This window comes from Sciurus vulgaris, assembly GCF_902686455.1.
Source record: "Sciurus vulgaris genome assembly, chromosome: 2".
Taxonomy (NCBI): Eukaryota; Metazoa; Chordata; class Mammalia; order Rodentia; family Sciuridae; genus Sciurus; species Sciurus vulgaris.
In genome coordinates this window covers 47816752-48393467 of record NC_136462.1, presented here as the reverse complement: position 1 = coordinate 48393467, position 576716 = coordinate 47816752, and the positions used below count along the sequence as shown (strand labels likewise).

General features: G+C 40.4%; 6 protein-coding genes across 11 annotated transcripts; 4 read left to right on the top strand and 2 right to left on the bottom strand.

Moving 5' to 3' along the window:
- Positions 1-198966: 198966 nt before the first annotated feature.
- Positions 198967-214145, top strand: CDKN3 (cyclin dependent kinase inhibitor 3). Of its 2 annotated transcripts, XM_079121486.1 has the most exons (8): positions 198968-199037; positions 201242-201324; positions 203083-203138; positions 203656-203700; positions 205872-206094; positions 208951-208982; positions 209395-209498; positions 211364-214145. In XM_079121486.1, the coding sequence occupies exons 1-8, from the start codon at positions 199029-199031 to the stop codon at positions 211448-211450; spliced, it is 639 nt and encodes a 212-aa protein (XP_078977612.1). In that variant the 5' UTR covers positions 198968-199028; the 3' UTR covers positions 211451-214145. The 2 variants fall into 2 exon arrangements, with proteins under 2 accessions (XP_078977613.1, XP_078977612.1); XM_079121487.1 differs by lacking the exon at positions 203656-203700 and having other exon boundaries at positions 198967-199037.
- Positions 213444-229712, bottom strand: CNIH1 (cornichon family member 1). Its single transcript, XM_079121632.1, has 5 exons — positions 229561-229712; positions 225020-225088; positions 220861-220973; positions 219388-219531; positions 213444-217351 (listed from the first exon to the last, which is right to left on the bottom strand). Exons 1-5 carry the CDS (start codon positions 229639-229641, stop codon positions 217324-217326), a joined length of 435 nt encoding a protein of 144 aa, XP_078977758.1. The 5' UTR covers positions 229642-229712; the 3' UTR covers positions 213444-217323.
- Positions 229713-252974: 23262 nt separating this feature from the next.
- Positions 252975-266567, bottom strand: GMFB (glia maturation factor beta). 2 transcript variants are annotated; one of them, XM_079129008.1, is made up of 7 exons: positions 266419-266567; positions 261431-261527; positions 259996-260045; positions 259359-259408; positions 258807-258892; positions 257678-257751; positions 252975-255938 (listed from the first exon to the last, which is right to left on the bottom strand). In XM_079129008.1, exons 1-7 carry the CDS (start codon positions 266419-266421, stop codon positions 255867-255869), a joined length of 432 nt encoding a protein of 143 aa, XP_078985134.1. In that variant the 5' UTR covers positions 266422-266567; the 3' UTR covers positions 252975-255866. The 2 variants fall into 2 exon arrangements, with proteins under 2 accessions (XP_078985134.1, XP_078985135.1); XM_079129009.1 differs by having other exon boundaries at positions 258807-258889.
- Positions 266568-274683: 8116 nt separating this feature from the next.
- On the top strand, positions 274684-302404 carry CGRRF1 (cell growth regulator with ring finger domain 1). 2 transcript variants are annotated; one of them, XM_079121338.1, is made up of 6 exons: positions 274684-274912; positions 283013-283152; positions 290364-290541; positions 290687-290834; positions 300603-300710; positions 300937-302404. In XM_079121338.1, exons 1-6 carry the CDS (start codon positions 274809-274811, stop codon positions 301255-301257), a joined length of 999 nt encoding a protein of 332 aa, XP_078977464.1. In that variant the 5' UTR covers positions 274684-274808; the 3' UTR covers positions 301258-302404. The 2 variants fall into 2 exon arrangements, with proteins under 2 accessions (XP_078977464.1, XP_078977465.1); XM_079121339.1 differs by lacking the exon at positions 274684-274912 and adding an exon at positions 282177-282325.
- Positions 302405-329426: 27022 nt separating this feature from the next.
- On the top strand, positions 329427-537790 carry SAMD4A (sterile alpha motif domain containing 4A). Of its 3 annotated transcripts, none has more exons than XM_079121134.1 (13): positions 329427-329675; positions 330937-331562; positions 449329-449847; positions 484700-484963; positions 495825-495934; positions 498039-498125; positions 505349-505670; positions 508959-509044; positions 514261-514379; positions 518419-518620; positions 519902-520028; positions 527591-527674; positions 533421-537790. In XM_079121134.1, exons 2-13 carry the CDS (start codon positions 331367-331369, stop codon positions 533447-533449), a joined length of 2145 nt encoding a protein of 714 aa, XP_078977260.1. In that variant the 5' UTR covers positions 329427-329675; positions 330937-331366; the 3' UTR covers positions 533450-537790. The 3 variants fall into 3 exon arrangements, with proteins under 3 accessions (XP_078977260.1, XP_078977262.1, XP_078977261.1); XM_079121135.1 differs by lacking the exon at positions 329427-329675 and adding an exon at positions 330103-330208; XM_079121136.1 differs by lacking the exon at positions 484700-484963 and having other exon boundaries at positions 329429-329675.
- Positions 537791-560656: 22866 nt separating this feature from the next.
- On the top strand, positions 560657-561061 carry LOC306655563 (eukaryotic translation initiation factor 1-like). The gene has a single exon (XM_079130139.1). The coding sequence runs from the start codon at positions 560672-560674 to the stop codon at positions 561011-561013; it is 342 nt and encodes a 113-aa protein (XP_078986265.1). The 5' UTR covers positions 560657-560671; the 3' UTR covers positions 561014-561061.
- The last annotated feature ends 15655 nt before the right edge of the window (positions 561062-576716 follow it).

Genomic DNA, 576716 nt, shown 5'->3' with positions numbered 1-576716 from the left:
CTGAGAGCTGTTTCTTAGCAATAGTTAATAATTGCAGTTGCTATAAATATTGTCTGAGTGCTTTACACATAGTAATCTCCCAAAGAGGCTGTTGCTGTTATTGTCCTATTTGTTAGGAAAACTGTGGCTCAGAGATATTTAAAAACTTATCTGAGGCCACATAACTTTTATATGTCTCATTCTTTGCTTTTTTGAGAGGGTGGAGTATTAAAGTGTGGGATGAGAGCTTTTGTGTATTTGTTTTTGAAGTTTATTTTGTTCCTTACTCTGATCCTTCTGCTAAGTTCCTAATTCTTGGTTTGTTTGCTTTGTTTTATATACATACACTTACTCATGTCCACACTCTCTTCCTCTCTCTCTCTCTCTGCACATCCTTGTGTTAAACAACCAGAAACTCCTCCAAACCTCAATATCCAGAGTTGTTATTCAGAGTTTCATTACATAAGTATGATGGATTAATTCATTGGAGGTGGTTGAACTCAAACTCCATCTCTTCTCCCATCCCTGAAGGTGGCCCCAAGTTCCAACCTTCTAATTCTTCACTTGGTCTTTCTGATAACCTGCCCCTATCCTGACCACAATAAGCTACTTCATTAGCATAACAAATCACTCCTATCACTCAGGAAATGCCAAGGTTTTTAAAAACTATGCTAGGAATTGGTATAAAGACCAAATATATTCTTTAAAAAAATTTTTTTTAAGTATATATATTGTAGATGGACAAAATACCTTTATTTTATTTATTTTTATATGGTGATAAGGACCAAACCCAGTGCCTCAAATGTACTTAGAAAGTGTTCTATCAACTGAACCGTAGCCCCAGCCCCCAGATACATTCTTTATTATACCACACATGTTCTTCCTGTTTTCTTAATTTCTAAAATTCTGTTTACTAATGTCTCATTCACTGTGCTGTTTGTCCTTACAACTTAATATCAGTTTTATTCTTTTTCTTCCCTTGTAGGCAGAGTGGGAAGTGAGAGTAAAAAAAGGTAGAAGTTATTCCTGTTTACTGAAAGTTCCCATCACAGTGGGCTCAAGACCCTGGTTTGTTATTAACTTAAGGTATGGCCTTGGGAAAGTCATTTTATTGTTCCACATGTTAGTTTCCTCTACTACAAAATGAAAGGATTCAATTAGAACTGAGAATATCAGCTAAACATCATTAATTGTGTGGCTCTTTCTTCCCATAATCCTTACAAAGGTTGTTAATTGATCATGGTAGTCCTTCCTAGACCTGGTATCAGAGTTACCGTCAAGATAGCACTTTAAACAGCCAGTCTTGACCAATAAATTAGAGTCAACTAATGAGCTAAAATATTAAACATTCTAGGATTTGATGACCTTCTATTTCTAGAACTCTGTGTGATTCTTGTTAGACGGTATTCAAAAGATGAGTAAAAATCACATAAATTATTATAGTTAATTGGCAAGTTACAGTAGAAGTGTTAACAGTTTAATAATTATACAGCCTGGCTGAACTCTTACCCAACCCCTAACTTGCTTATCTTTAAGGACAGGATGTTTACAAGTCAAAAGTTCTGTGTGACCAGACCAGTTGGAACTGACTAGACCTAAGATGATTACTTAAACCACCTCTAATACACCCCAAACTCCATTTTAATGTCATCTGCATGCTAAATGACACCCCCCAGCACCAAGACAAGAGACAATTGCCATGTCAACTAGAAAGAACCACCAAAGAAGTGAAAAGAGGTGGTGCCCAAATACCCAGCAAGCTCCACCCATTCCCAGAAGAGACGTGAATATTCCTCCCTTTTACTAGCTTCTTCCTCCCCCTCATTATCCTATAGCCATGACTTCCCCACCCGTGACAGACTGAGAAGTTGATTGATTTACAGGCTAGATTCCCACTTCTCTATTCTTTGGACATTACATAAAATTGTGCTGTTGGCACTCAGTTTTAATTTTTTTTTTTTGACTTTGTAATACCAAATGGAAAAAGACATCCCCTTTTTTGGCTGGGGGGGATCCCTCTCTTAGAAAAGGGGCCAACCAATTGTGGGTAACCAAAGTTTACTAAATACCAAAATATAACTGGTGATTAAATTATGATTTGGAAAGAAATCTGTGAGGTCATTCACTTTTTTCAACTAACAGTAGGAGTACTAAGAGTAGGGTCTATTGGGAGTAGAGTTGGAGAAAAATATAAAAGAAAGGAGTTGTAGTTTGTAGAGTTTTTTCTCTTTCTACTCAACAGTAATGGAAAGAGAAAATTATAAACCGGAAATCTATCTTTACGGCCTTCATCAAAAGGAAATACTACAAATTTGTCATCTGAGGGAATACACAGGGTGGGAGTCCATAGAGTTCATAACAAAACCTATGGTGATTTCACACCTAAGGATTAAAAAGTAATTACACCATAGATTTTGCTAATTATGATAATGCTCAGATGTAATATACATTTAATTCTTTGTAGGAAGAAAAAAGCAAATCTTCAAAGGATAACCAATTAGAGGAAAGTTGAGTTTAAAAAGTTTCATTTTTATTTGAGAAAAATCATTGATCTAAATATGGGGAGAAAAAAAAAAACCTGGAGAGTGAAAATTAGATAAAAGTTTTCCATATAGAGAAAACTAGGAAAATTGAATAGAACTGTTGCAGAAAGCTCAGTCCTTGTCCCCGAGGCCAATCCAATAATGAGGACACGGTTTTGAGTAAAAAGAAAAAGAAGGTTTATTGTTTTGCTAGTAAAGAAGAAACACGGGGACTCGTGTCCCAAAGGCTGTGATTCTGCCCATCAGCAGAAACAGGGGACTTCTAAAAAGGTGATTCAGAGAAAATGAGATTAGGGAGGAGAGATCAGGAAGGAGAAGGTCAGGGAAAAGAAGACTGGGAAAAAGAAAAAACATGTAAGTTTCAAAGCAATATAAGGGATATAGTCAAAACATCAAATGAACCTCTGTTACAGACCCATAAGAACAAGAAAAGGAAAGGATCCCAACAACTCTTGCATAGTTGAGGGAAAAATATTGGTTCCCCACATTCCCTTCCTCTCTTGTCTAACCTCCTCAAGTTCCTCCAGAAGTACCTGCTGATATCATGACACCATGACCCAGCACTCTGGGGGTGAAGGAGGTGATAGCTAACTCTCCCCAATCCATTCTCACCCCTCTCTCTCCCCAGACAGGTCTGACACAATGGTGATGCTGAAGGAGAGTCTCTTGAACATTCATGCAATTCTCTCCTTGGGGCAAAAAGATGCAGAAGTGTCTTCTACTAGGAGAGCTCATTTGCCTTTATAAAACCACATGGGATCAAGAATCCAGAAGTTGCTTCTTTAAGGCCAATTCAAGTCAAGGCTTTAAAAGAAGCACTGGAAGAGTCTAAGTAAGCTATCTGTTCCAGCTTAGACCTCAAGAGACTTATGTGACAATGGGTTAGCAGGAACTTTCTCTTTAAGAATAAGGAGTACAGGGGCTGGGGTTGTGGCTCAATGGCAGAGCGTTTGCCTAGCACATGTGAGGCCCTGGGTTCAATCCTCAGCACCACATTAAAAAAATAAATTAAATAAAGGTATTGTGTAAATAATTAATAATAATAATTAATAATAATAAGTACACATTTGGCCAGAATAGCCCTAAAGTTGAACCCCTTGGGAGTTCCATCTCTGCAGCAGGTAACTGGAACAAAAGGAAATTACCCCTCCCCTGAGAGGAAATTACACAGCCCCTAGAGCTGGAACTCAGGGGGAAAAAGGAGAAAGAGAAATTCTTTGTACACTTTTCACGTGGTCCCGTTTTATTTGTGTGCCTTGTTAAGGATTAAGATGATTCCTGCTCATGCTTGCTGACGTACATCCAAGATTATCCTGCTAAATCTCCAAAAATGCCAACTGGGAAACAAATGAGGATTGTTCTCTTAAAAGATCTTTGTTTGTCTCTGTGATTGTTGGGCTTCTCCAAGTGCCAGCCTGAAGACAACGATGCAAAAAGGAAGAAAGAACCCCTGTGCGAAGCAGCATGTAAGGGCCACTGCAGTCCAGCCCCACAGAACTGGTGGCTGGCCTGCCAGCCAAGTGCTGGAGCAGGATGCCAGGACCAAGAGCAGGATAGACGGGCACCGAGTGCAGGGGCAGAACTGGCAGAAGTCCCAGCAGTCGAAGCCAGCTGAACCCATAGCTGGATTTTTGGCTACTGAGGAAATCAGAGTGCTTGGCAGAAGAGAAATGGAGGCAGCCCTGCTACAGGGGCCTGAAGAAGACCTGTGATTCCTGCACACAGAACAAGCAGTGGGGTAAGGCCAACGTATGACTGGCAACAACTCAACTCTTCCATCCTGTACATCCCTTCCCTTTCGAGGCTGCCCTCAGAGCTCATTTCACCCTATTTCCTCTGAGAAAAATTTCTCAGGACTTCCTGGAAAGAAGAGGAGAAAGAGAAAAGGAAACCGAATCCACAGTGTGATTTCCTCTGTCCAGCACTTGGTGACAGTCCTGCCTCAGCTCTGCAGGGGGTCTGGGCTCCCCTTCTGAGCAGTCACACAAGGCCCAATCCTGCTCTCCAGCGGGCGCAGAACAGCACAGTACAAAGATGCTCAGAGAGCTGCTCTCTTTCCATCTCTCATCGCCTTGATCAAGTTAGGAAGCCCTAGTATGATGGCTAGGGTTCCCAGGAGCCAGGGCGAAGATCTTCAATTTGAGGACACTCTTACTGGTCCATTCACCTTTCTCATGGAAAGACTCAGCTACTGGAAAGCACACCAAAGTATTTGCTAAAGGGGACACTGCATTTTCACTAACATTCAGGTTCTCAACTTCTTTTCTGCCAGGGCTTTTATTTTAACCCTCTTATTTGGTAATGGAATAACTAAGATAAAAGGCAAGAGGAAAATACGTTTCTTTAACTGCTATATATCCATTAAATCCTGCTTAAAATAATTTGTTTTCATTATTGCACAAAGCCGATTGACAGGAGCAAGAAGTTGGAAGCAAGGGCCAAAAGAAGCTTAGGGATCTTATTTTAACATACGACCTTTGTCTCTGACCTGACCCAAGGATCTGGAGAAAGAAAGCTGCCACAGAACATTGTGGCTCTAGGGTAGCCTCCAAAACAAAATGCCTTGGGATATCTGTGCAGTAAGGGAAGGACCCTAGAGGACTGGGTCCTGAGGGAACTTGTTTGCTTTGAGTCCTAGAGGATTGAGACAGCATTAACTTGACAAGGCCCAGTAATAAGGGGCAATAATCCTGATGACAGTCCAGTAGGGAAAGGAGGAGGGTTCAGACTCTGGAGTCAATCTTCTAAGTTCAACTCCTTTCAGCTGTGGCATTCAGGAGCTTCTAGCTTTCTGCACCTAAAACAGGGATGGTAACAACAGTTACCATATTGGGTACATATGGTGCACCAGGCTCTGTCTGAGTCTTCCCCTATTTCCACTTAATTTAACACCCTAAGTCTTTTACTCATTTGATCCTCACAACCACCCTGGGAGATAGGCTTATGATTATTCCCATTTTAAAGATGAAAACTGAGGCACAGAAAGATTTAAGTACCTCATCAAAAGATTGACTAGCACACAGGAAGTACTCTATAAATGTTAGCTATTGTTTTTGTTGAAAAGATTTCATAAAGCCTTAAGTAGGTCAGAAGAACTTAATGAGTGGATAAGGTTAAGATCATATGCTATTTAGTCTCTTTCTAGCTTCATTTCTTAGTTCCAAATTCTCTCATCATTTGCTATAAACCAGATAACCTCTGTGCTAACTCCTTCTTAGTTCTCACACAAGCCCACATGCACATGTGCACTTGTATGCATCCATATGCACATACATACGCAGCCAGAGCTTTACCATACATACCCATACCTTGCCAAGCCACAGAGATGGTCTGGTAACCTGAACTCATTTGAGATTTAGCGATGTCTTAAGTCACCAAAAGCTTTAAGTGCCAAGTTAGTTTAATTCTTCTATGGCCTAGGTAGTCTTAATGAAAAAAATTTAAGAGCTACTTTGACTTCAGAGATCTTGGAAATACTTTCTGGGTCCTTTCTTAGCCAGCTCACTGACTGCACCATTATGCCTCACCACTACAGGAATCACCCAAGTGCGAATACACTGCTGCAGCCACTGGTCAAGTTCTACCATCCTCCTATACCTGTTCACGATGCCACTCAACAGGAGCAGCCAGAGGGGGTTCCTGGACAGGCCGCATATTTTAAGACAAGGAAACTGACAATGGGAGGAAGTATGGCAAATGTGTGTTTTTATGAGTGCAGAAGAGAGAGCTTGGGGTGGGGGGGTGCTTCACAGAGATCACCTTATCCAAGAGCCTTAAAAAGGTGTCTTCTCCTTATTCAAAGTTTGGTTTTCAGACTTCACTATACCTTGCAGCTTAAGCTTAAAATAAAAAAAAAAAAAAAGTACATTTCTCCCTTTCCCTATATAGCATTTTCCCAAGTGGAAAGAGAAGCCTGAGGATGTGTGAGGAAGAAGGAAGAGGGCAAGACAGACCTTGATATTGTTTAAAAAAATGCTTGATTGTGAGCCTTAAGGAAAAGGTATGTTAGTTACCAAATTAAAAAAGAAAAATGGCAACTCCCTGAAATCTATTCAGACTCCATAATTGTCGTCTCTGCATAGAAATCATTCAGATAGTAAATGAAGGCAATCTTTCCAGAATGTTCTTGCTGAGTATACATAAAACCTCAAGGTTTTTTTGTTTTGTTTTATTTTGTTTGTTTTTTAGTTGTAGGTAGACACAATACTTTTATTTTTATGTGGTGCTGAGGAGCGAACTCAGGGCCTCATGCATGCTAGGTGAGCACGCTACCACTGAGTCACAACCCCAGTCCAAACTTCAAGCTTTAAAAATTACATTTTTCCTGTGTGCCATGGTTCCTTGACCTGGCCTCCTCACAGATGGACTACAGAACAGTACATATGTCTCCACCATCAGGGGCAGAAGCAGCAGTGTGCATCCTGCACCATCTGGTTCACTGTTCCTAGCTCTCGCCTAGACCCCTGCTATAGTCACATAATCAGAAGAAATCAGATGAACACCTCAGGGAAAAGATTCTAGGACTCAGACTTAACTTCCTCTAAGGAGGATCAAACACTGAAGACTGTTCCTTTTCAAGTTTTATTAATGCTGGTTCATAATTTCCACCACATCATTAGTCATTTCCTATTTCTAAAGGGTTGGCAGCAGTCACTGAGGCATCAGGCTGTAAATGGCAAGATAACCGTGCCACCTGTGTGCCGTATTGACAGTTACCCACAGCCACATCTGGGTGAGAGGCTAATGTGCTTTTTGTAAAAGGCAAGCCATTTAGAAGTGCAGCCCAGTTTTTGATCTCTTTCTAAATACTTTTATCCACATCATCTCCCCATCTGGGCCTGAAAGGCATCATGTGACCCATAGTACTTTGAAAAGAAAGCAGCAATCCTAACAACAGCAAGTCCCCCTTAACCCTGGAACAGGGAGAGTTCTTGAACACCTCCCAAGAAAGAAGAGTCTCTATCTCTTGCTGGGAAAACTCCAGGAAGTTGAAAAGAAAAAATGGAAAGTGACAAGAAGGATAGTCCCAACCCTGAAAAAAAGAAAATGATTTAAGTCATGAAGAACTTGAGAGGTGTCAAGAAAAACTAACTTCACAGGGTTTCATGCAGTTAGTTCTTCATGGCACATGGGCACAAGGCTAAGGGGCTTCTGATAGCCCAATCCCCTCAGGTTGGAGCGTCTCTGATAAAACGCTCAAGAAACTCAGACTGTGACCGGCAGACAGGATGCTAAGAGAGCCTGTCTTCGATACAAACCTATGTATGAACACAGGTTATAGTTCTGAGCACCAAATAGAGGACGACAATGGAAAAGGTACCTAGCAACTTTATTGGCCAAGTCCCTGGCTGGAGACTGCCATCAGTCTGTATGCAAAAACTTCTGAGCTGCAACTCCTCCACTACCAAGGTCTGTAAGGTAAACACAAATAAAGCTCATGTGGAGAAATTTTAATTTTTGAAAGGCTAAATAAACTTGAACACCTGGCTCTTGAATAGTATTTCCATCTGGATAATCCCAAGCACTCGGTTGGATAATCACATCCCTACTTAGCAAAAAGAGATGTTCCCAAAGTTACTACATCTCATGAAGGAAAGAAAATTGAAGGTAACAAGTAAAAGAAAATAGATAGTTTATTTTCCACTACTATTCAAAACACAGTCATGTGCTCTTCTTGGAGAACTACAACTCTGAGTGACATTCTGAGTATTAAAACTGAGTAAGGACAAGGGTTCATATGCCCAAGATCCCTTTCTCCCTTCTCCAAACCTATTCAGTAACGGTGGTAACAGGAGGTCATAAAAATGTCATTGCAAAGGGTGTGGCATCAGCAACACAAGAATAGGAGTGGAAAATTAGAAAACCTGAATCCCTTCTTTTTTTCTTACACTGCTTTCTACTGTTTACCGGTATCAAGGTACAAAAAAGTATCAAAATACCCATCCATTTTGAAGAGACTGTTCCTACACATTTGGCCTCTTTTGACCTCATATGCTTCTTAGGAATAACTAAATATTCAAATTATAATGATGAATTTAATTTTTTGAACATATATATAAACATACATACTTGCACACGTAACATGCAAACACAATCCTAGTCTTTGAACTTAGTTTAAATCTTCAGATCCTATTCTGACTTACCCCCTCTGGATTTCATGTGGTAGTCAATAATTCAACCATTAATAACTTGTCAAAGCATCACGAATGGTTACCACCATTTCTTACTTTTGATAATTACGAAGTCCCTCATCTTAGAGTGTTGTGCTTTAGCCTGATTTTTCCAACGAAGGCTCCTGAAAGATTAAAACAGCAATATTTGCACTTGCATAGCACTCCAATTGTCAGGAATGGACCCTTAATTTCCTTTCTACAACCTAACTCATTAAATCTCATCAGTTCTATAATTTTCTTGTTCATATCCCATCCAGAAAATCAGGTATTGACGGCTAACACTCCTGTGTGGCTATTTAAAAGTAAATCTGTCTCAGTAATCCTTCCAAGGAACTGAGAGCATTCTAGCTCTCTCAGTGAGCTTAATCCTAAAGAGGTTAGCACAAGAAAAGGAAGGCATCTAACAGATCCTGATATGCCTGGTTTTAGTCACAAGGCCTCTAAATAACTGCCAGAGTCACTAGGGCCTTTTGCTTCCATTTCCAACTCTCCTCCTATACCCCCTCCCCACTCTGGCTGCAATTGCCAAGGTAGCTGAAACCAGTGTTGATTTTTATCTGCATGGCAACCTCATGCTCCCACAAGTTCCAAACTGATCAAGTGGCCTTCAAAAATGCCACCACTTCTTCTTAAAAAGGCTAAGCCAAGCTCTGTATGATGGAGACAGAAAACAAACCCTTATCGTGTCGGAAGTAATACTTGTGGTTATCTAAAGCAATGGTAATCATATCATACACTTTATCTGTGAGTGGCTTTTTCCTTCCAGGGGTAGGAATAGAAACTTCTTCTCCTTCATAATGAGCACTATTGAAACTCCAGCAGGCAGACCTCTGGCTTTGGCGACAAGCCATTCCCTAGCATAAGCATGTAATCATGTCAAAAAATGTAGCATGGCAGAAAAACAGGTACAAGTATTTTCTGAAAATATTGTTTGTAAAGGGCTGATTTTATAATGGGATTGTTTGTGTTCAGGTCTTTGGGCATGTATTCCTAACAAGAACTTGCCATTCTGGTGCCAGCTTGCTTAATGCAATAGGGCCTTGTGCAGGAGTTCAGGGGGACAGGGCCCAGGAAACAATCCAAGCCTTTTCCTTTGTAAGTGCTGCTACATGATGAGAGAACAGCACTCTGATATTCAATCTGTCATAGTTCCTTTTGACAGATACTATGGCTGTGTACCACATCAAAACATGTGCCCCATCAGATTCTCACAACTAGAAAAGTCTTTAAAATAAAATTATCAAATGGCATCATTTATTGAAAGTGACAACTCAATTGCAGTCTCCTTGTGACTCATCAGTCATGCAAACCCCACAGCATTAGGTATACACATCGGTCTTATAGGTCAGATCCTTGGAAAAAGGAACCAGCATCATCTATAAGAGCACATGTTCAGGAAATAAGTAAAATGAAGTTTCCTTTTGCAAAAAGGAGAAATTTCTATCTTTGCTCATCAGATAGAGCACAATGCCAGGTACCCTGCGAGTTTGGTAAATACTGGCCCAGATCAAGGGACTCTGAATTTTGGTTTTCCTTATGCTTCCCCCTGGGCATGTGTCCCAACTGCCCCTTGCTGGACCCCACAGATGTGCCTCTCACTCTGACTTTTGTTCTTAGTCCCAGAATGACTTTGCAAGATGCTAGGGGTAAAATGAACCCCATTTTCCCATAGATATAGTTTAAGTGAATTAATTTTGCAAAGGGAGAAACAAAGCATTTTAATGTCTAGGATAGTTGTGCTCATTGTTATATATCCTTCATTAATCTAGTGTCTTTGTTTTTCTCTAATGTAATATACTATATAAATATGCAATACATAATGCAAAGATTATTCAAACTTCTTGCTCTGCTTCAGAAGAGAATTATGATAATCAAACTCGTACAAATGTGAATTAAGACTCGCATGAAACACAGTGTTTTTGGAATATTTTAGCTGTAGGTACTTTCCTATTAGATTGCTACTCAGTAGAAAACAACACCTTACTTGGTGTTAATTATTAAACTACATGCAACTTTAAAGATCAGGCCCTTGAGAGATACAAAGGGTAGTTATTGAAAGTAATTGTAATCAGTTATTGTCAACTTCCACAGAATCAATAAGCAGCAAAAAATTTAAAACACATTAGAAAGTTAGGCAAGAGGAAGAACTTGAAAATGAAGCCTATTAAATATTTAGCTGTATAACAAATGTCCTAAATTTATTTTCCCAGGAAGCTCTGAGATTAGGCTGCCTGAGATGGTTTAAAATTTTTGCCAGTGGCATAATGAATTCTTTTTAGATTACTTATTGAAGTCTCTTCCAACAATATGGGTCTTCGATCAACACATACATCTATCTGCACATGGGTGCTTGTCTACTGGAGAGTTCACGATCAGAAGCTAGTCCTGGAGAATAGAGCTGAGAGTTTAAAATTTGACATTTATAAACAAAATATATGAGCATTTCTGTAGGTGAAATATAGCTTCAATACTTTTCTCTATGTGAGAAGATGGCTTCAATAGCCACTCTAAGAAAGTAAGTGGTGTAAGACAGGTTAGGGAGAAAACAAATTAATAATAAGATCTCTGAGCTATTGAGAAATAGAAAAGGCAAAAGGGCTCTCAAAAAATAGAAGTTATTTATTCCTAAATCCTGCTTCTTTGCTTGGAGCTATTTCTTAAGAAAGAAGCTGCTTCCTTCCCTAACCATATAAAACGATCCCTGAAGTTATTTATAGTGCTCATGGCCTGGAGGCATCACTTGGTTCCCCCACCACAAGCCCAACCATGTGTTACTATATTAAAAAATGTGAAAAAGTAATTATGGGGTATGGGAGCCAGTGTCTGCAGACACAACCTGCCAAAGAGGAAGTGACAGGAAACTTATGCTCCTCTTTGCCGCTCAAGCACTGCCCAGGCTCCAGGCTCAGAAGAGAGGAATTTGTTCCAAGAAATAAGAGAGGAGCCTGCCCTGGTGAATCAGAAATATCCTGGTTCTGAATATATAGTAAACTGGTTTCCATTCCCAGGTCCCCTCAGTGGGTCAAACTTTCCAGTCACGTGGAGAGACCACTCAACGCACCCTCCCTCAGCAACGCAGCCAGCAGCCTACCTCAGCTCCCACCAGTTGGGGCTGACAGGAACTCATAAGCAGCTGGACTCCCATGGGAGATTGAGACCATTAAAACTGGTCACTTTCAGGTCCTGATTTCCACCACCTTGTCCTAAATCTAACTTTGTTGTCACTCAATCCAACTCCATTCCCAATTCCCTGCCCTCCTGTAGAGTGTGATCCGTTACTCATCTCTGGAGCGCTCATCCACATATTCACAATCCCTTCAGCTCTTGCCCGGAAAAGACAGGCTCTTCCACCACTGAGATACAGTTGTTTTCTACCTCTGCAGACAAAGAAAAGTCATCCATGTATCTACCCCAGAAAGTTGGAATTCAATTTGTCAGGGGGAGAGACATCTACATTTTTGATAGAAAGACCACTGTTACCAAGAGGACTCTGATAAGGAAACATTGTAAGAAGTTACTTTTCCTCCTCAGGACCTCCCTTTGCCTTTGCTCTAAGCGATAAAAGAAGTTTGCTTTTAATGTCTTGAGAGAGAAAATGTCTAGTACCATCCCTCACAAGAGAGCCCTAGAAGTTTGGAAAATTCCTGCTATCTTAGGAAGACTTCACTTGGAAGTCAGTAATTGTTGCCATCTCTGTATTCAATTTGATTTTGCACTAGAACTTTCAAAGGAGCACAAATTCACCCCCACAAAAAATATCTTCTAAAAACTAATTTACAGAAGTCTCTTTCAATAAATTTTTAGAGATGAGAGCTATAAATGACTCAGAATGCAGAGGCTAAAGAAAAATGCGCTTACTATCTCTTTAATATAACTAAATAAATAGAATGAACCTGTTTCCCTGGAGGGGTAATATTCTATAAGCATGAAATATGATTTTATATTACATATACACTGGACTTGAGTTTCTATTTTATATACTGTGGTTTAAAATATGAGTAAATGTTAATTTCTAAAATTCCCTAAAATCTTCCCTTCAAGTACGTTCATCTTTGGCCAACAGGGTATAAGATATACAGAGTTTAAGTAGATATTAGTTGATGCAGAAAAGGCAAAATCAGAGAAAACAATCTTATAAGGCAGATCGATGGCAGCCTTCCACATCTAGAAACTGGTTTACAGTTTTCAGAGATGGCCTGTTAACCTCCCAAAGATCTGTAGATTAGCTTATAGTATCTCATTATTCCAGTTTTCTCTCTTTCATCTTTGCCTCCACCATCCCAGTTTCTTTACCACTGTAGTATACACAGTGCCACCTGCTGGTTTTAGGAAGCATTTCCATGGCTCCCGGCTCTCCTTTCAGGGATTTAATTAAAAGTCCATCCATCCCAGAAACATACATTTTAAAAATAGTAGAAGCATCCATGAGATGAGCAAAACACTCATTCATGGAGGCTTAACATGACCCAACATACTCTTGAGGCAAAGGTCTGACTCTTTTAAAAGGAACATGAAATAAATCTAACATTGGCATATTTCCTTCATGTTGGCAATATGACTCCATGGTGAGAAATATATAAATATATACACACACATATATATTTATTTATATATACAATACATACATAATGTATAATAGATAATAACATTACATATATGTATATACGTAAAACATAGATGCCTCAAGAAGTTTCCAAAACTATATTTTCTCATACTCATCAATCCTAGACTTCCACATTGTTTTTCTTTTCCTGCACAAGTACCTTCATCTTTGAAAAGAATAATGAAATTTGCCATAACAGTCAGCTAGGCAGGAACAAAACTTTAACTTTAGCCCTTTGACTTTGATTCATACCAGCTCTTACTCCAACAAAAGTTATTGTCAATCCCCACAACCTGGAGTCTGTGGGCCAGTCACACAAATGATAGGCACCATCTGAGGGAGAAAATGACAAGAGACCTCCTTCACAAGAAAGCCTTAGAAGTCTGGAAAATTCCTGCTATCTTAGGAAGATTTCACTCGGAAGCCATGCAGCTACAGGCATGCATGAATGCAATGCCCCTCCTCCCAACTTAACCTCTCAGGTGATTCAACTATTTTCCACGTGTCAACAGTTGGCCATCTCAGACCTTAACTAGGCAAAAGAGGAGAGAGAATAACCTTTAGAACTCACAACTAATGAATATGAATAAGATCACTCCTGCAAGCTTCATTGTGGGACCAAAAAAAAAAAAAAAAAAAAAAAATACAAGGAAAGCCTTTTTACCTCAGGGCTCCTGACAAGCATTAGCCAATCAATTTTCCTAACAATGCCCTGGAGTCTAGACTGGCAAGGGTCATTATCCCTCCTTACCAGGTGGGCAAACTAAGCTACCCAAAGGTTACTGATTCAACATTAATTATTTGCCACTAATATTCTGAAGTGACATCAGGAAAACAATGCTTCAAGAAGCTTTTCATTAACTGTAAGTACAAAATACCTTGCCAAAGTCAGGCAAGGCACCAAAACCTTGGAAGAATACTGAACCATTACTTGACAGAGATTGTTCCAGGGCAAATGATTTTAGAAATGTAGGTTCTCCATTAAAATATCTGCGAGATTTACTCTATAACTGAGGAAACATTTAAAAAAAAGAAAGAAAGAAAAGAAACATCTGTATTTATTGGTTTAGCATGCACTTGGGGATTGGTTGGGTTCCTTTTCCTCCTCATACCTTTCAATTAAAGGCTAAACATTAAAACTTCAGATAGAGGACTCAGATCACAAACATCAGTTTTTTGCTCCATCTGGTACATTCTCCCATTTTTTATTTTGTTTGCATTTACTTTCCTCTTTCTAAAAGTATAAACTGGATCCTACCATTTTCCAGCCTTCTACCAAATTCAGAAACTGAATTTTTCTTTTTTGAAGAAATATTTTCTGTCAAGCTGGCAAAGCTCCAATCATCCCTTCAGCACTGCAATTAAAGTGATCGTCCATCTGAATATAACCCTGACTTGGAAAGGAATTATAAGGGCTCTATTATTGTTATCTATTTTGATAGATTAGTTCCCTCACTGAGAATATTTTTATACTCATCACAAGTATTCATACAGCCCCACAATATCCAGATTATTCTAGGAACTATGAATCAAAATAGCAGCAGTGGTTACTATTTAAGGAGAAAGCTGAATTTAGGATCACCTTTTAAAACAAGCAATAACCTAGAAAGCAAAACAACAAAAACCAAAGTCGTCTTTTTTATTTCTTTTCATGTTGATAGAACGAAACAAGTTAAACCCATGCTAGACTCAAAGTCAAACAATATACTTGACTTAGAGGAGATGGTGCAGCAGGAAATGCTGTTATAAAGCATTATTCTATGTCATCACTGCTTCCAGAAAATGCTCCAAGCGCCAACATTTGTTCACTTACTACAGGATTCACTTCTCGGCTGAGGAGGACCTTGGTAACAGTACACTTAGCACTCAGCAGTTATTTGACCTATTTTACTAATGTGTTTGGGAAGGAGGTTAATTAACAGTGGATGGCTATATCCTTAAGCTTAATTTTTCCAACAGCCCTGCTCATAAAAGGAAAAATTGAGTATGTATTGAAGGAAGCAAGCAATTAAGTTGCACAAATAGTGAGCTCATTGAACTGCAGCTGACTTCTATCATGTCAAAGAACAACTAAACACAGAAGCAATAAAAAGATTGTTGCCACGACCACCACTGAGAACCGACTGGCAATAAAGATGAATAACTTCCTACTTGAAGATTACTGATTAAAGCTCTTTAGAAACCAAATGTTACACATAGGCATAAATGGAGCAAAATATTTTAATGCATGTTTGGCAGGTTCAGAAACATTTTATAGTCAATTTTAAATGAAGGTTTATACAACAACAGTAAACTCCACTTAAAACAGCCATTCCAGTTGCTGTTCTTGCAAGCAAGCCACAGCTCTCCTTAGGAAGACTTGAACCATACTGTGGAATAAAAGTCCCATCCCCAACAGCCAGGGGAGGGTGCATGGGGAGCAGAATTCCACAGGACCAGGTCCTCTGAAACCAAACCCAGGAGTAGAGCCAGGGAAGCCTATTCAGATGGCTTTGACCCTTGAAAGCAAGTAAACAGACTCCCCATAGCAATAACCAGGAAATCTCTCCCCAGCAACCCGCTGCTGGCCTTCCCACCTTCCAAAGTTCTGAAAGGTCAAGTGTTAGTCCAAGCTGCCCTTCAAGAAAATGTACTCACATCTAGGAGTTCAATACAGGTTGGCATCAGAATCAGCTCCCAGGACTATCAGTGTCGGTGAGGCAGGACCAGCATGATTTGACAAGGAAAATGTTTCTGCCAGAGGAATCAGTTCTCAACTTACAAAGTGTCTATGGAGGTGTCTGGAGAATATTGGTCCCTGGCCCCCAGCAATTACCTGCTGCCTCTTGGAGGGAATACCATAGACAGTTACAAAAGACAAAAAAGGAAAGGATTTGCCTCCAAAGTTGCTTATAGCCTCACATTTAAAAAAATAAATAAATGGCCCTTTGCATCGCTGCCCTCAAACCCACTACAGTGGAAAAGCAAGTTTACTACAAACCAACCAGTTTGCCATCTCATTTCTAACACCCCCCCCCCCACTATCTCCATCTGTCATTTAGAGACAATAAGTCTCTAAAATGGAAGAGGTTGAAAATGTGTGCTTTCCTTCCAAGCATTCCCCTTAGACTTGGGCTTTCAGGGATCGGAGCCCTGCATTGAGATTACGAACTGCTCTTCCCCTTCCTCAGCCCCAATCCTTTCCTCCCTCACTCAGATATATTTGCAATGAGTTCCTATGGGGCTTGTTCTTCTTTTGGTGCCATACAGCACCCTTCAACATATTCTAGAAGTGTTTAATCTATGCTTTTTGGCCACAATCATTGGGAAAGACTCACTATATTTATCTCCGTTTTGAATATTTATTTTCTCATAACCATTGCTACTGCAATAACCAAAGAAACTGAAACTAGAGAAGTGATTTTGTGCCGTAAATTTGGAGACAAAATTAAAAAGGAAGTACAATGTGTCTATTTTCTTGGTTGGAATGGGGACCCAAAAATGACCTGAATAAATTATTATATTATGATTTTATAAAGCACACATGCCTTAAGTTCACAACCTTGTCATATAGGTCACCCGTGAAACACTCTTTTCCAGAGATTTAAAAGTAAATTTACTACTCCTGATTTTTAAATATTTGATTTGGGTAATTCTAACTGCAAACCAAATTCATATTGCAAATATCAGAATGGCTTAATCAGATGGAAAGTAGATATTTGGAATTGTGGTAACACTTCTTATTACCTTTCATTGAAGACTTGTCGATGGATAGGTGGTATGCAAATCTAGTTAGAAATGAGTTTGGATATTTATGTAAACTATATTTCATCTGCAAGAGGAAATCACAATGGCAAGGACCTTCCTTCCACTTAGGTCTTTCCACCCTGAAGTGCTGCTTGGGCTTAGAACTCCAGGCTCTCCATAAGACATTCAAACACTGTACAAATTCTGGAGTTGGAATGAATTGTATAGCACAGGAAGTGGGGTGGAGGAAGAAAGAAACAACAGTTCAGAGATGGAAACCGTCTGCTCTCTGGAAACCCCTCCAGTCTTAGATTCACTATCCAAATTCCAAAAGCCAACATTCTTCCATTCCCCTGTGTTAAGAGAATAAGAAGAATGCCTAGGAAAGCCCACAATTTCCTTCCTCATTGAGGAGAGGAAACGTCAGGGATAATAGACGCCCATGTGCAGCCATCACTTCCTTGGGGGCTGGTGTCCATTTCCACCCACTGGAATGAGATTGGCAGCTTTATAACCGGCAGGAGATACATGGTCCAAGAATCCATTTTGGCTCCAATTCTACCTTTATAAAGACCAGTTGTGTCTAACTCTAAGGATCCTATACTCACTAATAAGGATTTCAAATAGCCTCATCCTCAAGACTATAGTCAGAGGAAGGGAAGTTAGGTGGAAGAGTATCTTGAGGAAGTCCCAAGGTAAGCCTTACAGACACGTTGAGATTACCGTAGAAGAGAAATGCATACAGAGATGATTATGAGAAGATACATCTTCTCTTCCTTTGAGGAATCAAAGTGTCAAGGTCCAAAATGTAAACAAAACATGATATTATTCTAGTAACAGACTTCAGAAAGACTAGCTAATGAGCTTATTCTTTGAAAACATAGTGTGTATAAACAAAGTGAATTTAAAATTGTCAGCTTACATTCTCATTGTTTTCCCCTTCAAACCTTCTTCTCCTCAAGTTCATAGTTTCTCCATTTACCAGTTCCCTGAGGTGGAGACTTCGTTCACTTGTGAACCTCATGTGAATCCCACCACATTCAATTCTAGACTCAAAGAATCTTTTGGATTATTCTGTCATTTCTACTTTTCTTATCACTGTCTTCCTCACATCATCTGTACCTAGATTAATACTGTAATAGCCTTCAAACAGGTCTGCTATTTGAAGAGAACTGGAATTCTCTCTACCCCATCATCCTTAGCATCCCTAACAGTTACTTTTCTAAAGTACAGTTAGGATCATGGTTCACCCTCTCAGTTCAAAAGCTTTTACTAACTTTCTGTTCTTTTACAATTAAGTTCAGTTTTCCTGGCTTAGTATCCAAGGACCCTCATGAACTAAAACTGTCCTGTATTTCAAAACTCATCCACAATTTACTCCTCACACATAGCTGATATTCTAGTCTAAACAGACTCCTCTCCTGTACCAGGACTTGGCATGGGCTTTTATACCTCTGGAACTTTGTACCTTTCTCCTCCAGCTTCATCTACTCAAAATCTTGCAACGCCTTTAAAGACTAATTGAAATGTCACCACTTTTAGGAAGCCTTACCCATTTCCTTCTTCAGGCACATAAAACACTTTGTTTATCCCTTTCTTCCAATGTTCAGCCCAATAGGATTTATATTCATTAATGCAGATGTTTCCATCTCCTACTCAAGAACAGACTACTGCCAACCTCTCCAAAAATGATGCTGGGTGCCTAGCATCATGTCCTTAAATAGGACAGGCATTTCATACGTGTTTGTTCGACTGAATTGACCAGTACAGAAATTAGGAATTTTCACCCAAAGCTGAAGGTCCATGACCAAGTAGAGAATCATAATCAAGGAAAACTTAAGAGAAGGAAGAATCTGAGGATCATGAATAAATATTTCAGTAAGGAATAGAGATGTCCTAATCCACTGCTTCTCAACATTTTTGTATTCACACATATTTGTAAAAGGACTGTGTTTTAGAACTACTACCCTAACCAAACGGAGAAACTTACTTTTTATCAGCAATGGGAACCTAAAAGCTGCTTTTGAAAGTACTCAATCAAGAATTGACAGCTATACATCACAATAGAGAATTATATATATATATGTATTATATCATGTAACTATATAAATGAGATCTTGTTTAATTCAAACATATATAAATATTGTATATCAGATATTATTTCATTCAAACATGTCTACACATAGAGATCTAATGATGTTTCCATGAAACTAGTATTTAGTTCACAATTTATGACATCATTCCAAAAGAGGAAAAACTAAAACTGTATCCTTAGTCTTCCTGGCATTAAATAATCAAATTCCAAGCTACTCAGAAATCAGAAGCAAACTCATTGCAATTCTTCTCATTCTTGCTTGGAAAAAAAGAAAAGGAACTAAAATTTCAAGAAGAAAATCATAACTTTCCAGCATCTCCTCATACAAGTCTTGCCTCTCCCCTAAAATTTTTCTGAGTCAACTCTTCCTGAGATGAATCACATGAAAAAATGAATCTCTTAATTGCACCATATAAGCTAAACTGTAAGCCATGACCTCATCACCCTGGACGTAATAAAAGGGCAGAGACATTCGGGCATTTCAACAACATCTTAATTCCTACACTGTTCTGGTTTATTATAGGGAGGCAGGCCTCTGTGCAGGAAGACATTTTTAAAAATGCTTTTATCTCCCTTCTGCATATTAGCAGATCTTATGGTCTAATTTCTCTGCAGAAGACTGAACTGTGCAAAAGCTAGGCAGATAGGCCAATGTATTACTTGAGAAGAAAGAAATAGTTATAAAAATGACACAAAGATTCAAGAGAAGTCCTAGCAGAAGGACCTCAAACTATACAATTATTCTCCACACTCCAGACAAAAAACAAACAAACAAACAAAACACACACAAACTCCAGAGCCAAACAAATATCTGAATGCAAAAGCCAGAAGAGAGGAGAAATAATAAGTTATAGTAACTGAACTTGAGAAAAAACAGGTAGAAGCACTATACTATATCCCTTGGGTGGCATATCATTTTCTGAACCTTAATTTACCATGAAGTCCTCTCTCTGATGATTATGTTGCTACAAGTACCATTAGTAGGTACCATCTATATGTGAAACTACAGAATACATCCCACATGAGCATGAATATCTACTCTGTATCTGGTATTGATATACAATTTTCTCTAAAATGATGGTCCAATGAATTCTTTGGATAATTTTCTAGGAAAGTTAATCTCCATGTATGGAAGAGAATGTATTTGTGCTACATGACATCATTTATATATATTATATACATATACCTATATATATCATATATCTATATATACCTATATATCATTCTGGGATATATATGCCATTATATATATATATCATGTATATATGTATCATTTAAAAAATAATTTTACCAAGTGCAACTTTCCTTTCTTCTCTACCACTGAGCTTCATCTCTAGCCCTCCCTCCACATAAAACCCCCAAAACTTTGACTTAATTTAACCACATTGGTTAAGGTTTCTCAGGAAATGGAAGGATGCTAAGTGAGAAAACAGATTAATTTTTTAAGATCATGATAATAATCTACAAATTTATTTCAGTCTTAGTCTAGGATTTTTTTTCATCATATTTTAAGTATGTTAAAAGAAAAACACTGCATATAAGAATTCAGGGACTGAAATATTTTTGATTCTCTTTCTGTTTTCAGTGTTTATAAAGCAAACTTAAGCAGCTCCAGTTTATCTTTGCTGCTGTTTGCTGACTTGTCAGTGTTTAGATCAAGTTTTGATAGTTGTGTCTTAGCTAGCCATGCAAAGGCAGCTGGTCTGGAGAGGCCAGAGTCAGGGAGAGGGGAGTTACAGGGCTTATCAAGCCATCCGAGAGGCCTTGTTGTGCTCATCCTTTGTAAACAATAAGACATGTCAGCATCCCTGGTTGCTGTCATTGCTGACAGTTCTGTAAAGACCAGTAAGTGTTGACTTCTTTAAAGCTGGATTGTGCCCAGTGAGAGAAATGATAATGTGAGATGAGGGGACTCCATGGACATCTGAGTACCTTGGGAAAAGAGAGCAATTGAGGCTTTTCACTCAGCAACCTAAAGAAAACTAGACAAATAGTCCTATATTTAACATATAGTTTCCACCAATTCATGCTTCTTTTGTTAGAAACAATTCTAGCTGGTATAGAAAAAGAGACAGTCAGATATAAATGAATAATTTCTCATTGACAAGGAAGCTTCAGGTAAAGCAATGCTTATGAAAGGACAAGAGGCTGGGTTTATATGGGTATTTCTACTGTACAATCATTTCATTGCTTTAACTCCATAGACCCCAAAGCTTTATGTGCTTGAACAAGTAATCAAATACCAAAAAAGCTAATCCATTTGGAATGGCAAAGACTGTACACAAAATATTCAGAATTAAATAAAAGTCTTTAGGAAATATGAGAAATTGTGGCAAAAAAAAAGGGAGGACTCAAAAATAAATTTCCCAAGCAGTATTTTGTACCTAAAGAAAAACAAACCTTACATTCTCTGCTTTAAAATCCCAAGAAAGGCATATTTTGAACAAGGATCCATTTGTATAAGTTAACTGTATCAATAAAAATCCTCATTCATCATTTTTAACCTTAGAGTTTAAAAATGTATAAAATTTTTAAAAAATGAAAATCAAACTCTTTTTATGGAAACTGATAATATCTGTTGAATTAAAATAAGCTCCACACTATTTCTATTTCATTATAACAACTGATAACATGTTATATTCAAAAGTAATTTTGCCATGACATTTAGACTATGAATTTTGAATAATGTTTGAATAATAATGTTTCAGAGAATAGGAAACATCATTATTATATCCCCCTTTCCTGCCCCCAATGTTTTCATCTTCTTCCTAGGAATATTTCCTAAAGGGATTTGCTTCATTAAATGACCTAAAGATGTTTTAAGGACAAAATGTCTTAGGCCCACTTGTAAAATATTAGGCTCCAAACCTGGAGAGGGATCATCCTTTCAGTAGCAAATTCATCCCTATTTTGATCTCTAAACACAAGGACAGAACCTAACATTCTGTTAAATCTAACAGTGTACTGTTTAACTTGGATTTTTGTTTCTACATCATAAAAGTTATTTGAAGGTACAGAATCATAGATTATTCTTCCCAGATTTTTCTTTTCTTTTCTTTTTCAACCTCCTTGATTGAAGCAACTAGACCTTTATCTTACACAGCTGCAGGTTAAGCAGAGACGGGGAGTCTAAGTCATAGCATGCAGAGACCAAGTTCGGGGGGCGGGGGTTGCAAATTTCTAGGAACTAAATAAAAAGCCACCCCAGTTTTCCTAATTTTCCTATGAGCAGAAAAACTAAAGATCCATTGGCATGACCCAGGAGGACACTGCCAAGCTGCTTTCCAAAGAGCAAATGGTAAAAATAAAATAAAATGAAAAAGATTTGCCTGTCATGGGAGTTGGTCAATAAAATGCAACAGTGTTTATTACAACATTTAAAGTCTGTGATTAAGAACACCAAAAGGCCTAAACTAGAAAGGTTTTCAGCCTGTAATTTCCCTGCAGTCCTGGCCTGTACTTCCTTATGAGTTAGCTCAGCGGGGCTTTTTTTCCATGTCCATCATCAGCTTGTAATTATTGCCATTCTCAAAGCTATGCCAGATGGGTCTTTAGAAGCAGGCATGCAGCTTGTTTATGAGAGAAAGAGCTGTAATATTACTCTACACAGAGACCTATCTGGTCCTACTCAAAGAGTCCTGCTCCTCCCTCCCCACTCCAACCCACCCCCACGACCATTCTCTCTGCCTTCCCTAGACAGCCATCTCAGTTTCAGCTCCTGGTCCCAACTGAATGGCTGGTGATGGCTTGGGATCATGGGGGCCAAAGAGATAGCTAGCCAGTATCTCGAAACATATGGCCTAATTGTCATCTTTCACCATTCACATATGGAAATGAGGCCAACACCCAAGGAAAAAACGTGGATGCTTTCCTGGACATATTCTTGTACAGAGACTCATTTAAAGCACCAGAACTGTGAGGCTACCTTTCAGAATACAGATCCGCAAAGATACCACAGCTCTGCCTTCCATTTTGCTTTTTGGGGGATTCTTCATTGGCTACAAGTGAGAGTCCAAGCAATATTCTCAAGGACAAACCTTTACTCCCTTCGCCTGGTAGGAAGGATAAACATTTGTAAGAAGGTTGAGGTCAAGGAGCTATGCAAAGCAACAGAAGGAAAGGCAACAGCGCCTAACCCGGGTTCATCTGGTGATAGGCCTGGAGTGTTAGGTATCCCAGAGGGCCAAGCAGAGCTTCAATCAGCAGTTAATGAGGCAAGACCTGCAACAGATAGCCACTTTCAACTTACAAAAGCTTTTAGATGTCTCTGTTTACTTTGATCCATTTCAGTTAATTTGAGCCTGGTTAGGGTACATTTTCCTTTTTTTTTTTTTTTTTTTTTTCCTCCTTTTTTGCTAGATAAACTCCCTGCTCCCACCCCACCCCCACCTCCCAAACAATAGTATCATTTACCAACTTTATACTTAACAAGTTTTGCAATCTTCCGTCAAGGTCGTCAACAATTATATGAAAAACATGGCGAGGAGGATCAGTACCACAATCTGACTATAAGATGGGAATTTCAAAATCTCTCCAGTATAAGAAAAAAGAAAAAGGAGCAGGCCAGGAAAGGCTGCATTTTCAAGGGAGATTTAAAGTTATTTGTTTCTGATTAGATGAAGTACACGTTCTTTTATCCCTTGTTATTTTATCCATGTGATGACCAGAGAGCTTTCTTTGTTAAAATGTTACAGGGCGGATAAAACTAATTTACTGGAATGTGAAATAATCCAGAAAGAAACTGTACCTGATGGTCACAGACAGGGAGGGCACTTTAATAAACTGGCCGGAGTTTCCAGGCCCGGGGGCAGTGACTGCCATCCCCAGCTTGGGAAGCAGACAGATTCCTGCGCTGTTGCACGTGGGTCAGCGTATTAATGAGGATGGGCTGGTGTAATGAGCTTTTAATTAGGTCGGCTTGGTGCTTGACCCCACCGTACTTCAGGCCCGGTAGCTGGGGAAACCCACCTACCTGCAGGAGCCAGACAGAGTGTCCTGGAAGGCTTCCTGGCATGCCCTGGCCCAGCCCAGCCTGTCTGCACTTCTCTCCCATCTCCCATCTAGGCCTTTCCACCTGATGACTATAGCCTTTGCCACACCCTTTCCTGTTTTTCTCTTCCTCTTGTGCCGCAGTTCCACAGCATTTTGTCAAAAATATAGTTGAGACAACTCTGTATTTTAAACCTCCAGTCATATAGCTAGCAAAAATAATTTCACAAATACACATGGAAAGGTCTGGTTGGACATCGATGTTCCTCAAATACACACTTTTCTCACACGAACCACATTCCTATAGTCCACTCCCCAACTGTGTCCTGTCATTAACATTTCCTGGAAGTATTACGAACATATACAAGTTAATGGAACAGGATGAAATCCTTTTGCATTTCTGTCCTTAAATAAATTGGAACAACTTTTAAACTGTTCTCTTTGAAATCCAGTCCACTGAAGACCCCAGGGAACCATCAGGGAGATAAAGTTAGGAAATCACATTTCTATTTTGGGTCATTCTTTTTGGGAAAAGGAAAAACTTAGTACCCCACTTTGAGCGACTAGAAGCTGCCAAGAAGGGCTCTTGACAGCAAAGACGCCTTATCTGTGGCCCTCACGTTAAGGTCTCAACAATAAGGGTTTATTTTTCTTTTAAATGTCTTTAAAATGAAAGTAAGGTTAGTCTATCACTGAAGAATATTGAACTCTTTTGTTAAAAGAGAAAACAAGTCATACATTTTAAATTTTGTTTAGGAGAACAATAACAATAATAGCTAAGGTACATTCACGGTTTATTAAGGGACACTTGGCTAAATGCTTCAGGATTCTACATAATTTGTAGAGCATTTAATGTACAAGCTTGCTAAATTCTTTCAGTTAATGATGGTGGCAGTTGCTAAGTTGTAGGCCCAGTTATTCCTTTCACTCACAGTCTAGGGAGAGATGACATGGGCATGTCGAGTCACTCAGAACAGGCTCAAACCTCCTGAAGGAGCTTGCCTGATGAAAGGTTTTCCTTTCCTTCAAAGTCACTTCCTGTGTCACATGACCTATATCACTCCAAAGATAATAACACGTCACTTTTATCCAAAGATCTCAAAGCATTTTAAAATGTTAATTAAACCTTTACCATCCTGAAAGATAGCAATGCCGATTTTGCTATTTAAATACTGTATTCCAGAACACAGATTGTTCTAATCACTGAGAAGAAAACCCAAGGCCTCTCTGAGCAAACCCAGGAAAGACATCACCACCCACTTATGATTCTCCTACAAATTCTCCTACACTTCCTGGGAACCACCACAGCATCTCTATTCAATTGTGCCCACTCCCCCTTTCTCTCCTGAAAGAATCACATTCCCAAGTAAAACAGGGGAAAGGGGAGACTTTCTAATAGTCCCTCATTGTTTAGAGATAGAAATATAAGTAGAAAAATATAGTCTCAATGAAAAGCTAAAAACCTTTGTTCTATATGGTTCTTCATTTATCATGATGACCAGATGGAGTGGGGAAAGTAACTAATAGCTTTTTCCAAGGCTCAAATGTGACTTTCAGACTACAGTACACCTGCCCTCCAATTTCACAGGCACCAAGAATTTACTCTGATACAAAGAGCAGCCAGATTTAAAGCACTTTGTGTGTCCTTTTACCTGGATAAAGAAAGAATAAAAGGTGACCAAGAACCTAAAAAATTGTGCCCCTGCCTTATTTCCTGTTTAAACCCCCATCACTCTGCCACTCTGCTGGCTTTTTTTCCTCCTTCTAATGGACCAAGCTTTCTTCCTGTCTTGGGGCCTTTGCATAGAATTTTCTTTTGGCCTGGAATGCTTTAACCTCTCTTCTTAATGAAATTCCTACTCTTAGCTCCCAGATCAAAGGTCACTTCTTCAGAGAGGACTTACCTGATTTCCCCTATCAAAACTGGCTTCTCTCTGATGACAAACTGTTTGGATTATATAGTTCTTGAGATTTTCTTCGTTTAACATCTGCCCTCTGAACTGTCGACTGCATAAGAACAAGGATCGTGTCTGCTCTATTCCCCACAGTGTAACTCCTGACTGGTATCTTGAATATCCTGAAAAAATATTTCTTGAATACATTAATGAGTGATAATATCCTTTAATCTGATTTTCAAATCTCATTTTTCTTTTGAAGTCATATTACAGGGTGAGGAGGATAAGAGAAATAGCTGTCAGAAGTTTGATCGTAAATGTTTAAGGTCTTAGCTTATTTCTACCAATACTGAGAAGAGCAAAGCATTTTTAAACGATTAGAGCAAATATGACTTTTACTCTGTTGTAAGTGTTTCGCCCACATTTTCCCCCCTACAACAACCTGGAGAGGTAAAAGCCGTTTTGTCCCTATTTTGCAGTCACTGGAATTAAGTCATTTGCCCATGGCACTGAGACTTCTTCCCTGCGTCCGCTTGTTGGGTACCTGCTATTTACCAGGAACTGTAGTGATATAGTCATCACCAAGAAAGGCATGGCTTCCTTCTTGCAGCTTTTGCGTCAGGTCCACCACAGCAGTAGCACAGAATATTCTGGCATGTAGTTGGTGCTTAATAAATAAACACCACTGAGCAGGTTGAAAAATAAAATAAAAAAGAATACAATAAAAGGACGATGACTAAATCCCTTCGGAAATTTAAAGGTTCCTCAGTATTGCTACAATACTAGTGTTTGTTACATAACTTACTGGGAGACCTGGTTTGTCGTTCATCCTGTGAAGGTGTGGAGTGGAGAAGGAGGTCACAAAATACTCCTGTAATCTAATTTAAAAATGATCAGTGATAGAGTTATTAACTGAAGTCCTTCTAAAACACAAGGGAGATTGTAAATCTTCTAGGATGCGTAACTTTTACAAGCGTCTCACGGGTTTTAGGATAGAGTTCAAGTTCTCCATTCCCTTGACAAGGACTAAGCCTGACTCTCTTTCTAGAATCGTGTCTCTCTCCTGTACTGACGTCACTCACATATTGTAGACTTGGTGAAAATTCTCTCTCTTCTCAGTACCTCTAGGCCTTGATCATGCCATTCTGCCTTTCAGTCACCCCGTCCCCACACTCCCCTCCATAATGACCAGTTTTTGCCTTTGTCGATGAGGGGAAGGCTCATTTATTTGTGTGCAGAACTTTTATTGAGCATTGCTCTTGGGAACAACACTTGGGAAGAGAAAGCAGAAGAAAAAGCTGAACTACCATGGAGGGGAACTGAGGATTGAGCAGAACCAGTGAGAGTGGTCCTTCAGAGCTATGCTAATTGAGCAAGGAGAGGGGCTTTTTACCATGACTGCCCTCAGAGATAAGAATAACCTTGAGCAAGGCAGCTTCCTTCAGTGGAGACCCGTTCCTGGGCAGGACTTTAGCTAAGTGCCATCAAAGGACCTACTACTGCCCGCTGAGGCGATATTCTGGTCCTTAAGGAGATATCCTGGTGGCACATTGCAACATCCACTACAACCTGCTGGCCTCTAGTCATCCTCGGGTCTCAACTTAAGTGTCTCTTCCTCCAGGAAACCTTCCCTGACTCTCCCTTAAGAGGACAACCCAATGCACACTCTGCTTCCCCATCATGGTGTGCCTCCCTTTACATTATAATCAGTTGTTTCTTTGTTTGAATTCCACCATGAAAATATAAACTACATGGAAAATTAGCATTCCGTTGACTGACTTTATAAGCTATCATCAACAAATTAAATGAGCAAAATAATTAAAGGTTCCTTTTTGATTTTTTTAAAACTATGGGCAAACATCAAAAAAAAAGTCTGGAAGGTCATTCACCAAAATACTGTTGACTGGTATTAGCAATAATTGTCACTATGCTTGATTATTATTTCCTTCACCAAGCCTTTTGTTACATCTAAATTTGTATATGCAAATGTTTTGTAATTTTTAAAAAGTTATCATTGTTAAAAAAAAGAGTGAACATGACTCTGACTAGAATAATAATCAGTATCAATAGAGTTGCATTTAAAATCATTATTTTGTACTATAATTTAGAGTTTATTATATAGACCAACAAAAGCATAAATGATTTTATTTAATCCTGACAAAATGTCAACAATAAAGGGAAATCTGATGTTCTGATTCCTACTGGATTGCAAAATAAAGCCATCCCTGTCAGTGAGGAGTGAGTTAATACTGTACCCCAACCTGGGAACCCAGGATGTAACATGGGCAGTTCAACTTGTTCATTGTTGGGGAAGTCTGGCCAGGCTGGGAGGAAAACAGTGCTATAGGAAGAACCTGAATATGAATCCCACCCTGTCTTCCCCGAGTCTGGCTGGCTGGAATCCCTGTCTCCCCATTCCTATTCATAAAGGAGAGTATAATGCCTCTCCTGTGGCTGTATTGTCATCATTTGTTTGCATAAGCCTAATCTACAAGGCCAGCCAGAGTTGAAAGTCCTGCTTTCCCCTCACATCTCATGTCTCCCCTTCTCTCCTATAATGATAACACTTCACATATGTAAAGCACTTTCCAGAAGGCTTCCCCATATATCACCTCACTGCATCCTCCCAACAAAGCTTTGAGGTCTGCACATCAGATAGTATTACCCCCATTTTAGAGATAAGGAAACCAAAACACAGAGAGGTTACATGACTTGCCAAAAATCACAGTCAGTTACTGATAAAGACAGGACTAGAATCTGGGGCCTTACAGAAAAGCCCAGAACCCTCTGTGTTTTTACTTTGATCTTGTAGTCTAGCATATGACCTATTGATAGGGTCCTGCAGAATCTAAAACTGGTTACAAACTAAACTGACAAAAGCAAGATCGTGGGTTCGATTTCTGGGTAGGCCCACAGTGATCCGTGCGTAAGTGTGCTAATGCCTGCAGCCAGCTTGTGAATGCAAGATCTTCGTTATGAAAGAACTAGTTGAGAGTACGTAAATGCCACCACCACAATGACATGAATAACTTAGTTACTTGTTCTTTTAAGGCTACATAAATATATACACATGAATATATAAAATAATGATTCCCATGAATACCCAAAGGTATCTGTTTTGATGATTATCACTTTCTCTCAAATTTTCTTGGGATAGTCCCAACTTATTCCTATTGTCCTGGTGCAACTACTAATGGCTCGCTCTTTCACTTTCAGAAATGTTCCAATGTGGAGGATAATTTATGTGGTCATCCTATGTACACCCTACAGAGAACAAATTTCAATTTCAGTGGATGCTGAACAGTATTGATTTTCAAAGTGGCAAACCCCAAATGTTGTAAGAAGGGTTACTGTTATTGAAATACACTGTTGGAAAAATTCCCAGTATTAAATGGCCTTCACTAAAGACACAGTAAGACACATACCCCTTTGTGTTATGTTGGGCTCAGGTTTTAAAATGTAGTGAAATTCTGGCTAGCTTCAATCCATTTGCTAAACGATTTGAGGTTTTCTGCACTTCATTCCCTCACCTGATATTATATCTTTGTCTCATTGCTTATCAGAAGTGTTCCTTTCCACATTCATTTTTTAAAATGAGAAGAAACAAATTGGAATTCACATTGTTTGGGCTTGAAATTATAATGCCTCCTAAATTTCCCAAAGGAAATCTGCCAAGGCAATGGCCTAGAACAACAGCTATTTGCCAAGTGGTGAGAGGCAAGATTCTCATGGTAATTTCAACTCTTGGGTTTTGAACTTGTGCAAGTTCCCCCCACCCCCCACTCATCTGTAATATGGGGAGAGTTCCTGCTCCTGCGTTGCTGAAAAAACAGGGGAAGTTGGGACTCATACAATTGATGAGTAGTTGTATCTTGCACTCCTTAGGCTTCAACATGAAGGCCTGGTCTTTGTTCTTAGGAAACTTATAAACTTGCTGCTAGAGGACAGATACAAGAAAGTACATAACCAGTGTCAAGCATGTACATTCAAAGAGCAAAATGTGTTAGAAAGGGAGAGTGGTATGGGTTGGAGTGGCCAGCAAGCAATTTTGTACTGAACTTTTCCCCAGGGAAAAGTCAAAACATGTCGAGAAAATTATGAGAGGTATACAACCACTTCTCTAAGGTGCCCTCAGATCCCTAATTGGTATTCAGTAGAATTTTTCTTGATTTTGATATAGGCTCTAAGTGACTCCACCAGGTACTTCAAGAAAGTCCCCAATTTAAAAAAAAAAAAAAATCAATACAGTCAATTATCTGAGGAAGAAAAGTTGACAAATTCCATATTCTGTTGAAAGAGAATCTTTGATTCAATTTACAAAATTCTGTCAACCCCTTTTATGGTCCCAAAATGAGACTGTAATTCTTTCCACAGTGTAGGGGGGTGGTGCGTATGTAAAGGTAATGTCTAAAAGTTGTGAGTAAACACACCCCCAACCCACATCCCTGCAGAAAACAGACAAAAGACAGAGTAACCTCAGGCTCTTTGAAACCAAAATTTAGCTATTCAGTGATAACATATGACTGAATAATAATGTATAATAATAATAATCACTGAATAATAATGATCTCCTTTGCAATCATTAATCATCTAGTACTTACTGAACATGAACACCTAGTAGGTTCCCAGATCAGGCACTCTGATGAAGATCTTTGCAGGAATGCTTGAGTTGGAAACATGACTGCAATAGGGAAAATCTATATAAGAAGAGAAGGATTCTGACATGTGTTGGAGACCCATGGTAGCCAGACACTAGGGATTAAACACTTTATACATGCTAATCCTTAGATGATTGTCCCAGTTAGTCCTATTTTACAGATGAGGAAATAAAGGCTTAGAGAAAATATCATGCCTATGTTTGCAAAGTGGTAAAGTAAGATTCAAACTAGGACTAGGACTTCAGGGTTTCAATGCCTCTGCTCCTTTTACTGTCCCACAGCTCCTCTGTTCTCATAATTATAGAGTGCACTGGTAGCTGGCACTGCTAAAGATGGGGATCTGATATCTGGATGTTTTTTCCCACCAGGGTCCTTGCAGCAGAAGATGTCCTAACTTTAGTGCAACAAAAACCTGAATGATAACATGAGGTTTTGCCAGAACAGAGCTACATTCTGGCTGCAATACAGAAACCCAGGCCTCCAACAGTAAGCACACTATTATGTCACATTCTTTCAACAGCTTCAGGATAAAGGAGGAAAACAATGGCATGGGTAATTTAAAATAATAGGGGATTTTTAAAAAAATCTGTTGTATTTGTCTTTTGAATTAATTATATGATTATTAAAGTCAAAGCCACATTTTTCAAATGTTAAATTATAATTATTTTGCAGTTTCTGGAACAGTATTAACTCAGTATTAGAGTAAGTCAGCCAAAAAGAGTCTGGATAGCTGAGAAATTTAATTCAAAGCTTAGCTTCCAGTATGCCAGAGTGTTGGTGACTTTGGACAGCTCACTCACTTGCCTGGTCCCCAGTTTTCTAAAGAATAAAGTGAAGGAGTTAAACCGTAAGACTTATTTATTTATCCAAAACATACTTATTATCAGGTATCAATACACAGTCCTGGCCCTTAAGACGGTCACAGTCTAGTGAAGGAGACAGACAAGACAACAGATCAATTGAATCAATGGAGTATGATCAGTGCTGCAAGAAGCTAAATAGAGGATTCACTGGAAGCACCAGGAGAAGCTGCTGATTCATTTGGGGAGGTAAGGGAGGAGGGTGCACAGTACATGAGTGACATCTAAAGCAGAGCAAAAGGACAATAAGAATTAGCAGGCAACGTGTGCCTATGTGGAAGGCAGCATGGGGTGGGGACCAGCATTCGAGGCAGTTAAGATAGTCAGGGTAAAGGCCTGGAAGGGCACTTCATGGCTTCCTGTCAAACCACAAGTAGTGGGTACATCTGGTTTGTAAAATAACAGTGAGGATAGAGGAGATGGAAAGGGAGGCCAAGGATCGACTTGTCATTAGGGGCCTTCGATAGAAGTCTGGATTTTATTCTTTCCTTCAGGCCACACACTATTCTGGATTTGGGATAACCAGAATGGTAAGCAAGAGAGAGAGAGAGGTTTCTGCTTTAACAAAGCAAACTAAGAATCCACTCAAGGTTTTAAAGTAGGGCAATGTCGGTGGGACTTGAGTTTTTGAAAAAACACACTGAGTCACTTAGACAAGAATACACCTCTTCCAATCATAAAATTCTGACTTCATGATTTAAAACTCAGGGTATATTATAAAAGTCCCTTTAACATTATACATTATGTATGCATATACACTTATATTCTTTTTCATATATATGTTGTCTTTGGCTTACAGATTATTTTGCAGGTGAGTCAATGGAGTGTCCTTTCACTTGTTGTATGCTCAAATACCAGCACATTTATTTGGTGAGGAAGGAAGGGCAGCCTCACGTGTGAACACTGAAGATATCAGTGGTGGAGCCAGGAGGGTATTATTAATGCACACTTTACAGATAAGGAATATTAAGCCCCAAATTCAATTAACACTAAATATTACTCAGTGAGGACAGAGTGAAAGCAATATTCAGATCTGATTTCCTGGACCATTTGTTATATACCAAAGCCCACACTGTTTTAGGTCACAAAACTAATTACAGCATAGTCATCATTTTCTCTGAGCTCTTGGAAGACTAGCAAAAAACAAAAACAAGCAAACAAAACCTCATAAAGCAGAGAGTTATAATATGTTAAATGAACTGGTTGGCTCAGTCTAGTCTTTTCTCATGTAAGGAGTCCCATCTTCAATAGTTTGCAAAACTCCTGACGTTCAGAGACCATGTGAATCTGAAAACTCTGCTGGGAGTTCCCGGAACATAGGACTTGCATTTAGCCTATCAAATGTGTGGAGCAAGAATTTCAGGAAAGGAAAAGGTAGCATTTTACTTGGAGTGAAAATGTATGGGTAGTGAGGGGAGACTCAAAACTTGAAAAAATTTTAGTACTTCCTAGAAAGTTGTTTTCTTGTACAAGAAATGTTGTTTTCAAATCAAAGAAATTCCCTGAGCTTCCCAAAAATAAACCAAAAGTAAATAATAAAAATCACGTCAGGCCTCAGAGCCCATTTCTGCTCAGCTCACTTAGCATTTCCTCTCTTCCCCAGGGAATCCCATCTCTCCTCCGCAGGGTTTAAAGGCCTCCAGGAGCCTTTAAACCTTCCCTACACTTCCTGGTCCCTGCCCACTGCCCCCTCTCCTTCTGGAGTTCCCAGCTTCCAGTCCAGGGAAATAATCTCCTTCACAGGACAACGGGAGATGAGACATTTTCTTTTTAAGCCCTTAGAGGTGAAAGATGGTCAGGTCCTCTGTTCCTTTGCAAATCAAGACAACTGCTATACTTGGTTGCTTATAATGGCTGAGGCAAGAAAAACTGAGCATCCTTTCTGTTTGTAGGTTTGTTTTTGTTTGAAGCACAGGATTTAGTTCTGTCTGGTCATTCCAAGGTACAGCAAGCAGGCTGTTGATTACCTTAGCAGAATTTCTAATTTGGAAAATCACACATGCTGCACAGTCTATGCTCCATTAAACTAGTCATACTAACCTCATTCTTCTTGATGGAAACTGATTTTGCAGTGAGAATTTGAAGCAATTCTGGTTAATGGGATAACAGAAGTCAGCTGAGGGAAGAGTATGAGAACAGTTTCCTTGCTCATAAAGACTGACATGGGAGGAAGAAAGCTCTTCTTTATCTATTTCTGACAACTGTAAACATCCTAAACATTTTGGCAACCATGGAGGGAATTAGTCTGAGAATGGAACTTATATGCTGAAGGTGGCAAAGCAAAAATTAAGTAAGAAACTGGATCTGTGAACTTACCAACCATGGAGCTGCCTGACTACAGGGCCTCTTCTTATAGGAGATGGGATGTTTTTTCTCATTAAGTCATTTTGAGTTAGGCCTTCTTGTCCTAGAAAATCTCCTGGTACACCAAAGAATTGACGAGTGGGCCAATGGGGCAACTCTCCTATTAGTTTGAGATATCAAGAATCCAGGCATGGAAAGATTTAACAAGAGAGAAAGTTCTAGTTGTCAAGGCAGTAGCAATTCTGGATGCAATACGTCTGCCATTTGAATTTGCTTTTGGGTCCAGCCACTCAATGCATTTAGGAATCATGAATAAATGTGATAAGAACTATTAACTTTTTAAAATTTCATAAGCAGTACCCTACCTCATTAGCAGTGTCATGGAGAGGGGCTCCTCCCTGGTTTAAAAATCAAACATCTCACAGCTTCAGCAGCTCTAGGGCTTCACTGCTTCTCCTGCAGTGATAGATAACGGTGCTCAGCAGAAAGCCCTGAAAGATGGTGCAGGACATGACTCTACTTAACACGAAGACTGTAGTGCCATGGAGACATGCAACACTGACACTTGTCATAAGATCACAATGCCCAGTGGCTCACAGGACTGCCTGTCAGGATGGGTAGGACCCAACTGTGAGCGCATGTGAGGACTTCCTTAGAATATTCCAGAAATCCTTGGGAAAATATGGTTGGAATCTAGGAACCAAGGGACTTGTACTAACAGGAGGTTACTTTTATCAAAAGAAAGGGAAAGTTGAGTGACCACTATTTCTGTCCCCTCATCCATAGCACTGAAAAGAAAAAAACCCTTTGTAGCCCACTGGGAAGTATATGAACTGCCCCTATTCAGTAATTTTGCTCTGGGTCTATCCTTGCAAGGACCATCATCATCATCAAAAAGATAGATGAGGGAACCATTTTAGAAGGACAAGAGTCTACCAAAATCAGTCTTAGAATAATTCTGGCGACAAATTTCATCACCTGAAACTCTACTTAACATTTTTAATCAGATCAATTGCTAAGATTCTATCATAGAGGATTTTTAAGTTGTATAGATTTGGAATAATTGATAGGGGACTATAAAACTGGAAGAAGGAAGCTTCTCGAGATTCTCTTGGAATCTGTCTTGAAATAATATCCTGGGCGACTGTGTTCCAAATCTATTGTCGTTGTTGTTTCTAACCCAGGTCAAGTTGCTGGGGGCAGGGAGGCCAGCAGGGTATTCTAAGATCAAAGGTCAATAAACAGCCTACCAGCTCTGGTAGACTTTACAAAAAGAGAAACTGGGAGATAAAAATCCATATTTGCCTAAACCTGATAGAAAAAAAAAGAGATTGTCTTTCAAGAATTCAACAATCAGAGCAAGAAATAAGCAATGTAAAGCCATTATGTTAAAATTTCAAGATGTTCTGCAAAAATAAAAATAAAAATAGTGGCAGAATTAGGAAAATCTTTACCTTCTTAAATCTCATTAAATAACTAAGTTTCACATGTTAGGGTCTCTATAAATGGCTCAACTAGATGAGAAATGGTTACTTTTATCATATTGAAAATATCCATTCGGAAAAATGGGGAGGTACTAATTATGATATGGTCTAGAGCACATTTTTATTATATTTATAAGTGAATTTAAAGGGAGAGGGTCCTTTAAATATCTATAGTTACCTGCAAATGAATGTCCTAGTCCCTGGGGTTTTCTGGTTGGTAGGTGAGGCTTTCACCATAATTAGGTTCCAGAGGCTTAATCAGGCAGGAACATTACAGTCCAGGGCAATGAGAGACAGAGACTGAGTGAAAATACAGAACTATGTTCAAGAGGTCAAGTATGGATTAACCTGGAGAATCTAGTCCAACCCGAGATCAAGAGTCTGGCTCCAGGCCAGGAACAGGAAAGGAAGCAAGGAGTGAAGATAGAAATGGAAAAAGACTAGATTCAAGAAAATAGAGTTCAGAAAGTTTATTGTGCACAAGATTAGGTGCCCAAAGTGCTCTCCTATTGGGTTCTGGCCACATGGACTTGGAAGGCTACATGGCTTAAAGGTGTTAACAGGTTACGGTGAAATGGAATGATCCACAGGAAAATAAATGCAAGAATAGCTCTCAGATGCAGGGGTGCACACCTACAATCTCAGTGACTAGGGATGCTGAGGTAAGAGGATTGCAAATTTGAAGCCAGCCTCAATAAGTTAACAAGGTCCTAAGCAACTTAGAAGATATGGAAGGGAGAGTGGAAATGATTCCCACATGTAAACAGGCATCTAAAAACCAAATACCTTTTTTAAAACAGAATTTCCAACAGAGTTTCAAAGGAGACATAGGAAAGGTACAAAGGAAAAAAAAAAATTTCTGATAAGGAAGAGAAAAATAGAAAATGTGGCAACATTTTCAATTACCAACTATCCAATTCATAGATCTTCACCCCAACCCTGTGATTATCCCCAATTCTTTGAATGAAGAAGTAAGACTCAAAAAGATCCATCCCCAGATAATTCAGCTGAAGTGGATGCAAACCTAGATACGATTCCGAAGCTTCCACTTGAGAAATCAGGGAGGTGTCAAGGAAGAAAGATCATAGGGTCTGGAAGCCTACAAGATGGCTAGGAGAAACTAAAAGGAGATGCCAGAGTTGAGCACTACAGAAGAGAACGAAGTGACAAATGGAGAAAGAGCGGAGATGCAAATGTTGTTGGAAAATGCAGAATTCTAAGGTAGTTGGAAAAGGCAGGGTAAGGAGATGCAACAAGAAGAGTCACAGGAAAGAGAAAAAGAAGGGTCAATCCTGATCAGAGTCTCCAAAGGTTTCCCTGAGCCACCACGGTGCTGCCCCCATGTTCTGTGACTACGATGAAGTATCCACTCAAATAAATCATTGCAGGTCAAATTAAAGCTTATACCTAGTTTTCAAGATAGGAATCAGGGCCCTTTAACTTGGACCCAATCATATTTAGGAACTCTCCGGGAGCCAGGGGAAGACTGGAAACAAAGGCTGAACCTGGCAGATTTCCAGTGGAGACCTCATTCTTGAGCTTTTACAGCGTGTTTTGTTTTCAAAGAATGTTTCAGCTTCTGGAATATCACACTTATTTAAAATTCTGTGATCTACAGTGATGAAACTTCTCGGTTCATCCCTGGGGCTCCCAGGCTGTCACATAAACTAGTGTTTTACTTCTAGCTTATACCTTTGAGAGTCTGGAGACTACTGGAGCTTTTCCATGTGTCCCTGTGAGGGACACAGTGTTGCCGTCCCTCCGCAGGCTTCCTCTGCAGTCGGTGCCTCTGACCTCTGTGCTCATCTGTTTCCCATGATTCCTACTGGGCCCCGGGGTGGAGCAATATAACATAGTACGGCATAATTCACTTTTATAGAGCATCCTTCATGCGAGCTATCACAGGGAGCTAATCAAACGCTGACAAGAAAGGGCCTGTTGCAGGATAAGATTTAAAGGGAGGAACTGATTTAGTGGCTCAGGGGGCAGAAAAGAAATTTCAGATAGATGGGTTAGGAAAAGTGAAAGAACAACCCCTGCTGTGGTAAACCGTGGGTGGAGAGAAAGGGCCCAGTCTGGGAGAAAAGAGCACAAAAGTATAGGGAAGCTGCTAGCACCCTAAGACACTGCTGACACTCTCATGACCAAGAGGGATTTGGACTTCATTCAGGAAAGTAAGTGAATCAGGTCCAAGGAACAGGAAATCCAATCCAAGGCAATTTGAACAGTAAGGAAATTTAATCATCCCATATAACAAGTGCTAAGAGAATGGCCCGGTTAATTCAGTGACCCAACAATGCCATCAAAGTCCCAGACTGTTGCCATCTTCTCCTCTGGAGCTCTTAAGGGTGACAGAACTGCTATTCTTAGGGTTACAGAATAGCTGGCTCAATTCCAGGCATCACACCCGGACATAAGAATATCTAGAAAAAACACATAGGCAGCAGTAGAAGAAAGAGAAACTGTTTTCCAGTGGGTCCTTCGAAGAGTGAGGAAATCTTTCCAGAAGCTCCCAGCCGACTTAGACTGGATTGGTACCGAGTCCCTTTCTAAAAATCAAATGCTAGCAAGAACAGGATAGAAACATCACGATTGGTCCTAACCAACCAAGATTCATTTCTGAATTGCATCGAAGAAGAGTGAACCCCAGGACTTGGTCTTTGTTCACAAGCAAGAAAGGAACAATGATAACTAAGATGTCAACACACCATGTCTGCCACATAGGGACACAAAATGGGCAGTGACTACATCAAAACATCTGGGAAAACAGAACACATCCGATACATAAATACCTACAAAATTCAGATGAATAATTTAGAATTTAGGAAGACAATGGAGAGGAGAGGACTCCCCTCCTGTGAGAAACAGAGAATCCCTAGGTATCAGGGCATATTAGAAAGGGTGGAGGTGGGGATCTGAATGTTGACCTTCACCTAGAGGGAAATCAAACATATTTAAAGGAGGAGAGTATGTTTGGGATCAAGGATTTCTGCCCTTGGCAGATAAGGAAGGGAAAAAGGAAATTTTACTTTTGAATTAAAGACTGGAATGGTAGAGGCTGTGTTTTGAGAGCAAAAATCTCCTGTTTCTGAAAGGGGTGGAGCAGCAGTGAAAGGGAGATATGCAAGAATGCATAGCCAAATATCAATCCAGGGACATGTACAAGAACTTCTGCAAATTCCAAAGCAAAGGGTTGTATGAAACCCACAGGAAGAGGAGGAAGACACATTTTTGGTAAGTGTAAAACCAATCTGAACATTATGGGTTCTGAGCCATTCACTGACCCCAAATCTTTGCGGTTGGAATTCATTTTCTCTGGGTACAATTCACCTTTCTGGATCCCCCTCCCCCGACAAAAGACTCAAACAAATTACTGAAACCACACAGGGATGTGTTAAGGGTAAATGAATCACAAACATACAGATTAAATTTCTCCTAAACTCCATCAGAGTTTAAAGGCCAGAGGAAAAAGCACTTGAGGCCAGATACATTTTGACTTTTGCAGAACCTAAAGCATTTTTAATGAGTTTGAAATCATTCAATTAACTCAAAATTCAGCTGAGTTCTTTCTCCCCAACCTGGCATCAAGCCTGGTGACATATGTACAGCAGTCAGTCTAGATCTGTTTCACCTTAGAAAGGAAGTTGACTTTGTTTTTTAATATTAACTCTTCAATCCAATGTGGCCAAAGGTAGCTAAGACAAATACCATGACAATGACAAAATCATTATTCTAGTGTCCTATGGTAGGAATTGTAGAACTCAAAATTTTGGACTCAATGTTAGGCAAAGATTAATACCCTAAGAGCTAAACATAAAAGTAATCTCTTCTAGATGAAAATAAACAATCTCTTCTTTTAAAAATGTACATTTAAAGTGTTTGTGGGTCTCAGCAAGAATTGGTGAGTCATTCAATCACTTAGAGTTAATGAGTGTGTACTAGCAACAGGCACCACTGGGAATGTAAAATTAGCTGTTGATCAGTTTGCTTCTTGTCCTGGACCACTGTCGCTCAGTGACTGGCTCAGTGTATCATGCCACTAAGTCCTCTTTCCTGCCCACTTTTTTCCTCCTCTTTTGAGTAGATGACATTCTCTTTAAGCCTATTTTCTTTAGTCATCTTTCTGTCCCACATTTCAGTCACTCCTATATAGACTCTTTCTTACATATGCATATTTCCTTCCTCACAGAATGCAAACGATGAGAAGCTGAAACATCATTCATCCCTTTACTTCACTACCAGACTCCTCTACATTTTGCTGAGTACCTCAGACAAAGCTCCTTCTGCCTGCTGTCCAATCTCCTCAAAATAGAATCTAACCCTTTTTAATACTCCAAAGGTCTGGTTTGACCTATATATAGAATTTAGAATATTTTCATTAAAGTAGAGATTCTATCTTTTGGGTAACCATCCATGAATTATCATGTCTTGAAACGGAACTTAAGTTAAATTTTGCATTCTAAGTTATGTAATCTTGAGGCATAGAATGCAGCCAGTCAGTATCAAACTAGGTTTTGCATGACCCTTCCAATAAAACTCAAGTAATAAAGATGTGTCTAACTGGACATATTTGATGTCACAGATATTGTGTGCTACGTTTTGCAAGGAACTGAATAAGATACATAGTATTACTATCTCCATTTTATGAATGAAGAGTCTGGATTTCAGAGAAATTATGTAACTTGACCAAGCTTTCACCACTAAGAAGTAGTAGAGTAGGGAATTTGAAGAGGTCTGCAGGAGCCCAGGGCTGATCTTGAAGTAGCACTTCTCACCGGGTCTAGTGAAGCAGAGACGGGTGCTGGAGTTCTTTATTGGGGTAAGAATGTAAGGGGGTAGAATTTTATTTTGTTAGTCTTAATTCAATTATGGGGAAGAAATCAAGGGATACTTCAGGGGAATGAGCCTAAGTTTCTTTGTTTGTTTGTCTTTCAATTAAGTTATATTTTATAAAAATCCCTGATGATACCAGAAGGCAAAAAATCTTTCTTATCCTCTTTCCATCAAAAATGTGCCAAAAAAGAAAGAAAGAAAGAAAGAAAGAAAGAAAGAAAGAAAGAAAGAAAGAAAGAAAGAAAGAAAGAAAGAAAGAAAGAAAGAAAGAAAGAAAGAAAGAAAATCCCTTCTCGTTCCTGAGTGGGGAGATGGCTTATGTAATCATTACCAGAGTGGCCTGTCCTACTAAAGAAGAAACCCAGTGACAAGTGTACTGGGTTCCTCCTGCTTCACATGGATGACTCCCTACAGCAGGAGAGATGTATCACAGCCAGCGTAAAAGATCATAGATCCTGGATTTTAACTGGGATGTGTGTTTGGAGAAAGAAACAGGAGAAGGGCACGTGACTGACAGAGGAGAAGACAACTGTGACTCTATTTTCATTACACAAGTCCTGGGAAATTTTCTCTGGGAGCCAAAATAAAGCATTCCTCCCCATCCCTTCTGCAGAAGGCTCGGACTAGACAATGGATTTCCACTCCTTTTCTTTAAACCACTCCCTTTCCCCTTCTCTGACCATTTCTATCCACCCCATCACCTGAAATAAAACCAACCAACAAATTTTCTGGTCACCACAACAAGCAAATTCACAAAGCAAATGAATAATTTGGAAAATGACAAGTATTTCATCTGACTCACAGAAAGGAAAAAAAAAGAAAAGGTGGCTGCTGCCAAAATGGAAACACTCTCCGGAAAATTCTTGAAAATATTCCTAAAATCTCAAATTGGGTAAGTGAATAGACCCCAAGGAAAAACTTGGAATTTTCCAAAATGTAAACAAGGTGAAATTTTTTAAGCATTTAAATGATGGAAATAGCTATGCTGATGTCGCTATATCAAGGAATTTTTTCTTTCTTCTTCTAGCATTGTTTGCTTTTTACACTTGAGCTGTTATTTTAAAAGTTCCCACCAGCCAGGGGGAAGTGGTGTCCCCACAACTTCTATGACAAAAGGGCTTATGGGATAGGAATATTAGGAGAAGTTAGGGTTCTTCAGAGAAAAAAGAACTAGCAGGATAATGGATGGATCAACAGATTGATTTATTATAAGGAACTAATTCCAAAACTAGTAGACTCTAAGTCCAAAACCTACAGAGATATCATCCTAGTTTGAAATCCATCAGTCAAAAAGAATTCCCTCTTGTTCAGGGGATGTCAGACTTTCAATCTATTCAGGCCTTTAATTGATTAGACGAGGCTCCACTACGCTGGGAAGAACATTATGGAGTATACCAATTTAAACATTAATTTCATCCAAAAACATCCTCAAGAAACACCCAGGATAATGTTGAACCAAATATCTGGGCACCCCCTGGCCCAGTCAAGCTCACTCATAAAAGTAACACCACAAAAAACTATCTAACAGTGCATAGATTTTACTTAGTACAATTACTGGCAAAAAGTAGGCACTTGGAGAGTGATCTGATCAAGATTACGATAAAACTAATGAGTCCTATAAACACTCCAGGCCACAGTATTGAGCACTACTGTTTATTTACCCAGCATCCATTCTTCTTTCCTTTCTTCCTGACAGACTCGATTTTGATCAGTTGGCCAAGAATCCTCTAGACAGTCATGTTCCTTACGGGAACATGGTCTAGGACTGAGCCCAACTGGTCTATGATAATCCCGTGGGCCTTTTCTGGAATGTTTCAGAAATAATCACACAACCAAACTCTGGCCAAACTCTGAGCTATGAAATTCTGTGAAAGTATCTCCTCACTCCTAAGAAATACAGCCTACTCTCCCATGAACGCTGACCTGAGTGGACATGCCTCCAAGAACTGCTGTAGCGCTCCAACCTGAGGATGAAGCCAACCCAAGAGCTGCCTAAGTGCAGAGAAGAAAAGGGCTAGGTGTCCTCATGTCATCAGTGAGTCTCTGAAGCAATGTCCCCAAGAGATCACTGAACCGCCGAGCTTCCTATAAGGTGAAGCAACAAATTTCTTTAGTATTTAAACCAGTTGACTCAGGATTTTCAGATGCTGATGGCCAAAAGCAACCCAATGAATACATTCCCACCACCCTCTGACAGGGACAATGACCTAGAAACTAGCATCTTCAAGATGTCTATCCAGAATTCTGAAGTAGGAGCCATAGACCCATATCTCATGTAAGGCCTAAAACCTGCTCATTCAGAGAAGACTGGGATGTGACACTGCATTACATGTGATCTCTATTTTAGTTAAATTTGCCAGATATATATACAGTCTCATTATTAGGAAAAAAAAAAATAGGGTCTTACTTTCTCCATTAGTTCCAAGCTAAAATATTTCATCTTTTGGAGATATTAATTATTCTTATGCCTCAGATCAGATGATGGACAGAAAGAATCAAAGAGAGCAGTTGGCTTCTGCATTAAAAGAAAACAGATGCAAAGGGGAGAACTGGAATGATGTTTTTAAAAATACTGAGTGACTTTTCAATTTTGCATTTCCACATGTGTGACCTCCCCTTAGTTAGCCTAAGGAATCCACCTGCTACTGTGGTGAAGTAGATTGCTTTGGCAGGAAAGTAAAGAGAAATAAAGTAAATATTCAACTTTTCACTTTCAGAACAGAATTCTGAAATAAGGCAATAGGTTTTTAAGTCCAGTTTCACTAAGAGAATTTTTAAAATTGAAGTTTTATTGAAAATACTTAAAACACACAGGAAGAGAGAATGGTATTAAAATATATTCAAGCCATTACCCCAATTTTTTTTTTAAATTAAGTATTTTTTTCAATTTTTTGGATTTTTTTTAACAAAACATAATGCTACCTCTCCAAGCCTAAATTTTTTTCTGCTCTGATCAGCAGATCACCCCAAACATTTGAGACTCGTGTGTGTGTGTGTGTGTGTGTGTGTGTGTGGTGATGATGATGGTAGGAAGCTTCACACATGCTAGCCAAAATATTCTGGCTACCACTGAGCTACATCCCCAGGTCCATTCTAAATATTTGTATTCTTTTACCACATGTGCTTATATCCTCACCAATGTATTTCTTATTTTGGTAGCTTTAAACAGTATATCAGTTGCATCATGCTTTTTAAATATGCACTTTAATTTATTAATCATTATCCTCAGACTAATATGATAGATGAATTCATTCTTCTATTGATGGACAGAGTATTTTTAAGTTTTCATTCAAATGAATCTGCAATAAATATTTTGGCCTCTTTATACACATGTATGAGAGTTTCCTTTGATGTTTAGGTTGAATCATATGGTCAGTGCCCATATTCAACCATTTTGACCTACAAAATGACCAATTCATATGGCTTAGAAATGAAAGTATCAGGTGATAGGATTTAAACATCTTCAACTCAAATAGTTAGGGTCAAACTTTTGAAAGATGGTTTTCTAAAATCCTTTTAAGATAGACAAGTCTTGAACAATTGGTTGGTTCACAGCCATGGAATGCCTCAGTTCCACAAAGTAGAAAAAGTACATAGTTTCCCTATAAAAGGGAAGAATAGAGAATCGAGAAAGACCCTGGATGTTCCCAAATCTCTATTGATTTACCAAGATTTGGAGATGATGCTGTCCTTCATTTCAAACCCCTGAATTCATTCTATTGGTTGAGACATCAGAGATGACTAAAAGTAACTGGTACACTATTCTAGGAGATCCATTCAATGAAGTTGGAGTTTTATCTTTATAAAGCAGCCCAAGGGGATATTGGAACTACAAATTACATAAAGTTAAAATAGCAATCATCTACTTACAGTCCTCTTTTCTTAACTAGAACCAGAAAAGACAACCAGGGGTGGCAGAGAGGCAAGAAAATGTGTGCAGACTCAGTTCACTCTCCAAACTCAAGTCATGTCAAAACACAAGAAAAGATGGACATATTTGCCTTCTCTAAATCTGTATGCTATTCCTATAGATGACTTTATAATTGCACTTTGGTCATCTCCACTGGAAATGATCAGCTAATTGGTACTCATAAAAAATAAATACCACCTGTCTTGGGATCTTTGCCTGTGCCCTCTAACTTAGCACATTGAAGTGTCAATATCAGTTTATCAAATGTGAGATCCGGATGCCTTACAGTCATTTTGAATGATTATAAATTCCCTGACCACCCTCCACTCACAAATATTTCCCCAATAAACACAATGCACGTATTTGGATTCTTGTGGAATTCTGTAAACAATGTTTTGATTCCAGAGACCTAGATAAAATTCCTTAGATATTCTAGATAACCAGCATTTAGAAGTCTTCTCTACAGCTTCACTAATTTCAGTTTTGTCTGCCATGTCCAGATATATTTCGAAATTGTATCTGTATTTTGCTATAGTAACAAACAGCCTCAATACATCAATGACTTAAAAATATACAACCACATGTCATTTAATGACAAGAATACATCTTGAGAATTGCCTCATCAGGCAATTTCTTCATTGTGCAAACATCATAGCATAAACTTATACAAGTTAAGATGGCCATGACATCACTAGGTAATTGAATCTTCAGGGATCACCACTGTACAGGTGTCATTGATCAAAACATTGTTATGTGTCACATATCTGCCTTTATCTTGCTCATGTTTCATGAGGACTGTAAGTGTCCACAACAGTTCTACTGGTTTCTACACTCACTTATTTCCATTGGCTAGATCACATCACAAGGTCAAGCTCAAAGTCAGTGAATCAGGAAGTAGGGGCAAGTCACATGCCATAGGAGAAGGAATGTAGAGAATGTAGAATTGAATCAATGTGAACAATAATCCAATATAACCACAAAGTTTCTCGAAGTTCTTTTTTTTTTTTTTTGACCCATGATAGAAAAGGGAAAAATATATGACATAAATTATACTTTTAAGTCACGTTAAATCTGACACATTCAACAGAGAAAATACTATAAGGCACTAAGTGGGGAAGTGAGGGGATGTTGAACGCTTTTCATTCCAATTCTCCCATTTGCTTCACTATTGCTTTTCCCATTAACTAAAAACTGTGATCAAAAGATACCAAGTTGGTTTTTAAGAGCACAATTGTATGTTGCATCTCTTGCTTAAAACATTTATATATGCTTTCTTCTAGACTTACCTTTAAAGGTTAGGTCTCATTCTCATGAATGAGGTCTCACTGACAAATAAAATGTTCATTCTTGAAGGCTGTATTGAATATTTAAAGAACTCATTTGGAATCAAGAATTATGAATCAGGTAACAAATGGTAAATGTGGGTAACAGAGTTGGAAGTGGGCAAAAATAAAGTGGCAGCATAAAGCAAATTAGGTAATTTATTGACTAGCTTGCAAATAGGTTCTGAAGATTTATTAATTAGCTTTCCATTACTATAACAAAATAACTGAGATAGTCAGCTTAAGAAGAGAATAGGTTTGCTGGGTGTGGTGGCACATACCTGTAATCCCAGCAGCTCAGGAGGTTGAGGCAGGTGGATCTCAAGTTCAAAATCAGCCTCAGTAACTTAACAAGGCCCTGAGCAACTTAGCAAGATTCTAAAAATTAAAAATAAAAAGGGACAGGGATGTGGCTCAGTGTTTAAACACCCCTTGTGTCAAATAAATAAATAACCTTTATTTTAGCATATAGTTTTAGGAATTCAATCTGTGGATGATTGGCCCTATTGCTTTGGGTCAGTGACAAGACTGCACAACACAGCAAGAGTACATGATAGAAGAAGGTCCATTTACCTCATAACCAGGTGTGTGGAGAGAGAGAGAGAGAGAGAGAGAGAGAGAGAGAGAGAGAGAGAGAGAGAGAGAGAGAGAGAGAGAGAATTATCCCACAATCCTCTTCAGGGGCATTCCCCAACCCCCAGTGACCTGAAACCTTCCACAAGTCCCCACCTCTTCAAGTTCTCCCTACCTCCCAATAGTGCCAAGCTGAGGACCAAGGTTTTAACATAAAAGCCTTTGGGAGACACTTTTCCAAAGCACAGAAGAAGGCAATTTCAAATGAGCATGTTCAAGGACGTTTTCCACAAAGGCAGCATCAGTGGTATAAATGAGTAGGCCCTTAAAATGGTACTTTAAGACGTAAAACTCAATGCAAGTTCTGACTTTCATTGTTATTATTTTGTTTTGTCTTTTAAATTCTCATTCTTATCTCTCTTCCCCATATGCACTTCATAGACTAGTTTGTAGCGAACATATTTAGTATTTGTTTCTGTTCCACAGAGACCAACACATGTTACTCAAACTGCCAAAAAGGATTCTGACAACTTGCAATGATCACAGTATTATGCTCAATTCTAGGAGATACAAAGTCAGTCCTGGCCCTTGACCAATTTTCCTAAATTGGCAGGTTAGACCTTACCTATGAGTCCACTTAGGCACTTGAAGCTGATAGCCTCTTCAACACCAATGAGCAATTGATCATTCCCATGTATATACCAGTGGAAATTCCAAATAAAATTAAGATGGGAAATGGCAAACAAAAATTTCCTTAATGATAACAAATCTGAAGTACATGATGCAATGTGACTCTCTGACAAAACAAATACTATTCAATTACAGAGACATAAATGACTATTTCTTTCTCCACGAAGAAATGCCCAAGTCTTGAAAATGTCAAGTAGAAATTCTACATTTCTAAATTTCACAGTAGTGCATGAGCCCAGAGTCCACCAACTTCCCTTCTCTGGCTTTCAAACTGTCTTTGTATGAAAAGATATTCAGGAACCTGATAAGGACAATGGATTCAGCACCTGGATTATCTTCCTGGAGGCTCTTAATGGGATGGATCCACTTTGACCTCTTTGCCCAACTGGGACACAGTTAAAACTAAAGACCCTCTGGCTAGCTTGAACTTTAAATGATCTAGCTTATCATCTTTCATATTTACTTATTTTTCCCCACTACCACCCCATTCTTTTGATGGGGCAAAAAGTGAAGTTATAAAAATGGAAAGAAAAAAAAAAAAAAAAAAAGAGTTCAGGGTGAGAACCCTTTGGCAGGGTCATTAAGATAAACTTCAGACCAGTCTCGGCAACAGTCAAGACAGTCACTCTTGGTAAATTTTAATTCCTCCTGTACAGTCTCTAAAAGTAGTATCCAACATGCTATCTACCGCTGCTCCGGCAGTCCTGCTGTTGAAATTTCTGAGCTGCAGGAATGCTATCCATTTCAATATGTTCACATTAAAATAAGTGCAGAAAGGAAAAATCTTCACTGGCTGCTTTGGCACAACTCAGAAATAAACAGCACGGCTGCGTTCCTTTCTCCTGAGCGCTGAAATTCGTGGTAAAGCACCATCTTGTGCGTTCCCAAAGAGATTTGCTTACAAAGATCAGTATAGTGGGGGCCGATTGGGTCTCCTGAGATAGATCTCATCCTCCGACAACTCCCCGAGACCCCGGGAACTGGCTCTAGGTGTATAATTACCTGCCTGATACGGGAGCCTTTCTCCTGGCAGCGGGTCTGCGATACTCAAACTATCCCCCAAGGCAAGCAGACTGCACAGATGGGGGGCCGGCCTGGGCGGAGAGCGGCCCCCCATGTGCCTCTGGAAATCCACGTTTTAGGGCCTTATAGTCATTTCCTCGCTAGTGCGAGGAAAGTTTCTGTACATTTTTATAAAAAGGGGCCAGAAGAGAACACCCTCCTCTTACTTCCTAATATATTACGTCCTCCCCTGCCGAGACGGGGGACTTAGTCTGGATTTGGTAACTGAAGTAATATAAATGTTAGCTAAGAAGTATTCCCGCAATGTGGTTCCAATTTAGGCTTGTTTTGAAGTCTAAAGGCCCAATATGTCTCATAGATTCTTCGCTGGACATTAGCGCTAATGTAATTTGCGGAGCAGCGCAGGCCAGCGGAGAAGGCGGCCCGGTCCTCTGCGGATCACCGCGCTTTCCCAGAGCCAAGGGGACTCGTGCATTCGCCGGGGAGTTCCCCCCACCGCTTTTGATGTTGGGGGCTTTGCTCAGGAAATTGCCTTATACTTGCCAGGGTTGCAGATAAATGGAGCAAGGTAAGTGCTGTACCCTGTCACCACCCTCGCTCGTCTCCTGTCCCTGGAAGGAGGCAGCTGAGGCTGAATGCAGCCTTTCTCTGCAAGCTGTTTGCACTTTACTTCAATAACATGTCTCTCCCAACACAGGCTTGATTTGCGAAGACACGCATGCCTTTTTCAGAGCTGGACTGACGCGCCCCCTCCCCGAGCCCGCCCCGCCATCCGCAGCCCAGCTCGGCGCTCACACCCCTCCCGAGCCCCCCGGCTGCATTCCCATAATGAGCATCCCCCTGGAACTGCCTGCCCTTTATCTTGCTGGGGGGACCCGCACCTTTTGAACTGCCATCTGTAGATTGTGTTGGTGCACTGACTTGTTAACTGTGCCATGCTGTGAAGGAAATGGCATGATTTAGATCAAGTGCTCAGGACGGCTGTTCATAAGAAACACTTGAGCCAAGCTGTTGCTGCTCAGAATGTGCCCTGGGGAGAAGGGTTCCGTTTCGGGTCATGGTCCTGCCTTGTATGAGGGCAGGCGCAAAGCGCTGCAGTCCCGGGGCTTCGCTGGGGCTGGAGGGAGGGGGTGGGGAGAAACATTATGAAACCATGAGGCTGCCAAATTAACTTCTCACCCTTTCAATCACACTCCAGAGGATAAAAGCCTAACATTTCTGCCTCAGAAACAGGCTCAGTTTACACCAAACAAGTTATTTCTCTAATTTATCAGCCCAGCCAGCTATCCTTCTAATTACCGAAAATCTCCACTCTTTATGAAGCCACTTTTGTACGGATACAATGAATAGCCAGCTAGGAAATGGGTGACTGGAAAATTGTTGTAAACCAGGATTTTCCCCAAGACTGCTTTATGGAAGTAAATAAAAAAAAAAAAAAAAAAAATGTTTCTGGCTTCAGTTGTTTTGTTTCCATGAAAATGTTTTGACCTGTTCGGTGGGCAAAACAAAATCCAAGAATCACACAAATTCAGTTAACCCAGACCACTACATCTTCCTTCCTAAGTTGCAAGTATCTGTAAGTAAAGATTAATTAGAAAGACAAAGGAAAAAAAAGGAGAAAGAGGGAAGAGGGGAACCCTCCAGCTTAATTCATCAACTCCCAAGCTAATTCCAAGGACACTGATTTGTCCATTATATGGAAATAGATGATTGGGGTCATTCTCTAAGACAAATTTACTTTTCTGCACACTCTAAATCTGTTTAGTCACTTTAAAGGTGTCAATTATTGGAACAGGCTAAGACTATGAATTTCTTAGTAATAGCTTTAATAACATTTTGAAATGAAAAGCAGATACCTTGAAGTCAGCCTACTTTGAAAAGACATATGAGGAGCTCTGGTTTTAATTTGGGTAGCATTCTACATCTGGAATCCCTTATAATTAAAACTAAAAACTGAACTACTACTTCCACCTGTCAAATGATGAAAAGATGAATGCACTAATAAGTTACTAAATAGCCCAACATGATAGAGTTTACATTCTCATTCTATACAGTAAAACAGAATTTTGGACAGGAGGCTAAAGGTCTTTGGTCATTACTAATAACACTCTTTCAATATTAACCTGTATGTCCTGCTGCAACTACCGACGGGGTCTTTTTTACATTAGGAGCTAATTTTTGTGAAGTCTTTGTTTTAGAAGCAAATATAGATTTCAGGAAGAATATTTAAAACACATAAACTGTACTTTTCATCCCACGTTTTGTTTTCATCATTTTTGAGACTCTTTTAGTGGCTTCCTATATAATAATTGCATACAGTTGTTAAAGTTCAGGATTTACAAATATTTATCAAATATTTACAAATATTTATCAAATACCCTCAGTAAGCTAGGCCTTTTGGTCAACCCTGGAGATGCAGCACTGGGCAGAATTTATCTTTGTAAATAATTTAGAGCTAGGAAAACTTGCAGTAATTTCTTCCAGTTTCTTCCGAATAACAACAACAACAACAAAACCACATTTCTGCCTCGATTCTGATAAGAAGAAGCTGTTTTCCAAAACTTTGGCTGTCACTCCAATTAAAACAACAATGGCCATTAAAATGCCCTTGGACTGTCACTGGTGATCAGAAGGTTAATTATTTTAAAAGGTAAATCCCGAGCTGTAATCCCTATTGAAGCTGTTTGGAACAACTCCCCCTGCCGAGGTCGAGTTGTGTGGGCGGCCCCTAAAGGCTCATTTTTCTTATTACACAGCCTTACTTCTCTGCTATGAAGTAAAAATGGAAATATCACATTTTGAAAAGAGCATTGATTTTCCCGGAAAAAAAAAATTAATGAAGAATTTTGCCCGTGGTTGAAGGATCTTTCACGGGATGAACACTGCTTCAACAGGGGTCAATCTAATTTTTCCTTCTGCATAGTAACTGCTATTGGCATCAGAGAACAGAAAGGAGACAAACTCTGGAGGTTGCCAGGATCACAATGAGCCAAATTCTCCCTTTGGGAACATATACCCAGGAAGAGAATTCCAGTTTAACTCTTTGGGACCACTGGGGACTCCATTAAGTTATTGCTGTAGTATCCCTTTTTGTGCATGGTGACATTCCACTAGAGCAAAAGCATGATTTGGCTGCCACCTACTTGTTCTAAGGCACATTTCACAAATTAGTCACCCAAGGCCTCAATCCAGTCTGAAGACATGCTTCATGTGGCTAGTCAATTGTTTGAAAAATCAGAAGATTCATAGCAGCATTATTTACAACAGCCAAAAAGTCAAAGCAATTCAATTATTCACTGATGAATGAATAGCTAAAATAAACTATGAAATATATCCAGTGGAATATTATTCAGTCTTAAAAAGGAAGAAAATTTTGATACATGCTACAACATGGATAAACCTTGAGGATAGTACTTAAGTAAAGTGAACCAGTCACACAGGTCAAATATTGTATGATTCTACATGTATGAGGTACATAGCCTCATAAATCCATAGAGATAGAAAGTAGAATAGAAGTTGCCAGAGCCTAGGAACAGATTAGGAGGAAATGGAGAATTAGTGTTTAATAGGTACAAAGTTTCTAGTTTTTCCCATGAAAAAAATTCTGGAGATGTGAGTGTACTTAATGTCACTAAATGTAATTTAAAGAATGATTAAAATGGTAAACTTGATGCTATGTGTATTTTACCATGATAAACAAGATTTCATAAAAGAGATTTTCAGTTTATAAAAAAAAATGCAAGTAACTATTAACATTAGCCAGCATATCTCAATGCCAACAAAAATCAAAGCTGATAGCCCTTGGCCCCTCAAATGTATGCTTCAGGTTACCACAGTCCCCACTCCTCCTTCTAGTCTTTCCCTTACCCCCTTCACTCACTTTGGCCACCTGCCACCCGCTGCAGCCATTTCTGCTCTAAGGACCCTGAGGTTAGCTCTCACTGTCACAACTCCCACAGACTTGTCCACAACACCACAATTAACCCAGCCTATCCCAGATGCTGATGAGCTGATAAAAGTATGGCTGAGAAGACCTCTTCTGCAAGGTAGACTCCCAACACCCCCTCCACACACCCACCTACGAGAAAGGACACTGGGACTCACACCCTGGAGACCGACCAAGTCACACTTCCTGTCTCAACAGTTGCACACACCATAGGTAGGTGCATATGGAAGACCTAGAAGCACATCTCAGGATCAGGAAAAGTTTCCTTTTACCCATTTTTCCGATATTAACTTTACATAAATTTACCACAGATTTTGTAGATCAGAGTCAAGGAGCAATGAATCTGTATGGAAGTCTGGGTTGTCCCCACACGGTGAACTTTTGTTCTAAGCCATTGGCTGTCTGAAGGTTTTTTTCCTCTGAAATGCTACTGTCAAATGAGCATTTTAAAACATTCATCAAAAAGCAATGACTACAAACTTCAATCTGTACATTCCACACAGAGTAAACCCCAGTCTAGTGCTGATGCGTAAATGATGTGTTGGTTTAATCTATTTTTCACAGGGGGTGTCTGAGAGTAGAAAAATTAAAAACAGGTAGAATGGACTATTATTACTGTTCCATAGTGTGCTTTTTTACATGAGGTCTGGATTAAGATAACATCTGGTCCATATTTCTTGAACTATTTCCCTTTTATCACAAGAAAAATCGGCAACCCATCTCACAACTGCTCTTAATTTAGATCTAAATATCACTGATGAAACATTGTACAACATGCTGTTATCTATTAAAATGATTTCCCTGAAGGAACAGTTGATACTTTTATATATTTCAGCTAAGCTAATCATGCCAGGCCCCCTTAGTAGGACTTACCTTATAATCATATGTTCAAATGTTCCACCTAAATCACTCCTTTGGTACCAAATGAGTCTTATTCTGAGATTGATTTCACTACACTGTGAGATACACTCCCAAAGTCTGAGAGCCACAGAACCATCGAGAATCCTTTAGGAGTACAAAGAATGTACTCTAGAGCAAACAAGTTATTATTCGCCCCTGCTCCCTGTACTATGGGCTTTCCAGAGCCTCTTAAGACAGGAAGGCAGTAAGCTGTTTTCAGCACTTTTCAGAGTTTAAATCCTATACAATGTAGTCTTATTGATTTCACAGAATAAAAACTGCTGGTTTTGGTTTCGTTTATTTGTTTGTTTGTGTTTTAAGAACTGTGTAACTCATTTCCACAGATAATAAATCAGGAAAGTCTTTTTTTTCCTAAAATTGTTTTGCATATCTGTGGTACACATTTGTTTTGTTCATTTTAAACTACATTAATCCTCAGAATCGCAGAAGGTAAATCCATGCGTTAACCGTTACATGGGAAATTACTTTCTCCAGCCTCACCACCTTAAATGACATGGGTTCCTGGCTTTTTAAATAACACAAAAACCACAAGAAAACACACACACACACACACACACACACAAATTATGGGGAGTTTAAAAAAAACAAGTAGAAGTAGTCCTTATACAATCAGGAAAATACAGAAAAGTTCACTGCAGTTGAAAATGACATTAGAAATGTATAACAAGTAAAACACAAAACACAGGAAGCAATAAAATGTTTACTAATAACTTAATAATTAAATGAATTATGATACACATATAAGTATCCTGAAGCCATCAAATGAGGACAAAGATTATTGCTATGTACTTAGAAAGGATGTTCATGACATATTAAGAGAATATGAATGACTTGGTATCACTTCTTATTGCCATGAAAAAGAAAAAAAAAAAAAAGAAAGAAACATGATTTTGTGTATGTAGAAGGGGTCTAGAAGAATTCACAAACTGTTTGCAATGATTAGCCATTAGGAATAAGGAAAGAAAAGAACATCTCACTTTACAAACTCCTGTAGGCTGTCTAGCTTTTAACACATATATATTGCTTTTTAAATGCTTCAAAGTAAAAATGCATTTAAGAAAAAAAAAAAAAAAAAGCAATAGAACAGAGGCCAATGAAACATTCCCTTTCAAGAATAAACAGTCAGAAGGGAGGCGGCCTGGAGGAGGGTGAATGCCTGCAGAACAGAACGAGAGGCATGCGATTGACAGGCACCCTGTCATCTTGTGTTTTTTGGAGGGAATTCTGAGAATAAAAAGCCTTTGGAAGCTATCAGCGGTCAGGCTGGAGCCATTCATTTTCCACCTGCCTGTGTTTGTTGTCTGGCAGCCAGTCAAGGGTGCTATTAGCAGAATTAAGATCCAGAAGAAAAGATTATCCCATAGAAGGCAAGATAAGGGGCTGGAAAGTGTGGCTGGTTATCAATATCACAATACCAAACAGGTCAGAAAGGATTCCGTATAGGTTTCACTTGAAGCAGGTAATCTCTGCAAAAATAATGGAGTGACTGTTCTTCCGAAACACTTCAGTACTGCAACATACTGCAGTTCATTTAAGATAAAGCGGCAGTTTTACCCAGAGTCCCACAACTGCATTAGGCTGGGGAGTGGATAATGAAATGCTGCAACAACGTTCCTTTATTCCCCCTCATTCAGTTAAACTGGGTAATGAAACAACCTCCCATCTCTCCCCCAGATCATTTTTAATATTTTTGAATGGTATACTTTCATTCATGGGTTTTTTTTTTTTTCTTTTCTTTCTTTCTTTTTTTTTTTTTTAACTGAAGAAAGATCTAAATGAAATTCCATAGCACAATCTGACATAAGAAACAGGAGTCATGGTGGTAACATTATTGAAGTATTTAACTGTTGGAAGATTTTTCTTTTTTCTAAGTCACCAATAATAGTGTGGATTCAGAGCAGCCGCTTTGTCTAAGGAGGCTTTGAAACATGTGTTTTCAAACAATGAATTGGAATGGTGAAGGTTTTGAGTTCATGTCAGCACTGCAATTTACAAGAGTTCACATACAGCATGAACTTACATAGCATTTCACCATGTTGTCTATGAATCATTCAATTTTAAACCCTGCAGCATATGGACAATTGCAAAATGCAGAGAGGTAAGAAAACACATTTGGTATTTCCATTTTATATACCTCATATCGGAGATAAATGGTTTTGTTCTCCCAACTATTTTTTATCTAAATGGTAAGGACTCTTTCATGTTTGTCCTTTTTCTTCTTTTTCTCTCTTTTTCTTTGTAGAAAATTCAAGTAAATAAATATTAGCTTTTTCAGCTACATAATATTTCAGTGTACAAGACTTTTGTGTACAATTATGTCTTAACAAATAGCAGTTGTCATTCTAGAAGTAAGGATGGACTTAACAATGGTTAAACTGATCAATAAGACATATTCTCAACACAGTTGTGGTTAAGGGAAGTCTAACCACTGACAGAATAGAAAGATCAGTACCACAGCATTGTTGCATCAGCCATGCTTAATGACCCAAGAACTATCAATTTATCAGTGGAAAACAAAGCAACTATACTGTACATTAAAAATAAAACTGTACATTAAAATACAAAAGAATCAACCATTCTGGTATTTCTTTAAAATCATAAAATTGAGTCTGTTAAAGCAGTATCTGAACGTGCTCTAAGTTCAGCAATGACTTTTGAAAATGTATCAATGTCCTACTGTTAGTATGACTCAGACTATGCTCAGTCTATAAGAGGCAAATACTTCCCAAAATGTTTTTATTCTTTCAACTTATTTTATGGTCTACATCCTAATCCTAAAAATGAACTTTTTAAGAAAAGTATAAAGAGAAAAAAAAAGTTTGGCAATTGAACATTAAAACCCAGTTTTAAATAGTTTTAATCATGTAACTGATTTAGGAAAAGATTTTTTGTATTTTTTTAAATGCCAACAACACAAAAGGAAGGAAAATGGTTAGCAAAAACCTCCCTTAACTGTTCCCCTTCCTCTAAAGCCCACACACATGTTGCCCTTCTGAATGGTAATGACAGCCAGCAATTTGGAGACTATTTTATGGGTCTATTTGTAAGCATCTACAAGCATAAATGTACATGTACCCATAGATAATTGAGGAGGGTGTCTTGTTTTTTTTTTTTAATTTTACTAAATGGGATCATACTATATGTATTATTCTGTGAATAGTTTTTCTTTATTTAAGAATTTTCCTCAGACCTTCCAGGTCAGTATATATAGACTAGAAGTAACCCATAGTTCACAAATCCTTTGAAATTTTTTCGAATTTGTTGTTGAAAATAGAAAAGCTCAAATCCCACCCCCTCTTCTGGTGCTTTTCGTATACTAAGCATGCACTCTGTTACTGTGCCATGCCACACTTTTAAATCAAATGAAAGATCCAGCACCATCCTATCCAATTCTCTCATGAACCCATAAGAAAAAGGAGCTACGTAGTAGCTGCCACCTCTGCTGGGCCCTTCATGTCCAGGGCACCAAAAGCTCCCCCAGCCCCTCCCTCACCTCCAGCATGGTCCTTCAGACCTCTGAATTGGCTAACCCTAATCAATATATTCAAATTATTTTTCAAATGCTACATAATATTCCATAATGCAGATGTGCCATAATTTATTTAGCCATTCTATACAGAATGCACTTTTTTTTTTATTTTTACAGACTGCATTTTGATTCACTGTAAAAATTGGGGTACATCATTTCGTCTCTATGGTTATGCACAATGTAGATTCATACCATTCGTGTAATCGTACATGTACATAGGGTAATGATGTCTGTCTCACTCTACCATTTTTTGTACCCCCTCCTCATTTCCCTCTACGTAATCTAAAGTTGCTCCATTCCTCTCAACCCCACTCCGCCTCCCCCATTATATATCATCATCCACTAATCAGGGAAAACATTCGGCCTTTGGTTTTTTGGGATTGGCTTATTTCACTTACCATGATATTCTCTAATTCCATCCATTTATCTGCAAATGCACTTTTAAAGTTCAATCTGTTATGCTATGTTTGGAAGGACAGAACTAAATTCCATATTCAGAAATATCCCCCCTCCTCTATTTTAATTTACCAGTTCATTTTCTTCCACAGTTTGTGAATAGCCCACACCCATACTGATAATTCCTTACAAAACTTTACAAACACAAAGGGTTGTTCTATATTTCTCCCTTTGAAAAATGATATTTTAATTGAGAGGCCAGGGGTGGGATGTGAGAGAGTTCTAAAAGATAAAGAAAAGTCAATCAGAAGCTAATTGGGATGGATTGATTCAATGTGTTATTTAGTTCAATCAAGATTTTCCTCTTTAAAAAAAAAAAAAAAATCCTCTGGTTTATAAGTGACAAAGACCTGCTGAGAAAATCAAGTTATTCTCTGTTATCATTTATCAGCTCTATCTGTTCTCATTCTCCCTTTTTCCCCTCTCCAAATGCCCCTTGCTTAAAAAATCTCTAAGAACACATAAAGTTCCATTTAAGGAGGTCTTGGAACTGCAAAACAGGGATGGCAATCTGAAAAGTTCAAAAATTATTCCTCCAAAGTGATGCTGTTCATATGAACAAAGCTGACATTTTATCAAAAGGGAAAAAATCGCGGTTACAATTTAGTAACTGCAACATAAACTTGAGCCAAAAATCAAAGCACACGCGAGAGTGGAAAGAAACTAAAATTTGTTTAAATAGTCTATCGGCCAAAATGTGAAACACTCTCAGTGACGCAACTGCTCTCCTCAGAGGAGCAGAATTGTTGCCTGTGTGATTTGATGTGAGGTAAGCGTTCTGCTCAAAATATAAAGTAGACAAGGAGCCAAGAGTCGCCTACCTCCATGGTTTGTCTTCCTATTCAAATGGTCAGAAAATCCCCAAATTTACAAATGTTTTTTGGGTGGGCTACAGAAAATTAAAAGTGAAGAAAGTCTTACATAGTTTTTATGATTGTTTACCCACATCTTGAACTTTGAAATAAATGTGTACCTATTGAACAAATCTCTTCTAGGTACTGAAGGATAAAGAATGGTCATTTTTTTATTATTTTCAGTAGAAAATATCAGTATCTGAAAGCCTTATGGAATTCAGCAAATAAAGAATTGCTGGAATGAGCTAATTCAAACAAAATTTGCTTGCCACCTATTTTGAAATAAATTCTCCAGGCATTTTTAAGTCACTTTCCAGCTTACTTGAACTATAAAGATACTTTCTAGGTAAACAAAATTAAAAAAAAAAAAACAAATCTCCAGGTTCTACACAAAAGCCATCTCCCTGTTGTACTCCTAACAGAATACTGTACTGATTTTATCATTCAGACTCCCAGCTGATGTAAGAAGCACTCTAGGTGGGACTCCTCTGCAGGGTTTAGAATACAACTGTCTCTTTAAAGGAATAACAGAAATACTTGTAATTCCTTGCAATAGTCCCTTTCTCATCCTTTGAGGTTACAGATAAACTAAAAGTCATCCCTCTTGCTGTCTATGATCAAATTTTCATAATAGCTACTCCTTTTCCATTATTAATATTAAATGTGTCTCACAGAGATTTTTTTTTTTTTTAATTATAACTCTTGCAATGTTTTAATAGTGACAAAGGTGATAAAACTGCAAAAGATCAAAGTGCCAGGGTTTGAGATTGGATGCAGGGTTTGGGTCTAAGATGAAATACAGCAGAGTCTCTACACTACTCAGACTCAGGCTCTCCCTCCCAGGTGCGCTGTTGTATGTTTGCTTCTGGTCAACATTCAGAATAACCAAAGGCTGAAAACCTCATCACTGAACAAAGATGCACAGATTGGTGCCTTTCTGTACAAAGGACTGTGTTGGGTCTTTGAGGTAGAAGAGTGGGAAAGGCACAAAGCCTGCTGGATGAAGGCTCACAGTGCAGTAAATGAGCAGACCAGACTAGTGAAAATATAATTACAGGGCAGACATTGCAGCTAGTGCCTATATATATATGAACACAGAGAGAACTAACTATGTTTTTGGTGGAAAAATGGGAAATAATGGAAGAAAGCAAGCAGCCCTGGTCGTTAGGATAAGGACAAGAACTGTTCCCTTTGGGCCAGCTGTGGTGGTGGCTTGTCCCCTACTCTGCTAATTGATTCCTGGCAAAGGTCTGTAAGTTGATATCTCACAGTTCTAACAAAGGCAAATCTCTCCTGGCCATTGGAGAATGTGTTTACATTGACTAGCAACCTTACAGCGATTTCACTACTTGACAAAACTGAACAGTGATTTCTCTTCCCACCCAGCAGGCCACAGCAGAAACAGCACAAGATGAAAAAGCATGTATACATATGCAAGTGTCAAAGGCTTATGGTGACAACAGGAACCTGGAAATACATTCAGATGGGTGGTGTGTTCCTTTTGAAAGCTACTATCGGATACCAGGATCCAGCCAAGCTTAATGTATCCTAAAATTTACAGATACACCTCGGGGCAGCCCCGTAAACCCTGCATAATTTCCCATTGAGTTTATTCCATTATACTATGCATTTCTAGGATCTGTATAATAATACTGGATAAGAAATAACACTTGGAGATCCAAGATGGTGGACTAGAGGGAGGCTGTGTTCCTTGTCGCTCCGTAACTCCAGTTTCAAGCAGAGGATATCTGTTTCTTGATGAGGCAGTTTTTGCTTCTTATCGATCCCCTGCTGTTTACCCCATTTGTCTGCTGTGACCACCTGCAGTCTGCCAGCATATAGACGCCTTTTTTGACTGCAGATGTCTGTCAGGCACCTATCATCCACCATTTGCCTGCCTCTCACTTGTCCATCGCCTGACTTACACCTATCCATCACCCAATGCATGAGGTTCACCTCCTGATTGTTGGACGACAGTCAGCAAACTGATCGCCAACCATCAGTGGAGTACCAGCTGCCGCTGTAGCCTGGAAGTTCACTGTTACAGTACCTGCAGGTTTGATTACACGTGGCTGCCACCATTTTGAGACAACAGCCAGGCCCCATAGGACCCCTGGCCGGACTGACTGAGCCCTGTCTCCAGGATCCCTCAGCCAGACCGATCACTCCCTGCCTCTGGGGCCCTGACATCGACTGACTGCTCCCTGACGCCAGGACCCCCAGACCAACTGACTGTGCCCTATCACCGGGACCCCAGACCGACTGATTGCACCCGGCCTCCAGGATCTTGCAACCACATCAAACACACCCAAACTCCAGGACCCCTGCCTGACCAACCGCATCCCGCCTCCAGGACCTCCAGCTGACCACATCCATACCCTGAGTTGCAGCTCCCCATTTGCCAACACATTTGGAAGCCAGAGCAGCCATCTTGGATAATCCTGGAAGCCGGATCTCGGATCTTTAGGTGGGGCAAATCCCATCCTGAGATGCCTGCTGGAGACTTGAAGCTCAATATCAGGGCCACTATAAGCCTATAGGGGGAAATCTGCAATACCGCAGATCTGCACTGCTAGAGGGGAAGATACATGAACAACATGAAAAAACAAGGGAAGAAAATGATCCAAACAAATCTACATTCTATATTAGTAGAATCCAATGACAGTATGGTAGAAGAAGAAATGTCAGAAAAGGACTTCAGGTTATAAATGATTAAGATAATTTGCGAAGCAAAGGATGAGAGAAGAGAGCAAATGCAGGCAATGAATGATAATAACAATAAGCTGACACAGCAAGTGCAGGAAGCAAAAAATCATTTCAACAAAGAGATAGAGATTCTCAAAAAAAAAAAAACAAATGGAAATCCTTGAAGTGAAGGAGACAATAAACCAAATAAAAAACTCAATGGAAAGCATCACCAAAAGACTAGACCACTTGGAAGACAGAACCTCAGACAATGAAGACAAAATATTCAATTTTGAAAATAAAGTTGCCCAAACAGAGAAGATGGTAAGAAAGCATGAACAGAATCTCCAAGAACTACGGGACACCATGAAAGGACCAAATTTAAGAATTATTGGGACTGAGGAAGGCACAGAGATACAAACCAAAGGAATGAACAACCTATTCAATGAAATAATATCAGAAAATTTCCCAAACCTGAAGAATGAAATGGAAAATCAAATACAAGAGGCTTACAGAACACCAAATGCACAGAATCACAACAGATCCACACCAAGGCACATTATAATGAAAATGCCTAACATTCAAAATAAAGTTAGGATTTTGAAGGCCGTGAGAGAAAAGCATCAGATTACATATAGGGGGAGACCAATATGGATAGCAGCCAACTTCTCAATCCAGACTCTAAAAGCTAGAAGGGCCTGGACCAACATATTTCAAGCTCTGAAAGAACATGGTTGCCAACCAAGAATCCTATACCCAGCAAAACTAACCTTCAGATTTGAAGATGAAATAAAATCCTTCCATGATAAACAAAAGTTAAAAGAATTTACAAATAGAAAGCCTGCACTACAGAATGTTCTTAACAAAATATTCCATGAGGAGGAAATGAAAAACAACAATGGAGGTCAGCAAAGGGAGGAACTACCTTAGAGAAAAACCACTCAAAGGAGAAACCAAGCCAAATTAAAAGCCAAAAATAAGCCAAATGACTGGGAATACAAATCATTTCTCAATAATAACCCTGAACGTTAATGGCCTAAACTCATCAATCAAAAGACATAGACTGGCAGAATGGATTAAAAAGAAAGACCCAACAATATGCTGCCTGCAAGAGATTCATCTCATAGAAAAAGACAACCACAGACTAAAGGTGAAAGGATGGGAAAAAAACTACCATGCACATGGACTCAGTAAAAAAGTGGGGGTTTCCATCCTTATATCAGATAAAGTGGACTTCAAGCCAAAGTTAGTCAGAAGGGATAAAGAAGGACATTTCATACTGCTTAAGGGAACCATAAATCAGGAAGACATAACGATAATAAATATTTATGCCCCAAACAATGGTGCATCCCTGTACATCAAACAAATCCTTCTCAATTTCAGGAATCACATAGACCACAACACAATAATTCTGGGCGACTTTAACGCACCGCTGTCACCACTAGATAGATCTTCCAAACAAAATCCAACCAAAGAAACCATAGAACTCAATAACACAATCAATAATCTAGACTTAATAGACATATATAGAATATTCCATCCATCAACGAGTGAATACACTTTCTTCTTAGCAGCACATGGAACCTTCTCTAAAATAGACCACATGTTATGCTACAAAGCAGCCCTTAGGAAATGCAAGAAAATAGAGATACTGCCTTGGGTTCTATCAGATCATAATGGACTGAGAGTAGAAATCAATAACAAAATAAAAAACAGAAATCACTCCAACAGTTGGAGACTAAATAATATGCTATTGAATGAAACATGGATAATAGAAAACATCAGGGAGGAGATAAAAAAAATTCTTAGAGGTCAATGAGAACAATGATACAACATATCAAAATCTCTGGGACACTATGAAAGCGGTACTAAGAGGAAAATTCATTACATGGAGCACATTCCAGAATAGAATGAAAAGTCTACAACTAAATGACCTAACATTACAGCTCAAAGCCCTAGAAAAAGAAGAACAGAATAACACCAAAAGTAGTAGAAGACAGGAAATAATTAAAATCAGAGCTGAAATCAATGAAATTGAAACAAAAGAAACAATTCAAAAAATTGACAAAACAAAAAGTTGGTTCTTTGAAAAAGTAAACAAAATAGACAAACCCTTAGACACACTAACAAAGAGAAGGAGAGAGAAAACTCAAATTACTAAAATTCTTGATAAAAAAGGAAATATCACAACAGACACCACTGAGATACAGAACATAATGAGAAGCTACTTTGAAAATCTGTATTCCAACAAAATAGAAACTACCGAAGACACTGACCAATTTCTAGAGACATATGCTCCTCCCAAACTGAACCAGGAGGACATACACAATTTAAACATGTCAATATCAAGCAATGAAATAGAAGAAGCCATTAAAAATCTACCATACAAGAAAAGTCCAGGACCAGACGGATTCTCAGCCGAGTTCTACAAGACCTTCAAAGAAAAACTCATTCCAATACTTCTCAAAGTATTCCAGGAAATAGAAAAGGAGGGTACCCTACCAAACTCATTCTATGAAGCAAATATCACCCTCATACGCAAACCAGGAAAAGACACATCAAGGAAAGAAAATTTTAGACCAATATCCTTGATGAATATAGATGCAAAGATCCTTAACAAATATTGGCAAACAGTATCCAAAATCATATTAAGAAAATCATGCACCATGATCAAGTGGGGTTCATCCCTGGAATGCAAGGATGGTTTAACATCCATAAATCAATAAACATAATCCATCATGTCAATAGACTTAAGGATAAGAATCATATGGTTATTTCAATTGACACAGAAAAAGCGTTCAACAAAATACAACACCCCTTCATGCTCAAAACACTAGAAAAAATAGGGATAGTAGGAACATACCTGAACATTGTAAAGGCTATTTATGCTAAGCCCATGGCCAACATCATTCTTAATGGAGAAAAACTGAAACCATTCCCTTTAAAAACGGGAACAAGACAGGGATGTCCTCTTTCACCACTTCTATTCAACATTGTCCTCGGAACTCTAGCCAGAGCAATTAGGCAGACTAAACAAATTAAAGGGATACGAATAGGAAAAGAGGAACTTAAGCTGTCACTATTTGCTGATGACATGATTCCATATTTAGAGGATCCAAAAAAACTCCTCCAGAAAACTTCTAGACCTCATCAATGAATTCAGCAAAATAGCAGGCTATAAAATCAACACGCATAAATCTAAAGCATTTTTATATGCAAGCAATGAAACATCTGAAAGGGAAGTGAGGAAAACAACTCCATTTGCAATAGCCTCAAAAAAAAATAAAATAAAATACTTGGGAATCAATCTAATCAAAGAGGTAAAAGATCTGTACAATAAAAACTACAAAACTTTGAAGAAAGAAATTGAGGAATACCTTAGAAGGTGGAAAGAGCTCCCATGTTCTTGGATAGGCAGAATTAATATTGTCAAAATGGCCATACTACCAAAAGTGCTGTACAGATTCAATGCAATTCCAATTAAAATCCCAATGATGTACCTTACAGAAATAGAGCAAGCAATCATGAAATTCATCTGGAAGAATAAGAAACCCAGAACAGCTAAAGCAATCTTTAGCAGGAAGAATGAAATGGGGTATCACAATACCAGAACTTCAACTATACTATAAAGCAATAGTAACAAAAACAAGCATGATATTGGCACCAAAATAGACAGGTAAATTGATGGTACAGAATAGAGGACATGGACACAAACCTAAATAAATACAATTTTCTCCTACTAGACAAAGGTGCCAAAAATATGCAATGGAGAAAAGATAGCCTCTTCAACAAATGGTGCTGGGAAAACTGGAAATCCATAGGCAACAGAATGAAACTAAACCCCTATCTCTCACCCTGCACAAAAATCAAGTCACAATGGATCAAGGACCTTGAAATCAGACCAGAGACCCTGCATCTTATAGAAGAAAAAGTAGGTCCAAATCTTCAACTTGTTGGCTTAGGATCAGACTTCCTTAACAGGACTCCCATAGCACAAGAAATAAAAGCAAGAATCAATAACTAGGATAGATTCAAACTAAATAGCTTTCTCTCAGCAAAGGAAACTATCAGCAATGTGAAGAGAGAGCCTACAGAGTGGGAGAATATCTTTGCCACTCATACTTCAGATAGAGCACTAATTTCCAGAATATATAAAGAACTCAAAAAACTCTACATGAAGAATACAAATAACCCAGTCAACAAATGGGCTAAGGATATGAACAGACACTTCACAGAAGAAGATCTACAAGCAATCAACAAACATATGAAAAAATGTTCAACATCTTTAGTAATAAGAGAAATGCAAATCAAAACTACCCTAAGATTCCATCTCACCCCAATTAGAATGGGGATTATCAAGAATACAAGCAACAATAGGTGTTTGAGAGGATGTGGGGAAAAAGGTACACTCATACATTGCTGGTGGGGATGCAAATTAGTACAGCCACTCTGGAAAGCAGTGTGGAGATTCCTCAGAAAGCTTGGAATGGAACCACCATTTGACCCAGCCATCCCACTCCTTGGCCTATACCCAAAGGACTTAAAATCAGCAGAGTACAAAGATACAGCCACATCGATGTTCATAGCTGCTCAATTCACAATAGCCAGATTGTGGAACCAAACTAGATGTCCTTCAATTGATGAATGGATAAAGAAACTGTGGTATATATATATATACAATGGAATATGACTCAGCTATAAAAAATAATAAAACTATGGCATTTGCAGGCAAATGGATAAAATTGGAGAATATCATGCTAAGTGAGATAAGCCAATCTCAAAAATCCAAAGGACAAATGATCTTGCTGATAAGCGGATGATGACACATAATGGGGGGTTGGAGGGCAAGAATGGAGGAAGGAAGGACTGTATAGAGGGAAAAGAGGGGTGTGAGGGGTGGGGCGGGGAAGAAAAAATAACGAATGAATCAAACATCATTACCCTATGTAAATGTATGATTACACAAATGGTATGCTGTTACTCCATGTACAAACAGAAACAACATGTATCCCATTTGTTTACAATAAAAATAAATTTAAAAAAAAGAAATAACACTAGATAAAATGACCCATTTTGCATTCCCAAAGAAGCAGCCTATATTTATTACAGGAAAATCTCAACAATCAGGCACCCATGGAACTGTGAGTTGTATACTCAACCATAGCTTTGAATCTCCACGTGTAATTTTTTATTGTACTTAAGACACCACAGGGCCTGTTCCTTTTAAAACAAGTAGGAGGAACTAAGAATTTCTAAGAATCATAACAGAAGATGAGATTATCACAATCCAAAAGTGCAAATCTAAAAACAAATGCTTTGTTTCCTATCAAATGGCTAAGAATTTTAAAAATAATAACCAGTATAAACAAGTATGGAGAGAAATCAATATGTACATAGTAAGGGTATGATTTATATCAACGTTTTAGACACAACTGGGCAATGCATATCAAAATGTGTACACCATTTGACTTTGACCTACTAAATCCATTTCTAGGAATTTATCCCAAAAACCTAATCAGAGATTCACTTTAAATATACCTCAAAAACAACTAACTGCCCAACCTTTAGGGATTGACAAAATAAGGTATGGTATATGCTTATACTAGAACATGATCGTGTTTTTAAAATAATATTTAATGAAGCAAAATCTCTGAGATACACCAATTATAAAATAGCAAATAGAGTATGATTATAGTTCTACAATATATTCACACATATACAAAACGTTCTCGGGTAAATATATTCAAACACAAAATATAGAGTGAATATATACATATTAATATAATAATATACAAATTGTACATGATATATCTCATGAGCAATGACTTTATATATAATATGTATATATATGTACGTGTATGTATACATGTATTAGTTTAAAAATCAGACCTCGAGTTTGTCTTAAAGCACTTATTGTGGCTATTTATACCTTTGCATTTTTTATTAGTTATATGTAATAGTGGAATTCATTGTTATGTATTTGTATGTGCACAAATATAATATGGTCAATTTTGGTCACTGGGAGTGCTTCTCCTTTCCTTTCCTCCCCCCTCCAATCCCTTTCCTTTAATCCACTGGTCTACCTTCTACTTTTCATTAGACCCCACACACAATATACCTTTTTTTCCTTTTTTCCTTCTAGCTGCCACATATGACAGAAAATATATGACCCTTGACTTTCTGAGTTTCACTGATTTCACTCAAAATGGATGCTCTCAAGTTCTGTCCAGTTTCTTGCAAATGACATAATTTCATTTTTTAATGACTGAATAAAACTCCACTGTGTATATATATCACTTTTTCTTTATCCATTCATTTGTTGGACACCTAGGCTGGTTCCATAGTTCGGCTATTGTGAATTGTGCTGCTATAAACCTGGGCTTGCATGTATCACCGCATTCTTCAAGATAAATACCAAAGAGTGCTATCACTGGGTCATATGGTAGTTACATTCCTAGTTTTTTGAGGAAGCTCCATACTGATTTCCATAGTGGCTGTACTAATTTACAGTCCCACCAACTTTGTAAAAGTGTTCCCTTTTCTCCACATCCTCTCTAGCATTATTGTTGTTTGTATTCTTGATCATTGCCATTCTAACTGGAGTGAATGAAATCTTAGTTTTGATTTGCATTTCCCTGATTGCTAAAGATGTTGAACATTTTTTCATATATTTGTTGATCATTTGTATTTCTTCTTTTGAAAAGTATCTGTTTAGTCATTTGCCCATTAATTGATTGGGTTATTTGTTTTTCTGGTGGTAAGTTTTTTGAGGTCTTTACATATTATGGATATTAATCTTCTATCAGAAGAGTAGCTAGCAAGGATTTTCTCCCATTCCATAGATTCTCTTTTCACACTCTAAATTGTTTCCTTTGCTGCATAGAAGCTGTTTAATTTGATGTCATCCTATTTATTAATTCTTGGAATTGTTTCCTAAGCTTTACAGACCTCAAGGGAGAGCACAAAGCCAAATCCTGATAGAAAATTGCAAAGTTGAAAATTTTAGTACTTTCATACATCATGCCAAGCACTTTTGGGTATTGTTCATATCCCAATCTAATGCCTTAAACCATGGGTTTTGTTTTGTTTGTTTACAAAAATGAAATAAAGTGTCAATACTCAATGCCTCAAAAAAAAAATTCTACCTTTTTCCTTTCTACAAGGCAAACATACTCATCCTTGCTAAGAGAACACACAAAGATTAATATGTTTTGGTGAAGCAGTTTCCTTTATGTTTTTTGAGTCATGATGGATAAAATGAACATCTTTTGTCTATTGCCAACCCTAAATATCAGCTGCCTACTTCTAAGTTAAGTGGTTTCTATGGCAACTGTTATCCAGTATAGGCATCTTCCAGAGGTGAAACCCAAAGAAATAACTATCAAGAGTCTAACTCAGGCACACCAAGAAAGAAATATTATGTGTTATTATTTATGTCCATTGCATTTCTTTTATAAGAACAGTCATACATGATTTCTATCACACTTCCCTTGTAGAATTGCAAAATGATAGTTTCATAGCCAGATTTAATCATGAGAGCAGAAACTGTTCCATGGGCACATCTTCTGATGTTCAATGATTATTGTGTGATTAAAGCACAAAAAAATGGGAGAGCTCTTGCAAACACCCACCTGCCCCCGATCTGCCTAAACTTTGGTAACAAAAGGCACATAATAGTAGTTGCTTAGCAGTTGTTTTAAAAACGAAAACCTGTTTCTTGTACATTTCATCCTAAATTCTTGACAAAGATAAGTGCCACAAAAGCTTGCCTCTGCTGGGGGTGGGATTAAAGTGGAGTGTCAACTGTTATCTTTATCTTTCCAATGTCCTGTTTTCAGATAAGCTCAATCCTTAAGAGCATCTTAATGTGTGATTACAAGGTAATCAGTTCTCTTTTTCTCTCCAGGGAAAAAGAAACCTTCACAAAACAACTTCATATATGCTAGTTTTATTTGGTGAAATTGCCCAAAATTAACATCAGTTTGAACCCAAGGGGGAAAAAAAAAGTGAAAAGGTGATTTTAAAACTCCAAGATACAGACATTTCTCTTGGAAAAAGTCATTAGTATTATACTTTAGTAGAGACCAGAGCAGGAGTGGATGGCTCCCTCCCAGGAGATCAGTCTCTCTTTTGGCCCTCCGCTGTCCTTTTCTGTGCTACTCACTGGCCCATTTCATCTCTTTCCAAGTAGAATTCCAAATCCATAATTTATTATGGCATTTCTATTCAGAACTTCTTCTTCAAGGAGCCAATGGATACAAAATTGTTAAGGGAAAATTTGACCTAATATATAAATTTCCCCCTTGATATAATTTCTCTGATGAATCTATTCTGATAGGTATAAAACTTTGTTCTTTGGGACTTTGTAGAACCTACAAAATGAACAGCAAGCGAGAATCTGATATTCCTGAATTAATCACTGAATTAACTACCATAAGACACAATACTAAATTGGACTAATTTCTCAATAACTCCTTGAAAGTAGTAAAAAAAAATTAAAATACAAAATAAAAAGGGGTAATATTTTCCTAAAAAAAAAAAAAACTGTTCCAGTTGTATTGAGATTCACAGTTTAATGTCTCTCAAAGGTTGCAACAATTTGCAAGCAAATCGATAGAGCGATGTCAGCTTTAATGCAAGAGTTAGGCCCAGGCCTCATATATGGCAAATTTTCTTCTGACAAGTAGAATTGAAGAAAACTTGCCCATTTAATTACAGAGGAGTGAAAACTGGTATGAATTTATCCATGCATCTTCACTAACAGCCCCCCAAAGCAAGGTGAAGGGACATATTAACATTTACAATGTTCCTGTTGTTCAAAAAGTTAGAACAAAAACAAAACTTCCTCCATAGTAGACCCCTAGATACAACTTAGGAGAGATCAAGATCAATGCCAAAAAACTGACAAATATCAACACACACACACACACACACACACACACACACACACACACACACACAAATCACCAGTTCCACAACTGTCCTCTATTTATGCATTCAGCAAGCGTTTGTTGAGTGTGTGCCAAGCAATGCAACTGAACAAGTTTATCAGTGAAGATTTTGGGTTACAAACATCAAAATCCACTCTGGCAAGTTTAAATGGAAAAAGGAACTTATTTAACAGTATTAAGTAGCTCAAGACTCTCCAGAAGAACCAGCGAGCCAAAACAACCTGAAGTCAAACAGCCAAGGTTACTGAGCTGTTATACAGGGGCTTCTCTAAGGGAAACACTAGCCATCCATACTCAGTGCTTGTGACCCTGGGGACTGCCTCTCTCCCTCACCCTCCCATCTCCTCCACCCACCCTTTGCAGAAGACTGATTCTCTTTGGTGCAGTCATCTCCTCACAAGGCTCACTTCCAAATCCAGTCTGCATGGGCTGTGTGGTCACAGTGCCAAAGTCACAGGCCTGCCCCTTGGCCACAAAGAAATCTGAGATATGTGGTTTCTGGGTTCTACCTTGAAAAAAGGTAAGGTCTTATAATATGGGGAATCATCAACAGTTTGGGTGGCCTTTTTCCTCTGTGTCACCTGTCACTATAAAATATGACATGGTCTGCCAAAATGGAGCATTCAGTATAGTGTGACAGTATACAAACAAAAACAAAACCCAAACAACTCTGTATCAGCAATCACCAAACATCATGTAGATGCAGTGATTTGGGCTAGGGATGTAACTCAGAGGCAGAGCATTTGCCTTGCATGTGTAAGGCCCTGGGTTCAGTTCCCAGCACTACAAAAAAAAAATTAAAATAAATTTTTAAAATATAATAAACTAGTGAGCTAATAAAAATATTTAATGTTAAACAATATAAAAGATTTATCTGATTTAAGGGTTTTTTTCCTTCCTGGATGGTCATCCTCTGCCTATTTCCACAGTTTCATACTAGACATGAATCAGCCCAGTCATTTGGCTATGTGCTAATTATGTTAAGAAAAAAAAGCCAGTTATATTTTAAAACATGTATTAACTACTTATGGCTAAACCCTGGGCTTCTGCATGTAGGATCATAGCAAAGAAAGTAGACTTTGGGATCAAACAGATGGATTCCAGCTCTTACCACCTAACCACATGTCCTTGAGCAGGCTGTTTATTTCTCTAAGCCTTTATTTCTGTTTCTGTTGTACTAACTACATAGATTTGCTTAGGAAGGTTAAAAAAAAAAAAAAAAAAAAAAAAAAAAAAGACATATAAAATACTTAGTATGGGACTTAGAGCTGTTGATTATTATTGATGTCACCATGTAATCCTTACAATGGCATTGTGAATTGAAGAAGAATAAACTGAAGCTCAAAGAGTTAGAAGTCATTTGCCCAAGGTAACAGGGGCAGTGTAGGGGTTTGAACTCAGGTTTCCTAATGTCAAATCTGGCCTTTTTCCACTGTGTCACCTGCTAAGGCTTAAAATCCATTGCAGATAAGAACTCACAAGGACAAATGCAGTTTTTCAGAAACTCTTCCCTGTTGCTGTTACTCAAAATTGTTTTCTTTTTCTCCATTTGCTAGAGAGGAAAAAAAAGAATAGAAATTCCATAAAGAATTGCTCTTTCCTCTAGTCTTGAGTTCTATAAATATTGAGGACTGTAAGAAAACTTAGAGGTCAACTATGCTAAGCTCCTGGAACTTAGTTCACCCTAGGACCAATTTGCCTTTCTTTAAATTCAATCTGGGGCTGGGGAGATAGCTCAGTTGGTAGAGTGCTTGCCTTAAAAGCACAAGGCCCTGGGTTCAATCCCCAGCACTGCCAAAAAAAAAAAAAAAAAAATTCAATCTGCTTCTCTTTGTTTCTCTTTGTCTTCTATCATTATAGGCAGGACCTGAGATAATAGTGAGACCAAACTCTCCAAGTATCACCTAGGCAAAATGCAGGAAGAGAAAGAGCTTGCCTAATGCACAATCAGTGGTACCCATGGCTATCTGTATCTTTTGATACCTATTTCTGAAATGCTTAGGACCATAAGAGTTGAGAGTTTCAGCATTTTTTTTTTCAGCTTTTAGAATATTTACAACAGAATGAGATAAATTCATTTATGTTTCATATATACATTATACACATGGCCCGGAGGTGATTTTATTACAATATGTTAGTGCACCTGCATTTTGACAGTGACCCAACATATGAGGTCAGGTGTGGAATTTCCACCTGTGGTGTCATGTTGACACTCAAGAGGTTTTGAATTTTAGAGTATTTTGGATTTCAGATTTTTCAGCTTAAGGGTGCTCAACTTGTCTTGGCATTTCCCAGGGTATTCCCTGGAGCACCCAGTTTATTGGGTTTCTAGTAGATAGTCCACAGAAAAATAATTCTTTGATTAAGTAAGTTTGAAAAACATGGGTGTAAACAAAATTAAAAAAGATTTTCTCAGAACTTTCAACATGCTAATGAACATGATAAATCCACAAAATGAGGATATTGTATAGAGTATGGAATTTTCCAACCCCAGAACCCCTTTTTTCCAAAGAATCTGATGAACCTAGTGAACCAGAGGACACATTGGAGAAATACTGGGTGTCTCCCACCCAGGGAGAATTTGTCATAGCACACAGGGGAAAAGAAGATAATTCCAATGTATCAGGAAGCTTTCAGCACCACCCAGGGAAGAGGCTTGGCGCTCCCGCTTCAAACGTGCAGTCTGCTTGCTGTGGGTGGACACATCGAGTGATATGGCTTGAAGCCCTTGATGTTGATATGGACAAACTCACTCTCCATGCCCACCTGCAACCTTATGATTGTATTTTAGTTCCTTTGTTTAACCTTCCTACAGAGAATAGGAAAGCAGGTATAAGTGTCTGGTATACTTGACTATTATATTGTTAGAAATTAATACAAATATTCCATCAAGTCAACAAGAGTGTCCAGGCAATTTGGCAGATAGTTTCTCAGTGTGAATCAAACCATCACCTCCTTGATTTGTTTAACTTCTTTCAAGTTTAGTGAGAATGACATAGTAAGTCCTCAAGAGTTCCTAATTACTGACAAAATCCAATTTTCCAAACCTGCCAATTTTAAGACCAGATAGAACTTGGATCCTATTGTCTTCAAGCCTTGACCTTAAGGTTTGGCCAGAGCAGCATCTTTTGAGGGTTTTAGCCCTGGCTTTCCATTCTCTACAGCCCTAGATTCTTACAGAAAACCCTTCAAAATGAAATGAAACGCAGTTTTCCTGATCTGCCCTATTCACCAACAAGCGGCTTAAGAGTTCAAGTTTTGAAGGTGTGCACCCAGGCAAGCAGTCCTCTTACTCTAACTGGCAACATCTTAATCAGTTGAAACCAAAAGAATTCCTGTATCCCACAGGAAACAGGCATGCATCTCTTACCCTGCAGACAGGGCTCAATCTTCCATCCTGAATTTACCAAGCTAAAAGTGGAAAGTCCATACAAGGAGCTGAGGTTTGACTGGTTGGCGCTGCCCCCAGGGATGCCTGGATCATGAATCTCTCTTAGAGAGGGGAAGGGGTGGTGGGGAGACCATTTTCATAAATACGCTTACTTCCTCCTTTGAACAGGCACACCTGTTTTCTCTACTAACTCCATGGCTTCGGTCACTCAAGCCCTAGGGAAAGCAGTTGTAAGAAATAGCAGATGCAGAATTTACACAGCAGAGAGTATTCCATCCCTTCAGTTTACAAATTCTGCAGAAAACGACCCAAGTGGTGCAGGACTATTTTATGAACTGTGACCTCGAGTTGCTCATTGAAAATGCAGTTACTATCAAATCGTTCTTTGCAAGTTTCCATTTTAAATGATGAACACACTTGGGGTTAGTTACACTTGAACCAGCCACACTTGCATTACAAACATCTTTGCAAAATGGTTTGTATTTTATAATATTGCCTTATTGCCATCATTTTCTAGATGGAGAAATTGAGGGACAAGCCTCTTGCCCTGACTTGCTGCAAAATGGCACACAACAAATCAGACTGTTGTCTATTGCAAATGACATCTAACAAAGGAACTGCCATAAAGCAGGCTGATTGGAAGAGTGCAGTTTGCAGTGGGTGGCTGATGGTCTGAGTGAGACATGCATGAAATGACCTCTGACGATAGAGTCTACCTCTCTGGTGTCATCAAGGTTATAATTAAAAACAGAAAAGTACCCCCTGATCACTTCTAGATAGCTGGCTCAGAAACAAGGAGAATAAGATTATATAATAAGTATCCAGCAAGAGTTAAAAATAAAAATCACAAATTGGAAAGCATTTTATTTCTGAGTAGCCTAGCTGAAAGGGTTCAAGCAGGCATCCCTGCAGACATGATCTGACTTGAGCAGGTGAGGACTGGGAAAATGTCAGACACAAGGAAACAGAAAATGGAAGGGAGTGGAGAAGAACAGGGACACTCAGGTCTACAGATAAGTGCATACATGACAGATTCTTTAAACCATTCATTAGCAACTGTTGGACAATTTTTAAGAAGGTTTAATAAACCATGAGTGACTTTGGGTTTGAGAGCATATATTTTAACTTCTCCATTTCACTTCACAACAGGAAATTAAATTCAAGAAATATTTCCAGTACAAAACTTGTCCTTCTAGACAGGAGTGGGTCACTGGATCTGGAAGCACTGAGAACCACCTGTGGAGACTGGAAAATCAACTCAGGACATGGTCTCTCCTAATTCCACATCTCCAGGGTGCTGCTCAATAATCCGTGCTTTGTTCAAAGTTTACCCAGAGTTTCATGGTCCACTGAGGTAACACCAGGACTCCTGCCCCAGGTATGCCACAGAGTGACCTGAAGAAACGTGCTGCTGGAGGACGTGGCTTATCGAGTTCACAGCGCCTCCCTTCCTGCTCAGGGCTCCCTCTGTGTCTCACCAGGGATCCTGTCCACTGTTTGAGCCTTCTTCTTGGTAGTCCCGTGGAGCCTCTCTCCCCCTTGTCACCTTGCACCCCACATGGCCAACTGAGGATGGTTACCCTTCCTGGCAAAAGCTGTGCTCCTGCCACTCCAACCTGGTGATGTCTATTACCAAGGTAATAGATCATTTTAATTACGTCACCCCATGGGACCTTGGGAGCCCCCCCCCCTCAGTTACCTATGCCCCCTTTAAGGCCACCCACACTCTCAGAAGTAACGGGGTTACACTTGTTGGGAAGGAGACCCAAGGCCCCAGTGAACCCTCAGGACTCCTGCACAGGGCAGCCTGCCCAAGCACACCAAATTCCTTTAGGAGTACACAAAATTAAGAGAACCCACTTATCAAGAGACATGTCCTCTCATGTGAGACTTTGTACATTGCTTTTCCTCCTGGCTGTATTCTTGTAAATATCTTTTTAGTTGTAGATGGACACAATACCTTTATTTAATTTATTTATCTTATGTGGTGCTGAGGTTCAAACCCAGTGCCCCACACGTGTAAGGCAGGCAGACGCTCCACCACTGAGCCACAACCCCAGCTCCTCCTAGCTGATTCTAAAGTGCTTAAATTTATTCTCTCAAAACCGAAGACATCTCCCAGGTTCTCTGAGGCATCTCCCCTCCCCACATCTCCTTTTACCCTTTTTCTTGAGTTAGCGATAGCAAAGAGACAGACAAGTAGACAGACAGATCTGAGTGTCACGGAATTTTATTTACATAAACTGTTAATAATTGCTTTGTTTAAAGAGTTCCATAGTGAAACCTATTTGGGAAATACTGGATTGAAAGTAAATTATGTTCTGAAGGACTTCAGAGCCTCTAATAGGCTAATGTGTATTTTAAATATCCAAAAAGGAAACTAGTATGCAATCTTTTCTACCTTTATTGGCCATGGAAGCTTTTTCTTTGAACATCTCAATGAATGAATGTTCTACTGAATTCATTTTAAGTAGACAAATGAATATTATCTAAAATCAAAACAGTCATTTATTATTTTATTTTATTTTATTTTATTTTATTTTATTTTATTTTATTTTATTTTATTGCAATGCTGGAGACTAAACCTAGCATTTTGTATGTGCCAGGCAAGTGCCCTACTACTGAGCTACATCACCAGCCCTCAAAACATTATGTTAATAATTTTCATGAATATTTCAACATTAAGCCATTCTCACTTATTTTGCTCCATCTAGGATTTAAAACTCTTCCCAATATACACTTGTATGTAAATTTATATCATTTATACCTGTGAATCTTAGTATAGTATCAATCCTTGTGATTTTTATCTAAATCATTGCTAAGTATCATTTCGATCAATTCAATAAAAAATGAAAATATGCAAAGATATATAACTGTATATACTCAAATATAAGGCACTCCTTTCTTAAACCCAAAGTTAACTCCTTAAAGAAATCATTTTATACTTCCGTTTTTACATAGACATTTATATTATGAGACATGTCCTTAATTACATAATTTATTCAAAAATAAATAATTTGACCAAAGGAATATAATCAAAACTAATTTGACATACTTATACTGCATATTTATATCACCTGATCAATGTGATTTTTTAAAAAGTCAGACAAAAAATTAAGAAAGATTAATTAAGAATTGCCAGATTAATGGCAAATGTTATGCTATATATCATTTCAAAAAAGCTTTTTACAAAACACTTTTTAAAATCATGAAGTAAAGGTTACATTATGGAGATTCCAACTATTCATGTAAAGAATGAATGAAAACAAACCCCCTCACATGTAGATGGATGACAATTTGGTGGCTTAGAATAAGCAGATTCAAATACAGCTTGTCTGAAGGAGAGGTAAGGACTGTCTGTGTGCTACGTCAATTGTGTGAGAAAACTCAGAAGCCTTGAATGTCGCTGACATGAGTGAAGAGTTTTAATAAAATCATTTCATGAACTAATTGAAGGATGCAGTTTTTCTAAATTAAACAATTTCAGTCTAGGATATGTAACTCTAACAGGGACTACTTCATGCTTTAAATATAAGCCTTGCTTCTTGACCACTGGGGCTTGTTTTAAAACTGACAGTTCTTCCTTCCTCCTTTCCCTCGTCCCTTCCCTACCTGTAGGGAGCAAGATGAAGATTCTTCCTGTCCTAAGCCAGGTTATCTGTCTTTCCACTCACTGCCCACAAGAATGAAGAAGCTCCAGACCCAGAACTGGAACAACAGCTCTATCAAGGACATAAGTTGAATATTAATTATATCTACTGATTGTGATACATGGAATACACGTAACCCCATTTTTAAACTCTGTTCCCCCCTCTGAGTGAGAATCACAGACTCTGAGACATGAGTCTTCTGCTTTTCTCTTTCTAACAAATCAATAAAACTTCTTTTTCCTTTTTTTTTAAACCTTGTCCTCATTATTGGATGGACTTCAGGAGCAAGGGCCCAGCTTTTAGTGCCATAACTACATTAATAAATTCAATATATAAGTAGCCAATTAATCTATATCCCTAAAACTTAATACAGTTATTTTAGTTTCTTTAAAGTTTTTTTTTGTTTTGTTTTGTTTTGTTTTTTTAAGAAAGTGAATGTTCCCTCTATATTAAGGATCTCTCTGAGCCTCAGCAATATTATAGACCCTAAATGGGCTGCCATCAGGCCTTGCTCTGGAGAGATTTTTCTAAGACACTGGATTTTTAGAACCTGTTATCTTCACCCAGAGCCCATTTTCCAAATAGATAGCCTCTTTTCCCTGATTCAGTGAGCTCTCTCTGTGGAAAGAAGGCTGTTCAGACAAATGTACTTCTACATGCAATATAAGAAAATGTTGGCAGGGCAAGATGGCGCACACCTGTAATCCCAGTGGCTCAGGAAGATCGAAAGTTTAAAGTCAGCCTCAGTAACTTAGCCAGGCACTAAGCAACTCAGTGAGACCCTATCTCTAAATAAAATACAAAATAGGGCTGGGGATGTGGCTCAGTGGTCAAGTGCTCCTGGGTTCAATCCCCAGTACCAAAAAAAGAAAAGAAAAAGAAAATGTTGGATGTAGGGACACATATTACTCTTTTTCAATGTACTTAGTTTGCAAGGAAGACTCTACTCCTCAGTTAATGGTTCAGTACTCAGAACATTGTTTTCCTGGAGGCTTGGAAACAATGTTGTGAGCTGGCAGCTGTTCATCACACAATACTCTCCTGGCAACACTCCTCCTTGCCCACCCGGCCCTCTCCCAGACCCCTTCTCTTGGCCTTGCTTTTGGGGAGCTGTGGAAGGCAAGTTGCCAGCACCATGTAATTATCATCTACTCGGTCCATCAGGAAAGGCAGGAGAGAAATCTCTCATTAACCAAGGTGTTATATTTCCTCTTATCTACAGGATTCTTATCCAAGTACAACTTCAAGCTATTGTGCCAGAAATAAAACCCATAAACCAAATATAAATACAAACATTTGTGTTAGCAGTCTTCTTAAATATGACTAATGTTGTCTCTATAGATGTATGAGGCAATTTGTTATTTCATCACTCAAAATTCTCAGCTATGACTTCATCAAAAAGGGAAGCCATATAGCACCTTGACCTTACACTAGCTCATTGGGGTATACTGTTTCCTCCATCTTCCAAATAGGGATTTGGAGCTCCACTTACATTGAGCACTTTTTCCTTCTCATTATAGATGTAGGCAACTGGGAATTGCATCAATGGCGCTGGCCTCCTTTCTTTTCTCTTGCCAGGCTTACACACCCCATCAGAGGAGAAAGCACAACTTTGCTGACCCTTTCAAGGACAAGTTGCCCTGGAACAAGTGAGCAAGTCAACTCTGGAGAATACTCTGGAAAAGCAAACAGTGGAATAAGTTGGGTGTGTCAGCCTTGTAGGCAGGTTTTTCCCACTTACCCCTGGCACACTCCTCTGTTTGGAAGTGCCAGACATGACTGCACCAGCAGTTGCCCCACTACAGCCCTAGCTGTATGCTAACCCTCCCCTACTGCTCCAAGTACCTCGGTCCAGAAGACACATACACATCCTCTCTATGTAGTTATTTCAAATATTCTATTTGCAACTATGATTTTCAAGAATATTAGAGCTAGGGAATAAGCACAGTGTCAGGGCTGATAGAAGAGCTAGTTCAGAGGTTGCAAATTCAAATCCCTAACTGGGTCTGGGAGGTACTTTTGAGGACTGAAGCTAACCATATATGAAGTGATATGGAATGGTGACGACTGTGGCAAACTGCTTATAAAAAAAAAAGTCCCTCTAATCCCGCATTCCCACTTCAAAGACATAAAAAAATTTAAAAAAAGAAAGAAAAATTTTTAAAAACCTGACTCACAAAAAAGTGAAATAATTTTCCAAAATGAAAACTCAGTTCAGCTCATTTTCCATTAAATGGGTTTCCCCTTAGCAAGATGGGAAGATATAACTTGTACCAAATCTACAGTTCTCTTGTTTGGGGGTATATTTCAGTACTTGTTTTACAGTACTGAAAGTATGATCGTCCCAGGTATGTGCCCTCCCAGTCCTACCCCACCACATGGGCTGTGGCCAAGGCCACATTCATTCTTAGGAATGTTCTGTCTAGGGAGGATTCCTGGGATGTGATCTGTGGTCAGCGAGAAAGCCCTTTTGATCCCAGCCACAAGAATGCAGCTGAGCTCAGAATTCCTCTCTCCATAAATTAGAGTCCTCTCAGAACTGCCGGGTGTGGCTCCCTGCGCAGGTGCCCAGCTCCTTCAGCAGTCCTAAGGGGACACTCCCTCACTTTGAAAGTCTTCTAGGAGCTGCTGGAGTCAAAATGGTAAATCCATAAGACTTTGCGTTCACATACAAATTCTTCCTGACTTTCCGGGCATCTGTTTTGTTCATCTGCAGCAGCAGCCAGATGTGAGTGCCTGTCTGCCTTGCTTCTGTTTGCTATTTCATGTCTGACCTTTAACCCTGAGTTTGGCTCAGCTTGTGAACACAGGCCAAAGAGTTCTGTGTGTACGCTGCTTTTAATTTGTCCAAAAATGCACAAGGAAGCAGCTATTCAAATAGTTTAAGAAGTCAGAATACGACTGCAGCTTCAAATGCTGAATCCAAAGAGCTGGCTAAAGACTGGCTGGTGAATTTGGAATCCTTCTTCCAGGATGCCAATGTGGTTCTGGGAGGCAAGCTCTTCCCTCAGCCAACAACAAACTTCCTGCACAGACCAGCCGTGAGATCAGCAGGATACACCTGCCAGGAGGACTGCAGCCCAGGTCCAGTTTTGAAGGCTTAGACACTCATGGCAGCTCGGAGGTTTTGTGATGAGTCACACCCTGGGACTTTTAAGACTGTACATTCACAGCTTCTGTGTTCATGAAGATAAAATGCCAGCCATATTTACTAAACACTCAATGAATGCTAGGTCACCTGATAAGTACTTTATAGAGATGATGTCATTTAATTGTTACAACTACCTATGAAGTTAGCTACCACTATTGCAACCTCCACTGTATGGTCGGGGGAACAGAAAACAAGTTAATTTGCCCCAATTCACCAAACTAACAAATGGTGAAACCAAACTTAGAAGACTCTTATTCTGATTCCCAGAGAACATAAAACTGTTAACACATTTCCAGTGAGAAATCTCACCAGGTAAGCACCACCTGTGAAATGCCTGAGCGCCAGTCAAGGATACCAAGACTCTAGCAGGGACAGTGAGGACTTCAGGATCACAAGCAAAAACAAGGAAGAGGGATAGGGCACAAGCTCTATGAAGACTCAAGAAACCTCAAATCCACGGAAGACCCAAGGACCAGCAGGAGAATTCAGGCAGCCTCCCTGAGCTGGCAGCAGGGCTAGGGGATGCTTCAGGTGAAGGCTCCACCCAACTGGGCCAGTCTTGGGACAGGCCTGGCAATCTCAGGAAATTGGCCTCAGAAAGGTCACAATTAGAACACACAATGAACACCCTCCTGTACTAGCTGAAAACCTGTCTGCTCCCTCCTGGCACATAGGAAGACTTCCTTGAGCTCAGAGGGCTGAACATATTGTACAGGGTCTCAGCAGCCGAGACAGCACGACGCTGGGTCGCCACAGTGAGGCTGCAGTTCCCCCAGGCCTTTCCATCACTCCCTTCTCTGTCCTTCTCCTTCTCAACCCCAGAAATGACTCAGAGGAGCAGTTAAGGTGACTCAGAGAGCAGTCCTTTCACGTTCCTAAGAAAACATGCATGCAGCCAAGGATGAGGTGCATTTGCTTGTGGCCACGTTATTTTAAAGGCAAATGTGTCTCCGAAAGGGACTCACCATCCCAGCACTGCGCCAAATCACACTGCGGGCCATTTCTAGCGGAGAGAGACTGTTTACAATAAATTCAAGCAGGCTTTAAAAGGTTGATTTATTCTTCTTAAAAGCTGAACCACACCAAGAGGATTGGCTGAATCCAATGAGGGATTCTGAGACTGGTTATTTTAAGTGGGACAAACAGTTGTGAGGGATGTTGGCGGCAGGAGCCTTGGGAAAGGTTTGTGTGGCTGCCCTAGGGCCAGCGCTCCGGGACACAAAGGCAGGGACCACCAAAGCCCTTTTGTCTTTCCCCTCTTCCCCTAGCGCCCTGCCTTTCAGCCACTCCACCTATTACCTTTCGTACCTCTCCGGATGGAGACAGGAGGAGGTGAGTTGAAATCGTCATCTTTGCTCCTGTAGGTGGCTAAATAGAGTTGACCTAGGTAATGACATTGCTCAGAACCATCTGCAGAATTATTTCCTAGTCACCCTATGACTCTCCACTCTCAAAATACCCCCGGAAACCTAGAATAAAATGCTCGACTGTCTCTACTAACAGGAGGCATGAAGGCCTTCCTGGGTCTATGATGGCTTTCCTCTTACTCTTTTGCCTGGGTCAAGGCTTCAACGGACAGATGTGGGGAAAGGAGCTCCATTGTGCTTTCCGCCTCCTTTCTGTGCTCAGCCCAAATGCCCAGTGAGTTCCCGGGGCCTTCCTCCTCCTCTGTTTCCCTTGACAGCCACCCTTCTCCACTTTTGGGTGTCATCTGACAAATCAATTCACACTAGACGCTAGGATGAGTGATTTAATGGAAATCTGCATTAAAGTGTCACATTTTGAAAGGAGAAGAAACTCTTGCCTGAAGGAACATCCTCTGGTTGTTAAAAGTCAGTACCTGTGGGAGAGGGGCTCCTGGGTCCCCCAGATCCTACCCTGTGTGTATCCATGCCTAGATACAGGCAGGGTTAGAGTCTGGAGCCTGGAGAGCACACAGCCAGCCTCTGGGGACAGCCCTAGCCTCTGCCATGTCTTTGTAGAACTCTGGCTTCTCTCAGAACTTGCAATGATGCCAGAGAAATCAGAAATCTAGACTTTTACAAGAAATCTCAACATTTTCAGCTTGGTTACTAGTTTAAAAACAAAACATACCCATCATCAACGATCCTGGTGCAGCTCTCAGGGTTCACCCTGGGTACTGCTATGCAAATGTTCAGTGTCCCCAACACTGCATGTGACATTACTGGATGCTAAAGGTGGTAAGAAGCAAAGAGATTTCCATGCCCACTTCCTATTTCAGTCAGTGGCACTGAAGATCCCTGACTCCAAGGGACAGATAGACAAGGGCAGCCCTCAAATACAGGCCTGTTCCTAGTGAGCTTGGGCCCCTGACCACATGCCTATAGCTATAACATGGAGCCCACTGCTTCCTCCTGAATCATGTGTCCATCTCCAGAAGGCTGCCACACAGCTGCAATGCCCAAGACAATCCAGACCTGACTCCAAGGTTGTGCCTGAACTCCCTACTATGTCCCGCGTTCCACCGTAGCATATATCTGACTCTAGAACATCAAATTCCTCAACTGCCACCCTGTTCCAAAATTGGGGAAGTTGGAGGATTGTCTCTTAAATGCTATTTCCTTAACTAATCAAAACTCCTAACCATAGAAACATTTTCCTACAAATATCTTAGACTCAGTCCCAAAGTTCCAGAGTCTCTCTGGAAGGGCACATTTTTCTCCCCAGTGAAGAACACTTTCACAAGGCTTTTTATTCACAGTTCTCCATGTGTTAAGTGTAAACAACTTTAACCTTCAATTACAGGTGAAGAAAAGCAAAAGTACATAAGGAAAATTCTTTTTTATTCAGTCCCTCAAATAAATTTCCATAAAATCATATCTAAGAATCCCAGATGAAGGTTGGCTTCCCAGAGCTCTTCATGGGAACTGACAGAACCTCAAGACAAAGTTTCCCAAATTTAATCGTCTTAACTAACAGGTCTCCCAGATCTTTGGGTTGTCTATTTCCCATATTTCCAAAAACTGTCATTTCTCCCTTTGTGTCATACTAGGCAAAGTCAAACTGAAGAGGGATGTACTAAGCTTTTAACTGAATCCATGAATGTGTTCCCCAATCTTATTATGGAAGACAAGGGCTACGCAAACAGGTTCCTGCAACGCCTACATTCACTGGCTGAAAGAATAAACCAAAAACAAGCTACTGTGTTAATCTTCAGATTAGCCCTCTAGTCTGTCGTTGTAATACTGATTCGTAAACAATGTCCATAATTAAACTGTTGTCCAGACACAAATGCCCCAGAGCCTGAGCTAATGAAGCTGCGTTCAACTCCTTTACAAAGGCCAGACCAATACAATTCCAGGAATGTTAATGCTGCCAAGTATCTGCCTGCTGCTTGCCACAGTGGGAAGACCACTGAGTTGAGGTAATTAAGTATCCACGACCTGCTAGAGAATTTTGTCCCCCGTGCTATTTGTTTGTTGAGGAGATTGCTTAGGTGCAAGGAATTGGAAATCTCTGAAACCAAATCGTGTACACTGGCCATCAAAGCATCCCAAGTCCTCTGCTGAGGACTGTGACATTAATGTGCATGACAAGGGGGCAAGGGGGCCATCGTCTCCTCATTGTCCCAGAGACCTTTTAGTCTGGGGGGAGACGACATGTCTTGGTATTTACGTAATTAGTTGCACAGAAATCCTTGGTGCAGCATTCCCTTGAAGTCTTGCTGCATGTGAACCAGGGTTATTAGAGGATACTTGCCCATTCTTTATGTTCTGGGAGATGAATCTTTCTCCAAAAAAAATACCACCATCCTCAACTATTTTATCTAGAAGCCAGAGAATCACATCTAATCTAGAGAGTAGCCCCATTAGGAGTATTTTCTTTCTCTTTCTATTTTTCTTGGATTCCCTGGAAATCCTACTACATGGTCCAAGGCTCCTTGCAATAAGGAATATCACTTCAGGGGAGCCTTCAAACTGAGGTGTCCCCCACACAACCACTTCCACTATGAGCTCATATTCACTGAGCCCTCTTTATCAACCAGCAGGCCCCTCTACATCAGGCACAAGATTCTTTCCTCCCTCCAGTTACCCCAGGGGCTCCAGGACAGGTTTTAGAGCCCGCCTCCTGGGGCAGAGGGTCATCCACCTAGAAGGGACTTTTGCACTGTGAAGAGGAGAGAAAAAGGGAACGGAGGGCTCTGCAACCTGATGTTCCAGCGACATTTCACTGTAGCCTTGAAAATGTCATCAGAGGTCAAGCTCCCTAGGGGGACAAGATTATGACACTTCTCTATTCCCAGTGATCAAAGAAAACCAGTTCCTGTCACAAACTCTAGAAGAGGATAAGAAAAAATGCCGGACTTGACTCTGTCCCCTCGTTTATTCATTCAGAAACATTGACGCAAGTCCACTAAGCCAGGCGCTGGAGATGCAAGGGTAAATAGGTAGAAATATCTCTTTACTTATACAGTGTATTGCCTGCTGGGGGGGAGGGGTCAGTATTACCCAAATGATTACACTCTTAACTGTAAAAAGTACTACGCAGAACAACGAAGGTGACTGAAGCAGGCTGGGCCTCAATTTCTGTGTCCGTTCAATGTCAGGTGCCAACTGGGGTTGCTCCTAGTCATGATCTATAATGCTTTACTACTGTCTCTTTATGCATCTTTCCTTAGACGCTAGACCAGTTAATTAAGAGCACTAGGTTTAGAGACAGACTGACTAGCTATTTGGAGCAATTTACTTCTGAACCTCAGTTTCCTTACTCTGAAACAGAAACATATAGGGCCCTGCTCACTGGCTGACTGCAAGGATCAAATAGGATTAACATCCAGAGCGGTACAAATAAGAGTAGAAACTCTGAGGAAACATAAAATAAAATAAAACATGTCAAGTAACTCTTTAAAAATACATGAGTATTCATCCAGTTGATCTCTACTTCTCCCCCTCCGCAACCCCCATGAGTAGACGTCCATCATTACAATTAATGTAGAGTCAGTCTTCACTGCAGATTGGCGTGTTCAGATCTCTTGTTGAGGACAACATTGGAATCTACTTTGGAGAAAGCAGATTCATCCCAGAATGACCTCTGACCTTTCCCTTCACAGCTCTTCCATGATGGCCTCCAACCCACAATGTCTCTCTTTCCCAAGTAGGTGTGACAGTTGGTGGTGTCACTTGGGGTTCAGAGGTTGGGATGGAGGGGAGAAGGGAGGGAACTGTTTCTTTCCCACCCTCCCCCACAACTCAAGCCTTAGCCAAGCCAGAGGTTCATCTTCACTACAAATATCATCATCAGTCACCAAAAAACCACAAAATCATCCAGCTGAAACAGCCACAGAGCTTGACTCACTGACCTCCCATGACAATGAATTCCACAGGCTTTGTGGATGGCTTTCAGTCTTTAAAATATGGTCAAGTAAATAAATAACTTACCAGCTTCAAATTCCTGCACACCCATTTCTTCCAGCTTCTGTGAGGGCGGCCTCTGGCAAAATTCAGTGAGAAGAAGGAACAACCCAGTCATACCTCTTTTCACAGAAACGCCAAAATGCATCCCAGATGGTGCCCTGTAAAACCCATCTGTGGCTCCATGGAGGCCTTTAGCTGGTCCTCTCCTCCAGGATAGCAAGACTATCCTGAGGTCACTTCCCTGGAGGAAGTGGTGAAGGTCTGAAGGGCCAAGCTTCTGGATAATCTAACCTACCTAGAATTGTTGTTCAAAATCTAAATAACGACATTATATTCTACTCCAGACATTTTTCACACACCCAGAAGGATGGGTTGCTTACTTCCTAATGATACCCAAAAGAAAAATAATTCTGCTATTGTTAATCATGATACCTTATCATTCAATATATTGTCTGTAGCCCAACTCATTTTTTTGTTTTGTATTTAAATATTTTTTATTTTTAATTGAAAAATAAAAAGTGTGTGTATATATGATATAAAACGTGATGCTTTGAAATATGTATACATTGCTAACTATAGTCACCCTATGGTACAATAGATCTCTTGAAATTACTCCTCCTAACTGAAAATGTATACCCTTTGACTAACATCCCCCAACTCTTCCTCCAAAGCCCCTGGTAATGACCTTCTACTCTCTGCTTCTTGTGGGTCTGGCATTTCTAGATTTTGCACATAAATGAGTGTATGGTATTTTTCTTTCTGGGTTCTATTTTACTCCATATCAAGTTCTCCAGGTTCATCCATGTTGTTGCAAATGACAGGTTTCCATCATTTTTAAGGCTGAGCAGCATTCCATGGCAAAAAGAGACCACATTTTCTTTATCCATTCATCTGTGATAGACACTTAGGTTGATTCTGTATCTTGTCAACTGAGTATAATGCTATAATGAACAGGGACTGTAGATATCTCTTCAACACACTGATTTCATTTTATTTGGATATATATCCAGAAATGGGATTGCTGGATCATATGGTAATTCTGTTTTCAATATTTTGAGGCCCTTCCAAACTGTCTCCCACACTGACTATACTAATTTACATTCCCATCAACAGTGTACAAGTGTTCCTTTCTCTCCACATCCTCTCCAATGCTTGTGCTATTTCTTATAAAAGACACTCTAATAGGTATGAGGCTATATCTCACTGTGATTTTAATTTGCATTTCTCTGATGATTATTGAGTGATGGGCTATTTTTTTTTCATATACCCATTGGACATTTGCAAGTCCTCTTACAAGAAATGTCTATCTGGGTCCTTTGCCCATTTTTAAATCAAGTTATACGTTTTCTTGCTGTTGAGTTATCTAAGACACTGACAATGGTATTCCATGTACAGTTTGCAAATATTTTTCCCTTTCCATAGGTTGTCTCTTCACTGTGTTGATTGTTTACTTTGCTGTGCAGAAGCTTATTAGTTTAATTCAATCCCATTTGTCTAATTTTGGGTTTGTTTGGAGGGGGGTTGCCTGTTTTGGGCCTTATATCCCCAAATCATTGCATAGGTAAATGTCACAATGATTTCCACTTTGTTTTCTTCTAGTGGTTTAATAGTTTCAGGTCTTACACTTAAGACTTTAATCCATTTTGAGTTGATCTTTGTATATAGCATGAAATAGGGTCTAATTTCTTTCTTCTGTGTGTAGAGATTCATATTCCCCAGCAGCATTGAAGGACAGCATTGAAGGATTTCCCTTCCCCATTGTACCTTCTTGGCATCATTGTCAAAAAGCAATTAAGCTATAGACCAGGCTCATAGGTATATGACTGTAATCCCAAGAACTCAGGAGGGTGAGGCAGGAGGATTGCAAATTCAAGGTCGGCCTGAGAAACTTAACAGAATCCTGTCTCAGAATAAAAACTAAAAAGGGCTGGGCCTCTGGCTCAGGGATGAACCACCCCTGGGTTCAATCTCCATTATACTCCTCCCCCCAAATCAATTGACTATAAATGTGTGGATTTATTTCTGGGCTCTCTGTTCTCTTCTACGGGTCTATTTTGTCCAGTATTGTTCTATTCATCTGTTTTTTATGTCAGTACCATGCTATTTTATTATACTTTGTTGCATATTTTGAAATCAAATTGTATGATGCCTCCAATTTTATTCTTTTGCTCATATTCACTTTAGCTACTTGGGGTCTTTTGTGGTTCCATGCAAATTTTATGGTTGCTTTTTCTATTTCTCTGAAAAATATTATTAGAATTTTGATAGGGATTATATCAAGTCTGTAGATTGCTTTGAGCAATAAGTACATTTTAACAATATTAATTCTTCCAATCCATGACCACAGGATATTCTACTATGTCTTCTTTAATTACTTTCATCAATGTTTTGTAGTTTTTAGCATATAGGTCTCTTCATCTCACTTGCTAAATTTATTCTAAGTACTTTTATTGCTATAATAAACAGGATTTTCTTCTTGATCTCTGTTTTGAATCCTTTGTTGTTAGTGCACTAACTCATATTTTAAAAGTCCATTTGAATGCAGGCAACGTTTCAACCATAGCTTACATCCAAAAGTGAAGGCTTTGCTGCCCCTAGAGAATGTGATGGAATCCTGACTTCACCACTTAGTAGCTGTGTGACCTCAGGTAAGTCTCCCACCTTCTTTGCGCTTCAATTTCTTTCTCTTTGAAAGGAGGATAAAGGTTTACATTGTTTTCATGAGAATTAAGTTAGGTAACTTAAGAAGTTAGTTTATCATACATTAGAGCCAGATAGCCTAAGTCCAAATTCCAGATCTACCACTAGTAAGATCTTGGGAAGTTCAACAGCCTCTCTGCATCTCAGTTTCCTCTAAGTTGGAGATAGTAACATTCCCTCCCTCGCAAGTCTGCTATGATAATTCAGTGAGTTCATAAAAGTAAAGCCCTTAGAACAGCATCAACAGATGATAAGCTTAATAAGTTACAGCTATCTGGTATGATTACTATTATTATATTAATGGATTTATGAATTCTTCTATTACTGTAATCTATATGTTAACATTTGTCCACAACAGATATTTTGCTAGAAAATAAAGGATTGGGAACTAACACTTGTAATCATGAATGCTGTGAGCCACTAACCTAAGGATTTCTGATTTAATTATCACAACAACCCTGTGGAATAAATACTATTATCCATATAATGAGAAATTTGAGGCTCAGTTAGATTTTTAAAGTTGCTCTTAGGTCACATGTTGTTGGTAAAAAGGACAAGAATTATTTCTGCATTTAGCAAAATAATAATAATTTAATAAGCATCTACTAATTGCTGGAAGGCACGTTTAGTGCAGGAAATACAAAGGTGAACGTGGCATAGTCTTAGCATCCAAAAATTTATGGAGATAGAGAGGCATTGAATTTGCTGAGCCTGTGGAGAGATGGGAAAAGAGGACCTGCCAACATGGTGAGAACAGAGTATCCACAGGCTGTTTTGAAGACACAGAGCCAGGGAGGTTGGAAAGAGGATAGGGAAAGAGGTTGGAGTACAGCCATGGAAGAGAGTAGTGCAGGAGCTAGAGCTGAAAGAGTCAGTGGACTTTATTCAGTGAAGAGTAGCAGCAGAAGAAACTCAGGAAAAGAGAACCCAAGGGGGACATTACCAAAGAGAAAGACAGCATGGCTCAAAAGAAGGACTAAAAGGTGGATTTTGTAAACAGCTCATATTGCAGCATGAGATAGAGACTGGAGACCACAGCCTGCAAACCCTGGATAGACTGTGGCAAGAAAAGGTCAGACTCCATCCATGGAAGCATTTTTTGTTTTGATTCATTGTACACAAATGGGGTACAATTTTTCATTTCTCTGGTTGTACATGAAGTAGAGTCACACCATTCAAGCAATCACACATGTACATTTGGTAATGATGTTTTTCTCATTCCATTATCTTTCCTTCCCCCAACCCCTCCCACCCCTCATTTCCCTCTACACAATCCATCCTTCCTCCATTCTTCCCCAACCCCCCACCCTGTTATGTCTCATCATTCACTTATCAGTGAAAACATTCAGCCTTTGTTTTTTGGGATTGGCTTATCTCACTTAGCATGATATTCTCCAACTCCATCCATTTACCTGCAAATGCCATAATTTTTTTTCTTCTTTATGGCTGAATAATATTCCACTGGGTATAGATACCACATTTTCTTTATCCATTCATCTATTGAAGGGCATCTAGGTTGGTTCATGGAAGCATTTTAAGCAGGGAACTGACTCAGGCTTGCTTTTTTAATTCACACAGAAGGCAGAATTTCAGTACCCAATACAAAACAGGAAAACCACATAGAAGGCTGCTAAAGTAATTCAGAAAGAATGTGTCAAGGGCCTGGACCAGCTGAAGAAAACTATCAATTGATGAATCTGAAGTCGCTGTCATCAAGTAGATGCCCAGAGTGAGGAAGAAGAAGAAAGGAAAGCAGGTTTATATCTTGGATGACCAAGTGATTGGAAATCTACTAAAAGAAAAGACACAGGAGATGCAATAAATATAGGGGAGGAGTTTACAATGATGCCATCAAACAAGAACTTTGACACTTCAAAGGAAGTGATGAAGAAACACAGCACAAGAACACAATTGTGCATAGACACCATGCTACCTCTGCAAAGTGTGGAGGGTGAGCAACTTCTATAGGACATCTCCCCAATGAGAGCCAAGTCTTCTAAAGGCTGGAAAGGAATGCAGCCTCCAGGAGAGGCTGAGGCACAACGCCACTCTGTGGAGTGAGGCTTCCAGGTAGTTCACTACAAAAGTTTGGGAAAGAAGTTGTGCCCAAAAGAAAGAAATTCAGATTGGAGAGGGAGGGCTAGGAGGCAGCAGCCACTAAGTGAGTGACGGGATGGTAGTGTAGACAGCGTGGACACAGTGGATACAGGGACAACTTCCATCCCAGGTGAGACGGAGCAGGACAGGGCAAGTTCTCTTCATGCTACTCAGAACAGCCTACAATTTTAAACTTATGAAAAGTTTATATCTGGAATTTTGCATTTCATATTTTTGGACCCTGGATAACTGAAACTGTAAAAAGAAACTTTGGATAAGGGGAAAAAAACAAACTATATTTTGGTCATCATGGATTTCTGCCTTCATTTCCTTATTTAAAATATAATTTACCTTGATTACTGAATTTCAGGGTAGCCCCTTGAATGTTGTGTCTGAAATGAGTTTCATATTTCCTATCACTGCTGCTATGCCGCAAAGTCCTTTCAACCATTTCCTGAGGCACACAGAAAACTCCAGCCTCCTTCTCTTTGTCTTCAAGGCCCCACGTGACTAGATGAACCGTGTTCTCCAGCCACAGCAACCTTTCATGTTTCCATGTATCCCAAACTCTCTGACTTTTGTGGGGTTTGTCCCATCTGCTGTGGATTCTCCCCAAATTACCAAATGTCTTGATCTTTCTTTGGGTGATACTAGATGTATCCCAAATATCACCACTTTTGTGGGGGCATCCTTCCCTGACTGATGGGGGGGTGGAAAAAGTCCTCCACTCCAATCATTCTCATTTATGCCATTCCGATATATGTTCTTCATGCCAACATTAGTCAATCGGTTTATCTGTTCACCTGACAATTTGTTTCCCCTCTTCACTCAGGTCAGCTCCATGAGAGCAAAACCTCTGTTTTTGTTCAGACTTACTCCAGAGAACTAGAACAAGATCTGGAGCTCAAGTATTTGTCAAGTGAATGAAGGTACTGCCACTATCAAGTATTTAGGTCTCCAAAGAATAGAACAAGATACACAGTATTTAAAGATGGCACACATTCAAAATCATAAACACTAGACCTTTTTCCAAGTGGAAAAAGAAAAACTCAGAATATGGAACAATTCTCCATCTTTTCCTAAAGGTAGCTCCCAGAGAAGAGGAATGGTCACCACAGTACATCTGTGAAGAGAACTCCTTTCTTTCACATGACATTCAAACCTTCTCTGCCTGTATATACTGGGCAAGTCAAGTCTCATCTCTCGTCACTTGAAAGTTCAATTTCCTTAATGGCACGATTAAGACAGTGAATGACAGTCTGAATCACTAGCACCTTCAAGCAGTTCAATGCACAGGCCCCCTGTCGTCTCCAAAGCCCCTTCCATGTCTAACATGCCACTCTGGTTCTCAGGTGTTTACACAGAGAGCAGAGGTCCTTGGTGTGGTCAGAAAAGACAGCTGGAAATTGGTATCCACAAGGAAATTGCCAAAGAAAGAAAGGAACTGGAAATTTCTATCACTTACACAAAATCCCCATATCACCAGCCTCCATGTGAATACTATACTATATAACAAATATTTACTGGGTGGCTGAAAATTAGCTTCCCATAAACTTTAGTAAGCTTATTATGTATGTGTTGGACTCAGTGCTAGGAGATGTTATTTATGCTCTTATCTATTATTTGCAACACCTGTGATGTAGTAGTATAGCTCCACAGCCTTCATCTACCATCACAAAAACTAAAGGTTAATTTTTAACTCATTTGGCTGTAAAAACTGACCAGAATGTAATGCTGTGAGTGTCATGACTTATCTTCATTTTAATCGAGTTCCTGTGAATAATCATAGCATGAGGCAAAAGCTAATATCTGGTATCCAAAATGGAGTTGAACATTGGAGAATGAATCTGGGATGGGAAAGGAGCTGGGGAAGAAATCAGGTGAGAAGACGGCCCTTATTAAGGACAAGGGAGTTTCTCAAATACGCTATCTAAAGATCATGCAAACTTAGGTTCAGCAATCTGCAGAACCAAGAAGACTAATATGACAGCTGAAACATTGGAGAAGGATCCAGGGAGAACTTGAGAGTCAGGGAAGGCAGCTGGAAAGCTGTGTATTTATGGCAGGCCACTCATCTGCAGGTAGAGTTCACTAGGAGTGAGACTGTATCAAGGGTAGTTGTGAGAGAATAAGGTCTAGTCGTGATAACAGAGAAGTTGAACAATATATTCTGCATCAGCATGGGAAAATGCAAAGGATCCCCTAACTTAGAAGCTCAGAAGGATCCTGAAAGTTTCACTGGGTTCAGAACTGACAGAAATACTGAATCTGAATCTGACTGAAGACTCAGGAAAGGAAGCACTCCAATTTTTGCAAAATGATAGGGTAGAGATCCTGAAATCCTCCAGCTACAAAAAGCTTAAAGTGCGTGTATGAGTATAAAATATTGACATCTATAATGTTACTTTTATATATAATAAATAATACTGCATAGTGATACACTGCACTATATGATTGTAATGTATATTAGTTGTACACATATACAAGTATATATTAATCAATTTAGAAAACAAGTGAAATAACCCAAGACCAGCTGAAGCCATGACCAGAGAAGAAAGAGTGCTAATGCAGCCATTATACAGGAAAGAAAACTAGGTTGAGACCATCCACAGGTGGCTGATTCACAAGACGAAGATGGTAAACTAAAAGGGAGCCGGCCCAGCAACGGCACACACAAATGAAATCATGGCTTTGGACAGAAGTTTAAAAAATCAAAACAACAGGAGGGAAAAAAAAAAAAAAAAAGTACTCCTCAGAGATTTCAAAAACCCAAACTGGCCACACACAGGCTTTTGTGGCTGGAAATTATACTAGCTGTGTGGCCCAGAAAACCACAAAGAGAATGTCATTTAAAGTAGACCAAGTTCATGGTGCCCCCAGGTAATTGCCAAGGACAATTGGAAATCCACCCAGAGAAACAAACCCTCAACCCAGACTATAGAACCCCCTCAGAGTCAATTCTAACAAATGTGAAATCACATGAGCTCACAATCAAAAATTACGAGTCTACCAAGAGACAAGCACCTATGAACAAGAGTCATCAGAAACAACAAATAATAGAACCAGACCCATAAGGGTTCAGATAATGGCACTATCAGATACTAAATTAGAGATAAGTATATTTAATACTTTCAATCAAATGAAGAAGAAATCGAAGCTAAGAAGAAGGAAAAGGAGACCATATAAATTTTTTTAAATGACCAGATGAAATTGAAAAAGAATCAAAGAAACTTCTTATCATGAAAACATAGTATTATTAGTATTTAAAATTCAATGAAACTTCTACATACAATCATCCAAATCCTGAATATAGAAAAATTCTCCAAGACAAATTTTTGTTTCTTCAACAAATAAATGGCAGGAGCGAAAACAAAGGAAGGAAAAATCGTTAAAGAATAAAATTGATATTAAAAAATCTTCAAATGTAAGAATCCTGATTCTAATAAACCAAGTTTAAAATATTGTTAAGAAATGATATTTATAGAGAATTGTTCGAAGGACACAAAATGCTTCTTTTCTGTTTACTTTGCTAAAATGAGCTTGTGTGTTAGACTTAGACTGAGGGACACTACATGAAAAAGCCACATAATGGCAGCTCTCCACAGTTTTTACTTAGAATCCTGTCTGGAATAATGTCCACTACATTGTAGTGCCCTCTTTATGAAGACCTGTAGAAGAGAATTTGCTTTCAAGTCGCCACAGAAAAACTGTGCTGCTTCTAAGCTGGTTCCATTTTATCTTCAGAATACTACCAAAACAAACTATGCCTGCTTTTTCTTTTTACTTTGGTCTTTAGGAAACTCAAAAATCAAATATGCAATTCACCTCAAGCTGCTGCACAGAACCATATGGGAGACATTCCTGTGTGCTATTTTATCCCAAATTAGTTCTATTTTCCTTTCCCTGGATTCCTTAAACCATATAGTTTATACTTTGCACATTTTTTTTCTGATTCACCTCAAGGTTTAAATAAAATCATAGACCACCTCGAATTCTTGTGTCTACATCAGGAGGAATCAGGCTCTGTGGAAGGTTTGGTGGGTGGTTAGAGATGGCACATAGGATGTTCTTGTCTCCTGAATGTTCAACCAAAGTATTTTGCACTTTGCTTTTCATTTCAATTAAGCTATAGCTCTACAAAGACACAAACTCTCTTTTCCATGCTTGTATCATGCCTGATTCCTTGAACACTTAAATGATCTGTTTGAAAGCAAGAGAAGTAGAACATCATTAAGACCCCATACAGGGTTGGGGTTGTGGCTCAATGGTAGAGCACTCACCTAGCATGTGTGAGGCACTGGGTTTGATTCTCAGCACCACATAAAAAATGAATAAAATAAAGATATTATGTCCATCTACAGCTAAGAATATTTTTTTAAAAGGCCCCCATACAACAATATTATCCTCTAGGATTAACTGATAGGAATGAATCCTACACCACATTCCTTGAAGCTTATGTTTAAATCTTTGCAGTAGATTTCCATGACCATTTCCAAGACACAAAATTCTAGAGATGGAGACAAATGGCTGATGGGCATTTAATAGGTTAGCATATTGCATTCTTCTCCTAATGAGAGTAGCCCAAATTAACATGGGAGATTCAAATCATGGCAAACTCATTATAGTTCCTTCCTTTTCTAATCTGTATTATGTCTAAATTTTTATTGGTTCTTTTTAGTTATACATGACAATAGAATCCATTTTGACATACAAGCCTGGAATATATCTTGTTCTAATTCAGGCCCCGGTACCTCTCCTTCCTTTTCCCTCTTCCCACCCCCTCCTCCCTTCCCTCTATTGATCTTTCTGCCATTTACCCGTACTTTATTTTTTTAATTAATTTCTTGTGGATGTACACAATGTTGAGATTCACTGTGGTATATTCATATATGTACACAGGAAAGTACATATATGTCATTCCACTGTCTTTCCTTTTATTTCTAAATTTTTATTCAAACTCTGATATGCTGTTCATCCTAGATCATAAGTATATGATTATTCAATAAATGACTTCATTTGAGTCCCATCTATGCCATTTGTTTTGTAATAAAACTAGAAGCTAAAAATCAGAGATGTAGGATGGAGTTCTGTCAGCACCTCAGTTCCCAAGCAACTACTGCTACAGCAGAAATGAGAGAAGGGCTCAACAGGAATGACACAAAGTATCAAAAGTAACTGCAATGTCTGCCTTTACTAAGTATGTTAAAAGAACTTACTGTTTCCATTTTACAGGTAAGGAAACCAAAGCTTCCAGAGGTTAATGAGCTTCACTCAGATCCACAATTAGAAGGTGACTGGACCAGAATTTGAACCAAATAATGTGTAATTCTAAAGCTTGTGCCATAGCACCCTGCAATGGTGATAAGTATCACAAAAGAAATACAAACAATGTGCTTAGGAGTTTAAGGGAATAAGAACAGGAGAAAGAGATAAAAGGGAATTAGAAGAGGGAGGGTGGGAGGAAGAGAAAGAGAGGCAAAGAGGAAAAAAGGAAGAAAGAAGAAAGGAAAGAAAAAGAAGAAAGAAAGGAAGGGTGAAAGGAAAAGACAGAAGACAGCGAGAGACTAAAGACCAGTGAAAAAAAGAAAATTGATATTTATTGAGCAACTACTATTAGCCCAGCACTTAAGTCATATAATCACTTATATATATATGTCATATATATATATATATATGACATGTTTGTCCACAGACAAGATGAGTCTCAGAAAGAGACATTCCCAAGGTCACATAGGCAGTAAAATACAGAGCTGTGAATCCAGTCCATATCTTGTGACCCCAAGTCAGGGGTTCCAAAGGTTCTGCTTTTTCAAGCTGAGATCTTGGGCTAGTTCATATCTCTAGACCTCATTTTTTCTTATCTATAAAGTAAAAATGATGATATTTCATTTGGGATGTTGCAAAGATGAAATAAGTTGATTCACAAAAAAGGTTTAGCATAATAACTGCCTCAAGGAAAGAGCTCAATTAATCTTAACTGTTACCACTTCACTGTGGCAGCTCTGCCAGGGAAGAGGTACCATTCCATGAATACAATACACTACTGCAGAAAAGTATTACGTCACCTGTTTAGGGTGCCCAGTGTAGTCCTTTCTCAAATGCAAAGCACTTCCATCCTATTTCTATTGTTTTCTATTTATATCTGACAACATCTCAAGAACCAAAACAGTAAAGGGTTAAGCCTGGCAGAACTACCCTGCCCAGCAAAACTGGAGTGAGGAACCATCCTGGCTTCCCCCAGAGTTTCTCAAGAGGCAGGACTTTCAGCACTGAAATCAGGACATTCCTGCGAGAGGTGCTGATAGAAGAGCTCAGTAAATCTGCCAAAAAGAGATCTGTGTGACATGGGGCTAACTGTGTCATGCAGAAGAGGTCTTAACAGAGCATGGTAGTAGGGTGTCAGGCTGGAAAGCAGAGCCAGCAGGGGACAGGCAGATGAGATGGACGAGTTCCTGGAGTTTAGGAACCATCTTGTGAACTTGGCCCATCTGAGAAAATGCTTCTCTCTCTCTCTCTTTTTTTTTTTTTTTTTTTGGTATTACTTCTATATCTTTTTATAATTTATTTATTTTGATTCATTGTGAATAAATGGGGTATAACTTGTTTCTCTGGTTGTACACGAAGTAGAGTCACACCATTTGTGTAATCATACATGTACATAGGGCAATGATGTTTGTCTCATTCTGTTATTTTTCCTTCCCCCCACCCCTCCCACCTCTCTTTTTTCTCTATACAATCCATCCTTCCTCCATTCTTGCCTCCCTCCCATCCCCCCCACTATGTATCATCACCTGCTTTTCAGAGAGATCATTCATCCTTTGGTTTTTTGGGATTGGCTTATCTCACTTAGCATGATATTCTTCAACTTCATCCATTTGCCTGCAAATGCCATAATTTTATTCTTCTTTATGGCTGAGTAATATTCCATTGTGTATATACACCACAGTTTCTTTTTTTTTTATTGTAAACAAATGGGATACATGTTTCTCCATACATGGAGTAAAGGCATACTATTTGTGTAATCATAAATTTACATAGGGTAATGTTGTTTGAGTCATTCTGTTATTTTTCCCTCCGCCACCCCTCCCCCCCTCTTTTCCCTCTATACAGTCCTTTCTTCCTCCATTCTTGCCCCCCTCCCTAACCCAAACCCTAAACCTAACCCTAACCCTAACACTAACCCCTCCCACCCCCCATTATGTGTCATCATCTGCTTATCAGCGAGATAATTCATCCTTTGGTTTTTTGAGATTGGCTTATCTCACTTTGCATGATATTCTCCAATTGCATCCATTTGTCTGCAAATGCCATAATTTTATCATTCTTTATGGCAGAGTAATATTCCATTGTATATATATACCACAGTTTCTTTATCCACTCATCAATTGAAGGACATCTAGGTTGGTTCCACAATCTGGCTATTGTGAATTGAGCAGCTATGAACATCGATGTGGCTGTATCTTTGTACTCTGCTGATTTTAAGTCCTTTGGGTATAGGCCGAGGAGTGGGATAGCTGGGTCAAATGGTGGGTCCATTCCGAGTTTTCTAAGGAATCTCCACACTGCTTTCCAGAGTGGCTGCACTAATTTGCATCTCCACCAGCAATGTATGAGTGTATCTTTTTCCCCACATCCTCGCCAACACCTATTGTTGCTTATATTTTTGGTAATCGCCATTCTAATTGGGTGAGATGGAATCTTAGGGTAGTTTTGATTTGCATTTCTCTAATTATTAAAGATGTTAAACATTTTTTCATATACCTGTTGATTGCTTATAGATCTTCTTCTGTGAAGTGTCTGTTCATATCCTTAGCCCATTTGTTGACTGGGTTATTTGTATTCTTGGTGCAAAGTTTTTTGAGTTCTTTATATAATCTGGAGATTAGTGCTCTATCTGAAGTATGTGAGACAAAGATTTTCTCCCACTCTGTAGGCTCTCTCTTCACATTGCTGATAGTTTCCTTTGCTGAGAGAAAGCTATTTAGTTTGAATCTATCCTAGTTATTGATTCTTGCTTTTATTTCTTGTGCTATGGGAGTCCTGTTAAGGAAGTCTGATCCTAAGCCAACAAGTTGAAGATTTGGACCTACTTTTTCTTCTATAAGATGCAGGGTCTCTGATCTGATTTCAAGGTCCTTGATCCATTGTGACTTGATTTTTGTGCAGGGTGAGAGATAGGGGTTTAGTTTCATTCTGTTGCCTATGGATTTCCAGTTTTCCCAGCACCATTTGTTGAAGAGGCTATCTTTTCTCCATTGCATATTTTTGGCACCTTTGTCTAGTATGAGAAAATTGTATTTATTTGGGTTCGTGTCCGTGTCCTCTGTTCTGTACCATTGATCTACCTGTCTATTTTGGTGCCAATACCATGCTGTTTTTGTTACTATTGCTCTGTAGTATAGAACATGCTTCTCTTACCCCAGGCCAGGAATGCTTTTCTAGACATGGAAGCATTCTTCTAAAGGAACTTTCCTGGTAAACATCATTTTATTCAAGACAAAGGATTCTTTTCTCTAAGTCTTTTATCCTCCATTTATCTGCATGGCAACCCTTGGAAGCTGACGGCTTTAAACCATGGCCCCTCTCCCAGCCTTGAGCACTGACTCTATTTAATCTCTCTGTCCTCTCTTTTAGGCAACCAGCATTTTGAATTTCGTCTGTCTTATCAAAACCTGGAAAGGTCTTTCAATCATTCACTTAATCTACTAGAGTGGATTAAAGCCAAATTGTTACCTCTCGTAGGTATATCTCCATCTTACTTCATTCAGCATCTTAACTGCGGAATGACTTGCTCCCCTAATAACAGAATTTCAGGCGTCAGAGTGTGAGAGAGAGTGGCTAGAGGTGTGAGGAACAGGGCAGAAGGGCCCCTCGTAACCTCCCACCTCCATCATATTACGTGGGGCTGGGACCAGACAACCAAATCTAATTCACACAATCACAATCAACTGGTTGGGGAAAAAAATGAGTAAGGCTTGTACTCTTGAAGTTGTACTCCCCTGACCATCTTGTTTTCCAGAATTATAATAACAAAATCATTTTTAAAAGTTACTTTCTTGGGCTGGGGATATGGCTCATTGGTAAAGCACTAATTTAGCCTGCATGAAGCCCTGGATTCAGCCCTCAGTAGCGCCCCCTCCCAAATTGCTGCTGTCTGAGCCCAGAAGATTTCTCTCTTCTGAGAGTTCACTGATAGCATGAGTTGGATTTTGCTCTATGATGAAGGCTGCCATCACGGTATGCCACCTTTGAAAATGGTCCTTCATCCTTCTGAGCATGAGCTCAGAAGCCCAAAGCCCACCAGACAACAGCTTAAGTACAGAGGGAAGTGAAAAAGTATAGCCCACCAAGAATAGTTCTTTCCAGGCATGGCTGGAGGATAATTTTAGTGAAAGAAGTGGAACAGGCTGGCAGACAGGTTTTGCAATTTTCTTCATATGACTTTTAAAAACATTTTATCAAAGTACTAACTGTACATAGACAAGTACACAAATGATAAACACATAGCTCATTTTTTCAAAAACCAAACACAATTATGTAACCAGCACCCAGATTATGAAGCAAAGACTACATTCCTTAACCACCCAGAGATAAGTCAACTCTCTACAGTCTCTCTAAAGAATTCTTTAAAGAGTTCTCAAACTATAGATTATTTTGCCTGCTTTTGAAATGTATACAAGTGGAATCATCCCACATGCATTCTTTTCTAGCCGGCTTTTTTCACTCGGTATTCTCTTGTGCAATATTGTTGCATGTCACACTTGTTGCATTCAGTCTTGTTGCTCTCCAATCTGCTTTTGGATGAATATACAACTCACTTTCCAGTCTTATTGTTGATAGCAACTTGGGTAGTTTCCAGCTTGAGACCACTACAAACAGTGCTGCTGTCAACTTTCTTAGTCACGTCTTTTTGGTGAACATATGTACATACTTTAATTGGGTATATGTGTCTAAGGGTTAAAGTATGCATGCACACGTTCAACTTCAACAAAATGTTGCCAGTTTGCAAAGCCTTAGCCACTTTAGGGGGAAGTCCAGTTGGTATTGGAATCACAAATTTAGAAGGAATTCTGGAAATCCAATGAGCATATTCCCTGCTGTTTTGGCTGACTTGCATCAACAGTACTCAACTGGGCACAAACTACTTAATAAAGAAGGCACACACCCCCCTCACTAATCATAACTTGGTAAAAGCAGTCATGCAATGACCTCAGGTAGGGATACTGACTTTGATCTTATAAGCCCCCTCACCTCCAGGCCGCCCCATCCTGGCCACGGAATAGACAAAAATATGGAGCAGCAGAAAGTGCAGAGACCAGAGTTGGGCTCAGTCAACTTCTACAGAGATTTTTGGCTTCTCATTTGGTTTAAGTTTCTTGTCTGTAAATTGGTATTTGCTCAGGACTTGACACAAGTGGGATGTATTAGTGTACTACTTAACTAAAAATTGGGTGATTTAAAATGACCAAAATTTATTCTCTCACAGTTCTGAAAGCCAAATGTCCAAAATCAAGGTGCAGGCAGGCTGGGTTCCTTCTGAAGACTCTGAGGAGAATCCACTCCCTGATTCCCCTCCAGCCTCCTGGCTGTTGGCAGCCCAGGGCATTCCTTGCCTTGTAGCTACCTAACTCCAATCTCTGCCACATGGCCTTCACTGTGTGTTTCTCTCTGTGTGCCCTTTCTTCTTTTTCTGAGGACACCAGTCACCTTGAATTTATCCTAATCCTTGGATTTATTCACCTAATCCTTAATGACTTTATCTTAATCTAATTAAATCTGCAAAGACTCTATTTCTAAATAAGGTCACATTCTTAGATTCCAGCTGGCCATGAATTTGGGGGAGACACTATTCAACCTGGTACAAGGGAATTTAATAGTAGTAGTATGTGCTCTTTTTATTATTCGATTGACTGGTAGTGGATGGCAATTTCATTTATTAATTCTACAAATATTATTGAGTGTCTACTATAGGCCAGGCACAGGCATGGGTGCTGGCAATGCTGTCCCTATTCTTGTGAAGGTTGCATGCTAAGGAAGCAGAAGGAGAGAAATTTGTCAATAACCACATAACTTCTCAGATGGTGATGAGCACAGGCAAGAAAAGTAAGGCAGGAAAAGCACATTTAAAAATTCTGAGTCTGTCTCCTCCATCCTATTTTGCACGTGACCTCCTCTTTGGGGCGGTGTCCTTGCTGCCTTCGCAACCCTTCATTACATTCTTTGCAAAGGATGACATGAAATTCTCTATCTAAAAATGAGAGAACCCATGCTGGTTAGCATTTTCCATTACAGTATAATAATTAATCATGCTTATTCCATAAGCTAGAGGTTTATATAACTGAGGAAATTGTTCCAAATGAAAGAATAGCTCACAGGGTAGGAGGTAAATCGAATTCCACAAGTGATAATAAGAGAGAGCAAAAAGAGGGCAGTTATGTATCAGGCTGCATGAATCATTTACTATAAATCCAGATGTTTGTGAAATGAAAAACAGGCCAAGTCCATGACCTTGTGAACTGATGTAAGAACTGGTTAAAATACGATGGGAGAATAAATATCATGGAATGCTTTTCTAAAAAGTCATGAAAAGGCCATTTACCTATCTATCACCTAAAACATGTAAAAGGTATAAAAATCAAAGATTTTATTTTAAGTTGCTATCAAACTACTTCCATTTTTTAGCAACTAAAGTTTCAATTATTACAAATCAGTAGCACAGCATGAGTGGCTTGTTATATCATTGTGGAGAGAAAAACACATTGTTAAGCTCGTTTCCAAGGAAATGAAACGCTTTTCAGACATGTCATTAATGCTCATAAAATCCCCTGGAGCCAAACAGAGGGCAGATGTTATTTTTCAGAATGGTCACAGACCATCAATAGAAGGAAATTTCATTTAATTGTCTGAGTATTTATTTGCTTATTTATACTTCAAGGGACCAATTTAAGAAAGGAGACTAAGATAATCTATATTATTTAAAATACATATCTGACAACATACAGGGCATCTGTGGTTTTTAAAATGTGGAGAAAGCATACACAAAGAAGTAACCTATCACAAATATGGAGAATCAACTCATCACAAACAGAAGCAAAAAAACAATAAAGTGAAAACTACTTGAACAAATTCACAAAACAAGGAAGCCTGAACTTCCGAGGCCCTCCTCCGTGTGTACCAACAAAGAATTCACTTCTGCTCCAACCCAGAACACTGCCCGTGACCCAGCATTCCACCTCAACTTCACCTGCTTTAACCCCGCCCAACCACCACACTTGCATCCGTATTTCTAAATCTCATATTCCCCTACGTTGTTCTACTTCATTTCTGGATATTTAGACATCCCCTTACCTTCTGCCTACTTTCATTTTCTGGGAAATGACATTGCTACCTGCCATGCATTCTCACGGAGTAAACCCGCAGCCCCCAATTTGCTTGTCCTGCTTCTAATCTTGCAAGAGGCTTCTACCCATGCCGGAAAGGTGGAGATCATCCTGGGTGCTCAAAGGGCAGCAACATCAGTTGGGTTTTTGTGACTTTTGCCTATGGTACATAGAACTATGCAAGAGTCTGTGAGCCTGAAAGACAATTCTGAATTCTACAGTGTGTGCATTCGCCCAGTCACAGCGTTGGGTGAGAAATTACCTTGATGCAATGGTAGCCTCCAGGTACGCTGCCTGGCAAGCTGTCCCAGAGGTTATAGAACAGAAAGGATACATTAGCATGCTGAATCACATTAAGGCAACTTAGAACACAGCAAGAAGGAAGGGGAAAATATATGGCGTGTTACCAATACTTAGGCGAGAGTGCAAACAGGTGGGAGAACTATGCAACCTAAATTCTGAGTTCTCCCTTCTCCATTGATCTTATGATTTTGAGGACCAGAGTTGAGGTGTGATCAAAAGGGTCAATAGCATGCACTTGTTCTACCAGATATACTACCGGGGGGCAGTCTACCTGGCCACTGCTGTAGCTTGCCTATTGAGCAGCCATGGATTATACCTGTACTTCTTGGATAGAGAAGATGGAGTCCAAGGCTATGCTAATGGGTATTCAAGTTTTATAAAGATTCAGTATCTCATATACATTTATATATCATAAATGTTTAGCAACTATTTGGTCCTACCGTTGCTTTCTGTCTGCATTCAGCCCACTCTACTTAACTTGTCTACCAGGCTTGTTTTCTATACTTAACACATGAATGAATGAACTTCATCCATCCTTTTTGTTTTCCCCTATTCTCTTTCTTTTCTTGCTACATTCTCAAACAAAACAGCAAACCACACATTAGGAGCAGGTAGGAGAGTTCCAAGCTCAGGGGACAGGAAGATAATTCAAGACACAGCAGAGAACAAGCTGTTGGTAGGCTACAAAGACACAAAGACGTCCCCAAGGAGTTGGTACTGAGGCATGACATCCAAGCTGAGTCAGTCCTGACCTAGGGAAGCAGAGGATTTGGGGGAGGGATGACATGAGCAAAGGCACTAAGGAGTGATCCCTGCAAAAAACTAGAGCTTCACATGCAAAAGCACAAGATGGTGCGTGGCCAACGGGACTGGAGAGGAAGAGCAGGTTGGCAGGGGAGAGCTCTGTGTTCGAGCTGTAGCGTGGACTTTATGAAGGATAACTGGGCAACTACAGGTGAGGGTTCACGACAACTCTGGATCCCAGGGGGAGCTTTGTGATGCAGGAGTCACAGCTCAGGTGGCCCAAGGGGTGAAAATCTAACATGGCAGGAGGAGGGCTGGGGCTGTGCACGTGCATCTGGAGAGAAGTGGCTACGCTCCGGTCAGCAGCCGGCCCATTTCGCCTCATTGCTCTCTGCCGCTGACTGAGCCATGTGGGCTGTGTTTGTCAAAACTGTCTCAAAGTAAATGAAGCGGCTTTCACCTCGTTCCCCTCCAGCAGCTGATGCATGATCTCACCCTGTGGTGGACAGTGTTCAACACTATGTCATTTCCACATTATGATTCCTGTTTGGTTTCTTGGGGAACAGGGGGCCAACTCAGCTTTGTTTTGACTGCATGAAGGGGTACCTTTGCTCCCATCATTACAGATAGACCCCTTTTCTGAGCCCCTTTCAACTGGAGTTGATTAGGCTACATTTATATTTGTGATAAACAGGTAAACATGGACAAATTTCTTCAAATATCTACTAACAGAATCATAAGGAATTAGATGGTCTAGTCATTAACTCCCACCCTATCACCTAACAGAGGTGTTGGAAAGAAAAACATAATTATCTGTGAATTATAAATGACATGCTTCTTAGTTCTTAGAAGGAGCTTAAATCATAACAGGCTAAGTTCTCTTCTTCACTCCCACTACAACCTTTGAGACCCTAATGTGTGAGCAGCATGTGTGTTTCACACAACCATTCACCAACAGGCAGGTAGTGTTCATGTGACACACTGTAATTTAACTAAATAAGCAGAGATGGATTTACACCGAAGGACATCAAGTTTAAGCCTCAGTGCTCCTCTCTGAAATAGGTACCTTCCAAAATGCTGGGAGGGGCCTTAGTGAAGAATTCACACGGTTACCCATTTCATGAAACTCGCAAATGCATAATATTTTAATTGCAACTGGCTTAAGCATCATATATTTCTAACCAGGCTTCCCCTTGAGTTGGGTGGCTCTAAAGTAGCTCCGGACATTTTAGGGATCTGGTTTAGAAGTTAAATCTTAAACTGGGGATACGTTTAATTTCTGTTCCTCAGGATATATGTAGGTAGCTCACAGTCATTCTCCACAGAGATGAAATTATTACTAGACATTCCAGTACAGTACATACTTCTAGGAATGAACTTACAGCCACTGTGATGTTTAACTCAGCAAAAGGGTCAAAAGTCACATGGTGATTTGAAAGTGTCCTACTGAATCTGGTATCCCATATAGGGAGAAATAAAGTTTGAGATGTAAGATACAAGAAACTAGTCTACGGAAATTTTTTCTAGTCATCAGATGTGGAAAATTCTAAGTAAGGAAAATGTTGGGAGGGATACTAGAGAAGTATGTCAGGCAGCTAACCATGTAACAATTCATTCATTACTGTATATTTTTTTCAGTGTTGGGATTGAATGTAGGGTCTTACAAATACTAGGCAAGCACTCTGCCACCAAGCTGCATCCTCAGATCTTTGGGCAGCTAATCAATAAAAAAGATTCTGTTAATTGTATTACTACAGTGTTTGTGGCATTTGCCCGCTCTTAAAAATGTGTGATTCCTTGTGATTTCTTTTCTTATTCTCAACAAATATTCTGTTTCATCGTAATTTTTAAAGAAGGCCCTAAAAGCTGCATAAAATTAAGACTCCACAAAACCTAGTCTAGCCAGGTGAATGAACTCAAGCTCAGCCAGGATGGGTTGTTCATATTGTGTGGAATGCACCTGGGAAACTGGTTCGTGTGGTTGGGGAGGAGACCCACAAGATGAGCCACCACCCAGGTATACCAGGTCTCTCCCGGACGTCCTAGAAAACCAGGCTCAATGTGGGCCTCCCAAGTGAAAGCAAGGAAGGAGGCACTGAAGTGGAGGGTGGATGCGGAGAAAAGGGATAGATAAGAAGACTTCACTCATCTAGAAGAACGGCATGCTCTTGCTGAACTAAGTGACACAACATAGACTTGGTGTGTAGGGTTCTCTTCAGTCCTAAGATAGGGTTCTTGGCAGAAAACTCTACCTGGTAGTTGAAACTGCATACATACAGGAAACACTCCAGACAGTCAGCTCCTACTTTGGTCACTGTTTATATCTGTAGTTTTGAGTCAGTTATGCAAATTATTTGCACCCCCTACTTCCCTGGCTCTGCATCTGGGAGAAGAAAGGTCTCTGGCCTCAACTCATGACATAAACAGCATAGGATCACAGCAGCATTTGTTAATTATCGTACTAGATGGGTGATAATGACTAAGTGTTGTCCAAATACCACAGCTGGCTTTTTTTAACCAAGTCTCTGAAGGTGTGTCTGCATTTTGACTGACCCAGGACTCACTTCTGGCCCACACCTCCAAAAGCACCAATCTTCCTCTTCAGGATATACTAACACAGGGTCCTCTCTGCCCAGTATTCCCCCAAAGCTGTCTCCATCAGAAGATAAACTGGGAGCATCAATGGCCCTACCAAGTTTCCATGTTACCTTGGACAGTTCAGTCCATTTTGCTCCAAACACTTCGGGTTTCCAGAGTATTACCAGCCAACAGCTGCAGGCCTCCCCTGCTCATAATGGGATAATGTTATTCATACTGCTAGGACGTATATGCTGCAGAGGAATAAGGGAAACAGAGACACCAGAAACTTTCGTGTAATGAGTAGAAAGCATAAACTAACAGACTGAAGACATAAACAGAATAAAATCACCTCAGTGTCTGTAGATCATTGTACTAGATGGTTGATGATGCTGTGAGTTTCTTCCATGGACAAAGATACTGCATGCAATCCTCTACACCCAGACCATGTGTTGTTCAAGACGGATGCTTTGGGAAAAAATCTTGATTCACCTTATGCAAAAGAAAGAATTCATTATTTCACACAAGAAGCCAGAGAACCCATGATTCTAGGGCTGGTTAATTCAACAGCTCAACACTTCATTCTACCACGTTGAATGTGTTGTGTGACTTTCCAGGTTGGCTCCCCCTCATGGTCCCGAAATGCTACTGCAGCTCAGATACTACCTGTTGAAGGCAGTGTCCAAAGGTAGAAAGAGGCCTGCCAATCTCAGAGCTTTCTTAAAGTCAGGTTTCTGGATATGCAAGTTGCATACGGTAAAATTCTCCATTTAAATGTACAGTTTGATGAGTTTGACATATGTATACAGTCGTGTAACAAAGTATGAAACATCTCCATCATGCCAAAAAGTTTCCTCATGTCTACTCATAGCCAATCCCCTTCCATGACCGTTTGTAGTCAGTCCCCTCCTTCAGCTCCAGCACCTGCAACCACTAATCTGATGTATGTCCCTAAAATTTTGCCTTTGCAAGGACATGATATAAATGAAATCATACATTAGGGTAGACTTTTGTATCTGGCATGTTTCATTAAGTATAGTGCATTTGAGGTTCATCTATGTTGTTGCATATAGAAGTAGTTTGCTCTGTTTTACTGCTGAGTGCTATTTCCTTGTATAGATATACCATAATTTGTTTATTCATTCACCAGTTAATGGACATCTGGGCTGTTTCCAGTTTGGACTATTATGAATAAAGCTGCTATAAACATTCACCAGCAGGTCTTTGTGTAGACGTATTTTTTCATTTCCCTGGAGTAAATTCTTAGGAGAGGGATTGCTGAGTTGGAAGGTTAATACACATAGATTTTTAGGAGCAATGAAACATTCCCCAGAAGTTTCTCCATATCTTATTGGTCAGAATTGGGTCACATGATCCTGCCTAAACCAATCACTGACAGAAGGGGTAGAAAGAAACTCATCAAAATCCACTCTCGTGGCTCAAGGGATATATAGCTTCATCTGGAGACCAAATCCTGGCTCTTTCCACAAGGAAAGAAGAAAAAAATTAGCTTTAGGCAGCCAACTAACAGTGCCCCTCCCAGGAACCACCCTATCTCTGGAGCATATTATATTAGATAATTCACTCCCTGTTTTGTAAACTACTTGAATCAGATTTTCTGCCAAAAGAATCCAAAATGACACACAATCTACATGTAAGGAACTGCCTGCAGCAGTGTTACCTACCAGAGCTAACTGTCATGCTTATAACCACGGAGTCCTGGTCACAGCAGATTGGAACACAGGCTGGTTCATAGTCTGTAAAGGACTCAACTGAGGTGTTCTATTCTGGGTTCTGATAGACCGATCAGATGGTCTATCAGAGCACGGGCTCTCAAGATAACAGGAAAGAGCAAATGAGAAAAGATGGGGCTGGAAGCTGGACACAGAAAAGGCAAGCAGAAGGCAGGAGGGAAAGAGAATAGAAAGATGTCATGCCAGAGTGAAAATGTGGTCCAGAATGATGACAGCATGACAGAGGTTAGCATAATCTTCTGTAGGACCACCCAGACATCAGATTAGGAGGCAAAGGCAGACACTTCTGGTAGAGGCAGGGAACTTCTATCATAGTGGCTGTGTATCTGGAATAGTCCTCTGTTTTCCTGAAACTGCTAGGATAGTTGCCAGTCTCTTTGATTTTTCAAAGTGGCCATACACTGAACCTGCCACTGAGACTGCCTGGGGGGACCAAGACTAGCCCTGTTCTTTGCCTCCTATTTACTGACTTCACAATTTTTTGTTGTTGTTGTTGTTCTTTTTAGTTATACATCACAGTAGACTGTATTTTGACATACAATACACATACAGGAAGTGTAACTTTCCATTTTGGAACTTCACTATCTTTAATCATAGTATGTCTAAATGTCTCCATGAAGCCGACATATGTAATGAAAGCTAAGTCACGAATATGGCAAAACTTCATCCCTCCTAAGCATCACTGGTTCCCTGAGAAAGGTAGAGGTCAATGGATGTGGCTGCACTCACCAGCATTCCCCAAGGGCTTACTCTGAGCTAGGTGTCATATTAAGCACCTTTCATGGGTTCACTCATTGAACCCTAAAAAGCTCTCTGATAGGTATTATTATTTTTTCCATTTTACAAATGAGGAAATTGAGATCATTGCTCAAGTAATTTGTTTAGCTTTCACAGCCAGGGAGTGGCAGAGCCTTATCTATGGGTGACCTGTTCCCACTGTCAGGCTAGATTCAGGGACCCTATCCTAATGGGGACAGATCATGGATAAGAGGCAACAAAGGCAGAAAGGCAACTCAGTTCCACTGGAAGCTGTGGAGGATACCTCGCCAGAGAGGAATTCCATAAGCAGAATAGTAAGAAGTCCAAGCAACTCACAGCACAACACACACATCTCACCCTCCAGCCCAAAAAAAAAATGTCACCTGCTTCAAAATTCTGGCACAAGCACTGAATTGGACCCCTGACCAGGAGGAAGCAAGACATTTAGACTCAAGAACTTGTTCTCTAAAATCTCACCACTCAAAGTGTGGACTGTGAATCAGCATCAGCTTTACCCGGGTGCTTGTTAGAAGTGCAAGATCCCAGCTCACCTGAGACCTAGTGAATCTGCAAGACCCACAGATGATACATATGTGCCTTAACTCAGAGATGTACTTTCTTAAGAGTCCACGGAGTCTTCTAAACAAGGGGTCCAGTCCAAACCTAATTAGCCAGTATATTTTTTAGTCTCATGTTTAATGATGTCAGGATGCATTCACCTCTGCACTGTGAGGTTGGTATTTTGAATGCCCATTTAACAACAAAAGCAGGAATTACATATTTTTTTCCTTATGAATTGCCTTACTCCTATATGTGTCTCCTCTATTCTCCTGGCTTTATGTGCTTTCGTGAGTGGAAAAAAGCAGGGCTTAAATGTCAGAAGGAAGGGATCAGATTCCCTATCCTCTTGCCAACCAACAGCACATTTACTAGTCTCTTCCCTCCATTAAACGTTAAATGATGTTTACGAAGCACCCACACGGGCCTGGAGCTTTTCTCAGTGCTTGGGGTTGCCAGGTGGCCAACATAAATGGCATTACCCTTTATTTGAACTTTCTACTCTGGTGTTCTTAGAGGCTTTGCAGGAATAAGAACAGACCCATATTTAAAATGAGAACCAAGAAAGAGGGATAGACATCATAGAAGAATTAGTCCCTGGTTCTTAATCATGTAAGTCAGTAAACTGATTATGATCAATCTCGTCTTATCTCAGTTACCCATCAACTCTATCCAACAGCTGTCTTCAACCCCTCTAACCAGGTCCACTCTAAATGCTGCCTGCTCCTCACCATCCAGAGATCTTTGACAACTCATAATGTGCTAAAACAAATGAGTGTCAAAATTGACCAACTTTACCTATCAAAATCTTACAGATAAACAGATTCACCACCTCAGTATTGGGGTTCACGATTTTTACAATGGTAAAATACATTTTAAATGAGAACTGGCTTGGAAAAATCCAAATTGAATGGTTATTATAACTACAAACCAGATAAGTATAGAAATGGGCACTTCAACCTAGTACATGAGGAAAGGAGATAGGCTTCTTTAAAGATTAACTGTGTTCTTCCTTTCATGTCCAAATCTGAGCTCTTTCAACATCTTGTTCAGTGGAATAGCTGTTAAGTAAACCCAGGGTAGGTAATTATCCTCCTATCATCACCACGAACTGAGATTCATTAATATATCAAAGTAGACTGTTACATCCTCCTACTCCAAAAGCACCATTAGTAAAGCAAGCTTCCACTCCAGGGAAAGCGCACAGAAACGCCTTCATAAAACGCATCTGCAGAGAATGCAGGAAAGAGGAGGAGGAAGGGGAAGTATGTGAGCCACCAGACTCCTGCTCTCCTCTCCTGCTTTCAGGCCAGCGATGATGAATCTGATGTCGTGTGAACGAGATTTGCAGGCGTGAGTGGGAGGCTGCCGGGGCAAGCCCGGAGAAGTGGGAACATGGGGAGAGGAGGATTTCTAGGACAGAAGCAGGAGCAAAGGTTGTGCTTGAATGCACAAAAATGGGAAAGATGCCTCTTCCTGAGGGAGGGCAGACGGGTCAACCCTCCAGGAGATTTAGAGCCCTGAGCAGCACAACCCCAATGCTGACATCAGGGGAGGATATAGCAACACAGGAGACTAGTTCAACAGACAAGGAGAGTCAGAGTTGTCTGATGACTTGGAAAGTCAGCCAAGCCCATCGGAGCTGACTCCACAGCAGCCCAGGGAAAGCAGCAGCCTTGGTGGGTCAACCGTCATGAAAGAAAATGAATGGATAAGCCAAGGACACAAGTGCCTACCTCACAGTGGGCTCTCAGTAAATGGTTACTGAATAAATGGATGAATGTGCCAATTTAAACTTTAGAATTGCTAATTTGGTCCAAGAACTATGTCTATCCACTCATTAGTTCATTCCGTACATAAATTTTGAGTCTTCACTTTATATCTTGAAATGTACAGCAATGAACAAGGCAGAAAAATTCTGCCCTCCAGTCCTCCTAGTGAAGACACACAGGGAAATAAACACACGAACGAATACATAAGATAATTCACAACCAAAGGCAAATGCTATAAAGAAACTAAAATATAGTTACAGAATAGATTAAAACAAAGGTCAGCAAAAAATTTCTGTAAGGAACAAGAGGGAAAATCCTTTGGGTTTTGTGAGCCACGTACTCTTCACAACTCTTCAATTCTGCCATCATAGCATGAAGGCAACCAAGGTCAACATGTAAATGAATGAGTATGGTTTTGTTCCAATACAACTTCACTGAGGGACCTTGAAATTTGAATTTCATAGCATTTTTATGTGTTATGAAATATTACTCCTCTTGATCTTTTCCAACTATTTAAAACTGTAAAGGCCATTCTTAGCTCTGAGGCCATATAAAAACAGGTCACTGCTCAGATCTGGTGTGCGGATCATAGTTTGCTAACCCCTAAAACTGAGTGTCAGGGCAAGGAGGAGGTTCTACCAGGAAGGTTATTTGTGAGCTTAGACCAGACTGAGGATAAAGAACTACCCATCAAAGAGAGAAGGGGAAAACATTTGGGGCACAGGGAAGAGACATGCAAAGACCTTAAAAAAGAAATGAACATAAAGAGGAGCAGGCTTATATACGGGGAGGAAGAGAGATGGTAAAATGGGTGAGTGCACCTGAGGGACAGGGCTTCAAAATCTGCTTGAAACAATAATGTGTACATACATGCTATAGCTCCACAGTGATACCCATGGTAGATGGTTGTTGAATAGAATCTAGATTTTTCTGCATCCTGTCTTGGTCATGGTTAGGAGACATAAATATGAAGACAACTGCAGCATCTGGGCTCGTCAGTAGTTAGGAAGCTTCTTACTTGAGGAGTGCCCATGGTAGACTTTGATGCATGAGCATGTCTTTGAACAAAACTGATTTTGACTTTTAGGCCCTGGTTTTTCTTCTGCAGATGTCTTTATTTCTTGAGATCAATCATTCTAAGCAACAGCATCTTTCTGGAAAACCTGGGAGAAGCAGCTCACAGCATGAGTTTTGTTTTTAATGCATAATGGTCACTTCAGGGTATATGACTTTTTGAAAGTTATGGATTATGTTTAATGCCTGGATTCTAATAAATACTGATCAGCTTGGAGCATTGCACATTGGTGTTATGACCTAAACCCATTAAATCTAAATATCAGAAAGCTTCTGGTATTCTCTATTCAAAAAGAAATGGACAACTTCATCCATCAACTTATGGATATTATCAACTATGGCTATAATTAAAAAAAAAAAAAAAACAACCAAGTGCAGCAGGTTCTCAGAAGCCCTTGCTGTACCTCCTCCACATCCTATTGATCAGGATAGAGCAAGAAGTGGTGAAGGAGGAAAAGAGCCAGGCCAGGTGAAAGACACTTGCCTTTGCACACTCTTGTTTTGATTCTTTAGCTTCTGGCCCCTATAGCCTTTGGTCTTGAGTCAATTTCTGCTCTAGGGGAGCTACATAGGGCCATATTTTTACTCTTTATGTATGGATTTTTACTTTGTCAATTAGAATTGCTTGCACAGAATTAAGGCACAGAATAGCATCTCCACCCTCCATATCACCAATTGGGGGGCAAAGCAACTCAGCAGTTTTCAAGTCCTGGCAGCATCCAAAGAGCATCTGCAATCAATTACCACCACCACCACCCCATTTCTCACCATCCTTTGCTTAAAAATGGCTAACATTTTTTTTTTCCTCATCTCCTTGTAAAAACACATGCACACACCAACACACACATGTGCTACTAGGCTGTAATCACAAGTGCCAAGGCTCAGCCTGGAGAGAACATTTATGACTGAGTTATACATCCCCCAAAACAAGGGTTAGAATGGAAACACTGACAGATCATTAGCTATAATAGCATAAAGCAGGGCGCACAATTTTCACATTGTCTCTCTTTTGTTTGTGTCAGCAGGATTTCCAGGCCCAGAATTTGGCTGTAGCTCATGAGCTGTGCCCCACTGTGTGAGGCAAATTTGAGGGCAAATTTGAGCCCAGAGAAAATGGCTCAGGACATGCAGAAGCCTCAGGTGCAGAATATTCTGGGATGTTCGAATTCAGGAATGAGATCAGAATTCTCAGCATGGAGAAGACACCATGTGGGTCAGAAGCCTAAATCCCTATGAGCCACGCAACTCAAATGATCAATTTCTTTTTGACCCACAAAAAGAAACTCTTATTGATACTAAGAAGCAACTTAAAGTGACAAGCCAGCAACTGGTAAGTTGGAACTGTTCCCTGCCAGGTCTTTTGGTCTGGTTCTTATATTCCAAGGAGATCAATCCACTTAGCTTTGTCATGAGTATTTAGGCATTGTCTAGCACATAGTAAATGCTATATATTTGGTATCAGATAGATAGATAAATGGGTCAGAAAGTTAAATACAGGAATTGGCAAACAAATCACTATCCTCAGTTTTCTTTCCTGTGAAATGAAGCAGTTCATCAACATAAGAGATTCTCAACCTTGGTTATACAAGGAAATCCCTTTATAAAAATATTGATACACAGAGCCTATCTAGACCAAATAAGTCAATCTCTGGATATGGGACTTGAGCATCAATAATTTTAAAAGTTCCCGAGTGATTCTAACATAGAGCCAGATTTTCAAAACAATGGATTAGATCCTTTGAAAATTCCACCCTGTTTTGAAAATTCTATGGATCTTAACTAATTTGGGTCATAAGTTTTAAGGCCTAGAACTTGTCTCTCCTCAATTCAGTGCAATAAAGGTGAGATGAGTGAGATGACATCAGAAATGATGACCATTTATTGGATTCCTTAGTACCAAGCACAGTGCATTGCATATATTATCTCCAATTCCTGACAGGAGGCATTATCTCATTGTCCCTGTTTGTCAGATCAGGAACTTGGGGCTCAGAGAAGTTAGGTGAATCTTGTAAGGCAGGGAAACACAGACCTTCTAACTGCCATGGGATATTGTTGTAGAAGTAGCACCCAACTCCCTTTCAGAATTAGCAAAAGATTTATGTTCACCAGCGTGGAGGAAAAGAGAGAAGTGAGAACTTGAAGACACGCCACTCAGAACTGTGAGGTTTGAGGAGGAGGAATTCCCTCCCACCCCTGCTCCTCTCCAACTTGAAAAAGGACAATCCTGTCGCTCCCCCAGGCCTCCAGCTGTCATAGATGAGCTCTGATAAAGGCCTGGGGCCTCCTCCTTGAATTCCTTTGTTCCAGTACCCATCCCATTAGAAAAAGGTCACACATCTTTGGCCCCTTTTAATTTCAGGGGTGGAGAGGTAAAAGCCCAGTCGGGGAAACCTGTGCAATTATGAGCAATTACTTAAACGGCTTTCAGACAAGCCTTGGCCCTCCACCAGCAAGCAGAGAGGCCGGCGTCTGGGTTTTGTAGGCGAGAAGGAGAGGGTGGGAAGGTGGGGGTTGGGGGAGGGGAAGCCGCAAAGCCTTTTGTCACTGGGCTACCAAAAAAAAAAAAAAAGCCCATTGGTATTTCCTGCCACTGAACTAGCTGACACTAACCAGCCCTGCACAGGGGAACTATTCACTTAAAAGTCATCGTTTCCTTTACTTATCTGCCTCTAAAGAAACAAATCTATTAGCAGCAAGAAATCACTCCAGCAGCTTTAAGTGCTGCTCCTACTAAAAATGCCAAAGGGCTGCCTGAAGCTCCCTTGGGCAGTCCACCGCCTGTGCTCTTCCCGCAGCAGCTCTGTGCTGGCTCAGGTCAGGAGTGTCTCTGTCCACTACAGATAACAAGGGCCATTACATTCCAAATCCTTCCCCAACTGCCTCCCCTCCCTTCCGCCAAAATCCCAAACCCAATTTCTCCCTGGCAGATCAAAGGCTGCCCAGCTACAGGAGAGCTCACTCGATCAATAAACCCCTGACATGGGCATAAACAGACTGATCCAATAGTTTCCATCAGGATTTATTTGGCCCATTGCCATGCCTTTCCTTTTGAGAACCATAGAGATTTGATGTGGAATTCAAAATAGCTTGCTCTCTGAATTAAGAAACAAAAGTAGCCCAGAACACTTTTCTGGTCCTTGTCTCAAACCAACCACACGAGGAAGGCTAGCAGTCCAGCTGGACTTTTTGGATCTTCCAAAAGTCACTTTCCCTCCACTCCAACTAGCTTTGCAAAAACAACTACCTGGAAAGCTAACTAAGCAAGTAGATTTAATTTTAACTTTGTAATTTGGGAAGTATCATAAAAATTACTATGCTTCTATCACTGTTCATCCTAAAAGATCCAAAGATGCTTCATGAATAAGGATTGGAAACTATGGACCAGAAGTAAAGCAAAGAGAAATAATGGTGCACTGGGAATGCTGTACATTTGGGACATATCGATTGTTTTTAAACACATGAGAATATTCACTGAAGAAACCAATTCCATCGATTCCTATATATGACTGTTTTCTTTGATTCCCAAATCCTTAATCCATGAAATTGGAGGAGAAAGAAGGTGGAGAACTAAATCGCATAATGGCCCATGGGACTCATTTAGAACATAGCCCAGATTACCCCTTAACTAATGGGTCATATTTATTCACTCGTGCCTTCGAGGATATCAAATATATTATTACAACTGTAGGAACAAACTCTTACAACTTCCTCCTTTACAAGATATGTAAATGTGCATTTCAACCAATTTGAGCTCCTTGTATAAGTATGGGAAATATTTGACAAAGATCACTGATGCTTATTAAATCACTCTGATGGAGTATTCAGATCAGAGAAAGTAAAGTAGACCAGCAACACAGACCAGAAAAAGAGGACAACAGGAGGAGGAAGGAACAGTGTCTTGTGACAAGTGACAGTTATAGCCAAGTATACAGAAAAGAAAAGAAAAGAAAAAAAAAAAAAAAAAATATATATATATATATAATATATTCTGCTTTATATTTTTTGCCTGGAGGAAGAATATAGACTTTGCCACACTGTTTGCCTATTTCTTTCAAAAGTTGGAATTATTATTGATGAACACCATTTCTTGAGAGCTCTCATTTTCCAGGCACACTTGAATCTTTACACTATTTCCTTTAGTCTTCACAAGAGTCCTATGAAGTAGGTACCATTTAACAGATGAGGTAAGTGAGTCCCTAAAGAGATTAATGGGCTTCCCCCAGGGGCATGGGATGTAATTGGAGATGTGAGGATTTGAATGGAGGCATCTGACTTCAGAGCCAAATATGTCTGCAACTTCTGACTAACACACCCTTTCTAATATCAGCTAAAAGGCAATGGCCTCTCTCTTCTATGACATCTTCTCTTTGGCTTCTCTATACAAAGTGTTATAAGGCTTTAGCAATACTTGTTTTATTCATGGGTATGTTTATGTTGCCTATCTTCAAGTATCTTACTATTTTAAAAACACTTTCCCCTCTTCCTTGCACTTCTAGCAAGTCAGCAGAAAATCTGACTTAATTAACAGAATTGGTGATAAAGTGAATCAGTAGAGACCTAGAAATAGCTCCACTGATTCCAAGAGTCTACCCACTGTGTCTTGTGACCTCCAGATAACACATCTTTTACATTACACAACAGATGAAAACATTATGTTTTCAAGTACAATATTTTAAAGAAGCCTGACATTATTGATTAATAGTTCTGTCCCCCAGCAGGAGTTCACTCATTTTCCTCTTCCCTTTCTTAGCACAGTGACTTACACTAATCTTTGGGGGCCAGTGAGACTTCTGTTCTAGTGAAGTAAGGGTAACTACGGTCTTCAGGCCCTGTGTTCAGTAACGACTTTGCCAGCCCTCTCAAGTAGTTCTCCACAAGAGCTCAGGGTCAACAGCCTTTGAATGTACACAATACCAAACCACTCTCCCAACTGACCTGGAATGGCCTGCCGGCCTGCCTGAAAATGGAGTTTGGCTCTTTGGCCTAAGATTGACCGGCACCACTGGTCCATCTTGTAGAAAAAGTCTCGAACCAAATCATGCACTGTTTAACCAATATAGATAGAAAGGGTGAGGTAAGGGGAGCCCAAGGTAGTCAAAAGGTAATTTTGTTTTGTCTATGTCCAGAAAATCAAGTCCATTCCCTGCCCTCAATACTGCACAACTTGACAAAAGTTTTATAATATGATGGGATTTATGTTAAAATGTGATTAAACCAAGTTGTTGATTAGAATCAGGGAAACCGTAGTTGGACACAGATGTCTTAGCAAAGGAAGAACCAACTTGCTCAATGAATAAGTCTTAAAAAAAAAAAAAAGCTATTTTCTAGGAATATGATTTTCCACAGGATTTCTCAGATATGAGAGGATTTTGCTGACAGAGGAGGAGCCTCAATTCAGGGTGTCTTTCTAGGGGCCACAGCAAGACAATCACCTGTTCACCCATGTGCCTTTGCCCATAATAGATCTACTCTGCCCTCTGACACGCTGACCTCTGGGCTCCCTGTGGCTGAAGGCACATGTACCTAAAACAGACTTACATGAATTGCTGGCCTTGTAACAAAAGGAGAACTAACCACTGGCATCTGACCTTTGCCTCAGGAGCACCCTGCCTTCACCAACAGGGTTAAGGAGTTACACTATATGGTCATGTCGTTCAGCATGATGCCGTAAAGCATATGAGCCCCAGGTCTGCAAAAAAAGTCTTGGGAAATTAAGGCTAAAACATCATTTATGCACCTGCTCCTAGGAAACCCGATACTTCTATTATAGTTCAGATATGAGGTGTCCCCCCCAAAGCTCCTGTGTTAACGAAGGAATATTCAGAGGTAAAATGATTAGATCATAAGACCAGAAACCTAACCAGTCCATTCTAGTTTAAATGCACTGAGTGGTAACTGTAGGCAGGTGGGGCATGGCTGGAGGAGCTGGGTCACTGGGGGCATGCCCTGGAAGGGTACACCTTCCTTGCAGTGTCCTCTCCCTTCTCTCCCGGGTTCCTGGCCACCATGAGCTGAGCAGTGCTCCTCCACATCATATTCTGTCTCACCTCAGGCCCAGAGAATGAAGTTGGCCAACTATGAACTGAAAGCCCTGAAACTGAGAGCCAAAATATACTCCCCCCCCCCCCCCAAGTTGTTCTTGTCGGGTATTCTGGTCACGGGGACAGAAAGCTGACTAACACAACTTCTTATAACATGTTCCTGTTTTTCAAAAATATCAAAATTAATATGAAATAAAATTGTTGATTGAGTCTTTAATTGACATATAAGACTGTATATTGTACTATATCATCTGTATTATATTTATAATTATATTTTATTTTATATTATTATATAATATGTATATTTTATTATATTTTAGGACCTCCTTGAGGACAAACTAAAATACAGTGTTTCGAAAGCTTCCCAGTGGTTCTATTTTATCCAGGCCCACCAAGAAGACTAGTGAAATGAGGATTTTTGTTTTCCTTGGTTTTCTAAAGTAAAATTATCACCAGAATTGTAATGTTCCTTTTCCCAGCATGTCCCTTTTTCCTTTATGGCCAGGCCTTTCCCTTTTGGGGGTGTTTAAGAAGCAAGGAGTCAACCTACAGATCACACTCCTGCCATGGGGAACCTAAACAGAGTCTGATCATGGAAGCATTTCCTGCAAAGACACCTCCTTCTCTTCCGAATCCTCTTCTCCTTGTCTTTGTCCTCTTGGGGAAACCTCAGCCTATGTCACTCTCCCATTCCTCACCATGTTCCAGACACAATGGCCTTCTTTCTCTTTCTCCAACACACACGTTCCTTCCTGCCTACAGGTGTTTGCGTTGTTCTCCACTCCACCCAGAAGACTCTTCCCCTGTCTTCTCACCTTTCAGATCCTGGCTCAAAAACCACCTCAATAATCACCTGCTCAGAGAGACACTTCCCTGACCTCCCCCATCGGAATCACTCTTTCACCTCCACCCAGTTACTTGCCATTATATGGCTCTGATACTTTTCTTAAGAGCACTTAAGAAATCTGTTTGTTTACTCGTTAGCTCTTGCCCCCTTCTAGAATGTAAACACCACAAAGAAAGAAAAAAACATGGTTTTTTGCCCTCTCAAACACCCAGCACCTAGGCAATACTTGTCACAGAGTAGGAGCTAGATAAATATGAAATGAATAAATGAACATATGAATTGTCCAGTGTTCCTCAAGGGAGAAAACAGCTTCTCCAGAAAGACTGTCACATATCTGACTTTGTAATTTGGAGAGCCTGAAGAGTATCAATGGCCTCAAACATCATGGCCCTCTGCTTTGTGTCCAGAAAGTGCAAGAACCTGTCAGGCTCTTGAGGGGAGGGGACAGCTCAGTTTCCAAACACAAAATTGTCTATGTTTAGCACCTAGGGAATGGTAATAGTTACCATGAATAACTTCCCTCACTAGGAATGCATATAACACATTCTCTTATTAGTCTTCATGGCAACCCTAATAGATAGGTAGAGTATTCTGACTTTACAGATGAGGAGATCAAGTCTCCAGTGGTTAGCCAAATACATGGAACAAAACTATTAGAATCAGGACCTGAACCACATCTGTCTTATCTATCTTTAAAGCTTTAAGGGTGTTTTTAATCACCTCTTTGATTTTCGAAGCCAAGACATCATTATGGTAAAGATAATCAGTTCTTGGTTGTGTATATATATGTATGTGTGTGTATGATATGATACAACAAGGTTTGAAAGCATTTTGGGAATGTGATTTGTACTAATAGTTTTTCAATCTCTTTATACTCATTTTAGACAAGTGTTTATTTGTAAGATAGGAGCATAACCACTTCAAGTATTCTGTGAGTTTTTCTGATTTTCTGAATATGGGCCCCATTCATTCCAAGGAATGAAAACAGAATTATTTGAGATTTTAGAACCTATAGAAACTGCTGCTCTTAGTCCTAAGTGATACATGTCTTATATTTTTGGAAGATAAAAGCTGAGTTCCTCCTGTCCCAGTGAATTTCTACCAAAAGCAAAGTGCAAGGCTTTTAAAAAGCTAATGTTCCTAAGAGTAAAATTCATACATACGTTCACAATTTCTAATTGTTCCACAATAATAGCTATAACATCAGCAGCAGCACTAAAAAAAAAAAAAAAAAGCTATAAAAACATCAGGCTATTTTAGAGGAAAACCAAGGAGGAAATAATTTGTCATCTTCCCACCCTCAGCCTTGGACTGGAAACTTGGACTCTATGAAAATGCAAGGGTTCAAGATTTACAGCTCTGTTTAGCAGAAGCTCTTGCCATGTATTCTGCAACCTGACTTGGGGGGTGGGGGGTGCCCTCCATTTGAAACAGCCTGAGAAGAAGAGCTTGAAGCCCCATCCCAAGCTCCCAGTTCAATCACCAAAGCAACCACTTTTGCAATGGTTGCATTATGGGGAGGAGGGACTTTCCACAACCTGACCCATGTTTCTAAAAGGGCACTTTCAGCAGGATGTATTAACCAAATGACTCGATTTGATCACAGCCTTTTCACAGTAGGGAGAGCCTGTGTGCACAGGGACTTACTATTCCAAGCCAGTTTGGGATAGCAAGTGTTAATGTCCCAGGGAATGGGGACATGTTGCATAAAATAACGAATGGGCAGAGAAAGTACAACATGGGGAGCCACGCGGAATGGGATGGCCTAGTCATTAAGAGCATGTGCCTTGGAATTCCACTTGCAGCACAAAAAATATGTGTGGTCATCTTGGGCATGTTGATTAACTTCCATAAGCCTCTGTTAACCTCATCTGAATTCATAATGTCTAACCCATCATTTTGATATGAAGGTTGGACAAGATAGTACCAAAAGCACTTAATTAACACACTTATGGCACTAAGCTGGATATTTGGTTCCTGTCAATATTACTGTTTTTATTTCCTATAGCATTACTGAACCAGGCAGCTTCTTATGATGGCAAACTTTAGAGTTTAGCCCAATGAAAATTGTCAGGTTTTCCTCCTAGATAGTCCAAACTTTATGCCAGATGGATTAGGTAGGGAAAAAAAATAAAAAGGAATAAACAAAGATCTTTTTAAATGTGTTTCCAATATAAATGGTCTGGGAAAAAAGGAGAAAATAAAAGGAACTGGACAGAGAAAGTAAAGTTTGCAACTCTCCTAAATTTCAATACCATCTATTATGAATTTGAAAAAAATGACTGATCTCAGCACACCAAATTAACTCTGGCCTTGACACTGAGGTAGCAGTCTCCAGGTCTCAGGGGCTGTTGACCTTCTGCTGAGCTTCTGCTGGTGCAGCCACTAAAAGAGGGCCACTGAGGTACCCACAAGACACCTTTATCCTGAATGCATGCATATCCCAGGGGATGCACTGAGATAGGAATCACTTCCATCAGCCCCACCACACTGGTACTTTTAAATGCCACTGCTCTAGTCCTCCAGCCAACAGCTATCTCAAGAGGGATACTGTCCTTTCTCAGACTCAGAGTAAACTCACAGAAGGGTTGTTCAAATGGCATATGGTTACAAGCAGGCAAAACAAATTCAGAGTTTAGGTAGAATGGGGCCAATTCCGATTACCAAGACTGAGTTAGACTGCCTGCTACTTTGCTGATTTTAAATCCAGTTTATTGGGACCAGAAAACTCAGCAGCTTCTACATTCTAAAATATGAGCATTAGTTGGATGTGCATTAGTGTTGGTTATTTTTAGCTGAAAGTGAAAGGAGACAGTTAGATCCCTTTGTGAATTGCTCATGCGCTTAAGTAGTTGTTAGCTAAATCCTTCCCTGGTGTGTGCTTCATATTTTCACCTGTATGGGAAAGGACCCTAGCCATGTTCCTCATTTACCTAAAATCCAAGCATTCTCCTCCTAGGCAAATTTAACTGTTCTGCAAAATATCCATGACTTTGTTTTATTCTTGTGGTGTAAGTTTTTCACTGACAATGACTTTCAAAGTCTCCAAATAATCGAAGTCATAGTTAGAGCAGAACTCTGATTTAACTGCATTCGTTCTTTGTGAAATAGTTGTTTAAGAATAACAGCAGACTCCAAGCTCACTTACATTGCAAACACCCGCAAACAAGTTTCTTGCCTCTTTCACTTGCTTTAGCTAGTGACCAACACAGTGAAAGTAATAGCAACCAAACCAACAATTCTGACCCAGGGCCTGGCAAACGTTTCTCCTTTTATAACTACTTGAGCGTGGCAGGCTCTTCCTATTAACTACATTACATCACCATTATCAAAGACGAAAGGAAATTAATTTTGTTTTTCAAGGTCTTGGCAATAAGTCGGTTCTTTACTTCATCAGACATCTGCTGTTTTTCTACGTGTGTCATTTGTGAAGCCGAGTTTTCCTTATGACTTGATTCTCATAACAGTTTATCACAAAACAGTGTTTACCAGGCAAGCTGTGCTGATGGATTTTCTCTCTCCAAGCAAAAAGTGTAACATTAACTTAAAGCCAATATCATCATCCATATTTCATACTCAAACAGTTTTCAGGGCTTAAAAAAAAAAAAGCCAACATGACTGTCAAGAAAAAATAACCACTTATGGTCTCTGGCTGAAGTGCATTGCCAATGCTGCTTTACTTTGTTTTAACAGATGGACCTTTATCAGCAAATTATGTGGGCAGCTCACCAACTTTCCTTAGGAATGGAGGAGTGCTTCCATTTACTTGGGTTCTTATCTGTTCACTTACAGCCACATTGGACCACAAAATTCTAGGGATTTTTTTCATATATTGATATAAAGAATAAGCCACAGAGAATCTTCTGTTCCCCAATAAATAGTCATTCCCAGGCTAATTGATAGGCTCTTGGCATAATTTCACATCTGTGAAAAGAAAGACAATTTGGTGGTTCACGTGAATACAGTGGCTTTCCCTCACCTACTGTAACAAGGGCCCCTGGAAAAGCTCTTCCCCGTATTTATTTTTATTAATATGGGGCTTGACTCATTTTTCTTTTCTTTTCCCCACTCTCTCACTCTTCCTCTCACCTATCTCAACACAGAAGCAAAACTCTTGAGAGGCTATTGTTTTTGAGGAACTCTCAACTCTAGAAACGGGTGTACAGAGACTCTACAAACTGACTTCAATATTCGAGAAAATCTCTATTTTGCCACATGCTTCATATATGGACCTGTGTTTTTATGTTTATGTGTTTTTATGAAGGAGACCTGTGCCAAAAACAGAGATGAATGATGACTCTTAAAATTTTATTTTACCCTGAAAATGACTTTCACCTTTCCTTGTTGCAATTTGGCATAATCATTTCCACAAGAATCAAATCCCTAGGCCTCAGTTTCTCTAAATCTATAAAATGAGAAGGCTGAATGAGACCCAGAGTTGAGCATTCATGGGAAATACCTGGGGAGCCGCTTAAATATGCAGATTCCTGACTCCAACTCCAGCCTTCTGACACTGAAGTGTGGAGCTGGTCTCAGGAAGGCTGACATTTTTGACTCAGCGCTGGTCTACAGCAGACAGTCCATAAGATCAGGCTCTGAGAACACTGGTCTGATGAACTCTAGGGTGTGTCTTCCAACATGAAACCTTCAATTATCCAGGCAAATCTCACATCTACCGACAAGTCTCTCTCTATCAGGCGGGGCCTTGGCCACATCTCCGTTCCTTGTCTACTTTGTGCACAGGGCACGGGACAGCAGCACTATCCTGCAGACACTGAGCCAGTCAGCCTGGCCCAGCCCAGTCTGAGGGCTCCTCCCCACCTCCTCAACAGGGGCCTCTTCCTAAATCTGCATTACCTTTGTGTTCAAAGTGAGATCCCCAAACAGCAGACCCTTGGATTTTTAAGGTTCAGTGCAGAAACCTTTCTTTTTAGAGACAAGTAGTCACTTTGGGACTATGATTTTTTTAATCTATTATATGACATCTTTTCCATTAGCACAATGAGAGACTGTCATAGAGATGAAGTTAGAAAATAGATTATGATCCACATGACAAATGAACCACAACCGAGTGTGGAACTTCTCAACACCACTCATCCTAACCTCAGGTCTCATAAATGCAAACCAGAGAAAGTGCTTGGCTGGGCTGACCCAGAGACCTGGTGCTCACGTGTGCTGATGGAATTTACAGGGTGCTGTGTGGGGAAGAGAACAGCTTCTGAGCAGACTGAAGGCCGAGACCCAGGCCTTATCACAGCTCCCTTGTTACTATGTTTCCTCGTGTGTAAAACAGGACCTGTGGTTATTCAACGCGTATTTACTGAGTGCCTAGAATGGACCAGTCACTATGCAACAAGCTCAATGGTGAACCAAATGAACCAAACAGGCAAAAATCCCCACCCTCACAGGAATGCAGATGAGACAAAGAAATGGAAATTACAGTACCAGGCAGTGATGAATTAGTACACACTGAAGAAAAGTAAAACAGCACAAGGAGACAAAGATGATGGGGTGCTATTTCAGATAAGGTGGTCCAGGGTGGCCTCTGAGTAGAAGCCAGAATAAAAGGATGAAGGAGCATCCTGTTATCTGGGCAAAAGTCATTCAGGCAGAAACAAAGTGTAGGTTCAAAGACCCTAGGGCAGGAATGTTTGAGGAGTGGTTAAGTGTTGCAGGAAGGTTGGTGTGGCTTAAGGAAAAGGGAGTGGGAGAGAGAGTAGGAGGGAATGAGATCAAAGAGGTAGCCAGATCATAAGGACCTGAAAATGAGCCACTTAGACATCTATATTGATGAGAAGTCATTGAAAGATTTGAGTAGCACAGATTGATGTATGTCTGAAAGAAGCTCTCTAGTTTCAATTTGAAGATAAGGCTACAAGGGGGGGGGGTACATCAACTAGCACAAGCTAGGTCATGCTGCTATAACAAATAACCTCCAAGGCTTGGTGGCTTATAAAAGCAAAGATTATTTCTCATTTATACTCCATGTGCACTGTATGGTCATTGGGGTTCTACATCTCTCTCCTCATTCTGGAACACAGAGCACTGTTGATTTGAATCACAAAGATTATCAGGACGGAGAGAAAGGAGAGCACATGACTCACACATGGACTCTAAAGCTTCAGCACTTATATTTCATTGACCAAAGCATATCACCTGACCACAGCAAACTTCAAAGGTAGTGAAAGACTACAATCCTACCATGTGCCTGCAAGATGGAATATTGTGAACAACACTAAAGAATACCATAGAGACCAGAGGGAAGCAGAGAGATCGATGAGGCAGCTATCACAGTAATCCAGGCAAAAGATGAGAACAGCTTAGGCTGGGCAGTCACAGGGGAGGCGTTGGAAAGCAGATGCAGAAGACATCTTGAAGGCAGAGACAACAAGATTTGCTGAAGGAGTGGATATACTCTGGTGCAGATTGAATGGTAAATTCTTACACAAGCAACACACACTATAAGCCTCAGTAAGTGGTGATTATTGTTGTCGTTCTAGATTGAAGAGGTACTTATGAAAACAGAACAGAAGAGTTTAATTTTGTACCATCTTATTCCCCAAGACATAAAGTTCTTTACCCTTGCAATATATCTCTATCTCTCTCTCTCACACACACACACACACACGCACACAGATTTTCCAAAAATATTAGTAGTAGTTTATTAATTATCAACTTGACTTTAGTCTTCATTGTTAGGAACTTTCTAACAATGAGTTGATTTTCCTACCAACTTCAGGGAAGTTTCTATCCCTGCAGACATGCATTTGGGACTCAGAAAGTAGGCTGCATAAAAGTCAGGAAGCCCCCAGTCTTTCTGCTCAGATGTTGTAGATTAATAGTCATTTGATTTGGGAATGCGAAATGAACTGATAAGAAAATCTCTAAGTACCAATGACATTCAGGAATGAAAACTGACAGATCACCTGCTTGAGAATATTTGATTCTTCAGATTTTAAAGTGGGGGGGAAGAAAGACCTTTAAGTGACATTTGCTCTCTTATGGCTTACATTAAACAATTTAATATAGAACATGAGGGAGAGAACATGATATAAACAATATATCCAGGAGGAAAAATAAATGACCTCAGTCCCAGGAGGTACTGTTATGCAGTGGTACTGTTCGTGTACATTATAAGGAATGATGTATCAGTTTTACTTCTAATCAGTATCTAAATATATCATCGTCGGTTCCTGGAGTGCATTACACTATCTCGAGATTTGTGCTCACATTTTGCACTAATGTGGAAAGTATCCATCCGTTATCAGCAGAACTTAATTCTATACTGAAAAATGAGGTGACTGCTTGGTACACTTCTATTTTAAGGCTTAAAGTCATTGAGAAACTAAATCTAAAATAGAACTTTGGAATTAAACTATGCTGTTTTTCATGGCATGGATGTTAAGAGATAATAGCTTGTTGGGCATTGGACTCTGAGATATCACCTATATTTGGGGTGCCTCTGGTTTCCAAACCTGCTTCAAGAACACTGTGAGAGTATCCATCTCAACAAGGTTGTGAATTCTCAAAAAGTATTCTTAGAATACATTTTTAAAATAAAGGTAATTTTAAATAAACATAATATATGGGGTTATCCCTGAATTAAATGACCCAACTCAGGTGCAGTGGCACAGGCCTGTAATTCCAGTGGCTGGGGAGGCTGAGGTGGAGAATGATGAGTTCAAAGTCAGCCCCAGCAAAAGGGAAGCACTACACAACTCAGTGAGAAACTGTCTTTAAATAAAATACAAAATAGGACTGAGAGTGTGGCTTAGTGGTTGAGTGCCCCTGAGTTCAATCACCAGTACCCCCTCCAAAAGAGAACCATAAACACACAAAATGCCCCAGAAATACCACTATTTCTGTTTCTAAACCATATCTACCAAACTGCTTCCTGTTTATGTGTTCTGGTTCAATATGTTCTCAGTAGATATCAGTAGGATAAAAAGGGCTGACTGTTATGATACAAAAGTAAACACAATTTAATTGCAGCATTTGTAGCATGCCAAATGACAGGTTCAATGGGATAACAAATATAAATGTAATCAGCCAGACCTCATGCCCAAGACACTATAGATGTGCCATAAATTGGATCTGATGGATTTACTGGGTATCTCCTATGTCCAGTGAAATAAAGCATAGGCAACTGTGTGTGCTCTTAAGTGCCTCAAAACAGTTGAAGATTAGATTGACCTCTGTTGGATACAAGTGACGCAAACAACTTCATCAACCTCAACAAAAGCACAGAAAAAGTGGAGAGAGGTGGGAACTCGTAGGATCACCCAACTAACACAAGGCAGAAGCAGGGATCTGGCCTTAGCGACAGAGGAAATGAAAGGCTCAAGCATCCATTTCCATCTTGCTCATGTGCTTCTCTCAGTGTTCAGCATCATTCTCTCAGACCGGATTTTCCAGAAAATGCAACCCTGGCACCTCCAGACTCATATTTTGACCAGAAAAGAACACCTCTCCCAGTCAGTGTAGGCAGTGGTGGTGATTCCTGAACCACCCTGCAGAGTGTAAATGCTCCCCCTCTGACCATTTCAAGCCACCACCATGGAAGGTTGAAAAGGGATACACAAAAGGCTCTCCTGAGCCAGGTCTAGCAGGTGTGCAGGTGTGAGCTGGTGCAATCCTTCACAGTCCTCTGTGAACCTACGAAAAACAAACAAACCTGAATTCTACCTGATCTTGTGTTCAAGGACTATTTTAGAGGAGATAGAGAAGGAAATAAATTGCAACACAGGGTGGTGATCATCAGGACAAGGGCACATACACAATACAGAGGTAGCACAAATCTAAGAGGGCCCCTTCTGCCTGGGCTGGAATCAGACCCTCAGAGGAGCCTCCATGCAAGAGATGCCTTTATGTATCCTGATCTGGACTCAGGCTTCCAGGCCTGTGTGGGACGGGCTGGGTGTGGCAGAAACACAGTGCAAAGAGACCCACGGGAGCCTGCAGAAAGGTACAGTGAAGGAACAACAGCCGGAGGTGAGAACAAGAGGCTTCAGGACACAGGTGAGTCCAGAGGGTAGACTGCAGGTAGGTCATGAGTTCTCTGAGGCCATCCTAGGGATTTGGGATTTTTATCCTATCAGTTAGTGGTTTGCAACCTATTTGTGGAAGAGGGAACCCTTTTACTATGAAACATTGGGTACAATCTCCAATTTATAAAATAAGTGAATTCCCACACTGTTAGCACACAGTCATTGTATTTTCTAAAAAGTAACTGTTACATTTGATAAGAATGTGAGTTCATGAATTAGTGTTGTCTAGAGTTAAAATCAGGTACATAATACTTTTGAGAAAGTTCATAATGCTTTTTCTTCATTAAAAAATAATATTAAACTTTTGTGTGGGGGCGCCTGGAGGTCAAACCCAAGGCCTCACACAGCTGGCCAAGTACTCTACCATGGAGCTACACCCTCAGTCTCCCCAAATATCAAACTTAATGTTGGCAGTATAAATACATCCGCCTACTGTTAATATTTTGTCCTGTTTGCTTTATTGTTTGTTTTCCTGTTCTTATATTTTCTAAAAAACTACATACGTATATGTGTTTGTGTATGTGTGTGTGTACATGTAATTGTTTTATTGAACCATTTAAGAATAAATTACATACATCATGGCCATTTACACACTTCAATGTGTACTTGCTAAGAAATACCTTCTTCTATATCCATGATACAGTTATCCACTTCAATAATTTTACAACTGAAGCAATACTTTAGCACCCTTATTCCAATTGTGTCAATTAACTCAAACTGTCATTTATAACATTTCCCCCTCTCACTACAGGTTCCATTCTAGGACCACATATTTAGTTGTGATGTTTTTTGAGTCTCCTTTAATCTGGAATACTTCCTTGGTCTGTCCTTTGTCTTCTATAGTATTGGCATTTTTTTAATAATATTCTCCTGCCCCCACTTTTTTTTAAATATTTTTTTAGTTGTAGATGGACATAATACCTTTATTTTATTGTTTATTTTTACATGGTGCTGAGGATCGAACCCAGTGCCCCACACATGCCAGGCAAGCACTGTGCTACTGAGCTTCACTCCCAGCCCCTCCTGCCCCGACTTTTTATTCAATAGACTTGTCCTCTATTTGGAGTAATCTGATGTTTCCTATCAATTAGATTCAGGTTATGATCAATTAGATTCAGGTTATGAATTCCTAGCAGGAACAATACATAGGGGATATTGTGGTCCTCTCAGAGCATTGTATCTGGAGGGACACAAAGTCTTTCTGTCACTCATTTGTGATATGAATTTTGGTCTCCAGTGAAGATTTTTTTTTATTTCTCCATTGTATTGAAGCTGTTATTTTTTTACTTTGCTATTAACAAGCAATCTGAGGGAAGACTTTAAGATTAAGCAAATATCTTGTTCCTTATCAATGTTCCTTCCTCGGATTTAGCATTTATAGTTGATTCTTTCCTGAAGCAATTTTACTGTAATGACTGTAAAATGATAATTTGCCAAATGTAGCCCTCTTTCCTCATTTCCCAGTAGGTACCTGTCATTCCACTATAAATAAGAGACATTCTTTCTCCTCCATCGATTTCTTTTTTTTTTTTTTTTTTTTTTTTTTTTTTTTTTGCAGTACTGGGGATTGAACTCAGGGCCTGTGCTTGCAAGGCAAGCACTCTACCAGCTGAGCTATCTCCCCAGTCCCATCTATTTCTTTACTCATCTATTTATCAATAATAAAGTACCCAGCCTCAGGTATTTAGTTACAGTGACAGAAGACAGACTAATACAATAGTCCACACCTTTTTGTTTCTTAAATCACTTTCTTACATTCTGGCATAATAAAATATACCAATTTCAACTTGTACCTGCCTCAGTCATGAGATCAACCAATTCTTCAAGGAAACTTGATTGCTTTTGTTAGTGAACGGTGTGAGAGACCAAGATCTGGGTGCTAGATATGTTCATTACTATGGAGGTATTAATGTTTCTTGACTCTTTCAGTGGACAAAACTAGGACATATATGTATATGTGAATCTCTACACAACACTCATACACACACCCAATTGGTCCACACTGGTGTGGACAATTCTGAGTCCACACCAATCAGTCCCTGTACTGTTCTTTTCTAACTTCCCCATTCCATATTTGCTCCTCTCCTATTCTTCAACGACCCTTGCTCCCACCAACATGAATTAAAATTTACTCATGACTCATTCCTAGAACTCATCTAAATGGTTTCAGAACAGCTTCTCCCAAAAGCCACTCTACCATAAAGAGTTCAGGACTTCCCACACCTCTCTACCCTGCCCAAGACTGCATGTCTAGATCAAATACCATGTTCAGAAGCTGCTTCCATGGGGTTTTCCCCCTCCGTTGTCGCAACTTTATTCATTTAAACTGCAGCTGGTTCAATTGCTTCAGGTTTTTTCCCATTTTGGGATGCTTTTATCTTCTTGTTATTGCTGATTTGATTTCACTTTTTGAATATGTAGACTATCAGCATGCTTCCAGAAGTCAAAACTGAATGAAAAGGCATTCTTGGAGAAACTTACCCTGTGCTTTATTCCTGTTTTAAGGTAAGTAGCATGCTTTTTCTCTGATGGAGAGATCAAGCAGGAAGAAGGAGAGCAGAACAAGGCAGCAGTTGGATGGTGGTAGGAACGGGGAGGAGGACTTCCTATAATTAGCATCTGGCTCTCCACCAAGCTCTGTCATCAGCATGGTGGGAAAACCAGAGTGTGGAAAGGGCTGCAGATGACCAGGGGACTCAGGCTGGCATGCTTGGCAGGACTGAACTGCACCTCTACAAGACAAAAGTCCCAGGGGTAGAAACTGGACAGAAAGACAACGAACTCTGCTTTTGACATCGTCTATGTTCTGGCCCAGCTTATCTTCTGGAAAGCCAGAAGAAGCCAGAATAAATGGGAAGAGAAAATAACAGCAGCAGGAAGTATGGGAATGGCCAAGGAAAGCTGCACGGCAGATGAACACTTGGAATTTGTCCTTGAACTATCTTAAAATTGCCTGTCTTTATTAACTGGCCCATTACCATACCACAAACTTACCATCTGCCAAAGCCTGTGGTCCTTCCTCTCCCTCAGCCCCTAGATGGGTCTTTTATAGGAACAAATGGTTTAGAGGCTTTGAAATCACATACTGTACCTCAAATTCTAGATCTACCACTTCCTAGCAGGGTGACCTTATACAAATCAGCAAATCAACTCATCATTCTAAGCCTCAGTTTCTCTTCTATAAAATGGAGAGGGCAGCCCAGCACTGTTGTCGTATCATGGGTTAATAATATAAGGAAAGGGCACAATGCCTGACACAGGAAAGGCACTCAATAAGCAGGTTTTTTCCATGTAACTTGAAGTCTTCCGGATCCCATCTCCTTGACGCTCTCCTGTACAGTCTCTATTGCAATGGTTCTCAACCTTGGCTTTGTTTTCTTTTTGGTTTTTGTTTTTCATTCTGATACAGAGAATTGAATCTCCAGGACATTTTATCACTGTGTTACGTCCCTGGCACTTTTTATTTTTTCAGACAGGGTCTCACTAAATTACAGAGGCTGGCCTTGAACTTTTGATCCTCCTGCCTCAGCCTCCCCATCTTGAGTCTCTGGGATTATAGACCTGTGCCAACATGCCTGGCTCCTGGGGAGCTTTTTTAAAATACCACAATTATGGCCTTGCTGCCCTATTTATTCGGTGCAGGATAGAACTCAGCATGAGTGATTATAAGCAGGGTTTAGCGCCATTGCTGTTTTGCATGCTGAATCTGAAGAAGGACTGTCCTAGGTTAGACTCCCTCTTCACCCTTCTGACAGCACTTTAGAGTAGAAATAGATTGCTTCAAGTGTTCTCTTTTTACCCCAAACACTCGAAGCATATAGCAATCTGTTATTCTTCAGGAAGTTCTTTCCTGAGGAACATAAATACCACCTTCCCCACAGGAAGAAAGGAATGTTCCTCCCCACCCAAAAGAAACCTGCTCCTTTCTTACCCACCCAGGCAGGCTAGAAAGCAAAATACAATTGAAGCTTGGTCAGCGTTAATTCGGTCCAGCGGAAAGGAGCCAATAAGGAACACGTCTTTCTGCGGGCGCAGTCCAAGGAATTGAGCTCCCAGCCAGCTTAGGGACCCAGAGGCTGGGCGCTCCCAGAATGCAAAGCTATTTCTGCTTATTGAACCAACCATAGTTAATAGGGTTGCCAGTCTCTCAGAAAGCCTCAGGAACCACTATTGTACTCCTATGCCTCCTACCTCCCACGTTCACCAGCCTACGTGGACACATGCTGAAAGTCAATTCCTCAGTGGATTCAGAGTTAATTTTAAAAATCTGGCAGGAGGAGAGGGAATAAATAATCATAAGCAAAGGCAGAATGCTAGTGAATAATGAAGCTGATGGTGATGGTGGTAGACAAATACCTGAGAGAAAACAAGTCTGAGCCCTTACTCACCACCTACTTACTTTCTTTGAAACAGGAAAAAGAATTCGTTCAGAGAACTGGAAAGACTTTATGCTTAGTTGTTTATTTGTTTGTTTCAATTTTGTAAACCATTATCTAACCTGGTTTCCATTTGTTACTAGTCTAAGTAGCAGTTTGATAAGGGAACACTAGGCCTTGGATCCCAAATTTCATCTAGTAATGAGGTTTGCTACCTTGGGTCACCAAACTGCCCTTCAGGGATGCTGAAGTCTACAAGCCTCAATATAAACTAGCTGATACACCTCCAAAGGTGATAGGTAGTGATCAGAATGTAGGTATTGCTATTACATTTGATTTTGAACTATGTATTAAACCATTATTAGTATCTTGGTCCTGAGCAGTCTGGCCCCAGAGTGTCTCTGGCCATTCTTGATGTGCACAGGCAGCCCCATAAAACTGTGTCTTTATAAGAAGAGGGCCCCAGGGTCAGTTATGTAGTGCAAGTCATGAGACACCCACCAGGTCTGAGCCACTGGAGATGTGGCCATATGCAACCTCCAACAGCCATGGATGGGAGTCCATGGTGATCCAAAAGCTCTGGGAGCAACCCTACCACCTCCGCTCATCCCTCTACTCCTCACCTCTTTACCTAAATCCAGCATGGAATGGTAGAGGACTGGAATCTCCTTTGGTTAAAGACATTCCTTTTATTTCCATAAGATCTCAGAAAAACTCCAGGGCATAAGAAGGAGAATGAGAAAGCATGAAATAAATAAGTGTTCAAAAACAAAACAGAAATCAAGGGGTTTGGTTCTCTAAGAGATTATAATACTTCTGCAAACCTACCCTTCACTTACCTCTTGGCTATAATGTGCTTTAAGGTACTTCAGCATGTACAGAGAGGCAGTTTGTACATGGGGGTGTGTAAATTGGTTTAAGCTATAAGTCTGGGGTTGGGATGCCAAAACTCAAAAAGGCATTCTACCCATGAATACACAGACCTGCAGCAGTTAGCTAAAGCTCCAGCAGGAAATCCATATACTCCAGAGGCAGGTGCTACAAATACTTCTAATACATCTCCACCAAACTCAAGGCTTGCAAATTAACACACTCAATGTCAGAAAGGAGTCATTTTTTTAAAACAAAAATAGTAGCTTGTAGACCAAGACAATGAATGTTAGCAATAAGTTCTCACTGATGAAATTATAAGTATGAAGGATATATAAATTAATGACAAATGTCATAGACCCTTACCACCCTTGTGTGAATTAGGTTTTAATGTCCAGTTGATACTCAGGGGAAGGGATTACACAGGGTGTAAATTCCAAGAGATGGGTATTCTTGGGGAGCATCCCAATGGCTAAGTACCTTCTGTTTCCAACCACGGATCTTGAAGGAGTCTAGTGTCCTGATGCCAGTCACAAGGATAAAGAAATCTTACCTCTGGAATCTCGGCATTTGCCATGAGTAAGCTTTCATGTGAGATGACAGGCGAAGCAGCCTCCAGAGAATGCTCCTTGATCCTGAACGCCTTGGTTAGCTCCCTTCCTCCAGAATGTTCTTCTCTTTCTCCTCCAATATAAATGAACCAAGCTGTGTCCCGGATCCTCAAAGTAACAAGTATGTCTGGCAAATGCATTTGGCCTGAGGTATTAGTGTTAATGAGGCTTACAACATTATCTTTCACAGGAAACATATTTGATTTTAACTGCAGTCACTGGTGATAGCACATTCCTAGGAAGCGCTTGGAAGATACCATGCATGGAATGCAGAACTTTAAGGTTTTAAAGGTTAGAGAATCCAATATTTTTGCCTTGTTGCAGAGAGGAAAACTGAGGCCCAAGGACGACCAGTCAGGAGTTGCAGAGATCTTTACAATCAACCAGTCTCTCTCAGTCTCTCTCTCTCTCAGTCTCTCTCTCTCTCTCTCTCTCTCTCTCTCTCTCCCTCTCTCTCTCTTCACCCTTTTTTCCGCCCTTTAATGGTTCTACAGGTGGCAGTGTTAGAAGCAGATGGGGAAGAGGGGTATGGGTAAAAGGGCCCAGCTTAAAGCTAATTAACAACTCTTACTCTAAAGAGGGCTGTCCTTGAAAATGACATCCAGGGTTGAGAGTGAGTCCCAAGCACCAAGAGCCAGGGTGCACAGTCCTCCAGGATGGTTCTACAAGCCCCACTGAACCTCACTGCCCTCCAAAGGCAGGCGTCACCCTTGACTTCATCTCTGTGAAATGTCATCCCTACCTGACATTTGGGCAAAAACCCATGTTACATAAGCTGATTAACTTAGAGGAAGTAAGTTTCCTCAAGAGCCAGAGAGAGGGCTTCACTTTTCAGTGGAATGTCAGCCCACGACCACTCGATGCTGTGTAAAGCCCCAGCTCTTAGTAGTTCCCTGAAAACCAAGCCCTCCTGATGGGCCTCACCAGGGCTATTTTAGAGACAAAGAAACCTGGTTTCCAAAGGTCTGCATTTCTCAACGTTGTACTGTTTGTTAGATTTGAGTTGTGTTGTAGTATAACGTTGCTTGATCCTTAGAAAAGGAAGCAAATTCCAAGCTTTGGAAACAGGATCAAGTCTCTTTTGGAATGCTTGTTTGCACATTCACCAACCAAAACCTTCTAACTGGAAAACAACTTCAACCATCCTTTTGTGTGGCTTAAACCATCTCTCAAACACTTGACACTTTTGACTTTCCAACTAATGGGGTTGGCTAGAGGGCACATAGGGTGAACAAGATTCCACCTGGGCTAGAGCTAGGGAACGCTGTGTTGCCGCTACCCTTGGACTGCCTCTCTTTCCAATTCGTGTTCATGCCCCATCACACTTCCTGGAAGATGTCTGGCAGACATGAATTCAGCACCTACTACTTAACAGTACATTTTAATTTCCCTTTCTTGTACCTCAACAAGTTGAGGTATTTCCTGCCTTGCCAGAAGCCAGGCCCCTAGGTCAAACCTTCCCTCCCACTTGGCTCATCAAAGACCAAAAGAAAATGATTGTGCTGCATTTACACAGAGAAGACATCAAAGATCCAGCTGACCTGGGTCTAATGAAAGGCTCAGGGGACTTTGGAACCCAGGGAGTCCTCCTTAGAGGGAGGTCCCCATCTCCCTGAGTCTGGGCTGCTCTCTGCTGCCAAGGAAGAATATGATGTGCGCACATGTGTGCTTAAGCCAGATGGCACACTGGCTTAGGAGGTACAGACCCCCTTCCTAAATGTCCAGTGGTTTAGGCTGTGAAAATCTCCAATAAAAGAAATTCTCTTGGAGGCTTTTTAACAATTTCCTGGAATTTTTCTTAATGGCTTACCTGTCCCCTAGATCAGTTATGACCCATTCTGCATTTATTCAACAAATATTTATTGAGTGCCTAGTTTGTTGCAGACAGAAAGTGATGAGTATTATTTAACAATTATTTCATTGATGGAAAGATCACAGTGCACACTTCCAGTATATGAAGAACGATAACTAACATTGCAACATTGCAGAGATATTATCACGTTCTTTTTTTTTTTTTTTTTTTTTTTTTTTTTTTTTTTTTTTTGTATAAAGCTTTCATTGAAACTCAACATATAGGCACAAGTGGCAAGTCCACACCTCAGTGAACTTTTACATGTTCATGTTTACCAATGGGTAAGGTCACCTTTGATCACACTGCCAATATCCAGGCTGACTTCACACTTGCCACCCCAGCAACACCTAGTAAGATTTTGGGGTGTATCCGCCTGCAAAAAAAAGCTGGGTGGAATTCCTACTAATTCAGTTCCATGCAACCAACACTCTTATCAAGAAATTGTACAACATCACTACCCAAGAAACCTCATTTGGATGTCCTACCCCACCAAAGGTATCACTATCCTGACTTCTAAAATCATAAGTGAGTTTTCATATAAATATAGTCAGCATGTTTATTCTTTCACATCTGGTTTCCTGCATGAGAACTTTTTAAGATTCACCTGACTGTTTCATGTAGTTATTGTTAGTTCAATTTCATTGATGTAAAATTCTCCACTGTGTGATTATAACACCATGTATTTAGCCATCCTGCTGTTGATGAGCACTCCAGCTTGGGGCTGGTACATACACTGCTGCTATGGACATTCTTTTCTGTGTCTTCTGGTGAGCACATCTATGCACTTCTCTTGACCATGTACTCTTAAATAATAAGAGCTGAAAAGACTTTAAGAAATACATTATAATTGGGCTCTTTCTGCAGGTAGAACATGTCTCTACTTTAATTCAACCAATTTCTTTCTTTTTAATTCAGTTCCATCATCTGCTTCTGGTCCCTTGAAAAAGGTTGGGTGGTAACTTCTGTCCTGGCAGAGAATCTGTGAAGACTCAGGCTGTGGTCCAGGGAGCTGAGTTGGTCAGCAGTAGGCAACCTGGGAACATGACCACAACATGCCCTGGGGCCAGTGCTGCCAGGACTGTCCAAGAAACTAAAAAGGCATTTGTGCGAGGCTTCTGGAATCATTGCCATTGGACTCCAGGTCCTGTCTCCAAGGCTGCCTGCTCCCTCTGATTTCAGACCCTCTTTGGGCCAACTTTGAATTTCTTGCTCTCTCTGCAAAGGCTTCTCCTGAATTTTGTGAGCCCCAGTGCACACCACTGCTGCTTGGATGGCAGAATGCACCTGTTGCCAAGGGGCCCTGACACTGACTTAGCAAGTTCCAGTGGGTACAGTCACATTTGGTCACACTGCCAGTACCCAGAATTTCCCCTAACTGAGTTCTTCCAAAGTCTGAGACACTGGGCTAGGTTCTTTGGCTTATTTCATCCTGTCAAATACCCACCCCATCCACCTCAGTGTGGCTGGTACAATTCTGTTTTACAGATGAGGAAACTGAGGTTGCTAGGAGCCATATACTCGCCTAATGTCATAAAGTTAGCACATGTTAGAGCAAGGATTTGAACCTAGCTCCAAACCCATTTTCCAATACAGTTGGAATCCCAGGCTTTTCGATATTAGCCTAAATAAATAATAATCAGAAAATCAGCAAGGATAGTTAGGGAAAGACTTTGGAGATAAGAATTGAAGAATCATTCTGTTCCAGTTTACCACCACCTAACTGGGTGATCCAGGGAAAATCACCTAAACTTTCAGATTAACAGTGTCTGCTAGTGGAAATGAAAAGGTTTTGCATCACCCACAGACCATACCTCCATGAAAGAAGGAGATTTGTCATTTTTTCCTGACCATTGTGTCCCAACACATAACCATAGTGTCTGGTCCTTAGTAGGCAATCAAGGAGTGTTGAATGAATGGATGAATAAATGCATGCATATCAGAATCTCCTGCAAGCTTTTTTAAAATGCACAAGCAAGGTCCATGTTTATGGAGTGGGAGATCAAACATGGACACTTAAAGAAGAAAAAGAGACCTAATTCTCTGGGCAGTTCTAATGCAGACACATGGCATGAAATCACTTATAGCTCTAAAATTCTATTATTCTATTAAATCAGCTGCATAAATAATCCATTACTAAGTTCAACACAAATTTATTTATTCAATTTTATATAGGTCCCTCTTAATTAGGACAAACAGGCCCTGTGTGCTGTAGATTCCTTCCAATCACTAAGTCTGAGTCTTTCCCTGCCTTCAGCTAACATGCCCCCTTGTTTTTCCTTTGCTGCTATGTTCCTGCCCCAGTTACTTTTAAGAGTCTATTCTATTCCTTGAATTATACCAGTTGGATTGAGACCATCAAATCTACCAGGATATGTAGTATCCAAATAAATGAAAAACTAAACCATGCCTTCTTTGGGTACTGATTCCCTGGGGTGTTCCCATTTCTCCTATCTTCATTTAAAGTTTGTTGGAAAAGGAATATCTGAGAAATATGTCTTTCTCAGCACTCAGTAGGTATTTCACATGAAGAAGAAGAAGAAGAAGAAAAGGAAGAAAAACTAAATCAAACCAACATAGCAAACAAGTCAAAAGTTCTAGTCAGCCTGCAGATGGATATTGACAGCCTGTATTTACCTTAGGAGAAAAGAAGCTGACCAGCACTGGTCCTCCTTAGTGTTCTCCCAATTTAGGCATTACCCTGCCCCAAAACTGTTTGCCAGACTGCAAATACCCTACTTCCTTAAATACTGAATTCTTCAAGCATCCCTTTTTTCAAAGCTGTCACTTAATAAACTTCCCTCTTGTGCTCATCTGAGAAACCCTGGTCACCCTTATTATAATGAGGGCTTTTAATCCCACAGCCCCGTTCTTAATGTTGTCTACCTACCCATGTTCAAGTGTCCCAGTCAAGAAGTCCAGACTGACAACTGACTACTCAGTTTCCTCCCTTGCCTCCTCTGTTCCCTGCCTCAAGGTCTTCAGTGGCTGTTCCACCTGGGAGACATTAAAAAAAGAGAAGAGGGCAAGACAAAGGCTTGCTGGCTCCTTTGCCAACCAGGCCCTTCCTTCCAAGACTGCATGGCTCTAGTTTCTTTGTTTCCTCTTATGTTTAATTTTCTTTGGCCCAGGCTTTCCTCAATGGTTTTCTTTTCGCATTTTATCACCATAAATTAATTAAAATGTTTCTGGCGCTGAGTTCACATCTGATCATCTTGGCAGGATCCCCTTACACAGATGGCGAGTAGATAAAGAGCAATCCAAGCGTCCAAGAACAAGAAGAACGGCCCACATGGAGAGCCAGGGTGAGACTTCGCAAGGAGAGGAGAGGCCAATTTAAAAAAATAACCACGGGGCTGAATGGAAAAGTTGGATTGTGTTTTTAGGGGGTGGGGGATTTCTTGGGGATTTTTTTTAAATTCTTCTACTCCTTCCCCAAATCCCCCAGAAGAGAGTTGTTACCAATTATTAGAAGAACCAGAAGTTGTTATATCTCCACTCTCTTTTTATCCTTCAAATTTGGGTAGCTCAAGTAGGCAATGAGTTGGGAAGTGGGGGACACTTCAGAGGTAAAATGTAGCTGGCAGGGACTGAGAGAAGCTATATTCGACTGACTGAGGACCCAGTGTGGGGCAGACATTATACTGCACCCTAGGAACAGAACAAAGCACAAGACACATGTTCTCTCTCCTCATGGTGTATCTAATACAGCAGAGTATGATAAGGAGCCATGCATTAAATATCAGTCTATGTGGAGGGAAAAGGAAGAGACCAAAGACAGGATTAGAAAGGGTTGCTAAAGGAAAGCTGCTGAGCTGACAGCAGTCAGGAAGAAGAGACAGAGAAAATGAGGAGTCAGGGACAAAATATAATACTGACAACAGGGCACTGGAGGAAGAACAGGAGTGCTCACCACCCCAAGACTGGAACCAGCACACCCCAGTAACTGACACCTTGAGATCACTCCAAGGAGACCTAAGGCCTTGTGGTGGCGACACTCAGGGTGTAGCAGAGCACACCAATGAATTTTCAGAAGCCTGCTCAAAAAGAGAGCTAAAAACCTATTGAGACCTCAGCCTTTGTTTCTTCTAAAATGACTGTTTCTCTAAATGATGCTGCCTTATATGGAGAGACTGTTTTCTTTACCAAAACAAATAAGCAAAATAGTTTGTGAAATATTCCACCAGCAAAATAAACAGGATGCTATGCAGAATAAGAGAGGTTATAATCACTTTAGGTAAAGCAATCCAGACAGACCTCCCCAAGCAGTGACATAAACCAAAAGATAGGAGGGATTCAGGAACCCCAAACTAAAATATAGCATCAGAACTGTGTTAGTCAGCTTTTCACTGCAGTACCAAAATACCTGACAAGAACAACTTAGAGGAGGAAAAGTTTATTTTGAGTTCATAGATTCAAGGGGTCTCAGTCCATGGTCAGCCAACTCCATTACTCTGGGCCTGAAGTGAGGTAGAACATCATGGCAGAAGAGTATGGGTGAAGGAATATTGCTGAGCTCATGGCAACCAGAAAACAGAAAGAGAAAGAGAGAGAGAGAAAGGAGCAAGGGACAAAATATAATCCCCTGGGGCACATCCCTTGGTGACTTATTTCCTCCAACAATCCCCCTCATGCCTATAGTTACCACTCAGTAATCCATTCACATTATTAATCAATTGAATGGGTTAATCCACTAATGAGGTTTCAGTTCTCATCATCTAATCATTTCCCCCTCTGAACATTGCTGCATTGCCTAACACATGAGTTTTTTCAGGGGACACCTTATATCCAAACTATACCAAGAACGAATGCAATTCAACCTGCAAAAACTGGGCACAGACTATGAGCAAAAGCCCCAGTCAAAAATGCTGAGTGGTTGTGTGTCTAGCGCTCACCGGCTTCTAGAATGACTAATGCTGAGATGCCTAAGATCTGATCACTTGATCTGATCTGATGGCTTAATGTTTGCCCTGAAAGTCAGTTGGGTTTGTTGCCTCCTGGAGCAGTCTTTCCATCCTCCACGCAGGGGCGGGAGGGAACTCTGCACACACCCTTTGCTTCCCTCCTTCACCTCCATGTGTGTGCCACTCAACAATGGGCACAACTGGTCTACTGAGACCTCTGCCAAGGGGAAGAAAATCTCCCAAAAGTCTTGTTTCTCTGACTCTACATTCCACATTCCTCACTGTCCAGCCACGACTAGGTCCTGCTCTAAAAACTTTGAAGGCTCTTTAGCATTTCTGGGTATGAATTTGGGTTATCTTAACACTTCTCTGTACCTTTCCGGTTGTCTCTATTTACTTCATGTCTGGGTCCTCCTCTCCACCCCAATTTCAACTCTCTGATGCTACTGCAAGCTCCTAGAAATGACAACAGAGATGTGCAACAATTTTCTTCCTAGGCACTTAGAAGGTGCTTGATAAACACAAGTTGAATTTAAAAAGCACAATGAATATATATCTCATTTCCAAATTGTTGGAGCATCAAAGACATTTTACCATCCCTGAATTTTATATCAAAAACTTATTTTAGAAATCCCCAAAGAAGATGGGAGGAAAAAATGGTAGGGGAGCACACAAATGCCCCCACTATGCTTCCTAAATATTTTCTTTATTATTCTAATGCAACAAGCAAAATCTTCCAAAAATTGTGACAAATAAATAGAGATAGATATGGATGTAATATCTACACGTGCACACACGCACACGGATTTCTTTGTAAAACCTTTCTCTATGAATATTTTTAAGAGTATGATGGGATTCATTCTGAGATGAGAACAAAAAATATTTTAAAAATTGAATGTTGCCAAGCATCCCTTGTTTCTCTGTTCTTTGTTTAAGTTCCTCCAGCCCTACACCCCACTCTCCCAGCATTACTAAATTCAGAGAAATACAAAACAGATTAAACCATGAAACAGTAGATTAAAGAGTTCCAAGGCCCTGGAAACCTCAAAGATACAAGGTCAAGGGTGTACTATTATTTTTATATTAGTTTACATTTGTCTCCAATTTTGAAACAATTCATATTGCTTTGGTCTTGTGCTTGCACTTTAACTTGGTCTTGTGCAGAAGCGTGGTCACAGTAACAAAGCAGAAGTAGTGTTCTCAGACACTAGGGACTATCTGGGAGTCACCTGTCCAGGGACTCTTGCTGGACGTGATTAAAACCCTCATGGAAACTGGACATCCACCCCTGACATTTGGGTTTAGGGGCCAACTCCTGGGAAATAATTTGGAGCTGTCTGTGCTGGTAAAGGGATAGTTGTGCAGACATGGCAAATGCTGTGCATCTTGTAGTAGTCAAGACACTGAACTGTGAGTGTCCTTCCTGACCATCAGCCTTACCCACTCTTTAGAGTTTAGCACCTCCTCTCCTATAGTTCACTTTTTCTGTATTCAAAGGTTTAGGGGGGAAAAAAAAGGTTCAGGAAAATGAAACAAGAGAAACACAAGAAGATCTCATTTAAAGTAGTCATTTAAATTAAAGCAACCTCCGAATAAGGTGATCAGATATGCTCTAGCATTTAAGCATCACAGGAATCCCACAGTGTAAGCAATTTGTATTCTCTTTTGCAAATTAAGAAAAGGAAGCACAGAAAAGTCCACTACCTTGCTTTTAGCTCACTGGACCATTTAAAGGTAAACTTAGAACCTAAACTGTCCAACTCCAAGAGTCCATGGACGTGTGCTTGAAATATACAGAGAGAGAGCCAAAAAAAAAAAAAAAAAATCCAGTTTTTATGAGGACAAGAAAGCTGGCAGAGAAGCAGAAGCAACCCATTCACAGTCTGTGGGCTCATTTATGGAACCCATGAAAAACTCTGGGTCCAACCCAGGCCTCTCAGTTCTACCTCCCATTGCCCACACCTATAGGGCAGAGGCGCATCCTTCATCCTAACAGACTCCACCCTACGTGCACAGATGATGTTCAAGACATTTTCTGACTCTAAACATCTCACCAAGAATAAACAATATCAAGCAATCATGCATGGGCAAAGAAACTTTACCTATTCATCTTTATTTTTTTTAATTTTGTTATAAGTCTAGAAGTCATCAATCAACCCTGGGTAAATTCTGCCTGAACTTATTCCTTGTATTGAGCTAAGACAAAAAATTACCTTACCACAGTTTATACCTTTTAGTTCATATAAATAAAATTCTCTTTCGATTCAGGGCTCACCTAATGATATCAGATACATATCAGGAACCAAGCAGCTGCTTATTTTCCTTGCAAGTGAAAAATATTTTTTTTTTCTTGTTGGGCAGATGGGGGTGGGAGGAAAATGGAAAACTGAACTCCCAGTTCACATCTGGAAGCCAGGCCCCTGAACCAGTCCAGCTCAGATAACTTGTCAACTGGTCATAGTCTGAGATCAGAAACAATACCTTTCAACCAAAACATTTTTCTCAGGGTAAATTCTCATGACAGTCCACAGATATTGAAGTCAGGTTTGCAGTCATAGTCAAAAAGAGGAATATAAAAGCCATCCGTCTCTTCTGCTCAGGGTTTTGTGCTAGAAACAGTACCTAGCATTCTGTCTGTGTCACTGATAAGTATTTGGATGTCCAGTAGCCTCCTTAACAGAAAAGAAGTGTGTGGGGGCGGGAGGGGGGATCTTCTCTTTTCCATGTTCTGATAGAGCACTAGCTCCCCTTCCCCCACCCAGTAACCACAACGCTTCTCCCTGTGCCTCCTGCAAGGACAGACAGGTCTCAGGGCATAGCAGGTTCCATTTCAACAAAGCCATGTAAAAGACTGGGTCTTGTTTTGTGCATCCACAATGACCTGAGAACTGGGCACAAAGCCACTTGAGGGGTAAAGGAAAATACCTCCCCTCCAGTCTCCATAAAACTGCTTATAAAGAAAACAGAAGTAATTATGGGAAAAAATGCTTAAAAACCTAGAGGGCTTTATTAAAATGAGCCTCCACATGGATGCTAGTTTAAGTTTCCAAGACTCGGGCAAGAAATATGTTAAAGTCTTCCTTACCCAAGATACTTGCTATTGCAGTGTGGTTGTCCAGAAGCCTAAATAAGCTCAGCTAGGGGACCGGTGACTTCTCTTTATTTTTAATTTATTACAAAAAATGCATTAAAATAGCAACAAAGGAAATTAAAAGAGGGAAAAGTTCCCCCACTCCCACCACAAACCACAAACTTGCTTTTTATCTCATCTTTTCCCTTCTGGTCCTTGGGCCAACATGATTTTTACATAGTAAATAAGTGTTTCTCTAATCTTGTTGTTAAAAAATATTTTCCTAGTAACTCTGAATATATTAAAATCCCACAGTGATCGGTCTAGCCACATTCTGAGCCACATCTCTCTGTTAGATCTATACTAAGCCAGTTGGTTTTTAAGCCTAAAGAGCCTTATTTGTGTGAAAGCAAGCCACATCCACGTGGGTGGAATAGCACCCAAAAAGCTGATCCACAAAATACCCACATATATTGTGCATCAGCTGTGTGGATGACCTCCACAGCCCCTCCCTTCTCCACCCTGTTCTGTAGTCAGGATGGCCACCCTGCATGTGTCTTGAGCCCCATTGTGTCTCTGTCTTCCTGCTGAGTCCAATGCACCAGCAGGAGAGCAGAGAGCCAGAAGAATGAGGCCAGGTATGAGGGAAACCCAGCTCCCATCAGGAGAGGGAGGTCAGGTATGAGTTCCCTCAGCTCCTGTCCTGCTCACTCCATGGACTCCTCCCCTGCAGCCCTGTATTTCAGCTACAGTGACAGGTCTCAGGGTCCAGCCACTGATGGGCTCTCACTCTCTGCCAGCTGAAGGAGGGAAGACTTCTCACCACTGCTGACTTCCTTCAACTGTGACCTTTGTGATTAGTCCTTCTCCTGGCTCTTCCTCTCCAGTGTGCCAGAAAGGCAGGGCCACACCCCATGCCAGGTACAATGTATCTGATTTTTATGTGACCCAATACTTTCAATAGTCCCATATCTACTTTCTTTCAAGTGGGGAATAATATGAGTGGACATATTAGAAAATACTTTAACCCAGCTTCCCTAGTGTTCAGGCAGAGGGTTCTCACTCTCAGTGTCTTCAGGAAATGCATAAAACTTGTTTCCTACCATTGATCTTATAACTACTCTATTTGCCTGATGTAGAATCATTTCCTTGCACCTCAAGAAGTGACTCCTCCAGTGGTCTTTTGGGTATGAAAGAAAATACATTAGCTTCCCTTATATTGTTAGTCCAAGGTTGCAGGGTGGAGAGGAGAGAACATGTGATGCAAACAGGTGAACTTGAGGAGTGAGACAATACGTAGAGGGAAGAGGGAAAAGCAACGGTAAATGCAGCCTCGGGGTAAGTACTGAGCACAGGTTCAGCACTCAGGAGGTTCTATTCCTAGAGATGTCAAGGGGAATAACTTGAAGCAAACCAGTTAGCATTCCTGTAAGTCACGAAGATTCTTTTTGGTCCATTCATCTGTATAATGAGGACAAATTCCATTTATCTGGGATGAAGATCAATACTGGAAGACTTCATGTATCTAAGTATCCCTGAGGCCATAAAAAGAAGCTAAATGGTCTACAGAGTGATCTAGTCCTGGGATTCTCACCAACTTAATGTCTAGCTTCAAATTAAAATATGTCACTTGTTAGGTATTATTCCAAATAAATCCCTTACGGAGGAGGTATGTACAGAGTTCCGATTCCTAATAATGCTGGTGGTTCTAATGAACAGGATTTCCACTTCTTACTGTCTGTTTTGACTTTATAAGTCAGCCCCCGGGCATGCACACGATTCCCCCCCTCCCTGCCTTTGTTATTTTATCCCGCAATAAAGCCCTGCACCCAGGGCCACACAGGGGGCTGAGATGAACATCACAGGCCCAAACTTCGTGGAAAACAGTCTTGCAGCAGCAGCATCTGGCTTCTTGGCTTCTTGGCATGTTCCCCCAGCTGTTATGCTGACAGCTCTGAAGTTGCTTTTTACTCTGTCATATGGTTCGGCTGCTAATGGGCTGTCTCTTCTTTCTTGTCCTCCTCTGGGTCATTTTTCCTTTCAAACTCCCATTGAGTTCCAAGAAAATTGCACACCATGACTCCTCTGCAGGAAAGGCCCCGTCCCTCGTTGTCATGGCATTCAGAGGGCTGGACATCCCAAATGGGGATAAACGGTCCCGGTGCTTGAAGGGGAAACATCTAATTATACTGCCTGGTACATTTATTCAATGAGAAGTAGGCTCATGAAGAGGCGATTAGGTAACTTGACAGGCACAGGTGGTGGACTAATATAAAGCATTATTTGTCTTTGTGTTTACACAAGACCGATCACCATAGTATCCGGGGCTTAAACAAGCACATAACTTTGACACAAAAGGCCACAACTAACTTCTCATAATTGGCAGTACTGTTAGATTCCAAGTCCTTTCTGCTCTCAGTGCCAATCTGAATGCCCAACTGTGAAAAAGAGCACCTGCACGTGGTTTCCCAGGCTCCCCGCTCTCACACCGGCAGTCTGTGGACCCTCTGCCAGCAGAGAAAATGACCAAACAGGGGCTGGATGTCCGAGGTGAAGTCTGATTTCCTGAACTTCTATAAGAAGCTAAACAAACTAGTCACTTATACAATCCAACCCTTCTGGAGACACCCAGGGTCCAAATAAGCCCACAATGACTTACAAATGATAAGAAGTCAGCAGGATGTGGGCCTGACCTTCATGTATCCACAATCAGGACTACCACACACCGCAAGCAGGCTGAACACCACACAACTATGGAGAGCACCACCTACACAGGTTACCAGGCAAATAAGGCCCCTGATGTTGTGAAACACTGTAGCCCTGCCTCAGCAAAAAGGTAACTGAGGAATTGAGGGACAGATAAGCACAAATTTAAATTTCCCAGAATGTAAATTATTAGAAGGCTGTAAGAATATTTTTAAAATATACAAAATCTAAATCTATGAGATAGCTGTAAATGCATTTCTGGAGTGATTGAAGACAGTGAATTCGATCCCAAAAGGTGGAACGGTAACTGATAGAGTAAAAAAGAGTGAAGAAAAAATGACTGATGGGAGAAGAAGAAGACAATGTGACATAAGAGCAGCGAAGTGCAGCCTAAAACAAAATTCCATTATGATTCGGACATCACTTTCCTATGTTCATTATAAATGCATGACATCACGTACAGCCACAAGAGTGGGAAGTTATACTCCATGGAAGTATGATATGTCAAAACACTTTACTGTCATGTATATCTAAAAAGAACAAATAAAAAAAAGAATTTTAAAAAATTCTATTGATGAAGAAGTTGCAGTGTTCCTCAGGAGAAATTCTAGGGGCATCAAAGGGTATTGACTGTGCTGTTGGAATCCAAGTTTCTCCTGACTCCCTCCTTCATTCATCTGCCACTGTCTTCAACATAATTCATGCCTTCAGTGAATATTTCAGCTCCCCAAGCAAGGTCAGAAGGAGAACCTAAACATAAGAAAGAAACTAAGAAAGATCTCTGTCTTCAGGAAGTCTGAGTCTAATGGGAGGGTTGAGACCAGAATATAACAACATATAGGCATCATGGGGTTACTACCTTAAGTCACACAAAATGCCTAAGGAAAAGAGATGTCACTTCCAGTGGGGGTGAAGAGAAAAGAAATCAGAAGAAATGACATTGAAGCTGACCTTGAATGGCAGTTATGATGTCAGCAGATGGAGGTGCTGAAAAAAAAACATCTTTCAAGCAAACAGTATCATGTGCTTAAAGGCCCAGAGGTAACCAAGGGCGAGGCATGTTGGGAGCAGCTTCCTTAGGACAAAAGAACTCAAGGCAGGCACAAAGGATATGATGGTAACTTCATGCAACTTTACACTGGAAAGCTGGACAGAAATATCCTTGAAGACTGTAAATGACAAACTAAGAAGGTTGATCGTTCATTTTGAGACCACAGGAAGAAATCCATTGTTGTTATTCATAGTCTATTAAATTTTTATCGGAAATGAGGTAATCAGAGCTTGGCTTTAACAGAAGCTTTATCTAGCAGAGAAGTTCTCTTTAACTAAAGACGATGGAGACCAGTAGCCACAGGACAAATTAGCAGATGAGAGGCCGTGTGAGGCGACTCATGGCAAAGGGAGTAGAAAGTTTGGGTTGGATGCCACCAGGGCCAGGCAACCTTTTGGATGAGGCAAGCAATAAGTGAGAAAAGAATAAGCTGAGGTCTTAGGCCTAGGAGAAGAGAAATGAGGATGCTAACTGGAGTAGATAGAAGAGATACCATTTTTTACTTTCACACATTGAAGTTGAGCCACAGATGGCATATCCAAGTGGAGACTGCACTGGGAGCTGACACTGTGCTGCCATTGATATAGGAGGTTTGGGGTCCTGTAGCCCTAGGGCAAACCCCTGGCTGTACCTCAAGGACATCCTCTTTCTGCTATTTGGGACAAGTTAGTAACCCAAGTCTTAGTTATCTCAGGGGGAATAACGACAACACTAATATCCTCAGCATTGTTGTGAAGATTAAGTAAAAGAATAGATGCAGCACAGTGCCTAGAACACACTAAGCTTTCAATAAATATTGTCTATTATTATTTTTCCCAATTGCCTTCATTTCAATGGTACCACAGCTGTCCTCTGGCCCCTTTGCCCCTTGGGGTTTGGCAACCTTTTGGATGAGGCCTTGCTCTGTTTCCTGGGGTCCTGACAACCCTGGTTCTTATCTGATCCACCCAACTTCTGAGCTCCTACCTCTTCTCTCTAACACATTTGAGCTTTGTTAAATGCCATGTTCCCCAAATTTGCCTTCGATCACAGATCCTAACCCAGAATTCACCATCCATGGCTGCCCACATCCTGGTGGGGAGATCATTTTGTATCTGGGGTCAAAATCAGGGGAAATGGGCCCACATCTCAGCCAAAAGGGTCTTACTTTGAGTCTTAGACAATATATTTCCTTACCATAAAAGCTGTAAAACTTTGGGATAATGTTACAGTTTACTACCCCTCCTTTGTGCTCCCCTAGCTCTTTGTCCATCTCTTTATGACAGAATTTATCACATCGTGTTATAGTAGGCTGTTGGTGTGGCTGCCTCCCCTGCCAGGCCCTGGGCTCCTCCAGGGCAGGGACCAAGCCTTTTCATCTGTTTCCCCAAGACTACCTTAGGTGTTCAATAAATACTGAGAGAGAGTTAACAACAACGTACATCTGTGTCATTCCTTGTGTTTTGCAAAGGCCGCTGAGGGAGACGGTGGAATCTGGCTCTAGAATGCTAAGCTATAATTTTTCTCTTGTTCAATGCACCTTGAGTAAGTATAGCCATCAAAATGGGAAGGAATAACAGGACCACATGCCAGTTTCAAAAAGCAGCAGCTCCCAGACTTTTAGGTTTCACTCATCAGTTGTTTAAATAAGCATTTAATTGGGGGAGCCACATGGAGTGACCAGCTACTTATTCTGCCAATTAGATACATTTTTAAAAATCACCATCAAGGGCCACTCTCTGCATTTCACTAAAGGAAGAAGATTTTTAAGCCCCCACCTCCAAGAGAGAAGTGGCATAGACATAACTCCAGAATAAAAGAAAACCTTTTGACTTGATAAACTTAGATTTATGAAAAATAGGCACAACAGTCTGTCTTCTCAAGTCCCCAAGGGCAACAGACTGGCTGTGGTGCCCAGATTCATGTTGGCACACCACACCCAGACAGGGTTTCTCAGACTGCAGAATACTTGGGGGTCTGAAACTACTCTGTTAGGATTTTTATTGTGGTGAAATACATGTAACGTAAAATTTACCATTTTGACCTACTTTAAGTATAAGGTATAGTGATTAAGTACATTCACACTGTCACACAGCCATCACCACCAAACATCTGCAGACCTTTTCACTGTCCCCCAGTGGAAACTCTGCATCCACTTAACACTAATTCCCCTCTCTCCTGCCCCAGCCCCTGGAAACCTCTTTCTCTATGATTTTGACTACTCTAGGTACTTTACGTCCATAGAATCATACAATATTTGTCCTTTTATGACTGCTTATTTCACTTAACATGAAGTCTTCCAGGATCGTCCATGTCATAGCAAGTGTCAAGATCTCCTCTTTTTTGAGGCTGTATGACATTCCATTGCATTTACATATCAGTTTGCTTATTCTTTTATCCAAGGACATGGGGACTGTTTCCATCTTTTGGCTATTGGGTTCTATTAATTTTTTAATTTTTTTCCCATGACAATAATCTCAAATGTGTAACAGCAAATTCTGAATCACCTTGCTGATGCCTTACAACTGAGCCTTGCTTAGGGATGCCCACACTGCTCTGCCTTCCCCTAGCACACAATCCACATGTAGCAGGCTCATGGTACTTTATATTTAAACACATCATTAGGGGAAAAAATTCATCACAAGGCATATAGTAATACTGGCGTTCAGTGCTCAAAAGCACCTCTGCCACAAAGCACATCCCTATTTGTACTCATTTGTTAGTATCAATACAAGAGAAAATCACAGATAACAATGGTTGAGTCCCAATTCCAACAATCATTGAATGAGAGGCCCATGTGAAGCAGATTTCAATGCCCTGCAATGCTAATCTTACCTTCTAGTGCAGAAAACACCTTCTCACAATTAACTATTGCTTCATACTAATATTTGAAAAATTGATTTTCAGCAAAGCTTACCTTTAATATGAGGTCTGATGTCTCTAAACTAACAAAGGCTTGAAGTTATTCATCTGTTTCATACAACTCGCATGTACAGAGATTCTCTGAACAAGCATCACTAAAGTTAAAAGAATAAATTAAGAGTTAGAGATGCAGCTCAGAGGTAGAACACTCGGCTAGCAAGGGCAAGGCCCTGGGTTCAATCCCAGCACAATAAATAAATATTAATTTATTATTTCAGTGTAGGCCTAGGTCCCAAATTTGTGTTTCTGGGCTGGGGATATAGCTCATTTGGTAGAGTGTTTCCTCACAAACACAAGGCCCTGGGTTCAATCCCCAGCACCACCAAAAAAAAAAAAAAAAAAAAAAGAGTTACCCAAATTTGTGTTTCTACTATTAATCAGTGATTTGGGCTTTAGCAAAACTACATCTACTCTAGTTGATTAACATTGTTATTTTGAATAGCACTGGTTTTGTAAGCATAAGGAATGTATATCCAACTTTATGTGCCTATATAGTATAATAGGAAGGATGTGAGTTGACATCACACACACACACACACACACACAGTGTCCCTTTAAAAGAGGTCGGTACATTTCTCAAAGTCTCAAGCTCTATCCCTGGAGTGCTTCTCCTCATGTAAGAAACAGTGGGGCAGGTCAAACTAATTAAGTGTTCCTAAACAGAGCTCACCAACTCCCGCGGCTGCAGAACACCACCACCAAGAGCCGGCCAGCAGCGGAGTGGTGCACCAGGAGGAATGACCCTGGGGACACCAGTTAAAAGCTCCGGTTTCACAGCCTTTGAGTAGCACTTTCCTTTCAAGCTGCGACCTCTACTGCAGCCTCTGAGAAATGACACCTCTTCCCTCCTGGGGAAGCACTCTCTCCTCCCACTCCTGGGCGCAGCAGGCACTCCCAGAGGATGGTCAGAGGTTGGCCTGGAGATCCAGCGCTAACAGGATTTGACCTTTTTTATACTGAGGTAAACACACCACCTGTCACCTCTGAAAATCCAGCCTGGGAATCAAGCACATCTTGGCCTGGAGATCCAGCACTAACAGGATTTGACCTTTTTTATACTGAGGTAAACACACCACCTGTCACCTCTGAAAATCCAGCCTGGGAATCAAGCACATCTGGAATCTACCTGTAAACGCCGTCATGAGATTAATGTTGGACAGGAAGACAGGCAGAGAGGTATTCCACCTCTGATTTCCACTTACTGACAATCCCCACTCAGCAGAGGTGGCCAGTGTCTGCATGTGGACACCTGAACATGTCCTTTCAGGACGAGTATCCTTAGAGGGGCCAGAAACAAGCTTCAGAACGCCTTCAAATACACCTTAGCTTCACTTTAATCCCTGGCACATGATGGATTTTGTTGTTTTGTTTGTTTGGTTGGTTTTATTTCTATCTAGACCCTCTGAGGGTGAACCAGAAGGGACAAAGTAAGCATCTCAAAAGTACTCAGCTGCACTAAGTAACCAAGTTCACTCATCCCACAACTCAGGCACATTTTGAAACTCCTATTTTCACCTCTTATTATTATGGCCACAAGTCTGAGTGTCTCAGGGTAGGAATAAGGATCATAAATGAAATCCTAGAAACTCATAAGTGCACTGGAAATGTTCACATTTAACATTTTACCCAGAAAGGTCACACTTCCAAGAGACAAATAGGAGGAAGAAAAGCATGAGTGTCTTGCACTGACACTCATGGAACACAACTCACTGAGGCAGCCTGCTTTGGATGGATGTGCACCATACAAAACCTCCAGTTCACGAAAATGTTCCATCTCCTCGTAACTTGGAAATGAGCCTCACGTTTCTAGAGCTCAGAATGCAGATGATCTCTAATCCAAGTTATGCAACCCACAGGTTGCTCACTTGCACTCGGGACAGAAGGGTCAGCACTGTTGGGAACGAGGAAGACTACTTCCCAGGAGGACCGCTTTACATCAAACTAAATGTCTTTCATGTCGCACTGAAGCTCAGTTTGGTAGTTTCCACATTTGCACACTACATTACCTATAGTGTGCCTCTGAGTCACAGTTCCCATGGTGTGTGCCAGAGTTTAACAGTACCATGCAATGGTATCAGAAACTTTCTGGCCCTCCTCACTTTACCTCGGAAACCAGCTTTAGTGACTGATGCTGCTTTCTTCCTAGCCTTATCAGCCTGTTCTCCCTTTCCGATTGTGGATCTGATCCCCTGCCCAACATTCCTGTGTTTAGACTGTCTGGCTGAAGGCATTTCCCTTCACTGCTTAACAAAGAGAATCTGTGAATTTTGGTTGTTTTTGTCTGTTTGTTTCTGACACAGTTAAGTGCACCATTTTCCGTGTGTGGCAGGGAGGGCACTGTTTGTTTCAGGTGTTCCTAGTTTTTCAGGGTACTAAACGTCCTGTATTTCAAGATAAGTGTCATGAAGTTAATGTGGCATCAGTTGAATTATAAAAACAATTCTGACTCCATAGAGGAAACAGTCAAAAAGAAAACTTTATTGCATGCCTTTATATTTGATAAGAGTGAACAGAAAACAGAAATCCTCCAAATATTCTTAGGCCATTTTTTATGTTCTTGACCCAACTTCCTCCCACCAAAAGTAATGCCAGTTAGTTTCCCATTAGATTGTTGTTACTAATGTACTCTTTTCACTAACAACTATTAGAACATCACTTTTACCTTGGTACTTGTGATTAAACGTAAGATAGTAATCAATTTTCCTATTGTAATGTTTTTCTGTTTTATTCTATCCCTTTAGTCTTTACTCTTACATGTGGGATTTAAATACATCACTACATATTCCTAGGCACCCCCCACACACACACACTCCAAAGCCAGCTTTGCTTTATCATCTTCCTCCAAGAAGTGGAACACTGTAACCCATAAACAGGACCAGTAAGGGCATATCTGAGCCAACCTTTTTCTTGGCTGCCTTTCAAAAAGTTGTTTAAAACAAGATATGCTCTTGAACTGGAAAAAGGCATTACACCCGATAACCTTAGAAAGCAGCTACTTGCTTTGCCCAACTAATATTATTGCACAACACTGACTTCATGTGGAATGTTGTCTTCAATTACAGACCAGGGGCATGCCAACAAAATGGCTAAGTTGAGGTGAAAGCAATTCCAAGGTGATGTAGCCACACTAAACATTAGGCTCCATAGGACTCTAACATAACATATATGATAACTATGAAAAGGATAATGCAAAACACTTAATTCCATAAAATAACAAGTCATTCCAGTTACTGTCCCTTGATCTCACAAACTGAATTCCCACAGTAGTCCCTCCTCTGGGAATTACTTTTCTGGTCTTGATGAGTTCACTGCCCAGAGTCACCCACACTCTCTCTCCACTCCCCAAACGATGACCACACGTGTAAGCGGGTAGCCTATGCAATTGAAACACCTTTTTTTTTCCTCTAGGCAGAACTAACTAGAACCATTAAACACTGACACCATAAAACCAATTTACCTAGCTAAACTGCCAAATAAGATCTTACCCTCCCTCTCCTCAACAAGCAAATGAAAGTTCCTTTTCTTTCATAATCTATTAAAATAGACACATAAGCCAGGCAAGATGCAAGTCAGTGGGCAAATATGTAGCCCACACCTCAATGGAGTAGGTCCACAGATACATAATGTCTAATAAAATGTGACAGTAGGACCCAAGGAACACATACTTTGTTTTGTTAGCAGTTTGCTCCTTCTGTGAAAAGAAAGCTTGTGAAGAATTTTGTGAGCAGAAGTTTTTAAGATAACTGCAAGGCTGCCAGCCATAGTTTTTGCAGAATTCAACTGGCAAGAGTGTGGTATCAATGTTTCTGTGGTGTCAATGTTTCTGTGGAATCTGGGAGGCATGGATTCTGTTAACTACTCCCTCAAGTACTCCCACCATCACCAGATGTGAAGATAACGATCAGCACTTCTTCTCCAAGGCATGAGCCCCACCAAAATCTGCAAGGAATTTCTCCTGATTTCAAACATGTTCAAATAGCACCACCAGAAGGGGCCTCCCTCATGCTGGGAAGTAACTGCAGTTTGAATCTACAGCAAAAACTTGACTCTGAGGAATCTCCTGGAGCAGAAATGACCCATCCCACTGGGGTTACTTCATGCCCTATACCCCAGGTTCTTATACAGCATCATTTTTTAATTCAACCATCACCAGACTCACCCTTAACTAAAACAAAACTCTAGATTACCTTGCATCTGGGTGCTCCATCTGCAATGTGGAGCGATGGTAATCCCTCCCGACTTTCAGGAATAAAGAACTGCAGGCTGCCCTTTTCATGCCACAGTAATTATTTCAATAATAAAAATTCCTCTTTTGCTTTCATGTCCTTAATCCCATGAAACTCAAAATGTGTCATGTAGTTGGGATTAATAAATCCTCCCAACATCTTTAGAAGACACAGTGTTATTGTTCCTTAGAACTGGATATTCATACAGAAGCTACGTGATTTACTCCATGACATACAATGAATTTAGAGGAAAAAAGAAAAAGCTTTAAATCCCTTTACTATTCTCTGTTCTACTTTCAAAGCACAGAGGCACCCACTGGTTGTATGGGCAAGCATTTACTCCAGTGTTATTCCTCTCCCTATGAGTCTTCTTTGAACATATTTAATCTGACTAAGGTTTGATTACAAGGAAAGGAATACCCAAAGCAAGATTTGTACACAGACTCAAACCCTAACTCCAAACTGAAAATCTATCAAATAGTTGAAAATTAAATTCAGAATTTTATTTAAAAAAAAAAAAAACTGCAAAATTGCTCCCCTACCTCCCCTTAGGAAATTCAGTACCCAATGCTTCCCTATAAATAGTTGTCAATAAACACAACTGCTGCAAATGTATTCAGTAAATGTTAAGGTCAAAGGCCTTCACTGTTTATTGCCTTGTAAACTCAAAGACAAGTGAATTTATTGCTTGAATGAGTTTCAGGGTATTGGCCTTCATAAAAGTTCTGAATCCCAGGTACAAAATGCTCCATCAACTCACACCAAAGCTATTCTGCACAGAACTTAGAGACCGCCCACCACTGGATTCATAATTCAAACACGTCGTGGAAAGTGTATTGTTTGCCATGTTGCATAGATCCCCATGGATTAGTGCTGCACCGCGCCTGTCATTATTACAAGAACTTGCTTCAGCCAAACTATAAATTGCTGCCGCTTCTTGAACAATATCACATATTAGCCTACCAATGTAAACTCTCCAAAATATAATAGAAAAGATGTCAAGAGTGGAAGAGTTCATAATTTTCTTCTAGTCTTTACGTAAGGAGAATGTCTATAATCCCTTTGGTATAAAAAGTTTGTCAAATTTTAAAGAAAAGGACCGATCTCATATAATAGATCACATAGCAGTATAAAGGACTACTTCAGATAATTAAATGTTTGTTTTATTCAAAACCTATCTTTTCAATCTTTTGAAATGTAGTTTGGCAGTCTTACATATCAGTCTCCCTCACAGCAGTAGCAAAAGGAGATATCATAATAATTAAATAGAGTTACCCTTAGAGATGCACAGAAAAGATTGATGAGAAAAGTTCAAACTTCTAATTCTAAATGTCGTTACATAATTATTTGCACATTTTTTCATTGATCTGTGTTACTATGTCCCTTATTAAATGCTATTTTAATGTTGAATTTACTTCTATAAATAAAGCCCAACTCTGGGCACAACTATTGGAACTTACCATCTTGAATGTGGATAATAGCAATGTAATATAAAAAAGTTTTAATAGCAATAGCAGACAGGAATGCATCATCCATCATGAAGTTTGAAATAAAATATCAAACTCAAACCACTGATGGTAAAAAAATAAAATTATCTAGACTTCTGATACCCCTTCTTCCATGAAGTCTATAGCCTCAAAGATTGTTGCTGAAATCCCACCTCATATAAAACAATTAAAATAACATTAAATATCTTCCAACTGTCAAAATATAGATAGGGTATTTTTAAATGTCACACATTCATTATTCCATTACAAAAATGTAAGTTTGGGATTAATGTTGAACTATATTATTTGTTGATGTAATGCAAAGAGCTGAATTTCTAGTTCTCTCACATCAAATACTGGATTACATCACTTTTGTGCTTACTAAATTCCCTTCCTCCTAACAAATATGAAACCATGTCCCAATTTTCTTCAAAGCATACTGTTAATCTAGAATTCCTTCTCTATATAAAATTATAAAGGCATAACTAGGAGATACTAAAGTAATTTTTTGCTATTTTATATCAATTTAGCTCAATGAAAATTAATGATATTAGATGACTTTTAAACCATTCTGTGCAAAAAAGAATTCTGTGGGAAACAATTTTTAGGTATCTACTCTGCATCACTGAGACAATTAAACAGGAGCAAAGGGCTCAAGGAATTGAGACAATCGGCAGGGTGGGGAGTCCCAGTCTGAAAACAAATGACCACAATACAACATGGCAGAAAGGGCAGGACTTCATATGACTGTAAGAATGCATAGGTAGGAAGGCAGAGCAGGAAGTGATCGCTCTGCCTGTGAAGCATTTTTAGATTACTAATATCTCATCTCCCCCATGAAATCACCACTGAGTGAACTGACTGAAACTCAAGTTATTTTCATGCAAAAAGGTTTTCTATTTATCTAGGCCAAAATGCAAATAATAAACACCGTGTTGACAAGTCTGAAACCTCGACACAAACTGAAATGAGTCATCTTTTAAAAGACTATCTTCTGGAAGGCAGCATGAAAATTACTCCTAGTACACTTTAAAAAGGTATATGTGTTGGACATGCAAAAAAATTCCAGAAATATGAAAACATATTTGTGCTTGCCCTGTACATGCATGCACATAGCAACTTTATCCATAATAGATAAAACTGGAAACAACCCAAATGTTTTTCTGTGGACAAACAAATAAGCAACAGATTGTGGTAGATCAATACCCTGGAATATAACTCAGCAATAAAAAGGAACAAATCATTGACATCCACAACAACTTGGATGAATATTCAAGGAATTACGTGAGTGGAAAAAAATCTAGTCCTAAAAGTTTACATACTCTATGATTCCATTTACATAATTTTTTGAAATGCCAAAATTTTAGAAATGAAAGACAGATTAGTGGCTGTCAGGGACACGAGGGGCCTTCGTGTGGGTATGAAAGAGCAACAGGAGGGATTCTCACAGTCGTGCAACAACTGCTCTGGGTCTTGGGGGGGGTGGTGGAGACATGAATCTAACACATAAGACTATATAAAACTAAAGACATGCACACACACACGCATACAAGTAAAATGGGAAATCTGAACAAGATTGCTGAGTGAAATCAATGCCACCCTAGTTATGATACTATACAACAGTTTTGCAAAATGCTACTACTGGGGACAACTAGGAAAAGATGACATGGATCTCTCTGTAATATTTCTTATGCCTGCTTGTAAATCTGAAACTATCTCAAAAAAATTTAATTAAAAATGTTTAAATTTTACATTAAAACTTACGTGTGTGACAGATTATTAAGTGATATAGGCACAAATTATGATACTTCACTGGCAAGCACAATATTAATATAAAAAGAAGAGCATCAGGGCTGGGGCTGGGGCTCAGGGGTAGAGCACTTGCCTAGCATGCGTGAGGCACTGAGTTTGATTCTCAGTACCACATATAAATAAATAAAATAAAGGTCCATTGACAACTAAAAAATATTTTAAAAAGAAGAAGAAGAGCATCAACTATGCTCTATCTAGTCAAAAGTACACCTTGTGCTGAGCTGAATTTTGCAAGGATACAAGGACCCTACCTTATAGAACTTACAGACTATCTAAACAATACTTTTAAGTCTGACTTTGCCTTTTCCAAGCAGCTTTGGAGGGACTATTCCTCATTTGTGACTCTTGCTATAGAGCCCTGAGAAAGGTGAACTTAATTTTCAATTTATTTTGATAATTGAGATGATAGACAAAAGAATTCTCATTAACTAATTTATTACCTAGCACACTCCAGCCTCCAGTTTTCAAAATGACACTCAAACTAAGATGTCACAAGACATAAAGACATTAATTGAACTAAAGTGACCTGCACCTAGAAATATGTTAATTATCTGATGCTGAAAACATGGAAGGGATTAGAGGGATTCCGAGGCAGTTTGCTGAAACCTTCATTCGTGCCAGGTCCACAAGGAGCTGAGCTCTGACAACATTCTGACACCAGGAAAGACCTTCTCTCTTGTACCCTTAGGCTCTTTGGGATCTAAGGCACTTTTGATAAAGATTGTCCGCATGATCAAGGCATTGATTATATCTTTCAGCACAGGTAGGAATGTATTTCAGATAAGACAATTTCGCGTTTGAAAAGTGATCCATAGTCTTTCAAGTAAAAGACGTTTGCACAGAAACACTCCTTAGAATAAAGCTCCCTAAGAAGCAGAAAGGCTTTTAATGTACAGAGCCCTTATTCATGGTAAGCCCATGAAAAATGATGCTGTGCGGACCAATAAGAGGTATGTTTGTCTATGAACCGAAGGAGGAAAGATGGGACAAAAATGCTTACAATTGCAGCCTTCCTACCACAGCCGTGAGAGGAAGGGCTCAATACTCCTGCTTCAAGGAAACACGTAACAGGGCTGGCACATCCATGAGCTGCCCACAATCTTTGCCAGATTCAGAAAAGAAGCATAGATAAAAGCACTTCTTTTGGCTCATGTGGATGCCTTGCAAATTCAGGCCAACTTTTCAGATCTGCCCAACATCTTGGATGAACGCAGTGACTAGGCAACTATTTATATGTAGTGTAGATCAGGAGGCTGGGAAGCACACTTTGGAACCAGAAGTTGGTTGAGTGACTTTGGGAGCATCTCTCAACCTGAACTTGTTTTCTGAGCATAAAGTTAGAATTCATGATTCCTCCTTTACCAGACTACTTTGAGAATCTACTGAGGAAAAACATTTAAAGGCTTTAAATTTTTAAAGCACTTTACAAAGATAAGGGTTGACTATTACCAGTCTAAAGAAGAAACATCTTTTATTAAGAAGTCAACAGAGAATACTCCTCCACTTAAATCATGAAGCGTGCTTCTAAATCAAAAACACAACCTGAATATTTATGAATAAGGAGAAAAATGTACAGAAAGAATATTTAATTGTTGGGCTAATTGATTTACCTAGACTTCTACCAGATTCAGTAGGTGAGAGAAAAAGAAATATCTAAAATAATGAAGTAATTTGATCTAATGAAAGTTAATACTCAAAGTGAGATTTCTGAAAGGATAACTTTTTTACTCATTAATAAGTTCGTTGGTTTTATTTGACTATATGAAAATCCCACCCTCTACTTTTATTTTATTTTCCTATTTGCCTTTTGCTGTCAGATTATGAGGACTGAGGATCCCATTTCACAGCTGAAAAAATGGAGACCAAAAGGGATCCAGGCTCAACATCTCACACAATTAATGTCAATACTCCTGCTTCAAGGAAACACGTAACGGGGCTGGCACATCCATGAGCTGCCCACAATCTTTGCCAGATTCAGAAAAGAAGCATAGATAAAAGCACTTCTTTTGGCTCATGTGGATTCCTTGCAAATTCAGGCCAACTTTTCAGATCTGCCCAACATCTTGGATGAACGCAGTGACTAGGCAACACTGCCTTCCAGTGGCAAGTGTTTTAAGAATCAAAAATCGCAGAGTACATATAGTATTTCAACTAGGTAGGGTCTGTTTGCCCTTAGGCTTAAGGAAACACCAAAAGATTATTTTCAAAGCTTTGGTGTAGGCACTAATTAAAATTCCACATATTAGTAATAGTCTTTTTTTTTTTTTTTTTTTTTTTAAGCACTTGTTGGACAAGTCCAGAGCACCTAACTCCCTTTTGTACATAGGAATCCCACTCAGTGTAATTACATTATTCAAATAACATCACAGTATAACTCTGTGAACTCACTGGAGTACAATAATCTTATATTTCATTGCCAAAAGCACACTCAGTAGCCAAAGGTCCTGGATATAACAAAAGCAAGCCAAAACCTTGCAATGTGCCTATGAGCTTTAAGAAAATTCCCACTTTTTCCTTGATTAAATCAGTCCACTCATTACTTTCTTATATTTATCTTAAATTTCCTAAATACAGTATTAAGTATTTTATGAATACTTGAGAAATAACCACTGTGTTGCAATTTTTTTAAGTCTATAATATAATAAGGAAACATCATTCTCACTTGAAGGCAGCCACAAAATACCTGCTGTAGTTATCTCTTTCCTGAATCCTCCATTCCTGCTGGACTATTTGAATCCTCTCAGTGAACTGATGGAATTTATTCTCATGTATTTTTATCTATGTCTTAATTGTCACCCTGTCTGTCTCATGGCAGGGCTTCTGTCTCTTGGAATGCACATCTCTGGTGCCAGGATTCTTTCTTTCTGAGCTGCTATTGCTACTAAATATCCCCAGAATTTATGCCTCAAAAGGACCTGAGTTAGTTGTACCAGAAGAAACCAGGGTATTTCTATAAAGGCCTGCCTAGCTGGGAGTAGTTAGAATCGTAATGGCAAAACTGTAAAAGTATCATCTGAGAGTATCAAAGGACTTCTTGAAACTTTTCTCAGTGATAATCCCAACATCCTTGAAAAAGAGTTAAGCAGCCTAATAAATCAACTGGAGGGAGAATCCAAGACATATAGATGTTTCATAAATGTCTCATCATGGAGATTGGTCAAAAGACAATAAGTCATTTTGTGGTATGCTATGAAACCATTAAAATAATGATTTGGATAAATAGCTATTGAGGTAGAAAGATAGCTACAATATATCATTAAGGAGACCAAAATGCAGGTTATCAGATTTAATGCACAATATGATATTATAGTAAATATGTACTTCTATGTGCACACACACACACAAGTTCCACAAATTTAAATCTGCCCCACTTGCAATCACCCTCAACCCTACCCAAGTCCACTTGGCTATTTCAAAAGAAATATGACAGTTAAGTAAAACCAGTTCTTTTATTTTTTTTTTAATCTTTTATAAAAGTTCTCTAGCACTAGTGGTGTGCTGGTAAATGTTTAACAACTGGCTCTCCAGAAAGGAAAGTTCTGATTTGTAGCCTTTGCTGGTTTCTATGGTGTACATATTCTCAACAGGATCAGTTTCAAACTACCAAAAAGATGTTGCTGGACATGGTTCTGGGAGAGCTGCTCTTACCATTGGCTCAATTGCTCTCAAAAATCCACTCAAACCAGCTTTAGAAGTTCACTGCCTAGCCCCACTTCCAAAAGGCTGCAACCCAACGGCCACTCTTACATAGAATATACAAGCAAATGTATATGTCTTAGGTGGTTTTTCTTTTTGTTGACCTGTATTTGCTACCTTTCAACAAAGACCATATGTTTCCTGTATTTTTTTTCATTTAAATTTTAAAAGAATTTGAATTTCCTTTATTACCTTAAGGTAAAGAAGATCTTTACAACACTAAACCTAGAAGCCATAAATAAATTTGATATATTCAAACTACATAAAAATAAAACCTTTGGCAGGGTGAAAAGGCTTCCATAATCTAACTAGAAATGAATAACAAAATCGGGGAAAAAAATATGTATGACATTTCTCAGAGATACCATCTACTCTCACAAATACATAATCAATGTGCAACTGATGACTTGATACGAAAATAAGCAATGACAAATCATTCAAAGGTAGATAGCTCAAAAAGAAAAAGGAGATCATTCTTAGATATATGATTGGAGCTTCTCCCCATAATAGGAGAAATACAATATAAATTTTACATGACTGTAACATTGATTCAACCTATCAGATTGAAAATGATTAAAAAATCTGAATGTACATTCTGTGAGTGAGGGTGTATGGGAGTTTAAATTATAATAGTTTGAATAATGACTCCACAAAGATGTCCACATGCTAATCCCCAAAATGTGTGAATCTGTTACCTTACATGGCAAAGGAGAATTTATACATGTGATTAAGGTTATGGGTCTTGAAATAGGGAAATTATCCTAGACTCTCCAGGTGGGCCCAGTATAATCATAAGGGTTTTTGTAGAAGGGAGGCAGGAGTGAGGAATGTCAGAATCAGAGAAGCTGTGATAACAAATGCAGAGGTCAGAAGATTGTCCACTGCTGGCCTTGAACAAGAGACCACAAGCCAAGGAACATAGTTTCTAGAAAAGGCAAGGAAATGGATTCTCCCCTAGAGCCTCCAGCAATGATTTTAAAACTGCTGACCTCCAGAACTGTAAGATAGTAATTTTGTGTTATTTTAAGCCACTATATCTGTGATAATCTGTTATAACAGCAATTGGAAACTAACATAGAGAGCAATTTGACTAATTACAAATGCACATATATTTATCTTTGTCTCTGGTTCAACAAACTTCCTATCTAGGAATTTAACCAAAAACATATTTACATAAATGCAAAACAATGCATGCATGCTTTGTTGTTTGTAAGAGCAAACAACTGACACTGTGTAATTGTTCACCAGAAGGAGGCTGACTAAAACTCTATGACACATCCATACAATTTAATATTGTGCAACTAGACAAAAAGAATAAGAAATCCAAGCATGGCAGCACGTGCCTATACTCCCAGTAACTTGGGAGGCTAAGGCAAGAGACTTACAAGTTCAAATCCAGCCTCAGCAACTTAGTGATACCTGCTTTAAAATAAAATAAAAAGGGTTGGAGGTGTGGGTCAGTGGTAGAGGCCCATAAGAGGGGACAAGGATTAAGGAAGTTCTTTATTCCATGATATAACAATATCACTAAGATATCTTAAGTGAAAAAAGAAGGTGCTTTTAGTACAATAAATACAGTAGGTTCAATACACTAACAACCGTGTGCAAATGGGATACAGGGAGAATATGCACTTACTTGTGTGTATATGCATAAAAATCTTTGAAATAATAAATAAGAAACTAAAAGAACATGTTGTCTGTGGGGAAGAGAATAGATGGCTGGACAAGAGAAGGGAAAAAGAGTCTTACATTTACTTTTTGATCCAAATCTACATGTAATATCAATAGATTACCTATTCAAAATTTAAATTAAAAATATCATAAATTAACCAAGAATGAGATTATGTAGCTTGGTCCAAGCCACTCACAGGCCAGTAAAGCTACCATGCCATCGGCAGGTCTCTACAGAATCTTTCTAGATTTTCCAGGTCAACTATGCCATGAATTCCAATTGTGTAGAGCCACTGGAATGAATTCAGTATGGCCTAATAATAGATGAGAAGACAATTTTTAAATCCGGATGTCGTAATGAGCTAGACAGTACTAACCTTACATTGTCTCCAAATGAGAATTTATACTTGATTTAAGTCATAGATGAGAATACTTTAGAAGTTCCTTCAGAGATCTTGCCAGTCACAGAAAATCTGTCAGAAAGGATGAGATTCAACAAATAAAACTATAGGATGCTCAGTTAAATTTGAACATCAGATATACAACAAATACAGTCAATTCTCTGTATCTATAGGTTCTATATCTGCAGATTCAACCAACTCAGATCAAAAACATTTGGAAAAAACACTGCATCTGTACTGAACATGAACAAATTTTTTCTTGTCAGTGTTCCCTAAACAAGACAGTATAATGACTATTTATAAAGCATTTACATTGTAGTAGGTATTTTAGGTAATCAAGAGAGGTTTTAAAATAAACATAAGGATGTGCATAGGTTATATGCAGAAATAATATGTCATTTTATGTAAGAGACTTTAGCATTCAAGGATTTTGTTATCTGCAGGAATCCTGGAATCAATCCCCCTCAGATACCGAGGAATGACTCTAATTTTAAAAATGTATCTAAGTATTTGCTGTTTATCTGCAATGCAAATTTTACCAGGTGTCCTGAATCGTATTCGTCAATTCTGTATCTAAGAACCTCCCATTGCCTGGGGAATGAGGCCATGGGGCAGATGTGTCCCAGCAGGTGAGGACAAAATGGGTACGGCCTCCCCCTCACAGAGGCCATGGCCTCCCTATTGGAAACTCTGGACACATCCTTCTGACAGAAGGAGCAGAGAGCTGAGGGCCACATGGTAAGATACTGCCTTTCCCAGTAAGGCACTGGCCAACGACAGAGTTCCAATGGCTCCAAGTTATAGTCAGTCTCTAACCTCTCTTCTGGCCCTGGAGTTTCTCCTGAAGGTAATGTGTGGAATGCTCTAGTAGTTTGGAATAAGGGAGGGGAGTTTTGGGCAACCCAGAGAAATGTTCTCCCAGCTCAGGTAATAAACGTATTCCTTTTCCCAAAATACCGTTAAAGATGTTTTTTAAAAAATCTTTAAAATAAAAAAAATTAAAAAAGCCTTTAAGCTGACCTCCTGCCAAAGTCCACATCAATTATACAGCTTCAGTCAGGCGGATGGTCGAGGAAGGGGGATAATGTTACACCCAGCTGGGCACTTTGTAGTTAGCACAAATGTAATATAAAGCGCAGCACAGTTCGTCAAGTGTCTGTCTGGATTTTCAGTTTTCATTAGTGCTATAATTAAATCCACATTTTCAGCTCTATTACCTGTAACAAGAAAGGAATGAGAAATGAGGTTGTCAAGGTCAGGCTTTTCCAGCTATTTATACTGAGGATCTGCAGGCCACAAGTTGTTGAATTTGGTGTAAACCAGAGCGCCCGGCCCAATGTGGCACTCCGACCCATCTTGTGTGGCTTGAAAGTCACACTTACGAGGTCACTTCCTTTGAGTGGCCACTGGGCCACGACATCTACCGTGCACGCACAAGGACCCAGAATGGAGCCCCGGGAAATGGAGCCACAGCTGCAGACCTGGAAGGGTCTCCCTCCCATCAAGACGCAACCGGCTCCACATCCTACAGCACGGCAGTCAGTCCTCAGACACTTGTTGAGGATGAGAATACTAGAAATCTAAAGACCATCTACCGCCTACTGTGATTTGAAATCCTGTAGGAGAAGTTTGGGCCAGGCAGGGCCGGGCCTCAACCTGCGCGTGCGCATGCGTGCTTGCACTACGCAGAGCCCTGGCCTTGGGCAGCAAATGCTGTGCTCCGGGCCTTCCAAGCCAACCTTCAAAACAAATGCTGTGGGCCTTCACACATGTCACCACCACGCTTGTCCATGCATGACTCCCTTGTATCTCTCTCCAAGCCTAGCAAGAGTCTTCCAGCTTCTGCCTTGTCCTGGCTCCCACAGGGCAGTTGATTCCTAACAGAGCAGCCAGACAATGTCAACCCTCTGCATAAAACCACTCAGTGACTTCCAGCTCTCTCAGACAGAAACTGGGATCCTTACAGTGATCCTTGAGGCCCCACTCCTTCTGGCTGTTTCTTCTCTGTACCTCCAGCCACCCTCCTCCTTGTCCATTCGAGGTTCCATAACCAGACAGGGCAAACTCCTCCTCAAGCCTTTGCACTCCATCTTCCTTCTGCCTGGAGTTCTCCTGCTATCAGCAGACTTGCTCAAAAGGTATCATTTTAACAGGGAAGGCTTCCCTGGCCACTCTACTTCATAATGCAAGCCATTAGCTCCCCAGCACACTGCTGACCCTGGCATTCCTCATTTCCATTCTTGCCTTTATTTGGCTCCATAGCATTTATCACCATCTGGCCTAAGATATATATTTCACTTGTTTTCTTTAAATGTTCGTCTCTCCCTACTCCCTACTTCCCAAGAACAAGACCTCCATTCCCAAGAACTTTTCACTCACTGCTATATCCCCATTTCCTAAGACCTGGATCCAATATTCAATCAATGTCCCATGGATGAATTCAGTCCAGAGATGACTCAAGCCAGCACCAAGCAGGTCCTCTTTGGGTGAATGATTACTTGGCCTCTGCAACCCATCTAGCAAGAAAGTGCAGGAACCTGTTACATCCCAAAGATAAACGATTGTCAAGTGCTTGTTCTGCAGACAAACCTCAGCTGAGATACATCCTTTCCCATTAGAACCTCTTTTGGAGAGTCAATCAGTAGCACTGACAGTAGGTGGGAACTATACTCCCTCACTTGGTGGGAGATAGGATGCTCTCCCAACAATATTGCCCCACGTGCATTCCAGCCCAGATCATGCATGAGTTGGACCCAAGTACCAGGTACCCTACTTTGATAGTTAGTTTTATGGTTTACTTGGTTTGGCTACAGAGCTGAGATACATGATCAAATAGAATGCTAGATGTTTCTGTGAGGGTATTTTTGTGTTAAGATTTAAGTTGGTAGGTTTTGAGAAAAACCAAATGCCCTCCATAATATAGGTGGGCATCATCTAGTCAACTGAAGGCCTGAACAGAACAAAAGACTGACCTCTCCTGAGCAAGAGGAAATTCTTCAGCAGATGTCCTTCAGACTTGGACTGCAGCATTGGCTCTTCCCCGGGTCTCCAGCCTGCCAGCCCACCCTGCTTGGTTTGGATTTACCAGCCTCCATAATCATGTGAGTCAATTCCTTAAAGTTATTCTCCTTCTGTGCCAAGTGAAGTGGAGCACACCTGTAATCCTAGCTACATGGGAGGCTAAGGCAGGAGGATTATAAGTTCAAGGCCAACCTAGATTACTTAGTGAAATCCCATTTCCAGATAAAAAAAATAAAAAGGGCTGGGTATGTAACTCAGCAGTAGAGCATGCTGAGTCCAATCCCCAGTACTGCAAAAATAAATAAATACTAATCAATCTCCTTCTGGTTATATGTATATATCCTGTTGGTTCTGTTTCTCTGCAGAAGCCATATATATATATATATATATATATATATATATATATATATATACCTCAATTGTTCAGAGACAGTTTTCCTGGGAAAACTCTTCTCCTACAGAAATCACCTCTTCCATGCACCATCTGTTCTGGAAGCATAAGCAACTATTACTGACTGAGATTCTTCCTTCCACCCATGCATAAATGCTTACACAACCCTCTGACTTCCAAGGACATCCTGCTGGTCAATTCCCAAGCTGAGGAGCAGAAGAGAATACCATCTAACAAAAACTGCTGCTGTACTACTGTATTAGTCAGTTTCACTTTACTATCACAAAATACCTAAGGTAATCAACATATATAGGAAAAAGACTAATTTTGGTTCATAGTTCTGAGGGTTCCAGTCCAAGATTGAGTGACACCATTGCTTTGTGCCTCTGGCACTTTTAAACGGTAAATTTCATGTTATGTTACACATCAAGGTGAGAGTGGGTAGTGGAACAAACCATTTACATCATAAGACAGGAAAAAAAAAAAAAAACCAAGAAGACACATGCTCCCAGTGATCTAAGGACCTCCCCCTCGGCCCTACCTCCTGAGGGTTTTATCACCTCCCCTTGCCACCCTCAGACCAAGCCTTTAAACAGATAGGCTTTTGGGGGACACTCTTTCAAACCACAGCAGTTGTTGTGCTAGGAACTTGAGGAAATATTTGTTTATGATATCCTTGTGAACCAGTTTGATTCAGATGTCACATGCAAACACTACACCTCTGCTTTGTTCCAACGCGTGACTGAAGTGTGAGAGGCTGCAGAGTGGTGAAGAGCATGAGCCCCTGCGATCTAACTGCCAGGATTCCAGTCCCTCCTCTGCCACAAATTAGCTGAGTAAAATGTGTCAGTGCCTGCCCCCAGTCCTCCATCTTTAAAATGGGATGTGATGATTGTACCTATCTCACAGGATTGTGATAGACCAAGTGAAACAGTGCTAGTGAGCACGTGTCTCAGCACCTGCCATGAGGCCTGTGCTCTGTGGATGCTACTTTTTAATTTATTGCTACAGAATGATCCCAGTCCTTCAGGAGTCTTCTGGAAACACCTATACTCAGTAAGACATGATCGATTCAGTTATGATTCTGTAGGTTTCAGGTGAAAAACAGAAAATACTTGGGAAAATCATGAGTCCAAAGAGCTGTTCCTGGAAATTGAATGGAAAGACATTTCATAGAAAGGTAGATGTTTTGAATTGGAAGTGCTTTCAGTTATCCTACCCACATAGGAGTCTCTTCTACAATAGCCCCAGGAGTGGCCACACCCCACACTGACTAGCTCCTGCAGTCACATCTGGCCTCACTTATTGCCAGGAAGACCGAATTGTGAAGAAAGTCCACAGGTTACGCAGGGAGTATGAGAATAAACGACAAATAAGCAAATGAGCCAACACTTCCATGGCAGAAAAGAAACAAACGGGGTGCTTTGATAGTTTAAAAAAAAAAAAATTAGGAGTGAAATCATTGGACACTTTTAAATGATAAATTTTGTGTTACGTGATATCTTAGTGCCACAATTTAACATTTTTAATTAAAAATAAAATCCTGCTGTGGCAGGGCCTATTTTAAATAGGGTAGACAAAACAAAAGCCCAGGACAGAGATGGGAAGGAGCCAGTCACAGGAGTGATGGTAGACGAGCTTCATCCTCTCCAGTGGGGAAGGAAGTGAGAGAGAGGGAGAGAGACAGGTTGCTGCATCCCACAAGGCTATGGCAGGCACAGCTAGAAGTGAGAAGCTGATTCTAAATGAAACTGAAGACACTTGAAGGCTTTCATGAACAGGAATACCCTGCTCCATTTTTGAAATATCGTTCCCTGCTCCCAGCACACAAAGCATCAGCTACCAAGTGGCCTGACCAAAACAAGGCATACCTTAGAGATCCATTCTCTCTGGCTGAAAGTATCCATCCCCACTTTTAACAGTAGTCAGAAGATACAAACGGAAAGATGAATTTGTTATTAAGGAAAATATGTTGAGATAATATGCAACGATATATATGGGTGTATTGTCTATTCCAAAAGGCACCTCATTGCCTTCCCCATAAAGTACATAACACAGGGTACGCTTCACCCCACCTCCTGACATCTTTTTCTAGGACAATGGCAACTCTATTATTAATGCAAGCGCGCCCTCTACAGTTAAGAATCTAGACTGCAGGTTATTGAACTCAACCTAGAACAATGTCTAATTTTGTTGTTGTTTTGCTTTGTTTTTTGTACCAGGGATTGAACCCAGGGGTGCTTAACCATTTATCAACATCCCCATTGCCCCACCTTTTTTTTTTTTTTTTTTTTTGAGATAGGATCTTACTAAGTTGCTTAGGGCCTCGCTAAGTTGCTGAGAGGCTGGCTTTGAACTTGCAATCCTCCTGCCTCAGCCTCCAGAGCTGCTGGGATTACAAGCCTGCACCACAACACCCAGCACAGTGTCTATTTTTATAATTAATATGACTCAAAAATTCTTATCTATGAAGCCTTTGCCCATGACAAACTAGTTTCTCCTGAAATTTTCTGAAACTGAAGGAAAACATAAAAAGGAAGTGAAAATGTCGGCTTTCTTGGACAATTGTAGTATAAACACAGATTCACCTTTCTGTCCTTTCCAGTAATAGTCTCTCTCTGTAGACCAAAAGGAAAATGTGTGCATATGTGTGTGTGTACATATATCAATATATATTTGCTGCTAACCAATATTACACCTCATTATGTAATTGCAAGAAGATAACAAGTATTTGAATGCTTATCTCATGTTCATCAAGATACTTGGTGTCAAGTCAGTGAAAAGTACTTAAAAAATGTAAGGAGTTTGTTATCTTACCATGAGAGAACAAAGAGATAAGGGACTGGTTTCCACACAGGCCCAGTGATGGTAGCAAGAGGCCAGGAAAGAACTGTAAACCACTAGTCTAGCAATGGTATGGGTGTGTTTGAAGAAGCAATGAATATTTGGGAAGTTAACTTTAAGCAAAAAAGTGGGGAGATGAATGGAAATGTGATAATCTGGTATAAGGTGGTAAAAAAAAAAAAAAACCCAAGGGGGAGATGTTTAAAAGAATTACCAGAGATGACTGTACAACAGCTGGAGAGGCTAGGGAGGGCTATTCATCTAGGAGATTCATGCTGCTAACCAGAGCCCAGCTGCCTGGAAAATGAGAAATCATAATTTATTGCTCCTACCCACCCCCATAGTGGATCCCTTATCCTTAATATTTTGGGGCAAAATCTATTTGGGAAGAAGAAAGAAAAGATGTCTTGGCACGTGAACTCAGAACAGGTCTCACTCCTCTAAAACTTCCAGGCCACCTTAAGCCCAAAGAATGAGGGAAGAGTCCTGCAGTGCCTCAGGAGGTGTCGGGTTCAGGAGGAAAACAGATTCTATCCTGTTATTCTCCTTCCACTGATTGATACAGCCATTAAAAACTGAAATCTGTTCACAAGACAAAATGTGTTCCAACATTCCTGCGCGCTCCATCCTTTAAACAGATTTCAATATTGGCCTGTCTCCTCCGTGTTTGTTTTGGTTCCCTCGGCCCACGTGGGAGTCCACGGGCTTCTTCACTCACTCATCATCTTGCCTCCTGCTGCTTCAGCCGAGAATGAAGTAATAATTCAGCAAGCTGCTCAGGGCTTCCCATCAGCCCGACTGCACCGAGCTGTGTTTTCATGGCTCAGACATTCCAGCGCTGAACTCACAGCAGAGCAAGCCACGGGAGGGACCTTGCTCACCGATGGCTCTCTTGCCTTAGCTACAGCAAGTTGGAAAGCAAAGAGAAAGAAGCACTAAAGTAGCCCAGTATTGTCTCCTCGTGGGTCATTTTCTTATTCTTATTTCTTATCTTTTTTTCTTACTCATGTTTGTGTTCTTTTTTCCACACTTTTATTGGTGCACAATAATTATACATAATAGTGGCATTTGTTGGCTATATATTCATACATGCATTTTTGTGTTCTGCAAACAACTGGCCTGTTTGTAGTCTCCACTTTAATTCCAGACTACTAAGAGGTTTCCAAGGATCTCAAAAGGAAAAGCAACTATCATGCAGAATCTTGTCCACAGATTGCTTAAAAATAAATTGCAATTATGATTCCCTTTCCTGAGAGCAACCTGCTGTGGCCTTTGGAATGCATCTTTTGTGCACTCAGTTTGCTTCTCTCTGAGCTGAAGGAGCCTGCAGAACCCCACTGTTTGGTTTATTACTCAGCTCATCCTCCCTGGAGGACACAGGGGCCTGGTATTCATGCACACTGTAGAATGTGTTTATACCCAGAATGCTCCAGAACAGAAGTTTCTGAGTACTGCACTATAATGTTTTTGTCACAAATAAAGTTTAACATGTTAGCAAAACATGAGTATTTTGGAAGAAAACGCAATTCTTTCCTGGCTATTAAAACAGAAAGAAGTAAAGCATGTGAGCTCAGGAAAATACTATCCAAAAGCAATGAAATATCATCTTAACATAAGCATGTGTGCACAGTAAGGTCTGTAAGCCTAGGGAATTCCTGGGAAAACCTTGATATGAGAGAAAATAGCCTTTTTATTCCCTAATGCAATGTGAATTTTTTAACATGGACTTTGTTTTTTGTTTATTTGGTTTTGGTGTTGGAAAATCAGACCAGGCATACAATTTTCTTTACAGGACTAAGGTTTTGCATAAATGAGTGCAAAAATGGTGTCTGAAAAGTGAGGAACAGAGGATTAGGATGATCCAGAGAAGGCCCCCACATGTAATCAGGAAGACCGCCAAGTCTCTGAAAGATAATTCAAGGAATAATTAATTGGTTGAAAGCCAATAGTGCATTATTAGAATAGACACTAGTAGACACTAACCATAAGTATCAAACTGTAAAAGATGAAAAAACTAATTTGATTAACAATTCTAAAAATTTTATCATGTGCAACATAAAAAATGGGTGAGCAAGCCACAAGGGAAAACCATATTGAATTATATTTTGGCTACTAATCCCTAACAATAACACACTTTCAATGACATACCATCATCAAATTGACCAAAACATCTTTTAAACTGCTCAAAAGTTTGGCTGAACAGAATAGATTTTTACATATAATGTATATGGAGACACAGAGAGAGAGTGGAAAAAAGACTATACATTGAGTAAATTGATAAAATAGAGTCTGTAATGGCACAAAGTTAAGAGTAAGATCCAATGTGACTCTCCAGGTGCAAAGACCCTATAAAATCCAGCCTAAAGTAACCAGCTTACCTTATCATCCTTATTGACCGATGCATAGCATGCAGGCAATATTTATTTTAGCTTTAGCTTTATCAGCAATAGTAGCAACTATCAGGAGTTTGATAATGTCTTGAACCCAAAGATCCAAAGAGCATGAACTCCAATTTCCTGGTTCAGTTGTACGATACCATAGTGCTACAATAGGAAAGTTTTTCAAGCAATATTTCAAGCAATCAAGTGATCTGATGTTTTCCTAACACTTCTTTGCTTGTGGTGTTAGGTATGTTTGTATTTTTCAGACAATAAGAGCTAACATTTACAGATGCTTGCTGTGGTCCAGGCTCTGTCCACCTTAACTCATTTAAGCCTTACAATACTTTATTGTGGCGCTGGGGAACAGAACCTGGGGCCTCATGCATGCTACACACATGCTAAGCAATTGCTGTACCACCGAGCTACATCTCCAGCTCTCACAAGAGCATTAAGAAGGAAGGACTAGGCCCAATGAGAAGGCACTTGCACACCTGTAATCCCAAAAGTTCAGAAGGCTGAGGCAGGAGGATCACAAGCTCAAAGGCACCCTCAGCAAACTAGTGAAGTCCTAGGCAAGTTAGCGAAACCCTGTCTCAACATTAAAAACAAACAAACAAAAAATAACATATAAAGGGCTGAGAATATGGCTCAGTGGTTGAGTGTCTCTGGTTCAATCCCTGGTACACACACACAAAAAAAAAAGGAGGGGAAAATTTTCATTGCCTTTCTCTTTTCCAAATGAAAAGACAAACGCACAGAGAAGGTCATGTTTGCCCCCATAACTTCTAACTCAAATTCCAAGTCCATCTGCTGGAAGAAATTCCAGTCAGCCCTCTATATCTGTAAGTTCTGTATGCAAGAATTCAACTAACCACAGATGGAAAATACCCAGAGGAAAAAAATTACACCTGTACAGAGCATTTTATTCTTGTCATTATCCCCTAAATGATACAGGATAACAACTATTTTCTCTGAGTAGGTTCTAAGCCCCCAGGGCTCATGTGGCCATATGACACCTGGGCCATTGACATCATCCACCCTTCACTGGCATCTGCTGAGACGCTGTGTCTTTTTCTCCTTAGTCTGATGACCCTGCAGGCCAGCATTTGCTGAGGGGGCTGAATTCCCGCCTGACCTCCAGTCACCCAGGACCTACACACCACAGCTGGCCTCCAACCCAAAGACATCTTCAGGCCCATGGCTCTCAGCTTCCTCTAGGCTAATTAGCAAGCCTATCTTGAGTAATGGAAACTTCTCTCCCAAGCCAGCAGGCAAGTTGGGCCTGGCCCAGGTGGCCTATTAAGACCTCTCTGTGTTGGCGTTTTCTGCCGCCTTACCTACACTTCTGTGGGGACATCCAAACCGTACAGGAAGGAAGCTCCAGGGCCTGACCTGCTGTTCCATAGTCACGCACTCCCTCTGCCCTTCCTCCCCATAAGCATGTCCCAGTCCCAAGAGGGTGTGGGAGGCACGGATGCTGTTTCCTTTAAGGTCTACTTCCGCCTCTAATCTACCTCACCTCTCCTCGGGAGTTATTCTCTTCTGTGACTCACAGTGGGAAACGAGGATTCTTAAATTCCTTCACAAATCTTACCTAGAATCCATCAAATGGTTTCTGAAGTGAAGAATTTAGAATTTAAAGCGAAGGATCAAACACACACTCACTGATTTCAGGCCAACTACCTTTCTTAACGCAATGGTGACTGCTGTTGAGTATCCAGCCTCAGGGCAAGGCATTCCGTAAAACTGAGGACACTCATGAAGCACAGGGAAGCCGCATACACACCAGTTAGGATTCCAAAATTGGATGCCATCACAGAATCATGACGGGGAAAAAAAACTTAATAAATGATAAGGACATTTGAAGTCACCTTGCACTCTATAAGCAAAAATGAAAAATCAGAAGTCTGCGAGACAGCTTCTATTGTATGATTTCATTCATATAAAATATCTAGATAAATCCACAGAGCCAGAATGCAGTCTGGGGGTTGCCAGGGATTGGGAAGAGGGGAGACTAGGGGAGAAAGTTGTAAGGAGTTTTATTTTGAAGTAATAAAAATGTCTTGGAATTAGATGAAGGTAGTGGTTGCACAACATTGTGAATGTATTGAATCCCACTGAATTATTGACCTTAAAATGGCTAATCTAGGGGACTGGAGATATAGCTCAGTTGGTAGAGTGCTTGTCTTGCATGCATAAGGCCCTGGATTCAATTCCTAGCACCACACACAAAAAAAAAAGGTTATCTTAGGTCATATGAATTTCAACTGAATAAATTATCTTTTAAAAAGATCAGTGGTCACCCAGGGTAGAGAGGCTTAACTACAAGGGGCACAAGGAGATTTTGGCAGTGAGAGCTGTCCTGTATCTTGATTGTGGTAGTGGTTACACGGCTGTCTACATTTGTCATCAAACTTCCATCACTGTATACTAAAAGGCATGAATTTTACTATATAAACCCTAGCTTAATTTAAAAATGGAGAACTCCCCAACAGACAGAAGCTAAACAGATGTTGCTGCCTAAAATCAGCCGTGGATTATTTCACTAGACAGCAAGTGAACAAGTGCTACATAGAAAGGATCATAAAAATTGTTCTTCTGCAATTTCATTGTAAGGAAATGAAAATAATGTGCTGTCCATCATAGATTGGGGCCTACACTGTCATCTTCCATCATTATGTTCTTCATTCTTCACTGTGTGAAGATTCGATGTGTATGAACTTGTTAAAAAAAAAAAAAAAAGACTTTTTTTAAGAACAACACGAAGCAATAGTCAAAAGTATATAAGTAAATGAAGAAAACTGTACATTTGAAAGTAGTCATTGAAGCCAGGCAAGGTGGCACATGCATGCCTGTAATCCCAGTGATTTGGGAGGCTGAAGCTGGAGGATCACAAATTCAAGGCCAGCCTCAGTAACTTAGTGAAGCCCTAAGCAACTTAGCAAGACCCTGTCTCAAAATATAATTAAATAATTAATTAAAAGGACTGAAGATGTAGCTCAGTGGTAAAGTGCCTCTGGGTTCAATTCCCAGTACCAAAAATAAAATTTTAAAAGTCACTAAGGGTTGAGATTGTGGCTCAGTGATAGAGCGCTCACCTAGCACGTGTGAGGCGCTAGGTTGGATCCTCAGCATCACATAAAAATAAATAAATAAAATAAAGGTTTTGTGTCCATCTACAACCAAACAAAATTTTTTTTTAAAGTCATTGAATCATGAAGTCACGCAGGTTATTTGTGAAATAATGTAGCATATATTTCTAAGGCCGATATGTAGCAAGAGGGTTTAAACTATTCTTGACTTAATAATTTCAGGCATAATATTTTATTCACTTCAAAGGTGCTCTGGCTATCCACTGCTTCTTGACATGCTCTCCAAAACTTACTGGCTTAAAACATAATTTTATTATTATCCCCCACAGTTCTGTGGGTTGAATGGGTTCAGGGGGACAGTTCTCACTCGGGGATGTCATGCAGTTGCAGGGAGATGGTGGATCGAGTTACAGTCTGATCCACTTGAGCTGAATGCTCAGTATGCCTCGCTCCCAGGATGGCAGTTGATGCTCTAGCTGTTGGCTGAGAGCCAGTCCAGCAGGGGTCTCTATGCAGCCTACATATGGCCTCTTTTTGAGACCTGAGCTCCTCCACACAGCACAGAGGGAGTTTCCCCAAGAGCAACCATTTCAAGACACTTGGGCAGAAGCTTTTAAGACCTCTTGGGACTCTGTCTTGGAAAGCATAGTGTCATTTCCACTTCATTCTATTGGTCAAAAAGCAAGTCACTGAGTCAACCCAGATACAAAGGAAGGAAACCACACAAAAGCATGAACACTAGGAGGCATATTTTCACCTGGGGCCATCTTTAGATGGCTTCCAAAAGCGGCATCAATATTTATGAGGACCTTGAAACAATATTAAGTTTTCAAATATAAAGTATCATTTTGATAATTTTTTATAAAAAGTAAAGTGACTCAATTTTAGAAAAAATACATCTCAATTTTAGAGAGCAATTCATTACTGTCTGGCTTATTCATTCAACTGATATTTATTGAGTGGCTACTATGCTCTGCTTGCCATGTGTGGGGTACACGAATAAACATGCCCTCTGGGAGCTCATTGTCTACAGAGTGCTTCACAGAAACAAATAATGCCACAAAAAGCTCCATAGAATCTATTAGAATATAATAGAAAGAGTCTCCCTAAAGTGGTGCAAGGGAATGTCAGGAAATGCCCAAAGAAAAGGACTTCAGAGGGAGTCTTAACAAATGAGGAAATTTTTCAAAGTCCTTACCATGGATTTGGGAGAAGAGTGAATATGAGGTAGGAGTGTGAGGAGGAGAGAGGGCATTCTGAACTTCATTTCCATCATCTGTTCAATTTAAGAACCATCACTTTTTTTTTTTTTCCCATATCTAAGCCCATCAACCTTAAAGCAAATTCCACTATCAGGGGAGTTAAAGGGACCCAGGCTTACATTTCCTCCTGGATTATGAACAATTGTCCCCATGTTTTTTCTCCTTGAAAAGAAAGTTTTGTGAAAACAAAACATCTGATTTGGGGCTTATGTTCTTATCCTAAGAAAATTTTCTGACAAGGAAGAAAAAAAAAAATCTGGTTTTCATCTTAAGGAAGATATGTGTTTCTGATGTTCTGATTTTGTATCTTACTTCTGAAAGAACTTTTTTTCCTCAATTAATTTCACAAAGAATAAAAAGAAGTGAGAAAGTAGAACCTCTGTGTGCAGAGCTAAAAGACTTGGTTGTGATGGAAAAGGTAATATGGGGCTAGATGTTTTGGGTTTGAAGGACTTTCTTTGTTTTATTTTTGTGTTTGTTTGTTTGGCTATTGTAAAGACTTGAGTTCTTCTGTAGACTCTGAAGAAAGTGAAGAAAAGGCAGGGAGAGGGAGATTGCTGGCATTGCATGATTCCACAGAAGAGAAGGAGTCTGCCTTATAGAAGAGATGCCTCATTCAGACTGAAGGAAAGAGGTAAGCTTTGTTGTGACCACATCAAGTCAGAGGTGCCCAGGGAAGGCCAGACCACCCACTGAAAAAGCAGAGGAAAGGGAGTAACTTCCAGAGGGAGAGGTGAGGTTGATGGGAAGAAAAGTGGCAGGGATAAGAGAAAAGATCAAGTACACAAGACCCCAGTCAAGGTGGCCATATTTGCTCTATTTAGTAAAGAAATACCTTTTACTTTTACTCTGTCTAAACTGAATAAAAAGAACATGAGAAAAATAAAGGGGAATAAGGAATGGACAAGATGGTGTTTGCTGTGCATTCACTAACTTATTCATTCATTCAGCAAATATTAGTATTAATTAAAATTAATTTATTTATTAATTTATTAAATTTATTATTTAATTAAATATTAAAAATCAGACAAAATTCCTGCCTCATGAAGCACACATTCTAATCCTCTTCATTAAGACCAAGACTATCCTTGCAAAAGTTCCCAAAGTCTTTTTCTTTTTTTCTTTTTTCTTTTACCTGAATCCACAGCTGTACAGAATGTGCAGTCTGACAGACTCTCTTCCTAATAAAGGGCGGAAATACAAACAAGTGTAAACCAGCTACCATTCTGACAGATTGACCAATACTCCTTCAGATACACCTGCAAGGACATTTCAGACAAAGAACGTCATTAATCAGTTTGGGATCTGGCCAAGTCTCCAGACTAATAATCTCTGAAAGAATTAGTGTGTTTTTTTTTTTTAAATAATCCATCTGACAGGTTATGTTTGAATGTGATTTTTCTGATTAAGGCACGAAACTACTTCTGGACTAAGCAGCAGACAGACGCTGTAAAATCAAGGCAAGGTCCCCCAGGTGTTTGCTGCGGAAGCTGAAAGGGGCACAGGGATGTGGCCATATCCTTTCTGGTCAAGTTTCAGGATAAATAGATTTAAAGGACAGAATTGTAACCAGGATTTGGCTACCTTGGGAAGGAACGTGGTGTTGAACAACATCCTTCCCAGACTGAAAGCCGCTCAGACGTGGATTGTCATTGCAGGCATTTGGCAGGCCAGCTTATACTAGCAGCCAAGTGCATAATTGCCAGGAACTGGCCAAATCCACAGAGACACCAGTCACTTCTGAATGCTGAAAAATGTTTGTAATATACCGTAATAAATGTAAGCCTGACTCATTTAATCAGATCTGAGTCCCAGCCTGGGGATTTCTGCACGAGAGGGAGATGTTTACTGAAATCTCACTTTTCTCCACTGCCATCTCCTGTTCCAGGAAGAACAGAACTATCATCTGGATGGGTTCGCCAATTCCTGGTTTGTATTTTCAGTCATTAGTATGGATGCGTAAAACATCCATGGCCGCCACTCATTCTGACTTCACCTCAGTACAAAGTGATGGAAATAACACTTTTCCTCCTTATTTTAGATTATATTTAAAGTGAACTCAGTATCACAGAAAGATAGAGTTTGGGGCATCAGACTCTTCTCCATTCCCAGCAAATTGCCTTCCCACTTTTCCTGAAATCAATGAGATGGGGTACGGAAGGTACCAGTTACTCTCCTGTGAGAAGTGGTCTCATCTGAGACCTCTAGACTTGGCACTGGCAGAAGGGCACAGCCCCGCGCCAGGAGCTGCCCAGACTTCCTCTGAAACGAAGATAGGAAATCAGTGCTGCTGTTCCAGGCTGACACTCCCAGTTTCTTTCACATACAACTTTGGTTGCTCCAACTTAGAAATCTGATTTTCCCAGTCTCAGAAATGGATTCCTACTGAGCAAACTAGGAAATTCTCTGAGCACAGAAGTCAATTTATGCATTTCATGAGTAATTTCATTTCACATACTACAGAAAAGGGGTGGTAATTCAGATTTAGGTGGTGAGGTGATGTGTCCAAGGTCACATAGCTAACTATGAAGGTAGGACTTGAACCCAAGACTTCTGACTTTTAAGCTTCTTTCTCCGAGAGCATCCTAGTTTCCCAGTGGAACCCCAACATGCAAGTACAAGAAGTTAAAACATGCTGGGTATGGTGGTGCACACCTATAATCTCAGTGACTCTGGAAGCTGAGGCAGGAGGATCACAGGTTCAAAGCCAGCCTCAAGCAGTTTAGCGAGGCTGTAAGCACTCTAGTGAGACCCTATCTCAAAATAAAAAATAAAAAGGGCTGGGGATGTAGCTCAGTGATTCAGCACTTCTGGTTCAGTCCCTGGTAGAAGAAGAAAAGAAGGAAGAAGAGGAAGAGGAGGAGGAGGAGGAGGAGGAGGAGGAGGAGAGGTAATTAAAACATGGCTTCCAAAGCACACACTTCACTGGCAGTGGGACAGACAACAGGGTGGGCAGGCCATGTCGGGAAGCCACAGTGAATGGCAGAAGCCATGTGACTGAGGGTCCAGAGCCAAGGTCCAGGCTCAGAGCAGGCCAGGGATTGGGAGCATGAAAAGAGATCATGAGGACACCAAAAAAGACTAGAGTACAAATGAAACAAGAACCACCCCGGAACACAGCAGAATCCAGGGAAGGGAAGCCGGGCAGAGGGGCATGCTGGGAGAGCCCACCACAGTTATTAACCTGGAGGGAGCCCTCTACTTCAGTTCTTTTCATCTCCCCTGAGGAGAGGAAGAAACTGTGTTGGAACAGAGCAGAGAGAGCCTGTAGATGGAGCCAAGGAGCTGTCAGCCGCAGGGCTGAGAGAAGGCAAGGGCTCTGTGCGGGGCAGATCCTGCAGTCGCTGGCCCTGAGTCCACAATCCTCAAGAGTGTGTTTCTTAACCACTCTAAAGGGTATTGATTCTGTTTTGCCTCCAGAACACTTTCCTAAAGATGTCTTGAGAGAGCATGGCCATACATAATTCACCATCCAAACCATGACTCCCTTGAGAATAAATGGGTTTGTCCTGAATAATTATGCCAATACAAAAGTCACAAACCAGGGCTGATCCAGCCCGAGCCCCATATATGGCCACCTTTACATAGAGACCAAGCACTCAGGCATGCCTGGGCACAGTTGGCTGAGGGTGGGGTAATCTTGTAGGATTGTTTACAAGACAGGACAGGGACTCTTGGGAAGTAACTCACCCCAAGGGATGAGAAAGTCTAAGTACACAAATTGGGTTCAGTGACATCATGTCAGGGCCAGAATAGAGGATAGTTTCTCATGCCACCCAGTGTGTCCATGCCCAACACATCCTTTGGACCATGTTCTATGGATTTAAAAGGCCAACAAAACCAAAAAGAGCTCTTTTGTTGATATTTCCATGGGACCTTGAAGATGCAAGGGTTAGCAAAATCCTATGCCAGGAATTTCACTAGCAACAGAGAAAGGGCAGTTGGCACTGTATCCTGGGTGGAACATCAGTAGGAAGTCCTAGTACTAGTCTGTAAGGTGGGCTTCAACTTTAGGCAGCATCACCCCAGCAAGGCAGAGAAGGCAAGCCGGAAGACAGGGGTGTCTTGCTTTTGTATCTCAAAGAATACAGGAGGTCATCCCTGAGGATTCACTGAACTATGAGAAATAGGACCGCAGTTCCACATAGTAGATAGAGAATTAGAGAAATATCCCATAAAAGACAGCTATTGTGATTTAATTTCACCCCCCAGTTGATGCCTGAGAAACTTAAATAATATTTCTTCCGCCACTGATGTTATGTCTAAACTTGGTGACTTTAATAGTAGCTTTATGATTCACAAGTAGGCAATGTGTATGTTCTCTCCAAATATACACATTGAGATGATATGTGTATTTCTAAAATAATGCCAAAAATATTTAAACATGGTAAGTACAGAAATATTTTCTTAAAAAGTCCTAAAAACTATAAACTTTCACTACCTTTCAGAGAAAGGCATCTACTGATTCCGATAGTCAAGTGATTAGTATTATGAGTCTTTTCACAATCTGAAATTAAACGCTGCTTTCAAATAAAAAGACTCATAAAATGATTAAAACACAGGCACTATCAAGTGTTGCAAAGAGCTTGGCATAGAGTTCTGACACAGTCCCAGTGGGAAAATGAATTGGTGTAACCTCTTTGGAAAGCTGTTTGACAGTGTCAACTAAAGGTGCACAAAAGCACTTCCGCTACTGCTACATACCCGTCAGCAGTGTATACAATATATTCAGTAAAAGACAGCGACAAGAGTGTTGATATCAGCACTGTCCATAATAGCCCCAAACTGGAAACCACCCAACAATAGATTGGATAAAAAATTATGGTATATTCATACGATGGAATACTACCATAAGAACAAATAAGTTCAAGCACACACAACACCTACAATGAATCTCACAAACACCAAGTTGAACAAAAGAAGCCAGACACACAAAAGATTCCATTTACATAAAATTTACAAACAAGAAAACTGAAGCTATAGTGTCAGAAGTAAAACTGGACATGAGCTAATGAAAAGAAGCTCCTGGGAGCTAAAACTGTTCCATTTTTTTTTTAAATCTGGGCGATGGGTACATGGGGATGAAAATGTATTGAGCTGATTATCTGTCCCTTCTGCTATATTCTACTAGTCATGCAGTCACAAGGGCAAGCCCGTATTCAAGAAGAGATCATTAGACTCTACCTCTTGATGGAGAGTGGCAAAGTTACCTTTCAAGAGACCATGCAGAATGAGTGATATTATTATAGGAAATGCAGTCTCTTCTAATTATCAAATACATAACTTCTACGTTTTTAAGTAGCATTTTAAGTAAACTTGATAATCTACTCCAATTATCCAATGCAAATTAGAACTCAGTATCATTCTGGAGTTAAGCTGAAAACTCAGGAAGGTGAAAGAAAAGGAGAGCACCCACAACCAACGCACATAAGGAAAGAATCATGCTCCAGCTGGGTCAGCCACCTTCCCTGGATCTGTAACCTATGAAGAGTACACTTATGGGTCACTCCAGATCACATAACCCAAGACCACATGAAATGGAGGAGGGGCAGTTCACCCAAGAAGCTGCAATTGGGAAAACAACCAATGTTTACCGCAGACACCACTTACTGTATCTAATGTTCGTGGCAGGAAAAATTCTTAAACCTGACTCATCAAGAATGAAGAAGTGTGTTCTCTCCATATCACATTTAACCCTAAGATTCCAGTGTTCTCTCCCTAACACACATGCCAAATCCATTAGTATTAATATTAAAATATTTGTAAAATATGGATGTAGTTATAAAACACATCCAAGTGCAACTATTGAGAGAATTCGCATGTACTTTCTCTTTGAGCTCATCTCAGAATTCTCATGGGCCGAGAACACGTGTTAACACTTGTCCCTTCTGGTAGTTTGAAAAATCTTCCACATTGTTTTGGCCACACATATTTCCACTAACAGCTGCGAGTCACATGCTAAGAAATTAACTGAAGACATCAGGTGTGGCAGGATGAACTTAAGCATGACTTCTTCCCTTGGGAATGATGGAAGGACCTTGGGGATTAAAGAGAATTGGGGTGACTATGTGCTGTTGTGGTCTGAATGTGAGGTATCCACCAAAAGCTCATGTGTGAGACAATGCAAGAGGGTTTAGAAATGATTGGGTTATGGGAGTCTTAACCTGATTAGTGCTTTGAGCCCCCAATTAACTGATCCCCTGATTAACTGATCCCCTGATTAGCTGGATGGTGATTGCAGGCTGTTAGCTGGGGTCACCAGGGGTGTGCCCTTGAGCTTTATATTTTTGTCTATGAGGGTATCTCTCTCTCTCTCCCTCTCCCCACCCCTCTCCCTCTCCATCCTCATGTGATGCCCTGAGCAACTTTCCTCTGCCACACCCTTCCACCACGATTTCTGCCTTACCTCATGCCCCAGGGAATGGAGCTGGCCATTTATGGACTGAGACCTCTGAAATCATGAGCCCCAAAATAAACTTTTTCCTCTAATTGTTCTTTTCAGGTCTTCTAGTCACAGCAGCAAAAAGTTGACTAAAACAAATGTGATTTCATCAGATGGTTCAGTCAGAGATATTGTCAGTTTATGTGGGATCCTCCATAATGAAGGGGACCAAGCCAAGCAGAGAACACTTTAGCCTAAGAAGGCCAGCACTGATATTTTGCAAGAGGCAGACCTGCAATCATGTTACTAGATGTTACGGTTTGGATGTGAGGTGTCCCCCAAAAGCTCACATGTGAGACAATGCAGGAAGGTTCAGAGAAGAAATGATTGGGTTGTAAGAGTCTTAAAACAATTATTGAGGGACTGGGGAGGTAACTCAGTCGGTAGAGTGCTTGCCTTGTAAGCACAAGGCCCTGGGTTCGATCCCCAGCCCCCCCCCCCCAAAAAAAAAAAAAAAACAATCATTGACACAGTGACACAATCAGTAACACAATGTGCTCAGGTACCATCAGAGATTAATTCAAGTGGTAGGGTGTGGCTCGAGGAGGTGGGAATTGGGGCGTGGCTATAGGGTATATATTTGTATCTGGCAAATGGAATCTCTCTCTGCTTTCTGATGATGTGAGCTGCTTCCCTCTGCCACACTCTTTTGCCATGATATTCTGCCTCACCTCAAGTCCCAAGGAATGGAGCCAGCCTTCTATGGACTAAGGCCTCTGAAACCGTGAGCCCTCAAATAAACATTTCCTCCTTTAATACTGTTCTGGTCAGATCTTTTAGTCACAGCAGTGAAACAGCTGACTAAAACACTAGAAGAAATATGCATTTCTCTCATAGACTAGTTCAGGGATGGACAAACTTTTTCTGTAAAAGATTGATAGTAAATATGTTAGACTTTTCAGGATTAGTCAGGTTTTTGTTACTGTTACAAATACCTAAGATAATCAACTTAAAAGATTTCAGAGGCTTCATTCCATAGTCCTTGGACCCCATTGCTTTGGGCCTGTGATAGGGCAGAGGATCATAGTGGGAGCATGTAGTGCAGAAAGCTGCTTCTCATGGCTGCCCATAAACAAAGAGAGAGGGAGAAGGAAGAGCCAGGGTCCCAAATCCAGTTCAAGGGCATGCCCCCAAGGACCTAACTTCCTCCCACTAGGCTCCACCTTCTCAAGGTGCCATCACCTCCCAACAGTGCCATAGACTGGGGACCAAGCTTTTAACATATGGGCCTTTGGGGCATATTCAGGATTCAAACTACAGTATAGGCCAGTCTTTCTTGCAATCACTCAGCTCAACCTGTTATAGTGCAAAAATGGCCATAGACAATACCTAACTAAATGCATGAGACTGTGTTCCAATAAACCATCCTGTGGGTCATAGTTTGTCATTCTCTGGACCAGACCAAAAAAAAAAAAAAGAGTTATATCACAGAGGTGAACTTTTTGTCATTGGGCAATTAAAGAGAAAACCTGGGTAAAACCCTGCTTATAGAGAAAACAAAGGGAAGTTAAAACACTCCTAGTCTACCCTGGCCCTTTACCCCTTTCTGCCGTGGGACCAGAGTTCATCCTCCTGTCTCTGCAGAGTCAGCAGGAGCTAGCACACCTACTGAGGCAGAAGTGGCAGGATCTGCCCAACATTCAAAAAGACCAGGGCTTTACTCATCCCTGGAGAGTATGTTCTAAGAAAAATGGATGGGACACTTGATACCAAAGAATAAAAAGGAAGCCGGGTGTGATGGCCCACACCTGTAGTCCCAGCAGCTCAGGAGGCTGAGGCAGGAGGATCTTGAGTTCAAACCAGCCTCAGAAACTTAGTGAGGCTCTAAGCAACTCAGTGAGATCCTGTCTTTAAATAAAATACAAAATAGGACTGGGGATGTGACTCAGTGGTCAAGTATCCCTGGGTTCAATTCCCAGGCAAAAAATGAAAATAAAAAGAATAAAAAGAAGATCTGTGGAGAAAATCCTGGGAGGAGTGGGGAGAAGATGAGAGCTCTAGAATGAGGGAGTTCAGGCATCCTGAAGAACACCCAGAGATGACTTGCTCCCCTTTGTTACATGGAGCTGTGATTTATCTTACCTGAACCCCCCTTGAATCCACCAGAAAAAGGATTTTTTGTGGGGGTGGGTAGGGTGTCTAGTCGAGGAGTTGACAAATCAGGACTAAGCCTCCCACGAGGCCCTGCTTCATTTCCTTATCCTCTCTGCCTCCCCTAATCAGCTCCTCCCCTCTGACTTTCTTGCCCTTCCTTGAACCCTTCAAGAACATTCCCACCTCATGGCCTTGGCACTTCCTTACTCTACAAATGGGAAACTCTTTTTCTAAATTTCCAAGTGGTTCATTCCCTCTGATTTGAGTATTTTTCATATGACATCTAAAAGATGTCTTCTCCGACTTTCTTTCCAGAATGGCTTGCTCCTCAGGCTCCGCCTTGTTTTAGTTTTTCCTTCACAGCACGTATCTGACTCTCTCCCAAGAGCACACAAACCTTATAAAGGCTGTGACTTTGTCTGTGTGGTTCATTCCAGTATTCTCAGCACCTTGAATGGCACCTGGTATACAGATAGTTCTCAATCGGTATTTACAGACCTAATAGATGAATCAAAGTCCAACACGCATATGATGGCTAATTTTAGGTGCCAACTTGGCTGAGCCATGATCCAGATATTTGTCAAACAATTCTGGATGTTTTCGTGAGGGTTATTTTGCATGAGATTAACATTTAAATGGGTGCCTTTTGAGTAAAACCAACTGCCCTCCAATCAGCTGAAGGCCTGAATCAAAAAAAGACTGACCAGGAAGAGGGAATGCTGCAGCAGATGGACTTGGGACTTGAACTATAGCACCAGCTTATCTGAGTCTCCAGCCTGACAGCCTTCCCTGCAGATTTTGGACTTGAAATCCTCTTTAATCAGGTGGACCAAGTCCTTAAAATAAATATGAGTGCACACACACACACATACACACACACACACACACAATCCATCGTGAACTAGTAAGAGAACCAGTCAGTCTATAACCCATTAAAGCCATCCCTGCCTCCCTCCTCATTCTCCTACTCTCAGGAACAACTGGAGATGTGGGCTATGGGACATAAGAAGGGGTCAATTGATTAGCTAAGGAATTGTCTTCAGTATTTGTTTTATTTTCTTGTATCAGGTTTTGTTGGAGGATGGCTGTTCTTAAAGGGAAGGACTCACCTTGTTAACTAAACAGTGAAGATCATACAGCTTTAATTAAGAAGTCTCAAATGTCAGTGGCTATTGGGCTTAGAGAACATAGCCAAGCAAGTAATGATGGAACATGGCTGAGGTATATGGACAAATATTTGGCCTACAAAAGGTCTAAATGGCCTTTTAAGGACCTAAAAAGAAAGAAGGAAAGAAAACAGCTTCAGCTATGGTCTCCATGCAGGAATACAGAATTTTTTTTGTTGCCACATTTGATTTTTCAAAGAAATATCAAGCTGGGAATGTAGCTCAGTTGGTAGAGTGCTTGCCTCACAAGCACAAGGCCCTGGGTTCAATCTCCAGCACCATGAAAGAAAGAAAGAAAGAAAGAAAGAAAGAAAGAAAGAAAGAAAGAAAGAAAGAAAGAAAGAAAGAAAGAAAGAAAGAAAGAAAGAAAGAAAGACTGACTTATCAGAAATGTTCCCACCTCTGTATCTCTATCTCTATCTTTTTCTGGTTTTTTGTTTTGTTTTTTGTTTTTTTTGTGTTTTTGTTTTTGTTTTTGTTTTTGTTTTGGTACCAGGGATTTGAACCCAGGGCACTTAACCACTGAGCCACATCCCCAGCCATTTTTTAATTATTATCATTATTTATTTTAAGACAGGGTCTTGCTAAGTTTTGTAAGGCCTTGCAAAGATGTGAGGCTGGCCTTGAACTTGTGATCCTTGTGCCTCAATCTCACAAATTGATGGGATTACAGGTATGCACCACACACCCAGCTCTCCTTTTTAACAAAGAATTTCCCATCATCTAGAACAGTATGTATGGTAAATGCAACATACCTGGAGATCAGATTCAGTTTGTTGGTCATTGATTTGCACCCTCTCTTTGATCTTTATTTTTATCCTATATTTGGAGCAATTAAACAGAGGAGGGAAAGGTGAGAAGAGAAGCAGGAAGACAGAACAAGAGAAAAGAACAAAACTTAGAAAAGGAAGCAAAAAAAGAGAGAAAGGACGAGATTGATATAAAAAGAAATGAGCAGAAGTATGTATCTATTAAACTGCTACATTTTGGAGTCATTTGTTACATAGTAATAGATACCTACCGCAACACATGTCTCAAAAAGATTAGGATATTAAAATCAAGCAACATGAAATAAATGAGATCTTAAAGATGATAACAGGGATTTTTTTAAGTAAGCAAACACACAACAAAGTATCAACAATCCAAAATTCTTCTTTGAGAAGAATAAAATCAATCTCCAAGTTAGAATAAACAGTACAATATTCTTTAAGTTCTGCACAGCCAGTTGAGTCTCATGAAATATTTTGCCAACTTTTGCCAGCTCCTGTAAGTGATGAATGAGTATGGCTGAGGTCTGAATGTTGACATTTTCATTTACATTAATGAGAAAGAGAAAAGTGAATCAGCTGCTCTCATCCATCAATCACATGAGCAAAGTCTTCTGAATCGGGTAACAGTTTTCAAATACCAGAGAACACTTTCTCAACATTTTTGAGCGATTCACAATGTAACAGTTAAATCTGCACTTCACCCTCCTGGGGACATTTAGCAATGGCCATTTTCTATTGTTATAACTGATAAAGGGCTATCAGTGTCTGAGGATGGAGGCCAGGAGGCTGCTAAACCTTCCACAGTGCATAAAAGCCCCTCAAACAAAAAAATTATATGGTCCAGAATCTCAATAGTGCTGAGGCTCAGAAGCCCAGGCTAGACTAATAACAAAATGATAAATCAAGCCTTGAATGGTAGTGCTTTACAAATTCCAGGTCATCTTCAGCCAAACAAGGACTGAGATTCAAAGTTGGCATCTCACTCTCTGGACCCTGCTCTGTGATCAGTTCATTCTTATTCCTAGAGTGTGGCCCTTTGACGTACCAGTTGAAACCCTGAGGTAGTTAGCAAGTCCCTCATCTTTGACAGTCCCCAAACTCAATTGTTATCCACTGGCTCTATGAGTCTATGTAAAGCTCTGCTTGGTCTCTCAGATTTTCAGTTCCTCTTTCAGAACTAACAAGAACCCTTGGGAGCGAACACCCTCAAATGCCAACCTCACCTCTCTGAGTTCTCTCCCCTCCCAGTTCTTGGCCCTGCAGTTCCTCACCTCCTGAGTAGCTCTCTGATACTTCAAACATTTTAAGAAATATTTTTACCTGCTTCTTCAATTGCATTAAGAGGAAAGACTGGTCCAAAACATCTACCCACTCATTGCCAGAAATGGAATCCCAGAATGATCTAATTCTTAAAAGATATGTCAGAAGTCTAAGGGAGACCTGATGACATGAAGTATGGTGGGGGCAATGTGGTTAAATTACGTGAGTTGGGGTAATGACAATATCCACCTTCTAGGGACATAGTGAGGGTTAAATACAGGTGAAGTGCTACCTCAGTCAAGATAGCCCAGTTGACGCCTCCATAACAAAAAGAAGATTCTTCGTGGCTTAAAATGGCAAAAGTCTCTTCCTGGCTTTCCCCACGTATCCATGTAAATCAGATAAATGTTCCACTCTGTATCATCCTCACCCCAGAACAGAGACCCTCTCTCTGGAACTAGAAAGAAAAGAGTGTAAAAAAAAATCATACGCTTGTTCTTAAGGCTACAACCTGAATTTGGCATATGTCACTTCCACTGTCATTTATGTTGACTAAAATAAGGACTGATCAACTTCCTCTGTAAAGGGGCAAATTGTGACTATTTTCAGCTTTGTGAACCACATATGGTCTCCACCATGAACTTTTTTTTTTTTTTTTCTTAAAACCCTTTAAAAAATATAAAAACCATTCTTAGCTTATAGGTTACACAAATACAGGCTACAAAATGTCATTTGCTGACCCTGGACCGAAACAATTCAGTTGTCCATCTCATCTCTACTTCAAAGGAGCAAGAAAGCAAAATCCTATTAAGGGCCCTGGAAGAAAACTGAAAGTATTTTTGGGCACCACCAATGAGAACCACAAGTGCTTAGCAGTGTCCATTACTTAGAAAATGCTCAATCTCTATTAATTCTTCATCATCACCACCATCATCATCATTCAGGTTTTCTGAACATGATTCTGAGTTTTGCTCTCTATTTTTCCCATGGGATGACAGAACTTGCCATCACAGCCTGTGAAAGCAAAAGTAGAAGAGGGATGTTTTTAATACCATTCTTCATTATTCTCTAATGTGATTCCTTTGCTTCTACCTTGCTCCCACCTGCTTTTGTCCCAGATTGCCTATCCTTGGTGGAGGCCTGGCCATTCCTCAAGTTCCCACTGAAGCCCCCAAACAGAATAAAGTGAGAGCATGCAAGTTCCAGAAACAATTTTACCTTCGAATCCTAGATCTACTTAGCAGCTAGAAGACCTTGGATAAATGAGACCTTAATTGCCTCAGTGTTCTTCTTGCTTGCCTCGTTCTAAAAAGACTTTTGATAATATTTATCTCATAGTGCTAGAGGAAATATGAAGTTAAAGTATCGTTGTATCATTGAGATACAGCCACACACACAAAAAAAGAAATGCTATGCTACAAATAACCCCAAATCTCTATGGCTTACTAAAGTGATTTCTTCTCATTGATGTAGGAGTGAGCTAAAGACTGGTTGAAGGTCAGCTTAGCCAGGCTGGGCTTAGCTGGACAGCCCTGCTAATCTCACCTGGGCTCTGTATGTGTGGAGGTTGATAGGGTCGTTGGCTGATTTTGACACGGCTCTGCTGGGCAACTCAACTTTACTCCACAAGTCTCTCATCCTCCTCCTAAGATAAGTGGGCTATACCAGAAGTGTTTGTCTAATCCTAACAGAAGAAGGTAAAGAGGATAAACCTGATTAAACTAGAATTTTTTAAGCATTTGCCATATCATATTGTGCAGCAAAGAGTTGACATAACAAATTAACTTGCTAACCTTAGAAAGGCCTGCTTACAAGGTTGGCCCTTGCCTGGCATCTGGGAACTTAGGTTTGGGGAGAGTTCCCACCATTCTCTGATATGAAGGGATCATCATGCCTAAACTTTTGTACAAACAATGTGTTTATGCTGAACATTTGCTTTCCTTGTGGGAATCTGAAATTTGGGTATCTATCAGCCCCACCACGACTCCTGATCGTTGTGTCTCTAAGATTGTTGGGGAATGGCAAATGAACCATTGTTTGAACTCCATAGCCTTGGACAGCAAGACTGGAGACTGCTGCTTCTGGCAATCTTTTGGTGCCACGGTGCTGAGAGAAACACCCATTTGCAGGTGTCCGCTTTTAATGGGGCAGATTTCCTGCCTGGTGTGGAATTTATGGGTTCAGTAGATTTGAATTCAGATGCCTGTTGCCCTGGGGTGGAAGAAATATGGGTGCTCTCAATAACCTTGAGGCCACAGCTGCCCAGGGGGCCTAGAGAGGATGTCGCACAAGTAGATAAGCTCCAATTGCCCCATTGCTGCTCCACTTCACTTTTGTTTACCTTGAAGAAGTTTCTCTCACAGTAAATCCTTTTTTGCCTACTTAATAAGTGCACTTGTGCGCCCTCTTTGTTAGAGATCAGACCCCACCAGGGCAGATTCCCCCACTGAGCCCTGCTATTGAGTCTTTGTCTTTATTTCTTATATTTCTTAATCCTAATCCCCTCATCAACCCGAGTTTGGGGAAACTGAGTAAATATCATGCAGGTAGTGACATGAGTTTCTCTGATAAAAAAATGTATCACACATATTGTCATGACCCATCCATGGGGAAACTAAGACATTCTGTGTGACTCCCCTAGAAGAGGATTCTTGGAGGCTTTGTAATGGCCCCTCCTCATCCACCAAAAATCTTAATTAAACTTCTCTAGAGACCCTCACCATAATTATTCTCTGAATTTCTGCAAGAGTTCAAATGTGGTTAGGCTTCCTAGTTCCTGTTGCTGTGTCTTGTGATAATTAAATTTGGCTGCATGGCTTCATGATGCTACTTCTGCTTTTGTGGTAAAATGTGTAAAAATCTCTGAATAATCAAAAAAAAAAAATAGAAAGCACTCTCTGTGAACTCAAAGAGAAAAAAAACGACTTTTAGTAGACTTCTGCAAATTGTGAGCCTCCGAGTCACCACCCACCCCTTGCACACTGGGTACAAAGTTCTAAAAATTTCTGGACTCAGGGTTCAGAGGAAAGAACTGATTTAGGTGAAAGCCCCCTCTGAATCTGCTGCAACCAATAAACATGCTTCCTGCTAATTCCTTGGTATCCAGCCTCGTCTGTCCTACATCAGCTTGAACTTAGTTTCCTCCGGAATTTGTCTCATGCACATTTATCCTTCCTGATTTTTTTGCTTGATATCCTTTAAATTCTAATAAGTCATAACCATAAGAGAAACTATAACTGAGTTCAAATGATCCTACTGAATCATCCAAACTGCAGAAAGACATAGCGATCCTATTGACACCATTGGTGTCAGAAGTAGAATGTGCTAGACTAACCCTGATTCGTTGAAACATGACAAAGACATTCTTTGGGAAGAGGAAGAATGAAGAAGTAGAAGGAAAAAACTTTTAACACCTAGATGGCCATGCAGTTACCAAGGATATTAAACAGCTAAGTTGCTGTGTGTTTTGAGGTAAGTGTTACCTATGGATTTGAGAGCATCTACCCCAGGAGAGTAGGTTCACTGGATCACCTGGTTGCTTTTGGCCATGCAGACTAAAGTGATAGGGGGAAAACTACAGCTCAGGTGGTGCCTTTTCTTTTTGTTCCCTCCTTCAGTTGGGAAAAGAAAGAGCCTAAAAATACCCAAAGGTGAGTTTTTGGATAGGTCAAAAACGTTAAAACTTTATATTACTCTTTCTTCCAGGTAGAAAGAATAAAGTTAAATGAGTTTCCAAGGCTAGAGCCACGGTTTAGATAAACCAAGAGTGTAGGGGCGTCCCGGTCAATGCACCTCTGCTACAGTAACAAGCCGTTCCTTGCATTTCAGCCAGAATCTTGCCTGGCAGCTATAGAATGGATATATGCATAAACTTGCAAAGGGAGAAAAGCGGGGGAAAGGGGGAAATTTCTAATTGCTTTATGTTTTGTGACTACTGTATCTGGACATAATATAAAAAATGATGTACCATGTTATATGCTTTAACTTCTATCAGGGAAAGTTGCAAAGAAAAAAAATGTTAATTGAGCACTTTATTCTCTAGTTTTGCTCCAATGGGCAGAATGTAAACTCTTTAAGCACTGAAAACATAACCAGTCTTCATAACTGATGATTTTTTTTTACTATGATATTGCCTATTGGAGCTACAGGAAAAAGGAAGATAACATGAAAAGATAAGGAATCTCCAGATGGGGATACACTTTTAGAATTTTAAAGAGTAGTTCTAGTTTGCTAATGAACTCCCACAAAATCAGATGTCTAAACCTCAGAGAGGCTGGTGACTTTATAGTCTGGTATGCATATTTTGGAAAGAATTTGTTTATCTTTAATCTTAAACTCATAGATCCTAATTCCTCAGACTTTAAGTCAAATCTGATATTGTCTGTGAAAGGCAGTTTCAGCTTCAGGACAAGCTATACTGAACTACAAACAGGCATAGGCTCAATTAATAGTTCTTCAACTTGGGGACCAGTGCTGACTGGGAAATTCTGGGGATATAAACTGTGAAAATGTCATGGATGCTACCTGGACTCTATGGTCACATACAGATGTTCATGAAAGAGAGTTTACTCTCTGATAAGACAACCTCAAATCAAGCTACTGCTTGGTTCTGTATTTTTGGTACAGACATTGATTGCACTCCTAACATGTGATTATTACCAACAGCTACCCACTGAGAAGGACAGGCATATCCCAGTGACTATGACCCTTTCACCACTCCTGATAGATCAGACTGTCAACCCCTCTGGGGAATGTCTGACTTCTATTGACGTGTTGTGTTTGCCTTTCTGGATCAGTGGCAGTTTGCAACAGATTGAGAACCTGACTCTACTATCTGCCCTTTTCTCCTGTATACACAGGGGATCCCAGAGAGGGATTGATCTTTCTAGGCTGCTCACTAGATAAATGATCATAACAAAGAGGTGGAAGGTTACACAAACTTGTTTGGAAACTGTCTGAAAATTCATGATTCTCTCCTGATTGCTGAACATGACATAGCTTTCTAATTAAGTGGTGTAAAAAATGTTCTATGCGAAAATGCTTTTGTTCACTTGTATATGGCTTTTTGGATAAAAGGTTTGATGAGGACAGGGAGGAAGTGATTAGAAAAAAATGTAATGACTACTAAATGGAAAACACTGGTTTTGTAATGAGAATAAAAAAATTTAAAAAAAAACATCCTGGCACCTATGAATCATTTTTGTTTTCAGAACTGTTTCTGGAGGCTTCCCTATCTTCCCAAGCTGCTGCAGCCACTTTGAATCCAAACTCATTCCTGAGCCTGCAATCGCAGGGACAGAGCTGATGGTGAGACAGTTGGATGGCCTTGGTCCTTCATTTTCCACAAATGTTATCCATATTTGTGAGGCACATGAAGTGATGTCACAGACAAGCAAAACTATTTAGAACTGATTGTCTCAGAAAGTCCCTCTAAAACCATGAACTGCCCCAAATTATGTGAACTAGAGTGAGAATTCCACAGTAGGAGGCCACAATGGGGCCTTGTTAACTTGCGCTGGCTGCCTTCATAATGGTAACTTCTGTGCTTTCAGGGGTGCCACCTGTGCCCTCTGGGATTCCAGGGGTGTGTGTGCTATAGCATGGCACTGCCCCAACCCTGGAAGTCTTCAGCTTACTGATCCAAGTTGTGCTGTGTCTGCATTGATGTCTCAGGTCAGAAGGTTCATACAAGAACTTAAGGAGAAAACTACTTGACTTTTTAAGCAGGACCTTCATGGTTAATGGGATTTGTCTCTACTGGCTAAGCCCAGGACCTCTGGAAATAACTACAATTGGGTCCCAAGCTACTGTTAGGACACTACTGGTAATTTTTCTGAACATATTCCTGTGACACTTCACACCTGTTGTCACAACTCATTGCTGAGAGATTAAATGAGTCCCATGTGATGACTCTGAGAATCTTGAACCTGGTTCCCTCTGGACTTGGCCCCATGCACCTTTCTCTTTTCTGACTTTGGCTGGTATCTTTCACTGTAATAAATGAAGCTGTGAGCACATCTCTATGCTGAGTCATGTGAGTCCTCCAGGCAAATTTCTGAACCTGGAGGTGGATCTCGGGAGCCTCCCAACAACTACTAACACTCCACTGGCTTAAAGCAGGTCACATAACCAAATCCAAAGTCAAGGAGTTTAAAAATATACTTTACCTCATTAGTGAAAGGATCTGCAAAATCTCTTGGCAAAGGGCATGGACACCAAAAGGGATAACGATTGGGGCCATGAATGCCATCTACCACAATGTGTGTAAATATGTAACTGAAATTAGAACAGTCTTTAACATATTGGATATGGTTAATAAATTATTATTCCACAAAGCTTTCCCAGATTTTCCTGGTGTATTTTGATTTCTCTCTATCATCCTTCTTCAACAATAGTCATTTACCCATATAATAGAACTAGGCCTTGATTACATAGTTTTATTTCATATTCCTTACAAAAATATTATATCCCGCAACAATACTATCAACCTCTACAGTAAAATATGGGATTCCCTGAGTTTATGGCCACCATCTTGAAAGCCTTCTATGACTAAGTTTGAGGGGAACTGGCTGTTGGTAAGCAATATCTCATGGAGCTATGGCTAGTCTCTAGCTTTGTGCTTGTCATGGCTTGGATGTGAGGTGTCCCCCAAAAGTTCATATGTGAGACAATACAAGAAGTTTCAGTGGAGAAATGATTGGGTTGTAAGAGTCTTAACCCCATCAGTGAATTAATCCCCTGATAGGGATTAACTGAGTAATACCTGAAGGTGGGTAAGGTGTGGCTCAAGGAGGTGTGTCCCTGGAGTTGTGCCTTTGGGGTATATATTTGTTATCTGGAAAATGGAGTCTCTTTCTCTCTCTATGCTTTCTGATCATCATGTGAGCTGCTTCCCTCCACAACACTTCTGCCCTGATGTTCTGCCTCATGTCAAGTCCCAAGGAATGGAGCCAGCTGTCAATGGACTGAGACCTCTGAAACCATGAGCCCCCGAATAAATTTTCCTTCTCTACAATTGTTCTCGTCAGGTCTTTTAGCCACAGCAGTAAAAAAGCTGACTAAAACAGTGTTCATTCATGCAATGAATGTTTGCTCATGTGCAAGAGATTTTCTAGGGGCTGGTCAAACAGCAAAGAACAAAATGGACAAAACTGAGTTTACATTCTAGTGATCCTGCACACAGTATTGATCAAACACTTCAGGACGAAGGCATTCTACCCAACCAAAAGAGCTTAAGCTATAAATCAAATGCCAACATACCATTTACAATGGAGATGGCCTTTAGCAGTAAGTAAAATATCCCCATTAACATATATAATTAAGATTCATTTTATTTTAAAATATTCTCATTCATAAGATTCATTTCATTATTAAACATTTTTTTTAAATTAGGCTACATCTTGCCATAAATAGCATCTTGAAATTACTGTACTTTCCTTCTTGCCTCCCAAGATTGCCTTGCTCCTTTGTATCAGCTAATGCTCAAAGCATGGACATGGATTTGTGCAAAGGATTTGTGCAAACTTCTCTATCAGCAAGACTTAGAAGTGACACATACCACCTCACATCATTAGCTGAAACTCAGGTACAAAGACATCACACTGCAAAGGAAAAAAATTGTTGTGGGCCCAAGTAGAGGAGGAAATTGTTAGATGAAACACCAATCTCTGATATTCTGCTATTCTGCTCCTGGGAAGGGCAAGAAAAAACGTGGAAATTTCCTTTTTTTTTTTTTATTTTTTTTATTTTACTGTAAACAAATGGGATACATGTTGTTTCTCTGTTTGTACATGGCGTAAAGGCATACCATTTGTGTAATCATAAATTTACATAGAGTAATGTTGTTTGATTCATTCTGTTATTTTTCCCTTCCCCCCACCCCTCCCACCCCTCTTATTCCCTCTATACAGTGCTTCCTTCCTCCATACTTGCCCCCCTCCCTAACCCTAAATCTAACCCTTCCCTCCCCCCATTATGTGTCATCATCCACTTATTAGGATATCATTCGTCCTTCGGTTTTTTGAGATTGGCTTATCACACTTAGCATGATATTCTCCAATTTCAGCCATTTGCCTGCAAATGCCATAATTTTATCATTCTTTATGGCTGAGTAATATTTCATTGTATATATATATACCACAGTTTCTTTATCCACTCATCAACTGAAGGGCATCTAGGTTGGCTATTGTGAATTGAGCAGCTATGAACATTGATGTGGCTGTATCTCTGTAGTATGCTGATTTTAAGTCCTTTGGGTATAGGCCAAGGAGTGGGATAGCTGGGTCAAATGGAGGGTCCATTCCAAGTTTTCTAAGGAATCTCCACACTGCTTTCCAGAGTGGCTGCACTAATTTGCAGCAGAAATTTCCTTTTTAGAGTGCTTCCTTAGTTGAACTTCTAGCCAGCTGCCATTCTATTGGGATATTCTTTTTTTTTTTTTTTGGTACAGGGGATTGAACTCAGTGGCACTCAACCATCGAGCCACATCCTCAGTCCTATTTTGTACTTTATTTAGAGACAGGGTCTCACTGAGTTGCTCAAAGCCTCACTGTTGCTGAGGCTGGCTTTGAACTCCCTTTTCTACTGTCTCAGCCTCACCAGCTGCTGGGATTACATGTGTGTGTATGTGTATACACACATGTATGTGCCACTGTACCAAGCTTCTGTTGGGATATTCTTAACATAGATTTATAACTACACTCACCAGGTTAGAGATCTCTTTCACTTTCAGTTCTGCCTTCCTGATACTACAGTCTGAGTCCCCTGATTCTATGTTTGCACAGCTCTGTCTTAAGTTCCACTTTATCTTAATTAACTTCTGCAGACCACCTAGGTTATCTAATATTTGAGAATTTTTACTAGTTTAACACCTACTGTGCCACCTGTGCCCAAGTTCTGGGGACACTCTATTGAGCACACATCTAAAAGATACACAGGCAACAAATTTTTCTAGAGATGCAGTATAGCATACATAGTGCTCAAGAGCATCAGCCTCTAGTGTCCACCCACCTGGCTCAACTCCCAGCTCCTCACTTGCTGTTAACCTTGAGTAAGTTGCTCATCTTTCTGAGCCACCTCTTCACATAACTAAGTGAAATGAGTTAAAAGAAAAAGAAGCAGGAAAAGATCTTAAAACAGTACCCAATTCATAAAGCTCTTGGAAAATGGCAGCTCTTACTTATTATTGTTAAAGATCACATACTTCCAAATGCCTCTGCCCAGTGACTGAACAGCCTGCCTCAAGAGCAGATTCTTATTCCATCAGATATCTGTATTTTCTTCTTCATGGTACATGCATTGTGTAGAAAGCTGTTAACCTCATGGCAACTGAGAAGTAAAAGAGAGAGAGGAAGGGCCTGGGGCTCAAATATCCCCTTTCAGAGTAGAATCCCCAGTGACCTAACTTCCTCCCATCAGGCTCCACCTCCAAAAAGTTGCATCACCTCTCAAGAGCATCACAGACTGGCAATCAGGTCTTTTTAATGCATGGACCTTTAGAGGACATTTTCCAAACCATAGCAACCAGTTTTCCTCCTTCCTATCCCTTTCCTTGGCCCGTTCACCTCTCAGTGACCTTGCAGCAAAGCAATCAGGGCAGGTGCTTCTGACATTTTCTTTTCCTTCAACACACCTTCCCAGTCTTTCTCACTTTTACCTGTGAGAGAGTGGGGTCAAAGATGAGCTATGAGTGCCCCAAATGCCAATAATCTACATTTACCTATTTCACAATGTCACCCAGGCCAACCTGATTTACTTCTAAATATATGCAAATGTATTTCAAACTGGGCATAGCCATTGTTCTTAAAGAGCCCATGACTGTAGTCACAAAACAGAAAGTTGATGCACTTCACATACTTGTTGATCATTTGACTTGTTGATCAGGACTCTTAAGTCTGGATATGCCCTTGTGCATAGTACCAGGTCCATCAATTTGAAATACAAACTAACACACCAAACCAATAGTCATAAATCTGTGGTGGATTGTGACCAGTTCCCTAGCTCTACTGCAATATCATCCAAGGAAGCAAATTTATATAAAAGAGGATAGGTATAAGGAAGTGTTTCATGTGTGTGTGTGCACGTCTGTTTCTATTTTAGCTTTTGATTTGGAGATAATGGATCACTAAGGTATCATATGGAATAGCAAAGACCTGAAAAGATTTCCTGACTACAGAAAATTCCAGTGGGTCTCTATGATGGTTAATTTTGTGTTAATTTTTAGCCGAGTGCAAAGATATTTGGAGGAATATAATTCTGGACATTTCTCTTAGGGTGACTTTGAATGAAATTTACACATAAAAGGGTGGATTTTGGGTAAATCGGGTTGCCATCATAACAAGGGTGGGCCTCATCCAATCCGTTGAAAGTTCAAATAGAACTTTCAAAAACTGGCCTCTCCTGAGCAAGGGGAATTCTTGGGCAGATAGCCTTCAGAATTATCTCCAACATGGGCTCTTCCTGGTCCTACAAATTGACTAGCTTTGAACTTGAACAACTCTCTCCCAAGTCTCCAACTCACTGGCTTCTGTCCTTAGATTTTGGACTCACCAGAACACCACAGGAGAGCCAATTCTTCAAATCTCTTTCTATATATTCATGAATACATACTATTCATTCTGTTTATCTGAAGAACCCTGAATAGTGCAGCTCCTAAGTCAAATTGTGCCCTTTTATTTACTAAGGAATACTAACAGCTCTATGCCCACTGGCTTTCAGGCATGAGCCAAGGAGCTGAAACTTTTGCGTATTTTTCTCAGATGCGTAGGTAATATGGCTCTGGGTGACTTACTTTGCTATGGCCAGTTAAATAGGAACTGGGGAATGGGGAAAAGAACAATCGAATACGTTCTGTAAATGTGTACATTTAATTAATTATAGCTAATTGTGTGAAAACACTGGCACTGTAAACCCACCTGGCATCATTTTCTCTCTTTCATACAATATTACTTTATATTTGTGAACAGGAAGGTTGATCCTCACCCTAACTTATAAATACTTACATACATTCATACTTTAAAAAAGCAAAATCTCCCTACCCTGAACTACTCGTACCTCTTGCCATTAGAAAACACAGCTTTCCATTGACTCAAAAACGCGGGAGCTACCGGGAGACTCGCCCCGCCCCTTTCCCCGCCCCCTGCCCTCTCCACGCTCCCAACTGGCGGGAGGAGGGCGCCCCCTAGCCAATCAACGTTCCGCAGGGCCCTCCTCCCGCGCGTCTTTCAAAGCCCTTCTGAGAACCAATGAGCGGTTAAAGGCTGAGCCCGGGCACCCGAAGGCGGAGTAAAAAACAGGGCCAGGATTTGATTGGTTCCTAGAAGACGCCGCGCCCCACCTCCCAGAGGACATACCAATGAGTTGAAGGGAGAGGCGGGGTCCGCGCGGGGCAGCGACTGAGACGCGGGTGCTGCCGGAGGGAGGCGACACTGGTCAAGGCGTGAGGCGGCCAGAGATGAAGCCGGTGAGTCGGGTAGGATGGGACTTGGAGGAGCGAAGCTGCAGGGACCGGAGCAGTCCCTTAGGCCAGTTCCGAGACCGGGAGTACAGCCCGGGCTTGGTCGCGGCACGACTCGCGCAGTAACCGTCTTGTGCGTCGGGAGGTGTCGCTTCCCCGCACCGGCCAGAGTGACCGCTGCGAAGGAGCTGGTCCTCGCCGAGCAGGGTCGGAGGCGGACGAGGAAGCCGGTCCGACACTCACTGTGTGCCTGTTGTGGGCTGTCACCTGCGGGTTTCTCATAAATCTCTCGAAAGCCTTGCAAAAGAAGGCCAAGTACGGTTTTACGGAGGAAAATGAGTCGTGTTTCTTCGTATCAATAAGTGTGATCTCCCACCCGAAGGGTGTCTAGGGGCTGCCATAAACTCCCAAGGAAAAATCATGAATGCGAATGTCATGCCCCGGCTTGTGGGCGACATCACAACTGCCGCCATCCCCCAGGAACACCTTGTCATTGTGTTCCTTTCCCAAGATTCAGAATCACTGGGACCGGGAAAGCAGAAATGTCCAGCCGCTTTAGAAAAAAAGGAGCTTTGATTAACCAAAATTGCTTTAAAGTAAAGGAAAAACAGACTTTGGCAAGGAGCTGGAGCCCCACAAAACTTACCTACCCTCCAGGTTGGCACCCTTTGAGGGCCTTCTTTGAGGTTCAGCTGATTATACTACAGTTAGATCCAAAGCAACTCAGATCTTCATTCACTCTGTCATGTGATCTTACAGTAACAAACAAGATTATAGAATATAACTTTAGAACTAGACAGAGCATTGGGTGTTTACACTTGCTAATCCCTGTTTCCATGTGGAGAGACATCAGCTGTCCTTAACTCCTGACCACTCTTTCCATTTGTCCCCAGAAGGGAAGAGTAAGTTATCTGACCCTCGAGTTCGGGAGGAACTGAACACCAGTAGCTTAAACTTTTCTTCACTTCTCTCTCCAGATCTAAGTTCCTGCCTCTTTCTGGCCTACTCTCTTGTCACACAGGAGCCCTGGGTGTCCATCTGTGCCTGTAACTGAGAGGATTAGTCTAATTCTGGGGTGGAAAAGTGGCAAGTTCAGTCACTCATAGCTTTAAGCTTCATCTTCCATTTGACAATAAAAACTAACATTTTGATCTCCATGCAATGTCTTATTTCTCAGCTGGTTCCAACTAGGAAGTAGGAAAAGGGCATTTTTAAAATTGGTCCTTTAAAATTCCTACAAAGTATCAAAGTCTTGCATGTAAAAATGCTACCTTCAGGATTGAGTTTCAACTGCTTAGCTCAGCACCCTGGGGCCATCTCAACAATTCTAGTCTGGTGATTCATAAAGTTGGGGGCAGGTTAGTTCATCTGTACTCTCTGATCCACCACCCCACGCTGCCCCCTCTATAGGAGTCATTTTTTTGAGAAACTACATCACTAGTTTCATCTTTTCTGTTTCATTTCTACTTCAACATCACAGTTCCTGAATACACAACCTTTCTCTTTTTGCCTTAATTACCTAAACTTCCATGTCTGCCTAGAAACCTCCTGTTTTCCTTCAAACCTCAGAGTAACCATCTCTGTGAAGACTTCTCTAGCTTCCTAAGTTGTCAGTCACTCCATTCTCTGTTTTATGGCATGATGTTTCTTCTTCCATTTTAGCCCTAAAATCGTTCTCCCGCTAGGGCATGGTGTTGCTTACCTGTAATCCCAGCCACTCAGGAGGGCGAAGCAGGAATGCAAACTGAAAACCAGCCTCAGCAATTTAACAAGGCCCTAAACAACTTAGTGAGATCCTGTCTCAAAATAAAATCCTTCTCCTCCTGTAATCTATATACACACATCTGTCCCTACAACTACACTGAAGGCAAGCTATTTACCTATGGATCTTCCCATCTCCAGAGCTTTGGCCAGTGCAGGTGTCCAAGAAATGTTTGTGAATGAGTAAACAAATCACTTCATATTTGAGAAAGACAAAGGATAAACTGAAGTAGCTTGTGTACAACTATCTTTCCAATATGCAGTACTGTGATTATTAATAGGATGGTAAATAGTAATCATTTATCATGGATATTGCTGACCTGATAGTTCAGATTGGTGGCAGAATAAGTTGAAAATATGAATTCAGTAGGTGTTTAGGCCAGGGTCAGTTATGATAAAGCTATACATAATTTTTTTTATAATTATCTAACATAATATTCCTTTTGAAGCCTATTTCAATACAAGCAAGTGAGTTTGACTCCTCAGATGAAGAGCCTATTGAAGATGAACAGACTCCAATTCAGATATCATGGTATGTTAGCATTCCTAATCAATGATGAACTAAAATATTTTATATTGCATTATGGTCTTTATAGAATATAGTTCACATATTGAAAACATAAAGCGATTATCTCCTAATTACGTAATTCTAATCTTCGAGGCATCTTTGGACGCTGTGATTTATTTACTGTCTATAATATAGAACAAGGCCCTTTTGTTCTCCTTATTTATACATTGAGAAAACCTTAATAGACACAAGTAAGTAAGGATGGGTAAGGAGTAGAGGTAGGATTTTTAAATGATCTCCCACCAAAATCTACTTATTCTTTTAAGACAAAAGAATAGTATACCAAATATAGGATGAGATACTCATTTATTATTAAGTCAAATCCTAGATAATGTTTAAACCATTTGTCATAGTAATGCATCTGTCAGTAAACTTTTTAAGACAAAATCCAGATAGATATAATAACCAAAAAGAATTTCTATTAAAAAAATCAATTTCCAAGTGATTTATGATTTTCCAGATTCTCTACAACCAAAAAATGCTTTCTCTTATCCCTGTGAATGTAATAATCTCTCCTCAGGAAAGAACCATCTCTACAGTAGGAAAGGAATACTCAATGGTGTTTTCTCTAAAGATCTTTTGTCCTGTCATCAAGAGTACCTTTCATTTCCCCCTTTCAGCCCTTTTTAAACTCAAAAACTCATCTAATTTTTAATGTCATATGGCATTTATATGATGCCCCTGTTTTCCTCTAAATTCATCTCCTGACTTGCAGACAAGATGAGCCTCTGTCCCTAAGTACTACAGACTGGGAATAGATATTATTTCATTTTAATCAAAATCCATTACAGCAGGAATGGGTAGCCTGTGGTTGTCATTATATGAAATTATATGTTAAAGTAGTAGTTCCCCCCAAAAATCTTAAAATAGTAATGTAAAATGAATGCTAAAGATGGCATTGTCAGATGCTCACATTTCAGTTCATTTACCTAAAAGTTACAAAAGATCAAGCATCCCTAATCTGAAATCTGAAATGCTCTAAAATGCCAACATGACACTCAAAAGGTTTTGGAGTTTGGAATATTTCAGATGTCAGATATTCAGATTAGGGATGCTCAACCAATAAATCTAACTAACACAATCAAAAACTCCAAAATCTGAAATACATCTGGTACCAGACATTTTAGATAAGGGACACTTAACCTGCAATACAAAATATCTCATGTAACATCCCACAGGATAACTTGAGTACACTGTATACTACCTATTGGCAACTTGAGTATTATTATCTTTATGGTAAATTTAAACTAACATACCATTTTAAGACTTAAATTGTAAGAAAGCAAATGATAAGTTTTAAAACTTATCATTTTAAACCTTTAAGTCTTTCTAAGCCTTTTTGTGACCCACCTATGGATATTAACTATGAATTTTTACTTTGTGACTTCTGTAAAACTTTAGAACACCCTTATGTGGTGGCAAGCATTCATGTTGATTAAGTTTCCATTTATAACTTATGGGAAGTGGAGTGTGGGTCCTGGGGATTGAACCAAGGACCTTGTGCATGCCAGGCAAGTGCTGTACCACAGAGCTACATCCCCAGCCCTTTTTACATTTTATTTTGAGAGAGGGTTTTTGTAAGTTCCCCAGGCTAGCCTCAATCTTGCAATCCTCCTCGCCTCAGACTCCAAGTAGCAGAGATTACAGGCATGAACCACAGCACCTTACCCATTTATAACTTTTTTAAAAGCTGAATTAAACTTGTTAAATTTTTCTTTTCAGGCTACCTCTGTCACAAGTGAATTGTTCTCAGTTTCTTGGTTTATGTGCTCTGCCAGGTAGGTAATACTACAGTTGTTTTCCTATTAATATATTTAGGAGAACTTTTTGATAGCTAACACATTATTCTGTGTACTACTGAGCAAGGAAAGAACCTCAGAGATCTGCAGTAGGTAACTCACTTTGGAAACCTTCATGGTTGGTTACAGATAAAGGTACATAGATCTACTCTTCAATCCTTCAGAGCTGCCTTCAGAGCTCTGCATTTCTGATTTACCTATCGTAATAGAACTTAATCCCTGGGGTACAAATGAGGCTGAGGACTACAGCTAGCTACTCATTACAGAAACACACAGAATAAGAGTGCTGGCTTAGGAGTTTCTTTAGCTAGAATCTATAAATTCTTGTAATTATGTTCCTAAGAATCTAAGAAATTAAAATTCACATTCAAAATGGAATTGAAAATAAATGATCTCATGGAATGATTTTCTGAAGTAGCTATATATGTGTTTAAATGTGTTTGTTATATATTGCCAAAAACTGACTTTATTTTACTTGCATTATTACTACTTATAGGTTGTAAATTTAAAGATGTTAGAAGAAATATTCAAAAAGATACAGGTAGGTGTAATATGAGACCACCATACTAATAGTTTAAAAAAAAACTGAAAGTCTCTTTGTCAAAAGGAACAAACTGTAGTCTCTTCTCAATAAATATTTGATACTTTAAGTTTCAAAAATAAGCTTACTCTAATATTTGAAGATGTATTTATGAAAGACCCAGAGAACTCATCATTTATCTCAACTTTGCTTTTCGTCAACTGCTGTATATTATACATATAAACTGTATTTGAGGTTAGTATGTATAAGTTAAAGGGAGAAATTATATAAATAGGAAACTGACATTTTGTACTGTCTAGATCTTTGACCATTCTCTTCCTTGCAGACTTAACTGTGGTAGGAAGCAAGGCCAAGCTGGGAACCCAGAGGCAGCAGTGAAATCATCCATCCTTGATAGGAAATTTAGAGCCAACATCTAGGTTGGGAATCAGAGTGGGAACTGGTCTTCTGTGCCCAAGGACATTCATAACATTGCAATTTCAAGTCTAATAAGAATTTTGATAATCTACCCCCATTTATAATTTTCTTATAGTGTAATACTTACAAATGTGAATTTTTTCAAAATATTTTATTCTGATTGACCTGGAATATCTCAAACCTACTAGTCCCACCAACTTCTTTATACTACAGAAAATAAGAATATATGTATTGATTGATTCCGACCAATGTAGCTTTTTTAAACCTTAAAGTCTTTTTCTGGTTGTTCTAGAATATCAGTTTGCTCATGTACTTCATTTAATTTATTCCTTACCTCCCAAAAAGACTTAATGAGGCTAATAAATGAGATGACCCTTGCAATTATTTATAATGATTTTCTGCTTTAGATAAACCCACTGTAATAGGAAATTTCTATTTAGAGAACATTTAAGTTATAAAAAAATATATAATTTAAATCATTGGTTCAAGACCAAACTTGCACATTTTGGAATGCCTTATTAATTTAGTAGGTTTTGTAAAGGGGGTTTTCAGGTTTTTTTCAATTTTTTTTTTTTTTAAATGAACTGGGATATACGCCCTGGGTTCAACTCTCAACTCTCAGCACCACACACACATAACAAAAGGCATAGAATCTCCTTGCAGAAGTTACCATGGCATCTCCTCAGAGTCCTTTCTAGGAAAGTCTGAAATATACATATAGTAATTATTCAACATGTACAACATACCTAAATGCTTAGGTATGTTAATCACAGGTTGAATCCTTGCTTACCAATACAAAAATATAATAGTTTAATCAGGAACAGCACTGTCCAATACAAATATAATGGAAGCCATATCTGTAAATTTACATTTAAAAAAGTAAAAATAATTTTAACAATATCTTTTATTTAAGCTCATAAATCCTAAATATTATCATTTCATCAACTTTTAAGTCTAAAGCAAATATTTAATGAGATAGTAATTTTTATGTGCTTAGTCATTGAAATTAGGTGTGTCTTTTACAGTACATCTCAGTTTGGACTACTGCCTTTCAACTGCACATCTAGAGGGTCATAAGAAAAGGCACTTCATACCTCAGTGGCTAAATGTTCTTAGATTTGGGGGTGGGGCAGGCTTAAATTAGCCAGGATTATTTATTCTGAATCAAATGTTCTGGAGTGAATTGCCCTAAGGAAGTTTCAGTGGGTAGAATTCCTATAGTAATATTTCTTGGTTCTTAAAGTGAAAATAATTAAATCATGTACAGTTAATGCTTTATTTTCTAGAGACCTGGTCCATAAAATTAAATATTGAGTGGTATGATGTAGAACAGATATGAGGGAAAAATACAACAACTCTGGTTGGAGATTTTATATACAATGTTTGCCGTAAAATAAACAGCGGAGTGATTAGCAAACACAGTTGATGTGGGAAGGAAAAAAATGTGCTACCATTCCTTCTCAGGAGTTTATAAGTATTATATATTTTCAGATTTATGTTAAAGCAGTGTTATAAACTTTTTTTTTTTAACAAGAAAAGCAATACACGATACAAATGATTCATCTTGGAATTTAGTACAAAGCATTTTGACTTAAAAATCACTCAAGTTTAATGATTCAGGCATTTCAAATTTATAAGTTATCACTTGTTACTAGTTTGGCTTAAGAAACTTAACTCCATATTCTCCCTCTTGACTATATTTAAATTTGTAATGTTTTATGTGTATGTGTCTGTGTATCTTGGTCTCTTGGCAGAAGAACTAAAGAGCTATGGTATACAAGACATATTTGTTTTCTGCACCAGAGGGGAACTGTCAAAATATAGAGTCCCAAACCTCTTGGACCTCTACCAGCAGTATGGAATTATCACTCATCACCATCCAATCCCAGATGGAGGGACTCCTGACATAGCCAGCTGCTGTGACATAATGGAGGAGCTTGCAATCTGTCTCAAAAATAACCGAAAAACCTTAATACAGTATGTTCTCCTTTTCTGCATACACTACATAAGAAATGTCCCAGTCAAAATGATTTCTCAAACTGTTCAGTTATTGCCAACCTTATATTTTTGTTGTAAGGATTCAAAGGATAAAATGCATGGAAAGTGCTAACACAATGCCTGGTACAAAGTAAGCACTCAGATATTTATTGTTCTTACTTTTCAAGAGTAAGAACAATAAATAAGTAGAATTGGAAATTTTTAGAATAAGATTACAGGCCTTTTACCCCCTTAATTTTTGTCTTAGATCTTAAGTTGGAATTTGGGTACCACCACCACCACCACTACCACATAAACATGGGGTATTATCACATACCATTTACTTGTCATTTAGGCAATCAGTTGCTTAGTTATTTTCAATAAGCAAAAAAAGTCAATTTTTCCCAAAATTTACAGCAAATAAGTCATCCCTTTAATCAATGAACAATCTTAAAGAATATGACTTGAAAATTGTTTGATGATATGAATTTGTTACCGGAATGAAATGGGACTCTGTCAGTGACTATAAAAAACACAAGCTGCTGTTACAAATGTTTAAAACAAAATAAAATGGGTTAAGGAAAGGGAGAGAAATGAGTTAAAAATGGGGAGAGGCTGGGCATAGTGGTGCACACCTGTAATTCCAGCAGCTCTGACAAATTCAAAGCCAACCTCAGCAACTTAGTGAGACCTAAGCAACTCAGCAAGACCCTGTCCCTAAATAAAATACAAAAGAAAAAGAAAAAAAAAAGCAAAGGACTGGGGATGTGGCTCAGTGGATAAGAACTCCCTGGGTTCAATTCCCAGTTCCAAAAAAAAAAAAAAAACGTTGCTTGGATAAGGGTAGAAGAGAGTGGCAATGGACAGCAGGTTGTAGCATTAGAAATGGTACTGTGGATGGTTTATACCATAGATGACCTTCCAGAAGTGCAACAGAGCAAAGGAGAGCTAACGCTAGTCCTTAACTGTGTTTGCTGTACATTTCTGTAACCTAATAAGCCACCTCATGCTTACTGAACAAAGTAGGGTATTAAAGAGTGTGATTACCTCAAAAACTCTAAGGTGCCTCAAGTCATTGCTTTGAGTTCAAGGTATACAAACTCTACCAAACAGCTGTGTAGTCTCAGGGCCCTGTGAAAGGACAAATCCAGCCAACTCTCTTAAACCTCATGCCAGCAGTACCAGTTCCAAAGGCAAGCCTACTAATATAGGGTCTTTGGTGACAAAACACCTGCTTGTGGCCAAACTAAATTTGATATAAACAGAATTAAAGCTGGCAGAATGGGTAATAAGAACTAGAGGCTATTCTACATTCTATGGTTTCCAAACTTTCTTAAGCATAGTCTTTCATCTAGTTCTAATTATAAAAGTAAATTTTCAAAATAGATTCAGTTATTTCTGCTTAATTTTCTGGTAACTATAGGCAAAATAGTAATTAAATATAGCCAATGAAAAGTGTTCTCCAATTTTTAGATCCATTTTTTAAAAATCCAATTCTGAGACTTTTTTTTTTTTTTTTTTTTTTTTTTTTTTTGGTACTGGGAATATAACCCAAGGGGCACTTAATCACTGAACCACATCCCCAACCCCTTTTATTATTTGAAACAGGGTCTCACTAAGTTGCTGAGGCTGGCTTTGAACTTGCAATCCTCCTGCCTTAGCCTCTTGAGCACTGGAATTGGAATTACAGGTGTGCACTACCACACACAGAAAAAAAAAAATTTTTTTTCTGAAAGTAGCTTCTACTGAAGTTTCTGAAGACCAACCAGAGAGACTTGGTTTATTGAAGCTTAACAATTTTTACCCTAGCAGGTTTTGTCAAACTAAATGCCCTGACATTTGAACAGACTATAAATGAGATGGAGAGGCATCTGGGTGAGCTTGCATCTGTTGAATGTTTCAGGCTCCCATAAAAAAACACATCTGATGACTGGAATTTTGCCTTGTTCTAGAACTTTCAAAGGTCTTATAATAAGTTTGTTTGGGCAAAAATAATGTTCTATCATTCTGCTATTTTAAATGCCCATATTACTAGACAGATGTAGAGCTGTAGAGTTTATCCCTCAGAAAGAAGGTATGCTTTTTTTTTCCCTGGGGTCTGTTCTCTGCTAGTGCTCTCTGACTTGTTCTGCCTGGACATTTTCAGTCCTTTATGGAATCAGTGAACACAGTTGCTATTGTTTTACATTGTTTCCTTGGGTTGTAACAAAGTACCAAAGACTGGGTGGCTTGTACAGAAATTGATTCTCTCAGAGTTCTGGAAACTAGAAGTCCAAAAGCAAGGTGTCAACAGAGCCATGCTCTTTAAAACTGGGTGGAGACGTCTTCCTTGCCTCTTCCCAGCTTCTGATGGTGGCTATCAATCCTGGGTGCTCCTTGGGTAGTAAATGAATCACTCTGGTCTCTACTTCTGTCACCACAGGATTCTCCTTGCGTGTCTGTGTCTTCATGTGGTGTTTTCCTTTTATAGGGACACTAGATAAATGGTTTTTGTACAGATATAGCGTTTGTCCTGTAACTACTCAGGTTTTGTCTACAAGAGAATAACCGAAGAGGCAGTTTGTAAAAATAGATCAATTTCTACCAATCTAATAACATGCTCCATTGCTCAGATGTAGATCTTGGGGTTTAAAGAAGTCAATATTAAGGACCCCATCTACCTTGACCCTTGGAAGTGTTCTGCATACCTCTCCACAAATAAATAAGCAATCAGCTTTTGATTAAACAATATTAATCTCTGTGCAGAGTGCTGTGCTAGGTGTTAGAGTTTTAGATAGTAGGCAGGAAAAGCAAGCTTTTAGTTGTAACTTTGGATGCAATGACAATGTATAAACTTCAAAACTATTTCCTTTTCAGCTGTTATGGAGGACTTGGGAGATCTTGTCTTGGTAAGAAACACATTTTCATAATAACTTTTTAAACCTCCAAGTAGGAAGTAGACTTCTGTTTGAACACATTATAAGCAAAAGAAGTCAGTCACAAAAGACTACATATTGTATACCATTTATGTGACATGTTCAGAATAAGCATACCTATAGAAACAGATTACTGGTTGCTTAAAGTAGAGATTAATGGGATAATAGGAAATGTGATAGCAAAACGTCACACAGCTTTTTTCTAAAGTGACAAAAATATCCCAAAATTGACTGTAATGATGGTTGCCACATGTGAATAGACTAAAATTCACTGAATTGTATACTTTGAGTCTTCTATACCAACATAAATCTAGTTAAATATCAAATGTTTTACCCTATCTCTAGTTTTTTAATAATATATCATTTTCCTGGCATGTTCTTTTAGTAGCCGCTTGTCTCCTTCTATACCTGTCTGACACAGTGTCACCTCAGCAAGCCATAGACAGCCTGAGAGATGTAAGGGGATCTGGGGCAATACAGACCATAAAGGTGAGGCACTTGACTCTTCCTGTTTGACTGCAGTTAGGGGTGGCCTGTTACAAGGACAGTATAACAAATAACCAAAGGACACTGGATGAAAATCCAAAGCGTGCTATTGGTCAAATACACCTGTTTGTTATTTTTTAATAACAATATTTAAATGTAACCCAGATATCTACAAAAGCTCAGTATTTTAAACAAAATAATGAAAATTTTAAACTTTCAACTTTACTCTTTCAGGATCTACTATTGTAGTTTTGTTCCCCATTCAGTTCTAGGAATGGATCATCTCACTTGGAATGAGATGGTTACTATAAATTTGGTATATTCTTGTGTAGATTTTTGCTCAAGAGCTAAAGATCCTACTATATCAAAATATTGAACAAAGATTTATAGTATTAAAAATGTAAAGCAGTATTAATTATCTTTAACTGTGGATATCTGAAGTGACCTCTTCCATGCTTACCTTACCCTTAACACTTCAAAACACTTGCAGTAGCAATGCTAAATAAGTGTGTTATATATTAAACATGATACCAAAAAGATTCTACAGATTTCACTTTATTTGTAGAACTATAATGCTAATTTGCCTTCTTTTTCCAAGCATCCTGTCTCAGCTGTAGGACTAGATCATCAAAGAAGTGGGTGCTAAAGAATCCTGGCCATTAACGCAGCTCCCTGGGCTTGAAAGTCTTTGCCAGGGCTGGGCTTGGTTTAATCCAGTATCATACATGGTGAATCACTAATTACTGAGAAATTCACCAAGCAACCTGATTCTCAAGGATTAAATAAGGTCATTCACAAAACAATTCATACAAGGTTTGCTTCACAGAATATTCTGAAGAGAATTCCCCTTATGTTAAAAATCAAATGTTTCAAATTCAGGAAGTTCAAGTCTCTTTGAAACAAAATACATAGTCTGATCTATGAATGAATATGCCCGTTTTCCATATTTAATATTGGAAAAAAATGAAGCCCACGTTAGTATGGACTGTCGATTCATCACCTGGGCATTCTTTAACCATCTCTGTGGCAATGTAAGGTGGCAGTGCATGGTTTCAGTGTCTCAGAATGATGACAGTGACTTGGAAGACTGAAGAAAGTTCAACCCAGCCAAGGCAACTTAGTGAGACCCTGCCTCAAAATAAAAAATAGAAAGGGCTGGGGATGTAGCTCAGTGGTAGTGCACCCCTCAGTCCCCCGTAGTGCACATATAAAAGGAACAATATGAAATGATTGACAGAGTGAACATATTCTTTGGGAAGCTACTTAAACTTCAAATAAATTTTAAAAGGCTTTTATTTTGCTTACCTGTTCAGATTAGTAATTTTGGTTTTAAAAATATTCTCCGGGATGGGGAGATAGCTCAGCTGATAGAGTGCTTGCCTTGCAAGCACAAGGCCCTGAGTTCAATCCCCAGTACCGCAAAAAAAAAAAAAAAAAAAAAAAAAAATTCTCCAAGGGGCTGGAGTTGTGTCTCAGTGATAGAGCACTTGCCTGGCATGTGTGAAGCCCTGGGTTCGATCCTTATTTCATAGAGAAAAAGCATTAGCAAATATAATGCCCTTATTTATTGCTTTTAATCTCATTTAGCCCTGCCAATATAGGGAGAAAGGATTCTACAAACTCATAAAACATTCATACAAATTTCATGCTACTTTTGGATTTTGAAATTTTTAAAGCAATAGCTTTTCATACTGTATGCATTTTTATCTGAAGATAAACTTCCCCAAGTTACAGATGTTTCCTTACCCAAAAAGATGTAGAATTGTTCTTAGCAGTTGTTTTTGTGATTCCTCATTCTTGCTAGTATTGTGTATACTTTGGTAACTAGTTTTCTACAATGTATTTCAGTGTATCTTTGCTTTTTGCAGCAATATAATTATCTTCATGACTTCCGGGATAAACTAGCTGCATATCTATCATCAAGAGATTCACTATCAAGATCTGTGTCAAGATAAAGAGTTTCAAATAGCATATATGCAACCATGTCTGAAATTTGAGTACTCTAGCATAATTTGTGTTGAAACCAAACTACTTGCGTTATCAACTTCAATGTAAATGTATATATGCAGATATCCCTAAAGCTTTTATTGACAAAATTCATTGTGTCTCTTTCACTCATAACATACGACAGAAAATTCGGTATACGGTTTTCCTTTTAGAAATGCACTGGCTGCTCTTGTATACTTTATCTCTTCTAGGTGGGTAATCATACAAATTTTATTATTTACATGTTTGCCTCATTTTACTACTGGTAACTATGAGTTGGCATATGACATTTTAATTATGACGTTTTTGTATGAATATCCACGCTGAACTTTCAAGTAACTTTCATCCTCTATTCCTCCTGAAATTCTTCCATTGTTTTTTCTACTACATAGACTTATAGAATAAAAGATCTGTGAGTCTTCTAGTCACCTCCCACCCTGCACTGGATTAATTCCAACAGGTGTTTATCCAACATCTGCTGGAACTTTTTCAGAGAGGAGGAATTCATTGGTTCAGACAACTGCTCCATTTTTACAGCATTCATTTTTCTACCCTAAACACTACACAGAATGAACTTTAATCCTTTCACTCTTACAAAGTATTTGGTTACAGATTAATAATCTCTAATTTTCCTATTCCTTCACCTCACCCCGTACTACTGAAACATTTTGTCTTGAAGTTCAACTTTGAGCTATTCAAAACAATTATTTGGGTTTTAAACAAGGATTGTCTGGGTCAAAGCCACCAGATATTGGTGGTTGCAGTACCACATCCATATGTAGGTCCATGGCTTTCTTGGCAACTGGTGATCACAAAGGTGAATCAATGATCATTGGCTACTACCAACTCACAGGCACTTCCACAAAAGAGAGTCTCATCGCAGCAAAATTTAAATAATCATAAGATGCGGAAAATTCTTCCTTTGTCTCACACTCTTCTTGCTGATGAACTACTTGAATTTCATTAAGAAAAACTCCAAAACAATTACTAGTACTGTTTGGGGACTTCAGACAAGAGCACAGAATGTTCTATAACACAAAATCAATATTTTAATACTTTGATATATGCACACTGCTTCTAGAACTTAAGATTTTATCAGAATACTAAGGAAGATGGGAGTATCAGCTACCCTGCCAGTATTTAATGTTTAACCTAGGGATTTCTTATCTCAGATAATAAATGCCAAAAATTATGGCTAAAGCAGTTTTTATTTATTTGTTTGCTTAAGAGTACAGGCTGCAACCATAGATTGGCTTCATGATTTTTCCATATAACCAAGTACAATTTAAAATCACAATACCTGTGAAACTTTAGTCACTATATGTAACTGACATTTACAAATCTAACATTACCAATCTCCCCATATAAATACAGAGCTTACTCATGAATACCAGGGAAAATATTGACATGGATTAATCAAATCCTTTAATAATCAATTGAATTTTCAAAGTGCATGCATCTCAATTTCCATAACTGCATATTAAGCCTTCTATATTCAAAATGCTTGATTAAACTATTTCAAAGCCAAGTATACAAGAAAACATCTAATTATTCCACAACAAAGAAACATGGCATGAAATAAAATCTGAAATAAAATTGTCCAGATAAGCTTAATAACATGTAATTCCAGTATTCTAGGAGAAGTATTTTCTCTGCCTGAACTGTGTCCCCCCAAACAATGGGGTGGGAGAGGTGGACACAACAGATTCAATCATTATCCATAAATTACACAAAGAAATATTTGAGACTGTTTTTATTAAATGTACAAAAGCAAAATAACCAGCTCTAAGGAGTAAGGTAGGGCTACTTAAGAGTATTTTCTTTGGACAGTGATACAGCACCACCAAGCTTAAGATTTTAACAAATCATGAGCAGAGATAGCTAATCACATTTTATGTTTCTCTTAGTAGTTTTAGGGTTTATATAATAATCCATTTAAGAAACTTCTCCAGAATACATAAACATGATAACCAAAGAAATTTTAATATTTAGAAAAAGCATTGTACAATATAATCAACATGAGAGATGCAATTCATTCCTTTACAAGTCAAGATGTCTTCCATCTTTTTTACAATGTGCACTAAGAAAATTAATGCAGAACAAAACCCTCACTCCAACCCTACTAATTGATATCCTTACGTGGTTAATACTGTTTTCCAGAACAAGAAGTTTTTTATTTCTTTTAGACACTTATCTTTAGAACTCTGAATGTTAGTCAAAGTAAAATTGCTGTAAGAAATATAGTCAATATATCTAGAAATAGAACCACGTTTTTTTTTCTATTGGCATCACTCTGAGGTATTAGTTCAGAGCCATCTCCTAAGTTATATTACTAGTACCACAGACTTTGATGGGTTTGAGCAGAACTTAAAATTATGAGACTATCAATAAATAGTTTTCAGAAAGGATGAACATGAGTACTTCTATGAACAATGCTAGACAAGGTACCAATATTTTTCTTTCCTCTCCAAAATGAGGGAAATTGTTTTAAAACATTTGTCATCAAATTTCTGACTTACAATTATACAACCGATTAATAAAAGATACTTGTGGAGGTTAAATGATATAATTGGATGTATACCTTTTAATATAAATCATTATTTGAATGGGCTTGATATATCATAGTGTTGTGATATATTCACACCTTTAACAAAAGCTCACCCATGCAGGGTAGAAAAGATACGCAGATGTCATTAGTTACTCCATGGCAATGATATCCCATGAACACTACTCATAAATATATAATTAGAGAAATGTTATAAAAGAGAAGTATTTGCCACATAGTTTTATTTCCTTTCTATGCAAGTATTAGACATACCTTCAAAGTATGTGGATTTAGGAAACAGAGAAGAGCTCTGTAAGCTATTAGCATAAATGGTCCTCAAGTTGAAAAACACAAAACAAACTTTCAAACAGGATCATGCAGCAAACAACCCTGTACTTTGTTGCCTGAGAAGAGATCATTATCACAAATGTTTTACTAGTACTTAAATATAATTTAAGAGAGATTTGTCTGATCATTTCCGATTAGTTTCCCTTCCCATTAAAAATAACTCAAACTTCTCATTAGCAGTCTGTCTATGGCCTGGGGCAAAACTCTCCTTTACCCTGAAATGAGGAGTGAGGGGGATCAGTTAAGCATTGTGAAAACCATCAAATGTCATTAATAGCATTTAGATACAGGTATTCAATAGTTCTACCCCTACATCTACTCAGTACTAAAGTGACCTATTACCATAATATAGTATTACTCAACAGAATAACTGCTAACCAGACTACATTTATAACCCTTTCAGGAGAATCTGTAGTGTCCATAGCAACAAAGAGGTGTTGGTAATAGCTATAAATGTAGTTATACTAGATGCAATAAAATAGTGCAAATGGGGAAAATGCTTTTTGAGAGCTACAAAGCTCAAAAAGATAAAATGAAGCATATAATATCAAAAGTAATTGTAACAAGGAAAAAATTAAGAGTAAGCATTTTATGTAAACTGGAAAGATTATAAATCCAGGCTAACTATGCCTCAGCTGAAACTATAGAAACAACAGAAATAAGGCTAGGGCCCTCCCAAACAGAGAAGAGAACAAATCCAATTCAGAGCAAGGAAATGAGCCAATAAAATACTGTCAGACATAAGTATTTTTTCTGCTTTTATAAAACACTGAAAAAGCAAAAGTGGAAAGATATTATTAGAGCATCCAGGTATTCAATCTTCTAATCACTAACTTACCTAGGCACTAACAATCTACCAGTAAAATGGATGAACCTCACTGTGGAGATCTTTGAGGAATCAGATGAGGACTATATTGCATTTTCACAGCATGAAAATATGGCTTCCAAACAAGAAGCTTTGCATTAATCCTGGAGAAGATTTATAGATCATTACAAGGATGTGTGCTAAAACTTACAAAACAAAGTAGTATTTGCTAAGAAAGCACGGGTTCATGAAAACACTGACAGGAATACTAAAATTACAGTTCCAGGAAATCTATCTGTATTGTAGACTTGGTCAGGTCTCCCATAATCAAAAGTACTATGGGAGGGAAAAAAAAAAAAGGAAAACGAAGTGTGGAGGCTGATACAATCAAATGGATTAGAAACTAATGGCTGCATGAAATTTTCTGTGCCTAGCAAGTGCTCAATAAATAATTTACTGCACAAAAAAAAGTCCCTTTAGGTGTTCTCCAGATTATAAATTAAAAGATCATTAATGCTTTCCTTGTTATGAAATGGTTTGACTCTCCTCACCCTTCTGGTTCTACATTCTCTTCTTCACTGTACTCACCCCAATAACCCAATCCCAAAATGTTGTTACTTTCTCAAAAGTGAAGAAGCATTATTTCCAAGCATTTTTCCACTTGTAGAGAATAAATAGCAACTAATACAAGAAGTTCTTAGAATCAAACTTCCACACAATTCCATAAACTCCCTTGGTCATTCTGGGAATTTCTATATATTGGTTATCTTCCTTTGATCCTTTGCTGAAGAAACTTCTGAACCATTTACATTAGTTTCCACTGCTTCAACTTTCTCATCCCAAATAAATCACAAGAATGCTTATAAACGCACAGTAGCCATAATTTACCTTCTTCATGAACAAAGAAGCAAAAACTCAAATTTACATGTCATTTTACCTTAAAATGAGCCATTTCAAAAAGGAAAACAAAACTTAAAACATTTTAAGTGCTATAATAATTTTTTTTAATTGGCAAGAGAAAGGATGATGCTACACCATCAATAGTTAGGAATCTCTTCAAATGACAACAGAAGATAACATGGCTTTGGCTTGGCCATTTAAAAATCTTCCTTGTTAGATCTGGGAATGGTATTTTTAGAAAAACTACAATGTAATATTCTTTTGTTTCTAAATGATAATCATATGTCTCTATTATGGATCTAGCAAGTATGAGGAATAGCTATTTGTAATCTTTAAAACAATGCACTGAAAATGAGTCTTAATTTCAGAGTTTTATTATATTGCACTAAAGGAACAGCAGGATGGTTATACAATTTTCTCTCTCATTCAGTTTTGAAAATCTATAAGTACTTGCAAATTCTTAAGAATACCTTTACCACCAGATTAAAACAGAGCATAATATAACCAATTTCTTAATAAGTAATGTCTTACAAATAAAAACACATTTAAAATAGCTTTAAATGCATTCTTCACAAGTAATTCAGTATATTTTTTATATCACATTCACTTATGCTTAAGAATTAAAGCAAGTCTATTACTCTGATGGAGATATGGGAAATCTTTCATTCATGCAATATACAGGGATAATATTCAAGTTGAAGGGGAAAAAAATCCCACTCTTCTTATTTTTGTAAATGTATCCATATATAATCATCTACATGATAAATGAGGAAACCTATAAAGTTTCCCACAAGTCAGATACATATTTTCAATTCATCAGAAGCACCTGATATCTATAGCTAATTTATAATTAGATGGCATTTCAATAAAACCAAAATGGGCCCTATAAGCTCCTATAAACAAAAGCTTCCAATGGACTAAGGACAGTCAGTAATTAATGCAATCATTTGGAGGATTATGGCTGTTCCTTAAGGAGTGCAAGTTCAAACCTGTCAACACCAAAGGTAATCATTTTATATTAATTTATACATAATTCCATTTAAATTCTTTATCCAAGTATAACATATGAAAACAGTCTTTCCACAAGCAAAAAATGTGGAAACATTTAAAAAATAAGGAGTCATTTTTTAAAGTAACTGATCAGATTCCATAGGCTACTCTTGGAAACAGGATCTTGCTGGACAGAATCCTCATTTGGTGGCTGTTGCATGCACTTAACTGCACCAATTCTTCTGTGTGTTGTTCTAAGAGCTCACCAAAACATAGATCATGCTGAAAAGAAGAGAGAAGCTATTAATTCAAACATTCCTAATTATAAAAACTAAGAGCACAAAAAATTTGAGCATGCTTTATATAGCAAACTAGTATGTGGTACCATACCACTACAGAAAATGAAAAGACTAAAGACAAGTTCAGTGTGATTTTAATTTACATTTATGGACTTCTGCCTAACACGACTTGGCTCAGTGCATGTGCTATAGTTGTCCCCCATTTCCTTTCCAATTTTAGCATGTAGAACAGCACAGCTGAAAGCTTAATAGGGATCCAAGCTTAGAGAAGCAATCTAAAACATACTTTGGAGTTGAATCTAATAATAGGAGTGAGCATCTCTAGAGAGTTCACTTCGTGCATTATCTCACTTAACCCTCCAAGCAGTCCTAGAAGGCAGGTACTGTTACTATTCCTATTTTATAAAAGGGAATTGCCAATTGAGGAACATTTCCACTAGAGCCTATTGCTTACAGCCTTTCTTTAGTAGGAAAGGCTCCAAAGTAGAAACAGGGTTTAAAAAGGAACAAACCAGCAAAATAAAGGGCAGTAATAAGCGTTTGATTTAGGCCTACAAAGTCCAAGAGCAATTCTACATAAAGAGTGAGGTGGGAAAGGCACAGAGGCATGGTTTAGAAAACACATTTATATCTCTAAATGGAAATATAAAGCAAGGAGTCGAGAAAACTTGATAAATGAGTTTTAAAACAGTGCTGCCATATCCTGGTGAACATTTTCCCACAATTGCACATCCCCAGCTTTATTATTCAATCATTCATTTCTTCTTTCAACAAATACATTTTAAATACCTACTATATGCCAACAGTTTCCAGACATTGTTACAGAAACTTAAAAAGTGAAAATTAACAGGAAATTAGAACATATGGAAAGTCACTGTTCAGAACCAATCGCTATCTTTGTTTCATATATAAGTAACATCTATAGATGTACTAAAGGATATTCACTTTCTCAATTATAACCTCTGAAACAACTTTTTCCTAAATTTCAATCTAACACTTTATTCATTCTTCCCTATAATGAAAACCTAAGTGATATAAAGAAAAACATGAAAAAAAAAAAAAACCTGTAGGATAATACTTCACAAACTTTTAAGTAAAAAAAGAAGGAATGGAAACTAATTATTTCAACAATTTCATCTTACGTATTTTTTTAAGATACTTTGAAAATCAGTGGAAAAGCCCTCACCAGTATAGTTATACAGTTTAAAGAAAAATTCTAATTCCACACTTAACAATGTCCTTTTCTAATTTAATATGCAGTCATTTGACTGTTCTTACAGTACCCCTGAAATAGTGGTTCTCAACCAATGCACTTCTGCCCCATGGAGGCATGTGGCAATGTCCAGAGACATTTTTGGTTTTCACAACTGGAAATGACTATCAGTGGTCTCTAGCAGGTAAAGATCAGGGTGCTGCTAAATATACTACACCTACATGGCAGCTTCCCACATAAACAATGATCCAGCCCAGAATATCAATAGTACCAAAGATAAGACTCCCCAACCTAGAGGAACAAGGAGATGAGTCCATCTCAGTATAAAAGTATAAAAATCTGTTCCTACAACTGTGGTGTAGAACTGTTTATTTTGCTGGTCCTATTCAGATCAAACAAACCAGAAAATAAAGGGCAGAGCACACTGTTTAAGAGTGGTAAGGCAAGAAATTAAACAGTATGTCTGGAAAGATCCTGAAACCAGGTAAAAACACTTAATTTTGCAAAGTTGCACAGTCCTATCTTCTCAATACCATCACTTTGCCATGGAGAACGAGAAATGTTCTTTACCAGCTGAACATATCTGCAAATTTAGGAAGAAGTACCTCTGCTTGCCAATTTGCTGTTTTGACACATACCCGTGTATCTCTCTTTGAACGTGTGGAAATTTGCTGGTGTGCCCTGTGCTATTACCAGTTAGACACTAAGTTATTCTTCAAGTGGATTTTAAGGTGTTAAAACCATAATACCTACACACTTCTTAGGCAGCAAAGTAAAACTATTTTCATTTTCATATTTAAACTTACCCATACAGGTAGTAAAAAAATGCTAGAAGGTAAAAAGCTAACTTGCACCATCCTTCTTTCTGACAGTATGCTAGAATATCTGCATTCATGATGGTTGTAGGGTCATAGAGTCCCGGTCCACTCATCACTGGTCTGCTCATGTACCTGCAATAAACAGTCTATTAGCCACTCAGAAGGGCAGCAAACCTTCAGGGCAGGAAGGAGGGTTTTTCTACTCAAACATTTTGATACAATGAGAGGAGGTCTGAGAGGCAAGCTTTTACTCATAAGAGCTTTTACTTATAGAAGCAATTCTTCCTTTTATCATTTTAATTTTAAAACTAGAGCCCCTAAATGAGCAGAACGGAATAGTTAAGCAAATCATGTGGTATCTGCATTTTCAGAAAGCCAAGATAAATAGAAATAACTATAAAAAGGAAGTCAGGTTTTTCTCTTTTAACTTTTTATCTTGCTACAGTTTTAGACTTATGAAAAGGGTACAAGAATCCTTTGCCCAAACAGTCTAAACAATTCCATTTACCTCACCTGCTTTATCCTTCTCTTTCTCATTTTACTTCTAACCATGAGTGACTTTTTCTTTGAACCATTTCAGAATCAGGTGCACACATGATATCACCTTACTCCTAATACACTTGTTATATACTTCCTAAAATTGAAAGCAATGAGATTTCTGGCCTGCCTATTTAAAGCAAAAAACAATAATTCCATATAGGGTAGATATGAGTATTTGAAGTTATAAAATATGGTTATCTTCTAAAACTATATAAATGTTTATAAAGTCAAAGTAAATGTGGAGAAAGAAGAAACGTGCTGTACATTTTTAGTTATATAAAATTTAAAGCAGACACAACTAATCTAAGTAGATAGAAGTCAATGGTCTTGGTAGGTGTGGGGTTTACTATTTGGCACAAGGGAGTCTCCTGGAGGCTGAAACTGCTGTGTGTCTTGACCTGTGTGGTGTTTCACAGGTGAAGAACACAGAAAAATTCATTAAGTTGTATACCACGGACTTATGCACATTACTATACATAAATCACGCTTCATCTATTTAAAAAATCCCTTTAAAAGGTAGTGACAGGGCTGGGGAGATAGCTCAGTTGGTAGAGTGCTTGCCTTGCGTGCACAAGGCCCTGGGTTCGATCCCCAATACTGCAAAAAAAAAAAAAAAAAAAAAAAAAAGGATAATGACATAAGCTCTGTAAGATGTATTGACAGTTATTTGGTAATCCATTTGATAGTTTTAAAAATAAATACTAATTTTCAACTGTCATTTAGGTGAACAGGATACCACAGCATAATTAAACTGCAATTAGGAAAAATATTAAAAGTATATCTAGGGGCTGGGGTTTTGGCTTCTTGCCTAAATGTGTGAGGCACTGGGTTCAATTCTTAGCACCACATATAAATAAATGAATAAAATAAAGGTCTACCAACATCTAAAAAAATTTTTTTTAAAGTATATCTAAATATTACCTCCAAATATGATATGCCAAGAGGGGCATATTGAGACCCAGTGTAAGCCACTCTGCTGCACAAAGAAACATGACACAGAAGAAAGCATGGATGAGGTACTCTGGAAGTACAAGCTGGAAGAAAAACACAGGCCCGTTATGAAAATGCCTTGGCAGTCAGTCAACTGCTAATCTGAAAACCAGGTGGAAACCAAATTTCCATAACAAAAAAGCACTGTTTTCTTAGAATCAAAAATGAAAGATGCTATTGAGCTTTATTTCCACATTTAGCTTTTTATCAAAAGCAGAATTACAAGAAAATTAACCAGAGGATATATAGCTTGCACTAAAAGAAAAAGATATGACTTAAAATTTAAAACTCAGATTCTTATTAAATCATACAAAGTTAACATTAGGATTGTTCAGTTACTTGCTAGTCAGCTGGAATACTTTTTATTTCTACCACTCAAAAAATGATAAAAATACAAAAATGAGGTATTTGATCACATGCAACATGATTTTTTAAAAATCCGAAAAACAAAACTCCCCTTTAGAAGTTTATACATTAGTGTTTTTAAGGCTTTAACAAAAACCAGGAATGCTACATATACAATATCTAGCAAATCACATCACATTATCACAAAAATAATTTTTCAATGGAAAGCCAACCAGCCAATAATCTCAGCACAGTCAGAGGGGAAGGAACACTAATATGCACAAATGCAAACAATGTGCTTTCTGCAATGTAGGAGGGAAAAGACTGAATTTTTAACCATGAAATTAGAATCTTCCAGGTTCCTGAATTCTCATCCTTACATTGCCTTTCAGTTCCTTTACTCCTGCTTGCCAGCAAAATGCTACAGGGCAGAAGACAAGGAAAAGTTCAGAACTCAAAGAGTATAAACCTTTTGAAAGTAAGTAGTATTAAGTGAGAAAAATTAATTCAAGTAAAATGCTTTTTATAAAATGACCAAGACTTACTGCTTTATTTTAAATTATCTTTCGCATCCTAAAGATTTCAGACTAATGATTTTGTTAAATAAAAAGAATGAAACCTTTCACTGCAAGTTTCAGCCAAAACAACACCTCCCACAAGTCACAGCTATGAAGCCAGTTTCACAAATGTTTATTTCATACCAAGTTAAAATCATATAAATTCTCCACATAATCAGATCTTTCCTGAAGGGAAACCGTGGCTAAGAAAAATAATACAATTACACTACATATTGAAGTCCATTTTCTAACACTCCCAAATTGCTTTTTCCAATTGAAAGTTAGAGTGAACTTTTTTTTGGTGCTGCTGGAGATAGAACACAGTGCCTCATGCACGCTGTGCAAGTGTTCTGCCACCATGCTATCCCCAGTCCTGGAGTGCACTTTTTAGTGAATACGATCGTAAATAAAATCCTGGTAAAAATCAACTAATCTATGCCACTAACCAGATATTTTCTTCAAATTTAAGCAATATAATAAAGAAAAAAGGTAAATTCTGCATATAAACTCATAAATAAACGAACCTTTAAACCAACGTCTGTTTAAGATCAAAGTTCTCTAAACAAGTGTCCACTGGACATCTTTGAAATTGAACTATAACCAGAACAGACCAAGAAAAATACACATTAGGAACCCATTAAAGTTGCTTCTATAATACTAACTTAAATTACAGGATAAATATAACAAAGTCTATTTCAGTCCTCTAAAATCAACTGATACCTAACAATACAAATTATCTTGCAAGGTCTCACCCTACACTTGCAGACCGAGGTATGAGGAGAGAATGACTTTGAAATCAGCATGACCCCTGCTGCACTTAAAACAATTTTATTAAGAGTGTTAAAAAAATGTAACTGTGACTCTATCAGCCAAACATGAAATAACAAAGAAATTTCACTCCCTCCCTTCTCCTCAAAAAAGTTCAGAAACATATTTTTCACATTTTCCATAAAAACTACTTCTTCAATGATAAAATTTCACAAGTACCACAAACATTTTTTTACTTAGGAACCAAAGTGTTCACAAAAAACTAGTATCCAGTTAAAAATACCTCATGCAAATATGGCTGAAATGACAGAACTTAAAACATGCAAAAACATAATACTCCTGTTATAAAGTTCACATTTAAAAAAATAATATTTGTCTTCCCCCATACTTTGGCAGAACTGTCAAAACAAACTTAAATAGGGAAAACTGTCAGATGCACTGCTGTTCAGCCAATTATCGGCACCCTATCCAAAATGCAACTTGTGCTGCTTTAATACCGTCCCCTTCAGACCTCCTGCACAACCATGATGTCCCCAAGTACATCTTTTCTCAGTGAGAATTTCTTTCCATTAAGAAAAGCCAGAAATCACACATTGTATGTGAAAATGAAATGAATCACTCTTAAAAGTTACACTTAGGAAAACACAAGAACTTCAGCTTCAAAAAGTCAGGCTGCCTGGGTTCAAATTCTGGTCTCTACCTTAGCTGTGTAACCTTCAGCAACAAGCTTCAACCTTTCACAAAGCAGCTCAGTTAAGGGTCCTAATCATGAAAATAACAATATACCTACCTATTAAGATTGTCACGAAAACTGAATGAGAAAAGAAATCCAGAGAATGTGCTTATGAGCACAGACCCTGGCACCCAGCAAAGTGCCCAGTGGATTTCAGCTATTTAATAATTTCAGCTATTTAATCATCATTTGGTTATTTCAAGTAATGCAAAGTAAAAAGTCACACAATGCTATTAAGCAAAAGGAGAAATTTCAGTTTCTTAATTTCTTGGTAGCAATAAGTTTCAACTACTAAGGTAAAATGTTTTAGAATACAGAGTACTTTCCAATCAGGCGAGTCATCATCTCATGTTTTGTTTCCTAAGAGCAGAGAAACAGCTAGTAAGTTAAAACTTTTAACTGTACTTACATCAAAATCTTACTACAACAATGCCCTAAGAACAAACTAGAAATCTATTCCATCATTCACATTTGCCTGCAAAACAATGATAAAGTAGTAAACTGAGTTTATAGGTGCTTTTCCAGATAAGACCTTCTACTACACAAGAGTATTATTAGAGTTTGACACAACTACAGTGTACATAAACTCTCTCCTTCAATAAGTTATTTTTAAAGATGAAATAGTTTTCTATTACTTGATATACCAACTGTTTTCTTAAAAACAACTTTTCAGTTTCTGACCAATCAGGCAAAATCAAACGCAGAGATTAAAGAAGACTCCTCCTAAATGAAGCAAAATATATGTATACAAAAGCCCTTAACCATAACTGCCACATTATTACTAAATCCATCACAGCTCAGAACTTAAGGTAAGAAATTTAGAGTGGATAGAATACACCAGAAATAACTACATAAACATTTAGGATATGAATTGTTATCTACAAAATTCAGACATCTAGAATCCAAAGGACAGCATTACTACAAGATTCCAGAACAGAGCTATCCACCACCTAAAAGTCTCTAAATAAACATCAGTTGAAAGACTGAACTAAGTCATTCAAAAACATACACAACCACAGATAAAACTAGATATGGCCAGTGAAATCTATACTACAGTTTCCATTGGGACACTACCTCATAAGTCACAAACCATGAATAAACTCACAATCTATTAAGTCATTTTATGTTAACCAACTTCCAACTACAGTCCAAATAATTTAATATAGACGTGCCTATGGCCGTAACATAAAAAAATGCATAAGCATTTAACAGCTTTCCCTACTTGACTGGGCCAGCAAGCAAACATTTGCATAAAACATAAAATTTCATGAAATCATAAACCTCAACAGGCATATGAACAAGCACACTGAACAGAACAGTACAAATACAAATGCCCTAACCCTCCCCATGAAATGAATGCAGCATTAAAACATTAAACTAAAAAGCAGTACACACCTTTAGTGCAATTTTGACTCTTTTAATCTTTTTGACCTTTTCAACTGTCTTTGGCCGACAATGTAAAAAGCAGATTGGAAGAATGTTAGTATGACAGCTGACAAGATCACCAGTAGATTAATAATCGTCAGAATAGTCAAGCATGACAGGAAAAGAATATTTTTCAAATTCTGCCTACTTCAAAACATACAAATATATCATGCTACTGAGAATATTGGCCATTTTCAAAATAAACCAAGTTAAAAACAAGTGCATTTTTAAATCTAAAGATAAATCCTATACTGTAACTTACAGGATTCAGGGTATTACACTGGTCTATAGGATTCTTGTAATCAGTCTTCAGCTCATCAAATGCTATAATCTAAAATAAAATTTAAAAAGTTAGAACCATTCACTTCAATAAAAGGCAGCAACAAACCTGCCCCATCATCAAATAATTATTGAATAAAGCAAAAGTGCATTTATAGGTACCAAATTTACAGTAACTTCAACATATGCTAAAAAATAGGAGTATCAGAATCGGATTTAAAGAACTGGTAACACTTGACTATTAAAATGATCTGATAAGTAGCTGGGCATCGTGATATATGCCTGCTACTCAGGAAGCAGAGCAGGAGGATCTCAAGTTCAAGGCCAACCTCTTCAACTTAGCAAGACCCTATCTAAAAATTCTTTTCAAAAACAAATTTTTTTAAAGAACTGGGATGTAGCTCAGTGGTAGAGCACCCTGGATTCAATATCCACTAACACATGCATGCATGCACACACATAAAGATAATAATATTAATATAATGACTTGATTGGCACTGTGATGTCTTTAATTTTGAATTTCTTCAAGGTCTCTGTTCAAGTTTTTTTTTTTTTTTTTTTTTTTTTTTAATTTGAAATGGGCTTTCCCTCACCTACACAACTATTAATCCAAACTCCTCTTTATCCCAAAAACCCCTCTTTCTGTATGTACCCCTCTGCAGGTTTTCCTCACTTGCTTGGGTAGAAATAATTGCATCATTGTCTACAACTCCATGTTTATAAGGTTATCAATATGGCATTTCTCACACTGAAGAACGGGGTCTATATATAAGTTTGTTCATTCCACTGGACAGAAAGAAGGACCATTTTTAATTATCTGTGCACAACCCCCCAGCCCCCACCATCACAGTGCTTAGAGGGACCTTTGAGTTGGACTCAAACACTCCAGTGTATTCCCATTTGTGCCCAAACACAAATTTCTAAGAATATTTTTGTCTATACTCTGGAATAAAATGGCTTTAACCTTAAGGGTTACTAAAACACAACTTCAAAGTCAAAATGTACCAATAAAGGTTTTATACCACTCTGTGGCCTTAATTCAGGTGTCAAAGAAGCCAAAGTAGCAGGTGTATGAGGGAACTATTTTAGTTGCTGCCACTAGTCACCCACAGGACACAGAACCTAACCTACCTTCCCCCTGGTGGTTTAGGAATAATATCTGTAGATGTAAGATAGTGTTACTCAACATTATCAGTATGAATAGAGTTACATATTTCTAGCTTTTAATATGCTTATTTCTTAGTTTTGTAAAAAAGATTTTTTAATCTCTAGAATTTTATAAAATTCATCAACCTGCTGTAATAAAAACTCCAACCAAATAAGAAAGAAAAAAATTAAACATTAAAATATAATCTCTAAGAGAGCAAAGGCTCTCTACTACAAAATCCCATGGCCTAAAATATAAAATAATGCCTATATTTTAGAAGCCTATTTTATAGTGCATGTATTTAAGTGTTCAATAAATTCATTCATTAATTGTATACATATTTAAGTGTTCAATAAATTTGTTCATTTGTTGAATGGAAGGTGGATAAAAAAGTGAAGAAAAAAAATAGGCTAATTATAGGAAAAGGTACAGAACTCACCAAAGGGATTTTCTTTTTTTTTTTTTTTTTTTTCCCAGTACTGGGAACTGCCACTGAGGTATACACCCTGCTCTTTATATTTTGAGACAGGGTTTCACTAAGCTGTTAAGGGCCTTGATAAGCTGCTGAGGCTGGCCTTGAACTTGGAATCTTCCTGCCTCAATCTCTTGAGTTCCTGGGATTACAGGTACATGCCACTGAGCTCTGTGGAATTTTCCTTTGCTAATGACTTCTAATAGATGAAAGTTGAAAGTATAAATGTGTAATTAGAAGAAAACCATTTCTGATTAGTTATAGTCAGCTACATGTTATTAGCTGTGATACATCCCCAGTGCACTAATAAAAGTTTTACTAAGAAAAGTTCAAAATGAGGGCTATCATCGCAATAAATGTAATTACTTGCTTATAACAAGATCCAACTTAATGGCAAATGAATACAAAACTTATCTTTAAAACTAATATATTTGATTGGATATTTTCTTCAGGTGACTTCAGGGATCTTTTGAGTAAGTTTTTTTTTTTTGGAGTAAGTTCTGAATGGATTTCTATTTGAGTGCTATATGCTAACAGTTTTCAAAACTCCTGAAAATATTCTAAAAATATTTTAAACCTTTTGCAGCTGTGTAAATGAACAAAAACATTCAAAAAATTTTCCTCAGACATGTAAAAGCAATAAAACAGATAAATCTTTAAAGATGCCAAAGCACACAATTCAAGGTATCTTCAAATTTGATAAATGCTCTGAGAAGTGACTTCTACATTTTTGGCTTTTGAACCATCACTCACAGAGCTGATATTTAAACTATCATAGAAAATAAGGTTATATGGGAAATAGAAAAAATTTAAATATTTATTTTAAACTGTTTTCAAAAGGATGAAGTAATTCTCTGAACTAAGAAATTCCTAAACATAAAAGAGTTCTCCAGTACTAATCTGTGATACAAATTTTTAAAAATTCTATAATAGAACTTAAAATCCGACTTTATCCAGACACACATTCCTTCCAAAGAGCAGGTCAGGTTTTTCATATGTCAAATACAACCTGGTTTAAAAATGTAAAAACATGGAAAAAGCTATCCACAGCTCTCTCCTATGACTCTCTGTCATCTTAGGTAAAAAAAACACCAAGCAGAAAGTGACTTAAAGCCACATGTATAGAGGGAAGGGAACCACACATCTTAGCTTCATTAGAGGCTAAGGCAGGGCTAGTTGGCATCTCACATTATATTTTTCTTTGTTTTGGTTTTTGATCCTTAAGACTGAACCCACAGGTGCTTTACCACTGAAGCTACATCCCCAGTCCTTTCTATTTATATTTATATATATATATATATATATAAATATATATATTTATATATATATATATATATATAAATATATATATATGTATGTATATATATATTTATATATATATATATAAATATATATATATATATGTATGTATGTATATATATGTTTTTCTTTTTTTAGGTGGACACAATACCTTTATTTTTTAATTTTCATGTGGTGCTGAGGATCAAACCCAGGGCCTGACGAGTGCTAGGCCAGCGCTCTACCACTAAGCCACAACCCCAGCCCCCTTTTCTATTTTTTGAGACAGGGTCTTATTAAGTTGCTGAGGCTGGTTTCTACCTTGAGACCCTTCTGCCTTAGCCTCCCAGAAGAGGCTCTTTAAGCTTTTGGTTCTGAATGATAAGATTTGAGGTAGCAGTTACTTCTGACACTCTGTGAACAGCCTATGCATGTGTTACACATGCAGGCGATTCTAAATGAACATAAACATATTGTTTAGCAAAAGTGATGGATGTAATAGCCCTCCGCTTTTGAGGTTTTTCTTGCATGATACTGCAGCCATTAAATCATTTTTTCACAAGATGTAGCATTGGTCATCATGAAACCTGACATCAGAGTGAACATGCTCAATCATTCAAATTAATACGAATATTCCAGAAGGTACGAGAACATGGGGGAAGACAAAAGCAAACATGAGACAAATTTTTATGAATGCTGACTTCCAGAAAGTTCTCAATGTTTCTAATTTTGTGCTAGAAAAACAGAAATCCTTTTTAAAAGTCTTTTGCAGAACTATGCCACAGTGAACTTAAGACTTGGTCCTTATAGGGCCCAGTAAGGATGTGCTACTATACCACAACATGATGCAAGTAACAGAAATAAAACTGTTCTTGAGAAGCTTAAGATTTCTGAGCGTTTTCAAAATCTAATTAAAATTCCCTCTAGTAAATCAAGCTACCCTGAAACAGGGGTGGTTTGGAAGACTGTTTCTCCAGAAACGCTCGCGGACAAAGTATGATTTAGTGGGAAAGCTCGGAGATGCAGTTAACAAAGCAATCGATCCAACCTGCATCAAAGTTCACCAGGAAATTGGATTCCGAAAAATGATGATTCTGCTTGAAAGGCACCCACCAAGTGCTGAAAAGTAGAGTTGGAAATTCATCTAAAAATAGGTTATAACTCTCATTTTGGCCATGCTCCTGCAGAAATCCTAGAAAGGCGATCTACACACGAATAAAAATTCAGAAAACTTCACGGTAAGTACATATCACCGCTCTGTGCGCACCCGACATCCTCCCGGGATGCGGGGAGCGGGCCGGCCGAGGGGTCGTGCGAGTCCAGCGCTGTCCCGCAGGGCCCGTTGGCACCGCGGTCGCCCCACCCAGCGTGCGAGGAGTAGCGGGGCGCGGCCTGCGCCCCTACACGGCAGGCACATCCACCCGCGACAGCACGCCGGGGCTCTCCTGAACCCGCAGCCCTCGCCCGGGAGAGAGCGCGCGCAAAGCCCGCACCCGCGGGCCTCGCCGCCCAGCCCCATCCCCGGTGCGCCGACCTCCAGAAGCCGGCACTGCCCGGACCGCGGGTCCGGGGCGACAGGAAGCTGCGCCACCGCCTCGTCTTCTTTCCCCCGACCCCAGCTACTCACGTGCCAGATGGCGAAGAAGATGAGCGCGGCGGTAAGCAGCAGCGCCAGCATGTAGCAGAAGGCCGCGAACGTGAACGCCATGGCCGGCAACGAGGAGCTGGCAGCCGCGCCGGTGCCAGCGGAGAAAGGCGGCGCAGGGCCCTCTGGGTAAAACCATTCACTTCCCCCGGCCGCAGCCACGACCGCCGCCACTACAGTAGCGCCCGCCTTCCCAGCGCGCCTGCGCACTCCTACAGTCGTGCCGGCGCCCTCCGATGGCTGAAGTCTGCGTCGCACCTGAGTGTCCACACGGTTGATTGATTTGTCCTTCCTTCTCCAATTTATTCTTCGAACAAATATTTATTGAATGAGTGTCTAGTTTGCTAGTTTGTACTTTCTCCTTGAGATACAAAAATGAATAAGATATTACTTGTATTGAAAGAACTGTTTAGTACCGGAAAAGAGCAACTAAATAAGTAATGATTATATTAAAAACTATAAAGAGATCTCTGTGGAATGCTATCAAAGGTCAAAGAAGAGCACCCAGCCCACCCTGGAGTATTCAGGTCAAAAATGTTTCCTAATCCTAGGCTTACATGATGAGTAGTCTTCATTCAGGCAAAAAGATGGTAGAACTGGCAAGGCAAGGAAACAGTTCCCAGTGAGCAAAGATACAGAGATGGAAAAAGAAAGGAAAGAACAAAAGTTTGATGTCTTAAGTGAAACCAGAGAGGTTCTGTATTAGTCAACATAAGTGCAAGACAGTTAAAAGTTAGAAAGGAGTTAATGAAAGGTCAGTTTATAGAGAACCATAAATGCCTGGTTAAGAAGCTCAGACTCATATTCCATGGCCCAAGTTTTTGAAACTTTTTTGCTCACCACACACAATTAGAAAGATTTCTTTCATTGCACCTAGTTACTTCACAAAGACATCAAATTATAGAGACGTGGACATCTTGGTATAGAGACAAATAAATATAAATAGAACCAAAACAAAAATTTCACAGAACAGTACTAAACAGCCTATAAGCACTTCCTTTTTTAAAATTTAGTTGTGTTTTTAATTTTGGTTACAACCCACAAAATTGATTCACCACCCACTGATTGCTCCTGATGGAAGTGGAAATCATTGAAGACTTAAAAGACTGACAAGTTTAGATTTGCATTAAAGATTGTTCACACTAGCAAATTGTATAGAATGGTTTAGAAGATGGTTCTATCCAGGGCCTTCCAATAGAATTTTCTGCAATGTTGGGAATTTGTTATACCAGTGCTGTTCAATCAGTAGCCACTAAAACTGAACCTTAAATTTTACATCATTGAAATTAATTAAAAAATTTAAAGCCACATTCAGCTAGTGACTATTGTACTAAACAGGGTAGGTCTATACCACCAGGATTAAATGGAATCTTTGTGCAAATTATAAAGGTACTTTCTCTAGATAGAGGCCCACACCAGAGAAGAGGAATGGAGGCTATGCTTCAGCCCCACTAACTTCCTTGACCAGTCTGTGTGCAGGATACAAACTGTTCAACTGTACATGGTGACCCTGAGTAATGTTCCATTAGAAGTGGGCTTACAGAAACGGTCCAAGCAAAAGTTGCTGTGAATTTGAACTAAGAACAGTGGAAGCTAAACCAAACTAAGCGAAAAATGAGTGAACATGTCTGATAGCATTTGAGAAACAAGCTCAGCAGGTCTTGATTAATTATATTCATGGTGAGAGAAAGGAAGGAGACAAAGATGATTTACTCACTACTTCGGGCCACAGGAAAAAAAAAAAAAAGACAATATTGGGCAATATTTGTGCAGGAAAATTCACAATCTAATGAGAGGCAGATGCAGTTTCCTGGGTTCGGAGGAAATGTTCACACCAAAACATGAGACTGGTCCCTTTCTAAATGAATCCCATCTATACCTTGGGAAGTAATGTTTCACCATCAGATACCAAAAGATCCTACATTTTGGGAACAAGCTTTTCTTCACCTTTACTTGAAACTTATCTTTCCCTTGCCTGGCAATTAAGATTTAACACCTAATCTCACAGAATGAACCTATCTCTTGCAGACCCACGCTTAATTATTAGGGTCTACCCATATTTCATCTTGGGAGGTAGAGGGAGTTCCAAAGAAGAATTTTTCTACCACCCAAATTACTGCTGTTTTATAAAAACTGAGTCCCTCCACTTCACTCAAGGGTAGAATTGTAGGTATTTCAACAATGATTTATTAAATACCCAGGTAGAATGCCGACCGATTCACACCATCATACAAGGTATGGCATTATGAAGTCTCCTTCCCATAGTACCAGAGCACACAGGTAAACTTTAGACCTGTGCTATCTAGTACAGGAACCACCAGTCATGTGATGTGTGGTTGTTCAAATTTAAGTCAAATTAAAAATTCTGTTCCTGGGGCTGGGGATATAGCTCAGTTGATAGAGTGCCTGCCTTGCAAGCACAAGGTCCTGGGTTCAATCCCCAGCACCTCAAAAAAAAAAAAAAAAAAATTCTGTTCCTCAGCAATACAAGCCACATTGTGAGTGCTCAACGGCCTCATGTGGCTGATTGCTGCTACGTTAGCATGGATATAGAATATTTCCATCATCATAGAAAGTTCTCTTGGATAGCACTGCATTAGACAATATTACACAGCTGTAATCTGTTAGGGAATATACCTATTTCAATGAGGGTGAAGGGTCATTTGAATTAATAACCACAGACAAGGCGCTTAGTGAGGAAAATAATCAGTTTACTTGCCATTTTGAAGGACCATCATAATGAGCAATACCCTCTGTGTTCAAATGAGTCCCATTATTCAGTGTGTGTGTGTGTGTGTGTGTGTGTGTGTGTTTGTACTGGGCATCTAACCCAGGGGCACTTCACCATTGAACTACATCCCCAGCTCTTTTTTATTTTTTATTTGGAGACATTGTCTGACTAAGTTGGTGAGGGTCTCGCTAAGTTGCTGAGGCTGGCATTGAACTTGTAATCTTCCTGTCTCAGCCTTCCAAACCACTGGGATTTACAGGCATGCACTACCACACCTTGGCCAAGTCCCAGTATTCTTTGGAATTTGCTTTAACTCTTTCAGTCTATGGGAGTACTTTTACAATACACACTGAATTAAGTTCCTGCTTCTACTTGTATATATAGTGTTAAATGATACTGCAAAAAAGGACTAATCTTACACATCCCTTTTCCTTTCTCCTCTTTTCCCTTCCTTCCCCCAAATTCCTTTGCTCAAATTGTCCTTCCAGCAGTTTATCTCCACAGGCCTTACTGACCATGCCCCCCATTCGGACACCTAGACACAAGTCAGGCCATGGAAACCTGAGAAACAAAGCCCATGGTGAAGTATCTAGTTGAAGAAGGCCAAAGAAAGTTCATACACACATCTGAGAAATGTTCCAATCCCCAGAATAGATAAAGAAAGCCAGCACTGAAAAAAGAGGAAGGGAAGTGCTAAGTAGTTAGGAGAATGAGAGTTTAAAATGTCTTTAACCTCTACAGGAGAAAGCATTGCTTTGCCAGACTCCAGGGAGTCACTTGGCAGCTCAGATTAGTTTTCTTTTTGGTTTCTCTTGACACGGCGGGTGTCAGTTATGGACTGCCAATTGACAGCAGGGCATATTTCACCTTCAATCATCCAGCTGGGAGTGACTCTTAGCACTCTACTCACCGCCTCATCCAGTTCACACCACAGAGACAATCCTTGTTCTTTGGCCCAAGAGACTTGTAATCCAGCACCCACTCCATGGGAAGGAAGGAGTAGGATACTTACCTACAGGTAGTTACATAAAAAGGAAAGTCCCACGGTGGTGTGAATGACCTTCAGTCAACTCAGTACTCCCACAGAAGTGGAAGGCTACGTGTCATCCTAGTTATAAATACCATGTACAGCCCGAGGTGCTTTGGGAGGATCTGGACCCTTGCCTTGAATAAGGCACTTCCAACAGTAAAGAACCTGGAGCACAAAAATTTGTACACCAGCAATTCTCAATCTTCCAGAAGAGGTTTGCATACTTGGGGAAGAAGCTTTTTTGCCTGGATTAGGAATGTTTGCGGGTAGCATGTGAATGTAGATATGTGCCTTTGACTAAGGCTTGAAAAGAATAGCTGAGAAGTTGGCCAGAATGGGATGAATAACAGGAAGTATGAGTTGTCCCCAAATCCATCCCACTTCTTCCTTGTTCATAGAGATCAGAGTTTGTTTGAGAGTTCATGACCCTCATGCCATGTGCTTAGAGAGGTCTTGGGAAAAGGTAGCCCCCATCCCTTCAGAGTATAATAGAGTACGATGTATGACTCTCATTTGCTTTTTGTATGTGCTGAACTGACAACCTGTCGTTCATGTTTTCTTTTTCTTTCTTTTTTTTTTTTTTTTTTGGGGGGGGTACTAAGGATTGAAACTAGACAAGCTTTATCACTGAGCCACATCCCCAGCCCTTTTTATTTTTTATTGTGAGACAGGGGTTCGCTAAGTTGCCAAGGCTGACCTTGAACTTGTGATCCCCATGCCTCAGCCTCCCTTGCTGGGATTACAGGTATGAGCCATTGCACCCAGCTATTTTCTGTTCACTATATCTAAAACATCGGGCTGAGATTACATCCAAGTGGCAAGCATAGCCGGGCTCAGTGGTGCACGCCTGTAATTCCAGAGGCTTGGGAGGCTGAGTCAGGAGGATTGTGAGTTCAAAGCCAGCCTCAGCAACTTAGTGAGGTCTTAAGCAACTTAGCAAGACCCTGTCTTTAAAAAAACATATTTAAAAATAGGGCTGGGGATGGCTCAGTGGTTAAGTGCCCCTGAGTTCAATTCTCTGTACCAAAAATAAGAAGTGGCAAGCATAGAACTGTCCAGCAGGATGTGGTTTCTCAGTATCAATGTGAGCCACCTTGGCCTTTGCCCTAGGAAGGGCTGTTACACACCCATTATGAAGGAATTGGTGCACAGAAATTACCCAGTCAACAATCTCCTGTGTACAGGAATATGCCTCTTTAATGTTCTTATTCTTTAATGTGTGTACTTTTTCATAAAGTCACATAAAGGGACAGCTTAAGGATGGTGAAATGCACAGATCTTAGCAAGTGTACAATTCAAGGAGTTTCAATATATGCACATAGCCATGTGAAGACTCCTCTCCATGCAAGGTAGAGAACATTGCCATCACCCCCACAAAGTCCCTTCCCCAGGCTAATTCTTCTCTTCAGAAGAGAACAGATTCTCCCCGTTTTTAAACTTCACTAAATGGAATCATTTGATTTGTATCCTCAGGTTCTGATTGCTTTTTTTAAAAAATCTGCCTAGTGTTCTGAGGTTTCTTTTTAAGATTCATCCATCTTGCTACATGTATCTATAGTTCACTCATTTCTAAATCAACTTTATTATGATTTGCATAAAATGTACTTAGTTTGAAGGTAGAGTTAATCAATTTATATAAAATAATATACTCAGACAACCACCCACAATCAAAATGTTCAACATTTATAGCACCCCAGAAAAGTTCCACCATGGTCTTTCCCAACCTACAATGCAAGGCAATCACTATGTGCTTTCCGTCTATAAGACTACATTTTTCTCTCCTAGAGCAGCATCATTACAATTATGCAGTATGTCCTTTTATAGTTGGTGTATAAATCTGAGATTTATCCATATTTTTGTTATTAGTAGTTCATGCCTATTAATCTGTAATATTCAATCATATGAATACATCGCAATTTGTTTAGTTTCCTATTGATGAACATCTGGATTATTTCCAGTCTGGATACATTATGGAGAAATTAACTACAAACATTCTCGGACACATTTTTTTGTCTGAATATATATTTTCATTTCTCTTGTGTAAATACGTAAAAGAAAAATTGCTGGAAAAGGTTTTATGTTCTTTATTGTGTTTAAATAGTATTTTTTTTCCCCCAAGTCCAATTCCCCTTTCCCTGGACTAGTGAAAACTTCCATCTTAGTCATTATGGGCAACCTCCTTAAGGCTGAGAGTCATATGGTCATAGAAATGTATGTAGTCACAACAGTAGAACTGGCAGATGGTAGAGTCTTGACCAAGGTTGGGAACTCTGGTTCCTCCAGGCTCCCCAGGATTGATCTCTCTATTATGTCACCAAGTCCGAGGTTCTACAGACCAAACAGAGCACACGTCTCCACTGCCAGCAAGACCCACAGACCTTTCTGAGCCCTTCCTGGTTTAGGAGAGTAACTCTTCTCTCCTCATTCTCCTAGACCCCAAGTCTTCACTCGACACCTTCACACTGTTTGTGGTACAATAAGAGATTTTACAAAAGGCAAGAAAAGCTGTTGACGTCAGATGGCTTCTTTCTGATCTGCCTCCAAAATTCTCAAGGCAAGGAAGGAAGATACAAGAGAGGAAGTACCAATAATTATATTGAGAATATTTTGCTACCTGTAATCACTGAGGACTGCTGAATCTTCTTTATGATAATTTTACATGTTCGATTTCCTGAAGTTGTAATCTGAGTGTTCTCTTTGTTGAACTAAATCTCTGGAAGTTTTGTTTTGTTTTTATTTGTTTCAGAATGACAGAGATGAGTTTATTAGAAGGGATAGGAAAGGGGAAAGGGAGACACTTTCAACGGTGAGAGTGGGTCCTACCAGAGAGAAGAACCTGAACTAAATCTTTGCAGGAGACCAAATGGCTTTGTGGGACATTCTGCTCTCTAATTTCTTTTACCATTGTGATCTGTGAGTGGGCTAGTCAGGCTGGTTGGGGCTGCAAGGGACAGAGTGGTGCCCAAGTGTCATAGTTCTGTGGAAATTTACCATGAAGGATATGCTGAGAGGCAGAGATGCTAGGAAGCAACCACAGCATTTGCAGGTCTTTAAGAGACTCCATGGTAGGCTGATGACCCAAAACCTAGGAACTTCAGAGCAACAAGCATGTGATGTCCTCATTCTAGTGCCACAGCTTTATAGTAACAGCATCATCTCAGGTCCAGCGTCACCTCTCAAGGGCCACAGAATCAGAGACTCCAGATCACACACAGGAATCTGGAAATTAGACAACTCATGGCCATGAGCATTGTGTGCCAGTTGCTGGACTTACGACAATGACCAGAAGCTAGCAGCTTGTAGAACACCTAAAAAGGATGCAGAGTCCTCCATAAACATTGATTTATACACTAAACTTTAACTTGGAGCACATGCGAACCAAAACCTAATAGCTCCAACTAATAAATAATGAAGGTAGCTAAAGGCTTATGAAAATTCCAACCTATTGAGCAAGGGAGAAGACTAGAAATAGAAGAATCGAGCTACTGCCTAAACTGTCCTCCAATCCACATGGACTGAGTTACCACTGGTTCCTTTCTAGACAGAAGAGGTAGACATTGACCTCGGAATTTATTGTGGGAAAGTACCCTGACCAAGGGTTCAAAGGCCACTACTGGAGTCAGAAATCTTTGCTCTAGCTATGGAATGACCTTGGGGAAGCAACTCTCCTTCTCAAAGTCTCCACTGCCTCATCTAAAAAAAAAAAGTAATGATAATAACACCTACTTCATAAAGATTCAATGAGGTGTAAAAGCACTGAACTTGGATAAATAGAAGTGACAATAATCCCTGCCAAGAAGAGGACAGATTAAATATGTTTGACAAAAGAAAACTGAAATGCAAAAGAAAGGGAAGTAGAAGAGGGAGATTCAGAGCCCAAGAGAGAAAAAACTCATAGTTAGGAGAAAGGCATTTATTCACACGCAGAAAGAAAAACAGGGACATGATCAGTAACTTGTTCATTGATCGTGTTCTGAAGGCTTGCCAAATTCATAGCCTCTTCTGGGAAATGGACCATGAAACCACAATATCCTGTCATAACTGACTGGACCCAAGCTCAGACTTTGGCTGAGTCCACCAATCAAGCCCCCAGTTGTTCAGGAACTAAGGAGGTGGCATTGGTGGAGGTCACCTAGCCAATACCTCTGCCTCACGGGGACAACATCCCCAGTGGGCCACATGAATTATTTGTTTCTCAAGAGCTTGAATGTGAGACATAGAAAGATACTCAGGAACTGAGAGCAAGGTACAAGTGGAGAGATGTTCAAAGAAAAAGCTCTCAACGGAACCCAGAAGTATTCAGAAGCCCAGAGTAAGCTGAAATCATGTATAAAAGAAGTAATGAGTAGGTCAAACCATATTTAAGCAGAACTAAAAGTAGCCACTTCCCCCATAGGTTTTTCATTCCCTTCCTAAACAAGAGTGGAAAGCTATTTGGATCATACAAAAGTTCAGCATTGTTCTAGTCCATTCATAATACTATAACAAAATACCATAGTCTAAGTAGTTTATGAACAATTTTATATCTCACAATTTTGGAAGCTGGGGAGTCCAAAATCAAAAAGTCAGCAGATTCTGTGTCTGGTGAGGCCACATGCTAGTTCACAGACATAGTCTTCTAGCTGTGTCCTCCTATGTGGAAGGGGTGAATGATCTCCCTTGGGCCTGTTTCATAAGGGCACTAATTCCATTCATGAGGGCTCCACCCTCAATCTTCTTCCAATGGCCCTATTTCCTAATCCCATCACCTTGAGGTTTAAGATTTCCACATACGAATGGGGGTAGGGCACAAACATTCAGATCGTAACAAATATATTTGCTCTTCAGTTGCTCCTTACATCCATTGTCTAAGTCATTCTAGGCCAAACTCATTAGACCCCAAAGCATCACATAATCTGACCTGGGGAGTCCAGTTCCTCAACTTGCTTGGAAAACATAAAAATGAGTAAGCTTTTGCAGATGTAACACAGCTATCTGGTGCATGCATGTGCCATTCCGCTGATGCTGAGCACCATTCTCTGTACTTCTACATGTGATAATGAAACTAAATGAGCGCATGGTTGGCTGTTTTCATCACTTGTTGATCTTTATATTTCACACTTTTTTGTGATTGTTTTTTAAATTGGACAATTAAAATTTTTATGTACTTTTATTATTAGAAACATTTTGTAATTTTTTTAAAAAATGAAAAGTTTATCATTTTAAATGAATGTATTTTCCTCTGATGCCATTGAACTAACTCCATTTCTTTTACTCAGAGAGGGCCACAAGCTAGAACCTCCGACCCCCAAAGTTATATGGGGTCTGAAGCCAAGCTGCAACCTAGGTAGGCCAGGCCTGGGGCAGATGCTAACTCAGGCATGCACCACCTTGCAATGCACTGAACCATTTGCAAAGGTATTGGCAAAGTGAAAGAAAATTAACAAAGGATGGTGTAGCACACTGGGCCAGCAATAACTGGGAACCTTAACTACTCCCAAATCTAAGGAATTACAAAAAGAAACAAAATTGGAATTCATAAACCAAAAGCAGCTGAAGGATATGGAAAATAGGCCCCAGGGAACTTCCCTGATCTACAAGGGTTCCCCTAACTGCCCTCCTGCCACATGAGTGGAGAGATGTCTGTGGTAAATTGGAGCTTTTGTCATTGCAACGGGATAAAAGAGAAGCCCAGGCCTTAGTCGGAGGGAAAGCAGGAAGGGAAAAATGGGGAGAGCACAGAAGGGACTCATACCTGGCTCCCACCTATCACTAAACTGGCTGTCCCGAGTACTGAGCCCCCATGATCTCTAAGTACACCCTTTGAAGGACATGAAAAGTAACAATCCCCAAGGAAAAAGGGAGAGTAATGGGCTGTGAACTTGTTGCAATTTTCCTTATCTACAACACTTCCCCTTGGCTGCCCAAGGTCTCCCTCCAGCTATAACCAACACATTTCCGGCTAGGACTCAGCCCCTCTGCACCCTATAAAATCCAGACCCTTATTGTAGCCAGTTGCCATTTTTCCTTCTTGAAAATGTGCCCCTCTGCTGCTTAATAAAGCATCCCTGGTCCATTGAGGTCTGCCTCCATTTTCTTTGTCTTTTGGTAATGAGGCTCAGGTATGTAGCCATTTCTGGTCTCTATCTCTTTACCAGCCAGGAGTAATCTCACAATTAATCCCAGGACTAGAGGTTGCCCAAGTGAATCTTTTTTTTTCCCCCCAGTACTAGGATGGAATCCAGGGACTCGCACTTACAAAGCAAGAGCTCTACCACTAAGCTATATCCCCAGACCTATTTTTTTCCTCAGTACTCAGAATTGAACCTGGGGGGCTCTACCACTGAGCTTCACTCCCAGACCTTTTCATTTTTTATTTTGAGATAGGGTCTTGCTAAATTGCCACAGCTGACCTTGAAATTGGGATCCTCCTGTTTTAGCCTCCTACTTAGCTGGAATGACAGGAGTGCACCATCATGCCCAGCTCTGGATGAATCTTTATTTCTGGCAATCTAAAAAGCTTGATTAAAATAAATAGGCAGAAATTTCAACAAGGGGTATGTGCAACCACTATGAAAAAATTATACTACCTCACACCTAAGTAAAAGATTTTCCTTGATTGATGTTTGTGAAGATGTCATTTTCTCCCAAATCAGTCTATAGTACCATGATTTTAATCAGAATTCCAAAGAGATCCAGAATAAAATAGTTCTAAAGTTCTCCTACAAGAACAAATCCATGAAAATACATTCTTGAAAATTTCAAATAAATATTTGAAAGCAAATAGGTGAAAAGTAATTAGCCCTATCAGATTTGAAAATACTTCATAAAGCTACAACAAGTATGGTTGAGGCACAAGTATCAGTCAAATTATTGAACAAATTGACCAATGTATTAAAATAATTATTCCAGAAAAAGCCCACCTTCCATGTAAAAATTGTTTTGTTTTGTTTTTTTGGGATCGGGGATTAAACCCAGGGGAACTCAATCACTGAGCTACATCCCCAGCCATTTTTATTTTATTTTTTTTAAGACAAGGTCTCGATAGGTTGTTTAGGGCCTTGCTAAGTTGCTGAGGCTGGCTTTGAACTTGCGATCCTCTTGCCTCAGCCACTCAAGTTGCTAGAGTAATAGGTGTGCACCACCTCACCTGGCAAGAATTGTATAATTTTAAACAGTGGCAAACCAAATTACCAGGGAAACATATTTTTATGGGTGTTAGACCTTTGTCAAGGTAAACAAATAATTTTGTTGGTGTGTGGTGCTTAGTATCCAGAGCCTCTTGGATACTAAGTATGCACTCTACCATTGAACTACACCCCCAGTCCTACATTAATAATTAAAATTCTCTCCATATAGCAAATAGGTAAATCCACAACTATCATGAGAACAGAAATTCTAAAAGCAGTGAACTATATCACCAAAAAACAAACAAAATAGATTTAATTTTGCAAAAAATTATAAACATAAAATATTACCAAAATAAAAATGGGAACAAAAATATTACCAGCAAAACAAAGACAAAAACAAGAAAACAAAGAGTTAGTAAGTATATTGAAAATGCACTAAAATAAATTCTAAAGCTACTAAAACCCCAATTGATGATCCAACAATTTATGGTTGTAATTTGTTAACAAAATACATGGAAATACTCTCCAACAATCCACAACATAAAAATAAAAAATAAAGACAACCATTTTGATCAATCAAATTAGACAATACTTAAAATAAATGAAAGTATTCAATATTGGCAAGAATCCTGGTCTGCAACTACTGGGAATTCAGTTCAGTATAATATGCCTCTTGAAAATAAACCTAAGTGTGAAAAAATCATTTTGCACAAAAACATTTCTAGTACTTGTGTGTGTGTGTGTGTGTGTGTGTGTGTGTGTATGTGTTTTCATAATATCAAGGATCAAACTCAAGATCCCATACACAGTTTTGAAAACCACAAAAATATCCAATAATAAGGAAATTTTTAAGTAAATCATGATTTTTGTGTTAAAAAATTATAAAACTAATTATGCTGCTAAGTTTTCAATGGAGAATGTTAATATAATATTATTCATTATATAATATTATATACCTACCATATATAGTCTTTTTCAAAGACATTATAGGAGAAACAAAGGAAAGTGAAGTATATTTTCTCCTATTTTTACATTTATATATTTACCATATTTTCTATAGTGAGAAGCACTTTTAAATAAGTTTCTTACTTTTTTTTTTTTTTTTTTTAGGACAGAGAGAATGTAGATTATTTGACCTCAATCTTGAGTTTATCTGGAGGGTACACTGGGGTTACTGTCAAATATTTATTTTTTTAAAAGTACACAAATAATGTTTAAACTAGTGATAAAAATTTCTATTACTCTGGAGCAATTACTCAGTGGAAAGTCAATGTTCTTAAATAAATGAATCTTAACTTTATTCAAAAGAATGTATCATTTATAGACTTCAACCCTGTTATAGTTTGGATGTGAGGTGTCCTCCAAAAGTTCACATGTGAAAAAATGCAAGAAGTTTTGGAGGAGAAATGATTGAGCTAGAGTCTTAACCTAATCTGTGAATTAATCCCTGATGGGATTAACTGAGTAGTAACTAGAGGCAGGTGGGGTGTGGCTGAAGGAAGTGGTTCATTCTCGACCAGGCTACAGGGCATATATTTTTTACATGGAGAATGGAGTCTCTCTCTGCTTCCTGATGATCATGTGTGCTGCTTCCCTCTGCCACACTGTTTCGCTATGATATCTGCCTCACCTTAGAGCCCTGAGGAATGAAGCCAGCCTTCTATGGACTTAAGACTTCTGAAACTGTGAGCCCTAAATAAACCTTTTCTCCTCTACACTTGTGCTGGTCGGGTCCTGTAATCAGAGCAGCGAAATAGCTGACTAAAACAAACCCTATTCTGTAGTCATATAATTCAAACTCAGTTTACTTAAATTCATCTGGCCTATCATTTTCAATTTTAAAAAGTGATTTTATTGTTCAATCTCTGCTCCAAACATGATATAACATAAGTGATATTCACGATAGCTTAGTTAAATGCAAGTCGTTTTTAACATCTATTTACAAATAAAAAAGCTGATGAACTGAAAAATCTAGCAACTACCCAAGTTAACTGAAGTAGTCAATGGATAAAGTTTAAAGGTAATTGCTTCAAAATCCAGTCATTAAAGAACTCACATTCCCAGTTTTGAATCTTTTTTTTTTTTTTTCCAGTTTTGAATCTTAATACAGAGTTATAGTACTCAAAACAGTGTAGTATTTACATAAAGATATATAAATCAGTAGAATATAAGTGAGAGTCCAAAAATAAACCCTCACATTTTTGGTCAATTTAATTTCAACAAAAGTGCAAAGACAATTCAATGAGAGGAAGAATAATTTTTCCCCTAGATATCCACATGCAAATGAGTAGAGCTGGATTCATTCTTTATGCCATACACAGAAATGGATCCCAAATGGATTGTGTACCTAAATGTAACAGCTAAAACTACAACACTTTCAGAAGAAAGCATTTAAGTAATTTTTGAGATCTTGAGAGTAGGCAAAGTTTTCTTAATTATGATACCAAAAGCACACCTAATTAAAAAAAAAAAAAATGGACAAATTTGACTTTACCAAATTTAAGGCCTAAGCTATATCCCCAGCAAAATCTTACAATTCTTTTTTTTTTCAGTGTTGGGGTTTGAACCCAGAGCCTTGGGCTTGCAAGGCAAGCACTCAACCAACTGAGCTATATCCCCAGCCCCTAATAATAATAATTTTGAAAAGACACATAACCCAATTAAAAAAGGAAAAAGATCTGAATACAAATATCTTCAAAGAAAGTATAGGAATGTTCAATAAGCACTTGAACAGATAGATACTTAACATCATTAGCCATCAGGAAAATGCAAATCAAAACCATAATTGGATACTTCTTCACAACCCACTAATACTGCTATATTCAAAAAGACAGACAATGGCAGGTGTTGGCAAGGATGTGAGAGAAACTGGAATCCTCATACATTGCTGGTGTGAATATAAAATGGTGTGACTGCTTTAAAAAATAGTCTTGCAGTTTTTCAAAATGCTAAAAAGTTACCATATAACCCAGTAACTTTACAATGAAGAAAAAAGTGTGTCTATACAAAAATTTGAACATGAACGTTCATAGCAGCTTTATTCATAATTGCCAAGTAATGGAAACTACCCAACAATGATGAATAAATAAAAAGTGGTATATTGATAAGATGGAATGTTATTTGACAATAGAAAGGAATGAAGTACTTATACATGTTACAGCATGGGTGAATCTTGAAAACTGGAAAGCGAGTCACAAAGACCAATGGTATGATGTAAATAATTCTGTTTACATGAAGCATTAAGAATAGACAAGTTTATAAAGACAAAGTAGATCAGTTATTGTTCAGAGCCAGATGCAAAGGGAAAATATGAAGTGACATCCAGTGACATGGGGTTTCTTTTGGGGGTGACTAAAATGTTCTAAAATTGATTGTGGTGATGGTTGCAGAATTGTGAATATGCTAAAAATCCTTGAATTGTTTTTAGTATACATACTTTAAAGAGATAAATTGTATGGCATGTGAATTCTGTCTGACTAGAACTATTTTTTAAATCTGACCACTGACCACATCTATGTCACTCTCAATCAGGCAACAGAAATCTGTCCACAAAAACCTCATTAAATTTAACACAAGGCAACTATCCCAAGAACAAGGAATCCACTTTAGATCCCTCATTGGGAGCAGCTCTGGAGTCTGTCCTAAACTTAAGGAGTTTCCAGGTGGTCAAGATAATCCTTCCAGGCAGGTCAGGAACACAGGGATTTCAGAGAGAGATAGATACACACCCACATTAAGAGACAGGAAAATGAAACTGGGAAAGAGCCACCAATCCTGGTTCTGGGGCTTATAGAAGATGATTGTGGCAGGTAGAGAAAAATAAAATTTAAAAAAAAGAAAAAAAGGAGGGAATCAAATGGTCTTGCATGTTTTAGGAAATCTCCAGGTAGAAGTTAACACCCGTGCCTTAGTAATCTTATGACCCTTATGATGGTTAATTCTATGTGCCAATGTGGCTAGGGGAAGGGTGCCCAGATTAAACATTTCTGGGGGTGTCTGTGAGGGTGTTTGAGGGTGAGAGTACACTCAGTAGACTGCCCTTCCTGGTGTGGGTGGGCATCATCCAGTTGTTGAAGGCCTGAATATAACACAAGGGAGAAGAAAGAATTCACCTCGTATTGCTTCCTGCCTGTCTTCTTGAGCAGGGTTATCCGTTTTCCCCTGCCTTGAACTGTGATTTACACAATTAGGCTCCTGGTTCTCAGGTCTTTGGAATTATACTTTCATGTTTCCTGGGTCTTCAGCTTGCAGTGGGAAGACTTTGTGACTTCCCAGCTACAAAATTACATAAGACCATTCTTCATTATAAATCATTATACATATTATGTGTATATGTATGTGTATATATATATTCCTCCATATCCATCCTCTATATCCATGTATCCATGAGTTCTGGAATCATGAGTTTAACTAACTACAGATTAAAAATATTTGGAAAAAATTGCATCTGTACTAAATATGTACAGACTTTTTCCTTGTCATTAGTTCCTGAACAATACAACTATTTACATAACATTCATATTATATTAGGTATTATAAGTAATATAGAGATGATTTAAAACATACAGGAGGATGTGTATAGATCATATATTCACAAAGATAGGAAATAGAATAGTGATTGTCAGGTGCTGGAGAGAAGAGGAAGTGGGTGTTGTTATTTAATGGGTACCAAGTTTCAGTTTGGGAAATATAAATTCTGGAGATGTTTGCGGGTGATGGTTGCATAACATTATGACTATACTTAATGCCACTGAATTCTACACATCAAATAGTTAAAATGGTAAACTTTATAATATGTATAGTTTATCCTAATTAAAAAAAAAAAACTCCAAACAAGAACAAACCTTAAAAAATAGAAAAATAAAAATAAATAAAGTAGAACACCATGTGTTTAAGAGTGTAGTCTTGGACCCACCTCTACTTAGACTGGAATTTGGGCTTATCCATTCTCTCTCTAATTCTGAGCAAGTTCTGTTCTTTGTTCCTTAAAAGCTTAGTTTGAAAAATAGGGAAGATAATGCTTACCTCATAGAGTTTCATACAATCATTTATCAAATGCTTACTTATCACCAATAAAATATGTGGCAAATGAACACATGCCTCAAATATTATCTGTTGAGAATGTAACATATGTATATAGCATTTAAAAAGCCTATCCTAAATCTAATCACAAAGAACGATCTGGGGGAGTGGGGGAAATCCATCCTAAATTGAGGGGCATTCTAGAAAAGAAATGAACAGGGTTGTACTATTTCAAAATGACACTGTGAAAAAAGCAAAGAAAAATGGATCTGTTTCAGGCTTAAAGAAGATGAAGTATGTTTGGGGGTGGGGGAAGCACATAAATGTGGCCAGATCTTAACACTTGGTAAAATTTCTATCAAGAAATGTAAAGGGTCTGAAACTGCCGAGTTTTTTGGATGCTGGCAGAAGACCAGAAATTCTAGGGTCCAGAGACTAGGGACTTTATAACTCATAGCACGGCAGGCAGCAAGAGTACCTGTTTCTTTCAGTTGCTTCAACCCCTCAAGTTCCATCAGGGTGAAGGATAAGGGTACGAATGAACAAGTGAATACCGCACATCCATTATAGTTAGGTCACAGCTGAGAAACTATGAGCTTAGGAAACCTTGATCTTTTATAACAGGCTGCAGGCAAACCTGCACAACTTTTACACCAGAGACAGACATTTTATTTATCACACTGAACAATAAACAAACCCACCCCTCACTCCAAAAGGAGACGTTATCTTCCAAGGCTGTTCCCTATACAAATAGCCTTTTGAAAAGATAGTCCAGAAAAGGCTGGAAAAGGCTATCAGTGCCTCTACTCCAAAGATGTACAGAAATCAAGAAGCCCATGAAAAATTGTCTCCCAGCAGTGAATCCAGGTGGGTTACATGGGAGTTCATCACACTGTTCTTTGTGTGCATGTGTGGTACTCGGGACTGAATGCAGAGACACTCTATCACTGAGCTATATATCCAATCCTTTTTAAATTTTTGAAACAGTCTTGCTAAGTTGCCACTGTTTGACCTCAAACTTGTGTTCCTCTGGAGGCCTTAGCCTCCAGAATCACCACCATCTTCATACTATTCTTAGAAATACAAGTTTTTTTAAATCATTACAATATGTATTTATGGAGCACCTATTAGGTGACTGTCCCTATTATGTGACAGGACATGGGACTCCCTGTGAAGATTAACAGGATGGCTGGCATTGAATAAGCACTTAGTAAATGGTAGCTATTTTAAAAACAGAAGGAAAGCCTTGTTTCTTTCCTATGTCAGTGGAAACATTGCAAGTAAGGATTGTTCATCTCAGACATTAGGCAATGACAATTTTCCAAAGTAAATTAGAATGACTTTAATATACTTCAATAATCTAAAGAAACAATCTGAGATCTGAAAATACATTTGGTAGGCAAAGTTCCCTTAATGTTCAATGATCTGAAAAATCACTAGGCAGCAATACCGAATTTTAATAAAGCAATAAAGTTTCCAGCACAAGGGTCCACTAGCCTATGCACAGAGGCTCAGGCTAACTTCCCACATATTCACAGCCTGAAAAGTTATTTAGGTCTTTAGAGTCAATATAGATTTTAGTTTGGAAATTGACCCGTCATTGAAAACTTTGAAACTTTTTGGTTAAATATGGAGGACTACCCATAGTTACAGGATTTGTCCTGTAGCAATCAGAATTCCACCAGGAAAAAGAGAAACCTCTCTAATAATTTAACATAAGGATTTTTTTTTTTTTTTTTTTTTTTTTTTTGGCGTGCTGAGGATGAACCCAAGGCCTTGTGCTTGCAAGGTGAGCACTCTACCAACTGAGCTATCTCCCCAGCCCTAACATAAGGATTTTAACATAGGGAATTGGCAGGTAATGGAATAGCTGAGACCTCAAAGAGAGACAAGAACAGCAATAAGTAATAACCTTTCCTAAGAAGAGACAGAATAACCAGATGCCAGAGGCTAAAGTCATTCAGAGGAAGCTGGAACCACAGTGCCCCTAGACTGAGTGGGTGAAGCTGAAGCCCAGAAGAAACAGGATCTCTGGGAGAGAGTGTGGGGAACACCCCAACCTCTCCTTCCCACTCCCATCTCCCATTGGTTGAAGCAAACTGTTATAAAAGCCTTATATCATCTCCTTCCTATTCCCTCCCAGATTTATTCTCAGGATAAATCAAGCTTCAGAGGTCTGGAATGAAAGCACTAGGGATAGAAAAAAATTCAAGACTGAAGACAGTGATCAAGTGAAAGTCCTTATACCTATTGGGAAGCTTCTAGTCCCTTTCCCTTTTCCTGTTCCCCCATGTTAGCAGCCAGATATATGCTCTATCAGAGAAGAAAGTGAAAAGCAGAGGGATAACTTCATTGTAGAGTCACAACCCACCAAGGAGGCCCTAATGGAGTGACTAAGGGAAAATATCCCGTTCTTTTTTTTTCGCGGTGCTGGGGATTGAACCCAGAGCCTTGTGTTTGCAAGGCAAGCGCTCTACCAACTGAGCTATATCCCATTCTTTCACCACCCTCTCTTGGGATTAGCTGAATTCAAGAAGAAACCAGAGGACAAGGAAACTAGATGACAGAGCTCTTAAAGTCCAGCCTCCTGGGGACAGAAACCAGGGTGGAGAAGGGGAGAGATGCTCTGGACAGACAAAATGAAAATAGCTACCACACCAGTCAAATCAGTCAACCCCAAGTATGGAGGAAAAGCATTTCAGAAATACAAACACTCACCTCCCATGCACCATGAGCTTCAGCAAAATGAGATAACATGATAATGAGTACACTGGAGCTAACCAAGGTGCTCAAACTAAGAAAGCAAGTGAAGGATCCTTCAGGGTGACAGCTGTGCTTCATGTATAGAGGGTAGACCATCCAGATTTTAGAAAGAGGACAGCTCCCAAGGGGGAGAAAATGAATTATCTTATGTGTTGAAGCACTCAGAAAGATTGCTAGGTATTTGACCAAACTGTTTAAGTATTTTGGGGAAAAATAGCAATGAGTACATAGAAAATTAAGGAAATGGGAAAAGATAATCAATAATCCAAGTATAGCAAAAGTTGTAGAGACATTAACCATGAAGAAACTTTGGAAAGCCATCTGAATAAAAAAAAAAAAAAAAATCACTCCAGGAAAGAACCACCATTTGGATACTTGCCTCACTTTTGGAATTTATGCTACTCAGTGTTAAGCAGAGATGCAAAGGCATCCGAAAGAATAATAATCTACATACCAGCACACAAGAATGCCTACACAATCTTTAACCTGTCTCTTTCCTTTACTCCTCCCCCAAAGAGAGCATGACATGGCAAAACAGCCAGGCATGAAGACATGTGCTCCCTCACTTTCCCACCCTAAGCCAAAGTGTAGCCCATGCCGACAGGGAAAATAATTTTGAATCAAATATGCGATCAAATTTTAAAAATGAACAGAACTAAATCTTAATAACAGGAAAGGTACTTTAAACACAATGCAGCTGGAGTATTATGGAAACATTACATCACCAAGGAAGCTTTCTAACCAGAGGAAAAAAAGAGAGGTTTGACAGGGAACAGAAATAGAAGTTTTTAAAAAAAAATTGTTGTTATTCCATTTGAGAGTCATCAATCAGAACAGCTATAGGAATTAGAAAAATACCAGATGGAGAACAGTGTTACACAATTGAAACAGACGTGATGTAATGGTGAATGTGTTGCTACCTTGGGATGGATGAACAGGGAAGCCCCCTGTGGGAGGTAGCCTTTAAGCTCAATTCAGAATAAAGAGCCAGCCACAGGAATATTTGGGTGGAAAAACAGGGAGGGTGGGCAATCTTCCCAGGAAAAAGTGAGAACAAAATAAACAGCATGCCTTAGATGTTACGGGCTAGGATGAGAATAGGAGAAAATGAGAGGTACACAGGAACCAGATGTGAGAGCTGACCCTGATTGCAGAGAGAGCAAGCTGTACTTAGCCAAGATGTCAGTCTAAAGAAGCAAGTGACTAATGAAGAGGCAACTGCTAGAAGAGCTGGGAGGTACAGTTGCAAAGTCATGAGCCAGAGGAGTCATGAACCAAGTCAAGTAACCTGCAGCCAAAATTCCTAGTGGGGGAATCAGCAAGAACCCACAGAAAGTACCTCCTGGGGGAAAAGAGTTGGTATTTGATGTTGGCCACACTCAGAGGGTACCAACTCTAGATGACATCTTCATCAGGCTAATAAATCTTTTTTGCTCCCTCCTCCAAACACAGAAAGACCAGACTTCTGAACTAGTAATAAGTTAAGACAGGACAATATAGAGGGACAGGTCACATCCCATTCCCCACCATGGATTTCCCAACATGATGCAAACTTGTAGGCAGCAAAGTGGAGGAATGAGAGCTTTAAATAAATAAAGTAAAATATTGAAGAATTGACTTGCAAATAGACTGGAAATGTTATTACCTGGAAAAAAAAAACGAGCAAAATTCCATAATACTTAATAGTAACCAGAAAAGCTATGGGGTCAGAGGATTATTCCAGAGACAAGGAAAGATAAAATCAAAATGTTAAAATTAATTTCTCTAAGTTGTAGAAATTTCCTCCCTCTTATTTGTATAAATTTTCTCTAATGATATAGTTTAAAGTTTATTGTTTAAAAAAAGTTTACTGTATTTATTTCAACAAACAGACTTCATGGTTTAAGAGCATTTGAGATGATTTTTTGAAGGTTGTTGATGTTGGCAGGCAGCAGAAGCACAGGGAGGAAGTATTTCTGTTGATGAAAGAAGAGGAGGACCAGGGAAATGTTTGTAAGTTAGGCTGGAGCTAGTGTAAATTTAGGGAATAGTGACAGATGAAACCAGAGCTAGCATTGAGGTTAGGCACTTGTATGCAAGTAAATAGATACACCCTTGTTAACCTAAGTAACGGAGGGTTTCTGGTAAGGACAGGCATGCAGAGGAATCCAGAAAAAGCTGACCAACCAGGCCTCAGAAAGAGAACACTGAAGAGTGTCCCGTGTCAAAGGAGGCTCGGGGGAAACTTAAGGGTAGGATTATGGCTCCTCAGTTTGGGGCTCCACATTTAACATTCAGCGGTGCTCTGCATACCTGCTTCTTTCTCACTCACTGCCTTGGCTGGCATATTTCTTCCCTCTGCTCTGTAGGTTGCTTATGGCCTCTTCTCCAGCAAATGGCCATTTTTTAAGTTCAGCTTTCACAGCTAACTGCCTCATTCAAGAAAATTGGCCTAGCTCACGGTTTGATACCAGTTGGGCAACATTATGGAGGCTGGCTGTCCTTGGGTTCATTCAGCCAAGTGGGAAGCAACAGAATCCTGTGTGATTGAAGGTAGGAGGGGACTGAGAACAGGAACGTACAACCAGGGTCAGAGGCTAAGGCATTTCCACATAAAAAAGATAAAAAAGGGCATACTTACACTTGGCTGTTGCTAAGGTCTGAATGTGCTCTCTAAAATTTTGTGTCGGAAAATCAACCCCTGATGCAACAGTGTTGCAAAGCTCCTATAAATGAACTCACGGTAGCTATTAAAAGGGCTTTCAAGACTGGACTTGCAAAAAAATAAATAAATTAAAAAAAAAAAAAAAAAAAGACTGGACTTGCCCCTTTCTGCCTTTGTGCCACTGTGAGGCTGCACCAAGACGACCCTCACCAGAAGCAAGCACCTTGATCTTGGATTTCTCAGCCTCCCTATCTGTGAAAAAGAAATTTCTATCCTTTAAAAATGACTGTGTCAGGAAATATTATAATAGCACAAAACGGACTAAAACAAATACAATACAGGTAAGAAATATGAAGTGCTTTAAATTCCAGAATAAGAAAATCTGTACTTAGCTGTGTTGGATAATTGTGACTGTAGCAGTCCCTGTGAGGATGGGGAGGGATGCGACCTAGACTCTACTTTTTCTTTCCCATCATTAAAAGAGGGTAATCTCAGAACCACAGGAGGGAACTGTCATGAAACCTAGGGGCAGATCTCAAAACGTGAAGAATGAGAGAACTTCCTGTTTGAAAACTCCCTGATGCTCAGCAATAAGGTCTTTAATCTGACATGGTTAAAAATATACAAGAAAACATCCACTCAAGAGTATTCCTCATACAAATGAGTTGGCCCATACCATGAGGTTAAGTGCTTACAAATGCTAAAGAGTGAAAAGGATAAAACGATGTATAGTTTTTAGTGAAGCTGAAAAAATGTAGGAGCTGCTGTTTCAGTAGTTAAGTAGCCAAACTTGAGAAACAAGGAAGGTATAAAGGTTTCCAGGTTCTAACAATTCTCCTTGTGAGATCTGTGCACACGACTGCATAAACGACTCCTTTCACAACCAAAAAGAATTGGGATTATTACTACAGATTTAATTACGAAAAGTACTTGGTAAACTCTTAAACCATTAGTGATTTGCATTCATTCTAATCGACACCTAAAAAACATATACCATGTAGTACATTCTGTAAAAGAGATAAGTTTTGAATAGATGTTTAATAGTTATAAACTATATTCAATAACAGAACTTTCAATATGATTGCTTAGGAAGTACACAGACCTAACTTCTAATTCTGCCTTTCAAAGTAAAGATTCATCATTTGAAATAACTCCCTCTGTCCCTACTAGCATTCATTTTTTTCAAACCATTCATTTTTGCATCGGTCTTGAGTTTGGCAAATTTTCATAAACTGACAAGTGATTTCTGTTTATTTTGTTTCTCAGTTTTCCTCAGATAAGGTAAAGTGCTGGAATAGTGTGTGGTTTACACAAGTTGAGCCAGTAGGTATCAGTAACTCCAAAGGGGGGTAAGGAGCAAGTACAAAATGAAAAACTGGAAGTACTTTCATGTTAATGTTTTATTTAAACCAGTACAACAAGCACCATGCTTAACAAAAGACTGTCCAAAATAAACATGCAGTATGAACTAGCAGAGACTGAAACCACAGCTTAAGAAGTTGTGCCAATTGTTGGTTTTGTTAAATGATGACGGAGAACTGTTAAAATTCACAAGACTAAACCATTAAATGTTTCAAGCCTCCTGAATGAGATTATATTGGACCATCTAAATAAGTGGGAATTGCCCTGGCATGTTAGTGATCTCAAATAATATTCAAGTAATTATATGTGTATGAATTATACTCCATAAAGCAAGAAAATACGGTTTCTGTCACAAGCTTAATTTAATTGTTTTAAACATTACAGGAATATGATCACTGATTTGAAATGTCAAATGGCCTAACAGGAAACAAGTTTCTCAAGGATATTCAACTTGGGACCATTGGTTTTAAGTGGCCTAGATGATTATTTACATTCTTCCAGAAATACAAAATAAGATTTGTCCAGAAATGTTTGAAGCATTTCTTCACATAAGTTGTAAAGGTTCAAACTTTATAGATTCCAGTATTACCAGTCTATTAAACAAATAGGGAGTGCAACCATACCAAGAATACTTGAATTGACAGAATGAGTTATTCTCTACTTCCACCAAATATCAGCATTTAAACTCTTATGAAAATATCTATTCATCACTAGTCCATATATGGATTAATGACATTGCTTGAGTTTTATAAGCAGTCCGTTCATTTTTTTTTTTTTTTAAGTACACCTTCCTTAATATTTTTATGGGTGGGGGGAAATAGCCAAATTTAATTTGACCATAAATTCCCCTAACTGGAAATGTTTAGTTAAAATGTCAGACCAGGATACAGTTTATGGCTACGTTTAACTCCTGAAAATAGGAGATAAAAAAGGGAGGGAAAGTGCTGAGACATTTTGCTACACAGATTCTTCAATGACAATAAAAATTTAGCAACACCCTCTTAAACAAGAGTATGTTTAACTGCACCAGGCATTTAGTAAACTTTTTCGAAATAGACAATTCAAACATTTATTTTAGAAGTGAATTAAACAAAAACAGTTAACCAACTATTTTTCCTAACATAATTCTTTAACACCAGAACAAAGTGAATACTATTCAAAACTCAGACATTTTGGAATTTCAGCATAGTAACCTGAGAACAATTTTCTTTATGTCATTTATGTTGCCACAAAAAACATACTGTGATTACTAGTTGGTTCTATTTTGACATAAGATGCTATGCAGAACTTAGGCAAGGCCAATAATTTCAAAACTAATGCTGACTTAGAACACCATGAAGGAGGTTCCCAGGAAAAAGTTGCTGCCAAAAAGGAAAGATTAAGATTTAAGGCTGAATGGGAATGGCTATACCAGAAAGATACGGAATGTAAGATCTGGAATTATGAAATCTGTAGTAATTGATTGTAAGAAGGCAGAAAAAAAAGGACAGGAAATGTACTTTAAAAAAGCTGCAAAATTTAGTTTAAGGGAAACATAGAAATATCTGAGGAAAACTTTAGAGTATGGAATTTGTAATTCTCCCTATAGGACAAACAATTAAAAAATGTTCTATTGATCTCCTAATGTCAATCTGTTGTCTTGAGAAATACATGTTATTAACAAGGAGACAGACAAGCTCAAAGCAGCACAGTTTATCACAGCTCTTTGCTCCTGTTAAAGACTAAAAGAACTAAGAGTTCTGTGTATGGAAGGTCAATATTATCTGAAATTATGGAAGACTTCCAAACTTAAAAAAATTAGACTAAAATATGAAAAATGAAACAAGAAACCTTATTTAAAAAATACATTCTTGCAGCCCTAGTGTCTCTTACTGATGCAAACCAGGGAAAACAAAATCTCATTTCCCTCTTTTAAAAACATTAAAACCACTCTCCACTCATTTGGATTTCATTTGCATTTCTGCAGAATTATTAGTTAAGTTATTCCTCAATACCAAAATAACTGTTTAAAGAATTTTTAAAGTACCTGCATGAAGTTTTCTCTCTCTAAAAACTGAAATAAAGGAACTGTTCCATTTATTAACCAAAACAAATACCTACTCTAGCACTTCCCCATTTCCATCTTGTCAATGCTTTCTGATTTCTAGATTAGTGAAGCCAAACAGCTGGGAAAGAAGATGCGCTATTCAATTGTGAAAATTCCAACTATCTTTCTCTCTTTATTAAAGTTGGCACAGAACTCTCAAAAATAAATGCAAAAAAAAGAATAGAAAATATGCCAACGTAAAAAGAATGCCTTTGCTAATTTTGAAATGACTATGCTATTCTTAACGTAAGATTTTACTCACCAAATTTGGTTAAGCTTCTTGAGTCTCTAATGGTATCAAATTACCATTCAGCAGTTTCTTATACGATTCTTGCTTTATGCCAAGGGTGCCCTTTTCTAACATGACTGGTTTAGTTAACCAAACAGGTGACAAGTTTAAAATATCTTCTGACATTTAGGATAAAAAATGTGATTTCTATCGATGTGTTGTTAATAACTACGGCCAGAGTTTTAAGATAAGCAGCTTTTACATATGGCACAAAACTAGTCACAAATATACCCAAAATTACAACTCTCAACTGCCATATATTCACCAATGCAAGCAGATAGTTGGAATTTTAAAAATAAGAAGTTGATTTTATTACAAACTTTAGATAAACACATTAGAAAATTGTTTTATTTGGACCCTTTAAAAAAGTATTAATTTCACCAAATCTAGAATACTGGCAGTGTAAAAGTCTTAAACTAATTTTAAAGCTAACAAATCAAAGGCACAGTATTAACACACAAAATAATTAGTGTTCACAAGACATTAGGAGGTGCCTTATAAGTAAAGTATTATTAACCTAGATTCAAAACTATTTAGAAATGACAATCGGGAATGAAGCCCTTAATTATTACAACCTAACAACTGTGAAGACCAAGATGCTATTTTCCATATGAAGAAACCTAATACTCATAACTCTATCAAAAACAAATCTAATTCCTAGACCTTAAAAATGAATGATTGATGAGCATAGTTTCTAGACTTGATTAAAAACGTATAGGAAATCAAGAGGTATGGAATTGATGAAAAATGTACTTGAAACGTAGGTTACAATACAGTAAATTACTATTCATGGCTCAAAATTAGGTCACTTAAGTTTTTAACCCCAAATTAATTTCAATGATTTGACAAGTGATAATATGCTATTTTCATATATAAACTGCTAATATCCAGTATTTGTCAAAAGGAGGCAACTGTTGTCTATCACAATCTCATACCCACTTTCCAATGGTGTCTGTAAATAGTAACAAATTCTGAACCATAAGTTATAGAAATTAGTCACAAGAGTGCAAAAAGTCCTTGGAGAAAAGTAGCCCACCTAACAATTACAAATATAAGGAAACACTTTACAAAGTTTCATCACTATGAAGATGATTTCCTCTTTGTTCAAACTTTGCACAAATGAAGAATTTTTCTTTACTGCAGGAAACAAACTGTAAATAACAGTGCATTTTTAGGCATAAATAAGTATTTATGTCTGGTTCCAGTATAATCAGGTTAATACATAAATACTTTAAAAACACAAAAGTTCACATTAGTGGAAAAACCCAAGTTTCTCACGTAACCATTCTTCGGTTAGGTCTTCAGTATTTCTTATTTCAAATACCTTAAGAAAAAAAAAATTTCAGTCATATTCTGACACTTTCAAAAAGAACCAAACACATTACATACACATTATATATCTGAGTATTAAATACCAAATTCTGCCTCCTTCATATTGGTCATGACTTAACCTACATAAATTAGATATACTTTTTAGCAGTACTTAATTTCTTTTAAAAGCTAAGTACTCAATATAGCAATCAAGATGGCATAAGACAAAACACTCTACAATAGCAGTACTAGGAAACTTTAGCATTAGAAGAGACACCCAAGTATACAACTAAAATCAGTCTAATGGAACTGGAGGAACATACTGCAAGTCCTCCACAGTCTGACTGGCAAATAGAAATACCAGTAGTAGACTGTTTTGTTAAGTATAGAAGGGAGGTCCATAGCAAGAATTTGCATTAACACAGGCCCAGAAAGTATAATGGCTATAGAGAGACAATGTATTACAGCAGAGTAGATGGAATTACGAATCAGAAGTGAGTTTGAATCCTGCAACCCTGGGCAAGGCATTCAGCCTCTGAACCTGTTTCCCTACTTATAATATAGAAATACTAATTAGTCACACAGGGCTGTAAAGATTTGCATAGAGTATTTACAAAAGTAACTTGTAAATTGTAATGTCTCAACTGTAGCATTTTAAAACACACAAAGGATTATAAGACTTAAGGCTATTAACAAGTTTTGGTTTTTGTTTTGTTTTTTTTCCCCTGAGTTTTATGTTTTGTTTTGATTCATATTTTACAGTGCAGGGGATCAAACCCAGGGCTTTGCACATTCTAGACAAGCACTCTACAGAGTTCCTTCTTAACCACTCAATTCCTTACAGCAACTCCAGAATGTTTCTAGCATATAAATTAGGGGAAAAAATTGTGTCTATAAACTGGTAGTATCAATAATAAATCATATGGGCTGGAGAGAAAAAGCAGACGGCACTTAAAGAAAATCCCCAAGTTAATGTTTAAGCACCCACGGGGAAACACTGATGCTGTCATTAAAATAAAACAAGAAAAAAAATATTGTTTAATATGGTCTTAAAGATACAATATTCTATTTCATAGCATTAAATGTAATACTTTTACAACTCAAAATAGTATGTGGAAATTAAATCAAGTTTGAGACCATAAAACAATGGGGGCACAGTATATCTTAAAGCAAGTTGTCTCATATACAGTTAGCTGCATAATGCAGAATTCCAGCACAGAAACCTGAATGCTGATCTTTACCTAATAGAAATTACTTTATGAAAGATAAAGAACTTTAGGTAGTTAACAGTGGATTTTCTAAAGTTGTTTACATTTTTAATATAATCTCTTCTATTCAATTTATTCAAAAAACACATTTTGGTTTAAAGACTACTATCATTCTATTACAAAAAGAACCAATCCAATACAAATTAATGGATGAGTGAAGAAAGTCTAGTATAGTAGAGGAAGGAGAAGGGGATGGGGGTGAGGGTGGAAGGGAAAAGAGGGATCATGAACTAAAACTGATTTCCATGCATGTATGAATTTGTAGGCATGAACCCAACTATTATGTATAACCACAAAGCTCTAATTTTAAAAAGACCATTATCATTCTATTTACAAATAATAAAAAGCTTTGTTAATTTACAGCTGTGATCTAAATAACCCTCAACCGTATAGAAAATACTTAACCATCCACACTACTTTAGTTATTGCTTTATACTTTAAGGGAAAATATTCCATCAACGAGCAAATCAAATATAAATACTACCTTGGTTAGTTCAGCTGTTTGGACTAACTTATTCTTACTCCCAGCATACATCATCTGTTGTTCAGGCTTACATCCTGGAAAAAAGAGATCAGTGTAGAAATGAAGTATAGATTTTGAAGAAATGGTGAGTTTTCATTATTTTTATTTTTAAAAAATTACATATTTAAGATTTTCTTTGCTTTTGAATTTACAAAAAGTGTGCTCTAAATGTATATGGGCTATATTTTAAATCGCATTTTTCATACTGCTTGCACAAAAAGACACACCTGTAAACAAGTCTACATGTCAACAAAAAAAAAATTCTAGACCTTTGTAGATCTCGACTTTTAGAACCTTGCAAACACTTAAAAATAGTGTTTGGCACTATCTTAAGTTTGACACTAAGTATCAAGATCAATTTTATGGATGCTTAAAATACATAAGATTTCGAGAAGGTGATAGGGCAGGGAGTTTTGTTCTTAAAAAAATTATAGTCTGGTTAGATATCAGGTTAAAAATATAGTATATTTTAAAGGCTAAAATATACAAATAATCAAGTTTAGAGAAGAATGCAGATGATAATGGATTCCTTAAATTTTGTTTATTTATCTGTTTATTTATTTATTGTTCCAAAACACTGAGGATGGAATCTAGGGCCTGGTACACTCTAGGCAAGCACTCTATTATTAATCCATATCCCTAGTCCAATCTATTTTAATATCCAAAGTAAGCTACTCTGGGACCATTCTGAAGATGGTAACTACTATTTAAATGATAAACACAAATATATTATCATTACTATACAAAATTCATATACTTATAAACGAGATTAAAATATATATGAAAATAAACTTCTGATATCTAGAAAGTGTCATCATATGCCATAATTATTAAAATATATGTAAGGTTTTACCCAACAATTCTAAGAATTCATCCTTAGAAAGTAAACATATTCTAAGGGATGACGCTTTGTAATACCTTCTTTCTAGGAATGCTGCGAGATACATGCGCATGCAAACACACACACACACACCCCTCTCAATTTAGGTAATTAAATTTCATCTTTTAAAAAAGGCATAAAATCTGTCTAGTAAAACATGAATTAATTAGATCAGAGGCAAATACATATTATTTAAAGAAATTTACTTACCAACAGGACTGGAGAAAATAAAGCACAGAGGATATGAAACTCTTCCATCATCATGTTGATATTTATAACTATACACAATGAAGGTTTTTCTCAAGTTAAAGAAACTAAAGTCACTGCTCTGAGACAGGTACTTACCAACACCAGGGGAGCTACTGAGTGGCAAATTAATATCTTTTTTTTTTAATTGACATTAATTTAGGCCACACTTTTATTATTGTCTTTCTACAAAATAATAAATGGGCCTCAAACATAAGTTATAAAAATCATGTAATTTCTCAAAAAGAATTTTATTGAAGTATGGATTTAATGTGGATTTTTCTTTTTCTTTTTAAAATATGTTTTTAGTCATCAATAGAGCTTTTATTTATTTATATGTGGCGCTGAATATTGAACCCAGGGTCTCACAAATGCCAGGCAAGCACTTTACCACTGAGTCACGACTCCAGCCCAATAGATTTTTCTTTCTTAATTTTTATTGTACATACATTACAATAAAGAGAATTATTTTTAAAAGAAAAAACAAATCTTTCCAAAGCACTAAGAAAAGGATATCGAGGTTGTCGTTCTGGTAGTTCATCTTTAAGTTCATCTGGTGAAATGCCCTAGCACCATAGAGAAAAAAGAACTTTAAAACATTTCCTTTTCCATAAGTCCTTAGGAGATATGCTAAGTCCATTCTATTAATAGTTATAAATTCATTATCGCATGCCACAAAATAAATTTACTTCCATTTAATAGCTAAACATGGAGCTGTGAGACACTGTTCTGTTTATATGACAGGTGTGTCAGGATATACTAAGTGACATAAACTAACCCCTCAGAGGAAATATCTCATTTTAGAAAAACAAGTTAATTCATTTTCACTCTAAATTACTTAGTAACTAAATACTTATTGTAAGATTTTTGTTTTTAATTATTACCCAAGTAATTTAGAAGTTAGAAGCTGACTCACTTTTTACTGGGCATAACTTCTACCCCTCATTACAATGGATTCCATTAATGTGTTAAAGAGAGTTAAATTAGCAAGAGAATGCAGTAAACGATAATTAGTCCGTGCTTTTCATGCATAATGAGTAACTACTTAAGGTTTTAGAACTTGTTTTAGAGGTACATGGAACTAATATAAAGTATCTTTTGAATGACAGTAATTGCTTTACTACAAAAATTGTATTTAGCTTATTGAACAAACCTCAAGTTCCTCATCCAGTACCACCAGGCGTTTATCCTTGTCAATCTTCACTAAAATAAAAATACAATATGAGTAAACTGTGATTCTAATGTAACCTTGATTTAACCAATGCATGCATTCTCAATCTTCCTTGGGGCATTTAAAATTTAAATGAGAAACACAAGCATAAAAATCTTTCAGTTTTAGTTTACGATCTATTAAATAGCTTTGCTTTTCAAGCAGATAGGTTTTACACTTTTAACCACAATTTTCAGCACCTAGTTTGCTTATTTAGAACTTTATGTCAACTCCTTACATTTACTGTATATGTGAAGAACTTTGTAACTCAAATCCAACTTCCAAGATAAGGTCCAAAAGGTTAACTGTGATTGTGATTGGTTTATGTGCAGTGTGGTTAGAACCACAAGGAAGAGTGGACTCAGGGTCAGGTCAGGAAAGAGAAACCTCGTGATTGCCAGTTCTCCGAGTCAGGATTGCATGCTGCATTATAATTAGTCTGAGAAAGTGAACTACCAAATAGCACTGATATCTTTATTAAAATACATTTGACTTAATACAATGTCAAATCAAATACATTTAGATAACCTATGCCTCTATTCTTCTCAACTAGTCTGAAAAGCTGGCCATGTTTGGTTTTGCACTAATTTCATAGTAAATCCTATAAAAAACAATGTGGTCTCAAATCGCTTCACCTTTTGTGGTAAAATGGCCCTAGTATACACGTTCACTTGTAAGAATCATATGTCCACATTACAGAAATTATTTGTAACAGAACCAGAATTAATGACTGGGTAATCACTTCTGATTAATTCACACCTACGAGCTGCATCTCTCTTATACAGTTTTACATTTTCACCCCTTTCACCTTTCTAAATCATTAACTACATATTAAATATTACTGATGAATACAAGGAACCCTGCACAACATCAGATATAGCTCACAGTGGTAGAAGTAGTCAGTAAATTATCCTTTCCTTTTTCAGAATAATACTGACACTTAGAAGCATTCTTCATGAAACTAGAATTCAGTTCTAGAATTGGAACAGTGCTCAGAGTCGCTTTGGACACAATGCTGAACTTTACCATTCTAGGTATAGGCAAAGATTTCTGTTTGAGCATGAAAGTCCAGGCTACTTTTAATTTCCCAAGAAGGATGGAGTGAGACCAGTCATTACACATGAGAATCCTTCTTCTCCAGAACAAGATTATCTTCTCCAGAGCTGTGTAGGCAGCTAAGGGGTCTATGAGGGAGATGGGGCATTCCGCCTCTTTTCTGGAATACTATAATTAGCTGCTTCTTAATTTTTAAAGGTAGGGGTGAGGGATGTAACAAACAGAGCAAACACTACTGTCTAAAGGTTCAGTTTTTCAATATAGCTATAAGATAAAAACAAACTAAGATCATGTAACTTGAAAGCAATTACTTTTAGCTTACTTATAATGGCAGCATTGTTTGTTTCTTTGCGAAAACGAAACTTTCTCAGCTTTTCCACTAAATCTTCGGCAACATCACAAACCACCAAAGACTCACTCTATAAAAGAGAAAAAAATAAAATGCCATGACCTCGATAAATGTATATGTTAAAGACTTTCAAATTCACCAACCTTTGGATCTATACTGTTTAATCATACACTTTTGTTCACCTTCTATGTAGGATACATTTTAATAGTCTTTTTGGTTGATAAATGTTTAAAAAATCAGAAACAGCCAGGTGCACTGGTGTATGCCTGTAATCCGGTGACTTGAGAGGTTAAAACAGGAAGATCACAAGTTTGAGGCCAGCCTACACAAATTGGCAAGACCCTGTCTCAAGATAAAAAAATAAAAAGAGCGGGCTGGGGAGATAGCTCAGTTGGTAGAGTGCACGCCTTGCAAGCACAAGGCCCTGGGTTCAATCCCCAGCACCGCAAAATAAATAAATAAATAAAAACAAAAAGAACTGGGATGTAGCTCAGTGGTAGAGCCACTCTGGGTTCAATCCCCAGTACTAGAGGGAAAAAAAAAAAAAAATCAGAAACATCACAATGTGCATCTCATCAGAATTGTAGAGGAAGGGAAAAAAACAGGAAAAGTCAAGGGTCACCATGTGCTGTTAGATAAGGCAAGCATCATGTTTTTACATTGTGTAGAAAGAACAGGAAAATCATCTTATAAATCATCTTTTGTTATAAAAATAACAAAAGTATAAAACATAAGTCCTTAGAGCAAAGATGAATAACATTTTATATGTTAATTAGGTGACTGGATATATAAAATATGCTAGTAAGAACATGCAAAAGCAAAACCAGATGAAACAAAAATAAAATTTAAAAGAATTGTTTAGAAATTTTGAAGAAATATTAGAAAAACTTGCCTAGAAATCTGCCAAGGAAATGATCAAAAGTACTTTTTTTTAAATTTTTTTTTAGTTGTCAATGGACCTTTATTTTATTTATTTATATGTGGTGCTGAGAATCAAACCCATTGCTTCACACATGCTAGGCAAGTGCTCAACCACTGAGCCATAACCCCAGCTCAAAAGCACTCTTCTAGTAGAGGTACAATGCATTACTGCAAATGAGGAAAAAATATATACTTTTCTGTTTTTAATATGCAAAACATCAAACACATACAAAAGGATTCAAAGCAGGACAATGACACTCTATTTTTACTACTCAGTTTCAATCATTAAACCATATTTCATTCAACACCCTCAACAATGGCCCTGCAAACTGTGACAAAACAAAGGCCAAATATAATTTCACCTGGAAATAGTTCAGTATGTATCATTTGAAAGACAGTATGTGCTACAAAAAATTTAAAAATAGCTCCAGCAGCTATAGAGGCTGAGGCAAGACAGGAGGATCATGAGTTCAAAGATCGCCTCAGTAACTTAAGGAGGTCATAAGCCACTTAGTGAGATCCTGTCTCAGAATAAAAGAAATATTCAAAAAAGGGCTGGGAGTTGGGGTTGGGGTTGCGATTCAATGATAGACCACTTGCCTACCATGTATGAGGCACTGGGTTCAATCCTCAGCACCGCATATAAATAAATAAATAAAGGTCCGTCAATAACTAAAAAAAAAATTAATTAATTAATTAAAAAAAATTATTTGGAAAAAAAAAAAAAAAAGGACGGGGATGTGTCTCAGTGGTTAAGTACCCCTGGTACCAAGTAAATAAATAAATAAGAAGATAATAATCCCAGGCTCCAATATCCAAATAGTCTTCAAATTCCCTTGTTTTCTTTTTTCTTTCTTTTTTTTTTTAATAGTTGGTTTAATTGACTCAGGTTCCAAACAAGGTTTATTCACTTTGGTCTCATTTCATATACAGGTTTCCCCCCTCCCTTTCTCCTCCTTGAAATGCTGAATACACATCTCATTATAACCCCAAAGCATTAAAGCTTCCAATTTAAAAGTAAAATAGACATTTAATAAAAGCCTGTTTGCTTGATCCTGCACTGGGTAAAAGACAACATATGCTAAAGGAGAAAATGGTTTTCAATTTTAATTGTCCTTTAAATTCAGAACAGTGGTAAGACATAACGTGTGATACATACCATAGGATATACTATAATTCAAACAGAAAGTACATCCCATCAAAATATATTACCCAGTAAAAAACACCCATGCAGGATTATGTATTTCCAACCTTTTAGTTCTCTTCAGAGATGCTAAGTCATCGGGAGCTTCCTGAAACTAATATTTAATCCTGCTTCGTTATTCTTCTCTTGCAAGAAAGATCACAAAACCAGAAAGCCAGAAAACTAAAATATCTATTCTCTCTTTGACCAAAGGCAGAGTCCATTAGTGAAACTAATAAATACTGTAGATTTTTGTTTACGCAAAGATCAATTTATTGTGAAAGTCTTATCCTCCAGTTCTGATGCACAGAGCTGCTTGTGAAGCTTAACATCCTACGATCAGAAACCAAGTGAAAAATATGCTGTGATTTAACTTGTAAAACTCACTTTTGTGTTTTCGCCCTCTCAAAACCACAATAAGGCCAAAAATTCCTTCCAACAAGGATTGAGGCTTGGCCAACTCTAACTGCTTACACTTAATAGAAGCACTTACAAATGAATATAGTGTCATAAAAACAAACTCTTATGTGGTAAATGTTAGCACACAAAGTAAAGTGGAGAGTTGAGGTCAAGTGTTCATTTACTGGTTTGTCCATACAATGAATATTAAATGAATGCCAGCACTGTGCTTACTGCCAGCTTGGGATATAATCATGTGAAAAGTAAATAAAAGATATTGTCCCTTCCCTCAGGTAGCTTATATTATAGTCTAGGAGAGAATGAACCAAAAAGGGCCAGGCAAAAATATGTAATCTGATACGAGGGCTAGAAAGGAGAGATACGTAAGACTATAAGAACCTGTGACTGGTGAAGAACAGTATAGTGACAGGAGGCTTCCTGGAAAAGCCATCTGAAGGACTAAAACTACAGTGCAAAGAACTAATTAAAGTGACCATGGCACATCTAGACTATGAATGACCAGTGCAACTCAAGCACAGACAATGAGCAGGAACATGCTCCAAGAAGAGTTGGGTCATAGTAAGTATTTTGCTTTCTATCTCATAGGCCATGGGAAACCACTAAGGTGTTTTAAGTAGGGTAGGGAAGGAAAACACGATTATATTTTCATTTTGAAAAGATCATTTGTAGGAAACAGGCAGAGTGCCAGGATGATACAGCAAGCCTAGTTAACAGACAAGACTAGTCTGATGAAAGATGAAACGTAGTTTAGAGAAACTAATGAGAGCGGAGAAGTGAATAATGCTAATAACAGTGACATGTATTAAACACCATGAGAATCACTATGTTATATCCTTTACACAGAGAACTTCATGCTAGAAATGATTCCATGAAATGAGTACTGTTATTATTCCAATTTGCAAGAAAGTAAGGCTTAGACAGATTAAGTATCTTCCCCCAAATTATGTAGCTAATGGGGCCAGGATTCAACCTAGGCAGCCTGACCTCTGGCCCATTCTCTTAATCATTACAAAGGAACTGATGACTGGATTGGATATGGGGGAAGTGAAATGGATAAGGGAAAAAAGGGTCATAAAAATGTCTCCTAGGCTTCCGGTTTGTATAACATACTGAATGGCACAACCTTTCACTAAGTTGCAGAACATGAGTCAAGACCAGGTTTGGGGCAAAAGGACAGGAAGAGTTTCTTCTGGACAAACTGAGGAGGATTTGAGGTACCCAAGTGGTGAAAAGTTTCTAGGGATGTTAACAACCAAGTGGAATATAATATCTGGATTGGATCTCAGAAGCAAGGTTTTAGATACAAGTTCACAAGTCATCTGAATACTGGTGGTACTTGAAGCCATGAATGTAGGAGAAAGAATAGAGAATGGAAAATGAAGGATTACAATGGAGTCTGGGACTCGTACATGTACTCTCCAGGACAAGGAGAACAGTGTACATGGGAAACAGATGGGCCAAGAGGAGAAACAGAAGAAAACCAGGAGTTCTGTATCCCATAAGCCAAGAAGAAAGAGGGAAGAGAATGCTTCAAAAAATGGGAGAGTGCCAACGCCCGGGGATGCAGCTGAAAGGTCAGAAAAGATGAAAACTGAAAAGAATCCATTGGATTCAGTGACCACGACAAGATCTATTCGATGGAGTGGGTGGTGACAAGAATGGGAGGTCAGAGACACAGACGTGTTTTTCTGATGTTATTTCTAATGAAACGAGCTTATTTAAACACCCAATAGGAAGGATCCAGAAGATCCTTGATGGCAATTCATTTAATTCTCCACTTTATTCTTAAGCTTTGAGTGAGCCACCGCATTGGAGAACCGAAGCCATAGTCCCCTCATCCAGCAAAACTAATTTTTGACAGTTACTTTACGGTCAAGCGCCAAAGCCTTGGATCAAAAGATTTCCAACAGTCTTAAATCGATAAGGAGAAATGTTCAGAGTAAGGAAGGGGAAGCGGAAGACAGAAAGAAGCCAAGGCGAGCCCAAGAAAATGTAATCAGATTCGAGACCTCCCTGCAAACACCGCTAGGCAGAAGGTGCTGGGGCTCAACAGCTCCTTAGGCCTGGCCTCCAGTCGCCGTCGCAGACAAGCTGGCGTCTGGGGGATCCTGCAGCAAGGCCAGACCCCCTGCCCCTCCGACCTTCAGCTCAGGAGCTGGAGCCTTCCAACCGGAGGGACCCGGGGAAGACGCCCCAGCCAACCGTGGCCGCAACCCAGTCCCAGAGCCCGGAAGGCGGGTCGACCCCGAGGCGGGATGGAGGATGCTACCCTAGGCGCGGCAGTGGAGCCTACGGAGGCCAAGTTTCTGACTGTGAGCAACCGCATGCAGCTGGGGTGGAAGCGGCCGCTGCCCGCCACGACCGGCTCTGGTAAACAGTTAAGTCCCGGCGGCCTGGCCCATTCCTCTGACCCCTTGCTCTCCCCACCACAACTCACCATTTTCCTTCCAGCCGTCAGCTGCCCCTCGCCTTCTCTCGTGCCCCTTTAAGAACAGCACCGCAGCCGCCTCCCTTCCTGCCCCGGAGCCTAGCAGAGGCGCCCCCACCTATCAGAGCGGTCGCCGCTGCCGGGCACGTGACGGCCGACGGCAGAAGGCGCGGCTCAAAATTAACTGGAACGCGAGCGCCCACTGTTCAGCCAGGCTCCAAGTGAGGAATTGTCCTAGGGTGCGCCAGATCTTGGTATCCTTAAACTTCAACCTTTGAGAGCAATTTCAAGAAGACAAAATCGAGTCACTGATTTTACTGGTAAATGTGTGTATCGATCACAGCTTACCAAACTTAATCTTCCTTAAATCTAGGCAACGCCTTCCTTCCTCCAACACTCTGCAGAATTCCACCTCCCCTCCCCCCAACTCCCGTGCCTCCTTCCAGGGTTTGATTAATACTTTTTTTTTTTGTACCAGGAACGGAACCCAGGCGGAACCCAGGCGTGCTTTACCACTGAGCCACTTCCCCAGCCCTTTTTAATCTTTTATCTAGAGGCAGGTCTCACTGATTTGCTTAGGCCCTCACTAAATTGCTGAGACTGGATTTGAACTCGCTATCCTCCTGTCTCAGCCTCCGCAGCCGCTGGAATTACAGGCGGCTGGTTAATACATTTATTTACCAAGTAATATTTACCGAAGTATGGTTGAATGATGATTGATATTTAAATGAGCACTCTTACGGGCCACTGCCTAATTGTACTTTGAAAACTGAGCTGCCATTTTCTATCTTGATTAGGATGACAGTTACAGATCTCTATACATCTATTAAAAGTCAGAGAACTTACACCAAATTTGGTGGATTTTACTGTATGTTATCTAACGATTCCATTTTAAAAAGTGTAAAAATAGACTGGAGGGCAGAAGCAGAAGTGAGGAAATTTTTAAGGATGTTATTGTAGTAATCTATGGGAAGACATTGAAGCCAGAATTGTGAACAGGCAGTTAGTGTAGAAATAGGGGATTGGGTCAAATGGAGGAAATGAAGGCCATGAAAGCCATCTACCTCTGGAAGTTGGAGACTGACCTGGGAGAATGGAATGTTAAGGATCTCTGGAGCTCATTGATTATCAAATTTACCTGCCTTTATCAATGACTGCAAGCAAGGAGATGCTAATTAATGCCCCCTGGGCCCTTACCTGCCAGAATTACCTTGGCCCTCCCCCTGCCCATTGCTTCTCACTTTATGCAAAAACCGGGCCTAGTCAAGTAGGCAGAAAGGAGAGATAAAGCGGGGAGAGAACTGGAGAACAAAAGAGACCTTAACCTATAAAAGATGTAGGGTGCACTCACTTCTGGGAACTTTAGAACATCAGCCATGGCCCCCTTCTCCCTCCTGAGAGAAGTCTGTATTATTACCTTTAAATAAAACCTGCTTAATATGCTTGCCTGGGCGTGCTTCTCTAGTGTTCAAACTTCAGCATTAGAGGGAGCAGAACTTGTCACTGGTAAACAGTGGTATCAACATGACTTGTATGCAGTTGGATACAGTGATTTGGTGAGAAGTACCTAGGACAAAGAGATTTCTGAGTTAGTTTCTTAGTCTCAGCAATATTTACATTTGGTGTAGGCCAATTCTTGGTTGTGGGTAAGTACACTCTGCATTATAGGAAGCAGTCCCTGCCTCTACACACTAAAGACCAGTAGACTCTCCAACATGCAAAACTGCCTCCAGACATTGCCAAATGTTGAGGTGAGGGGAAGATCACCCACAAATGAGAACCACTGTTCTAGATGAATTTCTTAGGCTTTGGGCCACAAAGTAGCCTCCTACTGCATGGGCAACAGATGCACAATTTCTAAGACCATTGGAGTTTGTTGTTGTTGTTGTCATTGCTTACTAGAGGAATTTGAAAGGTCAGTTGTCTATAAAGGACTAAACTGTTACGTTCTGTCAAAGGGACAATTTTTCCCAATTCCTATGCACCAAAAGCCAAATTTGAGACAGGCTGTAGCTCAGTAGCAGAGCACTTGCCTAGCATGTGTGAGACACTGGGTTTAATCCTTAGCACCACATAAAAATAAAGGCATGCTATGCTGTCCATCTACAACTACAGATTTTTTTAATTGTCTCACCGTTTGGACCTCAATTATGACACATTACATTCCTACATATTGGTATTTCCAAAATTTAGGTAGATTGCCCTTCTAAGAAAGAATGTGGATGTAAAAAGAACATACGAATGAAAAAGTTGGCAGTTGCAAGAAAAAAATATAATGGTGATAATAACTTTTTAAAACATGCTAATATTTTTGTATTCTTTCATGGGACTTTCTCCTCGATCATCCAGAAGCACTTATCAGCCTCAAAAGATAAATAGAACTATGATGTCAGGAACACGCACACACACACAGACACACAAAAGACAACTTTGACTTCAAAAGTAAGATTTTTTAATCTCAAGAAACACAATTATCTTGAAAAAGCCAGATAGTCAAGAAAGGTTTTATAAATTTTTAAACTCAGGGGCTGGTGATTTAGCTCAGTGGTAGAGTGCTTGCCTAACATACAGGAGGTCCACGGTTCAATCCCCAGCACTTAGGGGGGAAAAAAAAAAAATCCAGATACTGCTAACATAAAAGTGGCTATAACATAAGGAAAGTCAGTGGCAAGGAAAAACCTTTTACTTTTGATCTGGTGGAGCATGGAGGGAAATAGATAGAATGAGAACAGAGTTGTACATGCTGAGCGGGGAAAAGGAGAGAAGAACCTAAGGTAGGGTAGTGGAGAACCTGAAGAAAATAAGGCTGGTAGTCTACTTTCCCTCTAAGAAGGCAGTGGGGCCTTGAGTTTGGTCCTGGAGCAATGCCATTCAGTGGCAGAGGTGTCTTATCCTGAGATGATTGTTGGTTCTCAGTAACCTGCACATGATACATTCCCCTAATAAGGAAAACTGGAGATGGTGAACAGACTGGTGAACCAGCAGAGCTAAGAGGTCATAGCTTATGAGGGATTTGCAACCAGAGGTAAATAGCTAAAATCCAGGATCTCAGCAGTGGGTCTGGCCTGGGACCACCAGAGGCCAGATGAAAACTTCTTCACCTTAGGACCTACAGGTATCATGCAGAGTTGAGGTCTCATTTCCTGTCCCCACATGAGATCCCATGGACATTTTGTGCAATCAAATATCATCTTAGGGAGACGCAAGAGAAGAAGTAGGAGAAACTAAGGATTTTCTTATACTACATCGGATTCCTAAAGAGGTGATTAAATCAGAAGAGACTAAGATACCTTTAATTGATAAATGTAAGCTCCTATTGTCCTCTCTTCTTCCCCTGCCTCTCTCCTATTTAGTATAGTGTGGTTCCAAGAGCAAAACTAGATCAGTTATAGACAAAGAAGACTCATTTTTCCTATCTGGAGGTGGGGGTACTGGGGATTGAACCCAGGGCAATTAACCACTGAGACACATCCCCAGACCTTTATTTTTTATTTTGAGTCAGGGTCTCACTAAGTTGCTTAGGGCCTCTCTAAGTTGCTGAGGCTGGTTTTGAACTTGCCATCCTCCTGTCTCCACCTTCCCAGATGCTGAGATTACAGGCTATGCCATGGTTCTCAGCCCATTCTTCCTGTTGCTGTAAGAATTATTATTATTATTATTTTTACCTAGTATACTTTGTATTGCCAAGTAATCAAGTAATCTCGTAGAGAAAAACTTCTTTCATTCATTTGTTCATCCAGAATATGACAACCAGACATAAGCTAGGTACTTGTGGCACAAACATCAATTAGGCGACATTCCTTTGCTAACTAGCAGGACAGATAGACCAGTGAGTAGATGCTTACACAGGGACAGAAAGGTTCCCATATAGAAATATATTGGGTGTTGTGAAAGAAACAACTTCCTAAAGGTTAGGACACATCCAGAAAGGCTTCCTGGAGAAAGCTTCAGAGAGGAATCCTTATGTTTACCTAGAAACTAGCCAGGAGTAGAGGGGAGGAAAGAATAAGGGGTTTGAGAGCAAGGGAAGAGCATATGCATGGCCAATTCTGGGATCTGCAAAATAGTTCATTTCACTGATTTTAAGAAGAACACATTCCATGCTCCAGTCAGACATGGTGGTGAACACCTGTACTGCCAACTACTCATCAGGAGGCTGAGGTGGGAAAATCCCTTAGGCTCAGAAATTTGAGAACAGCCTAGGAAACATAAAAAAAAAAAAAAAAAATCTTAAAAAAAATTAACACTTTTCCAATAAACACACACACACACACACACACACACACACACACACACACACACAGATTTTAACTTTTATAGAATCAGGTTGTACCTAAAAATTCATGGTATCTTAAAATGTTCTTAATGCAAAGGTGCAGCTAAAAGTACCATAACATAAATGAAGTTTAAGTTTTGGGGGTCCCTTCCAAACTTCTTACATTTAATTTTGTATTTATACGTTTGTGTTCATCTTCTTGGAATGGGTCCCCCAAATTATAAGCTTTAGGCCTCACAAACCTACATTCATCTCAAGTGTGTTTTAGATGATTGGTAATTCAGCAGGGCTAAGATTAGTGTTTGTGGGAGAGGAGGGAAGGGGACAGGGATAAATGGTGAGAGATTTAGAATTCCATTTCAGTGAAAGACAAGTACAGCCATTCTTCTGGTGGAAGAAGCCAGTACAGTATTTCAACTTTTGCTTCTCTCACATGCTTCAGGCTATGACAGAAACTTGTAGTTCTCTTTTGAACTCTTTCCTCTTTATGTAAGTAACAGAACTTTCTAGTCAAGCACATGACTACCCTGAACGAAGACTGTATTTTTAGTCATCCTTGCCATTAAATGGAGACATGAGGCTGAGATGTGGTCAATGGGAAGTGCAGTGTGTCCCTAGAGTCTCCTTAAGTGGAAGTGATGTTTCAGTTTTTCTCCCTTTTCCCCTTCCTTAGCAAGAATATAGACCTAATGGCTGGGCTAGAGCTGCCATTTTGGACCATGGGGGAAACATTAGGAATTGGGGCCCCATGGAGTGGAACAGATTAAGAGTCTTGGCCCCTTGCATGTGTGAAGGACTATATTGGCTCTATATTGCCTACCTATCTCTAGACTTTTAAGTTCAGAGAGAAATACACTTTTATCTTTAGTAAGATACTAGAGTTGGTTTTCTGTCACAGATAAAGCCATTTCTAACAATTCTCTGTGCTTCATGTCCTCATCACTCTTTTAATCAGAATTAGCACTATTTCTTGAATGGCCTTGTGAAAAAACCTAGTAATTGACATCCCTATATTTACTCACATTCACCTCAGCTATTTCAAATCAATTTTCTCTACAGTAGTGACAGTGATTGATTCATAATGTAGGTAGACTATCATCCCTGAACCTTCAAGCACATCAGTGGTTTCTTTTTGCTGTTTGGGTAAATTTAAGTAGTTAAAATGACAAGACTCCCAAATGGTCTGCACCCTACCTATCTTTCCATCTTCAGCTCTCAGCACTTCGTCTAACTCTTCTTACTTCAGCCGCACTGGCTTTTTTGTTTCTCAAGTGTGTTGAGATTTCTCCCACCTCAAGGCCTTTTTGTATGTGCTATAGTTTGTATCCTAAGTGCTCTTCTGACCTTTCTGTCCCACTGACTGGTAAACTTTTCTCCATCACATCTCATTTCAATCCTTGGTTCTTCAGGAAGTTTTCCTTGATCTACATTATATTCCTCCATCATGAGTTCTCATCTCCATGAACCTCTTTTAAATAGCCTTTAGACTTTGTTCAAGTTTCTTTAGTTAACATTTATTTTTTTCCATTATTTGAAAAACTCCATAAGTACAGGAATATGTCATTTTTATTATTGTTTCTCTAGTGCCTTTTACAATGGCACTTATCTAACACTCAATATACACTTTTTAAACAAATAAATGAGAGAATTAGTGGAAATCGACTCATGTAGAAATGGATATGACAAAGACCTTGTCTTATTTTATCCTCAAAGAAATGCCATGTGAGAGTTCAGGATTTGGCCTGTGGAGTAAAATACGTGCTGAAAAAATACACCTCCCGGCACTGTGCAGAATGAATGCATTGGGAAGAATCTACGTTAGCAGGAGAGAGACAAGTTTTAGTGGCTGTAGCAGATAAACAAGCGGGAAATGGTAAAGACTGGAGTTAAATTTGTGTTAGTTTCTGTTCTTTTAGAGAATTCTGCAATATAAATGAGGTCAGGCCTCAGTTTTCTTTACTATTGGTCTGGGATATGGCTTTCCTGACCTGATTAGTGAATTATTCTTTTTTGCCTGATTTTTATCTTCCAGTATATTACTGCTATTGTTTTATTTGTTTTTCTCATCTTTTACTTACATTTTAAATCTCTTTACTATAGTTTTAGTAGGGTTTAGGAGGGAACAAAATTAGATGTATGTGTTTAATGCCACTTTAATTTGCAACTTCCTACATCTTTGTTTCATAATGAAAATTCTTTGTTTCCTTTAAGTAAAATTGCCTTTCAGATTGACCAAGGCATGCCAATACCAAATGATGGTAAAACTGTGGTGGAAAGGGTGGGAATACAAATTCATACATTTTTGGAGAGCAGTGTTTCTTTAAAGTCTTAAAATTGTACATGTTTTTAAAACTAAAACCTCACCTCTTATAATTTATCTTAGGAATAATTTAACTCTAAGGACAAGCATTGCAATATTGTTTATAGTAATGAAAAATTTCCAGCAATTGAGGGCTGATGAAGTAAACTGCACAAGTCAAATATATAGTAATTAAAAACTATGTTATAGTAATTAAAAACTATGTTATAAGAGGTTGGGGTTTATGGCTCAGTGGCAGAGTGCTTTCCTAGCATATGTGAGGCACTGGGTTTGATCCTCAGCACCACATGAAAAATAAACAAATAAAATAAAGGCATTGTGTCTATCTATAACTAAAAATATTTTTTTAAAATTATGTTATAAAAGCAAGTTTCTCAAATAACATTACTCCAGAGGACACATGATCCTTTGTCAAGGGATATGTGAGGCCATAGGACAAACTTGATTCATCTTCCCCAAGCATGAATTTTAATAGTGACTTTGGAGTGTGGCAGGGACCTCCCAAAGTTCATTCTCCTTTTCTTCTTCAGTAACAAAATCCTGATTTGTAGTGGGGGATATTGCTGCCCAGAAGAAGACTATGTTTCTAGGGTTTCAGCTGTAACTAGGTGTGGCTGTAGGATTAAATACAAGCCAAAGAAGTGTTTTGAGAGATCTTCAGTGAGACTATCTTGAGAAGCTGATTCAAGGCAGGGATGGGAGGGATGGGAGGGGATGGGAGGTGAGGAGAGGGAGTGGACTTTTAGTTACTTCCTGTACTTTATAGTTTGTACTTCATTAAAAAAATGTTTTAAAGTTATTAAAGTGAAAATGAATTCTAATTTGAGGAGTGTAGGGAGAGGAGGAAAAAGGGGAAGGGGGAACAGGGAAAAAGACGATTATCTTCCTTTCTCTTTTTCTTTCTTCCCTCACTACCCGGCCCTCGATACTGGGGATTGAACCCAGGGCGCTCTACCACTGACTGCATACACCCTCAGCTCTTTTAATTTTTAGATAGGGTCTCGCTAAATTGCCTGGATTGTCCTCTTCAACCCTTTGGATTCTCCTCCTCAGTTTCCTGAACAGCTGAACTTACGGGTGCGCACCACTCCTCCCCGGTTATTTCATTTTAAAGAGAATTTTGGACACGCAATTATGATTCCCCTCTATGATTAAGCCCAACTTGTAAAGGATGGCAAGGCTTGTATAAGTTGTTTGTAGTGAAGACTCCTTTTTGTGTTTTTATTGTGCCTATGCGTAAATCTAGATTAAACAAAAACAGGTGTGAGGTTATTTCACTTTATAGAATCTAAGGTGCCTGATGTTCTTTTCCCAAATTTGCCTAGGATCTTGTATGTAGGGTTTCAGGATTTAGAAACATGCACGTGGATTTCGGATTGCGCCTCCTGAGCATCAGAAAACCTGCGTTTGCCTACATTTTGGACTGAGTTGGTCCCAATCTTTATTTAGAATTTGCCGGCAGAGCAGTGATCACCATTGGACCAGACTGGTGCTTGCAAGTTACCAATCCCCGGAGTAGGGGGCGGTGCGAGCGGGGCTCCGCCCCTCTACGAAGCCAATAGCTTGAGACAGGAGCCGGAGGGGCGTGGCGCGCCCTGTTGGCGACGCTGTGATTGGTGCGCGGGCTCCCACCTCCCGCGAGCCTGCCCCTACTTCTAGCTCACCAGAAGCCTTGGTGAGGGAGGATTTATAAAGTTTGTCCGCTCTGGGGCACCGTAGTGGCTTTTACCCCTGGCCGAGCTGGCTCGGTTTGGCCTGGGCTGGGCTGGGCGGCTGGAGCCGGGCTCAGCCCAGGGGACCCTGATGGCTGCGGTGTTTCTGGTAACGCTTTATGAATACTCGCCGCTTTTCTATATCGCGGTGGTCTTTACCTGCTTCATCGTGACCACCGGCCTGGTACTAGGATGGTAAGTGTCCCAGGGCTAGGAGCAAGGGACGAAGGGACAGACAACCCTGGAGAGGGGTCGCGGCGAGCGGCAGTGGGCACAGAAGCAGGAGCCCACGGGACTGGGGCGCCTGAGGCCGTTGGGTAATCGGTGCGGAGGACTGCGACTGACTGCTGGGGGAGAAGCAGGTGAACACCGCACCTGCGTCACTGCCAGGCTTGGCTTACGGCCCCCGGTGCTGCGGGTATCTGGAGTGGTACCGGATTGGGATATTTTACCCAGCTTTGTTTCTAGGCGATAAAGCAGCCAGGAAGCCCCTGATCTTGATGTTGGGATAAAGTACTTGTCCGGCAGGCTTTGTCCGGGATGGGGCATACTGTGTGCCCTGAGTGAATCAATCACCTGCCGTTCAGTGTACAGTCTGGGACAGTAACAAGAAGTTGATTGTTATGTTCCTGATCCAGCCTGAACACTTGGCCTCGGATCTTCCAGTGGAACTTTTCACAGAATTCAGTTACCGTTTGAGAATTTAATGATTTCTATACCCATTCCACAATCCCACACCTTTTGAAGTAATACTTGATAGAACCACCGAAATCAAAATTTCTAAGAGACCTTAGAAATAAGTTACACTATGGGGTTTAAGTTGTTTACCTATTGGAGACAAAGGGGATAGATTGTTAAATAACCCCTGAGCAATTCTTCTGACCCAGAGATTCTGGTCTCTCTTGAGGAGATGCCATAGTATCGTGTTGAGGCAAGCCTTGTAAACAAGGTTGGAATCATTTTACTAGCCCACAAGGCTGCAGCCTTCATAAGACCCTTTGAAAAGATGGTAACCACCAAATGTGTCTAATAGTGGATTTAAGTGGATAACAACCATGACCTGAAGAGTCTGAGAGAACTCCATTGAAGAGAAAGACATGAGCTGAATTTTAGAGAATAAGTTTTTTTTTTTTTTTTTTTTTTAAGTAGTTGTTTGTGTGTAGTTGAGAGAAGGCATTTCAGAGAATACAACCTGAGTAGAGGAGCACATTTTAGTGACTAAAGCAGGCTTCGTAAAACAAATTCAGAAACACCTTTGATTACTTATGTCATTATTTTAAAGAAAGAACACAGGCACTTGTCAGTTTCTGAAAATATATGCCCCATCTTTAGGAACTAATCAAAGTTTTAGCATTTCCAACCTGCCAGTGGTAGAATGGAAAATTCCTTGTATGTGGATGGGGAAAGATGAAGAACAGTCTTCTGCAATTTGTTATTCTTGACCCATCAGATTTTATTGCTATTATTCATTTCAAGAAATTTTGTAACAAGAAAATTAGGAAGGTGTTGCCCAGTGAGAAAAGTAATCTTAACATAAGGTTTTAAAATGACCATAATGTTGCTGTAATTCTCTTAAAAAAACCTATTTTTTCTCCATAAGGAAAATCAATACCTAGTCAATAATTGTATTATGTGCTTAAATATAAAAAAGAGAGAGGGAGAGAGACAGATTTTGTCAGATGACACATCTAGGTTCAAATCTTGACTGCCAAGTTTTTCAATTTTTGGGTTTTTTTGGTACTAGGGATGTTTTTGGAACCCAGGGGTGCTTAACCACTGAGTAACATCCCCAGACCTTTTTATTTTTTAATTTTGAAACAGGGTCTTGCTAAGTTGCTTAGGATCTCACTAAATTTCTGAAGCTTGCCTTAAACTTGTGATCCTCCTGCCTCAGCCTCCTGAGTTGATGGGATTATAGCTGAGTACCACTATGCCCAGCTGAAATTGACTCTGCCAGGTTTAAGGCTTGGTTTCAGTAATTACTTAATCACCCATGTAGGTGTGACTTTTACAGAGGTGGAAGCCTGGGTAATAGTAGAACTTTGGAAGCTTTGCTTCCCCAAAGCACTGGTGAGGCCACAAGACCATGTAAGTGGCAGTCATTTCCATCCTGATTAGGCCACATTGAGCCTAACTCACCATTCTTTTCATCTGGGTTAGTTTTGCCCATGTAGATAAACTTTGCAAACTCAAGCCAAGGCCACAGATTTATTGACTATAAATGAAGAAAATTTGAATTCCATTTTGATCTCAAGAAAACATCTACTAGTAGTCAGGCCAGAGGGTAAACTAAATAGCTCACCATAATTTTCATTTTTTAAAGCCCTCCCTTAATACAGTCCGTTTTGGTCATCTGTTTTTTCTGTCATGGTTCTTACCTCAGTGTGGTGAGTTTCCCATTTCTCCTTTCCACTGCTTTGTGTCCAGCTACACTGGTGAGAGTGGAGAAAGAATAGGAGCATCTGATTACTGGATCCCAATAGCAGTAGGAAAGAACCGTGCCATTGGATGTATGATATTCCTTTTTAACTACATGGTAGTTCCTGTTAGCTCCTGTCAGACGCTGTGCAGAAAGGAGTCCAAAATGCCATACTCAAGGATCCTGACTCCACAGCTACCCGCTGCCTCCTCTTAACTACGGGTTATTAAGTGGTTGTTCACACCACCCTTTCTGACCTAGTTGGAAATAGCTTATCCTATAAAAACAATTGCAAGATTTTGCTGACTTGTATCTGTGGAAACCTGGGGTATATGTGTGAGAATGGATTGTTAGTTTGTTAGGCCCAGGATATATTCATACCACCCCTCTTCATACCCTACCTTTGCGAATCTGCTAGATTTTTGCCAAGGAAGGATGGAGACTGGGAGGCCTTCAAGAGGATGAAGGAACTTGCTTATTTCTGTTTGATTCCTTTCTTATCTCTTCAGTCTGGCAATGGTCTCAAATTATTCCAGTTTAGTTTTCTACTGTTCTAGAACCAGTCTCTTTGCAACTTCTTAAAAATATCCTTTCCTCAGATCTGAGTCCCAGCTCCATGGGGTTGCTACTTTAAATTTCTAAGCTGTTATAATTCTCTTTGCTCTATTCCTTTGTCCTAGGAATAATAAGTGCTTCCTGCTATTACTACTGTTTTGATATTCAATTTCTCCTTTTTGCCTTTTTGTTTTTCAACTTTTGGTTTAACCTTCTCCCCTTAAAACTCAGGGCCTCACACATGCTAAGCAAGCACTTTACTACTGAGCTATATCCCCAGCCCCAGTTAACATTTTGTGTGTGTGTGTGTGTGTGTGTGTGTGTGTGTGTGGTGCTGGGGATCAAAGCCAGGGCCCTGTGCTTGTAAGGCAAGCACTTTACCAACTGAGCTATCTCCTAAGCCCCCTAGTTAACATTTTTTAATGTTAAATTCTTTTCTTTAAAATAACTGGTGTGGTTTTGTTCTCTTGGCTGGACCCTGACTGATAAAGTGTTACTAAGAATGGGATCCTAAGGAGAAAAAATCGTCAGAGATAAGGTTTGGGGGTTGGATTGGTTATTTCTTCAGCTAATGAGAAATAAGATTCTAATAATCTATGGCATGTAGTGTAATTTAACTTATTAAATTACTGCCTTTGGTTAATGGTGATAAAATTATTTCTGAAGCACCTGCCTTGGGGGACCAAGTAGTTAAAGCACTTGACCGTTGTATCAGGAACAATGGCTACAAGGGCTGATGGAGAGCTGTTTAGGTTGCTGCTGCGTTTACTGGAGCACTTACAGAAAGAAAATGACCAACTCAAGTCTTGAAACTCTTGAATCAAATCTTGGAGAATTAGAGTTTCTATGGTTCGAAAGCATTTTATTTTGTATAGCTATAGAGTCAAGCTTGCTAAAAATGTAACCCAGTTTTCATGGTGCTGGTAATAGACTTACACAGTCTTTCAGTGTCTCATTTAGGACATTGATTACAAAGAAGTGGGACTCTGAAACTTAGGGTGGAGACATCTAGATAGACATGGACACAGAACTGAGAATCTTGAAACCACAGTCAATCTGAGCCTGCCTTATTGATGAAGGTAGTCTTTCGTGGGTTAGACATCTAGTCTTACCTCAGTTGAAGATCTTGTGATAACTTCAGTTAGGGCAGTCTCTTTGCAAAGGGATATCCATACTTAGTCCTGCCTTTTGCCCTGAGACGAGAATCTTCTCATGTCCATCAGGGGCACAAATCTGACCTGGTTGGAAATCACTTATCCTATAAAAGAACGGCAAGATTTTGCTAACTTGTATCTGTGGGAACCTGAAAATATGTGTGAGAATGGATTATTAGTTTGTTAGCCCAAGATATATAGTCTCAAGAAATTCTGGATCTAAAATGTTAATTCATCACTAGATACAGCAGAACATGCCTGTAATCCTAGCAACTCAGGAGGTGGAGGCAGGATGATTGCAAGTTCAAAGCCAGGCTAAGCAATTTATCAAGACCCTGTCTCAAAAAATAAAAAAATAGCATTGGGGATGTAGCTTCATGGTGGAGCACCCCTGGGTTCAGTCCCCACCAAAAAGAAAGAAACTTAATTTGTTAACTCATACTTGTTTGTTTGACTGAAATTCGATTCATTGGTAGTCTATATTTAATAAGATTGAGAGTTTTAGAGCTTTCTTCTTTTTTTGTGGAGGATGGTGATCAGTATCAAACAAACATACATTTAGGACTTTTAATTTCCCTAAGAGGACTGCTTTACTAACATCACATAAATTTTGCTACATATGTTTTCATTTTCATTCAGCTTATAATTTTTAAATTTTTCTTGAAATCTGGGTTAGTTGGAAGTTTGCTATTTAATCTAAATATTTGGGAATTTTCAAGATAACATTCTGTTAGTGACTTATTATTTGGTTTCATTTTGGCCAGTATACTTTTTGTGTTTTCATTTCTTGTAAATTAATTGAGGTTTGTTTTATATCCAGGATATGATCTGTCTCTCATAAATTTCCTAATGCACTTAAAAAGAATATATGTATCCTGCTATTATTGGGTGAGATGTTCTATACCTGTCAATTAGGTCAAATTGGTTGATAGTATTATTCTTTGTCTTTTAATCAGGGAGTTTAAATCATTTTACATTTGATGCTGTTATCGATAAGGTTAGATTTAAGTTCACCATCTTACTATTTATTTTCTATTTGCCCTGTCTGTACTTTCTTCCTTTTCCCCTCTTGTCCATCATTTGCATTAGTTAAGTGATTTATGTTGGTTTGTTAGCAATAACTTTTTTTAGTGATTGCTTTAGAGTTTGTGGTTTACTGCCAACTTTCAAGTAGTATTTTAAAGAGATTTAAATAGGAAGAAAAACATTATATTTCCCACATCATTACCATTTCTGTGCTGTCCATTTCTTTGTATCAGTCTAAATTGCTATTTGGTATCATTCACCTTTTCCCCCCAAAATTTCCTTTAATATTTCTTGTTGTGCAAGAAATGATGTTGATGGTGAATTCTTTTTGCTTTTGTTGTATATGAAAAAGTATTTTCTTTTCTTTTGCTTTTGAAAAATATAGGTATAGAATTCTAGATTGACAACTTTTAAACTTTTATGTCTTGAAAGATATTTTGGCTTTCATTAATTCTGATAAGAAAACTACTGTCTATGTAGTACTTTTTTAAAGATATTCTCTTTGTTATTGGTTTAAAGCAGTTTGATTACAATATGCTTAAATGTATTTTTCTTTGTTTCTTGTGTTTGGAATTCATTAAATTTTTGGATGTGTGAGTTTATAATTTTCAATGGATTTAACCATTATGTGTTCAAATCCTTTATCTGTCTTCTGACCTTGTTCTGTATACTTCAATTACATGTATATTAGGCTTCTTAAAATTGTCCCTTGGCACACTGATGTTTTGTTTATTTTTATTCAGTTTTCTTTTTTTCCTGTTTCATTGGAGTACTTTTTATTGTGTTGTCTTCAGGTTTATTCACTCATCTTTTGTTCTACAGTATCTCATCTGCTGTTAATCCCATCCAGTGTATTTTTCATCTCAAATATTGTATCTGTCATCTCTAGAAATTGATTTGGGTATTTTTTATATCACCCATGTCTCTATATAATACATTCAATCTTTACTTACCTTCTATTAGTTTTTTTCTTTTCATTATGGGTAATATTTTCCTGCTTTTTTGCATGCATATTCATTTTTTTATTTGATGCAAAAATATTATGAATTTCACCTTATGGGATGCTGGGTATTTTGTATTCTTGAGCTTTTTTTCTGGGTCACTGTTAAGATGCTTGGAAACAGTTTGATCTGTTAGAAACTTACTCCCAGCTTTATTAGGCAGGACCAGAACAGGTTTTTCTAACTGTCCAATAAAATTAAATTCATCATCTTGAATGAATTTCTGTTCCATTTGTTAATTTTATGACTTTCTGTCAGTATTAGGTCGTCATCATGTTTTGACATACTAGTTTTCAACCTAAATGTTAGTGGTATCATTTTATAATTATCTACACCCAGATTCTTAGATCACCCAGTCTAAGACTGGGTCTAATAATGACAGTACTGTTCAAGATTGACATTTGCCAAACCCAGCTCCTGGTGTTATGAACCTGGATCTGACCCTAGTCTTGGATGGACAATGTATACTGGGTTCCTAGTATTCCAAGGCTTATTTGCCACTGCCTGCTACCAGGCTCAGATCCCATCACAGCATGGCATCAGCTTTACTCATGTTTCTTTCCCTTTTCAGATCCACTGATACTTGTTTTTAAACCCAGCTATTTCTCTTTTCCAACATTTTATCATAAAAATTTTCAAATATTCAGAATACTAGAAAGAATTATATAGGAAACATTTACCGATCACTTGGATTCTACATCAAAATTATAATAATTCTCTTATTACATATTTGTCCATTCATCCATTTTTCTGTCCAATCAGTCATCCATCTTATTTTGGGATACAATTTCAAAGTAGGTTGTGCTCTTCATTCATAAGTATCAGAGAATGACTTTTATTAGCTAGAGTTCAATGTTTGTTTTGTTTATAGTTCTTTTTCTTTTGAAGTAATATTTACATATAATGAAATGTATGTATCTCAAGCATATTGTTTGCCAAGTGTTATCAAACCTTCTATACAATTCAAACTTGCATCAGGATACAGATTTCGTCACCAGGGAAAGTTTCCTTATGCTCCCACTCATTTCCTACTCCTGTGCTCCTTCGTTTTTATTTCTACCAGAAGTTAGTTTTGCCTACTTTGGAATTTCTCTTTTTCTCCTTCCTTCCTTCCTTCCTTCCTTCCTTCCTTCCTTCCTTCCTTCCTTCCTTCCTTCCTTCCTTCCTTCCTTCCTTCCTTAACTGGATGGAATCCAGGAGTGCTCTGCTACTGAACCATGACCCCAGGCCTTTTTATTTTTTTATTTTGACACAGGGTTTCACTGAGTTGCCAAGACTAGTCTTGAACTTGTTATCCTCCTGCCTCAAACTCCTGAGTTGCTGGGATTATAGCCATGTGCCACTGTTCCTGGCAAGAATTTCATATTAGGGAATCATACAACATGTGCTTTTTTGTACATGGCTTCTTTTGCATAGCATCATATTTTTGAAATTTATCCATGTGGTTATAGCAGTAAGTTGTTTCTTTTCAGTGCTGAGTATTACTATTTCTTTGTTTAAATATACTGCTTTGCTTACTCATTTTAGCAGGGTCTTTTTAATTTTATTTTTTATTCTATTACTGGTATGTGTTTAGAGAGATGGGAGTATATCAAAGTATGTAATTTTACTAAAAATTGTGTTTAGTCACTCTCATTTTCCTTTCAAATCTTTTCACTATATATTGTCAGAGTTTACATTTTTACATGAAATTTAGAACTAGAAAATCCATTATGTAAATTGAAGGGCTATATTTGGTGTTTTAAAAGTTCTCTTGCCTGATAAGTTATATCAAGTATTCTGCATATTGAATGTATTTTTGTTTTTCATATCTTTTTCAAAATGTAATAATTCTATACTATTTTTGCTATTAAATATAATTTACCTATAATCACTGTGCTCCTTTATTATTATCAAGAATAACAATACAACCCTTGTTTTCAAAAGTATGTTGATTCAGACAGCTGACCCATGTGTTAGAGTGCTGTGGGACCTCTAATCTCTCTTAATTCTAGATTAATTCTGAAAAATAGTGCAAGTTAAGGCTCTTTTAAACAACCTCTGTGTTAAAAGGACTAGCTTTCTGAAGCACAACATACTTTCATATGACATAAAATTTCAACATTTGTGAAAATTATGTTTTATTTTTACTTTTCTTCAGGTTTGGTTGGGATGTTCCAGTAATTCTGAGAAATTCAGAAGAGACCCAGTTCAACACAAGAGTTTTCAAAAAGCAAATGAGACAAGTCAAGAATCCTTTTGGCTTAGAGATCACTAATCCATCTACAGCTTCAATTACAAGTTGGTGGCTATTTTTCAAAGCTTTTCTTTCATAATATACCTCCTTTTTTAGCCCTTTTATTTTCTTTCTCTTCATTATACTTTTACCAAACATTTATTGAGCATCTCTCTTGTTTCAGGGACTGGATTGAATACTGCAGATACAAAGATTAAGAATACATAAACTTTTGTTCCTAAGGAACTTACCAACTAGTAAACAGAGGCAGATATGTATACAAAGGAGAAGAATGAAGTATTCATTCATTCATTCATTCATTCAGGGTATTAGTGAGGGTATTAGCTGGGGTTGTAGCTCAGTGGTAGAGCACTTGCCTAGCACATGTGAGGCACTGGGTTTGATCCTCAGCACCGCATAAAAATAAATTAATAAAGGCATTGTGTCTATCTACAACTAAAAAAATATTTTTTAAAAAAGTATTAGTGAGAAGAGTCTGTTAGGACACTGTGCTATTTTCATTGGTCTTTAGTGAAGAGAGAAATGATGTAGTATCTCCCAAGTACAGTTAATGTAAGATTGCTACCCTTCTAAAGAATAAGTGTCTTTTAATGTGAAATTAAGGTATTTTGATATAAATTATTTTCATGTAAAGTGTTATTTTGTAATGGTAATGATAGATCGCAATTTTTTGTTTCTGTACTTACTTGGAAAAATAAATTGTCATCAGAACCATTTAGAAACCATGGGAGTGAATTATAAACAAAGAAATGGTTAACTTTCCTAGGATGTAGAGATATATTTAGGAAAAGAATGTGCTGAATCTCTTATTTTTCTTCCTTTCCTCCTCTTGGTTTTTGTTTTTTGTTTTGAGGAGTCTTGACTAATAGATAAGTAGTCTATTTACCGTGGGTTTGAGGAAACTTTTAGTTAAAGGAAGAGGCATGAACAAAGCACTGTGATAGATAAGAAACAAAATAATACATTAGAGGAACAAGATGTCATTTGTTTTGATTAAAACAGGGTGGGAAAGGTAAGAGAGAGGAGTGCAGAAAGACTCAGGTTCTTTGCCTGGGACCCACATATACAGATTCTATTAACGAAGATACCAGTGGAATGGCAGGTTTTGGAAGAAAGGTATTGAATTCACTGCTGAACATTTGGATTTTGAAATGCTTTTGTGACAGTTCAATGGAGATATAGAGTAGGCAGTTCTAGGTAGAATTCTGTAGCTTTTCAAAGATTTCAGGGCTGAAACTCACCATTTATACTTATTCACCTTTTGGGTATCTTAAATATAAATAAATCTCAGCTTTTCACCTTATTTTAGCTCCTGCCCATTTTTCTTTTTTCCTTCACAACTGGCTTCTTAAAAGCTGGTTTCGTTTGCCTTCTCTTCTCTTCCCTTTTACTCCTTAATGCAGCACAATCTAACTTTTCTTTGTACCCTCTACTGAAATGACTTTAACATCACTACTTAACCACTTCTGCCCACCACCCGCAACCTCCAGTGGTCATCAAATCCTGAGCCTACTGTCTTCTCTGAAGTACTTAATAGTTGACCAGTCCTTTTTTTTTTTTTTTTTTTTTTCGGTGCTGGGGATTGAACTCAGGGCCTTGTGCTTGCAAGGCAAGCACTCTACCAACTGAGCTATATCCCCAGCCCCAGTCCTTTCCTTCTTGACATCTTGACATCATGCCTTATGACTTCTGTGGACCATTTTTATCTAGTCATCCTTCCTGCCTATAACTTTCAGAATCCATATCACTTATCAAAAATCAGTTTACTTAGTCATTAAAGAAAAAGTACAGAATTTCTTATTCTTCATCCTTAACTGTAAATAATGTTACCCTATGAGTTGAAGAAAAATAGAGCCCTCCCCCCATAGCAGTAAGATTGATCTGACATTTGTCTTTTCAGAAAACTAAATTTTAAGATATGATACAGATAAAAACTAATTTGTTTAGAAAACAGTAGGTTGTGCATACCTGATTAAAATATACATAATAGTGGTGACTCAGTGACTTTCAATCCTTTTGGCTTTGAACTTGAACTTGCTATAATATTGAATCTGGCTCTTGAGCAGGACTGCCAACAAAAAAATCTACCAAGGCCATCCTTCCTGCAGTACATTTCCACAAGCCCAGAAATCTGAAAAAGTGAGAAAAATTAATACATTGTGAGCAAAATACAGCACATTCATGAGCTACAAAGTAGGAAATTCATCAATCTGCCTTTCAGGTGGCAATAGTTACAAATAAAACCACCCTGTAAGTGTTTGATGCAATTGAAATTATGACCAGTAAGTAAACTTCAGTTATACTCACACACTAGGCACTAACCAACAGTAGCATTACTCAAGTACATAAAATAATTTTTAATGTGTAGATTTATAGCATGATTAAATTCTTAATTTTTAAAATACTAAAACATAGCATTCATTATCAATCTTCTATAGGGAAGATTTTGGCAAGAGTTATATTTAGCAGAATAAAATTCATTTGTTTAATTGGTGGAAAGGTGAGTATCATTGAAGATGTCTACATAAGATGATAAAATAATCTGATGACAATTTAAAAGTTTATTTCATTTGATATGTAGATAGTTTAATTTTACAGGATTTTTTTTTCCCACCACTGTACCCCAAATGATTGACATATTGCAGGGTGGTGGGGGGGAATATCTGGGGATCTGACTTAAATTGAAAACGTATGAAAGAATCAGTTTTTGTTTTATTTTCTTTTGTTTTGATGCTTGAGATTGAACTCAGGGATGCTTAGTCACCAAACCATATCCCCAGTCCTTTATATTTTTTATTTTGAGACAGGGTAAGTTATGTAGGGTCTTTCTTAGTTGCTGAGGTTGACCTTGAACTTGTGATCCTTCTACCTCAGCCACCTTAGTTGCTGGTACTACAGGCATGCACCACCATACCCAGTGAGAGAATTGGTTTTAAATCAGTTCTGTTTACTAGGGTAGGTTGTTGGGATTTTTTTGTCATTGTTATTTACTAATAGTGTGTTTGAATTTTTATTTCCATTCCCCCAATGTAGAGACTTCAATGAAATTTTAAGTAGGTACTCAGTATGTATTAGTTGGATTTCATTAATTTGGTTCAGTAATTCTATTGTCACTTTGTAAGCAGTTCCTTGTGTTTGAACTTATTTATCTTGATAAAATCTAACAGTAAAGCAAGAGAGTTAGACAAAATAACACATGCAGTATTTTGGGAAGAGTTTGTGACTCTTTGTTTCCTGTGACCCTACTTTCATCGAATACCCTGGCTTTATTATCCTCATGCATGGTCTCCTTGTATATTACTTCTCTCTCAAGATTTTTCTTCAAGGTTTATGACTTTCTTGTCCCATTGTCCCCCAAGCCCCAGTGCATTTTACTGATATAGAATAGTGGTTTCATTGTGGCATATTTGTACATCCTAATAATATGCTTTGATCACATCCATCTCCCCCCTTACCCTCCCTCTCATTCCTCCTTTCTTCTCCTCCCCTGACCCCCTTCCTCTTTTTCAATAGATTGTTTCTTTCTCTCTCTCTCTCTCTTTGGGAGGTGGAGACTAGGAACTGAACCCAGAGCATTTCATCATTGAGCTACATCCCCAGCCATGTTTTAAAATTTTGAGACAGTGTCTCACTAAGTTCCTTAGAGCCTTGCTAAATTTCTGAGTCCTCAAACTTGTTATCCTTCTATCTCAGCCTCCTGAATCAGTGATTACAGGTGTGTGCATCTTTCTCTTTTTATAATGACTCAAAGCATTGGACTTATAGTTCTTATTTTTTTCAATTGTTTACCAGGTTTTCTCTTACACTTTACTTCATTTGCCTATAATATCTTTGTTGGATGAGGGTAGTTGAGAGAACACCCATGTGGTTCACTTAATTTTGATTCTGAAATTTCTGGTTTACATTTGTACTAATACTGTTAGTGCTATTGATCTAAGGTGGTTTTGTGTGTACTTTGAAATTTAGAAGACTAAGGAAATGTAAAAGTAGAAATTCTGCAGAAAAAAAATGGGTAAGATAAAAGGGGGAATATTGTGTAGGAGTATTTGACTATCATCAAATAAGAAAAATCTACATTCTCTTCTCAGTTTATATAATGGTCAAGTTTATGCAAGATTGCAGAGGAGAAATTTTATATTCTGTAGTTTTTTTCCATTAATTTTGAATATTAGTTTCAGAGACATTATTAAAGTCTGATTAATATTCAGTTGATATCAGATAACCCCCCTTTTAGTGAAGTATACAGAGTTTGTAAATGGCTTATTATTGCAACTTGGAGTCGCTAAACTGTTTTTCTAGAGCTCTCATTCTTTTTATAAAGCAAATAAAATTTTAGAAGTTACTTAGAAGTACTTACATAAATTCTATAAGTTTTTTAAAAAGACTAATTTCCATTGTCCTTTTTTAATGTAAGTAAACACGTATACATGGATGTCCTTTCATGTGAGAGTAGTAGTATATATATATATATATATATATATATACACTTATCTCCACTTTGCATTTTATATTTTAATATATTCTGAAGATCATTGCATAATAGTACATATGGAAATTCTAACATGCCTCAATTCTTTTTTAATGACTATGTAGTATTTTCTAGTATAATATTTTATTCATTTAATTCCCTATTGATAGATATTTGGGTTGATTCCAGCATTTTGCTACAATATTTAATCTACAATATATACATCTTTATACATTTTTTTTTAACCACAATATTAACTAATCACTTTGTAGGGTTCTTTTTAACTACTTTTCCCATATACTTTTTGTTTTCTTTTTCCTATTTTTTTTTTATTGTAAACAAATGGGATACATGTTGTTTCTCTGTTTGTACATGGCGTAAAGGCATACCATTTGAGTAATCATAAATTTACATAGGGTAATGTTGTTTGATTCATTCTGTTATTTTTTCCCTTCGCCCCACCCCTCCACCCCTCTTTTCCCTCTATACAGTCCTTCCTTCCTCCATTCTTGCCCCCCTCCCTAACCCTAACTCTAACCCTAACACTAACTCCTCCCACCCCCCATTATGTGTCATCATCCACTTATTAGGATATCATTCGTCCTTTGGTTTTTTGAGATTGGCTTATCACACTTAGCATGATATTCTCCAATTTCATCCATTTGCCTGCAAATGCCATAATTTTATCATTCTTTATGGCTGAATAATATTCCATTGTATATATCTCACAGTTTCTTTATCCATTCATCAATTGAAGGACATCTATGTTGGTTCCACAATCTGGCTATTGTGAATGAGCAGCTATGAACATTGATGTGGCTGTATCTCTGTAGTATGCTGATTTTAAGTCCTTTGGGTATAGGCCAAGGAGTGGGATAGCTGGGTCAAATGGTGGTTCCATTCCAAGTTTTCTAAGAAATCTCCACACTGCTTTCCAGAGTGGCTGCACTAATTTGCAGCCCCACCAGCAATGTATGAGTGTACCTTTCTTTTTCCTATCTTTATCTAACTTTTCTCTCCTATCTCATGTCATGTGGTTCTACAATGACATAGAGAAAAATATGTGTAATTTTATGTGCATATGTATTAATTTGTATATCAGGGATGTTTTTCTTCAACTACGTAGTAGCTAATGAAATTTCCTGTTCTTGAGTTAATAACTGATGAGTTGAATCATGTATTTGAAATCAAATTCTGCTCCAGTTACCTTTTCGTAGTTCCTACCAATTAAAATTTTTACTTAACTGATTAGAAATAGCTGCATCACTGTGACTATACATACTCAGAACCTCAGGCTCTCTGTGTATATACTACTAAATACCAAGAAGAAAAGTGAAAAACTCAATCCATATTTGATATCCTGTGGAGAATTTTGTGTGTGTGTGTGTGTATGTGTGTGTTTGTTTTTCTTCTTGTGTACTAAGGATTGAATCCTGGGCTGTTTTACTGCTGAACTGCATCCCCATTAATAATTTTTTTCTTTTGAGACAGGGTCTCACTAAGTTGTCAAGGCTGGCCTTGATGAGTTTGCAATCCTTCTGTTTCAGCCTCCTGAGTTGCTGGGCTTATCCTGTCATATACTTGTATTTATGTATTCCAGACTCTGAATCACTTTTTTAAAAAATGAATATTATATCAGTTTGAATGCCTATTAACAAGCAACCAAAAAACTCCAATAAAAGAATATCAAGTAGCTTACAGAATTGCTGGTAGGTTTAGAGAGTAAAAATCGGGAAGTAAGAAACAATGACCAAAACTGTCCCTTTGGTCTAGTCAAGTATACCACTGCCTGTGAGCACTAAAATGTTACAGCTCGCACTGCCCTCAGTAAGAGATATTGGCTGCTACTACCCTCGGACTGGATAATGCTACAACCACCACTGGTGAGAAGAAGATGGTCATGGTGGTGGTACATAATAAGTCCTGTGGAGTGCAGAATAATAAGTAGAATACATGCCTTTAATGCCAGCTACTCAGAAGGTCAAAGCAGGAGGGTCAAAGTTTGAGGCCAGCCTTGGCAATTAACAAGGCAAAAAAAAAACTTGCAGGGGAGAGGGAGGACTGAGGATGTAGCTCAGTGGTAAAGTACCCCTTGGTCTGATGCCTTGAACAGAAAAAAAAGTACAATTCTATAATATAATTTGTATATCTATTTAGAATTTATATATCTACTTATTAGGTCTTCTCAACTTGTAATATCATTTCTTTCCACTGAAAGAAAACAAACAAGGATATTACCCTCCCTGTTTTGGAATCCCCACTCTTTTCTCAGGCTGTTTTGCATATTAAATGGGACATTAACTTTGTGACAAGACTATATATTAATGTTGTCAATGTGTATATTAATATTAGTAAAGCTCAATTTCTTTTTAATATTTTCTTACTCCAGTGATCATCTTCTGGACCCCATGAGTTGTGTGTGTCCACTTTTGGAGACATCTCTACTCTGCTGTATGTTTCTTGTCATTAGGATTGTATGCATTATTAGAGTGTTTTGAAAAATATTGGAGTTGTCAAAAAAATTAATCTGATAATTTCTAAGCTTAAATGTATAAATAGTAAGGAAGAAAATTTTAATAGTGCTAAAAAACTATATAGATACTGAGATTTTTATATTTTGTTTTGGAGGCCAGACCTTCATTTCTAGGTACATTCCCATAATAAGTTCATTTAACCACCATCAGGCCTGCCCAACATCCAAAATAAGCCTGTGTTTCTCACCTTGTATAATTGTGTCAGATGTCACATTAGGTAATTTCTATTCTCTTTCTGCTTTGTTTTCTGCAGCTGGTATAACCTTAAAAACAGACTGCCTTGAAGATAGTCGCCTTACATGCTACTGGGGGTGCAGTGTTCAAAAATTATATGAAGCTCTGCAGAAGCACGTTTATTGCTTCAGAATAAGCACTCCCCAAGCATTAGAAGATGCTCTGTATAGCGAATATCTCTACCAAGAACAGTATTTGTATCCTTTTATCTGATATTCCCATTAGCACATGAAAATTAAATTTTTTACGGATACAATAAAATGTGGCTACATTGTTGATCATTTTTGATATATTTTCATTCTTTTGGCTATAGTGGCAATTTGCCTTTACATTTTCAAAAAGTATAAAAAAGGACAGCAAAGAAGAAATATATTGCCAGTTACCAAGAGATAATAAAATTGAAGACTTTGGTACAGTGCCCAGATCTCGTTATCCATTGGTAGCGCTGTTGACCTTAGCTCATGAGGATGACCGAGAAATTTATGATATTGTAAGTAATTTCAAAATTCCAAAAGCATTACCTCTAAGTGATTTGGATGGTGGTTCTTAATTATTTGGTGAAGTCAAAAAATGTTTATCTTAATTTCTGTGGATACATATTTGGCCTGGACTCATTTTCTTAAAAAATGAAAACTTGGGATGTATACCTGTATGATTTTTATACATATAATAGCACCTTCAGAGTATGGATTTTTTCCTTATAGGCCACAAGAATATGATTGTATTTAGAAAATAAATTATTGTTGAATTAAGTTAATTTCATCACTTAGTATTCTGTTATGTTTACCATAACAAAAAGTCTGTTGGGATGCATGTCCATTATTAACACTTTTAATACTGAACAAATAAGAATTGCAATGATCTAAATGCTCAATTATTTTTTTCTTTTGGGTACCAGGAATTGCACCCAGGGAGACTCGTTAAGATTGAGCACTTCAAGCTGAGCCTGGTGGTACACTCCTGTGCCATGAGGGAGGAAATGAGTTTTAGATCAAAGATTCAAAGTTGCAGGTATATAGAATGAACACATCTAGAACTGAACCACATCTCTAGCCCTTTTTATTTTTTATTTTGAGACAGTCTTATTAAGTTGCTTAGGGCCTCGCTAAATTACCGAGGCTGACCTTGATCTTGTGATCCTCCTGCCTTAGCCTCCTGAGCCACTGGGATTGCACAGGAGTGACCACCATGTTCAGCTTGAACTGCTCAATTTTAAGAGAGTCTCCACTCTTTCTTTAATAGTTGCAGCCACCTTATTTTTCATCAGAGTCCCTGCTGCCCCTGTATCTCACATGTCTGGTTCCTATATTTTCAGTACTACGGTAACCTTGTTTTCTCATTCTATGCTAATTATTTCTTCAGTCTGGTAGTTTATCTCTATTTAGGAAGATAAAACATCTTAAAGATCAAAAGGACCTGAGCCTTCGCAATCCTCTAAGTATGATAGAAAATGACATAGGTTGAACATCCCTAATCTCAAAATCCAAAATGCCTCAAATCTGAAAATTTTTAAGCAGGGACATGTTACCACAGTTGTAAAATCCCACCCTGACTTCATGTGACTGGTCAAATGCATGCACACTAAAAATATTGTATAAAATTATCTTCAGGCTATATGTATAAGGTATATTTGAAACATAAATGAATTCCTTGGTTAGACTTTGGTGGCATCCTCAGGATATCTCATTATGTATTTACAAACAATCCCAAATCTGAAAAACTCCAAAATCTGAAACACTTCTCGTCACAACATTTGGGATAAGGGAATCTCAACCTATACAGGAAATAAATTTTGGTGAAATTGGATTGTGGTAATATTGCGGTTACATACAGTTTACTGCTTTTTGAATTACTTGAATAGGCATGTTCATTAATATATTAACATTATTGATGATACTTTGTAATATAAAAAATACATTCACTAAAATTGGCTTACTTTTTCTTTCCAACAACTTATGTATTAGGCAGGGCAAATATCCTTATACAGACTGAAGCAGAGTCAAGAAAAATCCCAGTCATACCCTTTATACCTCCCACTTTTTCTTTTTTTTTTTCCAGTGCTGGGAACTAAACCTAGGGACCTATTCACATGCTAGGCAAGCACTCTACCACTGAGCTGCATCCTTATTCCCTATCTTTTTAAAAAACAAACAAACAAAACCCAGGAATATCTTCCTGAAACAAATATGCATTGAACTTTGGAAGCTACAGACCGTTATTGGAACATTTTAGCTCTGATCGTTTGTAGTTAAGCCTCTAATTTTTTTTTTTTTTATTATCAAACTGAAGTTCTGTTGAGGTAAAGTCAGCCTCCCTCTTTTAAGTCATAGAGTAGGGAGGGAGGAAATGAGATTTAGATCAAAGATTCAAAGTTGCAGGTATATAGGATGAACAAATCTAGAGATCTAATGTACACTATGGTAATGCTATATTTGGGATTTTTTCTAAAAGATTAGATGCTCAACACAGGAAAAGGAGGGGTAACTGAAATGATGGATATGTTAATTTGCTTGACTGTAGCTGCCATTTCACTATATGCATATCAAAACATGTTGTAAACCTTAAATATGTAAATAAAATTATAAAAAATCATATCCATAATAGTGTATTTCTAGAACCTAGTGCAGTGCCTGGAACACAGTAGATACTCAATTAAGGTTTGGTAAGTGGAGCTGGGGTTAGCAGGGGATCAACTTCATACAGGATAGTGTTAGTGAACCTTCCAGAGCTTGATGGCAAAACACCTTGGTTGCCTGTGTGTGAGTTGTACGTGTGAGAGATTTTCTTTTTTTCTCTGTCCCTGCTTTTTCAGTTGCAGTTAAATTAAGACCTGTTGAGTTTGTGCTATGTATTTCTAGTCTTTTCTTTCTTTACTACCTACCTGGTAAGGTAATCCTCTCTCTCACCCATGTTCATCTCTTCTGAGTTCCTTGGGTTCTGTTCTCCTAATTTTTCCATTTATTCAAAACAAAAGGATCTGATCTCAGTCCTTTTGCTTCCCAGCCTCCCCTGGGATTACTTTCCCCTGACTGACTGCTCTCTTTTTATTTCAGGTGCTCAGGGGTTTCCTTCTTTGTCTTTTAACTTTCTTTCTCCACCTGAGCAGGGAGAGTTTGTGTGTGTGGTAAAATGTATGTAACAGAAAATGTACTATTTTAATCATTTTTAAATGTACAGTTCAGTGGCATATAAACAGAAGAATTTACTGTCAGGTTCCCTGATCCAAGTGGAATGAAGGATGCGGTCTTGCTGTAGTTGTGAAGGCTTCTCTCCACAGGGTGGTACTGGCAGTAAACCAGACTTGTTGGTATAGCTCGTGTTAATATTCTCTGTTCATAATTTTAAAAGCAAGGGGATTATATTAGTTTTTCATGTGTGATTTTTCAGGGTCATGAGTCTAATTAAAAGTACACAAACCAGGGGCTGGGGATATAGCTCAGTTGGTAGAGTGCTTCCTTGCAAGCACAAGGCCCTGGGTTCAAATCTCCACAAAAAAAAAAAAAAAAAAAAAGTACACAAACCAAAAAAAAAAAAAAAAAAAGATTTTCCCATTTCCATTGTAATAGGAAAGAATTGCTTTTATATGGTATAGTTGGGAACCAGCTTTTTGTTTTAAGCAATTAAAGGAAAAGAAGAATTGTTCCTGTAAGGTTTTGAAAATGTTAAATTTTACTGAATTACATTACTGTTTATTTCTATAATATTCAAATGACGCATTTGTGGCAGAAAAAAAAAATTAGAAAACCTAGATAAGCTAGGAGGAAAGTGTAACCACCTGTGTTCTGTCCCCCAATGATAGCAACTGTGAATATATGCTGTATCTCTTTCATATATGTACTTTTCTAAAGAAAAGGATCAAATTATACATTCTGTTTTGTAACCTGCTTTCATTTAATAGTATATCCGAATATCTTTTCCATGTCATCCTTATACGCCTATAAAGAATATTGTGTTTGGTACTGGGGTTGTGGCTCAGTGGCAGAGCACTTGCCTAGCATGTGTGAGGCACTGGGTTCAATTCTCAGCACCACATTTAAGTAAATAAAATAAAGGTCCATTGACAACTATAATATTTTTAAAAAAGAATATTGTGTTTTTACATTCATGGCAGGTTTTTAAAAGCTTTTTATTGATAATTTTAAAAAGTTACAAAAATAAAAAGTAAAAGAATACCCTAAACCTTTTCCCCAGATCATCTATGGTTAATATTTTTTCCATTCACATTATTATTTGACTTTGTATGTGTAAATTTCATGTAATCGTCATATCTTATCATAAATGTTTTTAAATGATTTGAGAGCAAGATGCATGCATGGTGATTCTTTATGCCTAATATTTCTCTGTGTATTTCTTGACATTAGGATGTTCTGAGTTTTTTTTTTTTTGTTTTGATTTTTTTTTGTTGTTGTTCATTTTGATACTGGGGATTAAACACAGAGGCTTCCACTGAACCACATCCCCAGTCCTTTTTTATTTTTTTAAATTATGAGACAGGGCCTCACTAAGTTGCTTAGGACCTTGCTAAATTGCTCAGACTGGTTTTTTTAATCCCTCTCTTTCTGCCTCAGTCTCCCAAGTTGCTGGGATTACAGGCATGTGCCACCATACTTGGCTCAAGGACATTCTCTTCTACAACCATAATACAGTTACCAACTTTATAAATTTAACATTGACATATTTTTTCCAACCTATTACCTATATTCCAATTTGTCAGTTGATCTAATAGTCTGGGTTCTAGTCTAAATCTAGGTTTTCTTCTTTATTATGTATTTTTAACCTCCTTTAACCTAGAACATTTCCACAGTCTTGGTTTGTCGTTAGTATTTTTGAAGAATTCAGTGCATTTTTGAAGAATAGTTGCATGTGTACACCCTTTTTGTAAGCAGAGCAGTCTCATGTTCTTCTGACATCTCTTTGTGATCAGGTCAGAATTGTGCATGGGCAGCTGATGAATTGCCTAGGTGGTGGGGTGTTCTTTTCAGGGCACAGCTTCTAGAATGTAGTGTTTTTTTCTCTCATTGGTGCTGGTAGTTTTGATCTCTCACAAGGTATTATCTAACTTCTCCAGTATTCTGGGTTTGTTCTCCTTTATCTGTGCAGAGGCAGTTTAGCTCTCATAAGGGTATTTTTGTGTGTGGAAGTTTCAAATTGATGTTGATGTGGTGACAAACACTGGAGAGTCCTGGTCTGCCATCCTCTTCTGGAGGCCCTTTAAAACCATCTAGATAGTCTCCTTTTTATAAAAAAAATTCCACTGGAATTGAATATCCATTAATGATTCTTGTCAGATTTTATATTTACAATGATGGTTGCAAAATGATTATTCTGTAGCCCCATCCCTCTTTCTAGTCAGTTCTTAGTATGCTCCATGAAGCCAGAGTCTTCCCTTTTCTTCCATTTGTTTATCTGTTTGTTATCTTTTTGACCTTTATAACTCCCTGCAATGGCTTATAATTCATTACTAAATTTAATTAATTTGGTGCTCAAACTTTCTGTACCCCACTTCCTGTCAAGATTGATCATTTAAAGTCAGAAAACTCTGAGAGATATATTCAGGTATTCTTTTCTATAGCCTTTTAACTTCATTCCCACATACCACAGTGCTTATAGATAACTAAATTCATTGTTTTTTTAATCTTCACTATGTTTCTTCTTTTCCCTTCTTTCTTACCCAAAAGGTAACACACTATTCCATACATGCTCTTTCATATTTGACTTTTTTTCACTTCATTGTATCTCAGCAGACATTCCACATCAGTTCTCAGAACTCTTACTCACTTTTTTTTAAACAGGTACATAGTATTCCATTGAGTACAGACCCATAATTCCAAAAGACCCAATGCTGACAGCCATAATCCTGAGTATTAAAATTCCAAAAGATAAAAATCCCAAAATATTGTTCTGGAAAAAATAATCTTTAAAATTCTTTAAAAGACATTTATTTTCATTTTTTAAAGGGAATTTACTTGAGAAACAAAAGACACAACACACCTCATTGGCACCTTATACATGGGCAAAATGTCAAGCATATTTTTGCAAGTGTAAACACTCAGTTTACTAATGCTAGTGCTCAGGTATAACAGGTATGAAAAGACAAAGCATATTCATGAAGAAATAGGTCAAAAAGCAAAATGCCTAACACATCACTGTGCATGGTAGTTGTGTACACCCAGCTCTATGACTGAGGTCATCTGAAAAACCATAATCAAAAGCCATAATGGATACTTACCTTGCAGGGGAGATACCATGATCATGAAGGTAGTTTTCCCAGGGTGAGGCATATCCATTATACTCTGATATGCTGACCTCTGCGATTTTCCTAGATGTAGGAAACTAGACTGCATAATTTGTGGTAGTGGGGGACTGTGTTCTCACTCCTCCTCTCTTAAAAGAAAAAAGGAAAAGGGGGAAAAAGCCATAATGGGTTTCCACCACGTATGCAACTGCCCAAAGTTCTGAGTTCTGAACTCTCAAATTTGGGAGCTCTGAGATCTCAAATTTTATCTTCCACAAATGTAGATGTACAAAAAGGACATTACTTCATTCATTGAGGAAGTTTCAGTGTTTGTAATATACCTGTACTTATAATATTTATAAAGTCATAAATATATTTATAAAGTTATAAAGTCAACATTGTGATAATATACTTTTGTGGGTTATATTTGCAAAAAATACATAAATTAGAACTCTCCAAAAGTCTTTACATAATTTATACCTAGAGGATTAGAAATGATGCAAACATGAAATACATAACATAGCTAATTGTAAAAAGTGGGGAAAAAAAAAAAAACATGAGAAAGAACTACAGGGATAGACTATGGGTAATTACATGATCTTTAACAGTATTTTAAAGTCATAGAATAGCTGCTTTTTTTCCTTTCGGGCAAAGCTGTCCTTGGAGAATATGTTCACATTTTCTGTATGGTGCTTGTATTTTTGAAATCCTTCTGCAATTTCATATATACCATGAATACTCCCTATTAAAATTTTCACTCATTGGTGCTGTGCTTTTACATAATATGGGTAATGTACAAATCATTCCACGTGCACCTTTTCAGATCATATATTTGGTAATCAAAGAGCAACACTTGCTTAAATGTCTTCTTATCCTTTTGTGAAGATAATTATTTTCAAACCAGTCAGTCAGACTTTGGCTTTTTAGGCACATGTGACTTTAAGTGATTAAAAGCCTCAGGAATCTCATTAACTGGAAGGAATGCCAATGAAGATAAATGATGCACTTTTAATCTGAAGTTTTAATTGTTTCTATATAGTGTGGCAAATCTACTCTTCTAAATTTTCTGCCAAATGCACTGGGCTGAATGGAAAAAACAAACCTTACTGATAACACTTGAAATTCCCTTTTTGATCAAACCTAATTCCAAAATTGTCCTTACCATTTGGGGATTCAGTTGAATTTGTTTCTTCTTCAAAGTCTATGAAATCTTCAAATAAGTGTTTATGAAGTACTTCACTTTTTCTAATCATTAAATATAAGTGTAGTTCCCTACAGGGGCATGAATGACACATATTTGATTAAACAAACAAAAACCTAACAGGGATAGCTTTGAAATTGTCATCTATTAACCAAAGAGAAGTACACACTAGTTTTTCTGTGTTAGATTTAGTGGTAAACCTAAGTGTTCAGGGATTTGACTGCCTATCTTCCATGATAGACAAAGCCCTAACCGGGAATAGTTCAACAACAGATGAACCTCTGTGTCAGCAAGCATCTTTGGTTCAGAGGGTTGTTAAACTTCGATTTCTTTTCTTTCCTGAAGGGATTCATGGGGCTGTGTATGAAGGGGCAGAGATGATACACAACTGAATAACTTGGCAACTATTTGCGGACAGACCAAAACACACCAAAGCCCTTCCCCAAAATTTTATTTTCTAACTCTCTTATATAGTTCAATAGCTTCTTTATTTAGCTTTTGTTTGGAGGATGTATCCAGTGGTGAGAGAGGTGTGTTAAATTCTCCCAGTGTTATTGTGTTGTGGTCTATTTGCTTCTTGTAATTGAGAAGGGTTTGTTCAGTGTACATAGATGCTTCATTGCTTGGGGCATAAATATTTACAACTGTTATATCATGTTGATGTATAATTCCCTTAAGCATGAAATGTCCTTCTTTGTCCCTTCTGATTAACTTTGGCTTGAAGTACACTTTATCTGATAGAAACCCCAGCTTGTTTACAGGATCCATGTGAATGATATTTATGTAGCCTTTTTTTCTTAAAAATGGGAATTGTAGTTTTCAGGATTTTAACATTTGGGATTTTAATCTTTTAGGATTGCAGTTTGGGGGATTTTGATATTTGGGAATTTCAGCATTTGGAATTATGGCATTTGGGATTGTGTCTTTTGAGAACCACACTCCATTGTGTGTATGGTATATATTCATCTTAGTTATTGAGCTAGTCTCCTGTGCTTGGACATTTGGATAGTTTCTAGTAGTCTGCGGTAAAAATATTGTACCAAATAACCTGTGCATTTGTAATTTAATATCATTGGGGTTGTGTGGGTGGAGTATGATTGAATGTTGAAACCTATTGCCAGATTCCCTTAATTGGGATTATACCTTTGAAAATTTTTTAACATTTCCACCGGTGATAAATGGGAGTGACTATTTCTCAAGAGTATACTGACACTTCTGAATTTTTGTTAATCTAATTAGTAAGAAACAGAAAAGTTTTGATTCTAATTGAACATCTTTTGATGTGGTTAAGGGTCATGTTTATGTCTTTTATGAATTGCTCATATTTTCGTCCACTTCTCTATAGAATTTTGGTCACTTTTTTTCTTCAGTTTTTAAAGGTTCTTCATAAATCAGGGATATTAACCCTTAACCTGTGATATACATTCTGAATATTTTATTCCAATTTGTCATATCTTTGACTTTGTGGTACTTTTTTTTCATGTATTTTAAAATTTTTAACTAGTCAAATATATCAAACTTCCCCGCTTCTGAGTTTTTATGTTCATTTGTTTTGGGGATTTTGTTTTTCCCTCTAAAAACTGGGGATTGAACCCAGGTGTGTTCTACCACTGAGATACATCCCATCTGTTTTGTAAATCTTGAAACAGGGTCTCACTAAGTTGCCTAGGCTGGCCTCAAACTTGTGATCCTCCTGCCTCAGCCTCCCGAGTAGCTGTATTTACAGGTGTATGCCACCATGCCCCAGGCTGCCTCTGAGTTTTGAGTCAGTTAGAAAAGTCTTTTACTACACTGAGACAAAAAAGGAATTTACCAGTTTTCTTCTAATACATGTTAGACAGGTTTGCATGGCTATGACAAAAATACCTGAAAAGAACAACTTTGAGGAGGAAAAATTTATTTTAGGCCCCAAGAGGTTCAGTCCCTTCTTGACTGACCCCACTGCTCTGGACAGATCACCATGGTGGAGGGTATGGTGGAAGAAAACTGCTTAGCTTCTGGTAGCCAAGAAGCAGGAAGAAAGTGAACCAACCAGGGACAAAGTATAATTCCCAAGGACACACCCACAGTGACATGTTTGTTCCAACCACACCCATCTACCTACAGTTACCACCAAGTAATCCAGTTATTAATCCATCAAGTGGATTAATCTACTGACTAGACTACAACTCCCAGAATCCAATAATTTTACCATCAAATATTCCTGTACTACCTGAGATTTTTGGGGGGAAATCTCTTATTTAAACTGTAACACTTGTATAGTTCTATTTTTTTTTTAACATTTTGTTTTATGATTGGAGTTTATTCTTGCATTTGGCATGAGGAATACATCCAATTTCATATTTTTCCAAATAGATGTCCAGTTGACCCAATACTGTTTATTAAAAAGATTCTTTGCCTGTTCATTTGAGATGACACTTTCATCATATTCTTACACTTAATTAGATCTTTTTCTGCACTGCTTATTCTCTTTCATTTATCTGACTATTCATGTGCCAGTATCACACTGTTTTAATTTTAGAGGACCTTGTGCATACCAGGCAAGAGCTCCATATGAGAATTTTAGAATCAATACATATAGCTCTATAAAAGGGCTCATTGGAATTTTTATTGGGATCATATTAAATTCATAAATTTGAGTACAATTAAGATACTCATAACAAAAATATATAACTGGCAACAGGTTCTTCAGTGACTTTAATTTATGGAGATTAGGAGATTAGATTTTTTTAAATATATAGATTCTTAGAAACATTTTTTCACATAATTCTAAAATAATATTATAAGATTAAATATTGACTAGTGTTTAATTTTTATTTTAGATTTCCATGGTATCAGTAATTCATATTCCTGATAAGACTTATAAACTTTCCTGCAGAATATTGTATCAATATTTACTTCTGGCTCAAGGTCAATTTCATGATCTGAAGGTAAGTTGTACCCCATTGTCTTATATCTCCCGTTTTTGTTTATAGAGCGTCAAAGAATGGCTGTTTACAAAGAGATAATTTTATTTTCAGTTAGTCATTATAGAAGTTAACTGTTCTTTGCTAATGGATTGGCTACCTCATAAATTTTGAGTAGCTCCTATGACCCCAGATTTAAAGAGTAATTGTCATTTATAGTTATCTTTACACTTGTTCTCTTGATTTCCAGCAACTTTTCATGTCTGCAAATAATAATTCAACTCCCTCCGGCAATCCCTCTGCGGAAGAAAAAAACACAGACCAAAGTTTGTTGGAAAAGGCTGGACTGTCTGAAAGTGAAGTGGAGCTGTCTGAAGAGAACAGCAAGGACTGTGTGGTTTGCCAGAACGGAAGTGTGAACTGGGTGCTCTTGCCATGCAGGCACACCTGCCTGTGCGACGGCTGTGTCAAGTATTTTCAGCAGTGCCCGATGTGTAGGCAGTTTGTGCAGGAATCTTTTGCACTTTGCAGTCAGAAAGAGCAAGATAAAGACAAACTGAAAACTCTTTGAAGATGTTGTTACAACTACTAAAGTACACTTTCTACCTAAGATGCAGAAATTTGTGTTCTTAGAATTCATCGTAACATGGAATCTACAGTATTGACCATCAAAGAAAATTCTATTTTAACTTCTTATTTGTACCGTACATGGATGATGAAAATTAATTATTCCTTCCTGCTTAGTATGGTGAACATTGGAATATGATCTATGTTAATACATAAAAATTCATTTAACTCTTGAGAAGAATGTAAACATTTGGCCTTTTATCTACTAGAAGATTTCATATAATGTTGATTAGAAAAATCATTCTGAAAAGCAACCTATCCGAAATTTGAGGTGGTAAAAGTCTCAGGATTGCTATTTTCTCTTTGATGTAATCTGGAGTGAAATTAGGAAAAATTAGGAATTAGAAAAAGGGCTTTGCACTTTAAATTTTTACTTGATATATGCTTTTATAAATGCCATCTATTTGGTTTCTAATTTCTCTTATCATCATAGTTACCAAACACAAGTCTTTTTAAAATATAGGATTCTTAAACCATAAATGCAAAATATAGTTATTGATGTAAAATATAACTATATTGCAAAATATAGTTATTGTTCTCAGTGTATCACAAATTAAACTGATACTCATCTAAAGGAGGAAGATATATAAAACCTGGGTAATAGAGTTTCTGAGATAATTAAATTTATTAGCTTATTTGTCAAATGTGATTAGATTCATAGAATATGCTCTACCAGGGAAGCTTTGTGGACTCTCAATGCCTTAACTTAGATTTCCTCCGGCGTGGCAAATCTATCCAAAACTGGAAGAATTTTGGAGCTAGAAAAAGCAGTAAAAGAACAAATACCTGTATTTTTTCTAGTGTATTTTTATTCCAAATAAACCTAGTATCCCTCTGAATAATAAATTATTTTGTTTATCCCTTGTTTTATCCTTAAGAGAGTCAAGGAACTTGCTAGGCCATAAAGCCCCATCCCCAGTTCTCTTCAAGATGGCTAAGAATAACAAGGGAAATCAGAGATTCCCAAGTCCTCAGTCAAAATTACCTTCAACTCACCAAGGTGGTAGACCATGCAAGTGAACTATGACATTGAGGGAGATTTTCAAGCCTTTTCTGTCCAATTTGTATTAAAAATAATGCCTTACCTTTTATATCAGTGTTTTTAAATATCATTTCATTCCAATCACATATTGATAACACTCTCAAGAAGATCTTGTTCTCTGTTTTATAAGCCAAATCAAAACTTTCATCTGCATTCAATAGCTATGTAATAAATACCTTTTAGGGTCTGGAGTACAAAGGATCAGGCAAGGTCCCTGACCTCAAAATACTTGCACCTAAAAGGCACATTGATGGGGAGAAACATATCCCACCCCTGGAAATTCCAAGGCTCTTTACAACTCTGCCAGTGGAAGCAGGCAACCAAAAGTAGAGTCTCTACTCACTTGGCCCACAGGTTAACAATGAATCCTGAATGTCTTTGTGGTAGAAAATGAGGTATACTCAGATCATTTCCTCTGTCCCAGCTTGTACCTAAATTGTACTAGATACATAATTGCTTTCTCAAGGAAGGTAAATTTAATTAGCCTAAATCTTACTCCATTTTTAATAACTTTTTTGTACTAAAATATACACAACATAAAGTGTACTATTTTACCCATTTTTAAGGGTAAAACTCAGTGATATTAAGTACATTCACACTATTATGCAATCATCATCACAATCCATTTCCAATACTTTATTATACCAATCTAAAACTTAGAACCCATTAAGCCCTAACGCCCCTCTCTCCCTTCCCCTTAGTGTGTGCGAAACACCATCCTTCTTTCCATGAATTTGGCTATTCTAGGTGGCTCATGTAAGTGGAATCATATATTTGTCCTTTCCTGTCTGACTTATGTCACTTAGCATAATGTTTTCAGGGTCTATCCATGTTATACCTTGCATCAGAATTTCACTCCTTTTAAAGCTGAATAATATAACATTATTTGATTCTACATTTTGATATCCATTTATCCATTTTTCTTCATATATATGTGTGTGTATATATATATATATATATATATATATATATATTTTTTTTTTTTTGTTAACAGGGATTGAACTCGGGGTACTTGACCACTGAGCCACATCTGCAGCCCTATTTTGTATTTTACTTAGAGACAGGGTCTCACTGAGTTGTTTAGTGCCTCACTTTTGCTGAGGCTGGCTTTGAACTCGTATCCTCCTGCTTGAGCCTCCTAAACTTCTGGGATTATAGGCATGTACCACTGCACCCAGATTCATAACTCTTAAAGATGATTTTCCTTCTATTCTGCTTGCTGCAGCTAAAGTTACTGTTTTTCCTGCCCTTTGTGGTAATCAATATGAAGAATTTGGTAGGCATCAAGTAAAAACAAGGATAGATGGTCCTCAGCTTGCATTGATTCTACTTAATGATTTTTCAACTTCCTAGTGTTGAAAAGTGATGAATATTTATTTAGTAGAACTGTACTTCGAGTTTTAGATTTTATGTTTTCCTAGGCCAGTGACGCACAACATGGTCCTCTCCTACAATATTGGGCATCTGCAAGAAGCCACAGCTTCCAGTCACCCACACCATGTGAGGGTAAACAACTGACAGTCTGCAGTGTGCTGTGATGCTAAATGAAGATGCTTCATAGGGCAGGGGTATGCAATGCATTTTTCACTTACAACATTTTCAACTCACTTTTGTTTATCAGGATGTAACCCTTTTATAAGGAGCATCTGTACACTGACTTCTAGAGGTTTATGTCCAAATTTGCTGGTAGCAATGAAGAGTGACATTGTGTGAGACGATCTGGAAAAGCATTTCATTTGAATGCATTATTAGAAATATAAAATATTTAGTTTACATAGGTTAGTTGCTACTTTGAAAAAATCTCAACCAAGGCTATATTTCAGCAGACTTGACAAATGACTAGCCACTTCCTCCCTCATTGATCCTTTCTTTCTTCCCAACTTGGTGCCGGCTGAGAGTTCTTAATGTCTAAACCAGATCCAGGAAGGAACTTAAAAACTGTTACTTGAGGACTTGACACAAGTCATTGAATTATCTCCAATGGGGTTCTCCTACTTTTTAAGCCTTACCATTATTTCATTCATTAGTTATGGAATGAAGGGTTTTTCTTGGCTCATGGGAATTTGAAGCATCAACATAGACGAGTGGGGTTTGGGAAATTTAGGAGGAAATGATGTCAGACCCCTGTATTCACAGTAACTCAGTCCTGCCTCAGGTGCTCCCTATCCCTTTGGACAACTCCCCAGCTCCATTTCCTAGATCATGAACCCTGACCCCCCCACCCTCCAACTCCTCTCTATCTTTCCATGTATGTATGCACTTCTGCTGTAGTATATTCTAAATCTTTTCTTCCTTGTCACCATGGTTTCTGTTTCCCAGGTTCTGAGTATTCTAAAGATGCATTAACTTGCTCCTGGATTCCCTATTCATCTATTTCAAATGGTTTCATCTTATCTTGCTTTCTTGACTTCTGCACTCTACCTGCCTTACCAATCCACAAAGTTGGCTTAACAGTGTTAGTATATTACCACAAAAGGTCAAGTGACTCGATCAATTAGTAGAGTTTGCTGCAAAGCCAGGCTATTTAGTTGCATCCAGATCTCCAGCCCTGCTCAACAAATCCTTTTATTTATGTATTATTTATTTGTCCCAATGGACCTCCTACCAAACTCTCAGTAGTTTTTCCAGACTCTTTCTTTTCTCAACTTCTGTATTCCACACTGCTGTATCACTCTCAGTGAAGAACCTTCAAGAGGTAGTATGGTGTGAGGTGATGATGGGCCCAAATTGCTCATCACCTTGGACAAATTACTTAACCTCACTCTACTTCAGTTTCCTCATCTATAAGATGGTAATATAGAGCCTACCTATAGACTGTTGTGAGGCTTGTGTCAGTTAATATGTGTAAAAATGCTTCAACCTGGCCATAGCACAGAGTGAGCCCTATGTGTGATAGGTTTTACTCTCATTACTTCAAAGCCAGTAGACATTCTTTTCTTTCTTCCCCAAGAGAAGAGCATATTCTGCCTCCTTTTGAGGCTCTACTTGTGTTCTTGCTTCCTAAACTCTGTGTATTCAATAATTACACGATTATTGAATGACAGAAATGTTTGGGCATTTCTGATATAGCTGTGAATAAAATAGGTGAAAATGTTGTGGAGTCAACATTCTAGTAGACAGATCCGTTTTAGTAAAAGATACTGTGTATCAGGTGAACATAACTGCTATGGAGAAAACCAAAGCTGGGATGTGTGTGTAGGGCCTGTGGAAGATGGAGGTGGGGTAGTATTTCAAATACTTCAACCAGGGAAGGCCTCCTTAGGAATTTTAGTAGAGGCCTGAAGGAGGCCAGGAAGTGAGCCATGTGTTTATCTAGGTGAATAGATCTTAATGACTACTAGGCCAAGTGTTGCAATTTACTGAGATGGAGACAAGGGGAAGAAAAGAGCAGGTTTGGAGGAAAAGAGAAATTTTGTTTTTAATCAGTTTTAAATGCCAATTGGAAATTCAAGCAGAGATGTCATGTAAGCAGCTGAACAGAGGAAAGATCCAGCTGATATGAAATCGGGAGTCATCAGCATGATATTTAAAGCCAGGAGACTATATGGAAGGTAGCATAGGAAGAAAAGCACTCAATGGACTGAGATTTTGAATATTCTAATACTCAGGGGGATTAAGGAAGAAGCAATAGACTGAGAAGCAATAAACAAGAGGAAAACCAAAAGAATGGTTTTTATGATGATCTATCGGTGCTTAACAAACCATCCCAAAACTGAGTGGTATAAGGTGACCACCATTTTATTATGCTCACAGATTCTGTAGTCAGGTATAGGAACACGGTATGACATGGATAACCTTGCCTGTGACTTATTTGGGAAGACCTAAATGGCTACGTGTGACTTAAAGGCCCGAGGGCTAGAATTATCTGAAGGCTTCTTCACTCAAGTATTTGGACCTTAGGCTGTGATGACTCAGACACCAGTCTGAGCAAACACAGCATGTAGCCTTTCCATGTGACTTTTTCTTTGACACATCCTGGTGGCCTCAGAGAAGTCAAACTTCCTAAATGGGTAATCCAGGACTCCAAGAGCAAGTGTTTGCAATGATGGTGGCAAAAGCTGCATGGCCTTTAAAAAAAACAACAAAAAAAAAAACCTTTATGGAGATATAGTTCATATACCATACAATCCCCCGACAAAGTGTACCATTAAATAGTTTTTTTTTTTTTTTTTTTTTTTTGAGGTGCTGGGAATTGAACCCAGGGCCTTGTACATGCAAGGTAAGCACTCTACCAACTGAGCTGTATTCCCATACCCCTAAATAGTTTTAATATATTCACAAAACTGTACTACCATCTCTGAAATCAATTTAGAATACTACTAAAATTGGGATTTTAATCATTAATTTGGAATATTATTACTCTAAGAGAGAGAGAGAAACCCTGTAGCTGGGTGTGGTGGTACACACCTGTAATCCCAGTGACTTGGTCCTAAGCAATTTTGTGAGACCCTGTTTCAAAATTAAAAATAAAAGGGGCTTGAGATGTAGCTCAGTGGTAAGACACCCCTGGGTTAAATCTTCTGTACTGAAACAAAGACAAAACCCTGTGACCATTAAATTACCTCCAATTTCCCCATCCCTTCTTGGCCACAGAAAAAAGCACTAATCTACTTTCTGCCTTCATAGATTGCCCTGTTCATTTCATGGAAAGGAATCACATGGGATCATGAGTGAAATCACATAATTTGTGGTCTTTTACAACTGGTTTCTTATAATGTTTTCAAAGTTCACTTATATAATCACATAAAGCAATACTTTATTCCTTTTTATTTCCAAATTCTAGTCCATTGTATAGGTATGCCACACTGAGTTTATCCATTCACCAAATTGCAAATTGCTGAAATACAGAAATACAACTGATTTTATGTTGATATTGTGCACTTCAAATTTGCTAAACTTGCTTACTAGTTCTAGTAGTTTTTTAGTGACTTGCTTATACCTTTCTGAATACAATATCATGTCATATGCAAAAAGAGGTAATTTTACTTCTTCCTTTCCAATGTGGATGCCTTTTATTTCTTTTTCCGGCTTCAGTTCCCTGGATTGAATTTCCCTGGAAATTAAATAAAAGTGGGCAGAGTGGATATCCTTTTCCTGCTCTTAGGATGCTTTTTCTTTCATAACCTAGCTTTAGAAGTCACATAGCACCATTTCCAATGTACTCTATTGGTCAAGCAGTCACAAGCCCATACAGATTCAAGGGAAGCAAACATAGATTCTCCCTCTTTCTCTTTCTCTCTTTGGGACCAGGGATTGAACTCAGGGGCATTCAACCACTTAGCCACATCCCCAGACCTATTTTGTATTTTATTTTAGAGACAGGGTCTCACAGATTTGCTCAGCACCTCACTTTTGCTGAGGCTGGCTTTGAACTCATGATCCCCCTGCCTCAGCCTTCTAAGCAGATTCCATGGAATGGAAGGAACAGTAAAGAATTTTCAATTATAGTTTAAAGCCACCACCACTAAGTTTCCTAGATACTAAGTGAAAAATTAATTTCAGAGAGGAGAGAGTGATCTATGTTGAATGATACCGTTCGTTTTTGTGAGGCCTGGAAAGTGACCATTGGATTTAGCAATGCAGACATGATTTGTTGTCTGTTTAGTCACAATTTTGGTGATACGTGTGGAAAAACTTATTTGGGATGAAGTCAAGAGAGTTTTGGAGGAGGGGAGTTGGAGGCAACAAATAGAAACAACTCTTGAAGATTTTGTTCTAAAGAAGAGTAGAAAAAATTGTGTGGTAACCTTAGGAGGATACTGAGTTTGCCAGAATTTAATTTTAAGACGGGAGCAAATGGAAGTATGTTTAAATGCTCATGAGAATGATTCAGTGGAAAGGGAAAAAACTGAGGATGCTGGGGATAATAGGAACAATTGCTGAAATGACGTCTTTGAGAAATAAAAGAATACTGTGTACTTCCATTCTCTTGCATCTTCAACCTAACTTCTTTCCTTCAACCTCAAATTATGCTAGATAACACTATTACTAAAGAAAACTCCTTCCTCAACCCTGTTTCTCATTTAATCCTGCAGTTCCTGTTTAGCTTCCATCTTTTTAATATTCCCTTACCTCCATATATCTTGAGAAAGTAGTCTACACCAATAATTTCCCAATGCTGATGATTACTTGAATCACAATCAAATCCTTGACATACTGAGTCAGAAGTTCCCTAGGTAATCCTAATATAATGCTAAGTCTTGGAGCCTCTGAAGACTATACTGTAGTCATTTTTGTTTTCTCTTATTCACTATTAATTCTACCTTTTCTTTTAGATTCCCATTATTCTACTTGAACTGAATTCCCATGGGTGTCCACTGAGCTCTGATTTCCTCACCCAGTGATCTTTTCTCTTTCCTCATTTATCATGGTCCCCTGAAGGATTCCATACCTCACTTTTCTCTTCCTAGAAACTCTTCTCCCTTGGCTTCTGAGTCACCATGTTCCACTGCAATTTAATGGTGTTTAACAATTGTTTTTGGAGGAGAAGTAAAAATGCAAGACCCCCAGGTTCATTCCTCTTAAAATTCTGATTCCACAGATCTGGAATGTGACCCATGAATCTTTATTCTAATAAGCCCTTAGATGATCCTAACACAGGGAGTCCACAGATTTCATGGCCATGGATTTCTTCTTTTCCTTCCTCTCCAAGAGAACCCAGGCCTTACTGTTAAGCACTGTTCCTGTGGTCCCTCTGGCAGTGTGCAAGGCAGACACCTGGAAGCCAAGTGTGGACCTATTTTTCTCAAAGAGCTTACTACCCATGTTCTCACTGTTGCATTCAACTTTACTTCTAGGCTGATTCTTCGTCCCTCTAGTTATCTATTTCTGATCTTTCTGCTGAGTTTCAGACTTTCTAAATGGCTAATGGATAGTTCTACCCATGTCTCCCTATGCCCTTCCAAAATATCCAAAGTAGAACATATTTTCCAACAAAAAAATCTCTCTCCCATTTTCTGTTCCTTAGCTAGTGACACTGCTGTCTTCCCAAGTACCTAAAACCACAGAATTATATTCCATTCCTTCTGGTCCCTCACCCCTCATCCTACATCTGTTCAGTTAGTAAATCTTGATTCCACTCTGTGCCTATCTCCTTTCCTTTCCTACTACACCTATCTCACCTTTGGCTCCTAGTTCTGCCTAGCCAACACCTAATTGTGTCTCTCAGGTGTAGATTTTTTGTTTGTTATCTCTTATGGGACACCTTGCAAATCTGAAGTAGCTCCCTTTTGCATATGTTTTCATAACAGACCATGCTTAAGCCATCTCAACACTTAGCTTGTTTACTTCTCTGTGTCCCTCAGTAGACTATAAATCAATTCAGGGGAGGTACTGACTTATTTGTGCATTCCCACTGATTTGCACAGAGGTTACCTTTAACAAATATTTGTTAAATGAATAAATGAATCTTAAAAGAACTGAGGAATCTGCAGTCATTTTAAACAGAACAAAACCATATTCATAGTTTAGAAATATGAGTTGGAGGTCTCTTGAAGGGTAGCAGTCTGCAATGTGGAGTGTGGGGGAGGTATTGGAACTCATTTATTTTTATCAACTTAAGAAATTAAATTTTATTAATATTGAATTAGCTGTCAAACATGTCAAATACATAAATAAGCATACAAGTTGGGAGGATGGTTTCGCATTTAATAGGGGGAAACTGCAGAGGTAGGAAAATCAAGATCAAATGTGATTGTAGTGATTCAGGTGATGAACAGGAAAGGTTGAGGGCTTGAATTTTGATCATGGGGATGAGTGAGGATAACTGCAGATACGATGGTATCAGGGAGGACCTCCCTGGAGAGCCTATAGTTTTGCTGAGGCCTGAGGGTTAAGAGGACACCAGCCTTGTTAAGAACGTGGATACAGAATTTTGGGTGGAAGGAACAGAAAGTGCAATGGCCAAAAGGGAGAAAGACCTGGGGTTGTAAGAGGAAGAGAGAAGAGAACTGTGAATTGAGTGACCAAGGAGGAGCAACATGGGTAGAGTTACACAGAAGGTGGGCAGGACTTTCTGGCTGTGGGCAGAGGTGAGCATTGTTGCTGTGCAGCTGGAAGACATCGGAGAGTTAAGGCAAGGAGGCAATCTTTTCTGAGTTGCACTTTTAAAAGTCTGAGAGAGGAAGGTATTTGGGGACAAGGTTTAGCTGAATCAAGAGTTCCGTCTTTTAAGACATTTTAAGCGTAAGATGCACTGTTAAGACTACCTTGTTTGTTTTATTTAAGTCATTGAACCTCCAGGCAGTTAATTTCTTCTATCTTTATCTTAGTTAGGTCCTACAGAAATTCTGCAGATACATACCAGGCACAGGCCTGAGTCAGTCAGATTAGGAGGAGAAAGAACAGCTAGTATTTATGTTTCTCTGTTCTAAGTGCTTTATATTAGTGCCAACAATTAAGTTTTTTGCCTCTCAGCTCCAAACCCACCCGTCTATCCTCTGCTTTGTGGTGCTGGAGTCAGGACTCCTTCCTAGGTTTCACAAATCAGAGCAATAGAAGGAGTTAAGATAAGAGGAAGATGGGATTTCCTCCTTCCAGTTGGTTTCCTGTGGGTTTCCTGATTGCTTCCTGTTCCTGTGTGCATCATCCCAGGTTAATGTTTTGCGCCAGGGTCTTGCTAAGTTGCTGAGGCCAGTCTCCTGAGTTTCTGGGATTACAGGCAGGGGCTGCCTTATTCCAAGAGATAATTTGTTCAAGATGGTAGTTCTTCCAACATTTGCCCGACCTGCTTCCTCATCACCTATTCAGGACCCCAGCTCCAGCCCAGCAAAGGTCTGAGTGTCAGCTCCTTGTTTCAGACATTCCTCCAAATGTCTAAAAGTTTTCTAAGTCCTGGTTCACCGTGTTTCCTCAGCTCTGTGGATGGTAGTTGCTTTCTGCACTCACTATCTCTATTCTACCTGTGTTTTCCTTTCCACTTTTCAACTCTTTTTATTAATAATCTCTGATAAATAATTGGTGTGTTTACTGTTTCTCGGCTGGATTTCAATCGATACAATTAGTTATTATCTCATATAATCCTGGCACTATTTACTAAGGTAGACAGAAAACTGAGACAAGACGACCATTAAATAATTAGCCTATAATACACAGCCACTAGGTGGTAGAAGTGGAATTTGAACCAAGCTTTGTTTTGTTTTTGTCTGAAACCATGTTCTCCAATTTTTAGGCACCTTTCTACAGTGCCTGAAAACACATGACTACTCAACTTAGAGTTATAAATACGATTTCCAAATTCTTTTATCATTTTAATTATTTTTATCTAAGCTATTTTCAGACCGAGCATTTCCCAAAATATATCCCAGGCAATACTAGCAGTAGAAGAAGACCTGTGAAATATAGTTCTGGATTTAAGAAAGCTTAGGAACTGTCATGTACTGTCCTCTTCAAAAGAGTCACAGTGAACATTAGCATTACAAAGACTGAGAAATCTTGCAATAAGATTTAAATATAGAATGAGGCAGTTCCTCATAAATTTTCTGAACATCTCAAGAATGTGGAAAATATGAGATTTCTATATTTGGATCTTATTTTGTCCCCCAAAAGCCCATGTGGTAAAGCCTTGGTCCCCACCATGGTGCTACTGGAAAGTTATAGATTTTTTTTTTTTTTTTTTTTTTGGATACTGGGGATTGAACCCAGGGATACTTTACCGCTGATCTGCATCCCAGATCTTATTTTATTTATTTATTTTTTTGCTCCAGGGTCTTGCTAAGTTGCTGAGGCCAGTCTCCTGAGTCTCTGGGATTATAGGCAGGGGCTGCCACGTCTGGCTCCAGAAAGTTATAGAAGCTTTGAGATATGGGGCTTAGTGGGAGGTCCTCACATCATTGGGGGTGTGCCCTTGAAGGTATGGTGGGACTCTAGCCTCTTTCTCTTCCTTTCTTTCACTTCCTGGCCAAGAAGTAAATGGTTTTGCTCTCACATGTTTCTGCCATGCTGCTTTACCACAGGTTCAAAGCAACAGGGATCAATCAATCAGGGACTGTTACCTGCAAAACTGTGAGCCAAAATAAACCTTTTTTTAAATGAGTTATTGTCTCAGGTATTTATTACAATAACAAACTAATACAGGGGTTAATCATTATCTAATGTATCCTGTACAACTATAGTGCCTGGTTAGGAGAAAATTGTTGCTACCCAGAATTATGGGATGTTTTCATAATGCAGAAGTTGCTGTTTAAAAGATATTGGGAAAAGGGATTCTGATCTTTGTTCAGGTTATAAAAATCTGACTTTAGATACTCTTTTGCATCTCAACTATTTAACCCTGTGGATAAACAGGGTTTCAATTGTACTTTTAGTTGAAAATGATATAGGCAATTATTTTCTTTCATTGTTTGACTAGTTTATTTCCTATGTTTGGCCGATGATGTACAATTGTATTACTAGGCATAGATACATTTAATCTACTTATACTTTTTTCCCACTTTTTAAAGAATTAGTTTCATAGTTTTTAATCATGAAAGACAAAGTCTGTGCATTTTATTTTATTTGTTTGCACTACACATACTTGTTTACAAAATATACAAAGACTGAAAAACTCAACAATCAGCAAATAATGCAATTGAAAATTACAAAACACATAAACAGGTATTTCATTGAAGAGGATAACAAATGGCAAATAAGCATATGAAAAAATACCCAGCATTATTTGTTGTTAGAGAATTTCATATTAAAACCATAATGAGATACCTAAGAGATTGCCTACAGTAATATGTATATAACATAATACATATATACAATATATAGTTATATATATAATACATATATGCAATGTATTATATTATTTTAATAGCAAAATTAAAAGTGTTATATATTATTTTTAATAGCAAAATAAAAAGTGTTAACAAGTTAACAAACAATAAAATAAATCTGTTTCTGTGTACCATATGATGAAACAGAGACTGAACAATTACAACAAAAGCATTCCAACAATCTTCTCTCTGAGCCTGACAGCAGGTCTGTTCAACAATTTTCCTAAATATTAGATCATCAAACCTATCATTACCCAATTTTTCACTTCATGTCAGGTGTCTTTTTTTTTTACAATATCAATAATTAATTTAAAAATAAATAATCTAGATATTGTAATTAAAAGGTATAAATATTCAACATGTGTAAAAAGCAAACAACAACTATGTTCTATACATATGTCACACTTTCAATATCAATACACCAATAGGTTAAAAGCAAAAGAAGGGGAAAATAAGCATGAGAAATCTGAAGTAGAGCTATTGATATAAAATAAATTTCAAAAAAACATTTTCAGAGATAAAGGGGAGTATTTCATAACCATAATAGGGTAACTTCTTAAAGTATAATAATCCTGAATGTGTATGTACCTAATAACAAAATGTCAAATATATGAAGTGAAAATTAATAAAACTAGCAAGACAAATCCACAATCATATTTGAAGATTTATGCCCCCTCACTTTGCTGGAAGGAGTAATGATATAAAAGGCTTAAGAACATTATCAGCCACCTTGACCTATTTGTTATTTATAGAGAGCTATACACAAAAATGACAAGTAGAAAATTAATGAGGATAGACTACATTCTGTCATAAAATAAGCTTTGAGAAATTTAAAAAATTTGAAATCATGCAGACTATGTTTCCTGCATGTTTTATTACATTTTAAATCAATCACCTTAAGATATATAAAACCCCACTCCAACATCTCAACTACTTCAAAACTAAATGGCACACTTATAAATATCTCACAGATCAAAGAAGAAAGTACAAGAAAAGAAAATAAGAAGTGCTTTGAACTAAGTGATAATAAAAGCTCAAAATATCTGAATCTCTGGGATGAAATAGTACCCAGATGCACACTTATAAAGTATCTGTATTAGAAAGAAGCTAGATTAATTATCAAATTCTTTTCAAATTAGGTGGTATAAAGGAAAAAATAAGAGTAGGAGCAGAAATATGTAAAATAGAAAAGAAATAATACAGTTAAAAGTTGATAAAAATCGAACAAGTCTAATGAAGAAAAAAAGCAAGAAATAATATTCATGGAAAGGGAGCTATCAAAACAACCCTACAGATACTAAAAAATGTATTTAGGTAATATTACAATTGTATAATTATAATTATATAACTTAAATATACAACTTAATTACATAACTTGCTTGATTTTAGAGGATAGAAACCCCTGCTTGTTTACGCAATCCATGTGAGTGATATGTTTTTTTCCCATCCTTTCGCCTTTAGTCTGTGGATGTCTCTGCCTATAAGGTGAGTCTCTTGGATACAGCATATTGTTGGGTCTTGTTTTTTAATCCAATCTGCCAGTCTATGTTTTTTGATTAATGAGTTTAGGCCATTAATGTTCAAGGTTATTATTGGGATATGAAATGTGTTCCCATTTTGGTGTATATCCAGTTTTGTTTTTTTTTAAAGTTGTCAATTGACCGTTATTTTACTTATTTATATGTGGTGCTGAAAATCGAACCCAGTGCATTGCACATGCGAGGCAAATGCTCTACCACTGAGCTACAGTCGCAGCCCTGATTTCTAGTTTTTAATTTCAATTTCTTCATTGATTGACTATTCCTTTAGTGTAGTTCCTCCCTTCACTGATTTTCACTTTTTTTTTTTTTCATTTCACCTTCATCAGATATTTTGTTGAGAATAGTCTGAAGTTTAGGCTTTTTGGTTGTGAATTCTTTTATTTTTGTTTATCATTTGAACTAAATGATAATAAAAGCTCAAAGGTTTTTATTTCATCTTCAAATCTGAAGCTTGATTTCACTGGATATAGGATTCTTGGTTGGCATCTGTTTTCTTTCAGAGCTTGGTATATGTTATTCCAGGACCTCCTAGCTTTGAGGGTCTGAGTTGAGAAATCAGCTGAGACACAAATTGGTTTCCCCCTATATGTAACTGATGCTTTTCTCTCATAGTCTTTAAATTTTTATCCTTATTCTGTATGCTAGGAATTTTCATTATGATGTGACTTAATGTGGGTCTGTTGTAATTGTGCACATTTGGGGTCCTGTAAGCCTCTTGTATTTGATTTTCCATTTCATTCTCTAGCTTTGGGAAATTTTCTGATATTAGTTCATTGAAAAGATCATATATTCTTTTGGTTTGTATCTCCACACCTTCATTCATCCTAATAAATCTTAAATTTTTTCTTTTCATGTTATCCCATAATTTTTGGAAGTTCTGTTCATGGTTTTTTAATATCTTCTCTCTGTGGTCAACACTCTTTTCAAGATTATGTATTTTGTCTTTATTGCCTGAGGTTCTGTCTTTCAAGTGGCCTAGTCTGTTGGTGATGCTTTCTTTTGGTTTATTGTTTCCTTCATTTCAAGGATTTCTGTTCTTTTTTTTTTAAATTTTTTTTTTTTTTAGAATCTCTCTCTTTCTTTATTATAATGATCTTTTGCTACCTGTCTTTGCTCTTACATTATCCTTTGCTTCACAGATCAGTTTAACTATGTACATTCTAAACTCCTTCTCTGATACTTCCTCCACTGTGACATCAATAAATTTTGTTATTGGAGTATCTTGGTTTGACTGGGGTGATTTGTTCCCTTGCTTTTTCATGTTGTTCGTGTGTCCCCATCTAACAGTATGGATCTGAGGCAGTAGAGTTCCTATCCTGTGGACTTATAGCATCCCTGAAACTTTCCTCTACCTCACTGTTTAGGGAGAGACAAATACTAACAACAACCAATGCAAACAATTTACAGCATTAAACCAAAGAATTCCTACCATGACATCTACAATGTTAATTATTACACTAAACAGAAACGATATGATCAGTTATGCCTATAATAAAAACAGTAAGTTTGCAAAAGTGTTTACATTTTCAAGTGGTGGGCAGGGAGAGAACAGAAGTGATATAGGATGTGATGTTTATGAGGGAGAAGGAGAAAAGACAGAAGTAAAAGATTAAAGACTGCAAGAGAGAACAATAGCTATTGCCTGTTAGCAGAAAAGAGAGAATCAAGGAAAACAGGAAAAAAAAATACATAAAGCAAAAATTTAAATAAAAATAAAAATAATATAAAACAAAACTAAAATATAATAATCAAATATCCTAGTTCACAAAAAACTAATCCATGTAAAATAATTGGCTAGAGATGAGAAGAAAAAAAAAAAAAAAGAAAGGAAACTGTATAAATGTCCATTAAGGTCACAATTAAACAGTGAAAAAGAATTTTTAAAAAAATCTTGATGAAAAGTTAAAGAATTCTTTCCATTGGAGTTCAAAATATTCTCAGCTTCTCTTCTCAGTAGTTGGGGTCGTCTGTTCCATCCTCTGGATTGCTGGAGTGAGAGAGGTAATCTTGTAGGTGGAATTCCTGGAGGCAGGGTTTAGGCTTCAATAGACTCCAAGCTCTTCACTGAATGCCAAATGGTCTGGAGATTTTAAATCAGCACACCTCCAGAGCCCCGTACTTGCTGGTCCACACTGGAAGACTTTACCCCAGGGCTTCCCTGGGCTCCACTCATGTGGTCAAGGAGCCAATTCTCAGTCTCTTCTATCATCTGCAGACCCCATGTTTCCTGGTCTCAGGTTCAGTTTCCAAACAATTTCTCCTACCCCAATATCGGCAATTCTTGAATCAATAGCCAAGATCAGAATAAGGATTTGACGACTTTCAGGAAAAGCAATTTTTACTTTCTTTTTCCGTGGGTCCTGTCCCCTGGAAGGAGGCCTATATGGCATTCTGTCACAAGACAGAGGTACCAGCCAGGATCCTTGGGGACTAGGGTGCCATCCCCCAGTCCTGTGTTCTGTGAACAGGATGTTCTTCTGTGGTCTATAAGATAGCTCCTCTGTGGCTTGTGAGCCTGTCACCTGCTGGGTTCACAGAATTGCTTGTTACTTTCTGTTACTGACTGATAATCTGCCAAATAGGCTAGTAGCTACTTATGCAAAGCTTGACCTTTAAGATGTATGGCTAGATTAACTGCAAACATATAAAAGACAGTGTTATACACAGTAAAGACAGAAGCAGCTTCCCTGTGACAAGTGCTCCATTTCTCCTGAATAAAGCTTTCCTTCTCAGATCTCAGTGCTCAGAGACTGAGTCCTTTTTTCTATCGTGTTGCTGGAGTTGATGCTAGCTCTTAGTGCAACCTGGTGCTGCCTCTTGGTTGCAGCCACGTGCAACATTTTTCTCATGCTAATCTGGAAGCAAGTTATCTCTCCTCAAGTTCCACAAATACATAAGTTCCACTTTTGCAATCATGACCTACGTAAGTCCTGTAAATAGGAGTGATTTTGCAATACTTACATTTAACCTCTGACTGTATTTATTGGAAAGTTTATCTATGACACATTATGAGATGTTCTACTATTTTAAAAAAACCCTATAATTAATGCTTCACACATTTGTTTAAGAAGTGAGAACCCATCCACATTTGTGTTTGAAATTGTGGTTCAGTTGCTTATATTTTTATTTTGCTTGAGTAACTGTTCCAGTTAATTGACTTGGATCATGTTGTTGAGAAATCAGTCAAAAAGAATGTGTATAAGTTTTTGAAAAATTAGAGTTAGTCCTTTCTAACTAACTCCATTCCAGAGAAAGATGCCTTAAAATTCTTCTTCAAGGTATATTATTTGGTCTTATTTACTCACTCGAAGTGCATACTACATTCCACTCCCTGAGCCAGGTACTGGAGATAAATAAATAAATAAAATTTATATATTTTTTATATTTATATATTTATAAATTATATAGATATGTATCAGTATTTTTATAATCTCAGATATTATGCCAAATAAAAAAAGTCAGTCAAAGAAGGACAGGCAGGGGGTAGTGGCTCACACCTGTAATCCCAGTGGCTCTGAAGGCTGAGGCAGGAGGATCACAAGTTCAAAGCCAACCTCAGCAAAAGTGAGGCACTAAGCAACTCAGTGAGACACTGTCTCTAAATAAAATACAAAACAGGGCTGGGGATATGGCTTAGTTGTCAAGTACCCCTGAGTTCAATCCCCAGTACTCCCCCCAAAAGGACAAATATTGTATGATTCTACTTATGTGAGGCACCTAGGAGAGTCAATTCATAGAATGGTGGTTGACAGGGGCGGAGAATGAGGAAAAAATTTTGGAAATGGACTTCAGTGACAGTGGAACAACATTGTGAATGTACTTAATGCCACTTATATTACACTTAAGAATGGTTAAAGCCATTTGTATATTTTACAACACTAACTTCTTTTTTTCAGGCTGGAGTGTAGCTCAGTGGTAGAGTATATGCCTGGCATGCCCAAGGCTCTGAATTTGATCCCCAGCAATGAAGAGAGAGAGAGAGAGGCAGATGAGAGAGAGAGAGAGAGAGAGAGAGAGAGAGAGAGAGAGAGAGAGAGAGATTTTTTTTTTTCCTTCATAGAATTAACATTTATCCAATTCACATTTCAATTTGGCTCCTGAAGAACAATTACAACTGTTCATGACCTTTGGGTTGTGCATTCTGTTTAACTTAAAACTAGAATGTTAGCTAACTTTTCATCACTGTGATGAAATATCTGAGAAAAACAACCTAAAGGTGGAAAGCTTTATTTTGTGTCACAGTGTCAGAGGTTTCAGTCTATGGCTGGCTGTCTCCATTACTCTGGGCCTGAGGTAAGGCTGAACATCATGACAAGAATATAGTGCTGCTCAGCTCATGGCAACCAGGGAGCAGAGAGGGGTGGTGTTGGGAGAAGGGATCAGAGACAAGATAAATCCTACCAGGGCACAGCCCCAGTGACTACTTCCTCCATCTAGGTCCCACCTTCTACAATTTCCACTCAATAATGCCATCAAATTATGAATCCATTAGTGGAATAATCCACTGATGAGGTTAGAATCCTCATGATCCAACCTTTTCCTAAAGACCCTACCTCTGGTTGCATTGGGTATCAAGCCTTCAACACACGCCTCTGGAGGACAGTCTAGATCCAAACCATAACAATTTGGTTTAAGAAGTCTATTTGATGGGGGTGGGTAGGGAAGAATGAACGAACTTTGGATTGTACAGAAGAGAGTGAGGGGAAGGGTGGGGTGAGTGGGGAGGGAGAGGACGGTAGAATGAGACAGACATTATTACACTATATACATGTATGAAAATAATTTAAAAGATATTTTTATCACTGTCAAAAAAAGTTATTGAAAATAAATAAATAAAAGTTAAAAAAAAAACAGTAAAAGAAAAAAAAGCCTATTTGAAAACCATCCTTAGAGTAGTAAGAACTTTAGTAAAAATGTAAACAGATCCTCTCAAGTCCCAGTACTTCACGGGGGCTTCCCTTAGCCTGCCTTTCCTGTACCAACCAGAAGCACTAGTGTGGGTTCGGATTATTAGGCTATGACCCCATTGGTGTAAAAATGTGCTAGGGATTTAGGAAATTGGAACATAAAATTACCATTCTGCCTTGGGCTAACAAAACACTGGCTTTCTATTTGAATATGTGCTCCTGCCAACACACTGAGCTCTTTATAACAAGATCTGAACTCAAATTTGGTCTCCCTGAGCCCTGGCCCCTGGCCCTCACCCAGCCTGCCTTTCACTGCTGCTATCTAAGCAGAATTGATTCCTAATTTGGTCTTCCCACATCCCAATCATCACCAGTTCCACAGTTCTTCCTCCCCTTGAATTCTGAGTCAAGCTCTGGCCGTCATGATCAGGCCGAATTACATGGCTTTAAAAGATCTTATCTGCCAGGCATGGTGGCACACATCTGTAATTCCAGTGATTTGGGAGGCTAAGGTACCAGGAGCACAAGTTCAAGGTCAGCCTCAGCAACTTAGTGAGACCCTATCTCAAAATAAAAACTTAAATTGAAAAAAAAAAAACAAAAAACAAAACATTGGGGATGTAGCTCAGTAGTAGAGCACCCCTGGGTTCAATCTCCAGTACCAAAATAATTTACCCTCCAAGGGTGAATACAGCTTGCCATGTGAGGGCTGACCCAAGCTGTACATTAGTCAAGTAAGCACCCTGATTTATGCAGAAGAGGGAAAATTGATATTTTTCAAGTACTTACTATATGAGCAAAGGAATATGCCAGCTAATTCTTGATCTCCTAACAAGTTTGTGAAAATAAACATTATGATTATTTTAAAATTATTTTTAATACAGAAACTACTTCCCTGTAGCTGTGCACACCCTTCAGGAAACATTACAGATGCTCTTCAACTTATGAAGAAATACTGGGCATGGTGGCACATACCTGTTATCCCAATGACTCGAGAGGCTGAGGCAGGCCAGTCTCAGTAACTTAGCAAGGCCCTAAGCAACTTAGTAAGACCCTATCTCAAAATAACTTCTCTTCAGTCATTCAAGTCTAATGTACCAGTCAATTCCTTCTATATGTCATGCTCTTTCTGGCCTACTCTTGTGTCTATGACTCTGCACATTTCCTACATTCAGAGTTCAGAAAAATCACCTATGCTGACTTCCTTTCGGTTATGAAAGGTTTCCCTGCCCACCTTGGCTACATTTCTAGCTCAGCTAAATCCCATTTCCCCAAGTTTATCATCTATGGAAATTAGAATTTGTACTGAATCATTTTACTTTAGATTGTTTGACATTACACACTGATAACCCTAGGAAACTTCCAGGGTTAACATATGCAACTTTCAAGAAAATTAATCCTCTGCTCACTTTTTTTTTTGAACACTAAAATATGTATTCTGGTAGCTCAAAATAGTCTTCAAATAGTCAGTGTAGTTTTCCCACAATGGCAGTAGGTATGGGACAAGCCATTACCATTTAACCCATGCCAGGCACTGTAAGGCACTTTACATATTATTCCCTTCAAATCTCACCACAGCCCTCTGAGGTGAGAATTATCCTGAACTTAGATGATGAAATAGATGAAGTACTTGTTTATGGTTGCAGAGGTGGCACTTGTAATACCTTGTTCCATTTCTAGCATCACTTTACTCCAATGTCAGTTCAGGAAAATTTCTGAAGAAGATGCCAAGAAGAAGTTGGACATGAAAGTCATTTATTTGGGGTAATTTCTGTGAATGTTAAATGAGACGGAAGAAAGAATGAGCCGAGAGAACCTTCATACTGGAGTGTAGGCATGGTATCTATAAAAGGAGAGAGGATTGGTAGGAAGAGCCTTAGACCATGGTACTGCTCTGAGAAAGTCGGTCAGGTGGATGGGATGTGTGCGGCAGGTCCAAGATGGCAATGGTTAGCTCCCGCACCAGGACTTCCAGCCAGAAAAGTTTTGAGTATAGTCATGAGCACCCTGATTCAGCATATGTACTGAAGGTCACAAACATCTGCCTGTGAGCATGTGCTTACTTAGGTAAGCTGTTGGCACTCCACCTTCTTTGTTTGGCATACATATAAAAAAGTCCTGTGGAAAGACTTTGGGGAGCGTTCACAGCCTCCAAATAAAACATGTCTACTATCCCAACTGCACCTTGCATCTTATTTCACCTGTTGGGATCCCAAATTTGTTTCCCAGGATCTGAATCCCTGTAGGGTAGGGCGTCCTTGAGCAAAAACTGCTATTAAGGAGTGCCATGTTGGTAAAGGATGGCCTGGCTCTAGAACCCATGCCATACTCAACTGTGGGCTAGAGGCAGTTCTGGGGAATATGGCTTCGGCACAAACACCATGGTGAAACCAATGAGGCAGCAGGTAGAGAGGGTCACCACCTATAGCTGACTCTTCTGGAAGAGAGTTGAGCAGCACACCTCCATGGCCATAAGTGGAAGTTATAGACAGAGCAGATTTAAGGAAAGTATGCTTTAATAATCAAACCACTAGGATACGGCAGCCACTCCAGTGTCATCTAAACAGCCACTTAGAGGCATGGGCCACTGACTTTGAAAATTCTGAATTTCATGGGCCAGAAAAACCAAAAGACCAACTAAAATTGCCAAGTTTTAATTCTTATTGTTCCAAATTAGTACACCAAGCTTTCAAATATCATATCCTATCACCATAATTTAACATAAGATACCCACTACACAGCATCCAAAAGATTATTTTGGTGACAGATACTCAGCTTTCTTTGTCTAAACATGCTAGATAAGTCCATAGGAAAGAGTGTGCAGGTGCCTGGAGAGGGCTTTCGAGGTGTGTTGGGGCAGGTCAAAAAATAGCTGTAGTTAGGCTCCCTTGCTGAGACTTCCAGGGGCTATGTTTTGTTTTTAGTGTGTAGCCAGGGTTGGTAACTGGCTATGTTTTGGTTAGTCAAGGCCAGAAGCACTCTGATTTAGCTTATAGGCTCGAGGTCATTAAACATTAACTTGTGAGCATTCATTCCTGCCCCCTTTATGTAACCTGTTGGCAGTGTGCCTTCTTTGTTTGACTTGCATATAAAAAGTGCCTATGGAAATGGGCTAGGGGAAGGGCTAAAAAGGAACTGGCTCCGGGCTGAAGCTGAAGTTGGGGGCTGGCCAGTGACTGTGGCCACCACTGAATAAAGCATGTCTACTGTCCTGAGTCTTGCATCTTCTTCCACCTTCCAAACCCCGAATCTCTTGCCTGGGTCAGAGCCTCTGCAGGACAAAGTGTTTCCCCAGAAACCTCCAAAGGGACATAATTGTCTTAGCAAATTCACCTGGGCTTTTCTTTTTGTAAGAAGGAAGGAAGGAAGGAAGGAAGAAGAGAGAGAGAGGAATAAAGGAATAAATAAGTGAGGCCATCATTCAGGGGTTGACATACATTCAGCTAAACTTGTGAGGTTTTTGCCTTAAATATAGCAAAACAAAATATCAATTTATAGTGAAAACTCCAACACGGAGATCACCAAAAAGCCACACACTCCTACTGGCAGATTCTCTTCCTGTAGATACATCTTTTCATCACTCTCAAGACTGGAATGTGGGGACCAGAACACCTAAGAAGTCATCAGTGCATCTGAGAGGCAGAGGTGTTGTCTTTTCTCTGGAGAGGGCTTGCATGAGCCTTGGGAGGCCACTCCCCTTTTCCCACATCTGTGGCTTCTACAGTTGATTCTTTCAGGTGGCTTTGCACACCTGTGCTCAGCTGTGTCCCTTGTTGTATGAAATCAAGAACCACCCGGGGCTCTTAATAAAATATGGACTTTCTTGCCCATCCCCAGAAGACTGTATGTAGGTTTTGATGAGATCTGCAAATATGGGTGGCTTCTACCAGCAGCCCAGTTGATTCTTATCCAAGTGTATTTAGGAACTGAGGCTCTTCAGATTTTTCTAACTTGGTGTTTGCTAAACTAGCCCGATCACAAAATGATCTAGAGCATATGCTACACATACAGATTCTCAGACCCCAGCCCAAGTAAATCAGAGTCACCCGGCAAGGGCTGTGGGAATCTGTACGGTTAATATATGCTCCAGGTGCATCTTGTAAGAGGGAAGTTTGGTAAACACTGTAATTGAGACTCATCTGGGACCTTTAGAGAGTCTGATTCACTACATCGGTGGAAGGATTCAGGGATCTGTATTTTTAATAAGGCCTGAGGAGATTCAGATGCTTGAAGTTTGTGGACCCCCTCTGAGAAACACTGCAGTGAACTTTGATGTTATTACAATTTACATCATTGTTCTTAATGCCAAACCCTGACGGCACTTGCTCAGGTTTGCACATCTTCTTGCCTTTGCAAATGCTGTTCACAGGCCCCACCTCTGTCTTTTAAAACTTTTCTACTTAATTTTTAAACTTTTTATTAAGAACCTCAACAGGCATGGTGGCACACAACTGCAATCACAGGCTAAGGTTGAAGCAGAAGGATTGCAAGTCCAAGACCAGCTTAGGTAATTTAGTGAGCTCCTATCGTAAAATAAAAGATAAAATTCAGAAGGATCAGGAATGTAGCTCAGTGGTGCAGTGCCCCTGAGTTTTATTGTCAGTACTGAAAAAAAAAAAAAACAAAAACAAAACAAAACCCTCAAACATACAGAAAAGGAGAATGAATATTTCAATATATACCTCATACTCAGCATCTGATTCAATATTTGCTACATTTGTTTTATTTAGGTACTAATGTGTTTTTTGCTGAATTATTTCAAAGTAAGTTGCAAACATCTTAATCCAAATGTGAGCATGAACATTCTTTAAAAAAGAAAAAGGAATAGGTATTCTTCATAACCACAGTACTATCATCACATTCAGCAAAACTAAGAAAATATCTATATATCTATATATCACCTATATTCTACAATTAACATTTTGCTATATGTTTTATCTGTCCCTCTATCTGTCCATCAATCTGTTATATTTTGAAGCATTTTTAAACATAACTCACTTTTAAAAATAAATTAATCAAATTCATAACACGGAGGTTTGATGATTTATTAATCCATTCTTTAGATAGGTATTTTAATGTTTTGCTATTTCAAACAATGTTGAAATTAACATTTTTGTATTAATACTTGCACTTTACCTTATAGTAAAGGTACTTTTACTTCAATAGGGTATAGAATCCTACAAATTGGATTGCCAGATAATCTAGAAAAGCATATTCCATGGGTACAGTGAGATCACTTTCCACTAGCACACTGGCACTAGGAAAATCTGGGAAGGTCTGCCTCTCTTCTCCTGGTTTAATCTTATTACTGCTCAAATAAATATGACTTTAAATACATAAATATGGAGTTCTCCGGATGCTTTACAAATATGAACGATAATATTTGGACATCCTGGCACCTCACTGAATGATATCAATGTTTAAATTTTGCCTGTTTCTGTTGAGAACATTCATCCAATGAACGACAATTCAAAAAGCAAGAGATCCTCAGTATCCTTAATTTCCCAGTCCTCCCTCTAAACCCATTTCACATTTTACCTTTTGGTGTGTGTATCTGTGTACACGTGCTAACATGTGCATGTCTGTTTATACATTGGACTTCCCACTAGAGGTAGAAGAGAACAGGTCTTTTCTTCTATCTTTGTACATTCTAATTGCCTAGCACAGTGACTTATACTTGATAAATACTTCTTGTTGAATGAATTGGTGAACAAAATGTTGAAGAGAAGTCCAGAAGAGCAGATAGTGGCCAAATCCTGGAATCTTTGTATGCCAACCCAGAGAAGCTGAATCGTATCCATGTCTACTGAGAAACCATAGATGGCTGAGCTGGCCAATGGAAAGATAAGAACTGAGGCAGGGAGACTGAGCACTGAGACTAGGACAAGACCCAGGCAGGAAGCAAAACTGAGTTACATACAATTTTTAGAAGTTGAAGACGTAAATTTTACAGCTAGGTTTTTTTCAAATGTTGTTTTAGCCAGCATCTTCACTGCTGAGACTAAAAGACCCAACCAGAACAATTATAGAGGAGGAAAAGTTTATTTGAGGACTCACAGTGTCAGAGGTTTTGGACCACAGATGGCTGGGCTCCATTCCCCAGGGCTAGAGGTGAGGCAGAACATCATGGCAGAAAAGTGTAGCAGAAGGAAGCAGTTCGCATGATGACTGGAAAGCAGAGACTCCCCTTGCAGATACAAAATATATACCCCAGAGGCACAAAATATATACCCCAGTGCCCACCTCCTCCAGCCACATCCCACCAGCCTTCAGTTACCAGTTAATCCCATCAGGAGATTAATTCACTGATTGGGCTAAGGCTCTCATAACCCAATAATTTCTCCTCTAAGCCTTCTTACATTGTCTCACACATGGGGTTTTGAGGGACTCATCATACTCAAACCATAACAAATGTGGTTTTTGGTGTCTTTTTTTTTTTTTTTTTTTTTTGCAGTGCTGGGGACTAAACTCAGGGCCTTTCCCATTCTAGGCAAAGGCTCTACCACTGAGCTACACTCCCAGTCTGGTATAGTTTCTTTATCACAATTTATAAATTTCATTTGAGTATATAGTGCTGAGTTCATGCAGTATTTTAATTTTTAACTTATAGTAGAAAAAACAGAAAAATAGAGAAACAAGACAAAAATTCTCAGTAATCCTAACATTCAGGGAGAATCACTATAGTTACTACTTTGGTATAATCTTCTCATATCATATATATATATATGATTTCCTATGATATAAATGAAATTTTACTCATATTTCCTTTATATATTAAATAATTATGCATAAATATACATATATGTGTTATATAAGATTTGATGTTAGATGAAAGATACCATCTGTCTTCAACATTTCATCTTGAGGACCTGGCAGAGAATAAGTGCTCATTATATATTTATTGAATGATTGAATTCAATGTAATTTACCTTTATGCAGAAATTTTTAAAATACTTTTGCTAATTCAAAAACTAAAATAATTAAAGATAACAGCTCCAATGCCTCTTATCCAATGTTTTTCTTCAGTTTGTTTTATCTTATTACTGCTAGAAGAAATACGAGTTTTAAATAATAGACATGGATTTATTATGATGTCTATTACAGATAATACCTAGACACCCTCTTCACCAGTGATTTGTAAATATGGTACTGATTTTTTTGTGAATTAATAATCTTTGAGACGTCTAAACATTTATTTGACCAAAAGTGTTATTTACTAAGAAAATACCAATTTCTTCCCTTCACATATTTCAGAGAAAAGCAAAATAATATTGATTGATTTGATAACCTGATCTATCTTTTATTCCTTGAGTATCATTTGGTTAGTAAACATTGTGTATTGAGTGCCTCTACTGGGTTTACTCAGAGTACTCAGCATAATCACTGCCTCATCCAATGCCTGGAACAAAGTAGGTACTCAATAAATTCTTCAAAAAAGGAAAATTGTGAACATAGATATAGTAACCTCCTTTATCCTTTAGTGAAATGTTTTCATTACTTTTACAAGTCATGTGAATAGTTAGTACTTGTTAGTCACTATTAACTGTCAATAACTGGGCACTGGTTCCCATAGGAAAAATCCACATTTAATACAAAACTTTATATTTAATTGATTGTATTACTTTCATTCCTTCAGTCATGACTTAACTCTGGGGAATAGCAAATGACAGTATCACCGGGTTTTTTCTCCACTCTCCTCATCAGCGAAAAGGCTCAGCCATAGGAATTGTGGAACCACAAAAACAAGGGGACTAGTTAACTCATGTTATACTCATTTTTGTATTTCTCAATCAAAATCGACCGGGCAGTAAGAATTCAACAACTAGCTCAATCAAGGTCTCCTACGTCAAAGGCTGCTGTAGGACTACACTCGTCCAGCAGATGGCACTATTTTCTAACACCAGCATAAGTAGAATTCTTGAATATTTGCGTCGAGGGTGATTTTGTTTTGTTTTGTTGTTTTGTTTCTCAGCTTTACTATTCGTTTGGTAAGCAGCAGGTGACAAGAAATGTTACCTCTTTTTTGCTTTCTTTTAAAAAAATTCATTCTTGGGGACTACCAAAAGCCCCACATGGGGAACATCTATTTTGGCTACAGTTTTATAGTAAGGTGTATACCCAGTTAGCCCATACTCTAATTTTCCCTGTTAGAACTGAGGAAGGGTCCTGAGAGAAAAATCTTCTTGTTGTCCTGAGAGAAATTATTACGAAAGACTAGCTGAGAGTCATGTGTGACAAGTTATTATGAAGGAGTAACTGACCGTCATGTGGGAGAAAATGATCTATTAAGCCTTTCTGCCTCTATGGTAATAAAACAAAAATAAAAGATGGTTCCAGAAATCTTGCTTTCTAAATAGGGCAACATATTCCTTAAATTATGCAGATAACTTTCCTGGTTGATTAAAAATGAACTTAAAAAAATCACACACTCTATTGTAATGGAAACACCTAAATTTTTGCAGCTCTACTAGACCTTTCAATTCCCTAACAGATGGTATATGCTGCTACAAGTCTGACGTGACATAAACGCTGCAGAAATCAAATCTGAGAGAAGTAAGAAGTGATTGAAATAACAGGGACATGTGCGGGAGTTGGAAGACAAAAGTGTTAATTGATGGAATAATATCTCAGTTTATCTTTAAAATACTATATTAGTGAGAATAGAGAAAGTTGGATCTGAAGCATGCTTGTCCCTGATGTCTCAGAAGTAGTCCTTTATAACCACGCCTCAAGTCGCAGGGGGAAATGTTCGAGGACTCTGGGTTTCCTCTGAAAATACAGAGAAAGTCTGGGCTTGGAAATCAAGTCCTCCTGGTGAATTTTTAACTCCTATTAAAAGGTACAGCGATTTTTAAGACTTTAAGGTAATTTAAAGCAACGCTTTACTTTTGAGACAAGTCAGAGGCACTTTGCAGCCTAGTTTGTGCGTCTGGGCCGCAGAGTCCAAAACGTCTATAATCTCACGTGCCTGAAATCCCTGCCTGGCCTCCGCCTGCCCTGCGCCAGCTCCAGGTCCAGGTAAAGGCTGCCGGCTCAGCGACTCCGACGTGCTGACAGGTGGCCCCGCCCCGCCTCCTTGTCGCCCAGGGCGGCGCTTGTCCCGGCTCCAGGCCCGAAGCCGCAGCCCGCGCGCCAGGCATAGCTCGCGAGCGGGCCACTGAAGTCGGCCGCCTCCCCAGGGAGAGCGAGAACCGGGAGTGGCGCCGGGGGCCAGGAGGCAAAGGGCATCTAGCACTCGACCTGGGCGGAAGGGTGGCGGGGCAAGGCACTTCTCGTACTCCACGGACCAGGGTCGCAGCGAGTCCGGTGCCCAGGCACGTCCAGCCCTGCGCACTACCCTTCACCCTCTTCTCCTTTCGCGTCCGTGACCCTCGGAACACGTCTTGACCTCTAGAGGCAGTGACTCCGAGTGTCCGCTGTCCGCGGGTCACGCAGCTCATCCACGGGCCCCAACAGGATCCAGGGGTCACCGGAGTTGGTGAACCACATTCCCAAGGACGAGCAGCGGGTGGCAGCACCGCCCCCGCTCAAACGTCGTCCGGGTTCCCTTCTGTCCCGACTTGGGTGGCTCAAGAGCCCGGGCTCTTCCTCTACACTCAGTGAGGAATTCACCCGGACCCCTCCTCTTCCCCAAACTTCTCTGCTCTGCTCAACGGTTCCCCCAACCCGACCCCTCAGCGCCTTCCAGCTCCACCCATTCGCTCCCCTCCTCCTTTTCTGGTTCCCACTTAGGAATCTGCCCCCCTTCCCAGCCGCCTGCCGGGTCCGGGGATCCTCCCCCCTCCTCCCCCCGCGTGCAGCCGCCGCCGCCCGGGTTCCTCTCCCCCCTCTTGGGCGCTCCCTGCCAAGCCCATGATGTAATGGTGTATGTTAATCAGTAGCATGTGGGGAGCTCCGGCTCTGGCGGCTCAGTCCTCCGCGAGCCGACACTGGAGGCAGCAGCAGCGGCGGCGGCAGTAGCGCCTCGGATCCGCAGCGCAGCTCTCTCCCAGCTCCGCCCGCCCCGACGGCATGGCCAGCGGACCGCGCTCCGGGAGCCCCCAACCCCGCTGAGAGTCGCCCCGGCCCCGGACCCGCGAGTAGGGCCCCGAGCCGCAGGGATGAGCCGCACCAAGGTAAGCGTCCCTTTCCTTCGCCCCCCCCGGCGGGGGACCCAGTGGTCACTGGGGTCCCTTGCTGGGGGCTTCCCCCTACACTCAAGAAGTTCTGGAAACCGGGAAGCAGAAGGCTGGGAGCGAGCTGCCCCGCGATTGTTGAGCCGTTGGGCTCTCCTCCCCGCTGGTGGCGGCAACCACAGCCGAGATAGTACTGGGGGAGTCCCCGAAGCCGAACTTTCTTCTTCGCGGTCGTTGGGGGGCGTGTGCGGATGGCGGTGATCTGCATTCCCCGCCGTGCCGCCCTGCTGCGGGTAGAAGCATTGCTGCGGGCTCTGGCTGATTCCCTGCGCCGCGTGCTCCGGCTGGTCCCGCAACCCAGCGGCCTCGGCCTGGGACGCGCAGACTAGGCGCTGGGCCCTACCGACCCGCCCGTGGGCGGCGGCGGCGGGGGCAGGATGCCTAAAGCTTACACGCGCGTACACACACAGGCGCGCACACGCACGCACACGGCTGATCGCTCCAGGCAAAGCAGGCCCTGGGAGACCTCCCGGGTGGGCTTGAGTGGCGCGGCGCGGCGCTGGGGAGCCAGGGCTCTGTGCTACGCCGCCGCCCGTTGGGCGCGGAGCTTTGGGTGGGGAGAGTTTATTTTTGTCTCGAGCTGCTGCCGCGGCTGCTCACGGCCTAAATCCAGAGGGGCGCCTGGCGGTGGAGATGCTGGCTGTTGCTGTAGATGGAGCTGCAGCCGCTCGGCTGCTTCTTGGGGAGGAGGAGGAGGAGGAGGACGAGGAGGTGGAGAAGGAGGAGGAGGAGGAGGAAGGGGTAGGAGGAGGAGAAGGAGGAGGGAGAGGTGGAGGAGGAGGAAGGAACTCGGGCTGTCGTTGCCTCCGCCTCTGCTTTGCGTTAGCCCCCACCCCCACCCCCGCGCCCCTTCGGAGCCGCATTGCAAGTTTTCTGCACGGGGAAGATCTGTTGCTGGTGCTGGCGTTCGCACAGCTCCTGAGGCCACCCCGGGTGGGGCGTTGGGGGAGCACTAGCCGTTCGCAGCCGCAGCAACAGGAAGCCGCGGGGTCTCCTCCTGCACCTGGGAAGGAGGCTTCTGGCCATTCCCCGCACGGGAATAGCCCATCTCCTGCACCAGGGTGCGGAGGGGCGGCTGGTATTTGCCGGACTCAACCTCCGCGGGACGCCCCCACCCACAGCCACCCTCTGATGCACTCGTCCCCCTGGGCGCGCTCCTTCACTGGCGGAGGTCTCACTGCAGCTCTTTCTCTCCTTCCAGTGGTGATCGCCGCTCGGGAATGCGGGTGTGAAGGGTCCGAGCTGCCACCCAGCGGGGAGAAGACCCCGGGACGACGGAAATCACCATCCCCAAGCTACGAGAAGGGGGGAAAAGAGCATTCTTCATTCAGTTGTGTGCCTTGTGAGGGATTTTTTTTTTTAATCGTTATTTTTTTTAAAAAAAGAAACATTTCCGTGCTACTGTCTGTCATCGTCTCCAGGGAAATCAGCCAGAACCACCGGAACGTAACTGAAACCAGACAAGAGAGGCAGGAGCCGAGGCAGTACCTGCAGCGTCCGGGCACCAGAGCCACCTTGGAACCGGAACGCGTCTCCGGTGGCCGCGGGGCTGCGGCTCCGCCAAACTTTGGGGCGGGCGGGGCGGGTAGGGGCGCTGAGGGGCTTTGTAGACCGAGGGCCGCCCCCTAACCATGATGTTTCGCGACCAGGTCGGGGTGCTGGCGGGCTGGTTTAAGGGTTGGAACGAGTGCGAGCAGACTGTTGCGCTGCTGTCGCTGCTCAAGCGCGTGAGCCAGACCCAGGCCCGCTTCCTCCAGCTCTGCCTGGAGCACTCGCTGGCCGACTGCGCCGAGCTGCACGTCTTGGAAGGCGAGGCCAACAGCCCCGGTAAGTGCGCGGTCACCGCGGTACTGCCCCCAACCCAGTCACACCGCCTGGGGCCGGAGCCCCGTCCCTTGACCGCCTCCCGTGGGGACCCGGACGGCACCCGCCCATTGGCATCTACCGCCCCCCCCCCCCACACACACACCCGGTCCTCGCCGCCTACTTAGCTCCGCTGGCAGCTTTGGGGTTTTGCCCACTGTGAACTCCTTAGTCCATTCCGTGTGGTAGCTACGGTAGCATGAATGATTGATTTTTCTCTCATGCAGTTTCCTGGGAAATAAGTAAGTCAGGTCACGTAGAGTCTGGATTTTCTGGGCTTCCCCCACCCCCTTCTTCTTTTGGGCAACGTGGCTCTGGATTTAAGCAACACATGAAGAAGCCCGGGACTGCCCTTCAGCAGCCAAGCTTGGATCAGGCTGTATGAAGAACACCTGAAAATGCAATTTTATTTTATTTTTTTCCCCCACGAATATTACGGTTTTAGAGATTGGTCTTCAGAATAATATGTAGATGATGATACAGACTATTAAGATGACATTTGCAGTTCGGATATGATGTGGCTACACTTACTGGTCATGACGTTATCCATGTTGATAGGGATCTTGTTGGAAGAGCAGGCCATGAATTTGGTTCCTCAATGCTTTTTGCTAGGAAACTTTCCCGAATAGAATTGTTTCCCATTACCCTACTAGTATTTACAGACACCTCAACTAGTACAGAAAGTGAATATACTCCAAAGGTCCAGCAGTTTGCCATTTGCTAGCATGAGTGATGACAGACTGAAATTATGTACTGGTAGTAAGGGGAGACTGGGGGTGGGGGAATGGTCTGATGGTTGTGATTTTGGATGGGGGAAATTCTTTGGTTCATGCTGCTGCAGGAGGGTGAACAGAGCCCCCAGTGTTTATGCAGAGAAAAGAATGCAGGGTCCTCTTCCAGCTGTTCCATGTTAAAGCTGCTGGCCTGAAAGAATAGGAAGAGGTCTGGGCTATTGGATGATATTTGTCTAGGCATGGAGGCTTGGGAGGCACTAGAGTTAGTGAGCCTTCAGAGTAGCAAGAGGAGAGCCAGCCTCTTCCTCATTCCTCCTCCCTGGTATGGTGCTCATGATGCTGAAGAGGCTAGAATGGGATGTTTCCATATATAGAATCATAGGGTGGAAATGACTGCTGGAAATTCTCACTGGCCTTTTCCTGACTGCACCCAAAGGATCCTGCACTGCCAAGTGTGGAGGGTCATTCTGAGGGAGATTCCATTCATCCCAAGCCTGACAGCCCATACAGTTACTCCAGGGTGGCAGTGACAGGGCCCCCTTTGGTTGAGTTCCATGGTTATAAATAGTGGAAGGGCCAGCCTCTTTCCTTAGGGTGTAGAAATATAACTAGGGTAACTGATGATCCTCTCTCTTTGCTTCTGTCTTTAATGTCAGTGGGTAGCACAGTTCACCTGCTTGGTTTGCTTCCTCCAGTTTGACAAACAAGATTATATAAACTTTTTCATTTTGTAGAATGCAGAGAATTTAAATAAGTCATTTATGCTGAATGCTTAACTTTGACTTGTAGGGACTGTTTAATGATAATTCATTTTCATGTTACTTAAATGTCAGAGCAATATATATATTTTTGAGTAATGGAGAAGATTTTTCCCAATACAGCAGCTATCAGTTTAGTGAGTAATTAGATGTATGATATTCAAAATGACTGACTTAATTTAAAAATATATAATTCAACAAGAATTCAACCTCTGTGAGTTTTTTGAAATCATTTGGTAATTTTTCCCTCAAACGTTTTTCTTTAACCATACCTGTTTACAATGCCTACCTATTTGTGCTGCTAAATGATTTAGATGTACAAAATATAGAAACATTATGTAAGGTAGGGACCATCTCTCAGTTTCTGGATTAATCATTCAACCTAAACATTTTGCCTGCATGGAAACCTTTGTACTTGTTTTGTTGTGTGACCAGAACAGAAATTCACTCGGGAGGTCATATGATGTGATGGTTTAGTTTACTTTTGGAGGGCAAGCATCATAAAGAGCATCAAGATTTGTCCCAGCATACCTGTTGTGCCTCTCTACATTTCTGGAACTTAGCCAAGAACTAGGAAGGAGGCAAAAACATCCACTTAGCAACTAGAGTAGATGGCATGAAAATTCAAAGTATACTTCAGGTCCTCTTTCAGAACATTCTTACTCTTATTCTAGACACAATCCTAACATTTTTTTTGATTTGAAAAATAATCCATAGTATATTGGGAGTAGTACATTTAGAATAGGGTGAGGGTCTGCTGAAACCAGCGGTGAAAGTGACCCTCTGATAACCTGATGAGTAGGAAGGAGATAGAAAAACTATAACTTCAGACACAAGAATCGGAGCACAAGCCCCGAAGGCTTTGAACTATAAGGTGGGAAGCCTCAATTGACCCTGTAGGCGACTGTTTTTTGATGACATAAGGTAATAATTGCTATTTACTGATAATAACAGCAGACTACCAAAAGGGTACATTTTAAAAAATACACTTTTTAAGAAGGCAGGGAAGTGTTCAATATACTTGGGAAATATTTATACCCAAGATAATTAACCTCCAAAGCTGTTCTTACCAATTCAGAAAACTCTGCTGTGCAGAATGACTCATTCATTGAGTGGCTAAGATTTCTCATACCAAAGTCATCCAGTATCATTTATTTTGTAATCTTCAATTGAAGCATAGCATTTCTTATAGTGTTTAGAGATTTTAAAACTTGGTAAATGGGAACCAAATTCATATCTGGGGTTTGATTCAGTTTAAAAAAAAAGAAAAGAAAAAACATAATTAGTAACTGTGTGAATTTGGTTGTTTTCTGCAGGACTCTTTATTTAAATTGAGAGATAGCCTGCACATTACACATGGTTTATTTGAGATCTGTGGGATGTGTTTTAATATTCACTTTTTATTTTCTTAAATTTACTGAGAATCTACTGATTCACTGATTCATCTTTTGCCTCAGGTTCATGGTTATCAGAGATCCAAAGAAAATAGTTGCCTCAATCCTTACTGTAGTTTGGATCTTTAATGACCTTCAAAGGTCCATGTGTTAAAGGCTTAGTCCCAGCTTGGCACTATGGAAAGGTATGGAAACTTTAAGAGTAGGAGATCTTGGGGTCATTGGGAGCATACCCTTGAAAGGGACAATGAAATCCTGCCCCTTCCTCTTCTTCTCTGACTCCCTGGCCATAAGTTGAGTAGTTTCGCTCTGCCGTTTTGTGCCACCACAGGCCCAAAGCAATCAGGCCAACCTGTCATGGACTGAAATCTCTTAAATTGTGAGCCACAATAAACTTACCTGTTTAGAAGTTTATTAATGGAAAACCGACAAACACAGTCCATATGGATTTGTGTGTGTGTGTGTGTGTGTGTGTGTGTGTGTGTGTGTATGCTTGTGAATGCATGTGTTTATCTCTTTCACTCCAGATCTGGTCATTGGGTATTGGTCATGGTCATCTTTCTAAGTTGAGGCTTGTTTCCAGTACCTTACAACTTTAGATAAGGGCCCTTTTTTTAGGTCACAAATTGAGTACAATGAAAGTAGAAGAGGTTTTCTTGATGATATGGATAAGATCTTATTTATAGTTCCTTCATTCCTTTATTCATTCAACAAACATTTTCTGACTGCCTACTATTTTCCTGGTTCAGTGTTATACAATAAGACTATAGAGGTATCTTACTGTATTCCAGGAGCTGGTACATGAGAGATTACTCTCAGTATTGAGTAAATAACTAATATAGTATCCTAGGTGCTGAGGCATAAATATGGGGTTAAATTAAAAATATGGATGATAGAGTGCTGGGGCATTGTGAACTTAGCAGCTAATTGCTGGAGGCAGGGGTCCAGATGTGTTTGAGTAGAGTCTTAAAGGGTGAAGAGAAGATGGTTTCGTATATAATGAGGATGGTGGACAGCAGGATGGTAGAGACATTTTCCAAGCAGAAAAAAATAGAATTTATAAAAAAAACCCAAAAAAACAAAAAACAAAAAACATTGCTTTGTGAGAGGGACTGGTTGTGTGCAGGAAATCGTAAGTTCAGAGTGGCTGAAAGAATGCAGAGTGCTGAGTTCTAAAGGGCAGAAATGAGAAGCAGAAGCAATGTGTGTATGTGTGTGCAGGACTTTTGCCAGCCAAGGAATTTAGAGTTAATCCTGCAGAGATGATCAAGAACTGAAGAAGACGTTAAGACCGGGGCCTGCTTCGAATGAAGAGGAAAAGTTAAAAGATGAAAAGGGTGTGTGTGTGTGGTGTGTGGGTCGGGGGGGTTATGCAGTGATTGAAGTGGGGGGTGGATTATGAGGGGTGTGTGTGGTAGGGACAGTGTGTTGTGTGGATGTGTGTTAGGTATGGTGCGTCTGTGTGAGCAGTGTGGTTCATGGGTGTGGGAGTACGTGCTAAGTGTTGTGTTTGTGTATTTGTATACTTTTGGGGAAGAGCTTCCCTGGTACATGCATGGTCCTCTGAGAGGCAAAACGTGGAGGAAGAGGCAGTTCAGTTCAGTTTCTGCTTTGGCACCTGGTGGCATCATCTTGGAACATCAGCGTATTGGGGCATCGGGTGGAAGGATTGAGATGGAAAGAGAAGTATTGTTCAAGTACCTGTTTCTACCCACAGGAGGGCATAATTTGTGGAAGATTTTTGGAATATGGATTTTGAAATCTATCAGACGAGGCTGATTAATTTCTGAGCCTCAGTTTTCTCATCTATAAAAATAATGATTTGTTATGGTCTGGAAGTTCCTTGTTAATGACCCAGCTAGGATCTATTTTATCCTTCATGTTTAAGTTCACCACTCATTAATGTGGAATTGATATAAATAGTATTTTCCTAAATGATCAGAAATCTTTTCCTTTGAAGGGTTATGAAGAAGAGACTGATGAAGACTTGGATCCCTAAAATGCTACTGCTGTGTTCCACCTACGAGTTACCTTCATCGTTCCTTTCTATATCATGTCGGATCCTTAAAAAAAAAAAAAAAAAAATGCAGGCAGCCTGACCCAGTTTTCTCAAATAACTTGTCAACACTTTTTTCTTCAGTTGGTGAATGTGAAAAGAAAAAATCATTTGGTTGCATGAAGTATATAGGGACCTTCCCTATGAAACCCTTTCACTAAGGGTGCTGTAATTTTCTTTGCGTTGGTCTGGGATGACTGAGCAAGCTAACTGATTGTAAACTATAGCGGGTCATATACATTTAGACTCTTGTGAATTATTTGGATTTGGTTGTTTAGCTTAGTTGCTCAAGGGCTTCAGCAACTGAGTATGTGTTATAAACAGGCTCATCAAAGCAAGGAAGAGGAAGACAAACTTCACAGCAGTCAAATTGGCTTGTTTATGTTTATGTAAACAAGTGGGGGTGAATGGAGGGTTGGGGGGGCTGAGAAGAAACTTGAAAACCACCCCATCTGTCTGCTGAGGGGTAATTCAGAAGAGACTTGACAACAGAAGAGGGATACATTGTTTCACCTTGAGGAAAAATTGGGGGGTTGTCTCCACTGATCAGTGAAGTCCTGTAAACCAGTTGCTAGGGAAAGTGTGGGGAGCATGGAAATAGGTTTTCATGAAATCACTGCTTTGAGTTTTAGCCTGTTCCTTCCTTTTCATCCCTCCTAATCATTCCTTCTAAGGCCTGACTGAGCTCATCCAATTCACATAGATTAAGATGCAGAATCAGACATCTCCTCTGAGCTATTTTTTGCTTCCATGGAAGCTGCCTGAGGCAGGATTCTCCCCAAGAAAGCAGAACTTTCAGAGTAGGAACTGAGCATTCTCTTGGTTAGCTAGTCAAGGCTCTTGGGCCTTGCTCTGAAACCTGCACTCTGAGAACCAGCTTAGGGTTCCTAAGAACCAACCTGTTTTTATGTAGGAGCCTGTGACTCCTTGAAACTCAGAAGTTGATTCCTGAGTTTTGTTCTTCCTCCAAATATCAACATTTTACTACAGTTTTCTGATCTTAGTTTAGAGGGGGGCGGAGAAATCAAATGTCCTGTGATTTCTTCTATGATAGATATTACCATTATGATGGTACCTGGTGATCAGTATCCTGCAAAAAATTGTGGACTAAGTTCTTGAACACATATACATGCACCAGATACCCCAACAGAGAGCCAGGTGCTCTGCCAAAGGGTGAAGTCAGTGTAATAATTCATCTCAAGGAGCTTACACTCAAGTAGTGGAGGTTAAACAAACACAGATGTAATGCTTAGACCATCAACAGTTGCTAAACGGTGCACTTCTGATGAGAGAACCAAACTCGAGTGAGAGGGAGAGGACCGAGTGATTTGGTTTATGTAAGAAGCTGAAGTGAGCTGGGTGCAGTGGCACATGCCTGTAATGCCAGAGGCTCAGGAGACTGAGGCAGGAGGATTGTGAGTTCAAAGCCAGCCTCAGCAAAAGTGAGGCGCTGAACAACTCAGTGAGACCCTGTCTCTAAATAACATACAAAATAGTGCTGGGGATGTGGCTCAGTGGTCGAGTACCCCTGAGTTCAATCCCCAGTACTCCCCCCCAAAATTCTTGCCTTTTAATACCAGTAACGCCAGCTTCATTAGGGAAATCATGCATAGAGGGGACACCATATATATGCCATGTCAGGGGCAGGCTTCCTGGGCCTTCAAAGGGTAATTGTGAATAGAAAGAGGGAAGCATGAAGCATATTGTCCACTAGATATGATCTCTTGATAAATGGAGGAAAGAACATCCCTGGGTTAATCTAAACACGTGATTTCTAACTTTTAAAGGTAGGAAAACAAAACATCTGGGCACTTAATATTTTCACCCCTCTTAAGCATCCATAAACTTCTGAGATTTAGTTGTAGTTCCTCCCAGTAGAATACTTTTGCAGGATACTTTGATTAGACTAGTGTTAAGCAGTAACATCTAAAACACTTAAAGGAAAACATAAACGTGTCAGACCAGTTCTTCTCAAAATTTAATGTGCATACAAATCACTTGGGGATCTTGTTCCTGAAAACTCTGATTAAGGAAGTCTGTGATGGGGCCTGACCTGCAGTTGTAATAAGCTCCCAGGTGATGTTGATGCTGCCGGTCTGTGGATCTCACTTTGAGTGGAAAGATCCTAGATTGTTAGAGGTGACTTGGTGAGTGGCTTTTCAGTTTTATGGGTGTGGATCAGAAGGCTTCCATTTGTAAATGAAAACTTACATGAAGCTTGTAGGAAGCAGATGTCTGCCGTCCCCTCCTATCAACCCTAACTGTCCAGGGAGGGCAGTTTGAAAATCTGTGACTGGCCATGGTAATTTCCCCAGTCTCTGAGATGAAATACTGATTGACAAAGCCAGGGCCAGCAGGTCTGGGATTAGAATTGGACTCTCCTCTTTCCATGCTCTTTCCACCATCCCAACCGCTATTTAATGTCACTAACCTGTAAGAACCCTCATTTAGGTTCAGGTTTGAAGCTGCCCAGATGGCTCAGTGTTAGGATGAAGTTTCCTTCTTTTTTGCCCACTTGAACTTTCTGCTATGAGAAAGGTCGTTTTCAGAGTTTCTCTTCCAGTTAAAGGTAGCTTCACATGCAAAGTGCTGTGGTGGCAACATGTGTTTGAAAGGTGGGAGAAGGAGAGGGACAGGACAGCGTGCTTCTGGTGACACTCTTTGGTCAGTCTTAACTGGTAATGTTCACCAGACTCTCTCTGGCACAGATTATCTTATTCAAAGAGCATTTCTGTGATGCAAATGTGTTTTTCTGTGATGGAACCATTGGCTTAAAAATCTCAAGTGTTATCCATGTAAGCTCTGAGCTAGGCATGCTTTTTTTGTCTTTGTAGTGTGATCACTCATTACACCATTGAACATTCTCTGTACTACTTTCAGTGATAATTCACTGCCTGGTTCTTGGAACTGTCTTTCCTAGCTCCAACTGAGTCACTGTTTGGGAGAGGCAGAGCTGGACTCTTTGTTTCATTTCCCTCAGCTTTTTGGACATGCCCCTGCTGGAATTTCCAGGTATTCTAATGATCAGTGTCCCATGGAAAATGAGCTCCTGGAAAGATATACATTTTTTAAACTTTAATTTTTTGCTGATGCTGAGGACTGTAAGCTTAAGCTAGAAAGAGCAAGAATGTCAGTTCCAGGGGCTGGGGAGATAGCTCAGCTGGTAGAGTGCTTGCCTCACAAGCACAAGGCCCTGAGTTCAATCCCCAGTATCACAAAAAAAAAAAAAAAAAAAAAAAAAAAAGTCAGCTCCAGAGGCCGGATGGGAAAGATCTCTTCCCACTTCCCCAGCATACTCCTATAAAGTGCAACCATTGGAATTTCTGATGCAGCCTATCCTGATCTGTCAGTAGAATTTAAGTGTCTGTGTGCAGCATAAATACATATGCAGCATTGCCTTCTGCTGCATACATTTCTGTGTATGTGCACTAACACATCATTTTAACAGTTAAAATGTGTGACAAAAATGCCAATGTTGAAGCACTTTTGGATTTTTGAAGAGGTAGAGGAATCAGCAGCATCAACACCCTCAAGATAAATAATATTGTCTCAGTTCTAACAAGGAAAAGGTGGGAGAAAGCAGGTTCTATACATTGCTGGATTAACATTGAGGTTAACATTGAGGTTAACATTGGTTCTGTGCAAGATCCCACAAAAGCATTTAGAACATGACTTGTGAGCATTTGGATGAGAAAATAGGAACCAGCATCATTTGCTAGGAATGGAAAGAATGGGCCACGGAGAGCTAATGTCACTTCCTTTTTGCCGGGGGAGTGGGAAGGGAAGGGAGATAGCATTCATGGAGAGACTGCGTGCTCTGGTAGATCCAGGAATTCCAGTGGGCGGCCCATATCTAAGTTTCAGCAAAACCTTGATAAACCCCCTGTTTCCTGATGAATCAAATGAAGAAGTAGGGCAGGTGAGTCTAGCTGGATGGATTTAGAGTGACTTTGGTAACTGACAGGCCTGACTCTGGTCACTATCGGCCAGGTCTCTGGTGCTGTGCCCCAGGGCTCAGCATTCAACATCATTATATGTGTGACTTAGCCTGGGGTCCCAGGAGAGTGGAGCTGGAGGCAAGGGCTGTGCAGGTGGTTTATTTGGGGCACAGATGCCAGGCAATGGGAAAGGAAGCTAGGAAGAGAGAAAGAAACAGGGAAAGAGGCAGAACCAACACAGCCTGTAATCAAGCTGGTCACTGCTGTGGGTTAGGTAGAGGTGGTTCAGCAATATCATGCATGAAAAGAACTGGTTTTTAGTAGACTTAGAACTTCATATGAATGATGTCACAATGTGGTTGTCCCCTCTCTCTTTTTTTTTTTTTTTTTTTTTGGTACTAGGGATTGAACCCAGGGATGCCTAACCACTGAGCCACATCCCCTTTTTAATTTTTTATTTAGAGACAGGGTCTCACTAAGTTTTCTAGGGCCTTGCCAAGTTGCTGAGACTGGCTTTGAACCTGTGATCCTCCTGCCCTAGCCTCCCGAGCCATTGGAATTACAGGTGTGTGCCACCGTGCCCAGCAGGTGCCCCCTGAAATCTCTTCCATAGTTTGAAGAGATGGACAAGTCAGGATGTGGTCAGAAGGGAGAGGCCGTGGGGCCACCTGGAGGCCAAGGTGTACTGAGAAGAAGACAAGCCGAGAACCATCATGGGAGAGTCCTTGGGCTTGGAGTTGAGGGGTTAAATTTTATATTTATGTAGCTGGCAGTGGGGTAAAGCTACAGTTCATTTAGCTCAAAGTAAGAGAAAACTTTGCAATGTGCAGAATTGTCTGAACAATGGGAATATGCTCACGAGGAGACAGTGACTTGGGTTTCATTAGGAGTAAATGAACCTTTAGCACTGGGCCAGGCATAAAATAGTACTTCTAAGTAAGACTAGCTCCTGTTTATTGAGGACATATATTATATCATTTATTCATCCCGGCAACCTCTGCAAGATGGGGTAAGAGCTGCCATTATTCTACTTGAAAACAAGCAGCCTGAATTCAGCGCCAGTCCACTGCCTCTCCATTGCAAAGATTAGTGCAAAAGACTGTGACCTCTTAGGTGACTTCCAAAGTCCCTTCTGACCTGAAGATTCTATAACTTCTGTGAATAAGAAATGAAGATAGGAAAAGAAAATTATTGGGAGCAGAAGAGAAAGAGACCATATGAGTGAATGAATGAAAGAGTGAATGAGGAAAGGTGGTTGTAAAAGTCTTCAAATTATTTCTAGTATTTCTTGGCAAGTTTGGGCCACAGATTTGTGACTTTTTGTTTATGAAATACACCCATAGGGTAATTTTCAGTTCTTTTTTGAAGTTGTCAGAGAGGTGAAGCTAGGTGACTATGTGAGTAATACCACACTTAAGATCAGATGCAAGGATCTGAATTGAACCAGGTTGTTTTGGGTCACCCAGAAGCAGTGATAAGCACTGAGTGTGTCAGTCATTTATTAGCAGAGGTAACTCACAAACACAGTCTACATCTCCAAATATTTTTAATTTTCTCCAGATAGTTCTAAAAATGATCAGAGGATATTCTTTGTATGGTACAAGTTGCATATCCTTCATCTGAAATGTTTGGGACCAGAGTGTTTCAGATTTTGATTTTGGAATATTTGTGTAGACTTTTCTGGTTGAGCAACTCTAATCCAAAAGCTCCAAATCCAAGATACACCAAAGTCTGAAACTTTTTGAGCTTGGACAAGAGCATTTCAGAGTTTGAGTTTATGAGTCGGGAATGTTCAACTTATAATAACTTTCCTTATTTTGTCTTGTCTTTTCCCTTCTCATCTCTTCTCTTCCCCCTCTCCTTCCTTTCTCTTTTCCTTCATTTTCTTCTCATCTTTTCTTTTTCCTTAGCACTTTGTATGTATGTGTCAAGCATTGTATAGATAGCTACATAAACACAACTGCTTTCCAGTTATTGAATGAATGAATAAACAAGCAGAAAATCATGAAAATCACATGTAATATATTACAATAGTTACATAAGATGCTTAACACCAAGTGTCTTGCATACATTAAGTATATAATAACTGACTTCTAGATTATGTAAATTCCACAAAATAGTTATCATTTCCATTTTGCAGATGAGGAAACTTAGCTCAGTGTGATTGAAAAAGTGCCTAAGGTCACCAATTTGTTTCTGATCCCATGTTGAATCTATGCTATCTCAAGAATGCTGAGGAGCTATTCCAGTTCTTAGGTAAATTACAATGTTGGCATTTAAAAAAAAAAGTACTTAATGATTTTTAATGGTAGGTTTAATCATTCATGCTAACATTTTGTATATTTAATCTTAGAAGATTCTTTTCGGCTTGTCCATTTAAATGCCCCTCTTATTACCTTTTAATGCTATTTCACTTGTTAGGGTTTGACTTCTTTTTCCACTGGATTTAAAAAAAAAATCACATGAAGGGTTTTGAGCCAAACATTTCCTTTAAGGAAGACCCATGAAATGGATGCTTCTGCCACCTCTGCATGAATGGACTGGACTTGTACTCTACAAGCTGCGGAGAGGAAAGACTAATATCTGATAGCTCATGACATCCTTGAGTTTGACAAACTAGGAATCAATGTGCTAGATCAGGATCTCGTTAGGACTTGGAATTGGGCAAAGCACCAACTTGAGGACTGTAAATTAAAATGAGGTTTCCTATTATTTGTAAATGGTGGATTTTTTCTGAATATTAGTCCAGGAAAACATTTGTTAAGATCGATCAAGAACTAATTCCACTGATTTCATTTTCTAGCAACATAAAACTAAGGACGTAGTAGACATAAACTGTCTACTACAGTTCCTTTGTTGAAGATCTGAGAAGACTAAGGTGTGCTGAGGTCAGCTCTGGGAACCCGTTGGTAGGAGAAGGGCTGGTGTTACACCCAGTCACTTCCTGAATGCCCGTGACCCAGATTTTGATGTCTTATAACTTTCTCCTGGCTGACTCAACCAGGAGACTGGTTTGAATGACTTTTTGTGCTGAGAATGAGAGATTCTCCACCTGAATTTCAAAGACTACATTCATTAAAATGCTCTCCTTAAAGTTCTTTCCAGGACCCCCTCCTTTTGTTTCTTTATTCACAATAAAGCGGAGATTTGTTTTTATTGGATGACAACCAGCACTCGTAATTTGGAATCACAGAGAGTTACAGTGTAGGAAGGCTTGGCTTGATTTTAGCATGTTTAACCACAGTTCCAGTAATGTCCTCTTGGTTTATGCAGAATCTGACTCAGCCACTCTGGAGTTATCCTAGATCCCAGCCCCTGCTGGTTGTCATTCATGACTGCCCGCTGCTTGTGGGAGGAGATTTCATTCATTCATTAGGTAAGCAGTTTCTTACTGGGTGTTTATTTGCACAGTGATATGACCAACCAAGGGTCTTCTTGTCCTCTGCGCTCCTCCTGAGAGTGTTCCCCGACCCTTCCGGGCTTGCTAGTGCATTGCATGTTCCTTTGTTCAACCCTAGTTAGAGGGTATTGATATTGTCCATTGTCAGACTACCTTGAGTCCTATTCATGTTTATCCTCCTTCTTTTACTATCATTCCTGAAACACAGGAGGTGTATGAAAGAATGGATGAATGAGTATAAAGAGATTTTAACTCCTAGCCCTAGCCCACAAGGGACTGGGCATCTAGGTTGTGAGAAAAATCTAAGCACATAAAGATCTGATGGTAAACAGGACAACAAGAGAATCCTCATGCTTTTACTATGATGTGTGTGATAAAGGCTGGATGAAAGAGATGCTGCTCCTTTTTAAGTCCTCACAGAAGACCTGGTGGAAGTCTTGGCATCATCTGTTACTTCTAAAAAGTATTTAAGCTCTCTATGCCTCAGCTTTCTGGTCTGTGAAATGGAGTTTCCACCATGGAAGTCACAAGGCTATTGTCAGAATTATGTATGTGTAAAACACTTGGTAAGCTCTATCATGTCATTAAAAAAGCCGTGTGTCATTCTTCTCAAAGGACTAATTCAAACAATGGGATAAACATTTCAAGAATGTGGGTATTTAAAAGGTCCAGGAAAGATAACCATGGTTTCTTTTTTAGAGTTTTTGCTTGGTTAGCAGAGCTGAAATAAACACATGGTTCTCTTGATGACCGCCAACCACCCCTGGGTCTGGACCAAGGCCTGGATCTGATGATTCAATTGGGATTGCAAACTGTATGACCCAAGGTCCCCACAGGAGGGACTGTCTGAAGTTTGTCAAAGTTAACTGCATTTCTACTTTTATCCTTTTAATTGATGAGATCATCAAGCATGCTCTTCAAGTTTGAAGAACTCAAATGTCAGTGCAAAAGAATTTCTTCTGGGGAAAGTCACATAAAATATTGTGCTATGACCACTGTATCCCTGCCTGTGAATATTTCAGTAGGATTGTGGATGGAACCATTTAACACACGCTATAGGAATTCTTTATATTAATTGGTGGTTTGGATTCTTTTAGAAATTTGTGATAATTTTTTAAAAATTTAAAGAGGCAACCTTTTATAAAAGCTGTTATCCAGCCTCATACTCTTTAGTGTAGAATTTTAGAGTATTTTTGTAAGTCTCAGCTAAACAAGAAAATAATCATGTTTTGCTTGTTATTCTTTAATATTATTTCCACTTTTACCTTTTATCTAACAAGTGTTGGTCAGAAAAGAATGGCTTCTTGTCATTGTTCTTTGTCATTGTTGTTTTTAGCAAAACCTCCCAAATTTTCCCATTTTCTGTTCGTGACAGAATGAGCTGTGTTAGCACATTTTCCAGATTATTGTGATATTTGCAGATGATAACTGAAATTCTGAGTGATAAGGTCAAACTGGAGTCTTGTGTGGATTCTGCTATTAAGCTGCTGGTGGGTGATGTGAAAATAATTGTGGTGTGTGTATATGTTTAGTTCACAACATTTTTGACAGGAATAATTTGGACAAGAATTGCTGCTCTCTAACCTCACTGAGACAAAGACTCCCAGAGTAAGAATAGGAGATGCTTGGGTATTTGATGGAGCCCCTGAAGAGTTAGCATGGTGAGTGGTGTTCATCAGCTATTGAGCCCTGAATAGAGCAGATACATTTGTGTGAGATAAAGAAGGAAGTGCACTGCTGTCCCCGAGCTCCCACACTGCCTCTGTACATCACCAGCTCAGCACTTAGCATGCTGGATTGAAATGACCATGTTAGTGGAGGAACCAATTCAGACTACAGGGAACTGCAGAAATGGGACAACCAAATGCAACATGGGGTTCTGGATTGGATCCTGGACTGGGAAACAACTGCCAGAAAGGACAGTATTTTGGACTATATACTAGGGCATAATGTTATATCAATTAAAAACTTCCTTATGTCACAGTGTTTTAGTCAGCTTTTTGACTGCTGTGACTAAATGCACAGCTGTAGAGGAGGAAAAGTTCATTCGAAGGCTCGTGATTTTTCAGAGGTCTTAGTCCATAGAAGGCTGGCTCAAGGTGAGGCAGAACTTGATGGAAGAAAAATGTGGCAGAGGGAAGCAGCTCACATCATCAGGAAGAAGAGCTGGAGATCTCCACCCTCCAGATACAAAGTTTATGCCCCATAGCCACGCCCCCAATTAACCACTTCCTCCAGTCATACCCCACCTGCCTCCAGTTACCACTGTTAATCCCATCAGGGATTATTTCACTGATCAGGTTAAGACTCTCAAAACCCAATCATTTCTCCTCTGAACCTTCTGGCACTGTCTCACACCTGAGTTTTTGGGGTCACCTCACATCCAAACCATAACATACAGTTATACGTTGGTCACATTAGAAAAGGCATTATTATTAGGAGGTGCGTGTTGAAGGAGTGGAGGGATGTGGTGTCCACAGCTCCGCAATGGTTATGCGTTAAGGTGATACAGACTCAGAATTGGTAATCTCGCTGAAAGGTATACGAGAATAAATTGTGCCATTAATTTAACTTTCACATAGGTTAAAAGATTGCTTAAAGTAAAAAAGTGAAAGATTTTACCATCCAGTTATCATTTTAGAGATCTTGCACTGGAATGTTGAGTCCAGGAGGACAAGACTTGTGCTTTTTCACCTTCCTGTGGGGTTGCCAGTAAAATTACAGGACCCGCGCTGCCGGTACCAGTTACTCTTGAGCTGCAGAACAGGGACATACTTATACTGCTTAAACTAAAACAAGTGCTCATGGCGTATCTTCAAGTATTACTGGAAGTCTTCTATTTTTCTTTGCTGAACGTGGCAACCCTGTTTCAAAGCAGCAATAACCTCAGTATCTGCAAAATGAATGGCGCAGAGGAGGTGTTTATTATGTGGAATGAGTGACGTGCTTGTTTGAGGGTTCTGGGCTGTGCTCTCCTGTTAGGCAACACCCATTGTTTCTGGGCAGGAGCTGGGACTTGACCTGTAGTTGGATGTGATCTTCTGCTTGTCCTTCTCCTTTGATTGATCTTTTCTCTTTGAGCTGATTTGAGCTTTCTCCATTTCTCTGTAGTTGGTGGAGTCAGCTCAGTTACATTTCATGCTAAGTTCCCCACATCCTGACACTCCTTGACAGTTTTAAGATCTTCTTCCAACACACTTGAGTAGAATGGATACTGGAATCTATTTTGACAGCTGTTGAAAATCTAGGCTGTTGTTACAGGAGGTTAAAGAGGTTATTTGTAACACTGTTATTATTCAAGGAACCTTTTGAAAAGGTGTGCTGGCACTGTTCAGGCAAAGAGTATTTTATAGGATTTAATGACTTTGGTTTTCAGTTAAATCGTAATATGTGGTGCTCTTAAGAATTGTACACCTAGTAATATTTTTTTATTAATTTTCCCTACCAATGAAGGAATAGTACATTACAGTTATCTCAATTGCCATTGCCTTCTAAAAGGCAAGCGGAGAGCCTTTAAATAAAGTCTATTACCAGTTGTCCCATTGATAACCTTCCCTTTAAAAGTGACCTTTGAGAAATTCGTAAGGAATGAATATTTATAGTATTTTGTTGTTGAGCTGTTAAAAGAAGGTGCGGTGCACGTAACAGGTGCTTCAGTTGGCCAGCTTACACTGAAATTAGATTCAAATAAAGTGCTGCATTATTTTACCATTGGAATTGTGATTATGTGCTAGACTGACCTCATTTTTGGCAAATTGCACTTCAGTTTTGGGTTTAGAGTGTGGTGACTTGCATGAGCAGGAGTAGGAGCTCTTCGCTGCTCAGACATAGCAGCTGAGGGCTAAAGCATCCAGGGTTTTCTTTCTGCAGCAGAGGAATTTTATCAGAGGAGCCGTTGTCTATGGAGCTTTAAGTTAGGGGCAACTGTTCAGATTAACTCTTTAGACTTGAATTTTCTTTGATCTCAGGCCCAAAGCATTGAAGAGGGCTCTGTCAACTTCATTATTAGCATAGTGTTTAACACATAGTAGGCACTCCAAGTAAAGTGCATTCAATAGAATGAGCTAAATAATTATGTTTGGGTTATTATTTAACTCTAAGTATGATTTGATTTCTTGAAATAGAAGATTCTTCAGCTACTGCCCTTTACCCAATTGCTTGGCAACACAATTAACATGTTTTCTGATTAAAATAAATGTTCTGATCTAAGTTTACACTAGATACAACATAAAGAAGTAGAAGCATTAATTGGGTGAAGTGGAATTTGGCACTTAAGTTATTTCTTGTAAGTTGGGTTTTTTCATTAACTATCTCCTGTGACTGAACAAATTATCAAATTGTACAAATCAGGTCCTAGCAAAGTCTTTAAAAAGACAACATTCTTATAAGAATAATCACATAAATTTATATAAATCCCACAAAATTGATTTTGTTCCATTTTACAGATGAGGAAATTTAGGTTCCCAGTGGTTGAAAGTATGTCTAGGTTCACTGATGTGTTCTGATCCCACTTTGAATCTTTTCCAGAAAGATCAAAAAAAGAGAAAATGTCACATAAGTCATAACACCTAAAGTGCAATTTTTCATTTTCTTGAATCTATTCAGATGTCTTTTTTATCATAACTATACAAATAATTTTTACACATATGTGCAAATGGCATATGAAAATATTGTACATTGGTGTGTGTGTGAACATGCTATTTTGTGAAAATATATATCTCAACTGCCTTTCTATCCTGAATATGTCATTAGTATTTTAATAATAATAATAATAATAATAATTGTAACTTCTTTTACAGTAGTATTTTAAATGCCTGTGTATCTGTAGCCTTCCATGGCTGGGCTTGAATATTTAGGTTGTTTCCAGTCTTTTACAATGCCATCATAAACATCCTTCCAAGGATGGTCATTGCCTCATGACATAAGCCTAGAGGTGTAATTTCTGGATCTTACATTCTGAAAATTTTGCAAAGGTAGTATGTTAACCAGCTCATCCTTCTGAGAGTCTGGGTCAATGAATGCTTGCATGATCATTTATGTATTTTACTTCCTGTCTTCTTTTCTTCAACAGGTATTGTTTTAAAAAATGACCATCTTGTTGATTTGATAGAGTCTCACTACATGCAGTTACATTCTTTGATGATACTTTTTCATCTGTTTATGGTACAGTTATAGTTTATGTCCTTTTCTTCTGTCTCCTTTTTTGTTAGAATATTTGTTTTTTTCTAGTTAATTAATCAGCATTCTTTGTTATATTCATGGTTTCTTATACCAGTTTGGTATAGTATGATTTGATGTCTGGAAGTTTTAAACTTTTATGCAGTCTATTGATAGGAAAAAGAAAGCAAAGGTTGTTTCTATCAAAAGTTTATTTTCTCACCCTGTGTGGTATTGTTTTCTAGAAGGAAGGAAAAAGTAACTACTAAATTTTAGTTTAATCCTCTTGGAAGAGTGTTAGGTTATTAAAACTTATAAACAGGCCTGGTGGTACATATTTGTAATCCCAGTGACTCAGAAGACTGAGGCAGGAGGATCACAAGTTCAAGGCCAGCCTCCAGAACTTAATGAGACCCCCATCTCAAAAAAAAAAAAAAAAAGACTGGGGGTATAGCTCTGTGGTAGAGTGCCCCTGAATTCAACCCTCAGTACCCACCACCAAGAAAGGAAAACACTTATGAATTCCTTCCTTCCTTCTTTCCTTCCTTTCTTTCTTCTGTCCTTTTTTGGTACTAAACAATCAAGCCCAGGGGCACTTTACCACTGAGTTATATCCTCAGCCCTTTTTCATTTGTTATTTTGGAGACAGAGTCTCAGTAAGTTGCTGAGGGTCTCACTAAGTTGCTGAGTCTGGTTTCAAACTTGCAATCCTCTTGTCTTGGCCTCCCAAGTCACTGGGATTATAGGCGTGTGCCACCCAGCTTATAAATTTATATATTGAGAATGGGAATGTTTTCTTTTTTGCATTGTCTATTTAAACAGTATGCCAAAAAATCCAAATTAGTACTTTTATCCTAGAAAGTTTTCATTTTGGAATTTAGTTTACTTCATATCAATTTAAGACACATAAAAGGCAGGACAAGAGTTTAACAGGACCAATGATTCACTGTGTGGAAGTTTTCAAAAACAGAGTAATTTACATACTCTTCTATCAGTGCCACCTAGGAATGGGGTTGGGAACAATGACTCGTAGGTCATTTGAAGCTGATGTTCTCTAGATCATACCTCCTGTTCTCATTCCACTGTGTCTGAATTCTATAGTCATATGGTATGGATGCTTTGTTCGGATTTGCCATATTGGCATTTTTTTGGTCCATTCTGCATCAAATTTGTATTACCAATGTAAGTACCAAGAATCAAGTAGCAAGCAAAATTATTTAATGAGCCAAGGGACACTAACATAAGTTAGAGCCAGTGATTCTCCATGTGGGAAGCATCCATGTCCTTCCAGGAAAAACTAAGGTGACTTGTGTCATTTATTCATTCATTTTTATTTTGTGCTCATTTAGAACTATATTTTTTATTAAAAAAGAACACATACTGTATTAGAACTTGAGAATCCAGGTGTGTATAAGGCATAGCCCCTTCCCCAATTTGAAAGTAAAGTCAATTGCTTTGTTTTGCATGATTTGTTAATCATGATGTCTTAACTCTAATTTTCACATAAGGCAGGGATTCCTCTTTAATGTGCTGCTCTTTCTCTAGATGTCTGCGTGGCTCACATCCTCAGATCATATGTGAAGCAGTTTCTTGCTTCTCAGGAGAGCCTAACTGGTCATCCTATCTAAACCCCTTATCCTGAATTATTTCACTATTGGTTTTCTTCCCCACATGACATGTGACATTACATATCTGTTTCTCATGTGAACCTCCCACTAGAATGTCAGGTCCATGAAAGGAAGGTATTGTGGGCTTGTTGACTGCTTTCCCCCAGCATCAAAAATAGTATGTGGATATAGCACACATGCGTTAAGTATTTGTTGAATGAACTCACTGAAATTCTTCATGCTCATGATATGGCCACTAGCACTGTGTGTGGTGGTAAGTGCCATAAGAAAAATAAAGCAATGTAAAGGAACAGACAGGTTTTGAAAATGCCTTAAAATGGTCTGGGTTATAGGAGGCCAGAAGATACTGATTAGGCAACTTCTGTCTTCTCTGAGTGTCTTTGTGTCTTCCTCTTCTCTCATTCCTGGCTGGTCATGGCCACTCTGACAGATGTGCAGAGTCCTTCTGAGGAGTGACATTATGTTCTTTACATCTCTGTTCCAAGAGTGGCATGAAAACCCAAATGTGGGCAACTTGTAGACTTTGTATTTCCTAGACTAGCAGATAGCCTGCTTCCAACAGCTGGCCCCTCTTTCAAAAAGCCTGCCCTAGTTTTTGAGAAAGAGGTGAATGTCTAAATGTTCAAGGGCGCCTTTACCTTTATCATTTTCTTTTTTTGTTTCAGCAGTAATGACTCTAATCTGAAGTTCTCTGAGACATGTATCATAGAGGGACTTAAAAGTTTGAAAAATTAGAGTTCCTTATCTTAGGCCTTGTCTTCCCCTCAGTTGCTGTAGTAGTTTTGTCACTCAGGCCTTCTAAGCTCTTGGTCAGTGCCTCTCAAAGGTAGCAGCCAAAGAGGATGGATGAGGGGCTGGTTTTGGCTAGCTCCATGACTGTTAGCACAGGATGACGTGGATTCCCAGCATCCTGCAATACATGAGACAGTTTCACACATAAGAAATTGTCTTGCTAATATGCCACTATTGCCCCCACTGAAAAATGCTGAGTCTAGCTCTATCCCAGGGCTCTCAGCAAAACTGGTCCTTGTCTCTAGGGAGGACTTCAGAAATTTGTGGGTGTATTTTTGGTTTTCACAGTATCAAGGAGTGGCTTGCTATGAGAATTTAGTAGGTGGGGCCAGGAATGCTAGATGTCCCACGACGTTCAGGGCAACTTTCCTGCCTCCCATTGGTCTTTGAATTGTCCACCAGGCAACAGGGAAGTGAAAATCCTATTGGTAACCAGTAGAGCCCTAGAACTTACTCTGTAAGCAAAAGATACTTCTCGCATAATTTAAATGGAGGAAACCTGTATTTTGTTTTGTTTGAGACTTTACCTAGGTTGCCTACATTGTCATCACTATTTGTGGTGTTGAAATGGCATGTGTTGGTCAGCACGTATAGAATGGCCTTCATAGTGACAGTAGCCTAGGGCAAGGATCTATCTGACCGCTTTATGAGGTCTTCTAAAGATCTGGTGCCTGAACATTTCCATATTGTAATCTGACCTATATCATCATGAGTCGTTTTCATTTTATTTCTTCCTTATATTACAGCTAGGTCATAACATTGATTTATTAAAATTATATGCTGATTAGGTTACATTAGCTGTGGTTTTTCATCTCGGCATGGTGAAGGGGCATGAAGTCCGATGGGGTCGGAAATCTTTGCTCTGATGTAACTTTGTAGCCATATTTCTCACCACTCTTCTCCGAGATTTCCATTTCAACCACAAGTGACTCTGTGTGACCCCTTTTTGTCCTCCATGTGTGCTTTAAACTCAATCTACCCTTCTGCCTCCATGTTCCACCAGCCCCCCATCTTCAAATCCTGCCCATCATCAGAGCCCTCCCTCCTTGTGAGGTCAGCGTCCGCCACATCTCTGTGACTGTGTTTCTTTAGAACTGCCCCAGCACTTGTATGAATGCCTCATTCCACACTTACCTACAGCCTGTAGCTTTAGGAACCTTTTCAAGTTCAAGTTGCCTCCTCAAATAGCTTGGAAGCTCCTTCGACGTGGTAATCTTCTCTTGGTCTTCCGTTTCTCCCAGGCAGTGGCTACAAACTCTTTACATCACACCTCTCATGGATTGTACTCATGGTCCTGCCTCTCATTTTGCTAATTCTTAGAGTGAACATTTTCATCTGAAGACATTTTTAATACAGAGAAGTAAAAGAAGAAAAGCAGCAGCATCACTGATCCTGCCCCAGAGCCACTCTCTGCCTGGCATGCCAGAGTACTTCCTTGCATGCTGCTTCCTCTGTATTTATATTTGTTTTTAAACAAAATGAGAATCATGCACTTTATAGGGTTTGCATTTTCCTTTTTTCTACACATTTCACTTGATGGTGTATTATGAGCATTTCCCATGTCACCAGTATTAGAAAGCATGTTTATATTAAAAAAGTAGAATGAGATAAGAAAACCTTCAATACCAACATTCAACTCAACTTCAGTAATTATCAGTATTCTGTCATTCTGAATATGTGGCCCGTGATGGATGCATACCATTCCATTGCTTGGATGATACCTAATTTATTTAGCCATCTCTGTTATTGAGCATTGGGATGATTTCTAGTGGTCTATATAAATAGATGTTGGAGTTTTTGTCATAATTATTGTTCTTGCTTCCTGGAGAACTTAAGTAATTTCTTCCTGATTAAGTAATTCTTGATTACCATTAGCTTCATATTCTAGGATTGTTGTTGTCATATTTCTGTTCTCGTTGTGATTTTTCATCTATCAAGTATTTCCTATATTCGCCATAATGAATTGTGATAAGTGATGCTTTTCTGTCCTTTTTAAAGAGAAGATACAACTGAAAACTGGCAATGTAAGAAGGTGGTATTTACTACCTTCTGGATTATATAAGGGGAAGGCAGGATGAAATGACTTAAGGAGAAATAATAACTTACAATTTATCATCTTCGTCCTGTGGGAAATTATTAATTATTAATAGAATGCTTAATTTTGATTGTAATTTTTTTTTTTTTTTTTGTACCAGGGATTGAACCCAGTGGCACTTAACCACTGACCCACATCCCCAGCCCTTTTTAATATTTTATGTAGAGACAGGGTCTTACTGAGTTGCTTAGGGCCTTGCCCTAAATTTCAGAGGCTGGCTTTGAATTCGCAATCCTCCCGCCTCAGCCTCCTGAGCTGCTGGGATTACAGGTGTGCGCCACTGCTCCCGGCTCAGTGGTCCTTTTTTAAAGGCGGAAATAGCATCTAAATTAAGTGTGCTTGAAACCAACACATACCACTGATTTTCTCTAGCTGATTTAAATTTCCATTTTAACAAATATGTTTAGTATTGAAAGCACTACAGCCTCCTTAGCTGGAGAGGCCCTGCGAGCAGCTCCTGTTGGGGACGTGCTTTCTCAAGGTGGTTTCCTAGGCCTGGCTGGTGGGCTCTGGAGGGGGCGGCTCCTCAGGGTGGAGCCCAGCGGAAGTGGGATCGCTGGTGCTGGTGGAGAGGAAGCAAGAGGACTTGTTCTTTGGGATTTCTCCTGCAGTATCTGCCAGACCCTCCAGACCAGATCATACGTAGGAAGATGACTCGTGGGCCTCCCCCACTCCAAGAAAACTACCTTATTTCTTCTATTACACAAATAAAATGGGGTTATTCTATTTAAGATTTTCAGAGATTTATGATAGAGACGTATACCATAAAAAGTAAACCTCCCCTCCCCGACAGCCCTCTCCGCTGGACCATCAATGTTAACAGTCTGTGTGGACTCACCTTGGTTTTTGGGCATGCCTTTAATTAGCATATATTATCTGCATACGTTATAGAACAAAAAAGGCTACTTTTTAAATTGCTGGTGTTAATTAGATCATCAGCGAGTATTCAGACTTTGAAGTACGCAGACCACATATGGTTCTCCTGGTAGAGGTAAGATGATTAGCACAAATAACAGGACAGGGCTTGTTAGGTATGAAAAACTATAGCAGAGGAAGAGCTTTAAAAAAGGAAAGAGTCAAGAATCCAAATTTTTATTATTATTCAGAGGTTAAAATTTTTATCATTGAATCAGACTCAATTGGTGGTTGTACTTTTCCTCTTGGGGACATATTAAAATAGTTGCTATGACAAGATGACTAAATCATGAATGAATTTAAAATATTAAACTAGTCTCAGTCATACAAACATACCAGCAACTTGTTGGATTTTAATTTTTGCATTGGAATTTAAGAGACAGGAATGTGCATTGCTAACATATGACTTTTTTTCTTTTAATTTTGGGAGCATTACAAATAATGCATTTCACAAGGCCTATTTCCAGTTTAGGGCCAACCATGAATGATTAATCATATTGTTACCCATAACAGGAATTTGAATAATGAAGACAGTTAAATTTTTGCAATTGAAATTCCCCTTCCTTCATTCAGAAAATACCTATTCTGTGTCATGAGCTAAATTCAGTAATGGGAATGCCTACAAACTTGTATAACTTGACCATCTTTCTTTGGTGTTTGCAAATGTTTTTCCATCTGCCTAGAATACCTTCCTTTTTTTCCATGTGACAACTCCCTTTTTTCTTTAAGGTCCCACCACGAAGGAAACTCCTAATATCTTGCTATTTTAGCTGTATAGACTATCTCAGCAATCCCTCACTGATGTTCTTCTCACACTTGAAGACATCTCTTCTAGAGCATCATCTCATTGTCTTACAAATGTTCGCCGCATAGATGGTGAATTCCTTGAGGTTGAGTTGTCTTTTCTTCATAGCTCACTGTAAAAATGGGTTCAGGGTTGGTGCTGAATATATATTTGTTGAATAAATGATTAAATGAACTTAAAATCTAGTAAGGTTGGAAATCTTTACATTCTTAATTACAATACAAGGAACCAAAGGGCACTTTTGAGAGAAGAGGGTCACTCTAGTGTCCTTAATGTAGATTTTTAATATATGGTACTTGAATATTTAGATACTTAGCTTAAGTAGGACACTGAAAGTATTTAGCGAAGTTAACTGGTGGTGGTGGGACTTCAATACAACATATCTTTTTTTTTGAGATGGGATCTTGCTATGTTGCTCTGGCTGACCTAAAACTTGTAATCCTCCTGCCTCAGCCTCCTGAGTAGCTAGAATTATAGACAAGTACCACCACACCTAAGTAATATAACATATCTTAATGGCACATCTCATTCACAATTACAAAAAATTATTACCCTTCTGATGTGGGTATTTCAGCAAAATAGAAGAAAAGATCTCTATATTTTGAATAGGAACATATTGATTTTTGCCTTTTGTGTTTCCAGAGTGGGACTGCCTGTCTAAGGATCTTAGTAAATCAGAAGTGAGGGTTAGAAATTGGAGTTCATGAAAGGATCAAAAAAATAGTATATATATATTTTTTTCAACTAGGCACAATCGAAGCAAGATAGCATTACTAGTGGATCTTTTTCCTTTATGGAGTTGAGGACAAGTCTGGAAGGAAGGGATCTTGGTCATGTCTATTTGTATGGTAACTAGATCATGGTATGTGGCACGGAAGACATATTAGTCAGGTGCTGGCAGGAAAGCAGGATGTCTCCAAAACAGTAAATGTGAAGACTTAAATAAAAGGGTCACTTGTCAGTTCGGTGTAGGCAGTGTTCAGGAAAATCACCAAGAGCTGGCAAAGCATCTGAGAGTTAACAACAGACAGCTATTACTACTTAGTCCAAAAGAAACAAGGAAAGGGAGAATCTATTGGAAACTTGTAAGAGTTTAGCTGTAGGAAAGAACCATTTTTCCTAGTTTCTACAGCCTCAGACAGAAGATTGCAGCCACTGTTGAAGCAGCCTGTAGGGAGCGGGTATAAACATGCAACCCTTCTCTCTTCCCTGCTTCAGTTGCCTGCTGCTCATACCATTGGATTACCAAATAAGCCCCAGAGAGCAGGAACCAAGAGATGGGTCTAAGGGGGCAGATTCCCAGGGCACATAGGGTAAGAAGGGTGGAGAATGGATCTGGAGAGGCAGAAGGAGAATATCCACCTGGAGGGAAGGTCTTCAGATTCAGAAAAGTAGCCTCCCTGTTCACAGCACTCCTGTGGTCATCTGGAGGGTTGACGGGTTTCCTCATTTGTTAGGATGCTGTTGCTTCTAGGTAAACCTCTGAATCAGATGTCATGAAAGGGAGAACTGTGCAGAAGTGTTTTGTGTAGTGCACACAGCATTTTCTTGAAAAAGAAAACTAACAAAATCAAAACCAAAACTATATCTCTCTATTGACTTTGGGGAGATTCATATCAAATTTCATACTTTAATTTCATACTTCTTTTGAGAAATGGAAGATTTGGCAGCACTGAGCATGCATTCTTACCTGGAAGCAATGTGCTAAACTTTGTAGGAGCTGCCCCTTTAGACACTGCCTCAATCCCTAGCCTCTTTTAGGCTGAATAATAGTCCACAGTATGCATATACCACATTTTGCTTATCCATTCACCCGTCAATGGACATTTGGAGTGTTTTTACCTTTCGGCTATTACGAATTATGCTGCTGTGCACATAGGTATGCAAATACCTGTTTGAGTCTCAGCTGTCAGTTATTTTAAGTATTAAAAATAAGCAATCCATGTAAAAAACCAAAAATGCAGGCCTGGGAATGTAGCTCAGTCTTAGAGGACTAGTTCAATCCCCAGCAATACACACACACACACACACACACACACACACACACACACACACGCATGCGCTTGTGTGCACAAAAAATAAAAAAAGCAGAGGATACTGATAATAAAAAAATGCCACAGGATGATGATGATGGTGATGACGATGACATCTTCTGGTGCAGGCGCCCCTGTTATTCTCATTATGGATGAGAAAACTGAAGCACAAACAAGGTTAGCATGTTTAAGATGATCCAGCTAGAAAATGGCAGTCAGGATCTGAACTCAGGTTCTGGGGTCCCTGCTTACCAGCTGTTTTGTTACACTGTCCACCAGGGCTAATTCTATATTGCCATAACTTGCTGAATCTTTTTTTCTCTGCATATGTTACACACATATACACAGTGAGGTAATACCTTATGCACTCTATTTTTAATCATCTTTCTTTATCTCAGTAATAAAAGCAAGCATCAACATTTTTCGTAACTATGTCCTAGAGATCATAATTATAAGATACTATTATGATACAAAAATTAATTTTGTCCTGATTTTTTGTTATTATAAGATAATGTGATGTACCTCTTCTGTACACATTTTTTAAACACTCATCTGATTCTCTTTCTTAGGAAAAAGTAGATTTTCTGTGTTTAGAGTTATTTTTTTCTCTTCCTTAACCCTTTAAAAAAAATCTTTGTTTTTCTAATTTTTAAAGGAAACAGGCTCATGGCAAAAAACAAACAAAACAAAGACAAAACAAAGACAAAACAAAGTGAAACATAAAATAAAGACACAGTAGGGAAGAAAACAGATAAATAGACAATTTACAATTTATCAGTATAAACAACACTATTGGGAACATCCTGTAACTTACACTTGTATGAACTTGTCCTTATTTCTTTAGCACAAATTTCTAAAAGAGAAATTACTAGTATAGTACACATTTAACCTTTGATAGACATTACCAAATACTATAACCATTTTTAAGGCATTTAATTCCTATTTCAAAATGCTCTGTATATATGGAATAATAACCACAATTGGAAGAAGTGAAGACTCAAATAAGAATATATACAGCCTAACATAAAGGCAATCTGTTATGTATCTATGACAGAATCATACTGCATTTCTGTCTGCTTACATCATCCATTATACATGATCTGAGTACCTTTAAGTTTTTTTTTTTTTAACTATAGTTCAGATAGCAGAAACCCACAAAAGTTTCACAATTTTTTTTCTCTATACTATGAGAATTTTTTTTTAAATATCATACTTCTTGGATTGCATCAAGAGAAATGGGCCCTAATGTTTCTGATGAGGATCTGTATTAAAAGGGTTGAGCTCCAGTTTTGGCACAGCTGTTTCTCTGGCTGCGTGATCTGGAAAGGTCTCTTCCCTTATTATTATAAGAATTACATGAGATCATACCATAGTTGAAAATATAAAATACTTTGTAAACCACGAAGAAATATGTAAATATTGCTGATGTCAGTAGTAGCTAGTGACAACCGATCAACATTCTAAGAGTTTTTGGTATAGTTCTTTCTGATTAGTCTTGATTTTATAAGTTAATTAGATGAGAACACCTTAAAACCTGTGCCTTTTTTCTTCTTAAGACATTGAGATTTCTCCATCTGAAATAAAGATTGGGGGAGAATTTATAGACTTACAGTCTTGGATCCCAGAGAGAAGAGACATGTATTCCTGCAGATACCCAGATCATTAATCTTGCTTTTCAATTCTACTCCAAACCTTGTACCACATCATTTCCTACTGCCAGACTGGAGTGAGTAATGACAACCTTTTGGCAGATCAAATTTCAATTTTAGAATTCAGGAAGCAAAACTGTGTCCTGGCTTTTCTTTTCTTTTTAAGTCATAGCTAAATATCTCTTTTCTGTTTGGGAGCAAGTTAGATGCTATTTCTGTAGAGCAAAGGAAAACCAGAAAAGGAGGCCCCTCCTTCTTAGCTGTTAAAAACCCAGGTTGTTTGATGAGGCAGTTACTTAAGAAATAAGATTTCAACACTGATCGCCCCACACCTGAAACTAAGACCTTTACAAGGTATTTTCTTAAGATTTTTTTCTTGTTACTGATTTTGTTTTACCTTTGTGCGTGTGTGTGTACATGTGTTCATGTGCCTAAAAGATCTTGGTAAAATTCATCCAATACTCCGGTTGACCCAACTGCTTGAAATGCAGGCCATTGTCAACAGAATATAATTTCTCTTGGAATTTGTTCTTTGTATCTTTGTGATTGAGTTAGCCACCAGATAACTCCTGTCCTTCATTTTGTAGACTACAATTATTTCTCTCTGTCATCGAGAACTTTGAGTTGGTATCTCCCGAAGTACCTGTTTGAGATACCAAGCATGTCAAGAAGTTGCCATTCAAAGTAATACTGGCCTTGCCTGTAGGAGCTGTTTTTGAAGGTGAAAGCCCCTTTCCTGGTGAGAATTCAAGGCAGGATTCTTTGCTTTCCTGAGAGAACATCAGACAACAGTACTTATATGCTCTTCTTGAAATGTGCTTCAGCAACTGGGATCATTTCTTAAGGAAGAAAATTTGCAAGGCAACTATTCCAGATTCTCTAAGAGCCTCATTTCATATCAGCCCCAGAAAACACCCTACGGACACTGCATTAACTCTGCTCTGCGTAGGTGCACCTTTGCTGAGCTGCATTTCAGAATCTGGGATTTGGCTTCTACCAACAGTTGAAGAAAAAGTGGCCCCCTGGCTTCAGCTGAAATTGCCATTCCTTGTTTCTTAGTGCATTTGGGGGAGGGATGATGCCATCATTTCCTCTTTGAGCTCAGCAATAGAAAATGGATGGTCCCTGCTGACAAATCCATTTGCTTCCACCTTTATGAAATTGAGAATTCATAACCTATCATGTTTCCTTTTCAGCTTGGATTTCCTAAAGCTCAGAGCCAAAATTAGTGCTTCATTACAATAACTTTCATCTCTATTTCCTGGTGGTTATCTCCTCTTTCTTCCATGTGGATTATCTCTTCTTGTCTTTATTTCGGCTATCCTGTCCACGTGTTTATTTTAAGCCATTTTAAATCCATTATGGAAGTAGGTAGAGTCCAGATTATAAATAAAATAGTATCACCCATATTATTGTCACAGTCATATTATTGATCGACCTCTTGTGTTAGTCTCCTGCTTCCCTCTGAACTTCTCCTTTATCCTTTTTGATTCATTCCTACTTAAATCAGGATGAAGAACAGGAATCTGAGCAAAACAGGAATTTGAGCCTTGATAGAAAACTGGCAGCATTTTAAAGTATAAAATTATAATGCCTACCACACAATTGTTTTTGTTTTCATGTAAATCATAGGACTGTCACTTGACTTAGGTTCAGTATTATAAGGGTTAGAGTAATTAATTAGCGGACTTCGTTGAGGTTAAATAGTGGGCTGCATGGTCAAGGGCTCTCTGGACACTTCAGAGTTATTTATAAAACTTTTTTTTTTTTTTTTTTTTGTGGTACTGGGGATGGAACCCAGGGACTCATGCTTGCAAGGCAAGCACTCTACCAACTGAGCTATCTCCCCAGCCCTATAAAACACTTTTTAATTGAAGCTTGTGTATGACTGCAGAGTTGCTTTCCAGTTAGAAACGGAAGCTGGTGGCTTGGAGAGAAGACCCGATCCCTTAAATACCCTTATGTGTCCAAAGACACCTGGTAATAATGGTGGAGAGAATGTCGAGGAAAATAATAGAAACAAAGGGGGTGACTAGACAGAAACAATAGGATCCTGAGATCCAGTTTGTATCAGACTTCTTTTTTCTCACCTAGTCATCAGCCAGACCAAAGAAAGCATCTAGTTTAGGAAGGGGATGTGGGACTGGATGACCAGAGCTTAGGTAGCTACGGAGTCAGTGCTCCCTTTCCTTGGAACATCCTTCCAGGTCTGGACCAGTCCCTTAGGATGAAGTAGCAAATCACTGTATACATAATGTGCTGCTTCTTTATTTTAAAACCAAAATATTGCATTTAGTTTCTAGAGAACTGCCTTAAAAACAAAACAAAACAAACAAACAAAAAACTAGAAAAATAGAATGGCAGAGACAGTGGCTTTCAGGAATGAAGATACTTTCATTTGTGTTTGTTCTAGTCAAACTTCTTCTGGTCCCATGGAACAGAAACCAGTGTGAGCTAGATAAAGAGATGGGGGTTTATTGCAAGAATACAAAACTGTTCTCATGGGAATGCCCAGAGCCTTATGGACAGAAACCTTCCCAGTAGAGGGAGAGCTATAATTGGGAAGGTCTTAGGACTCAGGACTTCCTTACTTTCTCCATTTGTCACGTCTGTCAGGCTAAATGTCTGGGTCTTTATTACTTAAAGTGCAGACTGGTGATTAGCAGCATGAACATCACCTGAGATCTTGCTGGAAATTCAGATTCTCAGGTCCCCTGACCTTCCGAATCAAAACCTGCTGATTTGTTTGCAACCATAGAGTTTATGGAACACTGTTGTAGGCACCTTCCACTTTACTGAGGTGCCTACTCCACGGTAGTCATCCTGGATGAGGGGGCTGGGTAGGACCATGAGCAGCGATGGGAGGTGCATTTTCTACAGTGCCTAAGACCGTTGGGTCATCCTTCAACTTGTAGCACCTCTGCCAGGGCCATGGTGGTCCCCAGTAGCTAAGACAAAATTCATAAATAAATCTAGCCATTTATTTAAAAGCAAAACTGGTTATAGTGCTGTTGCTACTTTAAAATGTCCTTGTTTTATTTATATCTTACTTTTCATTAGCCCAAAGATAATTAAACCTGAAAACAGCATAGAATATGTATAATTTAGGCAGTATTATGAATATGGATTTTTAACTTTGGCATAAATGAGCTCTCTGGTGATTTAACAATAGCTACTTCTTGCTTCAAGCTAGCAGAAGTGGATCAATGTGTGCATTTACAAAGCTCAGGGCGCCTGGTTCTGTTTGGAGTCCTGAGTGCATAACTGGCTCCCACTATGTCCATCAGCCTGTGAAACTGATTATTTTTAGTGGTTGTACAGGCATTTGTCCTCTAACCAATGGAATTATTGGGCAAATGAGTCCTGTTTTCAGTACCACTCTGAATACGTTGTTGACCCGTTCGGGACTGGTTCATGTCTATCTTTTTACTCCTAGGGACACTTAGGGTCTTCTGCATCTGGCATATTCAGCGTTTTAGAAGGCATTTAAAAAAATAGAAGAATTTTTTACTTCCATGATTTTATTTTGGTGCTTCCTTCCCTTCAGTTTTCCTGGCTGACCGCAGTTATTTGTAGTATAATTTGCTTTGCTCCTTGCTTGACTAGTCCAGTTTGGGGGACTTCCAGGGGGCTGTTCTGTCAAGAATGGTGGGTTTCCACAATGCCTTTCAACTACAACATTTCTCTTTAAAGCATATACTAACTTTATCTCTGGATATATTAGAGAAACACAAATTAAAGCTGTATCTCCATTGAAGCAGTTCAGGTGATTGAAAAGAGGCTCTCGAATCAAGAAAGGAAGTCAGAACCAGGGGTGCTGTTAAGAACAGAGAGATTTGGGATCACTCTTCTGACGGAGCTTCGATGCTAAGAAACCCACTCTTCTAAGTAAGGAGTTGATGGCACATCTAATGGAAAACCATTATTAGTCTCTGATATTTTGCAGTTCTGAAATTATATAAACTCTTATAAATGTTGTTTATAAACCCAAAATGAAGAGAAAACAGCTCCCTGCCATAAACTTATTAAAGTCTACATTTTCATTGCACTTCTGATCTTTATAAAATTATGAAACCTATCACACATACAAAAAAGTATGTAACATTTATATACAATCAAGTGCTAATAAAATGGATACCCCTGTGTCAACCACCTAGCCTAAGAAATAGAGCATTACCAGTGTCTTTAATGCTGCCTCTGTAAATGTGTAATTTCTAGACTGCTTTGCAGTGTTTTAGTTGTGAGCACTTCTACCAGGGAACACCAAGTGAGAGAAGCTCAGCCACTTTTACCTGTGCCCAAACTCTTTTCAAATTTCTGATCTGTCTGATCAGTAAGAACAGTTAAATTTTATCACCTAGAAGAGGAATAGTGTTACTGCAGAAAGTAAGAGAGTTGATCATGATTTTTATTTCCATGTTTCACTTGATGATTATAGCGGTGGTGTCTTCCTTGAACACAGTATCTGTCAACTTGGGTTTGTGCTGTAGAGAAGGCTTGCTGCTCATAAGCTGAAAATTCACCCTGGCCCTGGAGAAAGTGAAAACTCTATAGAGCATAACTAGTGGAAAGTATCTTTAAATCATCAGCATTAAATCTGGATAAGGTGGCAGGATTTCCTGGGTGCATTATTGGGACATTGAAGTTCTTTTCCTTCCTCTGTCTAACCCTCCCTCTCTTCCTCCTTATGCTGGGGATTGAACCCAGGACTTTGTGCATGCTGAGTGCTCTCTACCACTGAGCTATACCCCTGCCTCTACTCTTTTATTTTGGAAGCGGATTATATGTTGCCATCTGAAATTCCAATCAACTAAGATTGGATACATAGTAATTGTAAAAAATTAGTGCTTTGGTGCAAATCAGAATTTTAAAAACAGCACAGTGAACAACATTCAGTAGTCATTAAATTGAATTGTTTAAAAATGGCCAGGGAAACCTCACAGTGATACAGCCACTTAATATGACAATTCTCAGAAGGCACCAGGGAATGTCCCTCCTGCTGGATTTAAGGCCAGAGGCATTGGTTCTTTATAAATAGAATTTTAATGGCTATAACAATTTCTACATTGCTCCATTGTTTGGTATTTGGCTACTGTAATTAATGTCATAGACATATTTGTGAGTAAAACTTTATTTTCTTAAAAAAATTTGGGCACTAAGCCCACACACATGTGCGTGTGTGTATCACTTTAAAAATTATTTTAAACATGATCTCTTTCCACTATAGCCTTTTAAAGGAATCTCTGTATTTACAGTATCCTTGTTAAGATATTTAAAAACAAGTTTTCCCATTCCTCCTACTGCTGCAGACTAGAGCCTGACATAGAATAAAACAATAAACCTGTTTCAACAGGTGTTTATTAGATGCCCCTTTTTACCTGAGGGCTGTCCTAAATACAGGGAGAGTAAGGAAGCTGTAAAAAGAAGCTTAAGGCACAGCCGCACCTTTTAAGAACTGTGGAGCATGTCCCTTTTTTCTACTGCAAGGAGAACAGCCTATGCCCTGCTCCTGGTACATGCGTGTGCGTGTTTGCGCACGTGTATTCATGCTCATTTTTGCAGTGCTGCTTCTGCACTCTGGGCCTGCTTCATCTGGCTTCCAATAGTGAAAATTCCGGATTGGAGAGCCCCCTGCCATCCTGAGGGGCCATCTCGGATTTGTATGGCATCAGTGTTTACAAGCTGTTTGCAAAGTGTTGCTTGGTGCTGCTGACTCTGCGACAAGTGCCTGCTCCCAGAGTGGTGTGTGTGGGAGGCACAGCTGAGGTTGGGGAGGGAGGTTGCCCTGCATCTTCAGGTGGACTGTGAGGCTGCAGGACACTTCTCTGAGGCATTCACAGTAGTATGCAAAGATGGAGGGCACAGGCCATCTTTGGTCTCCATGTTCTAAAAATCACCACCAGACTTTTGACATTCATTTAGCATCTTTCTGTGGAGTTTTCTATGAAACGTGTCTCTATTTTATTTTTAATTTCATTTAATTTGTTCTAATTTGTTATATATTATAGCAGAATACTTTTTGATTGTGCACAATTGGAGCACAATTTTTATTTCTCTGGTTGTACATGACATAGAGTCATACCATTCATGCAATCAGATATGTACCTAGGGTAATGATGTTCATCTCATTCTGCCATCTTTCCCACCCCGTGCCCCCTCCCCTCCCCTCTCCTCATTCCCCTCTATCCAATCCAAAGTTCCTCCTTTCTTCCTTGCAGACCGTGCCCCCCCCCCCCCATTATGGATCAGCATCCACACAGCAGAGAAAACATTTGGCTTTTGGTTTTTTTGGGATTGGCTTATTTCTTTGAGCATGATATGTTCCAACTCCATCCATTTACCTGCAAATGCCATAATTTTATTCTCCTTTAAGACTGAGTAATATTCCATTGTGTATATACACCACAGTTTCTTTATCCATTCATCTATTGAAGGACATCTAGGTTGGTTCCACAGTTTAGCTATTGTGAATTGAGCAGCTATGAACATTGATGTGGCTGCATCACTGTAGTCTGCTGTTTTTAAGTCCTTTGGGTATAGACTGAGGAGTGGGATAACTAGGTCAAATGGTGGTTCCATTCCAAATTTTCTAAGGACTCTCCATACTGTTTTCCAGAGTGGTTGTACCAATTTGGAGTCCCACCAGCGATGTATGAATGTACCTTTTCCCCCACATCCTTTCCAACACTTATTGTTGCTTGTGTTCTTGATAATTGTTGTTCTGACTGGAGTGAGATGAAATCTTAGAGTAGTTTTGATTTGCGTTTCTCTAGTTGATAGAGATATTGAACATTTTTTCATATATTTGCTGATCAATTGCATATCTTTTTCTATGAAGTCTCTGCCCATTTCCTTAACCCATTAGTTGGTTGGTTTGTTTTACTAATGTTAAGTTTTTTGAGTTCTTTCTATATCCTGGAGATTAGTGCTCTATCTGATGTGCGTGTGGTAAAATTTTTCTCCCATTCTGTAGGCTCTTTCTTCACGTTATTGATTGTGAAATACATTTTTTGATGACCATTTTAAAGATTTAATTTTCAAAGTCCTGAGAGCTTTAGTGACTTAAGTTCTTCATTTAGCAAGGTGCATGATAAATGGCACTTGAAAGTTTTCACTGCTCCTGTAGTTTGGTGACAGAATAGAGTCTACGATTAGCTTTTATTTTCACTGTGGAAATGCTCTGGAAGGTGTATGGGCAGCCAACACATCTCCATGTATTTGCCAACACTGTCTTGGCTATTCCCCAAGAAGAGAAAGGACCCAGGTCTCCTTCATGGGGCTGTGTTGTCCCTCTTGGTTGGTGGGGAAGCAGAGGTGGGGTTGGAAAGCAGGGTGTATCCTGGTCAGAGGAGACTCCACAAGGCTCAAGGGAGTTTCTCTTACCAGCTGGGATCAGCATGGGACTCAGGAACAAGAAGCCTTAATAGAACATGACGTAAAGTTCAGTGATTTCAAGGTTAGAGGTTGGAAAATGGGACCAACAAGGTAAATATGGAAGAGAGCTAAGGTCAGAACATAGAGCCAGGGCCTGGGTTGTACCATCCAGGCGGACATTCCTGAGGTGCAGGGGGAGAGAGATGGCAGTGGAACTTTCTGAGGAATGAGATTCCTTGGGTGCTCACGATGGATCATCTTTGGCTTGCATTTAGGAAGAGGAGCTGGTAAGACTGTAAAGAGAGGACAGTATTGAGTGATGCCTGCGGTCAGGTAGGAAGTATAAGGAAGAAAGTGGAGCCTGAAGTTTTTGAAGTAGCCAGGAAAGGAAAAAGACCCGCAGCAGTCACGTCAAGATGACAGAAGTGAAGAGAGAAAGTCATTTGAATTAAGACCTAAATTTGAGTCCTGGGTTTTGCCACTTGCTGCATGACCTTAGTCCAACTTACTGAAGCTTTGTGGATCTGAATTTCTCACCTGGAAATTGGGGACAATCATGATACTTTCCACACTTGACTCAAGTTGCCATGGGGATCAAAGAGAGAATATATCGGAAAGCACTCGCTACCCTGTGGTGTTTTCTACAGAACTTAAAAATCTGCTTTGAGGGGCTGGGATTGTGGCTCAGTGGTAGAGTGCCTGCCTAGCACGTGTGAGGCACTGGGTTCGATCTTCAGCACCACATAAAAATAAGTGAATAAAATAAAGGCATTTTGTCTGTCTACAACTAAAAATTTTTTTTTTTTTAAATATGCTCTGAGTCTCAGTGTCTCAGTCAGGTCCTCACCTGCCAAACCATAAATTTTTATTACTCACTTCCTAATTTTAAAGATTGCTGTTGCATGCATGTTTATATACTATGCTTTCAAATATGTATTGAAAGGAAGTAAGACATAAATAATAGAAAATAGCTTCCCTCTGCAGCCTCTGCAGGAATTATTGGAAAATGCTAATTGAAGCTCAGAAAGGGCAGGGAATATGCCACTTTTGTTCAGTACCAGACATGCTCTGCCAGCACATAATAGGTGTTGAGTTAAATACCTGTTGAATGAATGCCTGGCAAAATTTCTTGAGTAATGGATTTTGCATTTATACTAGCTGGAGGCAGAGAGTTATACTGAGAGCTACTCACCTTTGTCCTTTTAGTGGGAGAAAAAAGACTGTGGTTTTCTTAGGTGCAAATATGGCAAGAATCATAGATTTAGAGGTGAAAAGCAGGGGCATGGTCTTAATAAGAATCCCATTTTAAAGATGAGGCACTGCAGTCAAGGGTGTGGAGTAATACTGGCTGGACAGTTAGCCACAGAAACAAGGTAGGAATCCAAACCTTTTGGGACGATGTTAAATTCACTTAATAAGAATGAAGCACTTTTCATGAGTCAGATACATTATTGAAAATTTAATGAAGATAAAATGTTTGTTTTCTTGGTCCCTGTGGCCTCTCAAAAATGTCTATCTCCTAATCCCCAGAACCTATGGAAATGTCATGTTACATGGGGAAAAGGAATTAAGAATAGTTTCTTTTATTTTAGTTTGGTTCAAGGTCAACTGACTAGTGGATCTTAAAATAGAAAGATTATCTGAGATTATCTGAGTAGGCTTCGTGTAATCACAAGTGTCCTTATAAGTGAAAGAGTGAGGCAGAAAAATCAGCGTCAGGGAGAAGTGATGTGAGAAAGACTCAAATCTGCTGGCTCTCAAGACGGAGGAGGGGGCCGCAAGTCAAGGAATGTGGGCAGATACAAAGGCTGGAAAAGACAAGGAGAAAGATTCTCCCCTCCAGCTTCCAGAGGAGCACAGCCCTGCTGACACTTTGATTTTAGTCCCATAGGACTCATGTCATACTTCTGACCTTCAGGACTGTAAATTATATGTATATTGTTTTAAGCCACTGAGTTTGTGCTCAGTTGTTACAGCAGCCAGTCAGAAATGAATGCAGTTTTAATATGGTCACCAAAGGTAGGCTCTGTCTCTGTCTGCTGGTACCTTTGGGCACTCAGATGGTTTTATGGAGGGGCTAATTTATGGCATCTGGAGAGGAAGGTGAATCTACCAGAAAATGAGTGTGAAAGAAATGGCTATGTAATTGACTGGTACATCATTTCAGGTTCCTTCTGGCCACACTGCAGTCTTTTCCTCAGCCCTGTGTTTATTCTGAATGAAACTTTCTTCACTGTCAGGGGGGTCCACTGTGAGTCAGACTGAGAGCAAGTTAGTAGAATCACTTAGAATATCTTGTTAGAGGGTGTAAACTTGATACAGGAGCAAAGACATTAGTTAGTCTTGGAAATAAAAGTGAAATCACCATCTCTTTATGGTTTTCTTTTTGCATGAAGGCATATACTTGCTGTCTGCAAGAAGAGGGGTAGTCATACTTGTTCTTCTTTCTATCAGCACTGTTGATGCTAAGTCAGAGCCTCTCAGGTGGGTGGGTTATGCATGGTGTGTTTTAAACTTCCAATCAGTTAGTGAGTTCTTTTTGTCTGTTAGATCTTTCTCCAACCAGGTTTTGCTTTTAATTATTACTACAACCCCTCCCTTCCAGAACTCAATCCCTTTCATTCTGTTTTGAATATTTTCATAAAAGTTTCCAAAATAAACAAGGGTGTTTGTAGCATTTTCTCTTTCAAACAAAGCTAGGGCTCATTTCTTCAAATTAGAATAAAACTGAAATGTGGCCAAATCATCATCTTCACTGGAAATGAGGAGAATGTGTTGCTACAGAAAATATAAACTGAACTTGTCCGTGTAAAGAAGGAACAAAGTCGTCTGTTGGAAAGCAGCTCCAGGCCCCAGAGCTCACAGAGTGCCCATTATAGTCACCCCCAGAAAGGCGTTTTTCTCTACCCGAGAACGTACCAGCTAGCTCGGCCTGGCACCATCGAGGGCCAACACTAGCTCTTACTATGCTCTCTGCTTGGTCTGAAAAGTACTTATTTCTTGGCGCATTTCTCTGATCTTTGGTTCTGTGCCTTAACAGCTGGATTTTTCTTTTTTTAAACAGCTAAATGTTTTCTGTGGTACAGTTAATTTCTGAAACTTTTATTTATTTATTTATTTTGGAGGCAAGTTGCATGTAACACTAAGTCACTGTTGATAAAGCCTTGCTACTATAAAAGTCTATTCTGATTTTGTGAAAAAAAAAAAAAAAAAAAAAGTCAGATCAATTCTGCTGTGAAATAGCAGATAGCCAATGATTAAATAGTTTGAATCTGACACAGTCTTACGATAGTTCAGCTCCAGTGCATTCTTTAGGGATGAGTGTGAAAAAAAGATAAGCTATGAAAACACTTGTAGCCAGGAAAAAAAAAAAAATAGTTTTGATTCTTCTCTGTCTCTCTCTCCTTTCCTCCTTCTTTTTTCCTTCCCCTCCCCCTGACTCTCTCTAGCAGATATGCCCAAATCTGTAGAATTAAAATGAAAAGCTGTTAAGACCTGTGATCAGTGTGCATTTTTTCTTTTATTCTTTTTCTTTTTTTTGTTTTTTTTGTTTTTTTTGAGGTGCAGTCTCAGTAAGTTGTCCTGGCTGGCCTTGAACTCAATTCTCCTGTCTCAGTCTCCTGAGTAGGTGGGATTAGAGGTGTGCAGTACTGTACCTAGATGGGTTTCATTTTTTTCTAAGGTTTCACCATATAATAATGATGAAAACCCAGCATGATGATAATTAGAGTTTATGGCACATTTAACTTCTGCATTAAAAAATCACATTAACCATGATTACTCAAAGCTATATATAATAATGACATAGAAATATTGTACTTTGGTTTATAAAAGGCAGCTCTTGAATCACGGCTGGGCATATATGTCTTAAAGGAAATAAACTAAAAAAAAAAAAGATTCAAAGATGAATTAATGAAAAATTCATGTTAATAATACCATGACTCTTCCCTTTTTATCCATAAAGCCCCACTTATTAATAATAATAGCAACTGCCATAATGAGCATATTCCTGCTCTCTTCCACCAGGGGTCTTGGAGGCTTCACCAAGCTCCCCATTCTGCTGAACGAGCAGCCCTTAGAACACCAGTGGCCTTCTAGAATGGGCAGCTCAGATTCCAGGAAACCACTCAATTCACCTTTACCTAAGAAGCATAGCCTAGAGAAGGCATTTGAGGAGACTTCCTTCTAGCCTTTTCTCATTCTCGTTTTGGCCTGTGGTTTCCTTAAGGTTGCAAACATACTAGATTATGCTAACATGCCTAGCATGATGGGAAATAAGCCAGTAACAATTGCTAAGGATTAGCAGACATGTATCAATCTGGAGAAACCCTCCAGTCAGGCCTTCACTTTGGTGGCCCCAGATCTGCACAACCCTTTGCTGAGGTGAGCCAGGCAGGCAGAGAAGGGCAGCCACTGGAATGAGGTTTCTGTTGGTTTCCACATTGCACTTAAGAAGAGCACAGGATTTGAATGGCTACTCAAAAAGTTGGTTATTTGTGTTGGGGCGGGGGAAACAACTAAAAATATACATGGAAATGTGTATTTTTTTATTTAAAGGAAAGCCTTTCCTGATTGGTTTATGTTGTGTAGAGTTAGCCAGTTTCTTCTAATTTTTCAGTTTCCTTCAGCCTGCCCTGTATTGTCCAAATTTTCATGAGAGGCAACCATGGTTTTTGTTTTCAATTGAATGTGATGGACTAATCTGCATGTCTCCAAGTCCTCTTTGAGTCATTAGAAGCTCTTTATACAGTTTGGGCTGTTATTAATTTTATCTCTTATTTAAAAATCTCATCTTTGAATGCGAATGTCTTCATTTCCCCTAATGCCTATTCAGTCAACTCTAATTGCTGTTTCTTCAATCTAGGGTCATCTTCATTAGTTTAATTACTGTAGGAGCCTGTTTCCTAAATGTTCTAATGTTGGAAAATGACTTATTTCCATGTTCTCTGTTGTGCAGTACTAAGAAACAGGCAAAAAGAAAAATTCATGCAAGACTGAAAAGTATCAGTTTCTTGAATGACGCATTCAAGGAGTTGCATCCACCCTCTTCCACTTGGTTACCAAAACTTGGGTGTGTGGCTTGAAGGATGGGGTGGGGTGGGGAGCCACGATCCTCATAGAAAATAAACGCCAAGGAAAGCAGATGCGCTAGCCGATTCTGATAAGGACAAAGCTGCATATAGGAGCAGAAGGCCTGGACCAGGAGCCGGGTGGAGATCAGCAGGAGGTGGGAGCAGGTTGGGAGGAAATAGGCATTGCCAGAACTGGTATCCTGAGCTGATTTCTCTATGTTGGTAAGTAGGTTCGAGGTATGTGACATGCCAAACTGGTTTAAAGGGCTAGGGTTGGTCATAACAGTCATGATGCAACAAAGCATCTCTACAATGTACCCAAAGGTTCTGGTGTACTGTTGAAAACATCACCCTTTTGGAGATGTAGCTATTAGGACCATTAGGATGTAACTATATTCCCAGGTTTTGGCTTGGGCCATTTCTCCAAGCTCCTGCCTCACTGTGCCTGTTTTCCAGTTCCCAGAAAGTGAAGGTGGACCAGGGGTTGAATGATTTGTTTACACTTGATCTTTCCTGCATTCCTTCTTTGTAAGGTCATTTCACCTTTCCCCTTAAGTTTCACAAAGCACTGACACATCATATGACAACTGTCCAGGTTCTCAAGGTGTGGTCTGGAGAACCCAGGTCCCTAAGGCTCTTTTGGGGGAGCCAGGAGGTCAAACTCTTTCACAGTAGTATTAAGACCTGTTTGCCCTTCTGCTTGTGTTATCTTATGAATATAGAGACAGCTAGTTCTTCAATAAGGTTTTAGATCCCACGTCACAGTACCCTTTAAGCAAACCATTGTCAAGTTTTAGTGCTTGTCAAAGAAGAATACCCACAGTTACCTGAAAATGCTTTAAAATACTCTTTCCTTTTCCAACACATTTCTGGGAGGCTGGCTTTTCTTTATATAATTTTACCAAAAGAGCATCACACCAGATTGAATACAGAAGGAGGTATGAGAATCTAGCTGACTTCAGTTAAGACACACATGAAAGAGGTTTCCAAAAATGTGAAAACAGTGGCTTTTCCCACTGAAGACTTTTTCCCCCAAAATACGATTTTTAATAAAAATATGTAAATATGTTAACATATGGGCTTATTGCTATTTTCAAATAAATTAATGAATAAATACTTAAAAGTTTCCTGTAATATAGTTAACCTAAATGGGTGTATTCAAATGAACAAAAACTATTTGGGGTTCTCAGTAATTTTTAAGAGTGTAAATGGATGCAGGGCTGGGACGTGTATAAGTGGTAGAGCCTTTGTCCAGCATGCACAAGGCCCTGGGTTCCATCCTCAGCACTGAAAAAAAAAAAAAGTAAATGGATCCAAAGACTGAAATGTTCGAGAACCATGGCTTTAAAGTAAGCATTTGTTTGGATAATGCAAAACTTCAGTGTGTTTAATGACATAAATGCATTCCATAAAATCAGTTATTGATAACAGAAGTGGCTTTTTAAAAGCAATTGCCAGGACTTCTCCTTTCTTCTTGACAGTGGTTGGTGCATTTCTCTTCTCTTCTTTCCCCTACACACTAATTGAATCCCCCTTTCATACCTAATGTAAATCTTGTGTAAACCTGTGGGAAGCATTTTGTTACTCTCTATTCTCTTTGTGTAAATGTGTCAAGTGGCTGATAGCACATTAATAAAAGGAAGTAGTTATGCCCTTTTTGCCTAGGAGACACAAAGCTTTTTGAAAGAGTTCCATTGATTCTCAGCTATTTGGCCAATAAAATAAAAACCAAAGTATCAACCTCTTAAGAGGAAGATTGGAGAAGCTACATGATTTCTCCCAATATAGAGAACTTGTGACCTGGAAAGTGACCATTTGGTTGTCTAATAAAGTCTTAAGAGTCAGAGGCGAAACCTGGGGTGGCATGTGGTTCTCTCTGCTCAGATTGGTCATCTCATAATGTATCATTCCTATGGTGTCCTCTTTCTTTGGTCGTATGCCAGAGTGTTGGACAGAGTAACCACTAAATGGGTGCATTAGATACAATGTATCTAATGCACAGAGATAGACCAGAAGTCCAGTGCCCTGGTCCCCTTCTTCCCCTTTCTCTTTCTCTGCTTCTCACAAGCCCATCTTGAACTTGGACAAGTCACCCAACCTCCCTGGTGGTTTTGGATTGTCTGTCAATGAAGACTTCCCTACCTGGAGAAATAGGAGGTGCCTTAATAGTTTACAGTGTCACTTTTTGGTGATTTATCTTATTTAATTCTCCCAGCAAACCTCTGACATAACTAGCCCAGATATCTTTACTTCTATTTTGCAGCTGAAGAATACCTGAAGTTGTGTGATTAGTAGGTGATAACACATAGTTCTATACCTTTTACTAAAAATGCCAACTTCTGCCAATATGTACATGAACCACAATCTCTCCACCCCTGAGAAATGTGTTCAGACCACAGAGATGCATTTAACTCCTCAAGTTTGAACTCTGAATTATTTCATGTAGAAATATCCTGGACTGTGGTTCTTTAGAGTTGGTGGTACTGTAGGTACTACATTTCTGGATCATTGTGGGCTAAGTAAATATTTATGGGTTGTCCTAGGCTCCTGATCAGCATTATAGCATTATTTCTTTAAAAAAAATTCCAGATTGCACACAACCTATTTATAAATGAACTTTAAGAACACAAAGCATTCTACAGTTGGGTATTGTTTATACTATTTTAATGTATAGTACTTTTGTTACTTCCTTGAAAAAGATGGTATCACTGTTCTTTTAAGTATTAAATATTATTTAAAGTGAAAGTGATAACTTTAAAAATAGACTATTTTTAAAAACTTTATTTCATTATTTTATTACATATAAGGAGCATCCTCTGTCCTCACAGAAGGTAGATTTAATTATATAATAGTAGAAATTAAATGGGGGGAAATTCTTTTGTTTCCTATGCAAAAATAAAATTTCATTGTATTCCACTGAATTGTAAGTAAAGTTTATTTGTATTTATAAGTGTTCCATTCATGGAATCCTTTGTGACTACACAATCACAGGCTATTTCTAGAGAAGATAACGATAGACAAATAGCTGCCTCTACTTAAGATTCATCTGGAGCATGACAACATAAACCTTCCCATAGGAAAGATTAAAATTACCTCACTCCCTCTGCTCGTCCACATTTTATATCTGTCTTTATTGTTCTCTTTAAAACTATCCAGAGCGTTACTCCACACTTCTTAAATTCTGGAGAGAAAAAAATTGCCCATAACTATTGAATTATGTGATAATACCTAATTTTTTTTTTTTTGTTTTGATCTTTAGAACTTCTTAAGTCTTTCATGAATAGGCACATTCACAAAAAAGATCACACACTAATATATTACTCTTAATTGCCTTTCTTGTCATGTTGGAAGCCTGTTCTGCCGGTTGTGACTTCACGTCATCGTATGAAGCTATGCCGGTCTTGGGTGTGGGTGCTCATTTGGGTGCAGGGTAGGAGTGTGGGAAGCCTCCCTCCTGGTCCAGGCCTATGCTCCTGGCAAGATGATATCCCCAGTCACCCAGAACAAATTGTTCTGTCTTTAGATAGTCAGATATGGACACTATAATCCCCCTTATTGGCTCATTCCCTTACTTAATAATGTGGAAATTGACTTGATGTTCGTTCCGTTGATTAAGCTATGTTTTTACAGAACTACACTTACTATTGTTGATTTATTAAGGTGATTATTTCGTTTTGACATTTCACAGCTTTTTAGTGCTTATCTTGTCACTGACTTTGTAGTTGTTTATTTTGACTCCAAATTTCTGAAGTAACAATGCACATCTCAACAATTCTGAATTTTTTTTTAAAACAATGTAAAATTTCCTTTTACAAGTAGCAGTGGAAAAACCATGACCTTTAACTGCAAAGAAGGATTTTGAATGTGAGTTAGTGAAAGTTGAAGAAGCCAAGACTGCAATTTATTTCCAGCCAATTTACCTTTGAGGGCAAAAATCTTATCCTTGTTTTACAGATATGTCAAATGATTTATTCAAGACCCTGATGAATAGCAAATAGCAAATATCTATTTACACACTAAGGAATTTTTAAAGGCCTTGAAATTAAATATTTAATTAGTGTGGTGATGTTTAAACATGGTAATATCCTTTGCAGTGCCATGAGAATAAAGGGAAGAAGGAAGAATCATTCATTTTCTTGAGACAGTACATTCCAGAGGACATATACAGTGATTCTTTCTCAACCGTACATAAAAGAATAGTGGCTTCTCAAGTACACTGGACATTTTGAACAAAAAATAAATAGAACGATGCATTAAAATACATAAAGGATCAGCCGATTCTATTATAAAAACATGAACACGTGCATTATGGTGGTGGTAATTTCACTGAAAGCACTTTATCATTTTCTTCCCTTGATGTTCAAGCTTGGTTGGTAGACTTATGTAAGGAAGAACCTATAAGGAAGAAATAATTCTTCCATTTCCACAGGAAAGTAGGAAGCTATTTTAGGTTTGAACAGTTCCCTTGTGGCTTCACATTTTTGTGTTCTTTGAAGTTCAGAATGAATGAATTCCTGGTATTCCATGTGCTGATACCACCCGCTGTCATCTTGAAGAGTCATTGGGTCTCATCATTAATTTTAAGAGGTCGTTCAGTCTCTCTATTGGTGTTCTGACAGCCACTACTCACACATCATTTACACAATTAATAGTTGGGTTCTAAGGATAACGACTTTTGAACTGGACCTGGATCACTGAGCAAAGGCTTCCCATGACACTCCTCGCCCTGCCCCCGCCCCCCACAACTCATAACCATGCCAAACTTGTCAATTTCTTAAAAGTTGGGTACCCGATTTTAACCAGGATGTAAACTACGTTTTCAAAAGTTTTTGATATCTGCACTCAAAATCTTTCTGACATCAAGATAGATGTTGCCTTTTAGTGACTCTGAGTTAGTAGAGGAGATTATATAATAGGCTTTGTTCTTTTAAGAAGTCATTCCATTTATTCCCATGTTTCGCACCCCAAGGGATTTGCAATTGATTGTTTTCAAACATTATCAATCTTTTGGTGACAAACATTGTAAGAATAAAAAATTAAATGCTTTCAACCTGGGTAAGATGGTTTCTGTTGCAACTCAGATTTAAATCGGCACTTGGCTGTATGGCATTGCTGGTGCACTTTATTTCCACCGGTGTGCTACAGTCGGCTCACATTAGCTTCCTTAGATAAGCATGCAGGGCTTTCTCCAACTAAACTTCCATTGACACCACCTTGGTAGTCTGAAATCAGGCACGTTAGGAGTATTTTCACCAAGGAAGTTGGCACGTGCTATAAATCCCTCCTCTGTCTGCTGAGAACCAATATGTTGTTACAACATTTACCAGCTCACTACTTGAAAACCAAAAAATAACAAATTCGAAGTTTTGAGATCTTAAATGCTATCTTCTTAGGATCGATCACAAAGGAAACAACAAATGTGCCTTTTGACTTTGAGAAATCACAGGTTTAGCCAAACTGCATCCACCCAAGAATTTGTCAAACTTATCTTCCCTTCGTACTTGAAAATAAACAGGAGAATTTCAGTGGAGGTTAGAATAAATATGTCTTTGAGTATATTTTTTAAAGTTTGTTTGATTTAATAGATCCTCCTGGAGACAGATCTTTCTCAGGTTGGAGAGAGACATCAGTTACCTAGGTTTATTTATTCAGAGCTGCTTCTTGCTTGGTGCACAGAGAAGCAAGGCCAGTAACTGACAAGATGCTTGTCCCCCCACCCCCCCAGTACCCTTTTCTTGTTTGCTTATTTTATTTTTAAGCTAACACTTGTCTTTTGGAAAATTACTCAAAGGCATTTTAGGCAGGAAATAAAAGTGTTTACTTCACTATTTATTGGATCTCTAAAGCAATATAGTTTCTCCTAAGGCTAACTATGTAACAGGGTTAATATCCTATAAAAAAAAAAAAAAAAGTCATGTCTTAAAAAGTGTGCAGAAAGGATTTTTTTCATATATAAATAGTTCCTTTATTGCTGGAGTTGTGGCTCAGTGGTAGAGTGCTTGCCTAGCACATGTGAGGCACTAGGTTCAATTCTCAGCACCACATAAATAAAATATATTGTGTTCATCTACAACCAAAAATATTTTTAAAAAATAGTTCCTTTATTGATCAAATAATGTCACTTTAAATATGTTTTGAAAGTAGAGCTGTAGAATCTTTTCCAATGAGAAAACCGCTGCCATCAAATATGTTCTTAACAATGATTTAAAATAGAATGATTTCTAAATGGGAAAAATTACTAAGAATGATAGTCTTATTGATATAATCAATAGATAATTATTTTAAGTCAAAATGTGAATTAGACAAAATCAGTTTCCAGTATTTAGATATAGCTATTACTAAGACTTTGAAAAAGATAATGACTTTTTTCCTACCCAAGCCTAAATTATATTTGAAATTCTCTCCCTCCGGGGCAGGAGGGGTAATCTTGAGCTTTTGCCTTCTCTGTATTTTTTTTTTTTTTCTGGTTATGTCTATGAGATATCCCTTAGCTCTTGATGCATTTTACATAGCAGGTGTTCCTTTCCTACGTAACATATATTTGGAGATAGAACAAGTTTATTATAGTGCATGTTAAGGAATCAGAAAAGATCCTTCTTTGGCTGGGGTAATCTTTTTTCAAATTTGTTTTGTTTTAACTCAAAGTAACAAGCAGAAAAATCAATTAATTTTTAAAAAAAAATACTGGTTCTCCCTGGATTTGGGAGATGTTTTCTTTTTCCATTGATCCCAAGAGAACTTTTATCACCTAAATGACCTTAAATTTTGCACTGCTTTTTTTTCCCAACTGATACTGACAGATACCCTTGGTTTTGCATTATATCTGTGTTCCCCCTACAGAGGAGCCTTAGATACAAAGTTTCATGAGTTTGAGATTATTATAATCCTCATCTTTTTAAAATGTTGAATTGGAGAGTTTGGTTTAACTTGCTCTAGGTCTCAGAGATAGCAACTGTGAAACCAAAACTCATCTGTAAAGAAGACTAAGATCAGAACCCACTTCATACGACTGTTCTAAGAATTGAAAGAATAAGCAAATAGAAACAGCCCAGAACAATGCCTGGAACGAAAATGCATACCGTATAAGTCTTAGCCATCAACCCATCCTCACCACTGACAAGGAGTAAAACTGACCCCCAAGTTCGTGCTGGTAGACCCTGCTTGCAATGCCCGGTGAGCCAAACAGTAGTGATGGTCTCTCCTCAACATGTCTGCAGTCTACCTAGAGGATCCCAACGAGCTAAATGATAATAAATGGTGTGGACATATGGTGCTGGCCCTCTCTTGCCAGCCGAGAGATAGCTTTTCTAGGTATCAGGAAGAGTGTTTTGGACTGTTTTTAGGTCTGAGCTCTTTTTCTTTAAACTGGAATTAAACCAGGCAGGAAAAAAAAAAAAAAAAAAAAAAAAAAAAAGTCTTCAGGAATACATACGAGAGCTATGGTGTTTTCTGAGAAAACTTATTTATAATTTTAAAACGGAACCTAGGGAAAAAACTCATCGTTCCATTTATTTTTTCTTATGAGTCTCTGAAGTTTGAGATCAGGGCAGCTGGCAGGCGGAGAGAGGGGTCTGCATGTGAAGGCTGTTTTACAGACCTGACCTCTAGGTGAAGAATTGGCACCTTCCGACTCCCAGATTTCCTGTGTGAATTTTTAAAATAGTAACTTTTGAACTCAAACAGCACAACCTCAGAGCAATTTTCCTCCCAGGCCACAGAGAGCCTCAGAAGGTTGTGGTGCAGCAGGACCCAGGTGGGTAGAGATGCCTGAAGACCGGTCCCTGTGTTTGTGTTCAGAACACCTTCAGAAGGACACGAGCATCCCTAGATTCTAGACCAGATCCTTTCTTTCTGGTCTCCAAAGAAAACAAATCTGTTCCTAGCATTTAGAGCACATTGATGCTTTCTGATGCATTGTCTGAGAGAAAAAAAGGGGAAAGCTTCTGACTTTGAAGTATGTCCAGGTACAGCTAGACTTCGTTTCTGACTTGCCAGTGAAGCACAGAGAACAGTGGTCTCGAGGAAGTCACTCATCCTGAAAGAATATTTTTATTCATTGTGTATATTTTGTGTGAAATTTAGGAATAGAATAATGAATATTTCTTTGAGAAAATTAAATTTCTTCTCTGGAGGAAAGGAAGTATTTTGTTGATTTTTCAAGTGTCAAAAGGTGCTGTCTGTGCACAATCTCCGTGATTTTGTGCAAAACACTAATTTTCTTGAATGGAAATTGCTTTGTGGCAGTCACACTAGGATAAGGCTTGTTACTGGGGTAAAAAGCACTTTTGATTATATTGCTGTGATGTTGTTTTGTTTAAATTAGAAATTATTCTCTCAGGCTTTTTTTTAACATCAATTTTGATGTTTTACTGAGAAAGTGAGAGTTTTATTTATGTCTTTCTTCCATTTTTCACTCCCACTATCTAGTTCTTAGAGAAAAGTTTTCTCAAATGACCAAGCAGCTCATAAAGGGGCCTGTTCATGGCCTATCAAGGGAGGCAGGATGTAGGATCATGATGGGCCTCAGCTGTAGGCTTGTGATGTTATCTTCGGATGAGCTTATCCATGAAGTTGTACTTTGTGTTAAAGGCATGGCCTTTATAAATGTAAACATGTAAAACATGCCAAAATTTAGGCAATTCTACTTTATCATTGAGGAAATTAAAAGACTGGAGGGAGTCCAGACCTCTGTGGATAGATAAAGTTATGTGGATTTGTTCCCAAGGGCAAAGCACAGTGATTCTGACTGAGAGAAGACCCCTGACCCTGGAAAAGCATCAGGACTGGCAGGTCTTCACCTTGTTTGTCCCTGGGCCTTATCTTGGAGCTTTAACATTTTTAGTTTATGACCTCAACCCTGGGATTCTGATTTAACGGGTCTGTTGTGCATCTTGTGCTTTGGGATTTTTGCTCGTCAAAGTATGTTCCATGTATCAGCAGCATCTGAGTCACCTCAAAGATGTTACAAATGCAGGACTTCAGGTCCCTACCTTGGCACTGATGAACTGGAGTCCACATTTCAACAAGATCCCCAGGACTGCACATTGAAGTCCAGACATTAAGGTTTGAGAAGCACTTTTTATAGCCCTTATAGACTGATAGAAATGTCACCTGAGAAGGGAAGTAAATTAATTGCCCAGCTGAATAATTATTTGATCCAGAGATTGCTAGAACCCATTGGATAGTGTCTAAAAGAGGTCTTTTGTTTTAGAAACACATCACTGCCAGTGAGTTCATGTCTATAGAGGTAGAAATTGTTGAGAATGGTTTTCATCATCTGGGAGCTCTGTGAAATTACTGTGGATTCTAAACTCTGCAAACTTAGGTGAAGATACAGCAAAGAAACTGCCACAGATGTGCCATGCTCCGGGTACAGCTCATCAACATACCTAGAGTAGATCCATCTCCTAGGGGTAGACTCAGTGTTCCAGCTCATGAGGCTGATGTATAAAAGTAAGCCATGGAATATTGATAAATAGGATTGCCACAGGGCCTTCTCTCCCTGCAAGCAGGCAGAACTGCATGAAAGTTGAACCCTAAGCCGAAAGTTTGGAGAACATCGAATCAGACCCAGGCGAAGGGGTCAATGGGGAGAGTTATATTCTAGGCTTGGTTGTTTTCTGTTTCCCCCACTGGGCTGTGAGCCGGGGAGGGCAGGAACCTGTTCTATTTGTGCTCTCTCCTGGCTCCCTGAGTGTGCCAGCTCTGACAGGCTTGCATGGGGTCTGCCAATGCTTCCCCATGACTTTCCTTGTTCCCAAGGCAGGCCAGCTTTTTTTCTCGTGAGATCTTGCTGGCCTGGCTGCTCTTTAGTTCCATGAGGCGTCTTTGCTGCTCTGCACGCCTGTTCTAGGAGTTGCTCCATGTTTTTCTCTCAAGGCCATCTCCTTGCCCCCACTTCCAGCTTCCTGATAGGGACTCAGTGATCCTCATGGAATTTCCAAGATTGGTTTTACTCTCTCAAATCCCATTTCCATTTTTTTTTTTAAAGACTCTGAGTACATGGGAGAACATTTATATTCAGAGGTAGGTCTAATTCAGACCAGTGAAGGGCCCCAAATGTAGTTAATATGACCAATAACTATGATCAACAACACTGTTATGAAATAGTTTAGTTATCAGTGAAAAAGGAGGAAAAACAGAAAATATGATTCCAAAGTATTAATTCTTAGCCACTGGAATGAAAATGGAGTATTTTATTGGAGACAGCAGAGAAGCCAAGATAGGCATTGTTATGGGGTATAACAAGAAGGAGACTGATTTGGACTTACTGAATTTGAGGTAAGCATGGGCACCCATGCAGAAATGTTCTGAACACAGTTGGGGGATAACAACGTGTGAGGTAGGACCTGGTTTTTACTGCAAAACCTCTTTTACACTCTCTTGGCCTGTAATATTCTCATTCTTTCCATGTTTCCTAAAACATTAGGAGGAAATGGACTATGGATGATGCCCAGGGCCCATCCTCCTATACCTTAACTGGGAAGAAAATGGGAAGGATGTTTCTGTTTTCATAAGAACTTAATGTGACAATTTAAGGAGACAATCTAATGGGTGATATCTGAGAAGAACTGGTTTGATTTCATCATCTGCTATTTGATTTCTGTTATGTCCTCTTCAATCACATGATAACTTTTGTGTCAATGTGCAATGCAGGAAGGAAAAAGACATCAAACACTCCTGCATGGCTCTGGGTTTTTCTTCTTGAACTACCTCTGTGGACCCTCATTACCCAAACCCTGACTGAGCCAAGGAGCCCAAGCATTACTAATCCAAGACCTTTGGATACCACCTACTTTGACATCTATTTCAATGCTAGCAGGAAATTTCAGCAACAACCAATTTAACTGAGCACAAATGATGTGCTCACCGAGGTTTGGTAAAAGGCTTACAGTTGAGAACTAGAAAGTAAATGCTGTCTTCCCTCTAAGTCACTTGTGACTGCTAATAGACTTGGAGAACGGACCAAACTAGCAAAAAAGCCAGTGATTTTCCTCTTATCCTCAATTCCTATTAGGTTCAGTTAAAGAATGAACAAACTTCATTATTACTTTGTAATATAAATATAGACTATAATATAAAGAAAAACCTGTGAAAAGAGACTTTCTTTGTAGGGAAAGTGACCATAACTGACTAAAACATGAAGGAAACAACAAAGATATGCAATAATTTTTTAAAGGAGCAGATTAATAACATACAACAGTTCAGGGTGCTTTACAAATGCAAGGATCTTGTTGGCTAATAGAAGTCTCTGGAACATGATCTGGAGTTGACAACAATAGTCTGTTTGCTCTTTAGGATGAATTATGACCTGGATTTGGCCTCCCATGCCTTCTCTAAACATTCTACTATGACAAAAAAAAAAAAAAAAAAAAAAAAAAAAAGCCATTATAAATCCCCAGCACCACACAAAAAAGACACCATTATAAACTTTTTTTAACATTTAGCTTTGTGTGTGTCTGTGTGTGTATATGACTTCCTTTGTTCCTCCTTCCTCATTTGGTCCCCACACATACCCCCGAAAAGGGTTTTCAGGAAGTTAGGCACCCCTCCAAACTGCCAATAATAGTGTTTTGCTAATTCTTTAAATATTTCTGTGAACTTGACTCCAGCAAGACATAATTTCAGCAATTGGAGTAATGGGCTTCCCTGCTGCTGCCCATGGTTCAGATCGAAGCTCTCTGACTTGTTGAGCAATTACTCCCACGCTTCTGCCTCCAGACACTGTCATTAGTCTTCTCTACACTAGGTGTGAGGTTGTAGGGAACGCAATGTAAACATTGCCATTTTGAAATTAGCTGCCTGAGAAAGTTCAGCAATGCAAACATCAAGAATAAGTTTCCTTCCAGAAGCTGCAAAAGCCATTTTGATTTGTTTGTGAATCCAGGTGGAGCTTGTTTATTGACAAACTGGGATTCTTCCCATCAGCAGGTAATGTTTACAAAATGAAATCCCTTCGCACTGCTTTTAAACATCCATTCCCATATTTGCAAGTCTTAGAGGAAGGGCCCCCAAGTCAAGGGGTTGACAGTTTGAAATGCGGAATTCTCAGAAAGTACCTAAGAAACAAAGCTTTATAATACAACGCTTAAAAAAGCTAAGCTCTTTGAATTCCCCTGTGCAGCTGGGTTCACTGGAACTAACCAGTCCATAACCAAAGGTTCTCTTGCCTCTCTTTCCCTGCATTTTCCCCTGATCTATCCTTCCAGACCTCTAAATTATCCCATTCCAGTTTGACACCTCTTAACTTCTGCTCAAAAAATTCTAGTTCTTTATGAAGTACACTAAGCAAGATCTGTTTGGCACCTGACCAAGGCTTAGTGTTGACTGTGATGGTCGATACCTTGCTGGTTATGTATGTGCACCTGTGTGTGAGTTACCTTGACCTTTAGACCTTAAGTTCCAGGAGGTCAGGAAAGGCAACAGTAGTTCTTCCGTGACATCCTATTTTAGCACCTGTTAACAGGGTCATTAATACGCAAAGTGTGAGATGTTGGAGTTTATCTCCTCTCCATCAGAATTTCCCTTTTCACAGGACACTGTTATTTCTTTCAGGCTAATCTATATTTTAATGGCCTCTAAATTGTCAGCTGAGATGGTAATTAGTTCTAATTTAGTGTTAATGCTATGAACTGGAGTAAGAAGCAGATTGACATGGCATGCTACCAACTAGAATGTTATGAACTAAAACTTCTTATCTCTTGCACAACAATGAGTGATCTCCTGGAGAAGGTGCCATTGGGTTCTGTGCCTTTGAGATGCTTTGCTGATTGCCTGCTGATGGCCTAGGACTTTGATTTTTCAGGATGAACAACTCTCCTTATACCTGATTTTGGAAAATTAGTCAAAAACCCATGTGCATATTTGGTTAGCACACTTTTATTTTCAGTTTACATTCCTTTTTGCTGCTAGATAAAAACAACTCCAGGGGAGGCCAAAGGATATACAACCAGAATATCCACTCTCTGTGCTCAACAAACCTGGACTCTAATAGAGGTGGCAATGCATTTCATTTATTGAACAGTACTTTATGGGAGGACCAAGGATGTAGCTTACTGGCACAGAGTACCTCGCATGCATGAGACTCTAATCCCCAGTAAGGCAAAAAAAAGAGGGAGAAAGAAAAGAAAAAAGAGCATGAAGTAGAAGAGTATATAGGAGCTTTTCATGTGTATGACTTCATTTGATCCTCATAATAATTGAGGCCAGAGCAATGTGTATCTTCATAGCCATTTTGGAGCTGAAGCAGTTGAAGTTCAGGCAGATTAGTAACTTGTATAGGACTAGAAACTTCCAACTCATGCTCCACAATTTTTTCCCTGATTACATTTATTTCTCTGATCTGTTTATATATTATCTAGGGTAATTCTAAGTAATTATTATTCCCTTAAAAATTTAAACAAGTGACATGATTATAACCAATCATTCATTGTCTTTTTATCTCCCCACCCCCAGACCCTTGAGTTAACAAATTTTACTTCAGTCAATTTTTCTAGCTCAAGCTCAGAAGAACTATCTTGGGAGAGAGATAAAAGGGACAGAAAGTAAAGAGAATCAGGTCCAGGATTGCTTCTATTTTTTTTTTTTTTTTTTTCTTTTTGCAGTGTTGGGGATGGAAGCCAGGGCCTCACACATGCTAGGTGAGCATTCTACCACTGTGCTAAATTCCCATTCCCTGACTTTTTTTTAAAGAAGATTTGTCTCCACTGCTACTATGTGATGTCAGAGCTAAGGTTAACCTAGAGTAGTTTTTCAAACATGCAGATGGGCAGTTACATTCCCTAGTCCTGAACTAGCCTCCCAGAACTTTCTCTCACCATTTGTTCAATTCCCTAGCTCCTGAATAGCTAGCACACAGTCTCAGTCTCTGGCTATTGCTTGTTTGACTGTGATTTAACTTTCAGCAGGATTCCTCAGAAGCTCCCCCAGCATGTAGACAGGACAACAGGGACAAACACTGGAGTCAGCTGCTCTTTGTGCTAGTAGCTCTGAGACTGTGTGGCAGGATGGAGGTCACTGTGGAACATGAGGTCTCTGGGTTACCAGGCAATCTCCTTCACCCTTTGCCCTCCTCCGTCTCCTTTAAACCGCTGGGAGAGATGAAAGGGCCGAAATTCTATTTGTGTCTGTCTGTTAGTTTATTTGTAAACTGCAGGTCAAAAAGTAATATTATGTATAAAATCCAGACTAGACAATTGCTTGTTTCATGCGGAGAGAGGGTTTTAAAGGAAGTCAGCTGACTTCCTGACTTGCTGAATGAAGTGTGAGTTTTAGTTTCTGCCCTGTTAGGAAATGACATGTGAATAGAGTGCTTGTATAAGCAGGCTTTTATTTTTGTCAATAGTTGGAAATTTGTGAAAAAGAGAAGAGAGGCCTGTTTATTTTAGCATATCAAGATTCATTTCTGTGACACAAAGGCAGAAATGTGTATTTCTGAGTCCTTTGGTGGTCTCTGGTACTGAAATTCCATTTCCTCTCCTCTCCTTCTGCCCAGAGTTGTTAGATTGCCATAGCAACGTGACTCCTCCCCCACAACCCTGTAAGATTAACTGGATACAGATTTAGCAGCAAGTCAGGCCGAGATCAAAATCCAAATATAGGGCCCTGATCACAGAAAGTGGGAGGCCTGGGGCCTAGGCCTGCTCTGCACCCCTCCCTCTGGCTACACATGAAGTGCCAGGTGTTTTGCCCTGATGGTTTAGGTGGGGCTGCTCAGAGATCCCAACAGCCATCAACAGCTTGAGTTCCACACTGCAGATGGAACAGCATCTAGGAAAATACTTAGATAACTGCATGGATGGTGAATATTTAATGCAGCAATGTAACCGTGTGTCAATGAAATTGCTGGTCTTGACCATGGAACACAGTGGTTGGTTGAGCAACTACAGAGGTGGGCATTGGGTAGTGCTACCAAAATATAGGTGCTTGTCACCAAGAATGCTTTCTAGGGCAGTCTATGTCAGATCTAAGGTTAATCCAGAGGAGCTTTTTTTAAAGGTGCAGACAGTCAGTCTTATTTGCAGTTTTCAGGCTGATCCTACCCTGATCTAGCCTCCCAGGACTTTCTTTGTCCATTGGTTAAAATCCCTGTTGGGATATTGCACATGGTGATAATCATAACACAGTTGCTCATGTTGATTGAGCACTTACTGTGTACAAGACATTGTTCCAAGCATTTTATAACTCACTCAGTTCTCACAACAACCCTTTGAACTAGTTGCTAGCTCAAAGAAACTGAGGCAGAGAGGTTAGTGAACTTCCTCAAGGTTGTGTAATTTGTAAGTGAATGAGCTGGGGTTCCAACCATTGCAGTGTCTCCTAAATCCAGGCTCTTAACTTTCAGTCTTATCTCTAGAGGATTTACTTATCCTCTTGGGTGCTCATGAGTGTTCAAGCAACCTTCACTGTGGGGTTTTTCTAAAAGACGATTGTTATTATAGGTTGAATTGTGTCCCCCACCCCAAAATGTGACTTTACTTGGAAACAGAGACTTTGTGGATATAATGGAGTTCAGATGAGATCGTTCAGATGGTCCTGATCCAGTGTGATTATAAGAAGAGGAAACCACCTGTGAAGAGGGGTGAACAGAGGGACTGTCACGTGAAGACAGATTGCAGTGATGCAGTTGCAAGCCCAGGATCACCAAGGACTGACAGCCACCAGCGGCCCCTCTGAAGAGGCAAGAAATGGTTCCTTCCAGAGTTGTGGAGGGAGCATGGCCCAGCAACACCTTCATTTCAGAGCTTGATTTTAGACGATTTGATTTGCTTCCAGAACTGTGAGACGATAAATATCTGTTGTTCTAAGGCACCCAGTTTGTTGTACTTTGTTACAGCCACCCTAGGAGGCTAATAGGAACAAATATGTTCTTACTGTGGCAGGTTCAATCAATACTGAGGCACACCGACTGATCGGAAAGCATTCTGCTTTATCTCCCCCTTCCTGCCTTAGTGGTAATTGCTGATGACACCTTGTCTCCTTTTCATGATATATCTATGTTAGTTTTTATCCAATAGTATGGTATTATATGCATTTTCTCATAACTCTTTTTCTTTAAAGCTTATGGTGTATCTTCATGATCTCTAGATCTTCAACTTTCAAAATTTTAAAATTGTGATTAAATACACATAAAATTTACAATTTAACCATTTTTTAAGCATGCAGTTCAATAATATTAAGTACATTCATATTGTTTCATAGCCATCTCTGCCATCCTCTCCAGATCTATTTTCATCTTGCAAATTGAAACTTTGTATACATATTTAAAAATGACTGAACTGGGTGCTGTGGCACATGCCTATAATCCCAGCTGCTCTGGAGGCTGCGGCAGGAGGACCAAGACTTCAAAACCAGCCTCAGCAAAAGTGAGGCACTACAATCAAATACCAAAAAAAAAAAAAAAAAAAAAAAAAAATAGGGCTGGGGATGTGGCTCAGTGGCCAAGTGCCCTGAGTTCAATCCTTGGTACTCCCCACCCACTGCAAAACCTCATCACACCCTCTCTCTGGCAGCCATGATTCTCTTTTCTATCTCTGTGAATTACTACTCTAGGTACCTCATATAAGCGATATCATGCAGTATTTATCCTTTTGTGTCTAGTTTAGCATAATATCCTTGAGGTTTATCTATGTTGAAGCATGTGTTAGAATGTCCTTCCTTTTTAAGGCTAAATAATATTCCCTTGTAGATGTACCCCATATTTTCTTTATTCATCATCCACCAATGGACACAGGGTTGCTTCCACCTTTTCACTATGGTGAATAATGCTTCTACGAATGTGGGTGTATAGATACTTCTTTGAGGGGCTGGGGACATAGCTCAGTCTGTAGAGTGCTTGCCTTGTAAGCACAAGGCCCTGGGTTCGATCCCCAGCACCCCCCAAAAGAAATACCTCTTTGAGTTCCTGTTTTCAGTTCTTTGGGAAGTGTATCTAGAAGTGGAAATGCTGGGTTGTATGTCCAACCTCAAACAGGGAGTTTTCCCTAATCATCTTTATAACCCCAAATAACTTAAATAATGAAATTATCTGTATATGCCTAGATAGCATTTCTAAATCTCTGGTTTCTTAAGGCTTGGGCTATTTTCTTTTTCTTTTATAGTCTTATCAATAAATAGTGCTTCCTTAGAATCTCAACTTTGAGTGTTCATGTTAATAGGATAGTCGCATTCTTTGGACCAAGATCTTTCTTTTTCATACTGAGAAACTTACTTGTTGAACTAAAACATTAAATGCTTTTGTGCATTTCTGATGTGGAAGGTTCTTACTGTTGAACTGTCTGATCACCTCAGTTCTTGATTTTTAGGCACTTGCCATTATCCATTCCTTCAGAGTTATATATCAAGTAGTACACTGTACACAGTTCCTGCCTTCTGAGAGTTTATATTCTAGACAAATCTAGTGAGTTTACGTGTTCAATGCAATACACATGATTGCCTCCTCCCACCACCACAAAGAAAAACCAAATTATTCTAGATAAAGACTCTAGTAGAGTCAAAATAAATCGACACTAATGAACAGACCTTTACTATTACATACATAAAGAAAATACAACAGATGATATGGTAGTGACTTGGGCATATTCTTTTTCCTTTTGGGAAAATCTCAACTTGGTAGTATGTTTGCTTGTAATTATTTAGTTCTTTGAGTAGGTAATATGTGTATGTTTGTGCCTAAACAACAAAAATTAAAAGGCACAAAAGAATATGCAGGGGTTGGGATTGGGGTTCATTGGTAGAGTGCTTGCCCAGCATGTATGAGGCACTGGGTTCAGTTCTCAGCACCACATATAAATAAATGAATCAAATGAAGGTCTTTCAACATCTAAAAACATTTTTTAAAAGTTGTATTTATATATATATATATATATAAAATATATATACATAATATGGAACAAAATATAAATCTTCTCTCATCCCTGCCCCTAGCCACCTATTGTTTATCTTTCCACAGTAACTGCTATTTCTTACATATTTCCCCACTATTTTTAAATGTTCTTATATGAATATAAACAAACATATATGTTAGTATTCTTTTAAATAATCCTAAACTCCAAGAGGCTAAATTCTACTCATTTGTCCTATACTCCACTCTTTTCACTTACCAGCACAGCCTGGAGATCACTTCATATCAGTCTGTATCCAATACCTTGCTATTTTTGATGGCTGCATAGTACCATGGAAATGTGTATTGGGAGATGGCATAGCATAGAGACCAAGAACCTGGGGTCTAAATCCCCAGTCTACCACTTATTAGCTATGCATTTTGAGCAAATTACTTAAACTCTCTACGCCTTAGTGTTGTCATCTAAAATAGGGCTTATAATGGTGTTTAGCTCATGAAGTTGTTGGTAGGTGCATAAAAAGTAGCTAATGCATTTGTCTGTTATTGTATATGATTATTTAAGGAGTCTGCAAAAATGGACATTTATGTTGTTGCCAACATTTTGCTATTAAAAGCAACATAGCAATGAACAGTCCTGTTTTGCATATATAAAATTTCTCATGTGTACAAGTTTATATTTAGAATAAATTCTTAGAAGTAGAAGTACTGGGTCAAATGGCTAGGTATGTGCATATAGGTTTTGATGGAAGTCACCAACTGGCCATCCAAAGAGGTTATACCCATCCAAAGTCCTAATCATAGTGTATGAGGCTGGGTGTGTGGGGTGGAAACAGGCAACAACTTTAGTGTGGGAGGTCAGGGAAGGCTACTCTGTGAATGTGACTTTGAGATTAAATCCTAGATGATGAAACAGAACCAGTCACAAAAGATCAGGGGCGGGGCTGAGCAGATAGCTCAGTTGGTAGAGTGCTTGCCTTGCAAGCACAAGGCCCTGGGTTCTATCCCCAGCACCGCAAAAAAAAAAAAAAAAAAAAAAAAAAAAAAAAAATCAGGGACACCCCAACTGGGCTAAGCTCCAAGGCAGAAACAGCCCAGGTGTGCTCAAGGCTGGAAAACTGGCCAGCATTCCTGAAGGCTGCAGTTGAGGAGGACAGCACTGGCTGGGAGTAGCATAGGAGGCAAGGTTTGTACAGACTTTGCTAAGAGTTGTATTTTAAGTGCAATGAAAGCCATTAGAGGCTCTAAAAGTTGGCTTATAAAATCATCTCTGGTCATGGAGTAGAGAGTACTAGGTGGGGAGCCAGGCGCGGTGGCCCATGCCTGTAATCCCAGCTGCTCGGGAGGCTGAGGCAGGAGGATCAAGAGTTCAAAGCCAGCCTCAGCAAAAGTGAGGCGCTAAGCAACTCAGTGAGACCCTGTCTCTAAATCAAATACAAAATAGGGCTGGGGATGTGGCTCAGTGGCCGAGTGCCCCAGAGTTCAATCCCCAGTCCCTGCCCCCCCAAAAAAATTCACCTGTGGAGAGTGATAGGTGGGGCAAGAGGAAGGATGGAGGGGGATTAATTGGGAGCTAAAGCAGTGACCAGTGCCTCAGTGGGTAGTGAGATGGAGGGGGTACAGCCTGCTGACTTGGGTACAGAGTGCTGGGAGGAGAGAGGGGACTCAAGGACTGTGGTGCTCTCTTGGTGCTACCATTTACTAGAGGTATGATCTTGGGCAATAATCTGTTCTCTCCTTGCATCATTATCCTTTATCTATAAAATGAACAGAGTAATTGCACCATTTTCACATGATAGTATGAATAAAAGACTTAAATATATATAAAATGCTTGGTACATGACAAATAAATGCCAATTACTATTATGTATTGAGCTAGGAAAGCCTAGAAATACTCGGTGGGACTTTTTTTTGTCTATCTTATTACTGTGTCCTTAGCATTTGGAGCAGTATTTTGTATATAGTAGCTAGTCATTAAATGTTGAATAAAATGAAAGAATGAATAGAAGTAGGACCCGCAGGAAGGTGATTGTCAAGGAAGGGTTTACATTATCTGTTTTAATAATGTGAATATACTAACATGTTATTTATGTGATTAAAATTAAATTTTTAAAAAGATTTTTAAAATCTACTGAAACACTCACATGCTTAGCTGTGTCAGTGAGACTCCTGTTAAAATTTTTCTTTGGGGATCTGAACCAAAGGCCAAAGCACTAAGGTTTGACTTCTGGAGTTCTGGATCCCTGTGCTGTGCTCTGCTTCCTGGGCAAATGAGTTACATCCATTGAAACCAGAAACTTGTTATTCAAGAACATTTGCATAGAAAAATGAATCCATTTCTTAATAGTTCACAAATCTCTTTTATAATTAAGAGTAGAGCCTACAAGACATAAAACAATCTCAAGAATTATCCAACCAGTGAGAACAATTGCTTCAGTATTATAAATTAAACCATTAGGACCTGAAATTCCAGCAATCCTATTTTAGCATGCAATAACCAAGCATTCATTTATTCATTCCAGAAATGGTTTCAAGCAACTATGATGTGCCAGTCGTAGTTCTGGGCACTTGGGTAACATCAAATAACAAAATAAGGAGCCTTACTCTTGTGAAACTTTCATTCTAATGGAGGCTGTGGGCAGACAGACAATAGCAAGCAATACCGAGTGTAAAAGAAGTAAATCACAGAGGTTGTTACAGCTTATATGTGCTGTGGAAAAAATTAAAAGTCAGGCAAGCTAAGGTTGATGGGTGTTTTTAGAGGGTTGTGATTTTAAATAGTGTAGTGAGAACCTCATCGAGGTGACATTTGAGCAGCAGTGTTGAGGAGGTAAAGGAGCCTCCATTTGCCTTGAAGGGGAGGTTACTCCATGCACTGGGAACAGTCATCGCAAAAGCCCCCAGTTTGGGATGTACCAATGGCTGGTGTGACCCAACAGGAGCGGTCAAGAGGGGTTGTTGGTAAGTGGAACCCCAGAGGTAAGTGATGGTGAGAGAAACAGGCACTGGGAATTGTCTAGGTTTTGGAAGGTGGATGTAAAGTTTTTGGCTTCTAATCTGAAGGTTTGGAGCAAATTTGAGAACAAGCCTCAAGAGAGCAAGTTTGAGAAGCAGAGAGACCTGTTAACCCGTTGGTAGAGTAAAAGAGATGGCGGTGTCTCACCTCAACTGATAGCAGTGTAACTGGTAAAAAGTGGTCATGCTCATATTTTTAATAGATGTGGAAGGTAGAAGAATCAACATAATTTCCCGAGAGAGTGGTAGAAGGTGTGATAGAAAAGGAAGAGTCAAGAATCACCCTAAGATTTTTTGGTCTGAGCAACTGGAAGGATGGAGATGCCATCCACTGAGATGGAGAGGCATGGACAAAAAGCTCAGGAACTCAGTTTGGGATGTGTTGAGATGGAGATGTCTGTTGTGTCTCAAGTCCTAATGTTGAACAGATAGTTGGATATGGAAGTCTGAAGTTCCAGAGGGAGTGTGGTCAGAGCAGAGACACGAATGTGGGTGTTTGCTTTAAGTACCATCTCTATGGCACGAGACTGCGTGTGCTCACCACAGGAGAAGGAGACAAGCGTGAAGAACTGAGTCATTTCTACACCAGGAGGCAGGAAGAAGTGTAGCAACCAGCAGACCCAGGAGACTGCGAGCCACCTGGGAGGTTGCAGGAAGCCAGAACGTGGCCCTCTAGAAGCCAAGCAAGGGATGAGCAGGAGGAGCAGAAAATGATGAACCGTTTGGCCAAAGCTACTGAGAGGTCCAAACAGAAGAGGTGTACCTCCACCACATGGAGAGGAGAGCTAGGAGGTGGCATGGTGGCTGTGAGCACAGGGGCGTGAGAGGAAGAGCCCTGTGGCCCCAGAGCTCACCAACAGCCTCCGCTGGAGGAGAGGCAAGTGTTTTTCTCCAGCACCTTCAGCTTCTCAAGATGAAGAGAAAGGAGGAGGGGAAAAGATAGTTTTGTAAGGGATGCAACCAAGTGCCTCTGACCCTTTTTTGACACTAGTTCCATTAAATCAGTCCTAAGTAGCCCTATGGGATCCCCAGCAGATGAAATTTCTCTGCCCTTCGTTTCACATGCCACTCAGGGCCTCTTGAATTCTTGCAATCTTTAATAAGAATTCCTCATACACCTATAAACAATGTCCAGGCCCCCCAGCCTCTCTGCCGACACATCGCTCTGTTATTTAAGAAAGGTCTCAGGCATCAAAATGGGACAGTTATTGCACAGAGTTCCCATCCTGTTAGCCTCTTGCCAAATGGTCACCGTCCATACCCCATTCCTTCTTGGAACTGATGTAAATCTCGGAGGCTATTTTTGCTGCAAGGAGATTATGGCATAACATATGGAGTCCTCACTCTCCAGGAGCAGAAGAAAGTCTTGTCTTTGCTTAAGCAAGCCACCTGGTGAATGCCACAGGCTTTGGGCAACTGTGAATCCTCGTGATTCATGGGGACTGTACCCGGGAGCCACAACTCACAGCAGCTGACCTGAGGAACATACTAACCTGATGTTTCCCATAAATGTTGTGCCTGGAATTCCCCCCATTTGTCATGCTGAGTTGGCTCTGTCAATCCTATGCCCGTCCCTGAGTACATTCATATTTTACCTTGAACAAAGGCAATAGGTTTCTAGAAGATTGGCATTCTAAGGGTGAATATTTACTGATGGATATTGTCAATTTTCAGCATTAAAGACAGTCTCTGTCTTAAACATGAAAGAAAAGGAGAAATTTTGACAAATTATTATAAGTCTCTGATTTAAAAGCATATTCATTTATAAGTCCTTGCTTTAAAAGCAGATTCATCTATAAGTCAAACCTTCTTTGAGCAGCAAGAGAAGTTCCTGTAAGAGTTTGTCAATCCTTTATTGTGTTATGCTGTGTTGTTTCTGGATAGAGTGTACTCTCGGTGATAATAGAATCCCCAACTGATTTGTATTATCACGGGAACTGGTTACTATTATTTGTAGCCAGGCTAGAAATTGAAATTAGTGTTGTCATCTGGATCCAGCCTCCAGATATTCCAGGAGGGGTGACATTTGGTAGTTCTATTTTAAATGGTGTGGTTGAAAAGAGCTCCTCCATCAAGCAGAGAAGTTGATTTTGATTTTTGGCATTTATTATTTTAAAAATCTGACTAAGTCCAGGTTTATTCACCTTAGGGCACAGAAGCCCACTTGCCTCCCTAGGTGCTAGGCAAGTTGGCTGGCCAGGGAGTAGGGACCTGGTTTAGCAGATCTGAGGAGGGTGCCCCGGGCCACTTACTGACCCCCTGTAAGCTTGTTTCTTCATCTCTATTTAGAGGAGATAATCTACATTGCAGAGTTATGTGGGAATTAACTGAAATACTAGAAATGAAGTTTTGGCAAGTGCCTGTCACACAGCCTGGGGTCACTGCAGTTGCCATTGTTATCTTGTTGTGCTGTCTTTATTGCGTCCTCTTGTGGTACAGTGTTGGTGAAATACCTAGCTTCCGTGTTTCTTTCATGTGTCCTACACCCCTGTTTAAACTGGTCAGTGTGAGGGTGCGGAGGGACATGAACTTCACACTTGGGCTCCTTTTCACATCCACCACCAGCTGGGTTACATGAAGCAGTACTAACCAGTGGCCTATTAGGCAGATGAGCGTTTTCTTTGGCCTCCCTTCAGGAGGGCTCCTCTCATGCTCAGAATCGCCCAGAACTTCTGTGTTGAGCCTCCATCCCCTGTTCAGCCCGGTGTGTCTCCTTTGCTTCAGGGTTTCAAACAGGGCCGCTCACATCACTCTGCTCTGTTTTGCCCTGATGCTATCAGTAGTGCCTGATACCTGGCTACCTGGATAAGATGTTTCGAATGTCATGCCAGTGTGGACTGAAACACACACACACACACACACACACACACACACACACACACACACACACACACTCCTACGTACTCCCAGTTACTGGTTCTACTGTCTGGCTCCTTGACAAGGATATTAAGAAGAGGTCTAACATTCTGCCATCGACTCTCTTTTAAAATGCCAAATCTTTGTAATTCTGCTTGTTTTCAATAGAATATATCTGGCCAGAAAGTCTGCATGAATTGGCTAATTAAAGTAAAATATTTGTGTTTGATAAAAAATAGCCTTGGGATTTTGTTTTCAGTGTGTCTTCAAATCACCATCTGCCAACCTGTTACCCCAAGCAAGTCAGGGAAGAGTGGTTTCTTTCGGCCTTCCCCCAATAGAACAAAACAAAACTATAACCCCACCTTTACTGTTTCCTTGGAAATCAGTCTCTCTCTCTCTCTCTCTCTCTCTCTCTCTCTCTCTCTCTCTCTCTCTCACCCTGTCCCCACCCCCCACCATCTCCCAGTCCTGGCAATTTTGTATTTGGACCATGGGATTTCCATGATTAACTCTGGTTTTGTAAAATTTGTTTCATAACCATAAAGACCTACAGTTAATCTCTGAAGTCCCTTATCTGTGTTTGGGACATAAGCAGTCCCAACTGACAAAGAATCAATTATTTATTGATTCAGAAGAAGACAAATACAGAATTGCAAAGACATTGTCAGGATGGCCATATCTCATTTCGGTTGATTGTTTCTTAGACTATCCTATTGGGACCCACCACTGGGGAAACCTGCTCCGGGTGGGAAAATGCTCCTTTTCCAAATGCATACCATTCTGGTTTGATTGTGAGAAGCCGGCAGTTTTGTTTGCAGACTCTCTGGTTTTCATTAGCAGTCTGGTGGTGACAGCCAGCTGTAGCTGTTTCCTCCTGTCATTGCTCACAGGAATGGTGCTGAATACTCAGAGGTGGCATGAAGCGTTTGGGAAGGCAGCAGCTTCATCAGCGTGCCCTCACCCCAGCCCTCAATTGTCACAGCAGCAGGTTGTGCCTCCGAGAATGAGAACATTGCTGATTAGCGTGCCTGCTGCACTGGGCAGGCTGTGGGGAAAATGCCATGGTGAATCTCAGCTGATTTCCCAACAATTACATCCTCCCTGCTTCCTACTGACCTTCCCCTTACACACAGCCTACTTTTTGTCTTCCATTATAAAGAACTGCCTTTTGGTCTTTCACACTAGGATCTTTGCAGGTTTCTTCTTAGTGTCTGTAACTTCATTCCACCCCTGCTCTTGAGGTTCACCTCTCTCCAATTCACCCTTTCATTCCTACTGAATAAAGGCTCTACTTTTACTCCCTGATGCTTTTATCCTCTCATTCAGCAGTCTCTGGAAAAAAGAAGTATGTGCTGAGTGAATCTCACTTGATGATGAATTGAACTCTCTAGGTTTCAATCTGCTTTTTTACCTGTAAAATGGGGATAATAACCTCCTAGGGTTATTGCCAGGTTGAACAAGATAATGCACATAAAGTGATCAGAAAAATGCCAGGTATACAGTTATCACTCAATAAAGGCACCATCATCATTATCTCCTTCATTAGCAGCAACATCTCCAGCAAGCATGGGCCACCTTTATTTTCTTACTATGACTATGTATTAGACCCTACAGATCACAGCTCAAGTCTCTGAAACTCGTTGAATGGGATACAGATTTCCCCTTCTACATTATATTCTGAATCCTCAAAGAGAGTTCTTTTCTACACTGCTCACTACATTCATTCATTTACTGTGTTAGATTTTTACAAAGCAGTGTTATGAATGTTATTGCATTTGACCCTTATAATGGCACCATGAGACATAGACATTACACTCTCCATTTTGCATGTGATGACATTTTAGATCAGACAGAGTATATATCATGTTTAAGGTAATCAGCCAATAAGAGGTACAGCCAGTATTCAAACTCAAGTCTTCTGACTCCAAGTCCAGCATAGTTTTTTGTTTTTTTCTTTTCTTTTCTATGTGGAGCCATGTTTTTGTGGCAGACCAATAACCTTTAATTTTCTGTCTGGGACTTTATCAAGAAGTCAACAGGTGTTAAGCTCCTGGAAGGTAGAAATTATTAAAATGTATATATCAAGTCTTCTACCAGTGTTATGACTTGAACAGATTTACCATATTTCCTTCCTGATACTGCACTGAAGGCACAGGCTTGGGTCACGATGATGTGGGTGAGGCTTTGTACAGGTTGGGAAGATAGTCCTAGGGGAGCACATTATTAGGGCACCCTGTTCAACAAGGTGGCACCAGGTGTACTCTGGAATTGGAGGTGGCTAGAGGAGATATAAAAATGGATGCTATTGTGGCAAACCTGACATGAACTGCTGCCCTCAAATTAGTCTGGCCATGGCTCTCCATGGAAGAATCCTTCTCAATCCATCTGGCTCTGTAACTTCTTGTCATCAATTCTGTCCTCAGGTTTCCAGGCAAATCCATGCCTTATTATCTGGATGGAGTAGCATTCATTCAACACCAGCTGTGTGCCCTGTACTGTTAGTCATCAAGATAGCAAGAATGAAAGATGCTGAGTGGATGATCCAGTTTCCTAATTCCAGGTTGAAGGGGATGAGAAAGAGTTGGGTGCCAAATCAGAGGGGGAGAAAAGCATTCTGAACCAAGGGGAAGTAAGTCTGCTTTAACAAAATCCTCCAGTCCTGGATATCTGAATATGGTGTCATCAGCCTCTGAGCATTTATAAATATTGGGAATGCATCACACAGTCACTGGCCCATCTGTACCCACAAATGATAGAGAACTCAGCCCAACTTGGGGGTTAATGGTGCTTGGAAATCCTGGATGGTAAAAGATACTAGTCCCTCTTTGCCAAGTTCTCAAGAGATTTGCTGATTCAACTACATCTTTACTTCCTCTAATATCTTCTTTCAAACCTTCAGATTTGAAAGTAAATTAAGCAGATACAAAGAGTAAAGTGTTGAATCAGCAAGGAATTTGGTAAAACTCACGAAGACAATAGGCAAAAGCAAAGAAGTTGGAACCCAGCTCCAAGAACCTCATCCATCCCTGCTTTACTCACTTTATTTTTTCTCTTCAATAGACCTGATTTTGGAAAGAACAATAGGAAAGGGAAAACAAAAGAATACATGCATCAAAATTATTTGCATGATTGTGGAACTCACTGAGTGAGCTCATGTTGGGTCCAATTCTGTGCAGATACATTGACTGAACCTTCTCCTTGAGGCAGCTGTTGGTAACTGCAAGAGCAGGCCTCACACTCTTGATTGGTTTCAGAATCCAAAACTGTGCTTCTGACTGCCACTTAACCAGACATCGCATGTGTCAGTCCTTTATGGAAGTACCAGCTTCAAGCTAGGAAGTCTCCTAGGTCCAAAGATACACAGGGGGGCTTTCAATAGGTTGTTGTTATTGGTTCTGGTAAGCTTCTCAAAACATCCCTGGGATGCCTTGACAGTGGCTCAGATATTTTAATTTCCATTTAAGCTGGTAGGCAAGGATTGGTATGCTCTTTGAAGTTGTGTGGTATTATAAGACACTTGGAAAGTATGTGTGGCAAAGTATTTCAGGTATGTTTAAATTGTCAGTTATTGCTTACTGTGTGCCTTCAAGAATGTTATTGTTAAGGAGGTCACAAGGATTTGACTTACCTCTGCTTTTCTGAAGACAATAGTGGAAAACCACCTACTTCAGATTTAAAAGGAAATTAATCACAGGGTTTTTGTTTCTGTTTGGTTTGATTTTTACACTTTCAGCCTTAGAAAAGAGGGGCTTTTCTGCCAAGGGGAGAAAAAGGGGGGGGGGGGCTCTAATGGAAGACCCTGGAAGGGACTTTACACCAGGCTGGGAACTAGGTGGACTCCTAATAACAAACGAGCATTGCAGGCAGCTGGGAGAGACAGTCAAAGGTGGTTTGGGTGATGAGGAAATTCGAGAGCAAACCACTGGGAAGGCCTTTTGACTCCCAGCTAAGACTCAAAGTAAGCGAAAAACAAAATATCACTTTTTTGTTTAGGAAACCTCACTGTTCTACAGTATTTTCACACATATTCATTAAATCAGAGCATCTCAGTGTGCCCCCAGAGAGGCGAATCTTATCTAAGGTCACTAACTTGTGGTAAATGCAAGTCTTCTCAAAGAAGGGCACATCTGATTGAATTTTGGAGAGGATATCCCAGTATATAATACATTAAAAACAGTCAGGAACTAGTGAGGAAGGTTCTGAATTGTACCTACTCTATTAATGTAAATGTTGACTTGATAATAGCTAACTTTTATTGGGCGCTTACTATGAATCAGGCACTTGGCTACAAACCCGACACAAATTATTTTATTTAATCTTTACAACTTTGAGTAACTGGATGTTGTTTTTAATTTCCATGTTGCAGATGAGAAAAAGAAGGCATAAAAAGACTATGTGCAGTTAGTCACACAATTAAAAACTGGAGGAGTCAAATTCAGGCAGAAGACTCCCCAGTCCCTGATCTTGGCCCTTTCCTCAGTTTGCCTCGGCATAGACCATTGTTAAGCGTGGGGCTTGATGATGGCATTCAGCAGCATACTAATGGAGTTCCATGTTTGTAAAACTGTAGGAAGTTCACGTGTGTGATTCTGATCTTAAACACACAAGTGTCATTGCAGAACATGTGGCAGGCAACTTGACAGGAATTTTAGAAAGGGCTGAGAAGGGGAAGAACTGAGGGTGAGCTTTGCCCTTCATTATCTGTAAACTCAGTGGTGTAGGAAAACCCCTTTTGCCCTCTTCTCTGGGTCTCCGTTTCTTCATTTGCATGGTGACTGAGTTGTACCAGATGGAATCTGTGGTCATCTGGGGAGGGTATACTTGAATTATGAAGGAAGTTAGCTGAAACTACTGCCAGAAATTTGTGACATTCAGTGTAATTCATGTGAAGGTTAATGGTCTAGTAAGTAATGTGGATATGTTATTTTTAAGTTAACTTATTGCTAATGAAAGCTTAAAAATATACAAAATATGTACAAAAACAAATATGAATAGAACCCAAGGATTTCAGTGGAAAAAGTAAAATTTTCTCTGTGCTCCCTCAGAGGTAACTACTGTCTTCTCCTTTCAGAAATTGGAACCATATACAACTTTTGTAATGTACCTTTTACATTGGTTTATGAATGACTGTTAGTTGCTTTAAACTGTCTTAATTACAAAAGCAATGTAACTCTATAATCCTTGTGAGACAAATTTTCAAACCAACCTTGTTTTTAAGAAAGCACAAGACCTGAAATTTATGCATATTGAATTGTATTCCCTTCCACTAAAAAATGAATAAGGCACTCTTCTGGGGAATCTATTTGAATTGTAAAAATATAACTGTCAACATTATAGAAGCAACAAAATATTAAAATAAGCTTTGATTTTGTTTTGGATCTTCTAAAAAATGACAACAAATGTCACTTAAGACTCTTTTATATAAGTTCTTTTATGTGATTATTCAAGTTTTGAGGTCTGGAACATTTCTCTATTTCCCTCTGGGTTTTGACCATTAAGAAATGTTATGTCTTACAAAACATCTGAAGTGGGTTGCCTTGTATCTTTCTTTTTTGTTTAGCCGGTAGGATTTTGTTATATAATTCCATGATTGTTTTGCTTTCCAAAATGAATTTTTTAAAAAGTGTTAGGAGCTTTCCTACATTAACTTCATGACTCCATTCTTTATATTATTACTGTCTCTCATTGTAGATGGATAACTATTACTATGAAGACCAAGTAAATTAAACCATAAGGTTTTGAGACAAGTCTTCTTTGGTTCCATTCTTCATGATAGACAAAATTGAGGGGTTCTAGAGTTAGCTTTCCCCAACTGGCCCAGCTTTAAGTGCCCAAGAGTCACAGAGGTCCGCCTTTATAGGCTCTGCTTAACATTATTAATGATTCCATTAATTTTGATATCAGAGAATCAAGTCTTGGTGAATGAGGCTGAAATCCAAATTATGTGTCAGTACGGGTAAGAGTCAGTAGAAGATTTTTTCAATATTACCTGTCCAAAAGGAGGCCTAATGACTTCTCTATTGGAGCTACCCCAGATAGAGGGCAAATAAATGGCACAGGTGTACCCTCTAGCTATGGCACCAGAAATACCTGGAGGGATTGTCCACATCTTGGTGGGCCTTCACCCCCAGGGTTTCTGATGCAGTAGATCCAGCAGTCTAAGAATTTATAAGTTCCCAGGTGCTGCTGCTGTTGGTCCAGGGTGCATACTTTGAGAAGCACCAGCCTCACACATTTAGAAGCTATAGCAAAAGAAGAATGGCTACTCATTTGGCAGAATTAATGTGCTGGCTTTTGGCTGTTGAGCATATATGGCCACCTCTGAATTTCAGCTCCTGAAGTTAATGAGAGAGATGTTCCACATGCATGGAATGTGCATGCCCATTTTATTTGTCTACGGGGATGATGGACTTTTAAGCACTCGATACAAAATAATATCCACCTGCACTTTGAATTGTAAATCGTACTTCTTCCTATTATCATTTTGTTTTTCAGATTTTTTGAAAGACTAGTGTGATGAGTTGTACTCTCTCCATTTAGCCTCTCTCCACATTTTACTTTTAAAATGAAATCATCCTTCTTGCATTTAACTAATGGAAACTTGTTCAACTTGCCAAGCAAGGTTCCACTGTCTCTGAGACAAATTTTCCAAAGGACTGGAAACTCTATGTAGCTTTTAAACAAGAAATAGAATGGAAATGTTCAAATTTATGTTACTCTGATACATATTTTCCAAGACTTGATATTTAAGTAGTATCTATTACATTGTATCTGAAGACATTCATTTGACTCTGTAACACAAACAATTACATTTGGGATTTCTTTCCAGCCTCCTCATGAATTATTTATTTTCTTTATAACTCTTTAACACACTCTGATTAGTAGCAGCTAACATTAATGAGTGGTCACCATGTATCAACCATTGCTAAGTGATTTACAGGTATAATCTTGTTTAATTTTCACTACTCTAAGGAAAAGTTATCTTTTTTCTCTTTCATAGGTGCTTAAATAGAGAATGATGAGGGATTAAATAATTTGCCCAAGGTCCCTGGCTGATAAGTGGCAGGACAGAGCCTAACTCCAAAGCCTAAATGCTTCCCCACTGTGTTATCATCCTTATTAAAACACACTTTTTAAAGAGCTTTCTATGCTTGGCACCATTAAATACTGGCTCAGCCCTCAAGCCTGTTCAGTCTAAAATAGTCAACCTTCCTAAGCACATAGTAAAGACATAACAGCTGAGTCAGCACTAAAAAGGTGTTAAATTTAATATTAATATGTAAATAATCTGCAAAGAAAATAAATTTTATGAAAGAGAATTCATGTTGATGAGGGATAGGGCGATGCATATGTGATCTTCTTTTCCTTTAAATTTGGGATGGATCTTAGGGGGAAAGTATCAGAAGTTCCTTAGAATTGAAACATGAGAGTTTAGTAGGTTGAAAGGGTTTTGTGAGGATGGGATTTATTCTACCAGAAGATTTTGTTGTGGGAACTGAATAAATTTGTCAGAGGAGATAGCTTCTGGCACTAACAATTTTCTGTAATGAGAATGTCCTATAACTGTGCTGTTCATTAAGGTAACCATCAGCCACATGTGGCCGTTGAGCCCTTGAAATGTGGTTGTACAACTGAGGAACTGATTTTTTATTTTAATTAATTGAAATTTAAATGGCCACACATGGAGAGTGGCTATTGTATTGCACTGCATAAGACAAAAGGAGGCAAAAGGAGGACTGAATGGGAGGAGGCAAGAATGGAGGCTGACAGCCATGGACCTGAATTTGAGCATAGAAAGAACCTGTTGCCCTAACCTCTGGACAGACACTCCTTATAGCAGTGAGGAAACTAAGGAGCAATTGGAGGAGGTGTGGGGTTTCAGATAGAGGACAACCAGGCCAGGCACGAGACTGCAAAGAGGGAGGGAGAGGAAAGAGCAAACTGAGACTTCTGGGGAGCGTGGTAGGATCTGGCAGCCAACTGTGGACTGAAGTGCACTGGAGACTAGCAAGACTTCCAGCCTGGTTGATGGAGGAATTCTTCCTTTTTGCAGTGTCTAATTTGTGTTGGCACAGGGACATCTAGCTCGAGATGCATTGTAGACAGGATGTGTATCGTGAGGTTCTATCAGAGAAGCAGGTTGGTAGAGGGATCAATTTAACATTTGCACAGAGGTAAAATTTCATCTCCATGCTACAGATGGTCTTCAGAGTTGCATGTTTGAAATCACAGTCGGTGTGACTGGACCGGAGTGAGCAAAGCCAAGTTGCTGGGAGATGGAGTTGAGGAGGGACACTCAAAGGCTATAGAGCCACTAGGAGCTTTCCAAGTCACATAAAACTTTGGATTGTATTTTAAGTATAATGGAAAGCCTTTAGAAGTTTCTAGAAGGAGAATGGAAGCATTTCATTGAACTTCCTAAATGACTACTCTGAATGTAATCCAGAAAGTATATGTTAGGGGAAGGGTTAGAAAAGAAACCAGGAGCTCAGGTTGCTCCAGTGTGTCAGGCGAGAGATGTGATGGCTGGGACCAAGGTAGCCACTGGTGGCCGTGGAGATGACGGCTTAGAGTCTGGGGCTATGTTTTGAAGGCAATCAACAGGCTTTGTTGTTGGATGAAATGTATGAAGGGAAAGAGGGCAGGCAGGAGTAATTCCAGCCCCCACCCCCATAGTTGCCCCAGGCAATTGAGTGATATTTATTGAGATGGGAACACTGAAGAAGTACCAGGTTTATCACTAAGACCAAGTGTTGGACCAGTGAAATCAGATGTTCCTATTAGATGTCCTTGGCCGCGGGTTTCAAGTAGGCAACTGAACAAATGATCCCAGAGTGATCTGGTGATAGAGCAGTGGTTAAGGTTTTGAGGGGAAATGAGAAGCCAGAAGAGAAAGAGAAACTGAATGAGAAGAGTATTCAAGAGCAGGACAGAGGTTTTAGGAAGAGGAAAGTCAGAGGATCCCCTTTTGGAACGAAGGAATTGACCCTGGGGAGGAATGAATATAACATTCTAGTTGTGGTGTCATTGAAAATGAAGAGTTGCCTTTTGAAGACACCAGCATGGTATGGTGGGGGTCCTCAAAGGAAAGTGGAGCAGGAGAGAGTGGGTGAAGGTAAACTTGAGGCTTAGTAGGGCATCAGCACAGCAACTGGGTAACAGAAGTCAGACTGCAAGGTGACTTTGTCACGGTCAAGTCAGTTGGTGCCCCTTCCTTGTGCATGAAGGTATTTTGGAGCCATTTAATCAAAATCGCATGCCTCAGGGTTGAATAACAGAGTGGGAAGTGTTGACTTAAATTGTTTTTTCAAGCCAGCATAAATGTCAGAACTTAGGAGAACTGTATGCTGAAAAAAGATTAGTTTATTTTAGAAGGGGGAAATTTTTTTTCTACTTTTTCTCATTTGCCTCTAAGTATTTGTCACACATAATCATTTTGCCTGCTTTTATAAATGTAAGATTTCCATTTACATGTCACATTCCATAATTTTTCTATTAAAATGGCCAGTGTTGATCTATTTGGTATTCATTTCTAGCTTATTTAGACTTTTAGCCATTTGAATGTTTACTATAAAAAGAAAGGTTTTCTATTACTGTTATTGACACGTAATGTACCCATAGGGTAATATAAGGGGCTATGGAGAATGCTTACTTTGGGGAATGATTGTTCCAAGGACAGTTCTCTTATCTTCCCCTTCTGTAGTTCACAGATCCTCACCTGACAAATTTCACAAAAGCAAGTGAACCAGGCGAATTAAATCAATAGACTCACAACATGCTAGAAAATCTGCTCCTGGAATAAAGGGTTTACATATTGTTTGCAGATAAACCTTTACATCACTTATTGACTGACTGGCCCATCCTGTTCTTGAACATGCATGAGTAATCAATATTTGCATAAGCAGATACAGTTAGGATTCCTTCCATGACCCCTGTTATGGAAGAGGATCGCTATTGGCTAGTGATTTTTCCTTTCCTGTAGTTTTGACTGGAATGGCATGTTGTCCTGGGTCTCTGGGCATTCATGACCAGTGGCTCACCTCAGCCCAGATCCTGTCTCATTTTGGCAGCCCTGGGGACTGTAGCAAACTACAGTTTTGCTTGCAGGTTGGCAGGAAGGAAGAGGGCTTCCTTCTCTCACTCCTGCTCAAGCAGCTGTTTCTCTTTCTCTCAAAACACCCTGTTTCCCCAGCGCCCAACTAGTTCTTTCCTTGTAAGAAGCCAAGATATACCCAAGTCAGTAGACCAAGTTCAACCTGTGACGGTGTCAATGACTTGGACACCTTCTCCTCCCACCAAACTTTTCCCAGCACAAGTTTGCATCCTCTTTGTCAAGAGCTTATTTTGTCATCTTCCTTCCCTTCTCCTATAAATAATATACCCCCCACACCATATCCACACGACAGAGGCGTGGCTGATGTCACAGGCTTACACTGAGTTTCTTCTGGTGTGTTTTGCTTGTTGGCCTTTTAGTTATTTTCTCACATCATATCAAGATCTCCAAACTGAAGTCATAGAAGATCTGAGGTTTTTTTTTTTTTTTTTTTTTTTTTTTTTTTTTTTTTTTTAAATTATATATTGATTAAATGCTTTTCTTTAGAAAACCAAGCACCTTATTTTGGGGATCTTCACAGAAGTCACCCAGCCTGCAGTGACCCTTGCCACATACTTTCTTCACTATGTTCACTTCCAGGTTTAAAGGGCCTGATGATTGGGAGAAACTCTAAATAAGAATAACTTGGAAGTGTTCGAATGAGCTCAGATTATCCAAATTGATTTGGCTTCTCTTGTGGTTGAGAATTCTTCAAACCCTGTAGTGACTTATTTCACTTGACTCAGAATACTAGGGCTTTGGAGCTCCTTAAGTCACTTGTAGAAGGGACTCGTGGTTATGTCTGTCGACTTGCTATTTATTGAAATACCTTTTATTGTAATGCTCAAAGTAAGGAGGGGGTGATGTGGGCATTAAGTCAATGATATTACACAGGCATACTTAATTGTACTGAGGGGGTTCAACCTGACATTAGTCATTGCACGAAATAAGTTCCCTAGTTCTCTTGTTTGACAAGTTCTGTTGTTGAATAGATTTTCTTCACAGGAGGTATGCTTATGCTTTCTAAGGGTGAATGAATGCTTTGCAAATAACAGTGGGTATGTTAGAATTTAAACAGGAAGAGTTAATACTTCAAAAGAACTTATTAGTAAATATGCATTTCCCACAAGAGATTTTGAAAATAACCTTTTCTGAATGATTAATATTTGTATGCAGTCATGCTGATATCTTATTTTGAGATTTCCAGGATATAAATATTGACGCAATTTCCTTTAATAAGGGAATTATACACACACGTGTGTGCATCCATGCACGTGGGCACACACACTCACATGATCTAAAGTCATATATTCAGCAGAGAGTGATGTCTGACTTGTTTTTCTTTGCCCTCTGTAGGCATCCTAAGTTTGGAAGGGCCACTGATGTTTTGTGACACACAAACCAACTCCTTGACTGTGGCTCTTATATACACATCTCAGGAAATGCCATGGTGACCTCTGTGTGCCAACTTTAGTAATTGATTTCACCACCCAGAGCATTATTCCTTACATCTAATTTATCTGCTTTTCTTTGCCCCTTTCCAAAGGAGAGTATAGAAGATGAACTGCATTCAAGAGTTTTAGTTTCTCCACAAAATCATGTCACAAGTTGTAGGAAGAAAACCAGAAATGTGCACTTCATCCTTTATCTTAATTCCTCGCCTGTGCTTAGACCGGTTGGGTTCTATTTCCCCCTCATCTTACTGTCTGGAATTCTCCCAGAGTCCTTTGTTTCAATAGATGGCAGACCTGTGGCAGCTTTACCTACATTTGCACCATTCTGTGCCAGAAAGTAAAAAAAACGGTAAAAGAATGACGTGGTGAGATCCTAACCTTCCCATTCCTTTGCTTTCTAAATTAGTAACAGTGATCTACGAGTGAAAGAATGTGGCTAACCAGTGTCATCTGGGATCTTCTGAAGTCCTACGGAAACTCCACATTCTTCAGACCAACTTGTGGCATGCCAGCACATTCCTCACGGATGAGGTGGATAATACTGGTGGCCGGGCTGGGATTTGTCGGCCTGGGGTGGGGAGCTGCTGTTTAAAAATACATTTAATTATATTCTTTCTCTGCAGTAACATTGATACCATTTTTAGCCCATTACAAATACTGTGATTTTCATTTAAATCACATCCATTATCTTATTGACCTAGTTTTTATTTTGTAATCAAAATGTTCTATTTCTGGATAGCTTAGCCCCAAATCTTTTCTTGAAAGGTTATGGACCCTTCGTGCAGTTTTTTTTTCCTTCCATATCTGCATACAGATGGGCCACATCTGTGTTCTCACAGTGGAAAATGGTGTTAATATTGTTCACGTGAAGCTTGTGGGTTTTCTCTGCTTAATCTCTGACTATTCATAGGGATGCAGTTGGCCACAGGATCTCACATCTGGTAACTTTTTGGGTAAATGTGTAGGGGGAGAGTTAAGAAATCCTATTTCTATTAAGTATTGAGAGGCAGAGACCTGATTCCTTTCGTTTTTCTTCCCTCTTTGTTCATCTGACCATTCTTCTGACCCCACTCCCTTCCCTCCCCTCCCCATCCTTTACATACTGTGTAAACCTCAAAGCCTTGAACTCTTGACTGCTGCCTGTCCCTCACATACTTCTTAATACTCCTAAGATCCCCCTTATCTTTGGCCTTTGCCTTACTGATGTTTCTTTCCCTCCTGTTTCCATTATCCTGCTTTTCTCTCTTGCTCTCAGCAATAGGGCCTCAGTTCTGGCATTTCTGTGATTTGGCAAGAGGCTCCCTTGGGGAGAACCCATCAGAGATGTTCCTGGAACTCAGTTCCATCAACTCGTCACTCACCTGTGTCTAATCAGGGTCTCGAGACCCTTCAGGAACTTGCCGCCATTTCTCTAAGAAACTCTTAACATCACTTCTCACTGTCCTTCTTGACATATGAAATTAGCTTGTGCTTCTCCCAGGCACTAAATAGAATCACAGCATTTTAGGATTTAACATGACCAGCCATCTTATTTTAAATTTTAGGATTTAATGTGACCAGATGATTCTCAATCGTCTTCTAAGAATCGTTTCCCCTGAGATTCCAAGGCAAGTAGGTGGCAGAGCCAAGTCAGCTACCCATCGCCTGACTTCATGGGTGCCCTGCTAGCTAGGTACAGATGCTACACCTGGTTCCTCTTAGTGTTCATTTCTTTTCATCACATCACTATTTGCTGTTCCAAATATTATTTGGGTTTAAGTATTTTAGTGACTGAGTCTTAAGTGTGTCACTTTATTGCCAAAAGAAGACATAAAAGGTGAAGATCGGGATAAGAGTTCCTCCCTGGGTTGTTGGGGGTTTTCTCAGGAATGATATTTTGCTCCAGGTCATTTCTGGGATGTTTTCATTCCTAAGAGGCGGTAGATGACTATGACATATAATATTCAAGCTTGAGTTCCTTCCTGCCTAACTGGAGTCTCCCTTTTAATCAGGAAACCACATTTAAAGCTGTGTCCTGAACTCTGCCCAGCATGTCAGCTTGGACAGGAAGGACAGGGAATTCCTACTGGTAGCAGCCACTGGGGACTTAAGAAGTAACTAGAGGTCAGATCAGAGCTTTGCAAGGAAGACAGCAGCAACACTGGGTACATTTTGGCTCACTGGGGTTACCTTTTTGTTTTCTGAATTCCCTTCCTGGCTGAAGCCAGGATGTCAGCCTAGGTCAGTGACCCCACACTTTAGGGTTTCAGGATCCAACAACGACAACAACAAAAAATGTTTTTAACAACAAAAAATGTTTTTAATTGAGGAGGCTCAACAGAGTGTTAGATTTTATCCTGAGGTAAAGATATTAAAAACATCAGTGTTAAAATTGTTGTGTAATATCACAATCCCTTCAGAAAAGAAGACATTTCAACATCAGAAGTAGGAAGATTTTAATTTCAGAATAAAGGAGAATCTTCTAACCTCTATACGTGGAGCTTCAGGAAAGACTCATACAGTATTATCCAGATTTTTCACCTTTAGTCATATGTCAGCAAAAGTTTTGTCCCAGAAGTAGAGCTGATCTGTGATACTTTGGCACTCCCTGTGCCTCTCACCAGGGAGAGTGAGGGAAGATGAGCAAGGAAGATGGAGTACATGGAGGTTCATCAGTACCTGACACGTGCATAGTCAGTGCTCAATAGGTGATATTTGTTTTTCTTTCCTCTTGGGTAGTTCATGTAGCAGAGAAGTAAATTAGGTTGGCTGACTATTTCAGGTTGGATTTTAAGGCCTACTGCTTCCCCCCCACCACCAGAGACTAGAATCTGAGCTTCAGCTTTGCAGATCTACAGCTTGATTTTTGTCAGTTGTCTCTTGGTGATTTGGAAAGACTTAGACTTCCTAAGTTCACTGGAGTCTAATCCACAAACAGAAATATCAGCTTGCAGATAGAAGATATACTTTTTTCAGAGATCTCATTAATGGATCCATCTGCTCAAATCCCATGCCCTCCCTACAGTGGGGGAGATACTAGGTGGCAATCACAGTGTCCACCTTCCTTGAGGGACACAGAATCAAAGGAGTGGGAATGGTTGACAGAGTTTATTCCTGTAAGGTTAAGGAGAGGCCATTCTACTTCACTGACATCATTTTTTCTCTTCCTTGGACATTTCTCTTTGTTGAGAGGCAGCAAGGCATTGTGGTTAAGAGTACAGATTAGGGAGACAATAGCTGGGTACAAATGCAGGTGTGACCTCTTACCAGTTTTGTGATATTGGACAATGTATTTGACCACTGTACCTCCATTTTGTCATCTGTAATATGTGAAGAATAACATTTCCCATGTTGGTTTGTTTGGATAAGGAACAGATTAATATGCATGAAGGGCTTAGAAGGGTGTTTGACATGAACAATATTTAATATTGCTAATAGGGTTGAGTAAGTTAGTTTGGTGGTGGGCATGGGAAATAAGAATCAGATAGTCAGAATGGTTGGATTCTTACCCTTTACCTTTCCTTATTGTAGGAACTTAACTCTCCGCTAACTTCTGTTTTCCATTTGTTACCTTCCACCATTTCAATAGATTTTCAAATGATGTCATTTTGTTTTTCATGGATCACATTTTCAGTTGACTATTCCTGTTGATGTGGGGAGGGATATTTAAACTGAAATTGTCAAAGGATCCGCTCTCCAAGTCACACCTTAGAGAGGTTCTACTCATGGTGTGTGACCCCTGCCAGCTTCTTTTCCTCGGGTCACCCTTGTTTGGCCTTTATACCTTGAGTTTGGACTTCGGCTTATTTAGTGGTGGTAAAGTCCCATTGTTTTTGACATATCACACATGAACCTGTCTGCTAGATACTAAGAGATGCTGAGATACTTACAGAGAAGTTCTTTAAAACGGCAAAAATAATAGTAAAGCTGATTCTGCAACTAGTTATTTATTTGCTTTGTCATATTTTGCCAAGCCCAAAGGGAAAAGCATTAACTGATCTGATTTTTTCCCCCCATTTTGCATTCCCCTGGAGAGACTTGACTGTTTTACTATGGAAGTCAAGGGCAACTTGACTGGTATTTGGGATGCTTTTTATAGGAATGCATAGATTCCATCTTATCGTAGATGTGTCTAACACCTGTGGAATGGTTCCTTTTCCAATTTCCTCATTAAACATACGGTGACAAATTACAGTTAATATTGACCATTAAAATATTTCACTATGAAATATTCCAGATACCTTGGCCACTGAGGCAAATTGATCCACCCACCACCTGCCTGGGGTGTAATGAAAAATTTAAACTGGTAATCAGTTGACTCTTTTCTTCTGTGAGTCAGTTCATATGCTATTGGTTCCTACATTAGTTTCCTGTTTTCCCCTCACAGATCTGCTGCCTTCCCAGCCCATTAAGCACAGGTTTCCTCCTCTCCATTCCAGGGCAGCTAGAATGAACTGTGTGGTTGGGCTGTGTACTTGTCTTGTCTGTTCATTGCCAGTAGAGAAGTCAGACAGATGCTAGGTTTCCGAGGAGAAGAGGCGAGGTGGCTGGAAGCGCTGACTATTTCTAGCTTGGTAGTCAGGGTTTTCTGCTGAGAAGTGTCGCAGCCTGCTGTCAAGGCTGTGCTGGGGTTGCTGCTAAGGCACAGACACCTGTCTAGTTCTCTGCAGTGATGTGCTCCATGTAAAACGACCTCCAGACTCCTTCTTAGGGGCCATCTGTGCTGCTAGGACAGGTCAGTCATGCCAAATAAGTGACAATTTTAAGAACTGCTTAAAACAGTCAGTGAAGGACCAGCCATTCCACAGAGGTGCAATGTCCTCTTTGGGTTCTGCTCTGCAACTCTTGGCTTGGATAGTCTACAGATTTCTTGGTGGTGAGATCCTCTACATTCCAGGAGCTGAAACTCTGTAGGTATAAAGACATCTTTAATTCAAGAGAGCAGACAGGCCTTAGGGTCTAGGACCTTGAAACCAAGAATGTTCTTTAATTGAAATCCATGAAGTGGAAGTGAGAGGAGCTTATGAGAGAGGTAACTAGTTGGCTTTCCATTCATTATAAATGTTAGGCTAGGGCCACAGAACTCCCAGACGACCTCACATGAGCTCAGTGTCCCTCTTGTATTACCATTGCTGTGCTACATTCTCCTGCAGGCCTCAGACAGCTCCAACATTTCAGTCATCTTCTCTGAGCAAATGATAGCCAAGTCTCACCTCTAGGTAAGTCCCCATCCTGAGCCCAGACTCATATGTCTAAAAGCTTGTGACACCCTGCTCTAATTAGCTGTCCTGTTACAGCTGAGCTGTGCAACAAGAGCCTCTTCCTTATCCAGCTGTGTCACTGGCTTGACTTCTCTGTGCCATTTGTGATCTTCCCACTGTCACTCTGGCCCAGCACCTTGCAACACTCAGCCTCCAAGTGAAGGTCATTCAATCTTCCCATGGTTCCTGCAAGCCTCTCTCCTCTTTGTCCATCACACTTGTTCTTATTTTACATCTTCTGACATTCATGTCTGACTAAGAAATCATTTATACCTACTGGCTGGGCACCTCCTGACCAGCAAGACGTACCCACTGATCTGGCTCCTGCTACATACATACTATAAAGTAGACAGGAAGAGCACTGTTGTGAGGGCCAGGATGGTGTTTAACCAGAATGACCCATGGCATTCTCTGAGACTCAGTGTGCATACCCATAAATTGGGGACGCCTGTCTCATAGAGCACCTTTGAAGTCTTGACATCATGAGGAAGGAATCAGGCAAGGAAATGAGACTTGGGTCCAGGACTACAGCCCATTTCTGACTATGATACACAAAGGAGATGTTTAAGATTGCAATTCTACATTGTTTTGGCTGTTTCTTGGTCCCATACAGAGGTTTCCCCTGCCTTTTTCAGACCCAGGCACATGCTAACATTTGCTTTACACACCAGGGTAACCCAGATATCTTGAGCATTACTCAACTTCTTCAGGGCTGGGGGGATCCAAATGTCTACTGGTAAGGTGTGCAGGCAGGTTGCAACATGGTTGGATGCACCACGGCTGTATCAGTCTCACAGACACCAGCCACCTGTCCTGGTATTGTCCATTCATTCCTATTAGGACCCTCTTTTTTGTTTGGGCTTTATGGGTTTTTGTTTTTGGCTTTTCTCTCTCTCTTCCTTCCTTTACCTGGACCATGAATCATGCATTGATGAATCTTTGTCCTCTTTCTCATTCTTCAGCAAACATTTACCTGGATACTCTATTGAAGTTGCTTTACATAAATAAAAGTCAAGGAGCCTCACTGTTAAGATGTGAGTGACTCTGGGCTCTGGAAATGTAGTTTGAAAACTACCAGTGCTGCACCTTCCCCCCTCGAGAGCCCTGTCACTCAACCACTGACACAGTTTAGGTGCCCTGGCTCCTCACTGGGGGTATGCTGGGGTGCTGGGAAGAAGTCCTGAAGGTCCCTTATCAATATAATTTCCCTTGTCCCAGGGTCTCAGCAAATCTAATTTCCCAAACTTCACTGATTAGATATTTTCTTTCCATAGTGCTGTGTCATTTATAAATTATCTGATTTCCTTTTGTCCTCAGAAGAATGGAGAAAGTAGACATTATTTTTTATTTCCCCTGTATTTTAATTGAGGAAACCAATTCTCCGAGAAGCTGGGTAACTTGTTCCAGGAAGTGACGAGCCACAGACAAAAGTCTAGGCAGTTGCCACTCAGCCATCTGCTTCTCCCTGTGTGCATGTGCCCCGGCATAGTTCTGCCACAAAGTGACTTCTGTTTGCAAAGAACAGAAGGAAGTTCTTTCTAATACTTAGAAGTGTTTACTAAAGAATGTGTGGGAAGCAAGAGCCCAGCAGGCCGTAAGTTTTCAGGACCAGGAGGATGGCAGCTGAGAATAGGTGGGAGCAGACCACCTTGATGCTGAGAGTAGTAAATTCGCCTATCACAGCTCATTTTCCAGCATGACTGATTTCTACAATTGTGCTTTGCATGGAAATACTGGAGAAAACAACTCCTCAAGAAGTACAAACAAAAGTTTAGCATCCCCTTGTGTCAACAGCTGACCCCTTAGACAACCTTTATATAGCCATTTTATGAAATGAGATTCACACATAATTTTCCACCAGCACCTTTGAATGGTTTGTATTATTAGACTTAATATCCTAGCATGTACCTCCACTCCTTTTAGCTATAGAATTATTAGCCTATTACAATCTGAAATTTGGTGAGCAGACACAGAGAGAGGGTTCAGGCAAGCCTATCAACTATATGCTCTTTAGATGTCTTTAGTTCTCTAAAAGGTTTCCCCCTACAGACTTGATCTGTAAATGGTATGAACATTGTAGAGCAATAAGTACAAAGGACTTTGAGTCAAGACACTAGGGATCTGGACCTTGGGCCAAACACTTGTTATTTTTAGAGCCTTAGTTTCCTCATCTGTCAAGCAAGTCTGTAGTAATAATGGTAGCTTTAAAATTTTTGGAAGCACTTTATAAATAGAAAAATGTGATTCACATTCTTTTTTGGTCTATAGTTTTATATCTAAGAGGATATAAATTTACTTACCTTGAAATATTAGATTAGAATAATATAGAATAAAAATTCTTTATGTACCTATATTTCAGATATACAATATGGGTTCTGTAGATTTTTTTGTTTTTGTTTTTTCCTTTTCTAGTCCCAAAGAGTTTGAAGCTTTTCCTCTGGTATATCTGCTATATTTTAATCTGTGATTGGTTAGCCAGATGGTTAGAAAAGAGTGCTAATTAGCAGATTAAAGCAGGCATTGAATTAGACCCTTAAGGAAAATATCCCAGAGTTTCCCATTCTGTGAAGATGGCTCCCACCCTGGTCGAAGCCAGCATTCAAATCTTCTCTTTGTGCATTGATCTCAATCCTTATTGAACCTCTTAGTGTGAATCATTGATTCATCCCTTATGCGTGCAAGTTGGTTTCATACTATTCCACAACTGCAGATCACACCCAGAGATTCAGCCAGTTCTTCCCAGATGTCTGCTTTTAGTTGCAAAAAGGCTGATGGGACAGAGTGGCTGGCTCACCTCAAAGTTGTCCCTACTAGTGGAAAAACATCTCCAGATGGCCCAAAGCATCTGGGACATCCCTTTACAGTAATCACTTTTTACCAGGTGCTGAATGCTTATCTTCTCAGAGAGCAGAATTCACAGGTGGGCAGGCTAGGTAACAGAAGAGTGGAGGGAAGTGTGTGATTGAATACAGGGCTTTATCCACTCTCCCGGAACAGATGTATGGAGTAGGCATTGAGATTGGCGGCCGCGCTCACACATGGAAGAGCCAAGAGCAAAGGGTTGGGAGCCGGAGAAGGCAGTCAGATTTGGCAGACAGAAGTAAATCCCAGGCACATGGGCACTCAGGGCCTTGTTTCTGCAGCCACATGTGGCAGCTCTTACCTGAGGTTCTTCAAACATGCCTCTGGCAGGTATTTTGTCACTAAATAATAGATATAAAACATAAGCACAGTTAGGTTAGGTGGCCTAGTCATTCCAGAAGGATCAATGGTGGGTGGAAATAATTCCTCAGAATATTTTGCTCTATTGAGTCAGACTTGACATAGGTGGATATCCACTAAGAACTGAGGTTGAGGTTTTCTCTGTTTTGCACAAAGGGTGCAGTTGTTGGACTTATTGGTAAAGATCCTATTGGGAAGGACATTTACTGATGCCCTACATCTCTCTCAAGGGAGGGTCCTTGTGACTACTCTTGGCTCCATTGGCATAGAGTCTGGAGCTACCAAGGACCCTCTGCTTTCTAGGCAGTCTTCCCACCCCATGGTAACCCCCAGAGAGGTCTTGGACACCCAAGGGGATGCCCTGGGAAGTTCTGCCAAGGGCTTCCTGTGCTGCTGGGGCTGCTCCCTGTGCCTGGGCAGCTAACCAAAGGTCACAGACTCTGTGGTGTTGCTCAGCGGAAGGCCCAGACCACAGGAGTCCAAGTTAATTGATCACACTGGGGAAACTACTTGATTGAAGTAGGATGTAGCAGGGTGAGAGAGAAGTGACGGGGCTGATGAAGAATGAGTTTAACTGGAGAGCTAAGCTTCCTCAAATCCTTCATGGAAGTAGACGGGATGTAAATAACAAATCATAAATAAATAAAACTCGAGCTAAAGAAAGGCTCTTCAAATATACCGTCCCTCAGAACTGCAAGTGTTTTAAGTTGGAATTAGCCAGTCTGTGCTTGACATTCAGACTGAATCCAGCCTCAGATACTTTTTCATCCAAATATTCTTATCCAAGTCCCATATAACAGTGATGAATAAAATGGTGGGTGGGGTCTTAAATACTGAACCAAGATAATGAAGCTGACATTTCAGTGCAGTCAGAATTTTAGGGATTAAAGTTTTTGGTCAAAGATTTTTAAGACACAACTTGAAACTCCACACCCACAGGAAGAATTAGGAACATCAAATACATATACATTATCCTTTAGTTTTTCTGGTTAGCAGGACTACTTTCCCTTTCCGTTCTGTTTTCAGCAGTATTACTGGATCTTATGAATGATAGGGTTTATCCAAGAGTCTGTAAGAGAAAAACTGAACAGATAAAATGAAATCCTTAGGAAGTCTTCCGAGTAGAGACCAATCTACTGATCTTTTGCTGTTCCAACTGGTTCATTTTTTTCTCCCTCCAGCCTCAGAATAGATCATTGGTTGAGCCTCACATGAGGTACAATTGAAGCTCATTTAATTCATTTCTAATTCTCTTTACCTCTATGGGGACCTAAGGGCCCTTCCATCTAATCCATCAGGTCAGTTGGAAACCTTTTGACAGTTATGTGTCCCAAACCTGTTTATTTCAGTTGTACTTGTCCTTTTTGAAGAAAGGATGAAATCAGTGTGAAATAGAGAGCTCTTCCTATGAAAACTACATTGTTGCCTATTGCTAAAAGCCTTGCTAATGGTGAATTTGCTTTTAAAAAAGTGAAATTAAATGCAAGTAAGATAACTCTAAAAGATTTGAGGGGAGAGTCATAAGAACCTAAACAGATTCTGCAAATTTCTTGGTTTATACAGGACACCTTGATTATATAAATGTATATGTATACATAGGTATGTATAATTTGTATGATTCCATATCTCAACAAATTTTTTAGATTAACTGTCAACACATCCCGATCACATCAGATTAAAGGATTTCTTTCAAAGTGGCAACAACCAGTCACACTGTGTAAAAGCAATGTGTCTATTGAGCATATCAAGATGCTTGCACTACACAGGTTACAAGAAAACTGAGCCAGACTGAGGAGAGGGCAGACACACTCCTCCCTTACCATGTTCATCTGGGTCACATGCTGACTGAGGGGGACTGGGCAGGACCATCTTCACAGGCTCCCACAAATGCACACACTTCTTCTCTCTCTTCCTCTCTCCTTAAGCAATGTAGTTGAGTTCAAAAAACCGAAATGCTCCTATAATCTGAGTCTGAAATAAAGAAGGGAGAAAACATTTGAAGTTGAACAATGGAGTATGTTTCAAAGTCCTCATTCCATCAAAGATGTGATATTTGGCTTGAGCTGTTTGAAATATATGTTTAATTACATGAATGCCAAACATGTACATGCATGTCCATGCACACACAGTTCCTTAAAATAATAAGCTTTGATGTATTCAAGTTTGACTTAAGTTAGACAGTTCAAGAATACACCTATTTCTCAGAAAGTAGTGAAAAAAAATCTTATTGGAAGTGTCCTAACGTCCAATGTGCGTGAAGTTGTTTTCTGTTCTCTTTGGATTAAAAACATTTCGGAAAGATCTTCCTTAGTTTCTGGGCTGTGTCTAGACTCTATCGAGCACAAATAATGGCAGGGGAAAAATGTGAGAATACTGTAGATACTGGACTATGTGAACAGAGGTATTTGAGAACCCTCAGGAAGAATAATATTTTACAGTGTGGTGGTTGTTATCTTTAACAATAAAAGCCATATGAATGTGCTATAGTTCATGCTAACATGGAATGTTTGAAATCATAAAAGCAGGTATGATTATTGGATTCCTATTCACTGAGGGAATGCGCATCCCAAAAATAAGTACTCCAAGACTTGACCTTCATGGCAAAGCATGAATCCACCCACTTCCAACCAACAGGACACCCTTAGTCATTTCAGTAAGAGTTTGTAGGGCTTTTCACTCAGGGATTTTACTCTAGAGCATAAACCAGATGCTTTTCTCAAGTTAATGGGAACCACTGATGCCTGATGGGTTAACTAGAAAAGAAGTGGCTCCTCTCTACTGTCCTGGAAATACCACAGTTGAATGGCATTTCACCTGAGTGGACTTTTAAGATGGATGGATTTGTCTTTTGCCCCTAGGGCACTGGTCCAAATTTGGAGCAGACAGTGGAAAAGATGGATGGCTACAGAGATTTCCAGGTGAAATTAGTTGAATTTCCTCGATACTCATTAATTCCTGCTTGATCATCATCCATCTCCATCTTCTCTAACCTTTCCTAATGAAGCCTGAGTTCTGAGGTTTTTCTGGGTCTAGAATAACCAAAATGTGCTGTTAGAGTCAATTGAAAGAATTGTGTAACTGATGTTTCAGGCTTTCAGAAGAAAAGGGCTGTCTCAACCTGAAATCCTAGTTTTCTCACATTTAGTAATAGTAGATTTTCTGTTTTGATAAGAGTTGAGTGGGCATCATATAAATCCTGGAGCTCAGGAAGTGGCTGTAAGTGACAAATTATTTCCACTGATGTTCAGTAAAGAAGAAACTTTGGTTCTTAGATTATCTGATGAGAGACTCTTAGCTACCTGTGACTGAGCAAGACTGACAGGTGTTCCTCCAGCTGGTTACAGAATGAGGCACAAGAAGCAGCAGGTGATTGTGGAGAAACCCGGATGTGCTCTGGCCACTGAGGTGAAGAGGAGGCCCCAAGATCAGTGGAAGGATGGACCAACAGGAAGTATTTAACCAGTCACCTGATATTCTCAATTACTTCCACATTAGAGCAGGCTTAGAGGCACAGTTGTTTTCCCTCATTCTGGACACTCCTTTGCTAACCAGTTTGTATTATCATTATTTTTATTATAATCATATCAGCCCCCACTTCTGAGCCAGATGTCACCAGTATATAAATAGCATGTATTGTTAGACGTGTAACTAAGAAGATAAATGCTTCCCCACTTCAGATGAGAATTCAATGACACAAGATAGAAAACTAAAAATGGAAGAAAGTGCCCAGGAGGTATACTTTTAGTTTTAGGAAAAGTTAAAGAAGTGTGACATTTTCTGTGGTCCTTTTCTTCACTTGAACAGAATGACAATATTGTATTAGTCCACCAAGAGATAAATCAAGATTTAAATCAACTTCCCACCTTTCACGCAAGGCCTAACCTCAGTAGTTATTAAAATTAAGTGGGATTTAAGTAGATGTGGAAGCACCTATTTTATTTTCAATTTCACGCTCTTGTGTTTTGCAGTGCAGTTTTAGCTGTGTTTGTGAAGGCTGATTGGGGCGAAAGAGCCCTGAGAGCAGCTGGGAGTGAACAGGTTTTCAGACCCAAGACAAAGTCCTCAGCTCTGCCTTCAGCTGTTACCAACTCACCAAATGACCTCGGCCCAATTTCCTCCTCTTGGAAATGGAAATGATGGTGACAACTGTCTTGCTGCAACAGGCAGATGTCTGTGGTCTGCATGGCTGGTAGCTTTGGGCTGAGAGTCTGAGGGCATCTCTTCTCTTCCCCCAGGACTCCATGTTTGCCAGTCAAGGTATGAGGTCCAGGGAGGGCATTGGCTTTATGCTCACCCTTCTCTAGGTGCCCAGGTCCCCATGTCATGTGACTGAAGAGCCAAGGAGGGGTTAGCATGTTCTTCCACATCCTGTTTCTCTCCTGCCATCGTCTGCTCCTCTGTTGTCTTCTCCCTCCCCCATGGCTGGTGACTTGGGGAAGGCTCCCCGTTCCATTCTCCTTTGCTCTCCCCTGCTGTTTTCCCACCATGACTGACTCACAGGTGAACAGTGATTCTCCATTCACACTTTGGTCTTCTGGGTCATGTTGGCTGAGGCCTTATGAGGTGTCAGGCACCGTGCTAACGCTTTTCTCGTGTTCTCCTCTTGTTAAATGAAAACAGCCATGGATAAGGGAGGCCCCAGCAGCGCCCTGGATGGGGCAGCTGTTGGGTGCAGGGCCCGCCTTCCTCCTGGTGGGAGACTATCTCTCACCCTCTGTTTCCTTGGGCCTCATGGGTACAGTTGTCTTCCAGCTGTTCTCCCTGCCCAGTCCTTCCTGCAGCTACCACCACATTCATCTGATACAATTCCATTCCAATACAGTTTCCACCCCCAAAACAGCCAACTGTTCATCACACACCAGCCCTGTGTGTTCCCCCTACTCTCCCCAATCCAGTTCTTCATTACAGTCAGAATCTTCTCTTTACTAGTTCCTAAATACTGGTGCAGCTTTGCCCATTATCCTATCTCTACTTGAAATAGCCGCCTGTCACCTCCATCTCCTGATCTCCAACTTGTCCTCAGGACTGAGTGCAAATTCTGTGCTTATGATGTGTCCTGAGACTGGCCCACGTGGAAGCCATCTCTCTGCCCTCTGTTTGTGGCATTAATTGTAAGATCACTTGGATAGCATGGGTGCAATCCTTGCCATGGTACTTATTACCTATTTGTCAAAATTTCCTAGAGGGATCTTGGCGTTTACAGGCAAAAAAAAGCCATGATGGGTCCAGAGTCTGGTTTCTCCAAATCCCAGATAGGTGGTTTTTGTTTCCTAGAATAGTTTTTCCTCTGTCCTTCCTTGGACAACCAGGTCTTACCCTAACTGTATCTAGTGAATATTAAATAAATATTTGTTGAAAGAAAATAAAAAAGGAAAAAAAAATAATAGTAATAATAATTCTGTAGTACTTTCTGTTTTATTCCCTTTAAAATCCCTCCTAGTTTGTTCCCTGTAACAGCCTTGTGAGGTCAATACTATTATCATCCCCATCTTGCAGGTGAGGCAACAGAGGTAGGACGGGTTAAGTAACTAGCTCACGGTCACAAAGCTGAAGAGTGACAGAGTCAGGGAGTCTGGCTCCCCTGTTTGACCTTGTCTCTCTCCACCTGTTATGCTGCAGGGTCAAGAAGAAACAACCGAGAGGGAAACTTAAGCAGAAAGAAAGCTGACCCTCTATCAGCACCCAAGGCGATAGAGCAGACATTTAGATTAGGCCACCATGTTTGTCTTCTGTTAATCTAAATTGAGGAGAAATAGCAATTATAAGGTTTCCATGGGAAGCAGGAGCCAGCAGGGCTCAATGTTTGTGGTGACTCCCTGAGTTTCTGATAGAAGTGGATGACATGCACACTTTGCCCACATTTCCTCCCTTATTTCACTCACTACAGGGGCCACATTAAATGATTAATGTGCCCTGGAACCAGAGTCCCTCAGAGCAGGTGAAGGTGCTTCTGATGTCCTCGGAGGCCCCCCTGAAGCATGTGTTTTCCATGTCAGGTTCTCAAGGAGGGATCTCACGATCACCTTGACTGGAACTGTGTACCAAGTGACAGGTTGGGCTGAAACCAACCTACAGAGCATCTCTGGGAGTTTAATCTTTGCGAGCACTTTTCTATTTAGTCCACTGTCAATGTTGCTTTTAACATTAGGCCTCCTGTAGGTGTTAGTGTTTCTGCTTATAAGAACCTCAAACATATTGTAAGAAAAGTACCTCAAACATATCGTAAGCTTGAGAGCATGTCAGAGAAAGTGGTCTGTCATTTAGTAGCATGGAAAGATGATTTTGCCAAGTGTGTAGGGAACACTCATTTTGCACCAAGAATCCTAGAACGACTAGAATAATACACCAGACTTGATGAATCAGAGCTGAATCATGTTCAAGTGCTTGCTGCATTTTGAGGGATTCCCTCCCTATCTCTCTCCCCCAAGTGAAAAGCACCACTTTTCCTGAGTAAAGAAGAAAACATTGTTTCACCCAGACCACTGAAATGGTTTCGTGGCCGTGTTGTGAACGCATCGGAAGTTGCGGCCCAACCAAGACTACTTTATGGCTTAATGAAAAGTGATTTATTTTTTCTTCTAAGCAGAACATTCAGTCCCCTTACTGCCTGTTTGACTCCAAATGAGTTTGTCTCGCCCAGTTCCTCATCCCCACCCCATCTGCACTACCTCTTGTGACTCTCTTGGTAAAGTTTTGTGATCTCCATCCAGTCTGTTCCTGGTCATTAGGGACTCTCTGAGCTACATGAAAGTAGGTTACTAATTCATCTGGTTTCTTGGAAGAAATGTGCATGTGTAAGGATAGCTTTTCATTTAAAAGGCCAAACCCCAAGAGCATCCAGGAAGTTGAGAATGAATGGACCCTGCTGATTTAGGTCCTGTAGGGCTAAGAAAGACAGTGCCGGGCACTAGATGAAGCCAATTGGCCTCAGGCAAGCAGAACTGGGTTCAAGCCTCTGTGCTGTGTTTTACGAGCTTGTGACGTTGGTTGGCCAAATGGCTTACCTTTCTGAATCTCGTTTCCTATTTATAAAATAAGGATGATAAAACCTAGCACATAGGAGTATACATCAGGATATAAAGTAGTACATGTGTGTGATCATTACTAGTCATTCTTAGCTGCTACTGTTGTTACTGTCATCACCACTACTTTCTATATGTGGGAAGAACAAAGGGGAACTTGACCACCAGAGCCTCCCACTCAAGGACATAGCCTTGAAATGAACATCAAGACAACCTGCATTCCTTACCTAGGGCAGCTAAAATTGCTCCTAAAATGACAAAGGTCAACATAAAAATTGCAGCCACATAAGGATGAAAACAAAGAACAAACTTCTTCCTCACTTCAGCAGGGAACCACTTAACTGAGTGGATTACTTCTTCCCTCCTTCAACTCACAAATATTGACAAGTAGCACCCAGCAAAAATGGGGCTCAGGGTGAGTGAGCCACAGGAACCAAGTTTTCTGTCCTCAAGGAGCTTTGCATCCACCAGGAAAGAACTGCCCACAAAGATCTCAGGAGTTGGACAGAAAATGGTCAGAACATAAGAGAAGAGGAAACCTATGGAACCGAGGGGAAAGAGAAATTGATTTTAGCCTGAGATGGGACATGAGATTTATGGAAGGGAGTCTAGAGCTGTCACATGGAGCAAAGAAGTTGAGTGGTTGGAAGGAAGCTGGGACACGATTATGTGGAGTCCTGAGCATCAGCTTGGGATCCTGGACCTTACTGAAGGCATGAATCGAATTCATCTTCTAGAATGCAGCAGTGAATGTGTGTGAGGCCAGAATCCAACCCCATCTGACACAGGGTAGGCTTCTCCGTCTCAGTGCCAGTGAACATGGCATTGTACCACTTGCCAGCAGGCATGAAATCGAAGCTTGGATTATCAGGGCTCAACACTGCAGGCCTGCAGGCCTGCAGAACCCAGCAGGAAGTTAAACTGCAGGGCAAAAGAGGGTGCTGTGGAGGCACTGGAGGGTGAGCTGGGGCTGGGTGGGTAGAGGAGGGGGATGGCAGAATGTCACACCACTACCCCCATCTACTGCTTCCTTTTCAGATTCAGATTTTATTTTCCTTTGGGGTATAGACAGCTATTCTATTTTTGTGTCTTGTTTTTTGAGCCTTGAGATGTGCATCCATCACTCAGATATACTCATCTATATTCTCCCTAAGAGTAATTGAAGCACAAGCTAGGGTAGAGGGGAAGTGGAGAAATCTGACCCTAGGAGACTTTATTTTCCACCTCTACAGATGTGATGCTGGTTGTGATGTGGATCTGGTCACTCCATGCCTTCTCCACTTGGCACCTGTAGCTGAGATTCAGTAAGATTTCAGAAAGAGCTGACCAATTTCACAGGACCCCTGAGAGGATGCCTGGTCATCTTGGGATTTGTTTTCCTGTTAAAAATTGAGGCTTTGAGCATTGATTAGATCTAATCTGTTTTCAACTTTAGCTCTATAAAGGTTATCATCAATTTTTAAAAAATTCAGGTTATCATGAAAGGATAATACTAGTTTTTAGGTGTATGGGGAACTGGAGCAACTTCTAAGACCACATGTAAGCCATTTAAAATTCTTTTTGGAACAAGGTAGTACATTAATAAATCTATATATATATACCCAATCAAGATCAATTACCATAAAATGTCTGTCTGTAACATGGGAACAATGAAATGATAAAGTACAACTATAAAGTAATTTGTTGCTCTGAAACCAGCTATGCATCTTCCCACGAAATGACTGAGTGAAATATCACCCTATTAGTTAGAGAGTGATCTTCTGGCACAGGCACATTTTGCCTGCATTTGAGTCTCACCAAAAGAGATCTTGAATGATCTTTGGAGAGGTGGCCAGGGCTCTCAATGATTACCTTGCCTGCTTGGAAGGGAGATGAGCACATTTGTAAATGATGGGAAGTTATATGCTGATTTGAGCTTTAAAGGCATTTTCTTCATATTGTTTTAGTGGCTCTTTTTCAGAGCACTATATTCTAGGCTTGGAGACCATGACTTACCCCTCACATCTTTGCTGTAGACTGAAATTTTCCTCCAACTGTCTGAGAACCAAGTCACCCTAACTTTAATGGAAGGAGCACATGTTTGTCCAAAGGCAGAATTTGGCTCTTTCAGACTCTGCCCTAAGGGCCTGTTTATTATATTATGTAAGAATGAATGAGGTCATATAAACAGTCATGGCTTCTACCTTGAACCAAAAGTCATCCTTATTTGGTGCTTCCAAAGTTAGAAAACAATACAGGCAATAAAAGCATTCTCAGGATCAGTGAAGAAATAATGGCTGCCCTGTACTCAACTGTGGGCTTTGTGACAGTGTCAGCAAAGCAGGCCGCCTGCCGCTTTTAGCACTTGACGATTGGACCGGTTTCATTTAACCTCTCAAATGCTTGGGAGAAATTTTCTGGAAATTCACTGAATCCTCATTGCTATTAGGATGCCCAGGCATTCTTAGGAGAAGCTGTATACGGAGGCCCTGGGGTGAGGGTAAGGGGGCTCTGCCGCCCTTGGGAAGGAGTCGTGGCTGGGCATTCCTGCCACCCTCCAGAGCCTGGGGCAGCTGAGTCTCAGAAGAAAAAGCATAACTCTTCTACAGCCATCCTATTGGCTGAGCTGAAGGTAGATCAAATGTCTGTCTTCTGTCTGTGTAAACAGTAACGGCCATTAATCTCAAACTTCAAACCTTAGCTCATGGGTCTGTATTGGTTTGCTTTTCAGACTGGGACCCTGAAGCCCACGCTCCCCTACTTTTGAAGCATCTGATGCCTCTATCTGAGTGTGCAGCCTACTGTCTAAGCCATAGAAAGCCAGACTTGGAGCACATACAATTTAGGGGAGGGAGTGATAAAATCCATTTACTTTTCCCCTCTGGGACCTGAATCCATTTCAGCCACCTGGTTGAATCCAACAAGAAATGCCAAAACATTAAAGTGTGGTATTCTCATTCTTTTCCTTGGAAAGAAGAGTTTATACAAAGGCCTTGGTCCCCGTGGTGTCAGCAGGAAGCCTGGCGAGAGTTTTGTCATTTAAGAAGTAGATACATTCAGTGGCAGCAAAAATTCTACCAAGGAAGTTTACTCTGTTTTTAGGGAAAGAAGGGCAGTATTTTTGCTGCTCTTTTATGTTGCTTTTTGGACATGAAGTTCTAAAAAGTAATATTGCAAAATCAACTTTTTTCAGATCTGACCTCTTTGTTATGCCCAAGAATTTGTGCAACAGAAGAGAAGGTAATAGATAATTGAGCTGATCCTCTAACGGCCTTTAGACACTGGGCAGAGTCTGGCTTGGTTTCTACCATATAGGTGTTTAGCCTTGGCCACTGGGAGGGCACTGATGGAATCTGTTTTTTTGCTAGTGTTTGTTTGATGGTACTGGGGGTGGAACCCAGGGCCTGATGCATGCTAGGCAAGCACTTTACATCAGAGCTACATCTCCAACCCCTGCAGATGTCTTTAAATACCCAAGAACATAGGGAGAAAAATCAGTTGACCCTCTTATCATTGTGACTAGGGCAGTAGGTCCCTTAATGTCTCGGTCACGGTGCCCCAGAATGGTACTCAAAGAACAGAATAGGGAGAGATCCTAAAGAAGGCAAAGAATCTTCTCCCACAGAGAGCAACTTATTTTGTGACCAAGAAGCAACAGAACTTTCTGAAATGTTTGCTTGAGGGCAAAACTTTAAATTTATTCCTTAGTCATGCTTTCAGTCTGACTAAGCAATAGCGTTAAGAATGTGAGACTCCATGTTTCAGCAATGCATAGCTTCAAAGTCTCTAGTTTGTTACTAAAGGTAAAATTTAGGAACGCTGTGATTTAATCAAAATGATTGCTTCTGGTAGCAAATTCGATAGTGTTGTCATGTCAAATTAAGTTTTATCAAGTTTCGCCAGATAGGGATGCCCACCAGCAGGGATCCACACAAGGCTGACTGTGCTTATGAAAGTGAGGTTGGTCACCCTGCATAAACAAGGTCACCTGAGTGAGCCTGCTTTTATACTCTGTGGCTATGGGACATGAGAACTCCAGTGAATAAGTGAGTGGCCCATTAGGACAATCTCAGGGTAGAGAGTCCTTGCAAGGTTTGGAAAACGCAGTTCTTCAGTAAGCGTCTCGCACAGGCACAAACCTTACCCTAAATATAGAAGACTAAAAAAGAATCCTTCCATGGGAGGGCTCCCTTAAATTAGCTCAGTTAATCTATTCATCTGTGTGTGCTGACTCGTGCCTAAACATTGGAGGCCAAATCCAAAAAAAGAAAAAACAAGCCCATGGCTCAACATTAGGAAAGATAGGGGACAACATAGTATAATCCTGGGCAAAGGAGCCACCGAATACCACAGCAGGTCCATCCTAAAGAAGAGACAAGCCAATTTCCGGTGATCACCTTTATTAGTGAGCCTCTCATTTTGGTTTTATTTGGCTTTCTCCATTTTTCATGATTGCACTGAATTTTCAAATCATCTCAAATGGTGGTTCTAAATTTCAGATCTGACCAGACGTTCTACAAAGGTGTTAACCATTTGATGCTTTTAGTACTTTCACTGTTTTGGCCTTGTCAGGAAGTTCCTAGATGTCCAGCCCCATGCTGACTTCTTTATGATTTCATCGATGGTTCCAGGTGATCATGCTCTAGGCCTTCATCTCTTTGGCACAGAGAGAGCAATTCTCAAGAAAGCATAGGACTGAAGAGATTTGGACTCCAGTTTCCAGAACTAGAATAGCAAAAGGGAGCATGACAAGATGCAAAAGAGGTCTCCCCAGCCTGGAGCCTTGTGCTGTGCGTGGCACATCTCTCTAAATCAGAGATCCACTGTGTGGTCAGGTCTCTGGTTCCTGCTGAGACTCTGCCCAGTCTCAGCTACACTCTGTCTCTCGTTTCCTTCCCTTTTTTATCTAACTTGGTACATACCGACCGACTTCTTATTTCTCTGTTGAAGTCAGCTGGTGGAAGACACCCAAAGAACATCAGGACAGGAGGAGGAATTTAGAAGTGGCCTAGGGGTGGCATTCTGTGTGCGTTAAAGAGAATGCAGAGTTGTCCTGGAAAAGCTACCACTGATCACTTTGCAGTATTGGGGTGGCCTATTTGGTATTCAAAACCTTATCATTGGGTTGATCTGTCTTTTACTATACATGAAGAAATGAATTTTATGACTGTTTCTATTTAAAGAGAGTAAACCAATAATGACAACAACAATGATAAAAAAAACCACCCTAATTCCTATTACCCTAACTCCTCCACGCACATAGTATTCTGATGTGGTCTATTCCTGAAACTGACTCATTCAGCTTTTCTCCTGGAAGTTGTCAGTATGTAGCCTGGTTAATGGAGAAAATCAGTGTGCTGCCCAGGCTGCACAATGCCATGACTCATTCCTGGCATTTCAGAGGCTTTGTAATGGAAATCATAGTTCCAAGCTACAGTTCGTACCCAGTGGATATGTGAATGTTAATGAAACAAAGCAAAGTCTCTGAGCTCCTGCAGAACTCTCACCATAGACTCCATGTCTGCCTGACGAATTGAAGATTTTTGTGGGGCGGATTGTTCCTCTCCGTAACCCACGCATACCTGGATACCACAATATTGTTTTAATTAGCCTTAGACAGCACAGTACAATATTTGGCTTTAGTGGAAGGAGGAAATTCTCTCATATGTTGGAACTGTTTGGTGGAAAGGGCATTTTTGTCTACCAAATTAGTTTCTTGGGGGGTTTAATGTTAGTATCTGAATGCTTTTTAAATAGTCTACAATGTCCTGCAGCCAATTCTCATTTATTCTTTCTTTCTATGTATCTCTTTTAATCTACCTACCTACCTACCTACCTATTTATTGTAGTGAGAAAGAAATGCCATTTGAAATGCCAGTACCTTTCTTTCCCATCACTCGGTTCATGACTGAGGCTCCTGTAACAAAAGACAGATTTTAACAAAATAAAAACATACAAGTTTATTTACATGTAAGTTTTACATGGAATGAGAGACTTCAAAACTGAAGGCCCAAACGGGGCACAGTAGTACATGCTTGTAATCCCAGCGACTCAGGAGGCTGAGGCAGGAAGATTTTAAGTTCAAAGCCAACCTGGGCAGTTTAGTAAGACTCTATCTTAAAATAAAAAATTAAAATGGCTGGGGATATAGCTCAATGGTAGAACACCCCTGTGTTCAATTCCCAGTACCTGCATGCACCCCTGCTCCCTCAAAAAAAGCAGGCCCAAAGAAACAGGGGAGCCTGTGTATTTTCATACTTAGGTTTGAGGGAGTGGACTGTGGTGCAGAAGTGTGATTGGGGGACTGAAGGCCATGACTTAATGGTAGTGACCTGGGGAGCTTAACAGGGCCTGTTTGTGCAGATTCTTCTTGGCGTCCCTGTGTCTCTGAGGATAAGGAGATTCCTCCCCTTAAGGTAAAAAGCAGCACCTTTGGAATGAAGTCTTCATGATCTGCTTCAGGGGAGGGTGGGGGAAGATAAGAATAACCTTAATTCTGTTTTCTCAAGGGCCAAGGGACCTTGTTTTGAGCAGTCGCTCTCTATCACTGGGGAGAACATTACCTTCTTCACCCAACCTTCTCCTAAACTTCTTTCAAATGTCATTCCCCTTTCTTTATACATTGACAGATTTTAAAATAGTGAATAGCCAAGAGACAGACAACAGGAAGAAATAGGAGAAACAAGTAAGACAGATAATTCAAACCTTTATTTTTTTATTGACTTGGATTTAAACATTTATATGAATGACAGATTATCAGAACTTTGGTGAAACTCATGGATGAGTACTTTGTCCTCATTGTTCTTGAAGATTGGGGCAGAAGGTCAGCTATTTAAAGTTGTTTCTTTGGTGATTCCCACATGTCTGCAATCCATTGGACCATTGGAAGGTAGACATTTAGAAGGTATTTTCTACAAAAGAAGAAACTGAGCGATATCCCTTATAACTCAACCACTTTATTCTGATCCTGTCTTCGCTAACAATAGCTCCCTGCTACGTGCTCTTAAAACACAAGTGCTAATATTATGAGGAATGAATTATATGAAAAACAGTCTTTTATAAAAGCACTAAAAATACCAGTCTGCAACCAAGAGCATTTAATCACTTTCTTCCACTTCCTGATGAATCAGAATGCTGAGCAAACACCATATATCAGTGGACACCCAAGGCCTGGGCAGCCATAGAGATTTTAGCTTGTAGAAGTAGTAGACAAGGATGTTCCAGGTGAAAAAGCCAATCATTACACCAGCACCGAGTCTTAAAATGCGCAAACGGTTGTCTCCCATGACTTTGTTTGGAAGTGACAAGCAATGGAAGAGTATTGTGTTTATATTTTTCATGTTAGGAAACTGAGGTACAAGAGATTATAGTCCCAGTCCTAGAACCTAGCGCTACATCCCCAGGGACCTGTTTGCAGTCAGTCGATAACTCTGAACCGAGTCCCTTTGCATTGCTGGTTTCTGCACAGTGACCCTTCCACCTCCTTTATCCTTATCAAGTCCATCTCAGAATGCGTGAAGAGTAATATTTCTGTTTGATAATCTTCAAGATTTGCTGAGAGGATTCCATCTGGGCCTAACCCAGGATGTGATGAGATAGTGACTTTGAGAATTTGGAAGCAAAATGACTGAGGGACAAGTGTGTGCATCCAAAGATGGATGTTATTCAAAGCACCATGAGGGCCACATTCCCTTATTTTGGATTCGTACAAAAGTGGCTCGTGCTCAATTCCCCACCACCATGGCTCCCCTTGTGGTGACTGCTGGGAAATCCTTGTCTGAGGTAGCTGTGTGTTTCATTATGCAGAAATCTTAGACTTCATGCAGTTGTAGAATAAGAACCACACAAGTGAGAAGTAGGAGTTGGGTTAAACCAACTGTCAGATTTTGGGTTCGGAAAAAAAGAAGTGATTTCTCAGAAAATAAAAATTAGGCAATGCATGGTGGATTCCAGCCCCATAACTAGCACTCGTTTTTTTTAATGCATCTGATGCAGAGTTGCTTCTTGCAATAGGGTGTAATTTTCAGGTTTGTCACTGAGACACTTGGATTGTGAACATCTCTGAACTATGAGCAGAGATAATGCTTAGGGTTTTAAGTGGGTCTTAGGGCTTTTTTTCCTATATGATTCCTTTTTTTATATGGTTATTTTAAGGGAAAGTGAACTTACATGACTTAAATTTTAACCACATTTGTTAAATATCCTTTTCCAGAAAATTGAAAAATGACTATTATTTGAAACAAGATCCAGAAACCTCCATTTCAGCACATTCTTTGATTTATAATGTTGAGGTTTTAAGAAAACTTGAATAGACAGCATCACTGAGAACTAATGAAGCAGTTTCTATTTTTTACTTTATTATTATTTTTTACTTCAGAAGTTTGTTGCCTTGTAAAGTAAAAGAAACCTCATGCTTTTAATCTCTTCAGAGGACATTGCCAGTGAGAGTGTTGTTATTGTTCGATAATCATAATGGTATGTTCTGGAGTCCCTTCTCCCCTCTCTTGACACACCCAGTGCACTCACACCCACCAGTAGAGACAGAGAGAAAAGCATAAAGCAACAACTTATTTGCTTTCTGATTTTGATTCTGTATTGCTTTGGAGACATGCTGGGATTTGCTCCTCAACTATTATTAAATTTCTAATGCCTGTCAAGGTTTAGATTCCATTGTAAGAAAATCCATGAAAACACAAGTGAAACTGTCAGACCATGGTATACAGATCTTTCCTCCAACAAACTTCAGCTCGGTGTCAGCAGTGACGGGTGGTGGACCCCAGTGCTGCTGGGCCAGTGTTAGAAGATAGGGCAACAGGTGGGACCCCTGGATGAGGTGTTTCCCTGCCACAAGCCTCAGTTTCCCCATGACCTACTGATCATGCTTGTTTTGAAATTGCAATGTGATCGTGTTTGGAAAGAGATTTTGCAAACTCTTAGAAACAACACTCCACAAATGATATTAGATATTAGTGACTATTGATAAGTCGAACTATTCGAAGTTTGAGCAACTCGATATGTATCAGTCATTATATTGGGGGAACACTGGTAATTTTAGAAAAACTTTTACTTCAGCTGGTTTTTGATGGCATCTCAAATGGAAAATATGTAAGGAGACCAGTGTAGTGGAGTTTAGAATAAGTAAGGATTAGAAATCTCCTGAAAGACAAGTGGTAAAAGTAGCTGTGAGAGACTGATGCTCCAGAGGACGGAGATATTTATGGATGAGTAAATATCCCACTTTAAGAGGAAATGTAGAGCTATCGAAGAGAGACCATTAAATAATTATGTCACCATAACATGCAATATATGGTTACAGGACTGGCCTTACAGGGAATGTAGGGATGAACAGTGAAAGCATGCTCCAGAGATGGGTACTTTGTTGAAGGTATATGTGGTTTGGGAATCTCTGCATGAGGCAGGATTCCTGTTCTCTTTCCACGATTTGGCCTTTAATGTTTGGAATTGTGGAAAGTGTGAGGCATGCATACAAGAATCTAGTGGCATGAATTTATAGAGGAAAAGTCCATAAGTTGTACTTATTTCCGTGACTCAAAACACAGCAGAAGTAGCCAAGGCTTACTCAGTCTGTATTGGCCTCTTGTCTTTACTATTTTCATTCTGTTTTCTCTGCTCTATGGCCTTTGTATCTTCCCAGGCCACGCCTCCATCCGAGGGAGTCACAGAAAAATGAGGCAGTTTCCATGGGGCTGCTGAACACGGGTACTAACAGTAGCAATGTAACAAACACACTATAACTGGGTTCTGAAATCTGAACCAGCCCCCTACTTTCACACACACACTGAGGGCTTATTAAAAGAATCTCTGACATTTCCCAGGTCCTGGTAACCCTGTTGATAATAATGCTTACTGATCACTGGCTGTATTTTAAGCACTTAATTGTGCATACCCTGACTTGTTCCAAAAAGCATTTAAGAGGCCATTACTTTTAAATCTAGTTTCCACTATGTTCCGCTCTCGATCTGTATTCTGACTATGGCTGTGTTCTTTAAAAAATAAATAAAGATAATACAGTGGGCAAGAAACATGTACAAAATTAAAGCATAAATTAAAACATGCCTTTTATGTAGGCACCTCCTAGAAAGAGAATAAATGAATGAACAAGGACATGCACTGATTTTAGGATTACTGGTACCTGGATCATCAACCCTGTGTTCTCCATAGCTAATTTGTTGTTTTCTTCCATCGGTAGCTGCCATGCAGTGCTGGGCCCTCCTCCTGGGAATCTATATACCCAGAGTGAGCCCTGACTCTGGAGGGACACAAGTATGCACTGGTACCCCAATCTTCATGGACTTGAGTTCCATTATCCACAAGTCTGCAGAATACTAAGGGCGGGCCTACATCTCTCAGAGTCAGAGTCCTCTCCTTCCCAAGGTACACCAAAGAGGATGGAGTATCAGGTAGACAGCATCTGATCCTAGGATGATCCTTGTAGGGAAGACTGAAAATAGGTACAAGCCTAAGGCCCAGGGCCAGGGTCCAGGAGTTTCATGAAAACCCCACTTCTGCCTTGGGGAACACAAGTGTAAGGCAGTGGTACCTGAGGACCTGCATGGTTACTTATGATTCCTGCTCCCTTTATTGAAAGAGCTAGTTCCAACAGGGGTAGGGGAAGAATGCTGATCATGAGGTTGGGACTCCAAAATGACCTTTCTCTGCTATGTTCTCTTTTTGGAGGCAGGACAATGGGGATTGAACTCGGGTACTCGGTCGCTAAGCCACATCCCCAGCCCTATTTTGTATTTTATTTAGAGACAGGGTCTCACTGAGTTGCTTGGGGCCTTGCTTTTGCTGAAGCTGGCTTTGAACTCGCGATCCTCCTGCCTCAGCCTCCCGAACCACTGGGATTATAGGTGTGGGCCACTGCGCCCAGCTCAGCTATGTTCTGAATCACCTCCTGTGAGTCTTCATTGAAAATCACTTCTTGGCATAATTTATTCCTACAGAGAGCCCACAACACACAAACTCACCCTCTTCCCAACAGAACTCTGAAAAAACTTCATCTATCTCCATATTTTCAATCAGAAAATTTAGGTTCCTTCCTATAGCTTGCCTGTTTCATGAAGGAAGGGAAGGAACACAGGGGTCAGTTTGAAAGAATTGTTTAAGTGATCATTTGAACCATAAAGAAACCATCTTTTTATTCTTCAAACCAAAAGGCTTTTTCAAGCTAGAAGATTGAAGTTTGAATTGTTCCCTACAACAGAAAAGGGATGTTGGTGGGGGACATCTCCTGATGTGGTTTTGCAGTAAGTGAAAGATGTATGCAATCGTCTATACAGAATCTCTGGAACCAGAAGACTCACTAAAGAGGGACTCTTCAATCCTATTGTTTCAAACACCAGGCAAAATATTGGCATAGAAAAAGAGAGTTTTCCAAAGCTAACCCATTATTGGCTCAAATGTTAATAGAAAGTCAGGAGTCAAAAAAGGGAAGAAGGTAGAGATTTTAAAGTCAGGCCTGGTTTTAATTTATGTGGTTATTTCAACTAGTAAATGAAACACACACACACCACCCCACCCCATCCCATGCCAGGCATAACTTGCTCACCCATTAGACAAGAATTAACTTTTTTTAGGGTACTACCTTAGGGACCATAAATTTAGCAAATTAACTGAAATTTCCAGAAAAACTACAGGCTTATGCAGTTATCGTTTACCAAGGTAGTGACACTTCAGATGGGACCCCCAAATCACTGGTCCACTTCCAAAGGGTGAGCAGTTTACTTTCAGGAAATGGATTACTCACTCATGGAATGAGACCAACACCCAGGCTACTCGTTTCAACATCGAAATGCAGAAAAGAACTTTCCTGCCTCAGACTTTCAGACCTTTTCCAGATGGGCCAAGGGACCATGTGTGAGTGTGTCCCTGAGCCCAGCAGGGCTGGCTTAGACCGGGGGTCTGCATGCATGAGCACCGGGAAGAGGATCCTGGCTTGTGGTGGGTTGCCAAGAAGCGACTCCCTGTGTGTCCGCCCTATATCCATTGGCCAAACACTCAAGAGGTGCAGGGAAATCTCTGAAAAGACCAGAGTGTGTTCAGCTGAGACGTGGCCCCCTCCCCCAATTGCCTTTGCTGGTTTCACTTCTCAGTCGCAGCTGCCCACAGCTGTCTGGGAAATGGAGCTGGCCTGGGGAAGCACAGCAGGGTGGTGGCGTGTGTTTTATTCTTCCAGACATGGACCTTTGCCCTGGTAGCCAAAGCAGGCCTTCAGGAGGCCGCAGCACAGCTCTTGACTTGGAGTTAAGCTGGGTGCCTCAGAGCAGGACCCCAGGCAGCTGAGCACAGCCCACCATTAGCTCTGGTTTTCAAAGAGAAACTATGTGTACCCAGAGGAGGAGGCCAGGGCTGTGGGGGCCTAGAAATCATCACCTAAAGATGATTGGAAAAAATGGGATTTTTAGCCTGAGAAAGATATTTAGGGGGATGGCTTTTTTGGGAAGAGGAGAATAGGTTTATTTTTCTGTATTTTTTATTGTGGTAAAATGTGAGATTTACCAGTCTAACCATTTTTAAGTATACAGTTCTGTCATTAATTCATTCACATGTTGAGGGACCATCACCCCTGGTCATGAGACTTTTTAAATCATCCCAAACAGAAATGGTACCCATTAAGCAATAACTCTCTTTCGGCCCCAAGCCCCTGGAAACCACATTGTACTTTCTGTCTATATGAACTAGACTATTCCACCTCCTACAAATGAAATTGTACAATATTTGTCCTTCTGTGTCTGACTTATTTCACTTAGCATACTATTCTTGAGGTACATTTCTGATATAGCATATGTCAGGATTTCCTTCCTTGTTATGGTTAAGTAATACTCCATTGTATGTATTTCCCACAGTTTGTTTATCTGCCTATCTCTTGATGGATATTGGGTTGCTTCCTCTTGGCTATTGTGAATACTACTACTGTGGCATATGAGCTTTTGTAATTTCAGAAAAATTGACCTGGGTAAAAGTTGCAGAAGCTGATTAGGCCTCGTTAACCCTAGCTCCCTTCAGTGGTAGAAGGGCTCCCTGTAACTGGGAGCAGCTCAGCCTGGGTAAACATCAGGGCGGAATCCTGTCAAACAAGTGTAGGAAGGCCCCTTCGGTCTAGAAAATCCTGTGGTTCTCTGGCAGATGGGGGCGTGTACCCTAAAGCTACTTCTGCAGGAAAAGAAAGTGGTGTCAGATCAACCCCAGGCTCCTGGAGAAAAGCGGGAGGTGGGATGGGAAGTTATCAAACAGTCCTCACGGGGTTCGCTAACCTGTCTCTGGGCTTGAAGTCAGAGGATGATACTACTGTGGAGCTCAGACAGAGGTTCTGTATAATCCTGGGGAGATTTGTCCAGAGCTCCATAGAAATCTCAGTTGCACTCTAACATCCTGATCACCCATGAGTCCATTTTCCTCAGCACGTCTGCCCGGAAGGGAGGACTTCCCTAGGAGACCTGCCCCAGGAGACCTGTCTGAGCCCCATCTCCTTGTAGGTCATGCTGTGTCCCGGTGAGGGTGTGGATGAAGGTGGAAAGTGCTAGGGATTTTGAAGGGTTGAATGTCAGCTGAGATGGGGATGCCCTGGGCACCCGCTCGCTTAGCCTCATTTTTACCATTGGGGTTTTCTTATCGTTAGCTGGGAAGGCCTCGCCAGAGATTCCAGTATTCCAGAGTGAGTTTAATTGTGGGTGATTTCATTCTGCCCTTTTTATGTTGAAGCCAGGGCGTTGCGTCATATTAACAGTGAATTCAGGGAGATTTTTATTTGCATGTGAATCATAGCTTTTCCAGCTGAATGTCACTTACTTGGAATTTTTGTCTGATTTTGTTTTTGTTTTTGTCTCTTGGTGTTTTTCCATCAGGCTCTTTGACTAACCAGAAAAAAAAAAAAAAAAAAAATACAAGGAGTGCTCAATCTGACTGGAGCAGGGTTTGAGTTGGCAACTCAAAAAGGAGAGTATTATGAATGTGAAAAAAAGAAAACGGATGCTTTATTTTGCTTTGAGGGAGGGACCAAAGCCAAGTCAAATTGAGAGCTCTAATTTGGGAATAGTGTTATTACAGGTCATTGGGAGTTGGTTACGCGCTAAATTGGGAGGCCAGTCACATGAGGAGGCAGCAAAAGCAGATCACATGGGGGACAGTTGGGGCTCTTTTACAATGAAGTTTTATTTTATTTACTACATGGTTCAAAATTACTTAAGTTAGGTTTGAAAATCAAGTCACCTCAGTGGCTATTGATTGCTCCCATGGCTGGCCCATCAGTTATTTTATAAATGAACCAGGTCTTCTAATATGTGTGTTTCCTGGGCTTTATTTAGGTACTGGAATCTGTTCCGTGATTAGTGAAGCAGGCCTTGTGCTAAAGGTTATGTCTGTTCTTCACCTTCCTGGCTTATTCCAAGGGGTTTGCTTCCTTTTCCTCCAAAGGTCCTACCCACTTTAGACTTCAAGGTCAAGCCATTCAAAAAACTAGATTCACACACACATATTTCATTTTTTAAAGTTATTTCCCACTTCCTCAGCACCATTACTGTAATTGTCAGCTTACAAAAACAAAACAAAACCAAACAAAAAGATATCTCTTTCCCTCAACAGTTTTGAGCAAAATATTCTTCCAACTCCAAACGATAGATTTCTGATGCTCTCGGCATCTTGGGAAATACCAGGAAGTACTGTATGTGGTGATTTTTCTTGAAGAATCTAAGTTGGATTTCTTAACTAAGTCTGTACTTAGTTAGCAGTGTTTTAAATAAAAATTAAAAAAAAAAAAAACAGCCCCCTAAGAGTATCCAGAATTCAGTTAATTCATTTCCAGTGCAAACAAGTTGTGCTCATGGTCCTAAATGGGGCGACTTACTAAGTCTCTGACACAGTCTGCCACTGCTGCCGAAGCATGTGGACCAGCGATGCTTGTGATCGAGGTTAGGAATAGAAGGTGTGTGGAAACTTTCTATAAAAGGCAGCCGGGTCCCCTGGACTGGTGTGGACAAGTGATCAGGAGCTCTGGCACTGTTCATGGCATGACCTTGGGCCAGTTTCTGTGTGCCTCAGTGTCCCCTCAGTACCATATTGGCTTTGACAGGGAGGATATTGAGTTCAGGAAATGTTTGAGATGTAAGATATTATTAGGAAAATAGAGGAAGCACAATGTTAGGAGACTCTGTCCCAACCAGAGTCACATGTCCCTTAGCAGGGCTGGGCTTCTTGTCCCTTCTCAGCATGGCTCTCTGTGGGGCAGGCCTCTGACATCACAATACCTAGGCAGACACTCAATAATGACAAGCTGTGCCTAGCAGACACCAGAGGAGGGAAGAAAAGGAGGAGGACAAAGTGGAGAGGGAGGAGATGGAGCAATCTCTTATGTGATAATTCCATCAACTCACAAATTTTTCACCTAACATCTGGTTCAACTGTAATGTGTTCAGCTCCACATAACCTGTACAGCGTCTGTGCCCTCCCCTGCAAACTCAGCAAAATATTATGGTCCTCTAACCAAGAGAATTTTGCTCCTGTTGCTGCACGTCCTGTGGTTCATCAACAGACCAGTGAGTTGACACTTCACCAAACAGCTCTCCGGAGCAACCATTTAGAGGTAATGTTGTGTCTCTAATGTCCAGGTTTCTTTGGGCTCCTGCAGACCCATCTCAATCCTTCTTCTTGGACCAGCACAGCACTCTGGAGACCACGTAGGGGTGGTTCATGAGGGTGGGAGTCTACAGTAAAAATGCTTCAACACCTCAGGTCTGATCAGACTTTATTGTTCTTATGGCACTCTCAAAACCCAGATAGGCCAAATCATGGCTTCCTTATTGCTATGAATAGAAATCTTGAGTGATCAGCCTCTTAGAAATACTATGACATTTGCTTGTTTATTTGTTTTAAGTCCAACCTCTTAAAAATAGGTTCTTGCCACTCTTTGGATTGATTCCTCTCAGCCCTACTCATGATGAGAAATCATTTTTCCCATCTGGTTTTGCATCAACCTTACTTTCTGATCATCTCAAAGCTGGAAATTGGAGGCCAATGATTTTCTTAGTTTCTTCTACCAGTTGTTCTCAAACTTGAGCCTGGATTGGAGTCACCTAGAGAGTTTGCTGGAATTTCTGGTTCAGAAGATCTGGGCTGGTAGGAGCAGAATTTGCAGTTCTAACAAGTTCCCAGGTGTACCCCCCTCCTCCACACTTCATGACACAAGTGCCTTGGATATTTGGGGTTACTTCCCTATCCCCTCTCACCCTATAGGAGGGAGCCCCATGGAACATGAAGTCATTTCTGTGGGTACAAAACTTTCCCAGTGGCTGTCTATGGCACCCATTGGAAAGGACATCCTAGTACCAACCCACATACTTTGACAGGAATTGAAGATAAATATCTGATAGATTAATAAGTGTACCACCTCCCCATGGTGGTGGTAAAGCTAGATTAAAATGAAATAAAACGACAGACCATTGCTGTCATTCCCATCTTGGGACTAGTGTGGCTGGAGATTAGCAATGTTTTTCACCTCCTTGGTTCATATCCCCAGCCCCCCACAACCCTGGGGGTAAAGGTGAGGGAGGAGGGAAAGTTTCTAAACTCTCTGGACCTAGAGGTGCTACTCACTGTCTCCAGGAAGGCGCCCCTTCCAGCCAGGCCTGACCTCTCTCCAGCTTCTTGGCAGTGTGAAGGCACAGCTCTCTTGCCCTGGGTCTGCTTTTCTGCACCCCCTGTTCTTTCTCCTTTCCCTTGCCTTTTCTGCTCACTGTTTGGGTGTCCTCCTTTGTTGTAGAATTCTAGGCAGCATGCTGGAGCTTGAGGAAGGATGACCCAGAGACTCTTGTCCACTGATATTACACCTATAGGCTCTGAGTACTTGTCTCCCTCTGCAGCACTGCCACCAAGTCAGCTAAGCCAGAGGTCTCATCTCATCAGTCTTCCCGATTCTGGTCCAGATACTGACCTCTGGCAGGATGCCCAGAAGGAGGAAGACAGCCCCATCATCCTTTCTCTTGTCCTTGTTACCCACTGCCATTGGAATTCAGCTTAGAAAATAACTACCCTTCTCAAAAAAATCTGAAAAATCTTACTCTGCTTGCATCAACAGACCTACTAGCCTGAAAACAAGTTTGGCACATAAACAACAGGTGAAAATAAGCTGCCATTTGCCATTTACCTTTGCATACATTCCCAGAGCTGGCCAACAGAGCAGAAGGGAAAGGAGGTGTGCCTCTAACTCCCTCTACAGGACTATGCCTGAGGAGGACTCGAGCATGCCATTGGATGTCTGCCAGGGTCACCTAACTCCGACCTTGTAGTTATCCAGGCCTTTCTTTTCAAATATAGTACCAGTTAATTCGTGACCAAGTGTTGGAATATCCTGCCTCATCAAAATTGTTCGTTCTCTCCTCCGTAGAGTAACTTGTCCCTGTATGAGTGATATGTAGATTTTACTATCAACATCTCTACCATGCATATTTTGGGGATATATATGTGCCATTTCTTGGTGACAATATTTACATAGTTATATAACATACCCCGGGGCTCTTATATTCACACTTATACTTTGGATTCCCAGCTCCCATGGTGGGAAATTTTATCTATAAGTTGTTGAGCAACTTCCTCTTTTATTTTAGAAAGTGTGGAACCCAGTGACTTAACAGTCCACAATCATTTAAAGATACAGAATGGCTGCCTGTTGTCAGGGGTGGAACTTGTTCACTCTGACCCTTCCCAGACTTGCTGAGGTTTATAAACCTATTGTGTGAAACAGCTGTTGTTCAGTTCAGCCCACTGAACCAAGCATGAACTATTCTTTTGTGAGGTGACCAGTGTACAGTCCTCAAGATGCTTCCCTGGTTACTGTCTGGATAATACTGAGGATTTGGGCCTTGGAGTTGGTCATTAACATGTCTTATTAAAATTAGGCTACCTACACCATGCAGACTCCAAAGGCTCTCATTTCTAGAGCTTCTGGTAGAACACTATCTAAACCTAAGTACTAAGTCTAGTACTAGATCCAGGCCTTTCTATGTTTTTATCCTTGGCAAGGTCAGCACGAGAACTGCTAATTCATTTTAAGAAACTTCTGGAGCATCACTTTGTGGTGTGTGGGGTTTTGGCAGTGGTGATCTGTGAGTGTGAGGGTGAAGATTAGTGAGTAAGAAATCTTCCTGCCTTTAGAACATTCACAGTCTTTCTGAAAGACTTTTGGTGTTAAAAAAAAAAAAAAAAAAAGTGAATGTGATTTACAAGGATATGCCTTTGTTTGTTGAGTAAGGTAATGATTTTTTTCATCTTTAATTTGTATGAGTGTTAGGAGATCCATTCCTATGAGGTTTTATTAAAACATAATCACTTAGTGCCCTCAAAATTTGGACATGCAATAGTCTTAACATAAACCTAATGGTACTGGCTTTCTTTTATTCAGCAGATGTTTACAAAAGAGTTATATTAGAAGCATTAATTCTGCTGTCTCAGCCTCTCAAATCTTTTTCATAAGGATTACTTTAATTGGTGTCAGTTATAATCAGAAAAGCACCCATTATGTTTTTGTTTTCTAGCAGAATTTTCTATCTTAAACAGAATATTGAGAAGGGGAATGTAGCAAAGACTTAGAAAATTGAATAAGTCTTTTATTTTCTTCTACATATTCTTGTTTTTATTTGACTTGAAAGCTAAGCATAATCAGAATACTGCAGAGTCCAATGAGAAATGTGACTAGTTTTTGAGTAATGGTAGCTACTTTTATTTTAGGTCATTCCCGTCTATCAGTCTTCATTTAAAGAATTACTAGGAAGTACCTAACATTCTGAATAAGAAATCCAAAAGTCTATCAAATACTCTCAAACAAAATGCCAGGGGAAAATCATATAGCTGTTAAAATGGGATTAATAAAGAAATGTTAATGCACAGAACAATGGAGACACCATCACAACCCCCGTGAAATTTATATCTGGTGGAGAGAGGCAGAAAATAAGTGAAAATTCATCAGGTCACAGAGTGACAAGTGCCATGAAGAAAATAAGGCAGGGTTGGGGATTAGGAAGTAGAAGGTGAAGTGGTAAGATGGGCAAATTAAATAGTGTGGACAGAGAAGGTCTCACTAGGAAATTGGAGCAAAGATGGAGCCGAGCGGTACTAAATGTGCACTAGGGGAAAGTGTTCCAGGCAGAGGAAATAGCAAGTGCCCCTAGGTTCTAGGTTCTGAGGCAGGCAAGCGTCTGGCATGTTAAAGGAAGCCAGGACAGGCCAAGATGGGAGGGATGGTAGTAGGGTGGGGCTGGATCAATGAGGAACTCAGAGACCATCATAAGGACTTTGGCTTTATTCAGAATGGGATGGTGTATTCGTCTATTTTCTGTTGCCATAAAAAAAAACCGAAACAAAACCCAAGGCTAGGTACTTTATAAATGAAAGGGTTTATTTAGTTCACAGGTGTAGAGGTTAAAATCCTAGGTGGGGTGGCCCCATCATTGAGCCTCAGGCAGGAGCCTCATGGTGGATGGCATCACAATGGCAGGAGCCTATCCAGAAGAGATCACATGTTGAGACAAAAAACCAGAGAGATTCAGGGCCCAGGCTTGCTCTTTTTAGAACCACCTACTCTCTTAGGGACTAACAATGATCCCACAAGAGTTACATTAATTCTTTCTGAGGGCAGTGTACCATGACCTAATTACCTCCCACTAGACCCCACCTCTTAAGGGTCCCACCACCTCCACACCACCACATTGGGGCCCTATCTTCCAGGACACGAACCTTGGCGGAACATGCTCAAACCATGTCAAAACCATTGCAGATGCGAAGCCACTGAAACATTTAATCAGGAAAGTGACATGACCTATCTTCTAGTATTAAAAGATCTTTCTTTTAAAATGAGTGTTTTGATTGACAGTAGACTTTTGGTGGTGCGAGGGGATTGGAATGCAGAAGCATGGTGAGATGTGGTCAGATTTTGGAGATAGTTTGAAGGTTCAGCCCACAGAATATACTGACAGATTAAACATGGGATATGAGAGACAAGCATCAAGAATACTCCAAGGTTTTAACTTGAGCAACTGGAAAGAGAAGCCATTTTTCTGATATAGGGGAGAAAAGCAAAGGAGGAGATCTAGTGAGTGTGAGAGTAAGAGTAGGCTTTGGCCACATTGACTTCGAGATTATCTGACTGGAGATGTGGAGGATGCAGTTGCATATGCGGGTTTGGAGCTCAGGAGGAACCTAGGCTGGAAGCACAAATAATAGGGGTCATCCACATATTCATAGGCCAGAGGTCGACTCTGAGGCAGGTGACTGGGGAGCTGGCCTGTTTAACGGGCTGTCTGGGAATAGGTAGACTCAGACCTGCAATAGTCAGTCACAACCTAGATGAGATCAGAAGCTGAAGTTAAATCCTAGTCCTAACTGGGCCTTTGGCTGAGATTTTAGAATAATTTTCTGAATGTTCTGGGTCACTCAGGAGCAAAGGAACTCTCCTGGAATACCCATCTACACCATACCTGGGAGGAAGTAACTATAGATGGAAAATCCCCATTGAAGAGACAACCAGATTATTCTGGAATGACAAATGCATCATTGTAGGTGTCTGCTGTAGCCAGAGGTACTGGTTCTTGTCCTTTGATCATAGTCAGGTACCCATGAATGACCTGATGACCTTTTACTCTCAGAGAAGGCTCTAATGCTTATAATGAGCTGTGTAGTTCACTTCTAGATCTCTGCTTTTTCTGAGGAATCAAAGGAGCAGAAGCATTTAAGTGATTTTTTTTTTAAAAACTAACATGAGGTGCTTTGTATGGTTAACTGTTGCCATGTAACACATTACTCTAAAATGCTGTGGCTTAACATAATTATCTTCCAGTTTTGTGAGGATCAGGAATTTGGGACAGCATAAATAGGGAGTTCAGGCTCAAGGTCTCTCAAAGTTGTAGTCCTGATATTGACTAGATATCAGGTGGCTGCCAAGTTGGTTCTGGCTGTTAGCAGGAGACCTAAGTCCCTCCCTACATGGTTCTCTCCCTTTTGGCCTAAGCATCTTTGCAATTGGTGTGGCTGATTTTTCCCAGAGCAAATGAACAGAGAAAGGAAGGTAGAAGCTGAAGTACCTTTTATGACCTAATATCAGAAGACCTCTACCATATTCTGTTGGTCACATAGACCTGCCATGATCATTATGGGAGGGAAAGTACACAGGGTGTGAACACTAGGAAGAGAGGATGGATGAGGGTATCTTGGAAGCCAGCAATCACCCTCCCTCCATAGGGAGAGGGTTTATATCATCTTAATCCTTTGTATCTGTTCAAAGTGCCACTCGTAGCTCTAATGAGCTCAGTAACACTGATTGTCTGAGTACCCCCCCCCCATCACAACTGATTTAATCCACCTCACTTGCAGGGCTTTGCCCAATATGGGAAGTCTTCTCTCAGCTCGAGAGGGTACCTTGAGAGACAAAAGGCAAGGGCAGGTGCCAATATAAGAATCCCACCGTTTGCCATGTTGCATCTGCTGTTTTTCTCCCTAGTTTTTTGGGTGCCCTGTTTCTGTTCACATCCCTACCAAATGCTTGCGATGTGATGCTATCATCCATTTTTGAGTTGTGCAGAGTTGCACTAAATTTAGAAGCCTCTGGTACCTAATGTGTCTAGGATTGAGATTGTAATGTAAATTCTGCCAAGGAGTATTTAACCATTTAAGAACCACTGGTATTCCTGCCTTTGAGCACAGTTATTTAACTAGTAGTTCTTGTGTGTATACACTTAATTCCCAGCCATTTCTCGCATGAGCAAATTGCCTAAATGCACTTATGAGAAACCCTTTTATGGTAAATGTTATTAAACTGAAAACAAGTGTATAATAAAATAGCAATTTAAGGATAATTTACTAACAACTGGAGCCCTTAAACATTGACATACTATTGTGTAGTAATAATACCAGATCTGGTATTTAAACACATACTTTGTCCCTCCAAGAATCATTGGGACATTTTTCTAATCGTCATTGTCTTTAATTATAGCTCTTGATATTTTTCTTTTATTATTTCTGTGTCACTGGTTTACAAATTATAAGTCATTAACTTTTGCCCACATTTAACATCCTGCTCCATATTCAGAGAAATAATACAGGAAATATTCAGAGACTGTAATAGAGGTGAGTTGGCATCATCAAATCTCAGTTTGGGGATTTCAGTTTTCCATGCTGCTTCCTGAATAGGGTGATATTGGGGTGGGCAATGGTTGTGTGTGTGAGTGGTGTAGAGATGCACTAAATTTAGAGGCCTCTAATACCTGAAGTGTCTAGGGTAAGACTGTATCTCAGAAGTGATCAAGTATTTGAAAATTATGAGGATTCCTGGTCTTCCCCAATGGGGAGAATGTGTTGACTACAAATCTCAGTGAAGATTCCCTGATCTCTAGAAGGTGATGTAGATATAATAAAGAAGGCCAATGGGTAGCTGGCAGGACCTGCCTAGCATGGCCAGTTCCTGCATGTGGAATCTAGCCTCTGTGTGAAGGTAGAGATGCTCACATTCATTAGTGTCTAGGGTGCTCATCCAGAGGATGACTCATACTAACTAGAAGGCAGGGAGGTAGACCCTGAAATGCTGGCTTATTAATTTGCCAGAAGGAGCCATCATCAGCGAGATCAGACGTACTCCAAGTTTGTATAATCAGCACACATTCTCCCTGTACGCTGGCCTTCACAGGAAGCCAAATCGTAATCAGAAATGATTTGGTAAGTTTTCCTAAAAAACCACCACCATGAAATCTGGAAATGCCTCATCTCTATGATCCCCTTCCTCTCCCCCTAAAGGCACCTGGGGAGCTAACTCAAAGTCCAAAGGCTAATGGTGAGTGGACAATCAGGACAAGGGAGGCTAAGCCAGGTGATTGCTTAGTGGCACCAGGTTAGCTTCCTGGCTCTATCTCAGAATGAGATAGGACTCAGAAGGACAGAACTACCCAAAGTCAAATGGTTAAGCTTTCTTTTGCTCAGCAGGGCACTTGGATAATGTATTAGTTATCTTTGGCCACATAACTTACTCAAATTAATAGCCTAAAACAACAAACATAATTGCACACAGTTTCTGCAGATTCGGAATATGAGTGATTCTGGTTCAGCATTTCTCAAAAATGTTGTTTAAGGCCACAGTCATCTAAAGGTGTATCTGGGCTGGAGATCTATTTCCAGGAGGTCTAGGAGACTCCATTCCTCACCAGAAGGACCTCCCTACTGGGTTGCTGGAGTGTTCTGTCAGAATGGCAACTGGCTTTCCTTGGAGTGGGTAGTCTAAGAGAGTGCAAAGTGAAAGCTACCTTGCCTTTTATTACCTGACTTGTGAAGTCACACGCTATCATATTTCCTGGAAGTAACTCACTGAGTCCAATCTGCACTCAAAAGGCAGGAAATTAGACTCTACCTTTCAGAAAAAGGAGTATCCAAGAAATTGCGAGCATATTTTAAAACCACAGAAAATATCATCTATATTGTCTCTGTAATGCTTTTTCCTACATTTCCTTTGCTGGCCAACTCCTTTGCTGAGCCATATACTCCATTAATATATTGTTATAACTTCTACATATGTGTACACTTTAGATATAGCTTATGGCCAGGCCATTCTAGCATGATAGCCACTATGTATTTTTAAGCTAATCTGCCTACCTCCAATCTGCCATTCACTAGCCAAGGGACCTGGGTCAAGTAACTTACCCCATTTACACCTCTGGTCCTCATCTGTAAAATAAGGCAAGTTATAGGACCTGCCTCACAAGCTTCTTGGGGGGATTAAATGAGTAATTAAATGTACAGGGTGTAGAAGAGTGCCCAGCACATAAAAAACACTGGGGCTGTTAGCAGTCAGCAGTGGCAGCTGCAGCTGCAGCAGACATAGTTTGATCAAGTAGGTGTGGTTAGCCCTCGGAAGGCAACCTTATTTTCATGTTCCCAGTAGTAGTAAACAAAAGCCATAGTTGTCCTCCTGGCCATGCCACAGCCCATCCAATCCCTGTCCCCAGGATACAGTCATCTAAATCCTGGAAGGGACCAGGGCCAGCATCCTCTCATTTTCCTTCCTCTTTGCTGTGCTTGTTCCTCCTCTGAATCCCAGCTTAATCCTGGGCAGGGAGCAGTTACGTGGAGATAACATGTTTAGTTTGTACTCTGAATCCTATTTACATTCTGTTTTTGTTCCTAATTTTTTTTTTTTAAGACTGACCTTTTGTGAACAGGTAGACTATCCAAATAGAGAAATGACCTAGCAGAAAGCTAGGGAGTTCCTCAACCTCATCCATTTTTATTAAAGGCTGTTCCCAAATTTCATTTTTAAATGTATGTGTTCCAGGTTGTTTCCTGGCTCCCTCTGCTCATTGTTGACCTATGATACAGGTTTACCTTCCACTCGGTCCCTCTTGCTTATCTCCAGTACCTCCTTAGGCCCTTGGGCATACAGAATAGATTTTGTCTTCATCTTAAGCATTTAAAACACACCTGGTGTTTGCGGACAAGGTACGGATGAGAACATTAGAATTGGTGATTTCATCTCCCAGAGCTGCTTAGAAGAGAGGCTGTACCTAGTAGAATGCACGAGGGTTGTCTTGTGTCCAATGGCAATTAGCTAAATATAGAGCCAGGGCGCTGGGAGGGACCTCCTGAGGTCATCTGTGCCTCCAGCCCGCCTTCCCCATCCAATGTCTCCAGACTGTGCTGGCCAGTTCAATAGTTACCAAGCTTCTGGGCACTGCTATTATGGCTGGACCCCATTGAGATGTGCTGTCAGTGATAAAATATACCCTGGATTTCAAAGATTTAATACAAAGCAAAAGAAGGTAAAATGTCTCCATAATTTTACATGTATAACACATTGAAATGATAATATTTTGATATATTGGGTTAAATCAAATATATCATTAAAATTAATTGTAGCTCATTCTTTTTACTCTTCTTTTAATGTGGTAACTAGGAAGTTTGAAATTCTGTGTATGGCTCACATCATATTAAAATTGAATGGCGCTGCTCTAGATCATCTGGCCTTAGTATTCAAACCGCCAGAATGGAGATTCTGGGTGTTTTCCTGGTAACTTCTCTGCTATTGTTCTGGCAGCTCAGTTCTTCTCCATTTGTTGATTTTTTTTTTTTTTTTTTTTTACTTCAAATAGTTACTGAAATCCCCACTTGAAGAATCAAGCGTCTCTTCATATTGTTTTACACTCAATAACTCCTGTCTCCCTCACCTTTTTAATTTCTACCTCTTTTCAATCTTTTGATAATTTTTAATGATTTCCCCTGGGTGATATCTGGTTTCTCTAAATTATTTCTAAAACTTGGTCTCCAAATCACCCATTCACTCTAATGTGGGTCTGGCTAATGAAGAAACAAGTAGAAGGAATTTCTTCCAACTCAAGTACTTGACTGGTTCTTTTAAAACTTTATCTCATTTAATCCAAGAGCAGAGGTTGTTGGTACCACTCTTGACTGACAGGTGAAACTCAGGTGAAATAACTTACTAAGTTTCCACACAGACTAAGTGGCAGTTCTGGGACTCCTATCCAGGTTTGCCTGACTCCAAAAACCATGTCCCTTTAGATACCTTTCTGTCACTGTAACTAAATACCTGAGGTAATCAGCTTAAAAATATGAAAGGTTTATTTTGTCTCTCAGTTTTGGAGTTTTCTGGTCCACAATCAGTTGGCCCCATTGCTTTAGGACTTGTGGCAAGGCAGTACATCAAGGCCAGAGCAGATGAAAGAGGAAGCTGTTACCTCATGGCAGCTGAGAAGCAAAAGAGAGGAAGAGAAAAGGGATGGGGGTTACACTATCCCTTTCAAGGGCATAACCCCAATGACCAGAAAATCTCCTACTAGTTCCCATCTCTTAAAGGTTCGTAGCATCTCCCAGTAGCATCAAGCCGGGGGATAAGCCTTTAACACATGGGCCTTTGAAAAGACATTCAAGATCCAAACTGTGGCACTGTAAGTTTCTTTGAAAACATTCTTTCCTGGGATCTGAAGAGGCCTTACAGTACAGGTGAATGCATTTGTACCTTACTGGTATGGGAACCCCTTCTACCCTGCATATACTGTGTGACAGCCCACAGTACTGCCCAGCCCTGTGGATAACTCCCAACCTCCAAAATAAGCCACTTTTCAAAAGCCATTCAAGACAGAGTGTGTTGTTGATGTTTTGAGTGGGACAGGACAGAAGGGATCCTGGTGAGCGTGCTAGAAACAGATCTTCACGTGGGTGAATCTGAGGACACAGTGCTTGGCAAAGTAAGGCAGTCCAAATGACAGACACTGTGATTGCACTTGTCTGAGGTCCCTAGAACAGTCAGGTTCATAGAGACAGAAGACAGAATATGGTAGTTTGCCAGGAGTGGGGAGAAAGGAGAAGGGAGTTATTGTTTAATGGGAATAGAATTTCAGTTTGGGAAAATGGAAGGTTCTGGAAATGGATACACCTCATTGTGAAGGCACTTAATGACACTGAGCTGTACACTTGAAATGGTTGATATTATGTGTATTTTACCACAATAGAAACAACCAGGTCTTCACATAAAGAAAAATAACCTACTTAGCATGTGGGATCAGAGGTGCCACTACACCTGAGTCTCAGATCTGTGGCTCATCTAACTCTGAGTCCATAGTTGTTTTTCTGAGTCAGTTTCTCCATAGAAAGCTGCAGTCTTACTGCACAGAGATGGAGGAGTCCTTTTATTTCCTGACATTTCCCCATGTAAGAAGTTTTACTTATTTCACAGAAGTCCCTTTGCCAGGGTTAAAGCCCCTTCTCAAGAGATGATGGGGATGGACAGGCAACCTTCACCCCCAAGACACTGATTTGTGTATGCTTGATTACACTGGCTTTTCTATGGAGATTTTCTTAGATTTATTTCCCTGTCCATTTGGGGGTAGGCCTAGACTTTTCTAAGAAAGAAAACAGCTATAAATTTTGTTTGGACCAACATCATATACCCTCTTTGGAGATGTGAATGAGAATGAGATTGACTACCCACATATCTAAGAATTTTTGATCTGTGTTTCATTGAATTACCTGACCCCTGAAGATCTGAGGTCTGCTAACCAATATGATGCACAGACTATCTGGCAAAAATTTTGCCAAGGTACATAGATTGGGGCTCTAATCCACAGACATTCTCTAATTTTAGAGGATGGCATTTAGAGTCATTGTGGGTGTATTTGCTCATTTGCCCTGTGTTTTCCTTTGCAGGAATCATTAACCAATGGCAACAAGAATCCAAGGATAAAGTGATTTCCCTCCTGTTAACTCACCTGCCTTTGCTGAAGCCAGGAAACCTCGATGCAAAAGTAGAGTATATGAAACTGCTGCCCAAAATCCTGGCACACTCTATTGAACACAACCAGCACATTGAGGAGAGCAGACAGCTGCTGTCCTATGCGTTGATACATCCGGCCACTTCATTGGAAGACCGCAGTGCTCTAGCCATGTGGCTGAATCACTTGGAGGACCGCACATCGACCAGCTTCGGCGGCCAGAGCCGAGGCCGCTCGGACTCTGTGGATTATGGGCAGACGCACTACTATCACCAAAGACAGAACTCTGATGACAAGCTCAATGGGTGGCAGAACTCGCGGGACTCGGGGATTTGCATCAACGCCTCCAACTGGCAGGACAAAAGCCTGGGGTGTGAGAATGGCCATGTGCCCCTCTACTCCTCTTCGTCCGTCCCCACCACAATCAACACAATTGGAACCAGCACAAGTACAAGTAAGTCCTCTGGAAGCCCTTTCATGCGCTCTGGTTTGGTGACTTGCTGTGTGTAGCATGTCCTGCTGACAATGTCTGCTCTGAGCACCCTGTAACCCTGGGAGAGAAGGGCTGATGGGAATTGGCCGTGGGAAAGTGCTCTTTGGACCCCATATTTGTTGATCTTTGTGGAAAGATGAAAATGCTGGGCAGGTAAAAGTGATGGATTGTCCAAATTTGGGTTACAGACTGACTATCAATAAAGAAATAAGAGCAAGAGAGAATAAATGGTGAAAGATGAAAACATCCTTTTTCCATAAGTAGAAATGCCTTTCACTCTGGGGTTTGGGGATCTACTGAGAACACTGAGTTACTGTGATCCTGTAAACCTGACTCTAACCCATGGTTAACCAGCCAATTTTGTGGGCTTCGTGCATTTTCTTTCTTTATATATTTTTTCCTTTTTAAAAAATTCAGCCTGGAATGTCCCCTCCCCTTGCATTTCCTAGTTTGATCCCCAGTTGTCCGGGGCCACTTCTGCTCCTCACCAGGGGGAGCAGGTTTGCTAACTGAGAATGCTGCTCTGTGCTGTGGCCTGGTGTGAATGCTGTGGGCTTCTTCTCGCTCAGTCTAACATCTTAGAAGAGGTGAGTCAGGAACTGCTTCATGGGAGGGGACAGCAGAGGACAGCCCCCTCTGTTCTTTTAGCCACGAAAAGTGCTGTGCCCACAGCTGGGCACCGGGGCCAGGAGTCCTCTCTTAGGTCAAGCAGAGTGACCAACCCACCATTCATGCCCATATAAAACCACATTTGTGGGAAAGCAGCCACCTTGGAATGTATTCCTTGATGTGTGTACCATGAATACAGTGCTATCCTGATAACTTTCTTGGGGAAGAGATTAGACTTGATGCAGGAACCCCCAATTAAAAGACATGAGAAAGTTAAAAAGTTAGCAGTGATGCTTCGGACCTCTACCTCCACTCGAATCTTTGGCTAAGGAATCTCTTTAAAGGATTATCTCAAATATGTAAGAATGTTGAATTATAACTACATTAATTGAAAATGGTACCTTAGTTGAATGAATACCCAAGGAAATAATGAAGATGTTGCATTGATATTGCTATAAGAGATTTTTGAAAATTTCTTTTTTCTCTTTTTACATTTAGATACAGGTAACTTGAACGTTTGGGGAATCTGGTGATTAATGCATCATTAACTTATTATGCAAAAGGTTCTGATGGCAGTGAGTGTCTTTCACAGGCTAGTAATCCAGCAAGAACAGTTTCGCTAGCCCTGGTGTGATGACAGTGATGGCCAGGAATATCGTAGCAGACACACGTAGGTAGATGACAGTCTCTTGGCCCAAGTTTCCTGGGTCAGCAAAGGGATCAAGTTATTGTTAACAAAATTCTTTGATAGCTGGGAGAAATGCAAGCTCTGAGCAGCCTTCCCTCTTCAAACTTGGTCCTTTCTATTTCAAGGGGCTGAATTTTATATCATTTGTCGTGAAATTAGCCTGGGGCCATCATGCTTTTCCATCAATGGATTTATACACTTTTGGTCAGGTTTTGAGATTTGCACCTGTAAAATGGTTATCTGGTGGTAGCCAACCAGGAATTTATTCCTTGCTGTGGCTACCCAACCCAGTGGAGGGGAGGGAGTCCTGCTTTCTCGACCCTGGAACCCTTATATAGTTGTTTGAGTTGCAAAGGACTTGCAGATTTAACCAGATGGCTAGATTACTTCCTCTGGAAGAAGAAAGGGGTTGGAGCCCTCTTTAAAAGTGTCAGTAAAGAAGATGAAAAATCTCAAATCTCCTTTCCAGAAAGTTTTCTTTTACTTATGCCATATCAATTTTGAATTTCAGTATATCTTGAACTTAATGTTAATGATGTTGCTTTACTCCTCTGCATGGTCTGTGGCTGTTCCATCATGTTAACAAAACCACAGATCCCTGGGTCATTTGTTCACTTGTGCCTCTATCAAATGCACACTGAATTCCTGAGAGGCAACTTGACAAAGTAGAAAGAACAAGGACTTTGGTGTCAATGCCCTCCAAGGTCCAAATCCCAGACCTTCAGTTTGACAACTATAACTTGGCCATGTTATTTAACCATTCTGAACAAGGCCTCCACTTATAAACTGGGAGCATTCATGGTATCTACTTTTGAGGACTGTGGTAAAGTAAATAAGGTATGTAAATGCCCAACCCTGACCTGAGCAGCAATCATAAGCACACAATAGGTATTTGCTAAATGAATAAGTGGAAGAAACTGGGGAAAACAGTGAGGAGCAAAGTGCTAACACTGATAAGCAGAGTCTGTGCCCTTGTTTTCAGTTCTGATGGTCACCTGATAAAAGCACCTTTCCCTGAGCATGGGCCATGCAGAGTATGAATGCTCTTCAACTTACAATGGGATGATGTCCCAGTAAGCCCATCATAAGTTGAAAATATCGTAGGTAAAAACATGCATTTAATACACCTAACCTATTGAACACCTTGACTTAGCTTAGCCCAGACTATCTTAAACTACCTTACATCAGCCTACGGTTGGGTAAAATCATCTTACCGAAGCCTGTTTTATAATAAAGTATTGAATGTCTTATGTAATTCATTAAAATACTGTCTTAAAAGAGAAAATCAGAATGGTTGTATGGTATTCTTTCACAGCATCATGAAGTTGGAAAATCATGAAGTCTGGCCATCATGAGTCAGGGGCCACCTATATAGTTCAGGAGCCATTCCCCAGCAATAGAAAAATGGGTTGGCCTTACAACTACTTTTATTGCACTGAAGAGCAACATTTCTTATTTCTCTCCAAGTGGAAAAGAATATCTGTACAAAACATGATTACAAGAACTGAAGTCCGTTAGTGCTGCATGTTTTCAAATGATCAGCTATATAAATGACAGTTAATGTAGCTAAAGTAGAAAGCCACCCTCTTACAGTCATATTTTAGTGTTTAATCTTGGTTTATTCCACTGATCCACCCCTACCCCCCAATTTGGTGGTTGTACTTTTTCAACAAAGTTCCTTAGCATTTGTGGCTTCTTCCCTGTATAGATTCAAAATCATTTGGCTATCCCACCCCCAACACTTACTGTGTCCCTGGCACTGTTCGAGTCCCTCGGAAGCTTAAAGCACTGTGTTAGCTTTTAGGGAACCTCTAATATAACTGGAGAAAGAAGTCTTAACAGTCTCACAATTAAAAAGTAAATATCGCTTTTTTCCTGACTTACTATCCACAGAAATTTCACATAACAATTCGTGAGTTATATAAAAGGGTAGTAAGAAATAATACTCTGAGTTACTCCAGGATGTAGGATTAGTGTCAGTTGAAAGGGTAAGGGGTCTGACTTGGTCTGTTTTGTGCTGCTGCAGCAGAATACCAAGGACTGGGTAATTTATAAATAAATATATTTATAAATAAATTTACTCAGCTATGGTTCTGGAGGCCATAGAAAGTTCAAGATTGAAGGGTCACATCTAGTGAGGGCCCTTCTGCTGCAACATATCGTAGCAGATGGCATCACATAGCAAGAGAGAATGAGAGGGCCAAACTCATATGTATAATAGACCTAACTCCCATGATAATGACTTTAATCCATTCACGAGGGCAGAATCCTTGTGATCTAATTGCCTCTTGAAGGTACCACCTCTTGATACAGTTGGATTGGGGATTAAGCTTCCAACACATGAACTTCCAGGAAGTACATTCAAACCAGAGGGTTTTCATGGTAAGTGCTGTGAATGTATGGGATGGAGACATCCTTGTGAACTGGAAGCTCAAGAAAACCTTTGTAAGAGGAAGTGGAAAGTGGGCTAGAATGGAAAGAAGGAAGGGTATTTTGGTGGTGGCACTTCAAGTTGGAATATGCATTGTGAGCAGGGGGATGGAGTTGTAGTGTGCAGGTAGGGTTGGAAGACAGGGAAGAGAAAGGAAAGGTTCATGAAGGACAGGGGGCAAAGGAGGGTAGTGAAGAAAAGGGATCTGAGAGCCCCTAAGGAGGCCATGCATTCACACCACGGGAATGGGAACAGTGCTATCCACAGGGTTGGTCATCTGTGGGCAAACCCAGATGGGTAGCAAGTGATTAGTCAAAGGGTTTCAAAAATCAATTGTGAAATAATAAAAGTATCATTAGGATGGGAGCAGGTACAGAGCAGAAGGAATGGATCCAGGAAGTGTTTCCTGGGTGGAATTATTAGGACTTAGATTCAGTACTTACTTGGATGTCATTCGTTCACTTCAGTGTTCATACACTTAGAAAATGTTTACTGAGCTCCTTCTACAGGGCTTGCCTGCTCCAGGTACTTGGGATGTATCATGTCATAAGGCAAAGTTGCCATCCCTTGTGCATCTTGGCCGTCCAGTGTATGTAAATTATAGTGTATAAGTAAATCATACAGGTCATGAGAGACTGATGAGTGATGTGAAAATAAGAAAAACAGTGGAATCAGGAGGATCAGGCCCAGTGGTGAGGTGGATATATTATGAAATAGTGGGTCAAGGTAGACTCCATTGAGACGGCGATTATGTGAACAAAGCTCGTTGGAGTTGCAGGAGTTAACAAAGTCTCTGCAGAAAAGAATATTCCAGGCAGGGAAAAAAGCTAGAGAAAAGATCCTAAGATAAAAGAATGCCTGATTTATTTGGGGAAAAACACGAAGGCTGGTGCCTGAAGGGGAGTGAGTGAGGTGGGGATATGGTAGGAGAGGGTGGAGAGATCACGGGACGGGTGGACTGCACTGGATGTAACAGGCCATTTCGAGCACTCTGTGTTGCTCTCAGTAAACCAGGAAGCTACTGGAGGATTTTCAGTAGATGAGTGATATGACCAGACTCACTTTTAAGGGGATCTCTTTGGCTGCTGTGCTATGAATAGACTGTAGCAGGGCAAAGACAGAAACAGGAAGATCAGTTAAGAGGCTGGTTCAGTGATGCAGGCAAGAGACGATGGCGGCCCAAACCAGGATGGTGAATGTAGGAAGGTGAGAAGCAGTCAGTGTCTACATACATTTTGAAAGTAGAGCTAACAATATTCCCTGAAGAATAAATGGGCATAAAGGAGAGGATTCAAGAATGAATCCAGAGCTTTCTGCTTGAGCAACTGGAAGGTTAGTGTTGCTATCCACTGAGATGGGGAACATCTTTATTGAGTAGAGTAGGAATTGGAGTCAGATCAGAAGCTTAGTGTCATGTGTGATGAGTCCGGCATGTCTGATAGAGAATCAGAGGTGTTGAGTAGGCAGCTGGATACAGGGATATGTAGTGTGGGAGAGAGGACGAATCTGAGAGAGATGTTTGGGGGCTACCAGCACAGGGGTGGTATTGAAAACTTTGAGACTACCAAGGCAGAGATATAAAGAAGATGACCAAGGACTCTGAGACTGATACTTCAATCTGAAGTCTTTAGAAAAGAAAGGAAAGGAGCAAAAGAAACTAGGAAGGGTTAAGTTACTCAACCTCTCGATGCCTCTTTCCTCATCTGCCAAGTGACTATGACAGTAATGCCCACGTCATGGGTTATAGGGATTAAATGAGTTAACAATTACTTAAGGAGTTTTAAATCATCCCCAGTATGTGGTAAACAGTATGTTAGTGAGTACTGTTATTAATTTACTTTTTTGAGGTCTACACTAACAGAAATTTTAAAATGCTTTCTTTTTATCAGAAAAAAAATGAATTAATAAAACAAATACTAAGGTTCTAAACTGTACCATGAATCTGTAAAGTGGGCAAATCAAATGGAGCACTTTGGAATCATTTTGTACCCAAAGTTTCTGTGTTCTTTCTTCATGCTGGGCTAGCAAAGGTCAGGGTGTTTAAAATAGAAATGTAAAGAATACTAGGAAGAATTAAGTACTACAATGATTTAAACAGAAACGAGTTCACTCCATTCAGTTTTTTTCCAGGTCCAGGTTTACCAGTGAAGAGTAGAAAAATTCAGACAGGCAATCTGGGGCAAGTGGTGGTGCTGACCTCCAAACCAGAGCGTTCCAGAAGCACTTCAGAAAACCAGGAAACTGTTCCTGAATGGTTTACTTTTCCACAGCAGACTTCAAACAGGAAGCTAACGTAGTGATCCTAAGCCAGGTTCTAGGCACCCTATATTTGGAATCACTTGTGATGGCTGAAACAAAGTTGACCAAACCTTGTGAAAGGTTTGTGACAGCCAACACCTTCGGCCTTTCTGGTCCCACAGGCTCCTGATGAAGAACCTGCACACTCCCATTTATGAACTCCTTAGAGACAGGGATTGTGTTTCTTTATTCCTCTTTCCCAACACCCAGAACATTGTGTGGCCCAAGAAGGCACAGAAATTTTGGAGATGGCAAATTCCTGGCATGCATTCAACAACCACTCTCCCGTGGTAATGCTTCTCAGTTAGATAATGGCTCTTTCTTGCTAAGCCCAGATGTGGTCTCAGAATCCTCCTCCATATGCCCCCCTAGGCAGCCACTATAATTCAATAAGAGATGGCATACAAACTGAAGCCTGTCTGCCCAGCCTGACATAAATGTTTGCTGAACAGTAGGGACTTAATAAATTCCTGGCTCACTAGACAGATGTTCACGAAAATAATGAATTTCCAAAATAAACGAGAAAGTGTCCCTAGGAATTCACTAAATATTTAGCTAAATATTCACTAAATGTTTTCACTAAATATTGATCATTTAGCCTTCTGTCTTAATCTATTGCAGCGACTTCTAAATTTTTTATTGGTGCATAAGAATTGTTTCAGAAAAGAGAAGTGTTCACTGTGGCATATATGCATATTCATATATGCATGTAACATTATGTGATCAATTTCACCCCCTTTTTACCCTCCCCCACTGATGCTCTCTTCTAATCAAAGGGGCAATGACATGTATTTTTATTCTTTTTGTGACTTATTTTACCAAATCAGTTTTAATACTAACAGACCGTTAAAACCATACTATGATCTTGACTAGGGAGGTGTAGGTAGTTATAAAAATCTATACCCGTGATGAAATGCCATAGAGTTATACACAAGTTCATACAAAAAATAAGTACGTGTAAAAACTGCCGAGATCTGGATAAGACCCGAGATCTAGTTAGTTGTATCGTGTTAATGTCAATTTTCTGGTTTTGATAATGCAGTGCAATTATGTAAGATGCCATCTTGGGGGAAGCTGGGTAATGAGTACATGAGAATGTTTTGTGTAGTATTTTTGAAATTTCTTGTACATCTATAATTATTTCAAAATAGAATGTTTAAAAAAATTACTTGGTGGCATCCAGTACCTGGATTTGTATGTGCATGAATAGGGGCAGGGTAGTGATGGCTCTTGTTATGGACCTTCCTTGGGTGGTCCTTCCTCTTACAGAAGGAGTGTCTACCAGAACCCATAGATCCAACCTCTGAAACAAAAGCATTTCAGCAAGTGAATGCTCCCCCTAACTGGTACCTTGGAAAAAATCCTGCATTTTCGTGGCCCCCTTAGGCAGCCAGGGCCAGCTCTTTCAGCTCTTTTCCCTCTGTCCTGCCCATTTTCTTAGAAGTCCCCCAGCCACTTCAAGCTCATTCCTGTCAGCTCGCAAGAAACCATCAGAACACAGGTACTCAAGAGAGGGTGGGAGACAGCTGCTTTAGACAGCCCTGGCGAGAAAAGAGGTCTTTGCAAGTGGCCTTTGGAGACTGAAAAGGAAAAATAAAGATCTGAAGACTCTGGTTCTGTCCTGTTGGCTGCAGGTCCTCCCCACCCTAACAGGGCCACTGGTCTAGTTTGGAGTTCCTTGTAAATTTTCATGTAATTATTTTGTCTTTCACCAACAGACTACCTTCTTGGTGGAAAATTTCTTCCTCCCCACAATCTAGCCAACCTGGAATGTTAACTGAAAAATTCCACTATTTCCTTAACCCCTCATTTGCTCTTCAAAGAGAAGCATTTATAACAGCTGGCATGATATATTTTTAGCTTTAGCTTCCTTTCCTTTTGGGGAAACTTTTTTTAGTATGGCATTGGCCTTCCTAATACATACTGTGTTGTAAAGACGACTTGGGGATGTCTCAGAGGACGCAGTGTTGACACAGATGAACACTTCTCCTTTTTCTAAGAGTCCAGAGGTTTTATAGAACCCTGTTTTTCCTCATAATGCCTATTGTTTGTTTTTTGAGGCCTAGGGAAGAACAGTCAGAAAAACACTGTAGTAAACAAGGAGCCTGCTAGCTTATTCTGCATCCGAGATCCCACTGCTTGGGAAAAGGGAAAGATCTCCCTGGGCTGTGTGCACCTTGGGTCATGAGGCTGTGTCATTCATTCCCCATCTGGGAGGATTTTTTTAGACTTTAATGGCAGCAAGGGTTATTAAACACTAGATGAGCTACAGAGGTAGACTCTTGTGTTCTCATTCTCTACCATGCTTTAAAAATAGGATGGATTCTGGCTGGAATAAAAGTCTCAAGTTGGACCAGCCTGATAGAGGGTGAGGAGAGAGGGGATGAACAAGATGGCATCTTTAAAATTCATCTTGTGCCCTGTAGTCTTATTATGATTTCTATTATTTCACAAGATTGAGAGTCATGTTCTAACACCAGCTGTTCCACAAACAAATGGAAAACTTTAAATTTGCATTTGCTTATTTTTTTTTTCATTTTTAAGATTTCCAGGGGCAAACCCAAGTTACACTGAAGAAAGATGTGTTGTGAAATATAGCTTATGTATATGTATATATATGTAATATCTTTGGTATCTTTAATATCAATCACATTAAACCCCTGAATTTCAGGTGTCAAGGTGAGGGTAAGTCTTGGAGGCAGTACTTTCTATTACCTTGGACTGTATTTTCTACTTCTTAAACGCCAAATATCATTCCTACCATCCTCTCTTCCCTACCTAGCACTTAACATCATATAAGGTAAAACATACTATCAGGACATCTGATTGAGAGAAGGGTATGAAATGAAGAAACAAATCTGGGTATGATAGCACATGCTTGTAATTCCAACTATTCAGGAGGCTGTGGCAGGAGGATTGTAAGTTCGAGCCCCAGCTTAGGCAACATGTGAGACCCTAGCCCCACCAGAAACATAAAGGAAGAAAATGAATGAGACAAGAGAGGCAGATGGTTCCAAAATCTCCAGAATGCTCGAAAGATTTTTTGTGGGTTCGAAAAAGGCCAAAACCCCCAACATACTTTAGGGTCATCATTCCTTGCCAAAGTTTGGACCATTTCCATAGACAAATTCCATGATGCTAGAGTTAGTAAAGTCCATGCGGAACAGGGTTTTCTTGAGAGTTTTGTTTTACAATTAACTTTGCTCTGGATATATCCTTTCAGAAAAATCCAGAAAACCCCATATGGGGCCCAAAGGTTTATCATGGGTTATTTTATGCTTTAATCATCTGCTGGGGTCAGTAAGACATTTGTAGGATGGGGATGTGACTTAGTGATAGAGCACTTGTCTAGTATGCATGAGTCCCAGAGTTCAATCTCCAACACTAAAAAAAAAAAAAAAAATTTATTAGTTAGCTTTTAATTACCATAATAAAACACATGAAACAAGCTAACTTCATAAAAAAAAAAGAGAGAGATTTATTTCCCTCACAGTTCCAGAGGTTCAAGGGCAAGACTCAGTTGTGTCACGGTGTGGCAGGTGGTAGTGGCAGGAATTGTGTGTGGAAGCAAGTGATCACATCTCGAGACAGAAAACCAGAGAATCTCTTGTGGAAACTACCAAGAGTCACATGAAAACTACCCTGATCTCTTTGCCAGAGCAGCACCCTCAGTTGACCTAAAGACCTCCTACTAGGCTCCACCTCTTAAAGGTCCTACACCATCTCCTACAATAACATTGGGGACTAAACTTCTAACATGAAATTCTGGGGGACCACCACACCTAAACCAGAGCAGTGAGAATCATAAGGCTGATTGGCATTTTAGATATTCAATTTTAGAATATAAACAATGAAGATCATAGCTTTGGAGACAGGCAATTAGCTTTAAAGACCAGCTCCACCAATAACTAGATGGAGCCATAGATAAGTTACTGGACTCTAAATCCCTTTTCCTCATCTATAAAATGGGGAACAGATTTCAGCAGGAAAGCCTCTTAGTTGACTTGTTGAGGATGGGTAGTTGATGAGTTTGTTGTGAGGGAATCATAAGGAATAAGACCTTAGACATATTATTTTAATGTAAAACCTCAGTGTGTACATTCCTTCATAGTCTTTTTGCATAGGACTGTGGCCTTTTCTTTGAGACTAGGGTCCCTAAAAGGTAACTATTTCCTGAATAAAGCACACCCTTAAATGGGTTATCATCTCTGACTTCTTTAAAATAAAATGGAAATTTGGAGATAATTTGCAAAAAACAATCCCAGCACAAAAGCCTCTCTAGATTCTGGCTTTTCTTTTTATAACTCAGCTTATTGTTTTCTCACACACTGAATTCAATAGGAGATTTTTCGGCCAAAAAAACCCTGCATTTATATTTGTAAAGCATTTAAGCAAGTTTTCATGCATTAAAACTAATTTCATGTAAAACTGGACGTATTTATAACTCATACATTATTGTTTCTGTAATCCTTTTCAAAATCATTCACAATAAGTACACCTGGCATAAACAGGCTTGGGAACAAATCCAGTGAACTCTTAGTTCACTTGCAGGTAGCAGAAAGGCTCAAGTAAATTACGGTCCTGGAGGAGGTGGTGAGCCATGAGCACAGGAAGAAGTTTAATGGGAGTGAAGAGCACTGGTTGGCCAAGCAATTTGGCTAAGTGAAGATAAATTTAGCTAGCTTCTTAGGTGGTGGTGCAGATTCATGGAAGAATGAATGGGAAGCACTTCCCAGTAGGAGGTGTTTGACAAGAGACAGCGCCTATTGGTGTTGAATGCTGTACTTATTCGTAGTTAGAGGGGCTTTTCCCACCAGCCCAGGCTCTGCAGTAAACTGGGGGGGGGGAGCCCCATGACAAAGCTATTCTAATATGCTAAATTAAAACCAAGTTACTTTGATTCAGCTCTATAAAGACCCAGCATCCCACAAATTCCAGAATCCCCTTAAGGATGGTTTCAGGGATATATCTTACTAAATGCCTTAACATGGGTCAGATTTAAAAAAGAAAGAATAAAGAACGAGTTAAAATTGGTTAATGTTGCTTCTTTTGTGATCCATTACGAACAGAAATAACTTTTAAATGAATAATAATAAGATTATTCAAGTTTATTAAAATGATCTTTAAATAACAGACTAAGACTTATGAGAGATAAGTTAGACTATTCATATAGATACAGGCCATGAAAGTGTGACTGGTTCCAAGAGTGCAGAGCATTTGTAAGAAAAATAATGTGTCCTAGTAAAAAGGACAGGGGATTAATAAATTCACTCCCCTTCTACCTCTGTGTGATCTAAAACTCTTGGGGACTCCTACTCATTTATTTATTTTTTAAAAATATTTTTTGGTTGTAGATGGACACAATACCTTTATTTTATTTATTTTATTTATATGTGGTGCTGAGGATCCAACCCAGTGCCTCACACATGGGAGGCAAGTGCTGTACCCCTGAGTTACAACCCCAGCCCAGCTCCTGCTACTTTATGAAGGCATGGAGTTGGATTATACTTAAGGATCATTCTGTTTCTGGGGTACTGGAAAAATTTTCAGTTCTATTGGGGGTGGGAAGGAGAGTGAGTGAAGTGGGTGGGCCGAAGGCAGGAAGAGATATCCCTCCACCTGCTATGGTTAGCATTAACTGCATGTTCAGTGAAAATTTGGTATGATTTTGGTCTCTTTCACTTTAAAAAGAATTTGAATGCCAGTAACTCCTACCTGGAAGATGGCAGCAGGTGTGTGGTGGACTGGGTCATGTGGGGACACTACTTTTCACTTTGCTTTTTGAAGTGAGTACCATGCCAGGGCCATGCGTTACATATATATATATATATATTTTTTTTTTAAAAGAAAAGAAAAAATATATATATCATGAAGACATTAGTGAAGAAAGAGGAGGAAAAAGAAGGAAAGAAGGTATCCTAAAGGAAAAGACAATGATTTAGCCTTGAGTAATAGTGTTAAATAAGGAACAACTAAATAATTTAGAAATACATTAAAGTTTATTCACAGAAAAGGCACTAGTATGTGTTTTTAGTCTCTACCAAGACTGGCAAGAGATATGGGTAAAGACCTTAGTGGCAATGAAGTTCTGGAGCATACTACAATTACAAATTGGATTCTCTTAAAGTAAAAACCAAAATGAGAGGCTTACCAGGGACAGTCACCTGTTGCCCAGATCACAGTCCACCTGAAAACCATTCTTGTTCTGAGCTTGTGGCTTCCTATGATGGGATTCTTTGGGAAGAAAAGTGGACTGCTTGAAGCTTCTTGGTTTTAAGAGATTCGATAAATAAGAGATTCAATAAATATTCTGGTCTGCTTGTGTGCCACCAGCTCAGATGTTTCCACAGTGGAGGAGGGACATGAACTTTCAAGCTATCTCAAAAACTACCAACCATTTTGAATGTGACAACTACAAAACAACTTTTCTATACCAAGTCAAAATAAAATTCGATGAGTGTCCCTCAGTTTCAGTTTGCCAAAAAAAGAATCTGTGAGTGGCATCAGTAGACCGCTAGGGCACCCCACGCTGCTCAGCCTGGAAATTCAGCTTCCTTAGAAGAAAAGGGTTGACTGGAGGGTGTTAGGAAACTGAGGGCACCCTCCTTAGCTGTCATTAGGGTCATTATGAAGCAGGGGACAGAAGCACACACGATAGAGATGTCTCATTTTACGTAGTGAGTATGCTTCTCCAGAGTTTCCTGAAACCACCTTTTTTGGAATCAAATTCTTTTCCCATTAACTAAAACTGCAAATCAAGGTATGAACACTTTAGTTGCCAATTAATCTTCACTGGCTGTCATTCTTTAAATCTGAGATGCAGGTCCTCAGTTCCTGAGGTTCTCTATCAAATTAGTAATCTGTAAAGTATTTAAAATAACACATATGGAGAAGATTTTTGCAGATGGCTGTTTTTGCAGTACGTATAACGGTCTTCTCTGTGTGTTGGGATTATTTAGGTGACTTTCATTTTGTTGTTTTTAACTAGTCCCTTTTATTATGAAGCTGGATGGGTGGGGCAGGTGGTAGCTCTAACCCCTCCTCAGCTGTGCTTGTAAAGGCAGAGAATGCTGTCTTCCCAAATGTAGGCAGGAGCTCAAGAGAAATAGTACCCAGAAGAGAGGCTGACAGGAGGCCTTGGCTGTAGTATGGCCTGGGCCTGGGTCTGCATCCACTGGGTGTAGTGGGAGAATGCTCAAGACTACAGTGTGCTTGGAAATTGGGAGAATTTTGGTGGAGTCATTAGGCCGTTGGGAACTAGACTGTGAGAAAAGGCATTGTTCACAATCATTTATCATTATTGAAGAAATTATTTTGTGCCTACAATATTGTCACTGACTCTGCTCAGATTAGCAGCACAATCTTTTTTCACAGTAGAGTGGATTTTGAAATATATATACATGGAATATAACTTATTCAAATTAGAATTCATTCTTGTCATTGTACATGATGTGGAGTTACACTGGTCATGTATTCACATATAAGGATAGAAAAGTTATGCCTGATTCATTCTATTGTCTTTCCTATTCTCTTCCCTTCCTTTCATTCCCCTTTCTCTAATCCAATGAACTTCTATTCTTCCTCTCCCTACCCTCCCTTGTTGTGGCTTAGCATCCGCATACCAGAGAGAACATATGGCCTTTGTGGGAGTTGGTTTATTTCCATTTACTGGCAAATGCCATAATTTCATTCTTCTTTATGGCTGAGTAACATTCCTTTGTGTGTGTGTGTATGTGTGTGTGTGTGTGTGTGTGTGTGTGTGTGTGTATTGCATTTTCTTTATCCATTCATCTGTTGAAGGGTATCTAGGTTGGTTCCATAGTTTAACTATTGTGAGTTGAGCTGCTCTAAACATTGATGTGACTGCATCACTGTAGTATACTGATTTTAAGTCCTTTGAGTATAAACCCAGGAGTGGGATAGCTGGGTCAAATGGTGGGTTCCATTCTAAGTTTTCTAAGGAATCTCCATACTGCTTTCCAGGGTGGTTGCACCAATTTGCAGTCCCACCAGCAACATATGAGTGAGCCTTTTTCCCCACACCCTTGCCAATATTTATTATTACTTATATTCTTGATATCTGTCATTCTAGCAACACAATCTTAACACTTCAACTGAACATTACACACAAGTATTAACTTAAAAGTCAGAGTTCATTACAAATACAATAAAGGCATCTTTGGATAAAAATGGCCACATTTCTACATGTGTTTGCTCTTGACAATGCAGCTCCAAATTCATCAGGAATCACAAAGCATTATTTGTTAAACTTCAAATCTGAAAGCTCTTGATTCCCAGAGTGTCTTTCCTTTGGGCACGGAGCTTACAAAGTGACTGAGGCCAGTCATTCTCTAAAAGTGAACCTGAGCTGCAGATCCTAATATCAAGGTGGGCACCATTGCATTGCTCATTGTTAGTCAGGATCAAGTATTGTCAATACCAGGAGAAAGTGGAAGTCTGGTGAGTGAAGACACATTGATTGATGGTTTTCTTTTCAATCTATGACGTTGTGGAAAAAATCTAAAGCTTTTTATGGTCACAGTTCTTCACCAGTTTTCTGTTGGTGATCTTGCTTTCTCTCTGGTTAAAGACAGCTGTATAATTTTTGCTTCTGGAATTATTCTCTTGCTCCTCTTCCCCTAGCCACTCAATCTGTATGCAGTTCAGAGAGCAGGCTAATGATGGGGTATTGTAGAAGCAGTTGCCCAGAGAAAAGCTCTCCACGTGCTGGACTGAGATAGCTAAACGCTGGGGTCACACTCGTGACCAGTCCCTACTCACGTCTATGTGTCTGCACGCCAGCCGCCTTCCATTCTTGGCAGTTTCATGAATAAACTTTTCAGAAAAGTCAGCACCAAGAATGAATGTTTTTTTCTTAAAGAATAGAGCAACTAAAGAGTTTCACATCAACTTCTTGGGTCTTCAGTGGCCAAGAGAAGAGATTTATTACTAACCTTACCCATGGCTTTGGGGTTTTGCCTGCCTTTTGGATAACTTGGGAGCAAGGAGCTTATACACCTGGGTGGACTTTGTTTTTCATTTGTTCTTTTTAGATATACATGGCAGTAGAATGTACTTTGATATACTATACATACATGAAGTATAACTTTTAGGATCCCATTCTTGTGGTTGATGTGATGTGGAGTTTCACTGGTCATGTGTTCACATATGAGCATAGGAAAGTTATGTCTGATTCATTCCACTGTCTTTCCTATTGCCATGCTCCACTTCCCTTCGTTCCCCTTTCTCTAATTCAGTGAACTTCTATTCTTCCCTCCCCTCCCCCTTATTGTGTGTTAGCATCTGCAGAGAGAACATTAGGCCTTTGGTTTCAGGGATTGGCTTATTTCACTTAGCACAATATTCTTCACTTCCACCCATTTACCAGCAAATGCCATAATTTCATTCTTCTTTATGGCTGAGTAATTTGTGTTGACTCTTAAACTGGTACAGCTCCAGGGAGAAGGGCTGCTGGGGTTCCTCCATCAGGAGGCTGATTTGCGCTGCAGGTCAGTTTTTTCAACTCCACTTTATCATATTGGGTAAATAGTTTAACTTCTGGATATAATCCCTGTGAGATCACTCTGTCACTTTAGATGACATGGACAGAGGGAAATGAAGCATTTGCTGGGGGTAGATCCCTTGAGAATGCGAACTTTATAGCCTTCCCCTCTGCTCCTCCCTCTTTTAGATCAGTCAGCTTAGATTTAGACCCTTGGAATCATCCAGATTGGTAGAGATTTGAATGGGCCGTTTGGGGGGAACACCTCATATTTAAACCATATTTAAACCATAACATTTGCTGAACTTCAAATCTGAGCACTCTTGATTCACAGAGTGACTTTCCTTTGGGTTTGACACTGACAGTGTGATTGAGGCCTGTCAATCATATTGGCTGTGCTTACTGAGCTATTCAGAACTCTAAAATCTGCTTGATTCCAAGATTTATCTTCAACATAAGGAATCAAAAGAATCCCAATACCAAGTCTGACTCCTTGGAACTGGTAAAATTTCTACCTCAAACAAATCTGTGGTGGTCATGGGGGTCTTGTAGGGAGCCAGACCCCTAAGCCCATGACCAAGAAGAGTGGAGGTCTTTCTTCTGCTCAAAACTGAGTCTCACTTTGCAGAATTGCTCCAACTTGGATCCATGACTCCCAAATCTAGCAGTGACAGTGACCCCATTTCTAGGATTGAAGGAAAAATTGTGACAAATGACCCCACCCTACTCCACATTTCCTTCATTGTTAGACCCCTGTTCATTAGGAACATGTGCTGCTGGCACATATTTGGCAGGGTCACTAATACAATGGATAGAAAATCAGAGTGTCCAAAGGTCTCAGGTCATATATCAAGTTACAGTTCAGGGCACAGGCTTTGAAGTCAGACCCACCTGGGGTTAAGTTCCTCGTTCTACTGATTAATAGTTATGTGATCTTGGAGAAAGGCCTTTAACTTCTCTTGGCCTTGGTTTTCTCAATTTAAAATAATAATAAGGGTAATAATATGGGTAATAAGTGCTACCCATATGTGGTTATGAAAAATCCTCTTTGAGTCTAAATACAATCTTTGATATCATTCTTGGAACCTTTTATCCTCCTATTCTAATCTGTACCAGTTACCTTCAAACTAGCCCTCCCAGTTTAAAAATGCGCTTCTTCAGTCTAGGAAATTTTCTTGAAGTTTAAAAGTTTAAAAAGAATTTTCCTTATTCTTTTCCTCTCTTCTCTCTTTCAGGTACCCTTTAATTCAGATAATAGCTCATCTCTGATGATAGTTTAATTTCCTTAACTTTTCCTGTTATCTTTCTTTCTTTTTCTTGTTTCTGTCCCCCCACCCCCATCTCTCTCTTCTCATTCTACTTTGTATTTTCTTCTTTTCTGGGTGATTCCTATCACTGAATCTTCCAAGCTTACTTTAATTTTAAATCACTGTCATCATATTTTCAAATCTAAGAGTTCTTGTTCTGTTCTTGTTTCATGAATGCAAAATCTTTTCTAACCTCTCTGAACATATTACATTTTATTTTTAAAGTTTTCTTCTCCCAAAATTGTTCATGTTTCCTTGGAGTTTCTTTTTCTATTTGTCCTGGACTCCATCTCAAGAAAGAGGTAGTCCTCAGTTATCTGTTGATTCTTGGTTTTCCTTTAATTTAAAGGGAAAACACTAGATCCTGTATGTACGTATTTCACCACAGGAAGACTAGGCTAGGAACCTAGCCTGGCTGGGTTCTGGGGGGATGTTCATGTATATCTCCATGTATAATTCTTTTTCATGAACTGGCCCATTTTCCCTTGAGGAATCCTGTGACATCCTCCTGGTTGCCAGGGGTCTATGGACTATTAGGAGAAAAGTACTAAGATAACAGTTGTTTGATTATGTAGGGTAATGGGTAGAATCTATGGGTCTCCATGTACATCAGACATACTTTTTGTCCTTTTTGCCCCAACCTACTTTTGGCCCTTCCATGCCTCCCCTACCATCAGAGTCCTAATCTTCTGGAGAGTTCTGTAGCATTTTTGTCATGCTTCTCCTAGTTAGACATACGTATCACCTTTATTTGGTCTACTGAGTCAATTCTCCCATGCCCTTCTGTTTTCCAGCTTACATTTTTGTTGATTTCAGTGGCCTGCTGATAATCCATATCTTTTATCATCTTCTCCTGCATTCTTCGCTCTTGTGGGTTTATGTTCTTGCTATCATGTCAGTGTTCTTAGAAGGAACAGAGAAAAAAATCTGTATAAATTAGCAGTCTATTTTAATTGGTTTACTTGTTTATTATCTATCTCCCCCACTATAGTAAAAATTACAAGAGGTCAGGAGAGAGCAAGAAGTCTTTTTCACTATAGTATTCCTATTGTCCACACTGCCTGGCATGTCGTAGGTGTTGAAGACATGCTTGTTGAATGAATAAGTGAGTGAACGTATACATAAAAAATGAATGTGTGGAGATTTCTTTCTATAGTACCTATAGCCCAATAAATAATATCTTATCTGTAATTGTTTCAATCTTTGAAACTTAGCTAGTGAAACCAAACTTTATACTACTTGGAGTCTTTGATTTTAAATGGATATAGATCTGTCTTTTTTATAGAAAATCTGTAGTGGGGGGTGTCTGAAATCTCTTCATTTTCTTTAAAGTTCCCTGTTTTAACTCGCACTTTTCCTGATAGCCATCTTTTCCCCCTTAGTTCCTATTATTGGTGGGTTGTGGCCTATTTCTGATAGTTAAAGGTCTATTGCATTTGGAAGGTAAGAGAGTGCCTGAAGATCACATGGTCGGTAGAAGCAGACCTAAACAAGAACTCGGGTCTCATTTGTAATGGTGCCTGTAGCACGTTGCCAATCCTCAGTTTCCATCACCTTATCTAGAAACTAGTCTGGGAGAATAAAAAGGTCATTTAAATGACCACTGAGGTTTTTTCAGACTCTAAGATGACATTCTGCTTCGTTATAAAGTTCTAGTAAACAACAAAGAACCATCTTTAAGACTGAGATCTTCAAACAGTGACATCTCTGTGACAATGCCCAGGATTTTCAAATGACAGAGTGATCACTTCATTAAATATAGAATTTGGTAGGTAAATGATGGCTTCTGGTGGTCTATATATAGACTTCCCAGGTATAAACCTTTTATATTATTTCATAATATAAAATCACAGAATTGAGTACATCCAACCCAAATTGAGTGATAAGATCAACTAGAATGGAGAAGAATGTCTTCCATGGGTAGGAACTTTGACTGAAGAAGGTGTTGCTTCCTCCAATCCACAAACAGTACTTGGCTTTACAATAGTGATGCGCAGTCTCTCTGATGAGTTTGGCAAAAATGGGAGGATCCCATGATATGTCTTCAGTGGTAAATGGCTAGATGGTGGTGAACCACTGATATAGGAAGGACAGACACTGAGAGTCCCCAGAAATGGGAAGTCCCAGGTCAGTGTTAAAATTGTTTCTTGGAAAGCCCTGATGCATATAGTTGTCTTTCGTAGGTCTACCTTTTGCTGTATTCGATTACACTGCTTAAATAAACTGTTGTACAAATGTGTAGGCCTCATTGGGTCTTGCAGTATATAACTCTTGTGTCAAATGAGGGATTATCCACTTTAGACACAGACCTTTTTTTCTAATCCTCTTTTCAATGATATTGATATGAAAACTAATGACCATTGATATGATATGAACCAGGAAGGGCAAAAACATAGGATTCTAGTCTTAACTTCAATATCAGCCTTTTTGAATGCCTTGGGCAATTGAGGTCTTTAAGTTCTTAACAGACAAAATGGCCAGGAAGGGTGAATTATATGATACTCATTCTATTTTTAAAGTTCCTTCCTGCTTGAAAGTTCTAGAATTTTGAGATACCTTAGGAGTAAATAAATGAGGGGAATAAATTACAACATTACATCTTGTCTTCTGAAAACGATGTTCTTGGTAGAAGAGTTCAAGAAATGTAGCACCATCATTAAAATTCCATCAGGACCAACTCCATTGGGCACATAAACAACATCAACAGCATCTATTTTTCAATAAAATCTTGGCATTGCTCACCACCAATTTTCTTGAGGACTTGACTCAAGAATAGAAAGCTCTATCCCAACCCCATCTGGCACCTTGTGAGGCACAGTATTCATTTCAGGGAACCATTCTCCAAGCCCAACTTTTCCTGTAGGGAAACTTTGTTGTAATCTTCTTGTTTTTTAAGATGGGGCAGGGTTTGAGTTGTTTCTCTTAAGTCTATTGCTCCTCCAATATTTAATATTTAATTTAAAATAAAAAGATCTTGGTTTGGCTTTTTTTATGTAGATATTGCCTATCTCTGCCCTCAACACCCACACAAGACCAGAACCATGACCTTTGTGAGCCATTTGGGAAAAGCCCAAATGGAAAAGAGGTGCTTTCCATGTGGCAAAGCAGGTGATTTCTGACTCAATTATAGGGAATCTTCATGCTACCCAGAGCCATGGATTTTGAACAGTTGCATGAAGAAGTCAACTTACAGCCAGAGAAACAGTATGAGCATTTACCACAGAAGCAATGGAGAAAAGGTGTTTTGATTTTCATCCAGTGGTACAGTTATTCCAAAAAGCAGGACCAGGATTCAGAGAGGCGTCTTGGCCCTGGTGTACTGCCACTTCCTCAGAAACTCTCATCAGTTCTTGAGATGCTGTAGAAAATTAATTGAAATAGAAATCACCTAAAATTCTTGCTGCCTTCAGTAATTCTTCACCTTTATGTAAAGTGTTACTTAGCATATTAACATCGCCTCAAGGCTCCTAGCTGCTGTGTGTTTGAAAATGACAGAAGATGATGGCATCATACATGATAAGAAATGCTGTTTTCATCTATGCATCACTGTCTCTTACGGATACTTTTTGGCATCTGTAGCCCTAGTCACTGGTACAATGCTCTATGCATAGAGAGCGCACTGCAGAATGAGTGAATAAATAAGGAAGTTAGCTTAAACTTTTTTCCCAGAAGGTAACAATTATTATCTTTCCATTTCAAAAAGCATCTTCTCTTATGTCATCTTAGTAGCCTTCATCATCACCCTTCCTAGTGCTCAGCATATTTCCAGAACAGGGTAGATGCTCAGCAAATATTGTGTGTGTGTATATATATATATATGTGTGTGTGTGTGTGTGTGTGTGTGTGTGTGTGTGTGTGTGTGTATGTATGTATGCATGTATGTATTCTTATATGGATAGTTGCATAGATGATTGGATCATGTAGGGAGCACCCATGTTGTGTGATCCCCACGGCAACACTGGGAGGTAGGGAGAATAGGTGTTACCATTGTTGTGTTCTCTAGATGAGTATGCTGACACCCTGAGGAGCTGGTGGACTTGCTCAGGATTTTAGATATTGATTATGCAGTACCAAGGTCAATAGTTTAAGCCCACAGTTCTTTTCTACATGAGAAGCAGTGCTGCATTCAGCTTAAGAACACAGGCTTTGCTGTCAGATCTTGGATAAGTCTCTTACTTGCTTTGCACCTCAGCTTCCAATCTGTGAAATGGGTTCAGGAAGAGGCTAATGATAGTGCCTACTCATATAGTTAAGTGAGGATCAATGGAACACTGTCTAGACATATTTAGTGGAGTACCTGACACACAAATAGCATGGCACATGGTATCTGATGCTCTTATTCTCTTTTCTCTGGGGGACATGACAGTATTTTATCCCCCAGTCCAAGGCAGGTAAGAAGGAAACAGACACCCTTTGATGTGATCCTGAATGTGGAGGAGAAATTAGACCATTGGGACTAGCCAGCGGTGGGAGGGATGATACAATTCAGTGCATTCCCTTCTCCAGAATCTAGCCCTCAGTGAGCAACTGGCTACTATTACACTTTGGCTGGACATTCTATTGGTGTTACAGGCAGACTTTTAAAAATATGGAGAAATAAATACTGTGGGTAAATTCACATCTTGTCCAAATAAGCTGAGGTGTAAAAGAGAATCACACTCTACGAATATGCTAATAGCATCGTAGAAGATAGGCTTTGGGAAGGGTTGAGAGATCATCCATTGGGTCATGATGGCTTATTCAACATTGCACCCTCAGTTTTTAGAGACTGGCACATGGTAGATGTTCAACCATATCTAGTTACAAATGAATTCATCTACTCCAACCCTTTATTTTGCATAGGAGGAACCCAATGTCACCTAACCTTGTAATAGGTTCTCAGCTTGAATTTCTTAATAAAATGGAGGCACTTAGATAAATCTTCAGTAAGGATCTCAGTCTATCAGTATTGCTTACAAATGCCAGTACAAAGAGAAGTTCTCATGAGGAATTCTGAGTACTGACATTTAGTGGAAAAGGAAGCGATTCATATGCCCTGGCCCTTGCAAATATAGACAAGAACTGTGAACTTAAAATATTCAGATAAGGGAAGGCCGAGTTGAGTCAGAATGGGGGAAGAAGACTGAATCAGGTAGAGAAAAGTTTGTCAATAAAGGTGAGAATTCTGAAAGAGCAAGGTGAACATTCTGTTGGTATGACAGACCAGAGTGGAAATTTCATCTCTTGTAAATCTGTGAAACACTAGCAAGTGATCAGAGAGGTTTTTCCCTGCCAGTGTAATACACTGAAAATGCTGCATTGATATCATTAGATTAACTCGTTCTTGGAATTTATTTTTCCATTAGCAGTGTTGGTTTATATTGGGTTATTCTTACTCTGACAACCACTAATGTTTCCTTAGCACTTTAAAATTTGCAAAACACATTAGTACACGTTAAGTGATTTGACTCTTTCCCCCCAAATCCTATGGTTTTGCCTTTGACAGCTACTAATAGAGAAAATAGGCACAAAAGGGACATATGAATTCTAACTCAGACTCCAAAGTCTTCTCACTTACGGGCTGCTATGGTTTTGGTTGATATCTACCTCAATATCAACAGAAAAAATATCAAGCCGGCAAGTCAATGCTTGGGTATGTAGTCAGTGTGTCGTTTTTTGTTTTTTGTTTGTTTTTGTTTTTTTACTTTTACATTCAAATATTTAAATTTATTGCAATATTTTACAATGACTATAGAAATGTTACAAGTGAACAAGCATCTAAAAACAAAATTACCTTTATTGTTAATCATTGGGATTGCAAAAGAGAAAGGCACAACAATTTCCTACCACAGTTGGAGATATTACAGACCAGGAAACAAGAGGCAAATGTCTGGATTTGATGGTATAAGAAACTTTTGATTGAACGGTAAAGTGAAAAATTCTGGTTTAGAAAAAAAACAAGATTAACATAGGTCACCGAAAGCAGAGAGTCTCGTAGAGTCCAGGAGCACTCTCCAAAGAGACCTCTAAAATACACTCCTAATTTCTTCTGGAATTAATTTCTCCTTCTAGTATTGCTTTCTCTTTGGTTTGATTCTTTGGTTTGAGTTTTGAACTCATGATATCTCAGAGTTATTTTTTTCCCCTACAGTTTCTGTTTTTATCTTTGGTGCCACTTTCAAAAACTCTATCTCATAATGTTCTGGTATTGATTTATTTATTTTTGTTTGTTTTAGAACACAGAAGATTTTTTCCTTAAAGGAAGGGGAGGGAGAGGATAAGAATAGGAAAGAGAGTAGAAATAAGTCTAACAATTTTCCTATATACATATATGAAAATACCTAAGTAAATCTCACCATTTGGCCACCCACAAGAATGGGGTCCTAATTAGAATAAGATATATCCCATGCTTGTATAATTTTGTCAAAATGGATTCTGTGTCATATATAACTAAGAATAACCTATAAATTCTTTTAAACTTAGGAACCTGTTTAGAGAATATCTTGTAATTTGTCAAATAGGTCAATTATAATTTTTGTGTGTGTGTGATTCCACTGCCTCTAAGCAAGGTTGGAATTTAAGCTATATTGTTCTTAGAAGAAAATAAATGGGCTTTGGAACCTGAAAAAATCTACATTTTTACTTGTAACATATGTAAACATACAAAAATTATGTATCCTTATCTATAAAATGGGAATGATTATGCCAACTTTTTGAAGTATTATGAAAACCAAATAGACAAGAAAACATGTTTTATAAATTGTAGCTTTTTTTTTTTTTTTTTTGGCAATGCTGGGGATTGAACCTAGGGTTTTCCACATGTTAAATAAATTCTCTAGCACCATGATACAGCCCTGTTTTAGTCAATTTTTTCCCTGCTGTAACTAAATGATCTGACCAGCACAATTGTAGAGGAGGAAAGGTTTATTTGAGGGCTCACGATTTCAGAGGTCCTAGTCCATAGAAGGCCGACTCCATTCCTTGGGGCTCAAAGTGAGGCAGAACATCATGGTGGAAGAGTGTGGCAGAGGGAAGCAGCTCACAACATCAGGAAGCAGAAAGAGAGACTCCACTCTCCAAATACAAAATATATACCCCAAAACATCGCCTCCAATCTCCTCCAGTCACACCCTACCACTTCAGTTAATGCCATCAGGGATTAATTTACTGATTGGGTTAAGACTCTTACAGCTCAATCATTTCTCCTCTGAACTTCCTGCATTGTCTCACATGTGAGCTTTTGGGGGGATACCTCATATCCAAACCATATTTTTGCTATTTTTTTTCAACTTTAGAGGTAGCTATTAACATTGGAGGAAAAGATCTTCTAACTATGTTCTAAAACATAAAAATAGTCGGTGCACCTTAACCTTGAACATGAATACAAATCTGAGTCTTTTTAAAATGCAGATCCTGAATCAGTAGGTCTGGGAAAGGCCTAGGAATCAGCTTTTCTAACAACTGATCCAAGATCCAAGATAATACCAATGCTGCCAACCCCATGGATCCAGAACCCCTACACACATTTTTTTTTTTTTTTTGCCGGGGGGCATGTTAATCAGTTATTGCTCTTCTCTCACCAGCCCAATTTCCAGACTAGGAAAATGTGTTCTGAGGTTTCTGCAGCTGATTCACTCTCAGAAAGGACCTCCACTCTCTGCTTGCTTAGCAAGAGTAAAAATGGCCACAAAGAGGCAGGCACTACTGTCCAGGAGTCAAAACATTTGTCTAAGAATTCTCTGGAAATTTCTTCCCAGGTGTCATTTGGATTTGAAAACTGGTACCAAAATGTTTTGTTTTGTTTTGTTTTGTTTTTCCGAGGAGCAAGGAAAAGGTGATAAATCCCTGGGCGGAAGAGCCTACACAGTTTTTATGTGAACCCAAACAAACAAAATAGTGGTTGGTAGAAGAAGCAGTGATTTGAGCTTTGTTTTTTAAAACGTCTTGAAAAGTAAATAAGATGCTCATTCTTTGGCAGCATGTTATCAAGAACAGGCAAACCAGCAGCTGACCCTGGGAGGTTTAGAACACTGAGGATGTGGACAGAGTTTGAGGGGAATACTAAGGCAGGAAGAAAGCCTAGCACAGTGGTTCTCAACCCTGATTATCCACTAAAGCCAGCCAAGTGTATCTAAAATACAAATGTTTTGACCCCCTGATCAAGTTCTGATTCTCAGAGACTTGGTCTGGGACAGGGTTGGGCATCAAGATTTTTTTTAAAGGTTCCAAGGGAATTAAGTGTTCAGGTAAATTTGAGGACCACTGGCTTAAAAATGTGGTAGTCACAGGAAGAGAGGTGAGATGAAGAATTTATATCAATATAAACATATGGCTGACTCTCCTTGTTGACAATAGTTATTTCTATAAAGGTGCTGTGAGCATTGAATCAGCAAACACTGAAAAATTGCTCCTAGGGGAAGTATAGGGTTAGGTTCCTTCGAGTGTTTGGTCATACATATTTGTTAACCAATGTATAGAAATTTTTTGTATGTTTAAAGATGTTTATTTAGCACATATTCTTGATTCATTGAACACACAATAAGAGCACGCTAACGCGCTAAACAACACTCATCACACCTTCCCAGCCTTGCTTCATATAGGAATATGAGGCAGCGCTGCACTCTCCATGGGGGCCATTTTAAACAGTGAAACCACCCACAAAAAGCGAAAAATGGGGAAAACGTGGTACTCAGTGGCACAAACGGACATTGGCTTATAATATAAGACGAGGCAAGAAGGCAGAGCATCCCCTAGTCCACTTCAGGTTGGAACCTGTGGGTAGACGACCCAGATTTTTTGCTGCTGTGTTCATGTCTGTGAAAGACCATGGAAAGTGCTGCCAGTGTTGATTTGAGGGTCTGCATAGATTTTAGTAATTAGGTGAATTCACAAATGTGGAATCCATGAATAACGAGTATAGAAGACACGTGATTCACACATCTTCACAGTTTGCAGGTGAGGGGGGCTGAGCAGTAGACAAGAAGCAAAGGGAGCCCCAGACCTCTGGATCAGAGCTGGTATCCGGGCTCAGCTCAGTCCTCCTGATCTCCTACACAGCCTATTGCTGTCAAGGTTTGAAGGCTACAGACAGCCTTCTTCATCTCAAACCAAATAAGAAGTGAAAGCCGGTCAATTTCTGCCTTTGAACTGCAATAGTCCTGGGTACCCAGTTGTGCCAGTCACCTTGAGTTTGCCATGACTCTGGAAGTCTTTTATTCCAGGACTGATTTATAATACCCAAGTAGATGTGTTGAAAGCAATTACATAAACACTGTTTCTCTAGGGTCGGAAAGAACAGTACAATTTAAATGAAGAAATGCTGCATGGAGTCAAAAATTCAAGTCATTGTGTGTAATTACCGACCACAGTAAATCAATTATAGAAACACAGTACTGATTCCATCCCGTCCCAACACCCACAGGGTCAGGTTGTGATGGTTTAGAATTCAGGAAGAGGATGAAGGTGAAGTGAAATTGGGAATTGGGATGCTCAAAACCTCGATAACTTGTCTGGAATCACTTGGTGATTCAATCAAATGTAATCAAGAAGCCAGGAGAACCTAAACCATCCAATTTCTCCTAATTAACAGCAAAAAAAAATCATCTAATTAGCAGAGTGAGCTCAAATTGTGGGTTTTTTTTTTGAATGGTCATTTGTGTGTTATTGTTACATTTGACATTTAGATTGAATGCTTTAATGAAAACAAGAACCAATTCCCTAATCAGTAAATTGCCCTGTAGCTGCCTTGCTGAGAATCTCTCATCCTTATTCCTCTATCGAGAAGCTAAGAATTAGAACAACATAATACATTCCTAATTATTTATAATCCGTCTCCACATACTGGAAAGAAAAAAAAAATAGGTTTGATCAAGGAAAAGTTAAGTGTTTCAGGCTCAGAAAAATCCTGGTACCAGTCATGTATTTGGTTGCTGAGTGGAACCCTGTTGGCAGCAGGATCTAGGCATCCTCAAGTGATGCCCGTCCTTGCCTGGTAAGTGTCATTGCCTGTAAGAGCTGCCTTTTCCTGTTCTCTGGGAACCTTTAAACTCCGGTGGCAGTGAAGACCTTGCCTGTGGGTCGGCTCAAGACGGGAGCTTGTAGACAAGGTTTTAAAGTATCATTTGTTAGCTGGCTCCTTTTAAGCAATTGACCCACTTCTCCTCTTAACAAGCGTTACTGGTGATGTCAAGGTGTAAAAGGATATCCTGATGATTTGTTCAGTGACTCTGGCCATGGTCTTGGGACCGATGCTCTGAGAGGGTCTTGGTGGCTCACTCATGAAATCCTGGCTATTTTCAGTTTCAACCCTGGATTGCCTTGCTGGTCCCCACACTCAGTAGCAGCCTGGGAGCTGTGAAGCATGGGTGGATGTTGCATTACGTAGACCCAAGAAGCACCTCCTGGACAGGCACGTGAGCTGATGGAGACACAGTCACGATTTGAGAGTTCTCTTTTGAGAAAGGGGTGGGAGGGAAGCTTGGTCATCAAACATCTAGCTTCCTAGGCTTCTTGATTATCTTTCTTCCCTAAACAAAACGACTGCAGCATATTTTACAGATACTTTGGAAAACTTAAAAGGAAACACTGCTTAAATCTACTCTGGCCACTTGTTTATCTCCATTGTTTTCTTGATGTCATAAAAATAATCAAATTCTTCAGATGTATCTGGGCATCTCTTTACTCTCTGTGTGGATAGAAATTCATGAACAAACCTAAGGATTAAATACACATAGATATGAAAAGAAACAATGCAGAAAAATTAGGAGTTAACCCAGTGTTCAGGAGATTTGGAAATGGCTGGGTTGATCCCATAGTCCCTTGAGTTGTCTTAAACATCGGCTTTAGTGATATCAAAATACTTCCATAATTGATGTCATTGCTTTTGATAAAATGGAATGAAAGGATTTGAGCAGTTTTCTTTTAGGACCCCTTGATTTGAAACTAAAATTGTGAAAATCTACTGATTTCTATAAAATGTATTTATTGGCTTCTCATCCAGCTTATTTCATAAATAATGATGCTGTAAAGTCAAATAGCAGTTATCTAAAATAGATTTTCTACTGGATGACACCCAGTTTTGCCATTATAGAAACTGACAAAAGAGGACAAATGAAATATACCAAAGATTAATGCAGTAATAAAAGTCTGCTAGGAACATTCTAATTTATTTCTTAAAAACCCAAATGTTTAAGTGATAACATGAAGGCAGAAACATATATCTTTGCTCTGCCCAAAGGCTGAGCCGTCTGGAGGTAATAAGAGCTGACATTAGTGACAAGAACTCACACTATTGGAAAGATTTCTCCAGGAGCTCCCCCTTCATTGGGATGCTTTTGTTTCAATTTCATGTGAAAAGGAGATTAAACGGGGAAAGAGAGATTTAGTCGGAAGTACTTGCCAATCTTCTTGTGACGTTCTTTGTAGCTTTCTCTTCTTCCAAAGTATCTGGTTGGTTGGTTTGGTTCAGTTCAGTTTGGTTTGGTCTGCATAGGCAAGTGGACACCTTCTCTTCACAGAAAGCATGCGGCTTCTTCCTTGGGCCTGTCAGGAACATCCCATCCACCAACCACATCTCTGCTTTGTAGCATGTTCCCTCTTCTTCCCCCAGGCTGAAGCTTGTTTGGGGGAATCATCTTCTGGTGTCCAGATGTTTGAAGCAATGGTTTCCCAAACTTTTGGACAAGAAGCAGAGAGCAAGCATGCAGAGTTGAGGCTTTTAACCTTCCGGAGTTGCTTTTAATCTATTTCCCAAAGCAGTGATGGCAGAGCATGTAAATTTTAACCTTAGTTAATTAATTCTCTCCTCTCTTCCCCTCCCCCCACTTACACAGATCTGTTTGTGATCAGAAATGTGACTGGTGGGGTTTTTTTGTTGTTCGTTTTTTTGGTTTTGGTTTTTTTGTTTTTCTGTTTTTTGTTTTTTTGCATGATGTCACTGACCAAATACTCTGGCTTTGTATTTTTCAAAATGTATTCTTGCAATACTATTAATCTTTTCTTCCCCAAAGATTCCCACCACAGGGTCTCAGATTACTGGTTGTGGCACCACAAAACCACCCAAAGAAGAGGAATCCAGGGTCTAATGTCACTTCACCACTGAGCATTGCTTAAGATGTTGGCTTTTTTTTTTTTTTTTTAAACAAATGCCTGGACTTATTCATATAAGTACTGTTAACAGAACTTCATTCTTTCAATTGAAAGCTTCTAATAGTAATTTTCAGAAGTTCTGAAGTGAGTGTCCTCAGAAGAAATTTATGGGATGAAACTTGAATAATGTTCAGTAAGCAGGTCTCACACCTAAGAGTGGACAGAGACACGCACCCCACTCCAAGTCCTTTGAAACAATAACTTTTTTGGAGCTGGCAGTAGGCTGAGCTTTTCTCTTTTAATTTGACAAATATCAAACCATCTCCTACAGCAAAACTTAAAGAATTATATGCCACGAGTCCTCAAATTGATGTTCTCAGCAAAGGTTCTACTGATACGTCTAAATTTCTTTTGGGAGCAAATCTAGAGGTACACCATTAGCAACATATAAGTAAGTGTTCTTCCTGCCCTGCTTTGTCATGAGTCCATGGAGGCATAGCACACATCTCCTGAGTCATAGAAAGGAATCCTAAGTTACTATTTTAAAATAATATGCAAATTCTTGGTCTCCTCATTCTACCATTTCAAATCCCCATAATAGAATGACTTATTTTTACAAAGTCTAGTCGTGCCAGCTATTGGATTGAATTCTATCATGTGAGCATCTAGAAATTTGAAATTTTAAGAAAGCATATTTTTTCTTTTGTGAGAAAAGCAAGTTCCTGAATTAAAAATATACATGCTAATAAGATTCAAGTTGCAAACCCTCTTACAAAGCTGGACTCAGAGGGCAGGATGAGAACACAAAATCCAGCCTTGGTCTGGGAACACAGTATTAGGAATGTGGGAATATCTGATGCCTTTCTTCAAAAGGAAGTCAAATTCCTAACAGCTCCAGCAGTCTGAATACTTGAATCTAGAACAGAATACCAAGCCTAGAAATAGGTGGAAACACATAGTGGTAACAAAGAGATAGAGTGGTTGGCCTGACTTGGAGCAGATAGTGTAACTGGGAAAGGTACAAACACATGACTTCCTGAGTCTACCGGGGTTGCCCAGGGAAGCATCTTAACAGAGATAGAACAAAGCAACAATCATCTCTGTCAAGTGAGAGTGCTCTAGACCAATAGTACATAGGATCCAGGTGAGTTGATAACTAATATCTAAAAATTGGGCCTCTATTAAATCAACAATTGTACTTCAAATCTGTTGATCCCCACTCCCCCAAAACAGACAAAAAATATTCATGCATTCAGCATAGATCTTTTTAGTTCATATTGTTTACCTTGTATTAATTCCAATATTGTCCATGTACATATAAAATTCATTCATAACACAGTATTTCATCCACTAACAATGCTTGGTGTACATAGGAATTTTGGGGTCTTTCTACTACCCAGGGACTCACAGTTCATTTTAGAAATTACTGAATTATATTATCTTGCAGGAGACTTCAATCTCTAAAATGTTAAGAATCTATGCTCATAACAATAATTTTTAAAGCACAAATTGCATTTATCAGAGAAGCATTCAGTGTATCTTTGAAAGGTCTCTGTTAATATTAGTTAGAATAAAGTTTTGGTGTAAGAGTCAGACTGACTGCTTTTGTGGATCACTTCTTGACAGTGAACCTGACAATGAACCAGGGAAATAGTTGATCCGGTATCCCAAAACTTCCTTTATCATGAACCCTATTATTTCTCATATTAGAGGACAAAAAAAGTAATTCTATTTCATTTTCTCCAAGGAGTACTAAAAAGCCTGGAAAACCTCTGTCTGAATCTTATCTCAATAACTAAAAATCAAGGTGAAGTCAAAGTTAGTCAAAGGAAATGAGGAAAAAACCTGAATTCTAGGCTTTCAAGAAAATAAAGAATCCAGAGCTATAAATCATATTTTTCCCTAAAAAGGCATCAAAAAGGGGTCTCATTAGAGATGCTGGTACACTAAAAAGAAATCATAAGGTTTAGAGGAGGTCTAAGAAGCTGGCTGGCCCTGAGAGATCCGGCCAAGTTTATTGCCAGATTATAAGACCCTCTGTTCTTCCACCACACTGCTCAACTGCTGTAGTAAGGTTATTTTTAGCTGCCTTTTAAATATTTCAACTGAACTTATTCAATACTTACTTTTGGGTCACTTAAATTTATGAATGTTCCCAAAATTATAGCATCCTATTGATGTGTGTGCACATACCTACATATACACTGTATACAGACCTGAAATTTCTTTGGAGATTGTTTTAAACTTGTAAGCAAGTTTAAATGTATAGTACATTGAATATAGCAAGTTCAATGTATAGCACATTGAATCTGTACTATACACAATACTAAGTTCAAGGGCAAAGCAGACACCATTTTGCTCCCCTGAGCAATTTTTAATATAACAAATTCATCCTGAAATATGCTGCCCCCGACCCACACTTGTAAAGTCACAAGTGCAGAATAAATTGAGGACCTCAATTCTGCTGAACTTGCCAATTTCTGATCTATATGGAGACTTTTTTTAAAGAATACTTAATTCCTCAGCATTTGGAGGTACTTTGGGGGGTGGCTTTGGTCTGAAGGAGGTATTCGCTGAAGGCTGCCGCGTGGGAGTCAGCAGGCAAGAGCGTTCAAGAACCTCTAGCTATGGTCGCTCCAGGACAGTGACACAAGCTAATGAGCTTCTCAAAAGTCTGTTTTTACTGCTCTTCCTCCTGACTCGTGGGGAAGTTTTATTATTATTATTATTATTTTGCCTTAATGTCCATATCTCCCATGTGTCACCACTTCAGATGAGTTTTTTATTTAAAAAAAAAAATACACAGAGATGTGACAACCAATGAAACTCAGCCACTAGCCACCTCATTCATTCCACAACTGTGTGGCCTATTTCCTTGCAGACTCTGCCATGCCATTTATGATTCTCTCTGCTGCTTTATACCAAACAAATGACCCCAGAATAAAAGGTGACACCCAAATCAGCTGTGTGGTCACCATTGCCCAAACCAGCAGATTTGTCTTCACCCCAAAGAGGCACTGTTGGCAGGTCACCTGTCACCTGTTTCAGTCTCCTCTCTACAGGAAGACAAGCCTGAACTTGAGCCTGACAAAAGACAAGTCTGCAGTCCTCAGCTGTTTCTGGAAGAGTGAGGCATTTGCCCAGCATGACTCTCCTTTAACTTAGGTGTGATGTTCAGCCTGGCTCTAAAGCCCTGGCCCTCTCTGCAAATAAATCAGAAGATTGGTGCCAGGCATTGTGCTTGGTTGTCCCCACAGCTTGACTCTTAGGGAGTTATTCCAGAAGTTGGTGGCAACTGTAGAAATCAAAGGGCTCCCTCTATGGTATAGAGGATATGGGGCCTTTAATAGAAAGTCATTGATTAAAAGACCCTGGCATCTCAGGTACAATTGCTTTTTTTAATTAGAGGCAGAGACCAGTTTCATGCCCTATCCTCTGTGACTTCAGTTAAGGACAGGGAAATGTGAAAACAAAAAATTGTATAGGTCTCTATGTGCAAATCCCTATGAGCCCATTAAGTTAGGTAAACATAGCTCCAATCTCAGTAGCCAGTAGAGTCCTGGGATACTGGCAGCTTCCCCAAGGATGACCTGGGGGGTGGAGGGCAGCATTGATTTTTAGAAAATTTTAGGAAAAAAGGAGAAAGTTGGCTCCATTCAATAATGGAATTTAATTGCTGCATATTTATTTTTCTTAGCATCCAAAGAAAGATGAGGATCATCCTGGTAGTTAACCTTTAGTTATTGATTCAGTTATGATCTCTAATAAGCCTAGGTGCCAAGGCTTTTCCACCAGCTCTGAACTGTGGGTGCCTCCTTGGCACAGCCTGTTGTGACCCTAATCCCAGATAAGCAGAAGGACCCCCATTCCCATGTGGGGACACACCTGGCTTGTACCATTCAAGGCCCCCACCAGACATTCTGAAATAGTTGCAGAGGTACCAGAAAGCAAAGTTGTCTAAGCTGGAGTGTCCAGCACCCAGGGCAGCCCCAAACAAGTCTGCCCAATTTTATATAAATACTTAGACAGGCATGAAATGGATTTTATGGATGTCTGGCTTTCCTTCCTATTGGCTTCTCTCTTCATTTTTGCTGCTACTTCTTTTTTATTTTTTCTCCTTCTCCTCTTTTTTATTTTTTGCTTTTTTCCCCCTTTCTTTCTTTCTCTTTTGCTAATTCTGCTCCAACCAGGTAGCAATGTATTTTCCAGGAAGCCTTTTTAAATAGCTGCTTCCCTAGTCTAGTAAACATGAAAGCTGTTAGTGTCATTTTTAAAAAAACAACAACAACAATATCCCCATTGCATATTTTTAAGGGAGATGATTATTCTTTGATGGATAGAAACTAGTCAAATTAGAAAATTTGGGGGTTACAAATACAAGTTCTGCAGCTTCCTTTGCTCCTCTTTTTTTTTCTTTTTGTTAATAAAAGCAGTTTTAGCCCTTTTTGTTGTCACCCTTCACACACAACCTTCTGGCCACAGAAGGCTGGATGGAAACATTGACTACCAAGGTCTGAGCTCTGTTGCTCTCTGGACCGGGACACACAGCCTGCTGACCATTAGCAGGCCCTCATCCTGCTGCTGCCCCAGACACCCAGCCTTTTGACTCTGGTCTTTATCTTTTAAGTGTGGGAACAGTAATCTGCTGCTCAGGTCTCTACATGGGTACTGCCCCACAAGAAACACAGCTCAGTAAAGAGCGGGACCTCTCTTCCCTGGGATATCTGGTCTACCTGCCAGACAACACGGAAGGGTTAATGCCAGCAAAGAAGTACCCGTCTGAACATGAGAGAGCAAATGCCTCACTGGAGGGGATGGAGCCTGAGACGGAATTTAATGGCTTCCCTGAAAAATGTTTAAAAATGCATGTGGCTCAATTCCATGTTAGTACAGCAGCAGTCAAAATAAACTGAACCTGTCAGGCACTGGTGCTGAGAGAATGTTATGAATAGACTTATTTTGTAAAGTTGTCACTTTACACACCCAGAAAAACCAACCAAGGGTAACATCGGCTCCCTCAGCATTGATGTTGGTTAAATCCCTCCTTTGAATGCCTTCAACTTAATTTGGCTAGTTATGTGAGTTTTGTTGCTTTTTCCTAGTTTTCTGGAAAAGAAATTAAAACTGGGGGCTACACAGATGGTGCTACATGCAGAAGGACTGAACATGCTGGTGAAAACCATTCCCAGCTCACAGAGAGCTCCCTACTGGCTTCTGAATGAAAGCCTTGTTACCTGAGTGTGTTTGCCGTGTAAAGTTTGGCAAGATCCGACAAAGACACGGGCAAGAATCAACCCTTTCTCCCATAGCTGCTGGTGTCCCATAGCCTGAGGTTTCGTTGGTGCTAGGCCCTCCCCAAGCCAGCATCACCCTTCAGAGGTGATAGTTCCCTGAATCCCAGTTGGGAGAACTAGTCCACCACCTTCTAGTTCCACCCTGCAAAGATCCCCAAATGGTGGCCAGCCTGCCACCCTTCAGGAATTCCTCCCTAACAACATGGGTAATGTCAGATTTTTGTACTTACAAAAAAAAAAAAAAAAATTGTCCAGCACCTATTAGCTTCATTTTGGGCAGATGGCCACTTTGCCAGGCTGTCATCCTTGCCTGGTGTATGAGCCCCACTGCTCCAAATCCTAATTTGTAGAGTTAGAACTAAACCCAGACCCACAAATCTAAGGCCACGTGTGTGGACACCATAGGTTTGGCCTCCTCGGAGCAACCCAGTCCACCTAGCAGTCCCCACAGCTAAACACCCAGAGGGAAGGACCCTCCAGGCCTGCATTCAACCTGCTCTGGCCATGGGCAGACTGTAAGACAGCAGTATCTCTCAGGGTGCAAAGGTATTGTGGGTTCTTCTGTGTCCCAGGCTAAAGGGGGGGGAATAACCTATGTCATTTTATTTTTTTTTCCAGTTCTCTCAGGCCAGGCACACCACAGCCCTTTGAAACGATCTGTGTCCCTTACCCCACCCATGAATGTGCCAAACCAGCCTCTAGGACATGGATGGATGTCTCATGAGGACTTACGAGCTAGAGGACCCCAGTGCCTCCCATCCGATCATGCCCCCCTGTCTCCACAAAGCAGTGTAGCCTCTTCAGGAAGTGGTGGGAGTGAACACTTAGAAGATCAGACCACTGCTCGTAACACATTCCAGGAAGAAGGTAGTGGTATGAAAGGTGAGTGACCACACGAGGAACCACTGAGTCCCTCCCTTTATTTGGAGTCCCAAGGGTAAAGAGAGCTAGTCAGCAAGAGAGCAAGAGCCCAGCCCCTCTCCAAGGCTTATGCCTAAGAGCCTCCCCTTCCAGAACTCCAGGGCTTGCCCTGGTGGAAAGGGCTCCAAGTCTCCTTCCAGTGCTTCCTGCCCAAGTCCAGGAACCAGAGCAAGTGAGGTCAATACCCTCCTTATTGTTTTCTATGCACTGACCCTCAGGCAACTGAATGGTCCCTGCTAGCGCTAGCAGGGGTCGGGTCATCTGTTTGTAAAGCCTCTGAGCTGCTCCAGCCTCTGCCTTGCTGCTGTGGCCAGGAACCTGTCGCTAATTCAGAAAACAAACCACTGATCTTTTACTTATTTATTTTTCTTCTCTAAATCTCTCTTAACGCAGAATTACAGTAGTACTTTCCTTTCTCTCGCCCTTTTCTTTGATATCCAAAGAAACCTTTAAACCCTTTTCTCTGCATCTGTTTAAGGGACAGGAAAACACCTCTGAGAATCTCTGGTAGTGTTTTAAGCCTGGTAATAGATTTGCAAGATAGGTGATGAAGGCCTTTTGTGCAGCCTAATAAATATTCCTACATTGCCTGCAGAATCTACCCTCTTCTCAAGATCTTCTTCAGGAGATACAAATTTCTCAATTACCCATCATCAGTTCAAAGAGGATGTGTGCGTGCATTTATTCTTGGACTCCAGTTGTTCAAGGGTTCAAAGTCCTTAGGGAAAGATGCTCATCAGAGACCTACTGATAACTATTAGATGGGGAAACAATCACCAGGCTACCTTTGGGACTCCAATACAGCCTCCTGTGCCAACATGAACACATAGCTGTTGCTGTTTCTGACTTCCCCTTCTATGATCACTCTTGATATAGGGTGCTCTGGACCCAGTCCCCTCTCCTCATGGGAGCCTGGCACAGAAAGCATGCCCACACCTGTCCAGGTACCTGCTGTAAGAGGAAAACAGGCTGAAAAACAGAGCCTGTTATCTTGGGAAATGAAACCAGCCTTCGGTCTTCCACTCAGATACTTAGGCCTGTGCCCTCCCCATTGCGCCCCCATCCCATAATGGTTCCTGTGCTGAATGACCCTAGGGAGTGGGATGTGTCTTGAAGCTTGCCTCTGGTGATTCATACAGGTCTTTAAAGGTAGCAAAACCCATTTTGGACACTACATGGTTATGTATTCATGCAGCTGAGCCCCAGGTGACAGACAGCAAGCGGAGCTCAGCTATGCTCTTGGTAAGCCTGACTTGGCGTCTATCACTGCACATTGAAATATCTGAAAGGCCACTTTTGGCTAGCTTCTGTGCAGGTGAAGTTCAGTGTCTAGATGGTCTGTTTCCAAAATGGTGTATTTGATGTTCTAATCAGTAACTCTGTGGGAGGAAGCATTGGCTTGTATGTTGAATGGCAAGAGGACTCTGTGGCAAGGCCTTTCACAGAGGTACTTGTCCCTTCCAGGGAAGAATGCTGATCCCACTGTGGGGATTTTGGACATTTTTTTTTTTCTTCCTTATACTTTATTTTCTTTATTTTGGGGGTGGGGGTGCTGGGGATCGAACCCAAGCACTCTACCGACTGAGCTATCTCCTCAGCCCCTCTTTCTTTTTTTTAAGGCCTTAATGCATATACTGTACATCCCCCCAAAGTAGGGAAAACCATGCTCATTGTGTGTTGGCAATTTGAGGTAAGAAATGAATAGTTTTTCTGCAGAGTCATGAGTGAGAGAAAAACTGAATATCCTATTCCTGTTTTAGGATAAAAGCCAAAATTTTCCAAAGTTCAAGGACTATCTCCCATATATAAACTTATTTGATTTCTTTCTGAAGAATTGGTAAGAATTATCTCCTCAGATCTTATTTAATCAGAAAATGACACAGACAGGATCTCACATTGAAGATTTTCTTTATAGGCCTATGGATATTGATCAGAAAACAGGCTTTTTGATGATTGGAGGAAACAAAGCATCTTTTTCCATGTAATTACACCTTCTCGACCTATTTAACTTTCCTTCTCTCAGAGAATTGGATTGGGATTCAGGATATAAAGTCACCAGCAAGTTAAATGGCAAAAGAAGAAGGAGGAGGAGCGGGGGGAACATTACAGAGGAGGAAGGAGGAGAAGAAAGAGGAGGAGGAGCGGTGGGGGGGGACATTATAGAGGAAGGATTCTGTTTGTAGGAAAGTGCATTTGCAATTCAGCTGACAAATCAGAGAGCAGAAAAGTCCACACCTGAGAATTCTAACATTCCACAATGTCACAGGTCCAGTATTATCTAACAAAAATGTCCTTGCCCAGCCCTGCTGTGGGATGGCCACCATTAAGAACCCATTCACATCAAAGATCATTCAAATCGGCTCTTAGGAACATATCCAAGAAGCTCGCTGTAACATACCTGTCCCAAGGGCTTGTCATTTGATCTCCATGTCTAAGAGCAATTGAGAGTTTAAATTTCCAAATTAATTTGTGCTTTTTGAGAAATGAATTATGAAATCAAGTGAATGCTTTCTAAAAAGATCTAGTGCTTCCTCCTGGTCCCACATGCTTGTTTCTTGTGACCCAGGCCCTTTCACAGGAGCATGTTCTACCTTAGGATGCCATCACCAAATTCCTGTTTTTCTAATTTTTAGATGCCCAATTTATATGAACAAGGAACCTGTAGGAGAATTTGGAAGATTTCCCAGACCTTCAGGGAATGCATGTTCTCCTCACCCCATACTTTGGGAAAAGAATAAAAAGTCACCACAATTGAACTTGATTTAGTGCAAATTCATCTTTCTGGCCAACAGGTGTGCATACCTTGCTGAAACACTATATTCATCCTTTCCTTCCTTTCCCTCTAGACTAACCAGGTTTGACTGCAGTCATCCCTTAGGAATGTTCCTCTTGGCAAGAAACCTTTCCTGCCCTTCTTATTTTTCACATGCATTCATGTAGCCTCCTTTCTGTTCTGTCATCAACACACTCTGCCACTACATTCTCTCCCAGGTAGACCAACTCCTGCTCCCAGAGAAGTGACATCATCTGCCCATTTCACTTTGTCTTTTTTTTTTTTTCCACAGTAAATACCTAACCTGATGGTTTAAGTCAGCTCCAAGCACAGACAAAATGTCCCTTAGGGTTGGGGACTCAGGCTACAATTTGAGGCTCCAGAAAAAATGGGATCGACCACTCAACTTGAAATCAATTGAAGAGAGGAGGAACACTGAGTTTGAATATGAAAATTTCCATCTTTACCATTCCCTGGGGAGGCTCCTGGTTATTATACATGTTAGTTATAAACATGCTGCTTGTGGTCCCAAATTAATTTGTCCTTGTTTTTTTTTTTTTTTTCAAAAACTTCACTCTGACTTATCCCAAGGGAAAGAATCTCTATTCTGTGAGAGTTATAATCTCCTTTGTTCTCAGGCAGCACAGGAGTAGAATGTGGTCCCTCAGCTCTTCTCTCATACAGAGGCTTCAGGAGAGAGAGAGAGAGAGAGAGAGAGAGAGAGAGAGAGAGAGAAGAAGGAAGAGGAAAAGGAGGAGGAGGAGGAGGGAGAGGAGGAGGAAGAGAACTGAGAGAAAAGACATAGTTTCCTGGATAGGGATGAGCAGTCGGTGGAAGCAGCATATTTGCTCCTCAAATATGCTGTATAAACCCAACACCTAAAAACTTATCAAAATGCCAGGGCTGTTGATGAATGATGTGACTGTGCCTGATAGGATCAAAGAGAAGGGATAGTCACAGGTTCACTTGTGTCCTCATTCAAGTCAGTGGACTCTTCTGAGCACCTGCTGGGAGAGACTTTGAACTAATTAGCTCTGGGGACACAAGAGTGAAATATTCCCACCTGGGTGGTCTCACTCTCAGATGAGCAGAAAACACCTCACAGTGCAGGTGCCCTGCTGTGGAAGTATGTTGTGTTAGAGACTTGCCCTGGGTTAGGGCAGCCACCAGGTAAGGCTCTAGTTCAAAAAGGAGGGAAATCAAGGAAAGTTCCCAGAGGAGAGACCTAGAGCTGAGCCTCAGATTGCAATTACAAGCTAGTCAGTTTAGAGAAGGAAAGGCATTCTGTGCGGAGGGATTTTGCAGCATCACATAAGCATGGAGAGGAGAAGCTTAACCAAAGAGATCCTGTAACAAGAGAGTTAAGGGCACACGGGAGATGGTCTGGAGAGGAGAAAGTCCGACCCTAGGCCTTTTGAAGGATTTTGTCTTTTATCCTGAAAACTGTTGAAGGAATTTCTGCGGCAGAATGACCTGCCTAGGTTTACATATTAGAAGTGGGACTCTTGCAGCAGTGTAGCCAGGTATATGAAACTGAGGAGGGGGATGGGGATCCTGGATTGGAGAACAGTGGACAAGAGGAGGATTTTTGAGAAAATTAAGTTGATCCAAGGTAAGCAGCAGTGAAACTGGAATCAAAGGAGTGTGGTCATGGGATCTCCATGAGATAGACTTGAGAGGGCTTAGTAATTAACTGAACGTGGGCAGTGATGGAGCAGGAGGCATTGACGACACAGCCCAGCTTTCTGCCTGGGACATTGGGGTAGCTCTTGGTGTCATCTATAGCAAAGGGCCCATGGGAGGAGAAGTAGACAGAAGGGAGGAACAGCATGGGGCCTGGTGAATATGGGAACTTGTAGAACATTCCACTGGAGGTGTGCAAACCCCTCAGAGGTTCCCACAGGGTACCATGCTCCTCCTTGACCCAGCCTGGTTCCTCTCTGTCTTCCTCTCCTTATTTGCAATTTCAGCATTGTGCAAATCTGTAAGGAAGTGCATTTGAGGGACTTTATTCCAAACATCTGGATAGAAAAGCCCACAGATTTTGATTCTTTCGCAGTGAGAAGCTGCCTGTATGAGGGGGTAAAGATTGGCAGTATGGTCTCAGTATGAGCCTCAGCATCACCTTTGCAAATTAACATCAACTGTGTGTACTTATGACATGTGGCATCGTGTTGGTACAAAAAAAAAAAAAAAAAGAGATAATTAAAACTGATATGTTATTGGCATACAGACATGATAAAGGTAAAAAAGAAACTTTGGGCACCAGTAATCTTGAAAGACGCCTGGTCTTTAGACCCATTAACTGTTGAAAATATGCTGTTTGCCTTTTCTAAGGAGTCTCTCTTGGCTGAAACTTGGGTAAACTTTTCTCTCCATAGCAAAAATAAATGTATTGTCTACTCTGAAATAGCTGGTTTGGGGTTTGGTGTTGTTTTTGAAACATAGAACTTTGATTCTCTGCCTCTCTCAGAACAAGCCTAGAAAAACTGAAAGGTGAGATCTTTTTTAAGAAAAAGGAACCTGCTGGAAGCCTTTCTAAGAAAGGTTGTGGATACAGCGTTTCTGAGGGTCATAAAGGTCCAAGTGATGGAATGGGAGTGACACAGTTTGGTGCATTGCTGGGACACTTTTCATCATGGCTGTCATTGAAACTAGTCATTATTGTCAGAGTATTGGCTTTCTAGGTGCTGTCTTCAATTCAGTTAACTTTAATAAATTTGCTTCATTTTCTTTTTTCCCAAAGGCCAACATACAACCTGCATGGACAGGTCTTGGTGGTCTCAGGGCCTCACTGTTCTCAGGCTGAGAGTTCTTATTTCTTATGACTTTGGAAAACAAATTGCTGGAATTCCCCCCAGGTCCTAAAGGTGTTGGGACTTGTAACCTCCACTCCTTCAGCTAGAGTGCTTTAAGGATGAAGCAGGCACACGGAGGGTAACTTTTGATACTGATCACTGCCACAATTTAATGATGAAACAGCAATCATGGATGTCATGGTTAATGGAAATGGCAGGGAGCCATTTAGTCCATATTATTGCACCTAATACTTAGGAGTGAGTACTTTACTCCAAAGTAGGCTATCTGTGTGCTTTCTAAGACCCATATTTGTCCCCACAAGCAGAAAAGCCCTCCTGGAGCCCACCATATACACTCCTCAGGCTCAAGGAGCATGCTCCATAGAAGAGATTCCAGTTCAAAAGGAACCAGAGACCAAGGCTCCTTTGTTCTTTTGCTCAGAGGCTGGAATAGAATTGGGTTGTTCATTATGCTATGGCCAGAAGCAAAGACAAGCTTTGGTAATCTTGATGGTGTCGCTAAACTTCTGTACTTTCTTCTTAAAAGAAATATTCCCCCACTTACTTCAAGGATGAAAAGTTGGTATCCTCTTGCCCTTTGGTTGGCTTTCCATCTTCCCTCCCTCAGAGACCCAAGAATGCAGTCATATTGGAGAGAGAGAGGTTTGATATTCACCTGGATCTCCGAGATGAATGGGATTTGATCTCCCATTCCACCAGGAGCATCATGCATGAGCCCTCTTGTGGAAAAATCCTCTTCCAGGGGTGCTTTACTTTCTGCTCTTCATGTCACTTCCCAAGTTCATCCTTCCTCTCTCCTGAGTCCTCCTCGCTTATGACTGGGTGTTCCATGGCTTGTTGACTTGGCTGTTATATACAGCTATAACTGTTTTGTTTTTCATTGGAGAAAAGCAGACCAAGTTCTCATTGGAGCTATCTTCTGTGTGAGCTGTTGGGCAGACCACAATACCTCTCTGGCTGATTTACTCAAACTGTAAAAGAAAAATAGAAATCAGCATAATTTAAAATTTGATCCAGTTGGTAAAGATCAATAGCCAAATATAGAACCTATTCCAAGATGGGTATAGCACAATTATCAAGAATGGCCCTCAGAAAATACACCAATATTGGCTGCCACAACATCTAGAAGGAGCTTCATGAAGAGCAGATGGGTGGCTGCCATCTTGCACATGGATGGTGGTGCTTTCTCCTAGAAACCTCCTACCTGCTAGCCTTCTCTTCCTACACCTTCCCCCCAAAGCCTGCCACTCCAAGGCTCCCCCATGGCGCTCTCCTAGCCTCACTCACTGATCCTTACCTGAGTAATCTCACCTACTTCTGTGACTAAAACAGCCACCATGAACTACTGGCAAGGCAAGTTGTTCTCCAGCTCACACCTCTCTTCCAAAATCTTGGGCAGTTGAATTCTCCTCCTGGATGACCCAAAGGTATTGATACTCGTGTGATCAAAATGGAGTTCACCATTTCTCCTCAAATCTGCTGATTTTGTGTTTTCTCTCACCAAACTGAATCAAAGAAGCCATCTTCATCTCCCTCATATCCCTCACTCCCTTCTCTTCCCTGATCTTCAGGTACCTTCAGTTTACATCCTTTCCTTCTCTGCCACCCGTCCCAGTCCATCATCAAGGTCTTCTTAAACTCTTTTCGGTCTTCCCTCTTTTATTCCTCTGATGAAGCCTTTCCATTGACAGCCAGCATCTTTCCAGCATCTTTCTCATCTGACTGTGCTTCCACCACTCAGATCTCAACAGCCTTTCATCACCCACATGACAAAGTCTATTCTACTTTCCTTGTTTCAGCATTTCATATCTCAGTCATCTGACATCCCTGACTATGTGCCTCACCTGCCTCTGGCCATTCTCCTCCATTCACCACCATTTGCTCTACCCTGAATGTTCTCTTGTTTTCTGTGCCTCGTTTCTATTCTTCCTGCTTTCTGAGATGCCTACCTCAATATGGTCTGCCCAGTGGACTTGCTGCTACTCCAATAGCAAGTCGCAAGATGTTGTTCCTTACTCCCTCAGGCAAACCCAATGCTCATTGTTCTGTACTTCCCTAGAGCTTTGAGTATACTCAGCACTGGTCCTGAAGGTATTATAATCTTGTGTGTGTGAGACAGTCATGCTTTCTGGATTAAATGTTCCTTGATCAGAAGGACAGGTCGTCACAGAGCCTGCCTCCCATAAGAGGGATTTGGTAAATGTTGAAGGAGCAAATATCAGGATTCCCACCTTTGGCAAGGAATTCACTTTATCATAGAGTAAAGACATTTTTTCTCTTTCTCATCTTGCATAAGAGAGTGACTTTCTGGTTTGGGACTCCACTGGTATGTCCAACAGGAGCAACTCAGATCAAGTTCAACATCTGGGCATCAGCCCCAGGTGGGATCCCTGAAGGTATATGTGCCTTTGTCTATGTATCAACTTCTCTAGGAAACAGCTTTGCTTCTCCCCTTTTTGCCTTTGTCTTCCAACCATAGCCACAGTTTCAAAGATTGAAAAAAGAAAAATTTAAGCTTATATCAGGTGGTTCTTTAGCATTGCATCCTCGTGGTTGGCATCTGGGTCCTGGGAAAGGACCTATGGTTTTAGTTAGAGTTCATCCCTAGCCAACATCTTAAAAATCCAGCATCCAAATCTTAAGAACTGGGATCTCCTCTTTGTTCCTCAGTTCCCATTGTAAGGAGGAGAGCTCTTTTGCTACACAGCACAGGGCTAGGCACTAAGATGCTCTACAAACAGCATCAGTGTGTGCCTGCCTCAAAGAACAGAAAGTCAGAGGAGCTTACATTTCCCAGGAATGCATCTAGAATAGCTCTTCAGGAAGGTCTAACTCAACCTTTTCTGAAGTTGTATAAAAGTGTTTTCCAGGAAACTACTCCCAATGACCTCTATTTTGACTAAATGAGTGAGTTAGGCCCTTCCATGCCTCTATCAGGGGAATTCTAGTTGTCAAAGAGTTTTGTATTAAACAAACTAGCAGTGATTGAACTGAGACTTTCCTACCTGAGACCTGTTCCTTGTGCTTCCTGACTCTTAGACACCCTATTATCACCTTGGCTTATACAGCACTCAGTCTGCAACATGAATCAGTAGCTCAGGATTCTGCTTGGCTCATCAGTGGATGTGGCATGACTAAGCTATAAGGGCCCTTGGTGAAAATTTGGTCCATGAGGTTGTTTCATACTCCTTTGTGATGAATTGTGCCCAAGTGTGGCACTGGTTTTTCCAGACATCTCTGACTATGTGACTATAATGGTCATTGCATTTTCTGAGCAGTGACTTAAGACTTCTCAAAGATGTGAATAACTATCATGAAACCTGGTGACAAAGTGGGAACATGTAGTTGGCTTGAAAGTTGGAACTGTAGTTATGCTTAGGCTGCTCAGTCTGCAGAAGCATTAGCTCATTTCAACAGAAACAAAAGCATGGTGGAGAATAAAGTCGGGATAATAGCTCCAGGATATCACACAAGGAAAGTACCAGACTCCTGAGCTGGTATGTCCTGGACTCTTGACCCAATATGGTAGTTTGGGTGGAGGAGGATATAAAGGGTTAGTCTGACATGCCTGGGGAAGCCTTATCTGTTTATGGTTAATGATGTTCCTAGAGAGACTCTTTTGTCACAGTAATTTGAAGGGCTTCCAAGCACAGAATGAAGCAATTTCTAGCCTGAGATAACTGAGTCTGTTCCTAAAATGCCATCCAATGTTCCATTCTAATTATTCAGAAATTCCCCTTCATATAGGCCTTCACGTGACAGCAAGTCAGCCTCAGTAGGCACCCCAATCTTCTATGTCTTTGAGTGTCAGGAGATCATCTGCCACTCACATTCCCTAACCTTTGGTTTGGTTTACCTAGGAGGCAGAGGCTGATTTCAGAGTTGGCCAGCCATCTTTCATCAACTCAAAACATTGAAAAGCTGGAAGGTTCCCACTTGTTTTGAAATGTGTGTGGTTGGTCAGTGCTTCAGAATAAGGCACTTAGCAACCAACAATGCAGAATCTTGTGATCAACATGGTTAATAATTGGTAATACTTTGTGGAAAACATGAATAACATTTGCCCAATACCTCAGCACTTCAAAGTACCTTGCAGTCTGTGATTATTCAGTTCTACCACTGATGGGCTCTTTGTCCTTGTTTTAAGAGAAGATAAAATGTAGGAAAGAACTGGGACTTGGGAGACCTAAGTTCTAGTCCTCATTTCACCACATACTTGTTCTTGATCTAGGCCTCCTGACTTAATGTTGTCATCTGTAAAATGACAACACATTTGGGGGTAGAGAGGGAAATGATTCTGGAAACTTTTCAAAGATTCTATCAGCTCAAAAACTGACTTAAAAGACAATGGGCAAGTGCTTTGTTTTGGTTATACTTAGCAAGTTCATAATTCTGTGGATTTCCAGTACAGCTACAATTTAATTTTCTTAACTCTAGAATCCCAAACTTGGAGCTTATTTCAGGTGTGTTGGGGAATTTCTGTTATCCTGTGGTCTAGCCAATCTTTGGACCTTTTGAGTGGTGATATTTTCAATTGACATACAAGGCATGGAGGAATGATCAGCAGACACATCCCCACCAAAGTGATAGTGTCAGGTCCAGGATGCCCTTTATCCCACTGAGATCTAGGGAGGAGAAAGAAAGAAAAGGCTAGGGATTCCACTGACTCCACTTGTGGGGTACCACTGTCACCTGGTTCTCCTATCTCTGCAGAAGGGGCTGAAATAGCATATGGAGATCTGCATTAAACCTACAAAGAAATTATCCATAGGATGTAGATTCCCTATATCTTGTTTTAACATTCTAAATTGGTTCTTTCCAAATCAACAGTGAAGTGGTCCTGCTAAGGCCATGGTTTCTTATCTTTATTTTTTGGTCAAGAACCCCTTATGGAAGCTATGGATGACCCTTTGCCCAGCAAACTACCCACATATTTACAAACTGGGATATAACTTCAGGGAATTCCTGTATGCCTTGAAGCCTAAGGACCCCAAGTTAACAATCCATGGTCTGAAGTAGAACATAGGAACCCACCAGCGGGAATGTCATTGTTTGCCCAAGATTTCTGAGTCCATTAATTTGCTGCCAAAATTAAGTAGTAACATCAAATTTTTTTTTTCTTTTGTTCCTCTGGTCATCCCTCTTCCTGTCTCTGTTCCCACATCTTTTGTCCCCCTCCTTGTGTCCCCTCTCATTTCTCTCCCCATCTCCTGCACATCTTGCACCACAGATGTTCCAGCCTGGTTAAAAAGCCTCCGCCTGCACAAGTATGCTGCGCTTTTCTCCCAGATGACCTATGAGGAAATGATGGCCCTCACCGAGTGCCAGCTGGAGGCTCAGGTATGTGCCTAAGAGGGTGCCCCAGGCAGCACTTGAAGCTCAAGCCCCAGGCAGGCCCAGACCTATATCCACCCAGTAGCTTGCCATGTTCTAGGGATGCTGGGGGCCAGCGGCATCCACTCTTGCCTCGGAGTCCAAAAGGAGGCAGAGAATAAGCAGACAGCCAAGGGGGTAATGAGGGTGAGAGAAAGTTAGGAAAAGATAGAATCCAAGTACACTCTGGAAGTTCCAAGGTGCTGGGGAGGAATCAGTGAAGCCACCTAGAAGTGACATTGGACAAGGGCCCCAAGGAGTTGTTGCCTCTATTTTGGCTTTCCCGACTCTCTCCCTCCCTCTGCCCACCCAGGGCTTTTTTGAGTAGGTCCATTGTCTGCTGTCTAGTCCGGTCACGTATCAGTTAACTTCTAACTGGACCAGTGAATAGAGACACCAGGTCGTGCTTCAGACCTGCCCCAGCACTTTTCCACAATCACATTTAAACTGGTCTTAGTTGAGACTGGAGTAAATTGTTCAAAATATTTTTGTTCTTCTAAACTGCCTTGAGTTGCATGGGAAAATGATTGAGAAGGAGATTTCCCCAGGTCTCAGATTTCACTTCCCTTGTATATGCCATAAAAGGACAAAGTTCCTCCTTCCTTCTAAAGCATCCTTCCCCAATACCAATGCCAAAGGCCAGTCAACAGAACCCCTGAAACTAAGCATGTCTCCTACCATGCTGTGTTCCAGTCAATAGATCTGACTAATGTCTTTGTTTGGCTTGTTTAAAATGCTATTTGCATGTCTCAAATTGACTTCAGTTTTCTTTGAGCAAAGATTTTAAAGAACTGATGGTCTGAATGAGCTAATATTTCCCCTGCAGGAAGAGGAGATTTTGACCATTTGGGACATGGCTGGTCTGGATACATACCTCCCAGCAGATCTCTGGTTTCCCATTGCTTATTCAGTACCCTTGGTTAACCTCTGCAGGCCTGGCTGAATACCAGTATTGAGAGCAAGACAAAGCCCAAAGTCACTGCACATTCTCTGAGAATGAAAGGCACTAATTTTGACTTCCTAACATTTCTCCTACTGCTTTTTGGATCTTGGTCACTCCTCAAGATCCCAGGAATTGAGAAGAACCCTTTCAAAGAGCATTTTTGTGTTTGGGTCAGAGTTGAGAAAATAATCCAAGTCATCAGTTGTTCAACTTGAGAAAAAACATGAAATAATTGACACAGAAGGCAAAGCCAAAGCCTGACACGAACTTTTCGGAATAACTTAATTCACTTCAACCCAAAGTTTAAGCTAAACAGAAATATACTCTCCCCATGTCTCGTCTTAGAAATTGGGTTCATTTGTCACTTAAGTCTTAATTTTTCTATGTAAAGTAGAAGTCACTGGGGTTCCCATCCTTTCCTTGATTAAAAGAAATTCAGTGGAAGAGCTGTACCAGGGTGGAGGTCCTGTATTTGCGAGCCAATGGAAAAGGGACCTTCAACTGGGGAATTTGCAGGAGCTATAATCAGTAAGTGTCTGATAGAATTCTTAGGTTCACCACTACTACAGATTTAAGAAGATAAAATCTACAATTCTGGGAATTCTACCTGAAGTGATGAGTGAATTATGGATTTATTTTCTATTCTGATTTTCTTTATGGAAACAGAAGAAGGCATGCAAACTAATTTTTAAATTTCCCTGCTTATAAGATGCCATGTGGACTGTATGGGGTTTTCCTGTAAACAACAGGAAAGATTTGAGAAAGCAACAAATAGCTGATGAGCTTGGAACCTCCAGGAAAAACAAAGCTGAAATGATAGGGCCTGGGGAAAGGGGTGTGGGACTTAAAATTATCTTCTAAGACTATTGAAGAAGTGTCCTGCTGGGTGGAATAATTGGCTATTCTGTACCTCTCTGTTCTAAAGGTCACATGCAAAAGGTAGAGTTAGAATATTTAGTCAGAAGAGGTTTCTGACAGAGGTACCAAGGAGAGAGAGAGAGAGATGCATATCAACTACATGTGAACATGTTGGAACTAATAAGACAGCAAACTACTAAGTAGCCTCAGAGGGTCTCTAAGCCAATTCTTAAAAATGTGCTTTAAAATACAACTTATTTTTAATTCCAGAATGTTACCAAAGGTGCAAGACATAAAATTGTCATCAGTATTCAGAAGCTCAAAGAAAGACAAAACCTCCTGAAGTCTTTGGAAAGGGTAAGTTATCAGGAAGCGAGGGAACTTTTCTACCCTCATCATGGGAAAATGGATCAAGAAAAATTCTCAGTCGAGAAGGTTATTAGCAGACCTTAGGGAGGATACCATGCAGTTTCCTTAGCAAAGTCAGAAAAAGTGAGGTTTGAAGTGAGGTTTCCTGGTGACACATGTTTCCTTGTATCCTGGGTCCAGGCTGCCCATGACTGGCCATTCCAGGCCTCTGATGAGGTGCTGTCAAATCCCACGCATGTGCACCTCCGCTTTGTAAGCACTTGTAGAGATCAGCATACCAAGGTGTACTCTAGGCTCCAAGGAAGGGATCCAAAGCATTAGGCAGGAAGACACACTTGGCTCTTGAGAGAATAGTTTTAGATTTTAATTTAACAAGAATATGAGTCCCCACAACTCTGATAAGAACCATATCAAAAATGTAGAATGCTGGGAAAAGTTATTCTGACATTAAAAGCAATTCTCAGGTGCCCACTGTCTTTCTTTGCTACTCATACAGGTTCTCTTTTTAAACTTGTATCTGGAGGTCATCCTGGTAACAATGTCATCTTTAGGACTAGGTGTCGTTATGATTTCATCTAAAGTCCAAAGGAGAGCCAGGCCCCGTTCCACACACAAGTGAACCAGTGTTGCTTCTGTCCCCAGAGCTGCAGTTCTTGTGTGATGGTATTGGAAGTGATGGATGGGAAGTTCTGTAGGTATTTGAAACCTACAGGGTGTGTATGGTAACTTCTCCATTATCCCATGGAGCCTTTGAGAGGGGACAAAATATTGAACTAGGCCATCCTCAAGCAAGTTTGGTGAACACAAACACTTGAAAGGAGCAGGAAAATTTAAAAACTTATTTACAGAGATGTGAATGTGTGTAATTTTGCATATACAATATAAAGTTATATTTATAAGTTTTATATCATCATAAGTTTTATATGTGTGTGTGTATTTAGAGAATATGCATATAACCTGGTCATGGTGGTGCATCTCTGTAATCCCAGCTACTCAGAAGGCTGAGGCACGAGGATCACAAGTTCAAGGCCAGCCTTAGCAATACCCTATCTCAAAAAATAAAAAACTCATGGGTAGTACACCCTTAGGTTCAATTCCCAATTCCCAGCACCACACACACACAAAAAATTGTGCATACAAAACTTAATAAGGAAAGCTTCTTTTAAAATCTCTGGATGGATGGACAAGTAGGAGCTACTCACATGCACATCTGCATATCCATCATTAAAGACATACTCTTAAAGTGCATTCCAGATTATAAGAGAGCTGTACGACTGAACCTGAAGTTTTATATGAACTCCTTTGCCAAGCAGCTTATCTAACTGAATGATCATTGCCATTTTTAATCTAAGAAACTGTTCTCTTTGGGGGAACATTCAACAAGCCAATTTACTCTATCTGTTAGAAAAGTTCAGCAATTATTTTGCATAAAGATTAGGTTGCTAAGCATTACCGTGAAAGCATGATTTTTCCTTTCTTATTTCTGGAGCTTCCTTCAGGAATTCATTCATACCTTCATCACTGAGGAAATGTACCCCCCACTTCAGAGATGAGAGATTAAATTACTGTTGCTTTATTGCAGCCTTGGGCCAAAATTGGAGCACTAGGGCAGCCAGGTAGCACAGGTGGCCTGATGTGCCACTGACGTTCCGTCTAGGCTGTGGTAAGTCCAGAGTCACACTTAGAATAGTACTAACTGCATACTCTAGTCAGTACTAGACCACTACTGACTCCCAGTTCTCTGGCATGGGAATGTAAAACAGACGCCACGTATATATGACTTTTTCAAGGCTAAGAGGAAAGCAATAGTGAGTTTATTTGCTTTGACTTCTTTGAGAGAGTAAAGTCAAGCCTATCAGATGACCAGGTTGAGCTCACTTCAGAATGCCTGAATGTTTGGATGCTCTGTTCCTTCAGGATCTGATGGCCTGCAGGTGGGGAGGAACTGCTCAGTATATGCAGAGGACCGAGCCCCTGACTCTCTTTTTTTCCTATGGGAGATGGGAGGGACTGCCTCTCCTTCCCTTTGAGGTTGGGGTTTGTTGTTCAACACTGATGGCAAGTGACACTCAAATCAAGCATCCCCAGACACCCCTTGACTGACTATGCTGTTGGAAATGTTGTCACCATGCCCTTACCCCCTCTAGCATTCTTACCTCACATAGAACCCAGATTTCTAAGGAGATGGCTGGGACCCCGCCCGAAGCTAGTTCATAATCAGTAGTTGCCGCAGATGGGCTCTGTGTCCAGAGCTCTTCCATTCGGTTCCTGAACACTTACTAGGCAACTACTTGCACTTGATTTGCCCCATCCACTGGAGGCTGACCGTGAGTGATAGGTGGTTCCTGCTCGTGGATATACTGGGATGTGCATTGGGATGACCTCACAGCGCAGTGTGATCAGTGACATGCCCCAGGCAGAAGGGGAGATCTTCCTGGAATGAAGTAGGCCACGCTGCACAGGTTTGGAGGGAAACCTTTCTAGGAGCTTTGTGTTGCTGGGAGACTCATGAGGAGACTGTGGCAGGGGCTTGATGGGACCTTGAACCACAGCAGAGGCAGTGAGTGTGGAGAAGGATGAGAGGCATCCTTCAGAGATCATTGGGAGGTCTTGGCTTGGATGTTGTGGCATTTGGGGACAGAAATAAAGGAGGAATTACTAGAATGGGTAGAGGGAGTTCAGTTGAATGGGCTGAGTCTGAGATGCCTGTGGGACACAGAGATGGCAGGTTGGTGACCAGAAGAGCAGGTCCAGAGTCCAGGAAACAGCAAGATCTGAATGATCCAGTTGTGGGTCATCTGTGTGTATTGGTAGTTGGTGCCCCCAGACGCGTGTGTCAAGTGAGAAGAGCTGAGGACACACCCTGAGGGATACCATACCATATGAAAGCACCCAATATGAAAGTGAGCCCTGAGCTGTGCCCACTGCAACAGGAGAACGTTTGAAGCAGGGATTCCATCAGGTGGCACAGATGGGTCACATACAATGGAGACTAAACTCTGTCCCCTGAAATTGGCCAACAGCTGGTCACTGCAGCTATGTTGAGCAAAACTGCAGAATGGGAGGAGACAGAAGCAGACACCCACACACCAGCCCTGTGGAGGTGCAGTGAGGCACCAAGTATGGAATTGTAGGCTTCTCAAACTATTTGATAGGAAAGGAAAAAGCAAGATCATAGTGGTTACTGGGGTTGATTTGTTTCAAAATTTATCTTTAATAAGAAAAAATGTCTCCACGTGCTTTTAGACATCATCCATTCTTTCCAGCTGACTTCCAGATTGTGAAATGGAACCATTTCTGAATGTGGAACCTGGGTGTGGAGAAAGGAACACACATTCATGAACACGCACGCGTGCACACACACACACACACGTACACACACAAACTCACACTCACTTCAGTTCCATTTATTTCCCCTTTGAGGGAGAAAAATGCTTCTCTGGAAGTCCATACCTTTTCTTTGGACTCTTCTAGATCTTGTTCTTGAGGTTGGATCTGAGACCCCATTCTCATTAACTACTACAGAGAAACAGCAGTTGCATTTAATAGCATTAGGTAATAAGTATTTCTAGAATAATAATGTGTTATGTAGCACAGTGCATTTGATACTTTTAAAAATGTTCCACACATATCAGTGCATCTGGTCCTGACAGCAAACCTCCTAAGGTAACAAGATAGATGCTTGTTGTGAGAGAAGGAAACTCAGATAGTTGAAACTTCTAGCCAGCTGCTGCATGTTCCACCCTGGAAAAGCTCTCCAGTTTCATCCCTGGGCACCTTTCACCTGTCCTTTCTGTCCCCTCATGCTCTTTACTCGTCTTTTTTCTTGAAGCACCAGCACACATAGACACACACAGTAACCCCACAGTTCCCTGTCCTGACACCAGCATACTCTATGGGTCCCAAGAACCATGAGCATCTCAGGGCAATGACTTCTTTGCTTTTATATCCCCAATGCAGAACAGCTCCCAGCTGATGCAGGGCTCAGCAACTAATTGATGAAGGAAAAGAGATGAGAGAGAATGATCTAAGTAGACACAGTAGGCCTATTTTGTGAGAAGTCCAAATTCTTCTCACACGAAAGGAAGGATAAGGCCAGGGACAAATCACATCAGCCCCAAGGACACATCACATCAGTGCTGGGGACACTTTGGCTGACCAAAGCTCTCTTTTCCAGATGTTTTCTGCCTTGTCATTGTCACATGCTTAGGAAAGGCACTGAACTAACCTTTCTATAAGACCTAAGAAAGGCCAGAGCTGGGCTGGTTGGACAGTAATTTCCTTCCTGCTCGTCCAATGAGCAATCATTGGACTGCTGCCATGGACCGGACTCCCCATTATCTGCTTCCCAAATGAACTCCTCCTCTCAGCAGTTTTGAGTGGGCACGTGTTATTGGACAGCTTCATTTGCCTCTTTGTAATGTAGGATGATATTTTTGGTATAAAGGATCGATAGGGGCTTGTCAATGTGGAGAATTAATTCCCACAGCTAGTCGAGTGTGCTAGTAGGTTGGGTCCCATTCGGCTGTTTTCCTTCTGCTTCTCAATGTGGGTACTCAGTGTTGAGTTCAGGACTTCATTCTTAAGAGGTAGGAATGCAGCCTGATGGTCACAGTGCCCACCACCCTCTGATGCTGGTATAAACAAGGGCTTGGCTAACTGGTTGTAAGCCAAGTGTTATCTTTAAGACAGTGATTCCAAGTCCGGGGGCAAAACAAAACTCCACGTGATCCCTGGGAAGTTATATTTTACAGAGTGTCCAACATCACGTATCATGTTTATGCTTTCCTTTTTTGGTGTTCTTGCCCCAGTAGAAAACAAAACTGAGATTTGAACTTGGGGCACGGATGTTTCCTGTTTGAAGTTCAGCTCTGAGCATAACCAAAATCACCTCCCCTCTCAACCAAGCCTTCTTGCCAGGTGACAAGGGCAGGCAAGGGCCTGGTGGCAGTTGACACTGTCTCAAGCATGCATTTGCTCACCTAAGGGACACACGATGGCATGGCGGGGACACATGTGATGCCCCCCAACTCAGCTTGCTCATTTCCCCCTTGCGGAACCACATCCCCTTCTCTCTTTTCTTCCTTCTGCTCAGTACTGGACTGGACAGGAGCTTGGTTCCCTCACAACACAGGTGCTGGTCGGCAGGTGCAGTGACCCAAGGGAGGGCCAGAGTCCCCAGGTGGCACACAGTTGGGTCAGGAGAGGCCATAGGTGCTCCTGAGCGAGTCAGCTGCTTGCTCTCTGTGCCCTGCCCTGCTCAGATCACCAGTCAAGGAAGTCACACACACTCTGGCATCCAGATGCTTCCAGATGTTGGGAAGGACTGGTCCTGGGGCAGCTGGGAATTAGAACGATGAGCACACACCCACCACCCTGTGTATGGAGAGAAAGCAGGAGACTCTGAGGCCCTCCTTTAATGCAGACTGGACACTAGCTCTGGCCAGGTTTGGGACGCTTCTGGTGACTAACTGGAAATTCACTTCCTTCATAAAACCTTCATCCCAGTGAGGTAAAGGCACAATTCAGGTTCTACTTCCTGTCCTTCCTAACAACAAAGCAGGCCACCACTGACACCAGGGTGTGGCTGCCCAGGATTGAAGCACCTGAGTTCAAGGCTGCGCCCTTGGCCTGCCCTTCTCTGCTCAGCTGATTGGAAAGGTCTGGGTGCAGGAATGATTGTGTTCTAGATGTTTGCATTCCATGACATCAGTGAGCGATTTTTCTCAGTAAGAGAGGATCCCAGGAATGGTTTGGGTACTCGGGTGTCAAGCTTTTAAAATTATGTCCTTGCTATTCTGGGCTCTCAGAAGATAGAGTACCTCATTAGTGATCCAGACCCTGGCTGGCAGTCCTTCCTGGGTCCCAGGGAGAGCCTCAATTGCATGAGCACTGGGAGGCAGCATTGTGGCAAAGGGTCCTGGCCACCCACCATGCCAGGGAACGGCCCAGGCCTCCCACCGCCCTCCTCACCACAAGCACCCGGGCCAGTCCAGAGCCGTCCATCAGTCCTCCCAGAGTCAACTTTCCTTCTTCTAAGTAACGTCCCGCCTATCCAACTACGAGCAGAATTTTCTGAGTTTGTTTTACAACATAGAAAGACATGTCTATATGACTTACCGTCTATCATACATATGTTAAACATATGTTTTCCAGAATCATCCTTCTAAAACTGTCACTCCCATCCTGAAAACCCTCCCTGGTTTTCCATCTCATTTAGAGTAGTTTCTAATATCACTGCCCCTGCCCTTGGGCCTCTGTGACCTCATTCCATGCCTCCGCCCTCAGCCACCTGCACCACCAGCTGCTCATCCTCACACATGCCCACCTCAGAGCCTTTGTCTTCTCTCTACGCTGGGATGCTTCTTCCTGGGGACCTCCTCTAGTGCCACTCCCTCCAGAGGAATCCCGTCATGGCAGCCCTGGCCTGCACCCAGCCCCCGGCATCATGGATCTATCTCATGGTAGGATGTAAAGTTCCTGCAGGAATGCTAAAGGCTGTTCCCACCATGTCCCCATGTCTGCCATCCCTCTACCTGGCAAGGTGCTTGGTGCATAGGAGCACACAACACATAGCAGCACACAACACAGGGGTTATAACCTGCAGCTGTAAAAATACGTCATCACAATCACCCAATGAAGCAGCTACCATTATTATCCTCATTTGGTACTCAGGGAAACTGAGGGACAGAGAGGTGAACTCATTTGCACAAGGTCACACAGCAGTGCCAAAATTCAAACCTGGGCATTTGCCCCAGAGTGTGTTTTTAGTCACCACCCTGCGCTGCTTGTGTCACAGGTTGTGTGAAGGTGTGCATGAACAGAGTCCTTTATCTGGAACAAGGCTTACACAAGACACAAAGCCACCTATGACCCAGCTTTGTTATACGAATTCTATAAGGTGTGAATGTAAAACAAGAAATGCACTTTATGGAAAGGTGTTGAAGGCAGGAGAAGCAGTGGGCATTTGTAGATGTGGGATTTTCAGGTGGTGCATATTTTTCTCACTACACAAATCTGTATTTTCCTAATTTTCTACCTGGACTAATTAATGTTAGAATGATGAAATAAAAGTGGAAACTTTTCTGAGGATCATACTGAGGAAGGGGTCAGCTGCTGTGAGTCCTGAGAACAGCTCAGGGCCGGGGGGGCAGGTATGCAGGTGGCACTCGCCCAGATCCTAACAGAAGTCTTCTCCCCCGGTTGTCCAGGACATCATCGAGGGGGGCAGCCTGCGCATCCCCCTCCAGGAACTGCACCAGATGATCCTGACCCCCATCAAGGCCTATAGCTCCCCCAGCGCCACCCCGGAGGCACGCCGCCGGGAGCCCCCAGCCCAACACCAGCCCTCCCTGATGGGCCCCGAGAGCCAGAGCCCCGACTGCAAAGACAGCACAGTGGCCGCCAGCGCCTCCGCCGGGGCCAGCGGAGGGCTCCAGCCGCACCAGCTCAGCAGCTGTGATGGGGAGCTGGCTGTCGCGCCCCTGCCGGAGGGGGACCTGCCTGGGCAGTTCACACGCGTCATGGGGAAAGGTATTCTCTGATAGCACTAAGCAGAGACAGAGGCTCCTGAGGGGCCTCCCGGGTGTTGGGTAAACTGCCCATCCAAGTAGATGGCGGGAACTCCGTCTTCCAGATAGGGAAGTGTGGCTGGGGTCGTCCCATCGGGATGGAACTCCTGCCTCTCAGCGGGGCACACTGTGTCGGCATTCCCATTGGAGCCCGTTGGACCTGGGACCCTGCGGGAGGAAGGTGGGATGGACCCTGAAAAAGCTGGCTTCAGGAACAAACCACTTGGCAGCAGGTCCGCTCTCCACAGTCATAGTGACTGGAGAGGAGAGGAGAGGAGAGGAAAGCGGCAGGGCACTGACACCTGAGTCCAGAGCCCAGAGTGCTCCCTGCAAAAAGAATGCCCAGCCCATGGAGACTGTCCCTCGCTTCCGGAAGCATTGCAGAGGGGCCGTGATTGGGGGAGCTCTCAGCACAGAACTATTTTGTTCGCCTTCTCCAGGGGCTGTGTTTACATTCTTCCTTCAGGCTTGATCCCCTGTACAAGATGCTCTCGTGCTAAGAGCTTGTGGTTGGTTCTTTAGCATTTACTATGTACCAGGTGGTTGTCAGTACTTCACCTGGGCAGCTTGCTCAGTCGTCCCAACATCCCCATTTTACAGAGGAGGAAACTGAGGCACAGGCCAAGAAGCCCACCTCAGCTTACACAGCTGAGGGAGGGCTAGGATTGGAACTCTGCAGCTTCTCCACCTACCTACCTGGTTATGCCACACCTTCTAATTAGCTGAAGTTGGAGCAGGGTTGACTTCCATGTGAAAATGCCCCATGCCCCTGGCCTCTCCTGGCACCAGCCTCTCCTGACTGCCTCCACTGCCCTTGCCACCTCCATTCTTTCCACACAGAAATGCCTTCGAGTTTTCAGAAACTTACGTAGTCTCTTATTTCTGAGCCTTTGTGCATACTTTCCCTCTTTCAGGGACCTGGGCCCCTACTAGTCCATATAAAGCTTTAAAGATAATTGCAAAACAGCATCTTATCCCAAAGGATGCGTCATTGCAGGCCCTCACCTCAGAGTTCATTTGTGCAGTACATAACCTGCACATCTGTACTGAGCAGAACATTTCTTCCCTCATCCCGTTCTCTTCACCTATGTTCTGCCTCATTCTCCAAGTCTCAGTTGAGTCCTCATTTGGGCCAAGAAGGCTACCTGATCCCCTGGACTGGGTCAGGGATCCCTCACATGAGCCCACAGCCCCTTTACTCTCTGTTTTAGGCCAGTTCACACTGGATGGCAATTGCCTGTTTGCTTGACTATATCCCCATTAATCCGCACCACTGCCAGACCATTTTCCATAGCCACTGGATACCCTGCAGGTAACACAGTGCTTGGCTGCTGGCAGGTGCCTGATAAGTAAGCGGTGCACAAAGTGAGGAATGACATCAGTCTCTGCAGCTTGCAGTGTACCATGAGCATGCTGCATGCATGTCTGTGGGGCAGGATGGAATTCACAGCATCGCCCTTGGGTAAGCACCCAGGCTGCTCAGACAATCCTCTGCCTTTCCCAGGGCTCAGACCCTTATGTCCACGTCCCTGAAAATGTCCAACATTAGAATAATCTGTGTGTGATGGAATGCTTTGCAGGAAATCTCGATTATTTTTTTTAAATGTGGAAATAGCATTCTTTTCCTTTTGAAAGGAAAAACCATTTTTTCCCTTTATTGTCCTATATCTCAGACCATTTTAAAGAACCAAGTTTTCACTGATAGATATGGACACCTGAGCCATGTAGTTGCAATAGGAACATCCCCCACCCGGGCAAGTTCTTTAAAAAAGACAAATTCATAGAAATGTGGTTCAGGAGAGGACTCCTGGCTTCCCTCGGGGCTCGAGGGCTAGGGCAAGTCCTTGATCTCCTCACCTCCCATGGGTGGCGGCTGCCCTGCACATGTGGTCCAGCACCCCATCCCTGCGAGGAGGTCAATGGTGGGCTCAGCCCTCATGTTACGACACTTCTGTGGTTCTGCTTCTGTTTACATTTTAACTACTGTGTATAAAGTTATAAACCAAACTCATGCTCAAATTAAAATGAGGCAAAGTGAAAATCAACCCCTCTTCCAAGCTCTGACATCTTCCTCCCAAGAGACAGTCACTGCAAAGTCCAAGGATGTCCTTTCAAAAACTTTGTCATCATGTGGATATCCACTTTTACACACACAGGTCTTCTCTTCTGCAACTTGTTGTTATAGTTTTAAACAGTAAATGCTTTGGCTGTTTCTATCAATTAAAATAGCGCCATTGCATTCTTTTTTAAAGGTTGTATACTGTTGCACTATATGCACAAACCATAGTTTATTTAACAGAGTCTCTCCCTATGAATGAATGAAGATATTTTTGTTATTATACATGACGCTACACTGAAAAGCTGTGTACAAAGATGTGGAATAAATGGAATTCTGTAACAGATTGGTTGGAAAGAGGAAGAAACCAAATATGATGCCCAGCTTCCAATCTTGATCTGCTTGAGTGCCAGATACCCTTGCTCTCTGGCTACTTCTGTCCTGCCACTTGGCTTGAAAATGCCACCAGCAAAGCCAGAGCCCTGTGGCCTCTAGGTTGAGGGCAGAGTGGCCACCATATGTGACCATGCGAAGCCCAGTGCCCGCGTGTATTCTACCTGCAGATCAACTCGGCTCTGTCTTTATCAGCACTTCCTTGAGCATGGAGGTGAACCTGTGTGTGTATGAATGTGGGCATCGCTTAGAGAAAAGAACTCTCCAGCAACTGAGCGGCAGGTTTCCTGCTCCTGTGCACGCCCACACGCCTCACAGCCTAAAAGAGGTGCCAGACTCGTTCCTCCACAAACACCACTGCCTCTCCACCTGGCAAGAGGGGTGCAGTTCATTCATAAAATGGTGAAGGCTGCTCTCCCATGGCCTCAGAGGACTTTGAGTCCTTTGAAGCCCCCTCATACAGAGCCACTTGCAAGGACTGAGCTCAGGAACCTGCTGTTCTTCCTATCACAGAGTGTGTGTCTCCGGCTGATGGCAGAAGGCTTAATATAGAATGGTATGACTGGAATTAACCCAAGGGGCTTCTTGGGGCGAGGGCTCCAGCGGTGACCAAGCCTTTGACTCCCGTGGAATGAGGAGCCTCCTGGTCTTTTTTTATGAACCTTATGTAAAGCCGAGACACACATACCTCTCAAAATCTTGGTCGTGAAAGGAAATCAGAGGCAGATCTCAGAGGCTAGAAGGGATGTGTGTTGTCCTAATCTGTCCTCGTCATCTTTTTTTCCTCTTCTTACTTCACAGTGTGCACACAGCTCTTGGTCTCCAGACCTGATGAGGAAAATATAAGTTCCTATTTACAGCTCATAGACAAGTGTCTAATTCATGAGGTGAGTAGTGACTGGTTTTATCAAACTGTTGTCCTAAAAATTAGAAATGCTTCTCAGAGTTTCTGTGGTATGATTGTTTTAGTCTCCAACAACTTGTTTTTAAAGGGTGGATGATCATTAATAATAGTTCAGGCAGAACTCGGCTATGGCTGCCTCAAACCCAGACACAGCTTATGTGTTACCAAAGATTCACCCAGACCCAGAGCTCTGCTGTCAGCGGAATGCCTGAGAGGACTCCTGACTCCAGAAGAATCCCTGAGTGGGCAAGTCTGGGTGGTAGACACAGCCCTACCACTAGCCCCGGGTGTTTTTAAGTCTTTTTAATATATTGTGTTGAAACATTTTGCCTTTTAGTGCAGGAAAACTGGAGGAGGGAAAAAGGAAATACACAAAATGATTAATGGATGTGTGTTTGTGTGTGGATAGATGGCTGTTTGGACTGTGGTTTTTTATAGGAACTGTATGTGCCATATGTCCTTTGGAAGGAGGGCTGAGGCAACTGAGGCCGTGCCTACCAGACTGTGAGAGCACATTTTTCATGTACAGAGCTGGGCAGACTCCTGGGCATGCGTGGGCTGGTGGGCACATAGGGAGCAGGAGTTGGGCCTCAGATCCCAGCATCCAGTGGTTCCTTGGTCATACATGTCCATGCACAAAGAGTTACAGAAACAAGGTCTAGGCTACAGAAAACTTGGAACCAGAGAACCTACGTGGTCAGGTCTTTTTTCACAGGATTTTGGTGGTTAAACAGTCCCTGAGCTTCCTCACCTCTGCTTGGCAGGAGCCCAGCAGGCCCCAAGGGAGAAAATGCCCAGCATGGCAACCTGGCCTGGATCCTTCCCCACTTCCCACTCATGCTTCCCACACTCCAGGCCACCACATAGGCCTTGGACCATGGAAGGTTTTTCTTCAGTGGCCCTCCGCCAGGTCCGTGACCTGAGGCTACCTGCTCTCATATGCTGGTTCCCAGTCTCCCCAGGATTCATCCCAGCCACTCCTTCCCCACTCCCCGAAACCTCCATCCTCACAGTGCCTTCTCTGGGCAGCGTGAACTCTTGTGTGCCACCTTCACTCCAGCCAAAGCCCTCTGTCAGTGTGAGCACCACTGTCAGCTGCCTGGGTCGGGAGCTCACTCACATACACCATTCTCTGGCATATGCAACTGTTTCAAAGTGCTGGGATTTTTGCTTTAAAAAAAAAAAAAAAAAAAAGTTTATTTTGGTTTGTTTTTGTTGTTGTTGTTGTTGTTGTTGGGGTTTTTTGTTTATGTTTTTTTGTTTGTTTGTTTCCCCTGCAGTGGTTCCTCCAGAGCAGCCAGGCACTATCTAATGATTGCCAAAGCCTGAAGGGCTTATTTGTGTATTTCAGAAAGTGACAAGGCACCTCCCACAAGCCCCAACTAACCCTTTACTATTTCTAATCTTGTCACTGCCCTTGTTTTGAGTCGAAAAAAGTGACAGAAAGAAGAGAAGGCAAGATCACACTGGAGGATCTTACAACTCATTCTTTCTGTAGAAATTTATCGAGAGCCTAGGCCGCCCTCCTAGCTAGGTGGCTTATGATGTGAGGTGAGACAAATAGAAAACAGGTCATCACGTACATGTCAATAAAGCCCCTGATAAGGTCCTCCCCACACGTCCTGGAGCTCAGAGAGGAGTGCCGGTACCTAACCAGAGTCAAAATCTGGGCATTTCCTCAGAGGACCGTCTCCAAGCTGATGGCCACAGGCCAGCTCCAGGGCTGCTGTGGGGCAGGCTCAGTAAGGCAGCGACAAGAGCCCAGGCAGAGGTGGTGTCTGGAGGGCCCTGTGTTGTCTTGGGGAGGAGGACATCGTGGGTGGGTTGGGGAGGATTTAAACTTCTGAAAAAGCAAACCGGAACACTGCTTCCTCTCCCACACCCACCCTCAATGCCGAGACTTCAAGATATGCCAAGATGAGGTGCCTTCCACTCACCTCCTGTTGCTGAGCCCTGAGACAAAAATAATGAGTCCTCCAGCTGCCTCTGTAGAACAACCTGCAAGCCTCCTAATTGGTCTACAGCAGCCCCGAAATGTCGGCCTGCCGCCTCTCACTTTCCTGCTGTCCTGCAGGCCCTCCCTGGGCACCCTGACTCTCATTTTGCTTTCCCCTGGCAGCCCCAAGTGACCCAATGCAAAACTGCACTGTGTGGTCTCCTCTGCTGACTGCCTAAGCGACCTTTCTTCTGCGGGAAGGAAGGAGCCTATGACTCGTCCACTACTCTGGATTCATGTCAGGATGGAGGGGCCTGTGTTCTGCTTTGCAAGGAAAAATGTTGTTCAAGGCTTTTTGTTATTATTTTAGTTTGAGAAAGTGCAAAAGTGCCAAATGATTTTCCATGGCTGGGGGTCATTTGGTGTGGTCAGAACACACCCTCCCTGCGAGGCCCGTTGAGATGCAAGCCCGCATCCAGGGGAGGTTAGGCTGCATTCATGAGACCTGGCTCCCTCTCAAAGCCAGAGCATGCTGTTCCTCAGTCGGCTGAGAGAGGGCAAGGTGTTTACTAAGCCCGGAGCCCTCCCTTCTAGCTACCTGGAATAGAAAAGGAAGCACAGGGAAGTTTTACTTGTGAGAGCACTTTGATTCCTGGTTACAGCTCCAGTCTTCTGGCCTTGCTATCCTGAAGTGGTTCCAGGGTTCTTGTCCCTTTATGAGACTTTTCATCCAGCACATAAACTACAGGACACATTGCAGTCATCTTCCTTCAGACAGAATTATGGGTCTGGGCCTGACGGGGACAGGGGACTCAGAACTGGCTGACTGGTGGTGTCTGGATGGCCTGTAGGTATGGAATCTTCTCTTCCCTGCCAGACCAGAGGCAGCTGCTCCCCAGCCCAACCAGTGGAGGGGCTTGTGGTGAGATGTCATGCATTACAGCCACTAGCAGACACCCTATAATGGAGTACTACTTTGCAGGCACAGGAACCAATTTTCAGAAATCCCTGGAGCCAGTCAGGACATAGCTCTGGCTTCCTGACTTGATGCTTCTTGGCTGAGAAGACCCAGCCACACCCTCACTCAACACTGCCAAGGGACTGGCTCCTATCTGCACCCCAAATTAAAAGAGACTGACACCCCAATAGTGAGTGAGTGAGCTGACGTTCCTGTTGAGATATAAACAACTCATCTTGTTGGATGCTTTTTGCCACCATGGGAGAGATCATATACATAATAATATCCTTAGAAGGACATCTATAAGGTGGGCCACTTACTCCTTAGTGACTCGGACACTCAGACCAATTATCCTTCAGGCTGGCCCCAGACCAGTTCAGTATTATAGGTTCAAGACCTTTAAGTTGTTTGGTTTGTGCTCCTGTCGGGGCTAAAGGTCATTGTTGAATATCATATGTGAAGAACATGTATAGACCACCCCCAAAGGGCAGGTTATAGCATCTGGGAGCAGCCTGTGGTGAATCATTACTAACAGCACATTCGAGGTATTCTCAGTGCGTTCCATGTGTGCTCTCAGTTCATTCTCACAGTGACCCTTTGAGCAAGGTATCACTACACTCAGTTTCTGGAAGGAACTGTCTTGGGTAGAGGAACTTCAAGGGATTCATGCCCTGCTCATCTGCATCCAGAGCCCTTCTCTGACCCCCTGAGCTGGACTCTGTTCCCCAAATCACCTTGACCAGCACAACTGCATCTTGTGTCCTCAACATTTGGCTGAATAAACTGTTGACCAGTTTAGTAATCCTTCCTTTTAGTAATCCATCAGAAACTCCTGCCTCTGTGTGTGTGAGTATAATGGGACACTCAGTGAGCATCACCTACAAATGAGAGGAGCATGAAGGAGAACCATCCTTAGCCATGTTCCTCTAACTCCAGTGGGGCACCGAGGGCTCTGGTAGGTTAGCCCTCCTTGGTGAATATGCCCCATGGCATCTGGTTAAGATCACCCAGGAGGAAGGGGTTTGCAAGCCGTCAGTCACATTTCCATAATGTGAATAACATCATTTTACTTTTGTCCACAGAGTTCTCCTATGTTTAGGTCCTTAAAAGACTATGCTTCCTTAAGAAAAAATTAAGCTGTCACTTTTTTTCTTCATTTAAGGAATCTGTTTCCTTTATGGGAACTTGTCATTTAGTCTGTTACTCTAAGTAATATTTTATTACTACTTAAAGGCTTTCATGCCTTATTGACAAAACTGCTTGGGAGTGTTACCTCTGTTATTGTTATTGCTAATCAATCAAGTCAGGTGGCTTCCCCACAGCATGTGTTCTAAGCCACAGTTCCAGGTACTTGATGGTGTATGTTAAGTGAGGTCTTCACCATCTAGGACATACACCATCTAGGACCGTGTGTCCTAGATTGTGCATGCTGTACCTGAACATTCACCAGGGTACTTGCTACAAACTCAACCTCCCTAGACAACCCTCCAACTCTATTTAGTGAGGTTCTGGTATATGGGAAGGGGCCCAGGAAGCTGCATTTAATAATCTCCTTGGCTGATTTAATATGGTGTGATTTGAGAGACCCTGCATTGGGAACTCATGACATTGGACTGTGGTGAGTGCAAAGACTTCACAGAAAAGGACACATGATGTAGATACATGTTACAGGGGTGAAGGCAAAACATCCCTACACACCAATTGTACTAGAAAAGACTTGAGAGGCCATCAGATCTACCTATTTTCCTAAACTATGACCAAGGTTTAGGTGCACTGGGAGTTTCTGTAGGGCATAAGGCTGCTTAACTAGAGATTTCTCAGCAAAGCTCTAAAAGGCAGAACATCTACTCCATTCTCTGAAGCCCTACCAACCATTCCAGGGTTACCACACACCATCAAGCAGATTGATTTTTGGAGTGGTTTAGAATTTCCATTGATTATGAAAATGCAGGGAGTCTGCAAAAGCCAGAGTATTCAACAATCAATTTTGCAATTCATTTTGGGTTAATGAGTAGAGTTCACAGAGAAGTCGGAAGAGGGGAAGATGTACAGATCTGCCAGAAACGCAACCAAAAATGAGGGTTGTCAACATTTTAATGCATGGACCTTACCAGGTGCCTCCAATGCCAAATAATTTGAATCTTCAGCACAGGTGGCTCCCAAATTAAACGACTGTTTGGACCAGGGTGAAAACAGGTGAAGAAAAGGCAACCACAGAGACTGATGTTTTCCCTTATTAATTGCATGTTTTCCCCTCTAATGTCAGGCTGCGTCACCCATTTAAAAGTCCTGTTTGTTTCTGCAGGCATTCACAGAGACGCAGAAAAAAAGATTGTTGTCATGGAAACAGCAGGTGCAGAAGCTCTTTCGGTCTTTCCCTCGGAAAACCCTCCTAGACATATCAGGATATCGACAGCAAAGAAAGTATGTTGGGATTTCGTTCTTTGTGATACTCGGTGGTTCCCCTGTGTCTCTCGGGCTGCCTCTGTTCCTGGGGCAGGCATATGGTGGGGCATCGCTCCTTCCCTGTGGCGACTTCCAGAGTTCCAAATCGCATTTGTTAAACAGGTGGGGCTGGGGAAAGGCTGTTAGGGAGAGCATTCCCAGAAGAAGAACTGAATGTGAGCTTTTGTAACTCAATTTACATTGTTAAATGATATTAGCCTAGACTAGCCTGGGAAGCGACAGTGGGTATGATTTAATGAATGCCAGCGATACACAGGTGGTTGATCCACAAAGGGGGCTCCAAGAGTACAAAAAATGGGCCCTTCTACCAGCACCTTAAGTGGTATGCAATTTTTTTTCTCCCTTCTAGTGGCAGACAAGCTAATTATAGTTGGTGGCGGGGTGAAGAGCCCAGTGCTAGTCTATTTTGGTCTGAGCTGCAGTCTAATAGTGGAGCAGTACCATTCTTGATTTTTTTCATAGTACTTCAGCTTCTTGGATGCAGTTAAAAATAAGCCTGGTTGTACATTAGAACCTGTTCCCTTCATATGACTTTAAGCTGAGGAATCCAATTGCATATTAAAAGTGAACTGAAATGAAAACTTACAGGAGAAATTAATGAGGGGCGTGGGAGTTAATGCTCGAACAATGGCGGGGAGTCGTTGGGAATTAAGGGAGTGATAATACATCCTGAAAAGAATCAACATTCTATTTTACATTTTAAAACATGAACAGATAATTTCTTCCCTTGCAACTAACAGGTTCTGTGAGGTGCACGGGCTTTTCATTTCTCAGTGCATATATAGAAGCTCTGTGTTGTTAAAATGTGGGACATTTATTTGCATAAGTGTGCCTTAAAACAACTGTTTTGTATTATTTAAAGGGAGGTAAGGCCAGCTGTAGTTTGCAAAAGTCTTCATGAACTATTTATTTTAAAACGAAAGTGTTATCACATTCCAGCATATAGCACTGTTATTTATTAAACAAACATTTATTTAGCACATACTATGTGCCAAGTGGTATCCAAGCACTTAAAAATATCAATACATTTCATCCCTGCAACAACCCTATGAGATAGAGCTGCTATTATTAACCCAATTTACATATGCGTTGGTAGGCAGGGACACTCAGGATGTGGACCAAGCAAGACAGCGCCAGCCCTGGATTAGTGCTCTTTACCACTGCTGAGCCAGGCAACTCTCATGGTCTGAGGTTGAGGAACACTATTGCCAACTTCCTGGCCCAAAGCCATCTGGGGTTGCCAAGTCCTGCTGGGTTGGGCTAGACCACCTCTGTGCTCTTGAGGACTCCCAGTGGCCCAGATGAAAGACAAGATCTGCTCTTCATCCTCCCTTTTTCTAAAGGCAGTACCTCTCCCAAGTAAGGGAAAGGAGGCTCCAGACTCTGCCCTGGGGAAGCAAGCTCCAAGAAGACAATATTCAGAGGTTGAAGTTGAAGATAGGGCTTTTGAGCTCTTTGCTCCTCCTCCCCAAAGTCCCATCCTCTGCCTCTGCCAGCCCTGTTTGATTCACATCCTTGATTCTCAGGACAAAGCAGGGACATAACCTCAAGCTTTCCAGAATATTAATGAGCTATTGCTTGGATTGGACTAATGCAAGGCTTTCCAGGTTGGAATCCTGATAGTCCTCTTTTTATTGATTCAATGAAAGAATGAATTCAGTCATCAATTGTAGATGTTCAATTGGATATCACCAAAACCCTGAAAAATATTATGTTCTCCTAAGTATTTCCTCTGGGATCTTTTTATACTATTAATTTGCTTTGAAGACCCGTTTCTCCAATAATGCGAGGGTAACTACAGCCCAGCCCCTGCTTGAATTATCACAAATCCCAAATTAATTGCTTCTTATTTATGTCATTTTATCAAAGACTTTTCATGCATTTCAAGGTAATGAAATCAGATTTAGAAAGAGAAGGAGGGGCACAGATACACAGAGCAGGAGAATAAGAAAGGAAAACTTACTTTTGTCACTTTGTTCTTTACACAGAAAGCATGATTATTTCATTAAGCCTAGAGATCTTAGGTAACCTAAGCGTTCAGTTGCCAACAGCAGCTCAGCAACCTTAGCTTTGTCATAACCTACTAAGGACACAGTAGCAGGGTCTGAAAAATGACAGCCTTGTCGAATCCTCCCGCATCACATCCTAGCCCCAGAATGTTCTGGGCTCAGCTCTCCTCTCCCCAACAGCTGAGACCTAACTCTAGGAGTCCCAAGGTCCCTCATTTCTCTGGTGGCTGTCCCATAACAGCATCCTCTGCTGTTACATTGCTCAAGAACAGCCTTGCCTTCCTGGAAACACAAATCATTTTAGCAACACTCATTGACTGCTGTGTTTTGCATATGAAATAACTTTCTCAAATCCAACCAAAAAGGAAAGTGAGAAAAAGCTATGCACACTAAATAAGGAAAAATACCATAGCAGAATACTGAATCATCTACCAGGTGGCCAAAATTCTGACTCCAGAAACCAAAGGACTGATTTTCACAAAAACAAACACACAAAAAGCCCACTTGATCCTTGTTTCCACCTGTTTTGTACCTCAGTATCCTCCCTCCAAAGGTCTCTAATCTCGTGAAGTTAGTTCTACCTCTCCTGGCCCTAATTTCATTCTGAGATTATGTTTTTAAAGCGGGGCAGGGGAGAGACCAAGAACCCCCAAGCATCGTCCTCCTGCACATTTAGATGAACTTCTGACCGGAATCTTCCCTTGGCCACAAAAGGGAAACACACAAGTCTGGAATTCTCTTCCCTATCCCATCTCTCCTAGGAAATTTTGGAATTCTGGGGTGAAGAGAAACATTTTCTGAGATCTACTGCACTGCAGGCTCAGAAGACCCTCCCCCTGTCCCCTCCCTCCCCCCCACCAGCTCTCTTGCACAGGAAATGACTGTTCAGCGGCCCCTCCCCCCCCCCCCCCCCCCCCCATCTCTCACCAGCTAACCTACGTCAAGCCTGTCTGTCGGAGTCTCCTCGCAGGCGAGGTACAAACTCCCCAGTGTAGCTGGACACGAGAGTCTACTCCATCTAGTGGCCGTTGGCGATAACGCATCTCCACTGAACCATCGCGAACGACTTAGGCTGACTCTCTTGGAAAAAATGTGCTGGTTCTTAAAACCCTGCTGGCTGCTGTGCAGCCTCCCAGAACCTGAGGCATGGTGGCAAAAATGAGTTCTTTAGCGCTGAGTTCACCCCGCCCAGAGGAAGCAGCCTCCTGCATGGACCCAGGAGAAGCCTGGAATCTCTCCTTTGAAAGGCCCACCACAAGGAGGGCCTGTGGCATGGATGGCAGTCCATGTCCTACATCCAGGGCACTTCGGAACACTGTCATCTCATATTCCTACTCTCAACCTGAGAGTCAGCCCCAAAGATGGCACGGGCCCTGTCACTGGGACAAGCATGATGGCCAAGACTCATTCATTCATTCATTCAACCAGCATTTACTGTGGCAGAAGCTGATATAGTCACTGGACATACAGGATTGAGGAGCACAGACTCTTTTTTCTCATAGAACTTAAAATTTAATGGGGTTCACAGGCCTCTCTTCTTCAAGTCTGCTGCAGAGACAGACAGATGAGAACTGGACCATGGTCTGATGGAAGGAGTTCTGGTTCTGGTTATGCCACTTTCTTGCAGTGTGGCCTCTTGTAGGGTGCTGTGCCCTAGTCCTCAGCATGAGAGATTGGAGCAGACCTGCTTGGAAGGAGGCAGGATAGCTTAACCATCTGGGCTCACATTCCGCACTGCCCCCTGCTGGCTCTGTGGCCCTCACAAAATTAAGGTCTGTACCTCTGGCTCTAAAGAGATAGTGCACCTACTTCATAGGGTTGTCATGAGGGTTGAGTATAAGTGTCAGGACAGGACGTGTGCTGTTCATCCTAGCCCCTCCCTGGCACAGAACACCTCACAGACCTCTTACCTGTCAAAATGCGAGCAACCGGTGTTGGGAGGGCTGAAGAATGATTGATAGTCTCCTGGTTCTTTTTCCTTGTTCTAGTCGCGGCTTTGGGCAGTCCAACTCCCTCCCGACGGCCGGCTCTGTGGGCGGTGGCATGGGCAGACGGAACCCACGCCAGTACCAGATCCCCTCTCGGAATGTCCCTTCTGCCCGCCTAGGCCTCTTGGGCACCAGTGGATTCGTCAGCTCCAACCAGCGCCACACCGCAGCCAACCCTACCATCATGAAACAAGGAAGACAGGTTTGCCTGCCCCGGGGAGCAGGGAGGTCAGCCAGGCTCAGAGCCTGCGACTTCAGGACTTCCCTCCAGATGAACTGGGGTGGGGAGAGAGGTCCAGGAGCTAAACTGAGGGATGACTGAGCCCAGGCTGCCCAGCACTATGCAGGTTATTTCTCTGGGAGGCAAAGCAACCCCATGGCTGTGCTGGAGATGCCCGGCACGCTGTAGTCTCAGGAACCCTGCGGATGAGGACCTTTAAGGAGACGTGCCCCAACTAATTCTTCTTTACCTTGATCCTTGGCCTACCCCAACAGATCTGTCACCTCCCAGGTCTGGGTTCCAGAGAACCCTGAACATTTAAGGAGCTTTGTCCACCTTTTTATGTGTGACAAATAGCTCCTTTGTCCTGGTTCCAGCTGTGATGGAGATTTAAAATTAAATTAAATCTGAGAGAGGCTATCAAAGGGAACGTGAGCACATTCCCAGATGGTGAAGGCCAGGTTGCCCAGAGGTCCTTACTGGGTGATCTAAAGCTGACTCGTTCCATGGCCCTGCCCTTACTTTCCACCTGTGTCCTCAGCCCTGTGTGGCCCTGCAGTTGGCGCTGAGACTGGAGAGACACAAGCAGGGCTGAGGCTCTGAGTGCTCATGAGAAACTAAGGAATGAGAGATTGACTTACAAACAGGAAAACCACTCCAGGAGAGACGGGTGGATTCCGTCTCAAAGGGAAGTGGCCCGGGGTCTGAGAAATCACCATTTTGTGATCATTGTCCCCAGCCCCCCCTGATCAGGGGGCTGTCACCGCCCAGACACACAAGCCGAGTTGGGCCAGTGCGTTGCCAGCTGAGAGGTTCTTTTTCTTCTCCCACTCACTGTGGAGTAAATTGTAAGAAACTCAAAAGGAAAAAAAAAAAAAAAAATCAAAGAAGAGCCTGAAATAGTTTGTACTCTTTGTTGCAAACATTTATAGAACTCCCCCAGTTCCTAGGAAAGTGGCAGGAAAAAGCAACACATGGAGTAAAAAAAAAAAAAAAAAAAAGTTTTGGAGCTAGTGAGGGAGAGAGGTGGCCAGATTAAGCAGAGCTTAGAGCCAGGCCTGGGAATAAGCATATGGGGAAATCCAGTGAATGGAACTTACACCCTGTGAACATACAGGTGGCAAGGCTGCCTGCCAGCTCTCTTCCAGAACTTAGGAGTGTTCTCCTGGGACATTTGCCTCCTGAATTCTGCCTGGGGCTTTGCTACCCTTCCCCTCCTCAGGATTTCTGGACTAACGGACCCCACTTTGCCTCCCTCACTAGAACCTCTGGTTCGCCAACCCTGGTGGCAGCAACAGCATGCCCAGCCGCACCCACAGTTCCGTCCAAAGGACCCGCTCGCTGCCTGTCCACACTTCTCCACAGAACATGCTGATGTTCCAGCAGCCAGGTAGGACCCAGCTCTTGATCTCTCACTTCCTTCTCCCCTTGACACAGAGCGGAGGCCAGAATGCCAGAATAGATGCCCCATGAACTCAGCTGGAAAGTGCTTAGCCTCAACTGTCACCACGCATTCTTCTGAGCTTGTAGAAGTCTTTCCTTTTTTAAACTGTGCCTTGCCAGCAGGAATATCGGCTGCTTGGCTGGGAGCCAGCACGTGGAGCCCCAGAGTCACTTACAATCTGACGGGGATATTTTTGATACTAGTCATATTTCTAGATTGATTAAGCCAGAGATATCACTAGAGGGGTTCTGTGTGTACGTGTGTGTGTGTGTGTGTGTGAAGTAAGAGTGAAACAGAAAACTCCATCGTATTGAACTGGTTTGGGATTGCCTTGAGAAACAATGGCTGTTGGACCAGTCACTTTTCCTTTACCTGGTTAAAGAACATGACATGACCCACTTCAGGTCAGTTTTACTAGTCATCATGCCTCCTGAAATAAGGTAGCCAGAATTGCCTAAAGTCAATAGTTTCCTGAATCCCTTCTCCTTGTAGGCAGGAATCTCTTATTCTCTGAGACAAGCAATCCATAAACCTATCTAGATGTCCCCCATCCCAGCATAGCTGTAGGAAAACACCACCCTGGACAGTAGAGGCACTCTGCATGGAAGGTCCCATGGGAGTCCAAGGAAGGGAAGTGTCCTGTGGCCCAGGGTGGGACAAGGAAGCTTCTAGGAACAGGAGCTAAGCATCAGAGGTGAAGAGGCAGAAAGAGAGCAGGCAGAGTAGCAGGCAGAAGGAGCCCAGGAGCAAGACTGCACAGGTATAGTGTCACTGCATGGCCCAGAAGCCATGGCTAAGCTGAATCTGGCTATGGTAGAAGCAAGCAGACCAAGACAGCTGTTATAGTCCTGGTGGAGGGGTGGGGACAACTTTGAATCCAAGCTGAGGAACTCAGAGTCTGGCCCCTCTCAATAGGGAATTCACGGGAGATTTTTGAGCTGTGGGTCAGGCAGGAGAATACAAACAGGGAGACAGGTTAGAGGTAAGCCGGTGGGGAGTATGCTGAAGAAGAAGACCCACCCCAGGGAAAGGCATGTCATGACAGGAAGCAACGACCTTATGGCCCAGTGCTGTAAGAACTGCTCCTTTACTTCTAAAACTCATTTGCTCACTCTTGCTTAAAACTCCTTTTTTTTTTGGGGGGTGGGGGGGTGGGCAGTGCTGGGGTTGTGGCTCAGTGGTAGAGCGCTTGCCTACCATGTGCAAGGCACTGGGCTCAATTCTCAGCACCGCACATAAATAAATAAAATTAAGGTCCATGGTCAACTAAAAGAAAATATTTTTTTCAAAAAACTCCTCCCCCCCCCCTTTTCCTTTTTCATTTACAACACTTGTAGCTATTTTGTGGGGTTCTGAAGGTCTTCTCCCTGGGTCATTTAGTCCAATCCTGTGTTCTCATGCAAAATTTCATTTAATTCATTCTCAGTAACAATGAATCTGGGTCAGGTAGGATGGCACCTGCCTATAATCCCAGCTCCTCAGGAGACTGAGGCAGGAAGATCACAAGGTCAAAGCCAGCCTGGACAACTTAGCAAGACCCTAAAGTCAACATAAAATTTGAAAAGGGCTGGGCATGTAGCTCAGTGGTACAGTGCTTGCCTATCAGACACAAGGCCCAGGGTTCAATTCCCAGCACCATGAAGAAGAAGTGAATCTGAACAAATTTGAAGACATCCTGGACATGAGCAGATCTTTCATCTTGAATGAATAACTCGCCCTGCCTCAATCCCAGGAGTCAACCAGCTGTCCTTCAGCCTCATGGAGTCCTAGCAGAGCTGACTTTATCTCCTTCAATTCTGAATGCACTGTGGCCTTTTCAATTTTTTCCTCACCCTTTTTTCCCTTCCTGCCTCATTTTGCCCAGTCTCCTGTCCCCCACCTCTTTGTTCTTGCTGTACTTTCCCCATCTTCATTGGGAAGACCAAGCCCAGACAGTCCACTTCCTGAGAGCAGAGCCATCCCTGAGCGCTTTGGGTCTGTTGATAAGGATTCTGGGCTGGACCTCTGTTTCTCCTGCACTGTTTTAGAGCAGTGCAAGTGTCTGGCTCAAGTTTGGGGGAACCATGAATCTAAGATCATTTCTCTTCACACAAAGCCTCTTGTTCTCATAGTTAAATAATCAAATAATACAGGACTTAGGAGGAAAAGTGTCCTTTTCCCCTACCTGTCCCAGTCATAGTTCCATGTTCCAGAGGTATCTATATAGAATAGTTTGTCTTCAATTTTCCTTCAAAGTAGTTACCTGAAAGTCTCTAAATAAATTTGCTTTGCACACCAGACTTAGAACTTTGGAACCCTTGAGGTTTTTTTTGTTTTGTTTTGTTTTGTTTTGTTTTTTAATTTATCCCTTTATCAAGGATACAAACCCACATCCAGCCAGGCCCTAATAAATTACAGCATTTCTAATAACAGCCAAAACACAGGAACAAAACTACTCCAAATTTCAAACAAACTGGTGAACCCTCCCTGGAGCCACCCCAAGTCCTACTGCTCATACTCAGCACTGGTAGATGGCAGCTTCTGGGATGTGGCCATGAAGGATAAGCCAGGAGATAGCCAGGACCCAGGACCCCTCACTGAAGGGAAAAGAGGCTGCAGACACTCTGCCAACAGCACTGCTCCTCAATCTTTGCTTCAAGTGCATCCCCTGCCCTTGCCAATCAAACCAGTGTTGTAAGAGAGCTTTTCCTGCATCCTGAGCAGGAGCCTCCACAGACGTTAACCTCAGGCCAGGCCCAAACAAGGCTCAGCATAGAGAGATGGGCCTTTCCACACAAAGCAGCTTGACCCAGTTAGCCATGGAGACTTCTGGAGGCTTGTGGTAGGAGAGACTACAAGTGTCAGATCAGAGGCTGAGGATGTAACTCAGTGGTAGAGTGCTTTCCTAGCATGCATGAGGCCCTGGGTTTGATTTGATCCCCAGTGTCATGAAGGAAAAAAAAAGATGTCATATCAGGACAGGGGAAATCAGGAAAGCAAGAAAATAGCTTTTATTGTTACACTAACAGAAGTAACAGTGAACACACAATGAAATAGAGATGCATAACAACACAAAATTCAATACTCAGAAAACTTCTTTAGGAGAAGGGAGTGTTTCTCTCCTGGCCCTGAGATGTCTTCAAGGCATCCATTTTAAATCATCTGTGCAAATCATGAAGAGTATAGTGCATTCTAAGGAAGGCTGGATTCCATCAACTAAGAACCACTAGGATGAAAGATTTAAAATATCTCCACAGAATACAGAGAAGACTGGGGATGAGAACTGGCCTCCAGCTGTGTTTCAATGATCAGTTTCCCTGCTTGGACTTAAAAGGCACTTCCCTCTTTCCTGGCTTCACATTATCCAAGGGTCCCATGGGGATTATCTCAGCTGACTTTTTGCTTTCTCCCCACCTGGAAGGCTTCAGGTGTTTCCCAGGACTGACCGGGAGAGCCATCCAGGGTTACTACTCTCATGTCGTCTGGGATGACTGAGAAACACTAAGATGGGCCTCCCGGAGTGAGGGGGACCAGATCTGAGACACTCACCAAGGGGGACGCAAGCCTGAAAACAGGGAGGCTTCCAGAGGAGAATGCCACGTTCCTCACAAAGGCTGGGTACTTTCCCATCTGGAGAATTCATTTGGAAATTGTTCAGAGAGTGATCCTTTATTTTGGGAAGCAGCTCTGTTCCTGCTGACCCAGACTCAGTTGCCCTGGGAATCCAGTCAGAGAGGATCTTAGAGTTACTCTGGCAGGACGCTCAGAAGCCATGGAGGCTCCTTGCCCCAAGGGGACTGATGGGAAAAGGCCAAAGAGACCCAGAGCAGGCTTCAGAAGGGAAGAAGGGCCACCTCACAGGGCTGTATCCTGGAAATCTCACCCTTGTCTTGCATAGAATCACAGGCAAAAAAAAAAAAAAAAGTAGATTTTTCCCTGAATGCCCAGCTTATTCTAAAGTTCTAGATAAATTGGTTTCTTGCCCTCAGCCTCAGGGCCTTGAAGAGAAAAATGCAGAATTGCACCCGTAGGTGCCACGGACATGACAATCAGCCCAGGGGCCACTGTCTGCCAAGGACAAGCCACGCATGCTCCTCAAGTGGATTCCACAGCGCACCTCTTAGGGACAGGGAGCGGCTCCCTTCCACTTTTCTCTTGACCTTTACCCTGAAACTGGGGGATTTCTGAAAAGGGACAATTCAAGTTTCCATGACCTTGACCCTAGGAATCCTCATTAAATCCTGGAATGCTCTAATGGTGAGGAAGAGAATTCCTAATACAGGTTGAGTATCCCTTAACCAAAGTACTTAGGACCAGAATGTTGCAAAGTTTTCAAAGTTTTTTTTTTTTTTTTTTTTTTTTTTGAGAATATGGACTCTATCAATAAAAATCTAAAATCTGAAATGCTCCAAAACCAAACTTTTGGAGCATGATGTCAGCACTCAGTTTCAGATTTCAGATTTTGGATTTTTAGATAAGGCTGCTAAGCCTCTACTCAGAGATGTCACCTAAGCTAAAGAAATAGATGTACTTTGGACAACAGCAAAGATGGCTCAGTCAGGAGGCCCCTTTCCCTCTTGCCTTCCCAAAGACTATGTCTGTCGGGCCTGTCACAGCCAGGGTCTGGATAACTAAGAGAAGCCCTCAGGTTTAGCAGGAGCCATAGCAGAGACAGCCTGGTGGTTAATGTGGGGCCAGGAACTGCCCAAATGCCCCTCTAGGGCTTTGTCAAGGGTTCTGTCCCTCAAGCCACAAATCACCAAAGGTTTCTAGTCTGAGATGGAAGCCATCATCTATCAACAGGACTTTGTCTTAAGCTTACAGCAAAAAGCCACGGATCTGTTTTTATCAAATACACAATTAAAAAGTCACACTGTTAGGAAACTCTGCAGTGTGAACACATGGGCTTCTCCCAAGACTTAAAATTTTTCAGAGCCACCCTGAGAGTGGCGGGGTCACTGCTCCCTAGTGCATCAGCGTGAAGAGGTGGGGGTGGGAGAGCAAGCCTACCGACTCCCCACCGAAAAGAGCAGCCGCGGAGATTTGGAGATGCTGGAGCAGAGAGCCCTGCATTTCTCAGCCCTGTTTTTGGAACACTCAATCCCAGGCTTGGAAAATGGCATTTTGCTGCATGTTGGCAAGAAATCCTGCAGCTGAGACGCTTCTCTCCAAATGTCGAGCATCTTTATTTATCCAAATCTCTCCACAGTGTTTGTTTAAAGGGGAGCGCTAGAGAGTAAACTAAATCTTACAATGAGCATATGGATGGCTATAATTGCTGAGGTTTGTTTTTTTTTTTTCTTATTTGCTAACTAGCTATATATAAAATTGTGTTTCTATTTTATAGATTTCACACCCTGAAGACTGCTAATTTTTGCATGCATATGATTTTCACATGAATGGATGAAAATACGAAAATACTCTTCCCTCAGGGATTGTCTAATTGCCCCAACCCTCTTAGCAGCAACTAGTGGGTGGGGCAAGAGATGCTCCTGCCATTTTTTTCTGGCTCCCAACTTCCCTGGAAGCTCAGTTGGCCTCCATCCACTCAGGAATTGGCCCAGTTGTCTTCCAAACCCATCCATTCTGGAACTCATGGCAGAAGAACACTCTGCTCCCCCGTGCTTTTCGTATCGATCCATTTTGCCAGCCTTCTCTCTGAGAATTTTAAATAACGGAAACGACATCTGCCTCTGAATTAGCTGGTAATGGGAAACACAAATTGCAAAAGGTCTTAATATATGGTTAATCAAAGAAAACAAATACTTCGGTTTGGCCACTGGTTTCAACTTCCTATCCCACCAAACCGCCAACCTCAGTGTCATCCCTCTCTGGTCCCATGTGCCCCCTGGTGGACAAACGAAGGAGCGGGGAAATGACCTGATATTTGGATCCCAGGATGCTTTCTTTTCCCACTTGAGAAGGAACTGAAGTACCAAGGCAGGGAACAACTTCCCAGGTCACATAGGAAGGTTGTGACAATGTTGAGACTTCTTAGCCATCTGGAACATACCACATGCCAACAACCCCTCTGGGTTTTCTTTCTTTCTTTATCTTTTTATTTTTTTTTTTTAATTCCCAGGGATTGAACTCAGGGGCACTCAGTCACTGAGCCACATCCCCAGCCCTATTTTGTATTTTATTTAGAGACAGGGTCGCACTGAGATGTTTAGTACCTCACTTTTGCTGAGGCTGGCTTTGAACTCATGATCCTCCTTCCTCAGCCTCCTGAGCCGCTAGGATCCTTCTACTTTTTAATCCATGGTTTTCACCAATCAGCAGACATGTATGAATGGTGCAGAAGCCAGGAATTGGTATTATGGGGAATGGAGAGAAACAAGAAAGTGTCATCCCTGTTGCAAGGTGCCTCCAGGTAGTTAAAGATCCTCGAGGACTCTTCAGGATGAAGAACAGGATGGTACTGATAGTGGGTCCCCAGCCAGAGAGAGGAGGAGGTTCCCAGGGGCTGCCTCTCCCTGGGGAGAGGTGAGATCCAAGCCTGGGAAGATGGAGAGGGTCCAGATGATAGAGGAGTGGGAGCCAATCCCTCAGTGCCATAGAGCAGGCATCTCATCCCTTCCTGCTAAAGTGCACTGGGGGCCAAGAGTGGTGACAGCCACTCACAGTCACTAGGGCATGCAGGAGGGCATCGACTCTGGAGTCAGACACAGGTCCTGTTCCAGCTCCATGTTAGCCAACTAACCCTAGTAAGTGGCCTAGCCCCTCAGAGCCCCACTTGGGAACTGGGCTTCATTGAGCAGATGAAAGAGCTGGCACATTCAAAGCGCCTGGCACTCAGAAGAGGGGCCCATGGGGCTGGGGATGGGGCTCCTACTCTGTTCCTCCTAAGGAAGCTGGGGCAGCGCTCAGTCCTGCCCCAATGACCCAAGAGTTCAACCAGGGAAGACAGAAGGAAAATCCATAATAGGTCTGATGTTGGCAGAGGCTACAAAGAAGAAAAGGCAGGGGAAAGGGGACAGTGTGTGGGGGAGGTTCTCTGTCTCTTGAGAAACTCTTTTCTGAGGAGACAGTAGAGTCCAACCTATGAAGGCAGGGAGAGAATGAGCCATGAGGACCTGTGAACTGAGATTCCAGGCAGAGGGAACACAGTGCAAAGGCCCTGGGGTAGAAGAGAGATTGGGATGGAGCAAAGCAAGGGGAGAGTTTATGAGGACAGAGAGGTAACAAGAGACCAGATCATGTGGGGCCTTGCAGGCCATAGCCAGAGATTGGCTCTTACTCTGATGGGAAGCTGCTGGAGGGGTCTGAGAGGAGTGATAGACTATGACTCTGGCCAGCTATTTTTAGTCACCAGTTTTCTTCCAGCTGCCTGTTTCCACAGTGGACACTGTGTCTAACAGCTCAGAGGTTGGTGGAACCTGAATGTAACTTACCCTTCACGCTGGCCACGAAGGTCCCTGAGTCCTCCCCAGGAGGCACACCAGACCCTCCTCCTGGCATGTGACATCATGCATACTTTCTCCTTGCCTCTATTTTTCCCTCACCAACATAATCCTTTGTCCCTACAGAATTCCAGCTTCCTGTGACTGAACCTGACATTAACAACAGGCTGGAGTCCTTGTGCCTCAGTATGACCGAGCATGCCCTGGGAGGTGAGTGACCTCCCTGCCTGTCCTCCTCACCACATGCTGGGATGACGGTGGCCATCTGCTGCCCGCACTCTGGCAGCAGCTTCAGGGAAAGGGACGGGAGGGTTGGCAGAAGACGAGGAGAAGGCAGCCTTGGTGTGCTATTGGACCCTCATCTGGCATGGCCTACCATACTCTGGCCCCCTCCCTTCCTGGGAAGTGAGTCAGGGCCCTGGAAACCAAATAGACCAAGGCCATCCCCCAGAGGCTCCTCTCCCTGTGCACATTGGAACCCATCACAACACGTGTCCCAGCCAAACTCAGGGAGTTGGAGGAGTCAGGCACAAGCGACGTGGCTTCTAGTGGGAACATCCCCCACAGCATTGGATGCTTTCCTTCTCGGCACTGGATCCCCCAGTCTGGGCCAAGCATATCCCAATGTGCTCTAAAAATAGAAGTTTTGAAACAAAGATCCCTGCTTGTTTTTATATCCCCTGGTTGCAAAGGGCTTGCATGACTCCTGGGGCTCCAAGCAATCTCAGCTGTCCTTCACCAAGTGACAGGGATGACTTGGCTGTGCCTGCGTGTCCACAGCAGAGCTGGAAGCATAGGCTGCCGGGTGCAGGACTGCAGCCATGAGGAGCTCCCAGAGGCAGCGGTGCTTCCCCTTGGGTTGGGCCTGCAGCCTCCCTCCTCATAGCTGTCCAGGAAGCCCCGACACCCTCCTGGTAATAAGCAGGCACCTTTCTCTGGGTCTGTATTATTTGTGGCTTGCTGGTAGGCCAGTGAGAGGAGATGTCCACCCCTTCCTGCCACCCTCCTGGGAGTCTCTAGGTCACAGAGATGTGGAAAGGCCTTCCCCATAGCCTCGTGCAGCCTGGGCATACTTAACTCACCCAGGAAATGGGTCAGCCACACACCGAGAGCCTGTCTGGTCATCATGCCGCGTAAGCCCAAAGGCCGCCATCAGCTACTGCTCCAGAAAGCTTTGTTCTCCAGGCCAGGAGTTTAGATTTTTAGTCTCTGCAAACACACTCTTATCTTGAAACCAAATGTGAAACAGACAAATGGTCTATATGGGGCAGAATGGAGGCTGGAGACTACACCCACCTGACCTCAGTAGCAGGACCAGTGTGACTTTACAGGGCTTCAGACGAAACAGATGGTGAAAAGGCCCAGCTCCTTAGGACCTCCCCTTGAGTTCCAGGAACGCTTTTTGCAAGTCACTGCTCTCTCTCTAGCTGTTCAGATCCTAGAAGTTCCAAAGACTCCTGGGGTCATCCCTAGTACCCCTGGTGGGAGGTGCCACCAGCTTCTCTCTGCCTTACTAAGGAGTCAGTAGCCCCTAATGAGTAACGGGAAACCACCAACGTCCTTCAACAGATGAATGTGGATCAATAAAACGTGGCACAGCCACACAATGGAAGGAAGTACTGATTCATGCCATGGCAAAGATGGATCTTGAAGCCAGACCTGAAAGGCCACCAAGTATATGATTCCATTTATATGAAATATTCTGGATAGGCTGGTACATAGGGACAGGAAAGATCAGTGTTGCCATCAGCTGTGGGGAAGGGGGAATTGAGAGTGACTGCTAATGGGTACCAGATCTCTTTGGGGGGCAATGGGAATAGAGGGTGGTGATGGTCATGCAACTTTGTGACTCTACTAAAAACCAAGGGTTTGTAAACTTTAAAAGGGTGAAATTCATAATGTGCAAATTATCTCAAAAATTTTTAAAGTTTTTTGTTTTAAAGGAATTCATGAGGGCATCCATGGGGCCAGAGTTAAGACTGCCACTGGTGAGCAAGTCTGCCGAGCTGGCCCCTGCTAAAGCTCTGCCCCTACGAAGGAAGCATCCAGACCCTGGGTGGTCAGGCAGGATCAGCCCACTGTTCTCCTGCCCCACATGGCTGGTGGGTGGGGAGTCTGGCTCCACTTTTTACTGCCTTTGAGAGTTAGCAGAGAGAACTGACTTTTCCCCTAGGACTTGATGTATCTCAGATAACTGCATCTTGAAAATTCTTATCAAATTACTAAATACTAACATCATCGGTAGCAAGAATGCCAAATTCTTTTTTTTTTTTTTTTTTTTTTTTTTGGTACTGGGGATTGAAACCAGGAGCACTTGACCTCTGAGCTACATCTCCAGCCCTTTTAACTTATTATTTTGAGACAATGTCTTGCTGAGTTGCTTAGGAACTTGCTAAGATGCTGAGGCTGGCCTCAAACTTGCGATCCTCCTGCCTCAGCCTCCTGAGTCTCTGAGATTACAGCATATGCCACTTCACCCAGTTCCAAATGTTCTTTTTTTTTTTGGTGGGGGGGGGGGTTGCTGGGGATCGAACCCAGGGCCTTGTGCTTACAAGACAAGCACTCTACTGACTGAGCTATCTCCCCAGCCCCCAAATGTTCTTTTCTTAAAGGGAGGTTTTCACTGAAAAGATTTCCTTTTTTAGCCCATACTTCTATTTTTACAGAATACCTCTATGAACTGATGAGTTTTTGCTAATGTCTTCATCGTGTTAATCTCCTAAACTTTTTTATTGCTATTTTTTTCTCCAATAAATCTCCTCTGGTGGGAAGCCTTGTAAGCAGTTTCCCGAGCACAGGATGCAAATTAAGTTCAGGGTGGCCTAGCTGGGCACACTGGCAATGTGTCCTCCCACGATGACAGCACCTCTCTGCTGGCGGGCCCATGCCAGATACCAGGGAAGATGACCTTGATAGGGACAGAATGCCAAGGAATGAAGTCATTTTACAGGAAGACAAGTGACGAGGGAGAGGGAAGCAGAGTAAAAGAGGTTCCCCTACTTGTGACTCAGGAATAGAGGGGGAGGGTGTCAAGTTCCTGGGACCCCACATCCCAGAAAGGCCTTTCTAGCGTGACAGGTCCACTGGCCCCAGGGGCCTGTCCTTTCATCCTGACATCTCTGGTCTTCATGGTCTCCTCCTGGAGTTGCTGCCCTCCTGGTGCCAGTCTAAGCCACTTTTCTCTTTGGCCTTCCTTTTCCATCTTCTCTCTCCCTGAGTCTCTTTCAACAGAATGGTGAGGACACCACCGTGGTAGGTTGCCTCTGCCACCTTGGTCTGTGAGTCTTTGAGGCTTTTATCAAGCCGTTGGGTTTGCTCCTGGTCAGTGGCCTGAGGTAATCAAGATGACATGCCAAGCCTGGCCACTGTCCTCCCGCATAGGGCATTGTGGGCAGGAATGCCCACCGCTACAAAATCGTGGCTCCTCCCAGCGGAGTCTGCTGTGACTCATGCCATAGAGAAGAGGACATGGTCCCGTCTTTGATTTTCTGGGGTTCACCTTGCTCTTCCTTCTCACCTTTTCTACTTACCCACTTCTTGAGACTTGCCAGCCCCACATGGGCAATATGGAGACTGTGCAAGTCACTTTCTCAAGCCACTGAGCTGGCTTTATTGGAAAATGTCATACTAACCATAAAATCTATGATGGTGAATGGCGCCCCCTGGAGTTGAGAGTGCACTGCTTGCACAACTACAAGTACTCTGGACTTGCTAATTGGCGCTTTCCCTGCAGATGAACACTGCCATCCTTGGATGATGAGTCGTGGGGTTGGAATTGAATGAAAATGCAGCTTGTGTCGGGCACATTCAGATTTTCATGTCTCCACCTCCACACTTTTATAGCTCTGAAGGTTTGGCATTAATAAGTAGGCCAGTGAACCCCAGCAAGAGCGTGCACTACACCTCTAGAGAGGGGAGGGCTGCCTCTACAAACAATAGACACCTCTGCACACACCCACAGGCACATGCACACATGCACACCCCTCTTCTCCCAGGACCACTGCAGAGCCACCAGTCACAAGGTTCAGGCTGACACCACAGAAAGTAAAAAGTTGTGGATTAGCAGTTCATATCTGTGGCCTCTAGGACTGGTGATTCAATACTTGGACTATGCTCAGGGGCTGTTGTTCCTTCCCCCCAAAATTATATAGAACTCAACAGACATATACACAAGTAACCAGTCAAACTAGAGAAATCTAAATAAGATCAATGAATTGTCCATATCATAATTACACTATTATACTATGGTTTTGCAAATTGGCACCACTGGGGAAATCCTGGCGAGGTATCCATGGGATCTTTCTAGACATTTCTTACAACTGCATGTGAACCTATAATTATCCCAATAAAAATTTCAAAGAGGCATTTCTCCTCCACATCTCAACTGGCAGAGTTGCCAGCCTGGCACCACCATCAAGAGATCAGGAAACCCCAGTGGTGGGCTCGTCACTTTCTCGTGTCACTTAGGTCCTCCAGCTTTCCCTGGAACACTCCGCCACGCCTGCCTCCCACCCTCATCCTGTCTGTGACGAGGGCTGCTCCATCTGGTAGGCCAGCTTTGCTGCACTGGGGCTCAGTTGGGGCTCCTTTGCCTGACCTGTGGGGCTCAGCAGTGAGGGAAGCACTCGGCAGCTCCCCTCACCCAGCGCTCACTGAACAGTCTTTTCTACTTCCTGTGATGACAAATCCATGTCTCTCTCTTCTCACTGGATAAGCCCCTGGTCAGTTCCAGCCTGGACCAATGTTGGGCCCTCTAAACCAGCTTTCCGGCCACCGGTCTTTTCCTTTTTTTCAGACCACCAGACATAGCTGCCAGAGAAGCAATTCTAAAATCAGAGCTTATTACACTCCCGCTTAAAATTCCTCACCTGCTGTGTCCAGCTCCTGCTCATGGTACACAGGCCTTGAGGGTGTGCTTCTGGGGACTTCTAGAACCCCATGTGAGCAGACAACTGAAAAAAGACTGGTAGCCATCAACAGCTCCTGCTGTCTGTGGTCTCCTGTCTTCTCGTCTCTGATGTGCATGTCCCCCATGTGGTAGCCCGGGTTCTGCAATTCTCTAAAATGCAGATGTGGCAGGTCCAGATGCAGCCTTGCTTCTCAAACTTTCACAGGCTTTTTCAGCTCTAGGTATCCACAATATCCACCTCTGGTGCTTCTGCCTTTGACCAGATTCTTGAAACAGAGAATTTGGATCCGTTTGAGTCAGACACATCCAGCTCAGCTGTGGCAGGGGCCAGAGCCACACTGCTTTGTTCTCAGTCTTTGATCAGGGATTTCTTGCGAGAGGACCATGCTTCCAAAGAAAGGGATGGGAGCTCTGTAGGTCCATTTACGAGTCTACTACAGCCCCTGCCTGGTTTTTGTCCTGTCTCCTGACACTCAGCCCCTCATCCTTCATCCTGAACTTCTGACACATTCCCCAGCCCCACCACTCAATGACCCATCATTCATACCTGTGCATGTGCCAAGGGCCTGTCCGCGCCATCCTCTCCTGCTTCCTCATCAGGCATACACTACTACCAAGAGCATCTACAAAAGTCATTTTGTATCTCTATGAAACTGTCCTTGTCTTCCAAGGCCAACTTAAACTTCCTTCCTCCATGTTCCTGCTGTCTGGGAACATAGTGCTTTATAGCAATTACCACTCATAATGCCACTGTCTTTCTATATGCCTGTGTCTGGTCTAGAATGTGAGTCATTGGGAGGAAGGGACTGGGTCTTTTCATCTTGGCTCCTGGGCTCAGTGTGACTCCTGGCCAAAAAAAGATTAAAAAAAAAAAAAAAAAAAAAAAAAAAAACTATCCCCCAGATGTTAAGTGGAATTTGCAAATGAATGAATGAAGCCCTTATCTGTTCTCAGAGACTGGGAGACCCAACGTGCACAGCACTGGTGCCAGTGGACCAACACAGAACTGTTTCGCTCACCTATGCCCTTTGTGTGCTTCTTTCCCAGACGGGGTTGACCGGACCTCCACAATCTAGAAGCTGAAGATGAGAGTGACCGCGCTGGCCGTGAAATCGACTGCTGCGGGTCCAGTGTCAGCCATCTTCATGGTTGCACAGAATCCTCCAAGATACTTTGCAGCCTTTTTCCCCTGGTCCCTCACCCATTTTGATTTTGTGAGAGCGTAGGTCATCCTTGTAAACATATCAGTAGACCTGGGATTGGTTATATTGTCATTTGTTTCTGTCATGGGATGGTTTGGTGTGTCCAGTGGAAGGAGTCTCTAAGGAAATGGTGGGTCTGGGAGGCGGGTGGAGGGATGTGAATGGCTTCCTGGATGGAAGGGGGTAGGGATGGCTGCCATGAAAGAGAAACAGGAGACCCAGGAGGGAAGCAGAAGCCCCAGCCTGGGAGCCTTCTCAGAGAGCCTGGCTTCCCAGTCAGGCCACAGGAGGAGATGGTGGATACATGCGACCAAAGCAAGATGGCGGCTCGCCTGTTTCTGTCTCCCCTGACTGTGTTCCCCGAGGAACAGTTCCTCTTGAAACAGCCACAGAAGAAGGTCAAATGGCAACAGGGGCAAGAAGGAAGAAATTCCCTCCAGCAAAATTTCAGATAAACTTTGATTTGTGTATTGTTTACATAAGAATTTTAAAGGGTACATAATGTGTAAAGAGTTTGGGTAGAACTTCTCTTCATACTATGGTTTTTGTAAAGGATTTATTGTTGTTATGGATTCATTTTTTTCCTCTATTTTTATAATAGCAGCAGAGTTGTCTTTTTTAATGGCTGCCGAGCTCTGCTCCTTGGAAAGATGGAAATAGTCATGTAGGCCTGAGTTGCCGGCTCTCACCATTAGGTGGGAGGAGTGTGTGGTGGATGGAAAGGATGAGGATGTGGCTGGAATGTGCACAGCACTAGGAAAGGACACGAGGACGATGGCAGCATGTGATCAGCTATGGATTTGCTCCCAGGTCACCCAGAGAGTCTAAACAAACCTTGTGGCCTCTTTCTGGGCTGGATTTGCTTCTGTCTTCCTTCATCCAAAGACCTGTCTTCCTTCCAACGCTCCCCAGGGGCTTCATCTTAGCACTCCTGGCCCCGCTCCACTGAATTCCACTGGTGGAAGAAAGGTGAGGCCTAAGACCCAGAAAATGAGGTCAAAACATGCGCAGTGGGGTTCCCTGTAGGAACCTGAGCCCGAGGGGATGCATCCCCTTCGCTTAAGTCCCTGCTGAAGAAGAGTGACAGGCCCAGCAACAGTGTATAAAGGGTCAGTTGGCAAGTGTCAGAGAGAGCATGCAAGAGGCACTGGGCTCACACAGTCCAGCCCCAGTGGGAGTGAAAGAGAGGTAGGAAGGATGGCTCTATCCCTATAGTAAGTCAGACGTGCTGCATTGTTAGCTGACTTATCCATCTGCACAGAAGGGAGAGGGGGGAAAACTGCTCATTACATGGTGAGAGATTAACAAACTATGGTACCACAAAGTAATAGCTCTATTTCTTAAGGGCAAGAAAGACTGTGTTTTGGAATTTGATGCCGTGGAGGGTATTAGAGGAAATCAAAAAGAAATCGTGCTCTGCACTGGAAAATTGGGTTGTGTAAATGACAGTACAAATGCTCAGCCAAAGGCGCGATCAGGGAGATGGTATAAGTTCTGTTTATTAAATGGGTGAGAAAGGTGCCTCTTTTTTTTTTTTTTTTAAGTGAAGTCAGAGTCAAAATTAAATAGATCCGATCATGAAAAATTATTGCAATCACTTATGGCCATTTAAAAAAAACAAAAGTAAATGAATTACACAGATTTAAAAGGGCTTAATAAAACCCAAACAACTTTCTTTTACCTTCAAGATTAAAAATGTACACCCAGTCCAGCCCAGGATACTGCAATCAGGTTTTTGAAACCCTTTTGCAATGCAAAAGGCTGAGAGTACCTTAGCCAGAGCCATTAGAGAGTCCAGAGAGCTTGAATCCACAATTTCATGCTGTGCATTTTTTCAAAAAAAGAAAAATGTTTAGACCTCTCCTTGGGTGACTAAATTCTAAAGAAGCAAATCCATGTGCAGAAAGAGGCAGCATTTTTTTTTTCATTTTTTATTTTTAACCAAGTGCCATTAACATTCATCCCTCACATCCCGATTCTAAACAAGCATAATGTTAGGGAATGTGCTGGGATGGACGATCACATGTAAGGCAGGAAGAATATGTCAAAATGACGAAGGCCAAAGGTAAGGCCAGAGGGTTTGAGGATGTGTTTGGGGGATGCTGAGAAAGTTAATACAGAGGAGAGAAACAGAGGAGAGAAAACAAGGGTATTACATGTCTCGTAGAGAAAGGAGAAAGCGTTCGGAACTGCTGCAAAAACACACGTATCCATAAAGACTCGTGTTATCAGAAAAGATTGTGAACACAATCACATTAGCATGAATCCTTTAAAAGGAAGAAGATCTTAAAGTATTTGCAAATCTGAATTTCTATTTATTCCTTCACTGAATATAGAAACAATGGTTATCTGATTATTAGAGATATTATTTTGGATATGTTACTTATTAACTTGCTATGGCTGGTAACCATGATAAAGTCTGTTATTAATAACAACATAATTCTTTTTTTAAGAAAAGAAAAGCTTATTTTTCATTGACTGTGTATAGATTTACTTAGTTGTGTTTTGCTATATTAGTGTTTTTTTTGTTTTGTTTTGTTTTGTTTTAAGTTGAGTGTTCTGATGAAATCTAGGAGCCTGTCCCCAGCTTGTTTTGAGTCCTGTGTTGACTGCAGGTATACAGCTCAATTTAAAAATCCTAAAGCAAAAGAATTTTATTTATTAAAAAAAAAAAAAAAACCAGTTGCATGCCTAAGGCTGTAAAGTCGGATATTTAGTAATAAAGCGGCAGTGCCTTTTTTTTGTATTTTCCCATTCACCCCCACATGCAACTGTTTTATATTAAGTAAATAGAAAACGATTTAAAAAAAAAAAATCTCAGAGTAAAATCTATTTCACTACGTGGGTTCCCCCCTCCCCCTTGTTCTGAGTTAAGCAGTGTGTCAACTTGGCATCTCGATGCTGTCCCAGGGACAGTGGTGTTCTACAATAATTGTTATCATGTATGATGTTTTTATTGGTGCTTTTATTCATAGAGGTTTCTTACCAGAAACAGTAGGAAGAAACACATGAACTGTGTACACGACATGAAACATTGCTGCTGATATGTTTTTTTCACATGCTTTTGTTTGAGTTTCACTTTTTAAACGAGAGCCAGCCAGCAAAATAGATGCCGCTGGGTCTGCCTGCCGGGGACAGCTGTTTGTACCAAGCTTTCAAATCCTGGGTGTTGAGGGTTCCTTTCTGGTGCTCAGGATTGGAGCTGCAGCTGCCCACGCCCCTCCCATTCATTCTGAAGAGACACTGAGGGAAACAAGATTTTCTTTTGAGGTGTCACTGGCTGCCTTTTACAGAATGGGAGCCTTCTCCGGGTCTTTTGTTCTTCTGCACCTCTTGTAGCAACTGCCAGTGCAGGGTTTGTAGATGTGTATCCCCAGGGCCCTGGCTGAGAGCTGAGCTGGGCTCCAGGCATGGGTCTGCAATCAGGAGGGCAGTGTGGGGAAGCAAAACTGGCCCCATCTGGTTGCCCCTCTGGAGATAACCTGAACAGTTCTCTGCAGCCTGGGTGCGGGGAAGCCTAGCCAAGGCACTCGGGTGTGCCTGTTACAAGCAGAACCTGCAGAAGAATAATTTGCACATGGAGCTGTAATAACACTAATGTTTCTTTTTTCTTTCTTTTTTACAAGTCATCAGAGATGTTTGCAAAGTGAGTTTTATTTTTTTGTAATTCCTTTATCTTTACTTAAAGGTGAATGTGTATTCCTCTGGGAGGAATAGGAAGAAAACAGGAATGTTCATAATGTCAAACAGAAACTTCCTCCCTTATTAATATATAACCCTCATGTATTTATGCCTAATGTAAACTGACTTTTAAAAAGCTTTCTTCTGTTGCATGCCCGTGAAGGCATCCGTATTGTACATGCATGCCTTTTGTCCTGTTTTCCTGTATAAAGTTAGTGAACAAAGAAATATTTTTGCCTAGCTCATGTTGCCAAGCAATGCATATTTTTTAAATTTGTCATATATGGAAAGAGCATGTTTGTTACATGTAAAAGCTTTACTGATATACAGATATACTAATGTTTGAACATGCTTTCTTTGCAAGTGTACAGTTTTCAAATGTTGTTACCAGTGAAACACCCATGTGGTTTAAACTTGCTACAATGTATTTATTACTCATTTCCTCCCATGTAACTAAGAATCATGGCTATATTTCATATCAACGTTATATTGAAAGTGAAGGGAAATGATTAATACAAGGTTTTGTAACACTGGTGTGTGTGTGTATTTTCTTTTTTGTCAACATGATCAATTAGAAAACAAGAGCTGAGTCTTAGAAATAATCCAGCAAGGAAGGGCAAGCATGAAATCCCCATTAACTATTCTCACCTGCCCAGGCTGGACAAATAATGTCTTCGACCCCAAGCTACTTTCTTAACAGGTGGGGACAGGGGTGTAGAAATTTATACAGTTTGATCTATGCCCAGAGTAGCCAATGAAAGTGTTGCCCAAATTAGGGACATGTTTCTAAATACAGACTCTACCCTTAAAGATAATATTGCTGATACCTTCCTCCAGCCTCTGCTTTTGAAATATTTCACACCTTAATCATGGCATATGGAACCAGCCTCCTTGGAGTCTTGGGATTTTGCCTACACATAGTAAAACATGAAAACCTTCTGATTCCAGTATGATATATAATATATATTAATGTAAGTTCTAAATATCGTGTCATTTAAGCATATGGCTGGAGAGAGAGAGACTGAATTCTGGCTTCAGTGTTCTCTAGCTGTGTGACCTTAGGACAGTTACTTAATCTCTCTGAACCTCAAAGTTTTATGTTTTGTTTTTGCCTATGGTATTCAAAGTTTACAAAAGTAATTAGACCCCTAATCCAAAAAGAAATAAAAGCAAAACAGGTGCTAAAGGTCATTGCCACCATCATCTAACAACCTGAGAGTTCTCTGAGGCAACCACAACTTGACATGGTGACAATGACCATAAGCGACTCCCTTTCTTGCCCACCTTACTCAAAAGCCAGGCAGAATCTCAATTAGTCCCTGGGAACATAATGGAACACCTCATAAACTAAGATGTAAAATGGAATTCCTCCTGAAGCTGAATTCTTGTAACCCAAGTGAGCTACATCTCAATGACTAACGTGGGGGGCTGGGGGTATAAATGAAAATTTGAGCCCCATCTTGGAATGTGAGGAATGAGGGTAACCCTGAGCTGAGAGAGAGAAGGGGAGGGAACACACAGGGCTTCACAGGACCAGGACTGGCCAGCGACCTCAGGAAAGGAAAGGTCAATCCTGAAGAAAACAGACCCTTATAGTAGAACTTGCAGGACACCCCTATGCACAAAGCCCCCGAGAGAGAGATGATGCACCTCTGGCACCGGGTCTTGGAGGAGGCTGTGGGGTTGAGCCAGGGGTCTAGAGGGGCCAAGGGTGAGGCTAATCGACTGAGCTCTGCAGGCTGGTGGGGAGGAGGCGGGTCATGCTGGAAGCCACCTCTTATGAGAGTACCTCAGTCTGTTCCCTTGGAGTGTCACCTTATCACTGGCCCTGGCTCCTGATCAACCCAAGACTTGTCCCGGGAGGGGAGGGTTGGCCGAGGACACATTCATCAGCAAGAGCCTCATCCAGCACCAGAGACAGAGACTCTAGGAGATGTGGAGGTTTCAGGGCGTATCCGACCCACCCAGAATCACAGCTTGGCAGCCCATGCTGCCATCTCCCCACCACCCCACAGTGGCTAATGCTGGCACATCACACCTGGGCACCAATCTCCCAGCAATGGTCCCACAGCTGCCTACAGACACTCCATTTTCTATTTTCTGTCCACACACCCCAGCACTTGAAAACCACCCCTTCCCTGGGTGCTTCAGCCTCTGATCCCCAGCAGTAGCTCTGGGGTCCCCACGCCCAGTCAGTGCTTCTCACACTATCTGTGAATTCCCCAGTGGTACAAGTTGTTTTGTCCACATAGTCTAATTCTTTTGCGATATATAATAAAAGTGGGATAAGAAAACGTATAGCTCCTCTTCATTGTTTTATTAGGGTCAATAGACAAAAATCACTCTGTCAAATACCTATGAAGTAGCCCTGTTCTGCCTCCCCAAGCTACAGGGTCAGCCTGCAGAATCAGTGTGTGAGATTGCTAATGTCAATATCCCCCTACCCAGGCCAACACGACCCTCCATGCCCTACAGAAGTGACCCTCAGGTTTAAGGGGATGCCTACAAGTTGGTCCAAGAATGGTGAGTGACTTGATCACTTTATTTCTAAGAAGTGTAAACAGAAGGGAGGAGGGGGTAGGGAAGAAGACGTTCCAGCAGATAAAGGCACTGGTACTGGGAGGCAGAGCCTGAACTGGAAGCCTTTAGAAATGAATCTGTTAGAACATAGCCCTCAGAGTGTGGTCTCCACGCTCCACTCTCCATTTCCAGTCCTCATGGATTAAGAATCAGGGACAGATAAACATTCATTGGTGAAAAGATAGCCTCTTCAACAAATGGTGCTGGGAAAACTGGAAATCCATATGTAACAAAATGAAATTAGACCGCTATCTCTTACCCTGCACAAATCTCAAAGTGGATCAAGGACCTAGGCATTAGTCCAGAGATCCTGTGCCTACCAGAAGAAAAAGTAGACCCAACTCTCAGTCACGTCATCTCAGGGACCAAATTCCTCAACAAGACTCCTAAAGCACAAAAAGTAAAATCAATAATCAGTAAATGGATGGAATCAAACTAAAAACAAAGCAAAGGAAATAATCAAGAACATGAAGAGAGAGCCCACAGAATGGGAGAAAAATCTTTGCCACTTGTACCTCAGATAGATCATTAATCTTCAGGACATACAAAGAACTCAAAAAAATTAACACCAAAAAAATTAAAAACCCCAATTAATAAATGCACAAAGGAACTGGACAGATACTTCACAGAAGAAATACAACTAATTAACAAATACATGAAAAATGTTCAACATTAGAGAAATGCAAATTAAAACTACACTGAAATTTCATCTCACTTCAGTCAGAATTGCAATTATCAAGAATACAAGTAACAGTAAATGTTGGAGAGGATGTGGGAGGAAAGGTTCACACATACATTACTGGTAGGACTGCAAATTTGTGCAACCACTCTAGAAAGCAGTATGGTGATTGCTCAGAAAACTTGGAATAGAACCACCATCAACCCAGTTATCCCACTCCTTGGTATACACCCAAGGAATTTAAAATCAGCATAGTATAGTGACAGGGCCACATTAACATGTATAGCTGGTCAATTCACAAGAGCTAAGCTATGGAGCCATCCTAGGTGCCCTTCAAGAAATGAATGGATAAAGAAAATGTGGTACATAAACACAATGGAATCTTTCTCAGTCATAAGTAAGAATGGAATTATGGCATTTGCTGGTTAATGAATGGAACTGGAGACTATTGTGCTAAGTGAAATAAGTCAATCCCAAAAAACCAAAGGCTTTTCTCTGATACACAGATGTTGACTCACAATAGGCTGGGGGTGGGGGGTTTGCCGGATTGGACAGGGTGAAGCAGGGGCAAGAGAGAGGGGATGGGAATGGGAAAGTCAGTAGAATGAATTGGACATAACTTTCCTATGTTCATATGTGAATACATGACCAGTGTAACTCCATATCATGTACAGTCAGAAGAATAGGAGGTTATACTCCATGTATGTATGACATGTCAAGACACATTCTACTGTCATGTATAACTAAAAAGAACAAATAAAAAATTAAATGCAAAAAAAAAAGAAGGGCAACTGCTCTGTGCATGTGTCTGCTTCTGTCTGTCCAGAGCTTTTGGACACAGGTATGTGAAGTGGGAAATGTGGACATCGGGGGAAGTGAGAAGTTTGGCAAACCTTAAACATGACATCTCGGCTATGGCCCAGGAGCCCCACTGAAGCAAATGATGGTTCACAGCATCCTCCCAGGCTTCTACCCGACCCAGTGGCTGCCTCCAGCCAGCCTCCCTCATAGGGCGTCCACAGACATTGACTTCTCTGTGATGTCAACCTGAGAAATTCCTCTGTGGAAAGTTTTTCACTCTTCCATGGTTTCTACTTCAATTTTTAAAACCAATGGAGAAACATTTTGGCAACCTTATAAAGCTTGCACTTCATAAAAAACAGACCTTTGTGTTTACATTTGACTCAGAGTATATGTTTTTAAATAGCATGTTGCACAGTTTTCTGAGGTTCCGTTTTTTAAAGTCCAATCCAGGAGAAACAAAATCCAAACCTTGGTGAGTGAACTAGTCCCCCTGAGAGTTTTTGGAACTTGAGACAGCTAGTTACCCCTCCTTTGGGAACCACAACCACACTGAGTGTCCTTGTTTTTGCTCCAATGTCCTTGGGAGATATTTCCAGTATTTTTGGTGCCATAAAACTGTTCACAGTTTCAATTAAATGAGGTCAGATGAATCTACAAACCCCCATATCAAATCTGTCCTGTTGGATCTCACCACTTTGCTTTCTGGTATGTTTATCCCAGATTTGATCGCTGGGAAGAGGCTTGACATTCATTTCCTGTACCTGAGTGTCTTTTATCATTGGCCTGTGACTCTGTTATTCATCCCAGATGGAATATGTACAAAGACAGCAGCACACTGTGCATGAGAAAATAAAATGCGCACATGACAAGCAAATCATTTCCTTCCATCCATTGTCACATGCACCAATCCCACCTCAAGACAAAGAGCACAGGCCCTAAGTCCCTCCTTTCATTCCTCTGCCCTGGGGTCAGGACCACCCACTTCATCTCTTAACTCTGCTTCCCTCTGCTAAGATCCAGAGTCCAAGTCCTACAGTTCACTGAGCTCATCCAAGTATGCTCCTAATGGGTTCACATCCAACCCCATCCCTCAAAACAAGGATTTAAGGCTGCAGGCCCACCTCCAGGTCTTCCTTACACACACAGTGGGGGCTGAGGATGGGACGCTAACCTGCTGGACGTCTGGAGGCAGAGGAGACCTCACAACCAAGTTGGTGCAGCTCAGAATCACAGCGAGGCTTCCTCCCTCTGCCCCCAACCCCCGAGAAAACACGAGCTGTGCCAGAAAGCCCCATGGTGTCCCTCAGCCTCAGCCTGAATCATGCGAGTCCAGGGGAAAGGCAGGGATGGGAAGGACTGCTACACTCCTCTGGCAGCAGGAAGTCACCCCGAGAAGTCCCAGGACACCTTGACACCCAGAGGAAGCCAGTGGGCAGAGATCTGCCCTGGTCCTTGGTTTCCCTGCAAGACCTCCTCATTTACCACAGAAGGAAGCTGCTGAGGTTTCTTGAAGGAAAGGAAGCAACACGAAAGGGACTGAGAGCAGGGACCATTTTCAGAGGGTGAAGCAGGATGGTCGCTGAGTCTATTCACATATGAAGCTACCTTTCAAGAGCTAAGGAAACAGGATGAGAGACCCCAGCCCTGGTTTTAGTATAATACTAAGACACATTGAAGGAGGCAGGAAGTAAAGTTGCCCAAATCACTGCTCCTCAACTTCAAGCAACCCGGAGAGAGACAATGCTCACTTGGGGGAGGGAGAGGGAATCAAGTCCAGGCCTTAGACTTGAATCCCAGTCCCAGCCTGCCATGATGAAACTGAGTACCAGGCTGAACCCTGAGGTCCCCGTCTCAAGGATAGTGCCTGTGAACTGAGCCTCCAGACCTGTGTTAGCCAGGTGGTCAAGGGACCTTCTCCACCACTTCTATCCGAACGTTGGACAGCATAACAAAGTAAAATTCCACCTGCTGAGAGGTAGAACAGGACAATAAGCAATGAACTCTGCCTTGGAACTCAGTGCCAGAGCAATGAAATCCAATACTGGGGAGATTCCAAGAGACTCTGACCCCAGACCAGTGCCTCTGGACCTACCCAGGTGCCAGGTGGAGACCTACAGCCCCCATTAATTGAACTCCTATTCAAGTCAGCATTACCTGTAGCTGGATGCAATGGTCTTATGCCATGAAGAGACCACAGTGGCAGGCAGCCCATAGCAGCAAAGGCCTTCATTCTATCCCTATGCTACATTGGTCTCAGAGGGTTTTGGGTGTGACCCAGTGTTGAGGCACTGGGAGCCACAAAACTGCCTATACTATCCCTCCCCCAACCCTAGGCAGCATAACAGGAATAAAGTGATTATCTGCTAGGTTGAGAAAGGGAAGGAAGGCCCCAAGTCCTTGCATAAGAGCCCAAGTTTCCCCTTCACCAGGAGGCCCAAAGCTGGGCAGAATCCTTGTTACCTGGCCATAGGCCAATGGCTGTGACAAAGCATTGGGCCTACCCAGGCCCAGGTGACAGGTTGCTGGAACAGGCAACCTTTTAAGGCATTTCCCTAGTTTATTCTGAACACCACACTTGCTATGGATTTAGGACAAACTTGAGCTTAGAGTGCCCTCTAGTGCTGAAGTAGTGACATCACACCAACCGTGGACTTACAGAAAACTTGGACTTGGTGCACCATCTAGTGCTGCAATAGAAGAGACCACAGAGAAAATAAGCAGCCTACTTAAAATTTCTGGAAGGACAGGTACAAACAAGGCCAGATTATGAGGACTGAAATAAATACCCAATCCTTCAATGTGTAGACAACATCATATGCCAGCAAGCATGGAGAACTTTCAGGGAAGCACAACCTCATTTAACAGACAAAATAATGTGCCAGAATCAAACCATCAAGTCATCAATATATGCAAACTCTCAGAGATTTCAAAATAGCTGTTTTAAAGAAACTCACTGATTTTCAAGGAAAAAAAAATGATTCAGTACTCTTAACAGAGAAATGGAAGTCATTTTTCCAAAAAACAGAAACCCTTGCACTGAAATGTTCACTAAGCAAAATTTAAAACACAATAGAAGGCATCAGTAACAGAATAGATCAAACAGAAGCATGACCAATGATCAAACAGAAGGTGAACTTGAAGACAAACTACTTGAAAATATACAGTTAGAGGAGACAAAAGAAAACAGAATGAAATAGAATAAAGAAATCTTATAGGGACTCTAGGACAGCATTAAAAGAACAAATTTTTAGGTTACTGTTCATATTCAAGAGGAACCTGAAGAAAGCCAAAAGGGTAGGAGACTTGTTCAAAGATTGTTAACAGGAAATTTCCCAAATGTAGAGAAGGATACAAATATCCAGGTACAGGAATGTCAAAAGTTACCGATCAGATTCAATTCAACCAAGCTCTCAAAGGCTAAATAAAGAGGATTCTCAAAGCAGCAAGAGATAAGAGACAAATACACATAGCATGCTCAGATTCACCAGACAACAAACTTTTCGGCAGAAACTTTGCAAATGAGAAGGGAGTGGAATAATATTTTCACAGTGCCAAAGTGGGGGAGAGGGGCTGTCATTGAAGATTACTATACCCAGCAAAGCTATCCTTTAGAAATGAATAAGAGGTAAAGACATTCCCAAACATAAGCTAAGAGAATATATCTCTACCAGACCTGTCCTACAAGAATGCTGAAAGGAGTCCTTCAAAATGAAAGCAATTCCAACAAGTAATAAGAAGACATTGGAACATTGGAAGGCATAAAACTCATTGGTAAAATTAACTGTACAGACGAATTCAGAATACTCCAATATTGTAGGTCATCATATAATGATAAAGGGGTCAATTTAGTGAAAGGAAATAACTATTGAAATATGCACCCAATATTGGGGCACCTGAGTTTATTAAGCAATATTAATAGACCTAAAAGGAGAGATAAACTCTAATACAATAATAGCAGGGGACTTTAATCCCCACTTTCAGCAACATAGTGGTTATCCGGACAAAAAATCAACAAAGCAGAATTAAACTGGACCCTAGACCAAATGGACCTAACAGATATCAGGAAAACATTCTACCCAACAGCTACAGAATATTCATTCGTCTCAAGAGTATACCAAACATTCTCCAAGATAGGTCTGTGGTCTATTAAGTCTTAAGAAATTCTTAAAAATTGAAATCACATAATTATCTTTTCTGATCATAATACAATAAAATTAAAAATAAATAACAAGAAAAACATTGGGAACTATACAATACATGGGAAATTTTTAACTCCTTTGTAACCAATGCATCCAGGAAGAAATTAAGAAGGGAATTTTTAAATTTCTTAAAACAAAAGAAAATGGAAACACAACACACCAAATCCTACAGAAGATAGTAAAAGTAGTACTAAGAGGGAAGTTTGAAACAATCAGTATCTACATCAAAAAGCAGACAAATTGCAAATAATCAATATGCCATTGCTTCTCAAGGAACTAGAAAGACCAGAACCAAACCTAAAATTAGTAAAAGAAAATTATTTAATAAACATCAGAACAGAAATATAGAGAACAACAATATAAAGACTTCAAAAAATGGAAGGTCAAAGAAACAGAACTGGCTTTTCTAAAAGATTTTAAAAATCTACAAATCCTTAATTAGAATAACTAAAGCAAGAGGGGAGTCAAATAAATTAAATCATAGATGAAAAAGGGGATATTGCAATTGATGCCCCAGAAAAACAAAAGATTATTAGAAATAATGATAAACAGCAACACACCAAAAAATGTGAAACCTAGATGAAATGGACGGATTCCTATACACATACACTTCACCAAAACCAACTTAAGGGATGGAAGGCCTAAACACACAGTGAATAATGAGATTGAATCAGTAATCAAATATCTCTCATCAAAGAAAAGTCCAGGACCAGATGACTTCACTTTCACTACTGAATTCTATCAAATATTTAAAGAAGAACCAATAATACCAATTCTCCTTAAATTATTCCAAAAAATTAAAGAGAAAGGAGCTCTTCCACACTCTGTCTATGAGGCCAGCATTACCCTGATATCAAAACCAGACAAAACCACAATAGAAAAAGAAAGCCACAGGTCAATATCCTTGATGAATGTAGATGCAAAAATCCTTAACAAAATACCGACAAATGAAATCCAACAGCATGTTAAAAAGATTATTCAGACTGCATTTTGATTCATTAAACACAAATGGGGTAAAACTATGGTTGTGCACAATGTGGATTCACACCATTCATGTAATCATACATGTACTTAGGGTAATGGTGTCTGTCTCATTCCACCATCCTTCATACCCTGCCCCATTCTCCCTCTCATTTCCCTCTACATAATACAAAGTTCCTCCATTCTTCTCTTACCTCCCACCCCCACACCCCCATTATGTATCATCATCCACTTATCAGAGAAAATATTTGGCCTTTGGTTTTTTGGGATTGGCTTATTTCACTTGGCATGATATTCTCCAGTTCCATCCATTTACTTGCAAATGCCATAATTTTATTCTTTTTGGCTGAATAATATTCCATTGTGTACATATACCACAGTTTCTTCATCCATTCATCTACTGAAGGGCATCTAGGTTTGTTCTACAATCTAGTTATTGTAAATTGAGCTGCTATAAACATTGATGTGGTTGTGTTACTGAAGTATGCTGATTTTAAGTCCTTTGGGTATAAACCAAGGACTGGAATAACTGGGTCAAAATGTGGGTCCATTCCAAGTTTTCTGAGGAATCTCCATACTGCTTTTCAGAGTGGCTGTGCCAATTTGCAACCCTACCAGCAATGTATGAGTGTGCCTTTTTCCCCACATCCACACCAACACCTGTTATGTTGGTGTTGGAACAGGAAGTGATAGGGTTTAGAGAATCTGTTAAATTTGCCTGAGTTTTGCCACATACTGAGGAAACAGAAAGGTGTTTTGATATGAAAGGTCAAGAGCACTATTTCTTTTATCTTCCTTCTGCAGAAGAAATTACTTTTAATTTAAAGAATTAAAGGTAATTTTCATAAGTAAACAAATGGGATTTGAAAGGGAATGTATCAACATACCTGTATTTGCTTAGCTGTGTTATTAGCTCAAGCCAATAAAAAGAAAGTTTCCTTTGTTAAAAATTTTTAAAAAAAGATTATTCAGCATGACCATGTAGGATTCATCCCAGGAATGCAAGGATGGCTCAACACTCACAAATCAATGAATGTGATACACCACATCAACAGAAAAACAAAAATAAAATGATCATCTCAATATTTGCAGAAAATAATTTGATAAAATTCAACATCTCTTAATGATTTTTATCTGAACAGATTAGGTATAAAAGGAACACACGTCAACATATTAAAGGTTATATATAACAGGCCCAGAGCTAAGATTGTACTGAATGGGAAAAGCCAAGACCTTTTCCTCTATGATCTGGAATAAGGCAGAGATGCACACTTTCACTATTTTTATTCAACATGACATTGGAAGTTCTAACCAGAGAAATCAGTCAAGATAAAGAAATGAAGGGCATCTAAATTGGAAATAAGGAGATAGTTTATTCACTCACTACAAATGACATGATATTATATGTAGAAAATCCTAAAAACTCCACCAAAAAATAAATAAATAAATAATTGAACTAACAAATGGATTCAGAAAAGTTATAGGATACAAAATCAATACACAAAAATCAGTAGAATTGTTATAGATAAATAATAAATTGTCTGAAAATAAAGAAGATAGTCCCATTTAAATAGCTATAAATAAATAAATGATATCCAGTAATAAATTTAACCAGAGGTAAAAGATCTCTACAAATAAATATATAAAACACTGATGAAAGAAAGACATGAAGAGGACACAAAGCAATGGAAAGACATCTTGTGTTTATGGATTGGAAGGATCAGTATTGTCAAACTGTTCATACTATCTAAAGCCACCTATAGAGTCAATGCCATCCCTATCAAAATACCAATCACATTCTTCGAAAACTAGAAAAAAAAAAAACACCTAAATTTCATGTGGAACCACAAAATCTCCAAATAGCCAAAGCTGTCTTCAGCAAAAAGACCAAAGCAAGAGGCATTACTACCTGAATTCAAACTATATTACGAAGCTATAGTAATTGAAGCAGCATGATATTTGCATTTAAAACAGACAGACTGACTGATGGAATAGAACGGAGAGCCCAGAAGTAAACCCATGCATTTCCAGCCACCTGCTTTTTGGTAAGTATGCATTAGAGAAAGAATACCATTCAATGAATGGTACTGGGAAATTGGATATCCACTGCAGAAGAATGCAACTAGACCCTTGTGTAAAACTCAATTCAAAACGGATTAAAGACTTAAACATAAGACCTGAAGTTATGAAACTTCTAGAAGAAAACATAGGTGAAATGCTTCAAGATATTGGAATGGGCAAGTATTTTTTATAAGACTCCAAAAGCACATGAAACAAAAGCAACAATAGAAAATGAGATTACATCTACAAGAAAACTTCAGCACGGCAAAGGACAACCTGCAGAACGGGAGAAAATACGGGCAAACTATGTACATGACAAGGAGTGAATGTCTAGAATATATAAGGAATTCAAACAACTCAATAGCAAAATCAATCTGATCTAAAAATGGGTCATAGATCTGAACAGATATTTCTCCAAAGAAGACACACAAATGGCAAACAGGTGTATGAAAAAATGTTCAACATCACTAATCATTAGGGAAAGGCAAATCGAAACCACTATGAGATATTCCCTCACCCCAGTAAGAATGACTATTATCAAAAGACAGAAGATTGTAAATGCTGAGAAGAATGTGGGGAAAAAGGAACCCTGCTCCCACACAATGTTGGTGGAAATGTAAATTAGCAGCACCACTGTAGAAAACAGTAGGGAGGTTCCTCAAAAATTAAAAATAGAACTGCTATATGACCCAGTCATCTCACTACCGGGTATACATCCAAAGGAAATGAAATCAGTATGTCAAAGATACATTGCAGGCCCGTGTTTACTGAGGCACTATTCACAATATCAAGATATGGAAATCACCTAAGTGTTCGTCAATGGCTGAATGGGTAAAGAAAACATGATATGTTTGTAAAATGAAATGCTATTCAGTCATAAGAAACATGAAATCCTGCCATTTGTTACATGGATGGAACTGGAGGTCATTATGTTAAGTGGGGAAAAAAAGCCACAGGCACTGAAAGATAAATACTGCATCATATGGGATCTAACAAAGTTGATCTCATAGGAATTCAGAGAACAGTGGTTCCCAGAGGTTGGAAGAGTGCAGCCATGGGGACCAGGAAAGGCTGGTTGGTGGGCACTAAGTTCTAGTTAAAGAGGAGACACATGTTCTAGTGGCCTGTTACACAGTAGGGTGACTGTATGGTTCAAAAAAAACTAGAAGAAAGGGTTTTGAGCATTTTTACCATAAAGAAGTGATAAATGAGTGACAGATATGTTTGCCCGGATTTGAATGTTATACAATATAAAAAATACAAGTAAAAAAATTAAATATTTATTATTAAAAAGATAAAAGTAGGAATTCTTGGAGAATGTCTTGGGGGTATTCTAGATTTGGGGCAAGAGAGAGCATTCCAGTTTGAGAAACTAAATAAGTAGATATGGGACTGGAACTTAGTATGCAGAGAGTGGTGGGGTTGGGTACCAGGGATGGAAACACGGATGGATCATAAATGATGGTAAAGAAAAAAAAAACATGGACCGTACCATAGGACAATAGCTGTCCTTGACAGCAAGCTCAGATATAAGGGATTTTTGTTTTGCATATTAGAAGGGCATAAGTGAAAAGGCCCCCTTCTGTCCCATGTCCCATCACTTAGTTCCTCTCCCCGGAAGCATCAGAGTAGGCTTCCTGTGTGTCCACCAAAAGAGATTTTGTACATATATGAACACTGTTGTATTTTGGTTCCCCCTTTCTACATAGAAAAGAGCAGGCTATGCACACTCTTGATCATTACATGGTATTTTTCTTCTTTCACTTAAATCAATTTTGGGACCATTCTCTGTCAGTACTTCATGACTTTGATGGCTGCACAGTGCTCCACTCTGCAGATTAGCAGAACTTCTCCAACCAGCCCATTATTGATGGATACTAGGGTTGCCTTTATTACCCACACTGCTCAACGAATAAATTATATATGTCTCATTTATTTCACACAGGTGCAAGGTTTCCCACACTGGGAAAGAAGGGTTGCAGGATTAGCGGGTATTACATAACCCAGCGTTCTCCAGAGAAATGGAACAAGAGGGAGAGGGAGAGGGAGCTTGCTCTAAGGAATTACTCAATTGCAAGGGCAGGCAGGTCTGCACGGTTAGGGCACGCCGGCAGTTGGAAAGGCGGCAGAAGTTGATGTTTCAGTCTGAATCAGATTTTCTCCTTTTTCCAGAAACCTTTGTTTTTTGTTCTTAAGACCTTCAACTGATAGAATGAGGTCCATTGACATCATCGAGGTAATCTTCTTAGTGTCAAGTGATGCAGAGTTGACCCCATCTACAAAATACCTTCAGAGCAACACCTAGGTTGGCATTTGATTAAATATCTGGGTGCCCCAGTCTTCCAGGCTGACACATGAAACTAACCATCGCAGGCACCATTGGTTGTTTTGCTAGTTACTGCTGAGGTACCTTCTACAGATTGACACCCCCAGCCTCAGTGACAGCAATGCTTTTTCTCCTATACACAATTCACATGTCACTAAACTTTTTTTATATCCTCCCACCTAACACATACAAAATACCATTAGCAGTCTTTTTATTTGCATTTCTCTTAATGAGGTTGAACATCAGCCTAAATGCTTCATAGCCATTTGTACTTTCCCTTGAACTGTCTGTGCCTACGTTTGTCCATGTTGCCGTTGGTTTGTTGGTCTTTCTCTTATTAATTTGTAGAAGTTCTTTGTATATGGTGGAAATGAATCTTTAGTTTCTCATGAGTTACAAAGATTTTTTTCCAGTTTTTTTTTTTTGTTTTGTTTTTTGTGTTTTTTTAATTTGGGCTATGGCAATTTTTGACATCAAGAGTTTTTTTTTTTTTTTTTCAAGTTTTAGATCGCTGATTTTTAAATCTTTTATGGCTTCTAGATTTGAATTACATTTTAATAAGCCCTCTCTACTTTAAGATATACTATGTTTTCTTCTAGTACTTTTATTAATTCATGTTTTTTATATCAGGGAATGGAAACCAGGGGCTTTAACCACTGAGTCACATTCCCAGCCCTTTTTTATATTTTGTTTAGAGACAGGGTCTCACTGAGTTGCTTAGGGCCTCACTAAGTTGCTGAGGCTACACCCAGCTCATTAATTCACTTTTTAGTGGTGTATCTTTGAACTACTCTCAGTATAAAGTATGAGGTATGACTCTGATTGGCTCCCCAATTATGCCTGCTCTACCTATTGAATAACACATCATTCCTCCACTGATTTTCTGTCACCTGTATAATATACCAACCTCCTTTATGTATTTAGGTCTCTTTCTAGGCTTTTTTCTAGGTTTTTTTTTTCCCCATCAATATGTGTGTCTATTCATGCTCCAGCACCCCTTCTGTTTTAATTATTACAACTTTAAAATTTGGTTTACTACCAAATAGGGAGATCTAAATTTTAGAAAAATCACTCTGACAACATTGCAGGAAATGGATAGAGGAGAACCCGGGAAAGGGGTATCTTCTAGGGGCTGGATACTGGTTCATGCAATCCACAAGCCCTGGGGTGTGGCAGTAAAGAGAGAGAAAACTGGATTAGATCCTAAGGGGCTTAGAAGAGAGCATGATCATGATTGAGGATGGCTCAGATGCCTCCCAGTTGCTAGCTAGAACTAGGAAACTGAGGTCCCATTCATCAGGGAAGGAATGAACTAGAGGGTAGGGGCAGCAGGTAGAATTTGTTATGTCGTGTGACCCACCTCATGATCCAGAAAATTCACCCAGGGGAAATAATAAAGAACTAGCAGATATGCAGAGAAGATTGTGCTAAGCCAGTTAAGTTTGGCATTCAATTATCTCCACTTCACTGGTGAGGAAACTGAAGCTCGGGATGTTAAGGAAATTGTTCAAGGTCATGAACAGTCACAGGGCAAGGTAGGGCTCAAATCCAGGTCTATCTATCACAAATTCTACCAGAAGGGGACCATGGTGTGCTGTATTGGGCTCTAGAAACCCCATACAAACTCTCAATATAAGGAGACTATAGTGAATTTCCAGGCCTTTCCTTTCCAACCTCTGTTACAGTCTGAGATACAAGGTTACTATAGGCAACAGAATTCTGCAAAATGATCATCTCAGGACATGTATTCAAACAAGGCTCCCAGTTGAGGGAGAGAAGCCACACGGCTGGGAGTCTCAACACTCCGTACAATGGAGTAACCGGGGAGCCTACCAAATGCTACTGCCTGGGCCCCGTCACCTGAGACTCGGGTTCAGTTGTTCTGGGACATGGCCTGGGCAGGAGGGTATTAAGCCCACAGTTGATTCTAATGTGCAGTCAAGTGCGACAAACACACACATTAAGGAAAGCCATTTTTATTTTTTTGCAGTATTGGGGATTGAACACAGGGCCTTGTACTTGCTGGGCAGGTGCTTTTCCACTGAGCTACATCCCTAGCATTTTTTGTTTGTTTGTTTGTTTCTCAATTCTTGTTTTGAGACAGAACCTCACTAAGTTGCCAAGGCTGGCCTTCAACTTGCAACCCACCTGCCTCAGTCTCTCCAGTAGCTGGAATTACAAGTATGGACCACCACGCCAGGCTCACTTCTCCTTATGAAGTGGTCTATGATGTTAAGTGTTTCTGCAGCTTGGATAGATGAGGGTAAAGGGGAGCTGTCTGCATCAACTCCTTAAAGAACTAAGAACAAGCACCTGGCCCACGCCATTCCTCAGGTGTCTTGAGGGATTCTCTAAGCCAGGCAGAAAAAAACAATGGGGTTTCAGCAATCTCAAGTCACTTCTCAAACTCCTCCCACTCGCAATGAGCTTGTAATGCTTGCAAGGCCGACCACAAAGACTCAATTTTGTAAATTATGTGTACTTTAATTAGGTTAATGAATTTGGTTCCCTGGGATGCATAGCACATTAGCTGAGTGATACATTAGTCAGAATTCATCAACTTGATTATCCATGTATCTGTCGGTATAAGTTAGATTATGCTGCATTAACGGACACTCTTCAAACCTCAGTGACTTAAAGCCACAAAGATTTATCTCTCACTGGGCTGCTCATCCACCACAGGCCAGGGGGACCCAGGCTAGCACAGCTGCCACCAAATGGAGCACTGATACTTGCCACAGCACAAGAAAAGGATGACGTGGCTTCCACCAGAGGGTAAATGTGTCCCTTCTGCTCACATTTCATCCCAGGCAAGTCACACAACCACATCCAAGGGAGCTGGAAAGCACAATCCAACCCTGAGAAGGAGACACAGAGGGAGCTGAACCATAGTACTAATGAATCCCACCAGTCACCACCCGCTCCCCCAGCAGCAGAGAGCACACGAATGGCTCAAGATCACTAAGGTCCAATGTCCCTTTTGGAGCATGTGGCCCCATCACAAAGACAAATTCTGATCACTGTACCTGGGTTCACTGCTTCTTTGCAGACCCTCAGAGTCTGGAGAAGCTTGAAGTATTAACATAAGTCAAGGTGGTATCTGGATAGCTGGGTGACCTCCTGTTCCACTGAGGACATGCTATGGAATCGCCAGGATCTCAGAATCAGGCCCAACCCTGTGTCTATTCAATTCTCCTCTATTAGATCCCACTGGACTCTGGGCAGGCCAATTTCCTTTATCAGGCCTCTCCAGCTGGGCTGCAACCTGTGGCTCACTTCAAGTTCAAAGCCTCAAAAGCCAGGACTTGCAGGACTGCGAAGGCGCTTCCCGAGCCGGGCTCTCGCCTTCAGGGTCCTTTTGAGGTGGCTCAGACTCGCTGTCTCCCCTTCAAAGGCTGGGTTCAGTGGAGAGCCTGCAGGAAGCCAGCAAACCCGGGCGTTTGAGGAACTGACTCAAAAAATAGAATAAAAAGAAGCAGGTGATGGAGTGCAGAAGCGCCTGCCGAGGCTTCCCACCCACTTCCACAGCTGCAGCGGGAGTGAAGACTCCAGTCCCCCCCCCCCCCCCCGCCCCCCGTGCTGCTTCCCGTCCACAGCGCTGGGCTCAGACTCCTCAGAAGGAGGGGCCCTTCCCCTCCCAGATGTGCCCCCACCCCAACTCGGGCACATTTTCAAAGTGCTTTGTTTTTAATATGTATGGCATTCCTCTCCCAGAGAAGAACCCTGGAAACTGGGATAGAAGCATACCTGCTTTGGAATCTACCTTTCTTTACCTGTAAAAAGGGAATTTCTTCTATCTGGGCACTTTGAAGAAGTACTAGAGTCTGAATGGACTGAATTCAAATCCCTGGGGGTCGGGAGCCCAATTTCCTGTTTCAGACTCTGCCACTTACCATCTCTGTGTCCTCAGATAAATGACTTTGCTGCTCTTGGCCTCAGTTTCCACATCTGTGAAGTAGGAATACTGTGCAGTGTAGTGTCCAGGAGGATGAAACAAGTGTATGTATGCAGAGCAACCAGAACAGTCCGACATAGGACATGATCTTGAGCAATAGGGACTAACATTATTGCCATGATGGCAAACCCCAACTGCTGTCCAGTCCACATCTCCTCAGCCAATGGCAAGAGTCATTAACTGTAAAGTCAGAGCTCAGGGCCATTCCCAGCATTCTCCCCCGCCTAGAGGTAACCACAAATGCCCAGAGTTCTGTGGACAAATTGTTTCTCTAGTCCCCTAGGAATCTTCAAACATTGCTGTAGTGCCCAGTTTGAAAGTCAGATCAAAAACTCAGGAACCATGAGTTCCCTTGATGCTACTGCCACCAGGAGCTCCTCCGGGTCTGCTCTGAGTGGGAAGATGGAGGCAGATGTCACCTACACAGCCTATTAGATGCAACCTATTATGAGCCTATTAGTTTGTCCTGCAGGCAAGAGCATCTGGAAGGTGCTCTGAATTCGGATATGGAATCTGAATGCGGATATGGAATTGTCTCAGGGAGTCCTTCCTTCTCCTGCCCTGGGAGACATGTTAATACAACCATGAGGAGGTGAGAAACGATGAAGGAAAAGGATCAGTGAGAGACAGTGTCCAGGGAAGGATGGAGCCACATGAAAATGTAAAAGCAATTTGCAAATATAAGGTCTAGGTCTGATTGCCCGATTGCTGAAGGCAGAGAAGCAAGCCTGAGACGGCTCAGTCCATTTCTGAGCAGTCACCCTCCAGGCAGAGGCAAACTGACTCAGAACCTACAACCCAGGCTTCTGCACATACAACTGCAAACCATGCAAGCCCATGTGTGTGCACACACACCACATACCCTGATAAACACATATGCACATACACCACACATGCCTGCACACACTGCAAGCCCACCCTCAGGATGTTACGCCAGTGAGGCAGCACTTTTAGTGAGGACAAATCCCTCCAGGGCTAATAGCAACCAATTGAGCAACATATCTAATGACCCTACCAAGAGGGAAAAGGTCACCTTTAACATTTTTCCTGCCAAATCTGTCATATTCTGGTCGCCTAACAGGTTCCAGAAATGAGAAGGGACGTGACACAGCAGCTGGCGCCCTCTGGTGGACAGTGTCTTCTCTCTCACTTGCTCAGAAAAGCAACTCCAAAGAGCACAATTCAAATTAGTGCCTGTTTGCTGTGTTCCATGCCAGGTGCTATGGGGAGGACCAAGATGGGAAAGATGCTGTTGTCACCTCGAGGTGCTACAGTCTCTCAAATCACTCTCTCTTCTAACCCTGGAGTGTTTTCCTGCCCTTATATCCAGATGGTAACTTAAACATAATCAATAAACCATTACGACATTCCACTCACAACCTGCAAAATGCACTTCTTACTCATCTACAAAGTCCTCATCTTTGTAGCAATGCTGTGACTTAAATCTCATCTGATTCTACAACTGAGGTTCAGAGAGGTTATGCAACTTACCCAAAGTCATACAGTTTATAAATGGTAGACATTTTGTTTAAATTCACTTTCAATACATACGAATAGCACAAGTTCAAATCTTACAAAGGGCTCTCTAGTAAAAACACATCTTCCCACCCCTGTCTCCTGGGTGGCAGCCCCAGGGGTTAACTCATGTGTTAGTTTCTTGTGGATTTCTCTATGCATAGTCTGTGTACCTAAAAGGTTTTTTGTTTGACTTTAAAAGGCACAAAGGGTAGGATAGCATACACTATTCTCAACCTAGCCTTTCTCATTTGGTAACATCATTGAAGTCCACTCTGTAGTAGTGAACATAAAGAAAGATGCCTCATCCTTTTTAAGATTCCACTGTATGGAATGACCATGTGTCTTTAAATTTGCCCACTGCTGATGGGCCTGCAGATGTTGCTGGTCTTCTGCTTTTACAAATCCACTGCATGTGGGTGCCTGTGGAGATAGGTTGTACACACGTCCCTTCACACAAGTAGAACTTCTGGGCCAAAGGGCATGTGATTTGTGATTTCAACAGATGTCATCAAACTTCCCTCTTCTGAGGTTGTGGTAGTTGACACCCCCCCCCCCCGCCCCTACCATCTCATTGGCAGGGAGTAGAAACTGGGTGTTCTTGACCCCAACACCAAGACTGTCTCCATCAGAGCCCACCCCTCCTTGCCAAGGCCCCAAAGTCATGACTAGGATTTCACCAGACAAGTGCCAGACATTTTGGCCAGCAGGTACCAATACTTCTTCTTTTCTATAATAAAAAGCAGGAGGAGGAGGAAGGAGCACTCAGAGAGCTGGGTAAAAATGCTGGGTGCCTGGCCAGAGGCTGAAGTATGAAGGTCAAGGCTCAGGATCTGCCCTCATCAAGCTCCCACAGGCAGACAGAACCTCGGCATCGGGGATTTGGAGCCTGCCGAGAGCCTGAAAGCAGAGGTGGGAGACAGAACCGAGAGCAGAGGGTCCCCTGGCGTCGCTCCGGGAAGGAACCTCTGCCCACTGTCAGCACCGTTTATGCTGCGCTGGACCCCTCAGCGCCAAGAATATGAATGGCTTTGGACTCAGTCTATTCAGTCTTGCCCTGCGTCACTGTCAAGACCACAATAAGAAGAGTGGCAGAATCTACGCATGAAGCTGGGTCAATCTTTATTAAAATCTTTTTTGTGCACAATGTTCCCAATTTGTCTCTTTGTTCCCGGTATCTGGAGTCGTGTAATTTCTGATATTTGTCTCAGAGATCAAGCAAATTTGATTGACGGACTATAGTGAAGGAAGATATATCCAGCAAGAAGTATTACTCCTCACCCAGGCTGCCGTGTTTGAACCTCTGGGAGCTCCCCAGTTTGAATGATCTTGGTAGGAGGTTTTCAGCATGGCTGGAGGACACTATGGTTGCTGCAAAAATATGGGGACCTTGAACCTCAACAGTATCACTAGTACTCGAGCAGGCCCAGAACTTAACTGAAAGTTAAATGTAACTAAACCTGACTGATGCCTGTCACCTCTAGCAGGGCCTTCACATTGGTTCCCGGGGCCCACCCTGGCAGAGGTGGCAAAGGGCTTCAGATTCCACACAGCTCCCAATCCTTTAACCAAAGCATTTGCCTCCTTATCTGCTTGTACTTATTGAAGGTCTAGGTGAAATTGGGGGTGGAGGTGGGGGAGTGAGTACTGGGGATTGAACTCAGGGGCACTCAACCACTGAGCCACATCCCCAGCCCTATTTTGTATTTTTATTTTAGGGACAGGGTCTCACTGAGTTGCTTAGGGCCTCACTTTTGCTGAGGCTGGCTTTGATCTCTCGATCCTCCTGCCTCTGCCTCCCAATTTGCTGGAATTAGGGCCTGCAGACTCCAGTGTCGCCACCCAGCCCAGCCCGGGGTCTAGTGCTGGCGCCATGGCTGACCATCTTCCAACAGGTGGGGTCACCTCTGCCCAATAACATGGATTATTCCCAACCTGGAGGCCACCACCTCTAGTCGGGCAGCTTCCTTCTTGGGACACTACATTATCAAATACCTCTCAGGCATCAGGCTACTGAAGATTAAGAGGTTTGAATGGTACAGTATAGTTTTATTGTAGAATTTTTTTATTAGTAGTATTATTATGATTATTCCCATTATACCTACTATTATTCCTACATTTCTTTTTCTTCTTTTTTTCTTTATTATTTTTCTCACTCTCTCTACTTTTCTCTTGTCTGTCTGTTTCCTTGGAGACTCTCCTTTTCTCATGCTAACAACCAATTCCTTTTAGTTCCACTTTCACTATTCCTGTGGCGTAGTACCTCTATAGACGCACTTCTTTCCTCATTAACATTACATCCTACACCCCTCCTCATCCTCTTTGTCCACCATTAGAAATTATGGTCATTATTACAAACCTATTGTTTATGCTGTAGATAATAATCGAACTCATCATCTCTGTTTATTAAGACAATACTGTTAATAGCTTAATAGGGACTATTTGGGTTAAGGATGCATAGTGTTTGTATTGTGTGCTGCTAATATGAATCTCCCACTTTAAGGTGAGTTATTGGAAACCTGCAAGGACACTATAAGTAAGTCTACAGGGGGAAACTGTAATACCTCAGATTTGCTGCTAGAGGGGAAGGTACATGAACAACATGAAAAACAAGGGAAGAAAGTGTTCCAAACAAACCCAGATGCTATATCAATAGAATCCATTGACAGCATGGTAGAAGAAATGTCAGGAAGGGAGTTCACAATGTACATAATTTAAATGACCCAAGAAGCAAAGGATGAGATACGAGAGCAAATGCAGGCAATGAATGATCACACCAATAAACAGTTAAAAGAGCAAATGCAGGAAGCAAAAGATCATTTCAATAAAGAGAGATGCTGAAAAAAAAACAAAAACAGAAATCGTTGAAATGAAGGAAACAATAACCAAATTAAAAACTCAATGGAACACATCACCAACAGACTAGATCACTTGGAAGACAGAACCTCAGACAATGAAGACAAAATATTTAATCTTGAACATAAAGTTGACCAAAGAGAAAAGATGATAAGAAATCATGATCAGAACCTCCAAGAATTATGGGATATCTTGAAAAAACAAAATGTAAGAATTATTGGGATTGAAGAAGGCACAGAGATACAAACCAAAGGAATGAATAATCTATTCAATTAAATAATATCAGAAATTTTTCCAGATCTGAAGAATGAAATGGAAAATCAAGTACAAGTACCAAATGCACAAAAGCACAACAGATCCACACCAAGGCACATTATAATGAAAATACCTAACATACAAAATAAAGATAGAATTTTAAAGGCTGCAAGAGAAAAGCATCAGATTACAAATAGGGGGAAACCAGTACAGATATCAGCAGATTTCTCAGCCCAGACCCTAAAAACTAGAAGGGCCTGGAATAACATATTCAAGCTCTGAAAGAAAATGAATGCCATCCAAGAATCTTATACCCAGCAAAACTTACCTTCAGATTTGACAGTGAAATAAAATCCTCCCATAATAAACAAAAACTAAAAGAATTTACAAATAGAAAGCCTAACTATAGAACATTCTCAGCAAAATAATCCATGAGGAAGAAATGAAAAACAACAATGTAAGTCAGCAAAGGGAGGAACTACCCTAAAGGAAAAGCCAATCAAAGGAGAAACCAAGTCAAGTTAAAAACTAAAAGTAAGCCAAATGACCAGGAATGCAAGACATATCTCAATAATAGCCCTGAAAGTTAATGGCCTGAACTCATCAAACAAAAGACATAGACTGGCAGATTAGATTAAAAAGAAAGACCCAACAATTTGCTGCCTTCATGAGACTAATCTCATAGAAAAAGATACCCACAGACTAAAGGTGAAAGACTGGGAAAAAACATACCATGCACTCAAACTCAGTAAAAAAGCGGGGGTTTCCAACCTCATATCAGACAAAGTGGACTTCAAGCCAAAGTTAGTCAGAAGGAATAAAGAAGGACATTTCGTACTGCTTAAGGGAAGCATAAATCAGCAAGACATAATGATCATAAATATTTATTCCCCAATCAATTGCACATTCATGTACATCAAACAAATCCTTCTCAATTCCAGGAATCAAGTTGCTGGGATTATAGGCATGCACCACCATGCCTGACCAAGACCTTTTATTAATTTTTATTTTATAAGGTTTGTGATTAAACAATTTTTTAAGATTAAAAAGCATTAACTTCCAGTCACTGAGCCGCCTCTGAGGACTCAGCAGCCTCCCCCTCGAGCCCCCTCGCTTCCCGTCGCTCCGTCCCCCGCCCCCGCCCGCCTTCTCCCGCAGCCGCCTTCCGCAGGCCATTTCCATCAAGGAAAAGGAATCATATCGTATGTCCGCTATCCAGAACCTCCACTCTTTCGACCCCTTTGCTGATACAAGTAAGGGTGATGACCTGCTTCCTGCTGGCACTGAGGATTATATCCATATAAGAATTCAGCAGAGAAACGGCAGGAAGACCCTTACCACTGTCCAAGGGATCACAGATGATTACGATAAAAAGAAACTAGTGAAGGCGTTTAAGAAGAAATTTGCCTGCAATGGTACTGTAATTGAGCATCCAGAATATGGAGAAGTAATTCAGTTACAGGGTGACCAGCGCAAGAACATATGCCAGTTCCTGGTAGAGATTGGACTGGCTAAGGACGATCAGCTGAAGGTTCATGGGTTTTAAGTGCTTGTGGCTCACTGAAGCTTGAGTGAGATTTCCTTGCAATGAGTAGAATTTCCCTTCTGTCCCTTGTCACAAGTTTAAAAACCTCACAGCTGGTATAATGTAACCATTTGGGGTCCGCTTTTAACTTGGACTAGTGTAACTCCTTCATGCAATAAACTGAAAAGAGCCAAAAAGAAAAAAAAAAAAAGCATTAACTTGGTCGGGTGTGACATTGCACACCTTTGTAAGCACAGGAACCTGGAAGGTTGAGGCAGGAGGATTACAAATCCAAGGCTACTTAGCAAGATCCTGTCTCAAAATCAAAAGCACTGGGTATGTGACTCAGTGGTAAACTATCCCTGGGTTCAATACCCAGTACCAAAATAAATATATTGCACTAACTTTGATACATAGGGAAGAATAGAAAATGTGTACACAGAGGATGTACCACAGGAACTGATGGGAATGTGAAATGTTACAACCACATTAGCAAACAGTAGTTTCTAAAAATTTTAAATATATACCTACCTTACAATCTACATTCTATTCCAAGGTATTTGTCCAGGAGAAATGGAAGCACATGTCTCTATAAAAGATTCTTACACGAATAGTCACAGTAACTTTATTTTTAAAACCCCCAAACAGAAAACAACCCAAATGTCCATCCACAACTGAACTGATAAATAGTGGAATAGCTGTACAAGAGAATACTATTCAGCAATAAAAAAGGATCAAGCTATTGATAAAACAGTATAGATTAATCTAAAAATAATTAAGGCGAGTAACAGAAATCAGACAAACCGGGCACAGTGGTGCATGCCTGTCATCCCAGCTATGCAGGAGGCAAAGTCAGGAGGATGGCAAGTTTGAGGCCAGCCTGAGCAACTTAGCATACAAAATGAAAATTTAAAAGGGCTGGGGGCTACAGCTCAGTAATAGACCACTTGCCCAGCACTGGATATACTAGATGGTACTAGATTCAGTCTTCAGCACAAAAAAGAGTAAAAAAAAAAAAAAAGAAGAAGAAGAAGAAGAACACAGAACACATACCGTATGATTCCATCTATACGTAATTTTAGAGAGTGCACACTAAACTATAAAGACAGAAGACAGGTCTGCTTGGGAGTTTGTTTTGGAGATACAACAGGAAGAAGAAATGTCACAGGTATACATATGTAAGTCAAAATTCACTCAGTTGTACACCTCGAATATATCATTTACGTCAATTATATCTTGAGAAATGTGTCGGGGGGAAATGGTTAAAGGAGGAAAACTAGTTTTAATGAGGTGAAGTCAAGAGCAGGGAATAGAACAGCTTCTTTATGAAATAGGCTTATGACCCCAGAGGCTCCAGGCTCAGGTCATCCTGAAGACCACATGAAAGAGCTTCTCTTTCCCGATAGTTTCAACCAAGGTCTGGAATTAAGTCTCATCATCTCCAACTTTCCTGCCTTGATCATGAGCCATTCCACAAGCCAATCACTATGACCAGAGCACTGCCAGGTTCCGGCTGGTCACCAATCACATGTCTGGGTGGGGGTCAACTCTGCCCTGTGGACTGCGCCGCCAAGCTATTTTCTGTAGTCTGTGGTGTTGGCTATCCAGGAAAACCCAACCTCCCAAGCCCCATTTCCCTTTCCTATTACCCTTTTGGAAGCTAGAAAAATGAAAAGCCAGCCTTCCCCACCCACTTTGCAGCTAGAGAGAAACTTAACATAGTTTTGGCTAAAGAGATATAAATGAAAGGATGCTGGAAATAACCAGGAAAGCAATGACTTTTCTTATTAAAAAAAAAAAAAAAGAGAAGAAAAATGCCAATTGCACTTCTTCCCTTCATCACCCCACCCCCACCCCAAGCAACCACCTACCTTCAGACTTGTGCAGTGACAGTGAAGTCCCTATTTGCAGCCACCCTACTTGGCTTCCTTGTTCTTCACAGCTGAACGCATTCCTAACTTATCCATTCCCAAAGGAAGGTCTGGTGCCGTCATCAGAGCAACGGGAACCAGGAGCTAGACAGGCAAGAGCAACTGCCGAGGGCAGAGAAAACCAGAAGGGCTGGAGGCAGGAGGCAGGAAGCCACTGAGGGCAGCCGAGCCATGGAAAAGGTGGGCATGTTCAAGGGAAGTTGAGGAAGAAGCACTGCTGGGTAGAGGGGAAGAGCTCGGAAGGAGTCGACGGCAAGGAGAGTCTGGGTCTGCACACCTCAGCGATCCTCAGAACCCCAATGGTGCAGTAGGAGCCAGAGCCATGAGCCATTCCTGGACTAGGGAGACACCGGGTGCAGAGTCACACACCCAGAGATACACAGGGCGTCTGATCCAGCCCTGTGTAACCAGGGAGCATCACTCGCTCCCCATCTTCCTGTGGGCAAGGTCAGAGGGTCAGGTCCAACAGTGTGGGGAATTTTTAGGAGTGTTATCTCTCAAGGTAAGAGGGTCATCACGAGACAAGCCCTGGTGTGAAAGCAATCTGTTCCCCAAGTTCTAAATTGTAAACTATCAGACGGCTTCTAACAATATGCATATTTATAACAAACATAATAATATGCTTTTGTTGATCCCTCACTAGGTTCCAAGAACTTAACTCTCTAAACACGCTGCGGATGTCACCTGATTTAGTAATCCCCAAAACTCTATTAAGTATTGTTCCTATTTACAAATGAGGAAGCTGAGGCTCAGAGAGGTTCAGAGACTGACCCTGGTCACACAGCTGGCAAGTAGTAGGACCAAGTTAAAGGACAGCATCCACTCTTTCAATTCTTGGGATCTCACATGAGAAGTCACTTCCCTGCTGCCTTGGATTTGGTTGAAGAGCTTAATGAAATTTTCAAGGTCAAGTTTCTCATTTGGGCCTGTTATTTCTTAAAATCACAGGTCTGGTTACTCTTCCAAAAGCGTCTTCCTGCTTATGCCTGTCACCATGTCTCTGGCAAGGCCAGGAAGGTGAAGAGTGGGTATTTGTTGAAACCATGCAGGAGGACTGGGAAACTAACCACCCGAGGCAGCTTCCATCTACGAAATCCAATATCCGTGGTTATTACTACTGCTGTCATGATTGCTGTCATCATAATAATTAATATGCACTGTGTGCTCTTTTTTTTTTTTTTTTTTTTTAATGTATTGACTCAATTGACACAATTCCCTGAGATGGATACTGTTCTCATCTCATTTTCCCTGTTAACACTAAGGCCTGCCGAGCTTAAAGTCCTGCTGAGGATCACACTGCAAAGACAGCAGCTCCTTTCATTCAAAGACTGATGAAAATTTCACAGTCCTATGGAAAATATATCATGAAGATCAAGTCCAATCTACAGGAAAGCACTATGAAAAACATGAAGGTTTGCACAGTGATTAAATGAGTGCTGGCATACCACTAAGTTCAACCAATTGCCAGATTCTTCTCAAAGGCAGTCCTCCTCTCCGTGATGGCCAATGGCCTGTGCCACTCCCTCCCGACTCCACTGCAAGCTCACAAGTCCTCTTGCAGCCGAGAGAGTTGTCACGAATTCCTGTCACGATGCTTCCTCTTTAGCCCCTAATTCCCAAAGATCTGTGGAGACTCTAGGATCATCACCTCAGAAGAGTTCAGGGGTCACCTAAGCCAAACCTGGTAAAAACCCTTCAACCCCGGGCATTAGGTTCCCTTTGGGTCTTTTCATCCCCTAACTACAGTTAGCTGCAGCCAAGTTCTTCAGAGTTCAAACCCAGAATGAAAGGTGGACTTGAATTCCTCTCAGCTTCCAGAGCCTTGGTAACAAAAGGCATGTTCATGCTGAATTCTGCCGGTTGCCTCTCTCACTTATTTATGCCTGTGTCTGCTTCCCAGGACTGGAAACTACATTAAAACCTCCAGTCTCCTTCCCCCACTGCCAGGTAATGATGTAGTCTCTCTCACACCTGGGGAGCAATCTGGGGCGCACCCGCCAGCTGGGGAAGATGGAAGGGCTCTTTGGACCTGGCCTTCTCAGGCTCAGCTCCCCTGCCTGCTCCGGCCAGAGAGAGGCCTGCATCCTTCAGATTTTACTGGCTGCCTGGACTCCCCATCACTACTGATTTTCTTCTCAGAAACTCAGTTGTTGAGACTGGCAAAACACCTTTTTGATTTTTGTCTTCCTGAATCAAATCCATCCCTGGATTTTCTAACTGAAAGGAATGACATGAAAGCCATTTTTTGTTGTGACAGGAGCATAAATCTACTTGCTCTCAGGGCCCTGCCACTGGCACCTGGCTCTCCCATCACTGAGAGTATCTGCAGGTCTGACCCAGGGTGTATCCCCACCCACCATGGCCATGCCCTAAATCTGGCTCTCCCATTCTGACCTCTCCCCTCACCAGTCCTGCATCCCTAGAAAAAATAGAAGCCTGGCAGTAGGGAAGCTCCTAAGCCACCCTCTCAGCAGATGATCCACCCACCTCAGACTCAGAATGTCAAAGGATCAAACACCCGTTACCCCAACACGGAAGGGAACAGACACCACAGAACGCAATGAGAGGTATGGCTATCTGCTTATCTGATGAAGGAGGGAGAGTGGAGGTGCAGAAAATCAACACCAGTCAGCCAGGCACTGACTGCGTGCTAAAGCCACCAGGCCTGCTGGGTCCTGTGTCCCATTCCACCCAGTGATGCCCTGCTGCGGGCCTGCAGGAGTAAGATAGCCCCGATTAGCAGACCCACTCGAGGATGATTGGAAACAGACACTCAGGGAGATTGGTTTGATGCTCGGAAGGCTGATGATGACTCCGACTGCCCTGGGCTCCCTGGCAGCAAGCCCCAATCTCATCTTCCTAAGTGATAACTAACAACACTTAAACTCTACCATCTGGAAGCCAGGGAGCTCAAAACAGCCCTGATGCCCAATTACCCCAAGCAGAATGCTGAACGTCACATAATCTGAGATATTAAAATCAACAATGAAATGCCCACTTTCCACCTATCAGACAGACCAATGTATTTTAAATCGCCTGGCATGGTGGCATGCACCTGTGGTCCCAGCTCTCTGGAGGCTGAGGTAGGCTTGAAGCCAACTGGGCAACAGGGCAAGACCCTGTGTCAAAAAAGAAAGAAAGAGAGAGAGAGAGAGGGAGGGAGGGAGGGAAGGAGAAGAAAAAGAAGAGGAGGAGGAGGAGGAGAAGGAATAGGAAGGAGGAGGAGGAGGAGGAGGAAGAACAAAAAAGAAATGTGTACAACCTTTCAGGTGGATATCTAGCAATATCAATCCAATCCTTTAAAAAATGTGCTAAATGTTCATGTAAAGAACTTTGATGTAATGAATATCTTCAAGGATGTTTACTATGGACATGATTATATTAACAAAAAGATATTGGACTTAACCCCAAAAGTGACATAACAGGGGACTGGCTAAATAAACTACAATGTCCTGAATGATAGGCCATCAGAAATGATAATATATAATAATTTAACAACATAGGAAGATCATCTCTTTTTTTTTTTGGTACCAATAACTGAACCCAAAGACACTTAACTACTGAGCCACACGTTCCCAGCCTTTTTCTATAACGTCTTACTTTTTATTTTGAGACAGGGTTGGTCTCACTAAGTTGCTTAGGGCCTCGCTAAGTTGCTGGGGCTGATTTTAAACTTGCGATCCTCCTACCTCTGCCTCCCAAGCAGCTGGGATTACAGACGTGCACCACCATCCTCGGCAGACAAATACTCTTTATAATACAATATTAAATGCAAAAATCAGATATTCCCATTTTTAAATTACATAAATGTGTATGAGAGACTGTGTGTGGCAGAGGGAGGGTCCTGAAACAGATGTTTCAAAAGATTAGTAGTGGTTGTGTATGGGTGAAGGATAGGTTAGGAGTGATTTCATTTTCTTATAGTGCTTTTTTATATAGTAACTTTCCACCATGAATGTGCAATAGTTTATGATCGGAATTTTAAACTCAGGCTTTCTAAAAACCTATCATGGTTAAATCTGCCTTTTTAGGGTTCTTGCCAGTTTTAATTTCACAGGAAAGGAAGGAAGGGTGGGAACTCTAGAATTGGCCAGGACATTTCAACCAGGGTCGAGATGAAAATAAGCCTGAATAAGGTAGGAATGTCCCAGGAGCATGGGCTGCTCCCCACCACACTGCCTTCTGAGTTGGGAGTGGTACCTTCTGGGTCCTGCCCTGGGACCCCACCAACTCCAGGCAGTGGTCTCCCTTCCCACTGGAAAAGGTTGGTCTCTGCACCAACCAAGGCAATTCAGCTGGAATTGGTAAGCCCAGGAAAGGGCAACTGGATAGGGCTGCAGATACATGTGTGTAGCAACACATCCATCACCCAGGAGATCAACAGAGTCACGGAGACACTTGGTTTGTGATTAACTCACCCTCCGGAAGGCTTTTCGGCAGCACAATCAACATGAGTTGTAAGAATCATCCAAGGAAAGCACATACTCAACCGAGCAAGTGACAGGTTTCCAGAGAAATGAACAGGGTGCTGTTTAAATATGGCCAACATTTCCTTACATGGAAATAGTAGCAGAGGGAATGGAAACCTTGCAGCTTTTGATTTAGGAGTGAAAACACTTGGCAAAAAGAGTCAAATGAAAGTGACCCTTAGGGACCCAGGCACCATGCATACTTGCACAAAACAAATCAGAAATCATAGCCATAGGAGATTTGCCTTACAAAACAGAGTGCGTTGGTGGTTTAAGGACTGAAGGTCAATATTTAAAATTAAGCGTATATTAAAACAAAACACCACATTGAAATCCTATCCCTGCTTGGTCCAGTGTTTCATGGCATGATATATCCCCTCCTCCCTGTGAGGAAGGCACACGGGGACCTAGGTAATCAGTCAGATCAATGGCCAGCCTGTGTGACTCCCACAAATCTGGTTCTAGCAGAGCAGTTTTCCCCAGGGTGATGGATCTGAGCCTGCAGCAGACCCACAAAATGTAAAGCATGTACTCAATTCTGGAAGGTTTGAATGGGAGACATCTCCAATATGAAATCCTTATCCTCTCTAGATATAGCCGCATCTCTATCATACAAGTGTCAGAAGGCAGTTCTAGAATTCTCCACCTTCTACTGTATAGAGAAGACTGGGACTAGCTAGGCCAGATTGTGAATAAGTACCATTGTGAATAGGTACCAGACAATGGAGCTCAGATCTGACCTTAGACCGAGATTGGACAAACACACCCACTGTGCTGTAGGCATGTCCCTCCAGGTGGCCTATAAGCTCCGTATTCTTGTCATCATGCAGAAGTGGTATGAGGCTCAACATTCACGAATGGATCTTGAAAATCACCCTCAGCATTGTAGGAAAGATGTAATTAAAGCTACTACTTAAAGAGGAGGGGATTTCACTCTCCCAACCCAACCCAGATTAGAGAAGGTAAGGGGCATCCTTTCTGAAAGGAGAGCTAGGGAAGACCCCCGGGGAAACAGCCCGATAGGTTGAACGCACTTATCTGTCCAGCAAAGCTATGGGACCACAAAGGACAGAGGGGCAAATCTGTTACTGCCTTGTTCTCTGGGGCTCACCCTAAGGCTCTGACCTTTGTGGGGCCTCAAGGAGCCAAACTCTAAAATGGACACGAATGGTCTGAGTGATGAGAAATGGGAAAAGAAAGCCCACTCCTAGGTCCAGCTCAACTGCCCCAGCACTCAGTGGGCCAGGAGCCCAACTCATGGCTCTAGGGCCCTACTGTAGAAGATAGAGCAGACCCGAGAGAAACCCAGAAATGCCTCCATTCCCTGGCACTGCATATTCCCTCAGAAGTATCCCAGGCAGAGGGAAGCCAACACCCATTCAGCAATCACTCCTGAGTACCAGGTGAGGGATTCAGAGGTAACCCAGAAAAGGCGCTCCTTGCCCAGGGCCAGGGGGTGCAGGGAGGGTAAGATGACCATCTCTGATTTCCCCCTGCTTCTATTAAACACAAAACTGTAGATATCCAATTCACACACACACACACACACACACACATACACGCACGCACACATGCACACCTAGCATCTAAGAAAGGAAATTCTATCTCTTGCTTATAACCAAATTATCCCGTTTTCTGACCTTAAAAAAGAACAGCAGGTTTCCTTAGAAGATTTCAAACCTTATTAGCCACAGTGGGAAATGATGCTTTAATGGGGCTGTGACGGGCTGAGCCTCGGGTGTCTGTGTACGATGCCATATTACTTAGCAACACCATAGCCGTTTAGGTTTAATTTCCTAGCTTGCCTGATAAGAAGGCTGCAGATGTAATTTGTGAGGCTGCAAGCTGGGCAAACTCACAGGACTATTAGATGAGTCACTGGGTGATCCAGGCCACTGTGCCGGGCTCTGCGGAAGGAGAGAAATGAACTCTGATTTGTGGGGCTGATACGACTCAGGCGGACACAATTTTCTTAGTGTCTAGGAGCTATGCTTCCTTTCCTTTTGCCTTCTGTTTTGGTGCCATCGTTCATTAAGGGAAGCTTCACTCACCTCTCAACCCCTGTTAGAATCATCTTCCAGCTTTCTGGAATCCTCACGCAAGCTCGAAGCCTGGCAACACCAGATAGGTAATAATAACAACAAAAATATTAACAGCAACAAGAATAACTAATGTTTTTGAGCACTTAGTAAACACTGTTCTAGTGCTGTACATCAATTATCTCTGTTAATTTTCCTCACATCCTCAGAAGCCAGGAACTCCTGTTACTCTGATTTTCTAATGAGGAAACCAGGGTACAGAGAGGGTGACAGCCAGCTGTAAGACAATAGAATGGAAGACATGGCTGCCCATGAACAGGACGTGCCCTGCTGAAGGACCTGCCATTCAGCACCAACCAGCACCACCATCTCTTTTGCTTTTCTAAAAGAAGCAGGAAATCCAGAAATTTACCTAAAATCCCTTGAGTTTTAAAACATCAGCAAGTAATGAAGTTGTTTAATAAATACCATGAGAAAAAAATCCATCTTATGTGGCCTAAGAAGCCACCAGTTTGCAACTTCCTTCTCATTAGAGAAGGCAGACATTATCTTCCATAAATTCACTCCAATTTTTTTTTCTTAATTTTTTTAGACCTTTATTTTATTTATTTATATTTAGGCAGTGCTGAGAATCGAACCCAGTGCCTCACATGTGCTAGGTAAGTGCTCTGCCACTGATCCACAACTGCAGCCCCAATCTACTCCAATTTTAAGTCTTTGCTTCTGGTGTCCCAGGCCTCCAAGTGTCCCTCCGTCCAGTCATATCTCACTGAGTAACTCTGTCCTTCCAGTTGCTCCAGTTGCAAATCTGAGTGTCAACCAGGGTTAACTGCCACCAGATCCTGCCTACTCTGCCTTTAAAATGTGTCCACAATCCAACTACTTCTCACACCCTCACCCTGACTGACTGCCCTGGCTTAAGCCATCATCATCTCCCACCTGGATGTCATGAGCCACCAGTGATCCCCACTTCCTCCTTTATCCCATTCTTACCAGAACAACCCAGGTATCCCTGCTCAGCCTTAGTCAGATCCTGCCACTTGGCTCAACCCCCTCCAGAGACTCCCATCTCACGCAGCGAATGCCAGTGTCCTAAATGCCCACAAGGCTCTTCGTGACCCAGCCCACCACCCACCTCTGTCCTGTACTGTGCTCTCCATGGACACCCAGTGTGCTCCAGCCTTGGGCCCTGGGCGCTCACTCCTACCCCGGAAGCTCTCCCCCCAAGGCATTGTCTTGGCTTTTACCCTCTCCTTGCTCTGTTCAGTTTTTACCTAATTAGAAACATCATCCTGGATAACTTATGCAAAAAACCAATCACCCCATCTCTGTCCTGCCCCTTGTCCTTGCCACTTATGGCTACCACACACCACATATTTATCAGGGTGGATAGTCTCCAACCTCCAACAAGAACGCATGCTCCATAAAAGTAGGGAGTGTTTTTTTTCTTCTCTGCTCTATCCCTGGTGTCTAGAATCAGGCCTGGGACACAGCCAAAATTCGTTAATATGTGTTAAATAAAGGAAGGAATGAATGATCCACACCATGGTCCCTTATGATACACAGCTTCATTCTCTGATTATCACATGAGCCCTGACCTTGTCTTTTCCTCTTCACTCTGTATGCACCTGAGAGACAGGAGGCCCATCCATGAGCTAGCGACACTGCCACCTGCATCATGGCCACTGCTGAACAGAATGAGCTCAGTATGGTACGGCATTGATCACTGGCTGAAAAAGGGCAAGAAGATAGTCAGGGCTCTCACCTACCTGCTGTGTCAAATGGTAATGTGTGTTCTGGGAGTGTCTTGCCCTCAATGGCAGAGCAAGAGCTCCGTCATGATGCTGAATAAACTTATAATCAGTCTCGATGAGACATGGTAGATTTTGTGTGAGGGTGGAACTTTTAATCCTTCATCGAAAAAGTGGATAAAACAGCTTTACTTATTTATCTGTAGAATTTGTGCTTACTGGTTGGCTTTATTTTTATTTCTGTATTTATTCAAAAGTTCATTTATCATCAGGAGACACATACAGTTCAGTCCTTCATATTTTTTCACACAATCAGGAAGAAAAAAATATATATTGACTGAATAATCTCAACTCCGCCCAGATCTTCCGAAAAGTCTGGACAGAACTTCAAAGATTCAGTATAGGTCCCCTCCATGGGTGCTGTGTGTTTCCTACACCTACCACAGCAAGGCCAGCTCTCAGCAGGATCTGGGCACATGTAACTCTGGGGCAGGGTCCATACTCATCAGCCACAGGTGATGCCCTGGATAGTTGTCTTCCTTTGAACACCAAATGCTCCTGCTCTCACAACAATGAGGGCAAGCCAGAATGCCCCTTTGACCCTTCCCAAAGCTGAAGCTTCCTCAGGAAGGGAGCATAGCCAAGAAGCCAAGTAGACAGACACAAACAAAGGAGGGAAAAGTTTTTGTTAAGCAGAAAGTAAATATGGGGAAAGCTCAAATTATGAAGAGGGATGTTCTGGGGCAGTTGGAGGTACATTGGAAGTGGGAAGTAAAGGCAGAAGGTTTTGCCATTACTTCTGTGATTCATATAACAGAAAGTTTAAGCCAGAGAGACATCAGCAAGAGAGCTGAATAAGAAGACCTACTCCTTTATAAGAACACCAATTCTTATGGGCCCTCTTACTCCTTTATAAGAACACCAATTCAACAACAATTCACAGATACATGTCCTTCATGAGAAATCCAGAAACTAATTGAGAGTTTTCTGGACACCAGGCAAATGCAAAATCAGACTCACTGAAGGAGACTCAGGTCACCTTCTTGGCAGAACCCCTACCCAAGGCACTGAGCCATACAATTAGGAAGAGACCCTCTAGCTCCCAACTTCTCCAACAAGGAGAAAGTGGTTGGTTCATGTGAAGAGAGAGAGAGAGAGAGAGACCGGACCGGTTTGAGACGAGTTATGAGGACTTGCTCATGCAATTATGGAAGCTGAGAAGTTCCATGATCTGCCATCCTTAAGCTAGAATGCAAAATGTGCCTCCATTAGAGAAAGCAGTATGACAGTTCAAAACATTAAAAATATAACTATCATCTGATCCAACAATTCCAGTTGGTATTTATCAAAAAAAAATCAAATTGAGAATCTAAAAGAGTTCTCTCCACTCCCAAGTTCACTGCAGCACCATTCACAATAATCAAGATATCGAAACAACCTAGAAGTTCACTGACAGACAAGTAAAGACATGTGCTACATACATAGAATAGAATACTATTTAGCTTTAAAAAATATTCTGCAATATGCAACCACACAGATGAACCTTGAGGACATTATGCTGAGTGAAATTAACCAATCACAGAAAGACACATACTATGTGACACTGTTTATATAAGGTACTAAAATAGTCAAATTGGTAGACTCAAAGAATGGAATGGTGATTGCTAGGGGCTGGGGAAAGGGAAAACAGGGAGTTATTGACCAAGTTTCAATCAAGCAAGAAGAAAAGGCTAATTTTTTTTTAAGTCTAAGTAAAGGACTTGAGCTGCTTTTCAATTGCCTTTGGATCCTGAAAAGTTTTTGTATAATTTTATTTATTTATTTGGTACCAGGGATTGAAACCAGGGTGCTTAAGCCTCATTTCAAGTCCTTTTTATGTTTTATTTTGAGACAGGGTCTCACTAAATTACTTAGGGCCTTGCTAAGTTGCTGAGGCTGGCTTTGAACTCACAATCTTCCTGCCTCAGCCTCCCCAACTGCTGGGATTACAGGTGTGTGCTGCTGTGCTTGCCCTGAAAAGTTTTCTTTTACTATGTCACTCTTCACTTGGGCCACGGCTTTATAAGGGTTATGAGCAGATCTATATCCTCACTCTGGGATGTTCAGGGAGAAGGATTTCTCTACCCAGTCACTGGTAATTCTGTGACCTTGAACAACTTGCTTGAGCTTCCCCAGTCTCCTCATCTACAGAACAGGCACCTACTATAACAAAGTACCATAGACTAGGTCATATAAATGCATTGCTCATGGTTGTGGAGGCTGGAGGTTCAAGATCAGAGTGCCAGCACCATCAGGTTGTGGTGAGGGCCACAGCCAGGTTGCAGATTGCCAACTTCTAGTGATTGCCTTACATGGTGGGAAGAAGATGAGAGAGCTCTCTGGGGTCCCTTCTATAAGGACACTAATCCCTTTCATAAGGGCCCCAGCCTCTTCTAAAGGCCTCCCTTCCTAATTCCATCATTTTGGGGGTTAGGATTTTAACACAGGAATTTGGGGAGCACACAAACATTCCATCCATAGTAGAGTGAGTTGGAAGAAAGGGCTCTGAGGTCATGTTTTGTCTAAAATCCGATGCTGTTTTTAAGTTTTATTCTAGGCAGTCCAGAGATGATGATGACGATGGTCTAACATTCACTAAATGTTTGTTACCTGCCAGAACCTTTAAAAGTACCATCTCAACAGGTAAAAACTCATGCTTCTGTTCTTGGGAAACTAATTGTGTGATGAAGTTTACAGTCTCTAAGGGTGATGCCTGGTTTCTGAGGCTGGGAATCGAACACCACAGCAAGTCACAAATCCAATTATTCTTTCTCAAATTATGGTTCCTCTCTGAATCCCAGCCCAGAGAATTCCTGGCTCACAGATTGCTCTGGAGGCTCAGAGACACACCACAAGCCCACTAGCTTTTTATTGTATTTTTGGATAATTGGCCTAGGATTAATTTGGTGTTCAACATTCAAGACTGTTTCTTTTCACAGTGACCAGCCTGGCCACCTTGCCCTTCCTGCCAAGCATTTGTAGCAGGCACTTGCCTAGGACCCTTCCCCAGAGAAGCTGAGACAAGGACAAGAATAAGGCAACTGGGAAGCCATAGAGCGGGTAGGAGTAGATGAATCAAAGCAGCTGGGTCAACAATATTCTGGAAGGGCATAGATATGAATCAATTTGTATCCTCCAGTAAGAATAGGGCCCTTTTCAAATTTAATCTTGAAATTATTTTTAAGTTCTGCCAAGTAAGACATTCAGATTCTACAGTGAACCTCCATTACACAGCTTTAACAATTGACAGTTTGCCAGTCTTGCTTTGTTTATTCCAGCATCTTCCTCCCTCACCTTGACCCCATCTCCTCTCAGAGTATTAACAGCAAATCCCAGGCACAAAGAAAGTCATCTCGCCTGAAAAGGCTTTCGCGTTTAGCTGTCTTCTGTAGGGGTTGAACCAAGAAGCGCTATGTTCAATTATTTCTCAAAAGTTTCCCCGTACCCCACCCCGTGGAATTTCTCTGCATTCTTTCTATCCTCTTTCCCATATCTTGCCCACAGGTCATCCCTACAAAAAGTTCCAGCTGCCTCTCCCTTCCTTCTCTTTGGGCTCCTGCCCCATCAATAATCCTTTCTCATACCTGAATCCCTCATCATCTCCCTGAAGACTGGTCCTTTTCTTCACCTAGAACTTGTTCAAGACCTTCCCATTTGAGAAAAGCAATCCCCCAATTCTTCATCCTCACTAGATAAGACCTCTTTGCCTTAATTTCCCTTGTAGCCAGACCTCTTCAAGGAGCAGTCTAAGCTTGGGGTTTCTGCTTCTTCTCTTACCACTCACTCCCCAAGTAGCTTTGATACTACCAGGTTAATGATTTCCAGTTTACTAAGTCCAGTTGGCATTTCCCTGATATTATCCTGCCTACTGAGATGGATCTGCTTACCAAGCTAACACAAGTTCATTGTACAGATTTTGGGAAAGAAAGAAAGCAAATAAAATTTAAATGACAACTAAATAAATATCAAACGATACATGAATACTAAAATATTATTTTCTATAACTGGAGCATTTTGTAACAGGCACCAGTTAACATAGAGCTTGCTAAAAGTATTTTCTAAATTATGATTTTTTAACATTTTGATGGCTGTGTGGTATTCCATCATATGGGCATACCCTGATAAATTCCCTGTTGTTAGATATTTATTTCAACATTTTAACATTATGAACTACTCTAGAATAAACATGCTCATAGATCCACGTGTGCATCACATATCCACATTGACTCTCTTACATTCTTTCTGGATGCCAGCTTTGAAACTGGGCATGTTCAACTCTCCTGTTCCCTGAGTCCTAATTGCACGTGGTCTTTGGGGAGTTATCTTTTCTCCATTCTCCTTGTTCTTCACCCTTTCCTGCCTGACCTTGGCTCCAGGAACAGCTCAAGCAGCATCTGGTCTGCAGCTGACTTTCAAGTCCTGGCCTCCAGCCCAGACCTCTCTCCTGAGCACTGACTAATTACCAGTCGTCTCCGTTAGGATGTTCCACAGAGACCTCAATGAACATGTTGGAAACTGAAGGCTGCACGCGATCCAACCTCAGCCCCCAACACCTCTCAAATACCCCCTGTGTCATTATCATTCCTTGGTTACCAGTGTGCTGTGTAAGCCCCCAGTTTGGGAACTGTCCTGGACTAATCCTCACCCAGTTGTGGATAAGCTCTTCAGTTTCCTCCTTTTAAACCTCTCTGCTATCCCCTCTTCTCAGCCTCCACTGTTACTGAGCTAGTTGGGGCCTTATTATCCCCTTTGAATTAATTAATCCCCCTTTAATTAATTAAGCTGTTCATCCTCCAACTCTGATTACAACCTACAGTCCCCTGTTTGAAATCCTTCCCACCAGCTTTCCACAGCTTCAGGGTCAGTTTCTGGGCAGGGCAGATACAGGGTCTTCTGTGATCTGTTCTCTTGCCTATTTCTTCAACCCTCTGTCTCCACTATTCCCCTTTTCACTGTGGGATCCGCACCTATCAGAACCCTTTATCCAATGTGCTTCAAACATTTGTTTCCGTTATTTGCATCCCTCCCTCAACTCAAGGACAGGGTGGTCTCATTCAGCTCTGTCCTCCAACACCAACACAGTGAAACCTGAGGGAACAAAGCCACCCAAGGGAAGATCTGTGTCCTCCCCATTTATGGCAGCCATGGTAACAGGAAGGAGGCTGAGTGCTGTGTCCTGAACAGTCTTCTCAGGCAGACAGGACCTCACTCCTAGGACCCACCTGCTCTGGTCACCTGTGAGTGGAGAGAGGGTTGGACACCCAAGGAATCTCCTTTATTTCCACCCCCTTACGGTGCCCAATCCAGCCCTCCCAGAACAAGATGAGCCCAAGTCTCTGCATCTGTGACCTCCTGCATTGTTCCTTTCTCTGGTAGTGAAATTTTCAACACTAAAATATTCACTGAAAGATGGCTTCCCTTACAGCAAGGTGAGAATAGGGGAGTGGGGAAGGAAGAAGAAGTTGAATTCTTTAGGGCCCATCATGTCCATGAGG

What these genes read in the sequence shown, in the direction of transcription:
- CDKN3 (XM_079121486.1), top strand. An exon ending in AAATATTCAAAAAGATACAG is followed by an intron (nt 203,701 to 205,871) that starts GTAGGTGTAATA and finishes GTCTCTTGGCAG; the next exon opens with AAGAACTAAAGAGCTATGGT. An exon ending in ACTTGGGAGATCTTGTCTTG is followed by an intron (nt 208,983 to 209,394) that starts GTAAGAAACACA and finishes ATGTTCTTTTAG; the next exon opens with TAGCCGCTTGTCTCCTTCTA.
- CNIH1 (XM_079121632.1), bottom strand. Translation starts at nt 229,641, where the DNA reads ATGGCGTTCACGTTCGCGGCCTTCTGCTACATGCTGGCGCTGCTGCTT. An exon ending in TCTTCTTCGCCATCTGGCAC is followed by an intron (nt 225,089 to 229,560) that starts GTGAGTAGCTGG and finishes ATTTTATTTTAG; the next exon opens with ATTATAGCATTTGATGAGCT. An exon ending in TTGGCATATCATATTTGGAG is followed by an intron (nt 219,532 to 220,860) that starts GTAATATTTAGA and finishes TGTTTATTGCAG; the next exon opens with GTACATGAGCAGACCAGTGA.
- GMFB (XM_079129008.1), bottom strand. An exon ending in AAACAATGCTGCCATTATAA is followed by an intron (nt 260,046 to 261,430) that starts GTAAGCTAAAAG and finishes TTTTTATTTTAG; the next exon opens with TGAAGATTGACAAGGATAAA. An exon ending in CTACCAGAACGACAACCTCG is followed by an intron (nt 258,893 to 259,358) that starts ATATCCTTTTCT and finishes TAACTTGAGAAA; the next exon opens with AACCTTCATTGTGTATAGTT.
- CGRRF1 (XM_079121338.1), top strand. Translation starts at nt 274,809, where the DNA reads ATGGCTGCGGTGTTTCTGGTAACGCTTTATGAATACTCGCCGCTTTTC. An exon ending in ACCGGCCTGGTACTAGGATG is followed by an intron (nt 274,913 to 283,012) that starts GTAAGTGTCCCA and finishes ACTTTTCTTCAG; the next exon opens with GTTTGGTTGGGATGTTCCAG. An exon ending in GTCAATTTCATGATCTGAAG is followed by an intron (nt 300,711 to 300,936) that starts GTAAGTTGTACC and finishes CTTGATTTCCAG; the next exon opens with CAACTTTTCATGTCTGCAAA.
- SAMD4A (XM_079121134.1), top strand. Translation starts at nt 331,367, where the DNA reads ATGATGTTTCGCGACCAGGTCGGGGTGCTGGCGGGCTGGTTTAAGGGT. An exon ending in GCTGATGTTCCAGCAGCCAG is followed by an intron (nt 520,029 to 527,590) that starts GTAGGACCCAGC and finishes TTGTCCCTACAG; the next exon opens with AATTCCAGCTTCCTGTGACT. An exon ending in GACCGAGCATGCCCTGGGAG is followed by an intron (nt 527,675 to 533,420) that starts GTGAGTGACCTC and finishes CTTCTTTCCCAG; the next exon opens with ACGGGGTTGACCGGACCTCC.
- LOC306655563 (XM_079130139.1), top strand. Translation starts at nt 560,672, where the DNA reads ATGTCCGCTATCCAGAACCTCCACTCTTTCGACCCCTTTGCTGATACA.